This window comes from Homo sapiens, chromosome 4 (genome assembly GCF_000001405.40).
Source record: "Homo sapiens chromosome 4, GRCh38.p14 Primary Assembly".
Lineage (NCBI taxonomy): Eukaryota > Metazoa > Chordata > Mammalia > Primates > Hominidae > Homo > Homo sapiens.
Window position 1 is genome coordinate 117313296 of NC_000004.12, and position 576716 is coordinate 117890011.

At 34.9% G+C, this 576716-nt stretch overlaps 5 long non-coding RNA genes and 2 pseudogenes across 6 annotated transcripts, besides 3 other annotated features; 4 read left to right on the forward strand and 3 right to left on the reverse strand.

Annotated features, from left to right (window-relative positions):
• Positions 1-1301: 1301 nt before the first annotated feature.
• On the reverse strand, positions 1302-47344 carry LINC02262 (long intergenic non-protein coding RNA 2262). Its single transcript, NR_147151.1, has 7 exons — positions 47269-47344; positions 46433-46514; positions 37898-37943; positions 8017-8068; positions 2550-2853; positions 1857-1938; positions 1302-1394 (listed from the first exon to the last, which is right to left on the reverse strand). It is a non-coding gene; the product is annotated as a long intergenic non-protein coding RNA 2262 (long non-coding RNA).
• A 12-nt stretch (positions 47345-47356) lies between these two features.
• On the forward strand, positions 47357-59554 carry LINC02263 (long intergenic non-protein coding RNA 2263). Of its 2 annotated transcripts, none has more exons than NR_147153.1 (5): positions 47357-47514; positions 48115-48211; positions 58297-58367; positions 59069-59176; positions 59463-59554. It is a non-coding gene; the product is annotated as a long intergenic non-protein coding RNA 2263 (long non-coding RNA). The 2 variants fall into 2 exon arrangements; NR_147152.1 differs by lacking the exon at positions 59463-59554 and adding an exon at positions 59301-59440 and having other exon boundaries at positions 48106-48211.
• RPSAP35 (ribosomal protein SA pseudogene 35) lies at positions 100167-100986 on the forward strand (annotated as a pseudogene).
• On the forward strand, positions 115103-375808 carry LINC01378 (long intergenic non-protein coding RNA 1378). The gene is made up of 4 exons (NR_125757.1): positions 115103-115188; positions 115402-115472; positions 341512-341615; positions 375641-375808. It is a non-coding gene; the product is annotated as a long intergenic non-protein coding RNA 1378 (long non-coding RNA).
• Positions 243357-243858: an enhancer, noted in NCBI's record as "H3K4me1 hESC enhancer chr4:118477807-118478308 (GRCh37/hg19 assembly coordinates)". NCBI's record gives its function as "activates a minimal SCP1, AML or CMV promoter by ChIP-STARR-seq in naive H9 embryonic stem cells {active_cell/tissue: H9 hESC(naive)}" and the evidence as "EXISTENCE:reporter gene assay evidence [ECO:0000049][PMID:30033119]".
• Positions 243859-244358: an enhancer, noted in NCBI's record as "H3K4me1 hESC enhancer chr4:118478309-118478808 (GRCh37/hg19 assembly coordinates)". NCBI's record gives its function as "activates a minimal SCP1, AML or CMV promoter by ChIP-STARR-seq in naive H9 embryonic stem cells {active_cell/tissue: H9 hESC(naive)}" and the evidence as "EXISTENCE:reporter gene assay evidence [ECO:0000049][PMID:30033119]".
• Positions 261199-262870, reverse strand: NT5C3AP1 (NT5C3A pseudogene 1; annotated as a pseudogene).
• Positions 459565-460065: an enhancer, noted in NCBI's record as "H3K27ac hESC enhancer chr4:118694015-118694515 (GRCh37/hg19 assembly coordinates)". NCBI's record gives its function as "activates a minimal SCP1, AML or CMV promoter by ChIP-STARR-seq in primed H9 embryonic stem cells {active_cell/tissue: H9 hESC(primed)}" and the evidence as "EXISTENCE:reporter gene assay evidence [ECO:0000049][PMID:30033119]".
• LOC102723914 (uncharacterized) lies at positions 496439-548831 on the reverse strand. Its single transcript, XR_427579.4, has 5 exons — positions 548761-548831; positions 514846-514981; positions 504310-504394; positions 501702-501858; positions 496439-500631 (listed from the first exon to the last, which is right to left on the reverse strand). It is a non-coding gene; the product is annotated as an uncharacterized LOC102723914 (long non-coding RNA).
• LINC02264 (long intergenic non-protein coding RNA 2264) lies at positions 521106-556653 on the forward strand. The gene is made up of 2 exons (NR_147154.1): positions 521106-521191; positions 556164-556653. It is a non-coding gene; the product is annotated as a long intergenic non-protein coding RNA 2264 (long non-coding RNA).
• The last annotated feature ends 20063 nt before the right edge of the window (positions 556654-576716 follow it).

Consider the following 576716-nt stretch of genomic DNA (forward strand, 5'->3'; position numbering starts at 1 on the left):
GATTGGGAAATTGCGTCACAAGCCTTAGCAGTGAACCTGAGTTATATGCTCACTGATAGTGAGCCATGTCTTTCATACACTGCATCTGTATGAATTTACAGTGCCATTGCACTGACACATTCTATTTTATCTTCTAAATCTACTTGTGCTATCAAAACAAAATGCAACTAAATGTGTGGCTGAGTTTAGCTACTTGTAATGATAAAGGTGTTATAAAGAAATTGGAGGGTAGAAAGTGTAGGAGGAAAAAGCTGAGAGATATTAGTGGCCATTGTCTAAAGACCACTAGGAACAACACTGTAGTTTTTAAAGTTGCAATAAGACTGGGCGCGGTGGCTCATGCTTATAATCCTAGCACTTTGGGAGGCCTAGTCAGCTGGATAGCTTGAGCTCAGGAGTTCAAGACCAACCTGGACAACATGGTGAAATCCCGTCGCTACAAAAAATACAAATAAAATTAGCCGGGTGTGGTAATGCGCATCTGAGTCCCAGCACACCAAACCTGGGTGACAAAGTGAGACCCTGTCTCAAAAATAAATAAATAAAAAGTTGCAACAGGGGTGATCACACACCATGGGGGACATGAGCCATACCAGTAAGAGGACAATATTGCAGCCTTTCATTATTGCAAACTGCCAGCATCTGTGGAAATTCATTTTTTAGATTTGTCATTCCAGTGTTGGCTTACATTCTTTTGTGGCTGACCGCATTTGATTGATTTTTTTTTATTTGTACACAAATGAATTTTGGATACAATGTAAACACTCAAAGAAATGCTATTTTTAGATCAAAGAAAGGAATGAGAACAGTGGGATTATCTACTCATGTTATCTGTAGAGATTTCTTTTAATTCTGTAATATCAGCAGGAATATCCATGACATCATCCACATGCCTCTACCCACCTCACAAAATATAATCCCCTCTGCCATTATTTCCTTCAGACCATCTGACAAAGTAATTTCTCTGTGTTTCTATATTATATGTGGCATGTATGGTAGACATTAGTACAATTTAACAATATTTCCCGATCTCCTTCTTCCAGACACATAGAATTTTGGCATGCCTTACCTTCTTGATGTTATCTCCGAAGTTGTCTTATTAATGACACGTGTGCCCTTATAGGTAGATACATTTAATGTCTGGTGCTCTACTCTCTAGCCATTCATTCTCTGCTTTGATGATTGTGGAAAATATACTGTGATAAGAAGATGCCATCACACTCAGTGTTCCAACATGCTTGGGAGACTGAGTCTACATATGGATAGAAATTGCCCAAGTATTGACTGAATAAACAGTAGACTTAGAGTTAGGTATACATTTATTGCGTTGAGCCACGGAAACTTGGAGATTGCTTCTTATCACAGCATAAATCAGCCTGCTGTGAATGTATATTCTGCAAACAAAACAGTTTTTTAGGTTAACATTAAATCTAACATTAAGTTACAGTATTTTAAAAATCATTGCTGCACTAATGCTTTTAAAAAGATAATTAGTGAATTAATTAAATGCTCAGCAATGAAAGAGATGATTGGGAATATGTTACCTATATACAATGATTTTAAAGAATAATAGAACTTAAGTTTCCATTATCATTCATTGATTTTATAATGTACATTTTTCACAATGTGGGTACAAAGAAGCTTTGGTCTATACATAGTGACACAGATTACTATAATAGTAATCATAAAATCATGACGATTTTAGTAGAATGAAACAAAGAATGTAAATAAAATTTTTAAAGCAATTTACTATTTTTACCTAGGCTTATTTAAAGAGTTTTGTATAGAATAAGTAATCTTATCTTATTTCTAGCATATTTTCCTTAATTTTAAAGATAACTATTTAGGACACTTACCTGAATCTAGAGGTTAGTAGAAATATTTTTAAAATTAATTCGCTTTATCTCTTTTCTAGTTGAAATTAATACGCGGGACAGTCTGTGAAGAAGACTGCATTTCAGCAATTGTAATGTCACTCTATTAGGCAAATAGTATAGTGCATAGTAACTATACCAGGATTCTATCATATTGGCCATGGTATCTTGAGACATTCTCTCCTAAGTTTCTAGAGGTATGGCTGTTTCCTTCCTTTACTTGAATAATATCAGTTCTTCAGGATTCAAAGTTAATTGCTATTCTTGCTTTCATTCTTATGTTTCAGGCAACGTTTAATTGTCCAGGGATTGATAGTGTTTCAAATTGAGAAGCCACATAGCTTAAGAATATATTCATGAAAATGTTTGCTGACTGTCACCCAAGAGGCTTCACTGAGTGAAATTCTTCATTGAATTTTCTACTCTAGACTAGCTCTGAGCCTAGCAGTCTTGAAAACTTGACGGATTCAGGACACATAGAGTGAATCCATGTGTAAGTTATTCAGCCAATATATCTCATGAGACTAATTTGGAACTCATCTTCCTGCTAATTTTGGCAGGTAACATTGTAAGTGTTGACTTTAATACTTTATGTGTTCTTATTAATGTGTTGTTACACTACCAAACATAATAGTCATGTAAACTAAATTACTTCAATCTGCAATATTAAAATACCTTTTTCCTTCATTCAGGTAGACCTAGGAGCAAAAACAAAATCATAAAGTTTCTTGCTGATTGCTAAGTATCAGCCAAAAGTTAGAGAAAGCTCAAACTAACAGGGCCTTAGGTAAAATAGGAATTTCTTTCTGTCTCTTGTTAAAATAAGGCAGGAGCTACAGGACTGGAATGGTGTTTCTCGGTTTCAGGACACAGACTTCTTTTACTCTGTTGTTGTGCAGTGGTGACCTCATTTCCAAAATGTGCTCCTGGTTCAGAATTTCTATTTCACCTCCAGCAACCATACCCACATTCCAACCAACTAGAAGAGAGAAAGAAAAGAGGCTGGGCATGATCATTCTCTTTAACAATTTTTCTGAAAGTTGCACACACAATTTTTTTTTTTTTTTTTTTTGAGAGACAGAGTCTCACTCTATTGCCCAGGCTGGAGTGCAATGGTGCGATCTCTGCTCACTGCAACCTCCACCTCCTGGGTTCCCCACCCCCCAAGTAGCTGGGATTACAGGTGCCCACCACCACACCCAGCTAATTTTTGAATTTTAGTAAAGAAGGAGTTTCACCATGTTGGCCAGGCTGGTTTCAAACTCCTGACCTCAAATAATCCACCCACCTCGGCCTCCCAAAGTGCTGGGATTACAGGCATGAGCCACTGCGCCAGGCCACATATTTTTAATTTATACTCTATTGGCCAGAAGTTAATCACACGACCATTTCTACCTGCCAGGACGCTAGAAAATAAAAACTACAGTCTGAAAAGCCATGTGTTCAGCTACATTTTAGGAAGACAAGGGCTTTTAGGGGACAATAAGTATGGTCTTGAAACAAGAATTTTATCATTTAAACTGCAGTCATATAGTCTAATATGTAGAATGAGGATCACTTGACAGTTAGATTGAGCTACACTGAAACCTTGGTCAAGATGGCATGTATCCTACCAATTGCTCAGATTGGCGCTGCTGACATGAAGTTCTATTCAAAGCTTCCATGGGTAACCAAGCTCCCTTTGGACCACCAGATTTTAACTGTACACCTGTTTTTGTTGATGTCGTTGTTTTGTTTTGTTTGCTGTTTTTTTGGTGGCTGTGAGCTTGAATTTCATTATTGGAAAGGGGAGAAACAATATTGAGTCTTTCCAAAAAAACAAAACAAAATTTACCTTCTTATATGCAATTTCCTATACTGTAGAAAAAAGAATGTTAGAACTATATGTAAATTTTATAGTTTTTTAATTTTAAATGTTTGACTTTTATGTATACTTTTCTATTTTTTTTGTTTTCTATACTTTCCTATTTTATAGTAATAAAGAATTAACACTCCTCTAGCTAATAGGATTTTTACTCCATCCAGGTAAATTAATACTTCTAGGCATTTTATTCTCACCTTTTCATTTTTTATTTTATTTTTTTTCCTTAGGCACACATTTATCTTTCTCCCCAATTGTACAGGTAAGTCAGATTTAGAGAAGAAAAATCGTATATATATACAAATTGTGTGTGTGTGTGTGTATATATATACATATATATACACACACACACATATATGTATTTTACCTAATATTTGTATTTTACCTAATATTTGGCAATCTTAGAAATATTTAAGACATTTAATCTTTGAAAATATGAAGAAATATACTTCAATTGTTTCTTTTTCTAGTACCTTTATACCAACAATAACAAATACATAGTTGCACACATAATATTGTAATTTTAAAGTTGATTTTGTCACTGTGAAGTCCCTTGTGTGTGGATGTATGTGTATGTGTATGTAAAAATAATTTTCTAAACACACAATTGCTAAATTATGTATCACTTATCAAGCAGCAAAACAACTGAAATATAGGTGGAAATAGAAAAGTATATAAAAGTCAAATATTTAAAATAAAAACTATAAAATTTATATAGAATTTCTAACAGAAGAATGATGCCACAATTAGAAAATTTCTAAAAATTATTATTATCATTTTTTTATTTTTGAGACAGAGTCTCGCTCTGTCACCCAGGCTAGAGTGCAATGGCATGATGTCAGCTCACTGCAACTTCTGCTTCCCGAGTTCAAGCGATTCTCCTTCCTTGGCCTCCCGAGTAGCTGGGATTACAGACATGTGCCACCATGCGCGACTAATTTTTGTATTTTTGTATTTTTAGTAGTGACAGGGTTTCACCATGTCATCCACGCTGGTCTCAAACTTCTGACCTCGTGATCCACCCGCCTCAGCCTCCTGAAGTGCTGGGATTGTAGGCGTGAGCCACTGCATTTATTGATTTCTTGAAGTAAGTTTGCTGAAGTTGCAAACTTGGGGTTAAGCATTCAGTATTAGAGACGACAAGTTGCTGAATCAGAGAGACCTTCATGTTTGCTCTGCCATTTAAATATGAGCTCAACTAATTACTTTAATGACTACATTAATTTTGTAGAAAAGAAAATATATGTTGATTTATTATAAGAATTAAGGGAGATGATATATAAAAAGTCCTCTGCAACAGATCTAAGCAATAGAAGGAAGAGTCCTTTCTTCAAGGTCAACTTGATTATTGTTATTTTGGAGTAAAAGTTACAGACCTGTCTTAAGGTTATAGATGAAAATAAATGGAAATGTATTCTATTGGAATATTTAAAGCGTTGTATTTATCTGAAAAATTGTGGTTTTTTGCATGTTATATTTTATACTCTAGATAAATAAGTAGCAGGGTTGTTGCTGTTATTATTATTGTCGTGGTTTGCATAATTTTGCAATACCTAGCATTGCATTACAGAAAAACATTCGCCTTGGCATTAGGGTACATAATAAATGAGCAAGATGTGATTTCTTCATGTAAAATGCCTGTCCTCAAAAGAGAAATGTAAACTGGTAAATGATCAATTGTAATATAATATAATAAGTGCTATGGTCAAAAGAATCAGAAAAAAAGTCAGAAGTCAGTTAACATTGGAGATAGGGCTTCATTTTGAATGGTGGAGAACGTGAGGAAGCAGTTTTAGGCAGAAAGAACAATCTATGCAGAAGCACAGTGAAATGAAAATAAGACAAGTAGATATTTTAAGTGACTGCAATATAGGAACAAACCATAAGGAAGACACTTATGAAGATCATACTGGAGATAAATACTGAGATCAGATTATAAAGGGTCTCGTATGTTTTTAAAGTAATTTATACTTTTTTTATTTGGGCAATGTTTATGGTGTCATGCATAAACATTGAAGAAACTTTCTTAATTGTTTACTTTTCAAAAAAATTACTCTGGCATTAACATAGAATAGGGATTTTAATAATGGAAGACATTTAAAAAGAGAGACAATAACTCAATAAATTGGAACAGTAGTTAACGGTAGTGTCAAACAGGATTGTTAAGAAATTTGGAACTAGGTTCCCAGAACATGGAAAATGAAGAGATAAACATCCACATATTCTCTTTCAAATTCAGTCTATGTAATGCTCAATTAAGTAGCTAAGAAAATTTCACCAAATGTAATGCTAAAATTGTGAATATTTTTTAAAAGATTTCTTAATCGGGAAGAAAGACAAATAAAATTGTGAAAATACTACTTCTTCTAAGGATGTTAAATTTGTTGAAGACAGAAAGCAATATAATTACAAAATAAAGTGCATTTCTTTGCCAACAATTGCTAAAGTGCATAAAAAACAATGCAAAGAATTTGACGGTGTTAGAATAAATTACAGTAAGAAAGATTTGCTAAGCAGTTGCGGTATGTTCAGATATTCCTAGAATATCTGTTTATGGCATTTTCTCAATTCATTTTCAATAACAAAATACTTTAAGAATTTTTTTTGATCTATTAGAAGAATGAGGTACCAGAGAAAAAATACAAAGACTTTAAAACAAAAATTAATGCTTGGGTGGAAACTATGTACAGATATTATTGATGAAGTGATTACTTTAGCTTGAAAAAAATTAAGAGGTTAGAGAATGTGATCATAATGAATACTAAAGCACTATCTGTGATTTAATTTTCAATGAATTATTCATAACATAGTTAATAAAGAAAAGTGCACAAAGTGCTGAAAGGACATCATTGCAGAGTATACAAAAGTTCGCGCAAGCCTAAATACAAATTTCGCATTTTACAAAAAGGTGTAAGTCCTGAATAGGTTGGGATCTATTTCTTTTAAAATTACCTGCTTTATGATATATTTCTGACAAACTTTTTCATCCAAGAAATAGATGTCAGAAATATATCATAAAGCAGATAATTTTTAAAAAATGCATACTTTTTTCTTTAAGGTAAAAGCAACTACTTTTCAAGAGAATTTTTGTGTTAAGGAGAGAGCATTTTGAAAAAAGAAAAAGATTGTAAATATTTTCATCAGTTGGAAGACACTTCAGTAAGGCATGGAGTCTCCACCTGCATAAAGGCTGTACCACATTAGTCTTAATACGTTTAGTTTTAAGTAAACATGCAAGAAATATGCAGGGATATTTTGGTATTGTTTCCAGTCATTTGTACCCAATGAGAATGCAATATGTGAGGTCAGAGTCTCTATTATAGGAAAGGAGGGAAGATAAGCAATAACCAAAACAAACCCAAAATACATTGAAGTTAAACTTCATGAAAATCGAGGTAGGCACTTCACTTCTGTCAGGTGGTGTCAGGAGCATATGAGTATCTTTGGGGTCAGTTGTGGAGCCAGGGAAGCTTGCCCTTTAAATCATGAGTGTTCTGATTTGGTGGCCATTGTTACACACATATGTTTTTAATCTTTTACCTAAAGGAACCAGTATTAATCTCTTTTAATTATTTGCAATTCCCTGCAATCACACACTGATTTTGATATCAAAGATAATATGAATATATTACTTACAAAAATCTCACAATGGAAAACTATTAAAATGATAAATATTCCAGTTTCTTTTGAATTTTTTTGTGTAAATTTTTTTTTTTGGAATTACATACATTTGCTAAAATTATTAAAATGTAACTCATTTTGATTTGTTCTTGCTATGGCCTGAATATTTGTCCCCTGCCCCCCTTATTCATATGTTGAAATCTCAACCTCTAAGGTGATGATGATATTAGGAGGTTGAGGTCTTTAGGAGGTGATTAGATCATGAGAATGAAGCCCTATGAATAGGACTAGTGACCTTATAAAAGGGAACCCAGAGAACTACTTTGTTCTTTTATCATGTGAGAACACAGTGAGAAGGCTCTGTCTTTAAACCAGGAAGCAGATGCCATAGTTTGTGTCGCCCAAGAGTTTGCATGTTGGAGACCTGGAGACCTGGCTACTCAATGCAGCAGTGTTGGGATGTGGAATCTGGTGGTAGGTGTGTGGATTGTGGGGGCAAAATGTTAATGAATGAATTAATCCAAGTCTCAAGGGACTGGGTTAGTTCTCACAAGAGTGGGTTGTTATAAAATAAATTAGGCTTCCTCAGCTTCCTTTTGTAATTGCCTTCTCACAATGTGAATATCTTCTCATGCTATGATGTAGTAAGAAGGCCCTCACCAGATGCCAAGCAGATGTAGCCTCCTGACCTTGGACTCTCCAGCCTCCAGAACTGTAAGAAATAAATATATTTTCTTTATAAATTACCCAGTTTATGGTAGTCTCTTACAGCAACAAAACTAGACTAAGAAAGAGGACCCTCACCAGACACCAAATCTGCAAATACCTTGATCTTGGACTTCCCCGCCTCTGGAACTATAAAGAATACATTTATTTTACATTTTTTAATTTTTCTATTTCCATAGATTATTGGGGAATGGGTGGTGTTTGCTTACATGAGTAAGTTCTTTAGTGGTGATTTGTGAGATTTTGGTGCACTCATCACCTGAGCAGTGTACACTGCACTCAAGCCACATAGTTTATGGTATTTTGCTGGGGCAGTTTGAACAGAAGTAACAGTTCTTAAAGAACAATGGATTTGCATCAGGGAAGAGAGTAATTTTTGAGCTTAGTTTCAAAAATTTCTCAATACAATTTTGCATAGTTGATAAATATGACTTAAAGAAAGTGTCATTAATTAGTATAATGAAGCCAATCAGGTACTTACTCCATTAGAATCAATGTATTTTGATATCTTTCTCATCTATGACAGTCATTAAAACCAAGTAATGATGTGAAATGAATGTAGAATTAGATATTAGGATCACAGTATCATATGAAATAAAACCAGAATTTTCAGATAGAACTAAACATATTCAATTATATTGACCTTTGACACTATATAAAATAAGGTAAAATGCATTGAAGATTATTGTTTTTATCTACTTTTTGACTTTATTTATATTTGTTCCACAGTATCATTGTAGATATCCACAGTGGTACAAAACTAGAGAATTTATACATATATGAATATTTCATGTGTAAAAGATAATAATATAGCTCTATGAGTCAAAATATATAGAGATGATTATTAGAAAATTGGGCCAAATCTCGAAATTGACCGATGGGTTAATCAGAGTAATCAGTAGGTTTTTCCCACAGTAAAATATAAATAAATAATGTTATGATAGATAGTTACAAATGACTGAGCTGTGGGGCTGAATTTTAGACTTTAGGTTTCTCAGATGGCATGATATGCAGTAATATATATCTCAATTATAACCATAAGATATTTAGCTTTATGATGCCATTCACTAAAATGTAAAATATTGGAAGTGAGTCAGATGGAGAAATGTTGAATATTTTTAAAAAGTATAATATATTTAGAAATGTAGTCACTTCTGCTTTAATGTGATATATGCATTCCTAAAAGTCACAACACTGTAAAAAACACAATTTACAAAATGCATATGGGGAAAATGTGGTTAAGAGGACATACACTCCAAATTTCATTAAGGACACATTAAAAATCTGATAGAAAATAATAGCATTTATACATATCATATTGTTAAGAAATACATAAATACCACAGTAAATATGGCACTTTATCTTGAAAAACACCTGAAGTCTGCTTGTAGAAGTGGGCACTGGGAGAATTGCAGGTGGACATGTGTGACTTACTGTGGATGGGTTGGAAGAGAGTTTACCTATAATCAGAGGGAAATTATCACATGGATTTGGAACGGGGTAGCTCTCACATGGTGAACTGAGGTTATGTGGTAGATGTTTGAGGGTTTGTGTGAGTGTAAGTATATGTACATTTGTGAACACACACACACACACACACAGATACTGGCTCAAAAATACATTTTTTATAGGCTGGTTTCTTTTTTGTCTCATTTACCCTACTGACCTAACAGTATTTTTTTCCCAAATATACACTTGAATATTTGTTTTGGGGACAATGTCTGTGAATCCAAAAATAAGAAAGTAATGATTACATGGTTATAATTATTTTTGATTTTAGATTATTTTTATAATATTACCAACAATTATACCAACAATTATTTATCTATAGATTCATTTGTCATATTTTCAACATTAGTCGGGTTGGCTTTTAAGCCTTCTTAACGTACCATATTCATGGTGATCTCTTATTTCCTTGTTTTACATACATATGAAATCCCTCCATTTGCTTTAATTTAGGTCATACCTCAAGTCCTGTCTTTCACAAAATCTTTGTTAATTTTAGCCCACTTCTAAACTTTATTATATCATGAATTGAATTTTAATTTCTCTAACATAGCTATACTTCTCTCTCCAACATTTGAGATTAGAGACTATACTCTCATATTCATTCAAATGTGAAACTCATATTATTGTTTAATAGGACTTTCTTGATAGACTAAGACTAATGTTTCATAATCTGTAGATGAACACAATATGTTATGATAAGTGCTATAACTAACTCTAAATAGAATGCACTGACAGCACAGAGAAAGGTAAAAATCAAATCTTCTTAGAGAGTGAGATTAGAACTACAGCAAAAGTGAACATTGAGTTCAATTAAAAAGAGAGCAGGTGGAGCGTTCCAGGCAAATAAATGGAAAGAGATATTCCATGAAGAAAATTGATACAAAAGGATACACAGTCATGAAACAGTACCAACATTTTTTGCAAAATAGGAAATGCCTTAGAGTGAAAGAAATAATATGATTGCCAAAGAGTAGTTTGGACAGTTGTGACTAGAGAGAGAAGTTATGGCCAAATTGTTGTGACCTTTAATGCTATATGGTAAGGAGTTTAGAATCAGCCTTTTGCCTAAAAAGACCTGGTGGAAGTCAATAATTAGTATTTTCCAATTTTATTTTCATCTTATAAGTATAAATGCAAATAATATTTATCACTCAAATCATATTGTTAGTATTCCTCACCCTGCTTCACCATACAAAGACCATGAATGCTTATGCTCATCTTTTATATTTAATTCTAGAGTTTAAGGCTTTCCCTTTGGGTAGTTATCTCTGACACAACTTTAAAAATAACAGAAGCTCTCTTCACAAAAAAACTGTGAAAGCACAAAAAAGTATAAAAATAAAACTGGCGTAAATTTTTGTTAAGGAAAATAAAGCTAAAACCACTAACTATATTTGTAGAGATTCACATTGCACACATTTAAAAAAAACTTGCTTTTAAGTCAGTATTAAAAATATTTATAAAAAGACTTTAAATCGAAGTAGTATTTTTTAGTAACTGATATTTCAATGAGTAAAACATACTTAATTAGAGCTATTTGCAGAATGATGTGTTGAACACAACATGAAATGTGCTCTGTAGTTTTCAGAAGGCAACAGTAAAGATACAAACCTGCCAGACATAAAATGATATTGGAATAACAAATGAGCGTAGACAGATGATTAAGTGTGTCATCACTTGCAAGTCTAAGGAAAATGAGTGTTGTTAGCTAAAATACTAAATGTTTTAAAAAGATGTCATCCCTGTCAAGTAGATATTTATTTATTCAACAAATATTTTTTGAGTACCTACTATGTAACAGGTCCTTTTCAAGGCACTCACGTAGGATTCTAGTGTGGAGACAATTAGTAAACAAGTAAACAAACAATATGATTTGAGAAAGTAAAAAAGGCTTTAAGGAAAACATAAAAGTGTGAGTGAGCATAGCAGTCTGAACTGAGGGCAACTTTTCCTAGGCTATTAAGGACAGCTGTCTCTGAAGAAGTGATAGGCAAAGGAGCTAGACCACAGGGAGTATGGTATTCCATGCAGTGCAGCTGTAAGATCATAACATCTCAGAGGAGATTAACTTTGGTCTATAATCAACCATTTGACTGGTCTTTGTCCTCTATTATTATGAGTAAGCCTCTAAAATCTTTAGAATTTACTTTCTTGTGATAGGAAGGTCTTTGTTATTTGCTGTGGGTCCCAGAGTTTATGTTCATAAAATGAGTCAGGTGGAGGCTTGCCATTCCAGAAAAACCAGCCATGTAATATCACCTGGGGTTTGGTCCAGGTGATATCAGACCAATGCCCAGGAGGAGAAGGGAACTAAAGTTCAATCACTGGTCAATGATTCTATGTATCATGCTTACATAATGAAACTGCAATAAAAACTCTGAACAACAATCTCAATTTCACTGTTCTGATTTGTATCCTTTATAATAAAATTGTAAACTTAAGTATTGTGCTTTCCCAAGTTCTGTGAGTCATTCTAGCAAATGACCACACTGATGGGGCAGTGGAAACCACAGAATTTGTAGTCATTTAGTCAGAAGCACAGATGGCCACAAAACCCTGGAGTTTCCGGCTGGTGCCTGAAGTGAGGAGGATCTTGTGAGGGACCCAACCCTCAACCTGAGAAGTCTGTGCTCAAAGTCTGAATAAAGTCAGAATTGTATTGAAGTGTTTAAGATAAATAAGGAGCAGAAAAAAGGCAAAATTGTGTTTGGAAAACATCAAGAGGGAAGACCACATTTGGGGGACTACAGGAACCAAAATACGGAGTTTGAATGTTTTTCCTAAGCACAATGGAACCTGTGGAAGATTTTTAGCAGGTGAGTAACATAAATGTAATTATGGTTAAAATGTTACCCTAGACACCATGTTGAGAATGGCAGACTGGTTTGGAGGCTAAAGTAATCTTCCAGGTAAAGACGACCAGGCATACATAGACTGTGTGGTCACAGTGGAAGTAAAAGTATTCCATTTTTTTCTTTTCTTCCTTTTTTTTTTTTTTTTTTTTTTTTTTGGTGTTAGATCCACAGAGCTTGCTGGGTTCAATAAGGAAGAAAGGTACTGAGAGAAATCAAAGACTATTCATATAATTGGCTTGAAGGTAGTAATTACTTAGATGGAGAAGGATGGGGAGAAACTGACCTGTAATACAAAGTGAAGAGTATTTTGTGTATATCAAGATGGACTATTGTGGTGACAAAATAATAATTCCTCCAAAGATGTCCACATTCTAATCTCTGGAATTTATGAATATGCTACCAGAATTAAGGCTGCTCTCCAGCTGACCTTAATGCAAGGGGAATAATCCTGTGTCATCTAGTAGGCCCAATGTAATCACAAGGTTCTCTAAAAGTGGAAGACGCAGGAGAGAAAATCAGAGGGATGGCAGAGTGAGAAGGATTCAGCACTAAGACACTAGCTTTGAACATGGAGGAAGAGGCCACGAAGCCAAGAAATGCAGTGGGCTTCTAGAAGCTAGAAAAGGCAAGGAAACAGATTTTCCACAGCGCCTCTAGGAAGGAACTCAGCTGTGCTAACTCCTTGGTTTTCTCCCCAGGGACACCTATGTTGGACTTCAAAACTATAGAACTGTAATAAAATAAATTTATGTGGTTTTAAGCCAGTAAAATTTCAGTAATTTGTTATGGCAGCAGTAAGAAACCAATACACCAGTTAGAAGTATTCAGGAGGAAGTTAATTTATAAATATTTAGTTCAAAGGAGAGGTTGGAGACAGAGACATAGATGCAAGGGTCAAAAGCATATTGACAAAAGGCAGATAGGCCAAAAGATGGCTAATTTAGATACATGTGTTGTGATAGATACAGTTTTGCAATTTGTACAATAGGGAAATTTTCTAGGATGAGTACTAAAATATTTGTATAAATATTTTAAAAGAATTTATCCATATGTTACTAGGCAAGTAGTAGGAAAAAAATTTTAAATCATATAATCATCTTATTCAATTCCTGATATAATTTTTATGTCGTGAATTATTTTGTTTAGAATATTCAAAACTATACTTTGTGAATTATTTTGTTTAGACTATATACTTTTGAATATTCTAAACAAAATAATTCATAACATAAAAATATAAAAGTAAAGTGTATAAAATTATACTTGTTTTTCATAAAACATGTTTTATGTGTTTATGTTTTTCATTTAGCACAGTTTTTAAAATTTCAAAACTAAGTATTAGAAAAATAATTAACATATATGCAAGATACAACAGAAGTTGTTCAATGGCTTATTCTATAGTAAGAATTGTGGAAGATTTTGTCTGCTTTTTTCTTTCCCCTCCATCAAATAATTTTATACTGCTTAACAACTATTGAAGAAATTCCAAAACAACACTGATTTAGTAAAATAATGAATAATTTTGTATTTGCTGAATGATAACTACTATCAGAGAATCATTAAATAAAAAATAATCTTTTTTTAACCAACTCTGGATACTGCCATGCTAATTATTTTGAGAAATGACAAAAGTTATTCTATATAATTTTCAGCAAAGTCAATTTCCCTTTATTTTATACAAATATATATTATTCTGGAGTAACATTATATTTAACTAGTTAAATTGTTTAACCACTTGTAATTCGAGGTTAATTTTTCCTGGCATCAATAGTGTCTTACTGAGATAATAATGGATTATGTTAAGACAGTCTTATTCTTTCCAGTTGAAAAGACTGTTCTCTAGCATGGGCAGAAAAGAAAGTCTGTTTTTTCCTTGATAAAGCAAATGAAAGTAAAGTGAAAAAAGCATTGCTGGAGCACACATCTAGACAAAGCTGCTTCATGCTTAAGAAGAAAGCCAGCTGTGAAGCGATACTGGCCATTTATGGTCAGATGATGGCTTTCAATGGCATCAGTTAAATTTAAAGATACCAAGAAAATTGTGTGACATTGCATTAAAAAGCTTTTAGACCGCTCTTTGGATACAAAATGCAGTTTTCGTGTAACTTTTCTCTCTCCAAGCTAGTGGAGAATAAGGCAATGATGTTTGTACTTTAGGGCAGACTGGGAGTTATTGTTACAGAATCCAAATCCAGCCAAGCAAGAATTGGGTACAAGTTATTCATTTCAATTGTGTCTTTTATACTGTACTTTTTAAAAGATTGATGTTTCCTTTTACCAAGAATTAGCTGCTATTCATATATTTTATTCAATTACAGTTATTATGTCCTGTTGAATTTTTTTTCACTACTCCTACCACTGTCCTTTCAGTATTCGCAAAAAAGCTCTTACAATATTCCATTCTGTGAGAAGTTTCGACCAAAAAGTGAGTGTAACTCTGATAACACTTATTTATAGAGCAGTTGGCTTTGATGAACAATGAACTGTTACTTGATTTTACTCTTGGTTCAAGGACATCCACAAGTGCTGTCAAATTGAAAGCACACAAGTCACCTTCCTAAAGAGGTAAGTGGTTTTCCTTCCTCTCTCTCCTGGACAGAGGTCAATTTCTGTTCAGATTGGTTTGTTTATTCCATGAGAATATGGTATTTAAAACACATAATTAAAATGTACAGTTTGAAAAGTTTGGACATATGTATACACTTGTTTAACCATCACCAGTCATTATAATGAGCACATCCTTTATCCTCAGAAGTTTTCTCATGCCGTTTGCAATGGATTCCTTTCCTCCTGTCTCTACACTCCAGCCCCAGGCAACCAACGATCTGCTTTGTCACTGTGGATTAGTTTGTTTGATTTAGCATTTTATATCAAAGAAATCATAGAGTCTGTATCTTTTTTTGTCTTGCTTCTTTCACTCAGCATAATTATTTTGAGATTTATTGTGTTGTAGCATGAATAAGTAGTTAATTTATATCTACTGGTGTGAAGTATTCTATTGCATGGAAACAACACAATTTATGTATCTATTCACACATTGATGTACTTGGCAAGTAAAGTTGCTATGTGGTGTTATAATTTGCATTTTCCTAGTGAATAATGATGTTCAGCATCTTTTCATAGATTAGTTGGTCATCCAGCTACTTTGGGGAAGTATCTGCTCAAATATTTTGATTATTTTAAAAAATTGGATTGTTTGATTTTTAGTAAGTTTCAGTAAACATTTGAGTTTTTAGAATTGTTTATGCATTTGGTATACAGGCCCTTTGTGAGATATGTGATGTGCAAATATTTTCTCCCAGTCTGTGGCTTGTCTTTTCATTCTCTTTCAATGACTTTCAAAGTGTTATTTTTAATTGTAATGAAGTCCAACTCATTAATTTTTTTGTTATGGTTTGTGTTTTCATTGACATATCAATAAAATCTTTGCCTAATTTCATGCCATAAAGATATTTTTCCTGTATTTTCTCCCTGAAGATATATAGTATTTTGTTTTACATTTAGGTCTATTACTCATGTTGATCCAATTTGAGTTAATTTCTGTATATGGTATGAGGTATTAAGAGAGTTCATTTTTTACATGAATATTCAATAACTATAGCACTATTCATTCAAAAGATTATCCTGTGTGCACTGAATTGCTTTATAAAAACTCAGTTGTTCATATATTTATATGTCTGTTTCTAGACTCTTAGTTGTTTCATTTATCTGTCTGTCTTTACACAAGTGCCACACTCTATGATTAATGTAGTTTTATAATAAGCCTTGAACCTAGGTAGCATTATTCCTGTAACTTTATTTTTCAAAGTTGTTATGACTCTTTATATAAGCTTTATAAATGGCTTTTTGAATTTCCATATGAATTTTGAAAGTGGTCTGTCATTTCTATTAAAAAGAAGACAAAAACCCCTGGGAATTTTATTAAGATTGCATTAAATCTATAGGTCAATTTAAGAAGAATTGACATTTTAAAACTATTAAGATTTCTAATTCATGCACATAGTATCTCTTTGCTTATCTAAGACATAATTTTTTCAACGTTTTGTAGTTTTCAGTGTATTAGTCCTTTACATGTTTCCAGAAATTTTTCCTGTTTCACTTATTTCTAGTTTCTAAAGGTAGAAGTTGAGATAATTGATTTCAGATCTTATTTCTTTTCTAATGCAGATCTTTCACACTATAAATTACTGATTTAGTGGCATGCATAAATTTCAGTATGCTGCATTTTTATTTTTATTTAAAAATTATTTGTAATTTATTTTTTATTCTTCCTTTGACTCCCTCACCGTTCAGTTTTTAGAAGTACTTTAGCTAGTTCTCTCTCTCTCAATTTTATTTAATTTCATTGTGATCAAAAAATATACTTTGAATAACAAATTTTTTTAAGTTTATAAAGATTTATTTTCTGGTTAAGAATATAGTCTATTTTGGTGACTAATTCATGAGCCCCTGAAAATAAGGCATATTTTCAGTTTTAAATAAAGTGCTAAATGCCAGTTATGTCAATTTGGTCTCCTAAATGCCAATTATGTCAATTTGGTTTATGATATTGTTTGGCTGTTCTCTCATGTATCTTTATTGACTCTCTATCTACTTATCAATTATTGACACAGGAGTATTTAAATTGCCAACTATAATTATGGATTTATCAATTTCTCCTTCCAGTTCTATCAGTTTATACTTTATGTATTTTGAAATTTTGTTGAATTCTAGGTGGTAAAGCCCATTATCACTCAAATTACGATCAAATGACCCAGTTTCTTGGGAATGCTAACATTCTTGAATTTACATTTTCTATTGCTATGCCTCCAAATTAATCGCCCCATATAAAGAGATGCTTAGGCTGAGAGTATGCCCAGGATGGAAAGAGGAGACAAACACACGAAGTACCCAATAGCATTGTCTTCAAAGGACAGGCTCTGATAGCCGGTAAGATCTGTGTAGTAAATAGACTTCTCTCTCATTTAGCCTTATTAATTTGGAATTCTGGGCTTCAGTCTTTTCATCCTTAAAATAACTAATGATAAGAATGCTAATCTTTTAAGACAACTTTGAAGATAAAGTGAAATAATTCTTATAAAACACACTGCATAGGGCTTGACACAGGGTAGCTGTTAGTCTAAGATAAGTGCTATTATCATTTGGCAAGCTGTATTTTTACCCTTGTTTATCTTTGACCTGCAATCTCCTCAGGAATTTATTTTTCAACTTTAAGGGTCTAGAAAACATAAACTACTCCTGGAAGTCACATACTAAGTAGAGGACTCGATGTCTGAGTAAAGTCATCCTTCATTGGTAGCCAAATACAGGACACAGTGAGTTTCAAGGGTGTCAGAACATTTTCACACTATTGTCTAGCAAACCCCATTTAAATTCCAAGAGTGGGGTTGTCAGGATTAGATATGGATTTTCATGAACTAATAAAATAGTCATAATATAAATACATATGGGAAATTTTCTATCAATAAATGTTGAATAATGAAAATATGTTAGTTGCTGCTGTTACGATATTTAGAAGGAGCACTAAATTAAATTAATTAAATTAAGATTCTACAGTTAAAAATAGCACTAGAATTTCTTGTGAAATATGACACTTAACATTAAAAATGTCAGTGGCAAATGTTGCTATTATTTCTCTTTTTCTCAAAACTTCCTCAATTACAATGGCTGTGTTTAATAAATTATATTTTAATTAAAGCAGGAAAAGGGAAAATTAGGTGAAAAAAACCTCATCTTTTATTAGAAGTCTTCTTTGAGGGAAACACTAATTTTCATCGTGAATATCATTCAGCTGGAGGTGGCATTGAAGATTTAATTTGGAAAGATGTCAAGAAAACAAAGGATTTCTCTCTGACCTCCTTTCCCCAATGGAAAAGATGATATCACTTCGAAGTTTCTTCTAAAACAAAGAATAACTTTTCAAAAGTTTCCTTTGAAATTGGAGTCAGTAAAGCTGAACAAAAATATCATAAACACACCTAATCTTTGTCCACTTCCCAAGCCTGTCCCAATTTCTGATGAATGCTACACTCAGAACCATTTCTCATATAAAGAGAACATTTGCTATTTATTGGAAAAAGTTCCATTTTTTTGACAATGTACTGTAATTCCTTGGGAGTAGGCTCCTAAATTGTCAATCTTGGCATATGAAAAATTCAAACGAATTAACAATAAAATTGTTATATTAGTCTGTTCTCACACTGCTGTGAAGAAACATCAGAGACTGGGTAACTTAGAAAGGAAAGAGGTTTACATGACTCACAGTTCTGCGTTGCTGGGGAGGCCTCAGAAACTTACAATAATGGCAGAAGGCAAAACAGAAGCAGGCACCTTACTCACAGTGCAGCAGGATGGAATAAGTGCAAGCAAGGGATACGCTGGATGCTTATAAAACCATCAGATCTCCTGAGAACTCACTCACTATCATGAGAACAGCATGGGGGAACCGCCACCATCATCCAATTACCTCCACCTGTTCCCGCCCTTGACACATGGAGATTATGGGGATTACAAATCAAGGTAAGATTTGGGTGGGGACCCAAAGCCAAACAATTATATAAACAAAGAAATGGAATTTTTCAGATTATTTTCTTCAATTAAATTATATAAAGTATATGAAGAGAAGAATATGCTATATCTTATTTTCAGGATAAGTCTACAATATTCATTTTATAAATTAAAGAGTTAATGTTTTCATTCAAATTGTCATAACAATCCAAATATAGGCTACCAAGAAATAAACCTAATAACATATAAGCAAGAGTTTAGCCAACACACACAGACACACACACACACACACAAAGACACACACACACACATTAATAAAACACATGGAGGAAGATGCAGATTTGTGGAGAAACATGCCATGTTAATAGTTGTTAAGAGAGATACAGTAATAATATTGATATCACCAAATTGATTTGTATATTAAGCATAATTTCAATAATTCCAGTATATATGGAAGAACAAATAACCAGGGAGAATCATGACAACGTAAAGAATAAGATTTCAGAAGGGAGACTTGCCCCATAGGATTTATTCATGTCCATTACACAGATCAATCCCAAATGGATAAATAATATAATTATAAAATGATTTCTAGGAGAATGTCAAAGTATCTTTAGGGGAGAGAAGATTATAATAAGGTAAAAACACAAAATTTTAAAGAATATATATTTAATTATGTTCACATTAATATTTTTCTCTTTGTCAAAAGGCACATTAAAGAAAGTATAAATTCAAATTACTTACAAGGATAAGATCCCTCAAAACAAATAATTGATAAAAGATTGCTATGCAAAATTATAAAGAATGTCCATAAATCAATAAGAAAAAGACAATTAAATAGAAAAATGGTTACACACATTCAAATAAATTACCAAAAAGTTAACAGCATAAATTGCCAATAATAATGTTATAAGTGTGCTCACGTTTATTTATTATCAATAAGCTACAGATTGTAAAATAATGAAATGAAATTGTTTTATTATCATTTTCAACTATGAGGGCTCAAATATTATTATTTTTATAAAATATATTTCAGAATACTTAATAAGCTCAATGTTTTCTTTTGACTTTTAAAGTAGTTATAAGACAGTAGAGGAATACTGAGTATTAGATGTTTTATTTCTTTGTGGAAAACAAAAGAATTTAGTGACATTTGAAAAACCTAGGATCTTGTTTACTAACACTGAAATAACTCCTAATACTACCTTAGCATTCAAGCAAAACTCTGCTCCTTCAGATTTGTTTTTCTTATTCTGTTTTGTAAGGTGGTGAAGAAATGACATATGACAAAGCACAACAGAAAATATTCCTGAGGCAAGTGTATCATGCGTATATATGTCTAAGATTTTTTGGTTTTATATTTACCCTGAGACATTTTCAGTCACAAGTTGTATTATCTTTGGAGTCATATATTTTAGTTTTCCTAATTTATACACACACACACACACCAGATGTCCTAAAGTTGCTATTTCTGTTGACTCCTTGGACAGATCATAAAGAATCTCTGAAAAGAAGAATATAAAGGTATTTGTACAACTTAAAAATGTAAGAAAATACATAAAGCTAAATCAAGTAAAATGTCATATGTTGAGCATTTAATATATACAAATATTTTATACCAATTCTTTATTTCTTTTTTTTCTTTTCTTTTTCTTTTTTTCTTTTTTTTTTTAGACGGAGTCTCGCCCTGTCGCCCAGGCTGGAGTGCAGTGGCGCCATCTTGCCTCACTGCAAGCTCCGCCTCCCGGGTTCACACCATTCTCCTGCCTCAGCCTCCCGAGTAGCTGGGACTACAGGCACCCGCCACCATGCCCGGCTAGTTTTTTGTGTTTTTAGTAGAGACGGGGTTTCACCGTGTTAGCCAGGATGGTCTCGATCTCCTGACTTAATGATCCGCCCGCCTCAGCCTCCCAAATTGCTGGGATTACAAGAGTGAGCCACCGCGTCCAGCCCCAATTCTTTATTTCAATATGTTCACATATCAAAATATGGTTCACATAGTTATATAGCTCACATTATAAAATGATTTATAGAATACAGTTATACTTATCTTACAGATGTAGCAAATGGGGTCCAGAGAGTTGACTGAGTTACTCAGGAGCACATAGATATAAGTGGGCTTTGATTGGAGTCAATAACTGACTTACTCTAAAACCTATACCATTTCAGGAGATTTTTACAAATGTCAGAGTGGACCAACTCTAAGACAACCTTTATGCTCATAAGAGACCACCAGCAACACAGGAGGTAGTATGATTGATTGTAGGTTGGACACAGTGGTTCACACCTGTCATCTCAGCACTTTGGGAGGCCGAGGCAGATGGATCACATGAGGCCAGGAGATTGAGAACAGCCTGGTCAGCATGGTGAAACCTTGTCTCTACTAAAAATGCAAAAAATATTAGCCAAGCATGGTGCACACCTGTAATCCCAGCTACTTCGGAAGCTGAGGCAAGAGAAATCACTGGGAGGCAGAGGTTGCAGTGAGCCGAGGTCACGCCACTGCACTCCAGTCTGGGTGACCGAATGAGACTCCATCTCAAAAAATAAAAAATAAAGATGATTGTAAGGCAGTTTCCATGCCTTGTAAAGCAGCTCCTCAAACACAAATGAAACTGTTGACTGAATGGTGCAGTATTATGGAAAAAAATTTAGAATGAAAAAAAAAAAAAGGAAAGCACAGTAAGAACAGATGTGGATAGATAGAAAGTGAAAATGCGAAAGTCAGAGCTAATGCAGAAGTAGGAAATGAGAAGAAAGACTGGGTTACCTTACCTCCCACAATTTTGAACTTGCCTGATAAAAAAAAAATATTACCTCGGCCCTTGGGTTTGGTGACTAAAGGCTGATATTGATTGACAGGATAGACAGGATCCCCAGAAAGTTAACACTATGATACTAGTAATTTTGTAAGCCTCTTTCTTGCTGAGGGATTGAACAGAATTATTAAACTCAAATTATTGCCTGGAACCTAGGAGTTAGAAAAGGCAATCACTATTACTGGAGAAAATAATAGAAAAATGTGGTTAATAATTTTACTCAGCAGAAGAAGGAAAGAAATTGTATATGATACAATGCACCCTCAATCTGAATTTACTAGTAGGGTTTAATGGTGCGATGAGGAAAAAGTTATTAATTCCTGTATTTTAAATGTCTTCTCTGTGAAGTTACTCACAAAATTACTATAATAATTAAAAATATAAAAGACAATTATATCCATAAATTATGTAACACATTTTCCAGCATTTGACAATCTTATTTGAAATTTGTATCTTGAGTTTGTATCTTGTATCACTTCTTTCAATACCCCCAAATGAAAATGTTAACCTGGTTATTATTCCAGAAGTTTAAATATTATAACTAGATATTCAAATACCTAACAAATAACATGTTGATATTTTGTTCATTTCAAAAGAAAGATGTGACTTTCAGGTGCAGTGTATTAATTACTTAAGAGTATAATACATGTGGGCATAGCTATGGATACAACAGAACTTAGAGTTCTCAAAACATTTTTTAAAAAGTAAATTTGCTAATTTTTAACAGTCATTTTTATGCAACTGGATATGTATTAATATAGAATTTTTCTTGCCATAATAATAAAAAAGAAACTATTTTCTTACCTATTATCCTATGATCATGTGAATTTAGACCAAATTACTTAAATGAGACAAAGCTCTCAAGCTCTTTATTTGGATAAAGAAGCAATTTGGTTTATAATTTTATTGTGCCTTTATGGAGGAAGAAGGGGGTCAAATCTCCTTTTCTTCTCTGGCCAAGAAATTCTACAGGTACCCATGCTTCACAGGAATGCAAAGTAGTCAATGAAATCTATTACATTAAGCAACAAGTGTAATTACAGAATTTTGAATAATTCAAAGTTATGAGTTGTTTAACAACAGAGCATATCTCAATGTCTGAAATTTAGGCATCTTAAATAATTTCTTAGTTTAAATAATACTTTTAAGTAGAACTTTGCAATAGCAGAAAACAGAACAGTATCATACATTTTTTATACAAGCTTGCATATTTGATAAGACTCCAAGATTTGTATTTTGGCAATGTTCCCTATTTAACATTTTATTAGCTCTAATTTTATGAATTTGAATTGTGTTTGCTTGCAATTCATGTAACTGTAAGGGAAAAGGCAAGATATTCTCCTTCTGACACTATTTTTTGCTATTATTCTCAAGGGTAAGCCATGGCGTTTCATCAATTAACAATAAAGGAAGAAAGCAGGCCTAAAGCCTATGATGGAAAAAGAAAATGGCAGAAGAGATTGTGAACTTAAGTAAAGTATTGTAGGTATGCCGATGTATATTTTGAATTTATGGGTAGGAAACATAATAAAGCCTTATAAGAAAGAGAACATGTGCACCACCAGAAAAATTGAAGCATCATTTTCTTCCATTCTTTTACTACTAAAGTCAAATGACACACATTTAAGTAGAAATTTGTAATAACAGAAAACAGAATAGGATCATACATTTCAAATGACTTTAGTAGTAAAAGAATGGAAGAAAATTGTCTGATTATTCATTTATTGTTTCTGCTATTCAGCTAATTCTGCTGGCATTGTAAAGCTACTATCTGTCAGAGAAGAATAAATAGATTGACAAGAGATGAACACTCTTCAGAATAGGGAAAAGTTCAGTGTGGTACTCCAAGAACTATCTACTGCATTAATTGTGCAATAAATGTTTAAATGTATTAAGGTATTCTTAATACTGTACTAAAGTATTCTCTCAGGTTGAATTGAAAAGTGATTTTCATTTCTGCTTTTTATCTCTGAATCATTCTCTCTCTTTTTTTAATTTCCAACTTTTATTTTAGGTTCAGGAGTACATGTGCAGAATGTGCAGTGTTGTTACATAGATAAATGTGTGTCATGATGGTTTGCTGCACGGATCATCTCATCACCCAGGTATTAAGCCCAGCATCCATTAGCTATTCTTTCTTATGCTCTCCCTTCTAAAAAGTGTTCTACCCTTCACCTTAAAAAATGCCCCAGTGTGTGTTCTCCACCCCCATCATGTGTGCATGTGTTCTCATAATTCAGCTCCCACTTATAAGAGAGAGCATGCAGCATTTGGTTTTCTTTTCCTGCATTAATTTGCTGATAATAATGGCTTCCATGACCTTGCAAAGGACATGATTTTGTTCCTTTTTATGGCTGCATAGTATGTATATGTACCACATTTCCTTTATCCAGTCTATCATTTGATGGGCATTTAGGTTGATTCCATCTCTTTGCAATTGTGAAGAGTGCTGCAATAAATATACACATGCATGTATCTTTATAATAAAAAGATTTATATTCCTTTGGTTATATATCCAGTAATTGGGATTGCTGGGTCGAATCGTATTTCTGCCTCTAGGTCTTTGAGGAATGGCCACACTGTCTTCTACAATGGTTGAGCTAATTTACACTCCCACCAATAGTGCATAAGTATTCCCTTTTCTCGGCAACCTCACCATCATCTGCTATTATTTTTTTTGACTTTTTAGTAATAGCCATTCTAACTGGTGTTAGATGGTATCTGATTATGGTTTTGATTTGCATTTCACTAATAATCAGTGATGTTGAGCTTTTCTTCATGTATTTGCTGGCCACATGTATGTCCTCTTTTGAGAAGTGTCTGTTCATGTCCTTTGCCCACTTTTTAATGTGGTTGTTTGGTGGTTTTTTTCTTGTAAATTGTTTAAGCTTCATGTAGATGCTGGATATTAGACCTTTATCAGGTGGATAGAGTGCAAAAATTTTCTTCCGCTCTTTACATTGTCTGTTTCCTCTGTTGATAGTTTCTTTTGCTGTGCAGAAACTCTTTTGTTTAATTAAATCCCATTTGTCAATTTTTGCTTTTGTTCCAATTGCTTTTGGCATCTTCGTCATGAAATCTTTGCCTGTGCCTATATCCTGAATAGAATTGCCTTTGTTTTCTTATAGGGTTTTTATAGTTTTGGGTTTTACATTGAAGTCTTTAAACCATATTGAGTTAATTTCTGTATAAGTTGTAAGGAATGGGTCCTGTTTCAATTTTCTGCATATAGCTAGGCAGTTCTTTCTGTACCATTTATTAAACAGGGAATCTTTTCCCCATTGCTTGTTTTTGTCAGATTTGTCAAAGATCAGATGGTTGTCAGTGTGTAGTCTTATTTCTGCGTTCTCTATTCTGTTCCATTGATCTGTGTGTCTGTTCTTGTACCAGTATCATGCTGTTTTGATTACTGTAGCCCTGTAGTATAGTTTGAATTCAGATAGCATGATGCCTTCAGCTTCGTTCTTTTTGCTTAGAATAGCCTTGGCTATTTGGGCTCTTTTTTTGTTTTCATAGGTATTATAAAACAGTTTTTTCTAATTCTATGAGGAATGTCAATGGTAGTTTAACAGGAACAGCACTGAATCTATAAATTACTTCAGGCAGTATGGCCATTTTCACAATATTGATTCTTCCTATTCATGAACGTGAACTTTTTTGTGTTTACTTTTGTCATCCCTGACTCCTCTGAGCAGAGCTTTGTAGTTACCTTGTAGAGATATTTCACATCCTTTGTTAGCTGTATTCCTATGTGTTTTATTCTGTTTGTGATGATTGTGATTGGGAGTTCATTTGTGATTTGACTCTCAACTTGACTCTTGTTGGTGTACAGGAATGCTAACAATGTTTGCACACTGATTTTGAATCCTGATATTTTACTGAAGTTGATTATCAGCTTAAGAAGTTTTGGGGCTGAAATGACGGTGTTTTCTAGATATAAAATCATGTCATCTGCAAACAAAGATAGTTTGACTACCTCTCTTCCTATTTGAATACACTTTATTTCTTTCTCTTGCCTGAATTCCCTGGCTAGAGCTTCCAATACTGTGGTGAATAGGAGTTGTGAGAGAGGGCATCCTCATCTTTTGCCAGTTTTCAGGGAAATGCTGCCAGTATGATATTGGCTGTGGGTTTGTCATATATGACTGTTATTATTTTGATATATGTTCCTTTAATACCTAGTTTATTCAGAGTTTTTAAAATGAAGAGATGTTGAATTTTAATGAAGGCCTTTTCTGCATCTATTGAGATAATCATATGGTTTTTGTCTTTAGTTCTGTTTTTGTGATGAATCACATTGATTGGTTTGCATATATGATGAATCACATTGATTGGTTTGCAAATATTGAACTGACCTTGCATCCTGGGGATAAAGCCTACTTGATTGTGGTGGATATGATTTTTGATGTGTTGCTGGATTCAGTTTGCCAGTATTTTGTCAAGGATTTTTGCATCAATGTTTATCAAGGATATTGTCCTGAAGTTTGTTTTTTTGTTGTATCTCTGGAGGTTTTTGTATCAGAGTGATGCAGGCCTCATAAAATGAGTTAGGGAGGAGTCCCTTCTTTTCAACTTTTTGGAATAGTTATGGTATGAATGATACCAGCTCTTCTTTGTACCTCCTCTAGGACTTATTTTTTTCTTTTGGTTGGTAAGCTATTAGTGCCTCAATTTCAGAACTCATTATTGGTCTATTCAGGGATTCAATTTCTTTCTGGTTCAATCTTGGTAGGGTATATGTGTCCAGCAATTTATCCATTTATTTTAGATTGTATAGTTTATAGAGGTGTTTGTAGTATTCTCTGATGGTTGTTTGTATTTCTGTGGGGTGATATGCCCTTTCTTTCTGACTGTGTTTATTTGAGTCTTCTCTCTTTTCTTCTTTATTAGTCTAACTAGCAGTCTAACTATTTTATTTTATTTTTTTCAAAAATCAGCTCCTTTACCGTTTGAATTTTTGAAGGCCTTTTTCCTATCTCTATCCTCTTCAGTTCAGCTCTGATCTTAGGTATTTCTTGTCTTGTGCTAGCTTTTTTTTTTTTTTTTTTCTTTTTTTTTCTAGTTCTTTTAGTTGTGATGTTAGGCTTTCAACTTGAAATTGTTCTGGCATTTTGATGTGGGCATTCAGTGCTATAAATTTTCCTCTTAGCACTGCTTCAGCTGTGTTATGGGGATTCTAGTACATTGTATCTTTGTTCTCATTAGTTTCAAAGAACTTCTTGATTTCTGCCTTAATTTCATTGTTTACCCAAAAGTCATTCAGAAGCAGGTTGTGCAATTTCCCTGTAGTGGAATGGTTTTGGGTGAGTTCTAATTTGATTGCATTCTGATCTGAGAGACTGTTTATGATTTCACTTCTTTCGCATGTTTCTGAGGAGTGTTTTACTTCTTATTATGTGATCAATTTTACAGTGAGTGCCATGTGGTGATGAGAAAAATGTATATTCTGTTATTTTTGTTTGGAGAGTTGTGTAGATATCCATCAGGTTCTCTTGATCCAGAGCTGAGTTCAGGTCCTGAATATCTTTATTAATTTTCTATCTCAATGATCTGTCTAATATTGTCAGTGGAATGTTAAAGTCTCCCACTATTATTGTGTGGGAGTCTAAGTCTCTTTGTAGATCTCTAAAAACTTGCTTTATAAATATAGGTACTCTTTTATTATGTGCCTATATATTTGGGATAATTAGCTCTCCTTGTTGAATTGAACCCTTTACCATTATGTAATGCCCTTCTTTGTCTTTTTTAATGTTTGCTGGTTTAAAGTCTGTTTTGTCAGAAACTAGGATTCCAACCCATGCTTTTTTTCTGTTTTTCATTTGTTTGCTAGATTGTCCTCCATCCTTTTATTTTGAGCCTGTGAGTGTCTTTGCCTGTGAGATGGGACTTTTGAAAACAGCATACTGATGGGTCTTGCTTCTTTATCCAGCCTGTCATTCTGTGTCTTTTAATTGGGACATTTAGCCCATTTACGTTTAAGATTAGCATTGCTATATGTGGATTTAATCTTGTCATCATGATGCTAGCTAGTTATTTTGCAGACTTGAGTATGCGGTTGTTTCACAGTGTCACTGGTCTGTGTAACTTCAATGTGGCTTTATAGTGGCTAGTAATGGTTTTTCCTTTCCTTGTTGAGTGCTGTCTTCAGGGCTCTTGTAAGGCAGGTCTGGTGGTAATGAATTCCCTCAGCATTTGCTTGTCTGAAAAGGATCTTATTTCTTCTTTGTTTATGAAGCTTAGTTTGGCTTGATATAAAATTCTGGCTTGGAAATTCTTTTCTTTAAGAATTTTGAATATTGGCCCCCAATCACTTCTGGCTTTTAGGGTTTCTGCTGAAACCCCCCCATCCCTCTAGGGTCTCCTTCCAAGGGAGAGATCAGATCTCTGTCCATAGAAAACAGGCAGGGGTGGCTGGAGGCCCCACCTGGGAGGTCAGACCCAGTGAGGAGGGATGGATCTGGGTCCTACTTAAAGAAGCAGTCTGGCCATGAATTGGCAAAGCAGCTGTGCTGTGCTGGGTGGTGGTGGGACTTCCTTGTTGAGACCTTTTAGAGTTTCCAAAGCTCTCAGACTAAAATGGCTGAGTCAACCAAATGGCAGAGATGGTGACCTGACCCTCCACTAGTGGACTCTGTCTCATCTCAGGCTGGCTCCTCCACCCTATTGCTGGTGGCTGGCTGGAATTCCAAGCCAGCAGGTCTTATCTTGTGAGATGCCATGGAATTGGGGCCTGCAGGATGATGCTGTCTGGCTCCCTGGATTCAGCCCCCATCCTGGGGGTATGTACAGACCTCCTGCCTTGCCTGAGTTGCAGACACATTTGTTCGGGATTCTGGGGGCTGGAGTATGTAAAGCTTCTGGGTCTCTCTGTGTGCCTGAGTAGCTGCTCTGCCAAGACCCCAAAAACACTGATGGCGTGGGCTCACAAGGGGATCTCCTGATCCACAGGTTGCAAAGATCTGTGGAAGAAGCTTGGTTTCCTGGGGTCACACAATCACTCACTGCATCTCTTGGCTGAGGATGGGGGTTCCCCGGGCCCTGTGTCGCTCCTGGGTGGGCCATCGTCCCACCCTGCATTTCTTTTTTCTCTTTGGGTCAAGTTGTTTCCCTGATCAATCCTAATGTGAGTACTGGGAGTACTTGCTCCTTTCGTTCCTCTTCATTAGTGCTGTGGACCACAGCTGCTTCTAATCGGCCATCTTGTGGCTACTTCCCCCAATCATTCTCTTGATCTTTTTTCTACCTCTCAATAGCCAGCTCACTTGGTATAGGAAAGAATATGCTGTATGAAAGGATTTTTTTGTCAATATCAAAGAACTCTAATTTGAGAGGAAAAGAAGGAGGGCCAATACAGAAGAAGAAGATGGAAATCATGAGTGATCTATGTATAGCAGCATATTATATTGCTAACTTGCTAAAGTTAATAAAATTAAAAATGATATCTTTTCATTTTCTATGTGTCTTTTAAATTTGTCTTCAAATGTTTTTTCATTTTCTACTGTGTACTCAAATTTTTTCATGATATCTTTCAAGACATACAGCAACTACATTTTTAAAAGGAATAAACTGAATGGCATCACACAATCACTTTTAATTATGTATTTATACAAAGATGAAAATAAGTTGAGATGACAGAAAACAATGGTTTGTTAGGTGAAGATGTAACTTTTCAGATTTTGTAATTTTCATTGAAATGTAGTTATAGAACTTTCAGTAGAACAGCTAAAGTAAAATGAGGTGAAAAATCTCATTAATTAATGACTGGAAACAAAGATACTCCTGAAATATATATATATATATATTATAATATATATTATATATAATATATATAAATATTAATATATATTATATATTATATGATATATGATATATATATAGTTGGCTGTCTATATCACTATTACTATATCTGTTTATAATCTAAAGATAACCTTGTCTTTAACATTGGAGGACATTTAGAATAGACCTCAGGTAAGTGTAGATTGAACTGATTTCTATTTTATAAGGTATCTTTTTTTCTATTACTTTATTATACTTTAAAATAAAGAAAAGTAGGGCCAGGTGCGGTGTCTCACGCCTGTAATCCCAGCACTTTGGGAGGCTGAGACAGGGGGATCATGAGGTCAGAAGAGCGAGACCATCCTGGCTAACACAGTGAAACCCCATCTCTACTAAAAATAAAAAAAAAATTAGCCGGGCGTGGTGGCAAGCGCCTGTAATCCCAGCTACTGGGGAGGCTGAGGCAGGGGAATGGTGTGAACCCAGGAGGCGGAGCTTGCAGTGAGCCAAGATTGCACCACTGCACTCCAGCCTGGGCGACAGAGCGAGACTCTGTCTCAAAATAAATAAATAAATAAAAATAAATAAATAAAAATATGGTATATATAGTAATAAAAATATCAGAATTATGAATACTGTAAATGTACTCGTTAATATGGTATAAAGGGTCTCTTTTAAGTTATTGACTCCAAACTAATTGAGCAATTCAAATTACATATCTTAATTTTATTCAGAATAAATTTATCAAACCTTGTAATTTTTCCAGTATCATGAATTGTACAAATTGGGTTTTAATCAAATAACAAGATTAAAATATATTTTTAATATATAAATTCTTAAAAAAGGCAGTAAGGTATAGTGAAAGCACTCGATTGAAAGTATGATCTCTGTTCAAAACTTGTCTTCATCAATTTCTTGCTCTGTGGCTGTGAAAAAAAATGCTTTAGGTCTTGAAATCTCAGTTTGTCTATCTACAATTTAGGAATAATACCATTGTTTCTCAATTCAAATATATACCCTTTAAATATCTCTTAAATTGGGATGAAATTTACATAAGTAAAAAAATCAACTAGTCAGCCGACAGAGTATTAGGTGTTGTGAGTTTATTGTCCTTCTGTAATAAACTGTATTGATGGTATTTATTTATTTCATTGTTAATTTAGTGCATTTATTTGAATCAGTTGTGGTATAAATTGCCAACTCTCACAGAATAAATCAAAAGTTGGGAAGCTATGTGGGTGATTTAATGGAATATTACTTAAGTCTTGAATATATGTCAAAAATTATCACTTAGTTTACAAATACATAGAAGTTAAATTAAAGAGAAAATAACCCAAAATTAAAAACTAAAAAAAAAAAAATCAACTCGAAAGTACAAACTGCAGATATTCACCAACCTTCCTATACGTGTAGCATACTATGAATGAAGTGTTACTCTTTGTGCGGATGTATAAAATTGCCTTTCATATTAAAGAAACTGTGTATTCCTTCTGGCAATATGAGAAAAACAAAACTGTTTTATCATGCTGAGTAGATATTTCCATTAAAATATAAAAATAAGTGAGATAATATATGAAAGTAATGCAGTTTAAAATATCAAAAGACAATGGTGAGTTCTTCCATTTCTTGTCAAGATGGAGTAATAGGCACTGCACATACACCGCTGCCTAAAAACAAAAACAAAGAAAGACAAAATATTTGGAACAACAGCACTCAAAGCATTGAGTGTTAAGCAATGACAGACAAAGAATGAGAAACAAGGAGATGACCCACTCTCCAGGGCATGGAACTTGGAGGGGAAATCCAGACAGAGCCCAGTGGTCTTTAAACTTAAGAGGATATTTATGCAGCCAAAAAACACATGAAAAAATGCTCATCATCACTGGCCATCAGAGAAATGCAAATCAAAACCGCAATGAGATACAATCTCACACCAGTTAGAATGGCAATCATTAAAAAGTCAGGAAACAACAGGTGCTGGAGAGGATGTGGAGAAATAGGAACACTTTTACACTGTTGGCGGGACTGTAAACTAGTTCAACCATTGTGGAAGTCAGTGTGGCGATTCCTCAGGGATCTAGAACTAGAAATACCATTTGACACAGCCATCCCATTACTGGGTATATACCCAAAGGACTGTAAATCATGCTGCTATAAAGACACATGCACACGTATGTTTATTGAGGCATTATTCACAATAGCAAAGACTTGGAACCAACCCAAATGTCCAACAATGATAGACTGGATTAAGAAAATGTGGCACATATACACCATAGAATACTATGCAGCCATAAAATATGATGAGTTCATGTCCTTTGTAGAGACATGGATGAAATTGGAAATCATCATTCTCAGTAAACTATCGCAAGAACAAAAAACCAAACACTGCATATTCTCACTCATAGGTGGGAATTGAACAATGAGATCACATGGACACAGGAAGGGGAATATCACACTCTGGGGACTGTTGTGGGGTGGGGGGAGGGGGGAGGGATAGCATTGGGAGATATACCTAATGCTAGATGACGAGTTAGTGGGTGCAGCGCACCAGCATGGCACATGTATACATATGTAACTAACCTGCACAATGTGCACATGTACCCTAGAACTTAAAGTATAATAAAAAAAAAAGAAAGAAAAAAATAAAGAGGATAAAGCTAGGAGTCCTAGAAATCCAAGGTCAGCAGACATTGCAGGCCAGCCTACTAGAGAGAAAAGGGCTGTAATTAAGAGGGGCGTCAGTTATAGTACTAAGCATGGTCTTAGTCTTAGACGTCTGAATTGATTTGGGATAGCTCTTCCCTTCATTTGACTTGGGAGAAATAATATAATCTCACTGAGACACCTCAAATATAAAGTGGAAACTATAACTACTAAAGCGCAAAAAATGCTATAAAAATGCCTAGCAAATACTAGGTGCTCATTAAATGCCCATTTTTAGGGAAGATGCTGATGATGAAGAACAGAACTGAACTTGAATGTTTGAAGAAATGAAACTTGAAAATTGTAATAAGACCATGTTTTTACAGAAAAGTATGTTTTCTGACTTGAATTGGCTAGTGTGTGTCTGTGTGTGTGTGTGTGTGTGTATATGTATTTGTAATTATTTGTAATATACTATACTATACGTTCAGGAGATCTAGTTTTAATATGCAGACTATTAGAATGAAGGTCCTACCAAGTAAACTTTAGTACTTGAGCCTTGTGTTTGGAAGGGGTACAGTAATTTTAAATGTTTTTCAAATCTTGCTATTTGGTTTATTTTTAGAAAATTCAACGATACATGAATTAAAGCACTCTGTATAATCTGTAAACTGTTGTATAAATATATGTAGTTATTGACACCATTTATTAATATTTTTCTTTTTTTTGTGATCACAGCTCACAGCAGCCTTGATCTCCTGGGCTCAAATGATCCTCCTGCCTCAGCCTCCCAAGTAGCTGAGATCACAGGTACATGCCGACCCCCTTGGCTTTTTGTTTGTTTGTTTAATTATCTGTAGAGACAGTCTCTCTGTGTTGCTCAGGCTGATCTCAAACACTTGGGCTCAAGTGATTCTCCCATTTTAGCCTCCCAAAGTGCTGGAATTACAGGCATGAGCCATCACACCTAGCCTACTATTTTTCAATGAATTTAATTTCACTAAAAATAAATACATTAAATTTTGGGGTTTTTTTTTGTAAAACTTTATGACCCAATAACTAAGCAGCTCCCTGCTGAGAATGCTTAACACCAACACACAATTGCTTTTATTTCCCATTTAGTGTGCCACTTAAATCTATAGGGTTAGAAGTAACAGTATAGGCATTAAAACTAGAAAATTCTAGGAGAAATAGAGGTGAAACAGTAAACAAAATATTTCATTGACATTGAGCTTTCAGTCATGCTGACAGTTTCTAAAATATTACCAGGATCAGTGCATAGATCTCGCTAATATGACCTAGGAAACAGATTTGATTATTTTGCTTGGAAATGTTAATTCCTTTAACCCTGTAAGTGTTTGCCAATTTATAAATGACTACGTGAATCTTTCTTGTCTTTAGCTATCTTCATAGTCATTCTGGGTAATTATCTAATGTTGATCAGGTTGTGTGACTGATTGATTATTTTAGCCTGTCTGTTAGGTACCCTGAAATTTATGCAATTTCTTGCCCACATTGGTGCCCTGGTAATATAAAACTTTTGGTAGCTACAGTGTGCTTAATTAAGAAGATAGACTATGGAGATTGAATTTTGTTCCTCACAATAGTTATCTAAAGGAGCTGCTCACTAAAAAAATTGTTTTCCTGAAATAAAAAGACTTAACAATTTCATTAAATTGTTGCTTATAGTTTGATTTTATGATGATGTATATTCATAAAATATGATGATATTTGGCCAAGCAGAAAGATAAGTTATACTATAAAGATTGTAACTATCCACATTTTGAAATCAAATGTCATTTGCCTCAGGCTTTAATAATTAGCTCAAAATTTTAAGTTTTGTTGGTATGTGTATTTCAGTAAGGTCTCAAATCATTTCACTGTGATCAAATATGTAATTTTAAGTATATAAATATTTAATTAGAAAAATATATGGATAAGTCACTCTGAAATAAATAACTAACGGATTTAATTACAAATTCAATTTGCCAACAAAGAGTTGTAGAAATCCTACAGGAAGTTTGATTTGCATTTAGTGGCTTCACTGTAAGATTATAACTGGTTTAGCATAGACTGGGTTAAATTATTTTGCAGTGAGGCTTAAATGTAGTCTCTGATAAAATAAAATAAGGAATTATTACTTCTTGTTATTCCATTTTCAAGGCTCCATAAATACACATTTTTTGAATATGTGGTATATTATTCTGAAGTTGAACGTAAAAGTAAATGAATTGCTTCAACCACAACAAAAAACTGTATTCTGTCATTAATTAAAAATGCCCATCTGTGGTAAAATCAAATCAAATCAGTTCTTATGAAATGTACTGAGTTTCAGAACTAGAAAATATCAGTACAAATGTGTAGATGTGCATTTGTATAAACATGCTTATACTTTGAGTGAGAAACTTCTCAAAATTTCTATTGGCCATAATATTTTATGTATAAAATTGAAATATAAAACAGTAACATAACATAATATTCAGTTTATAATACTAGATGAGTACTGTGCTAGTTTCTTAGGGATGGCCTAATAAATTACATAAACTGGATGGCTGAAAATAACAGAAATGTTTTCCCTCAAAATTGTGGAGGCTGGAGTCTCTAAATCAAGACGTTAACAAGGTCAAACTCTCTCTGAAGGCTCTAGAGGAGCCTGCATTGACTCTTCTAACTTCTGATGCTTGTTAACAGTATTTGGCATTCCTTGGCTTGACAAACATCACATCAGTCTCTGCCTCCATCATTACCTTGTGCTATCTCTGTGTGTCTGGACCTCAATGTCCAAATTTCCTTCTTCTTACAAGGTTCTGAGTGAACATTACATGAATTTTCAGAGGTCACTATTCAACTCGGTATCTATGAACACACTGACATCCACATGCTATACTTATATGAAAGGTTAACCTTTCAGGTTTCTGCTGATTTTATTGACTGGTAGCCTTATGTGAGTTTCTAGAGTTTAATCAGATTATTGGCAAAATGTAGTGTAGGCTCAGCAATGTTGAACAGTATATAAATATGATTTAAAAAGACAAGAAAATAGGAACAAGAAGGAGAAGTTACAAGCATTGACACTTAAATAATTGTGTCTGCAACATAATTGCACCTAGCATCTTGGAAAAAAAATAAAGCAAATTAATGGAACTATAATATTTTGGAATTTCTAACCATGAAAACTGATGATAACAATTGAGAAAAATTTTTTCAAGTTTAAAAGTAAGCAAATATGAGGTGCCTCTAAATTACATATATCTAATTTAGATAACATAACACTTAAGGATTCTTTGCCCTAACGTTAGCTTTTTAATTCCCATTTCTTCGAATGGGCCTGGTAAGGCTTTGAAATATACAATGCATTGGGTAGTCAATTCACTGACTAACCTGAGATATTTTGTATCATGAGCTTATTGAAACACGCTTGTTACAATTAGTGTTTTAAAGATAAGAGAATTACTTCTGTCAAATATATGTTGGCAATGATATATGCTGCTGTGAGATCGTTAAATGAAATTTAGTTACAAGTCTTAAAATCACAGCACCGAAATTACTTCATATCTGAGTGATGGGCATATGCCACTGACATATTATTTTCCTTTAGAGTACTACTATGTGACAAATTTAAAATATAGCAGTTAGTATAGGGACATAAAAATAATAGAACTCCGTGAAATTATAAAGTTTTTATATCATTTTCTAAACATAGGAGAAAAATGTTTAAAGTTTGAAAGAAGAAAAATTTTCCTCTAAATATCAAAGTAAAAACGAAAGATCCAAAATTTGTTAATTTTAACATGTCTACAAAGTATGACATTTGACATTTTTATAATTTGTTACTTTATACAGTTTTGATGACTACAGTCAAATTATTCCAAAAGCAAAATTTTAAACATGATTTCAAAATTTTACAGCAAACAGTTTATTTTGATATAGGAAATGGGTGCATTTTAATGTGTAGGGGAATATTTAAATGCCAAGGGCCTGCAGAACTTAAAGCCCCTGTCTAGTAGCTGTTCTCCCACTGAGAAGAACTTGTCAATCAGGAAATCTAAAAGAAAAATAGATGATCAGGCTAAAAGCTGGGAGACTTAGCAAGACAGTAAAGACTTATGGACAGGAACTAAAAAAATAAAGAAAGCTAGAGGTGTGAGCATGGCATTTGGAGATATTTTCTGCTGGGTTCTGCAGATTCAAAAAGAAGCCACTGAGAAGCTGGAAAGCTGAAAATAACTTTTCAGTCTCCTAGGTCTAAGACAGGGGTTTTCAACCTTGGCAATATTAGAATTTTGCACTTGATGATTCTTTGTTGTGAGTGCTGTCCTGTGCGTTGTAGAATGTTTAACAGCATCCCAGGTCTCTAGCTATTAGATACTACTAGCTATACCCTTTCTCTACCAAACTGTGACAACCAAATTGTCTCCATACAATGCCAAATAGTCTCTGAAAAAAAAAATAGTACCTGATAGAGAACTACAGCCTAAGCAATCTGAAACATTATTCTAGGATTTTCAAAAACCAGTTTCCCACTAAATATCCCAGGCTTTAATTGATACCTCAAAAGGTATTTTTATACAACTAAGTGTAAGCGTAAACCTGAAAGCAACTGATCCTGAAAGGGTCTAAACCCCAACTTTAAAATATTTGGATCACTGAAATACTATTAAATGATGTGAGTTTTTTTGTATGTCAAAGGTCCACAGAAGCAAACCTAATGTGACAACATTTTAGGCCAACTATGTTGACAAATTTTTATATTAATTATGTATCGCTTAATCTAACTAAACAAGTACTCAACGAGGGTAGTTACCATGATCAGAAGTCAAGAGAGCATAAAGCCAGAACTTCAAACTGCAGTTATCAGACACAGGCTTTTAAAATATATGTGCAAAATGTTTGAGTAAGTAAATGAAGAGTTATACACTTTCCCAGAAAATCAGAAAGCATAAAAATACATGAATATGAGTTTATAAATTAATGTAAAACTAAAATTAAAGAGGTGGAAGTTCAGGTCAAAAAAACTATCTGACAAAGCTATAGGAAATATAAAATAAGAACATATAGAGTGTGGAGGTAAAGGGTAACAAGAAACAAATTTACCTACCTTCCCCACTGTCAGAAACAACAAGCGAAAAAGAAAATATATTTTACAAATGGAAATAATCTGGACACTATGGCTCATGCCTGTAATCCCAGCACTTTGGGAGGCCAAGGCAGAAGGATCACTTGAGCTCAGGAATTGGAGACCAGCCTGGGCAACATAGTGAGACCTCATCTCTACAACTATGCCTGTAGTCACAACTATTCAGGAGGCTGAGGTGGGAGGATAGCCTGAGCCAGGGAAATCCAGGTTGTACTGAGTTGTGATCATGCTACTGAATTCCAACCTGAGTAACAGAGAAAGGCATTGTCTCAAAAAATATATATATTTTAAAATATATATTTATTATGTATTTATATGTATAACATAAATATATGATATATTTATAATATAAATATAAATATATGATATATTAATATAATAAATTATATATATAATATAATAAATATAATAAATTAATATGATATATTAATAAAATAAATTAAATATAAATATATGATATATTATATAAATATAAGATTATACTTACAATTATATTTATAAATATATAATGTGTATATTATATAAATATAATGTATATATATTTATAAATAAATAAGTGTATCTATACATACATGAAAAGAGCATCAGTGATCTGTTCAACGTTTCCAGATACTATATCTGTAAATGACAAAAAGATTGTTTCCTTTCACATAAGTCCCTGCAGGGGATAGGTCTTAACTAACCTACCAGTCACAATGATGCCATTCACCTCTCTGGGCAAATAAAGCAGTTCTTGTTAATAGGACATAAGGAAAAATCTGTTGGATGCTGTACGGGAAGAGTTCCCTTGGACCTGAAGAAGACATGACAAACTGTCTTCTGCTTTACTTTTATGAATGTTGTGTCAGGAAATGTAAGATGCTATAACCATGAAGGCACCTAGAATGAGAAATAAAGCTGGCAACAGAGAATGGCACAGAAAACAAACTGGAAAGAACCAGAGCACTTGACTCTATTAAGTCACTGAATTAATCCACTGTTACCACAACTTTGGAACTTATTATTCTGTGTGATGATCCTTTGCCTTATTATATGCCACTTTGAGTAGAGTCCTCTGTTATGTGTGGCTGAAAATATCTTAAAATGATTTTCCAAGTTTATAAACTGGAAACTAATGCCCAACTGAATCAAACCAATCTCTAAAAACTTCCAAAGATACCTCTAAATGTCTTTCAACTAGAATTTTTCTCTTTGCTAGCATCTGCGCTACTTCTTAGATAAAAGCAGTAGCTTCCAAAGTTCTTAGGCATAATCCTCATGGTGTTAGTCTGGTATCCTTTTCCAAAACCTTGCTAAATTCAGGTCTAGAATCATGTATGTAAAACATTAATTTTATCAAATCACTCTCCTATGTAAAAATGTCCAGTGATTCTGTGCTAACGAAGTTGTCCTTTGCTTCCTATGTAGGAAATTTCATTATCTGACACATCTCTCTAATGTTATTTCCCATCACCTTCTATCAAAATGCTTTATTTTAAGCCACTGTTAGGTAATTTAATTAGTATCTTTACTTTTTTACAAAAAAAAAATTGCTGTTATGAACATTCCAAGCATTTTTTTCTTCAGTATATGCTTTATTATCTATCTAAAATTTGGTGTTCAAGCCTAGTACCTTTGTTGATACTTAAAGCAAATCTTTCTACATGTTTAGCATGCCACTTTCCACTCAGCATAAACTTCTTCTGTTCATGTCATAGTATTGATTGCAACACCCCATTGATTATATCTCTCTAGGTAAATGCCCTTTCTCTATTGAGAAAGAATTTAAATGTCCTTTCTCTATTGAGAAAGAATTTAAGTTTGAAAGCAGTCACCTCGTTTCTGCTGTTACACGGTCAGTGGTAGCAAATCATTTATTTTCTTATGTTCAAACCTTAGCTTAGTACATGGAAAACAGCTATTGTCTAGCTGATTGTCAAAGCAATGAATAAATGATTTACGCATCAACTTAAACTTTATGGTGAAAGATTATTTGAATCTCGTAACTTTATTGCTAATGAAGTATCAAGTAGATTTTTTTTCTCATTTTGCAAATATTACTGTGGTATACAGAAAGCATGTTTCAAAATGTGTAATTTTCTTGCATTGAAGAATAACAAGTCAATAAAGTGATAAAAGGTATTGAAAAATTGATATTTTTTAAAATACAAAAAAAGCAATTCAGACTTGCAAAGAAGTCCTATGTTTGATGTATTCTAATTGCATATATGATCTTCATGTTATTACTTAACCAATTTGAACCTCAGTTTCTATATGCATACAGGGATAACATTACAGTTATGTACAACATTATGAGAATGAAATAATTTATATTAAACTCTTCTGTGAATGATTAGTAGGTATACAAAGGATAGTTCTAAATTTGCCAAATCCTGCTTCATATATGATCAAAAATATTTGTCAGAGGCAGGGTTTACTATGGCATATATGGCATATCAATTTGTGCTAATCTAGCACATTTACAAAGAAGTAAGAGAATCACAAGTTTTATTGGCTAGAGGTAAACAAAACTTTTTAAAGGCATCTGCACCCATACTGCTGTCTTCCCTACCTTCTCTCTAAATACAAGTAAACTCATAGGTTTTATTATTTCCAAATTATAAAGAGGTTATTTGCTCTTATCTGAAATTATATTGATATTATATCATAAGAATTTGTGTATGTATTCTACTGGGAAATAGTGTAAAAAGTAGTTAACTCACTTCTATGGATAACAAACAAAAAAACATTGTTTAAAGGCTGGATCATCAGTTCATGAATAATATGTAATACACCACTAAAAAAGATGCCTTAAAAACAACATTGCATGACAAGAGTTTTAACAAATGTAGGTGAAAACATGTGAGGGCTTTGTATGTTACGCACTACAGCAGTAATGTCCAATAGACATTGCAATTCTGGAGATACTCTATATCTGTGATATCTTCAGCACTTGAAATAAGGTCAGTGTGACTGAAGAATGACACTTTAATTAATTTAATGCATTTAAATTAATTTAAATGTCACATACTGCCAGAAGCTACTGTATTGGACAAGCAGAGATCTTCTTAATTTGGGAAAGAAAAACAAGTCTCTCAGCTTGAGAGTCATGAGGCACCCATTATGCATGCCCCACTAAGCCCTCAATGGAGAGAACTTGAAAGTCACATAGGCAGGCCACAGGCCCCTAGACAGTCTCAGAGCTGCTAATAACAAGTAGAGAGCCAGGCAAGGTGGTTCATGTCTGTCATCACAGAAAAGTTGCTTAGGCCCAGGAGTTCGAAGCTGCAGAGCTATAATTGCACCAGTGAACTCAAGCCTGGGTGACAGAGCAAGACCTTTTCTCTCTCTCTCTCAATATGTTTAATTAAATATTATATATTTATAAGTATTTATATAAATTTATATATAATTTTAATAATAACATATAATTGGGATTATATATCTAATTAAAAATCTATATATCTGAAAATGAAAAAAAAATTGACAATAAAGGGTGTACTAAAATATATAAAGGATGGAATAATGAAAGAGAATAAACTGCAATACAGGAAAAAGGGAAGCAGACAGAGAATAAAACAAAAGGAATGATGAAGCAGAACTAATTTAAGCCTGTCAAGGATACTTGAGGACCATCACCCAAAGGTCTTACAATGAAAGAAGGAAAACAACCTGTGCATTACAGTGATAACTCTAATAGAGGGTCAAAGAGAAAATCATTTCAATGCTAATGACAAATACTGTAAAACAGTAAGCATAAAGAATAATATTAGAGATAGGAATAATATTAGGGATAGGAATAATATTAGGGAGGGGCCATGTTAAACAAAACTTCCATGTATAGTTGTTCATGTTGTGGCCTGCACAAAAAGATACCTTGATGAGGGCAAATAAGGGGTTAATTTCAGGTGATCCTTCACTTACCAAACAATAAGGCCTGGTGTCATTCTGCATCTGTGAGAAAAAAGGGATAACGCTTCCAATTTTTCTATCTTGAATCACAATCTTTTCTAAGCCTTCCATGCAGGTGTTCTCTTTTTGTATTTGCTCAAATGCATAGTGTATATTTCAGTAGAAACCCCAAAATGAAGTTCCCACAATTCATTCTAGAACTGTGATAAAGGAAGGGTGATAGCTGATTGTATACAAGGAGCAGGGAGATAAAAACACAACAGATATTATAGTTTCTACATTTAAATGATTTGAAACACCTTGAGTATATTCATTTAAATCAAAAATGAATAAATATAGGAGAAAGCTAGAGGTGAAAAAGTTTATAATTTTAGTTTTATATCTATCTGTTTTGTTCTACAGGTATTCTCTGAGTGTGAAACCTGAAATTACAATCATTATGAGACAACGGTGTCTCTACTATAAAAACCATTGTTTTTTCCTTCACGTGCATGTACTTAAAGGTATGATTTTTTTTCATAATAGATGTAAAAAAGAGTAATTGCCATGATTCACAAATAAAAGGTAATTATCTTAGTACATTAAATTTTATAAATGCTAATTTAAATACGATAGTCTGCTATCTTTAATAGGCTATGATATATGTCAATACAATATTAATAAACACCTATAATTCAAAATAAAATGAAAGCACCATTAAAAAGTTAAAGAAAATTAAATGCCACAGGAAAGATTGATATGTATGTCTTATAGATTTCAAAGGAGAAAGTGAATAATTGAGAAGAATCTTCAATAAGGCAGTAATCTCCCATGTAAGTACAGAAAGGTCGTCAGAAGGATTTTTATTGGTTTTAGATGAGTGGATTGTCAATCCTAGCAAAAGAGGGACATAAGTTAAATGAAAGCAAAAAATTGCTGATATATGGTTTGGAGGAGATTTATTAGTCTTATTTGAACAATAAGGCATAGGAGAAGAAATGTGAAAAAGGCAACCAAATCAGTAGAACCCATTTCTAAGCCCCCTGCCTGCCAAACAATCCTTAAAAATCCTAGTCTCCAAATTCCTGGGGAGGCAGGTTTTAGAGACATCTCCCTTCCTCCTTGCTAGATGGCCTTGGGATTATTCAACTTTTTCTCTGCTGTAACACCTGTTTTGTCAGTGTACTGACTTTTTCTGTGGGGCAGGCAAGAAGAACCCACAGGGTTGTAACAGACTATCAGTCCATCATATAAACACAAAACTATTGGAATGGTTTCCATAACTGAGGGATTATTTTTTCACTCCTTCCTTTTCTTGAGGAACTACCACATGTCAAGGATACAAAAATAAGAGCCCATGATGACATTTGGAAGGGATTATAAGTATAAAAGGCATTACTTGCATACTGCATTTCCACATGAACTCTGTCTGATTTTAATACATACACATGAAAATTAAAAATTATTACTATTTGCAAATGATGCTTTAAAAATGTTCTCTACTATGCATTGTGTTCATCAAAGCCTGAAAATATATACCTTTGAACTTGCCTTAGACCTTCTTAAAAGTTTCAAAATGTTTCTAAATTATATTTTCTAAGTTTGCAAATGTAACTCATGGAGTGATATTGGATTTCAATTCACTTCCATAACCCAAGCACTGCCTTGATATCTTTAGACCTTTCCAGGAGAATGGAATTCTATTAGCAAATGCATAACAATATAGGACAGCAGTAATTAGCTGCCCTTTCTATTTCTCTCTTTACATAAGATGGAAAATTTTAATTTATAATTCAATAATTAGTTTTACATTCTTTTGGCACATCCTTGAAAAGTTGAGTTTATTGAATAAAAAAGCATTATGTACTGGTGATTTCCATGATTAAAAGCTTTCGTGATTACATTATAATGTCTTTCTTATGTAAGACCATATAGAAAAAGAAAAGAAAACGTTGCTACAAGTCTCTTTTTTTTTGTAATATTACAGCAACATAAAATAGCAGCAAATTTTGAGGCTTTTTAGAAAAGAAATTACCTATTATTAAATTTCAAATTAAAACCTATCCCACTGAGTGATGTGACTGCTATAAATTTTGCTTAAAAAGAGATTGTCTTATTAAATTTAACATCAATTCCTGTTGCAGTTGACTTAAATGTTTAAAATTTTAGGCTGGATGCAGTGGTTCACGCCTGTAATCCCAGCACTTTGTAAGGCCAAGGTGGGTGGATCACAGGAGGTCAGGAGTTCGAGACCAACCTGACCAACATGGTGAAACCCCGTCTCTACTAAAAATACAAAAATTAGCTGGGCATGGTGGCATGCACCTGTATTCCCAGCTACTCCGGAGCCTGAGGCAGGAGAATCACTGGAACCTGGGAGGCAGAGGTTGCAGTGAGCCAATATCGTGCCACTGCACTCCAGCCTGGGCGACAGAGTGAGACTCTGTCTCAAATAAATAAAAAATTAAATTAAAAAAAAACAGTAAGTTTTAACTAAATATTCAAAGACTTGAGGTAAATTATAAATTACCTCTATATCTTCTTAGTATTTGTAAGTTGACGGTCACAAATACATTTTTACAAGTGTTAACTGAAACATATATTTTCCAGACATAATGGATTTGGGGAGGTTATTGGTCTGCATTAATTTTAGATGTCTGACAATCTTAGTTTACGTTAACAATATTTATGCTTCAACTAACACTGAAAATCTGTCTGTATTTTACCCATTTAAAGATTGTTCAAATTGAAAATTTTACATTTATAATAATATTTCAGAACTCTATATATTCTAAAGAATTATTTTGTATTACACATGGAGTAGTAGTATTTAATGTTTACATTAAGGATATATATACATAGAAAGAGTTAAATCATTTTATTTAATAATTTGTCAAAATCTTAGTGAACTGTCAAACCTGTGAGAAGAAAACTGGCTAGTCTATTGTCAATTTGAATAACGAGTGTTTACGTTTTATTGTTCATATTATTGATCATATTTGAGGATGACATTGTTAATGATCATTGTCTTGTGTGCATCAATCATAGAAAAATACTGCTAATGATCTCTGCACCCTGCAGCACCCCAGCGGGTGATTCACCAGCAAATGCCTGTAGGCTACTGGGAACCTCATGTCTGTTTTCTGCTGTCAGCTCACACATCTGTCTGCCACTGCCATAGGAGAAAAGAATGGCTTTTCCCTTCCTGCCTTCCAAAGCTTGTACGAGTATCTATCCTTGACAGCATTTCAACTGGAAATAGCTGGCAGGGTATTCTGGCAAATATTATTTGCACATTTTTCCAGGGTAAGTAAGGGAAAATGCAGAAAGGGCAGGAATGCCGCTGAAATGACAAGAAAGAATCTGCATACCGCTTGTGACAGGATGGAAGAAAAGACAGAAAGAGGCGTTTGGCTTTTATCCCTAATGATCATATTTAGGGAAGAAGGGAAATATTTAAATGCTAAGTTATGAAATTGCACAAACATATGATCTGAGGGGTTGCTGAAAACATGGAATCTATGCACAGTGAACTGAAGCGTCTTTCCCTAGGTTGAACCTACAACAGCGTGATTGAAAATGTGCTGTGAGACAGCTGGCCTGCAGCAAAGCCTCCTGCTCCCTAGATCATTCCCCTGCTGCATGTCTACACGTATCAGTTTATTTAGCATTATTTTCTTCTTGAAGACAAGTTGTGACTAGCATTAAAACAACATGGATTTTTAAAAAAGGAAGGAATGAGTGAAGGGAGAGAAAGAAAAAGAGACAGAAAGGGAGAGGGATAAAAATAACAATTTTTGAATGCCAGATTATACATCAAAATAATTATGTAAAAAAGCAGAAGTATCCATAGATATAATTTAAAAGAAAATAAATATCACGTGGTGCTTTACTGCATAGGATCTGAACTTAGTTGTTCCCGTGACCTTGACTCCAGAAGGATTCAAAAAGGCATGTCAGTGAAAGATTCCTTGAATATAAGCAGCTGTGGCCTCATCCTAAACGTGTGGCACCACTACTGAGGGCAGCAACATCTTTGCCTAGATCTTGTTTAGCATGGTGTTGAATTGTGTAGAAGTAAATTAGTTTCCCTTGGTTCTTTCTCATTTTCAAAACTAAGTTGTTCAATTTTCCTCTTGATTCTGAATCATGTTCTTTGTTTCCCGGTAAATTCATTTTCTAATTATGTTAAATAGAATAAGTTTCTTGCTGATGTAAAAATTGAGGCCCTATAGTGCATTTCAGACAAGAGATTCTGAGGGACACTGTTAATTTGAAATGAGCTACAGAACATTTGGAGTTGATGGAAGTGAAAATTCAGCGGTATAAAGAGTAAGAAATATGGTAAATTATGGTATGCAATTGTTGGGGTCCAGAAACAATATCCCAAAATACAGCGTTTTTACATATTGAACTAAAGAAGCAGCCTCAAGATCTCTCTGATCTTCCCCCACCTTCCTGTCATTCAATCTTCTGGTCCTCCCAAGGCACAGGATAAAGCCATTCTCTGAAGTTATTTTATCTGTCGAGATCCTTGACTTCCAAAGAGGAACAAAATTGCTTTCCATCCCCTGCCTAAAGTCTTATTATCTATCATAGAAGACTGAGGAATGCAACCACATCTGGATGCACTATTTCACAAGATAGTATCTGCCTCTCAGTTTCATTCCAATTTTAAAGAGAATCATTTACAAGTTAATGTTTATGTCTACTGCAACCATTCATTTCCACTGAAAGTTTTCTATTCCTATGCACCCCACTTTCCTCTAACCAATAAAGAGGGTATTTCGCACCAACCATCTGGTTCTTCTCTTCAGTTTTTATAATTTGTATGACTCCCATGCACACTTGTGTATGTACTAAATTTGTTATACTTTTCTCTTATTAACCTGTCTTTTGTTACATGGATGTTGGCCATAACACTTTATGGTGGGGATAAAAGGGATTACCTCATTTCTACTTTACACATTGGTGATACAGCTTATTACATTATTATCCATTAATCTCTGGAAGGAAAACCTCTTTGAAAGAAAGGTCTTTAGGAAATTGAAAACCTTTAATACTTGTTGAATTTGCAAAAAGACAGTGAAGGACTCCGCTTATATTGCTACACAAGGAAAAATAAATATTCAATGGAGAAGTAGCTTGAAACAGGAGAGGAGTAGAGTCACCAATTTTGAGAAGTAAAGTCTATTTCCACACTCCATACCTGCGGGATCTTCTGAAGAAATACTCACCTCAATAGCGTGCAGTAAGGCAGACTATATCTTAAGGAGTTTCCAAAAGAAGATTTTTTTCGCTCAAATTACAGGTAGTTCTCTATAAATAGGTTATAAAATCAGTTTGGTTAGTTCCAATAAGAATTTTTAGTGAAATAAATAGTAAAATAAAACAGCAGTAAAAATATGAATAGTAAAAGTAGGAAATGTATTATGTATATAATGTAGAGACTTGTAGAAGTATTTTGTGTTTGTCTGTATTGGGTCATGATGAAAAATGTGTTTCTAATGGTGGAACTGGTCAAAAATTTAAAAATTACTAGCTTAACAAAGCAGAAAGGAATAGAGGTAAGATGGAGTCATGAGACTTTTAACATTGCTGTCAAAACATCTAAGAGCATTGTTTATTTCTTATTCAATTATTTTACTATATTTTTCTTTATCCACAGATATCACACAGATAAGAAGCTGGACTATCTCATATTATGTTGCCCTAGAACAGGAGAAATTCAAACTAAGGCAACATTATTCAAGGGAAGGCAACCCATAAACCTCTGACATAGAATTTGCTCTTCAAGAGAGATCATGTACTCCAAGCAGCCAAAAAATATTATCTATGAAAGAGAGTTAGAAAATAAATAGAAATTCTTAGCAAACAGAAAACTCATGTACATACAATTGCATGATACATGTGTTAATTTTAAACCTTCATTGGAAAATTTGAAACATTCTATATAAAGTTTTTATTAATAAATTATGAGAAAATATCTCCACTAAAGGTTATTCACTTAGTCCAATTATTTCCAATTTTACTGGAATTGCACACATGCTCACCTGAGGTGCTTTTCCCTTACCAGTCTGAATGTTCCAAGGAGGTCATGTCAACAGTTAAAGACTGCCATTTTGCCTCTTAGTGCGCATGTGTGAGCCCTCTCATCCGACTCCTGAGATCTTATCAGGAAGCTGCTGATCACCAGCTTCAGGTGTTTCTATTTATTGGGAGACTGTCTTTCCCTGGCACCAGCTGCAACCAATGATTACTTTAGAGAGACAGTTTAACAACTGCCTGACCATCACCTGATGGTCATCTGACATTCCCAGTGAGTGGGGTCCCTCTCCACTCTGCTTATGTCTGACTAGCTACCTACTGTAACATTATTACAGGAATCCTTAAAAAAAGAGAACTCTCTTCAGCTGGAGCCAGAAGAGATGCAATAGGAGGAGTGAGAGTTTAGAAGTATAAAATGCACTTGTCCCTTTGCTGGCTCAACAAGGCAGGAGGCAATATGATGAGGAAAGCAGGTGGCCTTAAAGAGCTAAGAGAAGTCCCAGAAAGGCAGGCAGCAAGGAAATGGGGAACCTCAGCATTACAACTACAGGGAATTGAATTCTGCCAACAATACTTCTCCCTGACCATCACCTGACCATCAGGTGATGGTCAGGCAGTTGTTAAACTGTCTCTCTAAAGTAATCATTGGTTGCAACTGGTGCCAGGGAAAGACCGTCTCCCAATACATAGAAACACCTGAAGCTGGTGATCAGCAGCTTCCTGATAAGATCTCAGGAGTTGGATGAGAGGGCTCACACATGCGCACTAAGAGGCAAAATGGCAGACTTTAACTGTTGACATGACCTCCTTGGAACATTCAGACTGGTAAGAGAAAAGAATTAAACATCAAATCTTCCCTCAGGGACTCCAGATAAGAGCCCAGGCCAAAGGACACCTTGATTTTGACCTTGTCAGACCTGGAGTTGAAAAACCAGCTGCACCCTTCTAGAATTCTTACTTACAAAACTGTAAGTCAATACATTTGTTCTACTTTGCTAGTTTTGTGGTACTTTGTTACTGCAGCAATAGAAAACTAATAAATATACGAACTTAAATATTTATTCTTTATATCTTAAATTGAATGTTCAGCTACATAGTGACAATTATTCCATAAAAATAAATATTGATTCATAATATATTTTTTTATTTAGGATACCCCTAAAGTGAGTTAGGCTTTGCATTGAGGAATCAATAGGGTGATATGAAAACGCTAAGACTAATATCTTGTGCTTAAAATTCTTAATGTGATTTTTGTTAAGTATTTACTCTTTAGTGATTTCTCCATTTGATAACTTTGCAAAATTTTTCACTTTAAAAAATGGGCAATCTAGAAATATTTTATTTCCTCTCAAATGGATTATGCAGATATTTACCAATACTAGGCAAGCATAGAAGTAAAAACCATTATGATGAAGAATAAGTACACAAAATAGTTTGTTTATTATGAGTCATTAATTTTGACTTTGTATAACATAAGAAGATCAGAAAAAAATTGCAGTGAGCTTTGTTAAACACTAACTTTGATCTTAAAATTTTTAACTCCATGCTCTCTCGAATAATAAGAAATGTGTAAATATATATCTTATGTTCTGGCTTAACTAAATTCCTTATTTTCTTCTCATCAATAAGTACTGTCTTTTACCTTTTTAAAGTGAATGAAATTACAGAATAAAAATTTAAATAAAATATTCAGTAAGTTAGTGTGTATTTCTTACTAGAAAACTCTAAATAGCATGAAGGACTTATTTTAATTTTTACTTATTTTCTCATTGAACACAAACTACAGATATAACCGTAAATTTTTACTTTGGATTCTTAAACCTTCAGGACTTGCTATGATCCTTTGTCTTTAGTATTTAAGCTTTCTTTGTGGGCATGAGCTGAGAGAAATGTAAAAAAATAATAATAAACTTTGTCCATATAGAAAAGGGAACCACACACACACACACACACACACACACCTGCACACACTAAATCTCTAAGCTCTTGAGAAAATAACAATTTCCCCTGGATTTCATGAAAGAAACAGATGGACAGACCCTTAGGCTCAGGGTGGAAGTGATGGTAGGAAGCTGGGTGTGTGTATTAGGTGAGCTGAGCTTGATAAATCCTCTAGCTCTGCCTCCCAGGCTTTGAAACACTATTGAAATATCTGCAGCATTTTTCTATTTCTATTTTTAACAAGAAATAGAAATTCCAATTTGAAAAATAGGTCAAACCAATTTGGGTAAATAAAAAAATGTTAGACTTCTCTACCCATACTAAGCTACTGAAAGTAACCCCATGAATCAGAAAAAAAAAATCCTTTAAATTCTATAAGCAAATTAAAACTATGTAACTTATTCTGTTAACATATCATACAAGAATTGAAAGGAATAAGTAAACATTATTAGTTATGTGGTTATTTTTTACTATATGCCAAAATATTATTTTTATAGTAATAAAAATTTATATTATAATACACTGACAAATTGATCAATGCAACATAGAAGAGAGTCAAAAAACTGATATAAATTATAAATGATATAGTACTTGAAAAAATAATATATATTTAATATCATAAAGAAATTAAAAATCATTGACATATGCTTACTTTATATTTGAATGAAAGACATATTTTTAACCTTTAAAAGAGTTATTATTTGATGGTAAGTTCTTTACTGATATAACTACTATTGGTTCTACTATTACTCTGACTATATTTTCCATAAATATTACAAATTAGGTCTAGTGAACTAATAGATACATGACATGTGGAAAAGATCTGTGCTTCAATGAAAACTATGCATTATTTATGGCACATTTCACATTACATTATTTTGATTCTATAAGCTTCTTTGCAACTCTGTTAAGTGGTAGATAATTAATAGAAATGCAAAATAATTCTTGTCTATAGACATGAAACTGAATTGTTCCATGGAGAGATAATCTTCTCACTCTTAATACTCAAGGATGAGTTTTGGATCTGTTTACAAATTCTTGCCAGTGTTCCTGATACATAATTGTGAGGAAACAGTGAAGTGCAATAACTGATTCAAAGGAGAACCCCAAACCTACACACACTTGACCCAGCAATCCCATTAGCAATCCAAAGGAATATAGATTGTTCAACCATAAGGACACATGGATTCATAAGTTAATCACAGCACTATTCGCAATAGCAGAGACATGCAATCAACCTAAATGCCCATCAGTGGTAGACTGGATAGAGAAAATGTGGTACATATACACCATGGAATACTATGCAGCCAAAATAAAGAATAAGATAATGTCTTTTGCAACAACATGGATGAAGCTGAAGACCATTATCCTCAGTGAACTAATTCAGGAACAGAAAACCCAACACCATCTGTTCTCACTTATAAGCATAAATTAAACACAGAGTACATATAGACACAAAGAAAGGAACGATAGACACCAGGGCCTACTTTAGGATGGAGGATGGGTAGGAGGGTGAGGATAAAAAAATCTACCTATCTTGAGACTAGCCTGACCAACACGGAGAAACCCCGTCTCTACTAAAAATACAAAATTACCCAGGTGTGGTGGTGCATGCCTATGATCCCCGCTACTCTGGAGGCTGAGGCAGAAGAATCGCTTGAACCTGGGAGGCAGAAGTTGCGGTGAGCCGAGATGGCACCATTGCACTCCAGCCTGGGCAACAAGAGCAAGACTCAGTCTCAAAATATATATATATATCTACCTATCAGATACTATGCTTATTATCTGGGTGATGAAATAGTATGGACGCCAACTCCCCACATCATGCTATTTAACTGTAGAACCAATCTGTACATGTACCCTTGACACTAAAAAAAAAAAAAATTAATTAAAAAAAGGTAGTGGATATTTAGTCAGTTCCACATTTTGTGTTATACTGGGACAGGCTCAAATCCATGACAAAGAGAATCTCTAAAGAGTAACTTTAAAGGTTATGTAAATTTCTGAAGTTGGGCCATCTTATTATTTTCTGTTAACATATCAACATATTTTTAAAATGGTTAAAAAATGGTACATTTGTATAGGACACTTAACCACAAATGCAGCTTGCAGGACGGGAAGTTACACCGGTTGAGTCAATGAATGAGTGGTGAGTGAATGTGAAGGCCTAGAACATTATTGTATATAGCTGTAGACTTTATAAACACTGTGTACTTAGGCTCCACTACATGTATTTAAAATACTTTTTCTTTCTTCAACAATTAATTAGCTTACTGTAACGTTTTAATGTCATTTTTATACCTCTTGTAATCTATCATCTCTCACCTTCACACACACATAAAAATCCTTCACTTCTCTAACCCTTATTATGTCTGTTACTGACGAAGAGTCAGGAAGAGCCTTGATCATCAATTAAAAATGACTTGAAAATGTTAGTAGTTGAAAAAATGGCACCTCCTTCTTTAAAAGGCCAGAAGATGATCCTTTAATTTCAGGTATCTTATTCACTATTTGAGAAGAGGCAAATGTTTGCTTTGCTTACTAAGTAAATTTACCCATCCCTTCCAATCTGTGGCATAAACTTAGTGACTACTTCCAATGCAGATAAAAAGAAAAAAAAATGAGAAAGGAGGAAAACCAAAAAAAGTAGTTTTCGAAATAGTTGAACATGTTTTCATAGAAATAATAAAAACACATTGAATATCCAGCTCTCTAATATGAGTTGATTCTAGTTCTCTTCTCCTCAGCCTCGTGAGGCAGTCAACTTTGCTACTGGCAGCCAGGAGTCTCCTAGGAGCTTCAATAGCTCAATACATCCAGAAAAACAGAGAAAGGGAGAAAGAGTGGCAGGGAGGAGAGGTTAGAGAGAGAGAGGGAAGTTTCTGAATCAAAGAGCAGAGGTGAGATATATTTCTGTCTTCTTTAAGATTGTATTTACTTGTCATTTTTCTGGTGCCCCTTAACTCTGTATTCAGAACCCCTTGTCCCCAGAGCCAACCATCAAACCCCCAAATAATATGCTAACTTTTCCTCTACCTTGTTTGTGTAAAAACTGGCTTTAAAGAAATTATCTGGCCTACCTTGTTTGATTGTTTGTCATAAGACTCCCATTCCAGAGAGGGTACTGTCCATACCCAGAAGGAAGGAATTCATGCTCAAGAGAGGCCAAGAGACTCTAGACACACAGGTTGTGCTGGGTTTACCCACTCAGTCTATTAGCATTAGATCATGTTTTTTGCCCAATAGTTTTTCTACATGGCTGTGCATACCTAAGCATAAAAATGGGCAATATTCCCTCTACCTTTGAGTCTGTATTCTGAAGCCTCCTGTGTTATATAAAACTATGATCAAATACATTTTTATGTATTTTTTCCTATTAATTTCCTCTTGTCAGTGATTTTTAGTGAACCTTGAAGGTGAGAAGGGAAAATTTTTCTTTGGTCCATACAAAAGTAATTTTATCTTTTTTCTTATACATTAAAGACACATTCATAGAAATCATTTCAGTATTAGAGCTATATCATTCTAAAATAGATGATATTAAGACATGTTTTTAGAAACATATTTAAATAGAATTTAATATACTTTAAAAGCATACATAGATGTCATCACATAACCGTTTTTTTCTGCCTTGTTAATTAGTGAAAAAGGAGAAAAATAATTAATTATAAATGTAAAAATTTGATTTTAAAATTTAAGACAAAGTTCAATTTATGAATAACCATTTTTTGTATTTGTTTTAATCATATGTGTGTGTGTGTGTGTATATATATGTGTGTATATATATATATATATATATATATACAGTCATATATCGCCTACTGATGAGAATTTTCTTTTGACATGAAGCTGAAGCTATAGAACTGAAGTTGCAAGTTCTCTCTGTGTTTCATGTGTCTGTAATTGAGAAAATTTTACTTTTTATTAAGAGTGTGAAATATTTTCCTATTTCTGCAGAATATTAAAAATTCATTAAGCTATCCTACAAAATAAAAAATATGTTTTGATTGGTTTGCATAAGTTAAAAAACACAATACTTAAGAATGTGCAATACTTAATATTGCATATTTTATTTTGTACCTTTAATTCATACTTTTTATGGCTGAAGAGTATTCCATTGTGTGGGTATAACACAATGTATTCATTCACTAACCTCTTGATGGACATTTGCATGGTATACAGGATTTGGCCATTACAAATGAAACTGCTGTATGAATATTCATGTAAAAGTTTTTCTACTAAATAATGCTTTCCTTTCTTGTAGGTAAATAGCTAAGAGTAGAATGTCTGGGTTGTATGGTTGGTGTATGTTTAACTTTTAAAGAAATTGCAATTTCCTAAAATAGTTGTACTAGTTTACAATTTCACCATCACTGTATGACAGTTTCAGTTATTTCATATCTTCACCAAAACTATGTTCTTTCTTTTGACTTTTAGACATACTTATGGGTGTGTAACATTATGTAATTGAAAGGTTTATTGTAATTTCTCTGAAGACAAATGATTTCAAGTATGCTTTCAAGGGCCTGTATGCCAACTATACTTCATTGATGGGGTGGTCTAACTTGTTTTTTTTTTTTTTTTTTTTTTTTTTTAAACAGAGTTTTGAAAGTTGTTTGTAGATAATAAAGCCTTTTTAAAGGTTTTGTAATTTGCAGTTATTTTCTCCAAGTGTATTGTTTCTCTGTTCATTCTCTTACAAGTGATTTCTGAAAAACAAGAGTTCTTAATTTTGACAAAGTGAAATTTGTTAACATACACTGTATGAATTATTTATGTAGTATTATATCTAAGAAAATTTTGTCTAACACAAGGTCACAATAATTTCATTCTTTTTTTCTAGATGCTTAATTATTTTGATTTTTAAATTTAGTTCTATAATTCATTTTGGGTTAATTTTTAATATTATGTGTTATTGGTCAAAGTTCACTATTTTTAATATGAGCATTAAATTGGTCCAGCATCATTTGTTAAAAAGATTTATTTTGTCCAGTGAATTATTTTTGAATCTTTGCCAACAATCAATTAACCTTATATGTATGGGTCTACTTCTGAACTATCAAGGCTGTTCCACTGACTGATTGATTTTTTACTTTATTGTTGCCAATACCAAACTGTCTTGTTTACTGAAATTTTATTATAATTCTTGAGGTCAGGTAACGGGACTCATTTCACTCCGTTTTTTGTTTTCAAAATTGTTCTTTGGAACAAATATTTGGCAAAAAAATATTCTAGGTGACTTCCTTTTCCATATAAATTTTAGAACAAACTTGTGAATTTCTATAAAAATGCATGCTGGGACTTTGATTGGTAGGTATTGCATTGATAGATCAACTTGTGGTGATATTGTTCCACTTATTTAAGCCTTCGTTAATTTTTTAAAACAGTGTATCATAATTTTCAAAGTATGGGTCTTGTACATGTTTTGTCATATTTATACCAAAATTTTTGTATATTATAATGCTTTAAAATGGTACCTTTTAAAAAATTTCAATTGTACATTGACATAAAATAAAATTTACTGTGTATACTGATCTTGTATCCTACTACCTTAAAAACCTTCTTATTATTTCTAGTATCTTTTTGTAGATTCCAAAAAAAGTTATGTAGATGACTTGCATGACTAAAGATGCTTTTATTTCTCCTTGTTTAAACTAAATTATTTTGTTTTTTTTCTTATCTTATTCTACTGAATAAAACCTCAAGTGCAATGTTGAATAGAAATAGTAAGAAAAAAAAACTTTGCCTTTTCCTAGTGTGAGGTTGAAAGCATCGGTCTTTAACCTTTAAATGTGCAAAAGATGTTAGTCTCTGATATGCTAATGAATATGGGTATTATTATTTAATATTTTAACTTTTATTTTAGGTTCAGGGGTATACATGCAGGTTTGTTTTATAGATAAACTCATGACTTGGGTGTTTGGTGTACAGTTTGCTTAATCTCCCAGGTACTAAGCATAGTACCCAGTAGTTTTGTTTTTGTTTTTTTCCTGAAGCTCTCCCTCCTCCCACTCTCCACCCTCAAGTAGGCCCCAGTTTCTGTTGCTCTCCACTTTCTGTCTATGTGTTCTCATTATTTAGGTCCCACTTATAAGTGAGAACATTCAGTATTTGCTTTTCTGTTCCTGAATTAGTTTGCTAAGGATAATGGCCTCCAGTTCCACCCATGTTCCTGCAAAGGATATGATCTCGTTCTTTTGAACATAGATATCAAATTGGTTGAGCGTCACCTGTTGAAAAGACATCTCTCCACTGAATTTCTTTGAACCTTAATCATGGAAATTATGGAAAAATATTTTTAATATTATAATTGGTCTGATTTTTTAAGCCAATATTTAAAAGTCAAATGTCATGAAAAAATTCAGATCACTGCTGTTAAAAACAAGTGTTAAAATAGCAAGCCCACCTAAATACAAAAGGTTCCAGGTGGGGCATGCATCCTTCTGATTGCCTAGTTATTATCACTCTTTATTGTCTCTTGATAATAATGGCAAGAACCAGTTTTTATTTCACATCATGCCTTATTTTCTTAGAGTAGAATAACATTTTTAGAGACATATTTTTAACATAGAGTTCTTTCCAAAATAGAAACTTGAGACTAACAGACTGTAAAGATTTGACATTTCAGTAGAACTGGGAGAGGTAATTTTTTGTTGTTGAAAGAAACAATAGTTCTACAAATTCAATATGCAAATAATTCTGTGTAATTTCTTTTTACTGTAGTAGGAATACTTAACATGAGAGCTGCCCTCTATAATTTTTAAGTACACAATACAGTATTGTTAACCCTAGGCATAACTGAAAGTATACCCATTGAACCACTCTCCATTTCCCCTCCTGCCCCACCTGCTCCTGGTAACTACTATCCTACTCTCTATTTCTGTGAATTAGACTATTTTGTATATCTCATATAACTGAGATCATGTGGTGTTTATCTTTCTCTAACTAGCTTATTTCACTTAGCGTGATGTCCTGCAGGTTCACCCATTTTCTCATGTATGACAGGATTTCCTTCTTTCTAAAGGATAAATAATATTCCCTTGTTTGTATATACCACATTTTATATACTCAGTAATCCATCAATTGACATTTAGGTTTTTCCACATCTTGGCTATTGTGCATAATGCCGAAATGAACATGGGAGTGTATATATCTTTTCAAGATCCTCATTTTAATTCTTTTATACATACTGAGTATATACTCACATGTGAGATTGCTGGATCATATGATAGTTCTATTTTCAATTTTTTGAGGACTCTCCATATTGTTTTTCACAGTGGCTACACCATTTTACATTCCCACCTACACTATACAAGAGTTCCAAATTCTTACATCTTTGCCAATACCTTCCTTTTTTTTTCTTTTTGATAATAGCCATCCTAAAAAGTGTAAGATAATATCTCATTGTGGGTTTTATTTGCATTTCTCTGATCATTACTGATGCTGAGCATATTTTTATATACCTATTGGCTATTTGTATATCTTCATTTGAAAAATGCCTATTCACATCATTTATCCATTTTTTAAAAAGATTTTTTTTTTGTTTTTTTTGTTTGTTTGTTTTTGCTATTGAGTTGTATAAATTCCCAATATATTTTAGATATTTACACCTTATCAGATATATGGTTTGGAACTATTTACCCCTTATCAGATATATGGTTTGGAACTATTATATTTTCTCCCATTCTGTAGGTTGCCTCTTCACTATGTTTATTATTTTCTTGACTATGCAGAAGCTTTTTGGTTCAAAAAACTCCCACTTGTTTGTTTTTGCTTTTGTTGCTTGTGCTTTGGTGTCAAAATAGAAAAAAAATTCATTGCCAAAACCAATTTATCTTCTTTTCCTGATACTTCCATAATGCATGAATTGGCTTCTTTGTGGTTTCCCATAAATCTTTTAAGCTTTTGTTACTCTTTGTTACTTTATTTTATTTTATTTTTATTCCTCTGATGGATAATTTCAAATGACCTTTCTTAGACTTCACTAATTCTTTCTTCTCTTTGATTAAGTCTGTTGTTGAACCCCTCTGGTTAATATTTTAGTTTGTTTGTTGTATTTTTAGCTCCCAAATTGGTTTGTTCCTCTTTTACAGTTTTTTTGTCTCCTTATCAATATTTTCATTTTGTTTAAGTGTTTTCTTATTTCATTTAGTTGCTTATCTGTGTTATCTTGTTACTCACTGAGATTCACTAAGATGATTGTTTTGAATTCTTTGTCAATTAATTCATGAGTATCCATTTCTTTAGATTGGTTATTGGAGATTTATTTTGTTCCTTTGATTGTATTATATTTTCTTATTTTTCATGTTCCTTGTATCTTTGTGTCAATTTCTGTGCATTTGAAATAGAAAGCCACTTCTCACAGTCTTTACTGACAGGGAAAGATGTTTACCGTTCAGCTTTGCTAGGGATTCTGGGAATCTCTAGAACCCTTTTTATAGATAGGTCTTGTCTGGATTTGTGCACGTGGATTTATAATGAGAGATTTTCTAGTTGTTTTTGGTTCTCCTCCTCCTCCTCCTCCTTTTCCTCCTTCTCTTCCTTCTTTTCTTCCTCCTTTTCTTCTAAAACCTCTAATCTCTTATTCCCTCTAATGTCTGACCAAAGTACTGCTGTCTGAGACATTGGAGGCATACTGTGCTCCTCTTCTTCCCTCCCTGTGGAGAAGCCTTAAGTTACATGCCTTCATCCAGTCTTGCAGAGTTGTGTCTAATGCAGCAAGATGCCTGCCTGTTTTCTTTGTTCCTAGCTGTCTCCAGGCATCCAAACTATGCCTGTTCCATCAGTACTAAGGGTGAGGTGAGAGAGAAACTAGTTCCTTGGATAACACACCAAATGGCCAGAATGTTGAAGGCATATTTCACTCCTCTTCTTTCTTCCTTGTCGAGAAGCCTCAGGTTCTGCACCTTCTCCGCTTTCTTGCACAGCCATGTTGGATGCAGTAAGCCACCCACTCCTTTCCTCTCTCCTTAGCTGTTATTGGGACATCCAAACTATGCCAATTCCATCAGCACTCCAGATGAGGCAAGACAGAAGCCAGTCCCTCCCTCGGGCAGACTATGAAAAGCCTGGATACATTAGATGCATACTTCCCTCTCTCTTTTTCCTTCAGGGAGATGTTACAAGACAAGATGATTTCACTGGAAGCTGAGTTTTGCCAGCTTTGGGGAAATGCTGATGCAGGTAAAGCGAAATTTCTCTTCTTACCAATTTCAATGTAGCTGTTATTAATTTTGTGGTTGTCCAGGCTACTGCAACTTCTTAACAAAATTCTGGACTTCTTAAAAGGGTATTTTGGTTTGTATATTATTTTTAAATCAGTTTTTCTGTGAGGGGTAAAGCCTGAGACTTCTTATTCTGCTGTCTTTCTTATGTTCTTCACAAAATAATCTTAATCAACATATTTTATTTACTATGCTTTCCTTCTTATTTAGTTTAAAACTTCTTTTTGTCCTTTATATTTTTTATTTCTTGTTTTCATATGTAAATGATCTACTTAAAGCCTATTAATGCGTTAGAGCTAATGAATGTTGTATGCAAATAAAATATATTATTATATGCATCTGCTTTTTATTTTTTTTATTCTTAGGATGTCTGACATTTTCAAGTAAATTTTTTTCCCTAAAATCGCATGTAAAATCAAGGCATAGAAATACAATAGTAGTATGCAAATTATTTATAAATATAATAAGAAATGGGTAACAAAAAGAAAAGAATAAGTATAAGCAATAAATTAAGTAAACTGTAATGACTACAAGATAGAAAAATTTCTTCTAATTATAATTCTCTAATTATAATGTTTTGCTAAAGATAATGCTATTAGAATTATAAAAGCTGAAATCAGTAGCACATAATGTTAATAAATTATTTTGTTTAAACCCCAGAACATCATTTATTTAAGGCTGATACTCATGGATAGAAGAGTCAAAGTGCGAATATATGCACCCTTCTATACGGATTCTGCAGAAAGATATGCTTGGGTCATGACTCAGGTGAATTTCCTATGAAACTTTGTCTTTGGTAAAGCATCCCATTCTTGGCTGTTCCATATATATATATATGGTAAGTTTGGGAGTGGCCTTGCTAGTAAAGAATAAATTATTTACTTGGTTCTAGCTATTTACAAAGTTGCTGGTGACTAATTGCTGGAAAGAAGCTGGGACGTTCTGTGGCCCCTCCATTTTATATCCCCTCCCTTTGGTTCTCTAGGAAATTGAGTTCAGGAAAGCTACCAGGAATAAAACTCTTACTTTTTATGCATGTGTATTTTTTTTCCAGACAATTTGGAGAGAATTCCCTGAAACATTCACTGTACAACTCTACTTTCTTGAATACTTACTATAATTAAAGTTCATTTCTGATTTACATAAAGACCAATGAGCATGCTAGAGAATTTCTGCTTCAGGTAGTTATTCAAGAAAACAGTACTATGGAAGCTTTACCATCTTCACTTTGTGGATTTCATATCTATTTCTACCTGGAAAAGAAGAGAAAGATAGAGTACAAAATTGCAAAAGGGGTTTTTATAGGCAATGACTTCAAGTGTAGCATATTACTTCTACCTGCATTCCATTGTCTGGATGTGGAATTCACTCATATGTGTACATTTAACAGCAAGAAAGATAGAGCTAGTTCCCTTAAGAAAAGAGAGAGGTATTCACTCAATAGCTCGATAATTTCTGCCACAATGAAAGTAAGATATGCATTACAAAATTGTTCTATTCTCTTTTCAAATAACTCATTTTAAATTGGTTGCTGAGACATTTCCTTGGAGCATAGTAACAGTTTCTTACTCACTCAACATAATTTCCATAATGCAAATGAAAAAAAAACTGGTAAATATAGGTTATAGTGTTACTTGTTAAAAGTGTTTTCCACATACAAAATTTTATTTGCATATGGTGTCCTTTGAAAAAGAAGCACTTAAGATTTTTTAATCTCTTAAAGTTAGGCATTTAAATCTAGTTAAATTCAAATTGTGATATATTTTGTATAACATCTTCAAAATTTATATCAGTATAAAACAAGTTCAGTTAAAAATCTACTGCATACACACCACCTTAGGTCTACTGTATACAAGAAATGACACAAAAAATTCTTCTAGAGTTTGAAACTGTCTGAAAGATTTTTGTTTTCAATCACACGCAGAGGGTTTAAATAATGAAAAAACCATGCTGTAATTTTTTATAATGTTTCTGAAACAATAACAGCAAAAACACAATTTAAGAAGAAAAAAGATGAGAAAAAATTATTAACAATTAACAATAACAAATAAGAAATTAAGAAATACATTCATTTAAAAATTAGTTATTTGGAGTGCTTAACACAAACTATAGTTCATGAACTTTTACCTACCTAGACATGGTTTATAATATTCTTTAATTATCAAAATATGTTTCAAAAATGTATTACTTATACAAATATGAGCTATCATTTGATGAGTAAGACAGACACTTGTAGCTAAAAAAATTCATGTAAAGAGCATATGCATTTCCATATATTAAACAGTGAAAGGCGTAACAGAGGAACTTTGCCACTTTACATGAAACATTTTGTTTCTAAACTTTTGAAAAGATTGAATTGGCAGATACAATTCAAGTTGAGATTTGGTTGGGGACACGGCCAAACCATATCAATAACTTTATGTAAATTATTTATATTGATCATTCTTTTGTATCCAAATATATAAACACATAAGTAATATATGTTCTGTCCAGGTTTTGTGTGTGTGTGTGATATTCACTGTAAAAACCTGGTAGAGATTGAGAGGCAAAAATCCCAAGAGTGTGAGGAACCACCTATGACTGTCTCCCTGGAGTTTTTAAGTCTCAGAGTTGTCCACACTGAACCTACAACAATTCATAAATCATAGTTCATGTTTTTCCACATAGGCACGGGGTTCTTTGGACATTGCTGCTCTGGTATGTTGTGATTATCTGTATTCACCTCTTGCTGTCTCCAATTTAGAGGACAGCTGTTTGACCTGTCACCTCACTGCTCTTATGGTCTAAGAAAACTCATTAATTTATCAATGTCTTCAGTTTTTTACTTTTTGGACAGAATGATGACTTCCATGCTTCTTACATGCTGGACTGAAAACTGAAAGCCATATGTATGTTTTCAGAGGATAACTCTTTGTGAAATTATTTAACAAGTACGACCTACTGTCTGTGTAAATATCGCATGTATTTACTTTATACAGTCTTCCTTACTCACAGTGAAAATCTAAAATATTTATGGTGCTCTATATCAATTCATCACTTCTGTCAGTAAGAGAGAAAGTGAGAAAGAGAGAGAAATGAAGACACATAGGCACGCACACACACACACGCACTCACACTCACAGAAATAGTTAGAAAGGTTGAGAAATGGTAAATGTATCTAAAACCCAGTACATTTGACCAGTTTCTAGGAAATAAAGATAAAAAATTAAACTTACAAACAATTTCTATATATACATATATGTGTGTGTGTGTGTGTGTATATATATATATATATATATATATATATATGTACATATATGTTTAAAAGTATACCCGGTTACATAATATAAATACCTAATAGATTCCACTGCATTTCTTTTTGGGGACAGAAACAGTGATCTTCCTAAAAATTGGATATATTATACCCATTGAAAATTTGACTCTAACTTATACCTCAACCTCAATTTTTTTTTTTTTACTCCTCACACAAAATTCTACAGAGAATTTCTCACCATTACCCAAAATTGCAATACCCTTCTATAATTACGTAGCTTAGAAAACATTCTTTTAACTTTTACAGTAACCTCCAATCCCTCATTTTTCTTGCAAACTCCTACTCACCTCTCCAGGCCAAGATCATTTGTCATTCCTTTCTCATAATCAGCTTCCACAACCATGCTTTAATTTACCTCGTTTTTAACCCTTAACAAATTGTTAAAACACGGTGTATTAAACACATTGCTTAATAAACTCAAGTTGTAATCTTTAACACATTGATTTATTTTGTTTCTGTGTATGATTTAACAAGTATTCTCTGAGACCTTAAAGGTAAAAAAACATTCATCCTCAGATTTATATATAAGATGCAGAATCAGTGAGTGTTAATTGTTAGAAAATGACTTTAATACTGTATTTTATTTTAAACAGCAGCTCTTCATACAAAAGAAGTGAATTTAATAGATACATTAAATAAAAATTAAATTAGTTATTGTCTAGACTTCTTTATGTATTCCCATCATGTTTAGTACAATGATAATCTATGATTATCATCATCATCCTTGTCATTTCCATGGGTATATTTCCACAGGTATATGGTCTTTGTGGGTGAAAATACAGTTATATAATAGTGTCTTTTTTTTACAAGTTATTCTCTGTGTTTCAAAGTTGTAGAGTGAATTGGAAAATCCTTCCCTGAGCACTAATTACACTACATTCATATATTCAGTACATCAAAAAGCACATTACATTTTAATTCTTCATTTGCATGTCTATTTCTCTACTGGATTAAATTTATTCAAATAAAGTCAGTGTCTTTTTTTTTCTTTAATTCTCAGAAACTACCTGGAATAATGTAATCACTCATAAAATGATTTTTAAATGAATGAACTCATGAATAAGTAAATGAATGAATATTCTTGAATTACCTCTCAAGATTTCCATTTTGAGTCACTAAACTTACATGCTAAAGAAAATGTAGTTCCAAAAGGTCACTTTAAAGAACATTATAAGACTATAGCAAAGACATTTACTATGAAAAAAAGTCTTTTTTTGAGAAAATAATGTTGAGTTTTAAAAGTGTTATTTACCCATATAAAAATTATGGCTTTTTATTTTATGTGTATGTGTGTATGTGCGTGTGTTGGGAGAGAGAGACAGAAAAACAGATAAAGAGATTGAAATAGATAGAAAGACATTGAGACCAGAATTTTAAAACTCAATAAAATACAGAGTGACTAAGAGGAAAAGCGAGGGTGAAGGTTGTAATGCTGTATACAGATGACATGGGAATTTAAACAAAGGCCAAGGGGAGTTCGGAGAAAAATAACATTACCACAAATGGATGTTTTTGAGAAGGAGAAAAATGTCTGCTAAGGCAAGGAGATTTTGCATAGATTCTGGAAAGAGCATGAGGATACAGAATAATTTTCTGTGTTCACCATAGAATGGGGCTTCAGAGAACAATAGATATTCAGATGGAGATAGCAAATTCAGGATTGAAAAGTCAGTGAGATAAAAATTTAATCAATAGAGGAATCATAGTACTTGAAAGGATACCTAATTGGAAATTATTTTATTTGTGAGAAGAATGACAGGGATTAATGGAATTGTACAATCAATGAGTGTTAATGTTTCATCTGCATGAACATATGGCCAGAAAATGTTGAAGACAGATGCTATTAACAAGTCTGCAATGTCTGCTAATGGTAGCAAATAGAATCATGATGCAGTGTTTTTTTATTTTCCCTGAAGGAATTTCTCCCCAGATGGTTTGGGTAGGGTTCCAAATAGATCTTAAAATTAAATGTGTGCTGATAAAAATTGCATCACATTTTAAAGTTCTCATTTAGGTTTTTTCAGCCATTAGTAACCTTTTATCAAGAACAGTGTTCAGACATGATATGGTTCAAGTTTTACTTCTACTTATATTCCACAAAAACTGTTTAGAAAAACTAGATATTTAAGTATGACACACTTCTGCCGACAGAAATTTATAACTACTAATGCTAATCCTATGAACATCGACAATTGCTTACAAACATTATTTTATTATTCTTTATATTACTACATGAAAGAAGCCAGTCTAAAGAAAAACTACATGCTACATGATACTAATATGACTTTCATGAAAAAACAAAATTATAGAGATGGTAAACAGATTGAGAGTTGCCAGTGTTTAAGGGTTGGAGTGGGAGGCAGTTAAATAACTGAAACACAGGGAATCTTTAGGATAATGTAATTATTGTGTTTGATACGTAATGGTAAATTAAAAGCATTAAGTATTTTTCAAAACACATAAAATTTTACAGCACAATGAGTACACTTTAATATATGCAATTAAAAAAAATTAAGTAGTCGGTGGAACCGAAATGGAATTCAAAATTTGTCCAGAGAAACTAAATGTAATATAACTGTATGAAATTAATAGAATGAGGGATAAGGTGTTGATGTTAGTAGCTTTGAAAGTGAATAGAATGTATAAGACTAAAGGCAATGGGAGCTTTAGATAAGCACTGTATGCTAGTTGATAAAACTATTCCCTATAAGGGTACAGGTCAACAATTTTACAAACATTCTACATATATAGAGGCATTGGTCAGTTTAGCAAATGGATGGCAGATGTTGGAAGCCATGTTTTTTACATTTAGAATGGGAAGTTACAAATAATCAATGGGCAGTGACTAGAATGATAATCTATGTGGTAATAGATTAGATACATCATTATAAATTCATGTTTAATTTAATATACACATAGTTACATATAGAAATATTTATAGATGTTTGTATATACGCAGGTTTGCACATACATACGTGTGTGTGTGTGTGTGTGTGTGTGTGTGTGTATGTGTATGCTTTTGCTCTGGTAGCTGAGGTCTAGAAGGAACATTACCCAAATAGCAACAAACACACTTAGTTGCCAGTTCTTGGTTTCTAATAACATTATTCAATTAAAGGAATCTGTACACCTTGGAGAAAAGCTGAATCTAGCACTGGATTGGAAATAGGCAAGATGAGATTGGAGCATCTTGTATGCCCGAAATTAGGCTCAGGAAAGGAAAAAAAAAAAGAAAGAAACATCATACACACCCACACACACATGAGGATCTCAGTATGTCAAAAGAATACAGGGACCTAACAAATGCATTCCAAATGAGCAAAGTTGGAACAATTTAAACAGCAAGAAAATTATACATTCAATTATAGCCATAAAATAAAATAAATATATTTGAGTGTATCATGATATAAATAAATGAATGAATACATAAATAAATGGGGGAGATCAGACTATTATGCAGAAGAATTCCAATAATCAATCTGCGATTAGTAGAAAAAGCATAACTTTCTACTTTTTAAGTGTGGGCTGCACATAAAGGCTTCTTTCTAAAAGATACACTACAGAAAGAGAAAGAAAGAGTAGAATTATAGCAGAGAAATTTACAAACACTACTTTAACTCAGATAATCAACATTAACATGAATAATTATTAGTCATATTGATAGTGTGTAACCCTGATATGATGTAATGAGAATGGCACTTTACTTCGTTTGTCCTCCTCCTCAAAACATATTTTTCCAGTCTAATTATCAGAAAAATATCAGACAAATGTCACTTGAGGTATGTATTAGAAAATATCTGATCAGTAATTCTCAAAACTGTCAGGGTAATCAAAAATAAGAAAAGTCTAAGAGGTTATGACAACCACAAAAAGCCTAAGGAGGCATGACTACTAAATGTAAGGTGATATCCTGGTGAGATCTCACATAAAAAGTGCATTAAATAAAAGTGGAAAATGTGAATAAAATATAGACTTTCGGGGCCGGAGTGGTGGCTCACACCAGCACTTTGGGAGGCCTAGGTGGGTGGATCATGAGGTCAGAAGTTCGAGATCAGTCTGGCCAACATAGTGAAACCTCGTCTCTACTAAAAATACAGAAAATTAGCCAGGTGTGGTCATGTGCACCTGTAACCTCAGCTACTCAGGAGGCTGAGGCAGGAGAATCACATGAACCCAAGGTTCACAGAGGTTGCAGTGAGCCGAGATCATGCCATTGCACTCCAGCTCCAGTGATAGTGCGAGACTCCACCGCAAACAAACAAACAAACAAAATATATAGACTTTTTGTTAATAATAATGTATCAATAGTGGTTTGTAAATTGTGACAAATGGATCTATCTATTTTAAGATGTTAATAATAGGGATGTGTTAGTAGATGTTAATAACACTGGAGTAAACTATACCAGAGCTCTCTGTAGTCACTTCACCATAATTCTATAAATCTAAACTTGTTTTAAATTTAAACAAATTAAATTAGTTATCCTTCTATACAACATACACAAAATTAATTTTTGATGTTTTGTAGACATAAATGGGAAAGTTAAAACACTATTGTATTTAGAAGTGTGCATTTAGAAGTAAACATAAGAAAATATTTTCACAACCTTTCAGTAAGAAAAGACTTAGTAAATGGTACAACAGGAAGCACTAACAATAAATGAAAAACATTGATAAATTATAGTACATTACAATTCTGTTAATCAAAAGAAAAAATAAAGAGAATAAACAGGCAAGCCACCGAGTGTGAGAAGGAAATGTAAACAGGCTATATAAATACCTTTCAAAAATTAATAAGAAAAAGATATATGACTCAATAGAAAAATGAGGAGAAGCTGATAGGTACATCCCACATGAGTGTACTCAAATGGCAAATAAGCGTGTGAAAATGTATTCCTTATTGTGGAATGCAAATTAGGACAAAAATAAAATACTGTTATAACCAACTAGAATGGTCAAAGTGAAAAAAGATGAATAATACCTCGTATTGGAGAGAATATGGGGCATTTGGAATTCTCATACATAATGGTTGGTAAAGTAAATGACACAAACACTTTAGAAAACTATTTGTCAGTAACAATCAAAGATGAAAATGTCCACACTATATGATACAAAATTATTTTCATTTTATATGTAATAGAAATGTACAGCTATTAGCATAAAAAGTCATAACAAGGTATTCATAGCAGAAGTATTCCAATGTACAAAAAATTAAGTATCTAATGATCTAAAATGGATAAATGCACTCTGGTATATGCATATAATTCAATATTATACAGCAATAAAAATGAGCAAATTATTGCTATATGCAGCAACATAGGTCAAACTCACACAAAAAAAATGTTAAAAGAAAGAAGCCAGACATAAAAGAGTAAGTTTTTTATGAATCTAATAGAGGAAAAAATTGTCAGAGGGGGCAAAAAAGGGTACTTATTGTGCCATTTATACATTATTCTCTTTCTAAGTGCTGGTTATGGGCTTTATTCATATGTGAAATTCATTGAGATATACCTTCACACAATTTATAGTCTACAAAGACATTAAATATTAATTATATGGTATTTAGAACAGAATAATATTAAAAATCCTATACAGTACTTTGTAAAAACTTAAGAGTTTTGAGCACAAGCTTTTAAAAGAAAATAAAGATCAAATATATATGAGTTATTTTCAAACAATATGAGAAAATGTTAACATAATAGCTAAATAAAATATAAGGAAAACATTTTCAATAAGGACACATACAGTTCTTCAACTCTGATTTTTTTCCTCAATGAATATATTAGTTTATTTTATATTAGTTTCCTATCTGCTGTAACAAATTTCAACCAAGTTAGTTGCTTAATATAACACAAATTTATTATTATTTTAAATTTCTGGAAGCCAGGCATTTTAAATGGCTTTTGCTAGGCTTCAACGTGTCCAGACGTATTCCTTCTGGATGCTCTAGGGAGAATCAATTCTCTAGTCTTCAGCTTCTGGAAGCCACTATTTCTTGCCACAGGGCATCTTCCTTCATCTTTAAAGCCAGAAGTTTATCATCTTCTCATCTCTCTCCAACTCTGACCCTTCTCTTATGAGGATTCTTGTGATTACATTGAGCCCACTCAGATTATCCAGGGTAATCTCATTTCAAGATATTTAACTTAATCATATTTTGGGATCCTTTTTGTCTGCCATGTAAGTTATCATATTCACAGGTCTCCTGGATTAGGATGTGGACATCTTTGGGCAACCATTATTCTGCTTACCACAGTGAATAAAATATATAAATCAAATAAGCAAACTATTGAAATTAAATGAAGCAAAGAAATTAATTTATGTCTTCATTATAATATTTTTTCAAATATTTGTAATGTTGTAATAATTATTAGGTAAATTAAACATTGGACTCTGTTTAGTGTTAGGCTGAAATTCTTCCTGGATTTCTTATGTTCCTGCATGGTCTGGGCCTGCTGAGCAAAAGGAATTGCAAGAATATTTGTATTACAGACACCTTGAAAACTTAGTCTCTCCTTTTAGATAGAGGCCCCAAGAATAATTTGGAAATGGAAAGCTTTCTTCTTCTCTTCCTGGAAACACTTGCTTATTTTCTGGGGTAATAATTCTAGCAATTGGAGAGTGAAGAAACAATGTAAGTTGTGAGCTAACATCTCAAATCCTTAATGGTTTAGAATTTAACATTTACATTTTTATCATTAGTCCTTGATATTATCTCTATTGTGTTTTCCTATCATGCAATTAAAACAGATAAGGACCTTCTTCAGAAAATTATTCTGGAGAATTGTTATGTAAAAATATTTTATACATTTTTACACTTGAGATGTTATTCCAAGACCATGAACTCCCCAAATTTTTATTACAAATAAACTTTTGTTTCTTATACAAAGGTAAAGCGCTCAGTGACATTTCTAATTTGGGATACAGCAGTTCAGTCATCCTCTCCCTAAGCAGATACTTACATTTTAGAATTAATTTAGACGTGCTTTAGACATTTTATATTCTAAAACAAAAAAAGAAATTGTATTTTGACTTCAGTAATCAATAAATATGAATTAAATATTCTTCTCAACCCCGAACGTGGCCAATTTTATAACGCGATTCTACCATTTTTATTTTTTATTTTTCAGTGCTCTGTGAGTGTATCAATATCTAGCTAGACATCTATCAATCTAATATATCTATACCTACGTATCTGTTTCTAATAGTTTAACTATTTCTTTTTCAAAATTATCATTACTTTTCTTTGTTGATAATATATTTTGAAATGTCAAGTGAAATTAGAAAGTGATATTTTAATTTTTGAAAAAATGAATTACAAAATAATTTTAATATACACGTAACTATTTCTCACATTATCAATTTTTTTCCTCCTTCTATTATTACTTGACTTATTCAAAACTTTATAACATTTCTCCTAATGCATAGCAACAGTTTCTATCTGGTATCCCTGCTTCCAGTCTTAATTCATTAAATTCATTACTCATTTAGCTATCAGAATTGTCTCCGTTTTTCAATTTTTAAATTTTCAATTATTAAAATAAATTTTATTGTGTAAATTTGAGTTTTACAACATGATGTTATGGGATACATATTGATTGTAAAATGGTTATTATACTGAAGCAGATTAACATCTATCATCTCATAGTTTCTTTTTTGGTGACCAGAGTGTCTTAAATCTACTTATCCAAAAAAAAAAGTACCATATAATTTTATTAACATCAGTGCTCATCTTATATATTAGTTATCTACCCTTGTTCTTTCTACATATCTGCTATTTTGTATCCTTTGGCCAGGTACTCCCATTTTTCTCACTCTTAGCCTTCCCCACAGTGGTGAGCACCATTTCATTTTCAGATAAATATTAATAAGAAGAATTCGCATACTTTATTTAAAACTATAATTTTTTTCAAACAAATATCCCATTTATCTTTATACCAAAAAAATTACCATTTTAAAAAATATTAAAATTATAAAGTGTGATGCTTTACATTATGCTGACTTCAAATTAAATTATTTAAATTAGTATCTGTTTCATGTCAAGTAGAAAAATACAGTATGAAAACCAGAGAAAAAACACAGGAAAGCCGGTGTGCTATTACTAAGGATTCTAAACATATTATGCTAAGTGAAGAAAATTTTAAAATAACATGAGATTTCTAAAGAATATAATAGCAATATTTTATAGTATGGTATAATTTATATATTTCTGCATAAAAATGGCCATGTATTTAGCAATTTACTATTCTGTGTAAGAAAATAGTATTTTTTTCTGAAAAAAATAAGCCATTTATTTTTTCAGTTTAGTGTTATAAATGACTTTTTTTCTCCATAATTAAATGAATGTATTTTTTAACACAATTAATGTGCCTGCATCAGCCTCTAGTTTAATTGCTAACTTTATAATGCACAATCATAATGTGACTGAAAATTTACTGCTTCATACATGTTTATGAATGAAGTAATCAGATTCACATATATGCAGATTTAAATCAGAGTAATTGTAACAATTTTTAAAAAAGAAATCGATTAACTCCTCTTTTCATATTGCCAGTCTTTCTTCCATCTGTGCAAAAAAAAAAAAATGAATTGGTGTCATAAATCTAGAGGCAGCCAAAAATACAAGCCCACATATAACATCCTACTTATGCAAATAGTGCATCTGCTGCTATATGAGCAGGCCAAAGAATATTTCCAACTAGACTCATACACCCACAATACTGTGAGAATTAAATCAATCAAAACCACATTCTACTAGAAATATATATTTAAAAACTTAAAATATTCATGCAATATAATTATGTACAACCTGCTTATGAAGTTGTTTTAATTACCCAGCACACATGAATGCCAAATTATATTTGACCTTTCAATAGCCGATTGTCTCCAAAAAAACCTTTCCCCAAAAAGCCTATCAGTAGAATTTTGTTTTTTGAAAATGTTTTAACATATTAAATATCTTACTATATTAAAACCTTTCCATATTTAACTCCCAAAATTGTAAATTAAATCCAGTAATAAAATATGAGCTTTTTCTTATATTTAAATATTTTATAGTATAAATTTATCTTTTTTGTACATAAGAAAATCTTGGTTATAAATGTACCATGTTTTATTTTAATTTTTATAAACAATGTTATAAGCAATATTTAAGGCATAAATATAAATAGGGCTTCGTTGTTTTAAAATTTATTTTACATGTTATCACAACCACAGTAGGAAGAAAAAAATTAAGTTTTTAATTTTTTTTAATCATGTGGCAAAAAAGAAACGCTCATTCAGTAAATAATATGGTCTAAACTCAAAGCAAAGTTTTCTGAATTCAGAAGCAAGGGTAAACTATGCTGTATGAAGCCTCTACATACATTTCTTCTATATTCAGTGTTTGCAAATTTGCTTATGCACTTACTTAATAACCACAAACTGATTACAGTCTACCAAAACAAGTAATAAATTATTCATAGGGTAATCAGATTCTAGTGCTTACGTGGCCATGAACACAGTTCAGTAGCAAACCACAATAATAATCACAAAATTATATAATTTATAAAATCCCATTGATGCCGACTTTCTTTCTGTTTTTATGAGACAGAGACTCACTCTGTTGCCCAGGCTGGAGTTTAGTGGCGTGATCTTGGCTCACTGCGAGCTCCACCTCCCGGGTTCACGCCATTTTCCTGCCTCGGCCTCCCGTGTAGTGAGTAGCTGGTACTCCATGCATGTGCCATCACACCCGGCTAATTTTTTGTATTTTTAGTAGAGACGGGGTTTCACCATATTGGCCAGGCTGATCTCGAACTCCTGACCTCAGGTGATCCACCCGTCTCAGCCTCCCAAATTTCTGAGATTACAAGTGTGAGCCACCACACCTGGCCCTGACTTTCTTTTAGAAACTTATTTATATTTCTCTATACATAGTTATAAGATTGTTTACTATGATTGTTCTTAACCTAAGAGCATAACAATTTGACATCAATAACTGTGACAAGAGGTACAGTAGAAAATGCTGTAAGGGTAATGCAGTGGAAGTAGGTATACTTTGAAAAATGTACAAGGAGTGGAGAGAAGGGTAGTTTGCCCCTCCACTCCAAACTAGGATGTATTTCCATATATTGTTTCCAACAGTTAAAATTACTTCTCTAAAATAAACTGCAAATAAACAGCAAATAAGTGCCAAAATGCTGAATATTTTTCTGAGGTTTATAATTTTTATATTTAAATGTTAGGTACCTATTTTTTATGTAGCTAATGCTTTTCGGGGTTCAAAATTCAAAAGTTACACCATGGTATATTGTAGAAAGCCCTCTTCTCAGTTCCTTCACACAGGTATCTTATTGTACCTAAAGGCAAACAATTTTATTAAGTTTTTTAAAAGAAATAGAATTCTGGAGATATACATATCCAAGTGAGTGCATTTCTTTCTTTTCCTTCTTTTATATTATACAAATGGTATAATATAGTTCAATATTGGGAATATTTTTCATTTTTATAAATTGGCATTTATCTTATAAATCAATTGGAATGAATATATAAATACATCCATCATCACTATTGCTTATTTATACAGATCCATAGGAGCTGTATGTATGATATATGATGCCCAAGAGCTTCGTTTTCAGTTCATGCAAAAGCTAGTTGCAAAAGCCAGAAACTACAGATGATGTATTCATCTGAGTCAAAATCATCTCTTCACTAAGCTATTCAAATAGGCTCTTATTGTTTCTCCATCTTTGCTCCTAAGAAAATCCTCATTCCTAGTCAGTTAGTCATTTAGAATTCTAAAATCATGTCACTTCTATGCTTCAAGTCATAGCATGGTTTCTCATTTTTTCTGCTTACAACTTCCATCTCATCACCTATTATTTTTGTCCTCTCTCTCCAACCTGCAGCCACAAAGACTATATTTATACTTAGTTGTTATATATTAAGCCCCTACTAGTGTGTCGTGTTCTGTTTTAGATGCTTGGGTCACTGAAGAACATACATACAAAAACGGCTCTACTTTTAATGATGCATATGTTCATATGGAGAAAGACAAAAATAATCTAATATAAAGATGATTTGTCAGATGATAAGTGCTAAGAATGAGAATAAAGAGGGTAAGAGTTGTATTGTTCACAGGTTGTCAAAGGAAATTCATGTAGGCTCTGAGGCTGAGCATTCTAGGCTGAAAACAAAGCAGAACAAAGATTCTGAGACAGAAACATGTTTTGTTTAATAAAGAAGTAGAGCCCACTGAATTTAGAAAGAGACTGTGGGTTGGTATGGGTACAAAGATGAAAGTAGGGAGCATATTAGGATGATACTGATGGAAAAAAAAACTGGTGAAAACAGTGGTGTCATGGATCCGCACAAGCAGTGAAGTGAGTGAAATATGATTGTGCTTGTTGATGGTTGCATTTGCTAATGTGGGAGGTGTAAGAAATGACGGAGTAAAGATGACATGAAGATTCTGAACCTGAGCACATATAAGTTCCAGCAATTAAAGCAACATAGAAGGAGTATGCTTTTTGGTTTTAGATTTATTTTTTAAGGGGCAGTAGTGCAGGAGCAGAGTTCAGTATTAGATGGCTATTAATTATTTAAATAGAGTCAAAAAGAAAGTTAAGTACATGAGTAGAAATTTGATGGAGAGATCTGAGGTGTAATTATGATTTTGGAAATCCTCAGAATAGAGATGGCGTTTAATGACATGGGACTGGATGTTTCTGTTTTGTGCTTAATATTGGTGTTGGCCTTTTTACAGGGTATATTTCTTCCTCTTAAAGTGTACCTTCCCTGGAGCTTCAGCCTAATGCCTGAGGTCCTCAGTGAGGTCCCTCCATTCTTCCTATCTAAGCTGAAACTTCAACATCTTCAGGAGTGTGTGACACCTGGTATGTCTGCTCAGTTCTGAGCTCTGTAGTGACTCCACTGTTGTGTTTTGGAAAACTTGTCATGTGCACATGAATAATTTAATCTTAGATTATTAAATTATTGACTTTAATACCGCATGCTTAACTAAGATAATTAACATCAGAATATCATCTAAGATTTGTCTTCTTAAAAATCAAGTTTTACCAGAATCTTAATATGAATTATAAAATTAATGATTTTATTGGGACAGTTTTAGAGATCTGATACTTATTTGTAATTTGCAAATATTCTAAGATGTTGGTCATTAGAGAACATATATGAATAAGTGCATGTGGTAGTTAGGAGAGTGGAAATGAATACAAACTATTAATGGGTTGTTGCAGAATATTCTGACCTTACTGAATAAACACACAATACATATGCGCACACATTCATAGAATCAGAAAGTCATGAAAAGGCTGAATGTAAAACAAAGAGCATGAGAGACCCATGTTCTTAAATTCTATTAGTACTAAAACTTCCAGTTAACATTGTAGAAACATATATATTAGAGAATTATGAATAAACACAGTCCTTGACGTATGCACAATCTGAGTTGATCAAAGGACACTGGCAGAAACATTAAAAAACTGTGTAAGATATTTCACTGCAATTTTATAAATTTCTTCAGTATAGTAGTAGTGTTTTCCTACTCATTACAGGATCTGGGGCCATCTGCTTTTAAAATAATACCTTGCACATAATGGGAGATCTTTACATAAAGTTTGAATAAATTAAGGAAGAATTAATTAGCAAGTCCATTCCTGCTATGTCATTTAAGCAATTTTTTATTCATCAAAACATACTACTTCAAGCTAATATTAAATGGTTTATATTCATGAAACCATGGGCTATTACTTAATTCCTAGAATTTACCTGCAAAAAATCATTGATTTATACACTATACAAGGTAATATTCTGGTTCATTCTCTGGAACAAATTGCAACTTAATTGAAAATAGTATGAAAGCTAGTAAGTATAATTCAAGTGAAAAGCCTTAAATTCCATAAGAATTAAGAACCTTTGGTAATTAATATACCAAACTTTTGGTATTTGAAAGTGAAAAGATGTATTCCTTTAAGAAAAATAATAAAGTTGTCAAGATGAGGAAGAATTAAACGTACGTAATATTGGGCCCTAATAGATGAGTGATGATAACAGAAAGTAACGTCAATCAAGACAACAGAACAGTATGGGGTGTTTTCAGGGAGTATTATTTAATCAACCTGGCGTTCTAATGATAGTGACTATGAATTAGCAACCTTACTTTGCCCTAATGTGAGTGGCTTATTAGAAGAGGCTCAGGTCAGAAGTGGGATACTAGTGAGCAAGCTGCTGCTAGAGGTAATGAGGCAAGAAACAGGATTTTAACAACATTAGAGATCTCGTTAATTCAAACTAATGGAAAAAATTGCAGTAACATAAAATGTAAATCTCTCCAACTTTTAAATTTATAATTGGCAGAGAAGGAGAAGCTATTGAAGATCTTGATGCTTTGAAACTGTATGAGAGGTGTTGTTATCAAAAGAACTAGCTAGGAGAAAAAAGAAAATATACGTTGATGGTAGCTGTTGGATTTAGTTCTGGTTTAAAGTATTTAGACATGAATCTGATCCTGGATTTCAAAAGGACCTTTATTGAAAATGTCAAGTGACAAGAGATATTAAGATGCATAAGATTGAACACTACAGCATCTTCTTTCAATAATTTGATTTACTCACCCTTATTTAAAGAATTGAATCTTTCTGTTCTCAAGCCTCCTTTTCACCAATTAATTTGATTCAGGACAAAAAGTGGTGTTTGATATTTTCAACTTTAAAATAAGTCAATTTTCCTGCACGCTTAAATATTCTGTTATCTTGAATTCTAATGAAGGACCTATAACTATGTATTTAATATTTGGTAAATTTATACAGATGTAACATATTATTGAAATAAGATTGTATAAACTAAACAAGAAAATAGACTGAAAATATTGTCTCAAAAAGAACAATTCTTGCTATGCTTTTCTTGTATTTATATTTTATTCATGTAAGCTGTTTTCTATCCTGGAAATATCATCCTCCTACTCTCCACCTTCTTTTCACCCTTCACTCTTGTCTTTCAATGCTCAGCTAAAATTAAACTCCTCAAACAGGCTTTCAAAGCTCAGTGTAGAATCATCTGTTATTTCCTGCTTCCTCAGTATTAACTTTTTATATATTATATGTCTTGTTATATGTATAAATGTTTATTTCCTAAATCACCAGTACACTGTAAACTCTATGAAGTTAGAAATGTAAAATCAACACCTAATTTGGTATTTATTCATAATGAGAATTTAACATATTTTTGCATTGATAAATGAATGTAGGTTAGCAAACCAGTAAAATACACATTTCACATGCTGCCAAGTGATTTATTGATCACATACCAATTCTAATACTGGAGCATCTTATTTCAAAGAATATGAAGCATTTGTGGTAATTATTCACAAATTTGTTAGTATATTTTAATTCTTATTTTATAGCTCAGTTTTATTTTTGATAAATATACAAAACTCTCAAAATCTGAATACTCCATTTGCAAGCTGCTCTTATCTAATAATCTTACCTTCATTTCCTTTTTACATCTTCTACCTTACCCATTAATTTTGCTATTTTTAATTGGCACAGCCACATTTTGCATCATTCTAGTTTGTGCCTATCATATGGAAAAGCAGAAGTGTTATCTGTGACTGTTTGGATTTTATAATTAATTTGAACTACTTGAAGTGTGATTTGTTCATGGAGTCATTGGAGAGGCATAATATTATTAAAAGCCAGATGTTGGCACATTTTGCATGCTTAACAGGCACAAAACCATTTCCTAGTGGAAACATTTTAAAAATGGTTTTGGTTCCCCTATACGGATTATCAATTCAAATAATCTCACTTACTTTTCTTTTCTTACTTTACATGGGGCAAGTATATTGATATCTGAAACTGCATTTGAAAAATTTGGGAAAACATTGATCTTTCTGGCAAATAGACTTTACTAATTAAACATACCTTCAATATCTTAATGGGAAATTGAAACATATCTCAATTTTACTGCTTGAAAACCAGCAATGCCAAGTTATATTTCTCAATAAATAAAATTATCTCTTATTTTACTTTGGCCATTTATTACTTTACTTCATTACAATACACCTTCTTTTTTTTTTGAGACGGAATCTTGCTCTGTTGCCCAGGCTGGAGTGCTGCGGCGTGATCTCGGCTCACTGCAAGCTCCGCCTCCCGGGTTCACGCCATTCTCCTGCCCTCAGCCTCCTCAGTAGAACCACATTTGTAATCTTCATTTTTAACTGTACATTTGCTTAAATGTACCATAGTTGCTACACATGAACAAAAAAATCAAATGTTCTAAGTTGCTATCGAATGCAATTCTAAAATTAGCTTACTTCAAAGAGTGCACTAATTTGGCTAAATCATAGAAATGTCTCTTTTTAACAAAATATACCACATTGGGGAAAACATGATTTTTAGAATATTATTATAAGTGTTGTAGATATGTTCTGAGAGAAAGGCTATTTCTTCAATAAAAAATATTAAAAATACTACTCAGCATTAAGAAAAGGAATAAACTGTTGTTTCACACTACAATTGTGATAAATCTCAAAATAATTATACTAGATGAAAGAAACCAGGCAACCAAGAGTACATACTGCATGAAATCATTTATATAAAACTCTAGAAAATGCAAACTACTCTATATAATGAAAGAAAACATATCAGTGGTTACATGAGAAGGAGAGCTTTGGGAGGGAGACAGGCATTTAAAAAGGTCTTGTTGAAGAACTAGGCATGTTCACTATTTTAATTGTGCTGATGGAATCATGAGTATATCCACAAGCCAAAATGTATCAAATTCTACACTTAAAATATGTACAGATTTATTATATTTCAACAATAACAATAGAGCTGTTGAAATAATAGATTGAAAACTACCACTATTAATCAATAAACAAATGTTTACTGAAAAGTAAGTTTACATCTCTGTGAATACTAATTGAAGAATCAAAGAGGAAAAAAATTGAGGAGAAAGGTAAGATAAAAGTGGAAATTATTACCAACTTTTCTGTGTCAGTTTTTTAGCACTTTAGAAGCATTATCTTTTTAATGCTTATATCAAAATATTAACAAAATAGAAGCTTAACTGACAATAAGCAGAATACTTGAAGTTCACAGTCAAGTATCCCTGAAAAAGCTTGATTCATCCATACCTATTTATATTTTCAATTTTAAATATTTGAGAAAAGAATAACAGCTCAAGAGGGAGGCAGAAAAAATGGCTGAATAGGAGTTTATCCCCACAAGAACATCAAATGGAACAACTATCCACACACAAAAAAAGGACCTTCATAAGAATCAAAAATTAAGTGACTGAACACAACATCTAGTTCTAACTTCAAATCACTGAAAGAGGCAGTGACAAGACTAGAAAAGGCAGTCTTGAATTGCCAACTCCACCCATTCCCTATTCCATAGCAGTAGCCACTTGGTGCTGAGAGATATCTATGCCTTACAGAGACAGACAGCACAGTGAATGCAAAACTTTTCATTGGAAATCAGCGCTCCCTATCACATCAGAAAGGTACACTGAGCAGAACTTACTCAACACCTACAGAGGAAGCATTTTTAGACCAGCTCTAGCCAGAGGAGAATCACCCATCCTAGCACTCGGAACCTGAGGGCTGTCAAGCCCCACCACCATGAGCCAAAGTGTTATAGGGTTCTAAATAAACTTGAAAGGCAATATAAGGAACAAGGGCTGCAATTCCTGGTCAAGTTCTGGTGCCGTGCTGATCTCAAATCCAATGTACTTGAGGGGGTATGTGACCTAGAGACATCAGCCACGGTGGCCAAGGGAGTCCTGGTGTCACCACTCCCCTAAAGCCAGGCAGTGCAGCTCAAAGCTTTTGGAGAGACCCCTTCCTTCTGCTTGAAGAGAGGAGAGGAAAGAGTAAAGAGGACTTTGTCTTGAAATTTAGATATCAGGTCAGCCACAGTAGGATAGGGCAACAGGAAGAGTCCTGAGACCCCTGTTGCAGGTTCTAGCTTCAGGATGACATTTCTAACCACACCCTGGGTCGGAAATCCAGGCAGGATTCATCACCTGCTAAGTAAAGAGCTCTTGGGCCCTGAATAGCCAGCATTGGTAGTCAGGCAGTACTAATCACAGGCCTTTGGTAGGACTTAAACATGTGCTGACTTTGAGTGTGACCCAGCACATTCCCAGCTGTGGTGACTACTGGAAGGGACTCCTGATTGAGAAAAGAAGAGGGAAGAATAAAGGGGACTCTGTCTTATAGCTTAGCTACCAGATTCGCCACAATGGGGTAGAGCACCAAGTGGGCACTTGGGGTCCCCAATTCCAGACCTTGATACTTGGATGGCATTTCTGGACATGCTGTGAGCCAAAGGTGAGTTCACTACCCTGAAGGGAGAGTCGCAGACCTGGGAGCATTCACCACAAGCTGAATAAAGATCCCCTGGGCCTTGAGGGAACATCAGTGGTAGCCTGGCAGTACTTGCAGTGAGCTTGGGGAAGTGGTGGCCATGGGAGGGACTTTGCTACTTGTGGAAAGGGAGGAATTAGTGAGAAAGACTTTCTCCTGTGTGTTGGATGCTAGCTCAGCTGTAGTAAAATGGAGCAAAAGGTAGATCCATAAGGTTTTGGAGGCTAGGCCCTGGCTCCCCAGTGGCATCTCTAGACCCACACAGAGCCAGGGGGAGCTCACTGCCCTAAAGGAAAGTGGACAAGCCTTGCTGACTTTGCCACCTGCTGACTGTAGAGAGGTAGGCCTTGAACAAACATAGACAGTAGCCAGGCAGTGGTTTCCAAGGACCTTGGGTGAGACCCAGTACCATGGTGCCTTAAGCTCTGATCCAGAACTGTTCCAATAGTGGCGGCCACAGGAATATTGTGTCACCCCTCTTCCAGATCCAGGCAGTTTAGCACAAAGAGAGACTCCCCATTTGTATGGGAGAAGGTAAGGGAAGGGAATCAGAGTCTCTGCCTTGCAATCATAAGAGCTAAGGCAGTACCTCTACAAGTCTGCAAGAGACACATCATTACTGGGTTGGGGGTGCCCCTAATTCTGATATGGCTGCAGTGATCAAAAACTAATATAACAACACTCAAGTCCTCTCCCTCCACCCCACTATTTTTTTTGAGATGAAGTCTTACTCTGTCACCCAGACTATAGTGCAATGGCGCAATCTCTGCTCATTGTAATCTCTGCCTCCCAGGTTGAAGCAATTCTCCTTCCTCAGCCTCCTGGGTAGCTGGGACTACAGGCATACACCACAACACCTGGCTAATTTTTGTATTTTTAGTAGAGATGGGGTTTTGCCATGTTGGCTAGGCTGGTCTCAAACTCCTGACCTCAAATGATCTGCCTGCCTCGGCTTCCCAAAGTGCTAGGATTACAGGCATGAGCCACTGCACCCAGCCCCAATTACCTTTGAATACCTGGAAAGCCTTCCAAAGAAGGATGGGTATAGATTATTCAATTCTTCAATTGAATATGCCCACATCTAATATAGTTTGTTCTCTCATATAATTATAACATAAAATTAAATTAAATATTACTTATTTGATTAAATATTATTTGTATTAAAGTATTGGGAAAGCTAAAGTTTAGTTGTTTGAATAGATAGATTTAATTAATCAACCCTTAACTAGCCTGATCAAAAGAAAAAGAGAGAAGAGAATACAAATCAACAAAATCAGGACTGGATAGTGAAAGATGTTATCACCAGAGATCTTATAGATTTTAAAAAGACATTAAGAGAATAATAAAAAACCTTAATAACTTACATGAAATAAGGTTTTTGAAAAAATAACTTGCCCAAACTGACACAATATGAAACGGATAATCTGAATACCTTAACAACTGTGAAATCAATAAAATTCACAAGCTTTCCAACGAAGAGAAGTCTAACCCAGTTTGTTTCATTGATGAATTATTTGAAACAAATAATAAACTCCTTAGGCAATATTTTTTTTGAGACCTATTCTTGCTCTGTCACCCAGGCTGGAGTGCAGTGGCATGATCTCGGGTCTTGGCTCACTGCAACCTCCTCCTCCTGGGTTCAAGTGATTGTCCTGCCTCAGCCTCTTGAGTAGCTGGGATTACAGGCGTGTGCCACAACACCTGGCTAAATTTTGTATTTTTAGTAGGGACAGGGTTTCACCATGTTGGCCAGGCTGGTTTTGAACTCCTGACCTCAGGAGATCTGACTGCCTTGGCCTTCCAAAGTGCTGGGATTACAGGCATGAGCCACCCCATTTGGCCACCTTAGTCAAATTCTATTGGAAAATATTAGTAGGAATGCTTCTGAGTATAAGGGTAGCATTCTAAATCAAAGACGCAAGAAAGATACAGGTATTGGGGAAAGATTATTTCAGGCAGAAATAACTCCTACAGTGAAACTGGCATAATGTCACTTCAGCTTTAATTTCTTTGTCAAAATAATCACGTTTTACTTATGCAAAATAATAAAGGTAAGAATGACCACTGACTTGTCATCAGAAAAAAAAAAAATTCTAGCCAGAAGATAATGGAACAGCATCATTAAAGTGCTGGAAAAATATCAACATATATATTTAAATCCAGTTAATCTCTTCCAAAAATAAGGTAAAATAAATGTTTCTAGATAAACAAAAGCTATGAGAACTTTTCCACTGCAGATCTGCATTTCAAGAAATTTAAATATTAAATTTTCACTTTCAGGATAAAAAGAAAATGTTGTTAGGTAGAAATGCAAATAAATTTACTCAAAGAATGGATATTATGGAAATTATAACTGTGGATTAATACTACATATTTTACTTCCTATTTTTATGAAATCCTAAAAAGTCTACTGACTGTTAAAAGTAAAAATTGTACTACAAAGAAATTAGTTATTATGTATTTTGATGTAAATTTTATACCAATAGCAGTGCAAAGAATGAGAGAAGGAAAAATGTGAATATACATTTCTATAATTCTTATATTGTAGAGTATTATCATTTGAAGGCAAATTGGGTAAGTTAAAGTTGCATATTATAAATCATAGAGCATCTAATACAAAATAAGATACAGATAGTATATTTAATAAACCAGATGCTATTAATAAGAAAAAGAGGAAGTTATTAGACTTATACCCAATCATATCTATAATTACATTAAATGTAAATGGAATAATAAAACTGTTTACAATACAGAGATTATCAGTAAATAAAATGACAGTAACTGTCAACAATAAATATGTATACTTTAAATATAAGGATAAAGAGATAAAAATAAAATTATGGAAAAAGATATAATATGTAAATACTAATCACAAGCAATCTGGAGTGGCCATAGTAATACAAAATCATGGACTTCAGGAAAAGAAGCATTCCCAGAGATAAGATAGACATTTCATGTGATGAAAGAAGATGGATATTTCACAGATATAACAAGAAGTTATAATAATCCTGTTTTTGCTCCTTATAAAAGAGCTTAAAATTCCATAAAAGCAAAACTCACAAAAATAAAAGAGAAAAACAGGAAAATAATAATTACTTTTAGTGATGTCAATACTGCTGACTCAATAGATGATATACAAGACATGAACTATGCTATCAATCAACTTGACCTGAATTACTTTTATAGGACACTATAACTAATGACTGCAGAATACACATTGATTTCAAGTGCACATTACATTACTGGTGATAAAATAAGCCTGAATCAATATAAAGGAATTAAAGCATATACATATATTCTTGGACAAGTTTAGAATTACATTGGAAACTAATAATTTAAAAAATCTCAAATACCATTTAAAAAACACTATGAAGATTGATGGTTACAAGAAAAAATGATAATGAAACATTTTTTAGTGAAATGATAAGAAATTAACAAAGCAATATTTGTGGGATACGGATATAGCAATGCTATAAATGATTATATCAGAAAAGTAAAAAGATTCAAAATCAGCTATCAAAGATTCCAACTTAATAAACTAGTAAATGAAGAAAAATTTCAAAACAAAGCAAATAGAAGGAAATCCTAAAGAGAACAGCAAAAATAAATTAAGAAGTTGACTACCAATAGTATAGCAGATAGAATTCTAAGGACACTAATACTCCTATGTTCTGGTACACATGCACTGGAAGGAGTTCATAAACTAGAAAATGGCAAAATAAAATACATAAATTTATTTTTATATACAGATTATTTTGCTTTTTACTCGAGTAAAGATAAATAATCAAAAAGAACACCCAATATGGGTCCATTAGTACTAGCCCATCCTACACTACCATTAAATATTTAGAATGTATGCAATGAATAAACAGCCAACAGTGAACACCTGGATTTTCAAAGGCTTTGTTTTAGAAAACCACACATATTATTTATTTAACTGTTTCATTTCATTCCAGGTCAGTGGAGAAACAATCAAGAGAAGTCATTTTTCATTAAAATAAATTTATCCTTAATTTATTATTTTTCTGTTGTAAGCAACAAATTAGAAGTTTCCGAATATTAAAAAATAAGATTTTTCTTCTTTTTCTCAAAAATTAGAATACTTATGATTCTGACAGTTAAAGTAAGACCAGAATAATATTCTCTTGATAATATTAGAAAGTCACATTAAAATACAATTATAATTAAATTTAGGTTAATTGTATTATCATGTTTATTTATCTTATGTTGGTTTTAAAAATAATTGAGAGGAAGTAAAATTCGAGTTATATAATTTAATTACCAAATTCCTTGAGTAAAAGTGATGTAATATTTTTAATTGCTCTAGAAAATAATAATGGTCTGAATATGAAGCGTTGAGATCTAATTAACTTGAATAAAGACATTTTACAATTGTTTTAGAATTTTCAAAGATTTTTAAACTTTTTTTCAGAATGAGTTCAGGAAGTTTATTAAGTTTTAGGAGAGTAATTGTAGTGGTGAATTCTTTTTTTAATTTTAGATTAAGGATTCACAAGTGCAGTTTTGTGAAATGGGTGTATTGCGTGATGCTGTGTGTGGGACTTCGGTGAACCTATCACTCAAATAGTGAACATATACTCAACAGGCAGTTTTCAACGCTTGCCCTGCTCATTCCCACCTACTTTGTGGAGTTTCCAGTGTCTGTTGTTTCCAATTTTACTTTTAAGTGTATCCAGTCTTTACTTCCCACTTATAAGTGAGAACATGTGGGATTTGATTTTCTATTTCTGCTTTCAGTCACTTAGGATAATGGTCTCCAATGGCATCCATGTTGCTGCAAAGGACATATTTTCATGCTTTTTTTATGACTGCATAGTGTTACATGGTCTATATGTATCATTTTTATCCAATCCACCATTGATGGACACAGTTTTATTTCATGTCTTTGCTATTGTGAATAGTACTGCAATAAACATATGAGTGCAGGTGTCTTTGATAAATACCCATACTGTATTTAATGGAGGCTGTAATAATTTATATTCCCAACAGTGTATAAGCATTCCCTTTTCTCCATTTCCTTGCCAACATATGTTGTTTTTTGACTTATTAATAATAGCCATCTGACTAGTGTGAGAAAATATATCATTGTCATTTTATTTTTTTCTTCTTGTATATACTTCCAATGTATCGTTGTGGTCTTAGTTTGTATTTCTCTGATAATTAGTGATGTTTAGCAATTGTTTTCATGTTTGTTGGTCACGTCTATGTATTCTTTTGAGAAATGTCTGTTCATGTCCTTTGCCCACTATTTATGCAGTTATTTCTTTTTATTTTCTTGTTCTTTTGTTTAAATTCCTTTTAGATTCTGGATAGTCATCCTTTGTTGGATGCATAGTTTGCGGATATTTTCTCCAATTCTGTAGGTTGTGTGTTTACTCTGTTGTTTGTTTCTTTTGCTGTGCAACTCTTTTGTTTCATTAAGTTCCATTTATCAATTATTGTTTTTGTTGCAATTGCTTTTGAGGTCTTGGGACATAAATTATTTTCTAGGCCAATGTCCAGAAGACTCATTCTTATGTTTTCTTCTAGGATATTTATGGCTTAACCAAGGAGGTGAAAGATCTCTAGTAGGAGAATTATAAAAGACCTGTGAAAGAAATAATAAATCACCCAAACAAATGGAAAAAAAAACATCCTATGCTCATGGATTAGAAGAATCATTATTAAAATGACCACACTACCCAAAGCAATTTACAGATTAAACACAATTCTTATCAAATTACCATCATTTTTCACAGAATTAGAAAAAAATAACCAATTCTAAGATGCATATGGAATGAAAAAAGAGCCTGAATAGCCAAAGCAAGCCTAAGCAAAAAGAACAAAAAACAAAGCCAGAAGCTTCACATTACTTGACTTCAAACTATACCACAAGCCTATAGTAACCAAAACATCATGGTACTGGTAAGGAAATAGACACATAGATCTATGCAACAGAATAGAGAAACCAGAATTAAGCCACACAACTATAACCAACTGATCTTCAACAAAGTCATCAAAACTAAACAACAAGGAATGCACACCTTATTCAACAAATGGTGCTAGGAAAACTGTCTAAACTTATACAGAAGAATGAAACTGAACCCCTATCTTTCACCATATACAAAAATTAACTCAAGATGACATTAAAGATTTAAATGAAAGATTTTTTTTAAATTATTACATTCACTACTTTGGCAGTAGAACAATTTTCTCATAAAAGGATGTAGGCAAATGCAGTGCAAAGAGGCAAAGTCTAAATGAACTGTGTTTTTGTAGGTACACTAAGATTTATCAACACTGTAAGAGATTTATTAATACATATGACTATATGTAATCCATTATTACTTCAGAGCACGCACTTTAAGCTTTTCCACATGTTGTTCTTATAACAGATTGTCTTATATTGAAGTAAAATATGCATTGGGATTTGATATATATTTTTGAAAACAATAAATAAAACTCAAGGAAGAAAGAGTTGGGAAGGAATTGTGATTTAGTCATTTTATTTAAAGGAAGCATGGAGAAGAATATAAAAAAATAAAGGAAAAGCGGTTCAAGAGCTAGAATCTATTCCTCATATATGGCTTTATTATACTTACTGCCTACAACAAAGTAAGAAAAAATTATAGTTGTTTACTATTCACAATGTTAAAGCTTTAGTGAATCCTCTAAGTGAGCAGGTGTTGAAGTAGCAAATAAAGCTACAGTAAAATAACATTTATTTTACTTCATTTATGTAAACAATAATTTTAAGTTCTATGGAAGAGATGCCTGGGTGAGGATGACTTTAGATATTGTTTACAGATACTATATGAACAGAGCACATGGTTGAATAATTAAGATAATCCCTATACATTTGTTTTTACATTATAAATGCCCAAATAAAGAAATGGAAACCAGAATAGCAAAGAGAAAATGAAGAGCCTGAATATGTGCCCAGACGCTCTACAAGACAATGCATTTATAAGACAGAATCTAGTAGAATAAAGAAAATATAATGGAACTGGCTAGGTTAATAAACTTTGTAGAAAACTTTTGAGTTTTTTTTTAATATAAATGTAAATGGACCAGTTCCCTTGAGCAAGTAAAATAATTACATTGCTTGACTAATAAGATGTTACAGCAATTTAAAAAAAGGACAAGAAGGTCCAAATTCTTCTGGAGCTCTATCTTTAATAAATTTGAGATTTTATATTAAGATTACTTAATCTGGAACTTCAAAAGAATCTGAGTTACTTTGTGGTCTTCTGTCTTTTTTTTCAGGTACAGTACTTTGAAGCCTTTAAAAATATATGCCTAGGTTTATGATTCCATCTGAAGATTTCTCATTTATTTTGTCTTAATTAAAAATATTTTTGCATTGTATGGGTACTAAAAGTGAATATTAGAAAGAATGACAGATGAGTGAGGTATAGCTTTCTAAGATATCTTTGGTGATTGTCTACAGTTTCTTCCATAGACACATGGTTCAAAAATGTAGGGTTGATGATGAAGAATATGGACACTGCAAATAAAAGATAAACTGCCAGATTTGTCAGCAGATAAAAAAATCTAAAAGTGGATTTTCTAGTGAGCAGCATGAGCAATCCCTTTCCTAGAGCCAAAATAATTCTGTGTCACTTTCATATTTCTTGCTGAATATATAACTGACATTTGTGACAAGCCAGTGTTTGTGACAGCTAGAAACATGAATCTCCAATGCTATTGTTCCCTATTTATGTGATTAATGGTCAAACAGCAGCAGCAAGAGTCAGAAGACAATTTAACAGTCTACTTTGTCACAAGAGCATTCATTTGTAAGCACTTTCACTTTCTTAAACAAAAATGACAAGCCTTTCTTATCAAAAGATTGACAGCAGCAAAAATGGAAGGTTTACCCAGATCTGACTTAAAAAAAGTGTGTATTTGAAACACTCATGTTTGCTTAACTGTATTTTGTGGTATACTTTGGAATGTACTTCACATTCTTTACTGTAGAGTCATGCAGTTGTCCCATTATTTCAGTAAAATTGCACTTAAAAGACTTTCAACCAATAATATGTGAATAATGGGTGAACTGTATGTGTTTGAACTCTGAAGGTAAAATACCTGTTTATACTATTCTCTGTATTATGGAGGAAAATTTGGGAACATTTATAAATTATTTTCCTCTTATGATATGTGTAAGTGATGTCTAACTTAAGGAGTTTGCCTGTTATATTGTTCTTGTTTACTTTAATCTAGTGAAAATCCAGAAAGTACCAGGATTACTTTTGCAACCAGAAAAGTCCCTGGGGCTTACTCTGTACAGAGAGTAAACAGTCCCATTCAGAAGTCAAACATAAAGCCCAGTAATTCATACATTCATCATGTTATATTTTTAATTTATTAATCAATTAATCTAAAGTTGAATTTACTATTGTAATGATTCAAAAAATTAATCTAAATGCATGAGATAGAATTGATTATCTTTCCCATGAGACAGATACGTCTCATTTATCCAGAGACAAATGATTTGAAATAATCTTTTTAGTCACGTCACCTCCAACATGTTAACATCTATAAGCCTCAGTTTTCTCATCAATAAAATGAAACTAATATAATTATCTCAAATAATGTTAATGATAATTAAAATAAATGGTCCAGATTTCAGGGCAAAATGACCAACTAGATCATCTTGGAACAGCTGACACCAAGGCATCAAAATGACGGGCACATTCCTAAGACGTCTTTCAGAGGGAAAGAATTGTGAGTGGACAGAGGGAAGACACAGAATCTGGGCTGAAGGGGGAGGAAGCTGGGAACCTTACACAGGGCTATCATGCACCAGGACTTGTTCCTGGCCCCCAGTGACTCCAGGGGAATGGGTGAATTGAACTGGCAAGAAGCAAGTCGCTCTTGCCACAGGTCTCTGGAATTCTACCAGGAGGAGACCGCTTGATGACAATGGACACTTGATTTGGCAGAGAACGTTGCTTAGAGAAGTGGCAGGGGCAGCACTTCAGGAAGTGTGAAGCCCAGACGGTTTGGTGTGGGAGCCTGTATAGTGGAGCATATCCAGGGATGCTCATCTCCCTAGGCTCGACCTGCTCCCATAGGAGCCCTAGGGGAACTGTTGGACCTGAACTCTGCAGTGCGGTGTTGTCCATCAGACAAGGCTGGTCTTACCTGAGCACTCTTTGGTCCACTGGCTTCTCCTGGGGCCCTAGTTTGGCTGTGCCTGCTTGAAATGTAGCCTCGGATGCTGCAATTGATTGAAAATATAACCCACAGGAAATTAGGTAATTGAAATATTAGACATATACATTAAAATGACTCTACTTCATATGTGTAATGAAGTAAGATACAATCTAACAGGAATTATGGTAAACAATCCAAAGAAAATTCCATAACTAGAAATATAAAAAGAAATATTATAAAGTCAATACAGAAATTAAGAGTAGAATATTAATTTTAAAATAGTAATATAGGTCAAAAGACTATATGCAAAATTAACCATGTGTTGACAAAATGATTGAAAATGTAGATGAGATATAAAAAATAAAGAGATAAAGCTGAACATATTTTATTGAAATTTTAGAAGAATAGAAAAGAAAATAAAGCACAGCAATATTTTTGGAGCTAAGAATTTTCTGAAACTAATAAAGGTTATCAAGTCACGATAACAGAAACTCTATGAAATGCCAGGAAATAAATACAAATAAAATCATTTTGAAATACAGCACATGAAAATTCCAAAAGTCAGGGAAAACATAAACGTTGTTGAGGTATCAAGGCATAATAATAGATTTACTTTCAAAGGGAAAAAACAGATAAACAGCTGATTTCTCAGCAGAAAAAAAAATACTGGAAGTCAGAAAACACTGAAATGGTATCTTCACAGTGCTGAAGTACAATAGTCCCTTGTCTAAAATTTTATATTCTGTGATATTATCTTACTAAAAAAAATAACAATGTACTGCAAACTGCACCACAGTGTTGTTCATGAGAAGAAACTCAACACAATGAAGAAATAAACAGCAATAGAAAGGCTAAATATATGTGTAGTCTAAGTAAACATTAACTATGTAAGAGTATTGAGTCTTGCAGAATACATATTTTTATATATTACATATATTTCAATATATTAATGTAATATATGAAATATTAATACATATTGGTTTTATATATGACAAACATATGTCATATATAAAATATAAAACAACAATCACATATAAGCCTTGCCAGGGTAAGTGGAGCTAAAGTATTTGGAAATTGATTATGTTGTCCGTGAGTAATGAATGTTGCAACCTATAGTGAAAAACAAAACAAAATGTGGAAGAGTGAAAATTATGCAATCAACAAGCCAATAAAGACAAAGAAATAAAATATAATAAAGTAATAAAATGGTGAAAAAACAACTTAGAACAATCAAGACAAAGAAAAACAAAATAGTTGATAAATTTAAAGTAAACTGTTATATTGAAATGAACTAAATACTGTAAATAATAACAAATACTTTTTCCAATTGGATTAAAATATATATTTCAAAAAGAAAAAATAATATAATCTGGCTCTTCTAAAATATAGAGTCCCAAAATACTAAACTAGAATGATATGAAAATATGTTTTGTACAAATCTTAACGTGATTTAAGTTGATGTAATTTCAGTAAAGGTAGACAAAATAGATTTTAAGGAAAATAATAATTACTAGAAGTAAAGAGCTGTATTTCTAAGAGTAAAGCTTGCATTCATCTGAAAGACATAGTATTCTAAATTTGTATTCTTACCATACATTTGATAACATAGACTCAAAATATGCAAACAAAAATGGAAAGAATTAAAAAATTATATTGACAAGCCAAAAATAGGAATAAAAAAATTAACACCTTTCTCAATAAATGAAGAAACAGGATAAAAATTAATAAGTACATGAAATATTTAAATTAAGCAATTAAAAATTTGTCTCAACATCTACAGGATAATGTGTCAAAAATATTATTTATAAGTACAAATAAAATATTTTCCAAATTGATGAAATGCTGGATCATAAAGTGCTCTTAACAAATTTCAAAAATTAAAAATTATATAGAATATGTTCTCATACCATAGGAAAATAACATTAGAAATCATTGATCTACTTAGAACATCTCTAATTGTTTAGAAATTAAGCTGCATGTTTTTATTTACCTTGAATCAAACAATGAAATTAGAAATTATAAAATATTTTAAAATTTTATGGTGGTAAATATGTAACCTTAAAACTTATTAGATGAAGATATAGCTGATTTAAAAAGATTTATGCAAATAGGTAATGAAGAAATGCTGAAAAACAGTAAGTGAACATTTATCTTAAGAATACAGATACATAAGAAGAAATTAAATTCAGAGACTAGAAGAAACTATAACAAGGTAAGTGAAAAACAATTAGTGATATTGGATAAAATAAAGCAATGGAAAAAATTAAGAATTTAAAAAGTTAATTCTCAGGAAAGGCTAATAAATTTGTTAACAGCCAATCTAGGAGAATTGAGAGTCCATATAATTAATACTGGAAATAAAAATGGTGGTACCACAATTGATAATATAAGACATGAAAGGGTGAGTGTAAAAGAAGAGAAGCAGTAATTTGTCACTTTTGTTAACGCTTGGATAGTACGGATAGTAAAGGAGAATTTTACTCTTTTCTTTCTTTTTTCCTTTCTCTATCTCTCAAGGAATTTACCTCTCAATAAAAATTTTAAACTTCCAACTAAAGAGATTTCCAAGACCAAATAGCTTCACGCATGAATTCTATTATGCATTAAATGAAGAAGAAATAAGAATCTTAAATGAATTCTTAAGATGATAAAAAGATGAAATATTAGCCACTTACTATATGTGGTGAGCACAAACTTGATAGCAAATATTAACCATGATGTGAAGATTACCAAAAATTGAAGTTCAGGTATGAGCACAGATGCAGAAATCCTAAACATAAACAAAATAATAAACACCCTGAATATAATAAAATAATACATCAAGACCAATCTGTATTTTCTCAATTAATACAAGTTTGGTTCAAAATTTTAAAATCAATCAAGGTAATCTCAGTAGATACAGAAAAATAGTTTGTTAAGATTTAACACCCATTAAAAAATTTTAAAGTCTTATCAAACTGAGAATGCAATGGATCTTTTGAATGTAATCATGGGTAGAGAAAGACAAACAAAAATATTGCACTATAATTTTAAAGTATATCATGAGGTCAGCATAGAAACCAGTATTTTCACAATGTTATCGCCATTTCTATTTACCATTGTAGTAGAAGCCCGAGCAAGTGCAACAATGCAAAAAAAGAGTTTTAAAATTTAGATGAAAGATCACATACATAGAAAATTAAAAAGATCATCAATGATGTTGGGCACCTTTTCATATGCCTGCTTGCCATTTGTATGTCTCTTCATTATTTTTTTTTATTTCTTCTAAAAAAAATGGGACACGTGCAGAACGTACAGGTTTGTTACATAGTTGTACATGTGCCATGGGGAAATGCAAATCAAAACTACTCGGAGATATCATCTCATCCCAGTTAAAATTGCTTTTATCCAAATCTCTTGTATAAAAGATAGGCAATAACAAATGCTAGCAAGGATGTGGAGAAAAGGAAACCCTTGTACACCATTGGTTGGAATGTGAATTAGTACAACCACTATAGAGAACAATTTTGAAGTTCCTCAAAAAACTAAAAACTGAGCTACCACATGCACCAGCAATCCCACTGCTGGATATATCCAAAAGAAAGGGCATCAGTATATTGAAGAGATATCTGTACTCCTATGTTATTTGCAACACTGTTTACAATAGATAAGATTTGGAAGCAACCTAAGTGTCCATCAGTAGATAAATGGATCAAGGAAATGTGGTAATTATACACAATGGAGTACTATTCTGCCATAAAAAGAATGAGATCTAGTCATTCGCAACAACATAGATGGAATTGAAGATCATACTGTTAAGTGAAATAAGCCAGGCACAGAAAGACAAACATTGCATATTCTCACTTATTTGTAGGAACTAAAAATCAAAACGATTGAACTCGTGGACACACAGAGTAGAAGGATGGTTACCAGAGACTGGAAAGAGTAGTTGGGGGTTTGGGGGGAGGTGGAAATGGTTAATGGGTACAAAAATATAGTTAGAAAGAATGAGTAAGACCCACTATTGGTAGAACAACAGGGTGACTATAAGCAATAATAACAATTGTACATTTTAAAATAATTTAAAAAGCGTAATTGGATTGTTTGCAACTCAAAGGATAAATGCTTGAATGGATGGATACCCCATTCTCCATGAAGTGCTTATTCCCATTGCATTTCTGTATTAAAACATCTCATCTACCCCGTAAACGTATGCACCTACATGCACCCACAATTAAAAAAAAATTAAAAAGCATCAAATGAAAAAAGAAAATTAAAAAGAAACTACAATGAAAGAACATAATGAATAAGCACATTTAGTGAAGTTCCTAGATAAAAAAATTGACATTCAAAATTATATATGCCAGAAATAAACACTTAGAACATAAATTAAAAATAAAAAGAAATAACATCTACTATAGCTTCAAGATGTTAAAATGGCAACAAATTTTTAAAAAATGGTTAGCAAGATCTCTACATAGAAAATTTAAATTATTGAGAAAAGTTAAAATAATCTAAATAAATGGAGGGATATTCTAGTATTTATGTCACTAAAAACACAATTGCAAAGAGAAACCTAAGGACAGATCCCTGGGATATGCCAGTGATGAGATACTGTGGAGAAGAAAAATCAAGATGGACGGAGGAGAGCCTGAAAGAGGAGAAAATCAGTGTCAACGTGGTGCTGAGAAGCTAAGCAACATGTTAAGAACAAAAGCTTGATCACCTGGATCAAGGCAGTAGATAGGTGAGATAAATGAGATAAACCTTAATAAAAGCAATTAAATGAAAGGCTATTTTCAAGCAATAATGAGAGAGGAGAAATTCAAGACAGACCGTAAGTATAGATTTTTCATGGAATTTTACTCCTTTCTTTTTCCTTTCTCTATCTTTCCCTTGTTGAATAACACTTGTTTCAGTATTTGCATTATTGCTGTATAAACATTATCTTCCAATCAGCTTTACTGGTTTTTCAGATGATAATATGAATATATGTGCCCTAAAGAAAAATAGAAACTATAATCACAAAAATAAGGTACAAGTCTTCTGAAACATTATCAATCTCCCACCCAATCAAAAAACCATAAATATCTATGTATAAATATGCACAAATATTTTTGAGCAATTCTCAGAATTTCAGAGTCTAAAAGTTGCCCCATTTTCCAGTCTTTTATTATGCATTATCAAATTAATGTTTACAAAACTTGTAACAATTTATATATGACAGGAAAAGCAAAACAACTGTTTCCCATCACTCTCCTTAATACTGCATAGATTAACTGGATTTTTAAATATTTACCAATTTTATGGTCATTATTTTGGCTTTACATTTTCTGTATGTTAAATTATCTTTTAGATTTAATGGGGAAGTTTCACATTTTTACTGATTAAAATGATGTCAGCTATTAGATTTAGAAAGGCTTTACAATTATGCTTGCTTTTAATTATAAACATTAATTTTGAACAATGTTATTTTTGCATAAACCTAAATTTAAGATAAGAAGTATAAAATATGATATGACAAAGGTTTTAAAAAATAATATGTCTTCTAGACATGTTACACTTTTTAAAAGTTTTTACTTTCTTCCATGGCTCTTGATTATTTTCTTCAGTTAAAATAGGCTTAAATATAACTTTCTCAGCTCTTCACAACAATTTTATTTTCTTATTTTTGTCTTCTTTATCTACCGCTTACTTATCTATACTTTTATTCTTTCACATGTATTATTTGAATTTGTTAAAAAGCTGGGAGATTTTCTATGAGTGTGATGATTAGGCCACATCCATGTATTTTGAAATACTATTCCCAATTGAAAAATTATTTTAAAAATAGTCAATAATTGCCACTTAACTTCTTTCTTGTTCCAAATGCTATTTTCTATTTAGCAATTTTATCAATAACTAAATATTTTACAATTTTTTCAAGATTTAGTGCCTATTTAGGTCATTGTGGTATGAAACTTCTGTGTATTCTTTCTAATTTTACTTTTCAATTTAATATCATTAGATTTGTTTCTGATAACCTAATCATTTAAATATTGAAAACAGTGTACTATAGAAAGATAAGTTGAGGTACAATAAAATCTTAAGGTATTTACTTAAGAAAACAGTGATTTATGAATTAGAAAGTGTTATAACAAACCAGAGGTGGTTTCAGTCTCCATTGAAGAAACACAAGAGACTGACTTTTATGGAGTGAATACTGAAGTAGAGCAAATAAACTGTTTTACTGGTTACAGTTGCATATGCCTTATTGGTCCATTTTGCTGGAAAGTCCTTAGTTATATAATTACAAGTAAGTTGGTGGTTTTTGGTTGGTTTTTATTTTTCTTTAATGCAAGCATTTACAAGAAATAGTTGAAGTTAAGTTTCTCTTATGTTTGAAAATCAAGCAAGGTTAAGGTCACTTCTGAAGCCTAACTGGCATTGTCTGCTCTGGGATTCTTCAGGCACTGGTCACCATTTTAATTTACTTTAACAGTATGAATTTATGACACTGTTTGTATTTCTTTTCATTTCTCCTAGTATATAAAGAAAATTTGCATTGACTGATGAAGCAGCCTGTATCTGAAACATCAGCAGTAGTCATGGCAGGATATTTTAGGTTATATATATATAAAGAAATGACATTTCATCTGGCATTGCACTACCCAAAACGGGACATGTAGTCATGCCTGAATTCAACAGGGCAAAGATGTGTAATCCTCCCACAGAAAGGACCAATGAAAGAAAAGGAATGAAAATACATGAAAGCAATTAACACAATGTGCCACATATGTTTTTACACATAAACTTACTTCCAAATCTTGTAAAAAATTTAAGTCTAATATCTGTCTTGAAAAGTTTAGGTGGCAGAAATCACTGATAAAACCAAGAGATGATTCTTTTTAACAGAAAATGTTAAAATGTCTACATTCCTAGGTAGAAGTAACATAATTGTTCAGTCTTTAGTATTTTTTAAAACCTTAGAAAAAGTTCCTTTGTCTTTGCTTTGTGTCTTTTGATAGATGCCAGGGGAAAAAATGATATCTCTTTGCAAATGCATTAAAAAAAACTATTTTGTGCATATAATAGTGTTATCTTTAATGCCTTAAAGATAAACAATTGGGCTTTGCCTTCTTATTTTCTACTTTAAACTAGATTTGCCTTGTTCCTCTATTAATGAACATTTAACATCATTTGAATATTAATATAAAATCTATTTAATATATGGCCATTCTAATTCCTTTTATTTTATTTTTATTGTTTTTATATTCATGGTCTTTGTTTCTTACCTGTATCTTATCATATCCTATCAAAACCACTATCTACCTAAATGCTTATAAACTGTGCACTTGTATTTATTTAAAAATGTTATTTTTATTCCTGTGTTGTAGTTTAAAGCCTAAACACAAATGAATTTAACATATCTTATGGATTTGTTAATAGAGTAGGAGGTATTTAGCATCATTTTCATCATATTTTAAACCTGTTTTATTTCTTCATGGGTTTGTACTTTCCCAGTTTCCTTTTTTATAATACCTTTAAGTATTTTGAATCTTAAGTTCAAAGTTATTGAATATCAATTTGCCATTTTATCTCAACTTTTCTGTTATACTAATTTTTTCAACCAATTTTGTTATTTAATATCAATTGGGTTAGAGAAATCCTTGGATTCTTTTCTTCAACCATACTCTTTGGAGTAATGCAATAGACTCATTGTCACAAAATGGGCTCTCCTTTTCAGTTTAGTACCACTTCAATCTCTAAGAGATAGCCACACCATCAATTCTGTTATTAGAAATTAATCACAGGAATGGTCTATGAGACGGTAATACATGACATAAAGTGCTGCTCAGGGAGAAAAATGTTTTTCCAATCTATAATATTTTTTGAGAGTTTGAGGACACAAACTGGAGTATATTAACTCTGCTAGAGGTGTAAAACTATAGGGAACTGAAAGAAGCAAAGAAGCTCTTTCTCCTTATTCTTTGGGGAAAAAAAAACAAGAAGAAATAGAGTCTCAAGTAGAAAAACAAAACAACTGCATCATATGTTTATTTCATGACTTTTTAGAGAAAACATATTTCCTTTCAGGGAGTAAAGTGATCATAAAATTTTCTTTATACCCTAGATTTTCAAAATAGGTAATATCTGCTACTAGAAAAACAAAAAAGTGTAAAATTGCATGTTTTTGTTACCAGAGAGCAAAATTTGTTTAATTAACTGAAATGCCATTGATATTTACTATTTAATCCTGAGTAGCTCATTTAATATTTATTTTTTGGTGTCTATGTGCTCATTATTACATAACATGGAAGGGAGTAGAAAATGTATTAGTTCTCTTAAGAGAGCCAGTTTTCAGCTTTAGTACCTCAAGTTTAAATGTCTGGGATGAGATAGATGCTGGAAGTCACTAAGCTTTAATCAAAACAATATAAGTATTAAAAATGCCCTGATCTGGGAAGAATGTGCCTTAAATGATGATAAGTTAATTAAAATGACAATAAAAATAAAAAGAGGAGGTACAATATTTACACTTGGGTACCTTTTATACATATATGAATAAAGTATAAGTATTATTTTTAAGACTTGTAACTATTGGGCATAGTTTAAAATAAATATCAAAGAAAATTTATGTTTTTCTGTAAAGTATGTGAAAAATTTCAAGGTATATCTTATCACCAGTATATGAAGCTGCTTTAGGCACAGTGATTGTGCCAAATGATAACAGTGATTTTGCAAGTTAAATTCTTTTATTTTAGTTATTTTTTCCACAGTAAGTGAAATTTTCAAGATTACTTCATACATTTACCACTGTGACTTTTTCTTCTAATGTTTAGTACTTTTAAATTACATTTTATAGTGAAAATTTCTTCTACAATCTACCCACTCATTTTTCAAAATAATTTGAAATAAAAAGGTCTACTAAATGAACCTTAATAATGCTAACCTCTGTACTCATGACCTCTAAAAAGAATTAAATAATGCATTTTTCTTTGCAGGTTGTTTTGGCTGTATGAAAGTGTGTGTGTGTGTGTGTGTGTGTGTGTGTGTGTGTGTGTGTGTGTGTATTTCAATTCAAATATACTTGATTCACACAACAATGATGCCACAAGCTCCATACCCAAACATCAGTGATGAAAGTGACTGGACCTGAGAAAGACTTTGCCTAAGGAAACAATGACTGAGTGCTGCTATGGTTTGAACGTCGCCTTCAAAACTCTTGTTGAAACTTAATCCCCATTGTGAAAATATTCAGACATTGGGCCTTAAGAAGTCATTGAAATCGATTAATCCATTCTTGAATTAATGGATTAATGCTTAAATATGGATGGGCTTGAAACTAGTGGTTTTATAAGAAGAGAAAAACAGACATAAGCTGGCATGTTAGCATGCTCAGCACTTTCCACCACGTGATGCCCTGGTGCCACCTCAGGACTCTTCAAGAATACCCACCAGCAATAAGTCTCTCACCAGATCAGCCCCTAGACCTTAGACTTATCAGCTTCCACAACTGTAATAAATTTTTTTTATTTATAGATATTCAGTTTCAGGTATTCTGTTATAAAAATAAAGCAGACTAAGACAGCTTCATAATGGACTCATGCAATTTAGAAGATATAATGATTTACCTTGGCTTATCAATTAAAAGTATATGTCTAGTCTTATAGTCAAATAAGTCATTCATTTCTATTATGCCTTAGAGACAGTATAGAATATAGAAAGTATTTGATGTAAATATTTTAAATATCTAATTAACAACTTGTGATTGTAAGATACTTGCTTACATAACACATACACACACAGACATCTGGAAATCAAGGATTATAGATTTTTTATTTATTTCCAACCCTTGAAAGAATTCCCTGGTATAAAGTGGAAACCTTAATTTGTTGATCAAATAACTAAATATTAAAAATTAAAGACTAAAGCTTTTAAAATGCATTTGAAAGATAGTTTGATGTTTACTTTCAATTTGTTCTGATGTGAACTTGGCTTAGTATCATACAGTAGGATTTAATCCTGAGTAGGACTAATTTCATGGGTGATGAATTACCTGAAAAGCATTTAAGTGGACAGTAGCTCATATGATTTTATCTTTAATTAAAATTGCATATTTTCTTGATTGTGAAAATTTGTGGTTAATTGCAATTAGCAGCATCTTCAGAATACACAATGAGAAACACAAAGTGATTCCAATGCTACATGTAGGTAATTTTGAGGTAAATTCACAGGTCTTTATGGCTCTTATGCAGCCTACCATAGGCTCCAAACTTCAGTCTTTTACTTTTGTTTTAGCTCTTGCTTTAGTCTGAATGTTGGTGTCCCACCAAAAGTTCACATATTGGAATTTAGCCTCTAAAATGATGGTATTAAGAAGTGGAACCTTTGGAAAGTGATTAGGTCATGATAATTCTCATTCATCAAAATCACTCATCAAAGTGATTCTCATGAATGGGATAAATGCCCTTTTAAAATCACTTGAAAAAGTCTGATTATCCTTTCTGCCCTGCCCCTTTAGCCCTGTGAGGTCATTGTGGGAAAGCACTGTCTATGAGGAGTGATCCCTCACCAAATACCAAATCTGCCAGTGGCTTTATTTTGGACTTGCCAACCTCTAGAACTGTGAGAAATAAATGCCCAGTGTTTATAAAATGTCCTGTGTAAGGTAATTTGTTATAGCAGCAAGAATGGACTAAGACATCCTTCTTCCATAGTGACCAATATAATTGGCAGAAAGTATCCCCATTGACTGGATCATTTTGTAGAATAGCCACAGATGATTGCCCTGGTTAAAAATTTGAGTAAAAATGAGTCTATGATCCTTTATTAGCTCTATAGCCCATCTGCTTTACTCTGTCAGCTATATTTTTCAGGATTCTTTGTCATTAGTCTTCTGGTTGAGTTCAGCCAATGAAAGTCACTGGCAGGAGAAAACGGGAAGCCAGTGTATTTTTGACACTCATGATCTCTTAGTGGCAATAGTTGTTACCTGAAATCCAAATTTAACTAGGAGTCCTGCTTGTAATTTAGCCCAGGATCTCACCTGCAGACTAGCTTGCTTCTCTGTCTGTCTTCTCTGTATCTTCAGGTAGCAATACCTCCTCTCTTTACCCCATTAGCCTAGTGGTGGCAACAGCTTCTAGTGTTGCCACCTCTAGGGCACCTCATTATAGCTTTCATTATTTCTGTATTCCTGATAGGTGGACCACGATCAAAACAGGGATAATTAATATACAAAACTCACGAAAAAAGGTGGGGGCTATGGAGAACCAAATGATAGTATTTGACTACATCAAAATTAAGAATTTCTATTCAAGGAGTAATAAGTTCTGATGTACTATTGCACAATAGGGTAACAATAGTCAGCAATAATGTATTGTATACTTCAAAATAATAAGAAGAGAAAATTTTGAATGTTCTCATCACAAAGAAATGACAATTGTTTGAGGTAATAGATATGGTAATTACACTGATTTGATCATTCCACAACATATATGTATATTGAAACATCAAACTGTACCACATAAATATGTATTAATATATTATGTCATTAAAAACAAAATAAAATTTATAAATTTTCAAAAGAAAAATTCTATTCAGTGAATTACTCAAAATACATAATGAAAGGAGAGTTGCCACAGTAGAAGGACATATTTGCAGGATATATAACTAGCACATTTCAGTATCTTGAATGTGAAAAGAAATCTTGCAAGGCATACAAAACTGGAAATCCAATTATAAAATGGGCAATTATATCAATAAGCAGTTCTCAAAATAAGAAGACAGAATGTCGAGTAGGAAAATGAATAGATGCTCAGATAAAAATTTATCTTAATTACATAAATTAAAACAATAATAAGATTCTACTTTCTACCTATTAGTCTCAAAAAAAGGTCCATATACTATTGTTACTGGGGTGTATCATGACTTTAAGGAAAATTATCAAAATGTCTAGGGCCCTTGATTTCCTGCAGGAGAGGATCCTTACTTCAGGATCATGCATAGGTGTCATCATAACTGAATTTTAGAAAGAAATGTATCTTTAGGGAAAAAAAAGGCATCTGCATCATAAATATGAAGTGAACCAGACAAGCTTCTGCTGGCAGCTCATGTCATTGTTGCCATTGAAAATCCAGCTGATGTGACTCATATCTTCTAGGAACACCAGCTATTCTGTGTTACTGAAATGGATTGCATTTACCATCCACACCTATTGCTGCATATACTTCATTCTCAGACTTTACTAAGCAGATCTAGGCAGCTTTCTTGGAGCCCCACGTTTTGCTGGGTGCTGATTACAGCATTGACCTCCCATGAAGGCATGTGATGTTCCTGATCACCATGGCCCTGGGTAACAGAGATCCTCCTCTGTGTTATGTGGACACTGCCATCCATCCAGCAATAAGGAGGTATGCTCACTGGGTCTGATGTGATAGATGCTGGCCCAGGAAGTCTTGTGCATGTGTGGCAGCATTCCTCTTGAGCACCCATGGAAGTCGTGCCTGTCCTCTATTTCTCTACATGTACTAAAGAGATTCTTTTTAAAGCAAGTTGTTATTGAAAAAAAGTACGACCAAGGAGATATGTCAGTGTGAATGGACTTTCCCAACTCCTGAATTTACTGCTACTCCATTTGATATTACAGACTGGCCTGAAGTCTTGCAAGTTTCCCTCTTAGACTATTCATTCTTACCTATTGGAGACTAGGGTGTTCAGCCCATGACTGAAGACAGGTCAGCAACAACGTCTGCTCAGGCTATTGAATATTCTTCCTCTTCTCCCACATGTTCTTAAACAGCATATGGAGAAATATCTGAGAGGAAACAAGCATTAATTTCAGTTTTTAAAATTGTGGTACTTTGAATGCTAACAAGAAAGCAAGAAACAGGAATATTCACACAGAGGTTATCAGCAATTAAGGAATGGAAAAAGGCACTAACAAGAGATAATTAGCTTATGCACTAGGCCTATTAATCATTCTCGTAGCTCTAGCTCTCATACATGGGTAAGAAGACCTTTACAAGGTGATTTATTTTAACATTATATGTATGAAGAAACAGCTGGAGATAAACTCTGCTACATAGTGGCCAGGTGGTCAGGTAAGGAACTAAATCTGATAAAACTAGATCTGAAACAGAATGTTAAATAACAAAAATAGAAAGATAAAAATGTGAGATTTATTGTGCAGATTATTGGGGTAAATTTAGAACTAAACTGATTTTTACACTGGTTTGAATATTTAAATACATGTACAGAAAAGTTCATTGGAAAGATATACATTAACACAAGCATGTGTGCTATTGATAGGAAGGTAATGGGAGGTTAAGGGTAAAAGCAATAACAAAATATAGAAGCAAAAATGGACAAAACAATGGCAGAAGTTTATGAATTTAAAAGAATGAACAAGTTAATCTGTACCTCTGAGGTCATGTTTTCTAAATTGAAACAATTATCAGGCTTATTTGATTAACCTAAAAATACTTGCTATGTAATTACACAGCCACCTTGGTACTTGCTAATGTAAATAACAATTGGTTGTGTTCACAAACCTGCTTATGGTAGACTGTGAGGGTCTAATTTGTATATATTTGAATATGCACATTAGTTTAAAATATGATACAAAATAGTTACCATAAAATTTTCTCTGATGATTCGTTTATAAAATTTAAATTGATTTTCAAAAGTTATTCTAGAATCATCTAATATGTATCATTGATATCAGAAATGTTTGGGTTTTAAAATGGAGTGCATTTTCCAAAAGAGATGATACTGTTACTTTGGCATATTTTAAGGAACAAATAACTATGAGCATTTTTCAGGTGAATTTGTTGTATTCGACTTGAGTGATTGAAAGTCAGGATTAAAGTAACCAGTGACTCTAAGGCAAACTTTAGTGCACGATTCTTCAGAATGCTTAACACTCCTAAAAATATTATTGACTCAAGAACTGATGTGTTGAATCACTTTGTCCTAATCAACTGTGAAAATTAAATGTTAACTTCCCTTAATATTTTATATATTTCTTCTATGTGCAAGAGACGAAAAAGTGGTTAAACATTGGCACAAGAATAGAAGAGAACAATATTCTAGATCATCTAGACCACATTTTTTTTTGTTTCTGGATACAATCAAACAGGGCTTGGTTCAACAATCAATGAAAAATTTTTATTACTTGTCATCTCTATATTCTCTGATAAACTGAGGTCACACACAGACACATTGAAGTTATTAATGATATAGTGAAAGGCACCCAAGAACTTTATCTTAATCACTCATTCATTCATTCATTCATTTTTATTCAATAGAGATTGAACATGCTCCCTGTGGGAAGTAAAAATTGAATTTCAGAGTTGCTAATAAAGGATTAATTTATATCTATATCAAATCCTAAATATTTTCCACATAAACAGGCAATTATATAAAGCACTCATGCTCGGTTAAAGTCTGATGAGGATTTGAAGGTAAACATACGACAGCTAAGGGGTAACTGACAATGTGATAAATCAAAATAAATCTCAGCAAGATGAACTATACAGACAGAAGAAAAGTAATTATTAGAATTACCCCCTTGTATGATAATTTCATAGATATTTAGCTTTAAAAAGTATATTTTATGAAAAGAAGTGTGTGAAATGACAAAATATAAATACAACAAAGAAACATGTTTCAGTGCTATCTAATGTATTCTCTTGTGTGATTCCACACTTTATTTTTAAAAAGCCTAGCTTATATCTGAAATCTTGGATTTATCTCAGGGACAGGTGGATGTGTGTCATGAATCAGAAAGCCTCTGCTATGCACCCAACCAAATATTGGACACAGGGTTTTAATGGATCCATTTCTCTCTCTCTCTCTCATACACACACACACACACACACACACACACACACACACATACACACACACACACACACACACCTCAGCTGGAAACTGTACAGAGTTCTGTCTTTACAGAGTTCTCTTTCTGTCCTCTTCTGTTTGCTCTGCCAACATATGAAGGGTTGTTTGGTGATTATAACTAATGGGCAGAACACTGGTTCAGACAGCTTTGGACGATAGTGAACGCAGCAGGGTATAAAGCTGTTCTAAAGAACAAAGGTCTGACTTCTGCAGTTAGAGGTACATGGCCTTTGTGTAGAATGCTGGGCAGATGACCTTTGATGAACACATTATTTAACTCTCTTTGAATGTTCATGATTTCTCTATGAAATGTTGTTTGAATAAAAATGCTCTTCCCAGTTGGCCACAGGCCACACCACCTCCGTTGTGTCTGAACTCTGAGGGCATTTGAGATTGGGATCACAGCAGTAAGAATTTGGTTTTCTATGCAATATGTACTTTAATACATCTATCCAAATAGCAAGTAGATAAAGTATCAGGTGTGTTGAATATTATTATAAAAAGTCAGTTAAATTGTGTCAGGGTTTAACTAAAGAGCAGAAATGGTAGATCATATAAATATACACAGACACACAGACACGCACAAACATAGGCACACATATGGCTTACTACAAGTAATCTGCTTACACAATCATGAGGGCTGACTCAACTATCCCAAAGTTCACAGAGCAGTCAGAAAGGGAGGATCAATGTGGAAGGAAGTTTGATTACAGCCCCAGGTGTTGCTAAAAATCTCTGATGTCTGATGTCTTGTCCAGTCTCTCTTTAAGGGACGCCAATGGGATTAGGTCAGGCCCACTTGAGATAACCTCTATTTTAATTAACCCAGAATTAACTTCTTTGGAACTCTAATTACATCTGCAAAGTCCCTCCACAGCAGCAAGTACACTAATGTGTGATTGAATAACTGGAACAAAGTGGGTGTATGCTACCAAACAGCTGCTGTCTCCTTTCCAGATCTAACTTACGGAAGAGAATAGCTCTTGTTAGCCTACCCTATCTGAAAACACGTTAGAAAAATAATTGTGACGAATGTGCTAGTCTAGCCAGGTTGATATATTATAACACCAACACAAAAATAAACTTGTTTAAATTTATATATATGAGTTCTTTTAGTACATATTTAACTTTAGTCAAACACCATCCATCTATACTCTTACTTAGTTTTAGAGATAAAATTATACAAATACTGTGATGCTTCACATAATGAACAGATGCAATTCTTGATGTGACGTAACATAATGGAATAATTCATTTCATTGTGTGTTATCAAGAATGTACTAAATTCAAGGTAGTTTACTGGAACAGTAAATACAGAAATTTTATACCATTACCATTTTGCTTAAAGAGCTCAAAGTCTATAGAGAGGTTTTGTTTTTCTTAATACAAAATTTCATTTAAGTGCTATAATAGACATAAACAACAGTATTGAAAGATAGAGAAAAGGTAAAAAGGCACCTAAACAAGTATGAAGGTGTTAGAAATGTTTTAAATTATGATTGATGCTTCAGCTTAGCTCTGCATGCATTTAGCCACTGTGAAACTGTAGAATAGGGGGAAATTGCTTTCAGGCAGAAGGAAAATGATATGTGAGGAAAATCGTGAAAACTTTTTTCAGAGTGCCTCAAACAGCATTTCTGAGTTCTCTGAGTCATTCTAGTGAATCATTAAAAGTTGAGGATTGTTGACACATAGAGTAAATGAAGGATATTTTGGTTTGGTTTGGTTTCTGGTTTTTGTCTCTATAGAAAAGACAGGAAAAGAAGATCTGGGACCTCTAACACCCATCTACATTAGTTTTTCTTCTTCTGTTATTTCCTCTTATTAAAAAGTGAACATAGGCTGGGTGTGGTGGCTCACACCTATAATCCCAAAGTTTTGGGAGGACGAGGCAGGTGGATCACCTGAGGTAAGGAGTTCCAGACCAGCCTGGCCAACATAGGGAAACCCCGTCTCTACTAGAAATACCAAAAATTAGCCGGGTGTGGTGGCTCACGCCTTAGTCCCAGCTACTCGGGAGGCTGAGGCAGGAGAATTGCTTGAACCTGGGAGGCAGAGGTGACAGTCAGCTGAGATCACTCCTGTGCACTCCAGCCTGGGTGACAGAGTGAGACTCTGTCTCAAAAAAAAAAAAGTGAATATAAAATACCAAAATATAATCTTCTAAAACCAATTATGAGATTTAAACCAAGAGTCCCTACCAAATATTCCATATTTTGGATTCTCATTAAATTTTATAGGTTGTGAATACAAATCAAATGGTTACCTAAAAGTAATGCCATTTAACATGATATAAATTCAACCACTATTAGAGCAAAAGAATGTTTTAATGAATAACAATCTGTGCATTTTAGTGAAAAATTAAAAAACACTAAATTACAAATGGATTGAGATTGTATTTTCAAAAATTGTCATCCATATACAAATTTACACATATAACTAATACTATCTAAAATGTGAAAGCCATATCAGTCATAAATTGACATGGATGTATAGATGTCCATTGAACTTGTCTTCTAAAGAAACGTCGCAAAAAATTAAGTCATCATATCACAGAGTATTTTCTCCCTGTCCCTACTTGTTTATGATGGATTATTCTAATTTAACGTTTAAATTAAGTAATTGTATATAAGTAGTCTTTAAATCAAATGTTACTAAAAATCATATGGACAATTACCACTCCCTTGTCTCTTTATTATTTGTATTTTCTCTTTATTCTCACTACTTGATTTTTCGTTACTATTTATCTTGATTTTCTCTACTTGATTTTTTTCACTACTTGATTTTTTGTTTTCCCTCTTTATTTTCACTACTTTATTTTTTGTTGCTATTTATTTAATGATTCTTAGATACCCACTCTAATTTAACAGTGAAGCATTTACAGTGGATGAAAAACTGTACTTACAGTTTGGACTTGTTTACCGATAGGTCTCAATCTGTGGTGATTTGTCAGTGATATTGCTATTGCACTGGAATATAACCAATGGTCTAAAGGCCATATATATTTTACTCTTGGGCTATTTCGTTTCTTCAGGGAGAAAATCTCTCAGTGTTCTGTGATCTAAGTGAACAAAGAGGACGGGAATTTGCTGATTTCAGTACTGCACCACTCTGACCATCTCCTCATACCTTTCCCCTTTATAGCTGGGATACCTAATTCAGTGGGAAGATGATGTATCCACAGAGCTGCAAAAAATAACAGCAGCACCTATGCTAACCCTTGTACCCATACAGGCAGATGCCATGGTATTTGACAGGTTAAGAATTAGAGTACTCTTGCTCTCCTGCTTTGTATTAGAGTGTTCATAGCTGATCCCAATGTTGCTACATGGGCCATGTCATCACCCATCCCAACGCTTCCTTAGAGATATGCTGTGTAAAAAGTTTTGGCTACTGATATGTTCATTTTTAGGTACATATAAACTTAAAAATGGGCCTAGGGCCAAATAAAAGAAAAATTGTGTGAAGTTGGAAATGTACAATTGTATAATGATAATCCTCTCCTATCCCTTCATACCACATCCTGATCCCAGAAACTTTTCCAATAGAACCTGAGCATATTTACTCTCATATTTAATTTTTGTGCTAATTTATTTGACTAAGCCAACCTTTAATTGTCAAAAAGTCCAAAATTTTAAAGATAGTGATAAGTATATTATATCCATGTAATATTACTTTTCTTGACCATTTCTGTACAGCAAAGTGCGTACCATAATCAGAAGAAATATATTCAGGCAGCCTGGGTAGCAAAATTGATTTTTCTGTTTCATACCTTTAATTGTGTCCTCTGAATTTTATATTTTAACTAATAAGCAATGCCTAAAATAGAACAGAATAACATCTGTTAGCATCCAGTTGTAGACCTGGAGGCCGCTGATGAAAATCTAAAGTAATTCACTCACCTATTCCGTAGGTCCTTGCCCTTGGGGAATTCAACTCAAGGGGATTTTCAATGAATTTCATTCTGGTTAATATTTGGGTGACTTGTATTCTTTTTCTTTTAAAAATTATATTAGCTATTTCATTGTGTGCAATTAAAATGTTTTGCCTTCTAGCCCGACAGTGCTTGGCAGCAGCACCAACATGCCTCCTCTTTTCATGAAACTAGGTAGTCAGCACTACAATTCTAAGGACTTTGCCTTAAAATTCCAGTGAGCTAACATATGAGTTGTTCTGTGTGTGTGTGTGTGTGTGTGTGTGTGTGTGTGTGCGTGCATGTTTCACATAACCCATTCTAATTTTCCCTCAAAATTCCCACAGAAATTCATAACTGATTGTTTCATACAGGAGAGTTTTTATTGTGCAATTATCTAGGGTTCATTTGCCTAACTATACAGCAAAGCCATTGACTAAAGCCCAAGTATTTGATTATCTGTTCACATCACTGATAGGGGAAATGTAAATACTCTTCTACTGATAAAAGGTTTAACTTTACTCACTGTTCAGGCTTTTCTTTTCTTCCATAAAGATTGTGTCATCTGCAGAGAATATTGATGCCAATTTTTCTATTAATAGTAATGTGCACATGTACCCTAAAACTTTAATAAAAAAAAATAGTAATGGCCTTCTATCCACAAACTATTAGTAAACCAAAGAGGCTGCATTTTCTCTAATAGCAGAGTTTTGAGCTTGGACAAGGCAGCAACGGGAGTGGAGAGTTAATCAGAGAGATTTATCATGGATGCCATGGGGAGTGAAGCAAACTGCTTAAGTATGTGGTGGACTTTTCCCTGAAATCCCTCCCTCTACCCTTCTCCATTCCATGCTGTTGATTACTCTACTGTCACTTTATGAATGAGGTATCCTATGCCACCCTTATCTATTGAATGTCTTTCTGATATCACCCAAAGTTTGTTCAGCATAGCTGGGTTTATCTGAGGCCCATCAGTGTTAGTAGTAATCTGTGTCAAAGCTGAGTCACATTTTAAGGTAGAAACAATTAATATATTCATTTTTCAAATAAGAAAGTAGAGAAATTAAGTGACCTGTACAAAATCATCCAGCTGCAATAGCAGACCTTGAGGCCAAAGCCAGGCCTCTTTGTCTTTGACACTGAGTTTATTAATCTGTATCACATACCACTAAATTTCTCCAAGTGTTCTTTTTTGGCTCTAATAAATATATACACGTGGCTTCTTAAAATAGTATTTACCTAGTTAATTGGTTTTTAAAGTTTCTTTATTTATTAATTCATCTACTCATTGAAGTCGTAAATGTCAATTTCCACTGTGATAATACTAAACTACCATAATTTAGAATTATTGGACCTCCAAAATAATAAGGATTTATTAGCATATGTTGCATAGTGGTGCCTAATTAACCTAAATTAACTATGTAAAAGAAATACTGACTAGAATAAACATTAGAGACATCTGTGGCTCTAAGTAAACATTAGAGACATCTGTGGCTTACCACAATAGAAGTTTGCTTCTCAATCACATAAATTAAAAAGTAGATGTTCCTGATCTGTGGCAGGAAAGAGGAAGGGCAGCGGCCTCAGTTGAAGACAAGCATTCAGGAACCAAAGCTGACCGTTTCCGGCATCAGCAACGTGTGACTTTTAAGGTTGTCCATTGCCCTCCAGGCTGCAGGATCAAGAAGAAAGAAGGTGGAGAAATCATATTCACATATTAATCACTTTGGCAGGGAATATAGGCAGTTTTTTATGTTCTCCTTTTATTCCTAGAAAATGTTGATCATGGTTTGGCTGCCAGTTTGGGGCAACAACTCTATGCCGTGGAAAAGGACCATGATTTTTTTATTGCACAGATAGCTGTCCCTGCTGCAGATAGAATTCTAGTATTTTGGAAAACTTCTTATGAAAACTTTGACAGTTCTTAAGCCGATGAGTAATTTATCAAATAAAGTGTTTAAAGATGTTTATAACTGATGTGTGCTTGTTTAGTTAGCTATAAGTCATAAACAAAGAGAAAAAAAAATGTGGCAGGGCCAGGAATTTAGCAAAACGGAAGCAGTATAAATTATTGTGTCCAAGCCTGATAGCACAGGGTTAGGCTAGCTTATGTAGTCATAAAAGTCCAACAGGGGTATTCATAAATTCCTTGTCATGGAACAAATGCAGGAGTGGTACTCAAGAGAAGAGGTTTTACAGTCCCGCGATGTCCTTGTTATTCTCCGCATTGATCTCCAGTAGCTGCCTGACTGGAAGTACGTATTACAAAAGGCTGATGAAACTGTGAAAGCCTCAGAGAAGTAAGGCACTCAGTACTTCCTATGGCATAATGAAGATATATGCAGTTACATGAAAATTAAGATGGTCCCAGATCAATAATGTAAACCAAATAATAAAAAAGACAAACTTCTGTTTCTCTAAGAAAGAAACTTACAGTGAAACTGTAGATCACAACTAATTTGTGAGGTTGTAATGTACAAAGTATGCTTAAGATTTCAAGGTTCTTGTATTGCTTATCTGAATGAAATTAAACACATATATCATTCTAACAAATATCTCCCAGCAGATTATGAACTTTGAAAATGGGGAAAGGAATTAAAGGCAATGTATTTTATATGTGTGTTCCTTCTTCTCAGGTTCAGTTATTTCCCCACAAAAAATTTATGTTTTCTATTCAACAGACATTGACCAGTCTTTTAATAGATGCTGCTTGCTAAAATAGTGCAAAAACTTACTCTCAAAAACAATAAACGCAACAGCTCTCATTTATCTAATCATCTAAGTGACAAATCTAGTAGCCCATTTCAAAATAGTAGAAAGGGGTGTAGAGATATGACTTGATTCTTTTCTTTGAACTTTTATTTTAAGTTCAGGGTTATATGTGCAGATTTGTTATAAAGATAAACTTCTGTTGTGGGGGTTTGCTGTAGAGATTATTTCATCACCCAGGTATTAAGCCTAGTACCCATTAGTTATTTTTTCTGCTCCTTTTCCTCCTCCCACACTCCAACCTCCAGTAGGCCTAAATGTCTATTGTTCCCATTTATGCGTCCATGTATTCTTATCTTTTAGCTCCTACTTATAAGTGAGAACATTTGGTTTTGGTTTTCTGTTCCCATGTTAGTTTCCTAAATATAATGGCCTCAAGCTCTAACCATTTTCCTGCAAAGGACATTATTTCATTTTTATGGCTGCATAGTATTCCATTGTGTATATGTACATTTTCTTTAACCTGTCTATCACTGATGGGCATGTAGGTTGATTCCATGTCTTTGCTATTGTAAACAGTGTTGCAATGAACATATATGTGAATATGACTTTATGAAAGAATGATTTATATTCCTTTGGGTATATACTTAGTAATGGTATTTCTGTTTTTAGGCCTTTGAGGAATCACCACACTGTCTTCCACAATGATTGAACTAATTTACAGTCCCACCAGCAGTGTATAAGCATTTCTTTTTCTCTTCAGCCTCACCAGCATCTGTTATTTTTTGACTTTTTAATAATAGCCATTCTGACTGTTGTGAGATGGTATCTAATTGTGGTTTTGATTTTATTTCTCTAATAACCAGCTTTTTTCATGTGCTTGTTGGCTGCACATACATCTTCTTTTGAAAAGCATCTGTTCATATTCTTTCCCCACTTTTTAATGAGTTTGTTTGTTGTCTTCTTGTAAATTGGTCTAAGTTTCTTATAGATGGTTGTCAGGTGCACAGTTTGCAAAATTATTCTCCCATTCTGTAGGTTGTCTGTTCCTTTAATGATAGTTTCTTTTTCTGTGCAGAAGCCCTTTATTTATCTCCCATTTGTCAATTTTTGCTTTTGTTGCAATTGCTTTTGGTACCTTTGTCATAAAATCTTTTCCCCTGATCCTATATCCAGAATGTGATGGCCTAGGTTGTGTTTCAGAGTTTATATTATTTTGAATTTAACATTTAAGTTTTTAATCTATAATGAGTTAATTTTTATTTATAGTGTCAGGAAGGAGTCTAGTTTCGATCTTCTGTATATGTTTAGCCAATTCTCCCAACACCAATTATTAAATAGTGAGTCCTTTCCCCATTTCTTGTTTTTGCCAAGTTTGCTAAAGAGCAGATAGTTGTAGGCATGTGGCCTTATTTCTGGGTTCTGTATTCTTTTCCATTGATCTATGTGTCTGTTTTTTGTACCAGTGCCATGCTGCCTTGATTACTGTAGCCTTGTAATATGGTTTGAAGTCAGGTAGCATGATGCCTCCAGCTTTATTCTTTTTGCCAAGATTGTCTTGGCTATTTGGGCTCTTTTTGGCTCCATATGAGTTTTAAAATAGTTTTTTTTCCTAGTTCTGTGAAGAATATTAATGGTAATTTAATAGGAATAGTGTTGAATTTGTAAATTCCTTTCAGCAGTAGGATCATTTTAATGATATTGATTCTTTCTATCCATGACCATGGAAGGTTTTTCCATTTGTTTGTCCCATCTCTGATTTCTTTGAGCAGTGTTTTGTAGTTCTCTTTGCAGAGATCTTTCACCTCCCCAGTTATGTATTTTATTCTTCTTGTGGCAATTGTGAATGAGATTACATTTCTGATTTGATTCTCAGCTTGACTGTTGTTAATGTATAGAAATGTTAGTGACTTTTGCACATTGATTTTTGTATCTTGAGATTTTGCTGAAGTTGTTAATTAGCTTAAGGAGCTTTTGGGCTGATTCTATGTGGTGTTCTAGATATAGAATCATGTCATCTGCAAACATGTGTATTTTGACTTCCTCTCCTTCTATTTGGAAGCGCTTTATTTCTTTCTCTTGCCAGACTGCCCTGGCCAGGACTTTCAATACTATGTGGGATAGGCATGGTGGACAGGGCATTTTTGTCTTGTGCTGGTTTTCAAGGGTAATGCTTCCAGCTTTTGGCCATTCAGCACAATGTTGACTGTGCATTTGTTCCTTCTTTTTTCAATTATTTGTAGCTTTTATTTTAAGTTTGGGGTTACATATGAAGGCTTGTTATATAGGTAAACTCATGTCATAGGGATTTGTTGTATAGATTATTTAATCACTCGGGAATTAAGCCCAGTAGTACCCAATAGTTATCTTTTCTGTTCCTCTGCCTCCTCTCACTCTCTGCCCTCAAGGAGACTCCAGTGTCTGTTGTTTCCTTCTTTGTTGTTCAAAAGTTTCATCAATACCCAGTTTATTGAGCGTTTTTAATGTGAAGAGGTGCTGAATTTTATCAAAAGCCTTTTATGCATCTGTTGAGATAATTATGTGGATTTTGTCTTTAGCTTTTTTTATATGATAAATCACATTAATTGATTTGCATATGTTCAACCAACCTTGCATCCTGGGGATGAAGCCTGCTTGATAATGGTGGATTAACTTTTGGATGTGCTGCTGAATTCAGTTTGCAAGATTTTGTTTTGAGGATTTTTGCATTGATGTTCATAAAAAATATTGGCCTGAAGTTTTATTTTCTTGTTGGGACTCTGCCAGGTTTTGATCAGGATGATGCTGGCCTCATACAATGAGTTTGGAAGAAGTTTATTCTCCTCAATTTTTTGGAATAGTTTCACTGGGAATGGTACCAGCTATATTTTGTACATCTGGTGCAATTCAGCTGTGACTCTGTCAGATCCTGTGCTTTGTTTAGTTGGTAGGCTATTTATTACTCATTCAATTTTAGAGCTTGTTATTTGTCTGTTCAGGACATTACTTTATTCCTGGTTCAGTCTTGGGAGGTTGTATGTGTTCAAGAATTTATCCATTTCTTTTAGGTTGTCTAGTGTATGTGCATAGAAGTGTTCATAGCAGTTTCTGACGGTTATTTTTATTTCTGTGGGGTCAGTGGTAACCTTCCTTTCATCACTTCTAATTGTGTTTATTTGAATCTTCTATCTTTTCTACTTTGTATATTCTAGATAGCAGCCTATTTTATCACTTTTTTCAAAAAAATGAAGGCCTGAATTCATTGATCTTTTGAAGGGTTTTTTTATATGTGCCAGAAATTCTGGTATGTTGTGTCTCTGTTCTCATAAGTCATTCAGGTGCATGTTGTTTAATTTCCATGTAATGTCATGGTTTTGGACAATTTTCTTAGTCTTGGCTTCTATTTTTATTTCACTGTGGTCCGGCAGTGTGTTTGTTATTATATCAATTCTTTTGCATTTGCTGATGATTGTTTTATGTTCAGTTATATGGTCAGTTTTAGATTATGTGCCATGTGGCAATGAGAAGAATGCATATTCTGTTGTTTTGTAGTGGAGAGTTCTATAGAGGTCTATCAGATCCTTTTGGTCCAATGTTGAGTTCAGGTTCTGAATATCTTTGCTAATGTTTCTGCCTTGGTGATCTATCTAATGCTGCTAGTGGTGTGTTGAAGTCTAGCCCTATTACTGTGTTGAAGTCTCAACATGAAGGGGTGTTGAATTTTATTGAAAAGGTTTTCTGCTTCTATTGAGATAATCATGTGGATTTGTCTTTAGTTCTGTTTAAATGATGAATCACATTTACTGATTTGTGTATGTTGAACAAACCTTACATCCTAGGGATAAAGCCTACTTGATCATGGTAGAAAAGATACTTGAAGTGTTGTCGGATTTGGCTTGCCAGTATTTTGAGGATGTTTGCATAAATGTTCATGAAGGATATTGGCCTGAAATTTTTCTTTTTTGTTGTGTTTCTGTCACGTTTTGGTATCATGATAGAATGAGTTAGGGAGGAGCCTCTCTTCCAGAATTTTTTGGTGTAGTTTCAGGAGAAATGATACCAGCTCTACTTTGTACATCTGGTACAATTCAGCTGTAAATCTATTTTGTCCTGGGATTTTTTTTGGTTGGTAGGCTATTTATTACTGATTCAATTTCAGAGCTGATTATTGTTCTATTTAGGCACTCAATTTTTCCTGGTTCAGTCTTGGGAGAATGTCCATGTCCAGGAATTTATCCATTTCTTCCAGATTTTCTACTTGATGTGCATAAAGGGGTTCATAATATTATGTGATGGTTATTTGTATTTCTGCAGGGTCAGTGGTGATATGCCCCTTGTTGTTTCTGAATGTGTTTATTTGAATCTGTTCCCTTATTTTTTATTAGTCTATTTAATGGTCTATTTATTTTATTAATATTTTCAGAAAACAGGCTGTTTAATTTGTTGATCTTTAGAGTGGTTTGGGTTTTTTTGTATCTCAATATCCTTCAGTTCAGCTCTGATTTTGCTTATTTCTTGTCTTCTGCTAGCTTGGGGTTGATTTATTCTACTTTCTCTAGTTCTTTTAGTTGTGACATTAGGTTGTCAAGTTGAGATCTTTCTAACTTTTTGATGTGAGCATTTAGTGCTATAAAATTCCCACTTAACCCTGTGTTAGCCGTGTCCCAGAGATTCTAGCATGTTGCACCTTTGTTCTCATTACTTTCAAAGAGCTTCTTGATTTCTCGCTTAATTTCATGATTTACCCATAAGTCATTCAGGAGCAGGTTATTCAATTTCCATGTAATTGAATGCTTTTGAGTGAAATACGTAGTCTTGGTTTTTAACTTTCCTGTGCTGTGGTCTGAGATAGTGCTTGCTATGATTTAAGTTCTTTTGCATTTGCTGAGGAGTGTTTTACTTGTGATTATGTGATCGATTATATAGTATGTGCCATATGGTGATGAGAAGAATGTATATTCTATTGTTTTCTGGTGCAGAGTTCTGTAGATGTCTATCAGATCTATTTGAACCAATGCTGAGTTTAGGTCTTGAATGTTTTTGTTAATTTTCTGCTTCGATGGTTTATCTAATGCTGTCAGTGGAGTGTTGAAGTCTCCTGCCAATATTATGTGGGAGTCTAAGTCTCTTTGAAGGTCTCTAAGAACTTGCTTTATGAATTTGTGTGCTTCTGTGTTGGGAATATATTCTGAATTTGATTGGTGGCCTTTCTAGCTATGTTGAGGGGGTTCTTATGGATGATATCCTGAAATATGTTTTTCAAGTTGTTTCCATTCTCCCCATCTCTTTCAGAGAGAGCAATGAGTCATACATTTGGTCTCTTTACATAATCCCCTATTTCTCTGAGGTTTTGTTCATTTATTTTCCTTCTTTTTTCTCTGTTCTTGTCTGACTGTCTTATTTCAGAAAGGCAGCCATCAAGCTCTGAGATTCTTTCCTCCACTTGGTCTATTCTGCTACTAATACTTGTGAGTACCTTATGAAATTCTTATAGTGCATTTTTCAGCTTTATCAGGTTGATTGGTTCCATTTTTTTTCTACACTGCCTGTTTTGTCTGTCTGTTCCTGCATTGTTTTAATGTGATTTTTAGCTTCCTTGGAATGAGTCTTAATATACATCTTTAGCTCAATTATCTTTTTTCTTATCCTTAGTCTGAATTCTATTTCTGTTATTTCAGCAGCTCAGCCCAGTTCAGAACTCCTGTTGGAGAGATGATTCAGCTGTTTGCAGGAAAAAAGGCCCTCTGACTTTGTGAGTGTCAGGGATTTTGTGCTGATTCTTTCTCGTCTTTGTGGGCTTGTCTTCCTTCAGTCTTTGACATTGCTGACCTTTTGATTTTTTTTGTTTGTTTGCTTTTATCTTATTTGATTCCCTTGAGGGTTTGATTGTGGTATAACATGGATTCAGTTGACTGGCTTCATTTCCGGAAGATTTTAGGGGACCAACACTGTGCTCCCAAATCCTGAACTGTGTGTTCTAACTGGGGGACATATATTGGGCTCCAACTTTGCTCTCTGGCTTCTCAAGGTTAGGAATCTACTGAGCTCGGGGAATCTGAGGTGCTCCCAGACCCCCAGTTACTACACTCCAATGGATGGTGTCAGCCAAAGCCTTTCACAGTGCAGTGACAGCAGGATCCATCCTCACATTCCAGCAATAGCAGTAGTGGCAGCTGTGGCAGAGTGCTAGTGGGTTCTGCAGTGCCTGCCTCCCTTGCAGCTTGGTTGGTGGGGAAGGTGGGGCTGGCTGGGGACCCCTGCTGGAGACTGTGTGAACAGTTGTGCTGAAGGTAGTGTTGGCTCAGGGACCAGGCAATGGCAGGCGCAGGTCTGGGTAACTTCTTTGTTCCCTTCAAGCAGGAGTGATGGCTCAGGGCAGAGGAGGATCCACTGTTCTCTGCATAGTGTTAGTACAAGGGTGGGGTGCTTGTAGGTATGGGGCTTGCTGGCTCTGTGCCCTCCAAGGCTCTGTCTGCAGTGGCATTCTGGAAGGGAAGGGGAGGCAGACTGGACTCCAATGTGCTGTCAGTGCTAGGAAAGCAAAACCTGCCTGCACAGACATACACCAACAGAGCAATCTGGGGAGTTGCCCTGAGCCCAGGCGGGAAGCTGCAGTATAGGGAGGGAGCATGTGGGCTGGGGCCTCGAAGTAGGTGCTGCCCCACTGGAGCTCTCTGCCAGTTCCGCACAGTCTACCAGTGCAGAAACTATGACACAGGCCCCCAGACCACTCGGGGCTGACCTGCAAGCAGGCATGGTCATGGTGGGGCTGTGGGAGAGGCCAGCACACCAGGGAGCGCTCAGATCAGACTGGCCCTATCTGTTGGACAAGACCACCCTGTAGTGTTCAGATCCAGCAGTTCCTCTAGGGCTAATGTTTCCTATGGGAGCAAGTCAAGCCTAGCAGGATGGCCATCTCTGGCCTTACTCTGCTACAGATGCTCCTGCACCAAACCCTCTGGGATCCACATCAGCTGGCTTACTGCCCCTACCACTTCTCTAAACAGCTCTCCCTGCCAATTCGAATGCCTGTGATGGTTGAGGGGTCTCCTGCTGGTGGTCCAGAGGCCTGTGGTGAGGGCAGATTGCTGTTTGCCATTTCAACTCACCCATTCCTCCAGAGCCATTGGTGGTCAGGAATGAGTCCGGGTGCAGTTTATCTCCATGTAGGGCTCCCAACGTTCTCCTCCTTCTGCCCAGCTTCCATGTACTCCCTCTGTTCACTCTGGAGAAGATCTGTTAGGAGCATGTTAGGAGCATGCCAGTCGTCTCAGTCTTCAGGTAGGAGCTGTTCCACCTGTCTGCATTTAGTTGGCCATCTTACTGGATATGATTCTTTTGCTATACCAAAGCTATGATCAACTGCCAGTCCCTAATGAAAGCAGTGAATGAAAAGGTGTTAGATTGCCATAAGAAAATTCATTAAACATATGATACCCACTGTTTGTCAGAAATGCAATAGCGACAGCCTGCCAGGGAGAAAACAGCAACTTACAATAGTTTATCTTAAGGTGAACTTATCCTTTATGCCAGTTTCATCTTCCAATAATAGTAGATTAAAAGGATGAAACTAAACTGTATTTAGAGCTATTTGGTTACATATATTCATGATTTTAAATAATAGATGTGCTGCATACATTAGATGACCAGGCCCTTATTTTTTTCATGTAAGGTAACATATTCAAAGGTTCCAGGGATTAGAATGTGGACTTCTTTGGGGTATACATTATTCTTTGGGGGTCATTATTCAGCCTACCCCAATAAGTTTGAGGTGATTTATAAGAATGGCCTAGAAAATATGTTACACAGCTATGACTACCATGTTATAAATAAGCCAGTCAAAAGTTATTTTTGCTGTGAAAGTCCGGTGTTTCTGAAAAATGGAAAGTGAAGAACTCAAAAGTCATTTTTGTTTTTTCACAGAGGAACAACTTACATAGTTCTTTTTCTTCTTGTGTGTATGGTATTTTAATATTTTTACCAAATAAGATTTTTCATGAAACTTGTAATTTTCTAATTTTCTTTTAGCAGTTTCTTCTGTTTCTAGAAGTCATATAAGTGTTTTATTAGAAAACTGGATAAATAAAAATAAACATAAAGCTATAAAACAAAGTATGAATTCAGGAATCATATTGCTCAAGAACACACTGATAATATTTTGGTAATATGTCTAATAGTCTGTTTCTCCTACTATTTATATCTAGAAACATTTTGCTTCAATAAAGTACATATTATAATAACTCACATGGATTCAGCACTTAAGATATAGCAGAGACTGTACTATGGACTATCAAAAAGGCCATGAGTACATGGAATATACATATATATATATATATATATATAATGTTAGCCATGCTTAAGTACTATAATTTAATAAATTTTTGAGTCATAGGTTATGACTTTTGACACATTGGGATATATTATTTTTCAGAAAATGTATACTTTCAGTCATGTCAGTGTATGCAGTACTTTCTTGAGGAAGTAGGTTTTTGAATCCAGTTTTTGATTCCTTCTTGACTCCCCCAGTTAGGAGTGTAGAATATGGCCCAAGGAAATCTCATAGAATGACTAGGCATTCCTTGCCTCGTACTATGATTTTTATCTAAAACTTTATGCCAAAGAAGGACACTCTTGCTGTATACTAGAGCACTTTTAGAACATTTAAGAACTCAGATGCCCAACTTCTTGTACTACGGCTACTGAGTTGGGGCCTTCCTATTTAGGAATTAAGAATATGTACTTTTGGTTTTCTGTTCCTGCATTAATTTGTTCAGGATTCTGGCCTTCAGTTCCAGCCTTGTGGGAGCTAAGCATTGAGCACACATGGGATGTGCATATCATATAAATATGGGGACAACAGACAATGCGGACTACTTGAGGGTGGAGGGATTGGAGCGAGGGATGAGTTAAGAAACTACCTATCAGGTACTATGCTCACTACCAAGGTGCCAGGATCCATACTCCAAACCTCAGCATCATCCAATATTCTCAGGTAAAAAATCTGCACATGTATACCCCACATCTAAAATGAAAGTTAAAATTAAATAAAAGATATAGTCCCCAAAGAAAAGAATATGTATTTTTAAAACACTTTTCAGGTAACTAAGATGTACCTCTTGGTTGTAGAATCTCTGAGTAAATGCGAATGCCTCAGGCCTTTAGTTTGACTGCCTCTACTTTCTAGTTCTTTGTTATTAGCAAACATTTTATCTAGTCCTTCTAAGACTGGAAAAATGTATTCTAAAAAAAGAATACTTTTTCTCTTTAATTTGTCCTATTTTGTGTCATTATGATTAAATTGGGGCCCCTTAAACCTGTTTCCAGTAAATGAGTCAAAATTCATTTTTTTTCCCAGTAGATGTGCCATATACCCAGCACAATTTATTGTGAAGATTATCTTTTTGCCTGTTAAACAGCAGTGAAGCTTGTTCATTAATCAGGTCACTGTGTATGTCTGGTCTGACTCTGGATTCTGTTCCATACATCAATTTGTCCTTGAATCAATACCACACTGTCTTAATTGCTAAGCCCTTCATATCAAGGTATACCCTAAAGCTTTTCTTCTTCTTCCTCAAGATTAACTTGTCTATCCTGGGTCATTTTCATTTTTATATACATATTAGAATCAACTTTTAAATTTTCATAAAGAAGGATCTTGATAGTAATTGTATTAAATCTATAGAAGCATTTGGAAGATTAGTATCCTAAAAGTTTTTAATTTTCCAATCAATAAATACTTTATACACTTTCATTTATTTGTCTCATTCAGTGTCTCAATAATACTTTAAATTTATAGATATCCAGTACATCTTTTGTTAGTTATCCCTAAGGAATGTATTATTCTCATAGTATTGTAAATAAGATTTTTATTTTGTTTTCCAATTTCTAATTGTCACTAGTATAGAAATCCATTTGGTAACCTGTGCCCCATGATCTTTTTCAATTTATTCATTAATTCTAATAGATTGCTTATAATACTATTCAATTTCCTAAATATTTTCCTTTTCCTTCTTCAATATTTATATGTTTTATTCTATTTCTCATACCCTATTTTAGTGGCAAGAACATTTGGAGTTCATTAGCAGCAATGGTGGTGTATATCTGTGTCTTGTTCCCATCCTTAAAGGGAAACTATTAACTATTTCACCATTAAATATAATGTTAGCTGTAGGTTTTGTGTGGGCTTTGTATAGTTTATCAGATAATTTCTTTTTATATTTATAGAGTTTGCTAAGAATTTTGATCATGGACAGGTATTGAATTTTATTCATATTGTATTTAAGGCTTTGTTTATGCCTTAAAATTATCATATGGGTTTTGTTTTTTAATCTGTTAACATGATGACTTTATTGATTTTTCAACAGTAAACTAACCTTACATTCATGAAATAAAACTTACTATATAATTGTCTATTAATGTTGGTTGTTATATATAACTTTGATTTGGGAATATTTTTATAGGCTTATGTATATATTTATGAGAGATATTGTCTTGTAATTTATTTTTTCTTTTCTAGTTTTTGTATCAAGGTTATTATAGAATAAGAAAATGATGTGGAAGTTCTTCCAGTCTTAATCTTTGGAAGAATTTGTGTAAAATTGGTATAATTCCTTTCTTAGACATTTGGAAGACTTCCCTTTGAATCATCTGAGTTCAAAAGTGTGTAAAGATAAGTGTTTGTGTGTAGGTATTTAATTTTAGATTCAATTTCTTTAGTGAGACCATTCAGATTATCTATTTATTCTAACGCTAATTGTGGTGAGTTATATATTTTGAGAACTCATCCATTATTGTGAAAATTTTAACTTTATTACTATAAATTCATCATAATGTCTTTTTATCTGTGAGATTTAGGTTGATGTTTTGTTATTTATTCTGATATTGATAACTTACATTATCTCTATTTTTTCTGATAAGACATTAACAAGTTATAATTTTAATCAAAATTTTCAAAGAATGAATTTCTGGATCTAATTTATATTCCCTATTTCATTGCTTTTTCTCTTATCTTTACTATTCCTTTGAGATTAATTTGCTTTTTATCCAACAAGCTTCTTGAACTGAAAGCTTAAATCAATGTTTTGCAACTTTTCTTCCTTTCTAAATTGTGCATTTAGAACTTAAAGTTGTACTTTAAATTTTATTACATGCTTTGCAGACAAACTGCATACTTTACATGACCCATATTGATTATTTAAAAGTCATTGTTTAATCTCTCTGAATTCTGAATCAACACTTGGTCTCGTTTATCAGCTCTGCTTTTTTTCACCTTCTTTTTCACTCATTTTTGCCTGTTTTTGTAATGTCTCAAAAATTTTGAACAGATGCCAGGCTGCATATTAAAAATTATGGAGTCTCTAGCCTCTGTTATTTTTAGCAGATCAAGTGCCAGCAGATCAGTTTCATTCTTGGACTACCGGGTTTGAGGCTTGGTTAAGGATAATCTGTTTCTGTTTCTCATGCATATTATAGCCACTTTAGGTATCTATTGCAAGTACCAAATTACTCCCAAACTTACTGGTTTTAACAACACATTTATTATCTCACAGTCTATATAGGCCAGAAATCTGGGAATGATTAAGCTGGACTTTCTGCTTCAAAGTGTCACATGCTGAATTCCATGTGTCAGCAGGGCAGCAGTCCTTTGACTTCCCAAGGATTACCTGGGGAAGGATCCACTTCCATGCTTATTCATGTGATTGTAGCAGAATTCAGGTCCTTTTGGGCTTTTGGATGAGGGATTCAGTTCCTCATTGGCTGTTGCCTGGAGGCCATGTGACTTTCTCCATAGAGTTGATCACACATGGTGTAAATATGATACTGTGTAATATACCACAGTAGAACACAACCTTTACTCCTGTGGAGTGACCTTCATTCATAAGGCATAGTCCTTCCATTGTCTCAACTGAAGTCTTGAGGTATTTCCTAAAGTCTTTCCTCCATGGTAAAGCTTGAAATTCACTCATTCTCCATTTGGGATAACATAGCTGCTAAAATCTCTGCTCAACAATTCAGCCTCCCAGTTTTGGGAGGCTGATTTGTCTTCTGATTTGTTTCTTGGAATATGTGTCATTTTCATGACCTGAAAATTCTTTATCTCTGGATTTTTGCCTCTCTTGTCCTAGCTTCTGAACTGGGCAGCCCTGAACTGTTCCTTTTGTTCTCTATCGCTTCTGATGCTTCAGTTTTCTGATACGGTACAATCTTCCTTAAATACAATTTTTATAATGTATTCTAGGAAAAATCTGAGGTGAATTCGAGCTAATTTCAGGATTATGGTTCCTAAAAACTTGCCTGTTTGGGTTGCTGTTTAAATGGCTTGTAAAAGCCATTTTATATATTTGTCTAGTAATTTTTTTCCAAGCAAGATGGTTCTTTTGATACAGTATATGTTACTAAAACTATGTATCACTGTTATTCACTCTTATGTTTGAAAGTATTACAAGAATTTTTGAAGTAAAAGCCTTTATATTTTATTACATTAAGTGGCACTGTTTCTCTGTTTTGAACAAGGGGCCTTGCATTTTCATTTTGTACCTTGTCCCACAAATCATCTAACTAGACCTGATTTCTGAGTAATAAACTTTTATTATCTGAATTATATTACTTCCTGAAAACCAATAAACTATTAAAAAATGATTTTCCCATAAAGCATCTTCCCCAGTATGACAGACTTGGTAGCTCTTCTCTAAACCCAGTTTATTTTGTGTCTCAGGCTCCCTGGCCATTGGTGTGAATGTGTGACTGAATGCTAGTCAAAGAGAAATGAGTAAAAGTGTCAAGTCCTACTTCTAGTACTATCCCATAAGAGCCTCCACTCTCTGACTCTTCATGCCTTTCCCCCCTTGATTCAATGCAGAAGACTGCAAAAACCTGGGAAGGCAGGGATAGAAAGGGTGTAGTATAGGATCTTCTTGTAGGAAAGCTGCCTGCTCCTCAGAAATACTGTTTTGGAACTTATTTATATGAATAACAAAATTATAATGTCTTTGACTCATTATCCTCTTTTCGATGTTTATTTCAATATTTAACATCTCCATTAATAGTACAGTCTATCAAACCAAATTTCTTAGTAACCAATATCAGTGTCATCCATTCGTTTCATTTAAAAATCCATTAATTGCCTCAAATGGACAAAGCCTTGATATTAACAGAAAATGTGTGTTGAAGGAAGAAGAAGCTTGGGAAATAAAACTGATGATGTTGCGTATATGTGGTTATTTTCATTGTATCGTATACATCACAATTCTATTGAAACTAAGAGAAGGGACATTTTAATATATTTGAGATAATTCGTTGCCTATATTTTAACATAAAAAAACAAAATATGTGGGAAACTAGATTATTGGTAATAAGTTAATGATTCAGCTCTAAGATAATGATACAGTTTGGCCGTGTTCCCACCCAAATCTCATCTTGAAATGTAGCTCTCAAATTCCCATGTGTCGTGGGAGGGACCCAGTGGGAGGTAATCAAATCATGGGGTGGGTCTTTTCCATGCTGTTTTCATGATAGTGAATAAGTCTCACGAGATGGTTTTGTAAAGGGGAGTTCTCCAGCACAAGTTCTCTCTTTCCTGCCATCATGTAAGATGTCCTCTGCTCTCCCACCATGATTGTGAGGCCTCCCCAGCCATGTGGAACTGTGAGTCAATTAAATCTCTTTCCTTTATAAATTATCCAGTCTTAGGTATGTTTTTATTAGCTGTGTGAGAACAGAATAGAATAATGCAGATAATCTGAATGAAATCTAAAATTATCTTTAATATATTTATGGTAAGAATAATTTGACACATTTGATATTTGTGAAACCTAAATTATGATTTACACTTAGTATAGATTGAAATTAAATGACTAAAAGAAGGACAATTTCAAATGGAATAATATAAACATTAACATAATCACATATTTCAACAAATAGTTTTATTAATTACCAATAAATTATCTCCTTTAAATTTATATAAACACACTTCATCATTTGTCACTCCATTAGAAACCAATTTTCCTATGTATGCTTGTATGTTCTTTCTTCTGCAGTGTTTTGTCAGCCAATAGATTTTGTCTAATGATACTTTATCTGTAACTCCACACTGCCTCTGGGATCACTCAATGCAATTTTTAGAGAATAAAATGAATAGTTCTGTTGGGTTTTACTAACTCTTGAGAGAGTAGGAATGACACCTGCCATAAATTACTCAAGAAATTTAATACAAATAGAAGAAATAGCAGTAAGTTAAAGAAAAACCCTTTCAATTTCATCTGCCTACGGGAAACTGCATATAATCTATCCCTGATGTTTCTATTAATATAGAAATGGAATAGTGCACTGCAAGAGGCAATGTATTATTATATTATACACTGGCATTTTGTGATTAATATGATGGCAAGACACTCATTCTACCTATTAGTAAGCCTCAAGTTAATCTTGAAGGAGGCAGAGTGACTCATTAGGAGTAAAATAATAAAAAAAAAACCCAGAAATGAAGATACAGAAAATGGAATTCAGGAGTATTGAAAAATTAATGAAAATAATTTTTCAAGAAAAAATACCAATTTTCAAATATTTAGAAGACTATACTGTGGGAAGATAGTATATTTATTTAATGGGGCTCTGCTATGAATTGAATGTCTCTCCCAAATTTCAAATTTTTTAAGCTAGAAATTTAATCTCCAAATCACATGTTGATTGGAGGTGGGATCTTTGGGAGGTAATTAGGATTAGATACGGTCATCAGTGTGGGGCTTCCTGGAACTAGTGGCTGTATAAAACAGGAAGAGAGACCTGACTGACATGTATATACTCTTGCCCTCTCACCATGTGAATGCTTTCTGCCATGTTATGACATAGTAGAAAGGCCCTCACCTGATACCAGTGCCACACTCTCGGACTTCCCAGTCACTAGAACAATGAAATAAATACACCTCTATTTTTTATAAATTACCCAATCTGTGATAGCAACAGAAAATGGACATAAGATGGACCCCAAATGGCAGAACTGGAATTATGGGGAAAATATGTGGAATCAGATTTTGGCTCAGTGAAATAGAGTTTGGCATCACACCTTAAGCAAGTCATTTTAGAAAGTACTAAGTTCTTTTCACAGATTGATATTACAGATGGTAGATGTAGTGGGCTGACTGGTAGCCCTCCAAAAGATATGTTCACGCCTTAATCCAAGAACCCATGAATATTACCTTATTTAGAAAAAGAGTCTTTGTCATTATAATTAGCTGAAGGATCTTGAGATGAGGAAATCATCCTGGATTGCCTAGAAGAGCAACAGAAGTCCTTATAAGAGACATACGGAGGAGGAGACAGAAACAGGTTAGGTGATGTGAAGACAGAAGCAGAAATTGGAGTGATGTGGCCAAAAGTGAAGGAAGTCACTAACCACCAAAAGCCAGAAAAGGTATAGAAACAATTTACCTCTAGAGCCTCTATAGGGAGTACAGCTCTCCCAACACCTGGATTTTGGATATCTGGCCATCAGAACTATTGGAGAATGAAGTTATGTTGTTTTAAGCTACCAACTTTGTGGTAGTTTTTCATGTCAGGCATAGAAAACATATAGCTAATGGACAACAATCTAGAATATAGAAGGAAATCAAGAACTGATAGGAAGATTATATTGTGTGGTATTTATATTCCTCTTCCAAAACTTCCTACTACTTTTTTCAAAATTAAAAAAAAAAATATTTAGCATTCTGGAAACATTGATGCTATTCCCTACAGCCTCCAAAAAGGAAATTTTAAAGATCATTACACTGTTTCAGATAGTTGGCATCTAAAATAAATTCAATGAGAACATTTTCCTATTGAAAATTATAGTGGAATCAGTAAAAATTTCAGAAAATTGTGATTAAAATATTTACCAAAGTGCATAACACATTATCTAATCCACAAAGTATTAATGCTTTTTCCTTTTTCTTACCCTTCTTTTCTTTATTTTCTATTATTTTTCCACATTGTGAGCAAACAGACCTCTTTATATCCAAAATAAATTTATCTAATATAAATATTAAGAAAACAGTATAGTTAGAAAAAGTAACAAGTAAAAACTGACAAAATATCTCTCCCTTAGGATCTACAAACGTATCTCTCTTAGGATAAACAAAATAAAAGTAAGAACCACTAAAATATATCTGTCTTAGGATACACAAAAATAAAAGCAAGCACTGCTAAAATGTATCTCTCTTGGGATCTTAAAGTCTTTCTTATTTTATATCTGTAGCTTTACTATTTTCTTTGCCTAACACAAGATGTAAAAGAACTTAACAGAATGATTTGACTTCCTTTTACTCAAATAAACTTGTGCATAGTTTCAGGAGCTCTTATTTTTGTTTAGAGTAGAACTGATCTAATTTCCTAGTTAGCTCACACTCATGCCTAGGAGGTACACGGAATTCCTGGAAAAGGGTACACAGAGAGTTGTTTCAACCTAATAACACCTGTGCTTTTGTGCTCAGGCTTCTGTAGCCAATTGCATAGATAATATACACTTGGATAAATGATACCTGTATGTGAACAACTAAACTTTGGGCTTGATTTTTCTTCCTAGAACTCACTGAAGTAGAACTGTAGAAGAGTAGGATTTTGTTTTGTTTTATACATTGCTTTTTTTTTATTTTTGGAAGCAGTTCAGATTAATTATTGAACAGTGTTTAGGAATCACATGCATGAGTAGAGACAATATTCTCCACATGTTTAATTTAAGCTTTGGTGGTCCTCTGAAACTCTGCCAAATATCACTTATATTTGTCAGTGGAAGGAAATGTTAGTTTAAAATAATACAAGTCTATAAATCAAAATATTTTTCAGTTTACTTTTAAAAGGTTTGTAACGTTTTTACTTGCAATTTTTCCTGATTAAATCCATTTTGGTTTGAAGAGTTGGCCTTCTCTGAAAACACTAGATTTTAGCCAAAAGAAGACAAGTCTGGTTAAAAGATGTGTAAGAGGATCACCAACTTGGCATCACAAGTTAGAAAGTACCAAGATGTTCAGGAGATAATCTTGAATTATAATTAGCTTTATTTTTCTTAAATTACACCATTAAATAGAGCTCCAAAGTTCATAATTAAAATATGTTCTCTTCCTTTCATGTGTTTCTTTATGCACATATGTAGGTATATAAGAAAACAATTCTTTAGTCAACTACAGAAAAAAAAAAGTTGACAGAGAAAAGCTCTTTTTGACATTGTCTCCCTAAATTTTGCTGTTAACTTTGAGTGCCTAATTCACAAAGGAGTACTAAATTATCTGTATAGTCCTGTAGAATGGCTGAGGAAGGTTGACATAAGCACACATACAAATATATACATGCACTTCAAGTGTATAGAAATTTAAGGAATAACGATAGGATAACGAAATGAATATGGAAACTCTTAAATGGAATAAAATACCCCAAGCCTCCGTATTAATTAGAGGTCATAGAGACAGCCCTTGAGTATATTGAGTAACTGTGGGTAGTTCAGAACTAGAAATTAGGAGATGAAATGTAATTATGACTATAACCATTGTCATACTGTCTTCTTTCTATACTACTTTGCACATTCAGCCCATGAATTTGTCATTCCCCTACTGACGTTTCTTACAATCCATACCATTATGGTTACTGGATCCCCATTCCATCATAAATAAACTCTCCTTCATCCTCAACTTCTACACAGTTGGTTTTATACATCTCCTTGTTCCCAAAAGACAGTATTTTTCTTGCAGCCATCTTCAGTGGTGCCTGCTCCTTCCCCATTACCTCTTGTCAGTCATGAACATCGCTCACATCCGTCTTTTAGATGATAAAACACCTTTTATTCTATACCCCAATGATACCCGTATCATTGGACCAACTAGTTATTCCGCATTAGCAACTCCTCCCTGGCCTGCCATTCTTCTAGTTTCTGGATTCATGGCTGGTCTTTTGGTATACCATCACCAGAACCATCAACCAGTCTTTGTTTTTGTCCTTCTAGGAGTCGCTTCAACTTGGATTATTGCTACAATTGGCCTCATCAAATATTATGCCCCCCATATTAAGAAATTCTGAGTGGAATAAAAAAAAATCATGGTTTTTCAAACCTCAACACTTTTTATTTAACAATTTATTTAGCAGTTTCTGCTTCTCAACTTTAGTACATCTCTCCATATTTCCTTCCCCCATTTCCACCTCTTTGCCAACAATAAAAATTAACTTCCAAATTCAGAGCCCAGTTGAAAATTTTCAAGGTTTATCTCCACTTTCTAAAATCTTTGGTGAATACTATTGTTTTTTCATCATTTTTCTCTCCTATGCTATCCTCATCTGTTTTTCTTACCAATTATCTCTGTCTGCTCATACCTTAACATGCTTACCTTAAAAATTCATCCTCAGCCATTTTTCTCCTCTATCTTCTGCCTCTAGATGACTTCATTTACTTCCTTTGAACTCCCATGCTGGCCTCTCCTCTGATTTCCAGACATATTTAATGAATTGTAATATCTGGAATTTCCATAAACACCTAAAAACAATAGGTTACTCGTTAAAAAAAAAAGGAAAATGAAAATATTCTTTACTTTTAACTAGAATTATACTACTAAATTCCTAAGAAAATAAGACTATTCAGTAGAAAATTAGCAGAAGACTCAAACCGTTCCAAGAAGGAATATAAATGTAGCAAAACATGTACAGCTTCTCCAGTAATAAAGAAAATGCAAATAACAGGTGGTTTTGTTTTGTTTGGCTGAAGAATACTTCCATATTAGTGAAGACTAACAAAAACCAATGTTTTGAAAGATAGGAGAAAATGAGTATTCTTATGTGTGGAGTAGGAGAGTTATTTCAGTAAAACTTTTGAGAGGACAGAAGGTATATACTATATAAGTGGAAATTGTAAATGTTAATACTAACCTTTCTGCAGTATACATACTGAGAAATGCAGCATTAGGCAATTTTGTTGTTTTGTGAACATCATATTTACAAAAATCTAGATAGCATAGCCTACCACACACCTAGGCTATAGAGTATAGTCTATTGCTTCTAGGCTACAAACCTGTACAGCATGTTACTGTACTGAATATTGTAGGCAGTTGCAACCCAATGCTAAGTATTTGTGTATTTAAACATAGAAAGGGTACAGTAAAACTAAGGTATCATAATTTTATGGGTCCATCATCATAAATGCTGTTTATTATTGACTGAAATGTGGTTATTTGGCACATGACTGTAGAGTGTTTTTTTCCTCTTTCTTAAATCATTTTAATCTATATTTTTTGCACATGAATAAGTTATTTAGTGGTGATTTCTGAGATTTAGGAGCACCCATCAGTCAAGTAGTGTACATTGTACCCAATGTGTAGTCTTTTATCCCTCAAACCCGAACCCCTACCACCCTTTCCCCCGAGGTTCCCAAAGTCCATTATATCATTCTTATGCATCCTTGTAGCTAAGCTCTCACTTGTGAGTGAGAACATACCATGTTTGGCTTTTGATTCCTGAGTTACTTCACTTAGAATAATCATCTCCAATTCAATCCAGTTTGCTGCAAATGCCATTATTTCATTCCTTTGTATGGCTGAATAGTATTCCATAGTGTGTGTGTATACATATATATATACACACATACACCCACACACACACACATATATATAATGTGTATATATGTATATACACACACGCATTTTATACACACACAAACACACACACACCCCCCACATTTTCTTTATCCACTCATTTATTGACGGGCATTTGGGCTTACTCCATAATTTTGCAATTGCAAATTGTGCTGCTATAAACATGCATGTGCAAGTATGTTTTTCGCATGACTTCTTTTCCTCTGGGTACATAGCCAGGAGTGGGATTGCTGGATCAAATGGTAGATGTAATTTTTGTTATTTAAGAAATTTCCACACTGTTTTCTATGGCAGTTGTATTAGTTTACATTCGCACCAACAGTGCAAAAGTGTTTCCTTTTCATGATATCCACACCAACATCTATTTTGTTTTTATTTTTTGATTATGGCCATTCTTGCAGGAGTAAGGTGGTATCATGTGGTTTTGATTTGCATTTTCCTGAAAATTAGTGATGTTGAGCATTTTTTCATATGTTTCTTGGCCATTTGCATATGTTCTTTTAGAATTGTCAATTCACGTCATTAGCCCAATTTTTGATGGGATTATGTGTTTTTTGTTGTTGTTGTTGATTTGTTTGAGTTCCTTGTAGACTCTGGATATTCCTCCTTTGTCAGATGTATAGATTGTGAAGATTTTCTCCTACTCTGTGGGTTTTCTGTTTACTCTGCTGATATTTCTTTGGCTGTGCAGGAGCTTTTTAGTTTAATTCAGTCCCATCTATTTATCTTTGCTTTTGTTGCATTTGCTTTTGGGTTCTTGGTGATGTAGTCTTTACTTATGCCAGTGTCTACAAGGGCTTTCCTGATGTTATCTTCTAGAATTTTTAGAGTTTCAGGTTTTAGATTTAAGTCTTTGATCCATCTTGAGTTGATTTTGTATAAGGTGAGAGATGAGGAGCCAGTTTTATTCATCTACATGTGGCTTGCTAATTGCCCCAGCACCATTTATTGAATAGGATGTCCTTTTGTCCTTTCTCCATTTTATGTTTTCATTTGCTTTGTTGAAGATCAGTCAGCTATAAGTATTTGGCTTTATTTCTGGGTTCTCTGTTCTGTTCCATTGGTCTATCTGCTTATTTTTATATCAGCACCGTGCTCTTTTGGCGACTCTGGCCTTATAGAATAGTTTGAAGTCGGGTAATGTGATGCCTCCAGATTTGTTCTTTTTGCCTAGTCTTGCTTTGGCTAATTGGGTTCTTTTCTGGTTCCATGTGAATTTTAGAATTTCTTTTTCTAGTTCTGTGAAGAATGATAGTGTTATTTTGATGGAAATGGCATTGAATTTGTAGATTGTTTTTGGCAGTATGGTCATTTTTCACAACATCGATTCTATCCATCCATGAGCATGGCATGTGTTTCTATTTGTGTCATCTGTGGTTGCTTTTGTTTTGTAGTTTTTCTTGTAGAGATCTTTCACCTCCTTGGTTAAATATATTCCTGATTCTTTTCTTTTTTGCAGCTATTGTAAAAGGGGTTAAGTTTTTGATTTGATTCTCAGCTTGGTTGCTGTTGGTGTACGAGCAGATCTACTGATTCATGTACATTAATTTTGCATCCTGAAACTTCGCTGAATTCATTTACCAGTTCCAGGGTCTTTTTGGAGGAGTCTTTAGGGTTTTCTAGGTATACCACCATGTCATCAGCAAACAGTGACAGTTTGACTTCTTCTTTGCCAATTTGGATGCCCTTTATTTGTTTCTCTTGTCTGATTGCTCTGGCTAGGACTCCCGGTACTATGTTGAACAGAAGTGGTGATAGCGGGCATACTTGTCTTGCTCCAGTTCTCAGGGGGAATGCTTTCAACTTCTCCTCATTCAGTATAAAATTGGCTATAGGTTTGTCATAGATGGCTTTTATTACCTTAAGGTATGTCCCTTGTATGCCAATTTTGCTAAGGGTTTTAAACATAAAGGAATGCTGGATTTTGTCAAATGTTTTTTCTGTGTCTATTGAGATGACTATGCGATTTTTTATTTTAATTCTGCTTATGTGGTATATCACATTTATTGACTTGTGGGTGTTAAAGCATCCCTGTATCCATGATATGAAATCCACTTTATCATGGTGGATTATCTTTTTATATGATTTGGTTAGCTAGTATTTTGGTGAGTATTTTTGCATCTATGTTCATCAGTGATGTTTGACTGTAGTTTTCTTTTTTTGTTATATTCTTTTCTGCTTTTAGTATTAGGGTGAAACTTGCTTCATAGAATAATTTTGGGAGGAATCCCTCTTTCTCTATCTTGAGGAATGGTGTTAATATGATTGGTACCAATTCTTCGAATTTCTGATAGAATTCAGCTGTGAATCTGTCTGGTCCTGGAATTTTTAATTGGTAACTTTTTAAGTATTTCAAAGTCGCTGCTTATTATTGATTTGTTCAGAGTTTCTATTTCTTCCTGATTTAATCTAGGAGGCTTGTATATTTCCAGGAATTTATCCATCTCCTCTAGGTTTTCTAATTTATGCATGTAAAGGTGTTCACAGTATCCTTGAATTATCTTTTTCATTTCTATGATATCAATTATAATATTTCCCCTTTCATTTTCAATTGAGTTTATTTAGATAATCTCTCTTCTTTTCTTGGTTAATTTTGTTAATTGTCTATCAATTTTATTTATCTTTTCAAAGTACCAGCTTTTTGTTTTATTGATATTTTGTACTTTCTTTTGTTTGTTTGTTTCAATTTCACTTGCTTCTGCTTTAATCTTGCTTATTTATTTTTTCTTCTGCTGGCTTTGGTTTTGGTTTGTTCGTGTTTCTCTAGTTCCTTGAGGTGTGACCTTAGATTGTCTATTTGTGCTCTTTCAGACTTTTTGATGTAGCCGTTTAATGCTATGAACTTTCCCTTTACCACTTCTTTTGTTGTATCTCAGTGGTTTTGATACCTTGTGTCACTACTCTTGTTCTGTTCAAAGAATTTTTAAATTTCTATCTTGATTTCATTATGGGCCCAATGATCATTCAGGAGCAGGTTATTTAATTTCCATGTATTTGCATGGTCTCGAGGGTTCCTTTTGGAGTTGACTTCCAATTTTATTCCACTGTGGTCTGAGAGAGTACATGATATAATTTCAATTTTCTTAAATTTGTTGACACTTGTTTTGTGACCTATTATATCATCTATCTTAAAGAATGTTCCATGTGGTGATGAATAAAATATGTATCCTGCAGTTGTTGGGTAAAATGTTCTATAAATATCGGTTAAGTCTATTTGTTCCAGGGTGTAGTTTAAGTCCATTGTTTCTTTGTTGACTTTGGTGATCTGTCTGCTGCTGTCAGTGGTATGTTGAAGTCTCTCACTATTATTGTGGTGTTGTCTCTCTCATTTCTTAGGTCTAGTGGTAATTGATTTATAAATTTGGGAGCTTCAGTGTTAGGTGCATATATATTTAAAATTGTAATATTTTCCTGCTGGACTAGTTTTTTAAGTCATTTTATAATGTCCCTCTTTGTCTTTTTCAACTGCTGTTGCTTTAAAGTTTGTTTTGTCTCATATAAGAATAGCTATTGCTGCTTGCTTTTGGAGTCCATTTGCATGGAATATCTTCCCCCAACCCCCCGCCTTTACTTTAAGTTTATGTGAATCCTTATGCATCAGTTGAGTTCATTGAAGACAGCAGATACTTGGTTGGTGAATTCTCATCCATTCTGCCATTCTGTAACTTTTAAGTGGAGCATTTAGGCCATCTACATTCAACTTTGGTATTGAGATATGAGGTACTATTTTATTCATCATTCTGTTTGTTGCCTGAATACCTTCTTTATTTTTTTCATTGTGTTATTGTTTTACAGGGCCTGTGAGACTTATGCTTCAAGGAAGTTCAATTTTGGTGTTCCTCAAGGATTTGTTCCAATACTTAGAGCTCCTTTTAGCAGTTCTTGTAGTGCTGGCTTGATAGCAGTGAATTCTGTCAGCATTTGTTTGTCTGAAAAAGACTGTATCTTTCCTTTATTTATGAAAGTTATTTTTGCCAGATACAAAATTCTAGGCTAATTGTTTTGCTTAAGAAGGCTAATGATAGGACCCTAATACTTTCTATCTTTTATGATTTCTGCTGAGAAATCTGCTGTTAGTCTAATAGGTTTTCCTTTATAGGTTACCTGATGCTTTTGCCTCACAGTTCTTACAATTCTTTCCTTAGTCTTGACTTTAGGTAACCTGATGACTATGTGCCAAGGCAATGATCTTTTTGCAATGAATTTCCCATGTGTTCTTTGAACTTCTTATATTTGGATATCTAGATCTCTAGCAAGGCCAGAGAAGTTTTCCTTAATTATTCCCTCTAATATCCTTTCCAAATTTTTAGATTTCCCTTCTTTCTCAGGAACACCAATTATTCCAATTATTCTTAGATTTGGTGGTTTAGCACCCCACACTTCTTGGAGGCTTTGTTCATTTTTTAAATCCTTTTTTTTCTTTTTTTTTTTTTGAGACGGAGTCTGGCTCTGTCACCCAGGCTGGAGTGTAGTGGTGCAATCTTGGCTCACTGCAAGCTCCGCCTCCCGGGTTCATGCCATTCTCCTGCCTCAGCCTCCGGAGTAGCTGGGACTACAGGTGCCCACCACTATGCCCGGCTAATTTTTTGTACTTTTAGTAGAGACGAGGTTTCACCATGTTAGCCAGGATGGTCTCGATCTCCTGACCTCGTGATCCGCCCGCCTCGGCCTCCCAAAGTGCTGGGATTACAGGCGTGAGCCACCATGACTGGCAAATTCTTTTTTCTTTGTCTTTGTCAGATTGGGTTAATTTGAAAGCCCTGTCTTTGAGCGCTGATGTTCTTTCTCTATTTCTTTAATTCTATTGCTGAGAATTTCTAGTGCATTTTGCAATTCTTTAAGTATGCCCTTCATTTCCAGAAGCTGTGACTGTTTCATACTTATGCTATCTATTTCACTAGAGATTTTTCCATTTACATTCTGTATCTTTTTTTAATCTATTTAAGTTGGACTTCACCTTTCTCTGGTGCCTCCTTAATTAGTTTAGTAGTTAACCTTCTGAATTCTTTTTTCTGGCAATTCAGAGATTTTTGTCTTGGTTTGGATCCATTGCTGGGGAGCTAGTGTGATCTTTTGAGGGTGTTAAAGAATCTTATTTTGTCATACTGCCAGAATTGTTTTTCTTGTTACTTCTCATTTTAGTAGACTGTGTCAGAGGTCACCTATGATACTCAAGGGCTGCTGTTCAGATTCTTTTGTCCCAAAAGGTGCTCTCTTGATTTGGTTCTCTCCCAATTCTTCTGGGGATGTGGCTTCCTGAGAGCCAAGCTGAAGTTATTTTTGTTTCTCTTCTGGATCTAGCCACCCAGCAGAGCTACTAGGCTCTACACTGGTGCTGGGCAGTGTCTGCAGAGTTCTGTGATTTGATCCATCTTCAGGTCTCTCAGCCATGGATACCAGCTCCTGCTCTGTTAGAGGTAGCAGGGGAGTGAAGTAGACTCTGTGAGGCTCCGTGGTTTTATTTTTGTAATGCTTTTGTGTCAGTTAGCCTCCAGCCAGCAGGTGGCGCTTTCAAGAGTGCATCAGCTGCAGTAGTATAAGTAGGATACAAGCTTGCTCTAGGGTCAGGCAATGAGTGGGACCATAGAGCTCCCAAGAGATCATGTACTTGGTATTCAACTACCAGGGTGGATAGAGAAAGACCTTCAGGTGGGGGCAGGGTTAAGGGTGTCTGAGTTCAGACTGTCCTTGAGTGGGGCTTGCTGCAGCTGCTGTGGTGTATCGGGATGTGGTTCTCAGGCCAATGGAGTTCTGTTCCCAGGGGATTATGGCTGACTGCTGTATCACAGAGGTCACCAGGGAAGTGGGGGAAAGCCATCAGCCACAGGCTTCACCCAACTCTCACACAGCCTGCAGCCAGAAAGACTGGTCTCACTCCTACCATGCTCCCCCCAACTGCACCGAGTTTATTTCCAGGCAGCAGGTGAGCAGGGTTGAGAACTTTCCCCAGGGTACAAGCCTTTCAGCAAAGAAAGCAACTCACAGTTCCTTGGCTGTCCCATGGCTCCTGCAGCAGCAATCCTCTTCCAAGGGTGTGTGGATTATCTCAGCTTTCCTGGTTTGTTGCTGCGGTAGATCTCAGAGCAAAAGTTAACAATATGAGTCTCCACATGTGGCTCTGTCTTTCTGAGTGGGAGCTGCAAGTTAGTCCTGCCTCGTATCCACCATTTTCTCCCTTTCCTTAACAATAGGTTATTATTTTATAACTTTTATCCTGCTTATTTACTCAGATAAACTGTATCAATAGGGTCCAGTCAGGGAGAGAAAGTCCAGATCATAAATTTCATTGTCAGAAATTTATTACAAAGAACTGTAGCAAGGTTACTAGAAGAGCTGAAAGAGCAAAAAATGAGACACGGTGAGACAATCCAGAGTTTGGCAAGAGAAAGAGACCATTACTATCCCCTGATTTATCAGAAACCAGGAGTCTGAGCCACCAGGAGGCAGGAGGGAAGTGTTAAAACAGAGAAGGATTGTAATGAGAACTGGAAACAGACAAGAAACATAGCCTCTACCAGGGATACAGACAGAACAAAAAATGGGGGAAGATATGTGCTGGCTTTTTTGTTTCTCCAACCCCAGTACCTCCCTATGCCTCCTGTTTGCTATAGCTAGTAAACAAGGGAGCTTGGGATATGTTGTAGAGGTTAGCCCCATGCAATTCAGAGTAAAGCAGAGGAAGGGCAAGAAATTGATTTGAGAGCAATTGTACAAATGACGAGTAACCTACCAACCACGGTGATTTGAGTCAAGGCCTTTCTGCTTACTGTTTTCTGTTTGAAAATATCTTTGCCCAAACTGTGATTGCTTACGTATACTCTTCCCTGATACAACCAGAGAGACATACTTTCCCTCTGTTATATATCTTCCTTGTTTTGTCTTTAACAGTCTATTAAAAGATGTTTGCTGAATGTATCTTTTTCTGTTGAGTGAATGCTATTTCTAAATACCAATTTTAGGTTTATAAGTTTCAATAAAACCAACAAGTAAATATATTGAGCTGTGTCACTAAACAACTACACTCATGTCAAGATAAGCAAGTACAATGACAGACACTCATTATCTCACAGCTTCTGTTAGCCATATAGAGAATGCAAAATTATCCACTTTTTAATTTCTCTTTATTCTAAGGTAATTAAAAATAAAGATTTCATATTCTCCCATCCATGTATCATATTACATTTTAGAAACACATCTAATTCACAGCTGGGGAAGGAAGTGCTATGGTCTGAATGTGTCCCTTAAAATTCTTATGTTGAAATTCACTCACCAGTATAATTGTATTAAAATGTGGGGCACTTAGGAGATGATTAAGTCATGAAGGCAGAGCCATCATGAGTGGGATTACGGCTCTTTTAAAAGGGTGTGAGGCAAATGCTGAGGGAATTTATTACCACAGACCTGCCTTACAAGAGCTCCTGAAGGAAGCACTAAATATAAAAAGGAAAGACTGTTACTAGCCACTACAACAAAAAAAAAAACCTTAAGAACACAGACTAGTGATACTATAAAGAAACCACATAATTAAGTCTGCAAAATAACCAGCCAAAATCATGATTACAGGATCTAAACTACACATATCGTTACTAATCTTACATATAAATGGGCTAAACATCCCAAATAAAAGACATACAGTGGCAAGCTGGATATAGAAGCAAGACCCATTGATATGCTGACTTCAAGATACCCAACTTACATGCAGTGCCACACAGAAGCTCAAAATAAAGGGATGGAGGAAAATCTACCAAACAAATGGAAAACAGAGAAAAGCAGGGGTTGCAATCCTAGTTTCTGACAAAACAGACTTTAAACCAACATCATAAAAGACAAAGAAAGTAATTACTTAATGGTAAAAGGTTCAATTCAACAAGATCTAATTACCCTAAATATATATGCACCCAACACAAGAGCACACAGATTCATAAAGCAAGTAATTAGAAACCTTCAAAGAGACATGGACTCCTACACAATAACAGTGGGAGATATTAACACTCCACTGACAATATTACCCAGATCATTGAGACAGAAAATCAACAAAGATATTCAGGACATGAATGGGATCAAATGGACCTGATAGATATTTATAGACCTCTCCACCCAAATACAACAGAATATTCATTCTTCCTATTGTCACATGGCACATACTCTAAAATTGATCTCTCATACAAAGTAAAACACTCCTCAGCAAATGCAAAATAACTGAAATCATAAGAAACAGTTTATCAGACCAAAGCACAATCAAATTTGAACTCAAGAGTCAGAAATTCACTCAAAATCATACTCTTAAGTGGAAACGAAATAACCTGCTCCTAAATGGCTTTTGGGTCAATAATGAAATTAAGGCAGAAATCAAGAAGTTCTTTGAAACCAATAAGAATAAACTTACACATACCAGAATCTCTGGGACACAAGGCAGTGTTGAGAGGAAAATATATATCACTAAATACCCACATCAAAATATTAGAAACTCAAGTTAACAACCTAACATCACAACTAAAATAACTAGAGCAACAAGAGCAAACAAACCCCAAACTGAACAGAAGACAAAAAATAACCAAAAGCAAATCTGATCTGAAGAAGATAGAGACAAAAAAAGAAAATTCAAAAGCACAATCAATCCAGCAGCTTATTCTTTGAAAACATTAATAAAATAATTAGACCATTAGGTAGACTAATAAAGAATAAAATGGAGCAGATTCAAATAAACACAAGCAGAAATGACAAGGGGGATATTATTAACAATACAGAAATACAAATAACTATCAGATAATATTATGAACACCTCTATGCACATAAACTAGAAAATCTAGAAGAAATGGATAAATGTGTAAACACATACAGCCTCACAAGAATGAATCAGGAAGAAATTGAATCCCCGAACAGACTAATAACAAGTTCTGGAATTGAAACAGTAATAAATAGTCTATCAACCAAAAAAAGCCCCGAACCAGATGGATTCACAGCTGAACTTTACCAGATGTACAAGGAAGAGCTGGTAGCATTCCTACTGAAACTATTCCAAAGAATTGAGGATGAGGGACTTCAGCCTAACTCATTCTATGAGGCCAGTATCATCCTGTCATCCTGACACCAAAACCTGGCAGAAGCAAAAAAAAAAAAAAAAAAAAAAAAAGAAAGAAAGAAAGAAAAAAGAAAACTTCAGGCCAATATCCTTGATAAACTCTGATGCAAACATCTTCAACAAAATACTGCAAACCAAATCCAGCAGCACACCAAAAGGTTTTGCACCACAATCAAATAGGCTTCATTTCCAGGATGCAAGATTGGTTCAAAACATGCAAACCAGTAAATGTATCACATAAACAAAACTAAATCAAAAACAACATGATTATCTCACTAGATGCAGAAAAGGTTTTCAATAAAATTCAACATCCATTTATGTTTAAAACTCTCAATAAACTAGGTGTTGAAGGAACGTACCTCAAAATAATAAGATCTATATATGATAAACCCACAGCCAACATCATACTGAGAGGGTAAAATCTGGAAGCGTTCTTCTTGAAAATTGGCACAATACCAGGATGCCCTCTCTCATCACTCCTATTCCACATAATATTGGAAGTTCTGGCCAGAGCAATCAGGCCAGAGGAAAAGATAAAGCGTATCCAAATTGGAAGAGAGGAAGCCAAACTATCCTTGTTTGCAAGTGATATGATCTCATATCTAGAAAACCACACAGTCTCGGCCTAAAAGCTTCTTAAGCTGAGAAACAACTTCAGCAGTCTCAGGATACAAAATCAAGGTACGAAAATTATTAGCATTGCTATACTCCAACAACAGTAAAGCCAAGAGCCAAATCAGAAATGTACTCCCTTTCATAATTGTCATACACACACACACACAAAAACCTAGGAATGCAACTAACTAGGGAGGTGAAAGAACTCTACAAGAAGAACTTCAAACCACTGCTCAAAGGAATCAGAAATGATACAAACAAACGAAAATCATTCCATGTACATAGATAGGAAGAATCAATATTGTTAAAATAGCCATACTGCCCAAATAATTTATAGATTCAGAAATCTATGCCTATTAAATTACCATTGACATGCTTCACAGAACTAGAAAGAAAGTATTTTAAAACTCAAATGGAATCAAAAAGCCCAATTAGGCAAGGTAATCCTAAGCAGAAAGAACAAAGCTGGAGGCATCACACTACCCAACTTCAAACTGTACTGCAGAGCCGGACAACTCAAGTAGCATGGTACTGGTACAAAAATGAACACATACACCAATGGAACAGAATGAAGAATCTGGAAATAAGACCACATACCTACAACCATCTGATCTTCAAAAACCTGACCAAAACAAGCAATGGGGGAAAAGATTTCCTATTCAATAAACGGTGCTGGGATAACTAACTAGCCATATGCAGAAGATTGAAACTGGACCCCTTCCTCACACCATATACAAAAATTAACTGAAGATGAATTAAAGACTTAAATGTAAAACCCCAAAGTATAAAAACCCTGGAAGAAAACCTAGGCAATACCATTTAGGACATAGGCACAGGCAAAATTTCATGACAAAGATGACAAAACCAATTGTAACCAAAGCAAAAATTGACAAATGGATCTAATTAAACTAAACAGCTTCTGGACAGCAAAAGAAACTATCAACAGAATGAACAGACCACCTGCAGAATGAGAGACAATTTTTTCAAACTATGCATCTAACAAAGGTCTAATATCCAGCATCTATAAGAAACTTAAACAAATTTACAAGTAAAAACAAACAACCCCATTAAAAAGTGGGCAAAGAACGTGAATTGTCACTTTTCAAAAGAAGACACATAAGCATATATATGTGTGTGTGTGTGTATGTATATACATGTATAGATAGATGGATAGATAGATAGATGATAGATAGATAGATAGATAGATAGATAGATAGATAGATAGATAGATCAACCTTACTGATCATTAAGGAAATTCAAATCAAAACCAGTCAGAATGGCTATTATTAAAAAGTGAAAAAATAACAGATGCTGGCAAGGTTACAGAGAAAAAGACACACTTATGCACTGTTGGTGGGAGTGCAAATTAATTCAACCACTGTGGAAAAGTGTTGCAATTCCTCAAAGACTTAAAGACAGAAATACCATTCCACCAAACAATCCCATTACTGGTGTATACCGAAAAAAATATAAATTGTTCTATTTAAAAAAACATATGCATGCATATGTTCATTGCAGCACTATTCGCAATAGCAAAGATATGGAGTCTGCCTAGATGGTCATCAATGACAGATTGGGTAAAAAAAATGGGGTATGTATACACCATGGAATGCTATCTAGCCGTAAAAAAAGAACAAGATCATGTCCTTTGCAGGGACATGGATGGAGCTGGAGACCATTACCTTTAGAAAACTAATACATATTGAGAGTTACCCAAATTGAATGCAGGAAACTTATTTCTGTTCTTTTACACTTGTATTTACAAGTGGACTTACTTCTTACTTCAGTACCTATTAAATAGGAGAACTGCCAGAAGAAATACCAACAATGACTGCTCCCAAATGACACCCATGAACTGGTGCCTTCAGTAGAAAGGGATCTATGAGAAAGGTATATTAAGGGCATTAATATTATGTTTCTTGTCAGAGGTAAATACTGCATAGTGTTCTTTGCTCTTGTCAATATCATGCAATTTTGTTCCTATGATGGCTCAATTTTTTTTTACATATAGCGGAAAAAAATTTACACTACTTTTAAAAATTAACACTCACACATTGAACCACATAATTGTAGTCTTCTACTCTAATTCAGGCTCCATATGTTGATTCAAACCTACAAAACCTGATTTCTTGTATTCTTTGAGGTAGCTAGAAACCTAAATTTCTCTGTACCTTTTGAAGATAAGATGGAAGAAAATCTGCATGAGAAAATGGTCTGTATAATATCAATGGTCATTTTAACAGTCTCTCAGGAACTGTTCAAAATCAAATTGATGAAATCAACATTCAGTAAATTAGCTATAATGTTTCCAAAGAAATCAGATGATCCACCTCTAACAAACTTTTGAGACAGATTCAAATACAGATTCTCCACCCATTTCCTTTGATGCTATGTACAAAGCCATAATTTTTTATATGAAAGGAAATAAGCTATTTATGACAATTTTCTCTAAATTCTGTCAGTGCATGTTTTCTGTTCTATAGACAAAACTCTCCACAAATTCATTAAGCACTTTTCATTCCAAAAAGGAATAGGCTTTTGCCTGTATTTTCTATTTGCAGTTTTTAAAGAATTATAAAATTTCATATAGCTTGCAGAATTTTCATAGCATATTAACATATAAAAATTAGCAGAATAATGTTCACTAATTGGTACATGCTGAAAAGTGCAATATATGCACATGGAATAAAGTTTGATGTATTCTAAATAAGCTGATCATAGCCCTCCACTTCTGTTTTCCTACTATAAATATATTTTTATTTCATAGTTTGTGGTATTTTGATAACAAGTAGGCTGTGATTGATTTTTATTCTGATGTAAGTAAAGGACAAGTTGGACCTTTTCTCTAAATATGCAGAGTAAAACAAAACAATACAGACCACTGGCATTAATTCTCTAACTCTGAAGTCATTGTATGAATATTTAAACAAGGCTTAAAATTTAAACCTGACATTAAAGGGAAATAAAACCTACTGAACCTTGTGAAAACAAAACACCTAATTGCATATTTACTTTATTGACTTCTCATTTTTCCCTACCAAAATTCTTTGGGACACGTGCTAGAAAACAATTCTCTGCAATGATGTAATGACCCACTCTAAAAATATCTGTGGCAGCTTTCCAGCAAGCAGTTCTAAGGTAATAAACTAGTTAGAATTTATAATTGATGAATATTATTTTCAATTGTAGAAAAGCATTTTCCTAATGTAAGATGACACATATACCTCACCCTTACCCTGTCCTCCTTCCTCTTCAGTCTATAATGTGAGTCTGTTGTTTCCAAGTCTCCTGTCATTCAAGGAAAGGATAACTTTGGCATTTCTCTTGATTTTCTACTCACTCATTTAGATCATTAGCATCACCAGAGTTATGATACTTTCACTATCAAATAAGCCTTATCTATACTATAGCTTACAGTGATGGGTATGGAACTGGCATCAGTGAAAAGTACCTGTGTTTTGCTGATTGACTGCTTTGGTAAGAATTAGAATTTATTTCTAAGCTGAGGTTGGAAGATGTTAGATGCATATTAAACCAGAGGAGCCTGGGAAATAATCCAATTATTAACACTTATTGGCACTGCCATTAAAAAGCCAATGTCAAAAATCATCTTATTATAACAAAAAACACATAAGAAATTCTATTTCTATTTTCACAGTAGTGTTGTGATCCTTAATGAGTTGTTTATACAGTACAAAACTTTACTGAAGAAGAAAAATGTATGTGTGAGAATGGACAGTAATGCATTGCTTAACAAAGACGGTGCACTCTGAGAAATTTGTCGTTAAGCAATTTCCTCATTCTGCAAACATCATCAAATGTACTTACACAAACCTAGATGGTGTAGCCTACTAAACACCTAGGTTATATGTTATGCCTACTGTCCATAGGCTACAAACCTTTAAAGCATGTTACTGTAATGAATACTTTAGGCACTTGCATCACAATGGTATTTTTGTATCTAAACATATCTAAACATAGACAAGTAAAATATGCTACAAAATATTTTAAAATGGTACGCCTGTATAGGACAACCCCATTCTAATTTTATTTGTCTACTGTCTTATATGTGGTCCATATAAGTTATTATGTGGTGCATGACTATATACATGTGCATACACATACACACACACACTTATACGTGATGTTTACGAATTAGGAAGAAAACAGCACTAATTTTACCCTGTTGAAAGAATATGTTAAATGTATTTATTGATTTTAAAATAATTTAATAATTTACAAGCATTTGATTTTTCTTCTTCAAACCTTCACATTTCTCAAATGTGTTAATACTGAATCAAACTAATGCAGACCGAGTCTAGCTCAATTTTGCTTTTTTGCTTTTTTTTTTTTTCTTTTTGGAGATGGATTCTCACTCTGTTGCCCAGGCTGCAGTGCCGTGGTGCCGTGGTTCACTGCAGCCTCAACCTCATAGGTTCAAATGATCCTCCCAAGTTGCTAGGACTACAGGCGCACACCACTATGCCTAGCTAAGTTTTGTATTTTTTGTAGAGATGGGGTTTCGCCATGTTGCCTAGGGTGGTCTTGAACTCATGGGTTCAAGTAATCCTCCTGCCTTGGCCTCCCAAAGTGCTAGAATTACAGGTGTAAGCCACTACGCCCAGTCCCACTTTTTCATTTTGAACACCCTTAGAAATATTTACAATTCTTTAATAATCTTTGAGGCAAGTTTTGGATAGGTTTCCATTCTCCTATTCCTGCCAATATACACTTAATCATAATCAAATCCCTGTCACATAAAAATCAAATTACATTAAAATTTTAAAGCCCAATTAACCCCATACTTCCCCCCAGATAACACCATCTCTGTCTTTGTCTTTACTTGCCTATAGGACAACTATAATTCCATACAAACAGATACTTAAATACTTACTTAATGGTTGCAGACTGAACTAGCTCTCATACCTACAGCCACAGAAAGCTGCTCTGCCTCCCACGTTCCACATTGCATGGAATGCTGCATTTCAGACCATTTGTTCACTCCTGAAATCTGGGAGGTGGAGTTGACTTCTTCTTCCTTGTGAGCAATTAACTACCAAAATCTATATATCATCTTTTGTTTATTTCAGATACAGTTTATTATTTCTTTCCTGACTATCAAAGCTTAAGTCATCTGTTGCTCTCTAACTGGTTTCCCTGGCTCTAGGCTTGTCCCTTCTTCCTAACCTGAGTTTCCCATTTTCAACTCAGCAGCCAGATGACCTTCTTGAAAGTAATTGTTAATGTTTACTTGTCATTTCTATATGTCTCATCATTGCCTTTGGGATGAAGTCTAAAATTCCATCCAAATCTACTTTTAATCCATTCTTTCTTCTCTTTGAGCTCTTATCTCCCTTGATGCCTGCCAATCTCCCCACTCTCAATCCATGCTCCAGTGATACTGAGATTTCAGATCCCTCAAAATTCATTCAGGTTTTATGACTGAAATATTTTTTCTCCTACTCCATTTAATCTGAGTCACTTCTAACATTCAGTTAGATTTTAGTTGAAATAACATTTCCATCAATAATTTTTAATCCACACAATTACTTGCACACTCACTATATTTCTCTCTTAAAAGCATTTGCCGCAGTTCACCTTAATGATACATTTAGTTGTTCATATTCCCCCAGTAGATGATTGTAAATTTAGTGAAGACGTAAGTGATAATCTTTTATTTATTTACTCGTATATTTTATAACAATGTACAAAGTAATAGCCAATATTTTAAAATGGACAAGTAATTAAATCAAAAGAAAGTGAAACAACATTGTGCTGGGATATATGTTTATGAAGAGATGTATGTGTGCACCTGAAGGCATAGATACATTTTATGCCTTCTTAGTAGACTAGTCACAGAAAAGTCAATATTCTATTAATTTGCTCTCCGAAAACTAAAGGAAGAGAAAATCATAAAAATTGAAGCAACAAGTAAAATAGAATAATATGACTACACATTGCTGTATTTCCAACATGGCACATTCCATTGTACTATACATGTTCTCAGGTAGAACAATAGAGTGAAAAAAAAGACCAGATCCACAATCCCACTCCTGTGACCATTAGTAGCATATGTTTTTACAGTGGAGAAAAATCTTTCATTTACTCTACTTTTTCCAGTGAAATCTGAAAACTATGTCATTGATCTGGTAGAAATGACTTTAAAGGTATAAAGGTTTATTTAAATAGCAAGTGTGTTCTGCACTTAAATGATCCATCCTTGTGTGTTTTAATTCAGTAAGGCATATTTATTTACCATAAGAGTTCAGCAAATTTGAACCACATGCTCTGACAACAATTTGACTGGATCCAATAATTATGCATCTTTACTTCATTAAATACATAAAATACTTTTTGCAACCATTTTAGGGTCATAAAACAATTGTGAAGGCTCTTCTAATAGTGTGAAGATTGGAAAAGAATTTTACTTTAAAATATTGTGATAATTTTAGGCTTTTTTAAAAGATTTTTTTAAAGTTTCAAAATACATCCACACACACAAAACCCTCACAGGCATACATGCACATCCCCCAGACATACAGACACACATATAAATATGTATATTATAATTTGTTTTCATGAGGTTATATTTATGTATAGCAATGAAGATCAAACACTATGGAAAAGTCCAATGGAAGATGACCCATATTCGGCCATGAAAAATGGTTTATTAGTCGGAATTCAGTAATCAAAATAAAGCCACTAAGAGTACAGGAACAAAAGGGTTTATCGTATTAATAAAAGCTTACACAAATGTGGCAAAGTTAGGAAAAGCTTCAAAGTGGAGAGCCAGATTAGAGAAAGGTCATTAACCCTAATAGCTTCAAGCAATGATGTGAGTGGGTGTTTCAGAGCTCACAGAAAGATCTCAGAAGTTATAAACATCTGGGAGCCTGGCACATCAGCTAAATGTGTTTTTATAGTGAGATCTGATAAGGCAGCCCCCTCTGAGGAAACTAGTCAAATATTAGATGGTAGGCTTGAGTTGCTATTAGATGGTGGAGTCTGTCATTTGGAAGATTAACTAGAAGCTCTAGCTCTCTGGGTGCATCTGCATTTGTCTTTCCCCTGTCTGTCCATGTATTAGGGTTCTCTAGAGGGACAGAATTAATGTGATACATGTATATATGAAAGGGAGTTTATTCAGGAGAATTGACTCACACGATCATACAGTGAAATCCCATGACAGGCCGTCTGTAAGTTGAGGACAAGGAAGCCCGTAGTAGTTCATTCCACGTCCCAAAACTTCAAAAGTAGGGAAGCTGACAGTGCAGACTTTGCTCTGTGGCTGAAGGCCTGAGAGTCCCTGGCAAACCGCTGGTGTAAGTCTAAGAGATCAAAAACCATAGAACTTGGAGTCTGATGTTCAAGGGCAGGAAATATTCAGCATGGGAGAAAGATGAAGGCCAGAAGCCTCAGCAAGTCAGCTTCTTCCACCTTCTTCTGCCTGCTTTTTCTAGCCACACTGGCAGCTGATTGGATGGTGCCCACCTACATGGTGGGTGGGTCTTCCTGAGGGTAGATCTTCCTCTCCCAGTCCACTGACTCAAATGTTAATCTCTTCTGGCAACACCCAGAAACACCTAAATACACCCAGAAACAATACTTTGCATCCTTCAACCCAATCAAGTTGACACTTAACCACACAGTCTATCATGACCATCTAAGAGTAATGGCTTCCTGTTAATTTCCACCATTTAAACCATATATATATATATATATATATATATATATATATATATATTCCTGTTTTCATCAACTCTAACCCAGAACCACATAGGGATGAGGATTTCAGAATAGAGTTTCCAGACCCAGTCTAGTTGTCATAAGTAATTCAGAACAAATGAATAAGCATCACTAAACCCCTTTCCTAGCCAATAATAATAAAAATAATAAATTTTAAAAGTTAACTGAAAAAAGAAACAAAGCAGTTTTCATTCTTTATGGAACAGATTTAATTTTGGCATGTGAAGATTATTGTCATTAATATGGGTTATAAGAATTTTCTTAGGTTTATTTCAAATGCCAGTACCACTTGCATGAACTATAGAGAATTAACACATTACCATTTTATTTACTTATTCACTAAATTATTTTCTTCATTTTAGAAATATTTAGTAAGTATTCATGTATCAAACATGTACAGTGGATACAAGTGTGAACACAAAAGCAAAGTTCTGGACATGTGCAAATTATATTCCAGAGGGAAGAGAAAAGTGATAAACAGAAATGTCTGTTAATTATAGTCATGTAAAAAAGAATAGAACTGGGTAAGTAATTTAAGAATGGAAGAGGCTAATGCATCAGTTATACAGAGTAATAAAAGAAAACCTCTCAGATATGACATGTGATCAGAGAGCTGAAGAAAATGAGCATGTGAGCTCTAGTACCTGGCAAAATGAGTGCTTCAGGCAAAATGAGCAGCAAGTGTTAAAACATTGGAGGCAGGAATGTGTGTATTGTTTCAAAGAAATAAAAGTGCTAGTGTGGCAGACTGCAATGAGAATGAGGGAAATCAGAATGTAATAAAGACTAAGTGGAACACCAGAGACAGATGTTGCAGGATTGGGAGGCCATGGTTTAGAGTATGCAATGTTTTAAATAGGGACCAAATGTCGTCAAGGTTTTTATACTAAAAGCATTAGTGCAGATACTAGATGGGGAATAGAAAGAGACTGGGCTTGCCAAGTATAGCATGAAGGCTGTTAGGAACCATGAAAAGTGGCCCCGTTTCTGAATAGGCCATGACAAAGTCTATTTGTTTCAGTCTTAGGACTCTGTTTCTCAGAGTTGGATGGATCAAAACATTTCCCATAAAAGCCTAGAATCAGGCATTGAACGGTCAAAATTATTTTTTCAAGACTCAAAATCTAGCTTTGTTCAGAGACAACAAATAGTCTAAATAATAAGGCTTTTAAGCTCACTAGCCTATTGGATGACATTTGATTTACTTGTTCTATTTGTTTTTGGGACCTGAATGAAAGGATTAAAAATAACATTAAAATAGAATCTAGTTAAGATTTTTATGTCTGTGTTATTCACCAATAATAGCTTAATGAATATTTCTTCTATTTTAATTAGAATTTTCACTGTGTAACTAGTTCCTGGACCTCATGAAACAATTGTCACTTTCCCACTGATACCAATTACCTGAGCTAAAATCTATCTTCTGCCTTGTGGTATTTCAAATATGGTGTAAATGATGAAAATGCAGGCAGCTGAAGTAATTGTCAATTCAATTGTAGTTACACTCGGCTGAATTGCATAAATTTATCATCAATTCTAGACCATAGCATTATTTAAATTTAATTTCTGCAGTTTTATGGTTTGCTGGTATGTTTAATTGCCCAGAAGTTGGCCAGTAGTATAAATTGAACAGCTGTATTTTTTTGGTTCAGATCACTATATTAACAAAATTATAAGCTTATAAAATATATTGTCAGATTATAGTAATTTAAACTATTATGCGGTTTACATGATTATTTGAAAATTTATTACTTTGAACTTTAAAAAGCAATATATAGCAAGGTGCCCACTTAAGCTTAAAAGTAAGCAATGCCTCTTATATTCAGAAAGTGTTGCTGATGAGCTTCATTGAAAGCAACTCATTTAAAAAGTAGACATAGAATTCACTAACCACCTACCTCTTTAAGGTTGAAACAGCAGCAGTGTAATCCATCAAACTCCAAATCCTACTATCATTTATCTGAAAATTAAAATGGTAGATACGAAATATAAGTAAAGTAAAAATTGGCATATAGGGATAATATCATATCTAATCATTGCTGCATATCTTAATGTGCTTATTTTTTTAAGATTACAAAATGTACCCTGTACAATAAATTATCCATAAAACTATACTGAAGCAATTTTTTTTTTTTTAGTCGGAGTCTTGCTCTGTGGCCCAGGCTGGAGTGCAGTGGCGCGATCTCTGCTCACTGCAAGCTCCACCTCTCGGGTTCACGCCATTCTCCTGCCTCAGCCTCCCGAGTAGCTGGGACTACAGGCGCCCGCCACTACGCCCGGCTAATTTTTTGTGTTTTTAGTAGAGACAGGGTTTCGCCATGTTAGCCAGGATGGTCTCGATCTCCTGACCTCGTGATCCGCCCGCCTCGGCCTCCCAAAGTGCTGGGATTACAGGCGTGAGCCGCCGCACCCGGCCTACTGAAGCAAATTTTTAAGCTTTCCTTTGCATATACCAATTCAAAAAGCTCTCATTAAACTCCCAAACATACTCCATCCCCAAAGCTCTTGCAAACACATACATACAACACAAACAAGGCAAAGAAAATACAAAGTATATACCATTTACCATTTTCTTAAAAATCTAAATCAAAGTCAACACCTGATATAAATGACTGTGAAAGAAATTTAACTAAGTTCGTGTATTTAAAATGTCTTCAGGCTGGGCACATTGGCTCATGCCTGTAACCCCAACATGTTGGGAGGTTAAACTGAGAGAATCGATTGAGTCTGGGAGTTTGAAACCAGCCTGGGCAACAGGGTGAGACCCAATCTCTATAAAAAATAATATAATTAGCTAGGCATGGTGGTGTACAGCTGTGGTCGTACCTACTCGGGAGCTGAGGTGGGAGGAACCCTTGAGCCCAGGACTTCTAGGTTACAATGATCTATGATTGTGCCACTGCACTTCAATCTGAATGACAGTGTGAGAACCTATCTGTTAAACAAAAAAGCCTTTGAATTTAGTTAATATTTCAGAAATAGAATAAGGATTTCTCACTCTCTCTCTCTGTCTCTCTCTCTCTCTCTCTCTCTCTCACACACACACACACACACAATTTGTATTTGTACTAACCATGAAATTGCGCTTTAGTTGTTTTCTAATTTTTAAAAATTCTGTTTGCCCCCAAAAATAAGTGAAATCAAAGGGAAATTACTATGTAGGAATAAGTCTACTTTCAACACAGGTCACAGCAAAGACTTAATTGTCTTAATATGTAAAGACAATGGTCGTACATATTTTTAGAGTACATGTGGTATTTTGATACCTATATACAATGTGCAATAATTAAATCAGGATAATTGGGATATTCGTCACCTCAAACATCTATCTTTTCTTTGTGTTGATAACATTTCAATTCTTATTTTCTAGCTATTTTGAAACATATAAGAAGCACTAGGAGTAAGCAGCATTCGTGGTGATATTCTTTTCTTCCTCTGACCCCACACTCAGTCTCTAGTTTAGCATGATAGTCTCTTAATTCTGCTTCCAGTTTTCCTGTGTTGGTATATTATCCACATCTCCAGCAGAGGAATTTAATAGATTTTTTTTTAAATCAGGCAAATACACACTACTGAACCAGTCAATTCATTATTTCCAATAGTCTCAGTATATGCCAGACATGCAATATTGGAGAACAACACTTTTTTCACCCTCCTGGTAAGGGCCTACTCCGAACCTCGATGTATCCTAACATACTCCTCCACATAGATTGGAAGTGGAAAGAGGCTTGCATCATTAGAAAGTCTAGATGAAAACTCTTGGAGTAAGTGAATCTCCCCCATCCTGTCTCTCCTTTTCTTGAGAGAAGTTGCTCAGAGAGCAGCATAGTCAGATCTACTCGTTGGAAGAGGAACTCCATGAGAGCAAGCACCAACCCATTTGGCAGTGGCTTGTGTGTAATTAGCTTCATTCTGGGCTTCAGTGTGGGAACACGGTCTCCCTGAAGTTTATATCCATGCATATTGCAATATCATCATTTCCAATAGTTTTTGCTGGACCTCTTGCTCTTTTTTATCAATTGATTCAGAGGAAATTTGACTGGGTTCCCCCAAAGAATCAAATGCATAGAATTTCATCTCAAATGCAGACAGGCATTGTTTTAAAATCTAAAGATAGTTCTCCTTATAATATACAGCAGGGGTCCCCAACCCCCAGGCTATCGGTCCATGGCCTGTTAGGAACTGGGTTGCGCATCAGGAGGTGAGTGGAGGGTGAGCGAGGAAGCTTCCGTATTTACAGCTGCTCCTCATTGCTTGCATTACACCTGAGCTCCACCTCGAGTCAGATCAGCTACAGCATTAGATTCTCATAGGAGAGTGAACTCTGTTGTGATTTGTGCACACAAGGGCTCTAAGTTGCATGCTCCTTATGAGAACTGAATGCCTGATAATCTGTCACTGTCTCCCAGCACCCCAAGATGAGACCATCTAGTTGCAGGAAAGCAAGCTCAGGGATCCCACAGATTCTGCACTATGGTGAGTTGTATAATTATTTTATTATATATTACAATGTAATGATAATAGAAATAAAGTGCACAATAAATGTAATCTGCTTGAATCACCCCAAATCACCCCCCCACTGCCCCCCACTCCCCCCACCCGGTCCCTGGAAAAATTGTCTTCCATGAATCCTGTCCCTGGTGCCAAAAAGGTTGAGGACCACTGATGTACAGTATTGTTGCAATTGGTCTTTTGTCCTAAATTTTCATCCTTGCTTATTTCTCATATATATTACAATAAAAATGTCTATAGGAACTATTTTACCTGCTAAATTTTAATACCATCTTTCAGCCAGTAAAATATATTTCTCATGGGTATAAAATTTTCATGAGCTTTTACTCTCTTTAATTCTTTTAAAGTTTTTTTTCAATTTGTCAAAACAGACTATTAGTGTTAACCAAGTTAAATTAAATTTAAATTAATCCAGACGGCTTGACACATGAATATATTCATATGCAAAACATATCATAGTCAAATCAAATAGAGAAGCTAATATCAGAAGTTTTTAGAGAAAGGTAATCACATCAAGTGCAACTTAACCTAATTGAGGCTGATTTTTAAGTGACTTTTATTTCAAAGGTAGATTTAATCTTCTAATGCCAGCTTTTTTCTATCTTAAATTCAGAGCCCTTTGAATCTTTTTCCTTTTCCTTTTTTTTCCCCTTTCATCTTGTTATTTTAATCCATGGGGTGAATAAATTTCTGTCTAACAAAATTTCATTATCTCCTGCTTTGATTAAGGATCATTACAATTTGTAGATTTTTTTTTTTATCTCTTTGAAAGAATTTTACCCTCTATTGGTTTAATAAAATGCCAATATATGTTACAGGAGGAAAACTATAGTAAGGCAATTAGAACATGTTCTACTGTAGAGAAGAAATAATGTTAGTTTACTTATTTTTAAATCATATATGAGAAATTTCTAAGGGGAGAGAGTGCTCAGAATCTTTTAATAATTCTTGAAGATTCAATAGCAGACATTTTGATTACATTTAACAAGTATTTTATTTAACAATTTTTATTGAATGGCTGAGTGTGCACCATTGAGGATATGTCCCACAGGGCACCTGTTCTGATGTTAACACACTAAAAATATAAAATAAAATAAAATAAAATAAATTACAGTTAAGTGCTGCTGTAACTATTGGGACAGTAGTCCATACTACTTGAAGTGAATATGAAATATGTATTTAAAGAATCAGTGAATGAACTTTTGAGAAATTTATGTCTAAGGCAGTTTCTTTAATATTAATAGGATTTATGTTGATAATATGTGAGGGTGTTGGGCCCAAAGAAATATTAATTGGTTATATCATAGTTCCTTCCATGATAATAATACTTCATTTTTATTAGCCATCATAGTTTTATTTTCTGTAACTTTTTTATTCATATATTCTACTCAATTTCTTTTTATTTCTCTTGCCTATTCCAAATTGTTTTGCTAATGTTGTTAATGTACACATATTATATATTGGTGAAAAGTGAGAGTCCGGACTTTCAGAGCCACTACCTGCATCTGAATCTCAGCTCTGCCCCATGCAATCACTGTGACCTTGGACAAATTCCTTAACATCTCCATGCTTAAGTTTCATCTGTAATATAGGATAAATAATGACATCAATTACACAGGAGAGATATAATGATAAAATGAATTGCTAGATGTAGAGTACATAAAACAAGCTTGCACATAGTAAGCTCTTTATAAGTGCTATTATACCATTATATATTAGATATTAATTTTAGCATAAATCTATCATTAACAGCTGTCCAAAAACTATCAAGGATCGTTTGTATATTTCAGTAACTCCCTAATTGTGAATCTCATTTTCCCAAATTGAAAATATTTTCTAGTGGAAAATATTTTGAGAAATGTTGAGAAAATATTCCCAACTACCTTTTCCACTAGCTTACAGAGATCTCATTTAGGTTCTGCCAATTTCGTGCACCTGCATGAAACTCTGACTCATAGGTAAGCCATGTCAGAAAACCAGCAGGAATAGGGAACCCAAATTGCTGGCGCATGCAGGAACCAAGCAGTGAATGTATGAGGTTAGCAATGATGGTGTTTCTTTCCTAATTGTGACTGAAGCAGTGGGATCCACAGTATTAGTTGCTTAACCACCTAGTTCTGTGATGTTGTCTGAGAGTTGTTCCTGGAAGCTTATTAATATCTTAATAAATCCTTCCTGTTTAAACTTGTGAGCATGTGACGGGCGCGATGGCTCACGCCTGCAATCTAGCACTTTGGGAGGCCGAGGAGGGCGGATCACTTGAGGTCAGGAGTTAGAGACCAGTCTGGCCAACATGACAAAACCCCGTCTCTACTAAAAATACAAAAATTAGCTGGGCGTGGTGGCTCACTCCTTTAATCCAAGCTACTCAGGAGACTGAGGTAGAAGAATCTATTGAACCCGGGTGGCGGAGTTTGCAGTGAGCCAAGATCCTGCCACTGCACTCCAGCCTGGGCGACAGAATGAGACTCTGTCTCAAAATAAATGAATAAAAACTTGTGAGAGTGGAGTCTATTGACTTATAGTGGGAAGAATGACCACTATAGTAATTTACTTCAGCAGTGGTTTCAGGCATCTAGCACTTTAAGAAAAAAAAAAAAAATGTTGAGGGTCAGGGGAGTACTTGAAATTGGTCAATTTATCTGATGGAATTTGAAGTCAGTAAAGAATTCATTAGCATTAGAAAAGGATGTTGGCATTCCGTGGCACAGACTGAAGAAATATTGACATCTCTGTGGTCACTTGGAATGAAGTGCAAATTAAAATCAATTTTGACGGAGTTGCTGATTACTATTTACACCATTTTAATAGATATCAAAAATGCTGGGGGTTTGGGGAAGAATGGGTAGGCTATTCTAGCTGTGTAGGAGAGTTTAAAAATAATTTAACAGTCCAAAGTTTTAAGTTATTACCTCAGCCATTATCAGATAGCTAAAGGTTTTTATGATATTATTAGAATTATTTTTCTATTATTTAGCAACAGGACTGTTTAGCAACATGGAACCTGACGTTGCCATTATTGTATTGCAACATAGGCAGAATCTGCAGCTGTTTTAGATCTCTTTTATCATGTGCTTATTCATTCTGTGGATATTTATAGCCAACTACTTGAAAGCCACTAGTACAAATATTATGCTATAGAAATAAAAAAATAGATAAATCCTCTGTCTTCAAAGATATTGCATTCTATAGGCAGGGGGTAGGGATAAATCGAAAATTAACATCTCTGCTGATAGGAAAAGAAAACTGAAGCGAGGCTAAATAAACTGGATAATGATGGGGTAATGTTTTACTGAAGATGTCTGGAGAATGCCCACACCTCCCTCCGAAAGCACACACCAAGTTGGGATTACATGAGTAAGGGACTTATTGGGGGAAATACCTGTGAAGGATAAAGAGGCACAGTCCGAGAAGGTGGAGAGAGCTTTGAGACCACCTATGAAGGACAGGGCCAAGTTAGAAAATTGAACAGGTAGAATCTTACACTGCAATGCAATTCTTTAAAATTTTCATACAGGCAGACAGGAAGTCCCTGAGCCAAAGTCACCTGTTTAAGGAGTTTTTTTCTTCTTCAGGAGTGGACCAGCCTTTCAACCCCCACCATCATCAGTCATTGCCTCAGAGCAGTCCACAGGAAACATAACCTTGACCCAAATAAGGTAATGGAACCAGTAGGGATCATCAATTACACTTCCCAGCGCAGAAAATCTGAGCAGAACATTTTCATGTCCCTTTGATAAGATGGAGCAGAAAGCTGAAGGGAGTTAGGGATGAAGCCACACAGCAAATTGAGGGAAGAACATTCTATATAGAGGAAACTGTGAGCACAATGTTGCTGAGAAGGAAATATGTCTGGCATATTATGTGTATCTATAGCCTAGTAAGCAGAAGGTAAGGCATAAAAAAATAAGCTGGAGGGATAGCAGGATCAGTATTATGTAGGTGAAGTAAAAGGGGGAATGACTGTAAAGGATTTGATTTTTAATGAAGATGGAAAAACTTTGTAGATCGTTAAGAGTAAGAATGATGTTTGAAATTATCTGAATTATGTTTGGTCATTCTTGCTGTCATGTAAAACACAGTCTATATAGAGACATGGTTTTAAAAAAAATAGATAGGATTATATTGCAATATTCCAAGGGCGAGATAATTATGTTTGTTTGTTTTTGATGAGGGTGTCTGCCATAAAGACAATGAGAAATGGTCAGATTCTGCATATGTTTTTAACGCAGATCTGACAGGGGATGCTAGAGAAAAAAAAGAGTGAAGGATGCATTCAAATTCAGGGATTGAGTAGGAGGGTGTCAGATGAAAAATTTCAGTGAGGGCTTTGGGAGGATTCAGGTAATTCCAAGTTCCCTGAGCTCTCATATCTTACTAAGTCACTCCATGAAATAGAAATAGCCTCTCCTTATTGTCTGGTGAGTCTTAATTATATATTCCTGTTCCTGGCTTGTTTATAGAATCTGCAATAGTCTCACCTATGAAATTGACAAAGACAAGATAGATACCTTGTACAACAAAATTAGATTTATATGGGAGGGAATTCAAGGAAGCGTGAATGATGGAGCAGGTAGAGTGAGCTAGGGAGGGAAGCAAAGATTATTTTAAAAGACAGATCACTGAGGTCACTGCTGTGAACAATGTGGATGTGGTTCCACCAGATTTTAAGATATGTACAGAATGCCTCCCAGAACTGCCCATTTCAATGGTAGGGGGCTAGACAATTTATGCGCAAGCTTCCATTATTTATTGTTGGAGTAAGGAAGAATAAAAATAGTAGAAGTTGAAGTGAGAGAGGTAAAAAGAAGAGGAAAGATGACAAAGAGCATCCTAGGTCACTGTAAGGACTTTAATCTTTATTCTATGTAAAATTAAAAAAACACAGAATTTTAATTAGAAGAGTAATATTTTTAAAAAGGATGATTCTAGCTGCTCTATCATTGTAGTGGTTCAAGGAGAACATTTTTTCACGTATTTTTGTTTCTCAGATTTCTACCAACCATTGTGTTTGTGAATTACTGCCTTTTAATGTTCAAAAAAAATAAGTAATGAATGACTATAATTTCAAAGCATATTCATTTTCTTTACTAAAAAAAGTGTACTGTATATCATTTTTGTAAATTTTTAAAACTATAAAACAATATTTTGTATTTGTAAAAGCTTAAATATGTAATGTGGGTGGAAGTAATTCAAAGCAAATTCTTGATAGTGGTTACTTCTTGGTAGAGAAGAAAAAAGGATTCTTGCGTTAGATTAATTTGTCGTGTTTTGTTTCTTTTGCAGAAAAAATTTTGGAAGAAAACATAGCCAAATGTTGGCATTGAAACACAGGGTAGTGCTGAATTAGTTAGCTTTTGCTGATTAACAAACCACTCCAAAACATCTTTGCTCAAAACATACCATTTTTAAGGTCTTGATATTGTAGATGAAAATATGGGCTCAGTTTGATTGGTTCCACTGTTAAGGTTCTCCTGAGGTTACTCGTGCCTGCAGTCCACTAGTTCACTGCCAGGTTTTCATGAGGCTGATTACTGTGGGAAGGCCACATCTTGGGCAATCTTTTCTTGCAGGAGCCTAGACCAGGTTGTTCACAAAGTGGAAGGAGGACTTCAAAAGCCACAAAGTGTAAATCTCCATACACAAGCACTTTTTAAGCCCCTGCTTACATAAGACTACCTAACTTTGGCCAAAGCAAGTCATATGGCTAATCCAGGTTCAAGAGGTGGATAAATAGATTCGATCTGTTAATGAAAGGACTTCAAGTATTGAGATCCTAATACTCCTGGTCACAATTGTTCACATTTCTCCTCCAAAAAAATATGTGCTTACTTCCACCTCAGAACCCTCAAAAATCTTTCTGAATTACACTATCAAACTTGAAGTGTAGGATCCCATGGTCTATATCAATCTGTGTGCAGATGATGTTTCTCTGGTGACTCCTATGAGTAAGGCAAGTTATCTGTATTTATCCCCCTACAAACACACACTCCTAACATACAGTGGTGAGAGAGGAACAACATAACTGCAGAGGAAGTAAGTGAGAGACACAAAGCAGTCATTGGTTCATTGCTATAATGAAATTCTCCTAGACAAATGCTGCCAGGATCTCTTCCCTGGGGATAAGGTCTAGTTATCTTCCTGGAAGTGGTTTCCAGCTCACTATTCTCTACTGTATAATTACAGTGACTCCCTCATCCATCCTCTTGTCTTCTCAGATCTTAACTTTATCCTCTAGACTCCAGGCTCCTCCTCTGAGATGTTCTCACTTTTCTGCAACAAAAGCTGAGTCTATTTCTCAATCTGTTTGCTGTCCATAGAAAATGGAAGGTTCAGAGGCTTTTATTCAATTTTCTCAGTCTCTTTATTGCAAGCTGGGTCCCATTTACTTATATAACTCTTTTAAAAAGTTTTTGTGGGCTTTCTATGTATCAGATAATAGACCACTTCATTTGATAAAAAGCCACATTCTTTGTTTTCCAGACAAGCTTTCTATATTTTGGACAAGTAAGGCCACTTAAATCCTTTAGAGGTCTTAACAAAGGGTCTTAAGACTACACCCTTGGTTTGATCTGAAGCCATAACCTCAATTTTATAATCATGAACCTAATGCTAAGTTTTTTTTGGCAGTGCTTTCGGTTTCATTTTCTAACTTTTATATATTTTAAGAATTTTATCTTCACTGAAGCAAAATGGTTTCATTTTCTAGCTCATCAAATTCCCTTAGCATTTTCTTGTATGTTAAATACTCTATTTCTCCTTCATTTATGAAGTTTACTTTGGAAAGATATAAAAATTTTGGCTGGCATTTTTCTTTTCTTTAAGAAGCCCGAAAATAGGTCTTTAATATATTCTGGCTCATAAAGTTTCTGCTGAGAAGTCTGCTGTTAGTCTGATGGAATTTCCTTTATAGGTGACTTGACTCCTCTCTTTCTGATTTTAAGATCTTTTTTGTTCTGGCTGTAGTGACTCACATCTGTAATCCCAATACTTTTGGAGGTTGAAGCAGGAGTATCGCTTGAGCTCAGGAGTTCAAGACCAGCCTGGGCAACATAGTGAAATTGCATCTCTGTAATTAAAAAAAAAATAGCCAGGTTCAAGCAATCTTTTCTTTAGCATCCTGACTAGCTTGGACTACAGGAATTCCACTGGGCCCAGCTAATTTTTAAAATATTTTTGTAGAGATGAGATCTCAATATCTTGCCCAGGCTAGTTTCAAAATCCTAGACTCAAACAATCCTTCTGCCTCGGCCTCCCAAAGTGCTACAATTACAGGCATGAGCCACCATGCCCAACTTAGTCTCTATTTAAAGTTTTCAACTGTATTTTCAAATTCCTTCAGTATTTTTTTATTTCTAGACATTCTATTTGATTTTTTAAAATACACAAGCATACACAAACACATATACATATGTGTGTGTGTATAAAATCTGTCTCATCTTTCATATCCTGAATTGTTTTTCTGATTTCTATGTGTTGGTTTTTAACTTTCTCTTGGATCTCTACTAGCCTCCTTACAATTCATATTTTTAATTATTTATCTCTCATTTCAGAGTTTTCATTTTGGTTATCATGCGTTGCTATTCTATAGCAACAGTGTCATCCTTTAGGGTTGCTGAAACACTCTGTCTTATTGTACAACTGGAGTTCTTACTCTGAGTCCTTCTCATCTGGAGATGCTGTCACTTCTTATTTTTGAATTTGTTTTTATTTGGATGAGATTTTAAATTTTTCTACTATTTTCTCCCTTGAGGGTGTGACTGTAATGTATGTTATTTATGATAGTTTGTCTTTGTTTGTGGGTGTTTTCAGAAGGTCAATGCTCTGTATGAGTTCCTTGGTTTTAGGTAACTTTTGAATGGGGCTTCTCGAATGCTGATTGTTGTGGCAATATACTGGGCATGTGACCTGAGTCACTATCTTCTGCCAGAGATGGAAGGGTGGAGGTCTCAGGAAGCTTATCTGGCAGTAGGGTGTTTTGTTTGGTTTTGCAGTCTAGTAGGAAGCACTTAGAAGTAAGAGTAAAATCATCCCCAGATACCCTGATGATGAGCAGAAGCATGGCCCTGACAGTGTACCTTGGAGAGCTTGTGGTGGAATGCAGTAAGGTCTCCATGGCAGTGAGTGGGGAAAGGGCTGCACCAGCTCCTCATCCTGAGTGAGCAGGAATGCAATCTGCTTTCTTATTGTGTCCAGAATTGTTTCCTTCCGGTGGGTTCTTGGTCTCGCTGACTTCAACAATGAAGCCGCAGACCCTGGCGGTGAGTGTTATACCTCCTTTCAATATTGCGGGGCATCTGGCCTTCAGTTTAGTTAAACACTGTCCCTATCTGCAGGTTGCAAAGAAACTGAGGTCCTCAGAAAATGCCCATCCCAAGGCGACCACCAATGTGACTTCAGGGCATAACCTCTTCCTTCAGCCCAAAACAAACATCTCTATGGCTTGTCCACACTCCCCTGCATGAACATGGCTGTTCTGTACAGGGAGTGGAGATTAACCCCACCCTTCGTGCAAGCCCATAGCCCAGGGATTTGTAGAATTTAAGATTATTATTACTATATTTCTAGTGGCTTAAAGAACTACAGTAGTGAACTTTTTTTTTCTAAAGTCTTCCCTCTTTTTCCTTCAGCATACACCTTGGTTACCATCTAGTTTAAAGTCCTCCTCCTACAAAACTTCTGCCAACTAGGAAAGAAATTTTGAAAAGCTTTTAAAGAATTAAAGTTGGTTTTATTCAGAAGACTTACTGAGGAGTACAGACCAAGTCCTATAGCCCAGGAGCACTTCTATAAGACTACTCCAGCACAGTATTTCAGCCCACTCTTCATATACAGGTGGTGGGGGCTCAGCATGTGTAAAATCACATCACACTTGCTCAGAAGTTACACTGAAGCAGAAGTACGTCAAAGTATAGGTGTACGAATACATCTGGCTATGCATTATAGAAGCATAACCAATCCCGTCAGACATCTTATGTGTAGGAAAAGACAATGACATGGGTCAATTATCTTCAAATGAATAGAGAGACTCAGGGAAAAGATGTGAGGAATCATGTGCTCTATTCTGTTTTGTCTTCAAAGTTCTGGAGAGCTGCACATTGTCATGGAGTCAGGGGTACAAGCAGAAAAGAGCAAACATGGCTTCTTACATTTCCTACTTTGCCTCACACTTCAAAAACTGGAAAACCATTAAAATCCAAAGATTTTTCTCAAAAAATGTTTGTTTAAAATGAAAATATGTGCTTTTAGTAATTTGGAATGTTATAGTTGCTTGCCTGTGGCTCTGTTTTCAGGAAATATAAAATTACAAAAAAAAAAGGTGTATTTTTTTTTACCTAATGATAGTTTTCTGAAGCTGAAACCCTAGCTTTGTGCACAATATAGACTTGAGGCAGTTATTTAACAAAACAATCAAACCAAAATGAATTTTTTTCTTCTGTTAGCATTCAGTGTCCTCTGAGGAACATGTCTTTTTGCCTTTGGATAAAACCAAGTGGGCTGGGCACAGTAGCTCATACCTGCAATTTCAGCACTTTGGGAGGCCAAGACAGGCAGATCACCTGAGGTCAGGAGTTAAAGACCAGCCTGACCAACATAGTGAAACCCTGTCTCTACTAAAAATACAAAAATTAGCCAGGTGTGGTGGTGCACACCTGTAATCCCAGCTATTCAGGAGGCTGAGGCAGGAGAATCGCTTGAACCTGGGAGGCTGCAGTGAGCCAAGATCGCACCACTGCACTACAGCCCAGGTGACAGAGCGAGACTTTGTCTAAAAAATAAAAAATAAAATAAAATAAAAAATAACAAGTGGAATTACTAGGTTCTTCATGTTTCCAAGCTAAAGAACACACATGTGTTGTAACTAGGCCAATTATAGCACTACACTAAAGCAAAATGTTTTTGTCTCAAAAAAGCCAAAGTCATAATTTTAGTTAATAACAAGTACAATATAAAAAAACAAAAACATTTAGTTGTCAAAGCAAGCTTGTAAAAAATTGCACCTGAATAGCCCTTAGGTATAACTATTAACTGGTCTTTTCTAAACACTTCATTTTTTTTCTGATAATCTCAGAATTGCCATCAATAACAGGAGACCTATGCTCTAATAAAATTATGGTTGGTATTTAGTGTATTCCATCAACAATTAATGAACTGGAAAGTATAAACCCGAAGAGGCATAAAACATTTTACTTTAAACACGAAGAAAATCAATACTAACCTGATCCACTCAAGAAGTAAAAGCACATGTTATTTATCATTCAATTCTCTTTTTCAGATTTACCCTTGCCAGATTCAATTTTGTTTTTGAGGTCGTCACAGAACTAGATGGTTATGTTCAATTAGAGGAAGGAAGAAATAACACACTGGACAAGTTCATTCCCAAACTAGTCATTTTGAAAACTGACTATATTTTGAAGAAAATAGAAATTAATGAAAAAGTCTTTGAGAATCTCCATAATATGCACTATCAGTAAGAGTCCTTCTTTCTAGTCTTTTATTTATATATCATTTATATAAATATTTATTAAGCAACTACTGTGTGCTAGCATGTCTGTAAGTGTCAGCATTAGATCAGTGAATTAAATAGACAGTTCCATGTTACCACAGAACTTGTATCCTCATGCCCTTTGGTCTTGACAGGCTTTCTTCAGTTTCTCTCTTCTTCTCCAACTGTGAATAATGTCATGTTAATTTTCTCAGCTATTTATGCTTGAATTTTAAAAATATGTTAATGAGGTCTCAGAAGAGGTCAATCAGTTTCACCACAAATCCTTAGATTTTAAATATTTTGTTCTTGATGGCAAAGCTGCTTTTTACTTTAGTTTACTTCTCTTCCTGCATTTCAACAAGTTGCTTTTGTAAACATTTCCAGGCATCTCTTATTCCTGTCCTCCACAGCTATGCCTACATTCAAGATGATATATTCTGCTCAGAAAAAAGGCTGGACCTTTGTAAGCCAGGTGAATTGTGGAAACAGAAATTTGAAATCCTGAAATGGAAGTATGTAGACTGCAAAGAGAAACAAGAAAAGACCATGTTGAACATGGAGTGTCGAAGCATAAAAAGATGAAACAGGAAAAGGAAGTGAAATTAAAGATTAAAAGAAAATGACTAGAATCCAGGGTCTGAAAATCCAAAGAGACATAGCTTTAAAAAATACAAAAGTTTACAATATTGAATGCTGTAGAAATTGATATATGTTATTATAAATTCACCTGGTTTGCTGAGGTCATTCTTTGTTCTTAATTGATCAGTTTATTGAGATTTTTAGCAAAATATTTTTGGAAACTGGTCAACTAAAGTTTATACAATGCTGAGCTGGAAATTCTTACTTTTCTACTGACTTAAAGTTGTTGAGTTTATCAATTGGTTCCCTAATTTTCAAAATAATATACATAATACTTATCCTACTAAATTATTTATCTAAAGATTAAATTAAAATATATATAAATATGCCTTGTAAAAGGTCATATGACTTTAAGGATTTATTTGTATTTTATGGAGAAAAGCTTTTTTTCGTTTGTTTGAGTGTTTGTTTTAGTATACACAATTGCTTTCTATTATCACATCTAATAAACTTTAACTTTTTAAATTTTATCAAATTAAGTGCAATACTCACACATGAGATGGGATCTGACATAATCTTTAAGACTCTCCTCAGGAAATTATAATCAATAAAAGAGCAATTTTGGACTATAAGAAATATGATTGCAACTCACACACAAAAAAAAAATATTCTGAAGTAATATTCTGGGAGCAAAGAAAGCAAGACAATATTAACAACAGGGTTAATTCAGCAGTCAATGATAAGCACATTTACCATAAACTTGGGAGAATATTTGCAGATAACTGAAAAAAACCTTTCTTTAAAGAGTCAACTCCTTACTGCATTTATTATTTTGTCTTTCTGTTTCATATACAAAATGAACTTGAATCAAAATCATTTTGCCTAAATGTATGTGAAAACAGTTTAAAACAGTCATTACAACTCTTACTTTCAGTTAAATAATGTAGTATTATTTATTTTCAATGATACAATCTGGAAAAACAATTTAAAAGGTTAACTGCCTTCACTGAACCACCCTTTAGGAAAGCAGCGCTGATTAGTTTGAAGAGATTTCATTGCTAAAATGTTTCCTGTCATCTTTTTACTGCTTTGAATATGCCTCCCTAACAGAAGTCTCTAGATTGCTTATTGGTGAAATGATTTTTTTAAAGAGCATATATGGATAAATGTATCAGTGTATGCATATGCAAACATGTTGTATGTGACACATATATATGGGTCTATGATCTTAGTATTTTTCTCATTCTGACCTCAAGACGGTACAATTTCTGTTCCCTCATATCAGATTTATTTCTCCTATTTCTTTATTCTGCCCTATCCGTCACCTCCTTCACATCTCTGATAAAATGCCACTTACTCAAAGTTTTCTTTCCTGACCAACTTATCTAAAAAGAATGAAGGACCTACAGAGAAATTCTAACCCAGTTTTTCCAGATATTTTTTCACATAGTAAAAGACAACTGTGAGTTTTGTCTTTTACAAGGTAAATATCCTTAGGTTTTGTGTACTTTCATTATTCCTATAAAATTGTCCTCTAAATGTTTTCTACTTTGTCACTATACCTTTAATGTGCTGGTCTAAAACTCTAAAAACTAAACACATTATCGCCTTCATTCTAGAGGTAACACTTCTATTAAAGTACTTTGAAATTCTATTAGCATATTTGCTAGCCATCTGTTACTGTTGATTCACACTGAGTTTATTAGAAATTTAAATATCTAAATCATATGCAATGCTATTGAGCCATTGTCCCCTCTTAGATTTTGTAGATCTTTCTTAAACCCTAGCATCAGTTAAATGTGTTATATTTGACTCATCATTTCCAAATTATTGATGTAGTTCTATGGTTTATTTTATCCAATGTACTTATTTGTTGATATTTGAAGATGATTCTGTCTCAGAAAAAATTATTCTAAGATTACCAAGTTAATAATAAAGGTTTTATTAACCCATTTGAATCCCTTTTTGTCCTAGTGGTATGGTTAAACATTTGCTGGCACTGCCAAACTCCAGAGCACAATAATACTTTAGAAGGGTACAGAGATATGAAAACATGTGTCATGATTCAATTATATATAGTAATTACATATAGTAATTTCTTTGCAGTAGAAACTCTGTAATAACTGCTTTAATTATCCTATTCAAACTGTTTTCTGGCCAGTGCACCTCAGTTTTGTTTGTTTGATTATGAAATACTAATATTATTCTGGACCCTCTTCTCATTGATATGCACTCCATAATTTCTAACTCAGGATCTCATCGATTTTTTTTGATCCAAATACAAACGATGTGGCAATAAAGCTCAAATGTAAGACTTCAACCCTGACTAACTCATATTCATTGTTCAGATATGTTCTTAAATATTCATTCTCATAACATATGGCCATTTTTACATAAACAGGGAATCCTGTTATTTTGGGAAATTCCCCTTTTTCAGATTAATATATGTATTTAGTGAAAGTTAACCTTCATCATAACTCACCTTCTCAGTCATAGCAGTGATTCATGCCATATAAATTAAATTGTGTTTTGAACCTTACGGCTTTACTATATAGTCCTTATCACAAACTCATTGAGTAATTATCACTTTAACATGTGAGTATACATCATTACATTGTGGTAAACACATGATATAAATCATGTATGTTGCTCACTATTGAAGCACAAAGATTACCTGTGTCTACCCCAAATAGGTCTACTTTTTCTTCTATGGGAAAAATATACAGTTTAACACTAAAGTTAACATTAAACTCCAACACAAGCTGGTAAATGTATTGGCTAATTCTATCATTACAATTTTGACAGCCAGGCAAGAGGGAGGTCTGATTTATACTTATCATTTTTAAGGGCTTCAGAAATCATGAGCATATAAACTCATGCACACACACAGCTAAGTCACTTGGGGCTCACAAGCCAACATTCACATAAAATCTACATGCCGACTCTTGCGATTTACATTGTTAAAGTCCAAAGGAATGTTTTTCCATATATCTTGTTCTAAGTCTTCATAAAAAAAACACAGGTACATCTGAGTGTCATGAAGATTTGCAGGTGGTGCTGATGTCAGTGTTAAAGACAAATAATATTTTTCATTGCAGAAAGGAATTACATAATGGAAGCACTCAGATAAAAGACAAATTAATTAATTTGCCAAATTCTTTCTCTCAGATAGAAAGGATGTGATTGATTCTTCCATAATTCAGTATAGTTTCTCAGTAGTTTCCAGCATCTGCTTTCTCATTTTTGTTGGTGCTTCAATTAGTGAACCAGAAGTACTCATATTACTCATAGCATAGAAGTCATAATGGCATGCAGTGGCTGAGGAAATGGGCCCAATAATAACAAATTCATTGTATTATTAAATGTGTGTCTATGTATGTGAATATATACAATAATTTAGACATAATATGCATGGATTATAACTAACATGTTTATTAGTTATATATGTTATATGTAAATATACAATATATATTATATATTTAATAATGTAATATATAATATATATTATATTATAAATTATAAAGTATAATACCAATTTTACTTTGGCAAAATAATGTTTATTAAATTATAAAGTTAAATTTTTTGGAAAATATTTAATAAGATTTAATTAAAATGTCAAAAATTAAATAAAACAATGGTTTAATATTATAATTTGTAATTTAATAGTATAATATATAATATATATTTATTGTAAAAATATATAATAAATATATATTATATATTTATATGTATAAATGTGTATTTATAGTTATAGTATTAAATATACTATAGTATAGTAAACTAAATGTACTATAGTATTAAATATTAAATGTGTATTTATATTTATAGTATTACATATAGTATTAAATATACTTATAGTTTATACTATAAATATAAATATTTACACATTTATACATGTAAATATATGTTTATATATAAAGAGATGTATTATAAGGAATTGGCTCACATAATTATACAGCATGACTGTATTGGTCCATTTTCACACCACTGATAAAGATATACCCAAGACTGGGAAGAAAAAGAGATTTAATGGACTTGCCGTTCCACATGGCTGGGGAGGCCTCACAATCACGGTGGAAGGCAAGGAGGAGCAAATCACATCTTACATGAATGGCAGCAGGCAAAGAGAGAGAGAGAGAGAGCGCTTGTGAGAGGAAACTCCTCCTTATAAGTCATCAGATCTCATGAGACTTATTCACTATCACAAGAATAGCATGGGAAAGTCCCACCTCCATGACTCAATTACCTCCCACCCGGTCCCTCCCACAACACCTGGGAATTCAAGATGAAATTTGGGTGGTGACACAGTCAAACCATATTACTGACAATTCACAAGGCCTGCAGGGTGAGTGGGCAACCTGGAGACGGAGGAAAGCCAATGGTGGAGTTTCGGTCTAAAGGCCAGCAGGCTGAAAACCCAGGATGAGCCAATGTTGCAGTTGAGTCTCAGGGCAAGAAAAAGCTGATGGCCCAGTTCAAAGGAGCTTAGGCAAAAAGGAGTCTCTCTTGCTCAGAAGAAAGTCAGCCTTTTTGTTCTATTCAGGCCTGCAATTGATTGATTGAGGACTACCCACCTTAGGGAGAGCAGTCTGTTTTACAGTTTACTGTTTCCTATATTAACCTCATTCAGAAATACCCTCACGGAAACACTCAGAATAATGTTTCATCAAATATTTGGGTACCTCATGACCCAGTCATGTTGACACATACATTTACCCATAATAAAGTATAGTACCAATTTTTACTTTAGCAAAATAATGTTTATTAAATTAAAAAGTTAAATTTTTAGGAAAATATTTAATAAGGTTTAATTGAAATGTCAAAAATTAAATAAAACAATGGTTTTAAAATTATTTATTTAATTTTATTTGGTTATTTAGTTGGAATTTATATATTTTAACTTTAAAATGTGATTTTGAATATTTTGGCAAAAATACTGTTTTGAAAATATAAATAAAACAACTAATTTTATTTACCTTTACATTTAATTTAATTTTTAACAAAATTATAACCAAAATTTGAAAACACAGAATACCATTGCATTTATTTTTTAATTCTATAGATAGTGAATTAGGGCAATTAAGATTTTGATAAAACAGAACGTATAAAATTAAATACCAGAGAAAAAGGAAAATTCTAAAAGAAAAAAACAAAAAATCTGCAAATGTACAGTGCTATTATATATATTATCTATCTATCTATCAACTTTAATAAATGTGAGCAAAATCTATAAGTATGACCCACATAAAATTCATGAAAAGTATACATTTTTATTAATGAATATTTGATTATTGGCAGAAACCATGAGAATGTATGAGTAATCCCATGTATTTTCAAGTCCCAAGCTCTATAAATGTGAGTTCCATCGCTCCAAGAAGTACCAGATTTGTCGTCAGGACTGTCTGCAGATCTAATTAAGTTGTCAGGCATTCCATTGCAGAGATTTTAACATCCAAAGAAAAAAGCCTGAGAGAAATGGAGAAGAAAATAAGGTGAGAAGAGCTTGGGGCCCTAACAAAGAAATTTTTAATGCCAGGCAGAGGAAATTGCCCATGAAAACGCCTAACCCTAACCCTAATACTTACCAAGTTTTGCTTAATTCACCAAACATCAGGAAAAAGTACCAAAATTGTATTGCTACGTCTAATTAACTCACTGAGTTTGGAAGCAGAGCTCAGGATATTCTTGCTTAGAATGATGAAGTAGGCATATTCTTTTAAAGGTATGGGACAATAAGGGATAGAATTAGGGAATAAGAAAATTTTGATAGTTCCTTCCAAATGGTCAGATTTGTACTCCAGGAGCATAATTCTAGCAATAAAGTTCAGGACAAATTAACCCAGGGAATTTCTAAATAATGCCAAATATTATTACTATTATTAAGACATAAGAATTTGCATGAGTACTGTGGCAACTGAGAGAAAGTATTTTCATAGATCTCTATACAAGGGAAAAGTGATTAACCTAGGACACCATTATGGGGTTTATACCAATCTTTATCTATGTTTCTCCTGGACTGCCTTCAGAAATATTCACTTCAAAGCAGGAATACAAAGACAGGATCATTTCTAAGAGACATGAATATCCTCTGAGAGTTGGTTTAGCCTTGAGAATCCCCCATGGCTTGCTCAACATCCCTCAGACTCCATGGTATTTTCAGGAGTTCCCATTCAATCTTTATTTCTTTTCTCTTTCATTCAAGAACAATCTTACATCGTGGTCCAATGGCTCTCCCAGTTGTTCTGGATCTCTTCCCATTTTCTCTCACATGGGTTTTTCTCCTAAACAAATTCTTGCATGTTTAACCCCGTCTTCGCATATTTTTCTCAAATGACTCAGACCAACACAAAAGTAGAGAAAATATGCAGACAGGAGTATGTGCAAGCAATTTTGAGAGTAAAATTGACAGGAAATATTAGCTGATTTTATTGAAGCAGAAGAAGGAAGAGTGATGTACTATTCAAGTTGTGAAAATGATGATCATATTAACTGAGGTTTCAAAAATAGGATAAAAAGGAGTTGAAAGCAAAAATTTAAGTTCAATTTTGGAACATATTCAATATGAGATGTCATGAGCACACTGGAGAATGATGCCCAGCTGGCTGTTACAAGTGTTGGCTATGAACTCAGGTGACAGACAAAGGCCAGAGTTGCATGCTTGACAATCATACACACAGTGGAGACTATCTGAAAAACAGCGCAAATTGTTGAGATTTTATACTACTTGTATGCTAACCAGTCAGCCTGCCACAGTTTTATGGATTCTGGTAGAAGGTATGAGACTCCTGGATCACAGATGGACAATTCACTACTCATGGCAATTGCAGTAGCAGCATCACTATTTGTGCTGTTGTCACAAGCCTCAGGTACCACAGGGCCACATGAAGAGGTCCAGATGACAGATGACACTTGCACACACAGGAGGTTAATTATAGAGAAGGAACTCTGAGCTTAGGAACCCAATATTTCCTAATGAGTGGTAAACATGCTTGTTCTTTCTTCTAGCAGGTGGCATTATCTCTACTTTTCAAAGCTGCTGAGTATTCAACTATCTTTGAAAAGGTAGTTGAAATGGCTTACACACAAAATGTGCAGAAACGTAAAAGACCCAAGGAAAATTGTCTGGCAATACATATTTTTCGGTATGTTACCAGCAAACATACCGAAAAATAATGAAATTCTCTTGAAAAACTGTAATTCTAGTTGAAACAATTTGGTCCCATTTTTCACTTCAGATTATAAAAAGTGTATGTTTCTGTGTATGTGTGTGTGTGTGCCTGTGTGTATGTGTATGAATATGCTTTGTTTTGTTTTCTGATCCAGTCAGGTCTGGGATGATGTATTTGTTTCCTATGTTCACCATAAGAAATAACTACAAATTGGGTGGCTTAAATCAACATAAATTTATTTTCTTTTAGTTCTGGAGGCCTGATGTCTGAAATCAAGGTGTCAACAGGGCCATGCTCCCTCTGAAAGCTCTAGTGAGGAATCCCTTCTTGCCTCTCCCAGCTTCTAGTGGCTTGAGCTGTTCCTTGGCTTGTGTTTTGCATAAATTCAGTTTCTACTTCCATCTTCACCTCATTTTCTCCTCTGTGTGTCCTTTCAAATCTCATTTCTTTTTATGACACTTATCACTGGATTTTAGGCCCGCACTAATCCAGGATTATCTCACTTTAGGATCCTTACGTTAATTATATCTGCAGATAAGTTTTTGCAAATAAGGTCACATTCACAGATTTATCAAGTTAGACCTATCAGTTTCAGGGCCTGAGCTGGGGGGGCAACATTCAACTCACTACAGAAATGTACAGCAAAACAGGCTATTAATGATGTGGCAAATGTGTTTTCCTAGAACAATGGCAAAAGTTAACATTCAGCCCACACCCTTCTTTCAGGAGTCATAAATACCGGTTTCTGAATTTTCTATTAATCTCCTATATTCATTCACTTTGTTTCTTCTTTTAGTATTTCCCTTAAGATTATTAAAAACTCACCTATCTTATTTGTTTTAAAAGTTTAGTTTTAAATTTTGGTTAAGTTCTTTATGGATATCCAGAGGTAGTCATGTCTATCAATATTTTTCTACATTATATTTTCCATGGCTTTAAAATATTTTTTAATTTCAAATTTCTTCTTTTGCTTTTATGTGTAGAAAATCCTGAGCCAGTCAGAAATGTGATAGACAATATCTTTTTAATTTTGTCTAGCTTTTTAAATTTTTAAAAACAGTAAGCTCTTTAATCCATCTAGGATTAAATTTGGTGTTGGTATGCAGTAAGCATCTAACTTTATTTTTTCATCCATCTTTGCTAACATTTTTCTTTCAGTCATTAAGTTAGCCTTTTAAACTTCTTTTCATATGTAAAGTGTCATATTCAGATTCACTTAATCTTTATTCATTCACTCATTTAAAAACTACTGGGTGTCAGATATTCTCCAAACAAAATTCTAAATGCTATAGAAACTGCAATGAAGGAAACAGACAGAAATGTCTGCCTGCATGGAATTTATAATCGAATGAGTGGAGACAGACAATAAAGAAACAATAGTAATAATAATATGTGGCATCTTACATGGTGATAAGCTTGTTATGGAGGAATACCAACCTGGGAAAGGGGAGAAGAAAAGTCTGACTGTAGGATTTTAAAGAAAATTGTCAGAGAAGGTTATATTTGAGCAAAAAAGATAAAGAAAACAAGGGAATGAATATCTGAAGGAAAATATTTTCAGACAAAAAAACAAACAGCAAGTGCAAAGGCCTCGAAATGGAAGGTATCTGACACAGAGAACAAAGCCTGAGGGGATGAGATAGAATAAGGGGGAAAATAGGGCATATCTCTGAAAGGTATTGGGTTCATATTGTCTAGGCTCTTGTAGATAATTGTTTGGGTTATGTTTTTTTTTTTAATTATTTTTCTCTCTTGAAAAAATAGGCAGACAGTAGAGCATTTTAAGCAGTGAAATGGCATGACCTGATTTTTACATTATTTTATTTCATTATTTTTAATGAGATGGGAGTCTCACTTTGCTGCCCGGGCTAGACTGGAACTTTTCAACTGAAGGGATCCTCCTGCCTCATCCTCTCAAGTAGCTGGGACTACAGGCATGTGCCACCAAACTGACTCACTTGTACAAATAAAATAAAATAGGCAGAAGTTAGAAAAGGGAGGTATGAGCAGACTATTGCATGAATCCAAGAGAGAGATGTGTAAACTAGGATTATAGCAGTGAAGATGGTGGTAATCAGTTTAATTCTGAGTACAGTTTGAAGATGAGGCCAGTAAGATGTCCTAAATGACTGGGTATGCTTTGGAAGAGAAAGACACTCTCAGCCAACTTTCAGCATTTAGCCTTGAGCTTTTAGAAAAATGGTGTTGCCCTAACAGAGATGGGGATATTGCATTAGGTAGAAATTTTGAGGAGGGAAAATGGTGATAAAATTTAAATGGCTATTACTCTTCCAAGCAGGGACTTTGAGTAGATAGCTGGAAATGAGTGTCTGGAATCTAGGACGAAGTCAGTATCTGAGTCATAAACTGCAGATACAGTAAAAGCTGATATTATAGAATTAAGGGGCAATTGTTGGAGTTTGGACCTTGAATAGGTTTAAAAAAAAAGATGGAACGCTATTCCCACATGGGGCCATTACACTTTGCCTAGGAACAAGTTTCCCATGGTAACAGGGAGGAAAGGTAGAAGTATGGGTACAGATGCTGGTAAGTCACTGAATATTTTTGGAGCTCGTCTAATGTTTTCTGTATTCTTAATAAAGGAGAAAGCTAGGTCAGCTGTGAGTGAAGACGTGAGGTACTACAGGGTTGAGGAGGAAAGAGAATGTATGAAATTGCTGTCTAGGAGAGGAAGGTAGTCAATGAACTAGGAAAATACTGTGTGATTCCAGGCAGTACTAAGGGCTAACTTAAATCACAAAATTATGACTTTAAAGTGAGACTAATCAGTATGCTAATGTGGTTTTCTTCAGACCTGTTCATCTCGGTGGGAGTAGATAGAACTAAATATACCAAGGTTATGGCTTGGCCAAATTAATATTATGAAGCAAGAGAAAAGAAAAGGGATATTTATAAGGCAATTATAATAATTATTGACTATGGATTTTAGGCTGGGTAAGGAGGAAAATAAATAGGCAGAGAGTGTAATAAAAAGCTAATAAACTTTCGACTTCCAGCATTCTCACTTGACCCACCTTTTTCCAGGGTTCTGGGTGGGGCTGTCATCGTTTGTTAATACTTATGCTTGTGATTTTTCTAAAAAGGAATTTTAATCAAAATCTTTCTTGAAGGGCTGTTACGGAAGTCTCCATGAACAAAACGAAGTAAACAATCTAAAGTGAATTTAACAATGGCCTGGAAAAATCACTTCAAAGGAACTAAACACGATTTAGATTATCTTCAAATATGTTTACATTATGTCATAGTTTTGAAATTGATACCATATTTCTTAAGTGATTTTTATAGAGTTAGCCCTTACTATATATTGATATTTTTATAAATGTGAGGTATTTGATAGGCTGGTTAAGACTAATTAGTACGGGGGAATTTCTTCTACCTCAGGAACATGCAGGAAAAGACAATTGTTTTTTTAAGTAAGAAACTTGTGCAATTATCTTAAAGTTTGCCCAGTCTCAAATTGGATTTATTTCCTCTAGGTAAAACCTAGCCCTCAGAGGACAAGCCACTTTAATAGTAATTATGACTTTAACTAAGTATTATAATATCTTAATAACTCAATATGTATATCTTTGGATGAATGTCTTTCTCTTCAAAACAGTCACTTTCAGAGAATAAACAGTTAGTTTAATAATATTTTCCTTACTAAAAAAAATTTCTAGAATTCCTCTTAAAATTCCCTTCAGGGCTTAGGTCACCATAATATCTATTAATAAAACCAATTACTACTTATGGAACTCTATATTAAATATACCATTTTGATTGATTTATTTAAGTTCACCACCTCATAGTATCTTTCCAATAAAATAAATCTTCCCAATAAAATAAAATAAACGGTATTTCATGCCCTTTCTAAGAAGACTTTTTTGAAGAGTAGTTTTATGTTCAAGCAAAATTGAGAGAGAAAGGTACAAAGATTCCATATATGTCCTCTGCCCCTACACATGCTTAGCCTCCCCCATTATTAACATCCCCCTCCAGAGTGGTGCATTTGTTATACTTGATGAAACTACATTGATATATAATTACCCAAAGTCCATAGTTTACATTAGGGTTCATTTATGGTGTTGTACACACTATGGTTTTGGACAAATGTACAACGACATGTGTTCATCAATACAGAAGGATTATACAGTAATTTCATTGCCCTATTAATTCTCTGTGCTTCATTTATGTATTTCTCCCTACTTCCAGCCACACTCCTGATTTATATCCTTTTCATAGATAAGGAAAGTTGGACATAGAGAGGTTTAATTGCTCAAGATCTCATATACTACATAAGTAGCAAAGTAAGAAGTTTTTTTGTTGCTGTTGTTTTTGTTTTGTTTTTTGCTGTTGTTGCTGTTGTTGTTGTTTTGAGATGGAGTCTTGCCCTGTTTCCCAGGCTGGAGTGCAATGGCATGATCTCGGCTCACTGGCAAAGTAAGAATTTTAAACCAAATTCATAAGACTCAGCATCATCACACTATGCTAACTTCCATTTAATATGGATGTAAAGATAACATTGTATCAAATTTAGATTCTAGTGAATGTATTTGATATTAACCTATATAATAAAAATATTTGTTAAGCACAATGAAAATTACTGTTGTAATTAAGATAAGAAATTTTACTTTATGTCTGAAATTAAGTCTTATTGAATATTGACCTTAGGTTTTGCATGTTTATGCCTGGGAAAGTGACCATATGGGCAATTCCAAAAGAGAAATTAAAATGAGTATAATGCCTCTCATATTGACTCTATTGATGGAGAATAAAGCAATAAATAGTGTTTTCTCAACTAATAAAATCTGCACTGTAATCCCACCTTTATGGAAAGGGCAAATATCAACATAGTAAATTATTATTAATACAGGAACATCAACATTAATATTTTATTCCATTCTATCCTAACTATTTAATTAATTTTTATCAGAATTTGAAAATTTCTGCAACAATTTTGGTCAGAACCTGAAAAATTCATGTAGAGTATAAAAATGTTCATACAAATGATGCCAGTGATGGTTTGGATGAATTTTTTATTTAACCAAAAAGTTATTCTCAGAGAAAATTTGCTAGAAAGAGCACTGTATATTAGAAGATCTCATAAGCTAAGAGTATATTTCAACCTAAATAAGTAACCTAGAACTAGAAAATTATTTAGTTTTTAATACAAGCTAACATTTTCAGTACATTTTCTGTGGATGAGCTGCTATTCTAAGGACTTACATTGATGAGTTCTTTTAAATTTTAAAACAACAAATGTAGGTTGGGTAAGGTAGCTCATATCTGTAATCTCAGTACTTTGGGAAGATGAAGTGGAAAGATCACTTAAGGCCAGGAGTTGGAGACCAGCCTGAGCAACATAGTGAGACCCCTGTCTCTACAATTTTTTTTTTTCAATTGGCAGGTCATGGTGGTGTGTCCCTGTAGTCCCAGCTATTCAGGAGGCTAAGAGAGGCAGATAGCTTGAGCCCAGGTGTTTGAGGCTGCTGTGAGCCATGACTGTGCCATTGCACTCCAGCCTGGGTGACAGAGTGAGATGCTGTCTCTGAAAAACAAAAAATGAAAAATACAAATAAATAACAAAGAAAATAAAAAACAAATGTAATAGGTACTAATATCTTTTAGTAGTCGATTCTGCATTAAGCTGTCTGGATGGATCTGCTTTCTGTCCCTTTCCTGGACCAAAGCATTTATTTCCCCAGCTGCTGGAAGTATTACCTGTTAAAGACTTCACCTGAGTCTGTCACCGTTGGAACTTGATCTGAAGCCAAAGAGATTGCCTCACAGAAGTTAATGCTCCACCTAAGAAAGACCCTACAACTCTGCTTCCTTCACTTCCTTATAGGTATTGTTCTTCTGAGTAGTCCCCAATAAAGCTCCAAGCAAATATCCACAAGACAGTCTCCATATAAGGAGCTTGACTTAAGACATATTTCTGTTTCATTAATGAAGAAGCAGAAGCCTAGAGGCTAAGCAATTCATCAGTATTCACGCAGGTAAACATAGAATAGAGCTAGGATTTTGAGTTAGAAAATCTGACTCCAGAAGCCCTGTTTTTAAACATTACGTCATTTTACCTACTCCATTAAAAACAGCACATTATTTTCAGCAGAACCAAAGGATGTTCAACCATTACATGGTATTCCAGGAGGACATTTTAACAATATACGTGTCATACAAGAGAGTAAGATTTGCTGTGAATACCCTCATTTACCTCACATTCGCAGACTACGACCATATAGTTTCTTCTAAAGTTTATGTTTGAACGCGTTGAAATTATGAAACTAACAAATATCATGAAAACCTTCAGATAAGCTAGAATACACATGGAAAACATAAGAGATTTTTTTTACAGAATCCACAATACGTAGTAACTTTGATTAGTAGTAAAGATTGACATTATGTTCCTTACAGTTTTTTAGCAAGCACTATCATTTATATGACTAGAATATTCAAAACAGATGTACTGGCAGGAATGGACCAGCAAACAACAAAGTGCAAATTTTCATGACATATTCAGTGAATTGCAAGCAAAGACATCCCACTTGTAAACAACCCTTCTGTTTAATGCATTCAGCTTGTAAAAAGGAAGAATCTGTTGAGTCAAATATAGTTAAAAAAAAATATCCCCGCTTCAAAGACCTCTCTACAAAGATAGTACAGACAAAAGACAGTTGCATTATTTAATAAGAATTAAAGAGCATGTGATTTGTATCATAAGCAAGATAAGGTACAATATCTCTGCTAAAATATTGGAAAGAGAAATCTCAGACTTTTATATAGTTAAGTAGAAACAACTCTTTACATATATGTTTCCAAGATTAATAACTAATCTTCAAGTAAGACGACTCAACACCACTTTTTGTTACACACAGCTCATAACTTTATATGGCAATTGGAATCGCCCTCTGTGTTAGCTAATTGACTTTATTCCAAAGAAAAACAAACTTCTCACATTTTTATGAAAGAATGTAGTTTTATAATTTGAATCAAGGTGCACACTGAAGTTAGACTCCTATCTTGCCACAGAAATAGGGAGATGAGGGTGCTATCTTTCTGATGTTTATATTTTAAAGACATGGCTCCCATGACCTTGAGAAAGATATTCCTAGGTCACAACACTGTCAAAAGACCTATGTCATTTTCAAAGAAGAGAAGAAAGTACTTGTAATTACAAATTGTTTAAGTAAATTTTCTTTTTTATTTTTTTTTTTGAGATGGAGTTTGCTCTTGCCGCCCAGGCTGGAGTGCAATGGCATGATCTCTGCTCACTGCAACCTCCACCTCCCTGGTTCAAGCAATTCTCCTGCCTCAGCCTCCTAAATAGCTGGGATTACAGGTGCCTGCCACCATTGCCCAGCTAATTTTTGTATTTTTAATAGAGACGGGGTTTCACCATGTTGGCCAGCTTGTCTCAAACTCCTGACCTCAAGTGATCTGCCTGCCTCAGTCTCCTGAAGTACTGGGATTACAGGCATAAGCCACCATACCTGGAGTCTTCCCTTATTTTCTTCTTTCTTTCATTCTTCTTTTTTTTTTTTTTTTTTTTTTTTTTTTTAGATGGAGTCTTGCTCTATCACCAAGGCTGGAGTGCAATGGCGTGATCTTGGCTCACTGCAATGTACGCCTCCTGGGTTCAAGTGATTCTCCTGCCTCAGCCTTGCGAGCAGCTGGGACTACAGGTGCACGCCACCATGCCCGGCTAATTTTTGTATTTTTAGTAGAGACAGGGTATTACCTTATTGGCCAGGCTGGTCTTGAACTCCTGACCTCGTGATCCACCCTCCTCAGCCTCCCAAAGTGCTGGGATTGCAGGCATGAGCCACTGCACCTGGCCTCTTCCCTTATTTTCAATAGGGAAAATTAAGCCTTTTGTTTTAATTTTTATTTGTCATTATGAAACCAAAACTTAGGGAATAGTGGCCTAGACAAAGTATAATTTCAGGAGACCCTAAAATTATCCCTATTAATGACTAAACAAATCACATTTGTAGTCAGATGTACCATGCGACTTCTAAATACCTTACTGAGGTATGTTCATTCTTTCTAAATTGTTAGTCACTGAAGACAAATGAACTATTATTTGTAAAAAAGAATGGAGAAAAACAAAGTATTTGCTTACAATTTTTCCTAAGAAGGGAAAATATGTGGGATTGCACCATGAATACTAATTATACTCAAGGAAAAGTTTAAAAAAGGGATTAAGACATCATTACATTGTTAATATTTAAGATGGACAAGGTGTATAATTGTTTAACCTTAGATTTTTTTTCATTATTTCTTCTTAGAAACGTGAATCTACCTCGAAATAATGCAATATATTTTTGCATCTCTGGACAAAAACTGTATATATAATGTGGCTTGTGACATAAGTTTCACCCTGCTTCCTTACTCTTGAAAGCCATTAAACTTAACTTTGTCCATCCAGAATTAATTATCTCAGCAGTCAATTCTCCAGTGACAGTATACTATACCTGTAGCAAGTACCACAGATGGCAGAAGACATTTTTCTTTTCTTTCTTCCTTTTAACACAACGAGTTATTTTTCTATTTGTAGAAATATATATATATATCCCATTCTGTAATTCTATCAGTCAATAACAAAACATACATAGATTCTGTAACAATGGTGTTTGAGAGATCTTGTGTGGAATGACAATACTTTTAAAAGATTCTGCTTTTAACACGTGTTTCTTTTCTGCTAAAAGACATTCTGCAGAATAAAGCTCAGAACGCAAGGAAATCAATTCCCAAATGGGTCTGTATTCCCTCAAGGCCACTTCTCTGCTCTTTTGTCATTAATTGTATTGACAGCTGGTAGTTGCTACTTTGAGACAATTTATCTTCTCACTGCATATTTATTGAAATATATCTTGTTGTATTATTGACCTTACACCATGAGGAAGCAGTGAATAATGGCAAAATCCCCTGGGTCCTGACAGATGGTTTTAGTATTCAACTTTGCTGTCAGCATTAGGCCTCACAGCATATGCAAAACAAAAGAACATTAGCCTTTGAAGGGAAAATGAAATGTTACCTGAATTAAAGGAGCAATGTGGCAATTCACGTACAATATTTGTGTTTAATCCTGAATTTCGAAGGTAAAGTATCTTCAGTTGCAAAATAATTTCCCAAGTTTAACGACAGGAAATACAAATGGATTCAATATGTGTACTGCTGATATTCAGAGCCAAAGGGAACTCATGCAGAGCCAGAATGTTCAAATAATTCTAAACTTTGTCTTTATTAAGTAAAATGTTTTCAATATATCAGTAATATTCTACTTTAATATAAAATATAAACATCTAAAGGAAATATTATTTATTAAATATGAAGGTTTTGTGATATTTAGGCTCAGTATATGCTGTATGGACCCCTGCTTTTTACTTTCTCTCTTTGCCTCTCCTTTATCCCTGCTCCAATTCATTCTTCATTTTCTCTGCAGTGTCATCTTTCCCAAACACAGATACAGCTATGTCACTTTCCCTGCTTAAACATTCTCAGGGATACTCAGTTTCCTAGAAAATAATGTTCGAATCTCTTAGTAAAAATGCAAGACCTTCCATAATATGGCTTCTGTTTGTTTTTTCTCTAGTCTCATAACCAATTCTTCTCAAACTTTACAGTTGAATTGCTCTGCAGTGAACATATTTCAAGATTATTTCAAATGATCCATGCTTTCATATAATTACCTCTTATTGAGTGAGGGTAAATCTGTGAGTTGCTTTTAACCAACAAGATATAGCAACTATGATGGGATGTCTGAGCTTTCATTGGATTGTGTTACATGGCAAAAGTGATGTGAAGTCACCTTAATTGTTATGTTACATTATAGAAGGTTCCATCCACCAGACTGGAGAGAGACTCTCCCTTTTGGCTCTGAAGAAGGAAGCTGCCATATTGTGAGAGGGCCAACAAAAAAGGCCGCTTGGCAAGGAATGTGAGCCGTGTCAAGGAGTGGACAGTAGCTCCTGGCCAATAACCAGCAAGAAAATGGGGGCCACAGTCAAACAGCCACAGAAAATAAATTCCTCCAACAACCCAAATAAGCTTGGAAATGGATTCTTCCTCAGTCCAGCCTCCAGATGAGAGTGCATCTCAAAAGGTAGTGTCAGGTCCTCTTACTTAAGGATTTTACCTGCTTAAACATTCTCAGTGATAGTCAGTTTCTAGAAAATAATTGTTCAAATCTCTTAGCAAAAATTCAGTTATTGTCAGTCTTGGCCTGTTGATTCTAGCCTTGGGAGATCATGACCTGAGGGGCTAGTTAAACCATGCCCAGATACCTGGCCCATGGAAACATGAGAATAAACATTTTTTTTAAAATGTATCTTGCTTTAAGCTGCTAAAGTTGTAGTGAGCCAAGTTGGCTGTCCATGCCTTTAATCCAAGCTACTTGGGAGGCTGAGGCAGGAGGATCACTTGCGCCCAGGATTTTGAAGCCAGCCTGGGCAATATAGCAAGACCCTATCTCTAAAATAAAATAGAATGAAATAAATTTGTGGTGATTACTCCATGAAGCAACTGAAAACTAATACATGCTCTTAGTTTCCTAAACATGCCACGCCTATTCATACCTCTAGCCATTGCTCATGCTGATATCTCCTTCCCACTATCTCTGCCTAAAAAAATTCCTGTGTGTGGTTGAAGTTCCACTTAATTATCTTCACTTTGAAGATGTCCTTGGTCTAGAATTTTAGAATCAAAGTCTCTTTCTGAATTTCCGTATACCTGTTATAGGTCAAATACAGCATCTTGCATAATGTCCTCTTGTTAAGTGCCTGTTTATCTGTCTCCCTTCCCCCATGCTTAAGGATATATGTATGTGTACACAAATAGAAAAATACATCCAATTAATCTAATGTTGCAAAGAAAAGAACTGTGATTTACTTTTATTTCTCCATCGCCAGTCACAAGTGCTTGGTACACATTTATATGCGTTAAGTCAGTATTAATAGTCACTTTTAAAATATATTAACAATTATTATGATGAAACAATTATAATCTAACAATAATTGAAATAATGTATTATAAACAATATATTCTGTATAAAATAAATATATTATAATAACTATAATATGCTATTATTTTATATAATAATATACATTATATATGTCATTAATGAGCATTAACTATGTCCCATGTAGTGAGTTAACACTTCACATACATTTATGTTACTCAAATACATATTATTACTGATATTTTAAAGTTATAAAGCTGGGCCAGGCATGTTGGCTCATGCCTGTAATCCTGGCACTTTAGGAGGCCGAGGTGGATGATCACTTGATGTCGGGAGTTCAAGACTAGCCTGGCCAACATGGTGAAACCCTGTCTCTACTAAAAATAGAAAAAATTAGCTGGGTGTGGTGGTGCACTCCTATAGTTGCAGCTACTCGGGAGGCTGAGGCAGGAGAATTGCTTGAACCTGGGAGGTGGAGGTTGCAGTAAGCTGAGATCGTGCCACTGCACTCCAGCCTGGACAACAGAGTAAGACTCTGTCTCAAAAAAAAAAAAAAAAAAAAGCTAAAAAGCTAAAATTGAAGCATGTAGTTGGACTTCTGTTATTTTTAAATTCTCATTATTTCTTTCATACCATGTCCTTTCGTTCATTAACAACAACTGTGTTTCCTCTAGTGATGTCCCCTCTCTGATTCCACTAGGCACTCCATCATGAATATCAATACCCTCCTGTCACATGGGAAGACATGTGACCCCCCCCCCCCGCCGCCATGAGGCTAACCAGACTCTTCTCTCAGATATGAAATGAGGATAGTGAGAGATAGCTCAACATTTTTATCTTACATGTACATACACTATATGTTAAAACTGCTGGTGACCATTTTTCTGGACATTGAAGAGAAAACCACATGCAGAAGGAAGTCCATCAGAACTAATACACATGTCATGAAATAGAACTTTGCCTAACTGTTTTAAGCTCCTAGATTGAGCAGTTAATGAAACAAATCTTACCCCTAAAAAGTGTTTGAATTCATAATTTCCTTTATGTTTGAGCTAATTTAATTTGGATTTCTCCTGAAAAAATACAAAACCCAGTGTCTCACTGACAACAAATGATGAAAATCAGGATCTGAATTTAGCTCTGTGTCTGAGACCAAAATCATAGTTTTATAGCAATTTATTGCTTTCTCCTCAACTAGGATGTAAGCTCTTAATAAGAACCCTATATTAAATATTCTTATATACAATAATACTTTCAAAAAAGTATCTTAATTATGCTAATTACAACAGTGTTTATTTATTATACACATGTAATAAACAGCTTACAATAATAATACTAATCCATTATTTTTATATATTATTCATATGTAATAATAAAAGTACATATATAATAAAAATGTGTATTCCCTTTTAGTTATATTTTTAAAGGTTTGCATAAATATGACAATAAATATCTGTGAGTTGATGAGCAGAGGTAGCAACCTGCACTTCACAAATGTATCACATAATAAAAAGTCAAATAAAACTTATGAGTTTCATGCAGACTGGTCTCTAGGGCAGCCAAAGAAACAATGAAATGCAAGAATCAGTGCTACAGTAGTGTACTTCTTTGTTTCAAAATACATATTTGAAGCTTTCTTTAGTCATTTAAATAGAAAAAAGGGGAATAGAGATTGACCTAGGTTATAACAGTCATACAAGACATAGAAACCATTTAGATTCTGCATTTTTCTCATGTGTTTGTATTATCTTTACAATGATCATATTTTAAAAATTAAAACAGAGGCATAATTTTCATTTTGAAAGGTTTAGTAATTATATGTAAGCATTTTAATTCCATCTGTTAAGGTATTTGGTCTTAAAGATTACTAGAGGGCTTGAAGAATAAAATGAATCTTTCTTATCCTATAGAAAATGCCAATTTCACTTTATTGTGGGACAGAAGAAGCACTTACCTTGCTTTTTTTAATTTTCTGTTACATTTCAGTGAAAATATTCTATAATATTTTGAACTATAAGTTGTATGCAATGTAGTAAACCAAATAACATTGTCATTTGAATAATAGATGTATGAAAAAGCACATATGCATTTTTTCCTGAGATGAAAGGCAATATGTTAATCCAAAAGTCTTAATAAAATCCTGCAGAATGAAGATATTCAGCAAGCTAGATAATTTAAAATTAAAGCAGAACTAGAAGCAAGGTACAGCCTTCGAAAAATAAGTGCCATCTCAGCATTTGATGTGCTTTTTGAGCTGTAACATTTTGTTTTCTTACTCTATAGAAGTTGAAATCATAAAAACTATAATAATAAACTATTTTAGTTCTATATAATAATTGAGTGACATTCTTAAAGAGCCACTAATTGCATCCATCAATGAGCTGCAAGATATTATTTTTTGTTTCATGTAAAGATAAGCTTAGTAGTGTCAGTCTTATGGTAAGCTGCAGTTAGCCCACAGACTTCAAATTCAGCCACTTGTTTTATTTCATCTCAGGATTTCTTAATTCTACATGGTGTAACATTAATAATATGATGAATAGCTGTGAATTTATATGTGCAGACTAAATATTTTAGAGCCCTGTGATCACCTTTATTTTTGAAATCTTCCTAAAATAGTTAAATCTACATGTTCGTTTTATTTTGTGTTGTCTAAGTAGATCAAGAAGAAAACCTTTAAAACTTCTCATACTATCTAAAATGCTAAGTAAGATGTATCACTAACACTAAAAATAAAGTCTAAGTTTAGAATTCAGAAGGACACATCATAAATATTAAGGTTGGAATGTACACAAAAGATCATTGAGGCTAAAGTTCTCATTGTGTAAGTGAGGAAAGGGTGTTCTAAAAACATACCTGACTTTCTTGGCATTACAAGAAAATGCTTAACTTTTTCTTTCTCCTTCAGTCTTATCTGGCAAAAACACCAACTCTGAAGTTATGGGCTGAATTGTCTTCCCCTCAAAAAAGATGTTTTGAAGTCCTAGACTTCTGAACCTCAGAGTACGAACTTATTTGGAAATAGATTAATTGCAAGTGTAATAATTTAAAATGAGGTCACATTGGAGTGGAGTGGGCCCCAGTCCAATATAACTAATGCCCTTATAAGACGACAGCCATGTGAAGACAGAGACATGCAGAGACAATGCTATATGACTGCAAAGGTAGACACTGGATTTATGCAGCTGCAAGCTTTAAATCAGCAACAGTTGCTAAAAAGAATAGGATGCCCCTAAAGTTTTCAGAGGGAGCATGGCACTACTTCCACCTTGATTTTTCACTTCTGGCCCCCAGAACTGAGAGACAATAAATTTATGTTGATTCATATCTCATAATTTGTGGTCCTTTGTTACGGCATCCCTAGGAAACTAATATGTCAGGTCAACCCATGAATCTGCTTTTTATTTTGCACACAGGGCCATCTAAAACGGTAGAGAAAACCATAAAATCATGTGGACCTGTCTCACTTGAATTCATTACCAGAATGCTCAAAAGAATGCTTCATGACAATCCTACTACACTTCCCAAGCAAATCTACTTCCCCACACACTAGAAGGGTGATTTCACAAAGTCTCCTCTTCTAAACTATCCAGTGCCCTCTACCTACCTCATTTGATGAGCATGTCTTTATACCACACTGAGATAATGGAAGCAATTTAAACAGACTCCCTCATCTTCCACCACCAAATATATCATTATAAGTAAATATGTAGACGTTTATTTTTTCTCATTACACAAGCAGAAATATCACTACAGCTCTCAAAATAATTTATGTTCTATGTGCTCCTTATACATTCCCTCTCACCTTAACAATGTCAATCCTTGTTTTGCTATGTAAAATTTTTTCCTTGTCCAATATTCTAATGTTCTGATATTATTCTATAAAAACACAATTTCAGCATTATTTTGTAAAATCAAAGACAAAATAAAACTTCTCTTTGACCATAAATACCCTTCCAATTATTCCTCCTTTCTCTCCTCCTCCTCAGAATAAAATTTCTTAAAGAGATGGGTGTAGTTTCTATCTGTATATCCTCTATCTGTATATCTGTATATCCTCGTCTTTTCACTTTTCAGAACACACCATTCTAACTTGGGTCCTCTCTACTCAACTGTAACTTCTATTGTCAAAATTACCAAAAACCACTATGTTGCCAAATCCATTGGTACTTCTTGGTGTTCACTATAGGAGATTATCCGAATCTTTTATTAAGTTTGACTGCTCCTTATTCTAAAAATATTTTCTTTTCTTGATTTCGTACCTCTGATTTTACAGTTTGTTTGTTTCTTTGTTTTTCCTAATCCCTGGCTTCTCCTTTCCAGTCTCCCTTTCTGCACACACCTCCTCTACATTTCCTGTCAGTGCTGGAGTTCTTGATATCAGTTGTATCTCTTCAGAAGAGCTCATCTGGTCCCATTGCATAGACAATATTTCCAAAGGTATATTCGCAAGGTATAGTCTAGCACTGGCATCTCCTCTGACTTCTAGACACATCTATGTCTTGAACTGCTTGAAATGTCCTCTTGGAAATTTGATTGTTACCTCAAATATAACATCTCCAAAATGAAATGATCTTCAAAGCCTGTTTCTTCCCCACTGTCTTCAATCTTAAGAAAATGATATCATCAGCCAGATACTCAGTCCAAAAGCCTTGGAGTTAAGCTTAATTACATTATTTTCCTCTACCTTCTGTCCACATCTTGTCTAAGTTTTATTGGTTCCAACTTCAAACTGTAACTAAAATACTCACACTTACTATCTCCACTGCCAACAATCTACCAAGATTGCATCATCTTCTGCCTACATTATTGAAATAGCCTCCTACACAACCTGTTTTCTAAACAACACCTAGAGAAGTATCACAAACTGGATATGTGAAGGCTGTATCTAGCTGGGAGACGTTTTACTTAAATTAATCTGAATGTCTTTAGAAAGAGAATGTGCCCTCCAGTTTATCACAGCTCTTTGTGTACATCAAACCCACTTGACTCATTAGGCTACAAGCTTGTCTCCTGTAATAAGCCGAGTTTTGGATTATGATCACATGTCATCTTCCGAAAGTGTAAATCAGGTTAATGTAAGATCTTGCTTAAAACCCTCCAATGGCTCATTATTGAATTAGAAGATGTTCCACACTCTTGACTGCTGTCTTCAAGACCTTGCGTGATATAGCATCTTGCCTCACTCATTAAGACTCCTCACTCGTTAGTATTAACAACATCAGTTTATTTTTTTATTATTCTTCGAATATGTCAGACATTTTAAAATGTTATTAGTATACATTTTCCTTTCTGCTTGCAATGCTTTTCCAAGTCATTTGAAAAGACTGTCCTCCTATTGTTACTTAGGTATTAGATTAAATGTCACCTCATCCAAAAAAAAACCAGCTTCAGTGAGAATTCCCCTCTGCCATTTAGATACCTTCAAATAGTTCTCTATTATAACCTCTGTATTATTCCCTCTATGAACTTATCATTGTCATTATCTTACCTATTTGTTCACATGTTAATTGTGAGTCTGATCTCATAAGTACTTTGGAGCCATGGCTATAGCTGTCTTCCTTGCCGCATCTACAGCATCCTGTGTTTGTTTGTTGAGGATAATGGCCTCCAGCTCCATCCATGTCCTTGCAAAAGACATGATCTTGTTTCTTTTTATGGCTGCATAATGGAGGTGGGGAAGAGGGAGAGCATCAGGAAGAATAGCTAATGAATGCTGGGCTTAATACAACTAGGCAATAGGAACTTAAAATAAAAATCAAAATAAATATCCATTCTGCCATTTCTAACCATGTGAACTTGTGTATGTTGCTTAATCTCTTTGCGTCTAAGTTTCCATATCTGCAGTGAAAAGATAATGGTAGCATCTACTTCACAGAGCTGTTTGAATAAGTATATGTTATGCACTTAAAAAAGTGTCTGCAATACAAAGGGTAATCAATTTTGTTCCCTGATTTTATTATTTTTGTGAAAAATGTAAAGGTAGATATTTAAGTGAATGGAATAAAATCAGCATGTTTGGTATAGAACTTATGAATCCAATATAAAACCCCACTACTTTATAGTATTCTGATGTATAAATGGAAGAAAAACATTTATCTAAATGTACTTTTCATTAAAAAGAAGATTAGCTTTGATCTTGACTATTGATTTACTTATTGACCACAATGTTTTAGACTAAAATAATGTCAATACCAGGAGCTGTTTTAAAGACAGGAAAAATAGAACAGTAAAATAGACCAGCTTTTAAAGCAGTAAAAAGACTGCAGTGCTAGACAAAGAAATTATCTCTTCCAACAGTCACATATTTAACTTTTCTTCTGTCATATCACTCTGTATCTAGTGCTTATATTCTAAGATTCTTTTGACATCAATAGTTCAAAGTTATAATAGAATTATACAAAAAAAGTAAAAAAACCATTCATTTTAGGTAAGCCAGATAAATTTCTTTACTTTCAGTCTTTTGTTACTTCATTTTCTTTAATCCTGCCTCATAATACTTCTGCAGAATTTCTGAGTCCTAGCAGACCCACATAAATCTCAGTTCTGTTTGTTTAAGTGTTTTCAAGTAAATATCTTTCTTGAAAAAGTTTATTGTTTCCCCAGGAAGCAGAATCCTTTCACATTTATTCACAGTTTATATCGAGCATGGCAAATTGAAGTGCGAATTTGTTCATCTATGTGCCAATAATTATAGCTTTTCTTTTTCCTTCTGTGGCTTTCTCAAGCAAAACTTGATGTGCAATGAGATTACCAACCAAGATTCACTGTCAGTCTAAATAAATGGAAATCTTGTCACCTTACACTGTTTCTAAATAATAATGTAATTGAATTGCCGTAAGAAAGATTTGTTATAGTTGCTATGGCTATGCAGCTAGGCTGTCTTATGCACTTACTGAGGTTAGAGTACCTGTACAGACCTCCAGGGTGTAAAGCTGGAGGGAATTCCAGGACTTACCAGCTCGGGGGAAAAAAGAACCCTTCTGCAGTGAAACTTGAAGCTAAGAGGCCAGGTCAGAAACTGCCTCTAAGGATTGAACCAACTAAACTCTTTAGAACACAGATAAGAAGTTATCATTCCAACCTTGCAGCCTTGGATAGAGTTTATTGAAGCCCATTGTCTCCAAAAGTCAGGAAAATAATAATCTCTCCTTTCAATATCATCCAAGCCACCACTGCCCCAAAACCTAAACAGACTAACCTAAACAGGATTTGAGGTAAATCTTTACTAGCAGACAAAGATTATGATAGAAACAAGGTGGACTCAGTGGCTTAAAACGTGGAGACCTAGTCAAACAACCAAAATAGGTAGTTATATTACGACAGATTCAATGGAAGAATTAGAAGAGTATTTTACTAGAAAATGATTTTCATGAAAATAAAATTGGAATTCTTAGAAAACAAACTTTAAGTTTTAGAACTAATAAAAATGACATAAATTTACAAACTTGAAAGATGAACTGACATACTGAATGGATTGTAATTTTAAAAAAGTGATTTGGAATATCAGAAAAAAGCATTGTTAACATTCTTATCAGTACCGGTATATTATTCAAAATCATACTGAGGTGTATATCTTATGATATGAAGACAACAAGAGGAATAAATATACAAAAATAAAATGTTCAAGCTATCGTAAATTTGCTCAAAGCAACATTTTCTCCATAGAAAATTCAAGAAAATCAACAGAAAAACTATTCTTTAATATATTTTTGGAAGTATGTTTTTTCTTCTATGGTGAGCAATTTATAAGCCCATTGAAGTCAGTTTTATGGATATATGTAAGTGTGTATATTGGGTGTATTTAGTAAATAAATGAATCTCTCCTTTCATTCCACCCAATACACATTATAATTGTGTAAACGTAATGACACCCAATAAATATTTGTGGAAAAATATTTGATTTTTCTTTGCATTCAGTAATATTTCATCCATTAGATATGCGATTCATTTATATTTTGTGATATATGCTATTGAGACTTGGAAGTTGGTCCCTCTAATCATTAAGCTTTTTTAGCCAGCGGTATGATTGGCAGGAATATATTCTAACCTTCTACTGTTTTTCAGGTAAACAATGTTTTACTAAAAGGATTAAACTACCTTTTAGTAATATTTATAAATGTATTTGATGTCCAGAAATGTTTAATTCCTCTTCTGCTTAAAAATAGTTTCAGCAGGAGCTACTTTCGTCTAGGAGTACATATTTAGATGTGTACAAATAATGATTATCTCATTGATTGTTTCCAAAGTATCCTAAAGAATACAAGTGCTGAATGTTTTAATTTACTTAGACAAAGGTTACCACCACCAGTTATTTATCATAGATTAAATTTGTTATTTCACAAAATTTACAGGAAGTGCATAAGGTAGACAATAATGATTATAACTCATAGTACCAATATAATTTCTGTATTTTATCTTTTTATTGCCAACTCCCAAACCTGTATCTCTTATTCTATTTGTTCCTTTCAATCTATTTATTAGACTAGATGATATCCTTAAGTCAAATTCAAAATGCTATTGAATTATATGTTCCTAGTTTCAGAAATAACTGTTGTATAATAAGTACTTCTGTTGTAGAGTTTAAAGTGTAATGAAGCAATATCTTATTCTGAAAAAAACTAATTGTTAAGCAAAAGTTATCTGCAATGCCATGTCCTGAAACAGCATGAACAGAAATGGAAATTGAAAATGAACTGTGGAAATTATTTTGTATCAATGTTACTGATAATTACACAATTCTTAAAAGCATATTCGCAAAACATAAAACAAGGAAATGTTTATTTTTATAATATTAAAGTTTAAAAATACATATATTTACGTGTATATGTGTGTATATTCTCATCGTATAAAAATCTGAAAAAATTCATCAAAATTTTAACAGTGATTATCTAGTTATCTCTAAATAAAAATTGAGTGACATTTATATTTCATAATTTTATACATTTCCAAATATCTAAATTATATTTTGTTCTTATAATTCCTACAAAATACAGATGATTTAGTTGGAAAATTTGATTAGAGTTACTTGATAAGAGTTCTAGAAAGGTAAATTTTGGCTCTTGGTGAGGAAATGTTCTAATCAACAGAATTAACTGAAAGGTATTGAAGTGTCAGCTCGAGTGAGGATTTCTCTCAATGTGAAATGATTAGAACACATATCTCTCCTTATAGCAGAAGCTTTAGAGAGGCTTCATCCTTAGCAAAAGTTTGGCACCTAAAGCCTCTCATCTCCCAGCCAACCCATAATCATACTAGAGTAATCACACAGCAAGTGCCAAATTCTGTTTTTGTTGTTTTAGCATTTACTAATAAAATATATGTGTATCTATGAATTCCTATATAGAAGCCTCCTGGTCTCAATAAAATACTCAGATAATCCATTTTAATTCATTATTTAAAAACATAGTGTACGACTACATATAAGGTATTACCTCATGTGATTGGGACAAGATTATTAACAAACATCATATAGTCCAGAAATTATTTGTGATAAAATATAGATATGAGTAAAGACTGTCAAAAGTGTGATCCCAAACTGATATTTTTAACAGCCTAAACATAAGAAAAAATGTGAGTTTTTTACTACTAAAGTCATTTCCTTTAGAGGCACTGAAAGAGATACAGACTAGAAGAATGATACGTGGGCATACTGCAATGCTCATATACTTTCTGTGTTTTTGTCCTGGTTTATTAAATATTGTTCATGATTTGCTTCTTGTTTTTCTTTTTAAATATTCCCATGCAGTTTCCCATTTCTTGTTATTAATTATTATTCTCATCCATCAATTACTCTAGCCATCTTTGACTCATATATTTTTGTTCCATAATCATTTAGGCTCAGAGTATATCTGGCTTCTCAGAGTTCAAAATGAAATTTGGCCCTTTGGACCTAAAACTTTAAAGTTACAGATTTGGTGAGTAAATGCTGAAAATACATATTTTAAAAATTAATTTAGAAGTTTCAGAAACATTTGTGATTCACAGAAAAGGAAAACACACATACACACACATACACACACATACACACAAAACATGCTTATTGAGGCAAAATCAGATTAACCTAACAGACATTTTTAGCTTCAATTTAAAAATTAAGAAATAAATACTTAGGAAGTTACAAAATTTTAAATTCACTTATACTTGTCATCTATTAGTAGCTATCTAATCTACACACATACACACGTTAACATATTATCAGATATGTTTTGTCTAAGGGCAAGAAAAGACTCACAGGAAGTGGAGGGTGCCTCTTAGTTTATTCTGGTGTGCCCAAATAGTTACTATGTCTATAGTTGTAGTCAGTGAAAGTGCTGTGATCAGAGCAGTTGAAGCAGCCACTTTATGCAAGGGGTCCTTGTGTCCAGAGTAATTTATCTTTCCCAGGAATCTGGGTAACAAAGATGAGGGGAAATTGGGCTCAGTTAATCCACCTTCAGCCCAACTGCCCCGCAACTCCATCCCAAATCATTGATATGATACAAGTGTATAATACAAACAATTATGTTGACAAGTAGTTTTGATTTTTATATTATCATCTTTATAAAGATTCTACCCTTAAATTTCTGTCATCCTGTTTGAAAATCATTGCTCAGAAGAAAGCTTATCGTCTGGTGATGAATAGCCAATTTGAAAGCTATGGTAGATAGGCTGGGCGCGGTGGCTCACGCCTGTAATCCCAGCACTTTGGGAGGCCGAGGCGGGCGGATCACGAGGTCAGGAGATCGAGACCATCCTGGCTAACACAGTGAAACCCCGTCTCTACTAAAAATAAAAAAAATTAGCCGGGCGTGGTGGCGGGCGCCTGTAGTCCCAGCTACTCGGGAAGCTGAGGCAGGAGAATGGCGTGAACCCAGAAGGCGGAGCTTGCAGTGAGCCGAGATCGCGCCACTGCACTCCAGCCTGGACGAGAGAGCGAGACTCCGTCTCAAAGCAAAAAAAAAAAAAAAAAGCTATGGTAGATAATTATAATACAAATACCAATTTCTGAAATTGTGAAAAATAATTAGAGGTTTTCCTTTAAAAAGTGAAATAATTTAAAAATAATAATTTGCCATTTACCAGATTATATTCTAAGAACTTAATGTCGCATTATTTTATTAAATCTCCACAATGACCCTCTGAGGAAAGTAATATTATTAACAACACTTATAGAATAGAAAACATGGTTTCTAAAGCTAAAGAACTTGTCCGAGCTTATAGAGTACTGTTATGATCTCGATATGGGGGGAATTTTATGCCCCCATTCATGTTACTTAATTACTCACTAAAAGGAATATATTATAAAAACAAACATCAATATTGATTTTTCTTTTTATCAATTTTTATTTATTCATGTGTAAACTGACACTATTAACCTCTTCTAAGAGTTAATCCTTAGACAGGGATTTCTATTAAAATTGTATGACCTGATAAGTTTGTCTTAATTATCTAAACATGTTAAATATGCATATCTGAGAAAATTACATATATTTTTAAAGCTATGTGTTAATATAGCTTAGCAATTACAAGCAATTGACCTACAAAACTAACCCTTAAATAATGAGTTATCTAAGACTAAAATATTTAAAATAGTCGGATCCCAAGTGACTGTAAATTTCTGCACTAACCATTGCATTCTGTTTTGCTTAACTAAACAAGTATGAACTAACTCAATTGCACTCTGTTTTGCTTAATGGAACAAATATTTGATAATCACAGTTAATTATCATGCTTGTTAAATACTAAATATAAATAAACAATAAAATGCATTTTGGTCATTTTAAAGTAAATTAGCTACGATTGTAATTAATTGGGTTTCTTTTCATTTGTCTTTCCTTTACAAATGTTACTGAACTCTAAATTTTCTTTAAGGTACTAAAATATTTGAAATTATACATATATAGATATATCATTCTCTTATTTTGAAAGAGATGTATTAAAATACAAGTCAAAAAATGGAAAACGTTATTATTTTAATTATTTTACATGTCAGAACCAAAGTCAATTTAACTAGTTATGGTTTAAAAATAATGTGTGGAGGAGAACTCTTTCTAATATTTACAAGCAACTATATAAATAATGAAATCACAAAATGTAGAGTTAAAACTGTCATATCAAATAGCTAATGGAAAGTAATATACGTTAATATTGATTTGAGAGATAGTATCTAAATTATTTAGGCTTCCTATTGATTTCTTTTCAGAATGTGAAATGTTTCTTATAACAAAATCAATATGGCACTTTACAAGACATTTGGCCAAAAGTGAGACCATTCTCTGGGCAGCACATTCGCACATTCAGAAACATATCTATTCCATCCCCATTTGGTTACCACAATAAACTTGTTGATAGAAATGCTAATTTGAGGAATACAATGGACAACATATATTTGCTACTAAGCATGGGCCATTCAGATATTTTGTACAGCCAGATCATAATAAAAAAGGGTAAACAGACAGATGAAATATAAAATAAGGAATACATATTCATTATGGTAGCTGTTGATTGTTATATCAAAAAGAAAAATAATATTAACAAAATTGTTTTAGAGACTGTAATCTCTTAAAAAATATTAACAAACAAACACAAACATATAAACTCCTGATATTGAAATTCAAGTTTTGAAATGAGCAAAATTAACTTCTGCTATTTCTATGTATACTAGAAAATTTTTCAGCATGAATGGAAAACCTGTTATATAAAATGAATTCCATCTATTTTAGACATATTGTGGACATTATTATAGCTAAATAAACTAAAATGTATTTTAAATTGTGTTATTATAAATATGTTATTTTAAAAGGCTATAAAAGTTATTAAGTGTTGCTCGGTGCCATGGCTCATGCCTATAATCCCAGCACTTTGTGAGGCCGAGGCGGTGGATCACCTGAGGTCAGGAGTTTGAGACCAGCCTGGCTAACATGATAAAACCCCGTCTCTACTAAAAATTCAAAATTAGCCAGGTGTGGTGGCGAGTGCCTGTAGTCCCAGCTATTTGGGAGGCTGAGACAGGAGAATCACTTGAACCCGGGAGGTGGAGGCTGCAGTGAGCCAACTTCATACCACTGTACTCCAGCCTGGGCAAGACAGAGCGAGACTCTGCCTCAAAAAAAAAAAAAATTATTAAGTATTTATACCCTAAATAAGGCTATGAGGTGGGATCTATACCTCATTAGAAAGGTGTTCCAGGTTTTTAAGTAAGTAAATTTTATGACTAAAAAAAATTTTCCAAACTAATTTTAACAGTTTTGCGACACTATTTTTCAATGCTTTTATTTTTTTGCATGCACACATTTACATTTATAAGCTATTACTGCAGATTTTATAGTCAATCATTAATTCAATTTTTGTTTCTGGATCTAATAGCTTTTTTGTATTTAACAGACGTTAGTCACATAAATACATAAGCAGTAATAAAAAATTGCTTCCGACAGGATTGAATGTAGATAACTTGCCATTGTTTACACAGAACAGATCGTTTGTTTCTACTATTGAGATTTTTACAAAGGAGTTGTGGGGAATATAAAAGTTAAGGGGATTCACACAGTAAGAGATGTAAATCTTGAGAAAGTATAATTTAAATGGAGACTAGTCCAGTGCCCAAGGTAAAGTTCATCACTTTAAATCTGCTTGATGTTCTAGGCTTCACCAAGAAAGCTACACTCTTTACATTCCTTTCTATGCTATGGAGTCAATTTATGAAGACAAAACAGGGACAAAGAAAAGCGTGTGCTTTGGGTTGGGTCATGCCATTGGTTATATTTCTTAGGGAGCTGTTGGCAAAATAAATAAATAAATAAATAAATCTAAAATCAAAGCAATTTGGTAATAGGGGAAATGTACTTATTTATTTTATTTTTTTGAGACGGAGCCTTGCTCTTTGTTGCCCAGGCTGGAGTGCAGTGGCACTGTCTCGACTCACTGCAACCTCCGCTTCCGGGGTTCAAGTGATTCTCCTGTCTCAGCCTCCTGAGTAGCTGGGATTACAGGCGACCACCACCACACCCGGCTAATTTTTGTATTTTTACTAGTGACAAGCTTTCACCAGGTTGGCCAGGCTGGTCTCAAACTTCTGACCTCAGATCATCTGCCCGCCTCGGCTTCCCAAAGTGCTGGGATTACAGGCGTGAGCAACTGTGCCCGGCCAGGGAAATGTATTTTTAAAAATGAACTGTGGATATGGAGATCTTTAGAATCCATCTAACCAGAGGCAGAATTGTTCCTCAAATCCAAAATAGGACCTGATATACAGTTGGAGAGTAATGCATTCTACTTGTGTGAGTAGGAGCGAGATAAGACCAAAATTAGGTAGTACCATAGTGCAACCTATTAGTTTTGTTAACTGATAGTTTCTTGTTATTGCCAATATTTGAACGTATGATTGTGAACAATCACAAGGAAGCTATATGCAAACTAATAAGATTTAATTCTTGGAGTAACAACACTTCCTGTTTAATGTTGGGTCCTTTGTGTTTCATTTAATAGACTAAGCTTTTGTAACGTCATCTGTCTTGAAGGTTATAAAAATGTGCTATCATAAGTTCTCTGTAACTTGAGTGTGTTCGCTCTTTTCTGTCATCAGAATATTTTGTTCATTCAAAGAAATTATGTCATTGACTTCTAGCTGTATTTAAACTTAGCAGTGCATAGGAATAATCTAAAAAAATATGTGAGGATGCTGATTAGATTTATAATTTGTGCAAAAAACTCACTCTTTTTAAAAAACACAACTCAAAACCATCATTATTTCTCATTTATTTGCTTTTTTATTTTCTGGACTTTGAAGAATAAAATAAGAGGTACTAAATGTTGTTGGAACTGAGATTTTCAGTGTTATTCTCTGTCACAAATTTTCCGGGAACTTTCTAGGGAAAAGCTGAGACAAAATAAAAACTTGTTTCTATTGTTATAAATAGCGATGGAAAATCAATCCCTTCTGTTCTCTAACTACAGGCTTTTATTTATATCATGCATAAATTTAATTTAATATGGGTACTCAAATTGCATTCTTCAAAGAAATGTAAATATGTGGGCTTCAACTCTGAAATCCTGGCAAATAAAATAATATTCAAGAATTTTCCCACAGATTAAAGCGCCTCCAACTCTGTATCAATAAATGTCAATGAATCACTCAATGAAGAAACCAAGTCAATCCTGAAAATGCCTCCTTCCATGCCCTCAGATATATAATCCTTCAATGAATCTTAACAATTCTGCCTCTATATGTTAAGATCATTTATTCCTATCTGTCTCCATTGCCATACTCTAATATATCTCTGCTGCCAAGTGATAATTCATTTATCACTATGATTTCTTATCTACTCTATCCTTAACTATTCCCCTTCCATAATTTCTGCAATCTCCCACCAAGTCTCCATTCTCTGCAGAGTAGTCAGAGTGATTTTCTTAAAATGCAAATCAGATTATTTCATTCCCATGCTCAGAAGTCTCATTACTCCCCTGCAGAAGAAAATGAATTACAAACATTTTAGCGCGCTTTACATGTCATTGCCTTCCCTCAAGCATTCTTTTGTGTCTGTCTTATAATAAGCACATAATAAATATTATTTAATGAATGCATTGTAGTAAAAACATCAATTTCTAATATATTACACAATTTGCTTTTCTATATCATAAATTATTTGTTGTCACTCTTTCACACACACACACACACACACACACACACACACACACACACACACAAAGGAAACCGAAATCAAAAACAAAACAAATCTCCTTGATAAAGAAATTTTTGGTAAATTTGGTTCTTTAATGTATCTCCAACACTAAATATGGCCTCTATATTAAATCTCCAAATATCACTTATCAGTTGACTAATGATAATTGCAGTGGCTTCCTCTATAAATGAGAAAGTTGGAAAGGTTGCTGACTCTCAGAGGTGGGAAGTATTGCCTTCAGGAATTGTTTCGGAGCACTTGAGAGCCTGTGTGTGTTTGTCACGGGAGGTATGCTGCTGGTGTTGAAAGCACAGACACCAGAGATTCACATCATCTCACAACATATTGCACAGTGAACTATTACTATATATCGCACATGAATTCTGACGTTCTGGCCATGCATTTATGTAGATAAAAAACTGGTTTTAATTATCTGGGACTAAAATATTATTTCATTTTACACATACATAAAAAGAGTTTTGTATGGTTTTAGTGTATAATAAGTTTTCCAGAAATGAAGCTACCTTGACTATTGAGGTATTGTTGTACTGTTATTTTTTCCTGAGGATTGTTCACCATTTTGTAGGATTCCATTAATGCTGGAAAAGACGTTTATGGCATTTAAGTTACTAATGTAATACCACATGTTGAGTCTGTATTTCTAGTTTTCCCATTCATGAGATTTTTTGTCTGTATGTATACGTTTGTGTATGTGAATATATCTACTTAACCTTTACTGTAAATTATAAATGTAAAAAAATTAAAACAATATGCTTTTTATTTCCTTTACTTATCTTCGTATTTATTTATTACAAGTCAACAGAACCATTTGGCTACTTTGTTCTTAAGCTTTCTTGCCCAATCATTTACATATTAAAATAGATATGTCCCTTGCCTTACAATAGGGTTATGTTTCAATAAACCCATTGTAAGTTGAAAATATTGTAAATCAAAAAATGCATATAATACACCTCACCTACCAAACATTGTAGTTTAGTCTAGCCTATTTTAAATGTGCTCCGAACACTTGCATTAGCCTACAGTTGGACAAAGTTATGTAATGTAAACCTTATTTTATAATAAAATGTTGAATATCTCATGCAATGTATTGGATACTTTACTGAAAGTGAAAAGCAGGATGGTTGCAAGAGTACTTGAAGTGTCATTTCTACTGAGTACATATCACTTTTGCACCATCATAAGTTCAAAAAATTTTAAGTGGTAACATTATTAAGTCAGAGATCATGTGTACATACATATTATTTACTAAACATTACTTTTTCTTTATATCAAAGTCATAGAATTATCTTGATAAAAATTATGTTTGTAGGTATATTAAATTATCTTAATTTCAGGCCAGAATATTTAAGGGCATGTGGTAGGCAGAGTCATGCCGCCCCTCCTCCAAAAAAAGATGTCCATATCCTAATGTCTACAGCATGTGATCATGTTACCTAATGTGGCAAAAGGAACTTTGCAGATGTAACTGAGTTAAGGATTTTCAGAAGAGATTATTCTGGATTAGCCAATTGGGCCCAGTATTATTACAACAACCCTAATAAGTGAAAGAGGAAAGCAGGAGAGTCAGAATTACAGAAGATGTGATGATGGACATACAGATGAGACAGATGCAGATGCTTGCTTTAAAGATAAAGGGTCCAAAACCAAGGAATGCCAGCAACCTCTAAAATTTGGAAAAGGCCAGGAAAAAGATTGTCCCATAGAACCTCCAAAAATAATGCAGCATGGCTGATCCCTAGACTTAGGCCAGTGAGACCCATTTTCAGCTTCTGAATGAAAGAACTGTAAGATCATAAATCTGTGTTGTTTTAGGCCACGAAGTTTGTGGTAATTTGTTACAGCAGCAAGAAGAGACTAATATGGGGTCTCTAAGTAAAATTGCACTGGACAAGGAAGATTTTATTGAACGCTGTTGTAATAGAGAGATTGCACTCAACTCTTTTTTAAGTACTCCAGTAGTTTTGTCAGCTAGTCAAAAAGTACTGGAGGATATTAGAGGACAGGTCGGTCAATGTAATTAGGCCATCTGTGTGTGCCAGTTGTCGTTTATTGAAGTTAGGCTTCTACCTTCCCACAGAAACTGGGAAATAAGAGGTCTATGTTTACCTTTCAGAGGGATAGTGCCCAGGTTCTTGAGAAAGACACCCCTAAGTTTAAAACAAGCAAAACACTCCTCAGTTGTAAAATTCTGCATTTTAAAAGGACAGAGAAAAAATTTGTGATTATACTTTTTTTTTTTAAGTAAATGCTCTAGGAAAAGAGAGGTCAGGGGCCTAGAGTCAGGAAGAAGCCTATTTAAACTTTCATCAAGCTGTGGAGGATGTTAAGACTGTCTTCATCAGGGGGCATTAAAAATATTTGTTTAAACATATGTATTGTTAAAAAAAGTAGTTAAAAATAAAAATAAAAATATTGTGTCTGACAGAGCTGAGAATAATTAGACTGGATGAATTTGAATTTTGCCTTCAATTTTTAAAATTAGATCTCTCAAAATGTTGAATATTCAATGTGCTATTCTGGAAAATTTGTCATAGATTGTTTTTATTATCTTGCTATTATCAAGATTCACCTGAAATTCTGTTTTCCACAAAGGCTTCCTTGGTTTTCAAACCCTATTATCTCTCTCATAAAATGTCCTACAATTAAACATTTTCCATATACACTTTTGAATATATGTCATATCTATAATTAGATTACATGTTGTTTGAGGCTAAAGACTTCGTCCTGTCCTATGCTGTGTTTTTGCAATCACAGAGAATACGATGTTACATTCTTAACACAGTATGTACTCAAGAACATATGGTCATTGCTTGACTGTTCTCTCCTGAATTTTACTAATGTGGTTAGAATAAAAATTTCAGAATATTTTTGAATTACTTTAATAGGAAAGTATAAATACATCTACACTACTCTGGTCAAAACTGAAACATTTATGAGAAACCCTAATTTTTGGCATCTTACATTTTGCAGGGCTAAGGACTGCAAGCACATTTATCAGAATATATCCGTGCTGTTAAAATATGTAATTACATAAGACAAATACTTTGATTTAACATAATATTTACCAAAGTCATGTATAACTACTATGAATTAATTAAGCTCACTGTCTCATAGAACCTTCTGCCATGATGGACATGTTCTGCATCTGCACTCTTCAATACATTAGCCGCTAGCCATATGGTACTATTTGGCACTCAACATATGGTTACTGTGTTTGAAGAACTGAATTCTAAATTTTATTTCTTTTTGATTAATTTGACTTCTGGCTTGTAACCACCATAGTGAGAAGCTCAGTACTGAATCACTGAATTTATATAATTATTTTTAACCATAGCCATTGACCTGAACTCATAGAAGAATCCTACAATAACTGTTTATTATAAAATAATAAACATATAAGTTTCAAAAACATTGACATACTGCTATGTAGATTTCATTTTTTAAGCCACTGAAACAACTTAAATCAAACATCTTACTTCCATAAAATAAGTATGTTTATTTTGTTTTGAAAGGATAGATGAAAGACATGTGAAATCCAAGGGAAAGATATAAAATTCAATGTTTTAACCATGAATGCCTTGTTAAACTAATATTGAGATAAACAACACTTGTCAGTTGCAGAGTTATACTATTATTATTTGTTTTAAATTTATATGCTCCTTTACATGATTTCAATAACCTAGTAGCACTTTGTCTATGTTTATAAAAATGGTTTCTGAATTTTATATTCATGACTATAGTTAGACCCAAATAGCAGAGATCATCTTTATAAAGTTTTAATACTTCCCACAAGGCGCTGCTCTAATCTTTGATATTTTCCCATTTTTTTAGGTGTGCTGTAGACTGTTTTCAACTAGTTTGACATTTTCCTCATTCATTGCTGCCCTGATTTTTGCACCTCAATTTATAATTTATTATTGATTTTAATTAACCTCACATAACACACAATCCAACTGACAGATCCAAGAACTGAGTAACAGCTTGGGAAACAAAGGAAAAGACAGCACAGCAGAGCCTCAAAAGGAATGGAGTGACACATGCGGAGTACTTAAGAAAGAGGAAATTCATGTCAGGGAACGATATTGTGGCACTTTCTTTAAATCAAGAGAACTTTCCATGATCAAATTCCACACACAATTATTTGGCTCCTCTGGAAAATGCAGGCAGCACTGTCTGGTGACCACATTGTGTCTTTAACAGCTGTATTATTTTATTAATTACACAAGATGGGAGAAGCTTTTTGTAGTTCATTGTCTGCAGTGACATGATAATAAAACAATTTGGTATTCCAAATTTTATATATTCTTTATTCTTTGAATCTTTTCGAACTTCTGAAATTCATACTGCAGACTTCAAACCATGACTTTATCACTAATTATTATGATTTTAAGAGACATAAAAACTCAAAGTAATAGTCTCAAATTCAAAGAAACATTTGATAACAAAATAGAATTTTAATTTAGAAAGCCATCACGATTTGCAACAGAAACTAACTTTTGATGTTTAAGTTTTAGAAGATTACATATAAAAACCAGATAATTGAAATGCAAAACATGAGATTTTTATCTGTAAAAGTCAGAAAATTCAGTTTTGGTCCACACAGCAAAACTATGAACTTTGATACCCTTCCTATAAGTAAATAATTACTTATTCCTCACCATTGCAATGTTCATCCGATAGCAAAACGCAAACACCAAGTGAACAATAGTACCTTATTAAGGATCTTTTTCCTTGACAGGAAGACTGTTTTCATCTATACTTTGCTGTTGCTATACTAAAAGATTTTCATATGTGATGAAATTTCAATGAGAAGCATTATAACATAATATGTAGAGCATAATAGTTAATGCATCATGAGGAAAGTCTGCCAGCATTCAAATTACAGTCTGCCATTTACTCTCTTTGTGACCTTGGACAGGTAACTTAACCTCTTTCCTGATTATATTTATGAGGCCAGAAAAAGATCAGAATAAGAGAATGTGCTCCACAGCCATCAATTCCCCCAGGATTCCTTGTGTTCTCTTCTCTATTCTGAACATAATCTGTGGCAATACAGTTGGGATAGGACCAGTGAACAAAAGAGCAAGATGTGGTTGCAGCCAATCAACTCCTGCCCACTGTGCTTGAAGCTGTGTCTTATGGTGGGCATTGTTCATTTGGTAAAATCACTTGCTTTCACACTCTGTATGAATTCATACCAGGCTTCTCACTGGGCATGTTTTTATGTTAATCTGCTGTCCTTTCTGTGAAAAAGAAAGAAAACTGGGCTCACTATGTTAACAATCTTCATGCTACCTACCCAGATCTCATGTATGTGAATAGTAGAAAAAAGTCTTTCCCCAGAAGTTTTATTTTGGCAGTTTTCTTTCAAGTACATCACAGAGTACCTACTTAAATATAATCTAGGTAAACATTAGTGTTTCATCTTCTGCCAATTGAAATTCAGAGCAGTTGTAATAGGAACTGAAGGACCAAATGCTCAGTGTGTCTTGAGCACCCTACTGAGAGGATCCAAGCACACAGTGACTTTTGAAGTCACTGTGGGCTCTAGGCTCTAATCATTACCTTGGGAGGTGTTAAAGAGATGAGAATGGGCCCCATGGATGCTTTTAACTGGTGTTATTATCATTCATAGGAGAAATCACTGGATATATATCCCTGAAGTAAAACTGAACAATTAAACAGAAGCCTGGCTAGAAAGCATCAAGAAATCACAGGGTATATTCTGATTTATAGGAGATCAGAAAAAGAAATATTTTATCATTCAATAAAAAAATTAAAACATCCCTAAAACTCAAATCCTTTGCAAGGTTCAGGTAATATATCCACCACCATGTTTTATTGTAAACTAAGTTCAACCAATGTCAGCTCAATAAATAATAATTAAAAAATTCTCCTTCTGGGAGCATATTACAAAAATATTTCTATTTTATTTTTATATATCATATAAATCCTATATTATATTGCTATTTTTATAAAATCCTAGGACAGTGCTGAAAAGAATGTGACAAGAAATTGTTTACAAAACAATATATCTGAGAATTGTTTTTCACAAGATACATTATTTGAATTTTTAAAGGATCAAGTTGTTTAAATATTTGTTTGTGCCCTGAATTTAGTTTTCGAGTTCCCCTTAAGGAAAGATGCTTGGAAATAATTTAATCAAAATAGAGTAGTGCTTTTTATAGTTGCCTTTTGATCATATGTGGTCATTCAGTAGACATAATATGTATATAAAATATCACCTTCTTATTTTAACAATAAATCTGATCTCCCTCACCGAATGATTTTTCTATAGTTCTAAAAAGTAACATTTACATGAGTAGCTGGCTTTCATTAGGTTATATTTGAAAGGATTACAAGAAATGAAAGGACCAAAATACAAAGAATTCCAGTAAGGCAAAAAGAAGCTTTCAAAGGCTCCTCCAGGTCTATGGAAGTTTTAGCAACGCTTATAATAGTAAAGCAAATGATCTGTACAAACTCTGGAGCCAAAAGCCAGGCCAACCTCTCTCAAAGCAAATATATCTTCAATGAAAATAGGAGTTGTTAGGAAGAGGGAAAGAATAAAGCATGCCAGGACAGCAAGCAAGGGTGTCGAGTATGCTTCACATCTTTGCCTAATTTCCATCTGTATCCTGCTTCCTAAACACATGTACTAACCCTCCCCCTTGAAACATCTTGGCTACCTCCCAGCCATAAATTTATTGCACTGAGATCTGAGTCCAGCATTTCTGGTTGATGGCAGTTCCATTAGTTCTGCACTGAACTCTTGATACCCTAGCAAACGAGATAAATAAGTTACTCAATTCTAATGTACTTTAATACTATTCAATAAAGTTTTTCCTTCCATCATGAGAAAAATGGGAAACAACACACAGTAATGACTGATGAACATCACATATCATCTCCTCCCGGTAAAAAGCCTCAAGCAATTTCTGCTTAAGAAATCGAATAGAATTCCTTGAATGACCAATTTGGTAGCATTGGTTCTAATTTTGGTGAGGAACTTCTTCATTCATTGTCTTAATGATCCCTATCTTCCAACATTGAGGAAAACTTTTGTCAATTTTATTTCATGGGAATGACCAAAATCAACATTGGCGAGGCCACCTAGTGGGGCCATATTTTTCTATCATCCCACTTTCTGTTAGTGCAAATTTAGGAGCTTAGGATGTGCTCAATTAAGCAATCAAAAGTTGTCAGTGAGCAGGCTTATGTTTTTAAATAAATATATCTTATTTAAAGTTGCAGCTGGCTCTATCCCTATTTATATCTGGCCAATTCCACAGTCTAGTAATCAAAACCAGAGATTATATTTAATCATAATCTGTGCGCCTAGAACTAGCATTGGATACTTTTCTCTCTTAGTCAATGGCATTGATCTTCTGTGTGCTGTATATTCACCTGGATCTTTTCAAAGTGGTCTGCCCCTAGAACAATTTGAAGTAGTGATTAGATTGGTAAAAACATGGATATTTATATCCTTGTCCTAATTCCATATTTTGGTTGCCTTTCTGCAATGTGAATAGTTACCTACTTTATCAAACTACATTATCTTAGGATAATTATCTTGGGTGACATCAGTGGAGTCATATATTTCTTAGTCCCTTGTACTTTCTCCTACTGTCTCCCAATTAATCTTGTCACCAGCCCACTGTAGGGAATTAAGCTTGTCTGACTATTCAAGTATCCAAATTATCAGACTCTTGGTAAATTTGGATTGTAGACCGAAAGCAGGATAAGTCTTGTCAACACTTTTTTTTTTTTCTTTTCTGTCATGGTTTGAATGTTTGTGCCCGCTCCACAATTCACATGGAAACTTAATCTCCAAAGCAACAGTATTAAAAGGTGGGGTTTTCAGGAGGTGATTAAATCATGGGGTCTGGTCCCTTGTGAAAGACATTAAGGCCCTTATGAAAAAGGCTTTAGGCACCATTAGGCTTTTTTGTCCTTCAGCCCTATTGCCTTTCCACCTTGTCCCATGTAAGGACACAATGTTCATCCCCTGTGAAGGCCACAGAAACAAGGTACCATTCTGGAAGAAGATAAGGGGCCCTCATGAAACATCACAGCTGCTGACACTTTGATGCTAGATTTCCCAGACTCCAGAACTTTGAGAAAATAAAATTTTATTGTATAAATTATTCAGTCTGTGGTATTTTGCTATAGCAACACAAATAGATTAAAACATTTCTTTTTATTCTTTCAGAAGACACTTTCAATAAAATCTTGCTTTTTTTAATACAAATTTGTTGGATACCTGTGCAATTTTGTTACATGCGTAGATTGCATAGTGGTCAAGTTTGAGCTTTTAGGATATCCATCACCAAAACAACATGAATTATACCCATTAACCAATTTCCCATAATCCGACCCCCTTCTACCCCCTCACGCAAGTCTTGATTATCTATCATTTCACTCTCTATGTCCCTGTAAACTCATTTATTAGCACCCACTTATGCATGAAGACATTTGATGTTTGGCTGTCTGTACCTGCCTTGATTCATTTTAGATAATGGCCTCCAGTTCCATTCATGTTGCTTCAGAAAGAAATGGTTTAATTGTTTTTTATGACTGAATAGCAACTCATTCTGTATATGTACCGCATTTTTAATGCAATCATCCACTGATGAATGTTTAGACTCATTCATATCTTTGCTATTGTGCTACAATAAACATATAAGTGCAGGTGTATTTTTGATATATTACTTTATTTTCCTTTGGGTAAATATCCAGTAGTACACTAGATTGAAGTGTAGTTATATTTTTAGTTCCTTGAGAAGGCTGTATTAAATACATACCACCAACAGTGTATAAGAGTTCCCTTTTCTCCACATCCTTGACAATATTATTTTGTCTTTTTATTGATAGTTATTCTAACTGGAGTAAAATGATATCTCATTGTAGTTTTGATTTCCATGTCCCTGATGATTATTTCTAAGGCCTCTATTTTGTTCCATTGGTCTATATCTCGGTTTTGTTCCATTGGTCTATATCTCTGTTCCATTGGTCTATATCTCTATAACAGTACCATGCTGTTTTGGTTACTGTAGCTTTGTAGTATAGTTTGAAGTCAGGTAACTTGATGCCTCCACCTTTGTTCTTTTGGCTTAGGATTGTCTTGGCAATGCAGGCTCTTTTTTGGTTCCATATGAACTTTAAAGTACTTTTCTCCAATTCTGTGAAGAAGGTCATTGGTAGCTTGATGGTGATGGCATTAAATCTATAAATTACCTTGGACAGGATGACCATTTTCATGATATTGATTCTTCCTACCCATGAGCATGGAAAGTTCCTCCATTTGTGTGTGTCCTCTTTTATTTCATTGAGCAGTGGTTTGTAGTTCTCCTTGAAAGGTCCTTCACATCCCTTGTAAGTTGGATTCGTCGGTATTTTATTCTCTTTGAAGCAATTGTGACTGGGAGATCACTCATGATTTGGCTCTCTGTTTGTCTGTTATTGTATGGGAATGTTTGTGATTTTTGCACATTAATTTTGTATCCTGAGACTTTGTTGAAGTTGCTTATCAGCTTAAGGAGATTTTGGGCTGAGACAATGGGGGTTTCTAAATATACGATCATGTCATCTGCAAACAGGGACAATTTGACTTCCTCTTTTCGTAATTGAATACACTTTATTTCTTTCTCCTGCCTGATTGCCCTGGCCAGAACTTCCAACACTATGTTGAATAGGAGTTGTGAGAGAGGGCATCCCTGTCTTGTGCCAGTTTTCAAAGGGAATGCTTCTAGTTTTTGTCCACAGTATGATATTGGCTGTGGGTTTGTCTTAAAAAGCTCTTATTATTTTGAGATATGTCCACCAATACCTAGTTTATTGAGAGTTTTTAGCATGAAGGGCTGTTGAATTTTTTTGGAGGCATTTTCTGCATCTATTGAGATAATCATGTGGTTTTTGTCTTTGGTTCTGTCTATAGGATGGATTACGTTTATTGATTTGTGTATATTGAACCAGCCTTGCATCCCAGGGATGAAGCCAACTTGATCTTGGTGGATAAGCTTTTTGATGTGCTGCTGGATTCGGTTTGCCAGTATTTTATTGAGGATTTTTGCATCGAAGTTCCTCAGGGATATTGGCCTAAAATTCTCTTTTCTTGTTGTGTCTCTGCCGGGCTTTGATGTCAGGATGATGCTGGCCTCATAAAATGAGTTAGGGAGGATTCCCTCTTTTTCTATTGATTGGAATAGTTTCAGAGGGAATGGTGCCAGTTCTACTTTGTACCTCTGGTAGAATTCAACTGTGAATTTGTCTGGTCTTTGACTTTTTTGGTTGGTAGGCTATTAATTATTGCCTCAATTTCAGAGCCTGTTTTTAGTCTATTCAGGGAATCAACTTCTTCCTGATTTAGTCTTGGGAGGGTGTATGTGTCGAGGAATTTATCCATTTCTTCTAGATTTTCTAGTTTATTTGCGTAGAGGTGTTTATAGTGTTCTCTGATGGTAGTTTGTATTTCTGTGGGATCGGTGGTGATATCCCCTTTATCATTTTTTATTGCATCTATTTGATTCTTCTCTTTTTTCTTCTTTATTAGTCTTGCTAGCGGTCTGTCAATTTTGTTGATCTTTTAAAAAGAAACAGCTCCTGGATTCATTGATTTTTTTGAAGGGTTTTTTGTGTCTCTATCTCCTTCAATTCTGCTCTGATCTTAGTTATTTCTTGCGTTCTGCTAGCTTTTGAATGTGTTTACTCTTGCTTCTCTAGTTCTTTTAATTGTGATGTTAGGGTGTCAATTTTAGATCTTTCCTGCTTTCTCTTGTGGGCATTTAGTGCTATAAATTTCCCTCTACACGCTACTTTGAATGTGTCCCAGAGATTCTGGTATGTTGTGTCTTTGTTCTCATTGGTTTCAAAGAACATCTTTATTTTTGTCTTCATTTCATTATTTACCCAGTAGTCATTCAGAAGCAGGTTGTTTAGTTTCCATGTAGTTGTGTGGTTTTGAGTGAATTTCTTAATCCTGAGTTCTAATTTGATTGCACTGTGGTCTGAGAGACAGTCTGTTCTTTTACATTTGTTGAAGAGTGCTTTACTTCCAACTATGTGGTCAATTTTGAAGTAAGTGTGATGTGGTGCTGAGAAGAATGTATATACTGTTGATTTGGGGTGGAGAGTTCTTTAGATGTCTATTAAGTCCACTTGGTACAGAGCTGAGTTCAAGTCCTGGATATCTCTGTTAACTTTCTGTCTCATTGATTTGTCTAATGTTGACAGTGGGGTGTTAAAGTCTCCCATTATTATTGTGTGGGAGTCTAAGTCTCTTTGTATATCTCTAAGGACTTGCTTTATGAATCTGGGTGCTCCTGTATTGGGTGCATATATATTTAGGATAATTAGCTCTCTTTTTGAATTGATCCCTTTACCCATTATGTAATGACCTTCTCTGTCGCTTTTGGTCTTTGTTGGTTTAAGTCTGTTTTATCAGAGACTAGGAATGCAACCTCTGCTTTTTTTTGTTGTTTTCCATTTCCTTGGTAGATCTTCCTCCATCCCTTTATTTTGAGTTTATGTGTGTCTCTGCATGTGAGATGGGTGTCCTGAATACAGCACACTGATGGCTCTTGACTCTTCATCCAATTTGCCAGTCTGTGTCTTTGGGTTACCCACAAAGGGAAGCCCATCAGACTAACAGCAGATCTCTCAGCAGAAACTCTACAAGCCAGACGGGAGTGGGGGCCAATATTCAACATTCTTAAAGAAAAGAATTTTCAACCCACAATTTCATATCCAGCCAAACTAAGCTTCATAACTGAAGAAGAAATAAAATCCTTTACAGACAAGCAAATGCCAAGAGATTTTGTCACCACCAGGCCTGCCTTACAAGAGCTCCTGAAGGAAGCACTCAACATGGAAAGGAACAACTGCTACCAGCCATTGCAAAAAACATGCCAAATTGTGAAGACCATCAATGCTAGGAAGAAACTGTGTCAACTAATGAGCAAAATAACCAGCTAACATCATAATGACAGGATCAAATTCACACATAAGAATATTAAGCTTCTTGTATACTCTTATCATATGAATGATTTGCAAATATTTTCTCTCATTTGAAAGGTTGTCCCTTCACTCTGTTATTTTATTTCATTGCTTTGCAGAAGCTTTTTAATGTAGTTTCACTGGTCTATTTTTGTTTTAGTTGTCTACGCTTTTGAGGTCTTTAGTCATAAATTCTTTGCCTAGACCAATGTCCAGAAGAGTTTTCCCTAGGTTTTCTTCAAAAGTGTTTATAGTTTTCAGTCCTACATGTAAGTCCTTAATCCATCTTGAGTTAACTTTTTTTTTGTATATGGTAAAAGATAGGGGTTTGGTTTCATTCTTCTGCACATGACTATTCAATTTTCCCGGCATTATTTGTTGAAGAGGGTGTTTTTCTCCAATGCATGTTCTTCTTGTCATTGTGAAAAATCAGTTGGTTGTAAATAAGCAGTTTATTTCTGCGTTCTCTATTCTGTTCCATTAATCTATGTGTCTGTTCTTATACCAGTATCATACTGTTGGTTACAATAGCCTTGCAATGTAATTTGAAGTCAGTTAATGTGATGCCTCTAGCATTGTACTTTTGCTCATGAATGTTTTGGCTCTTATGGCTTTTTTTTTTTTTGGTACCATATGAATTTTATAATGGTTTTACTAAATCTGTGAAAAATGATGTAATTATTTTGATAGAGATTACATTGAATCTGTAGATTGATTTGGGCAGTATAGTCATTTCAACTATCTTAATTCTTCAAATCCATGAGCATGGAATATTTTTCCTTTGGTTTGTATTATCTTCAATTTGTTTCATCAGTGTTTTGTGGTTTTCCTTGTAGAGATCTTTCACCTCCTTGATTAAATGTATTCGTAGCTATTTATTTTATTTTATTTTATTTTATTTTATTTTATTTTATTTTATTTTATTGTTAGCTATTGTAAATGAGATTGCCTTCTTGATTTCTCTCTCAGCTAGATCATTATTGGTGTACTAAAAGGCTACTGATTTTTGTATGTTGATTTTGCATCCTGAAGCTTTACTGAATTGATTTATCAACTCTAAGAATTTTTTGGTGGAGTCTAGGTTTTTCTAGATATAGGATCATATCATTAGCAAACAGGTATACTTTGACTTGTTCTTTTCCAGTTTGGATGCCTTTTATTTCTATCTTTGCTAGACTACACAAGCTTTTCTCTTTAATTGTAGAGATTCCAGCATTCTAACTTTTTGACTCATTTCCCCTAATGTTGGAGCATTGGTAGGCACATGATCTAATGTCCACAGGAAAAACAGAAATCATTTAACTATTTGTTAGTAACTAAATAAATATTCTACATTCCTCACCTGTTATATTCTAACAGAATTCAGGAAATTCAATATTTTAGAGTCAGTTACTTGTGAAACCCCATTATTGGTAATCAAAATGTTATCAGTTATATCTTTTTGGTTGAAAAATAATTTTTACAAGTGAAATCAAACTAGTAAAATATACAAGGAAATTATTTCCCCACATTATTGAAAATGTCAATTGATTCACATCGTAAGGACTCTATACCTGAGGTATGTGTATATGTGTGTATGTGTATGCACATGTGTGCATGACTATCTTGGTTCTATCTTCCTCGCCAGTCATATTTGTCCTCAAATCTTGGAGGCAAAATGAATACAATGTTTCTAGGCTTTAAAAGTAACATAAAACACTCTCCAGAGGAAGAGAGGGGGACTGTATCTTAGCTTTCTCATCTAAAGTCATGAAATATTACTCATATTGGGTTTATCAGATCAAAGGATATACTGTGCACATTTATTTAAGTACTTCTCTTAAATAGAGGAAGTACTTCAAGTATGTATCTCACCTGTGCATCAAGAGACACTGTCATAAATTTTATAAATAATACATTTTCAGCATACATGGGCTCTTAGGAAGGAAAAGAGAGGGAAAGATTGAGTACATTTCCATTTTTTGTTGCACCTCAATAAATAGCCAGGTAAAACAAAGTATACATTGAATGAATTATCAAAGCCTCATTGAAATAAAATTTTGGTTATGTTACCCACAGTGTTAAGTCATTTTCCAAAAAATTACATTCTCAAAAATTAGTTTTCATAGTGAAACTTAATGTGAGGGTGGACTCCATTACACTGGACTACAGAAAGTTAGTTTTAGTAAATAATTTTATTAAAGCAAAAAATTTGATCACTGATTATTCAAGACATTTCTCCTAAACAATATTAGTTAATCTCATGCAAGCTCAGACAGATGCTTTATCACATAACTTTGGAAAAGATATTAGATCACACACTCTGCTTGCTTGTCTTTTAAAGATCTTGATCTGATTTATGGTTTCCAGTACTTGCAAACTTTCATTCCTTAAATAAATATATAAGCCCCATGCTAAATGCTCCAACCACATTGAGCCCACAGTTTTGAGGTATCACTGTGATTTTATTCACTGACACTCTCAGAAAGGGATCTTAAAAGTAAATGTTCAAAAAAGCTGAAGCCAGACTGGAACACAGAGCCTGTTCAGCTTATCTTCTCATAGCACTAATTTTAATAGTAAACATATGTCCCTTGTTGGATGTGTGAATTCATATCACTTGAGTTTATCTCTAGGTATAGTATTTCCGGCTCAGAAGGTATGAATATATTCTGACGTAGTAGATAAAACTAAACTATTTTACAAGTGATTATGCCATTTTATACACCCATCAGCAATTTATGAGAGTTCTAGTTGCTCAACATCACTGTCGATTTGGGATTATGAGACTAACCACCCTACGAGAAAAGGATTTTGGCTTAGCCTCCATTTATTCATTTTCATAATGAGCTTATCAGATGGGTGTTGTGTGAAAATATTTTTCAGGAACGGGCACAAGAAAATAAATCAGTGAATATTAGTTATAACAAAATTCTAATTAAAAATAGCCAAAACAACATGCCCAAATAGTATTCCCTAGCCAGGGGTGATCTTTTATTTCATCGCATTTAACTGTTAATATATTCATTTGATTCTCTTTAGTGTTATAATGAAGAAGCAGTGATATCCTTTGGAACTGGAAAAATAGGTGTGCATTTTTAAATTAAACGATTTCACCTTGATAAAGTGAGAATTATTCACATAAAAAGAAGCTCTCCCATAGTGATAAAGTCATTATCCTTAATGTGGTACTCCAGAAATATCCTCATAGAGCGTGTGCTTCTGGAGTGGGCCTTCCAGATCAGGAAGGAATTTATGGTGTTGTATCAGAGAAGGCTTTCCTGCTGGAAAACAGAGCACTGTGAATGGGGAGACGACAGTATTGTGAGCAGATGGAATTAACATTGGAGCGAAAAACAAGGTCTGACTTAGATTCACGAATACTCCACAAAAGAATACCATTTTCCTCTACCTGCAGATTTTCTTCTGGAAACAAAAGCAAGGTTTATTTCCAATATTTTACTCCAAACATTCAAACAAACAACGTATAAGCAGCATGCCTACAGAGGAACACGTGTTGTTCTGTTTTGTTTTTAACCTATTAGGTTTTTTAATTACAAATACATTTTACAAAAATAACTGCAATTTTCCAAACTATTAAATTGGGATTTTTCTCTAGTATTTCATTCTGTTGGTTTTACCATTAATTCCTCTGAGTGAGTCCTTTCTAGGCTCTTCTCAGCCCCTGGCAAGTAGGAGTACTCAAACATGAAATCAATCGGACTTTTAGAAATACGTTCCTGAGGAAATCCACTTGCTATTTCTATTTTTTTCTGGCAGGACGGCATTGTTTTCTCTCAGGCTGCTGGATGCTGTCTAAGTGTTCCAGATAATCTTTTCATTTTACAATCTGTTAAATGTATTAAAGAATAAACTCACAACTTAAGGGTTATTGCAAAGTTGAAGAGATGACAACACAACATACTAAGTGGTTAAAGGTTCATTTGAAATTCAGGATGAATGGAAGTACACTAAATTCACAGTGATTATCCATATATCTTCCATTCAGTCCAGAAGTGCCTAGAGTCTCTGTTAAAAAAATACACTATGGTTCAGGAACAATATCTGTTTTAAGCCAATGACAACTAAACTCCCCAAACTAAAATTTAAAATTTGCCATTTCAATATTACCAGCATAATTCACAGTATCAAGTCAGTATACAGAATCTCATGGCTTGAAGGTAGGTTGAGAAAGCATAGAACACCTCTTAATGCCCAGTTATGGTTTCTTCTGTCGTCATAAAATGCAAAGTACATATATGCAAAGATTGATGTGTTAGTTTCTTCTTTTGCTCAATTCAAAAACTAGGGGCCACCCTCCTCAATCCTCAAATACAATGAAGCCAATAAATGTGAATTCACCATTATGAACACGAATATTAAAACATTACTTAGAAATACAAATAATTGATGTTTAAAGACTTTTTCAAGATATATGGGTATAAATTCAGCATAAGAAAGTAATAACTTAATAATTTAAATAATGGTTAACAAATAACATCGGAGTCAGTCTGCACTGCCTCTCACAGGCATGGGATATTTGGAAGTTTCCAAAACATTCTAAGTCTTGATTTCTACATCAGTAAAATGATATCCATTTTATTGGTGTCACAGTGTTAAAATTAAATTTTAAAATTAAAATTATTTTCACATATACAGTCTCATATAAAATAGAAATGTAAGACCTAGTACAGTGGCTCACACCTGTAATCCCAACAACTGTGAAGGCTAAGGTGGGACACGATCACTTGAGGCCATGATTTTGAGACCAGCCTGGGCAACATAGTGAGACTCTGTCTCTATAAAAAATAAAAATATTACTGGACATGGTGAGGCATTCCTGTAGGCACAGCTTCTCAGGAGGCTGAAGTGAGAGGATCGCTTGAGTCCAGGAGTTCAAGACTACAGTGAGCTAGGAGGACATCACTGCACTCCAGCCTGGGTGAGAAAGCAAGAATCTATCTTTACATAAAATAAAACTATATATATATACACACACAAATATATATAAATATATACACACACACATATATATGCATATCTCATATGTAAATGCAAGTATATATTATGCATACACACATATCTTTTGCAGATTTAAAGCTTTATACAAATTTAACTCTGAATTTTTCCAACACCGCTAGATAATTCATACATGGTGATGTCTTCTAGTTTAGGCAACAGGCTTTCTAAACAATGTGCCATTATAACCAGACATGCATGACAGTGTCATAGTGTAACTAAATGTGTCTTATAGATAGATATACCTCAAGTATATAGCAATTATCCTCTGAAAAATAAACACACATTTATTTTAAGAATTATTGAATTTATAGTAATTTTATTTCCTTGTTAGCAACATGAGAAAACACTTTTCTACAAAAGTCAATTCTAAATACAATTCCTTCTATTTGAAAAGAAAATCTTTTTTTATCTGGGTAACTTACCTTAAAAAGATAAAAATTTGGTTCTTATTAGAATGCACGGTAAGTTAAAAGCTAACTTTAACATTTTATGGCAAATCGCAGAGCTCAGATAACTGTTTTAAATAGGTGTGCACTGTTCAGGAACCTCCTTAGGGTCAGTGTTCATCAGTTTTTTTCTTTATATCTTCATGTCTTTCCTGGAGCTTCATATATATCAAGGCACTCATATTTGTTGAAGTGGATTGATGTGAGCTCAATTCTTAAAAGAGGAAAACAATTGTCCTCACCTGAGAAAAGTCTTGATACCTCATTTGTAAATAATAATGTACTATACCTGCTTATTTATCATCTACCACTCCTCTCCTGACAGATTCAGTACAGAAACCATGCTTCTCTCTCTTTTTTTTTTTTTTTTTTTTTTTGAGACAGAGTCTGGCGGTGTCGCCCAGGCTAGAGTGCAGTGGTGCTATCTCAGCTCACTGCAACCTCCGCCTCCTGGGTTCAAGCTGTTCTCCTGCCTCAACCTCCCGAGTACCTGAGACTACAGGCACTCGCCACCACGCCCAGCTAATTTTGTGTGTGTGTGTGTGTTTTTAGTAGAGACAGTGTTTCACCATATTGGCCAGGCTGGTCTCGGAATCCTGATCTTGTGATCTGCCCTCCTATGCCTCCCAAAGTGCTGGGATTACAGGTGTGAGCCACTGTGCCAGGCCAACCATGCTTCTTTTATCTGCCAATATGACATTAGGAGCTAGGATGACAAAACTGTATTGTTTATGAATAAATGAGCTTACAGTTCACTTTTAATTGGTTGACATATACCAAACGACATTTTACTTTATTCTTTGGAACTAAAAATTTGTCAACTTTAATCAGTGTTTTTCAAGGAGAGAAAAACTGGCTCCAGGCATTAGATTTTTCTATAGGAATGCAGTGTGTGGTATCCTAATGTTATTCTTGATTTGCTAAGCTCTTTGAAATTTGAGTGCCTTTATAAAGTAAAAATTGAATTTGGCTTATAAATGTGAAGCTACAACTAAAATTCCTAAGAAATGAAACAGGCTCTCATTTTGTATGTTACAAATGAATATGATATGCTTTTAATACCAAGACATGCTTTTTTTTTAGAAACAAATGAACATAATATATTATACTGCCGTTGAAAACAATAAAAGGAAAAGGTCAGTGGGTATAATCAACAAGTTTTCTATAAAGAAAGTTTCTGTTAGCATTACAGGAAAAATAGGAACTAGAAATAAAAGTAGAGGTGGAAAATTGCTTTTGGAAAATTAGAGAGAAGTAAAAGGAATTTAAATAATTAAATCAGTCTCAGGAGCAGAATTTCTCTCTTGTTCTTACTGATCAAGGAAAATGTGGCTCTCATATGCAGAGGGTACTGAGTGTCTAGAACAATGTTTGGCCGGAGTGGGCACTCGAGGTCCCCTTCTTTCCTCAAGGGATCAAATCAAACCTGCTCTACTTGTTTTTTGTTTGTTTGTTTTTTTTTTGAGACGGAGTCTCGCTCTGTCACCCAGGCTGGAGTGCAGTGGCGCGATCTCCGCTCACTGCAAGCTCCGCCTCCCGGGTTCAGCCATTCTCCTGCCTCAGCCTCCCGAGTAGCTGGGGAATACAGGTGCCCCGCCACCACGCCAGGTTAATTTTTTTGTATTTTTAGTAGAGACGGGGTCTACTGGTTTTAACATTTCCCCACACTGTGGCCAAATCTTCTCATTCCATCTCCCCTAAGAGGAAGCTTTTATCATCTCATCTTCTCTAATCGTGTGTCATTCTAATTCTACGGCTATGTTCCTCTTTTCCAGCTCCTCTAATGGCCTGGCTTCACAACAATTAAGTTATGGAATCTAGAAGTATTCTACCAGGATAGAAATCCAAGTGTAGTTAGATTGGATACATTCAAATGGCATGTCTGGTTAATTATGTCTAGATATAATTCTCCAAGCTGTGAGGCTAATTTTGTCAGTTTTACATAACATTAGTAGAATATGCATCTCACATTGACGGTGCAGTGATGATTTTATGTATATATATGCTCATTTCTCTTTAAGATTTATATTGTTAGGGAAAATACTCATAATTTTTGTTCTTATGTATAACACTTATTCATTTCTTTAATAAATATTCACTGAGTTTCTATTACATTCCAGACACTGTTTCAGGCACTGGAGATTCAGAAGCACAAGAAAGGGAGTTCCAGACATTATATAGATAGGAAACACAAAATGAATGTTCATAAATCAGAATTGTAAGCACATGTTACCAACATTTGTATGAGTATATTTTAAATGAATGTGCCAGTATAATTTACAAACTTCTCAGGGAAAATATGTCTCAAAATGAGGTTGATTTGTAACAAAATATAAATATAGATTCTATATAATATTAAAATCTTTGACCGACTTCTTTATACATGTGAACAGATTGATCTTTTTTTGATATTCCGGTTATTGAAGACAATTAAAAATGATAGTTCTGTCATTGTGTTTGGTTGCATAGTTTCATTACTAGTTTCATTTTTCAATTCACAGTTCATGTTCAGAAATATTTAATCTACTTGTCTAATTTGTAAAAGACAAGTAACTAAGACAAAATAATTGATAAATCCACGAACTTTGGCACAAAGAAACTGTGACATGTCAAATGCTGATGAAAACAAACGAGAGAGGTAAACCACGGACAATCATAATTGTGCTATGTTCACAGCTGGGTCACCAGAAGCAAAAGCCACTGTACAGACATGGTCATCTGACAATGAGCTATATATAGGGCACATTTCTATCTGTGAATGAAATGTTAGTGAAACCTAATTCCTCTCTTATTCTTATGGGGAAATTAAGTATAAGCAACAGTTCTATTGTCTCTTTGTGTGCCCCATCAAAGCATTACCCTATGTTAGAGACCACTATTCCAGACCAGGAAATTATTTATGGTTTTATCATTATTAATAGATTATAGTTGTCTTGACAAGATCTCTGTAGGAGTTTCTGCCTGCAATCCAGATAGCTGCCAACGAAAGATATGGTATACTGCATGGTTACACAAACCTTCTTTTATTGTTGATATCGTAAACCCTCAGAATTTAAATGTCAAACATTTTCTAGTAAAATAAACCTATTTTTAAATATGTAATATAAAACACATAAAGTTTTTGGTAGTGAAAAATATAGTTCAAAAGTGAACTGACGTCTGGTTCCAGCTCTACCCTTATTCCTTTGAACTTAAATCTTTGTGCCATCATGTGATCAATGTCATAGAATGTTAAATTATTGAACTTAAATAGTTAAATTTTAAACTGTCCTCATGATGCCATAATTTAAAAAGAAAGATAAATAAGCAAAAATAATTTTCTAATATAGTCACTGGACTTATCTACTAAAATCCATCTACTCTAGGTAATTACTTGAGATAGCAATTCATATATGAATATTATTTATATGATCATATATTTATTTCTCTCTCTCACTGTGTAGATAATACATTACATATAAATAATATAATGTCTTAAATTACTTTGAATTATAAGTTAAGGTATTCTATATGGAATAAACAGCTGTTTTAAATATTCAATAATGTAATTATGTACAATTATTCACAATTACCCTTTCATATTTTGAAAAATGTCAATTTTCAATGAAATATATAAGTATATATGTATATATATAGTGTTTTATAAACTCAATTTTAAAAGTTGTATATAAAGTATGCAAAAGAAATAGGCAATGATTTTAGTGTTACTTCTATATGATGTTATTAAGGGTGACTTTTTCTACATCTCCATTTTATTCTATACTTTCAAAATTTACTAAATGAATATGAGTTACTTGGATCACACAAAAGCAAACGGAAAGAAAAATTAGCCAATGTGGCTATAGAGTAGAGACAAACGTTTATCTAACCAAGTTTTGTTTAGGTATAGAATTTCTTCCCACTTAATTCAAAAACTAACTGCAACTTTATTTAAGACATGCAATTTGTCAGATGTTTCATTTAGTGCTACATAAAATTGATTTTCTGAAGTAAATACTCACAACAATCATTTTTCTTTGTAGTGCATAACTTTCATACCAATTCATGTTTATAAAGGCAAAGTTTAAAATTTGAATAACGTTTGAGGTTAGGCAGGCTTTATAAATGTACGAAGAAGCTGATTTAACACAAAAGGGAATGGTTGGGGACCCTGGAAAACTGGAGAGTGCATGACCTGCCTAAGGACATTCTCTTAAAACTGTCAATACTTTACTAGCTGAAGGAAACATGTCCACAGGCGGAGTTCAGATCATAGGATAAAATTTGCAATCAGTAATTACAAACTCAACTTTATTCTTAACAAGACATAATGGAAATAAACATGAAAACTGGAGGTGAATTTCACCATTATCATGGTGAAAAATTATGCAAAATGATTAAATAAATAACAAATATAAAGAAATGTATTAATGGTCACAAGCAGGAATCTCATGTACACATATATAGAATTTATTTATATAAACTTTAATTGCAGCATTAAATGTGAATGAAAATATAAATTAAGAATTACAATTTGCTCAAGCTTGATAAAGTTGCTTTCCAGAGTTATGTGACCATTGAACCAAGAAAGATTTTTATAGCCTCAATTGGCTGCAGGCATTAGGTCCCTTTAATGTGACATTAATCTCACTTGGTTTCTACACTAGCCCTGACGAGGTAAGAAATCTATCTAGAGGCTGCAACTTGCCACTTTCTAGAATTGTTTTGTGAAATTCGTGCTCCTTTCCTTCAATCTCTGCGAGTTTGATCAAGATTCCTGTTTAGATCCACAATTATCCACTGTCTTGATGGCTGAAATGTTGACCACTTGGCTGTACCTCTGGTATCCAAACTATTCTTCCCACCCTCAACTTTGAATACTGGATGGTCTTCTCCACACACGTAAGTGCCAGCTAGCATTCTGCTCAAGAGGCCTAGCTTATTGCCATGATATCCTTTCTTTTCTCATTTGAACATTGTCCACTTTACATTCTTTTTTTTTTTTTTTTTAAAGTAAGATCTTGCTCTGTCTTACAGGCTGGAGTGCAATGGTGCAATCATGGCTCACTGCAGCCTGCACCTCTAGGCTTGAGCGATCCTCCCACCTCAGCCTCTCAATTATCTGGGACCATAGGCACAGGCCACCTGAACCACCTAATTTTTATAGTCTTTGTAGAAATGGGCTTTGCCATGTTGCCCTGACTGGTCTTGAACTCCTGTTCTCAAGTGATCCTCCCACCTTGGCCTCCTAAATTGCTGGGATTACAAATGTGAGCCATGATATCTGTCCTCACTTTATATTCTCTTACAGCTGAAATTCATTCACTGGATTGGGTCTCTTTCATCAACGTTGGGTCAAATCAAACCTGAGTATGACAAACGTTTTGGGGTCCTAAATGTTTTACTCTTAGTTATGCTCTTAAGATACCAACCTTTAGGTAGATAGTGCTTTATATACAGTCCCAGAAAATTTTGGCATGCAATATTTCTTCTCTTATTCCATGTTTATGTACCATCAATAATCCAGAAGTTTTAAATGAAAAGGCACTTTGAATTACACTATTACATGGAGTTATGTACCAGAAAGAAAGAATTGTTTTTCCAACATTAATTATTATATCCACATTGTACATCCATTCAAAAGTCAGCAGACTTGTTTATGGCAGAATTGCTTTTGACTATTTAAGATTCCGACATTTTTAGGAAGCTGAGAAAAGAGAAATCTTCCTTTTTCTGGTATCATTCGGAATTCAGTCAAAACACTGCAGACTGGAAATGACATATTTTGTTTCGACCCTTGAAAGTGAAAAGAAGGATAATCTCTGATGAAAACTGTTGTACTGTGAACATTGCCACAACATGAGCGGGAGACAGCATAGACAGAGGGCAGTGCAAATATGCCTTTTGGAATTATTAACAGGCAAAAAATCCTTAATAGACACAACATAAAAATTAGGGGCTTTATTATGATCATGCATAGAATAATATAATTTGTAATTCATTTTTAAAGTAATAGAAAATTAAAGATACTCATAGGAATAATAAGTCTAGGGTATAGAAGTCACATAATTCCCACAATAAAACTGGCTTTGTTATTCTTCTAAAACCGGTGAGTGAACCAAATTCAAAATTGAGTATCTGTCAAAATGCATCAAGAAAAGTAGAAGCTGAGAAATTTACTTAAATATTGTTGTTTCTGTGTCAGGCAAATTTCTTATCTGAGGATAGATCCCTGCTTTTGCAGCACTAATGTTCCAATACTGGAAAATAACCTAGATATTTTGAGGAACATACAAGACCAGGGACTTACAGCATAATGAACATGAGAGTTCAATTCTAAAATGAATTCAGAGAAATAGATTCCTAATCAGAGAAGGTCTGAAACATAATGGGAAGAAATCAGGATTTCATTGTAAATGAAATCTTTAAAAAATGAAAAGCTTTTAATCATGACATAAATAATCTGTAAAAGATAATTCTGTTCAATCAACGAAGAATAGATGTAGGACAATAGCCACATGTTGAATTTTAGCTGAGTCCTCTGTTCCTACAAAACAGAAATGTTTAAGAAATTCTCCCACCTTTTAGTGTTCTGGGTAATGGCTTATTACAATGAAATGCCCTTTCCCTTAAGACTTTGATAAGACTCACAGGAAGTACCCTTATTTACCTGTGAAAAGGCCAGACACATGCCCTCTAAATTCCCTTTCCTTGCCCCTTAAATAATTAACTAAATCGCTTGTCCTTACTGATCTATCAGTTCAAAATACTTGCTAACCAAACTTTGTTTTTTGTTTTTGTTTTCCTTCCCTGGACCTTTAAACCTTGACCCACCTTCAGCCTGAGCCAACATACAACATGCAACCCTTCCTGAAAATTGGCTGGCTTCAGAATAAAACATTCTCTGACTTACTATCCCACTCTTATGCCACTCTTTCCTCCTACTTCTCCACACACTATTCTTCCTAGCCTTGTTTACTCCTCCCCATAAAAGAGAAACCTCTTTTGCCTAACACTTCAGATGCTTGCAGAGCTCATAATCAGAGTGAACTTCCTATTTGAAATAGTCCTCTCCCCTAGGCAGGGCGCGGCGGCTCACGCCTGTAATCCCAGCACTTTGGGAGGCCGAGGCGGGCGGATCACGAGGTCAGGAGATCGAGACCACAGTGAAACCCCGTCTCTACTAAAAATACAAAAAATTAGCCGGGCGCGGTAGCGGGTGCCTGTAGTCCCAGCTACTCGGGAGGCTGAGGCAGGAGAATGGCGTGAACCTGGGAAGGGGAGCTTGCAGTGAGCTGAGATCGCACCACTGCACTCCATCCTGGGCGACAGAGCGAGACTACGTCTCAAAAAAAAAAAAAAAAAAAAAAGAAATAGTCCTCTCTCCTTTCCCCCATCATGCAATAATCCTTTTGAATAAATTCTCTCCTTTCCTAAGTCCCTATTTGTTTTTATTTGACAATGCGCATGGATGAAAGCCTAGATGTAATTTAGGTTATTGATGTCATAAAAATGAGGTAAAATGATAGATTATATTTACATAACTTCAAAGAGCAAGCATAGTGATGATTTTACCAAGAAATGGAAGACTGCAAGAAAAACATGTTTGATGTTAAGAATAAATATCAAGATTTTATTTTGGTCAGTAAAATTTAAGATGTTTTTTAAACATCCTAGTAGGCAGTTGGAGTTTGATAGGAGTGATGATAGCTGCGTGTTAATTTGAGAGTCATCAGCATAAAGGCTATATTTAAACAAAGTCACTAGAGGAGATAATCTATGAAGACAGTAAAAATGGAGAAGAAGAGAAAGAAAGTTTAGGACTGAGACTTAGAGTACACTAACACTTAGAGATCAAGCCTAGGTGTAAGAACTGACAAATGAAATCAGCTGATGCCTTGTGCTGGGGGAGGGAATCAAAACATTAAAAAACTTATAGGAATCAGAAATGTATCAACAGTGTGATCCAAGAGAACAAAATAGGTGTCTTGAGCTTGTGCAACCACTCATTCTGCTTGCCACACAACAGCCAATAAATTGAGAGACAAGGAGTTAGAGCAAGGAAGGCAACTTTATTTTGGATAGCCAGCAAACCAATAACATGGTAGACTAATGTCCTAAAGAACCATCTTAAGTCAGCACAGATTTCAGGCTCTTTTTATGTTGAGGACGGCGGAAGATGAGGAGGTTGGGATCAAGAGGTTACTGATGACCGCAGACATCTGGATGCCAGCAAGGGTCCAAGGAGGTTTGGAATTTCTTTGCCCTTGGTCAGGTCACAATGCTTCTATAAGTTTTTAACAAAAAGTAGTCAGGTGTTTACATACTTCTCTTTTATTCACAGAGTTGGTTTCAGAAACTACATGATTGTTTTTGCAAATTATCTCAGTGCTCTAAAATTATCCTAGTCTACTTGTAGGAGGCCCCTTAAACAAAAATTGAGTTATCTATGTTAGTTCTTTGGCTGTTTCACTGTGGCACTTTTTCACACAAGATCTGGAACATTGAGTACCATACACTTCAACAGATATAAATCCTTGTATGTTTGTCTATGTCATTGCATTTCTAGTATGTTTTATTAAATTTGTCATGATTACCATTAAAATTCCAACAAAGTAAATCAATTAAATATCAGAAGTGAGGGATTAGTAACCTGTTGATCATTACTACCAGTGTGGTACATCAATTTAACTTAAGCAAATTATTATTTGTTCTTACTATTCATTTCTTGAAGTAGAACAACATAGAACTTAACATTTCCAGTTGACTTCTTTCTTTGGTGAACATGTTAACAGAAAATGCAAATTTGTCTGTAGAAACTAGGAACACATCTGTCCTAGCCAGTCAGTGAGCAGAACTTGTCAACTCCAGGTGAGGATATATCCACTGAAGGAACTGCAAGTCACTATCAAAGGAACCGGAAAAATGCTTGCAAATATTTATATAACTTGTTTAAAAATAAATACTTATAACTTACTCCTGATTCTTCTCAGCACTCAAATCCTCCCCTAAGAGTATTTAGATAAGTAGGAATTCACCCCTAAATCTTTCTGATCACACAGCACAATGATAACTCTGAGTACCAGTATAAACATATACATATTATTATTTTTGTAAGTTATATTAATAAAAACAGGAAACCTCGATTACATAGGTTCATCCATGTCACTTGGTTTTTTTAGTAGTTTGGATATTTATTCAGGGCAAATATAAAGAGGAATCATTGGATTCCTTTTCCTCAACAGAAAATAGCATAACTGCATAGAAACAAAAATGCATGCCCCAAGGAGAACACAGAACTTTTTCTGTAGCAGTTTATGCTGTCAGCACATTCCAGATTGATTTGTAAATCTAATATGAAAGATTGAGTAACAGTCTGTGTGTAATTTAATATCTCCAATTTTATATCCCCTCTAAAACTAAGTTAAAATCGATTACAATATAAGAAGTACATCTACAAAACAATTAATTTATTTTGGCTTCTTCTGTCTTGAAAACCACTAAAACAATAAAGGAATTTTTAACTGTTATCTTCTACTTAGCCCTCATAGTACCAAAATCTAGGTATCTTTATACTATCGTCTAAAGAAACATCAGACACATATTTATGAGAATGCCAAGAAGTTGAGTTTCAATGAATGCTACATATATAGCATTCAGTACTTGAAACATTTATTAATAAAAATAATCATCAGGGCTGGGCATGGTGGCTCACGCCTGTGACCCCAGCATTTTGGGAGGCCGAGGCGGGTGGATCATGAAGTCAGGAGATCGAGACCATCCTGGCTAACACGGTGAAACCCCATCTCTACTAAAAATACAAAAAATTAGCCAGGCGTGGTGGCAGGCGCCTGTAGTCCCAGCTACTCGGAGGGTGAGGCAGGAGAATGGCGTGAACCCAGGAGGTGGAGCGTGCAATGAGCCGAGATTGTGCCACTGCACTCCAGCCTGAGTGACCCAAAGAGCCTCCAACCCCCCCCCAAAAAAAAATAATCATCATCATCATCATCATTAGCACACCAGCTATAATACAAAGTTGTCTTTTGTTGCTTTATTTTGCCTCTTGAACTAATGCTTCACTCTTTTTCTACTTTTAACAAAGTCTGATAATGTAATTAATTTCAAAAGTACAAAGTTTTCTGTTGAACCATTAGATTCTCAGATAGCTTTAGATCTTAGTTTCAAAACTGAAGTTTCTACTTTTCTACTCTAATTAGCATCACTATCGGCACTAAACACAACTTATGACTTTGAAAAAAGTTTGTTTGTTTGTTTTTTCAAAAACTATACCAAGAAGCCAAAAACCAGTTCAATGCTCCCAATCTATTTAAATTTCCATGTGTATAATACATGACAACACTAAAACTTCCAAACAAATCATAAAATTTGATAGCACTATTTTAAAATTCTTATTGTAATACATTTTACATTCTCAGTTTCTAACTATTATTGCAGATTGACAACTCAAAACTATTTTGAATGTATTTTTCCCACCTGAAAACATTAAAAGTGACCTTCACTTCTATTTATACTCATATGAGAATACTAAAAAGAACGTGGATATTTTTATATATATATATATATATATATAGTGTATGTATATGTGTGAATATACTTATATACATCACACACAGAAAAACACAATCTATAGCACATATGTAGCAATACAGCCATGAATATTTGTGTTCTATTTTATTTACAGCTGTAAGTTTCATTGAAGCACAATCAAAACCTCTATTTGACATGTAAAAACATATGAGTCTAATGATAAAACTCCTGAAAAAGTACCAAATATGAAGTTGATTACAAATAAATATGAGTGTCAGAGATTATAGGTATATTGTGCCTATATTTGAATGTCCTGTCTGTTATCTGACAACAATTTTTCAAATTTAATAGAATTGGAGGAATGTGTGGGTATAAGAAAAGCATGTAAATCTAACTATTAGTCTCTGTAGCATTTTTTTAAATTTTCAAATTTCTTACTTTCTTCAGTAATTTGTTTCACTAACAGCATAGTTTCATTTTAGCCTGTTTGTTCTTTCTTCTAATATTTCATCAGCATATCTCTAATCAAGAGTAATAATGTTTACATACGGTTCAGACACTTTTACACTGAAAATTGGTAACGCCTTTAAATAAAACCTAGATATATTTTTAGAATTTCATGTACTTTTTTATGCAGTAGTATTTATTATACATGAACATGTTCAGTTTTCATGTAATTGGTGTTTGCCTCCATGACCTTATGCTAAAGGGATTCTTTGAAACGTACACCCAGCTTAAATTTTGACAGATACTCACTATAGAAGACAGGTCTTCACCACAGAAATAAAAATTATAGTCAAATTAAATGTGGCATTTGCGATGTTCCTGCAGTTATTTTAAAGAGAAAGTAAGTGAACTAGCACTGAAGTGATCGATAATGTATTGTACTTAAATAGCCCCAATGATATCCTTTTATATCCAGGTGATTCACTGTATTTGGGATTGAAGAATTATAATGTAAGAAAATTCAAACAAACTTTGGCCTAGGGTAGCATAGCAACAGAAAGATATGTGCATGACCATTAGGGTTTTATGCTTTAATATTGAGGACACGTATGCCTGCAATATAAACACTTTTTAATCTTTTTTATTTATGTAGAATGATAAATGTAACAAAAGTTATCCTGATATTGTGATGTGCTATGTAAAATGTGTATTCTTTGCTCAATCCAAGATTTGTTGTATCTGCTATTTTCAAGAACATGTGGAGACTCCAGGTAAAACATCCACTGCCTTCAGTAACAGGGGCTCAGCTTCATATGGCATACCTGCTACATTATATGTGTGTAGGAAGGAAAGGAGAAAGAGGTCCAAAATAAAAGAAACAAGTAGCAAATGAAGACCTCAGAACATCAAGGGGGAAGTTTTTTGGATAATATTCAAATTTCAGCAATAGCATATGAGGGTCTTAGGGAATGGTAGCTCCAATTATATTGATTGTTACATGAATTGTTTTCATCCTTTTACCTTTTATCTCTCCTGCTTGGAGAGATAAGGGGATCTAGATAAACTGAAAAAAAGAAGTTAATAAACTTTTAGCATCTAAGTACTTCTATTATGTCAATTCACATTAAAAAAGTGTAAAACTGAAGACAGTGATTTTCCTACCTTCAGATGAAACATGAACTTAGTGTCATAAATGGCAAACTCTAAGATAAGTATGGGGTAAGTAAAATGCCAAGTGGGGTGTGACAATTGCATGACAATAACAGCTACAGAATCAGATTTAGCACAAGGTCTGGAAAACATCTAGAAATGTATAGTTAAGTGGCAACTAGAAAGCAAATACAGTATAATACAGTATTTGAGTTTGCAAAGGTAGGCAACTCTTGTTCATGTAACATTTAATAGGGGCTTCATTAAAGATTTGACTAGTTCAGAATTAAGAGACTAGTTCATAATTAAGAGTCAGTTCTGTTTACACATTGCTGAGTTTCTAGCAGAACTGTGAAAAGAACTGACTGGGCAGATAATATGGTTTGAATCTGTGTTCCCACCCAAATCTCATGTAAAACTGTAATCCCCAATGTTGGAAGAAAGATCTGGAGAGAGGTGATTAGTTCATGAGGGTGGAGTTTTCATGAATGGTTCAGCACCATCCCCCCTTGGTACTCTATAGTGAGTGAGTTCTCATGAGGTCTGGTTGTTTAAAAGTGTGTGGCACCTCTTCACTCTTTTTCTTACTCCTGCTCCTGACATGTAAGACTCCTGCTCCCAGTTTGCTTTCCACTATGAATAAAAGCTCCTTGAGGCCTCCCCAGAAGCAGATGCTGCCATACTTCCTGTATAGTCTGCAGAACTGTGAATCAGTCAAACCTCTTTTCTTTGTAAATTACCCAATCTCAGGCATTTCTTTATAGCAATGTGAGAACCAAGGAATACAGCAGAGAACAAAGGGATGAGCAGAGCTCACCAGTCATCTAGGGACAGCTGCTGTGCAGGAGAAAAGGTAGTGGTAGAAAATGCTCAAGCCATGACCCCAGAGAACCATCATGTGGTGACATGAAGTAAGCAGGGAGTGGCAGCAGGAAAAACGGTTCCACCAAACGTGTCAGTGTGTGAGCCATGATCCTAAAGGACAGGGGTGAGAACTCTATGCCCTGGAAGGCAAATCTAGCTTGTGGCCTACTTTTGGATCACCAAGAAACTAAGAATGGTCTGTATATTTTTAAAGGATTGTGAAGGAAGAGAGAAATGTGGAAGAGAAGAGGAAGCAGAAGAAAAGAAAAGGAATCAAGATCTTACACTACCTGAAAAGCCTAAAATATTTACCTTTATACAAATCTTTCCCTTTGTAGAAAAATTTTGACAATCCCTGCTCTAGAGAGAGGAAGAAAACTCCAAGGATTTACCAGGTTTCTGAAGGTAAACTACTGAGGAACAAAACCACTAATAAAATTCCTGCAAGAATAATGTATTTTTTGAGTTTATCACATGGAGTTTTTTTCTTAACCAAAGGATAATTGAGCCCACAAATAAAGACAAAATATCCACTAAAAATATATCACGTAGAAACCATTTTGAAAATTATGAAAAGAGTATTTAACTAGCCTAAATGTAGGTAGAACTATATGTCTGATAAAAAATAAAAAGCACACACTTAAAGCACACAACTTGCTAAGTTGTTGAAATTCTCAACACAATCAAGATTATATATTCATATACATATACAAATAAATATACGTAAGATATATGTAACTACCTAATATAAAATAGACCAATGATATGTATAGACACTTCATCAAAGTTAAGATGCATATATATGTATATTTATATATATATATCCATTACTAGTCTCAAAATGTCCTCACGTCCTCTTGTAATCTTCGTTTCTCCTTTTCTTGTCCTCCTCTCCAATCTCACCCCATTTCCAGGCAACCAGTGATTATCTTTGTGTTACTATATTTTTTTTCTCAAATTGTATATAATAAAATAAGTTTGTTATTTTGATATCCATTCATTTTTCATGCATGAATAGTTTATGCCTTTATATTGCATTGTACAGATGTACTAAAATTTTTTATGCATTCACTTGTTTTTGACTGTTATAAATAAAGCTGCTATGAACATTTATGTAGAAATCTTTATATGTACATATGTATTCATTTCTTTTAGGTAAATACCTAAGAGTGGAATGACAGGTCACATAGTATATATCCACTTAATTTTTTACACAAACGCCCAACTATTTTCCTGAGAGTTTTTGGCATTTTGTATTTTCACCAGTAGTGTATGAGAGTTAACACATTTTTACATGTTTACCCACGCTTGGCATACTTTGTCTTTTTAAAATTTTAGACATTCTAAGAGGAGTAGTATCTCATTATTCAAAATTTTCATTTATTTAATGACTGAGCATCTTTTTACGTGCTTAATTGATGTCTGTTTATCTTCTGTTATGAAATGTATATGCACATAATTCATTGATTTTATATTAGGTGGCTTTTTATTATTGAACTTTGGAAGTTATTTATATATTCTTGATACAAGTCATTTATTGGATAGGTGATTGTGAGTATTTTCTCCCCTAGTGTGGTTTGTATTTTTATTATTTTATAAAATTTATTTTTTAGACTATGGGAATAAGTGTCACCATGAGAATATTTGAAAATTATGAATAAAATATTACTAAATATCTGCCTATCTATGTATCTATCTCTGTTCTTTGTCTGAAACATCCTGAATGTATTGAAATTGTTTGTGGAATGCCTTGATGGGGCTATCACCTCATCATATTTTTATTAACTTCCTGCAGCATGATTTTATATGAATATCTAAACTTTCTAATAGTTTCCTCATTTAAGTCACTCTTTAGAATGTGACATGATAAAAGAAATACCGTTAATCCCAAGCTGTAGTCTTTGGAGACAGGAAATAGTCACCTGGCTAAGAAAAAGTGTAAAGCAGTAATAGGTTGTGGCAGGGAAATCTATATCAGTGTGTCAACTAGCTCTCCAACTAGCTCTCTGGTGGGGTACTAGTATCAAGATGATATCCAATTGATTCAGCATCATTTTATATGTGCACTGCTGCTGGCTGGCAAGATGCATTTTGTAAAGTTCCTACATATTAGTTTTGCTTCCTGTGGCAATACTATTTATTTTAATCTGTTGTTGAGGTTGTAATGAAGGAAAACGTTTGCCATCCCAAGGCCTACACATAGGCATAGGGAATGACATTACTTATGCCTTTTCCCTAAATATTACATTACTGCCTCTCTAAGTTTATGCTATTTTTTAAATGAATTATTCCTCTAAAGGTGGATAGTTAGAATATAATTGTAAATTTTCCACAGAAAGTAACAGCTTCAATATTCATCCAAAACCAACTTAAATTGATTGTTCTAAGTTCAAGGATACTAAAAGAACAGGAAATTACCCAGGCTCTGTTGGAATTTCCCACAAATACATGCTTGTAAAAATGCCTTTGCAATATTGGAGGACACATAAGAAATTAATGTCTTGAAACTATTACAATTTTGTAAACTATAAATTTTTTTCAGAGACCTCTTCTGTATAATTACTTGAATAGCCTTAAACTACTAAAGCTATTAAGGTTTCACCATCATTCAATTTCTGGTTAATTTCCACTCTATGATGAAAAATAACTAAAGTTTTAAAAAAAGCCAGTCTATAATGTAAGATATTGCCTAATGTTAATCCACACAGTAAAGAATTATGAGATCTAATTATTGGACATGGCAATGAAGATTTACTACGACCTTCATTACCACTACTGCTTTTGAGGTGCTATGTTTTACCTACTACGAGAGATTATTTTGAGATGTGACATTTCTCTGTTAGTAACCATAAAAAAAAACTTATAATCATTGTATTCATAATTTGTTTTATTCATTTATTACTATGCAATTGCTGAAAATAATAATTTTGCCTTTCATTTTTGCAAATATATCATAGATTCATAGATGTCTAAGCTAGCCCAGGCCCCACTATTATGCCTACAACTGAAATCATCGCAATTACCCTATTGCATTGAAATTATCTAATTCTATGACTTGCTGCCTCCCAAGAATCTAAGCTTATGCAAGAGCAAAAACTGTTTATCTCCACCACTTAGAATGGTAATTAGATATGAAGGAAATAGCAAAACTTTGCAGAATTGAAGTAAATGTGTTTTGTGTATAGTTTGTCTATTTTACATACTAAACGAGCTGTATTTTATTTTCATGGAAATCACACAATCTATGCCCAAGAAAGCAAACATATTTAGAATTTTAAAAGAGAGACCAGTAATGAGCTTCTAAGAAGTTTAAAAGTAAACTTCTCTGGAGAACTTCTTTAGGATTTTCTTTAATGCATTCTTGGGTATATGTAAATGGATTATTGTATTTCATGGGTTTACATCTAGCATGGCCAATAAACTGCTTAAGGGTAGCAATCTTATTCTTCATTCAATAATCTATATTCCTATACCTACAGTAACTCACTGTCATGCCTTTTCACAATTGGACTAAAATACTCAAGTTAGATTTTCTTATTGATTTTGTTAATGTAAGTAAGTAATTCAACATGGTAATTATTAATTTAATGTATACTTTGTACCCAATACTGTACTCAGCCCTGGAGACACCATAGTGAAAACGACAGTCTTTCAATTTGGTGAATTTACAAACTAGAGGAAGAAAGACAATCATCAGGTGATTACAGTGTACTATCATAGCCACCATGATAGGTGAAAGTTCTATATCTATGAGAAAAACTAACCCTGTCTTACACTGCTTAAGGAAGACTTTCTCAAAGCTTTAATGAGTAACCTAGAACTAAAGGACACTGAGAGTTTTATAGGAAGAAGAAGCAGCATCTGAAAAGGCACAGAATTGAGAGGGGTGAGCATGGCATACTAAAAATATAAAATAAAAATATAAAAATATTAAAAAAAATAAAAAATATAAAATAAAAAACTAAAAATATAGTTGTAGCATAAAGGCCAAGTGTGAGAAAAAAGTCAACATTTGTGTGCCGTGCTAAGATATTTATACTTTATTTGAAATTATAAAACTTAATTTTTAAGTTTTAAACAAGAGAAGGACACAATCAAATTCTTATTTGAGAAAATTCATTGGCTGTAGTACAGAAAATAAACGAAGAAACAAGTATCAGTTAATTCGGGGCACTGGTTCACATAATTCAGAAAAAAATGGTGAAATGAACTACAGCAACTGCAATAAGAATAGATAAAAAGATACTACTATAAGAGATATTAATTTTTTTGTTCAGCAAGTGACCCTGGGACAACTGGATATCCACATGCAAAGAATGAAGTTTGCTGAACTTACACCATTGGCAAAATTTAACTCAAAGTGGATAAAGACCTAAATGTAAGAGCTAAAACTGAAGAACTCTTAGAAGAAAACGTAGATATAAATATTAGTGACCTTAGATCAGGCAACGATTTATTAGAAATAACACCAAAAACGCAATCAACAACAACAAAAAGATAAACTGGGTATCACCAAAATTAAAAATGTTGTATTTCAAAGGACACTATCAAGAAAATAAAGAGACAATCTACATAAATGAGGAAAATTTGCAAATCACATATCTGATAAGATAGTATCGGGGTTTGAAGGGACTTGGGAGGCTAATCAAGGAAAAATATATGGCCATGAGGCGGCAATAGCACACACAACTATATTGGGCTACACTGACTAAGAAGTGATGGTTCCTACACAGAAGTGGAAAAAGGCAAGGGAACTTCTGGTCACTAGGAAGGAAAACTCTAGGTTAGAGAGCTCCAAAAAGCAGCAACAGCTTGGTATTTTTATAGGGCCCGGCTTATCTATTGCTAGCAGACGTGAGGCAAGGTTTTATGGGATATGCAAAGCAGGCAGTCTCTAAATGGCTAAAAATCAGCTTGTTTGGGCAACTTAAAAAATAATTGATGTGCAAAACTTTTAAGTTTGGCACCAGTGAGCTTTTAAGTTAACAAATCTCAGCCTAAATGAAGAAATAAACATCCTCAGGGCCAATAAAAAGAGGCCATCTTAGGCTGGTTTATGTAGCAGGTACTTGCCTCTGGAATATATAAAGAACTGTTACAACTCAATAATAAAAAGATGATTTTTTTAAATGGGCAAAGGATCTGAATAAAAATTATTACAAAGTAGATGTACAAATGACAAGTAAGCACAGCAAAATGTGTTCAACATCATTAGTCATTGTGCAAATGCAAATGAAAAACACAATGAGAAAACACTTCACAGTCACTATGACGACTATAATCTAAAAGATAAAAAATAGCAAGTGTTAGAAGGATGTGGAGAAATGAAACACTCATGCATTGCTGGTAGAAATGTAAAATGTTGCAGTTGCTTTGGAAAACTATCTGGCAGTATCTCAAATGGTTTGGCATAGAACTACTGTATGATTTCACAATTCCACTCCTAGGTATACACCCAAGAGAAATGAAACATATCTCCACCCAAAAACTTGTACATAAATGCTTTTGGCAACATTATTCATAATAGTCAAAAGGTAGAAGTAAACCAAAATGTCTATAAGTCAATGAATGGATAAAGAAGATGTGGTATATCTATACAATGATAAATTATTTGACCATAAAACAAGAATGAAGTACTGATATATGCTGCAATGTGAATGAATATCGAAAACATTTGAAGTGAAAGAAGCTAGTCACAAAGGGCCAATATTGTCTTATGCTATTTATAAGAAATGTCCAGAACTGATAAATCAATAGAGAAAAAAACGTTGATTTGTGGTTATCTAGGGGTGTTGTGAAAGGAGGGGTTGGTAGGTGGCATTTCAGTATTATGAGGTTTATTTGGGGGTAATAAAAGTGTTTAAATTGATCGTGGTGATGGATACACAACTGTGAATATGATAAAAGTGATTATAAACTCTAAGTGGGTAAATTTTATGGTATGTTCATTCTATCTTAATAAAGCCATTAAAATGAAATAAAAAGTGATTCTCTGAAAAAGATGTATGCATGGAAATATGGATAGGTAGATAAAACAGGGTTCAAGATATATTACAGTCAAGTTTCATGGCAGTTGGTAATGCCATTCACTGAAATAAAGAACACAGGAAAAGAAAAGGGATTTTTTTTCAATAAAATAAATTTGATGGACTAAATTTGAGACAACTTTGAAGCACCAAAATCGAGATGACCAATAAGCAGTTATTTATGTAGGCCCTGGGAAGAGGAGAAAAATATTGAATACAGATAGTTATTAGAGGATTGTCATTATACAGAAGTCCTGGTGCAGTATGAAATCCCTAAGCATGAATATGTCAATGAAAAGGCCAGTAAAAGAATTGCAAAAAAATTCTAGTAGCATGAGCAGGGATGGCCAGGTGGTGTCTTTGCAAAGCCAAGCCTTTAGTAAAGCAATAAGAACAGAAAGTTCTTCCATCCTGTATTGCTTATGATTCTAGGAAGAGTATGTCCCCAGGTGAGAAAACAGGGTATCCATTTGATTAAATAGTCTTAACCTGAAGGATCCTCTTTTATCTCATTTATCTAAAGATTTCATAAATTATTTGCACAAATGATCAGAAGCAAATGTAATTGTAGCTGATAGTTTTTAAGATAACAAAATATTTTTTTCATCAATGCAGTTCTTTTATAGTATTTAAGAAGATTTTCATTGGCATCAACTCCATTTAAGATGATTAAGCCAATGAAACACTCCTTATGAACAGCCTTGCGAGATTTTATGCAGATTCTATACAGCTTCTAAGTTACCTTAGCATTAGATTTGGTTGAAAAATAGAAACTAAATTTCAAAAAAGAGTATGAATTTCTACCCAAGGGAGAAAAATTATTCTCAAAATTTACCTCCAAAATAGTTTTTTTAATGGTTTAGAAGTTACTTTTAATTCTAATATAATAATTAAAAGATAAAAATGTGTTAATGGATACACAATATAAAAAGAAGCAAATTGACTACAAAAGCACAAAGTGTGGGTGGGGGAAAGTAAAGTGTATAATTTTAATATGCAGTTGAAGTTAAGTTGTTAACATAAAATGGATAATTATAACTACAAGGTATTTTATGCAAACCTTGAGTTACCCACAAAGAAAAAAACCTATAATAGATACACAAACATAAAGGAAACATAAAAAATGAAAAGTTAAGGCAAATCACTACAAAAATCATCAAATGACAAAGCAAGACAGCAAAAGAGGAAGAGAGGCACAAACAACTGCAAAACAAATAACAATTATTGCTGTATTTGCTATTGGCACCTGGAAAATCGGGTCACTCCCACCCTAATACTGCTCTTTTCCAATGGTCTTAGCAAACGGCACACCGGGAGATTATATCCCTGGCCTGGCTTGGAGGGTCCCACGCCCATGGAGCCTCACTCATTGCTAGCACAGCAGTCTGAGATCAAAATAGTTTTCTAATTGTGTTAATTGAATGTTAAATGTATTTTTTACACAGTAAGAACTTCTACTTGATAGAATTAAATTTCCTCTATTTTAAGATTAGACCAAATAATATACAAAATCATTGAGAAATAAAATACATTTTTCTGTGTTCATATAGTTAAACCACTAGCTATTATGAACCAATAAAGTTTCATGTATACAACCAAAATGAACATAATCATTAAGTGTGCATAGCATATTTATCAGCAATTGCAGCACATATTTATTACAACAATAGGGTATGTTGTGTTTAATGTACCTCTTAATTAAAAATGAAGAACCCCATTGTTTTCTCCTATGTATGATGACCTTAATTTGATACTCTTAGAAGGATTAAAGAAATGAAAATATTATCCTGCACAAGCCTGTTAAGCTTCCTTACATATCTGTGAACACATCAGACTTGTTCTCAAGTCAGGATTGTTATACTTGTGAATCCCTGTTCCTGAGATCTCTTTTTCCCAAATATACAGGAGGCTCACTCCCTTTCCTCCTCCATGTATTTGCACAAGTATCACTTTTTCATTGAGGCCTTCTCTGAACACACTATTTAAATTGTAACTATGCCTCTGACACTCTCTGCCTTCTTTTCCTGTTTCATTAATTTTTTTTGTAATAACCACTAACAGTCTTTTAAATGCTATGGATTTTGCTTTTTTTTTGTATGCAGATTTTCTGGAACCACTAGAATAGAGATGTTTTTTGACTGTTTTGATCAGATACATATCCCTAGTACCTAGAAGTGTGCTTGGCACATGTTAAGCACTCAAAAAATACATAATTGTTGAAAAGATAAAATGGATTAAAGGTAAAATTTAAAGAAACAATGGCTGAGAATATTGCAGAACTAATGAATGTCACAAATTCTCAGATACAGAAAGCCCAATAAACTTCACATAAAATAAATAAAAAGAAGTTCATACTAGACACATCATAGTGAAACTTCAGAAAGTCAAAGACAAAGGGAAGGTCTTTAAAATTGTCAGATAAAAGGACCAGATTATCTTCAAGCTAGTTACTTGAGTCTGAGAGGTAGCTTCCGGACAGTATTGATAGACTCCTGAAGACTGAGGAGAACTTGTGAACCTAGAACTCCATACTGTAAACACATTTTTCAAGAGATATCACAAAAGAAATAGCTCTAACCTCTGACCCAGGCAATCAGGATCCTTGCCCTGGGCCCAGCATTGTACAAAGCTCCTTTCTGGCCTTGCCCTGTCCTCACCCCTCAAAATGGAGACTGATTTTGTAAACAGAACTTAGACATGCAGGCTGGGGTGTCTACACAGTATTCTTATGGTGAGGGAGGAGGCTAGGGATAGGAAGAGAATATGGAGTAAGGTATAAACTAAAATCTTCCATTTTGTCTTATGCTATGATTTCAATAAATGTTATTGATGGAATAAACAAAGACTTTTAGAGAAGTATTATGGGTGGCACATGTACAAATAAAGACCTTTTTCAGATAAACAAAATCTAGCTGTTTACCACCAGCAGATTCTTGCAAAGAAATTCTATCACTATACTTGACTCAGAAAAAAATTAGTCTTATGTAAAAGACATGTGAGGACAGAAGAAAGGAAAAGCATAGAAAAGTGTAAAAATGTGAGTAAATCTAAACAAATACTGACTATATACAATAATTAGAGTATATCGCACAGTAAAAGATATAATTGCATAACATTTACGTAGATGAATGAGTCCACATCTTTATATTTTCTGGGAGCAGGATAAAGGTATTCATTCACCTTAGAATTAGGTAAGTTTAATATTTACATTGTAGTCTTTAGAACATTCTAAAGCAGATAAATATATTCCAAAATAGGAGGAAAAATATAATGGAAAGAGTAAAAAGAATCAATTCCGAGGAGGCAAAAAAAAAAAGAAAGAAATAACATGAACCAAATAAAACAAATACAAAACTCAAAATTAGATAATAAAGAAAAACACAAATATACTAGTAATTACATTAAATGTAAATGAACTGAATGGGTCAGTGAAAATCAAATATTATCAGATGGGATTTAAAATATCCAACAGTATTCTGTTCAGTAGAGATGTGTAAGAATATAGAAAGATTAAAAGCACAATGATGAAAAAAAGAAAAAGCAAATCCTAATCAAAAGAAACTTGGTGCACCTATGTTAATGTCTAGAAAAAAAAAAAGACTCTAACAAAACAGTAGTCCTCCACCACTGGCCTGGACACAGCTTGGCTGCTCCTACCAAAGAAAAGCTTCAATACTGCTGCTGGAAATTGCCTCGGTGAATGAATTCTCCTCTCATCTTTATGTTGCTAGTGTTCGTTTCAACAACAACCCTGCGTTGTTTATGGCTGTACTATTAGTGGCTGCAGTGACTTCTTTTTTGGATCCTTGAGTAGGAAAAATGCCAACAACGTTTCCTCTCTTTTTCTTTTAGTTTATTTATTTGGAGGAAAGTGGGAGGCTTTAATTATCTGGATAATTGCTTCTGGTTTGTAATTTATTAACGGATTGCACAATCTTGCAAAAAACATCATGACAAGGAGTAAGTTGTTCTAAAGAACAGAGGCAGAGTCCCAGTGTCTTGACTACCAATTACTTTATGGTTTGGATTTCTTAAGATGTAAAAAAGGAGTAATATAAAATATTGCTATGGCAAATATAAATCTTCTATTCCAACTATAGCACCAGATGCTAAGATTCATAGAAATTACTACTTAGAAGGATTTCACCTTTCCTTTTTATGCCTTTCTCTGAATGGGATTTCTGATTTATTGTTACATCTACAAGAAAACTACCTAAAATAACCTTAAATAATTAAAAGTATAAAATTCAATCTCACAAAGACAAATAGGTTGTCTCACATCTTCCCCCAAGTCACACAGCATTGAGCCATTTGTGATACGAAGTTCTGCCTAACAGTGATCCCTTAGCCTAAACTATCACTACAAGGCAGCTGGCAATTTGACAGGGAGAGACAAGCTGATAGCTTTTCCTCAAACATCAAGCATGCACTGTGTTTGCAGTGCCAAGCTGGATTTGACATTTAATTAAAAAAAGTATCTTAACATAGGTCTACACAAAAATCGAGGCTGTTGCAACAAAATCAATTTTGTCTTATTTAAAGCTGGAAAAGCTTGATGCCCCAAAGGCAGAATTTTTATAAGAAAAGTATCACTGCTCTACCAGCGGGAATACTGAGGGTATTAAAAATAATGTATTTTGACTAGTTTATGGCATTGGACTTGGCTCAGGACTGCATATAATAACTGTTTATTAAACAAGTTGAGCTGCTATAAATAAAAGAATCCGTTGCTATAATTAGCTTGTGATTCGTACAAAAGTATAATCAGCTTCATACAAAAAATATATTTATACATACATACATACACGGGTCTATATACACATATGTATGTGTCACTGTATATAGACACACATTCACATACACACACATACACATACACATATATGTGCTCATAAAAAGATTTTCGGAAACAATAATACTTTGATCATATTTTGCAGAACACATATACATGCGTTCTTATAATATATTTAGTGATAAGCAGAATCAATATAGTTTCATCATATTATCAAACTAACCAAATGAAAGGTTAATATAGTTAAGCATGTCAACAAGAATTAAAAAAACAGAAAAATTTTGTTAGAGAAATAATATTTTTCAGTCTCATGCTGTTCAGTATATTTGGCTTATTTGTTTGTGTTTGATTTCTTGCAGGGTGAAGAAAACATAATATTCTTTATTAACCATTTCATATCAAAATACTTAGGATATAATGAGAAACTATGTCAAATTTAAAGTGTAGCTAAAAATTTCACTTTTTAAACATTGTATAGTTAAAATTTTCACTTTTTAACTATAAAATTAATTTCACCATCTCTTTATTAAATCGTAAGTATGAAGTAACAAATATCAAGTCTGGCATACAACACATTGTTCACACTTGCTGGATTACTAGTTGTCCAGTTGTCTGCTTTGCACTGTTGGTGCCCACTTCTAAGGACTCCTCTAGAGTGCAGAGAAGTCAGAAACTACGTTTCCCAGAATACCCTTTCTTATATATGATTCCAAGTTAGAGTTTAACAATAAAAGGAACTTGCGCACATTTAGAAGAAGTTACAGTTCCCTCAGGAAGTCATGATAGACACACGCCAGTGCTTCAAATATCTCCCTGATGTCCCTGTTTCTCTGTGAACACTAGAACTTGAAGTAATTCCCCAGCCAACAATGGAGTCCTCTTGTTCAGTGCTTCAGGCTAATGTCAGCAGTGACTGGTTCTTGACCCTCTGAACCTACATTACCATCCCTCTACTCACTAATTACCCCACGCCCCACCTCCTTCTCACATTCCCATATCCTCAGCTTCTACATTAATTACTTTCTTTTCTCAATTCTTAGAGCAGTTCTGGTTTCCTAACCAAACTGAGACTAATACACCTTTACCCAAAAAGATAATAGATGCTATGTATTAGAACATTACAGCAGTGCGATCTCAAGGCAGGTTTGGTACAACATTCCAAAAACAATAAACAAACATCTAAAATTGTCTCTCCTTTTAAAGGTTAATGACTTCAGTAAGAGATGTTGATGGCCTTTGAGGGTAATACTTTATTTTCTATTGCTTATAAAGGTCTGAAGTGATGCTTCTTTAAGCTGCTACCAATCATGTACTTGCTAGTGTAAATGAAAAACATTAGCTAGAACCCTCAGCCATGACCACGCCATTAAAATGAGTTTTAAGGCCTTACACATATACCTGAGCTACAATTTTCCCCAAAGCAGAGAAAGGGGACTACCATTCACTTTTCTATTAAGATAGAATTTAAAAGAAGCTTTTATAATGATGTTACAATTTTATAAAACTTGGACTCATTTATTTCACATACAGCTATTATTTCGTCCTTTTCTCCTCTACTATAAACAACCTTAAAGGCAGACAAAAAACTTGTTCATCCTTCTCAAAGTTTTTTCATGAGTATATACTCTATGAAATTTTAAATAATAATAATAAAGTGAAAACACAGAAAGCTTGAAAGTATTCCCTAATGGAAGGACTAGTAAGATTTCAGTCAAATTATATATTTACATAATTTATTGGATTCATCCACAACGAGGTAAAAATAATAAAAAACATATTTCTTCCTTTAAACAGGAAGTCAAAAATGATCTCTTATTATCTCTCCCTCTCTCTCTCTTTCTCTTTCTCTCTCTCTCTCTCTCACACACACACACACACACACACACACTTATAAAACCATTTAAGGTTTAAATGTTACTAACTGGCATCATATGTTTTGCAACCTTTAATTCTCAAAACAATCTTATATTGGTGGGAGGAATAAATGCAGACTTCTGAAATTTCAATTTCTTTATGAAGCCTTGATTTCCATCTCTAACAGAATTTCACTCTCCCTTCACTGAGCCCCCGTGTTCTATGTGGATTTTGACCACAGCGACATAATCACTTAATATTTGTTTTGTTTCCTCTATTACACTGTAAACTTCTTGAAGAAAAAGGTATTTCTAGCTCTAAATGGATGCTTGTTGAACGAATACATAAATGAGAAACTAGTTTTTCTCTGTGAAGTTGGAAGCAATAGCATCAACTTAGAGTTATGAAAAAAAAGATGAATAGACATCAAAGAAGGACAAGCAGGCTTAGAATAGAACACTTCACATTCATAGTGCAAGCCAAGGAAAGCCCACAAAGAAGATGAATTCAGACAATGGTGACAAATAATATTTTTGCTCCCTACTTCTGTTCAAAAGTTAACAGTATGCTTCCTCCTTCCATCTCTCTCTACATTCCCCACTATCTACTGATTCCATTAAAATGAAGGCCATGTTTTTATTTTATATCTGTTAGAGAAGAGATTTTCTCTAAAGCAATAGAATTAGAAGGGTAAAATATTGGAAAAAAATAATAAAGAGTAATCTAATAAAGAATGAACTCTAATAAAGAGTTCACAGAAGTCCACTTCATTTGTGGCAGTATGATTGAATGAGCGCACCTCTGGTTAAGGAGTGAGGGTCAGAAACTTTCAAGGTTCTGTTAGAGGGATGTTGGATATTGTGCTTTGGAGCTGACACAATGAAGTATAGCATTAGACTGGGAGAAGGCCTTCTCCCTGCCTCTAGCGAGATCAGAATCATTCCAATATCCCAAAGATGAGAATTTCTCAGATTATCTAAAAACAACTTACTTACTAGGGATGTCAGCATTTTAGGATGGAACAATGGTGAGACTTCTTACAAGCTGCTCACAGCCATGGGCAAATGGTAGCAGGAGCAAGACAGCAGAATCAGGGACAATTTGGCATGGAGAAAGAAGCTTATAAATTTCCATGTGGTTACTTGCAAAGTGTCATTGTCAGACTCCCAAAAATCATGACTTGACAGGGTGAAAAAGAGAGCAATGTTCATACTAGTACATAGGTCAGGGCTATAAAATCAAGATTCATTTGACTGACAAGTAAAAGGATTGCCAAATAATTTTGAGGGCCCAGCTGAAATTGGAAAGCATAAATCTGCTTCACATGACAGAATAAGGATGAAATCCATTAGAAGGTTATATCAGTGATCCAGGTAAAAATGGATGAATTTTGAATTAATACGATGTCAGTTGGAAATTAGATAAGAAAATGAATGCAAGAGGTATTCAGAGTGTAGAATCTATAACAATTTATGGCAAATTAAACATAGAATTCATTGACAGCAAGAAGGTTAGCTGTGGCTCTCACTTGTAAGGCTTGGGTAATCAGTGGTGGTTTAACTCACAGAGTCAGGGAGAAAAGGAAGAAGAGAAAATTTTATTAAAAAGATGATTTGAGGGTCAATGGCATTTACAAGGTGTTTGAAACTCTTGTAGTGCTTATGAAACCACCAAGAAAGAGTACATATAATGACGAGGGCAGCAGAACACAGGCAAATCACAGGAAAACAAAACATAAGGGATACGTGTATAAAGAAGACAGGGCATATGAAAGTAAAATGAAAATCAAGAGACTGTGATGACAAAAAAGCGAAGGAAGAGAAATTTTCAAGAAGGGAGTGTTCCACTGGTTTAAATTTTGCTGAAACTTCAATGTAGTACAAGGTATGCAAGCACTTAATTAACTTTACAAGGCAGCTCAGCAAAACCAATATGATTGTGACATAAAGGCAAGAGGTAGATAGAGGGCTGAGTGATTAATTTTGACTAGGAACACTTTCTTTGTACACTCCCCAGAGAAATCGCACCAATATAGCAATAACTAAACGAGTGAATTCCAAATGTTTTGATCACAAATACATCTCAGTAAAAATAAAATTAAACATAATTATTACAGGCTTATTTTAGAACATCATGAATATAATCATTGATAGAAAAAGTACTTTGAAATAAATAAAGCCCATAGAAAATCAAGTGTAGAAGAATATAAAATTGTGGACCCAGAGAGTGAAATCTGAGGAAGAGTGTTTTGATTGAAAGTGAGCACAATCTTACTATGTCATCCGTTACAACGTTCTTTGCCATAGTCAATTCAAGGTTTAAGAAAGATTCAAAGAGAGAAACAGAGTGTTACTATTGAAGAAATATATATTTAAAAATTCGGCTATCAAGAATGTATCCATAATAATTTCCTAATACAGATTCAGAGGCAAGCTATTATAGTTATTATGATAGCCCATCTCTCCAGATATTTGTTGGAAATTCCCATTTTGTTGAAAGTTTTATTTTTCCAAGCTTAGGAAATATGTCCAATTTTAAACATTATCACCAGAGACATCTAAAATTAGATATGGGGGTCCCTGGTACACTTTTATCATTTTAAAATGCTTGAAAATAACTGAATACTTAAGAATAACTACATATAACCTACTATTTTGGTTTGGAAATAAAGTATTATGAGCAATGCATTTTAATGGGAAAACAATGAGAAAAGGGCTTTTGTGATAAAAATGAAGAATTATTTACTGATTCATTTCTAATGACTTCACAGTGATGAACAAGAAGGAATAACTTGATGAGGAAGAAATGGCAACTGAGAGAGAAAGTAATTTTGTCATCATAGAATTTTGATAGCCATGAAATTGAAGACTGGGCATAATGATTAATTTATTCTCGACTTTGGGAAGACAGACTTCTAAAAATTCGGGTAGAAAGAATGTGCTAATTCATATCTCAGAGTGGACAATTATTCAAGCAATCGAATGCTCTCAGAGAAAGTATTTCTGGCTATGTAGTTATTTGTGAGGAAGAAAAATAAGATTTATCTTAAAAATTTATTACATTTGCCACTGATCTTCCTGCAAATTAAATTCTGGAAGAATATTTACATTGATATGAAAACAAGAACATGTAATAAGATGTAAATAAAACAAAAACCAATATGAAAGTTAGTGAGTATCACAGAATTGTAAGAATAGTATTAGCTGAGGCTTGTAACAATTTTTGAAAATTTAAAGTTTGTTTTTGTTAAATACACGAGAACAAAGTTAACAATAAATGGATAGGTTCACTGCCTGGAGTTGATGGTATTAAGTTAATGGGTAACATTGCAAAAATACATGACACCATATTGTTTCTGTGTTTTCCATAAATGGAAAAAGGGAAAATTTGCAAGGGTAAATGGAAAACTAAGACTAGAAAAATGATGATTAAAATGCTTCTCACTGCTCTATATGAGGTCAAGTCTCTTGGCTGGGAAAAATGTCATTTGAGGAGACTATAAGTAATTGTAGATGGGATTGTTTGAATATGATGATAAATCTTTGAGTAATTACGAGGAAATGAAAATACATCAAAACAATAAAAATTGGAAAATTTGTTTTTTTTGTTTTTTCTGAAGGGAAAAGAATCGTGATGGGACATATAAGATTAATATTTGAAAAAGAAGAGCTGGCAACTAAAAACCAAATGGACTTATGAGGAAAACATTAATATTTTCTATTCAATATTCTCAACATTGTCAAGTTGAGAAACTGTAGTAAACATCTGGAGACAGGGATTAAAAGCAAGATTTAAGTTTGTTGAAAAAATGTAGCTGAGGTATTGAGGAAGAAGTTAAATAATGGAATCGGTGTCTAAAATATACTAGTGGAAAGAAAATAAAAAGAGCAAGTTTATTATGAAAATAATGTGTGGCACTTTCACAACAAGTCTGTGAAATAGATAGTGTATATACTTAAAGTTAATAAAATTGAGTCTTAGAGGAAATTATTAACCTGCACTGGGTCATTCAGCTGGTAGTGGAAAAACTAAAATACAAATCTACATCTTGCCGACTTCAAAGCCTGGGTTAGATTGCTCTGCCTTAAGTACAGTTCAGAAAACTAAAACGTTCAAAAACGTGGCTAAATGGGATGAACGAAAAGACATGTACTTTATGACACACATTTAAAGTATCCAATTGAATAAAAAGAAGAAAGATATTGTTTAAGAGCGGCACATTTTATGTGAAAATACATTGTTTTATCCATTTATTTATATGCTTATTGAACAAATACCTATTGAGCACCTACTGTCTAATCAAGTTTTATTTTAACTTTTCAGGATCAAATGATGAACAAAATATACAATATATCCTGACATTTGATATCTACTACTAGAAAGGAGAGGGAGTTAACAAACATTATAATTACTAAATTATATGGGATGTTACATGGTGAATTTTATGTTAAGTAAAAAATATAATAGGCTAGGCGCAGTGGCTCACGCCTGTAATCCCAGCACTTTGGGAGGCCGAGGCAGGCGGATCACGAGGTCAGGAGATGGAGACCATCCTGGCTAACACCGTGAGACCCCGTCTCTACTAAAAATACAAAAAATTAGCCGGGCGTGGTGGCGGGCGCCTGTAGTCCCAGCTACTCGGGAAGCTGAGGCAGGAGAATGGCGTGAACCCAGGAGGCGGAGCTTGCAGTGAGCCGAGATGTTGCCACTGCACTCCAGCCTAGACGACAGAGTGAGGCTCCGTCTCAAAAATAGTAATAAATAATAATAATAATAAGGCAGGGAAAAGAGATAGGAAGATTGAAAGAAGAGTTTTTCAATTCCAGATAGAGCATTATATAGGCCTCCTGGAGAAGATGACTTTCCAGTAAAGGCATGAAAGAGTTGAGAAAATGTGGAGAACAGATATATGTTAAATAAAACTTCAAAAAGAGAGAATAGCTCCTGCAAAAAATCCCTTAGGCAGCAGCATCTGTAAAATGTTTCAAGAGTATTGGGAAGTGAATGTGGTGGAAATTGTATTTGGTGAGGAGGAAAGAGGTGGGAAGTAATAGCAGGTAAGAAGGGGAGCATTAGGCTACACTGCATAGGTGATTGGAAACAGTGTCAGTCATGTGCCAGGCAAATTAATACCCAATAGAATTCCACGAGCTAGGCATTGACATCTGGGTTAGACTTCCTTCTAATATGATCATGGGTGATGTATTCTCACTTAAGGCAATGGAAAACTTTATACCCAAGACAACAAGGCAAGAAAAAAAAAAACATGAGGAAAGCTGAGGTCAAAAGGACATGAAGGGTATAGAACAGAGAGCTTACAGGGAAAATAGAAAGGGTACACAGAAAATGCTGAATAGTTACCTGTTGAATTAATAACTAAATGATGAAATGTACTTCTATAATATTTTCTTATGTGCTGTTATTAAATCATATCAGAAGAAGTTCCATATAAATTATTGTGGAGGGAGTAATGGATTAACCTTATCCAAAGAGAGTTCTGGCTTTTGGCCTTTGCTTCTGGGAGGTGATTCTTAAAACGTCTTCCCTTGGAGTCTTTGTTTACTGGGGGCCTTGGACTACTATAACAATAGGATATATGATGGGGACTTTGGACCCACCAGATAGTCTAGGCTAACATTATGATTTATTATGGGGTCTTTAGGCCACCAAAGCTATACCTTTGGTCAGGTCAACCCCTAAAGGTATTGGATACTAAGGCCAGCCACCTGGGCAACTACATCTACCTGACCATGACCCATTAAAACTCTGTCACACATTATTGCTGGGAGAAGTTACGACTTTTTACAACTCCGCTGGGAGAAAACAACTCATGTTTGAAACTCTTCCCTGTGAATTTATTTCTCTGCTAATTTTAATCTGAGTATTTTCCTGTAATAAACCATAACCACAAGTAAAGCAGCTTTCAGTGAGTTCTGCAAATCTTTCTAATGATTTATGAGACTTGCAAATGGTCTTGGGGTTCCCCCAAACTTGCAATTGGTTTCAGGAGTGAAGGTGATCTTGATGCCTCCTGAACCTCTCAAGTATGAAGGAAAAAATGGCCAGTAATCTTGGGCCAGAAAGTCAGGGGAAAATGTGAGAGTAACATTAGGAGTAACATAGAAAAGAAAAGAAAGTATAACAAAGTTTAGCGCAATTTATAAGAAAACGTAATAGTGTTTGGATCTTCCCTTATTGAGGAAAGGGAGGTATGTTTAATGAGTTGGTCATTCAGCTAAAAGGCTAGGCAACCAAATAAGAAGCACATCCTTCCTCAGAGACTTTTCCCCTAGCAAGGTAGTTTGGTTTGGGATTCTCTTGATTAACAGTGATAGAGCTTCTTAGATGTTCTTAGTAGAAAGATAATGAATAATGGTTTGTATCACTTTGAATCAAAAAAAAATAGAGTGGTTTATCAGGTGTGTCTGCGACAGATGGGTGGAAGGGAGCCAGATGGTGTCTACCACTGTGGTATCCAAACTTTGGCTATTCCCTCACAGTTGCCCAAAACAATGCCCAAAGATGGCTAGCACATGCCCTTTTCTGCTTCATGGTATTCCGGTGAGTATGCTGCAGATTATTTTGAGTGGATTGTCGCTTCCTTGAGATACAAAATCACAATTGCCATATCTGAATCTTGATAATTGTAATGTAAAAACAGTTCCTGGATTGCTTCCCCTAGAAGATAGAGATGCCTTAATTTTGCAGTTATAAGGTGAGGCACCCATACATTATTCAGAAAGCAAACAATAATCTTATTTATTATGCAAAGATTTAAAGAGTGATTCTGTGAAAGGACAGGATTTAATAAAGTCTCTTCAGAGAAACATTCCAGCTAAACAAAGATGAATTTTCTTAAAGAGTTCTGCATTGGTTAAGTGTGTTATTTAATTTTTTTTTCATTATTAAAGCTCTTTAAGTACAAGCTAAAAGTCTTTTTTGTATGTAAATTACAGAAGGAATTCAAACTGGGTTAATTTGGTTGGCTTAACTGCTAAATTAAATAAACCCAAAAATATACGAAGACAAAAACAGAATAAGTTTAATTCTCCTTCCCATAGTAATTTAAAGTAGGTATTCCTGAAGAACCAGCTGCTTTTAGCTAATCTTGATTCAGAAAACAGTGTTCATACAGCTTCAATCTCTGCTGTTCCCTAAAACATTGCAATTCTCTGCATTAAGTATAGATAGAGTATGAGGCAACTTGGAGGAGATACATCTGTTTCTTAAAAGTATTGGTTCTGGCCAAGCATTATGGTGTGCACATGTAATCCCAGCTATTTGGGATGCTGAGGCAGGAGAATCCATTGAGCCACAGAGTTCAAGACCAGTCTGGGCAACACAGCAAGACCCCTGTCTCAAACAAACAAACAGACAAAAATCTTGGTCCTTCAAGAGCAGACATTACTTCCATTCAAAGTCCACAATTTAAATGAAGCTAGTTGCTAGTTGTCACTCAGAATAAAAGAAAAAGCAATTGTTTTCTTGAGTATCTAGCAACCTCTTATGATTAGCCATTAATGTTTAACTCCCTAAATTGTTATAGATATTGCCTTCTACTCTATAAGCCTATTCCGTATTTAACCACATGATTGTGAAAACATTGAAGGTAGTGGATATCAATGGGTAATACATACAAATTCACTCAGAACTAATCATGTAAAACTAACACAGTTTCTTTCTTTGGGGTTCTCTCAATTAGAAATCTTATTTGTCAGAGACCTTGAAAAAACATTTCGGGATATTCTGCTGTTCAAGAAAGATAGTTGAGAAGTACATTGCAGTAGATTTAGATAAATTCATACCTACTCTAACAACATGACCCAGAATTGGTGTAAATATATCAGTATCTGTCTGGAGAAGATGTCTGTAATGGTGTTCTTAAGGACTTAAACTTGGCCCTGTACTCATGGAAAGGTTTAAAATGCCTAAAGATGTAGAAGTTTTTTATTTATCAAACTGTGACTGCCACCAAGTGGAGTAAAGTTTAATAAGTTAATAGAATCAAAATCGGTAAGGACATGGACATTCAACAACCAAGGTCTCTAATAGGTAATAAGTATGGTAGAACTGCATATGGATGAAGAAAAAGTTCCTGTTTGGGTTTGAATACATTAAGCACACAGCAACTACTGATAATTTGAAAAAGAGCTGTGAGTTTAAGTTGATTATAAATTCAGTGGAACCATCAATTTACTGTAAAAAATATCTAAAGCAAATTTAGGATACATGAGTAGAAAAAAGTATTTTCTCAGGAAAATAGAGTTCTTCTGAATGCTGTGCTCTGATCAGCATATCTGGAAAACTTTAATTTCTAGGCAACACATTCCAAGAAGGATATTAGCAAATGTAGGGTGTCCTGAATTAGTGACCAGAATTATAAAAATTTACACACTACTTTGTGAATAATAATTGAGTGAATTAAAATTCTTTAGAGACAAAAAGGAAATACTTAAGGAAATAATTAGCAAAAGATTTTTCTTGTGGTAGCAAAATTAGCTCTATCTAATCTTCCAATCCCACTGGGTGAACATCATTTTGTGTGAATGTATTATTGTTATACTATTATTTTTGGATAATTGCTATATTGTTCATATTAATGTTCCTTGTTATATTTTTATAATAGCTGACCTAGATTATTATATAGGCAAGATGATAGGGCTTCGCCTGGACTGTATAAGATATTTCTAACACATTCTCAGCAGGTAGGAATTATTATCCCCATGTCACACACGCCATTGCTGGAGACACAGGTTATCTAATGCACACATGCTCACACTACTAATAAGTGATAGAACCTGGATTGTAGTCAAGAAATGTTCACCACAGAGTCCTGCTCCAATTACCACAACATTGCCATCCTGAGAAGTGGAGAATGTTCTGGAAAGCATATACAAATCTCAAATTATTTGCCCCACAAGAGAGCTATATGTCTAAACTGGAAATAAGAAGAAACTAGATACACAGGCCGGGCTCTGTGGCTCACACCTGTAATCCCAGCACTTTTGGAGGCTGAGGCGGGCGGATCATGACATCAGGAGATCAAGACCATCCTGGCTAAAACGATGAAACCGCGTCTCTACTAAAAAAACACAAAAAAATTAGCCGGGCGTGGTGGCTGGCGCCTGGAGTCCCAGCTACTCGGGAGGCTGAGGCAGGAGAATGACATGAACCCAGAAGGCGGAGCTTGCAGTGAGCTGAGATCACGCCACTGCACTCCAGCCTGGGTAACAGAGGGAGACTCTGTCTCAAAAAAAAAAAAAAAGAAACTAGATATCCAAATAACAGGTGGATAATTTAGAAATTCAGCACTAAGTGAAATTTTTAAATAAATAATTACCAATGTATTTTCAACTTTCAAGGCTTTATGATTTTATTATGTACATGTATGTATGATTTTATTATGTATATTATTTTGCCTTGTTTTTTTCTAGTTACCTGGGCAGCTTGTCTTGAAAAGGAGTACTATTGCTTTGTAAGCATTAGCACAAAGGAATTTCATTATGTGACTGGATATTTTGGTGTTTGCCATATTTTTGTTCCTGCTGTTTCTTTTGAATAAAATGCCTGCCCATATTCTCCTACTCCCATATTTCAACCATCCTTTTAAGGACTTTTAGGTTGTCAACTTCTCTGTAGAATTTTTCTTGATTTCCTACTGGTGATGGTTAATTTTATGCGTGAATTGGAGTAGTCTATGATCACTAGTTGTTTGGTCAAATGCTAGTCTAAATGTTGGTGCATTTTTTAGATGTCATTAATATTTAGAATCAGTTGAATTTAAGAAAAGCAGATTAGCTTCTATAATGTGAATGGGCCTCATCCAATCACTTGAAAGCCATTAGGGAAAAAATGAAAGGTTCTCAAAGAAGAATAATTCTGCCTCCCGACTGCAAAATAGAAATTCTGCCTGAATTTTTAGCCTTCAGACTCAAGTCTACATGTCAACTCCTACCTGCTTCTCCAGCCTGCCAGCTTGCCCTACAGATTCTTCACTTGCTGATCCCACTAATTTAGGATATGCTTTAAAAACACCTTCATATGATTCACTTGTATTTTGAACCTTCTCTAAATCACACTCATTGTTAAACTTTTTTTCAAATTCCTCCCAAAAGGCCTTACACGCATTTTTTTCAAAACAGTGAAAGTGGCAGAGGTTCTAATTAAATCCATGGTTGAGAACTAACTCAACCTGACTTTAGACGAAATCTAATGGTGCACACTCAAACTTCCATATGGAAAGAAGAATTTTGGAATAAAAGTATAAAGAGGAAGTAAAGGAGATCCTTATGGAAAACGTTTATATTTACTGACACTGACTATACAAAATATATAGTAAGTTGGTGGGCATAAAAAGCATCTCTCTCTCCCATCTATTTGAAATACAGTCAAGAAATAAGTCATGGAATTAGAAAGAAAACTGCTTCCATAATTATATGATGAGTGATAAAGTAGTGTGCAAACAAGAAGTGCTGTAGAAAATCAAAGGGCTTATGTAGGTTATTGGTGATCAAGAATAGTTTCCTGTAGGAAAAATGGCACAAGCTAAGCCTCAGGGATGGCAATGTGTAGAAAATGGTCAGGGAAAGTAAGGACCTTAATTTGCATATAGGATTGCTACAGGCAATTGATGAAGACTGGAGGAAATACAGGTTGCTCAAGATTGAAAAGATTTAAATAAAAATTTACACTTCATCTCAGAAAATGAGACATTTAATGTTTTAAAGCAGAAAAATAACATATAAAATTGGCATTGTAAGTAAAATAACCTAGGGATGGTATTCAATATGGACTGAAAATAAGAGGGAAATAGGGAATCGATGGAAATCATTACTATAACTAATATAGGCTTCATGAGAAAAAATTCTGTATGTTGTAAACCTTATGCCTCATAATGAATACCTTCAGAGACAGCAAAGAAAAAATATTTACAGATAAATGGTTTTTCAGTGTTATCTGTTATGCATCTGCATAATAAAATACTATAGCTCACATCACCATTTTCTTTTCCTTCTTTGTTATAGTTTCTTACCAATAAGGATTTTTGAAAATAAACTTTTATATTGATTACAATATAATAGCTTTCTTGCTAAATGCCGTGGACACAAAGATTTTAAAAACCCACTGCCAGTACATTTTAAAGTTCAGACAGGAGTCTCATACAAAAGTATTATTTGAAGAAGAGCAAAATAAAACAAGACATATTAAAGCAAAACCACTTGAATCTACTTAGAGCAGTTCAGAAAAGTTTGTTAGAAAAGTTGACTTGTGAGTTGAGTCTTAAAGAAGAGGCATCACAATGGGAAATAGACTCTGTGTAAAAAAAAAGAATGTATTTATATAAAGGCAAATAAAGCTTTCCTTGTAGGTAAAATATAGTTGGTCTAAAAGAATTGAAAAATTTTGAATATGAGTGTAGCTAAAGAAACTAATTTAAGGTAATACAGTTATTTCTTTGTTTTTTTTCCCATTACTTAAAAATATTTAGATGATATATGGTGATTAGAAATTAACAGGCACACTGGTAGAAGGGTTTATGTATACAAGGAGGGAAGATGCAGTTTGAAAAGGAGGAAGAAATTGTTCACTAAGATAAGTTCGCAGAGGCAAATAGAAGGCAGACATTTTCAAAGAATCATTTCTTAGGACATATTTTTATTTTATGATCTAAAATTACAAGAAATATTTTAAATATATGTTTAGTATTTATTTTTATTTCAATAGTTTTGGGGGTACAGGTGGTTTTTGCTTACATGGATAAGTTCTTTAATGGTGATTTCTTAGATTTTGGTGCACCTGCCACCGAAGCAGTGTATACTGTATTCAATATGTAGTCTTTAATCCCCTCACCCCTCTCCCACCCTTCCCCCTCCAGTCCCCAAAATCCATTATATCATTTTTATGACTTTGAATCATAATAGCTTACCTCTATATCATTTTTATGACTTTGAATCATCATAGCTTGCCTCCCATTTTTAAGTGAGAACATACAATATTTGGATTTCGATTCCTGAGTTACTTCACTTAGAATAATGACCTCCAGTTCCATCCAAGTTGCTGCAAAAGACAAGGAACATAAAAAATAGTTTGTTCATCTTAATGTAAATGAATTATTCTTGATAAAGTGATCATATGTAGATTTTGTTTTAAACAGCAGCTGTGCCTAGCCTGGTGGCTTACGCCTGTGATCCCAGGATTTTGGGAGGCCAAGGTAGGCGAATCAGTTGAGGTTAGGAGTCTGAGACCAGCCTGGCCAACATGGTAAAACCCTGTCATTACTAAAAATACAAAAATTAGCCAGGTGCAGTGGTGGGAGTCTATAATCCCAGCTACTCGGGAGGTTAAGACATGAGAATCGCTTAAACCCGGGAGGTGGAGGTTGCAGTAAGCTGAGAATGCACCACTGCACTCCAGCCTGGGCGACGGAGCGAGACTCTGTCTCAAAAAAATAAAAATAAAATAAATAAATAAAAATAAAAATAAAAAGCAGCTTGACCAACAGACAGCTATCCTATTTAAGGATATTAATATTTTATTTTATTTAAACTCTTAACATTATATGTACCAGCTTACTTCACACTGCTTTCCCTTTTTAAAATTTATTTTTATTTTTAAAACTTTTAAATGATTTTACTTTATTTTAATTGTGGTAAAACACATGAGATCACCCTCTTAATCATTTTTTAGTTACACAATACAGTATTGTTAATTATGGACACAATGATGGACAGCAGATCTCTGGAACTTACTCATCTTGCATAACTGAATCTTTAGACCCATTGATCAGCACCTCTCCATTTCCCCCTTCCACTGGCCCCTCACAACCAGCATTCGACCATCTGTTTCGATAAGTTTGACTACTTTAGATATCTCTAATAAGTAGAATCTTGCAGTATTTGTCCTTCTGTGACTGGCTTATTTCTCTTAATGTCCTAGAGGTTCAGGTATATTGTCATATATGAAAGGATTTTTCTTTTTAAAAAATTAAAAAATGCAGAGAAAAATGTAGTTTTTAATTGTTCAAAAGAAAATTCAAACAGATTATCAAGTTGTGAATTTCTCCTTCACCTTCCATTTATTTGTTTTAAATTCAAGCATCAAGATTTATCTAAAATGAGGAATTTGCCAAAAGGTGTTAGGTGGCAGGAATATTTCCTCTGAACCAAAATTCAATTGTAAACAGAGTAAAATATTTTAATTTATTAGAATATTTGCCTAATTTATTTTGATTGTTCACAGTTCAAGTATAAATTGATCAATGGAAAGTGTAGATAACTGTCCACTTGCATTGTTTATGTGATTTAAATATATACTCAACTGAAGAGTTCTTTACAGACTGGGTTTATTGATGGGATCATTTGTTCTCTCATTGTGGGAAGGTTTTAGAAAGAACAAATATTCCAGTGATGGAATACCATAATTAAAACACTTTTAATCCCTTAAGACCTGCCTCAGCAAAAGTTCTTTTAGCATATGATATATAATTTTCAACTTTCTGATATGGTAACCAAAACCAAAAAATAATTCACCAAACTGTTTATTGTCTCACAATATTTACCAAGACTTACATACTTTTATAAAAGAACATTTATCAAAAATTGTGTATTCTCCATAGCCAATTCTGAATAATTAAAACCAAACAAACAGAAATTTCATGGTACATTTTAATTTTACTGGTGTAAATCCTCATTATTTCCAAAGTTTTGCATTAACATAAGCATTTTTACCTGCAACTCCATACTAATAATTATGCATGATTAAACTTTTCAATTTATAGAAAGCAAATAATATTACATTTATTCTGTATATGTAACATTTATTCTGTATATGATATTACTAATATATTTCATATTTGTATGATTTATTTATTTTGAGACAGTCTTGTTCTGTTGCCCAGGCTGGAGTGCACTGGCACAATTTCGGCTCACTGCAACCTCTGCCTCCCAGGTTCAAGCGATTCTCCTGACTCAGCCTCCCGAGTAGCTGGAACTACAGGTGCCCACCACCACACCCAGCTAATCTTGTATTTTTGTGGAGATGGGGTTTTGACATGTTGGCCAGGCTGGTCTTGAACTCCTGACCTCAACTGATCCACCTGCCTTGGTCTCCTAAAGTGTTGGGATTACAGGCATGAGACTTTTTAAGCCAATATTATTTTCTAGTGTCCTCTTTTACTCATATTTTTCTGCCTTAATATTTTATGTCCATTTATATGTAATTTTAATATGTAATTTATGTATACTCTACATTGATATATAAATTTTGTTATATATAACATTTTATTCTTATTAAGGCATTGCTACATATGACAGGAAAGCCAGTGTAAATACTTTTGATCCTTATATCATTAAATTATTTCACACGAGAGCTGCTAATTTTTGGAATAAAATATTAACATATTTTTATAACTAGTGTGTATATATTTTATATATATGAATCTGTGAATGTGTATGTGCTTACTAACACACACTTCTATAACACATAGATGTATCTGTATATGTTTGTGTACATATATATGTAAAAGACAGCATGGCATAAATATATGCCATCATTTTGTAAATACAAGATTGCTATTTTAGGCTAGTATATTTTCACATTTTATCTTTAGATTCTGCAAAGGCTTAAGAGATGCTCATGTGGCTATTTTAGAAAAGTAATTGGATTATATAGCAAACTAAAATAGTCTGTTGACATTGAGACAAAGATAAGTGAAAGCTGTGTATATTACTGCAATTTGTTGTCAACAAGAAATCACTGTGTGCTTACTTCATGAAAGGAACTGCTTGAAAGACTCAAGAAATCATCACATTCATCAGTGGTTTTCTTTATTCATGTGGTGGTCATAAGCATTAAGGAAGGGACCATAATTTGCAAAGAGAGCTTTTACAAACTTTAAGTAAATACTTATTGAACATCTACTTTGTAAGAGGCCCTATGAAGACATTACAGGAGCATATATGAATCTTGATGATTATTTATATTTTCCAGCACAGTGTGAGTGTCAAGTTCTATTCTAGCACAGTGTTGGTGTTAGATTCTATTCTAATATATTTTCCTGATAGGTGAAAAACGTTTATCGCCTAAGTTTTCAGTGTAATATATTTTACACAAATATGTGTGAGTAATCTGAGTACTGGCAACTCGTCTAGATTTACTTCATTCATAGAGACCATGACTGCTGAGTATCTACAAAAAGAGCTCTAGAGGAAGTAACAAAATTAACTGTGAGAATAAAAAATGTATAGAAGGTTTCAAACCAGAATAGGTCAGTGGTCCATCTAATTGAGTATGCAGTTTCTGAGTATTTCAATAAAAATCTAAGATTAGATCATTTAGAGATAGTCATCAATATGGCATTAAAAAGTCACTTAATTTTCAATCGTCTACTGCAAAGCAAAATCATTTTTTGCTCCACCTAATGATGTACTTAGAGTCAAGCTAAAAAGTTATTACCTATCTAAATATTGAATATAAAAATAATTTTATTTAAAATAACAACTCTTCCTATCACACAACTTCAGAAAAATAAATCATGAACTTTTAATCACTTCTGCTTACTACATATACACAAGTTTTTTTTATGGACTTCTAAATTGTGAGAAACAGAGGAGGTTGCTTAATAAGAATATGAAAATATTTGTTAAAGTAATAAAATACTTAATTTTGAGACTCTCAACCTAAGTTTTATAACCTGGATGTTGAACAGAAATTCTTGAAACATCATTATTTTTCTTTTGTAGAATACACATTATATTTATATATGCTGTAAACTTCACAGGTCTGTAATCCACAAGAAAATTAAAGCTGATACATGTAAAAGCACTGTTATACTAAACAATTATATTTAAATATAGGAATCACACTATACAGAGTGACAAACTATCTTTTTATTTTAATACAATTAATTGTGTAAATAAGCCAGCTAATGGTGGATTTTTAAAGCATGATTTTAGAAGTGAATGTGTTTTTTATCATAGAAGTAACAATTTTCTAAAGTAATGGACATTTGCCAAAATTATAGAATAATATTCAGAAGTTTTGGTTAGGGTCTACTATTGGTAAATCTATTAGCTTCATCAACACTTGGTAAGAAATTACCTAAACAAATAAATATAAGGTAAATAAAATTTCAGTAAAAATGAAAAGAGTAGCAACATAAGAAACCCATTTTTATGCCACCCACTGAAAAGCAAGGTATTAAAGCAACATGAAAAAAAGATCCAGTCATTTGAGTTCTCGCAATTAATTTTATTATATCCTTCCTAAAATTGAAAAATGAATGAGAGGTACAAAAACTTTTACACATTTAGGGGATATTCCAAATATATGCAAAACCCTGCACTCAGAACATTCACTAAGTTGACAGACCCTTACATTTTTATGGGGCTTATCTCCTATGCTCTAGCATGTGTCTTTCTAAGTCTGCTACTTCCTACCCCCAGATTCTGACATCATGATGTCTTCACTGCCATAAACCGGTGGTAAAATCCTATGAGATGGAGAGATAATCCATATCCCAGAAGACCAAAATAGGGCATCAAGACTAAGAGTCAAAGAAAGATGCTGAATTTATACTTCTGCCCTTAGTTTTCTAATTCTTTCTGTATACTGGTATAAAAAAATTAAATATTATTGCCACGTGCCAGATGACAGAGGTTATATTGATTTACTTTAATACAAAGAACACATATGAGATAGTAGCAAGCAAGGAAACATCACCTGATTAAACCTAAAATAAATTGTTGCCATTTTTCATGTTCTATCCCAAGAAAACAGACAAGTAAAATATGAACACAGTAGAAATCAACATTTCATCTTCCAAGTTTTGGACAGTGATGTTAATTTCTGCTTTTCCCAAAGGATGTATTATTGAATATAGTTTAAATTTTGTCAGAGTATTAATTCAGGGAATTACATTCTTTCTCATATAACCCTAGTCCCAGGCACGTGAAAGCCAAAAGAAAAAACACAGATATGAGTCTACCAATTTCTGAAAAATAACACCATACCCATGAGCTTGGAAAATTAAAAAATTAATGGATTCATATAAATGTCATACTAATTTTTAAATCATTTTAGGCAGAACTTTAACACCTAAATCCCCAAACCAATTCATAATATTGATCCTCATTGGTCCCCTAAATTACCAAGAACTGTTATTAACTAAAGCCAGTGTCTATATTATTCTCCCAAAAAGTTCTACATATTTTCCTTTCCCAAGTAAGTACTCGTTTTCTGAAGAAGACTCTGGTGCTTACAGTAACAATCAAGAAAAAGAGTTATGGTGTGTACTTGTGAGATTATTTTAGGGCCTTCCTGAAATATTTCAAGTCCTTACCAGTGGACTTGGGATTCATAACCTGATTGAAGTTGAGGATTAAGTGAGAGGCAGAGACTTTCCATCACTGTGACTCCTATCAGGCTAGATTCACAAGATTTAGAGATATGTTGTTATACAGAAAAAAAGACCTTAGAAGATCCAACAATTTATGCTCCAGGAACTCCAATTTTGGTTGGCCATTTTAATTACTGCTTTTGCTCTGCTGCATTGAAAGGCAATTATTTCTGCTTTTCTTTTACCAATTAAATATGATTGCCTTTGTGAATAGTGAGACCCTGTCTCTATTAAAAGAAAAATTAAATACTATTGCCTGGATTTTTCTTCACCAACATTCTAATATCTGTATTAAATTTAGGGAACTTATTTCAACAGTGACATCCCAAACTTTATTGATACCTCCATTTTTTGTTATCTTTTTTCAAGGTTGCAATTGCTTCCTTTCTCATGTGTTCTCAATGCCTTGGTGAAGGAAGTCTTCTTTGAGAACTGTCCTAGTAGACGTATTTAGGAAATGGTTGTGCAAGCAGATCTTGATGGATCTACTGCACCAAATTTATCTATCTAATTTATTGAATGCTTTAATATCCATTCTATCTAAGAATGATTTGTCTTTTCAACTCATTCTCAGTAAGCCATCACTGAGTCGAAGATTCTATTTAGTAACCACAAAAATGATATTACTAGATGTTCAACTTCTCACATTGAACCCAGAATCATTGGTAAGTCTATTTCATTAAAAGTAAGTCCCACCTAACTTATGTTCTCCCTTCCTCATCTAGCACCACAAGACTTAATTGCCATACATATTTCCCAGGATCAGGATCCCTAATACACATTAATCAAATCTTGAAATTCTATTGGCATTGTAATCCTTCGTCTCCTGGGTTTAATTTTTTATTAACCTCATGGGGCATGCAACAATCTGCATCTAGTAATAGATCAAGAAATAATGACTGTGGGAAAGGTGGGCCATGGCAATTGGAATTTTCTTGCAAGGTAATGACCTCTTGTGTGACTGTAACAGTAACTCTATAGAAAACTGGACCTTCCTTATATGACGGGAGGATTCTGTTTCTGCTAGCATTGGAGATACACAGTAGCATTCTAGAGTTCAGAGCTTTTAGAATTTCCCAAACTTTTCCAGTCTTTGCTAATCAATCCCTTAATCCTTATTTAAAAAACTTTACATTTCTATGAATTGCTTTAGGAATCAACAAAGTCACACATCTGCTTTAAGATACATGAGCCATCAGGCTTCAACAAAATGCTTTTAAATAAATCATAGAAATTCTCATTCTCTGACATGTCCTGAGTCAAGTTAACTCTAAATCTATTGCTTTCTTTCTTCAGTACTCCAGTGCAATGAGAAAAACACACTTTGCCCAGAAATATTTATTGTCCTCTGGCAACTGCCACTTGTTCTATCAAAGTCATGCATTAAATAAGCACTTTATGTCAAATGAACACAAATGAGAATTTCAGTAATCAGTAACTTTTGCCACAGCATACCACAGACTACTGTGTTCCACCTTTCAATGTTAAATAATCTTTAACTCATTGAAACACAATTAACATCTTGATTTTCCAGATTCTAAATCTTGAAGATTGATAGCTTACAAAAAATTCTAATACCAAACAATGTCAAGTGGATCTAAGTTACAGAGAGAAAAATATCTCAAGTTATTTTAAGAATGAGCTGCCTACAAAGTTGTTATAAGGACTGGAAGAATATGTCCTAGCTTCTGTCCCTACAATTAACTCCCAGGATAACATTACTGAACTTTGCTTACAAAGAAACTAACTTTTTTCAAGGCCAGGGAGTGGGATTTCATCCAGACATTATCAAAGGTTGAGCTCCCAGAATAGGCAAGCTGTGCTGACAAGATCAGAAGGTTACTATCAGAACCGTCAGCTCCAGTTTGCTGCAAGATCTGAACTGGCAAAATGGATCTCATGAACTACTGTGTGTTCCCCACTTAACTCATCTTCAAAACCAAGTATGTGGGTGAATCAGAATTTTAGAACTAAAATTATAACCAGAATCTCTGCTATAAGCCAGGAACATGAAACGTTTAGTTTCCCAGTGTCTATATTAAAGGAAGATACACCAGCAGGATCTTGTACCATATTTTGAATAGGCCAGTCTACTGAATCTACCACAATCATCAGCATTCTAAGATTCAGCTGAGGACAAGACCCTGGCACTTAATAGAATAGAAGTGACTGAAAATTGAATGATGGTGAGTACCAATGACGAGTTCCAAAATCTGTGTTTAAGGCTTGTGATTTCTGCACACTAATAATTTGTCCCATCCTCTTTTTAATCCATTGCTTTGTTTTTATATTAGTATTAACAATTTAGATAAGGCAACTTCTAAAGTTTCTAATACGTATTTTCACATATTCTATCATTTTAGAACAACTGTTGAAAAAAAAGTGTTGTGGGATTTAGAGGTTTTCTGTTTTTTACAATGGATTTGTTTTAGCCCATGGAGGAAGATTAGAGAATATGTGTGTGTACTAGTAAGAAAATGTTAAATTTATTAAGATTCAGCAAGAGTAGAATAAACATCAGACTTATAAACTCATAAAAATCTACAAGGAAAAAAAGCAGGAAATAGAAAGTTTTGTTATGCCTCATAAAATGAAGCAAACAGTTGCCTGAAGCTAAGCGGGAAAAACACATCTAGACACAAGGGACAAGCTTTATAAAATAACTAATTTCAAACGCAAAGATTTTGGGCCAAAATATATATTTAAGGACACAATAAAAAAAATACTGTAGAAAACACCATGAACAGATTTGGGTATTGGGACAACCTGTATGCCTATTTCTTTTTATTTTCTAATTTCCATCTCTCAGTGCTCTGTCTGTGATATTTTATAGCAATAATCATGCAACGTTTATTTCTAAGGGAGAGAAAAAAATAAGGCACAAAGCCAGTTGTCAGAATCATGTACTGTAGATTGACAGAAAATATCAAAACCAATGTGTCATTAATTAGATTGTCCTAATCTTAGAATGCTTTTACCCTTCTTAGAAATAAAGAAAGAAGCAATTGGGAGAGGTTGGGAAAAGAAGGAATGATGGAAATGATAAAACAGCAGGGAGAAAGGGAAGTGGCAGGGAAAGAAAGTCAACTGGGAGCAGAGGGAGACAGGGAAAGAGGAGGATAAAGGGCAGAAGAAGGAAGAAAAGAAGCAAGAAGAGGGGAAAGGGGTTAGGAAAGGAAAGATGAAGAGAAAGAAAATGTAAAAGAGAAGATAAGGAGAAAGAATTAGCAGGAAGGAAGAAAACCAAAAGGAGACTGGAGATTGAGAAGAAACAATGGCAACAATAACCACATCATCTATTGGTACTCCAAATGAGGTGAATTGTCACAATCAGCTGTATTCTCCCTTTTCTTTTCAGGGACTAAATTTCCCCTAGATACAATAAATTTTTTTTTAATTTTGTTTTGTTTTTTCTAAACTTAATTCCTCCTGATTGAGTATTAGTACACAATAAAAATATGTATACTTGCAAAAATTAGCCCGGCATGGTGGCGGGTGCCTGTAATCCCAGCTACTCAGAAGGCTGGGGCAGGAGAATTGCTTGAACATGGGAGGCAGAGGTTGCAGGGAGCCAAGATCACACCACTGCACTCCAGCCTGGGTGACAGAGCAAGGCTCCATCTAAAAATGTATACTTGGAAAAACTCTTAAAATACGGTGTCTGTGTGAGTGTGTGTGTGTGTGTGTGTGTAACACCAAAATAAAACATTTTAATCTTGAACTTTGAAATTATCTTTTGTTATTAATAAGCTGATCTGCAACTCATAAAATTGTTTAACAATATTCACCATCGCACTAGGGATACATTAAAAAGGGAAAAGATTTACCATTTGGTTCCTATATCAGAGGTAATAAGTTGGTTAAAGTTGAAGTGAACTAACCTCTACTCACTACAAGTATGGTCAGAAAAAAATAAATAAAAAACTGAAAAATGTAGATTTTAGGTATACCAACTTTCCAAAAAAATGTTAAGAAAACCAGAATAAATGAAGAGCTAAACCTAGTCACTCTACATGGGATCGTTCCATTTCTTTTTAGTTCTCCCTTTACTTTGACAAAATGTCACATCTTCTTGTCAGGGGACTATACTGCTTCACAGGAGCCCTATTATTTCATTCTACTGGTACAAATAAAAGTATGCCAACTGAGAACCAAAATGAAAATAATGCTAACTCTCAATATATTTCTAGTTATAATCAACCAGATAGGCTATTCTTAGGCATTTGCTAGTTTTTTATTTTTCCTTCCATTTTCGGTCCCTGATGAATTGAATAAGATTAATAAAAGTAGGACTGGTGATGCATGACTCTGAACCATAGAACTGTCAGTCATGAAGTCTGAACCATAGAACTGTCAATCATGAAGTCTGAACCATAGAACTGTCAATCATGAAGTAAATTTGGTATTTTTCTAATCTTTGTCATTTACGTTTCAAGTGTATAAAAAAGTACATTTAAAAAGCCAATGATTACTGTGACTATTTTAAATGACAAAGTATTTCATTTGAATTCTGTGTCAAGATAAAATTGTCCTTTTTTTTAGAATTAAAAAGGCTTTGCATTTCATATTTCTTATCAGTGCTTCAATATAGAATGTTTTGTAATGATTAGTGACGTTGTAAACACCACCAGGTTTTTCCAACACTAAGTGCTAGTCTTTTCCAGTAAATATTTTTTCCTTAGACAAAATAACCAAACCTAACACAATTTCAAGAGATGGTGATACCATCAGTATAATAACCCAAATTACAAAAATGGCAATACTTAAAATCATGCATATTGTTTCACCATTTCATAAAACTTATTTTAAAATTTCCACAAACTTTCCCAGTGTAAAAGACTCCTCAAAAACTGCATGATAACATGAAACTACAAAATTCACTTTGGAAAAGTAGGGAGTTATTTTTCTAATTTTGGCTTTAAGATCTTTTTTTTTAATGGGTTAGAAGATACGGTGAGGAATGTATTGAGAGAGGTGGAGAAAAAGGAGCTTCCAGTCGATGCATTCACCATGTCTGAAAATACTTCAGTTATACAAAGGGAACACTTCAAGAGTAAGGATATATTATAAATAAGTCTCTCAGCAAGATGAACAGATGAACAGTTCAATTGCACCCACAGGAGAGAGGTCTTCTTGGAGAATGCTTGTTTATAGAATCTTCTGTAAAATAGAGTTGGCTACTTCTAATGATTCGTCTTGTACTAAAACAATATCATAAGAGTCCATGTACTTTTCTAAAAGCTCATCCACTCTGTCATTTAGATATCCAACTTTCAGAATGTGCTCAACATTGGCCACTCCATCTGCCATTCTTAAGTCTCCTTGGGAGTCTCCCAGAAGAATTATGTTACTATTGTCTTTTAGTTGATTGAAATATTCTGTATTCCTCAAGGCACCATCATGTTTGTTAAATATATGAATTAGAACTCCTTTAAATCCTTTGAGCACCCCAGTTTCATCAAAATCCATAAAATTGGACACAACTTTGACATTTGGATGATAAACACCAGCTTGACGAATAACCTCCTCTAGTACATCGCTGATTCCAGCCGAAAATATGAACACCGGGATACTATGTTGTTGGAGCTTATCAAAGAAATTCTTCATATCTTTCTTTGAGCATAACGTCAGATTCTGCCACAATTTCTTTAAGTTTAGCTTTTGGTAAAGCTTGTTGAACAAGCAAACCATGTGATTTAGTATACCATTCCACCATATAAGGGTACTTCTCTTCTACAGTAAGAACAGGATCAACTTCAATAGCGTAATATTTTTTCTTTAGTTGCAATAACTTTTTTCTACATTCATCTGTAATCAGCTGACAGTTGTCAATGCTATTATGACATGTTGGGCATCTTTTCCCTTTGTATGAAAATCTACTGAGTGTCATATCAAAGTCCGTTATTATCTGAAGTTTGGCAGCTCCTCCTTTGATAAGACCACAGATCATTTCTTCTACTCTTGTAAGGTTCTTGATTCGAACTGAACTTTTCTGGAATTCTGGCATCATCTCGATGATCTTGGTCTTCCGCCCCGTCTTCCTCTTCAAGGTGAATATGTACTGAGCCAGCACCACCCCCGCCACCAGGGCGCACACGCTGGCGCTCACTACCGCGCCCACCCTCGCCACGGCCGCGCGGTCCATGGACCGGGCCCTCATGCGCGTCCAGGCAGGAAAAAAACAGGCAACTCTCGGAGACTGCGAGTCTCGGAAGCGCGGGATCCCAGAGCACCACGGACCATAAAATTGTCTTAAATTGAGTGTTCATCTCAGCTGTTAAAACTAAAAGAACCTCTAACCTCATAATCTGTACCTTTCATCCATGAGTAAGGAAAACAAGTTGAGGACTGAGACCAAAGTTTCTGACACCATCTTTTTCTGCATAAAGCAATAATATATATTCCTGACATCAAGTTGTCTCTTTGCTCTCTTTCTGAAGAGAGCAAACAAGTTCTGAAATAAAAGATAGTTGCTTATTTTGCTCTCAAATAAGTATGAGTTCAGAGGAAAATCCTCCAAAACTTGTAAGTACAAGGACCAGGCTATCCCCAGCTCACTGCTCCACCATTCCTGATTTGTGTCTCTTACCCTCATAGTTCAGGAAAGCACCTCTATGGGAGGTGGAAGGTAGTAGAATCAATAAATTTTAAAGAAAACTGTAAATGGAATATTTTTGTGGGTTTCTTGGTTTGTTTGTTTGCTTGTTTTTTTTTAAAGAAACGCTTCTAGAAGTCACCATGAGACACTGCCACTTACATTTCATTGACCAAAATACTGTCATATGTCCACACTTCCTTGCAAACAGTTCTGAAGAACAGATTTACCATTCTAGATAGCCATGTGCCTAGCCCCAAATCAACAGCTATATCACACTAGAAAACACATAATAGATGACGAAGACATCTATATTTCTCTGCCGTATTTTCTTTCTCATTTTATTTTCATTCTATGTTAACATTATTTTTTATTTTTATTTCCCATTTTCTGAAATCTCATCTTTAATTATCTAAATCAAGATTCCTGTGGAGAGTATAAAATAGGTAAGTCCTTGTCATTTCTTAAAATTCTTTAATATTAGTTTTTGAGTGGCAGGTTTTTTAGAATTACGATATTGTTTATAATGTTTCTGTTTGTGTGTGTGTGTTTATTAGTTGTAGAAATATAACTCCAGTAAAGTGACTAAAATATGTTGTTTTCAATATATGATAACAAAGAATATTAGCTTAAGAATTGCAATATGATTAGTTACTGAAGTACATCAGTGACATGATGCATTATTTGGTTACTATATTGTTTAAAAATACTTTTTGTCCTACCTTGGTGAAGGATTATTACTTCTGTGCCACATAAGCCTCCAGCTTGTTTATGGAATTTGCTTTCATGAAAAAAAGAAAGTGAGTGGAAATGACATGTATCACTTTGGAGCAGAAACTCCAGGATCCAGCACATAATTCACTATTTTCTCTTTTTATTTTGCATGAGTACAAACATTGCCCAGATGGAAGTGAATCCATGTGCCTAGGTCCAGAGCAAAGACAATGAATTCATTTGGCCTGAGAGATTAGAGGATAGTTTTGTTTACTGTACCATAATCTTGACTATTCTGACTTAAATAATTATTATGTTTAAATTTCAGGATTTCTCACACTCACTAATATTTTGTCAACAAACATCTAGCTCTTTATTTAAAAGGGGTTTTATTTAAAGCCTTCCAGTGTTTTCTAAAAACTTAGAATACAATCTAAATGCCTTAACTGAGATAACAAATTTAAAATGTTTGTGTTCCTGGCCTATGTCTGCCATGCCATATGGTAAAACTATTCCCCACTGGTACTACACTTCATCCTCACTGACCTTCTTTTTGTACCTGAAAAAAATACATCATGTGTGTTTCAAGCTCAGAACCTTTGTAACAGCTATCCCTTCTGCCTAAATTACAGTTACTCTGACCTAAATATGTCAGCTCCTTCCTGTCACTCAGATCTTATCTCAGACATACTTGAGAAAAGTATCTAAAGAATTCCCATTCTGTCAGAAACTCAATCTTAGAACTTTATTTTCCTCATGTCACTACCATTATTTTGTTTAATTTGTGGTTTACCAAGTTATTTTATGTATGTTCTTCCTGATTTCTAAGGAACTAGAGGGCAAGTAGCATTTGTGGCCTGACACAAAGTAAGTAAGCCATACATGCTTTTTGAATACATGGTTGAGATGATATATGACACCATTTGTGTTAGATGAGTCTGACAGGGAACTCCTACTGTTAATTCAGAAGAAACGTAAAGGATATGACGGCAATTTCTATCATTGGCTGAATTTCCAAAGCTTTTGAGAGTAAGACTTTAAAAAGATCATCACTTGAATGAATCTAGTATCATTTTCTCTAACTGTATCATCATCTGTAAATGTTCAGATGCAGATTAAAATGGGTGATAATACTGCTATTCTGTAGCAATTGAAAATTCATGTTTATAGTGCACTTTGAATTTTCAAATGCTGAGAAACATCTTTAGTTAGAGAAAATTGTGAATAAATTCAGCAGTAAAAATTTATGTGGTGCTATGGTTTGAATGTGTCTCTCAAAGATCATGTGTTGGTAACTTAATCCCAAATGCAACAGTGTTGAGAGGTGGAACCTTTAAGAGGTGATTAGGTTGTAATGACTATGCCATAATGAGTGGATTAACGTCATTATTACAGGAGTGGTTTTGTTACCTTCAGACTGGGTTTGTTATGAAAGTGAGTTCAGCCTTCTCTTGTTTTCTTGTCATGTGGTGTCTTTCACCATGTTTTGACACAGCGAGAAGGACCTCACCAGGTGCCATCCCTCAATCTTGGACTTCCTAGCCTCCACAACTGTTGAGCCAAATAAATTCTTGTCTATGAATTTCCCAGTCTGTGCTATTCTGTTGTAGCAGTACAGAATGGACTAAGACATACGGGTAAACTGTTTATTGTTCTAATTAATGAAGGCAGTTTACACAGGGGCATCTACAATGAAGCTCGATTGATTCTTAGTGTTCTGAAATTCTGCATCTCTTCTCTCAATTATGCAATTTAAAAATATCCACTTTTCCATGTATAAATGCAAGTAGGAGGATTTAAATTCAGATGACAACAGACAGGCTGGGATTCAAAGAGAAAACCCTTGCATGATCCAAACCATGGCAGTTTAGGGTATAGTTGTTCAATTAGAGTACCTTTATGATTCATAAAAGGTGGTTTTAAAAGAAAATATTCTCTCAGCTCTTTCAGAGAGTTAACATAAAAACATTGTTTTATTAAACAAAGTTTACCTAATGGGAAAATTGCTTTCATAGAACTAAATATATTAAGCTAGTTATAACTTCTGAAGACAATGCAAGTTTATAACTTTGTTACTTTACCAGGATTCATGTGACATTTACATAATTAAGAGTGATAAATGTTAATTAAATAATTTGCTTATTGATGATTCCTTCCATTTTGTCCCTAACTTCTTTATAGCACTATTCTCCCAACACAAAGTATCCTTATTAGCTGAAGAAGGTAAATTTAACAAAAGACATGCAAGACTTTTACAGTTATAACTACAAAAATATATCATAAATTCTAACTAAATTGTCCTATAAAGCCAATGCAGGTTTAATCAAACTCTCAACAGGCTTTTTTATTGGTAGAATTTCGCTATCTGATTCTAACATACGTAGAGAAAGGGCAAAGGACCTATAACAGGCAGACTAATCTTTAGAAAAAGAGAGCGAGATTATAGGATTGGCATTATCAGATTTCGATACTTATTAAAAACTTATACTAATCAGGACACTATGGTATTGGAATAAAATTCAACAAAAATATTCATGACTCTGAATAAAAAGTCCAGAAGTAACATCCACATTTACATAGTTCATTGCTTTTCAAATAAAGTGCCAAATAAATTCAACAGAGGAAAATAAAGTGTATTTTAAATAAATGATGTGAAACAACAGAAAAAAATTTATGGGAAAAACGTAAAAGTAAACTTCAACCCCTACCTCCCACTGCACACCATAGTTATTTTACAATGAGTGGTAGACACAAAAAGTAAAGCTAAAACTATAAATATCCTAGAAAAAACATAGAAGAATATTTATAAGGCCTTATAATAGTCAAGCATACCAGATTGAAAACACAAAATGTACTGTTAAAAGTAGCTGATTATCTGTACTTCATCGAATTAAACACTTCAGCTCATCAAAAGACAATACTTAAGAATGAAAAGGCAGGCTCAGAAAAGAAAATATATTTTTGTACATATGTCTTTCTAAGGAGTGGTATTCAAAATATGTAATATAACAAATCAATAATTAAAAAATTGCTCAATTAAAATTGACTGAGGAAGAGAAGAACAACAGTTTACAAAAGAAGATATATGAATGGCCAATAGGTATTTAAAAACTCTTCAATATTAGCATTTGGAGATATCCAAATTAAAACTACAAGCCAGAAACACTGGAATGACAAAACTAAAAGGACTAAACCACCAAGAACTGCTTAGGGTACAGGGATACTGGAATCCTAATACTTTGCTAGGCATATTAAGTGGTTTTACCATTCAGGAATAGAGTGTGTAGTTTCTTTAAAAAGTTAAACATGCAGCTGCCCCATGAGCTGGCAATTTCATTTCTAGGTTTTTAGTCTAGAGAAATGAAGACGTGTGTACAACGAAAGACATGTTCACAAAGTCAATGTAATTAGGAGCTAAACACTAAAAATTTGGGTAACTAAATTGTGTAAACACTGAAACAACCAATCATCCTCAACATGGTAATGAATAAGTGCTTTGTGGTACATTCTTGCAATTGAATATTATTTTTAAAAATAAACAAATATCACATGGAACAACATAGATGGATCTCAGAAATATCATATTTAACAGAAGAGGCCAAACCCAAAAGACCACTGTGGGATTCCATTACATGAATATCAACAAGAGGAAACTCTAACTTACGACGATGAGAACAAGAACAGCAATGTCGGTGGGCATTGGGATTAGAAGGGATACAGGAACAAAGACATTTTCTGGAATTAGAAAAATCTTTTATATATTTTTTCTATTGTTGATTTCATTTGTTTGTCAGCATCAATCAAATTTATACTCTGTACTTCACAGTATGTAAAATTTATCACAATAACGAATGAACAAATAAAAATGGGTTATTCAAGGATTGGATCATTTAAGCTACTTTAAGCCAGCATAAGTAACAGATTTTATTTAAGAAAATAATTAGAAGGTGCTGGGGGCTTTTAAGCAGTACTATAATGTGTTGATTTATATTTTGAAGGCATCCTTCAGACATGTGTGCTCTCATTTCCTACTCTCATTGTGAAAAGTGTTGTGAAAAGCTAAAATTTTAGCAAAAATGTGTTTATGTCTTCCAGAAAAAATAGTGTTAATTCTAATTTCTTATCTGCTTTACCAGTAGAATGCAGAAATAAATTTTGCTATTAAAAATCAGATTTGTTTTGGGTTTCCTGTCAGGTAAAGGGGATTTACTGATTTCTCCCATTAGACACTACTCTTTTACTCCAAAACCTCACGATAAAATTCCAAACAAAGTACCTCAGAGGAACAATAGAGACTCTAAATCTTTTAACTTAGTGTTAAAGAGCAAAGTTGCTCAAGGAACGGCATCCTTACATAAGATTTCACCCAGGTGATTATTATTAATTCATTTTTATTCTGAACATTTTATATATTTCTTTCAGGAAATTATTGATTAAAAAAATGAGTTTTTTTAAATAACTGGAAATTCATTATCAGTGAATATCTCAAAGGCATGAAGATAAATTTATTAATTAGAAGCCAGAGGCCTGAAATTTTTATGCAACATTCTAACTATAATGGGCAGATTCCTCTCTTACCTCTCAATCTACTTCTTCCATTCATTTTTTAAAAATTCTTAATCTCCTATATTATGTAACTTTTCTGTTGTAACAAATTAAGTCTAGCTGGGTGGCTTAGAAAAACAGAAATTTATTTTCTTACAGTTCTGGAGGCCAAATGTCCTCAGGATCACACTTTCCTTGGAGGCTCTATGAGAGAATCCATTCTTTGCCTCTTCCAGCTCCTGTCACTGTGGGGATTCCTTGACTTGTGCCACATCAGTCCAGGCTCTGCCTCTGTGGTCACACTGCTTCCTCCTCTTCTGTATATCTTCTCCTTTATGTGTCTCTTATGAGAACACTTGCATTGGATTTAGGACCCACACTGATCATCTAAGATCATCTCCTCATTTCAAAATCCTTTAATTACCTTTTGTCTGTTTGTTTTTGATATAAGGTAACATTCGCAGGTTCTGAGGATTAAGACAGAAGCATATCTTTTGGAGGGCCACTATTTAATCTACTACATATGTTAATTAATATCCAATAAGCATTGTCTTGTGCTCAGCACCATTTGAATCTGCATGAGAAGACATAAAATAATTGTCATATGCATACCTTCTTGATTTATATTATAGCTCAATCTCAAATTGAGAACAGGTAAATGACTAACAAATTTTAATTATCTGTAAAACTGGTGTGTTAGTCTGTTCTCATGCTACTATAAGAATATACCTGAGACTGCATAATTTATAAAGTAAAGAGGTGTAATTGACTCACAGTTCAGCATGAGTGGGAAGGCCTCACAAACTTACAATCATGGCAAAAGGTGAAGCAAACATGTCCTTCTTCATAGGGCAGCAGGAAGGGGATGAATGAGAGCTGAGCATAGGGGTAAGCCCCTTATAAAATCATTGGATCTTGTGAGAACTCATTCACTATCAGGAGAACAGCATGGAGGAAACCACTCCCATGATTCAAATGCCTCCCACTAGGTCCCTCCTACAATACATTGGGGATTATATGAACTGCAATTCAAGATGAGATTTGGGTGGGGACACAGCCATACTGTATCAACTGGGATACCTATTATCTACCTCAAACATTATTTTGACAGTTAAATAAGAACAACAAAGTAATCTGCCAGCACATATTAATCACTAAATGTATTTTAGCTATTAGTTATTAATTTGTTTAACAAAAGACATATTCACTAATTTTAAGAAACTTTTACCTTATCACATCTATATTAGAGGAAAGAAGGTATAATGCAGAATATTCCCAGCTTACGTGGTACATATTTGGAGGTTGTGGTCTCATCGTGGAAGCAATTCACCATCCTTGCTATTTTTGTTTCTGTTATACCGATAAAATGTTGCTTGTGTTTCTGTTATACCGATAAAATGTTGCTTGTGTTTCTTGCTTGATATCACCAAGCAACTGAGGGAAGTAGATAAGAAATAAGTGGTTTGAGAGAGATAGCCTGGGATTTAAAGTTTCACATTAATCAATGGCATAGGAGATCATCTATCAGCATGTTTTTCCCTCTCTGTCCTACTTCCACTTACCTCCCTTCTTTCTTTCTACCATAACTGTCCCACAGGCAGTCTAGCAAAAGATTGATTGTTGAAAAAAAGAAAAAACAATAAAGTAAAATAATAAAGTCCAAATAAACCAAAATAGACTTATCTTTCCCCAACAACAGATTTCTGGGTTCATAATTCCTCCTCATTCTACTATGAGTCGCATTGAGGGATGCTCACAGCAGGGGGATGCTGGCAACCACCCAGCTCTCTCCATAGCATGTTTACCAACACTAAGTTGTACTTACTTTAAGCCCTAATTTGCCTGAATAACCATTGTGAAAATAAAAAAAACTAATGTAAAACAAAGATGGTTGTTTTTAAAAAAATGATGTTGAAATGTTTAACATTAGATAAATGTAAGTATGTCATTTAAAATTGCTTTAAAAATAGTTGTGGACAAGACAACAATAAGGGATTGGGTGGATTAATTGTAAACATCTCATAAATCCAGCACCCAGGATATAATTTGCTTCACAAATATTATATCTTTATTCCCTTTAAAAATTGAAACTGGAGGCCGGGCGTGGTGGCTTACACGTGTAATCCCAGCACTTTGGGAGGCCGAGGTGGGCAGATCACAAGGTCAGGAGATCAAGACCATCCTGGCTAACACAGTGAAACCTCGTCTCTCTACTAAAAATACAAAAAAATTAGCTGGATGTGGTGGTGGGCGCCTGTAGTCCCAGCTACTAGGGAGGCTGAGGCAGGAGAATGGTGTGAACTTGGGAGGCAGAGATTGCAGTGAGCCGAGATTGAGCCACTGCACTCCAGCCTGGGTGACAGAGCGAGACTCCATCTCAAATAAATAAATAAATAAATAAATAAATAAGTAAAATAAGAATAAAAAGTTGAAACTGGAAACTGCAACTTAAGACAGAAAAAAAAAAAACCACAGACACACAAAAGACATTTTGAAATTCCAGTCAGTGAACTCAAATTGAAGAAAAGATTCATTCCTTCTATATTAAGAGATTATCTAGTGTATTAGTTTCTGAGAGCTGCCAAAAACTGGGTAGCTTAAAACAATGGAAGTATGTGTTCACAGTTCCAGAGGTTCAAAGTCTGAAATCAAGGTAACGAACTGGCAGGATTGCTTCCCTTTTGGAGACTCTGAGGAAACATCTGCTCCATATCTCTCTTGTAGCTTCTGGTGATTATGAGTGGTCCTTAGTGTTCCTTGGCTGGTAAATGAATTGCTTCATTCTCTGCCTCCTCCTTTTCATGGTCTTCTCTTTTTGTGTGTCTGAATTTCCATCTTCTTATAAGGGCATTAATCATTAGAGAATCCCCTATGATCTTATCTTAATAAGATGACATCTTAAAGATCCTATTTCTAAATAAGGTCACAGTCACAGGTTTCAGGTCTACCTGAATTATGAGGGGACACTATTCAACACAGTACAGCTAATAATACCACTTCATTTCTTCATCTGTCAAGCTGCTATAAGGGAGGTGGAAAGAATCAGTACAATTTATGGTTAAATTGGTTTCAGGCTTTGTTGCGGATTTAGTTACATATAAGTCTGACAGGTCTCTCATTTCACCACTTGCTCAAAATTTTTTTTTGACTTTGAGATAAGAATATTTATTTCAGGATAGCTTGGGATCTGAGCATTGGCCTCTTTGTTTTACAGTTCAGTAGACAACTTTCTGAACTGTGGGAGATCTACTTCTGCCTTATAGTCTGATATCCAGCCTTCCAAATGACTGTGAAGTTCTCTTTTCTTTTCAGCCCGGCCCATGGCTTTTCACTTTTGTGGGATTTTTCTCCACCCTGCTGCATTAATCCTAGCCCACAGAGGGCCACTACTTTGAACTAAATAAAGATCTGTGTGCAATGTGGAAATTTCTCTTCACTACCCTACCCTCCTACCAGCCTCCCTACATTTGTCTGCATTTGGTGAAAGTCTTCTGTACCTCCAGGGAATCTTTCACAACCCTTTTACCTGCTCCTGTCCTTCAGCAACAGGGTGGTGACAACATGCTCAGTGAAGGCTCTGTCATCTTGAGGATTTTCCCCAACCCTCTTTCCCTGCCTCCAATCTTCAGGTCACTACTTCCATGTACATTAGTATACGGAAGTTATAACCTTGTGTATCTGAGAGAATACTTTTTGATTTCCTATGCTCTGCTCCTAGTCGGCTGAGTAACTGGTGAAGGCCCCATGCTTCTGTGGAGTGTGCTCTCTGCCACACTGTTTTTCCCACACTATAAAACACACTACTATTATCCACTCAGTGAAGGCTTTGTGTGAAACAACTGGAAGAGAAACAGATACTGAGACTCCTTGGAAAACTATTAGTTATGCCAGAGCATACACAGCCATTACAATTCTTTAACAGTTATTCTGGGTTTTTCTTATGCTATCCTATGACAGGTTCACTCTCTTTTTACTATATGTACAAAGATAAAAGCAACTGTGTGTTCTTCTCTCCAAGGACAGGCTCCTGCCTCAATGAAATATAATTCATCTAGATTTCTTCTATTCATCATAAGTTCTCTGATGGGTTTAAAAATAAAGCATCATAGTTTTTGTAGCTTATTCAGCTTATCTTGTTACACCATAAACTTTTTCTTAAATAGGACAAAAAAGCTCTAACTATAAAGAAAATATTAATAAGTGTTAACTTCATTGGAATAAAATACTTCTGTTTATCAAAAGATTCCATGAAGAATGTAAAAATGCTATCCATGAGTAGAAGAAATTTGTATACATGTAAACAAAAAAAACGTATATCCAAAATATGTAAATTCCTTCTACAAATCAATCAGTAAATTGCAGACAATAAGGAGGAAAAAAGAAAAACCAGTCAAAAGATTTTTTAAAAGGTTGTTCCCAAAAGAGAATAAACAAATGGTCAATAAGAATTTAAAATGTGTTATATCATACTGCATCTTTCATTAGGGAAAAGCAAGTTAAAACCACAATATGAACTGCACAATGCACTTCAAACCCACTAGGGCGGTAAAATTAAAGAGCCTAACATAATCAAATATTGGCCAAGGTGTGGAGCAACTGGAATTCCATACACTGCTGAGAAGCAAACATTTTGAAATACTATTTAGCAATATCTGCTAAAGCTTAATATATGTGTACCCTATGATATGTCCACTTAATTCTTAGGTATATAACCAACAGAATTGTGTACACATATTCCCTGAGCTACATGTACAAGAATTTTTATAGCAGCCCTGGTTTTAATTGTCAAAAAGTGGAAGCAACCCAAATAAACTTGAAGAGCAGATAATGACAAATTGTGGTATAAACATACAATGGAATATTGTAGAGCAAAAAGAATAAAGTATTGCCACACCCAACATGGGTGCATCTCACAGATGTCGTGTTAATTGAAGTCAGATACAAAAGATTTTATTTTTACGAAGAGAAACAACAGGCAAAATAAATATAGGATGATATAAATCATGATAACAGTTTTCTTGGTTAGTTATTGAATGGGGGTATATATGTAAGAGGTAACTTGGTCTGCTCCAAAATACTATCAATGTAGGTAGTATATATAGAGGTGTAAGCATTCATTAAACCATACACTCAAAATTTGAGCACTTAATGTATATTATGTTTTGATTATTTTTAAGTGGCAGAACTGAACCTCAAATCTATAAAATCTCCCTCAACAGGATCAAACTCTGCTGCTTCTTCACCAAGGTAAAATTATTAAGAGATTTGTCTTTTCTTTTTTCATGTAATTAATATTTATTTTGACATCAAAAAGTCAGTCTTCTTGTATTTGAATAACGTGATTTAGTTATTTAATACGAAAACAAAAACTCCACATCACCACAGATGAGCAGATGCCTCAGGGCGAATGCCAGTTTTAGTCCTTTCTTAACCTTTCAGGTTACATTTATCATAATTTCTTGACCTCTAAAGTTTCTGTCTTACTTCCTAACAGTTCAATTATGCATTTAAAAGGACATGTTAAATACACTATCCAGATTGTTAGATGTTCTGTCCAGGAATAGTTTATCCAGACACTGAGCATACCAGATTGCCAGAATGATTTTAAATCTCATTGAATTTTTCAAAGAAATTATTTCATATTTGTCTCTCGTTTCATGTTCGTGGCATGTCAATTCCCTAGTTTTCATCTTACATATTTTATAACTTCTGATTGTGAATTCATTTTCAGTGAGAATTATTTTCTATAGACATTCCCCAAATCCAGTCTGTATTTCAAGCTGCTTTTGTGAGAGCCCTCCGAGTTTCAACTGTTCAGAACCAGCTTTATGTCAATTTCTTGGCTCGCTGTTTCATGATAACAGGGCTAGCATTATATTAGTTAGGCCCTTCAGCAAAGTGAGTCAAGCTTGAGGTTCAATTACCTTCTTGATGGCACTTCATCCTTGCATACCCCTGCTTAGATTGCTACCTTTCTGCACCTTCCCAATGCCAGTAGGCAGTTGTTCTGGTTGCTATTCCTAGATGAAATAATCAGTAGAGCCCTGACTTATCCAGGGGTTGTACCTGTTCCCCATATTGCACAAGCCATTATTCCTTCTTTCTGTTTGACCATTAAAACCTCTATCTCTAAGACTTTACATTGGTTCTTATAGCCTTGTATGTTTTCTGCTTTGGCTCACATTCACCAAATATTCTTCTACTTTCTTTCCAGTTTCTAAAAATTGTTCATTCCTTTTTTATTTGAAAAGCCAACTGTAGAATTTAAAAGGATTACATTATACTTGTGATATATGTACATGGTGTGTGTGTGTGTGTGTGTGTGTGTATTTGTGATGGGCAGGGTTGTCTTTCTACATCAGGTCAGTTCATCATATTAACCAGAATTTTATTATACTTAACAATTTGAAAAAAACAGAAGATATTTATTTTTTAGAAGCAACTTAACTGGATTTCCAGAATCTTCTTTATTTATATAAATACAATCTGCTTCTAACTCAAGCATTTTACTAGTTTCAAATTTACGCATTATTTGGGACAAGTCCCAAGATTGCTGGGCTATTCATCTGTGCCATTTACTTTCTATTAATTGTAGAATACACTTCTTAAAATTCTGGATACTTTAGAATATTCATTGAGTAGCTTTTGTTTGTAATTTGCATGGATGTTTATACAGAAAACTTATAAGGGCACACATTTAAGTACAACAATATTATTTGAAAATCTTTGATTTCCCAAATCAGTTCCTATGAAACAGAAGCCACCTGCTCTGTAGCCAGCAGACAAACTCAGCTAATGATCCAGTGATTTTTTATTATTTTATTAAAATTCTAGCCACTGTTGCTTCTAGTCTTCCTCTTTGATGTGCACAGACATCCTCACAGACAAGCTCACCCAACTTGTCTTGTTAAAACACAAGGTCCCACAGCACATCCAAGCTTCTCTTTCATGCAGAATGCAATATATACATGTGTCTTTTTCTATCTAAGACACATTCTTTTCTCTCTTTCCTTAAAACATAACGCAGTCACTTCCCTCGAGGTATTCTGTTTGTCTCTACCCACCCAACTCTGTAAAGATCAGATAATTTTACTAGCATCTGGTGCCCCATCATGTGAAGTGCTCAGTTATTTATTGGGCTTTGTTCTATTTAGTCTGGAACTTTATATTCACTAGGATGACATCTCATATATCAGGATTAGTAGTCTTTAAACTTCAAACGATGAGCAGAGTTTTAGTGTCACTTTCCTTAGACTGAGAGGCTGGTCTAATCTTTGTATATCCTGAAATACCTATTTCCTGTGTTTTGTTAATCTTAATAGCAAAAGTTTTCTAAATGATTTACGGAATTTATTTATGTTAGCAGCTGATCTTTAAATTTTTGCAACATAGTATGTAGAACCTTTTCAAAGACTAGATTTATTTGCTTTAGATAAGTTGTACCATTGAAGGACCTTATTATTGACTACTGTAAAAAGTAATAGTATACTATACCACTTAGGAAATTTTACAATTAGAATTTTGAGAAAAAGCAATTTTGCAGCATAAATAGCAGCAATGCTCCAAACCAAGCAGGTCATTCTATTTGGGAAATTTATTTTTGTCTGCTGAAAAATATAAATAGGATTTCCACAGTTTCATTATTTGTTAGTGAAAGATCATATTGTGATATGTATGAGTCCATATAGTCCAACACACAGCACACTTCATCTATTCCTAGCTCTTCATTTTGTTTACTTCAGGCTAGATTAAGAGTTTGGGAATGAATATATCTCAATCTCAGAAAAAAAAGTCATCAGAGATTAAATTTCTCAATATAATCCAAAACAAACAGACATTTTTAAAGAGAAAACATTACTTAACTTCCAGAGTAAAATACATACTGCTTTAAACAGTATGTCCTGTTAGAAAAGGAGTTTCTACTTAAAACCGTTGTCAAATCTGGAATTTAATAATATCTTGTTTTCATCTCCAGAGTGTAGTATTGATAGTGATAAAAGAAAAACTTCAGCCTAATTAAATTTAAAGGTGTTTAATTGATCAATGAATGATTTGCAAATCAGGCAGCCATCTGAGCCAGAGTAGGCTCAGACTTCAGCTCAGCCCCGTGGTGGAAGAAGATTTATGGACAGAAAAAGAAAAGTAACCTACAGAAAATGGGAGTGAGGTACAAAAACAGCTGGGTTGGTTACAGCTCAGCATTTGCCTTATTTGAACATTTTGAACAGTTGGCTACCTTTGATTGGTCAAAACTCAGTGATTGGCACAAGTGTAGGCTATGGTCTGTTTACACCTCCACTTGTTATAGTTCACGATGTACAGAAAAACCTTTAGGCTGAACTTAAATTATGTAAGGAGGCGGCTTTAGGCTAAACTTGATTTAATAATTCCCCCCTTTTGGTCATCTTGTTAACTTTGAGAGATTGACCGAAAATTTAGTCAATGATGCCACTATCACCATTGGTCTTAAAACCTACTGGGAAACAGTAGAATAGTGGGTTTTGCAAGGTAGGAACAAGGACTGAGTAGAGGGTACCTCCTTATGCTAGAACATCCTGTTTACAGGAGGAAAGCAAAATCTGGTCTGTTCTAGGACCTATGTGTTTCCTTAAAGTCTTAGTTTGATTATGTCACATTTAGTATGAGCAACTCCATTTTAGTTTGGTCTGGTCTGTTGGTGCCTAGGGCATTAACTCAATCCAAAACAATGGCCTCCCATAATTTTGTAGCAAAGATTCCCCTTTTTGGCCAGGTAGGTGAGAGTGTGACCAAAACTTAGGACCTTAGCACCACTCTCAGTTACCATCATTTTGGGTTTCCAGTCTCAGCATATCTTTCAGAGGTTATGGTGCTCTCATGGTCCCACATTTCTTTCAGCTCTTGTCAAGAGAGACCAGTTGAAGAGAGACCATTTGACATTCTAAAGATGGCTGCATCCAAACAGTTAAAACTTTGAGAGAATACAGAGCACAGGGAGACTACTATCTGACTGTCAGGAGGATAATACCAAGAGTTTGGAGTACGCTCCTCATCCAGAATCCCCATAAAACCAACCCATCTAAAATAAAATAGATCAAAGAATGAGCTAGATAAAGATAAAGATGAAATTATTTATCTAGCTTAAAGACTTTAGGTCTTCATTAATCCCCTAAAAATAAATCTCTATAATCTACATTTGATATATTTCTTCATAGGCCACAAGTACCAGCAGCTGCACAGATACTCTTGTTTAGCCAATAAGTAATCTAGAGCAATTCTATTGTTTAGCAGAACTTTCACAAGAGAATTTAAAGTCTGTCATGTAACCATACCCTTTACAGTAGAATCTGCTATAAAGCCCATCATGAGGGATACATTTCTAATCATTGCTTCTTTTACTCCAACCCAAGGAAAAAGTAACTAACAAATGATGCCCTTCTAGAAGAGTGAAGACCTCCTGCCAATGTTCTCTTTAACCCATGATATAGGTTAAGAGGAGTGAAACAGTGTTCTGTTTCTGACTGATTTTAAGGCAATGTATGTACCATTAAAGTTTCTCACCTACACTGGGCCTTCATCTTTCAGCTATCAAGATATTAAGTTATTCATGTATAAGGCTGGCTGCAAAATCCTTTACAAATAAAAGTATACTACATAAGCACACACAACAGACCATATTTTCACTTCTATTTTTCGTAGAGGCATAAACAGGAGAAAAATATTCAAAGATAAATGTCTCATGATCGTAAGGAAGTCTTGATCTGTGATCTTGGGAAAAGCTGTTAACATCAAGGATGCCATCATCTTCTGGGAAGAAGCTTCCCTGATTAGCTTTACTTTAAAATGGTGTACACTAATAGGTGTTCAGTTCCAAGAGTGTGGAGGAACCCTTCTCAGTTGTGAGATTATTAACCTAAGGTTCAAGGTCCTGAAGTTTTGCTGTAGTATGGATGGCAAGGGTAGTCGCCTTCTGATGTTGTCAGAAGATTCAATCTTTTTGTTCTAGATTGCGAAGGGGTTCATTGTGTCCTCAGGGAACCATAAAAAGCTTTCTTTGTCTGGTGAAAATAGACTGTGGCATAATAATCTTCTTTTATAACATTTGTCTGCTTGCATGGGAAATCCCTTCTACAACCAGAAAACGTGCATTGAAAATTAAAATTGATGAAATCCCTGTGTAAATGCTTAAATGGCTCATTGGGTAGTCAAAACTGCAGCTTTGATTGTCTTCCCAGGAATATGGATTTGACAAACCAAACATTAGTCATAAACTGTTTTAGCAATTTAGAAATCACCAAACCAATATATTTTTAATATGGATCACTTTATCTTTTCAATGATGAGTCACAGAATGTACAACCTTTAATAACGAAATATTTAAGGACTCAGGAAAGAGAAGGTGGCTGCCCTGGTCCATGCTTAATTAACATTGGCCTTATGTTCTCATGAATACCAGTTGTTTCTCCAATTTAAGTACATAGCACTGATGACTGATGGGTTGTCATAGGCAATTTGACTTAGACCATGGAGTTCCTTCAAATTGTATATCTAAACATTTTCAGTGTCAGCTGATTTAGCATGAACATCTGGCAAAGTATTTTCTTGGTATTCAATTAATTTTTGTTCTACTTGGGTTAGCAGTTTTATTAAAAAAGTCAGTCTTTTTGTTAAAGTTCCAGAAATTTTTACCCAGTCCAAATGATATGATTCTAAAGTTACTAGAAACCTGTATTCAAGAGTGCTTTTCAGGGTCCATTATATTATTTCACAAATATCCTAAAAAACACCATTTTCTAGGATTTTCTTTGCTTGTGAAGCTTTCAGAATCTGCAACAGCATTAAACAGTTAACTGTGGAAATGACTTTAAATAGTCATAGTTGAAAACACAATTAACAAGGAAATGTGATTTTTTCTGTGGTCTACAATAACAACATAATAATCATAATTATGATTGATAGCATACTCAGAAATTGAAATTATACAAATTCCATACAATTTTGGGACACATATTAATACCAATCACTAAAATATAACCTGAAGAAGGTTAAACATTATTTTTTATTTTGACAATGCTTTCCATGTAACTTAGCATGTCAAATAATCCTGTTTACTCCTCTTTTGGATGTTTCAGGGGCCCTCTGTACTATCCCAAAGTTAGAGGTCAGAAAAGACCATTTTGAAGCTGAAATTTGATTTTAGAAGCCTATCAAATATGTTAAAAGTTTAAAACACTTGATATTATGAAATAGAATTCCACGTCACCATAAGTCATTCATTTAGCCAAAATTATGACTCAAAAATTTTAAAAAGTCAAAAACCTTTACTCATTGATAGAGGGAAGACTTAGCTTTTCAAACAATTTGCCTCTCGTCTTTCCCCTTTTTTGCTAGTTTATTCAAAAAGCAAACAAAAACCTTTCATTATCTTTTAATATTACATGAAAATTTTGTTCAAGAGAGAAAGTCAAATTTCACCCTTTCACTAGAGTACTATTAACGTCAATGCCAATCTTTAATAAAACCTAACAGACAAATTGATTCAATCTTAATCGGCTTGACCATAAGGTGAGATTCTGATAAACCTTTTATAACCTTTTACAAATTTTTGTTAAAGAGCTGATCAGTGCTTTAAGAAGACCCTGTTGAGCTTTCTTTCAATGTTCAATCTACAGAAAAACTGAACAATACTCCTTTAAATTTAACTAATATGTTCACACACAGGATTTAGTTTATAAGATTAATTTTTTTACAAATCTTCCACAACTTGCTCAAACCTTTAGCTTCATCTTACCTAATTTAAAACAATCCTTTAGCCATCTAAACTATGCAAAAAATTTACATTCCTTTGCCTTCTGATAATGTTTTACCAAAAACACTTTTAACTTCTCCTCACACACCTCACATGTAAAAATGTTTTTTCAGTAGTTTCTACTACCTGTTATAATGGTAACTCTTAGCAATTTTTAATTTTGTTGAAAAACCTGGTAAGTTATGTTTATTATGTTCTAGCTGTGGAGCCAAGGACACCATACAGAAGTGCAGATGAGGTCTGACTCTTTTCAGCATAGCTGGGGACATGGGTAACTTCACATGTCCCCAGGCCTTATTTAGAATCTAATAGCTCTGAAGCATTTAAGTTGAACAACTTTCAGAAGTCAAAGGAGTTTATGACCTTAAAGCATATAGTAAACCTAATATCTACCCTGCTTAATTTAGACCAAATCCCTTTATTTTACCAATAATCTTTAAAACTCTTTGTTTCCGAAAGTTTACTAAGGTGACATGAACTAAAAGGTATTAGTTTTTATTTTTCTAACAAAATGTTAAAGCACTTATTTTTCTTTAAGCCAATTAATTAGAACTCTTTTATATAAACATCACACACACAATACATATATAACTACACAGAAAGACAGAAGATCCAGTAGTTGTAGGATGTTTCATTTGCCAGTTTTTAAGTTTCTTAATTGGATTATTCACTTTAGGTGGAGTCCGTGGAGGAAGATAGCTAGGAAAACATGCAGTTTCTAGAGCCTAATAAGCAGGCACAGCTGGAAGGAAAAAACAGATCCCCCAAATTAAGGTTCCCATTTATATATCTCATCCTGGATCCCCCAAAAGAGGGAAGTGCTATGGAAGAAGACAGTGCAATGCTTTTACCCTGCATTTTATTGCAAAGCAACCCAAAGCTTATCACCTCATTCTGTGATTATCCCATTGCCCATGGTAGTCTTCTCTCAGTGGGAGTGGGGACATTTCCATACTTCCTAGGTGGTCAAGAGCATGCTTCTTTGACCCAAAGGTGCAAAGAGCTGAGTGTTCTCCCATAACTGCCATTAGCCATCCCTAAAGTATATTTAGCCTTCGTTTATAAAAGGGATCTATTTGCTTTCAGTTGCTGGGGTTTTATGAGGAAATCAGAGATTTTTCCTAAAACTGGGTATGTGGTGCTTCTTCTGTTTTTCCCAAGGAGTCCTAGGCTATTAGAAGTTATCATACATCCTCTCATGTGCATTAAGAGTAGCAAGAGAAAATGGAGAAAAACAGTTCTGTCAGCTGAGAAGAAAATAACCCTTTTTTCCAGAAAAAAAAAAAACACAGATTTAAGAAAAGAAAAAAAAACATAAAGTCCTTTTAAATTATATATATATATAACTTGGATATCCACTTTTAATTAAGCTGACTTTTCACCACAGCACTCTTTAAAAAAAAGTCCTTTTAAATTTTTTATTACCTGACTCCAGCCAGGCCAAACAGCCAATATTTCTGCTTTTAAAGTTTAGCAAAGGTAACCTCACAGGTGAAAGTAACAAGCCTCAATTAAGGTTATGACTTAACCACGAGTGTATGAGGTATTTTCATAGAGGTGGTTAACAGTTTTTACAAGATCTAGAATCTCCAAAGGTAGCTCAGCGAAAGAAATTCAAGATGGTTTGTGTAGGGGAAAAGAATCAAAATAAAGGTCACACAGATATCCAAACAGAAAGGACTCATTCCCTAAGCCAGGATTGAACCCAAGCCACCATTGTAAAATGGCAAAGCCTTAGCTTCTGAGCTACAGCATTGGGCAGTCGCCCTTCCCAGAAAAAGACTAGAGCAGTCAATTTTGAGCTTGCAATGGCTTCTAACTACTCAAGATAATTTTGAGAGTTAACCATGACATGAACCCCAAAATTCCTGTTCCCTAGATGGCAGAGACCAAGAGAGAGTACTACCACATGGTTACAAGGCCAAGCTCCCAGGGACATAAAACAAGAAAAAGATTTCATCCAGTTTTTTGTTTGTTTCAGGGACCTGCAGCAAAGTTTGTTACTTACCAGTTGCTGGGCCATCTCGAACAGCAAGCTTATGGGATCCTAAGCCCGTGTTCTATCCTAAGGCACCCCACTCCATGATAGAGTGACACAGAAAGACAAATTCATAGCACAGAGTACACTAGATTCACTACAGCTTAAGACTAGACTCTCAAATCGTTTTTCTCATTAATTAAAACTTTGCAAGAGATACTGATTTTTTACCATTCCCACAACCAGTTTGCAAAGACATAGAATGAGAAAGAGAGACAGAAGCATTGCTTGCAGCAGGATGGGGAAGGTGAGGATTTCAGGGAGGCAAGAGAAAGACCCACCCATTACAGCAATACTGAATCAAAGTTCAGGTGGCCATTTGTCAGTTGCAAATAGCTCTTTTCCAGCAGTCCCATTACCTCTCAGGTTTCCCCTTTTGAGGAGAAAAAGCTCCCCATATTCGATGATTCTTTACGTGCCTAATCCTCTCACTCATAGCCATCAGCAATAAGTGTAAGACAGATTAATGCAAAGAGAATAGCAGTTAAAATCCCATAAGACAAGTCAATTTTTAACCAAGAGAGACTTTACTGAGAGGAGGACCTCTAAACCTATCCCATCCTTTACTCAGGAAAAATGTATCCATTACTGACCCAAAGTCAGTCAATTGGTGCTGCAGTCTATTTCCTTTGGATCTGGATAGTAACTAAGCTAAAAAGTTAACAGGTTTAATTTTTTTTTTTATCAATTAGTTGCTTAAGTTTTTATTTGCCTATTATAAAGTCTTCAAATAAAAACACTGAAATCTTTTTAGAAGTTTCTGCTTATCAATAGACATCCCGAGATGAGACTAATTTGGAAACCGTCATTTTCAAATGCACTTCAGTGCAGTTTTGTTCATTTGGAACATTCCACTGTAAGTTATCTTTAGTAATATTTCACCACTTCTGCAAGACTTTGCTACATCTGAGGCCTAACACTTAGGCATGTATAAGCCGGAAGGAACTCAGTTCTTCAGAAATTAAGATCCCATTTTTACCTAAGTTATTGGCTTTACTCGCAGGTTCCCTTGATTAACTTTTTCCTACCTAAGTGTACAAGAAAAATGAAACACAAGGGTAGAACACAAAAATCCCTGCAAATTTCTAAAAGCCAAATTTTACACCCCCTGCAATATTGCCATTTACTACCAGTTTCTTTCTGACCCAAATGTAAGAGGCCTCTAACTGGATCCAACCAGTTAATTACCATATCAAATCTGATCCCAGACCCAGTCCAGTTTCTGCCATGACTTCCAAACCCAGTTTGAAACAGAAATTTGCTCAAAGAAACTCAGAGACCTGAAAACGCAAATCTGTGAAACTCTGAAATCCAAGAGAGAACTTATGAGGATCCCTGCTGCTCCAAGAGATCAACAGACACAAATGGGTCTTGTGGATACCTCACCTGGTCACTCAGCGCTCCTGGGCGTGGTTGGAAGCTCTGCTTTGGATCCCACCTCTTACACCATCTGATAAAAGATAAACATCAGCTGAATTAAATTTAAAGGAGTTTAATTGAACAATGAGCAATTTGCAAATCTGGCGGCCTTCCCAGCCATAGCAGGCTGGGAGACTCCAGCGCAGCCACATGGTGGAACAAGATTTATGGACAGAAAAAGGAAAGTGAGGTAAAGAAAATGGAAGTGAGGTACAAAAATAGCTGGGTTTGTGACAGCTCAGCATTTGCCATATTTGAACACAGACTGAACAGTTGGCTGCATTTGATTGGCCAAAACTTGGTAGTTGACAAAAGAGTAGGTTACCATCTGTTTACACCCCCAGTTCTTATAGTTCACTATGTACAAAAAACCCTTTAGGCCAAACTTAAAATACGCAAGGAGGCGGCTTTAGGCTAAACATGATTCAACAATAGCAATGAGATATGTTAGGAACCAGTAGATGGACAAAAAAGAATGCTTTATTGGTCCAAAGTATCTCAGGAATAATGCCTTCTTAAAATCACCATGGCACATGAATCTGACAAAAAAATATACAAACCCAAAACCTAAACAATGATATTTGTTGTTAACAAATCACATTTACAAGGTCAGGAAAACTACAAGTTAAGTGGATAATTTAGAAATAATACGTGTAGACCATCTAGCCCAGTAACATGCTCAGAGTTGGCACTTAATAAAACATCTGTTTGTATTACAATTATTTAATTAAATCATGTATATTGTGGCAAAAATAATTTTTATTGCTTTGTAATCTTACATGATAACATTTTAAGAAGTAACTACCTCTGCTAGGCATGCAAATTCTAAAGGCAGACATATTTACAAAGCTAAAGGTCTCATTGTTTCAGATTTAAAATCAACAAAAGAAAATAGGCTTAATTTGTTCAATTTTGCTTAATTTTCAGCCTAGAATTCTGCCTATTTCTTCAGTTAAGAAATATCAGTCTAAGGCCTTCTTCATTCATATCTCTTTCCCTTTTTTTATGATATAGCTTCTAGTTACAAGGAAATGTTTGAAAATATTATGGGAGTGGGGGCTGGCCTCTAGTCTTTTATCTTACAACTTTTAGAAAACAAAACAAAACAAAAACAGCTATGACTCAAGAACTCTAAAGTTGACTCAATACTTAAATTTTGGAATTCAGAATATGCTGTTCTCTGTCATGTGAATGGCTCTTGCTATTATGTTATTTGTTCCTATTGTCTACTAACCTGTTTCGTAAAAGACTGTTTTGAAGATCAAAGCTGTACTCTCTCTATTTTCTTTGCTATGTTCTGCCTTCCCCCATAAGAAATCAGTGGCTCAGCTTTAATAGGTTCAGGGTTAAAAGGCAACAGATATTGCTAGAAATAAGAATTACCTAAGTTAATATTTAAAATGTATTGCTATTACATATGATTAGCATCTAAAAAAGACAACAAATGCTATTAGGGCCTGGTAATGGGCACTTCTCTTTGTAAGGGTGGAAGAAAGTCTGTTGACTCCCCTTAATAGTGGGAGACTTTCCACTCAAAAACAAGGTTATTAGAACCTCCATTTGGATGATTACATGTTTCTAAAGACAATATCATATAGGTGGGGATATTTTCAAGAGTTTTAAAAGCATGGAGTTGAAGGCTTTATTTGTCATGTTTTTATTTTAAAATATCAATTCAATACCCTGTATTACTGACTATCTCAAGTAATGTTATAAAGTAGGTTTGGAAGGCCTAAAATTTGAAAATATAAAGAAATGACTTTTAGCAGTACATCAATACCTGGCTGAAATTCTGGTAAACTGTTTAAAGAGGCACATTCCCTGTTTCACAGGAGTGATGTGCTAATACCTTTCTACAAGGACTACCAGACTGCATTGAAAAGTCCCATTCAAACTAGAGCTAAAATGGTGTTTGTATCTTGAACTAGTTAAGGTTCATGAAATTTCAGAAAACTTTTGAATGGCTCAATACACCCAATAAATCTGTGGAGAAAATTAGGCTCTGATCTTATTCAGTTTTTAAGTGGAATAACCAAAGTTTATTTATTAAAGAATCCTAAGAAGTTGCTAACATTAGAAAACCTATTATTTTCCCTATTTTTGTTTGTGATTTTCAATATTCAAAATGGATTTCAGTCACTATGGAGCTAGAATATACAGTATTATATCTACCTATATATAATATTAAAGTATTATATCTTGGTAGATGAATAGTTTCACTTGCATCCATGTGAAGAGACCACCAAACAGGCTTTGTCTGAGCAACAAGGCTGTTTATTTCACCTGGGTGCAGGCGGGCTGAGTCCAGAAAGAGAGTCAGTGAAGGGAGATAGGGTTGGGGCCATTTTATAAGATTTGGGTAGGTAAAGGAAAATTACAGTCAAAGGGGGTTGTTCTCTGGTGGGCAGGGGTGGGGGTCACAAGGTGCTCAGTGGGGGAACTTTCTGAGCCAGGATGAGCCAGGAGAAGGAATTTCACAAGGTAATGTCATCAGTTAAGGCAAGGACCGGCCATTTTCACTTGTATTGTGGTGGAATGTTATCAGTTAAGGCAGGAACAGGCCATTTAAATATCACTTCTTTTGTGAGTCTTCAGTTACTTCAGGCCATCTGAATGTATACATGCAGGTTACAGGGGATGCGATGGCTTAGCTTGGGCTCAGAGGCCTGACAAATAGAAATTAGAGTATACCACACAAACACATACAACCTATTCTAAATGAAAACTTCTTAATGGTAAATTTAAATTTAATTGATTATTTCTTCTTTTCAAATTAAAAGAATTTGCTTTTCTCAGGCTGATAGTTGCCAGAGAAAACTTTCTAATGGGTTACAGGCCATAGAGACCTGAGATTTACCCAGTTATGCCATTTTTAGTTTTTCCATTTTCTTCTTATTTAGGGATGGTCTATTCTATGTTAGACTTTTCTTGTTTGCTTTCTCAAGAAAGTCAAAGTTATAAATTATTTTCCTTAAAATATTTTCTACCATAGAATGAATATTTGAGATAAGCACTTGAGAACTGAGTCTATAATAACACTAAGATGAAAATGAAAACAAACTGCATCTTAGTTTCACGCGCGTCCATGTGAAGAGACCATAAAACAGGCTTTGTGTGAGCAACAAGGTTGTTTATTTCACCTGGGTGTAGGCAGGCTGAGTCCGAAAAGAAAGTCAGCAAAGAGAGATAGGGGTGGGGCTGTTTTATAAGATTTGGGTAGGTAAAGGAAAAAGGGGGGTTGTTCTCTGGCGGGCAGGAGTGGGGGTCACAAGGTGCTCAGTGGGGGAGGTTTTTGAGCCAGGATGAGCCAGAAGAAGGAATTTCACAAGGTAATGTCATCAATTAAGGCAAGGACCAGCCATTTTTCACTTCTTTTGTGGTGGAATGTCATCAGTTAAGGCAGGAACGGCCATTTAAATATCACTTCTTTTGTGATTCTTCAGTTACTTCAGGCCATCTGGATGTATACGTGCAGGTCACAGGGGGTATGATGGCTTAGCTTGGGCTCAGAGGCCTGACATTCCTGTCTTCTTATATTAATAAGAAAAATAAAACATAATAGTGTTGAAGCATTGGGGTGGCAAAAGTTTTTGGGGGTGGTATGGAGAGATAATGGGCCATGTTTCTCAGGACTGCTGTGAGCGGGATTAGGGGCGTCGTGGGAACCTAGAGCGGGAGAGATTAAGCTGAAGGAAGATTTTGTGGTAAGGGGTGATATTGTGGGGTTGTTAGAAGAAACATTTGTTGTATAAAATTATTGGTGTTGGCCTGGATATGGTTTTGTATGAATTGAAAAAAGAACGGAATAAGACAAGGAGAAAAACAGGTATTAAAGGACTAAGAATTGGGAGGACCCAGGACATCTAATTAGGGAGTGCCTAAGGAGGTTCAGCATAGCCCTGCCAGCAAAGATTGTTTATTTACTTTAAGAGGGAGTTAAGAGTGGTGGTTTGGGGATAGCACCAGGAGATATCAGCTGTGAAGGCTTGGAGAAACAGTGTAAACCGGCAGTGTAAACAAGAGCAGGGCGTTTATCAGTAGTTGAGAACAGTGAATAGGAGTATGACCAGACAGAAGATAGTAGGGATGACAAGATTTTTTTTTGGCGGGGGGAGGGGCACAGTCCAAGTTGGTCTGGTGTCTGGAATGACACTGGGGCCTAATAAAAAGGAGCGTCTATACAGGAGCTCAAATGGGTTGTACCCTGTAGCATTCTGAGGACAGGCCCAAATTCTGAGAAGGGCAAGTGGTAAAAGTATTGTCCAGTCCTTTTTAAGTTGGTGGCTGAGCTTGGTGAGGTGTGTTTTTAAAAGACCATTAGTTCACTGAATACTACGAGCCTAAGAAATTGCTTGGGTGATTCGACTAATAAAGGCCAGTCCATTATCGGACTGTATAGAGGTGGGAAGGCCAAACCGAGGAATTATGTCTGACAGAAGGGAAGAAATGACTGCGGTGGCCTTCTCAGACCCTATGGGAAAGGCCTCTACCCATCCAGTGAAAGTGTCTACCCAGACCAAGAGGTATTTTAGTTTCCTGATTCAGGGCATGTTGAGTAAAGCCAATTTGCCAGTCCTGGGAGGGGGCAAATCCTTGAGCTTGATGTGTAGGGAAGGGAGGGGGCCTGAATGATCCCTGAGGAGTAGTAGAATAGCAGATGGAACACTGAGAAGTTATTTCCTTGAGGATAGATTTCCACAATGGAAAGGAAATGAGAGGTTCTAAGAGGCGGGCTAGTGGCTTGTACTATAGCATAGCCTGCCTTTGCTGGTGTGTGGCGATTAGGCCTGGTGGAACTGCCATCAATAAATTAAGCATGATCAGGGTGAGGAACAGGAAAGGAGGAAATATGGGGAAATGGGGTGAATGTCAGGTGGATCTGAGAGATACAGTCATGGGGGTCAGGTGTGGCATCAGGAATAATGTGGGAGGCCAGATTGAAGTCCGGGCCAGGAACAATGGTAATTGTGGGAGACTCAACAAAGAGTGAGTACAGCTGAAGGAGCCAGGAAGCAGAAAGTATATGTGTCAGGTGTGAGGAAGAAAATAGGTTTTGGAAGTTATGAGAACTGTAGAGAGTGAGTTGAGCATAGTTTGTGATTTTAAGGGCCTCTAAAAGTATTAGGGCAGCGGTGGCCGCCACACACAGACTTGAGGGCTAGGCAAAACAGTAAGGTCAAGTTGTTTGGATAAAAAGGCTACAGGGCACGGTCCAAGTTCTTGTGTAAGAATTTCGACTACATAGCCCTGCATTTCAGCTGTGGGTAATGAAAAGGGTTGGGATGAATCAGGGAGAGCTAGGGTGGGGGCAGTCTCTAAAGCTGTCTTCAAGGAACAGAAAGAGGAGTGGGGAAAGGATTTAGGATCTATGGGGCCAGCTAGGTTTCCTTTTGTGAGTTTACATAATGGTTTTGTTAGGATGGCAAAACCAGGTATCTAAAGTGGAAAGTACCCAACCATCCCTAGGAAGGAAAGGAGTTGTTGTTTTGTAGAAGGTGTTGGGGTTTGAGAGATCAGTCGGACACGATCAGCAGGGAGAGCACGTGTGTTTTTATGAGAATTACGCCGAGATAGGTAACAGATGAGGATGAAATTTGGGCTTGACTGAAGTAATGGGAGCTGTCTGTGAAGCCTTGCGGCAGTACAGCCCAGGTAATTTGCTAAGCCTGATGGGTGTCAGGGTCAGTCCAAGTGAAAGCGAAGAGAGGCCGGGATGAAGGGTGCAAAGGAATAGTAAAGAAAGCATGTTTGCAATCCAGAACAGAATAATGGGTTGTGGAGGGAGGTACTGAGGATAGGAGAGTATATGGGTTTTGCACCACGGGTTGGATAGGCAAAACAATTTGGTTGATAAGGCGCAGATCCTGAACTAACCTGTAAGCCTTGTCTGGTTTTAGGACAGGTAAAATGGGGGAATTGTAAGGAGAGTTTATAGGCTTTAAAAGGCCATGCTGTAACAGGCGAGCGATAACAGGCTTTAATCCTTTTAAAGCATGCTGTGGGATGGGATATTGGCATTGAGTTGGGTAAGGGTGATTAGGTTTTAATGGGATGGTAAGGGGTACATGATCAGTCACCAAGGAGGGAGTAGAGGTGTCTTATACTTGCGGGTTAAGGTAGGGGTATATGAGAGGAGGATGTGAAGGAGGCTTTGAACTGGGGAAAAGGGCAGCAATGAGGTGTGGCTGTAGTCCAGGAATGGTCAGGGAAGCAGATAATTTAGTTAAAATGTCTTGGCCTAATAAGGGAACTGGGCAGGTGGGGATAACTAAAAGAGTGCATAAAAGAATGTTGTCTAAGTTGGCACCGGAGTTGGGGAGTTTTAAGAGGTTTAGAAGCCTGGCCGTCAATACCCACAACAGTTATGGAGGCAAGGGAAACAGGCCCTTGAAAAGAAAGTAATGTGGAGTGGGTAGCCTCCGTATTGATTAAGAAGGGGACGGACTTAACCTCCACTGTGAGATTTACCCAGAGCATCTGTGATGGTCCTGTAGGCTTCTGAGGCGATCGGGCAGTGTCAGTCTTCAGCTGCTAAGCCGAGAAGATCTGGGAAGGAGTCAGTCAGACAGCCTTGGGCCAGAGTTCCAGGGGCTCTGGAAGTAGCTGCCAGGTGAGTTGAACAGTCCGATTTTCAGTGGAGTCCTGCACAGATGGGATATGGCTTAGGAGGAATCCCGGGCTGCCTGGTCAACATGGTGAAACCCCATCTCTACTAATAATACAAAAAAAATTAGCTGGTCATGGTGGCACAGGTCTGTAACCCCAGCTACTCAGGAGGCTGAGGAAGAATTGCTTGAACCTGGGAGGTGGAGGTTGCAGTGAGCCGAGATTGTGCCACTGCACTCCAGCCTGGGGGACAGAATGAAACAGTATCTGAAAAAAAAAATTAATAATTATTATATGGGGGAGTGATTCCAATATTCACTGGCAAATTACATTTCATTTTCCCTTAAAGTTTCCTTAGATTAACGTTTTCTTATTATAGAATGAAATGTTTTCTTTGTCAGCTCAACTTACTACACTAAAGCAACAGGCCCACATAAAGGGCGATCTGGAATTTCTACATTTTACTTATGTAGAGTGACAAGTTTGAATGTATCAGGTTACTTAAATAAAATATATAATTGTTAAAAGAATAAAAGTGTTTTTATGTTATATCTGGTTGATTTGAAGTAAAATTTTTTTTCAGAAAGAAAATGTTTCTCATGATGACCTCTTAGAAATTGATCTCATTTAAACAGTTGAAGATTTATGAAAGTAGTTTTACATTTTAAGGATAGAGTGTTTACCTTAATGCTGTCTTTAATTTAATTTTAAAGAATCACTTCATGTTATCTAAAGTTGAATTTTTTTTTCTGTTGCAAAAAGGAGCATTCTTTTTTGGGGGGAGGGGGATGATAACCTACACTTAATTTCATTTCATTCACTCACCAGTAGATGAACATTTGGGACTTTTTGAATATGATGAATAATGATTCTATGAACATTCATGTACAAGCTTTTCATGTTTTCATTTCTTTTGGGTTCATACATAAGAATGAAATTGCTGGATTTTATGACAACCATATGTTCAAATTTTAAAGAACTGTTAGACTGTTTTCAAAACTGTTGCATCATTTTATATTTCTACTAGCAATGAATGAGGGTTACAATTTCTTCAACCACTTCTTATTATCTGTCTTTTTAAATTATAGCCATCCTAGTGGATGTAAAATTGTATCTCATTGTCATTTTGATTTGCATTTCTCTACTAAATAACAATATTGAATATTTTTCAGGTGCTTATTGGCCACTTGTATCTCTATCTTCTTTGGAGAAATATCTATTTAGATCCTTTCCCATTTTAAAAACTTAGGTTATATGTTTTTTTATTATTGGGTTGGAAAAGTTCAATATATATTCTATATGCAAGACCATTATTCAATATATGACTTGTCAATATTTTACCCCATTCAGTAGATTGTCTTTTCACTTTCTTGATACTGTTCTTTGATGTACACACATCTTTAATTTGAATAAAATTCAATTTATCTATTCTATTTTCCATACTTTGTTTCTGGTGCCATATCTAAGAATCCATTGCCTAACTCAATGTCACAAAACTTTGTTCACACATTTTCTTCTAAGAGTTTTATAAGTTTATCTCTTACACTTAGCTCTTTAATTAAAAGGAGCATTCTTTGGAAAATGTAAAGCGTCTCCTAATGACAATGTTGCCCAAAATAGTTCCATTGTTAGTCTGTTCTGTGATGTGCTGTGCTGCCAGTTCCAGCAGCTAGAAGAAAACAAGAGCACAAACATAGATACTAGAAACTTCTGCTATTGCTGACAAACACCAAATAATAAATGTGAGTTAAATCTGTCCATTAGTGTCTGAAAACAATGATTCCAAGAAACTTAATTTTAATTAATTTTATTAGATATGTAATGCTGTCTATAAAGATACAATTCAACTTATAGACCAAAGTTAAATCCATTTTATTACTTCAAGTAATATGTCAAATGCAGGCAAAGTTTCTCCTATGGAGATCTTAATGTATACCTTTTTCTTGTCATGAATGTTGGAGACGATCTCATTACTTCCATAGAAATAGCAAATATAGTTAGGGTTATTTTTGGACAATTAGGCATCATGCACACTAATTGCTACGTGATTTATACAATAAATTTAAAATATTTAATAGGTTTATAAATGAATAACCTAAAATGGCAAATGTATTTCCAGACACTGATTATTTACTTGCACATATTACTAACTTTGTGCACACAGAGGTGTTTCAAATTATCCATTTTAATATTTCTGTATCTTTCTAACTTTCTGTTTTTTATTTCTGTTTGTGTTTATGAATTTTTATTTTATTTCTAGCTCCAGGTGACTGTTTAAAGGCAAATTTCTAACTTTCAAAAACAATTTGAATAACACTTTCTATTTTCTAAGGTTAAAATTAATTCATTTTCTGTCAGTAATGTCCACTTCATTTATTTTAATCACGTGTTCATCTTTTCCCATTACATATGTATTTTACTCCTATGAAGACTTTTTCAGCAATATTTTAAGCATGATTTTTGTCCTTACGTGCAACTATATTATTACAATTTTAAACAATTTCTGCTTTCAAGATTGAAGCTACAGAAAGGAGTATGTGAAATCTTAATGCACATTCAGTGACATGTTAAAGAAACTTGTTTCAAAATATTAAGAAATGTAAAAATTTTCCAAACATTTCCAGAGTTCATAAAAAAGTAATATTAGTCCCCTCACCATCAATTTCACAAATGATAAAAGGTTTAACATACTTCAAGGTGCACAAAAGTTACAAATGCATCCTTATGATGCACAAAATTTCAAATAATTGAAAATCAATGACTAGAAAGAAATATTCACTTTTGATCAATTTGTCATGTTGAAAAGCTGTCATTATGATCAATATGTCAAATGAGCCCACTTTTTTTCAATTAGTTCATCTGTAGTTTAATAAAATATTTCTATTTCTGCTGGAGTTACCTGAAGTTTAAAAGCCCTGAGAGAAAACTCTGTTCAAACTAAAAGTTCATAAAACAAGGGAATTACATTTTTTTGTTGTTGTTGACCCTTGGTAGCATTCCTTTAAGAGAATTTTATGACTATATGTGTAACTTTTTAATTTGATAAGTGCTTTGTTTTTGGCCAGCATTTAATGTGGGAGTGTGGCACACAAGGATTTCAAAAGTATCATTTTACAAGACTTCAAAAATTAAACATATCTAAGATATATCAGTGCATAAAAAACAGACAAATATGATTAGCATGATTCTACATTTTCACAAAACAAAACAAATCAACACAAAAGTCTGCATATCTATAGCAAATCACTGAACAAATGGGATTGGAGGAAAATAGTTATAAGGTGGGGCTCCCATTTTTACTTGGTGGTTTTTTATGCTATTTAATTTTTTATAAGTATTTGGTAATTTTAAAGGATTGTAAGGTTTGTGTGACTAGGCAACAAATTGGCCAATCATACAGATAGGTTCAGGAACATGTTTGAAGAAGAGCATCAGAGTCTAGCGTAGTAACTAAAAAGTTGTGTAACTATGCAAAAGAAACCTCCAGAAATTTAAATAAGCAAGGAAGATTTCATTCAAGACTACTAAAATAGAGGAGAAAGATTGAACCCAAGTCTACTGAACGAAAAGTCAGGAGAGATTTTAAGGGCTGGAGTGAGCTACTGGGAACACACTGGAGAATGTTAGGGAGCATGATCATCGGGATAGGTTAGTTATCCCTAAGTCTGCAATATTTTTGTCTATTATTAAGCAATTGGTGTTTGCAAATTTGGTGCCCATTAAAGTCCATCTTCTATTGTCCCACAAACAGAGAGCGGAGCACTATCATCCTTGACGGGTACATTTCAAAGAAATCCAACATAAATTTTTAACGCAGACATTCTTAAATTGTAAAACTGGCAAGACTCTTAATAGGGTGAGATAAAAAATTTACAATTTGAGTTTTCTTTTTTAATTTTTTTATTATTATACTTTAAGTTCTAGGGTACATGTGCACAACGTGCAGCTTTGTTACATATGCATACATGTGCCATGTTGGTGTGCTGCACCCATTAACTCATCATTTACATTAGGTATATCTCCTAATGCTATCCCTCTCCCCTCCACCCACCCCATGACAGGCCCCGGTGTGTGATGTTCCCCATCCTGTGTCCAAGTGTTCTCATTGTTCAGTTCCCACCTATGACTGAGAACATGCAGTGTTTGGTTTTCTGTCCTTGTGATAGTTTGCTCAGAATGATGGTTTCCAGCTTCATCCACGTCCCTACAAAGGACATGAACTCATCATTTTTTATGGCTGCATAGTATCCCATGGTATATATGTGCCATATTTTATTTTTTCTTTTTTTAATTTTATTATTATTATACTTTAAGTTTTAGGGTACATGTGCACGACGTGCATGTTTGTTACATATGCATACATGTGCCATGCTGGTATGCTGCACCCATTAACTCATCATTTAGCATTAGGTATATCTCCTAATGCTATCCCTCCCCACTCCCCCCACCCCACAATAGTCCCTGGTGTGTGATGTTCGCCTTCCTGTGTCCATGTGTTCTCATTGTTCAAATCCCACCTATGAGTGAGAACATGCGGTGTTTGGTTTTTTGTCCTTGCGAGAGTTTGCTGAGAGTGATGGTTTCCAGCTTCATCCATGTCCCTACAAAGGACATGAACTCATCATTTTTTATGGCTGCATAGTATTCCATGGTGTATCTGTGCCACATTTTCTTAATCCAGTCTATCGCTGTTGGACATTTAGGTTGGTTCCAAGTCTTTGCTATTGTGAATAGTGCCACTATAAACGTACGTGTGCATGTGTCTTCATAGCAGCAAGATTTATAATCCTTTGGGTATATACCCAGTAATGGGATGGTTGGGTCAAATGGTATTTCTAGTTCTAGATCCCTGAGGAATCACCACACTGACTTCCACCATGGTTGAACTAGTTTACAGTCCCACTAGCAGTGTAAAAGTGTTCCTATTTCTCCACATCCTCTCCAGCACCTGTTGTTTCCTGACTCTTTAATGATTGCCATTCTAACTGGTGTGAGATGGTATCTCATTGTGGTTTTGATTTGCATTTCTCTGATGGCCAGTGATGATGAGCATTTTTTCATGTGTCTTTTGGCTGCATAAATGTCTTCTTTTGAGAAGTGTCTGTTCATATCCTTCACCCACTTTTTGATGGGGTTGTTTTTTTTTTTCCTTGTAAATTTGTTTGAGTTCATTGTAGATTCTGGATATTAGCCCTTTGTCAGATGAGTAGGTTGCAAAAATTTTCTCCCATTATGTAGGTTGCCTGTTCACTCTGATGGTAGTTTCTTTTGCTGTGCAGAAGCTCTTTAGTTTAATTGAATCCCATTTGTCTATTTTGGCTTTTGTTGCCATTGCTTTTGGTGTTTTAGACATGAAGTCCTTGTCCGTGCCTATGTCCTGAATGGTATTGCCTAGGTTTTCTTCTAGGGTTTTTATGGTTTTAGATCTAACATTGAAGTCTTTAATCCATCTTGAATTAATTTTTGTATAAGGTGTAAGGAAGGGATCCAGTTTCAGCTTTCTACATATGGCTAGCCAGTTTTCCCAGCACCATTTATTAAATAGGGAATCCTTTCCCCATTGCTTGTTTTTGTCAAAAATCAGATAGTTGTAGATATGCGGCATTATTTCTCAGGGCTCTGTTCTGTTCTATTGATCTATATCTCTGTTTTGGTACCAGTACCATGCTGTTTTGGTTACTGTAGCCTTGTAGTATAGTTTGAAGTCAGGTAGCGTGATGCCTCCAGCTTTGTTCTTTTGGCTTAGGATTGACTCGGTGATGTGGGCTCTTTTTTGGTTCCATATGAACTTTAAAGCAGTTTTTTCCAATTCTGTGAAGAAAGGCATTGGTAGCTTGATAGGGATGGCATTGAATGTATAAATTACCTTGGGCAGTATGGCCATTTTCACAATATTGATTCTTCCTACCGATGAGCATGGAATGTTCTTCCATTTGTTTGTATCCTCTTTTATTTCACTGAGCAGTGGTTTGTAGTTCTCCTTGAAGAGGTCCTTCACATCCCTTGTAAGTTGGATTCCTAGGTATTTTATTCTCTCAAGTCTCAGGATACAAAATCAATGAGCAAAAATCACAAGCATTCCTATACACCAATAACAGACAAACAGAGAGCCAAATCATGAGTGAACAACTTGAGTTTTCTAAGGTAAATACTTACCTTGGAAAAGAGATGTCAGGGGTCTATGCTCAGGAACAACTGTCTAATGTTTAGTCAAGCTGAGGAGAATATTAAGACCATCTTGATAATTTCTTTAAATCTTCACTCCATAAGGTCAAGATTCCTCTGTTTTTCACAACACAAAGAATCCTGAGAAGAATACCACAATAACCAGATATGAGACACATTGCAGTTATTTATATAAAATAACACATTATTTAAGGAAGTCTGCTACTCAGAGAGACAAACAGAGGTTAAAATTTCATAACACAATAGTCAAAAATACAGAAATTCTTGAAGAATAGTACAAACACAAATATGACAAAATAATATAGTACTTAAGAAGATTCAGATGCATTATACAAAAATAAGGCACTCTGAAACGGTGTCACCAAGATAGCAGAGCAGAAGATACCACAAACAAAAATAACTTCGTCCCTTACACACACAAAACACAAATGTAGATAACTATCCACAAAACAAAACAGCACTGGGATGGCTGTAGGTCCCATTGAAGAATCTGCAGCAACACAATGGAGAAAAAAAAAAAAAAACCAGAGACTGTCCATATAAAAGTTCGCTGATGAAGTCGGCATGCCTAACAGCCAGGAGATGACTATAAAGAAAGAAGAAAGGCAAACACTATTGGTATCTGTCACATGGCAGGAACTACCATAGTCTCCAGCATCCTGCTGCACAGAAGACACTGGCATTTTTAACCATTGAAGTTACCAAGAGCAATTCCCTCTAGAAAATCCCAAAGAGGGACATGCAGCTGCAAACTTCCCCTACCAGAAGCAGGTGGTATTGTACTATTTTGAGATTGGAGCTGCAACCTTTCTCAACTCTTCTCCTGCTCCTCACCCCAGAGCCACAGATGCTCTGCAAATGCCCATTCTATGTGGTAGCCCTATGCTTGCCCACACCTCAGACACTGCAGCCATCACCACAGTGAGCTACTTTGTACACCAAACCCTGTACAGAAGGCCTTTCTGTGCCTCAGCTCTAGTTAGCAACTCAGCTACCAGAGATTTCACCCACACACTGAACTGTAGAGCTGCTGCAGCTCTGCACACACCCGTGCTCCAGATGCCAGCTCCAAGCATGCACTGTGCACACTGATGCCTTAGATACCACTGCCATTTCCATAGTGAGCTAGCATGCAACTCAGGCCCTGGATCCAAGGTCTTTCTGCATGTGCCCACATGTAGGCACCAGCTGAGCCATCACAGAGAGCTAGACCTCATCCAGGCTCCAGGCCTGTAGTTTTGCACATACTCATGCTTGTGCATACTCTTCATTCCTTAGCTGTTTCACATACCTCACATACAAGTGTCTATATCCCTGGCATGGGTGCTGTTACAGCCCTGGAACCTAGAGCCATGTGTGCCAATGCTTTAGTCCTCAGCTCTGTTGCCACTTCAGAGGTGCCACTCATCAGACACCTGTGCCACCACCATTGCAGGCAGGAACACAAGCTGTACCCAATGCCAAGAGGGAGCCCATCAGCCATAATTTTCCTGGTGGGAAGAAGAAAGATCAGGAGGGCCTAGCATCCATTATCACCAAAGACCCCAATAGACCTCACTGCCACTGTGGACATCCATAATGTTAGCCAATGAGGATAATCACAATGTTGTCTACACTGAACTCAGCTGACAAAGCTGAATAAAGACAGAGCTGAATATTAAAGGGCACTGCTGTGCCCTCATGAGTGTCAGACCTGCTGCACCCCACCAGCTAGTGTGTCTGAATTCATATAGGAGGTCTTCTCCCACCAAAATCCTTCCATAAAGCCTAAAAACAGTGATTGTTCTACCAAATGTGCAGACAATAACAAGGCAACAATAAAAACAACAAAAAAGATGAAAAAACAAGGATATAAATTACCACAATAAAAACACAATTTCCTGGTAGCTGAACCCAAAGAAATGAAAATCTAAGAACTATCTTACAAAGAATTAAAATAGGCCAGGAGTCATGGATCATGCCTGTAATCCCAACACTTTGGGAGGCCAAGGCAAGTGGATCACCTGAGGTAAGGAGTTCAAGAGCAGCCTGGCCAACATGGTAAAACCCAATCTCTACTAAAAATACAAAAATTAGCCAGGCATGGTGGTGCATGCCTGTAATCCAGCTAATTGGGAGGCTGAGGCAGGAAAATCACTTGAATCTGGGAGGCAGAAGTTGCAGTGAGCCGAGATCATGCCACTGCACTCCAGCCTGGGTCACAAGTGTGAAACGCTATCTCAAAAAAAAAAGAATCAAAATAATTGTTTAAGGAATCTCAGTGAGTTTCAATAAAACACAGAAACAATTCAAAAATCAGGAAGATTATAAATGAGCAAAATGAGAAATTTCACACAGATAATAAAATTATTTTTTAAAAGAAAATTTTGGAACTAAGGAATACAATGAATGAAATAAAAAGCAGAGTAGAAAGCTTGAGAAATTTCACATAGATAATAAAATTATTTTTTAAAAGAAAATTTTGGAACTAAGGAATACAATGAATGAAATAAAAAGCAGAGTAGAGAGCATGAACAACTGCTTGATCACAGAGAGGAAAGATTCTCTGAACTCGAAGACAGGTTATTTGAAATTAATTGAGTCAAATGAGAAAAAAGAAAAATAAAAAAAGGAATGAAGAAACATACAGGACTTATAGAACTGTATCAAGATAAATCATTTTCAAATTACAGAGGATTGAGATTGAGAAGGGAAAGAGACAGAATGCTTATTTTAGAAAATATAGTTGAAAACTTTCAAAATCTTATAAAAGATATAATTATCCAAGCAGGTAAAATGTCTCCAGTAAGATCCCTCCATTAATATAGTTATACAGGAAGGGCAAAGGTCTCCAGTATGATTCAATCTAAACAAGACTACATCAAGATATATTAAAATTAACTATAAAAAAATTAAAGGAAAGGAATCTGAAAGCCACAAGACGAAAGAAGCATATGACATATTAGGACATTTCAAGAAGGCTTTCAGTAGATTCTCAGCAGAAACCTCACAGACCGGGAGACATTGGATTAATATATCCAAAGAGCTAAAAGGAAAACAATTTCCAAATAAGACTACCTGACAAAGTTGTCAAATGAAAAAGAGAGAAAGGCTTTCCAAGACAAACTAAAGCTGAGGGAGGCCATCACTATATCCACCTTATAAGAAATCCTAAAGGAAGTTCTTCAAGTTTAAAGAAAATGACTATAATTAGAAACATGAAAACATATGAAGGTAGAAACCTCACTGGTAAAAGTATATAGTCAAAATCAGATTTGTCTAATCCTATAATGGTGGTTGGTAAATCACTAATATTTTTATTATGAAGGCTCAAAGACAAAATTATTAAAATAATAGCTATAGTAAGTTGTTAAGGGACACATAACATAAAAAGATGTAATTTGTGTCATCAAAAACATAAAATGTAGGGCAGGGGTGGAGTAAAAACATGGAGTTTCTTATGCAATCAAACTTAAGTTGATATCAGCCTCAAATAGCCTATTAACAATAAGATGACCTATGTAAACCTCAAGATAACCACAAAGCAAGAATGCATAGTAGATACACAAAAGATAAAAAGTAAAAAACTTAAGCATACCACTATAGAAAATCATCCAATCACAAAGAAAGACAAGAAGAGAGAAGGCATGCAAAACAACCAAAAACAAATTAACAAAATGGCAATATTAAGTCCTTACCTATTGAAAATGATAATGAATGTAAATGGATTAAACTCCCCATTCAAGGACATGCAGTGGCTAAATGGATAATACAACAAGATCCAACTATATATTGTCTAGAAGAAACTCATTACCTTTACAAACATATGTAGGCTGAAAGTGAAGGGATTAAGAAAAAGATACTTCATTCAAGAAAAAATAAAATGAAACAAGGATAGCTGCACTTATATCAGATAAAATAGAATTTAAGTCAAAACTGTAAAGAGAGACAAAGAAAGTCATTATATAATGATAGAGACGTCAAGTCATCAAGAAGATATAATAATTGTGTGTATACACATGTGTGTGTATATATATATGTATACATATGTGTGTATATACACACATATGTATATACTATATATTGTGTGTATATACACACATATGTATATACTATATATTGTGTGTATATACACATATATACAATACATATTGTGTGTATATATACACATATAAAATATGTATATACATATATGAATATTATACACTTTTATATATGTATTATATACACATATATAATATGTGTCTATATACCCATTTTTATATATAGTATATATAGTGTATATATATAGTGTATATATATACAGAGTATATATATACATTATATATAGTGTATATATAGTATATATAGTATACTATATATACCCATATGTATACTATATATACATGTATGTTTATGTATAGACATATACTTGTGTATATATACCTATACACACATATATGTATATGTATGTGTGTGTGTATATATATATATATATATATGTATAGTGTGTGTGTATGTGTGTATGTGTGTATTTCCCCCAACAATCAGAGCACCTAAACGTAAAAAGCAAATATTAATAGATGTGAAGAGACAGGTAGACTGGAATATTGTAAGAGTAGAGTATTTTAGTACTCCACTTTTGACAATAGACTGGTTATCCAGACACAATATCAGTAAAGAAATATTGATCTTGGACTACACTTTAGACCAAATGGAACTTACTGACATATACAGAGCATTCCATCTAACAGCAGCAGAATACATACTTTTTCAAGCACATACAGAACATTCCACACTTAGATGATATGGTAGGCCACAAAATAAGTCTTTGAAATTCAAGACAGTTAGAATAACTTCAAATATATTTTCTGACCATAATAGCATGAAGCTAGAAGTCAGAAATAGGAAAAAATTTAAGCAAATTCACAAATGTGGAAATTAATCAACATGATCCTGCACAACCAATGGGTCAAAGGAGAAATTAAAAGCAAATTTAAAAAAAGTCTTGACACAAATGAAAATGGAAGCACAACATACTAAACTTTATGGGATGCAGAAAAAGTGGTACTAAGGGGAAAAGTTTTAGCAATAAATACCTACGTCAAAAAAAGAAAATCTCAAGTTAGCAACCTACTGTTACATCTTAAGAAACTAGAGAAAGAACAACTAAGCTGAAAGTTAGTAGAAGAAAGGAAATAATAAAGATCAGTACATAAATGAATAAAATAGGGACTAGAATAACAATTAAAATAATCAACAAAACTATGAGTTATTTTTAAAAGATAAGCAAAATTGACAAATCTTTAGCTAGACTAAGGAAACTAATAGAACACTCAAATAAATAAAACCAAGAATAGAGAAAGAGACATTACAGTTAATATCACAGAAATACGAAGAATCATTAAAAAACCCATTATGAACAATTATGCCCCAACAAATTGTATAACCTAATAGAAACAGTAAACTTTGTAGAAGCATCCAACCTACCAAAATGGAACCATGAAGAAACAGTATACCTCAACAGACCAATCACAACTAAAGAAATTGAATCAAGGATAAAAAGTCTCCCATTAAAAAAAAAATCAGGACCTGATACCTTATTATTAAATTGTACCAAATATTTAAAGAAAAAGTAATACCAATCCTTTCCAAATTCTTCAAAAGAGTGAATAGGAGTATTTTCAAAATTACTTTGTAAGGCCAGCATTGCAGCATTTGTAAGGCAGCAAAGCCAGAAAAGAATACAACAGGAAAAGAAAATTATAGGCCAGTGTTAGTTACAGATTAATGTAGATTCAAAAATCCTACACAAAACTAGTTCAAGAGCACACCAAATTCAAGAGCACAATAAAAGAATCATTCACCCTGATGATGTAGGAATTTTCCCTACGATTTAAGAGCACAATAAAAAAATCATTCACCATGATGACATAAGATTTATCCCTAGGAATCAAGGATACAGAAATGAATAAATGTGATGCCTCACATTACCAGAATGAAGAACCCAAACAAGAAGATCATCTTAATAAGCACAGAAAAGGCATGGACAGACTTCATAATGAAGACACCAAAAATGTTTGCAACAAAAGTAAAAATTGACAAATGGGATTTAATTAAAATAAAAATTTTCTGGACAGCAAAAGGAACTAATAACAGAGTAAACAGAAAACCAACAAAATGGGAGAAAACTTTTGCAAACTATGCACTGACAAAGGTCTAATATCCAGCATCTATAAATAACCAAATTTACAAGGAAAACAAACATAAAAAATTAGGAAAAGGACATGAACAGACACCATTCAAAAGAAGATATACATGCAGCCAACAATCATATTTATAAAAAGCTCAACATCACTGACCATCAGAGCAATGCAAATCAAAACCACAGTGAAATACCATCTAACACCAGTCAGAATGACTATTATTAATCAGTCAAAAAATAACATATGCTGGCTAGGTTGTAGAGAAAAAGGAATCCTTATACACTGTTGATGGTAGCGTAAATTAGTTCAACCATTGTGGAAGACAGTGTGGCAATTCCTCAAAGACCTAAAGACAGAAATACCATACAATCCGTCAATCCCATTACTGTGTATATACCCAAAGGAATATAAATCATTCTATTATAAAGATACATGCATGCATATGTTCATTGCAGCACTATTTACAATAGCAAATACATGGAACCAACATAAATGTTTATCAGTGATAAATTGGATAAGAAAATGTAGTACATATACACCATGGAATACCATGCAGCAATAAAATAAATACTGAGATCATATCTTTTGTAGGGACTTGGATGGAGCTGGAGACCATTATCCTTAGCAAACTAATACAGGAACAGAAAACCAAATACTGCACGTTCTCACTTACAAATGGAAGCTAAATGATGAGAACACATGGACAGATAGAGGTGAACAGCACACCCTGGGGCCTTTCAGAGGATGGAAGGTAGGAGAAGGGAGAGAATCAGGAAAAATAACTAATGGATACTAGGCTTAATACCTGGGTGACAAAATAATCTGTACAACAAACTCCTATGACACAAGTATACCTATGAACAAACCTGCACTTGTACCCCTGAGTTTAAAATAAAAGTTTAAAAAAGGCATTTGACAAAATTCAATGTCCATTTATTATAAAAATTCTCATCAAATTAGGTATAGAAGGAATAAAGCTCAATACAATAAAGACCATATATGACAGTCCTACACTAACATCATACTCAATGTTGAAAAATTGAAAGCGTTCTCTCTAAGATCAGGCAAAATCATGGATGCCCACCTTCACCTATTCTATTCAACATAGTATCTGAAGTTCTAGACAGAACAATTAGGCAGGGAGGGAGGGAAACAAGATATTTAAATAGGAAAGAAATAAGCTAATTTGTCTGCAGAAGGCATGATCTTACATATAGAAAACCCCAAAGGCTTCACCAAAAAACTGTTGAAACTGAAAAACAAATTCACTAAAGTTGTATATTACAAAGTCAACATACAAAAATCAGTAGTATTTCTATACATTAACAGTGCACTATCTTAAAAATAATTTTAAAAGAAATCCCATTTACAATAGCAAAAATAAAATACTTAGGAATACATTTAACAAATGAGGTTATACATTACAAACTATAAAATACTGATACATGAAATTGAAGAAGATGCAAATAAATGGAAAAATGTCTCATGTTCAGGGATTGAAATAATTAATATTGTTAAAAAGTCCATACTACCCAAAGTGATCTACAGATTCAATGAAATCCCTATCAAATGTCAAACGACATTTTTCATAGAAAATGAAATAATATTCAAATTTATGTGGAAAGAAAAAGACTCCTAATAGCCAAAGCAACTGAGCAGAAGGAACAAGAATGAAAATTGAGACATCATACTACCTGATTTCAGAATATGCTACAAAGCTATATTAATCAAAACAGCATGGTACTGGCATAAAAAGACAAACATAGACAAATGGAACAGAATAGAGATCCCACAAATAAATTCATGTATTTATGTTTAGTCAATCTTCAAAAAAGATACTAAGAATACACCAAGAAAGCAAAGTGTCCTCAATAATTAATGTTGATAAAATGATTTGCACATGCAGAAAAATGAAATTTGAACCTCATCTTACAGCATATACAAAAATCAACTCAAAATGGATTAAATACCTAAATCTAAGACCTGAAATTTTTAAAATACTACAAAAATAAAGAGAAAGCCCCAAAACATTTGTCTGGGCAATAATTTTTTTGGACCCCAAAAGCATAGACAACCATAGCAAAAATATACAAATGGGATTACATCCAGCTAAAAAATATTCTGTACAGAAAATGAAACAATAGAGTGAAGAGACAATCTATGGAATGGGAGAAAATACCTCCAAACCATACATCTGATACCAAAATATATTAGGAACTCAAACAACCTAATAGCAAGAAAACAAATAACCTTATTAAGGGCAAATAACCTGAATAGACATTTCTCAAAAGAAAACATACAAATGTCCACAGGTATATAAACAAATGATCAGTATTGCTAATCATCAGGGAAATGCAAATCAAAAAACAATGAGATATCACCTGTTAAAACGGCTATTATTAAAAAGACAAAAGATAATCTTGTTGGTACGTATATAAGGAAAAAAAAACTCTTGCACACTATTAATGGTAATGCAAATTACTACAGCCATTTTGAAAAACAATATGGAGATTCCTCAAAAAATTAAAAATAAAACCATTATGTGATTCAGTAACCCTATTTCTACGTATATATACAAAGTATATGAAATCAGCATGTCAAAGAGATACCTGCATTCTCATGTTCATTGCTCATTGAAGCATTATTCACAATAACCAGGATATGAAATTAACCTAAATGTCCATCAATAGATGAATGCATAATTAAGTTGGGGTACATAAACACAAGGGAATACTATTAAGTCTTATAAAAAGAAAATCTTGTCATTTGTGGCAAAAATGATAAACCTAGAGGACATTATGTTAAATAAACAAATAAACAAGACATCAAAAGACAAATATTGCAGGATCTCACTTATATGTGAAATTCAGAAAAGTTGAACTCATAAAATTTTAGAGTAGAATTATGGTTGCCAGGGTCTGGGGACGGGGAGGAGTTGGAAGATTGGAGAGATGTTGGTCAAAAGATACAAAATTTTAGTTAGAAGGATTAAGTTCAAGAGATTTATTGTATAGTGGGGCTACATTTGAAAACAATACATTGCATACATGAAAATGTTAAGCATTGTCTCCACACACAAAAAAGTATGTGAGGTAATGAATGTGTTAATTAGCTTGATTTAGCCATTCTACAATGTATATCAAAACATCATGTTGTATACCATAAATATACAAAATTTTTATTTGCCCAATTAAAAATAAATAAATTAATTGCAAAAATATGACAGTCTGGGAGCAAATTTATCTTATCAAACTAAAGAAATTGATAAATGATTTAAGGAAATATTTTCCTTTTAAAATTGATCTTATTGGTCTAAAAGTCTAAGTTCAAAAATACATCACAGTACAGAAAAAAACAAATAGAGCTAGAAATCTTACAGGAAAAGAAAAAAAGAAACCTAATATAACAATAATATAATAGTATATGTCCAAATCTGTGACAAAATGAAGGTAGTGAAGAGTAAAACAATTAAATAATTATAATTTCTTAGTAAAAGAAAACATGAGTGTTAAGACTAAAAGTGCTCACCTATTTTCCATGTGAACTGGTGAAAAGTACATATGCTTAAGTCATATTATGGTAAACTTCTGAACCTAAAAGATAAAAAAAAGAAGTCCTTCAAGCTCCCTGACAGAAAGAATAATTAATCTTCAAAATAAGAACATGAAGTAGATCCTGTCTATCCTATCTGCTACTCTGGAATTTAGAATACTTTGTATACTTATCAATGAATAAGAATGATATCTAACATATTGGAAAGAAAATACTATCTAAACAACAACAAAAACAAACTAAACTGAGACTTTATAGGGAATTTGAAAAATGGAAAGATCAATAGTAACAAATGAACATACAAACACAGACAGGATATATGTGTCTTTCTACATAAGATCATATTTTAATGGGCTGATAGTTTGTCTGGGAACATAAAATATAAAACCTAGAGCAAAACAGAACACACTGTGAGGAAAATTCTAATAGGTACTTTATATCTCCTAAAACCTAAGAGTTGGGCTAGGAGATGATTGAGATAAAAGTTTCCAAATTCTCTTTCGGATAGAGGAGAATGTAAAAGGAGAGAACAGGAGTTAGTATATTTTGAAGATCTCAACACATTTGGGTAGGAGGACTACAGGCTGGAGCAGTAGAGGGGAAATAGTGTTTTTCAGTGGTAAAAACTGTAGGCATCTTGTTTTTGAATAATGCTTTCATATATGTCTAAAAAGAACTAGGATAATGTAAGTAACTCCATATATAGTGGGGAGGCACAGGAGAGCATCTAAAGGGGATGAAGTAGGAATTGATACCATCTTGATCAAACAAAAAAATATAAGAAAAAGTGAAGAAGGAGGAAACATTCCTATTTTGCACATGAAGCCTTCCTGGAAGGTACTGAAAACCAAGAGGCAGTCTTAGGGGGTGGGTTACAGAGAAGCAATGTCTAATAGATGCCCCATCTTAGGCCTGGTAAGATGGCAATGCCCTTAATCTGAAGAACTACAGGTGGAAGACATACAGACATGAAGGCAAGGGAGCTCCGAAAAACCACAAAAATGTGACAAGCAGTGGTTATGTAATAAAGAGGGGTTATCTCTGAAAATGTAGAGAAGAGTTTTTGTTTGAAATTGAAGCTTCTTCACTTTTCCAGCTTGAGCTCAAGAAGCTGGAAGTCTGTTATGCCACCTTTCCACCTTGGTCAAGCTTCCCAGCGTGGGAGAAATGAAAAAAGACAAGAAAAGTCTTATTTGACAAGTAACCATCTGATATTGGTTTCTGTTAGGTTTGGAGATGTTTAATGCCAAAACCTTTTCAAGTTTAATCATTCCAGACCATTACCTCTTCTCTTTCTAGGTCACTCCATCTAGTACCCTGACTGAAAATTATCAAAACTGAACGGGACTTAAATCCATTAGTTCTACTATCTTTTCAATGCATATTTAGTGCCTCCAGCTTTTTATCCAGTGCATACCCTGAAAAATACCTCCCAGGTAAATGTTTCTAAATACATCTTATTTGCAATATACAAACTTAATAGGTATATCTCTTAGTAAACTAATTTACAGCTCTTTTTTTAGTGGAAAAATATATACTTATATTCCCCAAACTCAGTAAAACATTTTAAACAATGACAACAAAATATGTTCAGACAAATTTCAAGGTGCATTCCAAACATAATTGATAGAATGTTAGAATTATATATAAGTATATTGAAGATCAGTTTCTATATAAATGATATGCAAATTTAACACATTTCTACATACAAAACAAGAGTTAATTATGGATAAGATAGGTAACAAGATAATTTGTTTCCTAAGTTAATTACATTTTAGGAAACTTTGTGGTTTTAGGGTTGACATATAATTGTTTATAATTTTTCCCTTTTATTTAATTAATTTATTTATTTAATTGGGAGACACGGTCTTGCTATGTTGCTCAGGCTAGTCTCAAACTCATGGGCTGAAGCCATCCTCCCATCTCAGCCTCTTAAAGTACTGGGATTACAGGCATGAGCCACCATGCCCAGCCCAATTTTTCCTTTTAATGAAATAAGATGTAGGCTAGCTTGGTTTGCTTTTTTGTACAAAACATCTGATTTTCAGAAATAGCTTACTATCTAAATGGGAGTTCTCACATTTCCTCACCACCTGGCACCCAATATCTAAGTTAATGCCACACATGTTAGGTTTCTATTATGGCAACATCTTCCGTTAAAGCTCAAATTTCTATGTTAGGGAAATGCTAGTTTCTGTGTTAAGAGAATGCAACATCCTTGTTTAAGGCCCAAATTTCTGTGCTAGTAGGATGCTCGTTGCTATGAAAAACATGCGGGAAGGTTTTAATGATGAAAAAAGAAATTTTGCTGATTTTGCTATTACAACAATTACAGCCCTTGTCCTCTGGTGCTTAAGTGCCATCCCTTGGCCTCTATTATTTCAGATCCTCATCATCGCCTTTCCCAAGCTCTGTTACTACTTCTCCTAGTATAGGTTTTTAGTCTGCAGGGGAAAACACTACTGAATTTCTTAGTGATGCTGATGCCCCTCTCAAGCAGCACATCCCTGATATACCTCATGAACAATATATTATCTGGGCCCTACCAGAAATAAACCCCTCTGGTGGGTCTTGTGGCTTCACACAATATACACTTTCCAGCAGCCATCCAAGAGCCATCAAATCAGTTAAGTTTGCATAATTCCTCTGGGTCCATGTCAGCAGGTGAATGTCACCAAAAGAGCTCACCGAAGTAAATTATCTATCCTTGTCCAATCCCATGCTAAGCCCATGCGTCCTCCATTAAGAAGCTCCAGAGGGCTAAAGAAGTTCCCAAGTGCTCTATGGTGGTTACCTAAAGATTCAAGATGCCAGGAAAGTGCCTGTTGAGATATTAGATGTCTTAGGCCCATTTTCTGCTGCTATAACAGAATACCTCAGATGAGATTATAAATTTATTTATAAAGAAAATACATTTATTTGGCTCATGGTTCTGGAAGCCAGGAACTTCAAGAGTATGGCTTCAGCATTTGGAAAGGGCCTTTGTGCTGTATTATCCCCTGGCAAAAAGGCAAATGAGCACAAGAAACAGAGAAAAGGGGGCAGAACTCCCATGATAACTAAGCTACTCTTAAAATAACAGCATGAATCCATTGATGAGGGCAAAGCCCTCATGATTTAATGACCTCTTAAAAATCCCACCTCTTAATAAAATGACAATGGCAATTAAATTTTGGGTTTTGGAGGCAATATTCAGACCAAAGCAAAGGGAAGTCCCAACAGGATGAGGCTATGGGATATTATAATTGAAGCTGTAGGGGAAATCAGCAAAGCCAGAGACCAAATAAAATTTACAACCAGCTGACAGTCTTCAAGCCATGTAGGATATGGATGGTGCCTGGTCAACAAAGAGCAATGGACAAGGTTTCTGGAAGCAATTAAGTCACTCAAAACACAGATCAAGTTGTGCACTAGCTGCCATCTCCAGCTCTGAGGCAGCTCAGAGCTCAGAGTCTGACCCAGACCCTAGCAGTGACGAACCACAACCAAGTTGCCTAAATGGCTTTTTATGAACCAGGGTCCCTACTAACAACTTGAGGAAATGTCATCTCTCTTACGCTCAGATACTATTCAGGAGAGGAAGAAGGGAAGCTAGGACTTCAGGAGATCAGAGAGACAGATATAATTGAAACCGTCCCTATGCACTTGTAAAAATTAATTGGGGAAAGATGAAGAGAGAGAAACAAAAATAACCAAGCTCGCAGCACACTCAACATTAATCATTAGGTCAGCTTGCTTTCTGACCTGCTTCTTCATAGTTGTTTGCTTCCTATGACCCCAGAATCACATAGACTTTTTCACAAGATTGTAGTTCCCCTTAATCTCTCTATAGATAACAACTTGAACATTGTAAAACATTGTTTTACATTTGACATATTTTTAGATCCTGCATACCAGTGAAACTACTGACATCAATTGTCTGAGGGACCCCATGAGAAGCTGACTCACCAAAGAATGCAGTTTTCACATTCTAATGATTTCATCCCTCTTACCCTGATCAATCAGCAGCCTCAATTATCCAGTCCCTTGTACTTCATGATCCCTGTAAAAACTCCAGCTCAGAACTCCTCAAGGAGATGGATTTGAGGGCCCCTCCCATTTCCTCACTCAGCCATCCTGCAATCGTTAAACTCTTTCTCTATTGCAAACCCTACTCTCTCTGTACATTGGTCTATTACTGCACAGCAGGCATATGAACCTGTTGATCCTGTAACATGATACACTTTGAAGGCATTGAATAAGTTACCCCAAAAGCAATCATTTAGGCTGAGAAAAAAATCCTAAACTGGAATTGAAGGACACATTTAATCCTCATTATTCTTTTTTACTTATTAAAGAAATAGAGGTTTATCTGTAAGATTATATCCTTTATGAAAAATGAAGGAGGTTTAAAATCCTTTTGCTTTCACATTTATTCATATTCCTACTTTTCTAAACAGACTTTTCTCAAATTCTTTTGTTTGTGTTAATCTGAGAGAGGAGGCTACTGAATAAGAAGAATGAATCTATCATACTTAAATCTCTAACATCCATCCCATCCTTCTTTCACTGATTCAATCATATAGTTTTGGGAATTGATTGCAGATTCAGGAAATGGTTCCTAATTAGTAAAGCCAGTCACAGTACCCATTACCCTTGCTGGTAACTAAGAATCCAGGTCTATTATTGAGTGTTTTTCCCAACAATAGACAAATGACTTGTGCTAAATTAGAATATGGGGGCAGGGAGATTTTATTCTAAGGATGTGAAAAAGGAGATATGTACACAAGAAGACATATAGTCCTTTGACTTATGGCAGCCATTTTATAAGCATGAGGATGAGTCTTACAAAAGCAATTAATATTGTGTAATGTAAACTGAAGGGATGGAGGAATCTGGGTGCTTAATGAGATGATTGAACTGCTGACTCTAACAGACTGGAAGCCAAAACAATATCTGAACTTTTTATATTTCCTAATTGTTTAAGTCAGTTTGTATCAGGTATTTTATTATTTGAATCCAGAAGCATCCCACACCAACATAAAAGATTTATTAGGCTCATGTGGCTGGTTTATTTTGTGTTCAGTATTATCTTAAATAGATACATATTTCAATTCAGTATCAAAGAATTAACAGGAGTTAACAGGGCTTTTCTTGAAAGGACTACAGTAATAATCACAGTAGTAGTCAGCCACAGATGCCACATTTTGTAATTCTCTTATAAAGATCAGTGAATTAGTCTCCAATTTATTTTTTAAATTGAGGGATAGAGTGTTTTCTGGGATGAAAAACTATTATCTACTGACAAACTCACAGTAATCTTCAAACCCTCCCCTCTAGTAGAACAAATTTATTAAAAGAAAATGATTATCGTATAATGATATTACTCTTATAATTTTCATTTATATTGCTTGCTAAAAACCATGACAGAAATGTTGCCTCTGAAAATGCTTCTCTGTGCAACTCATTTGCAATACATAAAACTGGGCAGAAATCACCTAGAAGGCATCGTTGATATGGTTTGGCTGTGTCCCCACCCAAATCTCCCCACATGTTGAATTCCCCACATGTTGTAGGAGAGATAATTGAATCATGGGACCAGGTCTTTCTTGTGCTGTTCTGTGATAGTGAATAAGTCTTAAGAGATCTGATTGTTTTAAAAAGGGGAATTTCCCTGCACAGGCTTTCTTGTCTGCTGCCATATGAGATATGCCTTTCACCTGTCACCATGATTGTGAGGCCTGTGGAATTGTAAGTCCATTAAACTTCTTTTTTTTGTAAATTGTCCAGTCTTTGGTATGTTCTATTAACAGGGTGCAAACAGACTAATACAGTAAATTGGTACAAGTAGAGTGTGGTTGTGCTGCTGAAAAGATACCCAAAAATATGGAAGCAACTTTGGAACTGGGTAACAGGCAGAGGTTGGAACAGTTTGGAGGGCTCAGAAGAAGATAGAAAAATGTGGGAAAGTTTGGAACTCACTAGAGACTTGTTGAACGGCTTTGACCAAAATGCTAATAATGATATGGACAATGAAATCCAGGCTGAGGTGGTCTCAGATGAAGATGAGGAACTTGTTGGAAACTGAAGCAAAGGTGACTATTGTTATGTTTTAGCAAAGAAACTGGTAGCATTTTGCCCCTGCCCTGGAGATTTGTGAAACTTTGAACTTGGAAGAGATGATTTAGCATATCTGGTGGAAGAAATGTCTAAGTAGTAAAGTATTCAAGAGGTGACTTGGGTGCTGTTAAAGTCATTTAGTTTTATAAGGGAAACGGCATAAAAGTTCAACAAATTTGCAGGCTGACAATGCAATAGAAAAGAAAATCCCATTTTCTGAGGAGAAATTTATGCTGGCTGAAGAAATTTGCATAAGTAATGAGGAGCCAAATTTTAATTACCAAGACAATAGGAAAATATCTCCAGGGCATGTCAGAGGTCTTCACAGCAGCCCCTCCCATCACAGGCCTGGAGCCTAGGAGGAAACAGTGGTTTCATGGGCCAGGACCATGATCTCCATGCTGTGTGCAGTCTAGGGTCTTGGTACCCTGCATCCCAGCCACTGCAGCCCTAGCTGAAAGGGGCCAACATAAAGATTAGTCTGTGGCTCCAGAAGGTGCAAGCCTCAAGCCTTGGCAGCTTCCATGAAGTGTTGAGCCTACCAGTGCACATAAATCAATAATTGAAATTTGGGAACCTCCACCTAGATGTCAGAGGGTGTATGGAAATGCCTGGATGTCTAGACAGAAGTTTGCTGCAGGGGTTAGGCTCTCATGGAGAACTTCTGCTAGGGCAGTGCAGAAGAGAAATGTGGGGTTAGAGCCCCCACACAGAGTCCCTCCTAAGGCACCACCTGGTGGAGCTGTGAAAATAGGGTCACTGTCCTCCAGACCCCAGAATGGTAGATCCACTGATAGCTTGCACCATGTGCCTGGAAAAGCCATAGACACTCAATGCCAGACTGTGAAAGCAGACAGGAGGGAGGCTGTACCCTGCAAAGCCAGAGGGGCAGAACTGCCCAAGACCATGGGAACCCACCTCTTGCATTAGCATGACACAGATGTGAGACATGGAGTCAAAGAAGATCATTTTGGAGCTTTAAGATTTGACTGCCCAGCTGGATTTTGGTCTTGCATGGGGCCTGTAGCCCCTTCATTTTGGCCAATTTCTCCCGGCTGGAAAGGCTGTATTTACTCACTGTCCGTACCTCCATTGTATCTAGGAAGTAACTAAATTGCTTTTGATTTTACAGGCTCGTAGATGAAAGGGGCTTGCCTTGTCTCAGATGAGACTTTGGACTGTGGATTTTTGAGTTAATGCTGAGATGAGTCACATGCTTGGGTTTGAAGTATGAGGACATGAGTTTTGGGAGGGGCCAGGGGCAGAATAGTATGGTTTGGCTGTGTCCTCACCTAAATCTCGTCTTGAATTTCTACATGTTGTTGCATGGACCCAGTGGGAGGTATTTGAATCATAGGGGCAGGTCTTTCCTATGCTATTCTCATGGTAGTGAATAAGTCTCACAAAATTCGATGATTTTTCAAAGGGGGAGTTTCCCTACTCAAGCTCTCTTCTCTAGTCTGCTACTATGTGAGATGTGCCTTTCACCTTTTGCCATGATTGTGAGGCCTCCCCAGCCACGTGGACTTGTAAGTCCATTAAAGCTCTTAAGCTCTTTCTTTTGTAAATTGCCCAGTCTCCGATACATCTTTATCAGCAGCATGAAAACAGAGTAATACAATTTGTACACAGAATTTTAGAAAACAAATATAATTGAAATACCTAATTATTTTTTAAGTTTAAATTTTCCAACAAAGTTGGAAAAAAAAAAAGAAGAAAAGAGAAAGAAAAAGAGACAATGAAAGATAAAGAGAATTACTTAGAAGATTTTGTGGGGGAGCACTAATAGAGGAAATAATGATATTTGTTTTCTGAAATGCTCCTTTATCTTAAAACAATTTATAATTTGTGGTTATTTTATTGAATAGATGTTATGTATGTTGTGAGGTGTTTGCAGACACATGTTTAAAAGATGTTTCTAAAAATGTGACTTGTACACTATGTTGTTAGCATTTTAAAATTTTTAATTCACTTATAAATATTGCATCTATTTATGGAGTAAAATATGATGTTTTGATATATGTATACATTGAAGAAAGATTAAATCAATACAATGAACATATTCATCACCTTATATTTTTGTGATGAGAATGGTTAAAATCTACTCTTTTAGCAATTTTGGATTATACAGTGCACTATTACTAACTATGGTCACCATGCTGTGCAATAGATCACTAATACTTATTCTTCCTCTCTAACTGACACCTCTACATGCCAGGAAGGGAGTAATAGGCACTCCCTGAGCTTTCTTACTTGGCTTGCACAGTGATAATCCCAGGCCAGTGATCTTTCTGGTCTTGTGTTTCTCCTGTGGAAGATGAAGGACAATATGGAAAGAGGATGAGAAACCTCTATGACCCAAAATCGAGGGTGAGCACTCCCCATGATTTCCCTGGCTTGCTCCAGTGATAAAAAGCAGTTTCTCTTTTAATCATCAGTATCTGTTGTTTAAATATATACTTGAAAGAAATGTAAGATACTGCTTGTATTGTTTTGTTCACTACATCCTGTATCTAACTTATTGTGACCCATGTAAAATGACATGTCAGGCAATCGATTCAAAAAGGCAGAAATTCCAAATAAACACACTACAACATTCTCCTATTAACACATCTCAACTCCAAATGCAGAGCCACTATTAAAGTCAAGGGCACTTTGCATTTAGATAAACCAGCTAAAGGACCAGATTTTGTTCTCCTCTATTGCTTGTTCTCACTGTTTCTCTCTCTCTCCCTTCTGTCCATTTCTACTACTTGACTTGAAAAAATAACTTTTATTTCTCATATTTGACTTTAAAATGTATCTGTGTAACCAAAGCAAACCCTAGTTATAAATTCTAAAATTTTGATCTTAACTTCTAAGAACTACCTGTGCCACTCCAGTTGCTCATTCAGGATTTACTTCAAAAGTACTTTAGAATTAACTATATAATCTTAAAGTTATTTAGGTGTTGAAAATAATCTTGACATGTTTAGTGTGTAGTAATATGAAAATTCCACACACAAAGAAAGATAGATATCATGTTGAGTTTAAAAAAAAGCACAACATGTACAGATGAGAAAAGCAAGATCATTAATATGCCCTAAAGTGATATCACTGTTATTTTAATATGAGTTTTAACTTATTTATGTGAGTTTTTACTTTAAATGATAAGCTAAATGAGCTCTGAATGGTTCTTTACAGGTATAAGATTGTATTATTCTGAGAACATATCAGTACAATATAAAAAGTATATTAACAGGAAGCAAAGGAATTATGAAATCTATGTGAGATCTGTAAGATAATTTGAAGTCCAGTAGGGTGAAGTTTTAGCTCCTCTGTAACTTTCTATCAACAGACTAGAATATAAACCCTGTCTTAATTTATATTTTAATAATTATTATTACATATATCTCCTTATGTTCTTTTTAAAATGGTAAATACAATGCCATACATCATTCTCCTATTTGATATCTCAAACTGTGTTTTTCATAGCCAACAAATGCTCTGAAATTTTTCTTTTGACTTATTGCTAATAATTCAGAAATCAATTTAATTTTAAATAAATTCTAATTTAATAATGTAAGAATCTCAGAACCTACTTTCATCAAGCCACTTCCTCAGTCTGAACCTCCTTTTTTCATCATTGAAATGAGAGAATGAGGACTTTGGATAAGATCGCTTTTAGAGTCTCTGTCAACACGGACATTTGATAGTTCCATGAACCAGTTAAAATATACTTGATAAAATCTTATGTTCCCTGGTGGCGAGTGGAACAAGAAGCAAATAATAGAAAAACTCCCCCAAAATTACTACATCCAGCTATCAGAGAAAACCTCATAAATGAATTTCTTAATATGTAAACATTTTAAAATTTAAAGAATATAGCTATTGAATAATTTTAATTATGTAACCTACTGAAATAATTATTTTGAGGGCATTGCCATTCATCTGAAATACAATTCCCTAAAATTACTAAGTAAAACTTATATTCCCCAAATGTTCAGGATCTTTGAAATATGCCCCTTCTTGGGAATCCATATTTTAGTAAACACTAGTCATGAACTACTGTTCATGATAAACATCATTATTTGCCACATAACAATATAAAGCTGCAAGATTTACATATGACAGATATGCTTCATACAGGTGCTTGATATATGGATATATGTTCTTTTACTGAAACACTGTAGAAAAGCAGAGAGATTCACAAAGAATGTTACAATGTTTCAAATTTTTTAAAGCTCTATAATTATCCCATTTTGGAAGGTAGTGAAAGGACAACATAAGCAGATAGCAAACAGAGACTGTCTTTAGGAATATGATTTATGATGTCCTCACTTTGAAAAATAAGGGAAGGTCATACGTTGTATATTGTTAGCTGTTGAATGTGGTGTTTTAAAGTAAATAAATCAGAGACAATTTGCATTGATAAATGATTCTTGGCCACAAAATATTTTAATCCCTTTTCATTGCTAAGCTTCTTGCCCAAAAATAAGATAAAATGGTAATTTAACTCATACTTTCTTGAAAGGATCTTATGAAAAACTGAGGATCTTAGAGCCAAAAGACCAATAATAGTCAAGCACCCATTGCATCAACCTTAGGAGAAAGGGACCTGTCAGCAACAGGTCTTGTTCTAATGGCTTTGGTGAGACTGCTGTGACGAACACCCACTTTTGTAGATGATAGCTTCAGAACCAGTGCAGTGGCTATGACTGCCCTATAAAATAAGCAAAAAACTTTGCACGTCATGTTTTGAGAAGAGTTACTAGCATCATATCCTCTCAGAAAAATTTTGTAACTAGGAAAACAGAAAGATTTTACCCTATTTTGATGGAAGGATTTTACCCTTTTTTGAGAAAAGTAATGGGAGAACAGGAAAACTGGATTTTCGTATAATAACCGTTGTTTTTTATGTTTCTTATTTGGTGATTTCTGAGCTTCTCAGGCCTGTGGTTTGGTGGTTTTCATTAATTTGGGAGTATTCTTGACCATTATTATTTCAAATATTTCTTCTCCCTGTTCTCTTTTTTTTTCTTCTGTCATTCTAACTTTGTGTATGTTTTACCTTCTGATATTGTCTCACAGTTTTTGGATGTTCGGTTTTATTATTATTATTCATTCTTTTTGTGTTTCAGTGTGGGAAGTTTCTACTGTGATCTCAGCTCTCTGGTGGGTCTAAGAAATGTGTTGATTTTCAGTTTGTCCCGCTTTTTCTTGTTGGAAGGATAAGAGTGATAACTTCCAAACTCTTCACATGTCAGAGATGAAACACGAAGTTTCAAATCCTTCATTTTTGTTAGTGTTCCTATATCTGTCTTCTGCTTTAAGAACCCTTTTTAAGTGTTCGACTTGATCAAACTATGGATTTGAATTAGTAACTATTTTGAAAATTTTGTCTTTAATTACCCTAGTTAGTTCAGTGAGGCATTGTAGAGAGATGGCTAAGTACAGAGTGCATTTTCACAAAGTCCTAGCATTCTGCAAAAAAACACATAGAAATTAAGTGCAATTATCCTAAACTGGAGGCAATGCTGGTCACTATGTAACGATAAGGGGTGAGTTTATCAAAATGATAAATTTTGTAAATGCACAGGCACCCAGCATTACAGTACCTAAATATATAAAGCAAATACTAATAAAACTAAAGAGATAAATAGCACTACAATAATAGTATGAGACTTAACTCATCTACTTTTAAAAATGTACAAATCCTCCAGACAGAAAACTAATATGAAGAGTGGCCTTGAACTGCACTATAGGCAAATGGATCCAACGGACATATTCAGAACATTTCTCCTTTTAGCAGCACACATTCTTTTCAAGCACACACAGAACGCTGTTCACTTAGATGATATGTAAGGCCATAAAACAAGTCTTAAGAAATTCAAAAAGATTGAAATAATATCAACTATCTTTTCTGACCACAGTGGTATGAAACTAGAAATCAATAACAGGAGGAAAAATAGAAAACTCACAAATACATGGAAATTAAAAATGTGCTCCTGGACAAATAATACATTAAAGAAAAAACAACAACAGAAATTTAAACATATCTTGAGATAAATGAAATGGAAATACAACATACCAAAACTTATTGGAAGCGGCAAAATTACATCCAACATATCAATATTGGAAGAACTAATAATATCCATACTACCAAAAATGATTTACAGATTCACTGCAATCTCTATCAATATTCCAATATCTTTTTTCACAGATATAGAAAAAATTCTAGAATTTATACAGAACCACAAAAGACCCCAAATAGCTATAGTAATCTTGAGCAAGAAGAATAAAGATGGAGACATCACATGAACCAATTTCAAAATATACAACAAAGCTATAGTAATCAAAGCAGTATGATATTGATATAAAACAGACATATAGACCAATGGAATAGAATAGAAAGCCAAGAAACAAGCTTATGTGTTTATGGTCAACTAATCTTCAACAAAGTTGCCAAAAACTTACAGTGAGGAACGAGTAGTCTGTTTAATAAATTGTACTGAATAAATTGAATATCCACACTCATATAAATAAATTTGGATCCTTACTTTACACTCTATACAAAAATCAACTCGAAATGCATTAAGGACTTAAATGTCAGACTTGAAACTTTAAAACTACTAGAAGAAAACAGAAAAAGAACTTCTTGGCATTCATGTAGTCAGGAATATTTTTGGATATGATCTCAAAACCACAGGTAGCAAAACCAAATATAGACAAGTGGGACTAAATAAAACTAATAGTCTTCTTTACAGTAAGAAACAATCAATGAAGTGAATACACAACCTGTAACATGGGAGAACACATCTGCAAATCATCCATCTATTACATTCTTTAAAAGATATAAATAACTCAAGTAACTGTGTAACAGGAAAATAAGTACCCAATTTAAAAATGGGCTAAGGATCTGAGTAGAGAGTTCTCAAAAGAAGACATACAAATGATCAACAGGTATATAGAAAATGCTCAACATCAATAATCATCAGAGAAATGCAAATCAAAACCACAGTGAGATATCATCTCACACCCCTGTTGGAATGGCTGTAGTCAAAAAGAGAAAAGATAGGTTTTGGCAAAGATGTGGAGAAAAGGGAATCTTTTACACTGTTGGTAGGAATGGAAGCAGGTACAGCCATCTATAGTACGGAGAGTCCTCAAAAAAAAAATAGTACTACCATTTGCTTCAGCAATCCCACTATTGGGTACTTATCCAAAGTATGTAAAACCAATATGTCAATGAGGTATCTGCATTCACATGATTATGCAGAATTATGCACAAAAGCTAAGATATGGAATCAATCTAAGTATCTATGGATGGATTAATTTATAAAGAAAATATGATATTATACACAATGGAATACTATTCAGCCTTAATAAAGAAGAAAATCTTGTCATTTGTGACAAAATGGATGAACCTAAGAGACATTATGCTAAGTGAAATAAGATGGGTACAAAAACGGGTACAGCACGATTTCACTCTTATGTGGAATTTAAAATAGTTGAAAGTTGAACTCATAGAAGCAGTTAATAATACAGTAGTGTGTACTTGAAATTTGCTAATAGTCTTAAATGTCTCACAATGAAAAACATAAAATAGCTCAATATATTATTAGGTTGATGGTGGTAATCATTTCACAATGTATATGTATGTTAAAATATCACATTGTACACAATATGTATAATTTTTATATCACTTATACCTCAATAAAGCTGAAACAATAGGCATTGAGGGAATTATAGCTTCCAGCATTAACAAAAATCATGTTCCTAATAACCACGTGGGTGTTAGAGAAAAATAAAATTTATTATGACCTTACCATATGAGAAAGTGAGCACCACTTTCTCCCACATTTAATCAGACTTTATTTTTTTTTTATTCAGCCCAGTAAAGTTCTTTCAGATTTATGTGTCAAAAAAAGTATTTTATTTTGCTTTCACTGCTGAAGTACAAATTTGATTTCAGATTCTCAGGCTTTTGAATCAGCAAACATAAAATTACTTTGACACAATAAAACAGTTGCAACTTTTTCAGTGTTTTAGAAAATTAACAGTTTTTGTCTTCAGTTCAAAAAAAAATCAACAGATTTAGATGCATTGAAACAATACCAAAATCTATAAGATCTTAGACTATTCTCTTTTTTTTTGAAGTTTTTTTTATTATTATACTTTAAATTCTACAGTATCTGTGCACAATGTGCAGGTTTGTTACATAGGTATACATGTGCCATGTTGGTTTGCTGCATCCATCAACTCATCATTAAATTAGGTATTTCTCCTAATGTTATCCCTCCCCTAGCCCCCCAGTTCCTGACAGGACCCGGTGTGTGATGTTCCCCACCCTGTGTCCATGTGTTCTCATTGTTCAACTCCCACCTATGAGTGAGGACATGCGGTGTTTGGTTTTCTGTCCTTGTGATAGTTTGCTTAGAATGATTTTAGACTATTCTTAGAGCAATACAAATGTCCCTATTGCCCAAAGCTGAGGTCAAAACACGCTTTCTAACAGTTGTGAGATATTGTACTATAAATGTTTATGGATATTTTAAGAAGATTCATATTGTAGTAGTAGTAGATTTTAAACCAGTCTGCAAATGTGTTTTTACTTGAACTCTGCTGAGAGTTCCAAGGGATATAATCAATAGAACTATACATAATTGAATTGCAAAGGATAAAAGAAAAGGCTGAATAACAAAATTTGATCAAAAAGAACTCTTCTTAAGGGGAAAACTTTTTAGAGTATGCTGGAAAATAAAGCTTCTGAAAAGACCTTGATTACTCTTTAATCACATTAGCAATTTGGAAGCCCTATGTCTAAATGCAGGGAATGCCTTGGGCTTCCCCAGGAAAAGATTATATTGATTACTGCATCAGTCCCTGAACAGATGGATGAGGGTCACAGTACATCATGCCAGAAATCAATGCCATTTGACTCCATCATTTTCCAGACAATAAATATGTGGTTGTAACTGATGCTGTTGTTTTATTCTTTTATTTTTATATTCTAAACACAGTGCCAATTTACTAAATACACTATAATCTACTCCCAAAATACATTCATTAAAAGGAACTAATTTTTTAAAAGGCGGAGCTGCCAGTGTCAATATAGAAATTATAAAAACCCTTTTTTATTTCCATTGGAAATTCCATCTCTAGATTGCTGTAGTAAAAACCTCATAAGCAAATGAGTTGTCTCATTGTCTCTGGATAATGACATCAGGAAATGTTCCAGACAAATCTTTTCTAAAATACAATCCATCTGGTACTTGCCTAAAAGCAAACTTCAGAGAGAACCAGAATGCAGTCCAACTGCTTTCTCAAGTAGCACCCAATGGATCTCTTACATGCTCAACTGTCATGTCTGTGCTTCACTCAAGTGTGCTTTCCTATTAACAGAAATGAGAGATGTTTTATTTATGATATTTTAGCCTGTGACCTCATATGAGGCTGGAAGATTTTAGCCCCTATTCTTGTATGACTTATAAATATCTTCCTTGTAAATAATCACGGTTAGGATAAAAGTGTTCTCCTAGAAAAGAGAGTTCCTGCAGGAATTTTCATTTTGCTTTTTGAAAACGTCAATTTTCAAGTTTTAAAGACAATCAAATTAATGACTGAGAGACAGTTTTGACTTTCAATTTCTATTATCTTGTCCTTCATCTTTGAAATAATTGAAAATGAGATGCCTAAATCTTAGCATACTTTCTGCCCCCTTCATCTCTTCTTGAATTCTTAAAAATGTGTCTTGGCCAGGCGTGGTGGCTGACACCTGTAATCCCAGCACTTTGGGAGGCCGAGGCAGGTGGATCACCTGAAGTCAGGTGTTCAAGACCAACCTGAGCAACATGGTGAAACACCGTCTCTACTAAAAATACTAAAATTAGCTGGACATGGTGGTGCATGCCTATAATTCCAGCTACTCAGGAGGCTGAGGCAGGAGAATCACTTGACTCTGGGAGGCAGAGGTTGCAGTGAGCCAAGATTGCATCATTGCACTCCAGCCTGGGTGACACAGCGAGACTCTGTCTTAAAGAAAAAAAAAAAGTATCTCATGCTGAAAACCAAACTAGGACATAAAATATTTTAAAGGACGTATAGAGGCTGGAGAAACTATCGCTAGCCCACATTTTATATATTTTACTTCATATGACTATGAATCTCTAACATCTATTTATTTAGGAAACTTAGGTCAAAAATCTATTCAAATAATCATTACATTTGAAATCAAAACAAATAAACACACTGAGTTTCTGCCAATCACCAATTTGCAAATATAAAATATGTAATAATTATTTAGATCATGCCTACTATGTAAAATATGTTTTGGGTTATAATAAAACTAGTAGTTATGTGTATAGGACACTTAATGCAGCAGGCACTTTCTAAGCCTTGGATGTAAATAATGCCATTTATTCTGTGAAAGTAATTTGAGACTAGTACCATAATTAACATTGTGTTGGACTAAATCTTACCCCAAAATTCATATATTGAATTTCTAACCCCTAATGTGACGGTATTAGGAGGCAAAGCCTTTGGGGCATAATTAGATCATGAAGACGGAGGCTTTGTGAATGGGATTAGTGCCTTTATATAAGAGACCCCAGAGAGCTGTATTGCCCACTTTCCACCATGTGAGGGTATAGTAAAAAGTTAGCAGTTTGCATCCTGATAGAGGGCCCTCACCAGCACTTGACTGTGCTGACTGGCACCCTGATCTCAGACATCCAGCCTCCAGAACACTAAGAAATACATTCTCATTTGCTATCTATAAGCCACCCAGCTACACTGCTTTGTTATAGCAGCCTTATATGACACACACTGAAATTGGTACTGAGAAGTGGAGGTGCTGCTGTTGCAAATACATAAAAATGTAGAAGCAATATTGGAAATAGGTAGTGGGTAGAGGCTAGAAAAGTTTTGAGAAGCATGCTAGAAAAAGTCTAGACTACCCTGAATAAACTTTTCAAGGTGATTTGCTAGAGCTCGGAGAGAAAAAAGAAGAGCTATCACAAGAACTTCTGTCTTCCTAAAGAATACCTAAGTAGGCTGGAAGCAGTGGCTCATACCTGTCATTCCAGCACTTCGGGAAGCTGAAGCTTGAGGATCACTTGAGCCCAGGAGCTTGAGACCATCTTAGGTAACATAGGGAGACCTCATCTCTACAAAAAAAGATTTTTAAAAAATATTAGGTGTGGTAGTGCTTGTAGTCACAACTACTTGTGCGGCTGAGGCAGGAGGATCTCTTCAGGAGGCTGAAGCTGAAGTAAGACATCGCACCATTGTACTCTAGCCTGGGTGACAAAGTAAGATCCTATCAAAAGAAAAAAAAAAAACCCCTAAGTAATCATGAACAGACTATTGCAATCTATTGGCAGAAATTTGGGCAATAATACTATTCTGATGAGGTCTCAGATGGAAATGAGGAACATGTTATTGGAATCTAGAAGACAGGTGATCCTTCTTGTAAATTGGCAAAGAACTTGGTAAATTGCGTTTGTGTTATCATGTTATGTGGGAGCTAGAATTTGCAAGTGATGAAACAATACATAGTTGAGGAGATTTTAAAGCAAAGTTTTGAAGTATTGGCTTAGTTCCTCTTGAGTTCTTATAGTAAAATGCAAGAAAAGTAAAATGATTTGAAGTGGGAATTATTTAGCTAAACATACACACACAGACACACACACACACACACTAAACGAAAACAAAATTTAAATATTTGGAAAATTCTTAGTCTATTCATATTGGAAAAAAATAAGAAAGTATGCTCACACTAAGAGTGTGGCCTAGTGACTATTTGATAAGGAAATTAGTATGACCTAATCAGTCATCACAGTGAAAGCCACTCTCTATTCTTCAGAAAAGGAAGAGGAAGAATGACTCTTTGACCAAGATGATTCAGAGATCATCAAAGCTGCTGTTCACACCACTGGCCCAGAGTGTAAAGGCTAGGGTCAGGGGAGGGGTGCCAAGCTAGTTCCTCTCTGGTTCAGGTGAGCTGGGATGCCTCCAGCCCATGCATCATGGGTGGGTCCCTACAGAGAGCTACAACATGGTCTAAGCTCATGTGGGAGCGAGGCTGCCCAGACACAGGGCCACAACCCAAGTCAAGGAAAGCTTCAGAGAAGGAACCACTGCCCACTGGGTCCAAAGGATGGAGCCAAAGGGTATTATTCTCAAGCCTTAAAGTTTAATGAAGTTTTCCCTGTGAAGTTTTAGACTTACTTGGGACTGATTTCCCCCTTGCTTATTTTCCTGTTTTTCCCTTTGGAATGGGAATATCTATTTTATACATGCCCCACCATTGTATTATGAAAGCACATAACTGTTTGGTTACACGGGTTCATAGCTATAGAGAAAGTTTGCCTCAAAATAAATTATACCCTGAATCTCACGTATATCTGTTTACAATGATATTTAGATGAGACTTTCGAATTTAGACTCTAGAGTTGATGCTGGGAAAGTTAAGACTACTGAGTTTGGTGAGATAAAATAAACATGTATTGCCTGCAAGATAAACAACCTTTGGGGAATCAGGAGTGGGATGTTATGGGCTGAATAACAAATGTTTTTGTCTCCTGCAAATTCATATTTTAAAATTCTAGCTCCCAGTGTGATGGTATTAGGAGGTGGAGCTTTTGGGAGATAATAAGGTCTTGAGGGCAGAGCCCTCATGAATGGGATTAGCACTCTCATTAAAGAGACTCCAGAGAACTCTTTCATCTTCTTTTCACTTTGTGAGATTCAATGAGAAATCAGTAGTCTGAGACCTAAAAGAGGGCTCTCACTAGAACTGAACCACACTGGCACTCTGATCTCAGAATCCTAGCCTCCAGGACTGTGAGAAATAAACTGTTGTTTGTAGGCCACTCAGTCCACAGCACTTTGCTATAGTAGCCCAAACTGACTAAGAAAACCCCTAATCTATATATATTAAAATTAGGATCCAAAAGGCTAAAAATATCTGTCCAATTCACCATAACCAGTATGTTATGAAAATAGGGTCCTTTTGGACACAGGTGCTTTGAAGAGTAAATAAATAAGCTTAAATTCCACCCTTTGGTTTAAAATTTCATTCCCAAGTTATGTGAATTTATTCACTAAATTACAGATAATGTTTAATAATTCCCATCAGATGCTGAAATCTCTTGAGTAATTTATTTGAGTCCTTTGAACTGTTATAAATTTCCATGTTATTTCTACAAAGTTCATCTTCATACACTCCTATTCAACCTATCTTTGCTTATTTTTCTAAACTTTTACAAGAGAATCCCATTTCTGTTTGACTCACTTGATTTTAGTTTCTTTACCTGAGATCTGTTTCCCAGGCAGAGCACTACAGCCTCTACTTTCCAGCTCTAGAAATCACTAGATAACTGGGATGATAGATGCCTCTTAAGTACCCACAAACAAAATGTCAAGCTATTCCTTCATTGTTGAAGCTGTTGAAAATTGTTGAAGTTGAAACTAGGAGCTTGGTTTATAGCAAATGCACTTGTTAAAATGTCCCTTTTACATTCCTGCTCTCAAGCACACACTCTGAGTTTGCTGCTTGACAGTCTTCCTTTGAGTGTCCTCAGCAAAACTAGGAAACTCATTGCAGAACAGTGGCTGACCATGGGGTGTAAGAGAAAGTGCAACAAGGATGGGGAGAGAGTTACACCGTGTCTCTACAGAGGGAGGAGAGAAAATAAAATAGCAATAACTAATCCTATATGGAAGGAAGATCTTGTTTAAGGACTTCATTTGATTTGCAGTATAGAAAAAAGAGTAAAAAAATAGTACTTGCATTAATAGATCTCCTTCATAAGCATGGTGCCATTGTGTATTAAAGAATTACATTTTCTATGCCAGCTTTTATATTATTGGGAATATAAAGTTTGTATTATTATTTGTTATTATACAGAAATAAAATAGACCTTCCTTACAAACGTACAGTGACAATGGCATATCTGATAGAAATACAGTGACTTATGAACTCTGAGGCCTCTAATATGCTGTCCAATAGAGACAAATTATTTATCAGGTAGCAATAGTAACAGTAGTCTTAGCAGGGGTAGATGTTGTCATTTCAAGGTTTGGTCTATGAACCCACATTCACATTCCCTGAAAATGATTTTCATTTAGATTTGCCAGCTTTGGAGTTGTTTTTTTCTTTAATGTACGAAAATGTGTAACATAAGTCAGAGAAGGGTTTTATGTCCTGTCCTGATAGAGATGCTGGTGTGTACTAAAATGAGTTATTATAGCATTACTAAATGAAATGAATAGAACTCTTGACATCAAATCTGTCCAAGTAGTTAAACAATAGTTAAACAGTGATATTGCAATTAATTTATGATAGAACGTTGTAAAATATATTTCTCCAGAATTTCCTCAGAACATTCTTTGGTTGAATTTTTTCTAATTTGTTTATTATTTCCTAGTATAGTTTCCATTGAGCATTTCTTCTTCAAAGTCCAAATATTTAAAAAATTATGTATTTATAAACAATGTTTAAAATGTTCCTCGTTAGTCATGAAATTAATTTTCTAGTATATAGTTATTAACCAGCATTTACACTCTTTCCATAAACTCCCTGGATGATTAAAAGAAAATGATGGATTATAAATTGGTTTTTAGTGCTTATAAATTGCATAAGATATAAGAGGTTATATAGCTGGTCTTTGTTTAGTATCCACTTTTATAATATCATTTTAATATTTAATGAAGAACTAATGCTTATGAAAATATTATTGTATCATTTATATTTTGATGTTATGGTCAGCTCCAACACTACTCACCTTTCGTCACCCTCAAATGCTTCCTTCAGAACCTAGCATTATATTCAACTTCTGGATCCTAAAGTACTCATCACCTAATATACATACCATAGTTTTACTCTCAGATTTTCACTTTATAATAAATTGTGCAAATTCTAGATTTGTTGCTTTATGACTTTTTGTGCATTATTTCAAGGATGGATGTTAATATGGCCATAAAAAAACAAAGAACATATTTTAAAATTATGTTGTATCTGTCCCACAATACCATACTGTGCCTCAGGAGGTGAGAGCTCAATGAATGTTTTTTTAAATAGCCAAAATATATTTTTAGCCAGCAACATGCTGGCTAGCGTTTTTCTAAATCAATTCTCTTCCCCCGAAAAAACAGAGACTCATTGATGTAAAAGGCTTATCCAAATGATAAATATGACAGTTCTACAGAGAAAAACAACACAATGATTAACAATTTAAAAATCAATCATGAAGCCAAATACTCCCTTCTTGGTATTAAAGAGATCTATGTGATCACAGCAACAACAACAACAAAAAAATCGGTTTGGTCCTAAAGATTTTGAAATCCCTGCAGCCCAGAAGTTCATTTAGCAGTGCATGTATGTGTCTCATGGGTGCCTTTGTACAACAAAAACACTGAATCAATTATTTCAGTTCTGTATGATTCAGCCTCACTCATGAAGCTGTGGCCTAAGTTTCCTTCTGCTTTCCTCCTGAACAAAAGTAATTCCTTCAACAGAAAAGAATCATATTTTCCATTTATTTTTTTCTAAGTATTAAAAAAAAAGTATTGATGCAGCCAAATTGCTACCTAGAACTTTTTTAAATTATAAAAAATATTTTATCTTCAAGTTTAAAATACATCTTACAATTGGTCACTCATGTAATTCTTTTTCTTTTTGTCTTTCTATTTTAAGAACTGAATGTATAGTACTCATTAAAATTCCTCATTTGTCAACCCTAGGAAAGAAGTTAATTAATTTTAAATCTAATTTCTGAAATGGAAGAAAGGAGTAGGGCAAAGAATAAGAAAGTAGAAGAAATAGAAGAATAAGAAAGTAATTCTTTCAATGGCTTATTTTAATAATATTTTAATATAAGTTGCTTCTGGCATAGTAAAACCCAGGGACATCAAAATCATGACAGAAAAAAAAAGTCACTAAAGAAATTGAGAATATTATCGAAAATTTTATCTGACATTTTATTGATTTGTTGTTTGTTTGTTTTGGTTTTCATTTTCAGTTTTGGAGAGTTTGGGGTTTTGTTTCATTTTTGCTGTAGGTTGTATTGAAACAGCCATAGCCACTAACGAGAGGAAAAATAATTTCTGTCTTCTGATTCAGTATTGAGGCAAGTGGGGGAAAAGCAAGTACCTTTTTCACTAGGTGACAGGAGAGAGGGGCAAGGGAAGGGGTAACTGCCACTTATAACTAAAATACACTGAACTAAACCAGCAGAGAACTTTGTAACCCCTGCGTCAGGGACTGCTTCATCAACAGAGATAAGTGAGCAGAGCAAAATAGCCCTGAGCAATGAGTGGGAATGAATGGCTAATGAAGAACTCCAGCTTGCAAGCATTCTTCATTCAGGGACAGTGGCACCTGTGCATATGTGTGTAATTGAAAAATTGTTCTTAGAGCTATACATCATGCTTATTGATTGGTATAAAGTAGTATATATATAAATTCATATCTACCAGTTTCAAAATAAGTTATCTTTTGATATAATATGACTACAGTGCTTACAAGTTGTGCATCAGTGCCAACTTACAAAAAAAGAGTTTCTCTCAAGTTTTTAAGAAAACCAAAAATAAAAGTCAATTTTACATGTAAACACAGTTTAAGGGAGTTATCTCTTTTCTTCTACCATTTTTGCTTTAACAAGTGAAAATAATAGTTTTCTCTGTTTTATTAAATTCATACATAGTTATATAATTATATTCATAAGTAAACATATAAAGGTGATTGTTGTACCTCTGTTTCTCAATTATCAACTCATAAAAAGCCTAACAATATTGGCTTCGGCAATCAAAGCCAGCCACTGTTATAAAGCAGGTATCAGCCAACATTTCCTTCTGCAGCACCTATCACATTCTAACATAATATTGGACTTATTTATGTGTTTATTGTGTATTTCTCTTCTTAGAAGGTAATTCCCTAAAGGTCAGGTTTTTATTTATATTTATTGAGAAGATGGCATTTTCATCTCCTCAAACGGTGCCTGTTATATAAATATTTGTTGAAGAAATATTTAAAAGAATGTCTAAGAAACTTTTGAAGGTCATTCATAAATATGTCTACCATGACTGGCAGAAGTTCTTATGTGGTCTAATATATCAATCAGTTTTCACACTGCTATAAAGATATTACTCGAGACTGGGTAATTTATAAAGAAAGGAGGTTTAATTTACTCACAGTTCCCCATGGCTGGGAGGACTCAGGAGACTTACAACCATGGCAGAAGTTGAGGGAAAAGCAAGTAACTTCTGCACTAGGTGGCAGGAGGGAGGGGCGAGTGCAGGGAAAACCGCCACTTATAAACCATCAGATCTCATGAGAACTCCTCACTATCACAAAAACAGCATGGCGGAAATTGGCCCCATGATTCAATCATTTCCATCAGGTCCCTCCTTGACATGTGGGATTACAATTCAAGAAGAGACTTGGTTGGTACAAAAAGCCAAACCATATAATCTAGTTACTTTCTGACTCAATTTTGCTAAAACAGTTAAATTATTAATAATTTCAAATTGCTCCATTCAGCCTTGATTCTTACCTTGTCAAAGAGTAGCCTTTGTGTTGTTCCCCCTAGAAATTTTACAGAGAAAATGACAAATAGAATCATTGAACAAGTATTTATTGGAAAATACATGATACATAGCAATTAATATTCCTCCTGCAGTGTGGATCTGCCATACAAGCTGGGAGGCCCTATGTCAATATCTAACACATGGTTAGATGCAGCATCATGCATCTTTCCTAAGGCTCTTAAGTTGGCCCCCACACCTGCAATAAAGCTGAAATTGGGAAGTTATTTGTATTCATAGATATAGCAGTAAATGGCCATTTTCTTTTCAATGTGCATACCCATGAAATTCAATGTTACCATATTTTTTATTTTATATTAAGTTTTTCATTTTTAATTATTATGGGTATACAGTAGGTAAATATATATATATATATATATATATATATATATATATATATATATATATGCATGGCAGTACATGTGATATTCTGATGCAGAAATACTATGTGTAATAATCACAACAGGGTAATTGGGGGTATTCATTACCGCAAGCATTTTGTCCTTTCTTTGTGTTAAGAACATTCCAATTTCACTCTTTTCATTATTTTAAAATATATAATAAATTATTGTTGACTGTAGTCATCCTGTTTGCTATCAAATACTGGGTCTTATTCATTGTAACTGTATTTTCATACACATTAATTATCCCCACTTACCCCACTACTCCCCAATACCCTTCCCAGACTCTGATAACCATAATTCTACTCTGTATCTCCATGAGTTCAACTGTGCATCAGAAAGATACCGTTAAATAACTTATTATATAAATAGGCTTTAATCTGACAACTTAATAAATTAAAGGATATATGAAAATTTTCTGGGTTCTGTTTGGTAAAGTAACAAAACAAAAACAAAAAACAAAAAAACAAAAATAACACATACTTACATTTTAGGTGTCATCCATCTACTTATTTTTTGAAATCCAAATATAGCAGGTAAACAAAATAAACAACAAATTTGATTTGAGGACAATTGGATTTAAAAGTAATTTTGTTTCTAAAAACTCTATATAATTATATTTTCTTCTAAAAAACCTATATACAGTTATTTTTAAGGCAATTATTTTATTTAAAAATATAAACATGGTCACCCAATGTCTTAGTCCATTTGGGCTGCTATAACAAAATATCTTAGACTAGGTAATTTATAAACAACAAACATTATTTCTCATAGCTCTGGAGGCTGTGAAGTCCAAGATTAAGATGCTAACAGATTTTGTGTCTGGTAAGAAGGTGCATTCTGTTCCATAAGTGGTGCTTTGTTGCTGTGTCCTCACATGGCAGAAGGGGCAAGGTATCTCTCTGGAGCTCTGCCTTCATAACCTCATCACTTCCCAAAGGCCTCACTCTTAATATCATCATGTTGGGGATTAGATGTCAACATACAAATTTGCAGAGGGACACAAACATTCAGACCATAGCATTAAAGGGTTATGAAGTGTTGTATGTTTCTTACCTTATAAAAACTTTAAAAATAAATCAATAAACAAGATATCAAGTTAATATAAATTTTTATGTGTCAAAGTTTATTGCTAAGAAAATGTTTCAGATGCATATTCCAATAATCCAAGAGGTTTTATAGTCATGCATTTTTTAACTATGCACACAAACATGTATCAGTTGTAGTTCTATAATATGCTAACATTCACTTTCCTGTAAAATAAATTATGCACACTATATTTTAACATAGGACCCTTAAGAGCAAAATTTGACAAGAGACTTGTTTTTCAACCTTTATGCAAAGTTTAACTTCAACCTGAAATGATATTTACATTCAGCAATGTAATCAATTCTATCAAAATCTATTATACTGGAAACAGTTTCATTGAAATGTGCTAGTGTAAATGGATTTCAAGATGTTTATTAAATGCCTCATAAGCTTCTTGGCACTACTAGAATATAATAACAGACTTAAAATGTTTAAGAGCTATGAGTCTACATAACATGAAGTAAAATATTTGCAATTATGGTAAAATCTCACTGAGTTATATATTTCTAATTAAAAATTTCCAACAATTTAAAATCATTGGTATGATGCCTGGGATGTTCTGGCTTCTGACCATAGTTTAATGAAAAAATACTTGTTAAAGAAGAAACAATTTATATATACAGAATTCTTGACATTGCATTATGACTACAAATTCCTTACCATAAAGTTGTTAACACAGTTGTTTAGATCATCTGAAGCACTATTAACATCACCATTGTTGTAGAAGTTGAATTAGGGTCTGTTATATACAAACTTAACATCTAATTTAGTAATGAAGCATTTTTTTTCTTTTATTTTAAATAAAGGGGTTACATGTACAGATGTGTTACGTGGGTATATTGCACTCAGATAGTGAGCAAAATACCCAATACATAGTTTTTCAACCCTTGCCTTCCTCCTTCTCTCAACACTAGTAGTTCACAGTGTCTATTGTACCTACGTTTATGTCCATGTGTGCTCATGGTTTAGCTCCTGCTTGTGAGAATATGTGGTATTTGGCTTTGTGTTCCTGAGTTAGGTCACATAGGATTATGACCTCCAGCTCCATCTGAGTTGCTGCAAAGGATATGATTTCATTTTCTATGGTTGCATAGTATTCCATGGTGTATAAGTACCACATTTCTTTATCCAATCCACCATTTATGGGCATGTAGATTGATTTCATATCTTTGCTATTGTGAATAGTACTGCGTTGAATATATAAGCGCATGTATCTTTTTGTTATAATAATCTATTTTTCTTTGGGTAGATGTCCTATAATGGGATCTCTGGGTTAAATGTTAGCTCTGTTTTAAGTTCTTTGAGAAATCTCCAAACTGCTAATGTACATTTCCACTAACAGCATATAAGCATTCCCTTTTCTCTTCAGCCTCACTAGTATCTGTTGTTTTGACTTTTTGATAATAGCTGACTGGTGTGAGATAGTATCTGATTGTAGTTTTGATTTGCATTTCTCTGATGATTAGTAATGATGAGCATTTTTCATATGTTTATTCTTTGCCCAAATTTTAATGGGGTTATTTGCTTTTTGTTTGTTGATTTGGTTAAGTTCCTAATAGATTCTGGATATCATTCCTTTGTCAGATGCATAGTTTGTGAATACTTTCTCCCATTCTGGAGGTTGTATGTTTACTCTATTTATAGTTTGTTTTATCAGGCAGAAGTTCTTTAGTTTAATTAGTTCCTACTTGCCAATATTTGTTTTATTACAACTTATTTGCAGACTTAGCCAAAAATGATTTGCCAAGGCTGATGTCAAGAAGGGTATTTCCTAGGTTTTCTAGGATTTTTATAATTTCAGGTCTTACACTTAAATATTTAGTTCATCTTCAATTAATTTTTGTATATGAGGAAAGGTAGGGGTCCAGTTTCAATCTTCTACACATGGTTAGCCAGTTATCCCTGCATCATTTATTAAACAGAGGGTCCTTTCTTCATTGGTTGTTATTGTTAACTCTGTTGAAGATAAGATTATTGTAGACATGTGACTTTGCTTCTGGTTTCTCTAACATGTCCCTTTGGTCTGTATATCTGTTTCTGTACCAGTACCATGCTGTTTTGGTTACTGTAGCTTTATAATATAATTTGAATTTGGGAAGTGTGATGCTTCCAGTTTTGTTCTTTCTGCTTAGGATTGCTTTGGCTACTTGGGCCCATTTTGGTTCCATATGAAATTTAGAATATTTTTGTTCTAATTCTGTGAAGAATGATGTTGGTAATTTGATAGGAATCATCTTGAATCTGTCAATTTCTTTGGGCAGTATGGCCATTTTAACAATACTGATTCTTCCAATTCATGAGCATGCGATGTTTTTTCATTTGTTTTTGTCATCTGTGATTTCCTTCAGTAGTGTTTGGCAGTTCTTGTAGAGACCTTTCACCTCCTTGGCTAGCTGTATTCTTAGATATTTCTTTTTCTTTGTGGCTATTGCAAGTAGGATTCCAATCTTGATTTCACACTCAGCCTAGACATTGTTTGGGTATAAAAATGCTACTGATTTTCCTACATTGCTTTTGTATCCTAAAACTTTACTGAAGTTGTTTGTCAGTTCTAGGAACCTTATGGTAGAGTCTTTAGGATTTTTTAGGTATAGAATTATATTGTCAAAGTATAGAGAGAGATATTTTGATTTCTATTGTCAGTGTATAGAGATAGTTGGATTTCTTCTTTTCCTATTTGAATGCTTTTAATTTCTTTCTCTTGCCTGATTGCTCTGGGCAGGACTTCCAGTACTACGTTGATCAGCAGTTCTGAGAGTGGGCATCCTTGCCTTGTTCCACTTCTCAAGGGGGATGGTTGCAGCTTTCGTCCATTCAGTATGAAGTTGGCTGTGGGTTTGTGATAGATGGCTCTATGTCTAGTCTGTGTAGGGCATTTATCATGAAGAGATGTTGAATTTTGTTGAAAGCTTTTTCTGCGTCTATTGAGATAAACATGTGGTTTTTACTTTTGATTCTGTTTATGTGGTGAATCATATTCATTGATTTGCATATGTTGAACCAGTCTTGCATCCTAGGAATGAGGTCTACTTGATCAAAGTGTATTATCTTTTTGATATACTGCTGGATTTGGTTTCTAGTACCTTGTTGAAGATTTTTTTTATCTATGTTCATGGGGAATATGGCCTGAAGTTTCATTTTTTCATTGAGTCTCTGATAGATTTTGGTATTAGGCTGATGCTGGCTTCCTAGAATTAGCTAGGGAGGAGCTCCTCCTATTCAATTTTTTGGAACAGTTTCAGTAGTATTGGTACCAATTCTCTTTTGTACATTTGGTAGAATTCAGCTGTGAATTCATGTGTTCCAGGAATTTTTCTACTTGATAGGTATTTTCTTCATTACTGATTCGATTTCAGAGCTTGATATTCATCTATTCAGGGTTCAATGTCTTCCTGACTTTAATCTTAGGAGATTGTATGTTTCCATAAATTTATTCATTTCCTCTAGATTTTCTTATTTATGTGCATAGAGTTGTTTTTATTACACTCTGAGGATCTTTTCTGTGTCTATGGGATCGACTGCAATGCCATCTTTGTCATTTTTTCATTGTACTTATTTTGGATTTTTCTACTTTCTCTTTGTTAACCTAGCTAATAGTGGTCTATCAATCTTGTTTATTTCTTCTTGTTTTCTTTGTTTTTTTTTTTGTTTTGTTTTTTTTGAAAGACTGAGCACTGATTTCATTGATCTTTTGTATGGACTTTTGCATCTCAATTTCATTTAGTTCTTCTCTAATTTTAGTTATTTATTTTCTTCTGCTAGTTTGGGAGTTGGTTTGTTCTTGTTTTTTCTAGTTCCATTAAGCACAAAGTCAGATTGTTAATTTGAGTTCTTCCTAAATTCTTTATGAAGGCACTCAGCATTACAAACTTTCCTCTTAACACTGTTTTAGCTGCATCTCAAATATTTTGTGTGTTGTGTCCCTATTTTCATTAATTTCAAAGTTTTTTTTTATTTCTGCCTTAATTTCAATGTTCACCCAGGAGTTATTCAGGAACAGGTTTTTTAATTAACATGTATTTGTGTAGTTTTAAGAGATCATCTTCATATTGATTTTTATTTTTAATACATTGTGGTCCAAGGGTGTTCTTGGTATGATTTCATTTTTTTATTTAGGCTTGCATTATGACTGAATATGTTGTTGATCTTAGAATATGTTCCATGTGCAAATGAGGAAAATGTATATTCTGTGATTGTTGGGTGGAGTGTTCTGCAGATGTCTATTAGGTCCAATTGGTCTAGTGTAGAGTTTAAGTCTGGAGTTTCTTTTTTAGTCTTCTGCCCTGATGATCCGTCTAATGCTGTCAGCGCGTGTCGAAGTCTCCCACTATTATTATGTTGTTGTCTAAGTTGTTTCATAGGCCAAGAAGAACTTGTTTTATGATTTTGGGTACTCCAATGTTGAGTACATGTATGTGTAAGTCTTTTTGTTGAATTCTGCCCTTTTGTAATTATGTAATGTCCTTCTTTGCCCTTCTTAATTTTTATTGGTTTTAAATCTGTTTTACCTGATATAATAGTTACTCCTGCTCTTTTGTTTTCTGTTTTCATGGTATATCTTTCTCCTTCCCTTTACTTTGAGCCTGTCTGTGGATATTGTTACATATGGGAAGGTCTCTTGAAGACAGCGTATGGTTGGGTCTTTTGTCTTTTTATCCAGTTTAGCACTCTATTCCTTTAAAGTGGGACATTTAACCCATGTCATTCAGGGTTAGTATTGAAACGTGAGATTTTGATACTGTCATGTTGTTACCTGGTTTTTATATAGACTTGATTGTGTGGTTGCTTTATAGTGCTTGTGGAATATGTGCTTAATTGTGTTTCTGTGGTAGCCGGTATTGTTCTTTCAATTCCATGTTTAGCAATTCCTAAGGACCTATCTATCATAAGGCTGGTCTTAAAAGAAATTCCACAAGTGTTTTCTTGTCTGAGAATAATTTTATTTCTCCTTCACTTATTAAGTTTCGTTTGGTGAGACACAAAATTCTTGGTTGGAAATTTTTTTATTTCTAATTATTTAAGGAAGATAAAAATAGGCTCAGAATCTCTCTGGTTTTTAATATTTCTGCTGAGAGATCTGCTGCTAGCATGATGGGATTCCCTCTGTACGTGACTTGACTCTAGCTGCTTTTAAGATTTATTCTTTTAAAATGTGGTACATATACCCCATGGAATACTATGTAGCCATAAGAGGAAACGAGGTTGGTCCTTTCCAGGGACATGAATTGAGCTGGAGACCATTAGGCTTAGCAAACTAATGCAGGAACAGAAAACCAAATACTATATGTTCTCACTTATAAGTGGGAGCTAAATGACGAGAACACATGGACACATGGGGGGAAAAACACACACACTGGGGCCTGTGAGAGGGCAGGGGGTGGGAGAAGGGAGAGGATCAGGATGAATAGTTAATGGATACTGGGCTTAATATCTGGGTGATGGGATGACCCGTGCAGCAAACCACCATGGTACGTGTTTACCTGTGTAACAAACCTGCACATCCTGCACATGTACTCCTAAACTTAAAAGTTGGAAATTAAACAAAAACAAAAAGATTTACTCTTTTGTGTTGACCTTAGTGAATCTGATGACTGTGTGCCTTGAGTATGGTCATCTTGCATAGGATCTAGCCGGGGTTCTCTGTATTTCTTGAATTTGCATGTTAACATTTCTAGAAAGATTAGGGAAATTTTTCTGGACTTTTCCACAAATATATTTTCTGAGTTATTTATTCTTTCTCCTTTTCTCTCAAGGATGCTGATGAATCATAGATCTGATCTGTTTATATAGTCCCATATTTCTCAAAGGTTTTGTTCATTTTTCTTAATTCTCTTTTTTTTTTATTACTTTCTGACAGTTGATTCAAACAACTAGTGTTCAAGCTCTGAAATTCTTTCCTCAGCTTGGCCTATTCTGCTGTTCGTACTTTCCATTGTATTATCAAATTCTTGTAGTGAACTTTTCAGCCCTAGAAGTTCACTTTGATTCTTCTAAAAATGGCTATTTTGTCTTTCAACTCTTGGATTATTTTACTGGATTCCTTGGATTGGGTTTCACCTTTCTCCTGAATCTTAATGAACTTCCTCATCATTCAGATGCGGAATTCTATGTCTGTCATTTCAGTCATTTCTGACTGGTTAAGAGCCATCACTTGGGAGCTAGTGGACTCATTTGGTGGTATAAAGACACTTTGGCTTTTTGAATTTCCAGAGTTCTTGGGCTGATTTTGTCTCATATGGGAGGGTTAGTGTTCCTTTAAGTAAGGTGTAAGCTGAGGATAGACGATTCGCTTTGTTTCTGCAGGTTTTCAGATGGTCCAGGCACTGCGCAGGGCCTTGGTGGCTGAATTCTTGCCCTTGGTTTCATAGGGAGAGAATTAACAGTGTATTTTTGTTGTTGTAGCTTGTGCTGCAATCCAGTAGATGATGCTTAAGAGTCATGGCCAGTAGATAAGCTTTTACTCAGCCATGTGGCTCCTTTTTATTTCCTGGCATTTGCATTCATGCTCTGCAGTGCAGTGGGGAGAGAGGTGATCCCCTCACCAAGTCAGCTCCTGGACAATGGAGGAGCCCCCTCCAATCACTGCCACTGTACCTTCATTTATTTTGTCAAGTATTTGGCCCACAGCACTTCCTCAGGCACAGGCATTTTCTGGGCCAGCCCTGAGAGGAAGGCATGCCCCACTCCCATGGCAGACCACACAATCCTGAGACTCAGCTTTCCCAGTGCTCTTACAGTGCAGCTCCTCTTCTGCTTAAGTGCCATTCACAAACCTCAGCTTGGCAATTCCAGGCTACCACCACAGCCTTGGGAGTAGCTCAGCCTTTTTTTCCCTCCCCAGCTTGGGGGCAGTAGGAGTAGGGACCCCTGTGGAAGCAATGTCAGAGAATTTGTCAGTTGCCTCTGGGGTCTCCAGTGTAGAGAAACATGGAACCATGGCTGATGGGAGTAATCAACCAAGGGTGTAGAGGCTACACTATGGGTCCCCCAAGCCAGGGGGTGCTCTGCCTGGTAAAGAGTGGGGGCACAAGGGCTCACAGGGAACATAGTCTGGTCTTCTCTCCTTACGGTGGCTGCAGTGTGCTAGAAGTACAAGCAAAGCAATCAGGTTCTTTGTTCCTCCCCTAGACTTAGAGGAGCCAGAGCCTATAGTGCAGCTGTGGCAATGGCAGAGTGGTTGTTAGTTGTCTCTGGGAGCTCCACCCAGCTGCACTGGGGGTCCAAGCTGGGAGGCCCTGCCTAAAGAGAAGCAGGGGCAGGGACTCAGGACTCATGTGGAAAACAGTCTGGCCACCTTTCTGTATGGCAGCTGCAGTGTGCTGGAGACCTGTGACAATTCTTAGGCTCTTTGCTCTCTTCCCAGCCTGCAGGCAGTAGCAGCAGGGACCATGGCAGCAGCAATGCAGCAGTCCTGTCAGTTACCTTTGGGAGCACCATCCCAGAGAAATGCACAGCTGCCACCAGCCAGAGTGCTTAGGCAGGGGTGGAATAGCTGCACTGGGGTCCCAGGCCAGTGGCCTTTCCTGGTGGGGTGCAGCAGAGGTGGGGTGTTTAATCCATCTACTCCTCAGCACCATGAATGCAGCCTCCATACTAGCGGCCCATGAGAGAGCCTGGCCTCTCTTGTTGGCAGGGCTACCATAGCAGCTGCTCAGGTGCTCAGAGATCCAAGAACCATGGGGCCCCAGCTGGGCTTGAGCAGTGTGTTTGCCCAAGCTTCAGGCAGATCTCTATGTCAGTCTAGAGGCCAAGGGCATCAAGGAGGATCTCCTGTGTCCAGGATTGCAAAGGTCTGTGGCAAAAGTGTGGATTTCCAGGGGCTCTCACTCACTTACCTTTCCCCACAGTAGGGAGCCTTCTCTGGCTCTGCATCAATCTTGGGTGGGCAGCTGTCCTGCCTTGCTCCTGTCTGCACTCCATGGGTCTCTGTTGCTTCCTTGATGAATCCCAACATGGCCTCCTGAACAATCCACTTGAAGATCTGTTTCCTCTCCACGAGAGTGGTGCACACTAGCTGCTTCTAAGCCAGCCATATTGGCACATTTTTCCAAAAATAAAGAATTTTAATGGAACATTTTATATAATTCTAAGAAATCTAAAACTCATAGCTGAATCCTTAATTTAGAGGCATTGGCTTTCAATAAGTGTTTAAAGTTAGTATATTCATGATTCATACGAGAATTAATGTTGAGATTATTTTAATATTCAATGAATTTATAGCCTAGAACTAAAATTACACTCTCCTTTTGCATTATACTAGTTTTTTTTGTTGCTGCTATAACAAATTACCACAAACTTAGTGGCTTAATACAACACAAATTTATTCTCTTGTAGCTCTGGAGTTCAGAATTCCAAAATGAGTCTTATAGGACTATGATCAAAGTGTTAGTAGGGTTGGTTCCTTCTGGAGGCTCTAGGGGAGAAGCTGTTCCTTGACTTTTCTAGTTTTCTTATCAGCAGTTGCATCACCCCAGCCTCTGCTTCCACACTCCTCTCACTCTCCTGCCTTCCTCTTCCCCTTGTAAGAACTCTTGTAATAACTTTGGAACTATCAAGATCATCCAGCATATAACCTCCCCACCTCAAAATGCTTAATTTATTCACATCTGCAAAATTCCTTTGCCACTTAACGTAACATCATCCCAAATTCTGAGAATAGAGGCATGGATCTTTTGTGGAAGACGGCTATTATTCTGCATACCATATATATAAAAGTGAACTTTATTTTAATTTTAACAAGAACATCATAGTTTTTTTAAAAAAAAAGAGTTAGTCTTTTTAATTATACTATTAAACATATTGTCATATTTCAAATTAATTTTTTCCTATCTGGCTGTATTTTTTCAGTTTTATTTCCTTCTGATTACTTCAGTTAATATGTAATATAAATATTATCCAATTGATAGCAAAGATAATAGCTATTTTAAGTTGATATATGACTTCAAATATTTTAACTGTGTGCACCATTTTTATTGTGTTTTAGTAATAATGTATCAGTTTCTGTAAATTACTACCTTTTTCAAGGGAAGAAACCTTAATAACTCACTGGAGACTTTTCCTTATTATTTGCAGCCAAATCACAACTTAGTCTGTACTTCAGATACCCTCTTCTTAACATGGGAACCCCATCTTTAGTAGCATAAAAGATGAAGTGAAGTGTTACTGTTAATTATTAAAACCTCACAGAAAATTCAGTTTCGTTAAAGTAATTCTATGCATTGGGTAGTGATTCTTCACAACTTGACCAAAAAATTAAATGTAGGATTTAGAGATGTTTTTTCCAATTCAGACAGATATATGATGATGTAATGAACATTCTCCCAGTAGAGCTGCAAACGAGAAAATATAAAAGAGAACATAGCTTATTATTTCAAAAGGAGGGGAAAGTAAAATGGTTTATCAATAAGCACAGTCTTTGTAGATAAGACATTTAAAATGCAGTGAGATTTTTATTGCTATCCTTAAAAGAAATGGAATGTACCTCCTCTCTAACTCCCTTGACTCTATCTCGTTCAAACATTATACATGGAAGAGTACACAAAGGACAGAGCTATAAAATTAAGGTGTTTTACTGCTCTTCATGGTTCATTGCTTGCAAGGCAGCATCATTGTTTCTATTAGGGAGGAGAAAGACTATATAAGAAGCAGTCATTCTACTTGTTGTTGATGCAAAGACTCTTTGGGGTTATTTAGATTTCTGCAATTCACAATGCTGGAGTCAAATCGACCTCTGGCAAATGAATTAATTAATTCCAAAATGAAATTTAGAATTTGCACACATCCTTCCCAAAACGACACTTGCCTACCACTCAAACAATTATCTGTGAGTGGTGTAAATCTGTGCCTAGCTTAATACCAGCAGTTCATTTTAAAGAAAACTTTATTTTTCCAGTGGTAACAAGTTTAAAATCTATTATTCCTGATATAAGATTCCTACAATTTTAAGAATTTTAGTCTTTATTAATAGAAGCATGTATTTAGCACAACTGATATGTATAAGATATAACATGATACTTGAAACAAATCAGTAATATGCTGTATTGGTCATGTCTTATCTGGAGTATTGTATTTAGCAATAAACCTCTTTTTTCAGTCTCGAGTATAAAGAAGAGGATGAAGGCTTAAGCAGGAAACTTTGACAGCTCCAAAGACCTTAATCCTTATAAAGAAGTAATGAAGTTTCAACTTTGCACTCAGGTAATGTTTCTGTTTAGAAAAACATTTGAATATTTATAATTATTTGCATGGGCAACCTTATGAAACAAAAACTATATTAAATTCATATAGCCCTTAGAGTTCAAATGCATTTTAACATCAATTTCCTTTAACCTTCCTTACTTCCCCCAAGGGGAGACAAAGCAATGATTGTCCTCATGTTATATATAAGGAAAATAAACTAAGGCAGATTAAGATTAGGATTCATTTGCATAATATCACACAACAAGGGGGAGACTCATATCTCAAATGCTGACATTCTTATTCTGTCATGTGTTCTGTTCATTGGATCACAGTACTCTCTGGGAAATGTAATATTAAGGTCAGTATTTAACTATATACAATATGTAAAATGAAATGCAGAGAATAGAATGGTGGTTATCAAGGGCTGATGGGGACTCAAAATGGGGAGATTCATTCAATGATACAAAGTTTCAGTTAGGAGAAATAAGTTTTTGGAGTCTACTGTACAGCAGGGTGCCTATAGTTAACACTGACACATTATATAATTGAAGATTGCTAAGACTAGATTTTTTTTAATTTTTGTATATATATATTTTTTATTATTATTATACTTTAAGTTTTAGGGTACATGTGCACAATGTGCAGGTTAGTTACACAGTATACCTGTGCCATGCTGGTGTGCTGCATGCATTAACTCATCATTTAGCATTAGGTATATCTCCTAATGCTATCCCTCCCCCCTCCCCCCACCCCACAACAGTCCCCAGAGTGTGATGTGCCCCTACCTGTGTCCATGTGTTCTCATTGTTCAATTCCTACCTATGAGTGAGAACATCTGGTGTTTGGTTTTTTGTCCTTGTGATAGTTTACTGAGTATGATGATTTCCAATTTCATCCATGTCCCTACGAAGGACATGAACTCATCATTTTTTATGGCTGCATAGTATTCCATGGTGTATATGTGCCACATTTTCTTAATCCAGTCTATCATTGTTGGACATTTGGGTTGGTTCCAAGTCTTTGCTATTGTGAATAGTGCCACAATAAACATTCGTGTGCATGTGTCTTTATAGCAGCATGATTTATAGTCCTTTGGGTATATACCCAGTAATGGGATGGCTGGGTCAAATGGTATTTCTAGTTCTAGATCCCTGAGGAATCGCCACACTGACATCTACAATGGTTGAACTAGTTTACAGTCCCACCAACAGTGTAAAAGTGTTCCTATTTCTCCACATCCTCTCTAGCACCTGTTATTTCCTGACTTTTTAATGATTGCCATTCTAACCGGTGTGAGATGGTATCTCACTGTGGTTTTGATTTGCATTTCTCTGATGGCCAGTGATGGTGAGCATTTTTTCATGTGTCTTTTGGCTGCATAAATGTCTTCTTTTGAGAAGTTTCTGTTCATATCCTTTGCCCACTTTTTGATGGGGTTGTTTGTTTTTTTCTTGTAAATTTGTTTGAGTTCATTGTAGATTCTGGATATTAGCCCTTTGTCAGATGAGTAGGTTGTGAAAATTTTCTCCCATTTTGTAGGTTGCATGTTTACTCTGATGGTAGTTTCTTTTGCTGTGCAGAAGATCTTTAGTTTAATTAGATCCCGTTTGTCCATTTTGGCTTTTGTTGCCATTGCTTTTGGTGTTTTAGACATGAAGTCCTTGCCTATGCCTGTGTCCTGAATGGTAATGCCTAGGTTTTCTTCTAGGGTTTTTATGGTTTTAGGTCTAACGTTTAAGTCTTTAATCCATCTTGAATTGATTTTTGTATAAGGTGTAAGGAAGGGATCCAGTTTCAGCTTTCTACGTATGGCTAGCCAGTTTTCCCAGCACCATTTATTAAATAGGGAATCCTTTCCCCATTGCTTGTTTTTCTCAGGTTTGTCAAAGATCAGATAGTTGTAGATATGTGTCGTTATTTCTGAGGGCTCTGTTCTGTTCCATTGATCTATATCTCTGTTTTGGTACCAGTACCATGCTGTTTTGGTTACTGTAGCCTTGTAATATAGTTTGAAGTCAGGTAGCGTGGTGCCTCCAGCTTTGTTCTTTTGGCTTAGGATTGACTCAGAGATGTGGGCTCTTTTTTGGTTCCATATGAACTTTAAAGTAGTTTTTTCCAATTCTGTGAAGAAAGTCATTGGTAGCTTAATGGGGATGGCATTGAAAGTATAAATTACCTTGGGCAGTATGGCCCTTTTCACGATATTGATTCTTCCTGCCCATGAGCATGGAATGTTCTCCCACTTCTTTGTATCCTCTTTTATTTCATTGAGCAGTGGTTTGTAGTTCTCCTTGAAGAGGTCCTTCACATCCCTTGTAAGTTGGATTCCTAGGTAGTTTATTCTCTTTGAAGCAATTGTGAATGGGAGTTCAGTCATGATTTGGCTCTCTGTTTGTCTGTTATTGGTGTATAAGAATCCTTCTGATTTTTGTACATTGATTTTGTATTCTGAGACTTTGCTGAAGTTGCTTATCAGCTTAAGGAGACTTTGGGCTGAGACAATGGGGTTTTCTAGATATACAATCATCTCATCTGCAAACAGGGACAATTTGACTTCTGCTTTTCCTAATTGAATACCCTTTATTTCCTTCTTCTGCCTAATTGCCCTGGCCAGAACTTCCAACACTATGTTGAATAGGAGTGGTGAGAGAGGGCATCCCTGTCTTGTGCCAGTTTTCAAAGGGAATGCTTCCAGTTTTTGCGCATTCAGTATGATATTGGCTGTGGGTTTGTCATAGATAGCTGTTATTATTTTGAGATATGTCCCATCAATACCTAATTTATTGAGAGTTTTTAGCATGAAGGTTTGTTGAATTTTGTCAAAGGCCTTTTCTGCATCTATTGAGATAATCATGTGGTTTTTGTCTTTGGTTCTGTTTATATGCTGGATTATATTTATTGATTTGCGTATATTGAACCAGCCTTGCATCCCAGGGATGAAGCCCACTTGATCATGGTGGATAAGCTTTTTGATGTGCTGCTGGATTCGGTTTGCCACTATTTTATTGAGGATTTTTGCATCAATGTTCATCAAGGATATTGGTCTAAAATTCTCTTTTTTGGTTGTGTCTCTGCCAGGCTTTGGTATCAGGATGATGCTGGCCTCATAAAATGAGTTAGGGAGGATTCCCTCTTTTTCTATTGATTGGAATAGTTTCAGAAGGAATGCTACCAGTTCCTCCTTGTACCTCTGGTAGAATTCGGCTGTGAATCCATCTGGTCCTGGACTCTTTTTGGTTGGTAAGCTATTGATTATTGCCACAATTTCAGAGCCTCTTATTGGTTTATTCAGAGAGTCAACTTCTTCCTGGTTTAGTCTTGGGAGGGTGTATGTGTCAAGGAATTTATCCATTTCTTCTAGATTTTCTAGTTTATTTGCGTAGACGTGTTTGTAGTATTCTCTGATGGTAGTTTGTATTTCCGTGGGATCGGTGGTGATATCCCCTTTATCATTTTTTATTGTGTCTATTTGATTCTTCTCTCTTTTCTTCTTTATTAGTCTTGCTAGCGGTCTATCAATTTTGTTGATCCTTTCAAAAAACCAGCTCCTGGATTCATTAATTTTTTGAAGGGTTTTTTGTGTCTCTATTTCCTTCAATTCTGCTCTGATTTTAGTTATTTCTTGTGTTCTGCTAGCTTTTGAACGTGTTTACTCTTGCTTTTCTAGTTCTTTTCATTGTGATGTTAGGGTGTCCATTTTGGATCTTTCCTGCTTTCTCTTGTGGGCATTTAGTGCTATAAATTTCCCTGTACACACTGCTTTGAATATGTCCCATAGATTCTGGTATTTTGTGTCTTTGTTCTCATTAGTTTCAAAGAACATCTTTATTTCTGCCTTCATTTCGTTATGTACCCAGTAGTCATTCAGCAGCAGGTTGTTCAGTTTCCATGTAGTTGAGTGGTTTTGAGTGAGTTTCTTAATCCTGAGTTCTAGTTTGATTGCACTGTGGTCTGAGAGACAGTTTGTTATAATTTCTGTTCTTTTACATTTGCTGAGGAGAGCTGTACTTCCAACTATGTGGTCAATTTTGGAATAGGTGTGGTGTGGTGCTGAAAAAAAATGTGTATTCTGTTGATTTGGGGTGGAGAGTTCTGTGAATGTCTACTAGGTCCGCTTGGTGCCGAGCTGAGTTCAATTCCTGGGTATCCTTGTTGACTTTCTGTCTCGTTGATCTGTCTAATGTTGACAGTGGGGTGTAGAAAAACCGGAAGCTCTAAAAAGTAGAGCGCCTCTCCTCCTCCAAAGGAACGCAGTTCCTCACCAGCAACGGAACAATACTGGATGGAGAATGACTTTGATGAGTTGAGAGAAGAAGGCTTCAGATGATCAATCTACTCCAAGCTACAGGAGGAAATTCAAAGCAAAGGCAAAGAAGTTAAAAACTTTGAAAAAAATTTAGACGAATGTACAACTAGAATAACCAATACAGAGAAGTGCTTAAAGGAGCTGATGGACCTGAAAGCCAAGGCTCGAGAACTACGTGAAGAATGCAGAAGCCTCAGGAGCAGATGCGATCAACTGGAAGAAAGGGTATCAGTGATGGAAGATGAAATGAATGAAATGAAGCGAGAAGGGAAGTTTAGAGAAAAAAGAATAAAAAGAAATGAACAAAGCCTCCAAGGAATATGGGACTATGTGAAAAGACCAAATCTACATCTGATTGGTGTACCTGAAAGTGACGGGGAGAATGGAACCAAGTTGGAAAACACTCTGCAGGATATTATCCAGGAGAACTTCCCCAACCTAGAAAGGCAGGCCAACATTCAGATTCAGGAAATACAGAGAATGCCACAAAGATACTCCTCGAGAAGAGCAACTCCAAAACACATAATTGTCAGATTCACAAAGTTGAAATGAAGGAAAAAATGTAAAGGGCAGCCAGAGAGAAAGGTCGGGTTACCCACAAAGGGAAGCCCATCAGACTTACAGCAGATCTCTCGGCAGAAACTTTACAAGCCAGAAGAGAGTGGGGGCCAATGTTCAACATTCTTAAAGAAAAGAATTTTCAACCCAGAATTTCATATCCAGCCAAACTAAGCTTCGTAAGTGAAGGAGAAATAAAATCCTTTACAGACAAGCAAATGCTGAGAGATTTTGTCACCACCAGGCCTGCCCTAATAGAGCTCCTGAAGGAAGCACTAAACATGGAAAGGAACAACCGGTACCAGCCACTGCAAAATCATGCCAAATTGTAAAGACCATCAAGGCTAGGAAGAAACTGCATGAACTAATGAGCAAAATAACCAGCTAACATCATAATGACAGGATCAAATTTACACAAAACATTATTAACTTTAAATGTAAATGGACTAACTGCTCCAATTAAAAGACACAGACTGGCAAGTTGGATAAAGAGTCAAGACCCATCAGTGTGCTGTATTCAGGAAACCCATCTCACATGCAGAGACACACATAGGCTCAAAATAAAAGGATGGAGGAAGATCTACCAAGCAAATGGAAAACAAAAAAAGGCAGGGGTTGCAATCCTAGTCTCCGATAAAACAGACTTTAAACCAACAAAGATCTAAAGAGACAAAGAAGGCCATTACATAATGGTAAAGGGATCAATTCAAAAAGAAGAGCTAACTATCCTAAATATATATGCACCCAATACAGGAGCACCCAGATTCATAAAGCAAGTCCTGAGTGACCTACAAAGAGACTTAGACTCCCACACAATAATAATGCTAAGAGTAGATTTTAAATGTTCTCAACACACACAGAAAAATTAAGTACATGGGGTAATAAATATGTTAATTAGCTTGATTTAATCATTCCACAATATAGGCATATGACAAAACATTACATTGTACACCATAAATCTGTACAATTTTTGTTTTTCAATTTAGAAAATATAAAAATAAAAAATAAAGACACACATATAAAGCACATTGCCTACCATGAGGAAGTAGAGTGAAAAAGCAAAGTCACTGAAAAAAGATTGCCTCACCTTAAATCCCCACCCTCCCAATTACCAACTGTTTCATCATGTGTGAAATGGTTTTAATACCACCTATTTTACAGGGTGTTTTGAGGAATACATGAGTTGCTAGGTTGTAAAGTACTTTGCTGTGAGAGCTCTATCAGTGTTAATGAACGTAAAAATCTTTTATTATCTGGTACATGGAAGACACTCAATAAATATTAGCTGCATAAACTCTCCAACATGGAGTGTTAATTCAGATGATGAATTAATATATTTGTCATGTAGAAAATATTCTAGAAATGCAGGGAGTGAGAGAATAGTGAAATTTTGAACAAGCAAACTTCTGAGTTCCTTTGTGAAATTCTACAAATCACTGCTTTGTAGGGAGTCATACAGATAGATATCCTCTCCTAAACCAAGTATGTTCTTTTCCCATAAACTCCCATTCCATATGGGTCTAATCTGTATCCAACTTGCAATTTAATGGAGTGGCTAAATGTGCATGCTACCATAAGCCTCAGTAGATAAGAAGAGAGTTATAGCTATAATTATATATTTGTGATTTCCTGTTGTAGCAATTTCAATACTACAACAGTATGTTGTAGTATTTATATGAATTTACATGATTTTTTTTTCTAAATCTTATTTACTGACATATGGATAATGTGACTTCACTGCAAAGATTTTCCTAAAATATTCAGTTTTGTACTTCATATCATTTCCAAGTTTTCAGACTATGCATTCCATCCTGGTGAAAATCAATTCTCCATATTTGCTTTAGTGTTCATAGAGAATGAAATTCACAGAAAAAGAATTAAGTTAACATATTTCACTAGTACAATCTAAACCAAGATAAATTAGATGCATCTTTTCCTCTAGGCAGTGGAGCAAAAGCAGACTGTAATTTAGTCACAGTGCATATCTAGAAAAATTTACCATTTGTAAATATGTCATAATCTAAGAAAAGGTGGATCTACTATAGTATTTTACAACTTTAATACTGTCTTATGTGTACACAAATTTATGAACTGGATACACTATGTTCTCTACTAGGTTCACAGTTTTATCTATGCTGCAAATTTATTTCTTTCAATATGAGCTGGAGAATGATTAGGCTAAGCCAACAAAATATAATCATCTACTATGAACTAACTGCAGTTCGCCATTACCATGTTGGCGCCTTGAACAGAGGTTAGACATTTTTCAAATTGTTTTATTACTTTGTTGAAAAAATTAGTATCTAAGCTGATGTAAAAGAAAAAGATACCTATAAATTATTGACAATGGAAGATCCCTGTGTAAATCTGCAAATCTGTATTATGCATAAAGTGGAATGTTTTCCATTTCCAAAAATAATTTTTGATAGCTGATCAGAACAAAGTAGTTTACTCCCTTTCTTTTTTTCTCATCATTATTCTTATAATCTTCTATTGTTCATAGTCTTGTTGATTTATTACACGCATGCATCTCTTTTTAAACAAATATGAGGAATATGTTTTGTATAATAAATTCCATACACTTAAATATTAAACTTTGACAAATGTAACAGACATGCATTCCTTTAAAATCACCACCAAATTTGAGACACAGAAATCTCCTCCAAGAAGCTCCTTGTTCACCTTGGCTTTCTATTTATCATGCCATCATTCCCAAAAAAACATGACTACTTTTTCACTCTAGATCAATTTGCATTTTCTACAATTTTATGTAAAGTTTATACAACATACATTCTTTTTATCTGATTCTTCAACTTCAATTTAACATGATTTTAAGATTCGTCATCATAGATGACCTATGTATCAGTAGTTTATTCCATTTTATTGCTGAGATGTATTTCATTGTATGGATATATCACAATAGCTTTAGCTATTTACCAGCTGATGAGCATTTGTGTTGTTGCCAGTTTTGACTATTGAAAAAAAATCTGCTGTGAACATTTGTAAACAAATGCTTCTATAGACATATTTTTATTTTATAGGGGTAAATGCCTTTGAGTAGAATAGGTGGGTTATACGGTAGGTATATGTTTACTTTTATTAGAAACTATTAAACTATTTCTCATGGCTGTACTATTTATATCACCATTCACAGTGTAACAGATTTTTAAATTTCTGCATTTTTGCTACCTCTGATTTTATCACTCTTTTTAATTTTTGCCTCTCTACTATGTATGCATTTAATTGTGGTTTATTTTGAATTCCCATGATCATTAATAATTTGAGCATCTTAGTCATTCTTAACTCTCTATAAAGTGCATTTTCAAATCCTTTGCTCATTCTATTGGATTTATCTTATTTTTAAGTTTTAAAAGTTTTGTATATACTCTGAATAAAATCTAGTTGTCTATATACATGTTGTTAATATTTGTTCTAATCTGTGGCTTGCTTTTATGTTTTGTTAGTGGTATCTGTCAAAGAGAAAAATATTTCATTTTTGAGAAAGTCCAGGTCAAGCCCACACAGATATTTTCTTACATTTCCTTCCAGGAGTTTTATAGCATTACCCTTCACATTTAGGCAAATGATTTATTTTGAGTTAATTTTTGTATATCAATTTGAAATAAGGTTGATATTTGTTATTTCCATAAGGTTATCCTACTGTTACAGTAAATATTTTTGAAGACTATCCTTTCTCATTAAATTGCCTTATTGTCTTTGTTGTAAATTAATTGACCATATACATAGTATGGATCTAATTTTTCAATTTCTTTCTTGATATATATCTTTTCATATATATATATTCTAATATGTATATCAAAAAATATTTTATTGTAATTACCAACAAAATGCAGCAAGCAACAACATAAAATTCACGATGTCCAACAACAAAAAACGATTACCAAGCATGCAAAAAACAATAAATATATCTATAATTAGGAGACAAATCAAGTAATAGAAACAGAACCAGAAATACGTGGAGAAAATTTGAAGACAGCGATGTAAAACATCTAATATAAATATGCTCCTCTTTATGATTGAGAGTGTAGAGGAATACATAAGCATGAGAAAGTGGTAAATGAGATATTTTTAAAAAGAGAGACCCCAAATAGAACTAGATATGGAATAAGAATATAATAAATGAAAAATATGCAAGATGGGATTAGCAACAGATTAGGCAGTACAGAAAAAAATGATCACTGAATTCAAAGATAAAACAATCAAAATATTCAAATGGAACCATTTAAAAAAATAATGAACATAATATGTGGTAAAATGCTGGTCTAGTGTTTATGCAACTGTAGTCCCAGAATGGAGTGGGTGAAGGGGTAAGAGTAGTAAAAAGAAAATATTTGAAACTTAATAGCTGAAAATTTCCCAAATTCGATGAAGAATATAAGCCCACCACTCCTATAAGCTCAACAAACACCATTCAGGATAACAATTAAAAATGCCTATCTTTCAACAATGAAAGCAAAAGAAAGCTTTATCTATTTATTCATTTTATTTATTTATTTTTGAGACAGAGTCTCACTTTGTCACCCAAGCTGGAGTGCAGTGGCATGATCTCAGCTCTCTGCAACCTCTGCCTCCTGGGTTCAAGCAATTCTGATGCCTCAGCCTCCCAAGTAGCTGGTCTACAGGCATGCACCACCATGCCTGGCTAATTTTTATATTTTTTGGAGAGACGGGGTTTTGCCATGTTCTCCAAGCTGGTCGTGAACTCCTGACCTCAAGTGATCCGCCCACCTCGGCCTACCAAAGTGCTGGCATTATAGGCTGGAGCCACCAAGCCAGGCCAGAAACCCTTTTTAAATCAACACAAATGTGAAGATTTCATTTCCATCAGAACTCAACTACAAGAAATGTTAAGGGAAGTTCCTCAGGCAGAAGGAAAATGATACCATATAAAAATGTGAGCTACACAGGAACTGAAGAACAACAAAAATTATAAGAATGTGGTGAGATGTAGAACAAAGTTTTTCTTGTTTTAATCTCTTTAGAAGATAACTAACTAGTCATATTAGTTGTTGGCAGGAGGCCTTAGTTCCTTGCCACATGGTCCTCTCTATAAGGTTGCTTGAGTGTTCTTACAACTTGGCTGTTATCTTCCCACAAAGCAAGTGATCCAAAAGAGCGTATGTGAGGAAGAAACTGCAATGCCTGGTATAACTCCATCCAAAAGTCATATATACTTTCACTTTCACCACATTGTAGTCATTGTATGTGAGTCACTAAGTCCACAATTTAGGTGAGAAAAGTCTTTTGAAGAGAGTAATTTCAAGGAATGTGTGGACATATTTAAAAATCACCACAGGTATTGTGAGTGTTTAACAGCTGAAAATAATAAATATTATTTTTTGTCACCACAATATTCAGAGGCTCGTTTTTTTGTGAAAAGGAAACCATTTTGCTCTGGAGAAATTATACTTTACTCATTTATCACCTAGATATGGTGGGACAGTGAGCCCAGCAGCGCTCCACTCACTCCCTGACTCATGGTAATCTAGGAGAGGCCACTGGACACTGAGGAAGTAAAAACTTGATGAGTGACTTCACAGCACCTGCTGTTTTTGTGTATCTGCCATGGGTCTTTTCTGGTAACTTATTGCTCCATTTCAGGGCATACAGTGATCAATTCAGGAGCACAGACATAAATAATCATAAATAATTCTGAGCAATCATAGACCACCTCTATTCTTCTATGTAGAGTATTGATCTTCGTGTCAGACTCTTTAGGTTGGGATACTGGGTCCATCACTATAGAGATGGGTAATCTCATTACATTTCCTACGGCCTTGAAAAAAATTGCTTAAACTTCTTTGAATTCCAGTTTCCTCATATCTAAAATTGAGATTAAAAAAAAGTACCTGTCTCACTGGTTGTTATGCATATTAAAAGAGTTAAAACAGGTAGTTATATATTTATGCTTATATGTATAATTGTGCTTATATTTATAATTATAAATATTCATATATACTTATTCATATACATTTATATTTACATATATTTATGTGTAGCCCCAGAGAGGATCTGAATCTGTGTCTATTGACATCTGATTTCTTCGACATACAGAAAAAGACTTTTGGAGGAATAAAATCCAACAAAAAGAATGAAAATTAAAAGGTAGTAACAATATCATGATTTGAAACCCTGAATCCAGATGTGTCTGAATCCATATGCAGACTCCACTATTCAGAAAGCCAATCAACTTCCTTTCTTGTTGCCTAAGTTAATTTCAAACTTGCATTTGAAAGGATCCTGAGAAATACAGTATGTAAAACTAGTAGCACTGGTCTTAATAGCATGAGTTACCAAGAATGTTGACTTCTGTTGCCCACAGTCATTATAGTACATAAAATTTTAATAAAGAGAAAACTGAAGATGCTAATAAATTTTGAATGGTAAGTGGTGATCTTAGTATCCAAGTAGGTGAGCTGGAATGGGGGAATTGATTTGAAATTCTCACTTACTGGATCATTGTCTAGGAAGATTTGATCTCTGCCCTGAAACAGGAAGGGTAGTTCAGATGAAGTGAGTCCTGATCAATTGCCCAGAGGGAAAAGAAATTATCAAAAAATAAATGCCAAAAGTTATACCAAAAAGGGTAGGGGCAAGGGTAAGTGGATGTTGGTATTAGAGAATTACAAAAAATCTTTAACATCTTTAAAATTTTGCTTAAAAGTTTTATGTAATTTTTGTCTATTTCAAAGCACTAATAAATTATATTAACCAATTCCCTATCCACCAATTTCTTACCCTGAATACCTCAGTTTTATACCCAGATATTTCCAAGTTATTTTGATGCAGTAAAGAATTTTAAATATCTAATAACTTAAGTTTGTGATACCTCTTGGTTTATTATTATTATTATTATTACTACTATTATTATTTTTATTATTATTATACTTTAAGTTTTAGGGTACATGTGCACAATGTGCAGGTTAGTTACATATGTATACATGTGACATGCTGGTGCGCTGCACCCACTAGCTCGTCATCTAGCATTAGGTATATCTCCCAATGCTATCCCTCCCCCCTCCCCCCACCCCACAACAGTCCCCAGAGTGTGATGTGCCCCTTCCTGTGTCCATGTGTTCTCATTGTTCAATTCCCACCTATGAGTGAGAATATGTGGTTTTTGGTTTTTTGTTCTTGCAATAGTTTACTGAGAATGATGATTTCCAATTTCATCCATGTCCCTACAAAGGACATGAACTCATCATTTTTTATGGCTGCATAGTATTCCATGGTGTATATGTGCCACATTTTCTTAATCCAGTCTATCATTGTTGGACATTTGGGTTGGTTCCAAGTCTTTGCTATTGTGAATAGTGCCACAATAAACATTCGTGTGCATGTGCCTTTATAGCAGCATGATTTATAGTCCTTTGGGTATATACCCAGTAATGGGATGGCTGGGTCAAATGGTATTTCTAGTTCTAGATCCCTGAGGAATCGCCACACTGTCTTCCACAATGGTTGAACTAGTTTACAGTCCCACCAACAGTGTAAAAGTGTTCCTATTTCTCCACATCCTCACAAGCACCTGTTGTTTCCTGACTTTTTAATGATTGCCATTCACACTGGTGTGAGATGATATCTCATTGTGGTTTTGATTTGCATTTCTCTGACGGCGAGTGATGGTGAGCATTTTTTCATGTATTTTTTGGCTGCATAAATGTCTTCTTCTGAGAAGTGGCTGTTCATATCCTTCGCCCACTTTTTGATGGGGTTGTTCGTTTTTTCCTTGTAAATTTGTTTGAGTTCATTGTAGATTCTGGATATTAGCCCTTTGTCAGATGAGTAGGTTGTGAAAATTTTCTCCCATTTTGTGGGTTGCCTATTCACTCTGCTGGTAGTTTCTTTTGCTGTGCAGAAGATCTTTAGTTTAATTAGATCCCATTTGTCAATTTTGGCTTTTGTTGCCATTGCTTTTGGTGTTTTAGACATGAAGTCCTTGCCCATACCTATGTCCTAAATGGTAATGCCTAGGTTTTCTTCTAGGGTTTTTATGGTTTTAGGTCTAACGTTTAAGTCTTTAATCCATCTTGAATTGATTTTTGTATAAGGTGTAAGGAAGGGATCCAGTTTCAGCTTTCTACATATGGCTAGCCAGTTTTCCCAGCACCATTTATTAAATAGGGAATCCTTTCCCAGTTGCTTGTTTTTCTCAGGTTTGTCAAAGATCAGATAGTTGTAGATATGTGGCATTATTTCTGAGGGCTCTGTTCTGTTCCATTGATCTATATCTCTGTTTTGGTACCAGTACCATGCTGTTTTGGTTACTGTAGCCTTGTAGTATAGTTTGAAGCCAGGTAGCGTGATGCCTCCAGCTTTGTTCTTTTGGCTTAGTATTGACTTGGCGATGTGGGCTCTTTTTTGGTTCCATATGAACTTTAAAGTAGTTTTTTCCAATTCTGTGAAGAAAGTCATTGGTAGCTTGATGGGGGTGGCATTGAATCTATAAATTACCTTGGGCATTATGGCCATTTTCACGATAATTGAATCTTCCTACCCATGAGCATGGAATGTTCTCCCATTTCTTTGTATCCTCTTTTATTTCATTGAGCAGTGGTTTGTAGTTCTCCTTGAAGAGGTCCTTCACGTCCCTTGTAAGTTGGATTCCTAGGTAGTTTATTCTCTTTGAAGCAATTGTGAATGGGAGTTCACTCATGATTTGACTCTGTGTTTGTCTGTTATTGGTGTATAAGAATGCTTGTGATTTTTGTACATTGATTTTGTATCCTGAGACTTTGCTGAAGTTGCTTATCAACTTCAGGAGATTTTGGGCTGAGACAATGGGGTTTTCTAGATATACAATCATGTCGTCCGCAAACAGGGACAATTTGGCTTCCTCTTTTCCTAATTGAATACCCTTTATTTCCTTCTCCTGCCTAATTGCCCTGGCCAGAACTTCCAACACTATGTTGAATAGGAATGGTGAGAGAGGGCATCCCTGTCTTGTGCCAGCTTTCAAAGGGAATGCTTCCAGTTTTTGCCCATTCAGTATGATATTGGCTGTGGGTTTGTCATAGATAGCTCTTATTATTTTGAGATACGTCCCATCAATACCTAATTTATTGAGAGTTTTTACTATGAAGGGTTGTTGAATTTTGTCAAAGGCCTTTTCTGCATCTATTGAGATAATCATGTGGTTTTTGTCTTTGGTTCTGTTTATATGCTGGATTACATTTATTGATTTGCGTATATTGAACCAGACTTGCATCCCAGGGATGAAGCCCACTTGATCATGGTGGATAAACTTTTTGATGTGCTGCTGGATTCAGTTTGCCAGTATTTTATTGAGGATTTTTGCATCAATGTTCATCAAGGCTATTGGTCTAAAATTCTCCTTTTTCATTGTGTCTCTGCCCAGCTTTGGTATCAGGATGATGCTGGCCTCATAAAATGGGTTAGGGAGGATTCCCTCTTTTTCTATTGATTGGAATAGTTTCAGAAGGAATGGTACCAGTTCCTCCTGTACCTCTGGTAGAATTCGGCTGTGAATCCATCTGGTCCTGGACTTTTTTTGGTTGATAAGCCATTGATTATTGCCACAATTTCAGCTCCTGTTATTGGTCTATTCAGAGATTCAACTTCTTCCTGGTTTAGTCTTGGGAGAGTGTATGTGTCGAGGAATTTATCCATTTCTTCTAGATTTTCTAGTTTATTTGCGTAGAGGTGTTTGTAGTATTCTCTGATGGTAGTTTGTATATCTGTGGCGTTGGTGGTGATATCCCCTTTATCCTTTTTTATTGCATCTATTTGATTCTTCTCTCCTTTTTTCTTTATTAGTCTTGCTAGTGGTCTATCAATTTTGTTGATCTTTTCAAAAAACCAGCTCCTGGATTCATTAATTTTTTGAAGGGTTTTTTGTGTCTCTATTTCCTTTGATTTTAGTTATTTCTTGCCTTCTGCTAGCTTTTGAATGTGTTTGCTCTTGCTTTTCTAGTTCTTTTCATTGTGATGTTAGGGTGTCCATTTTGGATCTTTCCTGCTTTCTCTTGTGGGCATTTAGTGCTATAAATTTCCCTCTACACACTGCTTTGAATGTGTCCCAGAGATTCTGGTATGTTGTGTCTTTGTTCTCATTAGTTTCAAAGAACATCTTTATTTCTGCCTTCATTTCGTTATGTACCCAGTAGTCATTCAGCAGCAGGTTGTTCAGTTTCCATGTAGTTGAGCAGTTTTGAGTGAATTTCTTAATGCTGAGTTCTAGTTTGATTGCACTTTGGTCTGGGAGATTGTTATAATTTCTGTTCTTTTACATTTGCTGAGGAGAGCTTTACTTCCAACTATGTGGTCAATTTTGGAATAGATGTGGTGTGGTGCTGAAAAAAATGTATATTCTGTTGATTTGGGGTGGAGAGTTCTGTAGATGTCTATTAGGTCTGCTTGGTGCAGAGCTCAGTTCAATTCCTGGGTATCCTTGTTGACTTTCTGTCTCATTGATCTGCCTAATGTTGACAGTGGGGTGTTAAAGTCTCCCATTATTAATGTGTGGGAGTCTAAGTCTCTTTGTAGGTCACTCAGGACTTGCTTTATGAATTTGTGTGCTTCTGTATTGGGTGCATATATATTTAGGATAGTTAGCTCTTCTTGTTGAATTGATCCCTTTACCATTATGTAATGGCCTTCTTTGTCTCTTTTGATCTTTGTTGGTTTAAAGTCTGTTTTATCAGAGACTAGGATTGCAACCCCTGCCTTTTTTTGTTTTCCATTTGCTTGGTAGATCTTCCTCCATCCTTGTATTTTGAGCCTATGTGTGTCTCTGCACGTGAGATGGGTTTCCTGAATACAATACACTGATGGGTCTTGACTCTTTATCCAATTTGCCAGTCTGTGTCTTTTAATTGGAGAATTTAATCCATTTACATTTAAAGTTAATATTGTTATATGTGAATTTGATCCTGTCATTATGATGTTAGCTGGTTATTTTGCTCGTTAGTTGATGCAATTTCTTCCTAGTCTCGATGGTCTTTACATTTTGGCATGATTTTGCAGTGGCTGGTACCGGTTGTTCCTTTCCATGTTTAGTGCTTCCTTCAGGAGCTCTTTTAGGGCAGGCCTGGTGGTGACAAAATCTCTCAGCATTTGCTTGTCTGTAAAGGATTTTATTTCTCCTTCACTTATGAAGCTTAGTTTGGCTGGATATGAAATTCTGGGTTGAAAATTCTTTTCTTTAAGAATGTTGAATATTGGCCCCCATTCTCTTCTGGCTTGTAGAGTTTCTGCTGAGAGATCTGCTGTTAGTCTGATGGGCTTCCCTTTGTGGGTAACCCGACCTTTCTCTCTGGCTGCCCTTAACATTTTTTCCTTCATTTCAACTTTGGTGAATCTGACAATTATGTGTCTTGGAGTTATTTAAGACGATATAGACTGAAACTTGCTATAAAAGATATGACTATTTTCCCTTTGAAATTACGTGTGAATTTGTATATTGTATATATAAGTGTATATATAGACTCACATAATAACATATGTATTCTCCTTAACCAAACAATTTTGTACTATATTCTCTATTTTTTGCTAAAGCTTATTTTGAAAAGTGATATGACAAGTTACCATTGAGACAATTCATGTGAAAAAGAAAAGAATAGGAAAACAATTGAATAATTATCTTCAATAGAAAATAAAAGTATTATTTACTTCCTAGTGCTCAATAAAAGATGTAACATTCATCTGTTCAAACAATGGAAATTAAATGACCACAAGGAAAATAATATGAATGCTACTTTTTTGATAAAGAAAACATTTTTAAAAATCAATTGCCATAATATTAGCAGCAAATCTTGGTTAGTATTCTAACCAGGAACTGAGAAATGATTACTAATACTAATAATGAATAACATAAAATGAAATCAGACCAACTTTGCAGAGACGATAACAAATGCCTTTGTGTCCATTATAATTTATTCAGTTAAGTCACATGCAAAATATAACTAAAATCAACCACTGATAACAAATATAAAGTGTCCAACAACATCTAAAAAATGAGGAATGTTTCAAAATATTGAAACTGAAAAATATTTTGACACCTGAAATGATTGATTCAATTTTTTATTATTTGCTCAGACATATAATCTTCATGTAGGAAAAGCTTTCGTGTCACAATTTTATCAATATTATTTGTTAGAAGCACACAATCATATTATAAGTTGGTAGCAAGTAGATTGTAAAAATGCAAAATTAGGGTTCATAGATATAGCCTGGTACTGCAATATCCCATTCTTTTGAACATCATGGCAAATTCAGGATAAATATTTGAAAGTAGCAATTTTGTAAATTGAAATAACTCCAATTTTCACTGCTCTGTTTTATTAATACATATTCTAATTACTCTTTATTATCCATGCCATGGGCCATGTTTTGGAATGCTAAGCAACAGAAGTTAGTAGATTTACTTTGGCCTTAAACAGATTTTGCATTTGAAAAATTTAATCCACAAAAGGGATTTAAAGGAAGAAAAAAAAATGACCCATTTCTTCTGAGCCTGAAAAAGGCACATCATGCAGAGGAGACCTGGATGCAACCATAGTGAGGAATGACTTATATTCACACCACATGCTAATATTTCAGATTTCACTGCTGTCTTTTCACAGTGAAAATAGCCCACACTTTTGGCCTCATGTTGAGTAACACACCTGGTAGTGGGAAGAAGATCTTGAAGCAGATGAACTGCTACATTGCTTATAGCACTCACTCTGTGGGGCAGCTGTGCTCATTTTGAGCTCTGCTGTGGATGAAAAGACAAACCAATAACCTGTGGAAAGTCGAAACACACATAAAATGAACCTTGATAGGCCAATAATGGAGAAACCAATCAAAAGACAACATATTAGCCAGCACACTAACTCTGATTGATTCACTATGCTTTCTCTAACAAGTCACTTATGCTCCTTGTTAATGTAACTGGCTTGTTCTCTTTTCTCTAAATTTTGAATGTTTATAAAGCTAGTCCCTTTAAAAAAATGTTTTATATCTTTTTTCTCAAGTGTTACATTGACAGTCTCGTATAGGATTTTATATAATATTTGTTTTCCCCTTGTTCTTCATAATCATTTAGCTTTTGTGTATTATAATTATTATTACCTTTAATCATATTATTTTCTCAACAAATAATTGTTCCCTAATATCATTGTTATTATTATTCTTTTCCTAATAAATGATCAGTGTAAAAGAATCATATCAATATATCCTAGAATAACCATCCTATTCTTTAAATGCCTATGAAAAAGAATTCTACATTCTCATTTCCAAATTTTCACATTCATAAAGTTCTTTCACATGCCTGAAGTCCTTCCTTTCATCAAACCTAAACTATTCCTATTTCAAATTATATCCATTTGCTGTGGGTCATTGAAAATAGGCAACTGTTGATTGTGTTTTCTGCACAGTGAATATTAAAGATGAAATTGTCAAGGAACCATTGAAATGCGACATCTTAAATCACGAAGACAGAAGATATCTTGAAAGTTCATTGTCTTATCTTGAAGTCAATATCTAATTAACATCAGGAACACTGACAATTATTTTTCTGATTAATACTCCAAAACATAAGTAACCAAATTAGGTCTTTGCTGCAATAACATTATGGCAAATTTATTGTTTTAAATTAATTATACCATCTTACACTGTTGTGTTTAATTATTAGTAAGTTTATTTACCTGACCTTTCATTGACTCAGTGGTCTTTTCCTTATACAAAACAACCTTATGTATCTAACCAATTAGAACATGATTTATAATTTTTTGAGCAAGATAATATAAGAATATTATTGATGGTATTTTCCTATGCTTTTGAATGGTATACTAATTGATTTTTAAATGACTCATATATATCAAACCTCAGTTTAATTTATTTAACAAACACATTTGTTGCACTCGCCATGTACCAGGCATAATTATAAGTGCTTTAATAATATTAATTCATTTAATCTTATTAACAATAAATTATATTCTAATCACAATTCTAGTGTTGAGAAATGCACCAAAGTAACACTGAATATAATATAAGTAGTAGAGATGGAATTTGAACCCAGATAACACCAGTTCCAGAGTTAGTTCTCTTAAACACTGTTTCATGAAATCAAAAAGGAAAGGGAGGGTGGACATTATGGAAGGATGGCTACGGCAACATAGTTTTTGAGTCTCATAAACATACAGAGAGCAGCTGGATAGTAAAGCACACAAAACAACTAGATCATATGCCCAAAACTTATAAGCAACATTTACAGCAAATTGAGAAGGCAAGGTATTCCTACAAACTTCAAAATACAAATGATTGAGAACCAACCATCAACAACCACAAGAGTCACATGACAGCAGCCTTTCTGCAGGACAAAGCAGAAAAAGCAACGAGGTGTCTTGTCATAGCATTCCAATTTGAAGACAGCAGCAGAACTGAGAGAGCTTTTGCCAAATCCAGTATGAAGTGAGTTGAGAAGTCCACAGTAAGATAACATGAAAAGGTGCAGTTTGGCCCCTGGAAAATCTCAAAATAAGCAAGTTAGGTTTCCTAGGCATAAGAGAAACTACCTACTTGAAATAAAAATTGAGTAAAATAATTACAATAGAGATAAAGGTTAAGTGAAGTTTCAGAGAAAAGTAGGGAAAAAAACACAACCAGGAAATCAGAAAGCAAGCTACTACAGTGTTGACATTACATGAAAACAATAAAAGGAATTGAGAGAAATTTTAAAAATCTCCTAGAAACAGACCACCTTCCAGAAGTTTAGAAGCAAAAATAATTTTATATCAAAATAAGATATAAAAATATTGAAGTCAAATTCCATACAAAGTTTTTATATGAAAGTATAAGAAAAAGATACTGTATGGACAAACTATAAAATACTATAGGTCATTCAAAATGACCTAAAGTAAAATTAAAATGACTTAAGATTAAAAAAAGCTATTCAAGAATGTCATGAACGAAAACCTGAGAAGTATATTAAGAGAACTCAGGAAAGAGAAATAAAAAAAAATCCAACTTCTCAGAAATAAAGAATAAATTAGAGAAACATAAAATAGGTAACACCTTAACATTAATAAAAGGTAAAAAAAGTGGACCCTTTTAAAAAAATCAGAGTAAATGAAAGAAGAGGTTAAAAAATATTAGAAAGTGACAACTATTGAAGATAGGCAAAGGAAGAATTTTCAATAGACAGTAACAGCCCAAAGGATGGAAGAGGAATAAACAAAAAAGAAAACAGCACTAAAAATTTCAATTCAGGAAAACTTCCTAATATAAAGAAGAGTTTTAAATTACATATTAAGAGAGCATATCAGCTGGGCATGGTGGCTCATCCCTGTAATCCCAGCACTTTGGGAGGCTGAGGTGGGCAGATCACCTGAGGTCAGGAGTTCGAAACCAGCCTGGCCAACATGGTGAAACCCGTCTTTACTAAAAATACAAAATTAGCCGGGTGTGGCACACGCCTGTAATTCCAGCTACTTGGGAGGCTGAGGTAGGAGAATCGTTTGAACCCGGGAGGCGGAGGTTGCAGTGAGCCAAGCTCGCGCCATTGTACTCCATCCTGGGCAAAAAAGAGTTAAACTCCAACTCAACAACAACAACAACAACAAAGAACATATCACTTCACATCCATAAGAATATGGTCCCAAAATGACCAATGCCAACACATACGGGGCTTCAAAGAGAAAGGACAACTTTTTGATATTATGTTAATTAATTAATCAAGGAGAAAGAACTAGTTTATCATTAGTCTCTTTGACAATGACATTTAACCCCAAAGAAAACGGAAGTAAATGAAAGATATAGTATATTCAAGATATGCAACGAAAACAAATAAAGATTTTAAACTCAGTAAAACTGAGTGCAAACTATTATCAATATGAAAGAACTTAAAAAATATTGTTCCCTTGAGCCCTTCATAGGGAATTTACTAAAGGATGAACTTCAGACAACTAAGATGAATAGAAAACATCACTATAAGGGTGAGCAGTGAGCACTAAACTTATGGATGTTTATAGATATAAAACAAAATGAAGGTTGTCGTGGAAAGAGTATTGTTTGAATAGCTATGTGCTCTGATATTTTAAAATGATGGCATAAAGGAGGAGATCTTTTATGAAAAAATACTTTTGACTGTCCTTATTAATTATACAAGCAGTGGAATATTCATATTATTATTCCAAGATTATTGTGTGTCTGATGCTGTATAAACTAAGTGAGTAATTATCATCATTTGTGATCTCAAGATAAGGGTTTTTAGAGTTGGAGAAATATAGATGGAATGTAGAAGATGTTAAGCTAAAAAGAAAAAAAAAGGAAAACACGAAACCTGCATTTCAATTGGAATTATCAATATCAATCATGCTATTGAAACGCTAACTTTTATATTTTGCTGACTACATAGTTACGTAATACAGTCCAGCTGAAATGAGCACACTTAACTGCCAGATTATAGTCTTAAATGATCACTTATCACTAAAAGAAAGTGAGGCTCTGTGGGGATATGGCTGATTTCAGGACTGGAGCAGGGAATGTGGAAAATGAAACTAGTATGTCTGACTCCATATCATACATCAAGGCCATTATAATCATGTTAAAAGGATTCAAAAGCCAATTTGTAGAGGCTTTTAGTGGCTAGTGATAGACAAAATATTTCGTAATAATACACTTAAAAACTAATTGCTAAATGTTGAAGGATAACAGGCAACCAATTAATTCTCTTGAATATGGATATAAAGCAGGACAGAGTCAAGAATTTATCAAGCCTTTCCAATTTGAATTTTCCATTGGTTAACCAAGTACAAGATGAGGGGATGTGTCTCTTCATAAAAGTATTCAACTAATAAATTAATAGAAATAATAGAGGAAATTCCCTGGTGAATTAATGAATTGATGCATTAGAACCACTTCTGATAATATCACAAAAAAGAGATAATGTAGACATGATTTTGCTGCCTATAAAATTCAGATTGTGAGATATTCTCTACAGGTCAAATATGCAGTGTTTTTCAGCAGACTATAAAAGGCTTAAAAATAGCAAAATTTTAGTACTACTAAATTATGTTACCTAGGAATCCTCACTTGGATGTAACATTATAAAGAAATATAGGGAGTGATAACTAAAATAGTCAGAATAGTTATCACTTTTGGGAGGAGAGAGAAGGTTGGAAACGGTATAGGAATTATGGAGAGATCTCTAGGTAGCTGGCAAGTTTTTATTTATTGACTAGAGTGGTAGTTACAAGGTTGTTCACCCTAAAATATCTCATTGAGCTACACATATGTGTGCTTTTCTACATCTGCATTTCGTTTTCTAGTAAAAAGTTAAAAAAAAAAAACCCTGATTTTTCTTTAATGAAGCATTCACTTAGCCACACATGTATTTTCCAAGTGTACAACTTTATCTCAAAATAGATATTTTTTATCTTAAATCTCATTTGGGGCACAAGAATTCATCGGGTCTTTCAAACCAAATATCAGAAAGTCATTGTATATGTCATGTTTCTTTCATGCCAGATCTAATGTGGCTCTTCTGCTTTCTTAACATTTCCACACATATCTCCCTTTCTTGTCAATCACTTCAACAAATCCTCCTTCCAGGATTCTAATACTTCTTTCTTGTGTGATAGAAATTGCCTGCTAATCACTACATTCTGGTTATCTTCCACTTTATCCTCCATAATACTACCAAAGTGGTATTTTAAAACTTAACCTTTATGATATTATCATTCATGACTAGGATGTCAAATGTAATTTAAAGTAGATGTAGGAGTAGGTTTTCTTTCTCTCAGTAGAACTTAAATATATAAATACATTTTTTGTAAACTTCAATTAATACTATTTTAAAGCAGGTTTAATTCAATTATTGGATGAAGTAATAGGACCAAATTCAATGAATAGAACAAATTCACAAGGGTCTAATGTTTCAAAGAAAATTGAATGATATTCTTCAAGTTACAGAAATTCACCACAATTGGAGCTTATTGTAGCATTTGTTATCTTAGGAGCTGACCACCTAATTAAGCTAAGTTCACTATAGTCATAGGGATCATCCAAAAGATTAAACTTTAGGTCTAGCCATTCAGAATAACTCCAGAGTGCTTGCAGTGATAATTTTGTTATTTTTCAAGATGGCTAGTAGAGTTACAGACAGGACTTTCACAGAGTCATAGATATTGCATTTTCAATTGAAAAAATGCCTGAAGGGCCTAACACTCTCACTTCACAAATACTGTCATCTAGGGAGAGACACTGGAGGGGTTGCTCAAATTTCTAGCACTAGAGGTGACGGATAAGAGAAGAAACCAGGTCTTTGAACTCTCGATACCCACTGCCCTTTCCTTCAGTATTGATATGGTTTGGCTATGTCCCCACCTAAATCCCATCTTGATTTTTAGCTTCCATGATTCCCAGGTGTTGTGGGAGGGACCTGGTGGGAGATAATTTAATCATGGGGGAAGGTCTTTACCGTGCCATTCTCATGATAGTGAATAAGTCTCATGAGATCTGATGGTTTTATAAAGGGGAGTTCCTCTGCACAAGGTCTCTTCTCTTGTCTGCCACCATATGAGACATGTCTTTCACCTTCCACCATGATTGTGAGGCCCCCACCAGACACATGGAACTGTGAGTCTATTAAACCTCTTTCTTTTATAAATTGCCCAGTCTCAGATATGTCTTTATTAGCAGTGGGAAAATGGACTAATATAGTAAATTGGTACCAAGAGCGAGGTGCTGCTGTAAAGATACCTGAATATGTGGAAAAAACTTTGGTACTGGATAATAGGCAGAAGTTGGAACAGTTTGGAGGGCTCAGAAGACAGGAAAATGTGGGAAAGTTTGGAACTCCCTAGAGGCTTGTTAAATGGCTTTGACCAAAATGCTGGTAATGATACGGACAATGAAATCCAGGCTGAAGTGGTCTCAAATGGAGATGAGGAACTTGTTGGTAACTAGTGCACAGGTGATTCTTGTTATGTTTTAGCAAAGAGACTGTGGCATGTTGCCCCTACCCTAGAGATCTGTGGAACTTTGAACTTGAGAGAGATGATTTGGGGTATCTGGCTGAAGAAATTTCTAAGCAGCAGAGCATTCAAGAGGTGACTTGAGTGCTGTTAAAGGCATTCAGTTTTAAAAGGGAAACAGAGCATAAAAGTTTGGAAAACTTGCAGCCTGACAATGTGATAAACAAGAAAATCCCATTTTCTGAGGAGAAATTCAAGCCAGCTGCAGAAATTTGCGTAAGTAACGAGGAGCTGAATGTTAATCACCAAGACAATGGGGAGAATGCCTCCAGGGCATGTCAGAGAAATTTGTGGCAACCTCTCCCATCACAGGCCCAGAGGGCTAGGAGAAAAAAAACGATTTCAAAGACCGGACCCAGGATCCCTCTGTTGTGTGCAGTCTATGGACTTGGTGCCCTGTGCCCCAGCCACTCAAGCCATGAATAAAAGGGGCCAAGATGCAGTTCAGGCCATGACTTCAGAGGGTGCAAGCCCCAAGCCTTGGCAGCTCCCCTGTGGTTTTGAGCCTGCAGTGCACAGAAGTCAATAATTGAGGTTTGTGAACCTCCCTAGGTTTCAGAGGATGTGTGGAAATGCCTAGGTGTCCAGGCAGATGTTTGCTGCAGGGGCAGGGTGCTCATGGAGAACCTGTGGTGGGGAAGTGTGGAAGGGAAATGTGGGGTGGGTGTCCCCACACAGAGTCCCACTGGGGTGCTACCTTGGGATCCCATCCCATGGGGTCACATCTCTTGCATCAGTGTGACCTGGTTGTGAGACTTGGAGTCAAAGGAGATCATTTTGGAGCTTTAAGATTTTACTGCCCTGTTGGATTTTGGACGTCCACGGGGCCTTTAGCCCCTTTGTTTTGGCCAATTTTTCCCATTTGGAATGGCTGTATTTACCCAATGCCTGTACCCCCCTGGTATCCAGGAAGTAACTAACTTGGTTTTGAATTTACAGGCTCATAGGCAGAAGGGACTTGCCTTGTCTCAGATGAGACTTTGGACTATGGACTTTTGAGTTAATGTTGAAATGAGTTAAGACTTTGGGGAACTGTTGGGAAGGCATAATTGGTTTTGAAATGTGAGGAGATGAGATTTGGGAGGGGCCAGGGAAAGAATGATATGGTTTGGCTGTGTCTTCACCCAAATCTCCTCCTGAATTCTAGCCCCCATAATTCCCACATGTTGTGGGAGGGACCTGGTGGGAGATATTTGAATCACCGCGTGGGTATTTTCCATGCTATTCTCATGATAGTGACTAAGTCTCATGAGATCTAATGGTTTTATAAAGGGCAGTTTCCCTGCACATGCTCTCTTCTCTTGTCTGCCACCATGTGAGTCATGCCTTTTACCTTCCACTGTGATTGTGAGGCCTCCTCTGCCACATGAAACTGTGTGTTCATTAAACCTCTTTTTTTATTATTATTGTACTTTAGGTTCTAGGGTACATGTGCACAACATGCAGGTTTGTTACATATGTATACATGTGCCATGTTGGTGTGCTGCACCCATTAACTCGTCATTTACATTAGGTATATCTCCTAATGCTATCCCTCCCCGCTCCCCCTACCCTACAACAGGCCCCAGTGTGTGATGTTCCCCTTCCTGTGTCCAAGTGTTCTCATTTTTCAATTCCCACCTGTGAGTGAGAATATGTGGTGTCTGGTTTTTTGTCCTTATGATAGTTTGCTGAGAATGATGGTTTCCAGCTTCATCCATGTCCCTTTAAAAGGACATGAACTCATCATTTTTTATGGCTGCATAGTATTCCATGGTGTATATGTGCCATATTTTCTTAATCCAGTCTATCATTGATGGACATTTGGGTTAGTTCCAAGTCTTTGCTATTGTGAATAGTGCCGCAACAAACATACGTGTGCATGTGTCTTTATAGCAGCATGACTTATAATCCTTTGGGTATATACCAAGTAATGGGATGGCTGGGTCAAATGGTATTTCTAGTTCTAGATCCCTGAGGAATTGCCACACTGTCTTCCACAATGGTTGAAATAGTTTACAGTCCCAACAACAGTGTAAAAGTGTTCCTATTTCTCCACATCCTCTCCAGCATCCGTTGTTTCCTGACTTTTTAATGATTGTCATTCTAACTGGTGCAAGATGGTATCTCATTGTGGTTTTCATCTGCATTTCTCTGATGGCCAGTGATGATGAGCATTTTTTCATGTGTCTTTTGGCTGCATAAATGTCTTCTTTTGAGAAGTGTCTGTTCACATCCTTCACCCACTTTGTGATGGGGTTGTTTCTTTTTTTCTTGTAAATTTGTTTGAGTTCTTTGTAGATTCTGGATATTAGCCCTTTGTCCGATGAGTAGATTGCAAAAATTTTCTCCCATTCTATAGGTTGCCTGTTCACTCTGATGGTAGTTTCTTTTGCTATGCAGAAGATCTTTAGTTTAATTAGATCCCATGTGTCAATTTTGGCTTTTGTTGCCATTGCTTTTGGTGTTTTAGACATGAGGTCCTTGCCCATGCCTATGTCCTGAATGGTGTTGCCTAGGTTTTCTTCTAGGGTTTTTATGGTTTTAGATCTAACATTTAAGTCTTTAATCCATCTTGAATTAATTTTTGTATAAGGTGTAAGGAAGGGATCCAGTTTCAGCTTTCTACATATGGCTAGCCAGTTTTCCCAGCACCATTTGTTAAATAGGGAATCCTTTCCCCATTTCTTGTTTTTGTCAGGTTTGTCAAAGATCAGATGGTTGTAGATGTGTGGTATTATTTCTGAAGGCTCTGTTCTGTTCCATTGGTCTATATCTCTGTTTTGGTACCAGTATCATGCTGTCTTGGTTACTGTAGCCTTGTAGTATAGTTTGAAGCCAGGTAGCGTGATGCCTCCAGCTTTGTTCTTTTGGCTTAGGATTGACTTGGCAATATGGGCTCTTTTTTAGTTCCATATGAACTTTAAAGTAGTTTTTTCCAATTCTGTGAAGAAAGTCATTGGTAGCTTGATGGGGATGGCATTGAATCTATAAATTACCTTGGGCAGTATGGCCATTTTCACGATATTGATTCTTCCTATCCATGAGCATGGAATGTTCTTCTATTTGTTTGTATTCTCTTTTATTTCATTGAGCAGTGGTTTGTAGTCCTCCTTGAATAGGTCCTTCACATCCCTTATAAGTTGGATTCCTAGGTATTTTATTCTCTTTGAAGCAATTGTGAATAGGAGTTCACTCATGATTTGGCTGTTTGTCTGTTATTGGTATATAAGAATCCTTGTGATTTTTGCACATTGATTTTGTATGCTGAGACTTTGCTGAAGTTGCTTATCAGCTTAAGGAGATTTTGGGCTGAGACAATGGGGTTTTCTACATATACAGTCATGTCATCTGCAAACAGGGACAATTTGACTTCCTCTTTTTCTAATTGAATACCCTTTATTTCTTTCTTCTGCCTCATTGCCCTGGCCAGAACTTCCAACACTATGCTGAATAGGAATGGTGAGAGAGGGCATCCCTGTCTTGTGCCAGTTTTCAAAGGGAATGCTTCCAGTTTTTGCCCATTCAGTATAATATTGGCTGTGGGTTTGTCATAAAGAGCTCTTACTATTTTGAGATACGTCCCATCAATACCTAATTTATTGAGAGTTTTTAGCATGAAGGGTTGTTGAATTTTGTCAAAGGCCTTTTCTGCATCTATTGAGATAATCATGTGGTTTTTGTCTTTGGTTCTGTTTATATGCTGGATTATGTATTTTGATTTGCGTTTGTTGAACCAGACTTGCATCCCAGGGATGAAGCCCACTTGATCATGGTGGATAAGCTTTTTGATGTGCTGCTGGATTTGGTTTGCCAGTATTTTATTGAGGATTTTTGCATCGATGTTCATCAGGGATATTGGTCTAAAATTCTCTTTTTTTGTTGTGTCTCTGCCAGTCTTTGGTATCAGGATGATGCTGGCCTCATTAAATGAGTTAGGGAGAATTCTCTCTTTTTCTATTGATTGTAATAGTTTCAGAAGGATGGTACCAGCTCCTCCTTGTACCTCTGGTAGAATTCGGCTGTGAATCCGTCTGGTCCTGGACTTTTTTTGGTTGGTAAGCTATTAATTATTGCCTCAATTTCAGAGCCTGTTATTGGTCTATTCAAAGATTCAACTTCTTCCTGGTTTAGTCTTGGGAGGGTCTATGTGTCCAGGAATTTATTCATTTCTTCTAGATTTTCTAGTTTCTTTACATAGAGGTGTTTATAGTATTCTCTGGTGGTAATTTGTATTTCCGTGGGATCAGTGGTGATATCCCCTTTATCATTTTTCTATTGCATCTATTTGATTCTTCTCTGTTTTCTTCTTTATTAATCTTGCTAGCAGTCTATCAATTTTGTTGAACTTTTCAAAAAAACAGCTCCTGGATTCATTGATTTTTTGAAGGGTTTTTTGTGTCTCTGTGTCCTTCAGTTCTGCTCTGATCTTAGTTATTTCTTGCCTTCTGCTAGCTTTTGAATGTGTTTGCTCTTGCTTCTCTAGTTCTTTTAATTGTGATGTTAGGGTGTCAATTTTGAATCTTTCCTGCTTTCTCTTGTGGGCATTCAGTGCTATAAATTTCCCTCTACACACTGCTTTGAATGTGTCCCAGAGATTCTGGTATGTTGTGTCTTTGTTCTCATTGGTTTCAAAGAACATCTTTATTTCTGCCTTCATTTTGTTATGTACCCAGTAGTCATTCAGGAGGAGGTTGTTCAGTTTCCATGTAGTTGAGCGGTTTTGAGTGAGTTTCTTAATCCCGAGTTCTAGTTTGATTGCACTGTGGTCTGAGAGACAGTTTGTTATAATTTCTGTTCTTTTACATTTGCTGAGGAGTGCTTTACTTCCAACTATATGGTCAATTTTGGAATAAGTGCCAGGTGGTGCTGAGAAGAATGTATATTCTGTTGATTTGGAGGGGAGAGTTCTATAGATGTCTATTAGGTCTTCTTGGTGCAGAGCTCAGTTCAATTCCTGGATATCCTTGTTAACTTTCTGTCTTGTTGATCATCTAGTGTTGACAGTGGGGTGTTAAAGTCTCCCATTATTTTTGTGTGGGAGTCTAAGTCTCTTTGCAGGTCTCTAAGGACTTGCTTTATGAATCTGGGTGCTCCTGTATTGGGTGCATATATATTTAGGATAGTTAGCTCTTCTTTTTGAATTGATCCCTTTACCATTATCTAATGGCCTTCTTTGTCTCTTTTCATCTTTGTTGGTTTAAAGTCTGTTTTATCAGAGACTAGGATTGCAACCCCTGCCTTTTTTTGCTTTCCATTTACTTGGTAGATCTTCCTCCATCCCTTTATTTTGAGCCTATGTGTGTCTCTGCAGGTGAGATGGGTTTCCTGAATACAGCACACTAATGGGTCTTGACTCTTTATCCAATTTGCCAGTCTGTGTCTTTTAATTGGATCATTTAGCTCATTTACATTTAAGGTTAATATTGTTATGTATGAATTTGATACTGTCATTATGATGTTAACTGGTTATTTTGCTCGTTGGTTGATGCAGTTTCTTCCTAGCATCAATGGTCTTTACAATTTGGCATTTTTTTGCAGTGGCTGGTAGCAGTTGTTCCTTTCCATGTTGAGTGCTTCCTTCAGGAGCTCTTGTAAGGCAGGCCTGGTGGTGACAAAATCTCTCAGCATTTGCTTGTCTGTAAAGTATTTTATTTCTCCTTCACTTATTAAACTTAGTTTGGTTGGATATGATATTCTGGGTTGAAAATTCTTTTCTTTAAGAATGTTGAATATTGGCCCCTACTCTCTTCTGGCTTGTAGAGTTTCTGCCGAGAGATCAGCTGTTAGTCTGATGGGCTTCTCTTTGTGGGTAACCCGACCTTTCTCTCTGGCTGCCCTTAACATTTTTTCCTTCATTTCAACTTTGGTGAATCTGACAATTATGTGTCTTGGAGTTGCTCTTCTCGAGAAGTATCTTTGTGGCGTTCTCTGTATTTCCTGAATTTGAATGTTGGCCTGCCTTGCTAGGTTGGGGAAGTTCTCCTGGATAATATCCTGCAGAGTGTTTTCCAACTTGGTTCCATTCTCCCCATCACTTTCAGGTACACCAATCAGATGTAGATTTGGTCTTTTCACATAGTCCCATATTTCTTGGAGGCTTTGTTCGTTTCTTTTTATTCTTTCTTCTCTAAACTTCTCTTCTTACTTCATTTCATTCATTTGATCTTCAATCACTGATACCCTTTCTTCCAGTTGATCAAACCAGCTACTGAAGCTTGTGCATTCATCACGTAGTTCTTGTGCCATGGTTTTCAGCTCCATCAGGTTATTTAAGGACTTCTCTATGTTGGTTATTCTAGTTAGCCATTCGTCTAATCTTTTTTCAAGTTTTTTAACTTTTTTGCGATGGATTCGAACTTCCTCCTTTAGCTCGGAGAAGTTTGGTCGTCTGAAGCCTTCTTCTCTCAACTCATCAATGTCATTCTCCGTCCACCGTTTTTCCATTGCTGGTGAGGAGCTGCGTTCCTCAGTTGGAAATGCAGAAATCACCCATCTTCTGCATCACTCATGCTGGTAGCTGTAGACTGGAGCTGTTCCTATTCAGCCATCTTGGAACCACCCAACTTCTTTCTTTTGTAAATTTCCCAGTCTCAAATATGTCTTTATCAGCAGCAGGAAAACAGACTAACACAGGTATCAAAATTGAAGAGTTCAGCGCATCGCTAGAGCAAACCAAGGTTTCCAACAGAGAAGCCAAATCTGTCTCGGCCCGTGGAGGCCTTCCTGATCACACATTGAATAGGATGTGTGAGGAAAAAGAAAAAAGAGAGGATTCACTAACTTAGTTCAATCCCAGCTCTGGTTTTGATGTACTTTAAAGTAGCAGGAGACATCATTTATCCACTGAATTTTTCAGTAAAAATGCTACTGAGTCAAATAGTTTATCAACATTTAATTCATTAGATTACAATAAATTGCATATTTTTCATAGAGTGAGTCAAGAACAATTTCAAATCATAGTTCTCATAAAGATGTAAAATAGCACAACTTGCCCTAAGGAAACAGGAACATTTTGAAATTTATAACACCTAACAATTTTTGACCAAACAGGGAAGAAAATATGAATAACGATTATGGCCATCAAGATAGAGGTTAAGAAAAGGAAATTTAAGTCAATCCCCTAACTTTGTATAACATGGGCATGAAAAGAGGAGATTAAGACAGTATCACATCCAGCTTTTGCTCTTTAATGTGAAGATTACATAGAGGAAAATTTTATTTTTTTCACTAAGAAAGCTTTCCAAACACTAAAAATTATCACAAATTATGTTTTATATATAACATTATTTCTACTTCCTTTCATTCCCTTAAAAAAAAGATCATCTTTAATTTTTTCCTCTGTAAATAAGATTTTCTTTTTCATAGGGAATTCAGAGTACCTGTGTTCCAAGCTTAGAAATCATCCACAATTTACACAAATGAAGTCCACAGTTTAGCCATAAACAATCACACTTTCAGTATTAGTTATATGTGCCAAATCAAAATGTAGCAAGGAAGGACATAACTTCAAACAGAAAATCTGAATTTATGCCAAAAAAATGTGAAACAGGTTTACCGTTACCCTAGCCTTTCACCAGAGAAAACTTACTTCTTGAACTATTTGGTTTAGCTTAAGCTATAGGCTTACATTTCAAAAACACGTATATCAAACGTGAAAGACTGACAGAGGTATTCAAACAAAAGGAATAATTTGCAGTCATTGCTCTATTATGCCATTTCCTTTTTAATGCCTGAAATAATATTACAAAGAAAGAGAAGATTTTATAAAATAATCATTTATTTAGGCAATATCATCCTTAGTTTATATTAATTATCCTTTCAATACATCTTATTTATATTCTAGTTAAAATTCCCGTATAAGCGTATATGTCTAAACAGGCCATAATAATAAAAAACCTCATCCTTTCCAACTGTATGCATATAAAATTAGCTAACCAAGCTTAACTATGCCTTTTTTAACACCAAAAATAAAAATGTATAAAATGAGGAGGAAAGCCTTGTAAACAACTGAGATGTTTTTCCTTATTTCAAATCTATGAGTACAAAAGGTACATTTGTTCAAACACTACCTGACGGACCTCAAAAAATCCATTCTTTATTAGTCACAGCAAAATTGCAATGCAATGATGTTGTATTTGGAGAATTTTAAAGGATATTGTTTATAAAACTGTTCTTTCCCTTTGTTACTAATATCAGTATGTCTGGATTGCTAGAGGGGTTATTTTAAAAAAAAAAAGTTGACAATCTTAACAATGCAATTACTTTCATTGTCATTTCAATAACGAATTTATCCGATCATCTGGATTTGAGCAATTCCTGTGGTTCTAGCTGTAAGAGAGGGAACTTTTTTCCTCTAAGAAATGAATTGAGGGGATCATCCATGAAGTCTCTAATCACTTCTTTTCTTTTAGAGCACTTGGAACACTGTGTCACTGTGTTAGGAGTGATGCTGAAAAGCTGGCAGCCAAAGATCTCTTTTTACTTCATTATTTCCAGTAGACTCTCAGAAAATCAACAGTCTTTTATAAAGATAAAACTTTATTTGTGTTGCCCTTCTTCTGCATTACTTTAAAATAGGCTATTTATTATACAAGACATAATATAATTGTCATAAACATGCTCCCCAAAAAAGTTTCCTGTTCCTAAAATAAGTAATTCTGATTAAATATGTAAAACAATACTAATTTTGTGAGGTTTTCAAATTTTGATTTGCTTTGAACTTTATCTGCATAGATAAGGTAACACTAAGACCCTTGGGTTGGACATTTAAATAAATATGATTGTTTTTTCTGAAATACCTTGGCAAGATATCAGAGCTACCACTGAGAACTTGACGATTACAACTGCCAATGACTTTGCCCGACACTGGACAAGAATAAAACAAATGCTTCAATGTACCACGTAGCATTGCCCTGCTTCTTTAAAATTACAGTATTATAACTAATTACTCATTCATTTTTCCTTTTATAAAATTATCCTAGTATTTTCCTCCTCTAATATATTAAAACATTTTTAATACAGAAGGAATCCAACATTAAAATGGATAATAAACTTGTTTCATATATTTCTCTGAGTGTAAACAATTGATTTTTTTAAAAAAAATTATGTCAGACAAATTATATTTCAACATAAATATTAAAAGAAACCTTTTGTTAAAATACATTTTAGGAGTTGGGAAATAAAATTTATAGGAAAAGGCAAAGTAACTGAATTTAAGCAACTTGCACATTAGACGTGACAATATATAATATAATAACTTTCAAACATACAAAATGTCCATACAGAGGAAATAGTGGACAACTATTTCCATCTCTACCTATGGACAAGGCTAGATGAAATAGGCTTAAAATGCAGCCAGAGAAATTTAAGTTGGATATACGAGTACTGAAGGGTTTGGGCTGGGGATACTGTGAAGACCTCTTCTTAGGCCTTGGCAGAGATTTCTCTCTATGAGTTATAGTTGGTTCCATTGTCTCAATTATTTCTTCTAACTGTGACTTGTAGACAATACTGGGAATACATTTATGAAGAAATAATATTTACTTGCAGTTATATGTGGGAACAATCACTTGAGGACTTTTTCAGGTTATCCTTATCACCAACAATATAGCCTAATGTGTAGTAAACATGCAATTACTATTAGCTCATTATTAAACCAATAAAAGAAAAGTTACATAGGGTGTTCAGTCAAATATCAAGCAGGAAAGGATGTCACAGTAATTAAAAGCATGGTCTCTGGAGCTGTAGCTAGGATTAAAATCCTAGCTCTTCTACTGACCAGCTGTATGACCCCGGGCAAGTACTTCTATTTTTCTGTGCCCCAATTTCCTCATCTTTATGATGCAATATTAAGAAATAAGTAAAAATTAGGTATTTGAAAGACTCAAGAGAAACAGTGGAGAAACAAAAATGAGATTAGACTAGTTTCGGTGAACTTTTAAGAAATGCAAATTAAGTTAATAACATTAAAGTATATGGCACTGTGGCACAAGAGTCTATCCAGCTTCTACATAATTATTTCACTTAGAAACAATTTCCCATTGCAGTCCCTCAAGTTTATCATTTAACATTTTATAACCTTAATTTCCTTTAAATCTGGAGTGGGGAGGAAATCTACAATAGTGCCTTTGAAACACTTATATAGCATCTTTTATGTCTTAGCTATTCTTCTGAGCACATTGTCATGTATTTTTCAGGTTTTCAAGAAACCTTTGCAACTTTAACATAGCATTTTGAGGAGTAAAAGTGACACCTGGAAAAAGCCATCCTTGAGAACTAACTCCCCACAAACTGATCAGATGTCACAACTGTGATTTTTCTTCAGAGAGAGCAAAACTATGGGTTAAGATGTGTTTGGAAGGCAGAAATCTGACCAAGAGTCTGTCATGAGGAGCAGACATACAGAAGAATGATTCACAAGAAGACCTCCTTTCTGTGCATTGAACATCTATCCACAGAGCACATCTTCATTACTAGGGGAGAGCATCCATCAGCTGACATGGTGGTGGCAGCATGGTCACAACTGAGGTGCGGCTTCAGAAAGGAGAGCTTTTCAATAGTTAGATTATTACAGGGCCCAACTAAATGCCTCAAATTCCCAGGAATGTAGATAATAACAATTATGCCTCTTTCTCTCTTTTCCTCACAGACAAAAAGGTAACTTATGTTGCATAATTATAAAAAATTCCAAAATAAAAATTTGAAATATACAGGACACTTCAAATAATACATCTACATGTTTTGAATCATCTTCCTAAAGCCCAAATATTGTTGTTGTGTACCCAGGCACAGTAGGGAGCTGATCATTACAAATGACAGCAACAACATTTTAAAATTATAAATCTTAAGAATATTTAAATAAATGTATAGCAACTAATAAAATTGAAAGCAAAATGTATACTAACTTAATTTATATTTTATTAGCAGATATTTGTCTTTTAAAACTGTTTATTAGTAAATTTAAATTATGTAAAATTTTGCATGTATATCTTAGGATGGCAGATATATCTTGAGGTCATATTATTCCCCTTATTTGCAGGTAGAGTCAAATATCCATTTTTTTGTTGGCTTCTCATCCTACTGACTTTGTATTAACTTGACTTGTATTCATTATTTAAATTAAAAATGAAATGGAAATTCCATAATGGGAATTACCTCCCATTGTTAGATTTAAGTTTCAGTCAACAGAATCTCTCATTTTCATCAAGAAATTTTTTAAACGCGTGGGCACAATATTCCTATTCTTTCTTTTAAAAACTCAACTCCTGCACTTCAGCTTAAGCAACAGAGTTAAGACCCTGTCTTAAAAAACAAAACAAAACAAAATAAAACTCTACTCCATCATAATTTTGTGAGTGAATCTACATCAGCTTATAGCTTCAGAACATATAATGTTTCTACCATCAAGATTAGCTAGACTGAATTTGGCCAATTCAGTGCAGCATTCTCTGCTGAGTTTAATTCAATTATGGATAAGAATTCAGTCATAGTCTTGGAAAAAATGACAAGAAAATCTTCTGATTTTGTAGGATAAAAACATGCTTTTGAAAAATACAAACTATATTTTCTACCTCCTTCCTTTATAGTTAACTCAGGCTCTACTTAAGTCCATTATGTTTTATTTTTTGCCTGATTATTATACTAACAATTTTTTCTTTCAAATATTGCCCACAGAATTATTTCTGAATTTATTTCGATGCTGATATGCCACAAAGAAGGAATCACACTGATTGTGCTGCAAAGTAAAATAAAAAAGTGAGCATAAATGACCCTTTATTGAGCTTTTAATATAGCCTAGTGCCCTTGCTCTGCTACACGTTTCTCTCCAAGCCATGTGAGGAGTCCACTCTATGTAAGAACACATGGAGGTGAATTATATGAAATCAGGAGTTTAGACTAAGCAAGAGACAAAATCATGAGAAATGGTTAATTGCTCTTCTTTCTAAGTAAACAAAAAACAATAAATGTCATCAAGGCTATCTCTCTTTCCTTAAAGTTATATTTGTTATTAGCATACTTCTGATATAAACTGGTTTTCCTTTCAGAGAAGCGTAATCATTGGAGGAAATGTTTGTCTTTGGGAAAAAAAAGAAAAAAACGGGAAGTTGTACTTCAGGAAAAAATTAGTCCTCAGAAAAAGGGAACAATATGTCTGCATTTTTGGCTATTGTTTCAGCTTATGTACATGTTTCTGCTTACCTTCTTGAAAGAGAAACAAGTTATTCAATGTTACGTATGAATCAAAGATCAGATTACTCAGAATCCTGAAAAATAAATTGTGACTGTACATATTCTTTATCCATTTTTAGTAAATGCATGTATTTTTATACAGTTATGCATCCTGATCTGTTGCCATTCAATGTTGTTTTGTACAATTTATAGATATCACCACAGGTTTTGTGAGATTGACAAGCAATCTAAAAATAAATGATTCACGGATGAGTGTTCAAGATGGGTGACTAGATGCAGCTGAGACACACCTTTTTCATGCAGAGGAACCAAAATATTGAGTAGTTGTTATTCACACTACAAACAGATCATCTGAGAAAGAACACTGGAATTCAACAGAGAAGCAACAGGAGACACCAAGAATGAGGAAAGGGGGTGCACGGCTGCCTGTTCAGCAGGATTGCTAGGAACTGGAAGCAGCCACTTGACCCAGGGAAGGGGTAAGTAACAGAACCTTGGGGCTCCACATCCCTATCATGGACTTTTGCATTCCTAGCTACAGGAGAGCTCCTCAACCCTCGCTGGCCTCCAGACAGACATAGGGAGCTCCCTTGAGATCACACAGAGGCACTGCTCAAACTCACATGGAGTCCCACAGGCTCCTGAGCAGTGGGAAGCTGCAGCAGTACCATTCTGGTAAGACATTCCCCAGGGTTCTGCATCCTGCCCTAAGGCTGTTGCTGCCAGCTGTCAAACCAGGGAGGGTGAGGAGAGGCAAGGTACTCACACACGCCAAGGACAAATTCCTCTGCCACTGCCACAGACTGCTGCAGGACCAAGGCACATTCAGACCATATGCTGCATGCCTGCCGGCCTCTCCAGAAGCTTCCTATCTGGCCATTCCCATGGAAAGGGCCGACCCTTCCTGGTGGCAGATCCACAGGGCAGCTGTTGTTGCCCTGCCTGAGTGTTCCTCCAGTGGCCTGGGACCAGCCTGCCCCTCTCTGTCACAGCTAGTGCTTGAGTCAAGAGGTCCTGAGAATAAGTTCACTGCTCTGATCCCATCAATCCTGGTCTCGGGCCCTCCTTCCAGGGATATGAGAATGAGATTTGCAATCTGTTCTCAACCAGGAGAGGAGCCCCCATGGTCAAAACTGGGAAGACAATGTGGCGCAGGTTCCTGCTGCAACAGTGGAGCTTAGCACCCCTTCCTTCACAAGACTGGACTGGGAAGGGTATAGCCTGAAAGCTGCGCTTTCTGCCCTGGGAATGCAGTCTCACAGCCTGGGATAGCTTCATGATCTGAATGCAGACTGCTTGGGACAGGGCTAGCCGTTCTGGTCTGCTGCCAGCAGCTAGACACTGAAGGGAGACCCACTGGTTTGGGGGCTTATGTGGGTCCCACTGGCACCTGGTGGACTGTGGCTTCTTGGCAAGCCATGTCCCCAGAGCAGCCTCCTGAGCACAATAAAAGTGCCTCTTAACCACCTTGGAAATTTGCCCCAGAGGCCTGAAAGTTGTTTCCTAACCATTCAGGGTCAGCAATTGTGCCTGCCATTGGAAAGCCTGGACAGAGGCTTGCCCAACCCAGTAGTTGTGCCCAGCTTTGCCCTCTCCACCTATCTTGGTGTCAGAGCATGGAATGAGACTGGTGAGAGTTCCATGGCCTCACCCATCGCCCAGACATCTGAGTACTTCTGATTATCAAAAGCCAGGCATAAATCCCACTGGGATCACTGCAGCTGCCTCTCTCCTGCAAGCAACACCTCATGGCTGGGAGGTCAATCTGTACAGCCCATTACAACCTCAGCTAACACAATTACACAGCACTTGGCTGGTTCTTACCTGCAGTGTCACCTACTGGCCTGGATATCAAAATTCACAACCTAATAAAATTGCTAACAGAAGTGCACAGGACTGGAGAACAAGATAATCTTTCCAACACCCCCACCTCACCATATCTGCAAGAGGCAGTAAGCCTACTCACACACCCAGCACACTGCTACTACAACCTACAAAAACAAAAAAACAAAACAAAAAAAAAAACAGAATTTGAGAAAACCACCACACTAAGACTATCTATCTATAACCAAGGAATTTATACAAAGCCTTGGCCACCTAAAAGCAGAATAAAAACCAAAGCCAAAAGACTCTACCTAATTAATGAACAGTTGCATCTGCAAGGGAAGGAAAAAAGTCCCATTCAAGCAAAAGTCAATTCAAAAATAAGAAGTGATACTTTCTCCAGGTAAAAAGAAACTAACATAAAATGTCTAGCAGATGTTTTGACATTCCCCAATGGATAATACTAGCTCTCTATCAATGCATTCTAATCCAAATGAAAATTCTGAAATGACAGATAAATAATTCAAAATATGAATTGTAAGGAAGCTCAATGAGATCCAGGGAAAGATAAAAGCCAACACAAAGAAATCAGAAAAACAATACAGTTTATGCATAAAAATTAAACTAAAGAGATCAATATTTAAAAAAACACAACTTCTGGAAATAAAAATTTATGGAAAAAATTTAAAATTATAATTGAAAGCTTTAAGAATAGACTAGACCAAGTGGAAGAAATAATTTTAAGCTGGAAGACAGGTCTTTTGAATTTATGTAGCCAGACAAAAATAATGAAAAAAAATTTTTTAATTAACAAAGCATTCCAATACAAGAAATATGCAACTATGTAAAGCGGCCAAACATGAGTCACAGCTATTCCTGAGAGAGAATAAGTAAAAATAAAAAGTTTGGAAAACCTATTTGAGGGAATAATTTAGGAAAAATAGTCTGGTCTTGCTAAAGATTTAGACATCCAGATACAAGAAGCTCAAGAAATAGCTGGAAGATATATTGCAAAATGAACTTCACCAAGACATGTCATCATCAGACTACCCAAAGTCAATACGAACAAAAACATTCTAAAATCAGCAAGAGAGAAGCATCTAATAACTTACAAAGGAACCCCGTAATACTAGCAGTAGACTTTTCAGCAGAAACCTTACAAGCCAGAAGAGACTGTGGTCATATTTTCAGCCTTCATAAAAAATACATGAATAAAAATAAAATAAAAAACTGCTAGCAAAGAGTTTTGTATCCTACTAAACTAAGCTTCATAAATGGGGGAAAAATAAAGTCTTTTCCAGACAAGCAAATGCTAAGGGAATTTGTCACCACTAGCCCATATCTACAAGAAATGCTCAAAAGAATCCCAAGCGTGGAAACAAAAGGGCAACACTTGCTGTCAAAAAAAAAAAAAAAAAAAAAAAGGAAAGAATAAAACATTCTTAAAAAGCATTTACACAATTAAGTCCACACAGCAACTAGGTAACTATTAGTATTGTGACAGGACTAGAACCTCACAAGTCAATAGTAACCTTGAATGCAAATGAACTACATACTGCACTTAAAAGATATAGACTCATGGAATTAATTCTTTTAAAAAAAGATCAAGCCATATGGTGTTTACAAGAAACCCACCTAACTGGTAAAGATATTCATAAAGCCAAAGTCTGCAATTTTTCCTCAAAGGGCTGGAAAAAGATATTCCATGCAGACAAAAATAAAAAGCGAGCAAGAGTAGTTATATAACATAAAGCAGGCTTTAAATCAACAACAGTAAAAATAGATGAAAGGGTCATTATATAATGATAAAAGGATTAATTCAATAAGATGTAACAATCCTAAATGCTTATGCACCCTATACCAGAGCACTCAGATCTATAAAACAAATACTACTAGTACTAAGAAAAGAGATGGATCACAGTACAATAATGGTGGGGGACTTCAACATCCCACTGAGAGCACTAAACATTATCAAGAAAGAAAATCAACAAATAAACTCTGGACTTAAATTGGACTCTAGACCAAATGCACCTACTAGACATTTACAGAACACTTTACATAACAATTGCAAAATATACATTCTTCTTATATATGAATGGAACATTCTCCAAAATAGATTATATGACAGGCCACAAAGCAAGTCTCAATACATTTTAAAAAACATCAAAATCATGTCAGGAGTCTTCTCAGACCACAGTGGAATAAAACTGGAAATTAATACCAAGAGGAACTCTGAAAACTAAACAAACACATTGAAATAAAACAACCTAGTCCTGAATGATCATTATGTCAATGATAAAATTAAGACAGAAGTTTTTTTGTTTAATATTGTAACAAATGAAAATACAAACAAAATATATCAAAAATATCAATACAAATACAAATACAATACAAAATACAAACACAATATATCAAAACTTCTGTGGTACAGCAAAAGCAGTGCTAAGAGGGAACTTTATAGTGTTAAATGCCTAGATCAAAACGATAGAAAACGCTCAAATTACAAACCCAATGTCACACCTCAAGGAACTAGAATACCAAAATAAGCTAACCGAAAGTTTTAAGAAGAAAAAAAAAAAACAAAGACGAGAGCAGAACTAAATGAAATTGAGACTAAAAATAAGGAACAAAGGATCGATGAAACAAAAAGTTAGTTATTTGAAAAATAAATAAAGTTGATAGACTGCTAGCTAGATTAACCAAGAAAAAGAGAAGAGTCAAATTAAGCATAACCAAAAATGATAAAGGTGACATTACAACTGATACCACAGAAATACAAATGATCATCAAAGGCTACTATGAGCATCTGTAGGTGCACAAACTAAAAAAATTATAAGAAATGAATGAATTTCTGAAAACATACAATGTAGCATTGTTGAACCAGGAAGAATAGAAATCCTCAAAAGACCAGGAATGAGTAGTGCAATTGAATCAGTAATAAAAAATCTCCTAACAAAACAAAGGCCAAGACCAGATGGATTCTCAGCCAAATCCTACCAGATATACAAAAAAGAACTGTTACCAATTCTACTGAAACAGTTTCAAAAAAATTGAGGAGAAGGGAATCTTTCCTAATTCATTTTACAAAGCCAGTATCAACTTGATACTAAGCCAGGAAAGGTCACAAGAAGAAGAAAGAAAACTACAGACCAATACCCCTAATGAATATAGATGCAAAAATCCTCAACAAAATTCTGGCAAAACCAATTCAACAGCACATCAGAAAGATAGTACACCATTATCAAGCGTGTTTTATCCCAGGGATGTAAGGATAATTCAACATGCACAAATCAATAAATGTGATTTACCACATAAAAAGAATTATAAACAAAAAGCTTCTGATCATCTCAATGATGCATAAAAAGCATTCAGTAAAATTCAGCATTGCTTAATGATAAAAACTTTCAACCAACTAGGCATTGAAGGAATATACATCAAAATAATAAAAGCCACATATTACAAACCCACAGCTAACATCACACTGAATGGGGGAAACCTGAAAGCGCTCCCCCTAAGAACTGAAACAAGTCAAGCGTGCCCACTTTCACCCAGCCATAATCCACACAGTACTGGAAGTTCTAGCCAGATCAATCAGGCAATAGAAGATAACAAAAGGCAGCCAAACTGCAAAAGAGCAAATCAAATTATCTCTGTTCGCTGATGATAAAATCTTGTACCTAGAAAACCCTAAAGACCCTTCCAAAAAATTCCCAGATTAGATAAATAACTTCGGCAAAGTTTCAGAATACAAGTAACATGTACAATAATCAGTAGCATTTCTATATGCCAGTAACAATTAAGCTAAGAGCCAAATAAAGAATGCAATCTTATTTACAATAGCCACAAAAATAAAATAAAATACCCAGCAATGCATTTAACCAAGAGGTAAAATATCTCTACCAGGAGAACTACAAAACACTAATGAAAGAATTTGCAGATGATACAAACAAATGAAAAACATCCCATGCTCATTAATTAGAAAAATCAATATTTTTAGAATGAACATACTCCCCAAGACAACCACCTACAGACTCAACAGAATTCCTATCAAATTACCAATGTTTTCTTTTTAATTTTTTATTTCCATAGGTTTTGGGGGAACACATTGTATTTGGTTACATTGGTAAGTAATTATAGTGGTGATTTGTGAGATTTTGGTGCACCCATTACCTAAGCAGTATATACTGAACCCAATTTATAGTCCCTCGCCTCTCCCACCCTTTCCCTTGAGTCCCCAAAGTTCATTTTATCTTTCTTATGCCTTTGCATCCTCATAGCTTAGCTCCCAATTATGAGTGAGAACACACAATGTTTGGTTTTCCATTTCTGAGTTATTCACTTAGAATAATAGTCTCCAGTTCCACCCAGGTTGCTGTGAATTTTTAAAAAATCTTAATGTTCACATGGAAACAAAAAGGAACCTGAATAGCCAGAGCTATCCTAAGCAAAAAACTAAACCTCGAGGCATCATATTACCTGACTTCAAATTATACTACTAGAATACTATAGTAACCAAAACAGCATGATACTGATATAAAAATAGACACATAGATCAATGGAACAGAATAGACAACACAGAAATAAAGCTACATATCTACAATCAACTGATCTTCAACAAAGTCAACAAAAATACACACTGAAAAATAAACACCCTATTCAACAAATGGGGCTAAGAAAACTGGATAGCTATATGCAGAAGAAGGAAACTGGACCCCTATTCCTCAACATATATAGAAATTAACACAAGATGAACTAAAGACTTAAATGTAAGAACTGAAACTGTAAAAATCCTAGAAGAAAACCTAATAAAACTCTTCCGGACATCGAGCGAGGCAAAGAATTTATGACTAAGTTCTCAAAAGCAAACACAACAAAAACAATAATAGACAAATAAGACTGAATCAAACTAAAAGCATCTGCACAGAAAAATTAATAATCTATGTATTATTAGGTTGTAAACAGACAACCTACAGAATGGGGGGAAATATTGGCAAACTATGCATCCAACAAAAGGCCAATATCCAGAAGCCACAAAGAACTAAAACAGCTCAGCAAGCACAAAACAAGCAATTCTATTAAAAAGTGAACATATATTTTTCAAAAGAAGACACACAAGCAACCAGCAAACATTTTAAAAAAAAGTTTGACATAACTAATCATCAGAGAAATGCAAATTAAAACCACAGTGAGATACCATCATACACCAGTCAGAATGGCTATTATTAAAAAGTCAAAAATAACATGTGTTGGTGAGGATGCAATGAAAAGGGAATGGTTACATGCTGTCAGTGGAAATGTAAATTAGTAAAAACCTCTATGGAAAACAGTATAAAGATTTCTCAAAAAAACTGAAAATAGAGCTATCATTCTACACAGCAATCCCCCTGTGGGGTATCTACCGAAAGGAAAAGAAGGCATTATATAAAAAAGACTCCTCCACATCTATTTTTAATACAGCACTATTCACAATAGCAAATTTATGAAATCAACCTAGGTGTCTGTCAGCAAACGATTAGATAAAGATGTGGGGTGTGTTCGTGTGTGTGTGTGTGTGTGTGTGTGTGTGTGTGTGTGTGTACATCATGGAACATTACTCAATTATAAAAAAAGAATTAAATCGTGTCTTCTGCAGCAACATGGATGGGCTGGAGGCCATTATCCTAAATGAAATAACTCAGAAACAGAAAGTTAAATGCTGCATATTCTCACTTATAAGTGGGAGCTAAACAATGAGTACACGTGGACACACAGAGTGGAATAATAGACATGAAGGCTCTGAAAGATGGGAGCATGGAAGGGGGTGAGGGTTGAAAAATTACCTATTGAGCACAATGTTCACTATTTGGGTGATGGTTACACTAAAAGCCAGATTTCACCACTATGCAATGTATCCGTGTAACAGAACTGCACTTGTACTCCCTAAATTTGTATAAATAAAAATTTTTTAAAATAAAGCATACGTATGTTTGCCTTTTAACTGAATTTGTAAACCTGTGTAATATAAATCAATGAAGAAAGAAAATATTCTCAATATTTGCTAAATAAATAAATGCTTCAAATAATTTGTGAAAGGTCATATCCCATAATATGCACTGAGCATTAAAAATTAGCTGCACATGCTGAAAACATGTAATGATTTCTGTTCTCATATATAAAAATTTGTTTTTAGTATCTCCCTACTTTTAGCTCTTTTGGGTTAAAACTAAAATACATTTGGTTCAATTTAGCTTTCATTAAGACATTATTTTAGCTGAGTGTCTTGAATAAATAAATGGAGATTTGAAAGAGATAGATAATAAATTAGGGCTAAAAACCACCGATTCCTAATTATATGTGCAGATATCCTCACTACACACATAATTAGGAAGATGTCCTATATAATATGCATAGATTCTAACTTCCTTGGAAGTTATATCCTCTGGAAATTTTTATCATTCTTTACGCTAACAATTAAGGTAAAGAATATTTAAATAATATGCAAACAGGTAGTGTAGATTTTAATATGATCATATCAATGGAAACAGGATAAAAACTTTTATATCAAAAAATGAATTTATTAAAAATGTTCAAAACACCGTGCTTGATGCTGCATTAGTGGTGGGGGTAGCAATAGTAAATAAAGTGTGAACAAGAACCCCAAGGAACACATTCACTGAGGAAAAAAAGATAATTCTATGAAAGTCACTCCATTTAATATTTATAGATTTTAGAAGGGGATCAGAATGGTGATATAAATATTAAAACATTATGTGGAGACATGTAGTTAAAATGATTCTATATGTTCACAATTGGACATAGCTTTTCTCCTCTAAACATTTAGTATTGATAGAAAAAGATTTAAAAAACAAAAGAGCTTCTAAAAATAGATGAACATCCTGGGGAAGAAAGAAAACAAATTCAAGCAATGATTTGGCTGAAGACATATGCCTGCTGTACTAGGGAGCTTAAAGCAGACAGCATTACTCTACAACCTTGGCTGCTATGGGGTAAAGAAGACTAAAGCACTCTGCGTTGGAACTGCAAAGTAGATCTTGGTGCTCTACTTAGAGCCAGTGGCTTTAGTGGGTTTTCTCTACTTGTGAAAGGAGAGCAAAGAAAAAGCTCAATCTTGCAAACACAGTCTGTGCTGTGGTTTTTAGCAATAAGAGAGTATCTGGCCGTAGAAAGATGCAGACTTTGCCTCCTAACCAAGAATTGCAACAAGCTGCCTGCAGTCAAATCTGTGGTATTCTTGAGGTTATCACTAGGCAGAGGTCCCATAGTGCCAAATCCTTGGGAATCACAATGGACTACTGTACATTTATTGTAAGCGGTCCCAATTGCAGCACTGTGTAGGTGAGTTTTCTTTGCTGGATCAGAAAACAGTGCTACAGGCACAACTTATGGGGCCACTTATTGGAAAATGTATTCTTTTCCATCCCTACAGAAATGATATTTATAATATTGTATTAATTGGACCAGCTAAGCAAGAAACAATGAGTATATTGCAGGACTCTGTAAGACATGTGTGCTCTAAAGAATGGAAGATAAATTCTATGAAGATCGAAGTTACTGCCACTTCAGCAAAATTTTTAGTATTGCAGGAATCAGAGAGGCGCTAGACATGCACTATGAAATAAAAGACAAATTGTTGCATCTTAAATTCCAAGAAGGAAGCTCAATATCTGATCATCTTCTTTGGGATCTGAAAGTAGTTATGTACAATGGAGAATAATGCTTTGGCCCTTATTCTCAATCACACGGAATTCTGCCAGCTTTGAGTGTGGCTTAGGGTAGGAAAGGGCTCTGCAGCAGTCAAGGCTATATTACAAGTAGATCTGCCACAGGGCTTATTATCTGAGCACACACTATGGTGTTGCAGGTGTCAATGGTGAAAAAAGATAAGGTGGGGAGTTAATGTCAGCCCCCAGTGGGAGAATCATCTTAAGCCCTTGGGTTCTGGAACAAAACTGTGCCATCTACAGGACAGAATTATATGACTGCCAAGAAACAGCAATGGAGGAGCTACTGAGACTTGGTGGATCACTTGCTCATATGGCATCATGTGATGCTGCTATAAACTGTCCATTATAAGCTGGAATCTGACAAACCTGCCATGTCATAAAATAGAGCATGTCCAGGCACAATTCATTATAAATTGAAAATGGTGATCCATAATTGAGCCTAATACAGACAACAGAATATGCGTAAGTTATATTATTTCATAGCCCATTTAATCAACCACAGTTGTACTAGCATTGCTTCCTCAGGTCACACTTATGGCATTATGTTTTGGGGTCCTTTATGACCAACTGACAAAAGGTGGAAAAATTCTGAGTTTGTTCCACAAATCAGTTAGCCTATGATATGTGCACATTCTGAAAATGAGCTGCAGCTGCACTACAGCCCCACTAATAAAGCCGTGAAAAATATTGGTTAGGGGAAATCCTCTCAATGGGAAAATATGAGGCGCTGTATCTGCTCATCTATTTTGTATGGAAATAGGAGACTTTCAAAATTAGAATATTAAAATAATGAGTGATAACGAATGGTTTGGCTGGTTGATCAAGAAACCAGAAGTAGAAATACTAGAATACTAGCAGTAATAATGTCGGGAAAACAGTTATATGGGTCTCTGAGAGTGTACATAAGAGAGTAGCTCACATTTAACATCCACCAGGAAATTTTGAACATGGAAGAGGCTTGATTCAATAACCAAGTAGAAAGAATAATGACTAGTTGTCTTACCTAGCCACTATCATCAGACACAGGGTACTGGCAAATGGATACATCAACAGAATAGCCATGATGGTCAGGATGGAGGTTAGTCACGGGCCCATCAGCGTGGTCTCTCACTTACCAACATTGATCTAGCTACTTGTAATGCAGGGTGTCCAATATGCCAGCAATTAAGATCAAAGTTTAGCCCCCAGTATGTCACCAAGCCTTGCGAAGTCCAAAGAGCTACTTGGAGGAAAACATCCCCTCATCCCTGGAAAGCACAGCAATTCATATCAACTGAAAGTGACATATATTTTTGTCTTTCCTAATCACAGGGTCTTTTAATCAGCATCAGCAATTGAGGGTGTGTTTAACCCACCAATCCTGTGTCACTAATTGGTATAATACATGGGAATAGAAACCAAGAGGAAGTAGTAGGAGTGGTCCCATTAACTGTCACTCTGAATGACACATTTTTGGGAGTTTGTACTTGCTGTCAATTTTGGTCCTGCAGGTTGAGAAGTTTTAGATCCCAGAGGAAGAACGCTTCCACCAGGTGACACAGTAAATGTACATGTATATGTGTGTGTGTGTATATATATATACACATATATATATACACATATATTTATATATATATATATACATATATACACACACACACACACACACAGACAGACAGAGAGAGAGAGAGAGAGAGAGAGAAAGTCTCACTCACTCTGTCACCTAGGCTGGAGTGCAGCGGTGCAATCTCGGCTCACTGCAACCTCCACCTCCCAGACTCAAGTGATTCTACTGCCCCAGCCTCCAGAGTAGCTGGGATGACAGGCATGCACCACCACGTCGAGCTCATTTTTGTGTTTTTAGTACAGACTAGACATGGTTTCACCATGTTGGCCAGGCTGGTCTCAAACTCCTGACACATGATCAGCCTGCCTCAGCCTCCCAAAGGGCTGGGATTACAGGTGTGAGCCACTGCACCCGGCCTGTATAATTATATTTTAAAGTATATCTGCCACTATTGCCATGATGAAAGGAACAATGACCCTTCCTGCTAATCTTTTTCTCAGTGTTTGCTTTTCAGGGACACTGACCTGCTACGAAACACTCCCCATTCCTCTACCCCGTTTACTTTTTCTCCATTCCACTTACCAATATTTAACCAACCTATTGATTATACATAGTTATTTAGTATATTGAAACATCTGGGTTGAGAGGGTTACCAAGTTTTTAATTCCTGTATCTCCAGGTTTCTGTTTCAGTTGACAACTGCACAGTAATGCTGCATAACAAACCAACTCAAACCTCACTGACTTCAAATAATAATTTTTATCACTCATGGTTATGCAGGTCAATATGAAGAGCCTATTTTATGCAGTGGGGACAGCTCTGCTTTTCGTGTGTTCATTCCAGGACCTGGGCAATAGGAAAATAATGACCCTGGAGGATATCTTCTCATTTTGACAATAGTAACACAAGAAGTTACACACAACTTCATAGGCATATTTTAAACCTCTACTTTCATGACATCTGCTAAAACCTCATTAGCCAAAGGAAGGCACATGACTGATCCCAAAGACAAGAGGCAGAGAAGTATATGACAATCTATAAAGGCAGAGATAAAGGTTAATATTTTTGAGCATTTAATCTACCATAGTTGAGTAGCTAAGTATTTGTCTATGCATAATAGAAAATGGAAAACATTTGGAGACACTGACTTGAGAAGGAAGAAATTAAAACTATCACTATAGATAATGTGATTATAGTAAGGTAAATGCAAAGAATCAGTGGAAAAATTAGTAAATATAATGAGAATTTAGGATAAGAGAATATAAAAATTACATTTAGGGATTAATAATTATCTTATGTACAAACAATAACCATTTAGAATAAATAATGTAACAGAAGACCTCATTTTAATAGCATCAAAACTTATCTTGACATAAACTTAAGAAATGAAGAAATGAATATAAACATTATTTTTAAACATTACTGAAAAACTAGGGAGGCTTGAAAAAATGGAAAACATATTCTTTGTGAAAATAATCATCATACAATTGTCAATTCTTCACAAGTTAATTTATAAATAAAATACAATGTCTTAAAAATGTCAATAAGCTTTCTTCTTGGAGCATGACAAGTTGATCATAAAGTAAATATGAATGAATACATAAGCCATAATATCGAGGAAAGCCTTGAGATAACAGAGCAATGGGTAAGGAATTCTAGCTCTATAGCCTCACAAAATGGGGAAATACACAAAAAAGCCACAGGATTAAACAGTAAAATATTAACCCATGAATAAATAGATCCACCAGTGGAACCAAAAATAAATATATAGAAATATACCCAGATGCAGGCTGGACGTGGTGGTTCATGCCTGTAATCCCAGCACCTTGGGAGGCCGAGGTGGGTGGATCACCTAAGGTTAGGAGTTCAAGACCAGCCTGGTCCAACATGGTGAAACCCCATCTCTACTAAAATATACAAAAATTAGCCAGGTGTGGTGGTGGGTGCCTGCTATCCCAGCTACTCGGGAGGCTGAGGCAGGAGAATCTCTTGAACCTGGAAGGAGGGGGTTGCTGTAAGCCAGGATCGTGCCACTGCACTGCACTCCAGCCTGCATGACAGAGCAAGACTCCATCTCAAAAAAAAAAAAAAAAAAGAAAAGAAAGAAAGAGAGGAAAAGAAAGAAATATATCCAGATGCATATAAAACTTTAAAGGTTATATGGTCATATAGGAGGCAGAATTTGCACAATTGAATAAACATTTAGAAAAGAATAAATTTAAATCTCTGCTTACAAATGTCAGATAAATTACAGGACATCCAATTAAATTTGAATTTCAAATAAGCAACAAATACCTTTTTAATTAGTATGTACCTAAAGATTATTCATTTTTATCTGAAATTCAATACTTTAAAAAAATTACATTGATTCATAATAATTGTACACATTTATGTGGTGCTTGTGATATTTTGATACTTAACAATGTGTAATGATCAAATCAGGTTAATTAGGATCTCCATCACCTCTAACATAATTCCAAATCTCTTCTCCCTATTTGAATTTATTTCTTCTGTCTAACGGTATTTTTGTGTCCATTAACCAAACTTTCTTCATGCCCTCTTCCATGTTATTTCCAGCCTCTGGTAACCACCATTCTACTCTCAAATTCCATAAGATCAATTTTATTTTTTAGCTGTATATTTTAGCTATATAGTTAGCTGTATTTTTTTTGACACGTGCTATTTTTTTTTCTGTGCCTGGCTTATTTCACGTAACATGTCTTCCAGGCTCAACACCACTGATTTCCAGGGACATGCAAATCAAAACCACATGAGGCATTATCTCACCTCAGTTTATCAAAAAGACCAAAAAATAACAAACGCTATTGAGAATGTGGAGAAATGAGAAAGGAGATCTCTATCTAGTGTACTACTGGTAGAAATGTAAATTAGTTCATCCACTATGGAAAGCAGTATGGAGATTCCTCAAAAGATAAAAATAGAACTACCATATTCTTCTGGAATCCTACTGCTGGATACATATGCAAAAGAAGGGAAATGAGTATACTGAAGAGATAAAATCAATACATCAAAGAGATTTCTGCACCCCCATATTTATTGCAGCACTACTCACAATACCTAAGATATGGAATCAACTTAAAGTTCCATCAATGGATGAATGCATAAAGAAAATGTTATATATACACAACAGAATATTATTCAACTATAAAAATAATGAAATTCTGTCATTTGCAGCAACATGAAATTCAAATTTAACTGCATTTTCTGTGCTAAGTTTAGTAAACTTACCCGTAATTCACACAGTATACAAGGATACCAAGCACGTATGAGATAAAATGTAAAAAATGAAACCATATAAGAAATAGAAGAAAATATGAGTAAATTATTTTAAGCCCAAGTAGTGAGAAAAACATTGTAGTTTTTCTAAAAATTTTCTAAAAATCCAGAATCAATAGGAGAAACAATAGTGACAAATTCAACTTTATTTATTTATTTTTAAAGTTTCATTTTTATTCATTTTTTTAAAATTTCAACTTCTATTATAGATTAAAGGGTACACACGTAAGTTTGTTACATTGGTAAATTGCAGGATGTTGGTCCCATCATCCAGGCCATAACCATAGCACCCAACAGTGGTTCTTCAGCCCACAACCCACTCCCTGCCTCCCTTGTCTAGTGACCCTCAGTGTCTATTATTTCCATCTTTACAAGCATGTGTCTTCAATGTTTAGCTCCCACTTGTGAGTGAGAACATGCAATATTTGGTTTTCTGCTCTTGCCTTAAGTCACTTAGAATAATGGGCTCCAGCTCCACCCATGCTGCTGCAAAGGGCATTATTTCATTCTTTCCTAAGAATGCAGAGAGTATTCCATGGTGTATATATACCACATTTTCTTAATCCACTGTTGATGGGCAATTTTGTTGATTTCATGTCCTTGTTATTGTGAATAGTGTTGCAGTGAGCATACAGGCGCATATGTCTTTCTGGTAGAATTAATTCTTTTCCTTTGGGTATATACCCAGTAAAGGGATTGCTGGGTTGAATGGTAGTTCTATTTTAAGTTTTTTCAGAGGTCTCAAAACTGCTTTCCACAATGCTAAACAAATTTTCATTCCTACCAACGTTGTATAAACATTTCCTTTTCTCCACAGCCTCACCAGCATCTGTTATTATTTTGACTTTTTAGTAATAGTCATTCTGACTGGTGTGAGATGGCATCTCATGGTCTTGATTTGCACTTCTCTGATAATTAGTGATGTGAGAATTTTTTTGTGTTTGCTGGCTGCATGATGTCTTCTTTTAAGAAGTGTCTGTTCATATCCTATGACCATTTTCTAACCGGGTTGTTCATTTTTTGGTTGTTGATTTATGTTCCTCTTAAATTCTAGAGATTATACCTTTGTCAGATGCAAATATTTCCTTGCAAATGTTTTCTCCCATTCTGTAGGCCATCTGTTTACTCTGTTGGTAATTTCTTTGGCTGTACAGAAGCTCTCTCATTTAATTAGGTCTCACTTGACAATTTTTGTTTCTGTTGCAATTGCTATTGGGAACGTAGCCATAAATTATTCACCAAAGCCTATATTGAGAAGGGTATTTACTATGTTTTCTACTAGGATATTTACATTTAAATATTTAATATATCTTGAGTTAAGATTCATACGTGGTAAGAAGTAGGGGTCCAGTTTCATTTTTCTGCATATGGCTAGCCAGTTATCTCAGCAACACTTATTGAATAAGGAATCTTTTCCCATTGCAAGCCTAATCAAAAAGAACAAAGCCAGAGGCATCAAATTGCCTAACTTCCAACTATACTACAAGGCTACAGTAATCAAAACAGCATGGTACTGGTACAAAATCAGACACATAGAGCACTGGAACAGAAGAGAGAACTCAGTAGTAAATACACATACACCTAGAACCATCTGATCATCAATAAAATTAATAAAGTTTTATTTTTTAATTTTACTTTTAATTTAAAAATATATGAGGTACAATGTAATGTTTTGATTTTAAAAGCACACCTTTGAGAGGAGGGGCCAGTTGGCCAACTAGAAGCAACTGTGGTTCACGGCATTCACAAAGAGGAATGAAAGGGGCTAGTGAATTCAGGACCTTGAACTGAAATATCCAGCTTCTCACATTGGGATTGACTAGGCAAACAACTCCACTGACAGAGAACAAAGAAAAGCAGGAGGGGATGATGGCCTATGCAGGAGTGGCAGGGAGCCAAAGGAACCCCCACCTCCAGCCAAGGGAATTGTGAGTAATTATGCGGCCCTGCCCAGGACCATGCTTTTCCCACTAATCTTTGCAACCCGCAGATCAGGAGACCCCCTCATGAGCCCGTACCACCAGGGCCTGGAGTCAGATGCACAGAGTTGTGTGGAGTCTCAGCAGAGCAGCCACTGGGGCACACACAGAGACCCAAGAGTTTTACATACTCCAGCCCCAGGATTCCCGCCAAGGCAGAAGATCCATCCTTACATATCCCTAGAAAGGCGGCTGAATCTAGGGACCCAAGCAGCATCATCCTGCAGACTCCATTTCCGCAGCACTTCACAAGCTAAAACCCACTGGTTTGGAATCCCAGCCAGCCAACAGCAACAAGCTGGCATCTACCTGAAACAGGACCGAGTTCAAGCAGGGAGGGGTGGTCACCATCTCTGCGTTTTGGTAGACTCAGCCATTCCAGCCTGCCAGCTCTGGAGAATACAAATGGTTCAGACAAGGAAGCGTCTCCCACAATGCAGCACAGCTGCCTTGCTACGTCATAGGCAGACTGCTTCTTTAAGTGGGATCCTGATCCATTTCACCTCACTGAGTTGGATCTACCTGTGGGGATTTCAGCCACTCCAGCCAGGATTCTACAGATGGAGCTCTGATCTTTTGCTGGCATGGAGAAACCAGGAGGAAGAGTGGCCACTGTCTCTGTGGTTTGGTCAACTCAGCCATTCCAGCCTCCCAGCTGTGGAGAGTCCAAACAGTTCAGATGAAAATGGGTCCCCCACAACACAACACTGCTCACTATCAAAATACATCCAGACTACTTTTTTAAGGAGGCCTCCGATCCTGTTCCTCCTTACTGGGTACGACTTCAAGACAGGGGTGTCCAGCCACCTCCTACAGGTGTGTTCAGGCCTCCAACAGGTCAGCACCCCCTGGGACAGAGCTTCCAGAGGGAGAAGCAGGCTGCCACTTTTGTTGTTTCACAGCCTTCACTGGTGAAACCTCCAGGTATGGGAAAAACTGAGGTAACTAGGGTCTGGAGAGGATCCTCAGCAAACCACAGCAGCCTTATGGAAGAGTGGCCTGACTGTTAAAAGGAAGACAAACAAACAGAAAACAACATCAACAAAAAAAGATCCCACAAAAACCCCATTCAAAAATCAGCAACTTCAAAGATTAAAGGTAGATAAGCCCACAAAGATGAGAAAGAATCAATGCAGAAACACTGAAAACACAAAAAGCCAGAGTGCCTCTTCTCCTCCAAATGACTGCAACACCTCTCCAGTAGGGGCATAGTACTGGGCTGAGGCTGAGATGGCTGAATTGAGGGAAGTAGGTTCAGAAGATGGGTAATAACAAACTTTGCTGAGCTAAAGGAGCACGTTATAACTCAATGCAGAGAAGCTAAGAGTCATGGTAAAACAATACAGGAATTAAGGGGCAGAATAGTCAGTTTGGAGAGGGATATAACTCACCTGATAGAGCTGAAAAACACAACACAAGAATTTTACAATGCAATCACATGTATCAATAGCAGAATAGATCAAATGGAGGAAAAAATGTCAGAGCTTGAAAACAATCCTTCTGAAATAAGACAGGCAGATAAAAATAGAAAAAAAAAGAATGAAAAGTAATGAACTAAAGTTCTGAGAATTATGGGATTATGTAAAGAGACTGGACCAATGACTGATTGGGGTGCCTGAAAGAGATGAGAAGAATGGAACGAAGTTGGAAAACATATTTCAGAATATCATCTAGGAGGACTTTCCCAACCTAGCAAGACAGGCCATCATTCAAAATCAGGAAATGCAGAGAAACCCAGTGAAATAATTCATGAGAAGATCAACCCCAAGACACATAATCATCAAATTCTTCAAGGTCAAAATGAAAGAAAAAATGATAAGGCAGCCAGAGAGTAAAGCCAGGTCACATACAAAGGGAAGCCCATCAGACTAACAGCAGACCTCTCAGTGGAAATCCTGTAAACCACAAGAGAGGCTGGGCTCGGTGGTTCACGCCTGTAATCCCAGCACTTTGGGAGGCTGAGGCCAGCATATCACTTGAGGTTGGGATTTCGAGACCAGCCTGACCAACATAGAGAAACTCCATCTCTACTAAAAATACAAAAATTAGCTGGATGTGTTGGCACATGCCTGTAATCCAAGCTATTTGGGAGGCTGAGTAAGGAGAACCACTTGAACCCAAGAGGCAGAAGTTGTGAGAGGTTGTATGAGAGGCAGAGCTGAGATTGCGCTATTGCACTCCAGCCTGGGCAACAAGAGCAAAACTCCATCTCAAAAAAAAAAAAAAAAAGAAAAAGAAAAAGGAAAGTAAAGAAAAACCACAAGAGATTGGGGGCTAATACTTCTTAAAGAAAATAATTTCCAACCCAGAATTTAATATCCAGCCAATGTAAACTTCATAAATGAAGGTGAAATAAAATCCTTTTCAGATATGCAAATGCTGCCTTGCAAGAGCTCCTGTAGGAACCACTATATGTGGAGAGAAAAAAAAAAAAAAAAAAGACCAGTGACACTATAAAGCAACCACATTAAAAAGTCTGCAAAATAATCATCTAGCATCATGATCATAGAATCAAATTCACACATAAAAAAAAACTAACCTTAAATGTAAATTGGCTAAATACTCCAATAAAAAGACACGGACAACAATCTGAATAAATAGCCAAGACCCATTGATATACTGTCTTCAAGAGACTCATCTCATGTGCAAAGACATACATCAGTTCAAAATAAAATAATGGAAGAAAATTTACCAAGTGACTGGAAAACAGAAAGAAGCAGGGCTTGCAATCCTAGTTTCTAACAAAACAGACTTTAAATCAACAAAAATCAAAAAAGACAAAGAAGGTCATTCCATAATGGTAAAGGGTTTAATTCAACAAGAAGAGCTAACTATTCTAAATATATATGCACACAATACAGGAGCACCCAGATTCACAAAGCAAGTTCTTAGAAACCTACAAAAAGACTTAGACTCCCGCACATTAATAGTGGGAGATATTGCACTCCACTGATAATATTAAATAGATCATCAAGACAGAAAATTAGCAAACATATGCAGGACATGATTTTAACTCTGGAACAAGTGGACCTGATAGATAGCTAGAGAACTCTTCACCCAAATTCAATAGAATATACATTCTTCTCATGGCTACATGGCACTTACCCTAAAATTGATCACATAATCGGAAGTAAAACACTCCTCAGCAAATGCGAAAGAACTGAAATCATAACAAATAGTCTCTCAGACCACAGTGTAATCAAATTAGAACTCAAGATTAAGAAATTACTCAAAACCAAACAACCACATGGAAATTGATCAACCTGCTCCTGAATGACTCCTGGGTAAATAATGAAATTAAGGCAGAAACCAAGAAGTTCTTTGAAACTAATGAGAACAAAGAGGCAATATACCAGACTCTCTGGGACGCAGCTAAAGCAGTGTTAAGAGGGAAATTTATAGCACTAAATGCCCACATCAGAAAGCTAGAAAGATCTCAAGTTAACAACTTAACATCTCAACTAAAAGAACTAGAGAATAAAGAACAAATGAACCCCGAAGGTAGAAGACAAGAAATAACAAAGATCAAAACTGAACTGAAAGAGATAGAGACACAAAAAAAACCTTCAAAAAAATAACAAATCCAAAAGCTGATTTTTTGAAAAATTTAATAGACTAGATAGACTTCTAGCTACACAAATACAAAAGAAAAGGGAAGAATCAAATTAACCCAATCAGAAATGATAAGGTGGCTATCACTGCTGACCTCACAGAAATACAAACAACCATCAGAGAATACCTCTATTCATATAAACTAGAAAATCTAGAAGAAATGGGTAAATTCCTTGACACATACACCTTCCCAAGACTGAACCAGAAAAAAAATTGAAACCCTGAATAGACCAATAACAAATTCTGAAATTGAGGAAGTAATAAATAGCCTACCAATAAAAAAAAAAGCCAAGGACAATCAGATTCACAGGTGAAATCTGCCAGAGGTACAAAGAAGAGCTGGTACCATTTCTACTGGAAATATTCCAAAAAATTGAAAAGGAGAGACTCCTACTTAACTCATTCTATGAGGCCAGCATTACCCTGTTACTGAAACCTGGCAGAGATAAAAAAATAAATAAATAAATAGTCAGGTATTCAGGTCCATACCCTTGATAAACATTGATTCAAAAATCCTCAATAAAATACTGGCTAACCAAATCCAGCAGTACATCAAACAGTTTATCCACCATGATCAAGCTGGCTTCATCTCTGGGATGCAAAGTTGGTTCAACATATGCAAGTCAACAAATATGATTCATCACATAAACAAAACCAAAGACAAAAATGACATAATTATCTCAATAGATGGAGAAAAGGCCTTCAATAAAATTCAACATCCCTTCATGATAAAAACTCTCAATAAACTATTGAAGGAACATACTTCAAACTAAAAAGAGACATCTAAACCCAGAGCCAATATCATACTGAATGGGCAAAAGCTGGAAGCATTCCCCTTGAAAACCAGCACAGGACAAGGATGCCCTCTCTCATCACTCCTATTCAACATAGTACTGGAAGTTCTGGTCAGGACAATCAGTCAAGAGAAAGAAATAAAGGGTATTCGAATAGGAAGACAGGAAGTCAAATTATCTTTGTTTGCAGATAACATGATCGTATATCTAGAAAACCCCATCATCTCATCCAAAAAGCTTCTTAAGCTGATAAGCAACTTCAGCTAAGTCTCAGGATATAAATTCAAAAAGCAAAAATCGCTAGAATTTCTATTCACTAAAAACAGGCAAGCAGAGAACTAAATCATGAATGAAATCCCATTCACAATTGCCGCAAAAAGAATAAAATATTCAGAAATTTCAGAAATACAGCTAACAAGGGAAGTGAAGGACCTCTTCAAGGAAAACTACAAACCACTGCTCAAATAAATCAGGGAGGAAACAGACAAGTGGAAAAACATTCCATGCTCATAGATAGAAAGAATCAATATTGTAAAAATGGCCATACTGCCCAAAGTGATTTATAGATTCTACACCATTCCCATTAAACTACCGTTGATGTTCTTCACAGAATTAAAAAAAAAAACTACTTTAACCTTCACATGTAACCAAAAAAGGGCCCGTATAGCCAAGATAATACTAAGCAAAAAGAACAAAGCTGGAGGCATCATGCTACCTGACTTCAAACTATACTTATGGCTACAGTAACCAAAACAGCATGGTACTGGTGCAAGGACAGACACATAGACCAATGGAGCAGACTAGAAAACTCAGAAATAGGACTGCACACTTACAAACATCTGGTCTTCAACAAACTTGACAAAAGCAAGCAATGAGGAAAGCACTCTCTAATAAATGGTTCTAGGAGAACCGGCTAGTCCTATGCAGAAAACTGAAACTAGACCCCCTTTCTTGCGTCATATACAAAAATTAACTTAAGATGGGTTAAAGACTTAAATGTAAAACCCAAACTCTAAAAACCCTAGAAGAAAATCTAGGCAATGCTATTCAGAACATAGGCATGGGCAAAGATTTCATAAGTAGAATACCAAAAGCAACTGCAACAAAAGCAAAAATTGACAGTAGGATCTAATTAAACTAAAGAGCTTCTGGACAGCAAAAAAACTATCATCAGAGGGAACAGACAACCCACAGGATGGAAGAAAATTTTTTCAATCTATCCATCTTACAAAGGCCTGGTATCCAGAGTCTACAAAGAATTTAATCAAATTTACAAGAGAAGAAACAAACCCCATTAAAATGTGGACAAAGGACATCAACAGATACTTCTCAAAAGAAGACATTCATGTGGCCAACAAACATATGAAAAAAAACTCAACATCACTTATTAGTAGAGAAATGCAAATCAAAACCACAATGAGATACCACACACATTAAGACACCATCTCACAACAGTCAGAATGGCAATTATTAAAAAGTCAAAAAACGACAGATGCTGGTGAGGTTGTGGTGAAAAAGGAATGCTTTTACACTGTTGGTGGGAGTGTAAATTCGTTCAACCATTTGGAAGACGATGAGGCTATTCCTCAAAGACCTAGAGGCAGAAATATCATTTGACTCAGCATTCCCAATACTGGGTATATACACAAAGGAGTATAAATCTTTGATTCAACATTCCCATTACTGGGTGTGTATATATATATATGTATATATACACACACACAAAAGAATATAACTCATTCTATTATAAAGATACACTCATTTGTATGTTCATTGCAGCACTATTCACAATAGCAAAGACATGAAATCAATCTAAATGTCCTTCAATGATAGACTGGATAAAGAAAATGTGGTACATATACACCATGAAATACTTTGCAGCCATATAAAGAAACAAGATAATGTCCTTTGCAGAGACATCAATAAAGTAGGAAGCCATTATCCTCAGCAAACTAATGCAGGAACAGAAAACCAAATACCGCATGTTCTCACTTATAAGTGGGAGCTGAAGTATGAGAACACATGGACACGTGGAGGAGAACAACACACACTGGTGCTTGTCGGGGGTCCGGGGTTTTGGGGATGGTGAGCATCAAGAACAGCTAATTGATGCTGGGCTTAATACCTAGGTGATGGGATAATCTGTGCAGCAACTTACCACGGCATTTGAAATGAAAGAAATGAAAGTTTCTTATTTATGTAATAAACCTACACATCCTGCACATATACCCCTGAATTTAAAAGTTGAAGAAAAAAAAAGCACACCTTTTTAATGACAAAGCCAGTTATCAGCAAAATCAAAAACAAAAGATAAGCTGGAAAAAAATTTTGGCAATTTTTGCCCAAGACCTAATATATTTAATATTCAAACAACTCCCAAAGACCAATTTAAAATCTCAAAATCTAATAGAGTAATGAGTCAAATATAGAAATTGACAATTCACAGAAGAAATAAAATTATTGAAAGTTACTGATACCCTCACTCATGAGATAAATACAAATTCAAGTTATGCTATGATGTCATGAATCATATTGGTAAAATTTTTGATTTCAACAACATATTCTGTTGGAAAGCCAATAAGGAAATGGGCACCCTCATATATTGCTGGTAGAATTCAAAGTTATCTTTTTTAAAAAAGATTCTGTGGACATGCTTGACCCAGCAATGCATGTCAGGAGTTGATCCTGAATGCACACTGACAAAAATAAAAATTAACATACACATAAAATTAGATACTTAAGAATTATTTATACAATCAAAAATTAGAAACAACTCAAATGTTTAATAGGAGTCAGTTGAACAAAGTGTAACAAACCTATCAAACGATGTATTTTGTAGCTACAAAAGTAAGTAAAGACATTCTCTAAACCAATAGAGAATAACTCCAAGATACTTGAGTGAACAAAAGGAAGTTCCAGAACACTACATATTTTTCATAAGACAAGACACACAGAATTACACATAGATATGCATACATATTTGTTATATTAACAGAAATAATGGGGGCCAGGCACGGTGGCTCACGCCTGTAATCCCAGCACTTTGGGAGGCCGAGGCGGGCAGATCATCTGAGGTCGGGAGTTCAAGACCAGCCAGACCAACATGGGGAAACCCATACAAAATGGCGCATGTCTGTAATCTCAGCTACTCAGGAAGGCTGAGGCAAGAGAATCGCTTGAACCCAGGAGGCTTCAGTGTTTTGTTGTGATGAGGTTGTGGTGAACCGACATAGTGCCACTGCCCTCCAGCCTGGGCAACAAGAGCGAAACTCGGTCTTGAAAAAAAAAAAAAAAAAAGAATAAATCAAAAACTAACAAAAATAATTACTAGTGGTAAATGAGGAATGATGATAGAAAGAACTAAGAGATTTATGAATAAAGTTCTAATGAAGTTTTGGCATTGGAAACATAAAAATTTAACATATCCAAAAAATAAAATTAAATCATGAAGAAAAACTTAAAACTAAAAGCAAACAAACTTTCACTGCATATATGCAATTACTGATCATACAGAAAAAATAATCCGTTTGACTCTACTATAGATAATTTTCATCATATATATTTGGTGGAATATATTTTAAGGGCAACAGATCTACAAAGAAAAGATGCTTTGTAGCTTTATTACTGAACTAATATGGGTATTAATATTTTAATTAAAGTATACATATGCATATATAGAAAATACTATAAAATTATTTTAATATTAAAAATTAACCATTTCAATGTGAAAGATACAATTATAAAATTAAATTATGTAAAACTTCTGTAATATTTAATGTAAATTCAAAATACAACAGACATGCATACTTCATATTCCAGAACGTTTTCTAGTTCTTTCCATTGAAAAGGCATAAAAGCAGTAACAACTAATAGAATAAGCAACCTACTCCCCAGACTGTGATCTCTGTCACTTCTTACTAGAAGGAACCTGGACTTTTCAAAGACTGAGCAATTCAGAGAACATTCTCGTTTTGTTCGGTATATTTTATTTTGCCAGAAAGTGTCAAATTTAATGTAGTCCTGTCAAAAAGACACAGGAGCCAATGTGAAGAAGCTTCCAGTGGCCAAATCTGTAACAATAAAAATTGTGTGTATATATGTGTGTGTGTGTATTTATGTGTGTGTGTATTTGTGTGTGTTTGTATATATGTGTATATATACATGTATGTATCAAACAAAAAAATCCAAAACTCATTATACAGTATTATACAGTACAGTAGCAATTAGTACACTAACATTGTATTATGAACATTAGCAATTAAAAGAAAAGAATCATGTAGTTGTCCTACAATATTCTATATTTCATGGGCAACTGTATTTTCATTTGATGAGGGAAATAATTTTTATACAGAAAATTTCATCAAATAAGTAAGGAATGTTAGAGATTTTTTTTAAATCACCATTTTGCAGGTCTAATGGATCAATTGTTTCACACAGTTAACATCAATGATTAAAACCATTTTCTGAAGTTTGATGGGAGAATTCACATTGGAGGACCATATTGTCACTAATTAGTTTTGATTTTAATAAACATTGACCAGCACCACCCTCTGTGAAGTATTTTTACCAAAAAAGTGGATTCTGAGTCTAAACAAGTCTATAGAAGTAATTTCCATTTACAAAAATGATTGAAGATGACACCAAGGGGAAGCAAACAAATCCAGTGGCTGGGACAATAGCAAAGTGAAAGACAACTGTTAGTATTTGAACTTTGATTGTATCCTGATTCAAACAAATTAACTATAACAATCTTAAAATAGAAGAAATTTGATGACTCTATAATTTATTATTCTTCTCTCTCCTCTGTCTCCATATTAACCCATCACAAACTGTGCATACTTTATAATCATAAATCACAAAAGACCTTACATTTATGTGTACCAAAAACTCAATGATTTTTCAATATCTTTTAAGTTTATGGAAGGGAACTTGAGATACAAACATAAGTTATATTTGCTTAGCTTGTAATGTATGCCTCATTGATCCATTTTACTTTCCAGATTTGAATTTAATTCCTTCTAACCACCTTTCATAAAACTTTGGGAGAGATAATTACCAAGCAGTGGTCTTAAAATCACTGGCAGTTGTTTGCTGAATCCTAGTAACCTTAGTTATTCTTAAAAATTATTTTCCCCTACTGCTTATCACTGAATGGTTTAAACCTAGATATTTTTAAAACAACTAAGTAGCATAACTTTATTACTAAACTGACAAATTTTGATAAACTCAATAATGTCATAAAGACTAAAATTTATTGTTTAATTAAAATAATTAAGAAAATATATGTGGTGGATATTTCATCATGCTGAGCTTGTTGATTTGGTATTGTCTAGCAAGTCTCTGAAAATGCTATTTCGCCTGTAATTTTTAATGTCATCTTTAATACATATTTTATGGAAATCACACTATTTTTATAAACTCACCAAATTGATGCATCTTATTTTAACATTTAACAAAAAATCATACCTTTGATCACAAATAAAATGTAGAATATGAAATTTCCTATGTCCAGAAGTTTCTTCTTTATTACTTATGAAATAAGCTTCAAGGATTTTGAATACATAAAGATCAAAAGACATCACTGTCAACCATTTTAGACCTGTAGTCCTTATATTGTTATTTTAGAAAACTGCTTCTGGAAAGAAATTTTAAAGAATACTTTTCCACGTTATCTCAAAGCATAAAGATTTTGTTTACAAACATTTTCATATATTTTTATGCAAATAGTGCATTTTTTGATGTTTCATGTGCTAAAGGCAAAGAAGACATGTTTGGCCTCAGGCATTTTATTCCCACTGTAAGCTTTATAAAGACAGAAAATAATATATTGTAGTACCTTCAAAGAATTCTTGTAAAGAACTGTATGGTAAGCCTGTTCCTGTTTACAAAATTCTATTGTAGAAAAGCCCTTGCCCCCAAAGAGTTATTACTAGAAAGTTAATGTGAAAGATTTGTGGACTTGTGACTTTAATGAAGAAGTTTAAAATTTGGGGATATATTGATTACTGAACAAAAAGTATAGTGTAAAATATTTTAAAAAGCATCTAGCTAAAAAAATCACCTGATTCTACTCTTTAATAAAGGAAATATAATTTTAGGCAATTTAATACGTTTATATCCATATACACATAACATATATACACATATGTACATACCCACCATATACATCAATACACACCCTCAATATGTACATGTACATACACTATATGGGTTATACTCTGAAAATTAAAAAAAAATCTTACTTTTCCAGGATAATTTAAAATAATCATGCAATTAATCATTATTTTCAAGTTTGTATGTAATTGTGGTACAGAATTTTTATTTAAAAATAAACATTTCTAGAAGGGGCTTCAACATGGCACACTAGATGCATCTAGTTAATACCCAAATACTGAAGCACAACTTCCAAGGACCTGGGGATTGCCCAGCCCAAAATGGAACTGGTGAAACATGAGCACTCCTCCTGGGGTCTGAGGTCAGGCCCATTCAACAGGCTGCTACTACTGAAGCTGACACCCACCCACACATACTACCTGTGGGTTTGGGAACTTGTACTTCCAATCCTTCACAGCCATTGTCAACACCAGTGCAGACTGCTTGAGTTCCAAAGGATTGTCACACAAATGCTTCTGACATTGTCCACACCATGTCTACTTCCCAGGAGCTCAAGAACTTGCCCACCTTTATAACCCACCATTTCCATTCTGGCACCCAAGCAAGCCACCTGGAGGCCCAAGAATTGTTCTGCCAATAACCACCACCACTGGTGTCAGTGAAAACTGCCCTGGGGCAGAAGAATAGTCAGTCTTAGCCCACTGTTCTCGCCACTAAGGCCTGAAGACTGGAACACTTGGTTTCCTAGTCCCCAACAAAATTTCACCAGAATCTCTGCTGACAACCACACCCTAAACCACTGAGAAAATTACAGACACCATTGACACTCTTTAGAGTAAAGAAATTATACAAAGACTACACTACTGCATGCATCCAAAATTACAGCTAAAGTACCCTACCCAACCAACACCATAGCTCCATCTTCAGGAAAAAGTCCTCCCCTACAAACTCAAATTCAGAAAACTTTAAGAAGCAACTGTTACACCACAATGCACAGATATCAATGTAAGGACAAAACAAACATGAAAAAGCAAGGAAATTTAACATCTCCAAAGGAACACAATAATTCACCAACAACAGAAACTAATCAAAAGGATATTTACAATATCTCATAAAAAAGAACTCAAAATACTAATACTTAAGAAGCTCAGTGAGAATTCCTATACCTAGAAACAAAAAATAATAATAAACACCATACTGAAAATACACAAAAATATAATTACCACTGGTACAGCAAGAACACACCCAAGAAAAATACAAAACTCAAATGTTAGCACTACAGAATACAACCAAATCACAAAGAAAAACAGTAAAAGAGAAAATAACAATGGATATGTAAAGCAATCAGAAATCAGCTAGTAAAATGACAAGAATAAGCCCTAACATATCAATAATAACCTTGAATGTCAACAGCTTAAACTTTCTGCTAAGAGATACACACTGGCTGAATGAAAAAAAAAATCAAGTATATGCTATCTGCAATAAACTCATATTATTGGGTAAAGACACACAGACCCAAAACAAAGGGATGGAAAAAGATATTCCATGCAAATGGAAACCAAAAGTGAGCAGGAATACCTATACTTATATAAAACAGACTTTAAATAAAAAATACAACAGAGATAAAATCATGTGTAATGACAGATCAATTCGGCAAAAGTATACAAGAATTCTAAATATATATGTAATCAACACAAGAGAAATCAGATAGATAAAGCAACTGTTATTAGAATTGAAGACAAAGATAGTCTCAAAGTCAATTATAGTTGAAGACTATATTAGACAGATATTAGACAGATCAGTTAGAGAGAAAATTAACAAAGAAACATTAGATTTAATTGCACATTTGACCAAATGGACCTAACAGCTATGTACAGAACATATCATACAACAACTCTACAACACATTTTTCTCATCAGAAGGTGGAACATTCTCCAGGATAGACCACATGTTAGAACACAAAGTTAAGTCTTAACAAATTTTTGAAAAGCAATATCATATTGAGTATCTTCTCAGACAACAATGAAATAACAATGAAATAAAACTAAAAATCAATAAGAGGAATTTTTGAACTGTACACATTTATGAAAATTAAACAATATGCCCCTGAACAACCACTGGGTCAAGGAAGAAATTAGGGAAAAAAACAAAAAATGTCTTGAAACAAATGAAAATTGAAACACAACATACCATAACCTACGGGTACAGCAAAAGCAGTGCTAAGAAGCAAGTTTATAGCAATAAACACCTAACTCATAAAGAGTAGAAAGATTACAAATAATCTAAAAATGCACCTAAAGGAACTAGAAAATTAAGAATAGGCCAATCCAAAATTAGTAGAAAGAAAGAAATAATGAAGATCAAAATAGAACTAAACAAAATGGAGTGTTTAAAAAAATACAAAGGATCACATAGTAAAAAGTTGTTTTTTTGAAAAGATAAAACAGATAAACCAATTATTAGACTAACCAAGTAAAACAGAGTAAAGACCTGATATGGTTTGGATTTCTGTCCCTGCCCAAATCTCATATCTAGTTGTAATCTCCAATGTGGAGTGGGGCGCCTGGTGGGAGGTGATAGTGAGTGAGTTTTCACGAGATCTGGTTGTTTAAAAGTGTGTAGAACCTCCTGCTTTTCTCTCTTCCTCCTTCTCCAGCCATGTGAGATATGCTTGCTTCCCTTTCACCTTCCACTATGACTGTAAGTTTTCTGAGGCCTCTGCAGCTGTGCTTCCTATATAGGTTGCAGAACTATCAGTCAATTAAACCTCTTTCCTTTATAAATTTCCTTTATAAATTACTTTCCTTTATAAATTTCCTTTATAAATTTCCTTTATAAATTACTTTCCTTTATAAATTTCCTTTATAAATTTATAGCAATGCAAGAATGGACTACTACAGAAAACTGGTACTAGGAGTGGGGCTATAAAGATAGCAGAAATGTTGAAGCAGCTTTGGAACTGGGTGACAGGCAGAGGTTAAACAATTTGGAGGGATCAGAAGATACAGGAAGATGTGGGAAAGTTTGGAACTTCCTAGAGACATGTTGAATGGTTTTGTCTAAAATGCTGATGGTAATATGCACACAGATGGCAGGCTGATGAAGTCTTACATGGAGATGAGAAACTTATTGGGAACTTGAGTAGAGGTCACTTTTGTTATGCATCAGCAAAGAAATTGGAGGCATTGTGCCCTTGCCTTAGAGATCTGTGAAACTTAAACTCGAGAATGATGATTTAGGGTATCTGGAGGAAGAAATTTCTAAGCAGCAAAACATTCAAGATATGGCCTTGTTGTTTCTAACAATGTATGCTCATATGCATGAGCAAATAGATGCTCTGAAAGTGTATCTTATATTTAAAGGGGAAGCAGAGCATGAAAGCTTGGGAAATTTGCAGCCTGACCATATGGTAGAAAAGAAAAACCCATTTTCAAGGTAGGAAATCATGCTGACTGCAGAAACTTGAGTAAGTAAAAAGAAGCTGAATGTTAATAGTGAAGACAATGGGGAAAATGCCTCAAAGGCATTCAGAGACCTTTGTGACAGCCCCTCCCATCACAGGTCCAGAAGCCTAGGAGGAAGAAATGGTTTCAAGGGTCTGGCCCTGGGCCCCACTGCCCTGCACAACCTTAGGACAGTGCTCCCTGTGTCCCACCCACTCCAGCTCATCATGGATAAAAGGCCCCCAGATAAGTCTAAGGCCACTGATCCTGAGGGTGAAAGCCATAAGCCTTAGTGGCTTCCACATGGTGTTAAGCCTGCAGGTGCACAGAGGGTAAGAATTGAGGCTTGGGAGCCTAAGCTAGATTTCAAAGGATGTAATGGAAACACCTAGATGTCCAAGCAGAAGTCTGCTTCAGGGGCAGAGCCCTTATAGAAAACCTCTCCCCACAGAGTCCCCACTGGGGTATTGCCTAGTAGAGCTATGAGAAAAGGGCTACTGTGCTCCAGACTCCAGAATGGTAGATCCACCATCAGTTTGCACTGTGCACCTAGAAAAGCCATAGGAACTCAATGCCAGCCCATGAAAGCAGCCAAGAGGGCTGTACCCTGCAGAGCCACAGAGGGTGAGATGTCCAAGGCCTTGGGGAACCCATCCCTCACCTCAGTGTGGCCTGGATGTGAGACATGGAGTCAAAGGAGATTATTTCGGAGCTTTAAGATTTAATGACTGCCCTGCTGGGCTTCAGACTGGCATGGGGCCTGTAGCCCCTTTGTTTTGGCTAATTTCTCCCTTTTGGATCAGGAGTGTTTAGCCAATGCCTGTATTCCCATTGTAACTTGGAAGTAACTAATTTGTTTTTAATTTTACAGGCTCATAGGCAAAAGGGACTTGACTTATCTCAGATGAGATTTTGGATTGTGGACTTCTGAGTTAATGCTGAAATGAATTAAGACTGGGGGACTGTTTAGAAAGGATAGTTGTATTTTGCAATGTGAGAAGGACATCAGATTTAGGAGGAACCAGGGGCAGAATAATGTGGTTTGAATTTGTGTCCCACCCAAATCTCATGTCAAATTGTAATCCCTAATGTTGAAGGAGGGGCCTGGTGAGAGTTGATTTGATCATGGGGGTGGATTTCCCCCTTGCTGTTCTCATGATAGTGAGTTCTCATGAGATCTGATTATTTGGCTTCACTGTCATATTCTATCAAACTTTCAATGAGGGGGTAACACCAATTCTCCTCAAAGGATTTTTTAAAATTTAAACAGAAGGGAATTCTCCCTAAATCATTTTATGTGGTTAGCATTACCCTGATACCAAAATCAGGCAAGGACATTAATTAAAAATAAACAAGAAAACTACAGGCCAATATTCTTTATGACCATAGATGCAAAATTTCTCAATAAAATACTATCAAACTGGATAAAAAGACACATCAAAAAAAAATACACCATGATCAAGTGGATTTATGCCAGGGATTTAACATATGCAAATCAATAAACATGATATATCACATCTACAGAATGAAGGATGAAAAACACGTGATCATCTTATTAGACACAGAAAAAGATTTGATAATATTCAATATCCCTTCATGATAAAACATCTTGATGAACTGAGCATTGATGAAAGATACCTCAAAATAACAAGCTCACACCTAATGTGATACTGAATGGGGAAAAGTTAGCAGCCTTTTCCCTAAGAACTGGAACAAGACAAGTGTGCTGACTTTCATCACTCTTATTCAAAATAGTAATAAAAGTCCTAGCCTAAACAATCAGCCATGAGGAATTTAAAAAAGCATTCAAATTGGGGAAGCAGAAGATAAACTGTCTCCCTTTGCCTATGTTATTACCTTGTATCTAGAAAAACCTAAAGACTCCAGCAAAAAACTCTTGGATCTGATAAATGATTTCATCAAAGTTTGCAAGATACAAAACCAACATACAAAAACCAAAAATGTTTCTATACACCAATAATGAACGAGCTGAGAATAAAAGCAAGAAAGCAATCTCATTTACAATAGCTACAAAAAAATACCTAAGAATTAATTTAACTAATGAGGTTTAGAAAGAATAACGATAAAACAATGATTAAGGAAATTGAGGAGGACACGAACAAATGGAAAGAGATTTCATGTTCATGAATAAGAAGAATTAATATTGTTAAAATTACCATACTGCCCAAAACAATTTACACATTCAATATAATCCCTATCCAAATACCACGTTAACTTTCACAGAAATACAAAATACAATTCTAAAATTCATTTGGAACCAAAAAAGAGCTTGAATAGCCAAAGCAATCCTGAGAAAAATGAACAAAATCGGAGTAGTCACACGACATGACTTCAAATTATACTACAAGACTACAGTAACCAAAAAAGCACAGTATCAGTGGTTAAAAAAAAAAAAAAAAACCACCACCAACAACAAAAAGACATAGATCAATGGAACAGAATTGAGGGTCTAAATATAAATCAATGTATTTATAACAACTGATTTTTGACAAAGACACCAAGAACACACACTGGGGGAAATGACACTCTTTTTAGTAACTAGTGCTTGAAAAGTTGGATATCCATATCCAGAAGGATAAAACTGAACTCTTATTTCTCATAATATAAAAAAAAATCAACTAATGGTGGATTAAAGACTTAAACATGAGACCCACGACTATAAAACTACTAGAAAAAAAAAAAAAAAAAACAGAAAAAACCCTTAGGACATTGATCTAGGCAAAGATTTTATGGCTAGGACCTAGAAAGCAGAGACAAGTAAAACAAAAATAGACAAATGGGTTTGATCCTATAGCATCAAAAATAGGGAGTTATCAATGAAGAAAATACATTTAAGAACAATAGAGGAAAAAAAGAAAGGCAGTGATGAAACTACCCTGTAAAGTAACATTTCTTTTTGTTAATATAAAGAATATAACATTGCATTATTCTCCACAAATGTGCTAGCAAAATATCAAACCATTTGCTTTTCTAATGTATATAAGCAACTCATTGGCTAAGAAATATTTAATATGCTGAAGTACTGTTAGAATACTTGTGCAAAAACAAAAACCTCATCAAATTTAAGGCTTTAATACCCCTAGAGTCAATATCAACTTAATATCTGAATAAAATGCATTATTTTTGTAATATGTATAAAGTATATGCTATACATGCATACACAAAAAACACACACATATACTCTCAAAAAATATATATTTTTCACAACAGCATGGAGAAAATTCAAATTCTCCTGTGGATATTACCTTACATTTGTTTCAAATAAAATAGTCAAATTCAAATACCTTGTTAGTTAACATTTGTTATTAAAATATTTGTAACCATTTTATATTTATCGTTATTTTATTGCATTAGCTCAAGTTTTCTAAAACCACATGCGTATACATAAGTATAATTTACTTCATTTGTCATAATAATACCATATTATATGAAATTGATATCTTTTAATTTTACAAGGACATGTATGCTAAATGAGTATAACTCAAGCTAGTATCTTGAAATATATATGTAATTTATTTTTCTGATTTTTTGACTTCACATAAATACAAATACTAATATTTACATATTCATGTAGCATGCATGTATGTACATAGTGTGTTTTCCGTATATAGCATTTTATATAGATTGTGTTTTATGTATTCATGTAAGGCTAATGCCTTACAGTTAACAGATTTCTTTAAGCAAGCTAACTAATGTAATATGAGAATAAAATTTTGCTGTCTCTAAAATGCTAAAGTATTTGAAAATTAGTATAATATTTTTAGCTAGTGATGGAAAAATTTCCAGATGGTAAAAAATGTGAATGATAAAAATAGGCAAATTGAAATTAGAACTGTGATGGATTAATTTCCTCTTGGTTGTCGTTATGTTGTTTGTATCCATGCCAAATCCATGAGCCAATAGTCTCAAAACAACAGACAGGAAAGGAAAGAAAAATTTCCAGAGTGGTTTTCAATAACGTTTGCAATTTGAAAGTGAAAATAACTGTCCACAAAAAAATCTGGTTCTTTTGTTTAGTTTTTCAAAATGTATGTTTTAATTTTAAACACCCTTCTTTCCACATGCTTTTGAGTGTAAGTGCATACTAGATGATTACTAGAAAACAGTGCGGCCAAAGGTGGAGCCTTAGCTTTCCTGAGAAAATTTAACTTTCTCTGAGATGTATCTGTGTAACAAAGAATCCTCAATTAAAATAGGCCCACTATTTTTCCTTAAAAAGTAAAAATGAGTTTATCAGGCACTCATGAGACAAAATATGCAGGAATCAAGAAAAGTATAATTCTCCAAAATATGAGGTTAATTTTCCCATTGTCTTTTCCTGTCCAAAATTAATTTCTATTAATGAATGATAAGTTTCTACAATAGCTCAAGAAAAGTACTATGGTTTGCTGGCAAAATTCTTAGGTCTGAAAAAGGAACAGTGAAAGCTGATTTTAATTTCCCCATCCTACCACAACTATTTGACAGCTACATGACTAATACTACCTATGGAAAAAGCCTTGGCATTTGTTGGACCCTTTTAGCTTATAGGAAAATAGCACCAAATATCACACTGATCACACATGCAGTAAAACATAAATCGATGGAAATGTTCCTGAATGGGATATTTGGACATCTTATGTTTTCAGGCTGCTAAAAAAATATAACTTCTTTATGTTGAATATTCATTATTGATAATCCATTTTATTCTCATATTTGCCAAACATGTTTCAAACTACCCACAGATGTACCAAGGTTAAGGCTTCTGTAGCTAAATATCTCTGAGAAATGGTTTAATAAACACACTAACCCGTGCCTTTGGCATAACATTCTCAAATATATTAATATGCTAATAAGAACCATCGGTCTCCACAAGGGCACCACACCATGTGGCTGTTCCAATGTAAAAGTGACTCACAAATCAACTAGAGTCCTCTTGTTTTTCAATTTCTAGGTAACGCGGCCCCAAAACATGAATTTTGGGGGGGGGATTTTGAAAGTTAAATGCCTACTATCATTTTTTTAAAAGTTTCATTGCAGATTTGAGGCAGGTTAGAGAAATGAGAGAAATGACAGTGGCAAGTTTGGGGATCTTGAAACCTACTTAATTTTATAAGCACTCTCTAAGAAACAGTAACTAAAAAATTACTAACATTTAACAAGGCATAAAAGTTAATATTCACTTGAAAGGAAGAAAGAAATCATAGGACATGGATGAAGCTGGAAACCGTCATTCTCAGCAAACTAACACAGGAGGAGAAAACCAAACACTGCATGTTCTCACTCACAAGCGGGAGTTGAACAGTGAGAACACATGGACAGAGGGAGGGGAACATCACACACCGGAGCCTGTCGCAGGGTGGGGGGCAAGGGGAGGGATAGCATTAGGAGAAATATCTAATGTAGCTGACCGGTTGATGGGTGCAGCAAACCACCATGGCACGTGTATACCTATGTAAAAAACCTGCACGTTCTGCACATGTATCCCAGAACTTAAAGTACAATAAAAAAAGGAATCATAACAAACAATGTTCATTTTAAAAGCTGATATATTCCACAAACATCACAACGCTTAGAAAATTAATACTTGCATTGTTTTTTATTATACATTTGTCACCATTTTTAGCAGCATACTCTTTGATAGTTTCTTTACATGACAACAATTTTGAAATAACTTCTGCAGTAAAAATAAAAGTCTTCCGGCAGGGTTAATTAAAATTTTTTTTTGGAGGTTTAAAAAATTACTTTCAATTTAGCAAATTAGCCTTGATGATGCCATGCACATTTTTAGGATAATTGTCAAATCTGAGGAATTCTCTATGAAATTTCTTTCATATGTGAACTGTAATATTTACAGTATTTCAAGTTCAATTGTTTGTTAAACAATATTAACTATTTCTTGAATTGATGATACTTATTGCCATTTTGTCTCCAGTGTCCTTATTGAGGTGACATAAGTTTATGTATACTATCTTTAATGATATCAAAATTTTGGTTAATTTGATATTTTATTGTGTTAACTATGATTCATAATTCTACCTATGTGATCTATAATTCATTTTGGTTAATATTTATTAAAGTTTTAGCTCTCAGCCTTGCTATCCATGTATCAACAAATGTTTTGTGTGTGAATTTGTAAATGCAAGTGATCTTTATTAGAAAATTTCAGGAAAAAAATCTTTAGAGAATTAAGAAGGTAGGAAAAATGCTTTCTGCAACAGCAAGAAGAGATATTAATGCCACTTGGGGTTAAAAATTGAGACTAGAGAGTCTGTGTTGATTAATATTTATTGTTATGGCTTGTATTACATAATCATTCATATAAAATGATCATGCTTGTTAATTGGTTGTCTTGTATAATAATTCTCAATTTGAAATATTTTATCAATAAAGGCAGAAATATTGGCTTCTTTTATCTTAGTAAATGAATCTTTAAAATTTTATTTTATTTCCATTTGTGTATAAACACGAATAAATCATGATTCTGATGAATTCCATATTTTAAAGGTATATTTATGGGATTGTTTTTCATTCACAGTCACAGATTTAACTTTTATTAATGTGGTCCTGTAATTTTTTTAGTTGATATATTTATTTGAGATACTTTTGTTGATATTTACACATGACACAACACTGATCTATTTTTTTCAACATTTTCATTGTCAAGTTCTGGTTTCAGTGTCATAAAATTTCAATAAAAATAAATTGGAAATTTTATTTTTCAAACATTTCAAAAAGTTTAAATAGCATTGCAGTTAGGCAGACATTATAGTATAGATAGAACTTTGGGCCTTGTGCTTGGTTTTGTTTTCTTGGGAGAGGAGAAGGTAATGTTAAATCCTTAATGAGTCTCTTCTGGGTCCTTGTACTGAGTTAGTCTCTTCTGGAGTTAATTTAATTTTTTTTTATTTGAAAACTACTTATGGTCAGACTTGGTGGCTCACGCCTGTAATCCTAACACTTTGGGAGGCCGAGGTGGATCACTTGAGGTCAGGAGTTTGAGACCAGCCTGGCCAACATGGAAACCCCATCCCTACTATACAAAAATTAGCCAGGCATGGTGTTGGGCACGTATAATCCCAGCTACTCGGGAGGCTGAGGCAGGAGAATCGCTGGAACCCGGGGACGGAGGTTGCAGTGAGCCAAGATCATGCCACTTCACTCCAGCCTGGGCAAAAGAGCAAAAAAGTAAAAGAAAACTATTCATTTCATCCACATTTTCAAATTTCAGTGGAAATAAGCAAATTATTCATATTAGTCCTAGTCAGGAAAATATAAACTACTCCAGACATTTTAAACAGAGGACATTTAATACAGGGAATTGGTTGCATAAGTGATAGAAAAGCTGAATGACTAAACAGAATACAATAAGGAACTCTCCAGAGAGCAATAGCATGAAGCTGCTTCCCTGGAGACACAGAGGAAACAGTTAATGTTACCGGAATCCCAAAGCCAGGGCTGTCAGGTGGAAACAAGAACCAAACAGAAGAGGCCTGGGATGAGCTAGAACCATGGAAACCGGGGCCTGATGAGTGAAAGTTAGAATCATTGAGAAGATGTAGATGTTTCCTTAGGCACTATCTGAATGAAGGATAAGAGAATATCCTGGATTGTCCTTGGTATTTTCCTAGGCAGAATATTCCCAGAAGAGAAAAACCAGGGAGAAGGAAAAATATAGTTCTCACTGATAAAGAACAAAACAAGGAAAGAGCAGGGAATGAATATAAGAATAATCAGGTGAATTTTTAATCTTCTGTTTCCCCACTACCTTCTCTTAATTTATACATATGAACACAGAAATTTCACTCTATGTTCATGTGCAGGACAGCTAAACGATCTATTCATTAGCTTTTCTTCAAACACCCAGGCCGTTTCCATTTCTAGAACTGTGGTACAATAGACGCTGGACAAAACCTACTGTTTCAAAAGTTTCACATACAATATGTGATTGCCTTCTGCAAATAGCTGCCAGCAGAGCCTAAGCCAGCATCACTCTCTAACAGTGTACAGTATTTGATCAATAGACAAAGGATTCTACATATTACTACATGGAAACAAGAAAGCCACTTCACAAGAGAGGATGTGTGTCATTGGGCGAATTACCATGGGATTCAGTAGCTTATCACATACCATACCACTCAGGAGCTGCCAGCCTAATAGGTCAACTGAATGGCTTTTGGAAGGTGCATTTGCTGTCTCAGTTTAGACATGATGCTCTGAGAGGTTTGGACCCACCCACAATGATAGAGAATACATATCAACAAACACTATATGTTGTTGTGTGTCCACCAACTATAAAACATGATACTTGGAGCCAAGAGATGAATATAAACATTCCCTTCTCATTATAAATTCACATTGCCTGCCTTAGGGAATTTGTTCTTCCCATGTCCCCCACTTTAGGATCTGTACATGGTATGTACTACCTAAGTGTTCATGGTTATTTTTATTTTATATTAATAATAGCTTATTATTTTGGCATTGTATGAAGACAAACTTAGATGAATGTTTTTCACTATAGACAAGAAAATATTCTAGAAAAAATTCATAATATAACAAAATCATAAAAATGCAATATTAAGAAATATAAGAACATATGAATGTATTTCTTATATAGTGACTAAGTCTTCATAATCTCCCATTTCTTATCCCCTACTTTGTCTTAAACAACTTTATCTAACTATGAATTTCTAGCCTGTTTTTGGAAACAGAATTTAAGCAAAATGACATATAACAAAGCCAATCTTACCATAAGCTAATTGATATAAACAAGAGTTAAGTTGCTATGGAATATTTCTTTATAATAACACTGCCAAACTTCTAAATAAAGACCTGAATCATTCTTGATATTAAACATTGAAATAAATGTAAGCTACACATACATTTAGGAAAGATTAATAAGTACAAGTAAGATGATTATGTATCCAGGTGTTGGTGAATCAGTGAGTTACGGCGGTCACAGTGGTGGTGGGGTATATCAAGGAATAAATGTTTGCAAAGGGAAAATTGTAAAGAACACTTCCTCCCACCACAGTTCAAAAACAAACTATCCAATATGGTAGGCTCCCTGAGTGCCTTCTTACCACATTGTTTATTGTTTTCTGTTTGTATGAGTACGGCATACTTTACAAATTTCTATTTTGCAATAATGTGTATTTACTCATTTATTCATTTTTCAACCCATTTATTCCAGTTCAGGGTCATGGGTGGCCAGAGCCTTTCCTAGCAGCTCAAGATAAAAGGTGGTAATCCCCTCCCATTGCAGGACACATCCACACTCACTCAGACTGGGACCATTTAGACACACCAATGAACCTAACATGCACAGTGCTGGCACATGAGAGAAAACTGGAATACCTGGACAAAACCCACCCAAACATGGGGAGAACATTCAACTCCACACAGATAGTGATCCAGGCCAGCAGGAAATGAACTTTTTTTTCATCAACATTATAACAAAACAATGTTATTTGAGGAAGGGCTATGCCCTTGGTAGCTATGAAAGTATCATTAGAAGTTAAGGACAATAGACACACTGGAACAGTTTGCATAGTTCAAATAGTTACTTCTATCTACCTTAACTTAGGAATATGAGAATCCCTAAATATATATCTTGACTAAGAAGACACGTTTTCAAGAATATGACATGTTAAAAATTAGACTCTTAAGAAAAACACACCAAGGGTAGAAATGAGCAAATAAACTGCCATAGAATTATCTTTATCAATGCTAGTTATTGCAATGAAGGTTTTGTTCAAATATAGAAAGTATGTGGGAGGTTATAAAGAAAAATGTTTCACTAAGCCTTAAGGCTGTGTAGAGTTTATAAAAATTACAGCAATTTTCTAATATGAATAAGAAGAAAAAAGATGAGGAGGAAGTGGAAAAAAGCAAGTTTGTCTTCCAAAAGGTCAAATGACAAGTATCGATGCCAATTTAAAAACACTGACTGTTGTTTATACCTTAATACAAGCAAAATTTCAGACATAAGACCAGATTCATATTTAAATTTAAAAATATATTTCTAATTCCCGTATGCTATTGATTGGCATGGAAAGGATTTATTGACTTAGGAAATGAGAATTTTTAAAAGTTGGTCTTCTGATAAGTTTAAAATTATACTACAATATCTTTCTAAATTTTACAACATGGTCAGCATTAAATATAATGCATTGCTTACAAAAATTTGTAATTCAAAATTCCAAAATCTCAGACTAACCATGAGAAAACACTAGACAAACTCAAATTCTACAAAATCCCTAACAATAACTCTTCTAAAACTATCAACATCATAAGGAACAAGGAAAACTAAGAAACTGTAATAGATTGGAGAAGACAAAGGAGATATTAAGACGAAATGTGTAAACACAGAATGTGTTATCCTAGATTGTATCTTAGAATAGGAAAAGATAATTAGTAAAAAAATACTGACCAAACCCAAATAAAGTCTGTAGTTAATAGCACTGTACTACTATGAATTTCTTAGTTTTGATGTTATGTAACACGTTGACATTAGGGGAAGTTAGGTGAAAGGTACACAGGAACTCTCAATACTATCCTTGCCACTTTTCCGTAGATCTTAAGTTATTCCAAAATACAAGTTTGTTAAATTTTTATAAGACAATAATAAATTTAGTGGTTTTCTTTATAACGTATTTCCAGGTAACCTCTGTCACTCAGGACTAGGTATTATTGTGGTTTCATGATTAAGGCATTTTATTCACAGTGAATTTTCACTATTGACACTGTTATGAGGATAACAATGAATATATAACACACAGACAGACACACACACACACACACACTACATATCCTGAGTGATAAAGATAAATAACCTTTGTGCACAGAACAAAATAAACATTCTCAAGGACTTATAAAGTTCTTAAATTTTATGATAATAATAATAATTATTACTATTATTACCCAACATTAATCAACATCACTGCAAACCTGGCATTATTCTAGGCACTTTATTCACTGATTTATTTAACAAATATTTAATGAGTTCCTACAACGTCCCTGACACTTTTCTAGACAGTAGAGATAATCAGTGAACAAAAAAGATAGCCTCTGTTATGAAACATACATGCTAGTAGGGAGACAGACAGTAAATAAACATATGACAAATTTATAAAGTAAAGCAATGGTAAGTATAATCAAGAAAAGTCAATCAGGGTGATAGGGAGCAGTAGCTTTTCAATGAAGGTGACATTGGAACAGAGACCTGAGTGAAGTGAGGTAACAAAATACAGAATATTTGAGGAAAAGATGTTCCAAACAGAGAAATGATTATGTAATACAAGCTGGAAAAAAATATATAAAAACAACAATACTTATCATGATCTACGGTTGACAAATAAACAAATCACTGATCAAACATAATAGAGTTTTGAAGGTTAGTACCAAAGTAATTCATTATGGAAAATGCTTGCAAATGCTTCCACGAATTGAGAGCATTACTAAGGAAGGAAGGGTAGAGAGGTTTCTTATCTTACTATAAGTCCTTCTGAAATATTAGATGCTTTATTATGTGCCTATTTACTTTGTTAGAATTAAAACATTTTATCTAACTCTAAGTCTTCATTCAGTACTCCCATACATTTTATACATTAAAATTATCTTACTAAATTCATACCTAATGAGGATGGGGCCATGTCTGTATAAAACACCAAATTTTAAGAGTTAAGAATCCTTACTAGTAATTTTTCAGAGTTAGATATATGTGTTTTTCTATCTAATCTTCCTATTCCTCTTTGTTCTCTTTTTTTCTCTCTGATTCAATCATGAATATGCCCAGATCTTATATCGACTTCTTATTCTTAAATCCTACTTAGTCTCAACTCCCTTTGAAAGTCTTATATAATTTATAAATTTCTGACTGAAATTCTCAATCCTCATTGGAACTAACAAACATTAACCAAAACTTTAATTCTCAAACATATTGCCTGGCTAAGGGTTTTAGACAAGCTCTGAACATATTGTGAATATATCAAAATGCATATTTTCTTTCCTCTGTGTCAGTATTTTATAGAAGTCTCTTAAAGAGTCTGAAGGAGAACAGTTTGTAATAATCCATGCAAAATAAGAACAGGAAATATGATAATAAATTCTAAATATATTTAGCATGATTAATCTTTGTGAGTTGCACATGTACCATTTTCTACATAACTTTTTGAAAATAGTACTTGGGAGAAATTTGTCATAGGCTTTCAAAATTAATGTGTCAGGTTGTCATGAATAAATACTGAGATCTATGGAGCCAGTGCTTATTGTTTTGATTCTGCATCAAAGGCATTTTCAAACTGCCTTAAAAAGAAAGCACATCTTTTGCAGAAGCTTTCCAATATTAATTGACAGCAGCACTGTGCTTAAATATTTGATTTTTTTTTCAAAAAATATATGAATAAGTTGAATTACTTCAGAACAAAAGCAAATAAAGTTAAATAACTTTTCATTACATTGAAAACTATGGGATGGAAAGAGTTTCTATTTTTTAATACTCCTTACATAAAATCCCTTAAATTTTTACTGTTTATTAAATAATATTCCTTAAATATTTATATTAATTACTCCTCTTTAGCTCTTTCCTAAAGTATACAATTAATATTGTATATTTATTCCCAGTTTTTCATGATCAAACTTAATCTCTTTATTTTAGTTAAGTTTGTGTCAGCTTTTGTTAATTGTTGTTCAAGTAAAACAATCAAATAGCAGAAAGAGAAATTTTTATTAAAGGGCAATTTATCCTCTTAGCAAAGCTAGTGTTTTCATTCTGTCATATCAAAAAGAAAGCTTTATTTTTAGCCATTTGGTGCAAAATTAATAATTTTGTTTTGTTTTTAACATTGGTCTTCATAAAAGCATGTTCAACTCATATAAAAATTATTGGAGATTAGTACTTATACCACACATTATTTTTTAACAATATGAACTTAAATATAAATATATATGTACATAATCAGTGATGAAGCACTGTCACTTCTAGGAAGTTCACATTCAAAATAATGAGAAATTCAGGCCAGGTGCTGTGGCTCACGCCTATAATCCCAGCACTTTGGGAGATAGAGGCAGGCAGATCACCTGAGGTCAGGAGTTCAAGACCAGCCTGGTTAAAATGGTGAAAACCTGTCTGTACTAAAAATACAAAAATTAGCCGGGCATGGTGGCAGGCCCCTGTAATCCCAGCAACCCAGGAGGCTGAGGCAGGAGAATCACTTGAACCCGGGAGGCCGAGGTTGCAGAGAGCTAAGATCACACCACTGCACTCCAGCCTGGGTGACAAAGTGGGGCTCCATCTCAAAAAAAAAAAAAAAAAAAAGTAATGAGAAATTATTTAAAGAATGCCTAAAATATAAAAATGTATTTAATAAAGATATTCATTTATTCATCAAATGTACATTATATGTCAAATATTGGCCAAGCATTATCCAATTTGCTACTGATTCAGTCAGCGAGGCTGAGCCCAGTGCTCACAATCTATTGTAGGAAACAATCAGGCTGGGCTTGGTGGCTCACGCCTGTAATCCCAACACTTTCGGAGGCCAAGGCAGGTGGATCACCTGAGGTCAGGAGTACGAGACCCGCCTGGCCAACATGGTGAAACCCCGTCTCTACTAAAAATGCAAAAAATTAGCAGGGCATGGTGGTGCGCACCTGAAATCTCAGCTGCTCAGGAAGCTGAGGCAGGAGAATTGCTTGATCCTGGGAGGCAGGGGTTGCAGTAAGCTGAGATCTCGTCATTGTATTCAAGCCTGGGCAACAAGAGTGAAACTTCGTCTCAAAATAAATAAATAAATAAATAAATAAAGGAAAGAAAGAAAACAATCAAAAAAGTATCTTCCTAGAGGAAAGGTATTCTAAAACTTTTGAGGAGTGAGCAGAGAAGAGCATTCAGGCAAAGGAAGCCACAAAACATGATTCGTGAGGCAGCATCATACAACTATTTCAGAGGTGCCATGGAGGGTGGATTTGGGTGAGCTTTAGAATGGAAAGCGGGAAATCAGGAATGGAAAACTGGACAAAATGTGCCTCACATGCCATGTCAAAGAATTTGAACATTATTATTTACATAGAAACTGGAATTGCATTGCAAGTTTTTAGCAAGAATTTGACTTATGATATTCCAGAGGTTTCTGAATCAAAGAAAGATTGAATTCATCTATGTAGGTAAATAAGCTATCACTTTAAGAAATTTCTTTTTATAGAAAATCAATTGTACCTATTATAAAACATAACAGTTCATTCTACTTCCCCTTGTATTTCTTAGTTATTATTTATCTAAATAAACTGACATGTAAATGCACTTTTCTTTAAAATTATGATTGGTAGAGCTTCCAGAGTCTCTCCCACTTCAACTAACTCTTCCTAACCATATTTTCAGAAAACTAAATTGTACCGAAAGATAATACAGAAACTTGTAATTTTCTAGCCACCTTCCTCCTACTTTAAAGATCTGAAAACTGGAGGCCAAGAGGAGAAATTAATTTCCCCATGTCAAACAGCTTTGTGTAAAAATCAAGATTCCCTAAAAAGGGAAAGTATCTGTAAATTATGCCTCAAAAAACTTGACTTTTAAAAAAATGAGCATTATGTTAAGGGCATACATAGATTTGAAGGAATTGTATAAGTCCATTTTCACACTGCTATACGGACACTCTCTGAGCCTGGGTAATTTATAAGAAAGGAGGTTTAATTGACTAACGGTTTTGCATGGCTGGGGAGGCCTCAGGAAACTTGCAATCATGGCATAAGGTAAAGGGAAACAAGGCACACCTTACATGGTGGCAGGAGAGAGACAGAGTGAGTGGGGAACTGCTAAACACTTCAAAACCCTGAACTTTCATGATAACTCACTCACTATCATGAGAACAACATGGGGGAAACCATCCCCATGACATAGTCACTTCCCACCAGGTCCCAACCCTGACACACGGGGATTACAATTTGAGATAAGATTTGGGTGGGGAGACAGAGCCAAATCATATCAGGAATATACTAGAGAAAATTTAGACAGAAATTATAAATAGGATAACTACCTTAACTTGTATGACATTTTGATATTTGCATTTTCTTATTTCTTCTTTTTACATATACTGTTCTCAAAAAACGTGGACATTGGGCAGAGAAGATAATATTATTTCACGTTTACATATGGAGATAAGTGAACCTCAGAAGGACATATATGCACCCAATACAGAAGCACCCAAATTCATAAAGCAAGTTCTTAGAGACCTACAAAGGGACTTAGACTCCTACACAATCCTAGTGAGAGATTTTAACACCCCACTAACATATTAGACATATCATCAAGAGAAAAAATTAACAAACATACGCAGGACCTGAACTTAACCCTGGATCAAGTGTACCTGATAGATATCTACAGAATATACATTCTTCTCATTGCCTAATGGCGGTTACTCTAAAATTGATTACATTGTCGGAAGTAAAACACTCCTCAGCAAATGCTAAAGAACTGAAATCATAACAGTTTCTCAGACCACAGTGCAATCAAATTAGAACTCAAGAATAAGAAATTTACTCAAAACTACACAACTACATGGAAACTGAACAGTCTACTCCTGAATGACTCTTGAATAAATGATGAAATTAAGGCAGAAATCAATAAGTTCTTTGAAACTAATGAGAACAAAAAGATAATGTACGAGAATCTCTGGGTTGCAGCTAAAGCAGTGTTAAGAGGGAAATTTATACCACTAAATGCATACATCAAAAAGGTAGAAAGATCTCAAGTTAACAACTTAACATCTCAACTAAAAGAACTAGAGAACAAAGAGCAAATGAACCCCAAAGCTGGCCGACGAAAAGAAATAACCAAGATCACAGCTGAACTGAAAGAGATAGAGACACCAAAAACCCTTCAAAAAAATTAACAAATCCAGTAGCTAGTTTTTGGAAAAAATAATAAAATAGAATACTAGCTAGACTAATGAAGAGAGAAAAATCAAATAAACATACTCAGAAATGAAAAAGGCAATATCACCACTGACCCACAGAAATACAAACAACCATCAGAGAACACTATAAACACCTTTATGCATACAAATTAGAAAATCTAGAAGAAATGGGTAAATTCCTGGACACATACACCCTCCTAAGACCGAATCAGAAAGAAATTTAATCCATGAATAGATGAATAATGAGTTCTGAAATTGAGGAAGTAATAAAGAGCCTACTGACCAAAAAACACCCAGGAGAAGATGGATTCACAGCTGAATTCTACCAGCATTACAAAGAAGAGCTGGTATCATTTCTTCTGAAACTACTCCAAAAATTAAAAAGGAGGGGCTCTTCCCTAATTCATTCTATGAGACCAGCATCATCCTGATACCAAAACCTGTCAGAGATACAGTAAATTAAAAAAAAAAACTTCAGTCCAATATCCTTGATGAACACTTATGCAAAAATCATCAATAAAATACTGACAGACCAAATCAGTAGCACATCAAAAAGCTTATTCACCACAATAAAGTCAGCTTCATATCCAAGATGCAAGGTTGGTTCAACATATGCAGATCAATAAATGTGATTCGTTACATAAACATAACTAAAGACAAAGCACAGATTATTTTCTCAACAGATGCAGAAAAGTCCTTCAATAAAATTCAACATCCTTCATGTTAAAAACTCTCAATAAACCGGTTATTGAAGAAACATACCTCAAAATAATAAAAGCCATCTATGACAAACCCACAGCCAATATAGTACTGAATGGACAAAAGCTGGAAGCATTCCCCTTGAAAACCAGCACAGGACAAGGAGGCCCTCTCTCACCACTCCTATTCAATGTAATAGGAAATTTCTGGCCAGGGCAATCAGGCAAGAGAAAGAAATGAAGAGAGGAAGTCAAATTATCTTTGTGGCAAATGACATAATCCTATACCTAGAAAACCCCATCACTTCATCCCAAAGCTTCTTAAGCTGATAAACAGTTTCAGCTAAGTCTCAGGATACAAAATCAAAATGCAAAAGTCTCTACCATTCCTCTACACCAACAACAGGCAAGCAGAGAGCCAAATCATAAATGAACTCCAATTCACAATTGCTATGAAAAGAATAAAATACCTAGGAATACAGCTAACAAAGTAAGTGAAGGACCTTTTCAAGGAGAGCTACAAACCATTGCTCAAAGAAATCAGAGAGGTCACACACAAATGGGGAAACATTCCACGCTCACAGAAAGAATCAATATCGTGAAAATGGCCATACTGCCCAAAGTGATTTATAGAGTCAATGCTATTCCCATTAAACTACCATTGGCATTCTTCACATAATTAGAAAAAACTACTTTAAAATTCACATGGAACCAAAAAAGAACCGGAATAGCCAAAATAATCCTAAGCAAAAAGAACAAAGCTGGAGGCATCATGCTACCTGATTTCAAACTATACTATACTACAAGGCTATAGTAACCAAAACAGCATGGTACTGGTACAAGAACAGACACATAGACCAAGGGTAAAAAATAGAGAATTCAGAAATAAAACTGCACACCTACAACCATCTGATCTTCAACAAACTTAACAAAAACAAACAATGAGGAAAGCACTCCCTACTTAATAAATTTTGCTGGGAATGCTGGCTAGCCATATACAGAAAATTAAAATTGGACTCCTTCTTACACCACATACAAAAATTAAGAGAAATTAAAAACCTAACTGTAAAACCCCAAACTATAAAAAAAAAAAAAAACGTAGAAGAAAACCTAGGCAATACAGTTCAGGACATAGGCTCAGGAAAAGATTTCATGATGAAAACACCAAATACAATTGCAACAAAAGCAAAATTGACAAACGGGATCTAATTAAGCTAAAGAGCTTCTGCACAACAGAAAAACTATTATCAGAGTGAACAGACAACCTACACAATGGGAGAAAATTTTTGCAATCTATTCATCTGACAAAAGTCTAATATCTTAAGTCTACAAGAAACTTGAACAAATTTATAAAAAAAAACACACACACAAACGACCCTATTAAAAAGTAGACAAAGGACATGAACATATACTTCTTGAAAGAAGACATTCATGCAGCCAAAGACATGAAAAAAGCTCAACATCCCTAATCATTAGAGAAATGCAAATCAAAACCACAATGAGATACCATCTCCCACCAGTCAGAATAGTGATTATTAAAAAGTCAAGAAACAACAGATGCTGGTGAGCTTGTGAAGAAAAAGGAGTGCTTTTACGCTGTTGAGTAAAATGCTTTTTACTCAAGTGTAAATTAATTCAACCATTGTGAAAAACAGTGTGGTGTTTCCTCAAAGACCTAGAAACAGAAATACCATTTGATCCAGCAATCCCATTACTGAGTATATACCCAAAGGAATATAAATCATTCTATTATAAAGATACATGCACATATATGTTCAATGCAGCAATATTCACAGTAGCAAAGACATGAAATCAACCTAAATGCCCATCAATGACAGACTGGATAAATAAAATGTGATATATATATATATACACACACACACAAACACACATATATATATCACATGGTATATATATATTATATTTACATATATATACCATGAAATGCTATGCAGTCAAAAAATATATATAAATAAATATATATTTTTATATAAATATATATTTATATAAATATATAAATTATTTTTATATATTTATATAAATTATTTATATAAAAATATAAATTATTTTTATATATTTATATAAATTATTTATATAAATTATTTAATAAATTATTTATATAAATATTTTATATAAATATTAAAATTTTTATATAAATAAATATTTATATAAATAAAAATATTTATTTATATAAATATTTTTATATAATTTATATAAATTATTTATTAAATATAAATAATTTATATAAATTATTTATTAAATATAAATAATTTATATAAATTATTTATTAAATATAAATAATTTATATAAATTATTTATTAAATATAAATAATTTATATAAATTATTTATATAAAATATAAATTATATATATAAATAAAATATACCATGGTATATTTTATACCATGGTATAAAATATATATACACTCCATATATCTATAAAATATATATAAACCATATATCTATAAAATATATATACACCATATATCTATAAAATATATATACACCATATATCTATAAAATATATATACACCATATACCTATAAAATATATATACACCATATATATAAAATATATACACCATATATATAATCTATATACACCATATATATAAAATCTATATACACCATATATATAAAATCTATATATACACCATATATACAAAATATATATATATACCCTATATATAATATATATACCATATATATAAAATATATATACCATATATAAAATATATATACCATATATAAAATATATATACCATATATAAAATATATATACCATGGTATATTTTATTTATGTATATATAATAAATGGTATATTTTATTTATATATAATTTATATTTTTATATAAATATATATTTTTTATATATATTATATATATACACCATGGTATATTATATATATATACACACACACCATGGTGTGTGTGTATATATATATATAGCATGAAATGCTATGCAGTCAAAAAAAGAATGAGATCATGTCCTTTGCAGGGACATGGATGGAGTTGGAACCCATTTTCCTCAGCAAACTAACACAGGAACAGGAAACACATGTTTCCACTTATAAGTTGGAGTTGAATGACGAGGACACATGGACACAGGGTGGGGTGGTGGGGTGGGAGGGCATCAGGAAGAATAACTAATGGATGCTAGGCTTAATACCTAGGTGATGGGATGATCTGTGACAAACCACTATGGCACATGTTTACCTATGTAACAAACCTGCACATCCTGGAAATGTACCCAAAATAAAATTTCAAGGAAAAAAAAGGAGAAGTAAATAAAACAATACATAAATGCACTTGAAACATTGTCTGGCACATAAATAATAAACAAAAAATTTTAAAAAACTTTTAAACAGAATCAAAAACAAGTAAAACTAGTTTATAACAAACACAACTCACAGTAATCATTACTCTTGGGAAGGGGAAATGATCAAAAGAGGGTGAAAGGGGGATATTGATTGTTGATAATGTTCTGTTTCTTGATGTGTTGGTCAGATGGATTATTTCATTTGGGAAAATTTCTTGAACTACACACAGTAAGTACACCTTTCTGTATGCATGTTATAGCTTAATAAAAAGTATTTTAATTACAAGAAAACACAAAAGAACAACGATAAAATATTATAGATTTTTTCCCATTATGTTTAGAAATTGTGGCTGAAGATATCCCTGGTTTTTATGGAGATGAATAAACATCCTTAATGGGCTGGAGACTTCCGATTCTAAACATGTGTACGGATTCTAAAATTCTACACCAAAAGTATAAATGTATTTGAAACAATTTTAAAATATCTGTAGAAAAACTAAAATTTTTATGCTAACTTCATAGTTTTTGGGATTTACTTTTAAAAAATAGGAACTACCACTATATACTTCAGTAATAGTTAATTTTACAAAACCAAATATACTTAATAAATTTATAAAGATGTATTTTAAGGATTCTGCTTTATGTTTATTTGCTTATATGCCATCCTATCTTACTACACTGGAAAGCACTTAAAGGCAAGAGCTGTGTCATTTATTTTGCTATTTCCGCCATCTGGCATAGGTTCATAGTATCTTACGCATGTTTTTGAATTAAAGAATAACATGGCAATAGGTGAGTTAAGATACAGAAAAGATAAGTATATTTTCTCCACTTTTCTTCTTACCACACCCCAGTCAACCTTCGTCAGTCCACAAGCCATGAGGACACGCAAGCAGCACTATAGAGAAGGTATCACAGCAAGGAACTGAGGCCTTAGCCAAGAGCCAACACCAGCTAGACAGCTGTGTGAGGGAGCCGCTAGGGAGGTGGACCCACCATTCCAGTCAATACTTCAGGTACTTGTATCCTGGCCAATATCTGGCTGAAAACACCTGAGAGAGTCTCAGCTAGAACTACTGAGGTAAGCCACACCTGAAATCCTGAGCAACAAAAAGAAGAGGTAGTAACCATTTTCGTTCTAATGCACTAGTTAAGATAATTTGTTACAGATGAAGAGGCAATCACATGGCTAGAAATACAATACTTTAAGTACACAAATTCAATTATTGACAGCAAAGTATTGGAAACAAGCAAATTGCCCGACCATAGAAGATAATGAATTATGGTACATCTGTATGACAGAGTACTATGCAGCCATGTAGAAGAATGACAAATGTCTCCATAAACTGATACGAAGTAGTTTCCCATATAAATAATTACATAAACTAAAGACCTTTAAAAATACCTTAACAACAACATCACCCAAGAAAGCAAACAACTGAATAAATGAATCAAGTGTAGCAAAGTCTGATTATTCTGGAATCTGTACTTTCATAATATTCTTGTTTCATTGAGTGTTGTTGATTATTTCATGCTAAAAATTTTAAAACCTAGAAAGTTAAACAAATTATGTAAAATAGTTTTATTCACTATGAAAACTTCCTTCTGTTTACGTAAGATTAGACCTGCAGTTTCAAGAAAAGGAATCATAGCTGTTTAGCTACCCACTCTTCCTTCCTTAAGGTTTCAAAAACAAAAAAATTGAAAGATGCAGGATGGGCCAAGGGCTCATGCCTATAATCCCAGCACTTTGGGAGGCCGAGCTGGGTGGATCACCTGAGGTCAGGAGTTCAAGACCAGCCTGACCAACACGGTGAAACTCCATCTCTATTAAAAATACAAAAAATTAGCCAGGTGCGGTTGTACGCAACTGTACTCCTAGCTACTTGGGAGGCTGAGAAACCAGAATTGCTTGAACCCAAGGTGGAGGTAGCAGTGAGCCAAGATAGAGCCACTGCACTCCAGCCTGGGTGACAGAGCAAGACTCCATATTTAAAAAAAGAAAACAAAGAAAGATGAATATATTAATACCTAATCGGGTTTTAATTGTTCTCAATCCAAAATGGTAGAGAACCACTCATTTGAAAAATTAGGTTCTACCATCTTTTCACTCATAAGAATCTCCAGAGACCACTAGGTATTACTCCACAGAGTGCAGGGATGAATGCATGCATCTTGGCAACATTTGCTGACCCTGAAAATGTGCTATTAATTGCCCAAGCATTAAAACACATTCCGCTCTGTAATTATCTTAAATATAATAATAATCATCTCAGTACTTTGGTAAAAAGCATTGGGTTTAAAAAGCACGAATAATTAATGAGACTTACTAAATTTTATTATCTTGATGGAAGAGAAAATGTAAGTGCTCTACCCATTACTTTGTGGAAAATCATCTGTCAACTCCACCGGACCTACAAAATAAGCAAAATCTATGACTTTCGTTTATTTTTGTAAGAATAAATCGTAATAATTAGAATTTGGAGATTGGGAAAAAGGAAAATCCTTGAATCTTATTATTTAAGAGAGAATTGTCCCGAAATTTTGAAATATATATATATTTTTTATTTCATGCACCAAGAAGGAGATATTCATATGTTACCCTTAAACTACAATTCACAAGGCTAACATTCAAAATAGGTTAATCAGCAGGGCACAGTGGTTCATGTCTGTAATCCCAGCACATTGGGAGACCAAGGCGGGCAGATTACCTGAGGTCAGGAGTTGAAGAACAGCCTGGCCAACATGACGAAACCCCATCTCTACTAACATACAAAAATTAGCTGGGCATGGTGGCGTGCACCTGTAATCCCAGCTACTGAAGAGTCTGAAGCAGGAGGATTGCTTGAGCCCAGGAGGTGGAGGTTGCAGTGAGCCAAGATCACACCACTGCACTGAAGCCTAGGTGACACAGCAAGACTCTATCTCAAAACAAGCAAACAAATGAACAAAAAACAAAGGTTGGTCTTTTATCAAAATATATTCAGTTAAACATATGCAACTGGAAGTCCAAAAAGCAATCACAGAAAAGAGACTGGCTTGCCCAAATATGGTAGAAATATGGCATTATTTTGATCCTAAAACATTCACAGAAGGAGCTGACCGAATGACATGGTTTTGGGATCAAATATTTCTACACCACTGGAGTTGTTCTAAGGTGAGAGTAGAGGAAGTTGTAGGCCTTAGACCCAGTACAGGAAATGTGTCCATTAAAAAAGCAACCAATACAAGCAGCTGAAATAAGTCCAGCACTGTTCTCTGTGATATGCAGTTATTTCCTAGGTTTATTATCAATAATACCAGTCATTTACCTCAAGAAAATATAATGAACTTTTGTGTTATCACAGTCGTGATTTTTTTATCATAAAGATTAATACTGTCTAAAAAGTCTTTAGCTCATTTAACTTTACTCAAACAACTAAAGTACTTAATGAGAAATGTTCCAACCCTTTCTAGTAATTTGAATTATTAGACCCAGTACCATAATATTATAATCTCAATGTATAATAAACTCTTAATATTTTACTCTAATTTTATTTATTTATTCCAGATTTATTAAGGAATATTTGACAAAGAAAAATTGTGTATATCTACAGTGTACTATGTGATGTTTGGACATAAGAATACATTGTGAAATCATTAAATCAAGTTAATTAGCATATTCATATTTTTGTATGTGGTGAGAACATGTAAGATCTACTTTGTTAGCAATTTTCAAGTATGCAATAATTATTAACTAGAGTCATCATGCTATACAATGGATCTCAGGAAAGAGGAACATGTCAGTCAAAGAGCACAAAGTATCTTCCTTAAAGCAAGTCTTAAATCCTATAAAGAAAAACAAAACAAATAACAACAAAAACTGAAAGTCCTATAGCTCTGCCTTTTTATATTTTTAACTGATTTAGATTATTATGAATTGTGGCTTATTGATAGTGATAATGCTTTTCATGCTTTGATTCTCCAAAATGATCTAAATCAAGTTTAATAAAGTTGCGGCAAAGAACGATTTCATTATTTCACTCCTTTTATGGCTTCATAGTATTCCATGGTATATAAGTACCACATTTTCTTTGTGCGATCCACCATTGATGAGTGCCTAGGTTGATTTCTTGTCTTTGCTATTGTGAATAGTGCAGCAATGAACAGACAATGAACGTATGAATGCCTGTGTCTTTTTGATAGAACAATTTATTTTCCTTTAGGTATATACCCAGTAATGGGATTGCTGGATTGAATGGTAGTTCTGTTTTAAGTTCTTTCAGAAATCTCCAAACTGCTTTCCACAATGGCTGAACTAATTTACATTCCCACCAACTGCGTATGAGCATTCCCATTTCTCTGCAGCCTTGCCAGCATCTATTGTTTTTTTGACTTTATAATAATAGCCATTCTGACTGGTGTGAGATGGTGTCTCATTGCAGCTGGAGGCCATTATTCTAAGTGAATTAATGCAGGAACAGCAAACCAAATACTGCATGTTCTCACTTACAAATGGGAGCTAAACATTGAGTATACATGGACATAAAGATGGGAACAATAGACACTGGGGACTACTACACACAGGAGGGAGGTAGGGGGTGTGTGGGGTGAAAAATACCCCACATGGGATCCATACCCCAAACCTCAGCATCACACAATACACACGTGTAACAAATCAGCACATGTACCCCCATATCCAAAATAATAGTTGAAGAAAAATAAAAGAATGTGAAGCCTCTCGTCCTTCTTTTAAACACTTCCGTGCTTTGACAGTCAATATCTTTTCTTTAAATTTCTTCTCCCTCTCTTCTCCTTTGATATCTTTCCTAACCATTCTTTATATCAGCATAGAAAGTTACATTTTGTCTCCTACCTTTTTCAATATGCTGTCCTGTGTGGTAAGAAAATGAAAAACAAACTCTTTTTTACATTATTATGATTTACGTTTCTTAAGTGATATATTCCAGTGGCAGTGGGAATGGGGCATTTGGAGAAGGCTGGAGGGAAACATTTCGATCTGTAAGTACCAAGGGGAAATAAACATAATGATGGCAGTAACGCTACAGTGCTGACTTGGGGAGAGTTACAAAAGCTGTAAGCTTCATGGAAAACTGTCACATCATGAATAATCATATTCATCATCATACACATGTCAGTGACAAAGTATTAAGTGGAAGTGTTATATTCAAAGAGAGATTTTTGGTCATCCTCAACTATGATTAAAACACTTTCTTAGGGGCCCCAAGTTGATCCAAGAGAAATAGAAATATGTTTTTATTAATTTAGTATGCACTGTGATAAGAGAATTAAAGAACATCAGATTGAAGTAAGCATGTAACATACAACCTTACTATGGATGTAGGCATTAATTGCTATTGACCACTAAGTCTATCTGAGTATATATAATTAGAATAATATTAAATTTTAAAAAAACTAAGTTATGAGTAATGAATGTATAACAAGGTATTGTTAATTGAGATATAATTTTATTTATATGATAAACTTAATACTAGGTGAGAAGTTTAGCACATTTGCAGAACATATATGCACTTCTAAGTTTCACTTAAAGGCAGTTTCACTAAAATTCACTACTAGGTGGCTAGAACTTTAATGTATATAAAAGCTAAACTTCACATTTCTTTTGCTATATAAATCATAAAATGCCTTTGAAAATGCCTTTGAGAGCATTGACCGCTTTAAATAAAGTGCAAGCCCTGTTATAAAATGTTAGTGACAAAAATTAATTTCAAAAAGTAAATAATTTCAGAAAACATATGTGCTTATATATGATTCATGATCCTAAAAGAATTAAAAATAACTCTAGTTATTGATTTTATCCATCCTTTTATAAACAATAGAAATTTAATTTCAGAATTTACAAAGAAAATGTCTTTAAATAAGGCAACTGATAAGTTTCTGCCTGTTTCCAAATTTCCATAATAGAATAAATGTATCTCTAAGTTACAAATGTGCATAATTTCAGTTATTTTATGATAACCCTTCACTGGCTTTCTAGATATTCTTACCACTGCATTTTGGTGCATTGTATTAATAATGTCTTGATGTATCTTGTGGCTTAATTCAGTGTTGTTAAAGGTGACCTTTTGATTTGATTGTTTAGCTGACTTTGGTGCTAATAAGATAAAGAATGAGGTGTCTAATGAACCTTGTATATGGAAATAATGATAGATGGCTTATTTGGAATTCTACAGACGCAGCACTGCCAAGGCTGCTGAGGAGTCTTTGGATCCTAACTAATTTTAGAGAGGTTTTATTGATTACACAGAGACAGGGCACATTTTAATCATTTTTACAGCACTGTATTGCCTGAGGTACCAAAATCCATTAAACAAGGATTATAAACTTTATTTTAAACTGGATCCTAAATTGTTTCTTGATGTATAGTCAACAACGGCTCTGTAATATCAATCACAGTTACTAAGGCATATTAAAATCAACTTGTTTAATTTTAATTGCTCATATGCCTGACCCTCTGAGAAGCAGCTGTTCATGAAGCTAAATTACTTTTCTCCCAGATAGGAGTTTCATTTTAGTTTATGTTGCGATCATTTCTTTCCTAAGGCTACCAACATGTTCTGTTTTTTACATGTCTACTTTTAATTTTTTCTTCCTATCTTTAAAAATGTACTAGAAATGACTCCAAGATATGACATTTTTTGTCATTCTCTACATCTTTTAATCTTTCTAGGGAATAAGTGTTTCAGTTAAATTATTTGAGTTGAAAATTAAAATCATACAAGAACCTATGCAAATGTTTCATGTGGATGTATTCTTACAGAATAAAAAGTAGGATGACTAGACCATACACCTGGGAGCAAAAATATTTAGTTTGTTTAACAGAATGTGAGTTTTCTTGTTTTAAATCAGCACTTTGTGTGTTTGATGTATTGCATAGATTTAGTATAAATATGTGTACTCGTTAAATATTTATTAAAATGTAAAGGATTATGAATCAATACCCATATTGTGTAACACTTGAGAAACAAAGGGGGATAGAAAATAAACCTGTGAGCATGACTTCTCTGGGAATAAATTGACTTGAACAATAAGAATACCTGATTCGAGACCTGGTTTTCCCACTAAATTATTATGTGACCAACAGGTTAGCTAATTCATTTGGAAATCTATTTCCACATTTTTAAAATAAAAATAAAATTTTTCTTAAGTCACATGGAAATTTGAATTTTATTATGTCAGTACATCTGACGTATTTTAGAAATGTTAATGCCCTTTCTTAGTGTTCATGTGTCTATATACACATTTGTTGACTCAGATATAATATCTACTCAATTTGTCTAAGAGTCAATATATATACAAATACCTATAGAGAGGAAACTGGTAGAGGGAGGAAAGAATGCAATATGAGGAAGAATTCATCTTAAAACCATATATTTTATGTTAAAATGAGCTTCATGCATTTTCAAAGCTATAGGTTCAAAATAACTAGATCAACACTTAAAACCACTATCTTACTAGTTTCATAGTGGTCTAAACACTAAAACTGCATTACCACAAAATACATCCATTACATGTATATGAAGTGAAATCTTAATTTTCTTATTTTTTCTTCAACTCTCTAGCTTCAACTCAATAAAAATGTTTAAAAATTAACTTTAATGTTTTGAATTTCAAATGAAGTTGAATACCACTATTGGTGACATGTCCTTAAACATAAGTTGAGTAGGAAAATCACTAGCATTATCATATTTAGTAATGTGTATATTACCTCACTTTTTTAATATCAAAATGTGCCCACTTATGCATCCATTATAATTATGAGTCACTGATTATTCTGATCAAACCATTAAAGATGCAGGAATGAAATGTCAATGTTGGATTAAGGTTTTCCTTTTTTTGTCTTTAAATGCATTCCAAGTTAACATCAGTAAAACACTTTGTCAATTTCCTAAGGAAAAGAAATAAGTATAGCATGACATGGTATACCACTTAGTGTTGGCTAACTGGTAACAATCCACCCCAAGATGTACTATGTATTGGCCAAATTTAACAAATAATTATTACTTTTCATAATACTTAGGTTTGGTTGAGAAATTCTGGCAAAGGCAACTAAGCTGAGGCTGATGTATAGGATCATCTCATTCACACGTCTGGTGACTCAACTGGAATAGCTGAGGCTGCTTTCTACATGGTCCTTCATCCTTCAGCAGGCTAGCCCAGGCTTCTTCACATAATCATAGAAGTATTCCTAGGAATAAAGAACAATTCCTGAGGGGTAAGAATTTTTTCACTTTTGTTTAGGTCACTTTTGCTATGGTCCCATTTAACAAGTCCCATGGCCATGCCCAGTCAATGTGGGAGAAGACTACCAAAGGATGTGGATACAAAGAAGCATGAATACACTAAGGTCCAGTATGATATAGTCTATCACACAAGGCATCATGTACTATTCTTATACTTTTTACATATTTATATATGATTAATACTGTTGATGTCCACTTACATCCCTTTACCTGAGGGGCACTTTTGCACCTCAGCTGCTGTAGGCAATACCTACAAAAAGTGTGTACTTTTGACTAGTTAGAGTTATGAATTTTTTACCATTTTTAACAACCAAAAGAATTCTGACCAGTACCTTATTATTTCTGTTCTTTAATACAACAATAAATATACAATTGCAGCAAACTATACCTTAAGTACTTAGTTTGATATCAATTTTTAAGACTGAAAATAAGTATTTATAATCTAATTTATTCTTTTAATTTTTTCCATACAATTTAAGGCTGTTATTAAACACTATGGTGGGTCACATTTATTGTTTATATGAAAAATCAGGAAAGTAAAAACAAAATACTTGCCAAGGCCGAGTGATAAGAAAAGTTGGTATTAAAGAACTGAGGTCATATTTTACTTTTAACATGGTAACTGAGGAAAAAATGAGTATATATTAATATGTAGAAATATGTTAGCATTTAACTATAATTTAAGAAAGTTAAAAATAAAACTCAGAAATAATTAAACAATATAAAGACTTTTAATATGCTTATCTAAGATGGTATTTATATAATTATCTGTGAAATTAAATACTGAGGTATATAAATCTTTTTGAACTCATCAGATGTAAATGTCAACTGTGCTTCTGGAAATAATATTAAAGTATCTTCTTTGTTTATATTTTGCTATTTAAAGGGTATTTTTTTCCCTTTGAGAGTCTTTCATTGCAATTCTAACTCCCCAATAAGCACCACTCACATAAGATATAACTTTTTCTATGTATTAAATTTTAGATCTACATAGATCCTTCTGTTTGTATAGCCCTGCAATGTTACCTTAAAGGCTTCATTTCTCTAACATTATTTTGTCAACTCTTGTCACTTAAGACTATGTTCTCACTTTATTTAAAGTCATTCAAGAATAACATTGGTAAGTTCTTCTTTCCTAGGACTTTTTGTCTTATTGAGCCAGATGGTGTCAGTGTGTCACAAATTAAAATTTCCAAAGCAAATACATTCATGATATTGTTACTTGGAAAACAAGTTTGTTAGGAAATAAATAACTGCAGTTGTCCCTCAGTATCTGCAGGGGATTTGTTCCAGAACTGCTGGCAGATACCAAAATCCACATATATTCAAGTCTCATAGTCAACCTTTCAGAAGCTACAAATACAAAAATCAACATTCCGTTGAGGAGGGTTTCAAATTCCATGAATACTGTATTTTGGATCTGCTTTGGTTGTTGATGTAGAACCTGCCAATATGGACAATCAACTGTGTTTATTGAAAACAAAACAAAACTCCATGCAAGTGGATCTCTGCACTTCCAATCTGTGTGGTTCAAGGATCAACTCTGTATCTTAAATTTCCAGAGTTATTCCTCATCAATGCCATTTTCTGCATATAGACCAATTTCTTCAAATGCAGAGCAAACGTGTCTGTATTAAAACCTTTAAAGGAGTTTAAAATGTCTAATTAATCTGTTTCCCAAAATTTATGAGAAAAAGGAGTTTAAAATTAAACTGCACTAAAATAAGTCTTCTGAAACCATGCTTCTAAGGGCGTTAAAGAAAATTCATTTTTTCTCTTAAAATGCAAATTAGATATCTAAATAAATAGTTTGCATACCTCAGAGCTCCAGATCATTAGATAAGTCCAGCCCACATTGTGACTGTGTGGATAGTCTCCCACAAAATGGAATTTTGTTCTATCTTAACATTCTTGAAGACATGTCAAAGAACACAGGACCAAAGGAAAATCAACATTATTATACTGTTTATAAAGAAAAAGATTGTTCTACATCATATATGAAATATTTATCACATCTGATTCACCGACTTGGCTTCTTAATTTGGAAAACTAATGCATACATTTGCCTAAGATATCAAGGCCCAACCTACTCCACAAACTGTGGTTTGTAACCTCCAGTTTTAGGAAGGTGCAAACTCAGAACCAAAACTTGAGCTCTCCCACCTCTCATCTAGCACACTTTTAAAGACACTGTCAAACGATTTCCTCAATGGTGATTCTGACATCCAATAAAGGGGGCGTTATATTTTTACTTACTAAAAAATCTCCAGCAACTACCATAGTTTCTGGCATATAGTGAGTAGGCATTCAATAAATTCAATAAATGTATTAGGTCGGTACAAAAGCAATTGCAGTTTTTGCTATTAAAAGTAATACCAAAAACTGCAATTGCTTTTGCACCAGCCTAATATTATGCTAAATTAATTTAAGTTTGGCCAAAAGCTGCCTCTGAATTCCAAATCCCTGTATTCATACATTCCTAAACTGCAATTTAACAAGTATACCCTTGTAACAAATAGCTGAGTTTCAGCCAATTACAGGCAGCCAACTGACCAGGTCATGTCTGATACAATTTGGCTGTGACCCCACCCAAATCTCATCTTGAATTGTAGCTCCCATAATGCCTTTGTGTTGTGGTAGGTACCCAGTGGGAGATAATTGGATCATGGGGGCAGTTTCCCCCATACTGCTCTCGTGGTAGTGAATAAGGCTCACGAGATCTGATGGTTTTATAAGGGGAAAGCCCTTTCACTTGGTCCTCATTCCCCATTGTCTGCCACCATGTAATACTTGCCTTTTGCCTTCCACCACGATTGTGAGGCCTCCCCAGACACATGGAGCTGTGAGTGTATTAAATATCTTTTTCTGTATAAATTACCCAATGTCAGGTATGTCTTTATCAGTAGCATGAACACTAACTAATACAGTAAATTGGTACCAGTGGAGTGGGGTGAGGCTGTAAAGATACCCAAAAATGTGGAAGCAACATTGGAACTGAGTAACAAGCAGAGGTTTGAACAGTTTGGAGGGCTCAGAAGAAGATAGGAATATGTGAGAAAGTTTGGAACTTCCTAGACACTTGTTGAATGGCTTTGACAAAAATGCGGATAATGATATGGACAATGAAATTCAGGCTAAAATGGAGATGAGGAACTTGTTGGGAACTGGAGTAAAAGTGACTCTTGCTATGTTTTAGCAAAGAGACTTGCAGGATCTTGCCCCTGCCCTAGAGATCTGTGGAACTTTGAACTTGAGAGAAATGATTTAGGCTATCTAGAAGAAGAAATTTATAAGCAGCAAAGCATTCAAGATGTGACTTGGGTACTGTTAAAAACATTCAGTGTTAAAAGGGAAACAGAATAAAAGTTCAGAAAATTTGTAGCCTGATGATGCCATAGAAAAGAAAAACCCATTTTCTGAGAAGAAATTCAAGCCGGCTGCAGAAATTTGCATAAAAAACAAGGAGCCGAATGTTAATTGCCAAGACAATGAGGAAAATGTCTCCAGGTCATATCAGAGACCTTTGAGGCAGGCCTTCCCATCAGACGCCTGGAGGCCTAGGTGGAAAAAATGGTTACATGGGCCAGGACCAGGCAACCTGGTCCTGTTGTGTGTAGTCTAGGAACTTGGTGCCCTGTGTCCCAGCCACTCCAGCCATGACTAAAAGGGGCCAAGGTACACCTCAGGTCATGGATTCAGAGACTGCAAACCCCAGGCTTTGACAGCTTCCACATGATGTTGAGCCTGTGGGTGCATAGAAGTCAAGAATCCAGGATTGAGAAAATCCACCTAGATTTCAGAGGATGTATGGAAATGCCTGGATGTCCGGTCAGAAGTTTACTGCAGGAGCAGGGCCCTCTTGGAGAACTTCTGCTAGGGCAGTGTGGAAGGTAATGTGGGGTGGGTGCCCCTACACAGAGTCTCCACTGGGGCACTCCCTAGTGGAGCTGTGAGAAGAGGACCACTGTCCTCCAGACCCCAGAATGGTACACCAACAGCTTGCACCATGTGCATGGAAAAGCCACAGACACTTAATGGCAGACTGTGAAAGCAGCTGGGAGGGAGGCTGTACCATGCAAAACCACAGTGGTGAAGCTGCCCAAGACCATGGGAACCCACGTCTCGCATCAGCATGACCTGGATGCAAGATGACGTGCAGTCAAAGGAGACCATTTTGGAGCTTTACGATATGACTGCCCTGCTGGATTTCCTACTTGCACAGGGCCTATAGCCCCTTTGTTTTGGCCAATTTATCCTATTTGGAATGGCTGTATTTGCCCAGTGTCTGTACCCCCATTGTATCTAGGAAATAACTAACATGCTTTTGATTTTATAGGCTCATAAGCAAAAAGGACTTGCCTTGTCTTGGATGAGATTTTGGGCTGTGGACTTTTGACTTAATGCTGAAATGAGTTAAGACTTTGGGGGACTGTTGGGAAGGCATATTTGGTTTGGAAATTTGAGGACATGAGATTTGGGAGGGGCCAGGGAAGAATGATATGGTTTGGCTGTGTCCCCACCCAAATCTCATCTTGAATTGTAGCTCCCATAGTTCTCTCATGTTGTGGGAGGGACCCAATGGGAGATAATTGAATCATGGGGGCGGTTTCCTGCTTACTGTTCTCATGGTAGTGAATAAGTTTCACGAGATCTGACGGTTTTATAAGGGGAAACCCCTTTCACTTGGCTCTCATTCTCTTTTGTGTGCCCTCATGGAAGACATGTCTTTTGCCTTCCACCATGATCGTGAGGCCTTCCCAGACACATGGAACTGTGAGTCCATTAAACCTTTTTTCTTTATAAATTACCCAGTCTCATGTATATCTTTATCAGCAGCATAAAAATGGACTAATACAATGCACATATATAAAGTAAATGCCTCATCACACTATGTCCAAATAAAGCAAATGCCAAGCAGTAACCAGTCAAACTCTTTCTGTACCTCAGTTCCTTTTTCTGTCTATAAACCCTCCCTGTCAGTGTTGCTGGATGGAGACCTCTGAACCTCTCCTGGTTTTTACTGCTGCTGGATTTATAAATTGTTCATTGTTGGCCAGGCTCAGTGGCTCATGCCTGTAATCAGGCGCAGTGTCTCATGCCTGTAATCCCAGCACTGTGAGAGGCCAAGGCGGGCAGATTACCTGAGCTCAGGAGTTCACAACCAGCCTGGGCAATATGATGAAACCTCATCTCTACTAAAATACAAAAAATTAGCTGGGCATGGCGGCATGCACATGTAGTCCTGGCTACTCAGGAGGCTGAGGCAGGAGAATTGCTTGAGTCTGGGAGGTGGAGATTGCAGTGACTGAGATCGCACCACTACACTCCAGCATGAAAAACAGAGTGAGACTCCATCTCAAAATAAATAAATAAATAAACAAATAAATAAATAAATAAATAATTGTTGCTAAATAAACTCTTATAAATTTAATTTGTCTAAAGTTTTTCTTTTAACAGTTCATTGTCAGACTGGAATCCTAAGTAGACCTCTAACAATCCCTGAAAGCACTCAGTGACCAAGAGAAGGTACCCACCAGGGCCCATTGTGCCCACTGATCTCTCACAGCCGTGGGGGTGTGAGTGAGTTCTCTCTTCTCTTCAAGCTCCACAAATGTGTTTTGAGCTCTCTGAGTTTATTTGAGCACTTTTGATCTAGAGTGAGTATGGAAGCCATGACAGAGACAGGATTGGGTCCTGCAGGGAGGCTTCAGGTGTCTGACTAGACCAGACATAAGCTAAACTGGGTTCAATAGATAGGTGGGTTTACTAGAGGACAGAATCATGGGCTCATCTGGATGCAAAGAGTCTAGAACTCCTCCATCTGGTGCAACAGCCGATTACATTTATAAAATCTATAGACCCAGAATCACTGCTTTTCTAGAGAAACATGTAAATCATACCAAGATAACTTTGAGTTACAATGTCCACAGTAGGAAAATTTCTTACAAAAGGCAAACAGATGCATATTTTTATAGCTACATCAATACAGGTGTTAGCAGTGGTGAATCTGTATAGATCTGCAGCAACCTCAATTCTTGCCTCCTCAGAATAAAAAATTTGATGGAGGGGCATAAAGCCAAAGGAGAGACCAAGGCAAGTTTTAGAGCAGAAGTGAAAGGTTATTTAAAAGTTTAGAGCAGGAACGAAAGGAAGTAAAGTACACTTGGACAAGGGCCAAGTAGACAACTTGAGAGATTGTGTATGGTTTGACCTTTGACTTGGGTTCTTATACATTGGCATGCTTCTGGGGTTGAATTACTTCTCCCCTGATTCTTCCCTTGAGGTGGGCTATCTGCAAGTGCAGTGGCCTGCCAGCACCTGGGAGGGGCTGCATGTGCAGTGTGTTTACTAGAGTTATACACATGCTCACTTTGAGGCATTCTTCCTTCACCTGTCTGAATGTTCCCATAAGGTCATATACCAGTTAAACTCTGCCATTTTTGCCTCTTAGTGTGCATGCTTGAGCCCACTCGCCCGACTCCTGAGATCTTATCAGGAAGCTACTGATGACCAGTTTCAGAAGTTTCTATCTATTGGGAGGCTGCCTTTCCCTGGCACTGGCTGCAACCAATTATTATTTTAGAGAGACAGTTAACAACCACCTGACCATCACCTGGTGGTCCCCTGACATTCCTTGAGTGGGAGCCCTCTCCTGCCCTGCTTATATCTGCCTGACTACCTACTAGTCAGGCAGGGACCAAGAGAATGTCTTTGTACATATTTTAAACCTAATCCAGTGGGTCTTAAACTAAAACAGTCTGTGCTCTGAGATATCTGCCTTTATTGTAAGCAAGCCATTGGAAAAGAGTGTTCACTTTTACACCAGCCATCAGAGGGACCCCTCCCTTTGGCATAAACTATTATTTTTTATTTCCTTTTTTTACTAGAAGAAGCCCTCAAAGTCTTCACTCCCAGGAAAATAATTGACCAAGGTCTCAGAGAGAAGAGAGAATATTTTTCTGGTGGGAGTTTCAAATCAAGTCCAAAAAGTCTCCATGTCTGAACCTATCTAATTGACACTTGGACCATTTTCAGAGAAAAAATTCTAAGAATTAGTGTCCCCTTTTCTCTAGTCAATTTTGCTTCTTTCATAGGAAACTCAAAGTTGATGGATACCCCTCTTCTATATGGAACCCCTGCTGACTATATGGACTATATGCTCTGCCAACTCTGTTCAACACTTTCTTGTTATCATGGTCTTCTCTATGCCCCAACACTCCTTCTCACGAGGAGAATGGTGGAGGGGGGTACCTGAATGAAACTGTGATAGAGTTTGACTCTGTGTCTCACCCAAATCTCACCTGTAGCTCCCATAATTCCCATGTGTTGTGGGAGGGAGCTTGTGGGAGATAACTGAATCATGGGGGTGGGTCTGTCCCATGCTGTTCTCATGATAGTTAATAAGTATCACAAGATCTAATGGATTTAAAAATGGGAGTTCTCTTCTTTTAAATTTAAATTTAAATTTTAAATTTTAAATTTAAAAATGCACAAGTTTTCTCTTTGCCTGCTGCCCTCCATGTAAGATGTGACTTTCTCTTCTTTGCCATCTGCCATGATTGTGAGGCTTCCCCAGCCACATGGAAATGTAAGTCCAGTTAAACCTCTTTGTTTTGTAAATTGCCCAGCCTCAGGTATGTCTTTATCAGCAGCATGAAAATGAACTAAAAGAGTAAATTGGTACTGGAAGTGGGGTGTTGCTGAAAAGTTACCTAAAAATGTGGAAGTGACTTTGGAACTCAGTACCAGGCAGAGGTTGGAACAGTTTGGAGGGCTCAGAAGAAGACAGGAAAATGTGGGAAAGTTTGGAACTTCTTAGAGACTTGTTGAATGGTTTTGACAAAAATGCTGATAGCAATATGAACAATGAAGTCCAGGCTGATGTGGTCTCAGATGGAAATAAGAAACTTGTTGGGAACTGGAGCAAAAGTGACTCCTATTATGTTTTAGCAAAGAGACTGGCAGCATTTTGCCTCTGCCCTGGAGATTTGTGGAATTTTGAACTTAAGAGAGATGATTTAGGATAGCTGGTAGAAGATATTTCTAACAGCAAAGCATTCAAGAGGTGACCTAGGTGCTGTTAAAGGCATTCAGTTTTGTGAGGGAAGCAGAGTATAAAAGTTCAGAAATTTTGCAGCCTGACAATGTGATAGAAAAGAAAATTTTGTTTCCTAAGGAGACATTCAAGCCGGCTGCAGAATTTTTTATATGTAATGAGAAGCCGAATGTTAATCCCCAAGACAATGGGAAAAATGTCTCCAAGGCATGTCAGAGGTCTTCACAGCAGCCCCTCTCATCACAGGCCTGGAAGCCTAAAAGGAAAAAGTGGTTTCATGGGCTGAGCCCAAGGTCCCCGTACTTTGTTCAGCCTAGGGACTTGGTGCCTGGGTCAGAGACACTCCAGCCATAACTGAAAGGGGCTGATGTAAATCTCAGGCTGTGGCTTCAGAATGGGGCAATCTTCAAGCCTTGGCAGCTTTCCACCTGGTGTTGAGCCTGCAAGTGCACAGAAGTCAAGAATTGAGGTTTGGAAACCTCTGCCTAGATTTCGGAGGATGTATGGAAACACCCGGATGTCCAGGCAGATGTTTGCTGCAGGGGCAGGGCTCTCATGGTAAACCTCTGCTAGAGCAGTGCAGAAGGGAAATGTGGGGTTGAGACTCCACACAGAGTCCCCACTGGGGCACTGCCTAGTGGTGCTATGAGAAGAGGGCCACTGTCCTCCAGACCCCAGAATGGTAGATCCATTGACAGATTGCACCATGCACCCGGAAAAGCCATAGATAATCAACACCAGCCCATAAAAGCAGCCAGGAGAGAGACTGTACCCTGCAATGCCACAGGGGCAGATCTGCCAAAGACCATGGGAGTTCACTTCTTGCATCAGCATGACCTAGATATGAGACATGGAGTCAAAGGAGATCATTTTGGAGCTTTAAGATTTGACTGCCCTGCTGCATTTTGGACTTGCATAGGGACTGTAGCCCCTTTGCTTTGGCCAATTTCTCCCATTTGGAATGGTTATATTCACCCAATGCCTGTACCCCCATTGTATCTAGGAAGTAACTAGCTTGCTTTTGATTTTACAGGCTCATAGGTGGAAGGGACTTGCCTTGTCTCAGATGAGACTTTGGACTGTGGACTTTTGAGTTAATGCTAAAATGAGTTAAGACTCTGGGGACAGTTGGGAAGGCATGATTGGTTTTGAAATGTGAAGACATGAGATTTGGGAGGGGCCAGGGGCAGAATGATATAGTTTGGCTCTGTGTCTCAACTCAAATCTCATCTTTTAGCTCCCATAATTCCCACATGTTATGGGAGGAACCCAGTTGGAGATAATTGAAACATGGGGGCAGGTCTTTCCCATGCTGTTCTTGTGACAGTGAATAAGTATCACAAGATCTGATAGTTTTAAATAATTGGAATTTCCCTGCACAAGCTCTCTCTTTGCCTGCCGCCATCCATGTAAGATGTGACTTGCTCCTCCTTGCCTTCCACCATGATTGTGAGGCTTCCCCAGTCACGTGGAACTGTAAGTCCAATTAAACCTCTTTGTTCTGTAAATTCCCCAGTCTCAGATATGTCTTTATCAGCAGCATGAAAACAAATTAATACATTCACCATTACACATGCCACAGTCAAATCCTCTCACAGTTCACGGTTGTATCTGGCACCCCCAAAAGCCAAAGAGGTCAGGATAGGTCATGCAATACAGGAAAGCAGAGCTATGAAGAATCTGTCCATGACTCTTGGAACTTCACAAAGAAAAAAGAACACCCAAAAAGGGATAAGCAGCACCTTTTTTCTGAGTTTTAGGGGTTCAAGTCATTAGAGGCCTTCTCTAGACTTTTTCTTGTACCAAAGATGATGACGAGGGAAGGAGAAATGGGGGAAAGAAAGGTAAATGAAAGATCATTTGTTTTTGTTTTTAAAGACAGGAAGCAAACACAGAAACCAAGTGCATGGTTTTGTTTTGCTTTGCTTTGTTTCTCTTTTGCAGCTCTGAGGAATTTAAGCCAATTCAGAGAGGTCTTGTTATCCATAATCTGGAATTCTTATTAGGATTTTACCAAGTAAGGTGGAGTTGGTACTGATTGGAGTTGAGTCTGATGTGAGAAAGATTGGAACAGACAATGGCAAAAAAACCCAATATGACTATTAAGCGTTCAAATCATAAGGAAAAATCAAGATCAGCTGGTTGTTAATCTTAACTTTACTCAAAAAAAAAAAAAACCCACAATTTCAGCTACGTATCTAGTAATGGGTCTCAGGCTGAAGACTGTTCTCTACCATCCTAGAAGCAGGAAAAACCTTCCCAGTTGGAAGCAAGCTCAGAAAGGAGTTACTTGCCTTCCATCATCATGGAAGCAGGCCAACTTACATTCATTGTTGGAATCAAGTAAATCTCCAAAAAGGTTGTAAAGCAAAATAAACTTTAGATCTCAATCAAATTTTGGGAGATCAGGGATCCTCTTGGCATTGGGGGCAGGTCTCAGAAAATTGTGCTATTGGTTTGAGCCATAAAGACAGCTCAAGCTGTTACCAAGAATCAATAGGAGATTTGTCAAAGGTCAGGGGAACTTCCATTGGTACCAAGAATCAATAGGAGATTTGTCACAGGTCAGGGCAACCTCCACTCAGAGTCCCTTCATCGTCACCCAAATGTAAACTTCAAATATCTTAGACAGGACTCAGCCAGCTTAGAAAGTTTATTTGGCTACAGTTAAGGATGTGCCCATGACACAGGCTCAGGAGGTCCTGATGACATGTGCCCAACATGATTGGGGTACGGCTTGATTTTATACATTTTAGGGAGACATAACACATCAATCAATGTATGTAACATTCACATTGGTTGATCTGGAAGGGCAAGGCAACTAGAAGCAGGGACTTCCAGATCATAGGTAGATTTAAACATATTCTGATTGGTAATTGGTTGAAAGAGTTATTATCCATAGAAAAGAATGTCTGGGTTACGATAAGGGGTTGTGGAGACCTAGGTTTTATTATGCAGATGAAGCCTCCAAGTAGCAGGCTTTAGAGAGAATAGACCATAAATGTTTCTTATCAGACTTAAGGTTTATGTTAACATTAATACTGGAGGGGTATAATGAGGAATGTCCAAACCCCACTTCCTGTCATGGCCTTAACCAGTCTTTCAGGTTAAATTTTACAGGGCCCTGGCCAAGAGGGAGTCCATTCAGATGGTTGCAGAGGTCTCTGAATGTTATTTTTGGTTTATAGAACTAAGAGTTCAACATAAGAACAATGTGCAAATGAAAAAGCAATGTCCATTATTTCATGTATATCAAGCACAGCAATAAAACAAACAAACAAAAATTATGGTTTCAGGTGTTTGCTTTCATGATGACATTTACATGTTATACAAATAGCCAACAGGGAAATAACTTGATGATGGCTAGCTTTGTTTTGTGTTAAAATGTGTCTACTTCAAAATAGTTTCCCAAATCCCTTTGGTAACTTGCACCTTGAAGTTTTGCAAATTTAAATAATAAATATTCATTAAATATCTAGATTATTTTAATATAATATAAAATACTGAAACATTAATTGATAAACATAAGTTTAAATTTATTTACCTTGGACATCTTGTTTTTTATATGGTATGAAGAAGCTAAGTATATTTTGGTCTGTTAAACAAAAATAAATCATATTTTGATGATGCACATATTTTCAGAAATTACAAAATGGTGTTAATCCACAGAATGCTGCTTTGCAAATGCTAATAATTAAAATTCTAATTAATATATGCTAATTAAAACTAGAAATAATAAGAGTAACAACTTCATATGCAAGGAAAGTAAGACAAGTTTTTGTTAATTAAAGCAATGAGGTATGGAAGACTTGTTCTGTTAAGGAAAAAAGTCATTATTGTCCTAAAGTAGAATGACTAGTTGTTTCAAAATGGGAAGAGAAAAAGTATTGGGACAAAGCCTAAGTAAATAAGGGAAGTTGTAGGTTTGTGGAAGATGAATCTTGTGAAACAAATGTTATGTGTTATGAAGCTGGCTAAGATTAAAAAGGAATTATTATCTTTTCTAAACATTTAGCATCAATTAAAAAATTCACTGATGCAAAACTAGAATTTTGTTCTGTCTAACAATTTGATCCTCTGTTAAAACAAATAATGCTCTTGGAGTATTGGTTGGCTCTTAATAGGAGATTGTGAAAGGTGTTCACCTTTTAGGAAATCGGGCTGGGAAGTAAATTTCTTGTTTCACCCTGTTTACTCCTGTGCTTTATGTTGTGTTTATTACATCTTTCATTTACAAAACTGAGTCCTATTTATTAAAACAGGTTTTTGTAATAACTATGTAACTTTCTGTATTTGCCTTTGAAGTCTTTAAGTTATCCCTCTAGTTAAATGAATAACTATTATTTGAGTGGCCTATGCTTCTATTTTGATCAAGTATTTTAATCTCTTGATATTTTTGACAAACTTCCTGAACTCAAAATTCTAAATGAAGTTTTTTTCTTGAGCTTGAGTTAACTTCTGGATTTTCTGGATGTGTCTTTGGAACGTCTCCAAAGGATTTGTCTCTTTCTTTGTATAAAAAGACATATTAAACTATTTGGGCTTATTTGATACATTAAATTATATAAGAAGCATTGTCTAATAATAAGTAATGCTAACATTTTTTGAATTACATTTATATGGACATGTTATTAATATGTATTCCAGGAATTATAAAATAATATGTATTCCAGGAATTATAAAATCCATAGAAATCTGGTCATATTTTTGGACTTGATAAGAAGTTCCAGAACTCTAAGAAAGGAACTGATTGGTTCCATAAAACTACTAACCCAAACATGAAGAAGAACAGAATTAATTGAGTATCAGGAATGTTAAATTAAATTTGGTAGATTTTCATGCTAGGCTGTAAGTGTGTGGCTTTATTATTAAAATATTGCAATTATTAAAATATGCAATTTGAATGAACCTCATAAGTTTGATCCAAGTCAAATTACCTATGATAACCTATTTAAGAAACAATGCTGTATACCTGAATTGGAGAAACAAAGGTGATGTTTATGAAGATCTAAATCTAATGCTAAGTATGATCTCATGAAAACCCTAGACAACTGCCTTCTAGAGTCTTTAAAGTGCTTCCAGAGTCTTTAAAGCTTCCATTATTCCATTAGATCTACTCTATGACTCATCATATAATAGATCTAATGATATTTTGAAAATTAAAAATTGGTTTGGTAATTGTTCTAACATTATGAAAATGGTTTATAACCAATATTTGATTTGTCAAATTCATATTTCATAAGACAGTAAAAAACTCAGGTGATTAATTTCTAGCACTTGAAGTACCATTTAAATACTTACCAACAGATTTCATGAAAGTGCTACTTTCAGTGTATGTTTTCTGGTTGTATAGAAACTTTCCCATGAAGAAAGGCTGATTCTATGATAGTAACTAAGAGATTTTTGCAAAATGTGTTTCCTTTATGGGACATTGCTGGAGAAATCTTCAGTGATAGAGGTATTCATTTCACTGCAGTTAGACAAGGTATTACAAATACAATGGCAATAAGCAAAGCTAATTGAATCAACTGTACTGTCTTTGTCAAAGGTATTAGCAGACTGATGATAATTAGATCTATTCTTACTAGAAAACATACATTGACCCCTAATGAAATAATTACTGAAAGGCCTAAACCCCTAATAATAAAATCATGTGTATCTCCTGCTCTTAGAAACTCTGACAAGATTCAGCATTGCAAGGCTTGAATGCATTATGCCTAAGTGTATTTTTCACCACATAAAATAAGCCTTTAAATGGCCTGCCAACTGATGACAACCACACCTTTCACAATCTAGAACCTGAAGATTATATCATACGGATATGACACCAGAGAAAAACCACCATTGAACTGCATCGTAAGGAATCATATCAAGTTCTTTTACTTTTTAAATTTCAGCTTTTATTTTAGATACAGGGGTACAAATGTAGAATTGTCACATGGGTATATTGGATCCAGGTAGTGAGCATAGTACCCAATAAGTAGTTTTTCAACCATGCACACTCTGTGCCTCCTCCTTCTAGTAGTCTGCAGTGTCTACTGTTCCTATGTTTATGTGCATGTGTGCTCAGTATTTTGCTCCCGCTTGTAAATGAGAACATGCAGTATTTGGTTTTCGTTCCTACATTAATTTGCTTAGGATTATGGTCTCCAACTCCATCCACGTTTTTGTGAAAAACATGATTTCATTCTTTTTTATGAGTGTATAGTATGTCATAGGGTATATGTGTCACATTTCCTTTATCCAATTCATCATCAATGGGCACCTATTTGCTTCCATTTATTTACTATTGTGAATATCACGACAATGAACATATCTGTATTCCTTTGGGTATATACCCAGTAGTAGGATTACTGAGTCAAGTGGTAGCTGCTTTAAGTTCTTTGAGAAATCTCCAGACTGCTTTCCACAGTGTCTGAACTAATTTATATTCCCACAAACAGTGTATAAGCATTCTCTTTATTCTGCAGCCTCACCAGCATCAGTTGATTTTTACCTTTTTAGTAATAGCCATTCTGACTGCTATGAGATGGTATTTTATTGTGGTTTTGATTTGCATTTTGTGATGATTGGTGATGATGAGCATTTTTTTCATGTTTATTGGCTCCTTGTATGTCTTCTTTTGAAAAGTGTCTACTCATGTCTTTTGCCCACTTTGTAATGGTGTTATTTGTGTTTTTTGCTCACTGATTTAAGTTCCTTATAGATTCTGGATGATATTAGAACTTGGTTGGATGCAAAGTTGTGACTATTTTCTCCTGTTATGTAGGTTGTCTGTTAATCCTGTTGGTAATTTCTTTTGCTGTGCAGAAGCTCTTTCATTTAATTAGAACCCATTTGTCAATGTTTGTTTTTGTTGCATTTGCTTTTGGGGACTTGGCCAAAAATTCTTCACCAAGGCCAATGTCAAGACGGGTACTCCCTAAGTTTGGTTTTCTTCTAGGATTTTTACAGTTTGAGGTCTTGTATTTAAATCCTCAATCTATCTTGAATTAATTTTTGTATGTGCTGAAAGGTAAATATCTAGTTTTATTTTTCTGCATATGGCTAGCTCATTATCCCAGCATCATTTATTGTTTAGGGAATGCTTTCCCCACTGTTTGTTTTTGTCAGCCATGTTGAACATCAGATGACTGTAAGTATGTGGCTTTATTTCTGTGTTTTCTATTCTGTTCCATTGATCTATGTGTTTGTTTTGTACCAGTACCATGTTGTTCTGGTTACTATAGCCTTATAGTATAATTTGAAGTTAGGCAGTGTTATGCCTGCGGCTCATCCAAACCAATCCTAAGCATACCGAGTTCTTAACAATCATATGGCAGCAATAATACAGGGCCTTGAGTCTTGGGTCCACGTCTCTCCCTCCAGACTCTTGCGACTACACAGCCATTGGAGACCTCAAAAGTAAAACTAGGCAGGGAGGTTTTTCCTCAGAAGCAGGGAACCTAATGTTGGATATGTTATGTCAAACCTAAATCCTTACATGATCTTAAAAACTGTCTGCTTTACCCTTTAACAAATTTTACTAATATCCCAACTGCAGTATCTATTCTTTTCTACAGGGTTAGGCTTTTAGATTTAGGTATCCAGATTCCTTGTTAAAATATAACAGAAAGCAAAACCTATAGTATGGGTTTTGCAGTAATATTATACCAGAAATTAAATTTAAAAACCAAAATAAATGTATTTTGACCTTTTGTAGACAAATTTATAACCCTAATCCCCTAAATGTTGATAGCCTCCAATTATGCAATAATTCAGTAATGGAGCCTAGGATAAATATTACTAGTGCTTCCCTACTAGTTAGTCCTAATGCATGAGGCATCCCACAGGGAACTGTCTGTGGTGCCTCTCTAAAATATATATTTACATAGAGAGCATAACAATGAAAAATAAGGTACTATAACAGTGAAAAATAAGGGACCACTGTGTTTTAGAGATTCTAACAGTATCACTGTCAATCTATAACCAGTTAGAAGCTGAACATTGTACACCTTTTAATTTGCACCACAGAATAAAGAGAAATTTGCCAGCAAATGTAAATCCCACCAAATTGGCATCTTTTTGTAGAATGCTTCTTACTTGACTTGGCATACACGTAAATAAAGTTAGGAATCAAAATTTGTCTCAAACATTAGCCACTATAGTTGATTCTACAGTTGCCCAGAAAACTTCTTTAAATTATCTTGCTAAAGTTATTTTAGATAACATGACTGTATTGCACTATTTGTTGGCTGAACTAGGGGTATGTGCAATAGCTAACACCTCCTGCAACACTTAGATAAATAAATCTGGTATGACAGAAACTCAGTTTCAGGAAATCAACAAAAAAGCTACTTGGTTAAAACAAGGAGATTTTGCTTTTGTCTCATTTTTTATATATTTGATTTTTATATATCTGATTTTGATTTTGATTGTTTCAATTTGTAAAGTTTATATACTTTAGTTTCTTAGTATTATCCTCTTTATAGCTGTCATAATGGATTCCTTGGTGCACTGTAGTCCCTCAAGAGTCTCAGATGCTCTGGATGCAGCCATCCACTGTATGTCAAATGGTCTCACTAAAGTTAGAACAATGACAACACAAAAGGGACATAAAACATCATTCAGCTAGCCTGATGTCATAAATAGTGAATTCCATAATGAGACCAAACAAGTCCATTCTGACGGTGACAGAGAAGGGAATCAATGCCCAAGGTTTTGGTCAATCTTTCAAAATTGAGAGGACACCAAAACAGTGACTTGTTAAAGCAGCCTATAGCTGCTTTTGTACTTTGAATTTCTGTATCATGAACTACAACCTAATTTACTAAGTAAACAAATTGCAACCTAACAAGAATATATTTTTGTAACGAACTGCTGAGTCTCAGCCAATTGTGGAAGCCAAGCTTCAGCCAATCATAGGCTGCAAACTGGTCAGACAATGTACACATAAGGCAAATGCCTCATCATACCATGCCAATAATGCAAATGACAAGTTGTAACGAATCAAGCTGGTTTTTACCTCAATTCCTTTTTCTGTCTGTGAATACAGCCTGCCCACATTGCTGGGTGGAGCTCTCTAAACCTCTCCCAGTTCTGAGTGCTGCCTAATTCGTGAATCATTCTTTGCTCAAATAAACTGTTCTAAATTTCATTTGTCTAAAGTTTTTCCTTTAAAAATAGTAACTGAATGAATGAATTTCTTCTAAGGATTAATCTGATGTCTGTATTAGAAAAATAAGTAATATCAAAAGGTATTTTATTTAGTTTGTAGCCTCACGCAAACATTCCAATATGATGTGATGAGGTGCAGAAATAGTGAATGTAGAAATAAAATAAAAAGCTAGCTAAAGAGATATTATTTAGAAGAGAGCTCTTACGTGCTTGTCTTGTGGCTTACACCATTACCTCAATCAGGAGAGCTCAGTATCTTTTCCTTTCCTTTCCCATATCTAATTATTCTAAATCTTAGATAGAGAGACTTAAAGCCTATTTATTCCATTAGGTTTGCTCTGCTTACCAGATTCACATCATTCGTTTTCTTTTCTGAACTCTTTCTAATATCTGTTCACACAGTGGAAACAGCTTTAGCTTTAACGAACAACAGGCCCATGGTAAAACTCAGCCCTGTCAATCACTGTCTCTGTGGCTGTAGGCAATTTTCCTAATGTTTCTGACACTCACCATCTTCATATCTTATAGGATTATTGTAAGGATTAAAATTAATAAAATCAAACATTTAGTTCATCTGAACCTTCATTCCTACTGTGCTTAAAATGAAGTTCATACATATTGGCACTAACTCTTTTTATCTAAATACTTCAGTTTGCCACTTACCCAAAGTCAGATATTTAATGACGGTCATATAGGTCATTTAGCCTCCATAGCACAGTTTATACTTAATATATTCTTGAGTGTTATTTGAATTTTTTGAAACTAGTTCATATATAGTTTTATTCTATACTATTTGATTTGAGAAATACTCATAGTAATGCCCCAGGCTTGTGGGTGTTTAAAGTGCTGGGGTAATGGAAATAATAATGAGTTAATCCAGTACCAATATCTTCATTTTTTTTTCTGGATTCCTTATATGTCATGCTAGAAGAAAATATTGGAATTCTACACAGTAAGGATTAGTTTTTATGAAGTTCTGAGGAGTATGACATATACTAAACCTGAGGGTTTTTAAGGTTATTTTTATGCTAATGGTAAGTGAAAAGTTAACATTTATTATCAAATAAAAGTGTCCTTTGGTTCTAGCATGTGTTTCCTTTATTATTCTGCAGCTACATAACTCAACCAAAACTTTGTAGACTTTAAGCCACATTCATTAGTTGGTGATAAAAGTGATTGATTTTTGATAAAAAGTAGAGATAGTGAAATTATCTACGTTTCAAAGTTTTTATAAATTTAATATTACAATAATATATTTAGATATGACGCCAAGATTTTGAAGTATCTTATGTAATGCAAAAGGGTAGAAACTATTATAAAGCACATTTATATTTTGCCATAAATTATAACTTGTCTTCAGAAACCTGAAGTGTGTGCATTTTTTCTTAGTGACATAATGCGTATATTCATTTTTCTGCTATCCTATAACTCACTCAGACATATGAGGATTAAAGTTCTAGTGAGTTGAAACCACATATTTTACTATATTTTGTCAGATTGCTCTTTGCTAAACATCTACAAGGAAATTTATGAAGGCAGGGTATCTATAAATTATATAAATTAACAAATAGCTCAGCAAGATTTAAAACTGTGATCAATTACGTTCACCTTTATTTACAAATAACAAGCTTTATTATGTTTCATTCTAAGCTAGTTAGTTCCTTTTAAATCGGAAAATTAAAAATACATTGTATGAAACAGAATAATATAATTTGCTATTTAGACTGGTAGAAAAATCACTCAGGTGAAAAATTGCACCATCTTGTTACTGTCATATGATTTCTTATTAGCTACTAACCTGCACTGCCCTTCAGTGAATAAGGTGCTTCTATACATTTCATGTCACATTTGCACAAAAGTTCAGCTTTTCCAAAATGTTAAATGGTATTTGTTGAAAGTTTCTAAAAGAGTCATGATTGTTTTTAAAAGACAGGGTCTAATTCTAGAGCGCAGTAGCATGATCATAGCTCAATGCAGCCTCGAATTCCTGGGATCAGCCAATCCTCCTGCCTAAGAACCATGAATTTCCAGAGAAGGTTGGCCAATATGAAAACTGTGGCAGAAAGCCTGATGTTCCTTGATGACCTGGGGCCAGGCTCATGTAACCCATTTCAAGAGTCCAAAACTCAGTCACGTGCTTAGCAACTAATGACAAAATCCAAACTCAAAATACTGGTAGAGTGCACAGGAAAGATATTACATGAATCTGTGTAGAATTCATTAACAATATATTTAAACTATACAACTCTCTTAATAAAAATAGAAAAGTCAAGATGCTATGTAAATATCATTGGTGTATTCCAAAGCAAAAATTTTGGAAACATCCATACTTTTTAATTGAAATATTGATGAATAAGGTGAAGAGTTTGAGATTTAGCTTTATAATGTATATTGCATTTTAAAAACAGTCATAAGCCATTCTTAGAAGAATAGGAAGTGTCTGTGATTTTAAGATGCTGCATTATATGCTCAATAGTAAACCAGATAAATATGGACCCTACCCTTGAACTCGACATATACTAGGAAATATAAATATTAAAAAACTTAGTTACTCTTATTTCAAAAGAGGAAACACTGTTTTAGAAGCAAAAAGTAGGGAGGAATACAAGTTTGTTGTGCTGTTAATTAAATCAGCTATACTACACTCTACTCACATGTAAGTTTTTACATATAACCTAGGAAGGAATGTGTATGCATCAGTGGGAAGAGAAGTACTCTGCACTGGTCAGACAAAACATTCAAATCAAACCTGTTCATAAATATGCTGGAAGTCATTGTAGGCAGTACATTAAGAGATTTAGGGTAGTCAGAAGACAGCATCTGCCAAGAAAGACCACAAATTCAGTTTTTAAATGTTGATTATGAAGTAACACAACATATAAGTGAAAATGTCGATGGAAAATCTGGGGAGGGAGAGCACGCCCAAAGATCAGAAAAATTTGGAAATGTGGATGCATATTTAAACATAATCTGTAAATACATAGATAATGAACATGTCAGTGATTACAAGAAAAGGGAATAGAAAGAAAATAGAAAGCTTTGTCTAGTTCTTATAAAAATACTATAAAATAAAAAGGAGTTATATGTACTCCAGTACAATGTTTTCACTCAAGAATCCCTTATCATTTGTTGTGTTTGCACTGAATATGCCATAATTTTAAAATACTTCTTCCCTATTCAGTTAATTATCAAAATTAAAACTGGTTAAATAACAGGGTGAAAACATATTATTTCTATTTCATAATAAATGCTATTGCAAACTATAAAAAATAAATTCTAACATATCCTTACCTAGTAAATACATGTGAACTACATTTATAGCAAACAAATGCACTGAAATAAATACACCCTAAAACCTATGATTCTGTAGTGGTCTGAGTTATGGAAAAGGTGGTATCCCAAAGACTGAAAATAATCTCAGACAAGGAAATACAGACCACTGTTGATAGGGACAGGAGGCAGAGAAATTCTAAGCAGAAAAGGGCAGGTCCCTGGTGAAGTCCCACCCTCAAGCCACAAAGCCTGAGACCATGGCACAAAGTGAGAACTTATATCCGTGTTTTCCTGCTCCAATGTTGCCTTTTTCAAAACAATGCATGGTCCACCCTGCCCCCCATCCTGTGCCCATAAAAACCCCAGGTTCAGCTGGCAGAGTAGGGAAAAGCAGCTGGACATTAGAGACTATGACTGGATGTTGGAGAGAAGCAGCTTGACTTCAGACAGACAGCTTGGTGATGTAACTTCAGAAAAGAATCTGGCTGGAGATGGCTGGACTTCAGGGGAACATTACCTTACTGCCCCTTTTCCTTTTCAGTTCCCCTTCCTGCTGACAGCCACTTTCACTAGCAATAAAATCCCCTGCATTTACTGTCCTTCACTTTATTCGTCTGACCTCATTTCTCCTGGACATTGAACAAGAGCTTGGGAGCCATGAGTGTGGATACAAAAGGCTGTCACATTGACCCTTTGCCAAAAATGCAGAGAGCCCACTGAGCTGTTAACACTTAAGCCATCATAGATGCTAGAGCTAAAAGAGCATGGTAACACTCCCTCTGGGGCTTCAGGGGTTGTGGGGACACCCCCTTGATGCTTCTGTGGGGCCTGTGTGCTGTTCGTTCCTGCCAGCACCCAAAAGTGCTTGCCCCAGCTCCTGCACTCTCTCACCTGCATGCTCCCTCCCACAAGGGATGAAACGCAGCAGGTCCAAGTGAGCAGAGTTCACCCCTGCCAGTGCCAAGGCAACCAGCTGGTTCCAGCACTCATGCACTCCAGTTCCCACCTTGTTCACTGATGCACTCCCTCCCACAAGGAGTTGAAAGCTGTGGGTTGAGTTAATGAGGCAACCTTGTTGTGAGTCCCATGAAGGGGTCAGGAAAATATCCTGCTTCACCAGTAACTAAAGGCTTTTAGCTATATATATTCCAGCAAACCAAGACAAAAACCAAAATTAACAGGTAAAAGCATGATAAAAAGGAATTTCAGTTGGTAAGAAAATTGTAAAGCCCAGCAAAGTAACTACATCTATTACCAGAATAAGAGAAATGATATAAAAAAGTTTTAAGCAAAATGATGTAAATACAGTGTCCAGATTAAATGTTAAAAATTGGTAAGTGAGAGACAGTGGGAAAAAATAAATGAGACAGATCATTTTATGTTACTTCAATATTTGTAAATAGTCTTTCATTCTTATCAGTTAGAGAAAGTAAGGTCCAAAAATCAATTTAACTGTAATGATGTTTTTCCAAATGAAAGAAAAAACTTTGTTTGGCAAAATCTAGAACTAAATGATTGGGTTGGGGAAGAGGGAACATTAAAAACCAGGAAAATAACTTAGTTTAATATTTATCTGATGTTGAATCTGAGAGAAGCTTTTCTAAAAATAAATGCAAATACATAAAAAAGAAAAAATCAGTAGATATGATTGCAGAAATTTTTAAAACTATGTATCTAAAATAAAACATTACATTGAAAGGTAGATGACAAACTGAGGGAGATTATATAATGTATGCAGGGCACATAAAGATAATACATACATTATATAAACATATAATATTTATTTAAAAATATAATATATTTCATATTAAAGTCTTATAATTAATTTTTCTAAATTTGTGGGACGTGGAGCAAGATGGCCAGAGTCTTCCAGCGATCGCTCCCCCTGCAGGAGAAGCAAACTGAACAACTATCTACACAAGAAAGCACCTTTATAAGAACAAAAAATTGGTTGAGAGATCACAGTACCTGGTTTTAACATCATATCAAGGAAAGAGGTACTGAAAGGGTAGGAAAAACAGTCTTGAATTGACAAGATCACCTTCCCTCATCCCCCTTCAGCAACCTCATGACACAGAGAGAATCTGGAGAATCTGTGTCCTTGGAAGAGGGAGAGTGCAGACATTAAGGGACCTTGCATTGAAATTCAGTGCTAACTGAAAACAACAGAGGGCAGAATTCACACTGGAAAACAACAGAGGGCAGAATTCAGCCAGTACCCAGAAAGGGAGCACTTAGATCAGCCCTAGCCAAAGGGGAATCATTCCATCCCGGCAGTTGGAACCTGAGTTCTAGCTAGACTCACCACAAAGGGCTAAAGTGCTCCGGGGTTTGAAATAAATTCAAAAGGCAGTATAAGCCACGAGAATTGCAATTCCTGGGCTAGTCCTGCTGCTGTGCTGGGCTCAGAACCAGTGGATTTGGGGTGCACACAACCTAGCGAGACACCAGCTGGGGTGGCCAAGGGAGTGCTTGCATCACCCCTCCCACAACCACAGGCAGCACAGCTCATAGTTCTGGGAGAGACTCCTACTTGAGGAGAGGAAAAGGAAGTTTAAAAAGTACATTGCCTTGCAATCTGGATACCAGCTAAGCTACAGTAGAACAGGGCACTGGGTGGTGTCCTGAGACCTTATTCTGGGTTCTAGCTCCTGGACTTTTCTGGACACATCTTGGGCCAGAAGGGAACCGGCTGCCTTGAAGGGAGGGATCCAGTCCTGGCAGGATTCATCACCTGCTGACTAAAGAGTGCTTTGGGCCTTAAGTAAACATCAGAAGTACCTAGGCCATATTCAACACAGTTCTTGGGTGAGACCCAGAGCCATGTTGGCTTCAGGTGTAACCCAGCCCATTCTCAGCTGTGGTGGCCACAGACAGAGACTTCCTCAGCTTGAGGAAAGTAGAGGGAAGAGTAAAGGGGACTTGTCTTGCAGCTTGGGCACCAGCTCAGCCACAGTGGAGTAGAGAACCAAGCAGGATCCTAGAGTTCCCAGTTCTAGGCCTTGGCTCCTGGATGGCACTTCTGGACATGCTCCGAGGTAGAAGAGAAACATTGCCCTGAAGAAAGAGACCGAAGCCTGGCAGCATTCACCACAAGCTGACTGAAGAGGCCTTGGTCCTTGAGTGAACATCAGCAGTAGCCAGACAGTACTCACTGTGGGCCTTCTACACGAAGAAAGAAGAGGGAAGAGTAAGAAGAACTTTGTCAAGTGTCTTTAGTGCCAGCTTAGCCACAGTAGAATAGAGCACAGAGTAGATTCTTATGTTTCCTGACTCTAGGGCCTGGCTCCCATATGGCATTTCTGGAACAGCTCCGGGCTAGTGGGGAGCTTGCCAACTTGAAGGGAGGGACACAAGCCTATTTACCACCTGCTGCCTGAAAAACTCTTGGGCCTTGAAAGAACACCAATGGGAGCCAGTCAGTGGTCATCACAGGCCTTGGGTGAGACCCAGTGTTGTGCTGGCTTCAGTTCTCAATCAGTGCAGTCTAAGTTATGGTGGCCACAGAGGGACTTGAGTCACCTCTCCCCCAGCTTGAGGCAGCTCAGCACACAGAGAGACAGACTCTGTTTGTTTGAGGGAAATAAGGGAGAAAAAAGTTTCTGCCTGGTAATCCAGGGCATTTTCTTGGATCTTTCCCAAGACCACCAAGACACTGCTTCTACAAGTCTGCAAGAATCACAATGTTACTGGACTTGGGGTAACCACTAATGCAGATATGGCTGCAGTGACAAAGGACTTAGATCACAACACTAAATTCCCTTTGAATACTTAGAAAGCCTTCCCAAGAAGGAGTACAAACAATCCAGACTGTGAGACTACAATAAATACCCAAACATTGACAAATATTCACAAGCATCAAGACTACCCAGGAAAATGTGACCTCACTAAACAAACTAAATAAGGCACCAGTGACTAATCCCAGAGTGACAGAGATATGTAATTTTTCAGACAGAGAATTTTAAAATAGCTGTTTTGAGGAAGCTCAATGAAATTAAAAATAACATAGAGAAGGAATTCAGAATTCTATCAGATAAATTTAACAAAAAGATTGAGATAATTAAAAAATATCAAGGAGAATTTCTGGAGCTGAAACATTGAATTGACAAACTCAAGACTGCATCAGAGTCTCTCAACAGCACAATGGATAAAGTGGAAGAAAGCACTGAGGACAGGCCATTTGAAAATACATAGTCAGAGGAGACAAAAGAAAAAATAATGAAAAGAAATAAAGCATGCCCACGAAATCTAGGAAATAGCCACAAAATGGCAAATCTAAGAGTTACTTGTCGTAAAAAGGAGGTAGAAAGAAAGATTGGGGTAGCAAGTTTATTAAAATAGATAATAGCAAAGAACTTTCAAAATCTAGAGAAAGATAACAATATTTCCAAACTCACTCTATGAGGCCAGTATTACCTTATTACTAAAGCCAGAGAAAGACACGTGAAAAGAAGAAAATTACAGGACAATAGCTCTGATGAACATTGATGAAAATGTCCTCAAAGGAATACTAGCAAACTAAATTCAACAACATGTTAGAAAGATTATCCTTATGATCAAATGGGATATATCCCACAGATGGTCCAACCAGCATATGCAAATCAATGAATGTGATACATCGTATCAACAGAATGAAGGGTAAACCCATATGATCATTTTAATTGATGTTGAAAAAACATTCCATAAATTCCAACATCCTTTATGATAAAAACCCTCACAAAACTGGGTGTAGAAAGAACATAACTGAACACAATAAAAGCCATATACAACAGACTAACAGCTAGTATAATTCTCAATGGGGAAAAACTGAAAGTCTTTCCTTTAAGAACAAGACAAGGATGTCAGTTTTCACCGTTATTATACAACATAGTACTGGAAGTCCTAGCTGGGGCAATCAGACAACAACAACAAAAATAAAGGGCATCCAAATTGCAAAGGAGAAGTCAAATTATCCTTATTTTCAGATGATATGATCTTATATTTGGAAAAACCTAGATTCCAACAAAAAAACTATTAGAACATACAAAAGTCAGTAACATTTATATATGCCAACAGCAAACAACCTAAAAAGAAATGAAGAAAGTAATCCTAATTAAAATAGCTAAAAAGCAAATAAGATACCCAGGAATAAACTTAACCAAAACATGGTTACAATGAAAACTGTAAAACATTGATACAAGAAATTGAAAAGGACACACAATAAAAGGAAAAATATTCCACATTCGTGGATCAAAAGAATCAATATTGTTAAAATATTTTTACTACTCCAAGCAATCTACAGATCAATAAAACCCCGATCAAAATACCAATGACATTCTTCACAGAAATAGAACATACAATTCTAAAATGTATATGGAATGGCAAAAGACCCAGAATAGCCAAAGCCATCCTCAGTAAGAAGAGCAAAACTGGAAGAATCAAATTACCTCACTTGAAATTACATTATAGAGCTATTGTAACCAAAAAAGCATGGTACTGGCATAACAATAGATACATAGGCCAATGTAATAGAATAGAGAACTCAGAAACAAATTCACATATCTACAGGGAACTCATTTTCAAAAAAGGTGTCAAGAACATACACTGGGAAAAGAACAGTCTCTTCAATAAGTGGTGCTGGGAAAACTGGATATCTATAAGAAGAATGAAACTAGACCCTTATCTCTCACCACATGCAAAAATCAAATCAAAGTTGATTAAAGACTTAAATCTAAGACCTCAAACAATGAAACTACTACAAGGAAATGTTGAGAAAGCTCTCTAGGACACTGCTCTGGATAAAGGTTTCCTGAGCAATACTCTACAAGCACAGGCAACCTAAGCAAAAATGGACAAATGGAATTACATCAAACTGATAAACTTCTGCACAACAAAGGAAACAATCAATAAAGTAAAGAGAGAGACAACCCACCAAATTGAAGAAAATATTTGCAAACTACCCAGCTGACAAAGGATTAATAACCAGAATATATAAAGAGCTCAAACAACTCTATAGGAAAAACATCTAACAATCTGATTTAAAAATTTATTCTCAAAAGAAGACATATGAATTGCCAACAGGTTTATGAGAAGGTGCTCAACATCATGATTATCAGAGTAATACGAATCAAAACTACAATATTATCCCACCCCACTTAAAATGGTTTTTATCCAAAAATGAGCAATAATGAATGCTGGCAAGGATGTGGAGAAATGGGAACCCTCATACACTGTTTGTGGGAATGTAAATTAGTACAGCCACTATGGAGAACAGTATGGAGATTCCTCAAAAAACTAAAAATGGTGCTATCATATGACCTAGCAATCCCACTGTTAGGTATATACCCCCCCCCCCAAAAAAAATTAGTATATCAAAAAGATATCTGCACTTCCATGTTTATTGCAGCATTATTCACAATAGCCACGATTTGGAAGCAATTTAAGTGTCCATCAACAAATGAATGGATAAAGATGTGGTACATATACACAATGGCGTACTGTTCCACCATTAAAAATAATGAGATCTTGTCATTTGCAGCAATGTGAATGAAAGTGGAGGACATCATGTTAAGTGAAGTAAGCCAGGCACAGAAAGACAAACTTCACATGTTCTCATTTATTTGTTGTAGCTAAAGATTAAATGAAATTGACTCATGGAGAGAGAGAGTAGAATGATGGTTTCTAGAGGCTATGAAGGATAGTTGGTGGGGGATGGTTTATGGGTACAAAAATACAGTCAGATAGAATAAATACGATTTAGTATTTGATGGCACAACAGGGTGACTACAGTTAACAATAATTTATTGTATATTTTAAAAATAACTGAAACAATATAATTGAAATATCTGTAACATAAAGAAATGATAAATGCTTGAGGAGATGCATACTCACCTACCCTGATGTGATTATTACATATTATATGTCTATGTGAAAATATTTCATGTACCCCATAAATATATACACCTACTATGTACCCATAAAAATAAAAATTTAAAATTTAAATAAATTACATAACCCTCAAAAAATCCTATTGGATACATCAGGAATGGTGCATATAAAAGGAATTTACAAAAGTCAAAATTATAACTGACAAATCTGTATTGTCTTAGTTAATCAAAAAACATCAGATCAATAAATTAATGAGATGTTTTTCTTCCTTAATATTTGTGAAATTAAAATAATAATAACGAATATTCTATCCAGTGTAAGCAAGGGCACAAATTTTAAGATCCTACTGGTAAATTTCTATAATATTTTTAGAATTTATTTCTCAATATACATTAATGACCTTTATTTTGATTTGAAAATTTTGTTGATAGGATTTTATACTATTAAAACAACCAGAATCTCACCCTAATTGTATTACAATGTCAGTGACTGTAAAATGATAAAACATTATAAACAACCTAAATGTCCAATGACAGGAGATGATTTGAATACTATAAATCAAGTAAAGAATACTATGCATCCTTAAATATCATTTCACACTAGTAATATATATAACTGAACTGTGTTTTAGTGAAACTGTATTATAGTGTGCAAAACTTGCAAGAGTTATGTTGATATGGCTCCACAGCCCATTAATCTTCCCATATCAATTTACCAGTGGACAGGTAAATTTGAGAGAATAAATTCATCGGGGTGGCTCATACAATATCAAAAGTGAAAAATAAGCTGAGAAAATTAGAATGAAAAGAAAAATTATAACTGCCTTAATGATTGCCTACAGGTCTACCAATAACATACATTTAATCTAGCTTTGCAATAAATTAACACATGGATAGATGGTAGGATTAGCATTGTTCTTTGGCAATCTCTCTGTGTGACTTTCAGATATATTTGGACTGAATACACAGAAGTGATTCAGCTAGGACTCCACCACAAAACAGTTCAGTTAGATCATTTCAGAAGCCAATGTGTTCTGCTACTTTTTTGACAAATATTACTTAGAATACATTTTGTCAAAATTCTAGTTTTTAGATTGACTGGGAATTTTGCCCAATCACATTCACAAGGCTTTGCATCATCCACTTGCCCAAAAGCCCAGGAACCCAAGCCCGCAAACATTACCATGCACCAGCTTCATCAATCATTTTGACAGCCACTGGGCTGGATCAGAGACCCATAACAAGTTACATTCTTTAGGAAAATCAACTCAGTACAAAACTATTGAGGAAGAAAGCTTTTCATCTTCACCTAGTCTGCCTATTATGTTTTTATGCTTTTTCTCATAAAAAGAGAAAATGAAATCAGCAAGTACAATGACAGGTAAAGACAGGTAAAAGTGACAATCTGTCAACTTTTACTCTTCTTACAACACTTTTAAATCCTATCTGTCCTTTCTAAATCTTCTGTTTCAGGAATATTACATTTTCCATTTTTTTAAGCTTACGTAATAGCTGTTTTAATTTATTCATTAGCTCCTCTAAACAAGTCAGATTGAAGATTGCTTGAAAATACTGTCTTTTTTCCTTGCACTGAATCCTCATTATCACATTTGTAGTTTACAAGCTTCATGACTAAGTTAACATATGTTAATTTTAGTACATAAAAATTGTTATGAGAATGGTTTAAGAAAATAGATGAAAAATCATATAAATCCATTTAGATAAAGTGTGAGTTATTTCCTTAATTATGAAACTGACAGTTTTTGGCTTCTTGTAGTCAACTAAAACTACTCTTATCTGAAAAGTAAAATTGCCAATTTATCCAGTAAGGAACAGTTAACTAATGTGCTGGAAATGCCTTTTAATTTTCACCCAAGTAGAAGATTTTCATTGTTTGCACTTAAAGCTCAGGACAGGATATATTGTTTTCCCTCCTAGAATATTTGAGACAAAATTGTCTTTTAAAACGTGGCATAAGCAAGTTATTACACATAAAGAGAACTTTTGAGTAATCCTTTCCTCAATGATTATTATAACTTTAAGTATTATTAATATCAAATAATGTTAGTACTTAAGGTACTTTTCTCTCCTTTGGTTTTCAAATTTTCCAAAGCCAGTATACTTTATCAAAATTATTAGTTTTAATATGTTTTTCCGGTAATAAGGCTACTTGGAGCTCTTCAACCATGTATGTTTTAAAATTATGTTTTACACTGATAAAAACTACTTAGTGGCCTAGGACATTACGTTTTTCTACTTATTTGAGAACTTCAATTATTTCAAACATAGACCTATCCTGAAGCACACTTTTAATGAATGGCCAAAGTTGTAGGGGATGGAGCAGGGGAAGTTCTCCTGATTCTGAATGGTTCACCTTTATAACCACGTAGAGTGGCAAATATAATTGCTTTAATGAGCTTATATGAATTTTTTTAATCTTATTGAGTACTTTGATGGAGTGAGGGAATAAGTAAAAGATTTTTTAAATAACCTTAAAATATAATTTGAACAAATATCTCAGTAGAAAAGCAAAAATATGTTTAATAATCATAGTTAAGGAACAAATAACTTTCAAAATAACTAATGTTAATTACAGTTCAGGTTTCTTGACAGTCTTCTGAAAAACTGCAAGTGGCACTTGTTTGTGGAAGAAACAGTCTCCTGACAGTCTTCTTTCACAGTCATTGCTTGTGGGCTTTATTATTAATAGAGTCACTTTGGTGACTGTCATTATGTCTTTCCAAGCTTTGACTCTGCCAGCAAGTATCGATCTGCAAATGAGCTACCCAAGGACAATGGCATCATTAATTGCTAAGTGATCTGAAAAACAATTTGAGACCTCCAGGCTCATGTACAAATGGATAGTCAGAGCTGTCAGCCTAATCAGATACGGTTGTGCTTGCCTGTGGACCAGTTGGACTCCTCAGAAAAGTCCTCCACATCTGTCAGTTTCCCACTTCTCACAATAAAGCACATGTCAAATCTCATAATTCTAGCTTCTTGTTTTCTAAGAAATCTTTGTGCATATACATAAGCAAGAATCATATTGGCTCAACATAGTCCTTCAGAGGGAGCTCAATTAGAAGCCAGGCTCAGAGAAAAATATTAAAAATTCATGAGTGTAAGAAAGGTTCAATATTGATGTGAGTTGAAAAGAATAATGCAGTAGTAAAATCTAAAAATTATTAAAAGCCATGCATAGGTGTTATTGGCATCATAATTTCTGACCAAAATCGATGCACCACCATTTTAGAAAGAGGCACACCCATTATTTCCCACTATATGCAAAAACACAATAACCACATTCAGCTTAAAGTTTAAAATCTCAAAAATTTTGTGTAAGAATTTAATTAATTGTGAAGAATTGTGACATCTACCTTTGAAGTTAATATACAAATATCATTGCATTGGTTTCTTAAATAACCATTATAATTGTTTCTCCCATTTTGACGACGTAAATAAAAAATCTTTTATAATATAAACAGCAGAAGGATCACATACATGTACATGGTTTAAAATTTTGTGTGTAATTCTGACGTCAAACTATGCAGTTTTTAAATCCTGTCCTTCGATTTGGTTAGTTCATTTGTTTAAAAAATATTAAAAATTTACTAATTATTATCCTTTATTCCATCATCTTCTATTATTATTTACCTTGTTAGTACTTATATTTATCTTAGAAACTGACCTATAAGAGCACAGATGACTTATTTTATTAATGGTAAATTATCTACACAAAGCCTAACCAAGTACAGATGTATAATTTATTTATTTAAAAAAAAATTATTGCACAGCTAACTAAGATCAAGTTTTGTCCTAGCCTGGAGACATCAGTGGCAAACAAGAAAATGGATCTATAGTGACAGATCTGATTCAATTGGATGAAAATCTATAGAAAAATTTGTGCAAGTAGTTTGCCTGCATTGTGTTTTTGTTCATTCTAACCTGTTTTTTGTTTTGTTTTCTTTTGTTTTTGGAATAAAAGATGCAGTATACAAGAAGACCGTGAACCTGTGATTTGGGAAACCTGAATTTAGGAAGTCTGGACTCTCATCCCTGACACTAGCTAGCAGCTGAATTTAGGAGAGTCACTTAAACTATTTGTTTCTTTGTTTTCTTATTTGTTTGAAATGTGTGTTTTTTCTCATAACCCTGCTTTTAAATAAGTCTATAAATGCAGGGACACTGGTGTTATGTCTTATTTTTCTCTGTTTCCCATGTGGCTTAGTAGTAAATACTAAAAGTTCAATTCAAGTTCTTTCAAATAATTAAGCTCACAGATAAAATAAGAATTTCCACCAAACTACTAAGATTTCTTTAATATATAAATATTGCTTTAGGAAGTATTGATTTTAGAACAATTTTTATGGGAATAAAATAAATAGCTAATAAATCTGGAATTTGTTTTATATTTAGGCATTTTTTAATGTGTTTTACATGCATCTATCTCATTTAATGCTTTTAACAATGCTACAACTAAAAAGTAGTCAGGTGTAGACTGAAGCTTCACCCAAAGAATTTAGGACAGACCTTCAGTTTATTTAAGTTCTTCCCATTAAAGTAAAAACTCCATCACACAACCTCAATTCTAAATAAGTTACTATCTTTGGCTTTGTCATTTTTATCTTTTCTTAACATTTTTATTAGAATTATCAAACACATAAAAACAGAGAAAGAATATTATGTTCCCATATGTATATGAAGCTATCACCAAGCTCTCTCCTCTGAACTATTTTAAAGCAAATCCCAGACATTATATTATTCCACTGTCAAACATCATTATCACATCTAAAGAAAATACAAATAACTTCTTAATGTCATTTAAAACATATCTACCAAGCTTCAAATTTCCCTAATTGTCTCATAATGTTTTTAGCAATTAGTATTCAAACCAAGGTATACATTTTCATCTTTCAATATCCTTTGTATAATACCCAGCGTATCTGCCAGGTCTTCAGTCTTTCCACTCTACTACTTATTTTGCAAATAACTCATTATTTTCCCATTTCCTCATTTCACACTTCCAGCAACTCTTTTATAGGAATGGCCAGTCTTTCTTTGATAATTTGACTGTATTTCTATGCTGTTGGAATCCAATATAGTTAGACTAGGACTCTGTCCTGTCACTGTTAGAGAGACTAACAGCTTGCTATTTGATGATCACTCTTAACTATGATTAATGGAGTTATAGATCTTTTATGAAAAATGGTCAATAATTTACTTTTCTAGATCAATCTCAACAACCTATCCAACTAGGTCTATTCATTGAGTTATAGTATTTTTTTTTCAATAAAAATATTTGTAACAAATGCCTAAGTGCTCAAAAATAAAGAAGAAAATAAAGATTACTTTAATTAAGCCAGCCATATTAGAGATAACTATAATTGCCATTTTTACTATCTTCTATTGTCTTAGCTACATAACTACATAGTAAACAGAGAGAGAGAGCCATGAATAAAAGATAGTGACAAAATTATAGTTATGGGAACAAACTCTAGATTTAGGTAATACTAATTCAAACCCTGCTTTAAATAATTATTCGCTTTTTAATCCATAAATCTTAATCTCTCTGAATATCAGTTTCCTCGCCTCAAAAAATGAAAATAATAATAGTACTTTATTATTAGGCAGTTTGAAAGTACATATAGTATGGCAGATAAGAACGTTAGTCCACTCCTCATACTGCATAAATTTGATTCCAGGCTTAATTATTTACTAACTTGACAACTTACTTATGCCTTCCAAATGTGAGCTTTCTCACTTGTCAAGTGGAACTGATAATAATATATAAATGAATATTTTATGGAGAATTTGAAAAAGTCTGTGACATTTACAATATATTTTTAAAAAACTCTCACTTCAGAGCATTGCTTATTTGATATTTCTGATTATTCTCTTTCTACCAAATCTATATTTTAATAACCATGAATTCAATTATATTACAGCTTCAACAAGGGTATTCAGTATATATGGAACCTAAAACATAAAAAGCTCTTGCAATCTTTGCCCACTTTGTTTATATTTCATAATTTTTAGCAAAACTAGTGACCAGTCTAACCTACTAAAATAAAAGTTTATAACAATTACCTATCTAAGAACTCTCCTGCCACTGTGTGAAATAAATACGTTATCACTGAGACTTTAGTGGATATAAAAAAATGCTCTTTAGCCTTGCACCTTTCTTAATGTAAAAAAAATTTGAGACTTTCCGCAACTTAAACCCACTTTCAGACTTACAAAAGCCATTTTTTGTCCCTCTAGAAAAGTAGTATACAACAAAACTACAATAAACAGCTTTTGGCTTTGATTTTTATTAAAATGGAAGCATAATCAAAAGACTCCCTTGGGGTCAGAAATAATTCTTTTCATAATCCACAATAATCATTTTTCTGTCTGATCTAACTGCCTTGATCATTAGAAAGAAATTGTAAAATGTGAGACAAAAGTAGATATTTATTTTTAGGGTTCCAATCTACATAAATGCTTCTGTGTTAAATTTCTTTTGTCTAATGCACAAGTAGGACAGCAAGAAGTACTTCTATAAATAACTGATAATTTTAAATAATTTTACATGTGTTCTAGAAGAATAAAAATAGTTTGCTTTTAAAAAGATAATCTTTCAAGAAAGGACTTTAAATACACTCAAGTGATTTTTTTAATGCAACTTCAGAAAGCAATTCAGAATCCCAGGAAAGAGAATTTATGGAGCCCCTAGGGTGGAATCCCAGATATGACACCTCTGGTTTCCACCTGGACAGTTCCATTAACACATTTGAAACACAGGTGCCTCCTGAGATTCAGCACTCTGTTTTGTCTCACTGACTTCATCTTTTCCATTTGACCGTCATCCTTTGAGATCCAGGCCTGGGATGTGTCCAAACGACAACATAATATTACTTACATTAACTATGACACAAGAAAGAATGTGCTCTAAAGAAATTAAAATGTGTAATTTTAACACATTTAAACAAATGTATTATATCCAAAGGATTTAGAAAAAAACTTAAAATTATAAAGTCTAACAGCTCAAAATTAAAGCAAGCAGTATCCCAGGCAAGCAAGTTTGTGTATATGACTAAACTGGGCAAGTGACTCACCCAGAAGGCAGAAAACGTCAGGCGTGTTAGAAGAGAAAAGAAAAGGCTGCTTCATGGTATTAGCTGGATCAGTAAGAAACCTGCAGTGATATAAGGGAAAGCAGATGGTACACACTGGCTACACCAACAACAGCAAAACAACATCTAAAAGCCACACTCCTACTGCCTTTTTTCCCTTCCTTTGTCCATTCAGTCCAGATCATCTAGGCATTTTCTCCTATCACTGAGACAAAAACACAAGGTTTTTAGAACAGTTTACAATGCTTCTCTCCCCTGTTTACAATAAAGAGTGAGAAATTTTTAGTAGAATATGTGTTCTTACAACTAGAAAACTAATGTTTATTTTCAAATGAATTTACAAGTTTTAGTGAATAATGATAAGCAAAATCTATGGTATAGTATGTCACTTGACCTAATATAAATCATTACGTGCTCTTAAAACTTTCCTTGTGGGACTATCCATTAGGGTAGCTTGATTTTAACCTCTCCCTTGTGTGAATGAGAAGTCAAAACTTTTTAAACCTCCTCTAACAATAATCTAGTCATCCTGTATCCGGGCCTGGCATACACAGAAAAATGATAGCATTGCAAAATAATGACCTATGCTTTGAATGTCCTTATTGTGTTTTCCCTCCAAGATTCTGCCTCTCTCAAATACCTCTGAAACTAAAAAAAAAAAAAAGTCTTGGAAGTGTAGAAAAAGAGTAAAATATCTGCAGTATTAATGCATGCTTAAAGAGTTTACACATGTAAAAAAAGTTTAAACATGTGTATAGTAGAAATGTCTACATGACTTTATTATGTTTCTGTTTATCCAATTCCACACACGATTCAAATCACAGGCCTACTATGAAGGGCAGATGGAAAGTCAACAAGAGGTTAGGTGATTTTTTATTGTCATGGCAGATGGTAAAGCAATAAATGAAGTTAGAGTGTTTTAAGGTCCTAGTAATATTAGAGTAATAATAATAATTTATAGGAAATACCATTAAATCAAAAATGTATATTGTGACCTCTAAAATACCCAGAAAAGGAATAATAAGAAATGCATGATTAACAGGCTAATTTTGTGGATAGATGGAGAAAGATTAAATAATAAAATATTTGCATTTGGTTAATTCAAAGAAGACAAGAAAGAAGGGAAATGAATAATAGATAACATATGAGACTAATAGGAAGAAAAGTAATTTATAACTTTAAACAGAAATATATCTGCAATTATATTAATATAAAATAAACTATTTCACCTAAAAGAAAAATAATTAGGCTATATTAAAGAAATAAATATAAGCTATTTATGAAGTATATCTTAAATATAAGGCTACATAAAGTTTGAAAGTAAAAGTAAAAAGAAAGGCTCTAAGTAAAAGAAAAATGTTTATAGTTTTACTAATATCAAACAAAGTGGACACTGAGAGATAAAGAAAGAAATTTTAAAATTTTTATAAAGTGGTTAATCTGCTTGGAAAATATAAAAATTCTAAATCTTTATTAATCTAATGATTTAGCTTCAAAGTGTATTAGGCAAAAGTAAACAAAACCAAAAGTAGAAATATATAAACCCTCAATTATTATAAGAACTCACATATTTTTCTCAGTAAGTAAACTGATAAAATATCAATAAGCATAGAAAAAAATGACAATAACAAATCTGGCCTAATTGATGGATATGGAATACTATACACCACAGAAGGACACTGCAACTTTTCAAAAAAACATTTATCAAAATTAACTATATGCTGGGGTCACAAAACAAGTCTGAACAAATTTCAAAAGATTTATATCTTTCAGATAAGGATCTCTGACCACAACAGAACTGCAATACAAGAAAATCCCCAACTTCTAAAAAGCAGTCAAATGAAAAATCACAATGAAAAGTAGAGAGTATTTTGAACTAATTGATAATAAAAATACAACATGTTAAAGCTTGAGAGATACAGCTAAATCTGTGCTTAGAGGATAATTTATATCTTTAAATGCATACAATCACAAAAGAGTGAAAATTAAGGATCTATGTATTCATCTCTAGAAATCAAAACACAAATAGCAAATTAAAAACATAGCTTACACAAACTCTCCTAGATACTAAAGAAATAATTCCCAAATCATTGTATGAAACTGGCATAACCTTGACCCAAAAATCTGATAAGGACATTACAAGAAAGGTATTCAAAGACCACTGTCATATCGTGAATATAGATGAGAAAAAAGATCCTTAAAAAAAAATTAGTGAATCAAAGCCAGTTATATAAAATAAATTAAAATCTTTTTTTAAATTATTCAGCTTTTATTTTAATATAGAGGGCACATGTGTAGGATTGTTACATGGCTATACTGGACCCAGTAGTAAGCACAGTGCCCAATAGATGGATTTTTAACCCAAGCTCCCCTTCCTCCCTCTCCCTTTAGTAGTTCACAGTGTCTATTGTTGTCATATTTGTGTCCATGTGTGTTCAATATTTAATTCCCATTTACTAGTGATAACATGTGATATTTGGTTTTCTATTCCTATATTAATTTGCTTAGGATTATGTCCTCCAGCTCCATACTTTGTTGCTGCAAAGAACATTATTTCATTTTCTTTAATGGCTGTGTAGTATTTCATGGTGTAAATATACCACATTTTTCTTATCCAGTCTACCATTGATGGGCACCTGAGTTGATTCTGTGTTTTTGCTATTGTGAGTAGCACTGTGATGAACATATGTGTGCATGTGTCTTTTTGGTATAATAATTTATATTCCTTTGGCTATATACCCAGTAATAGGATTGCTGGATCAAATGGTAGCTCTGTTTTAAGTTCTTTGGGAAATTTCCAAACCACTTTCCACAGAGGCTGAACTAATTAATATTTCCCGCAATGGTGTATAAGCATTCCTCTTTCTCTGCAGCCTCACCAGCATCTGTTTTTTTCTTGACTCTTTAATAATAGCCTTTTTGACTGATGTAAGATGGCATCTCATTGCGGTTTTTATTTCAATTGTTCTGATGGTTAGTGATGATGACCACTTTTTTATGTGTTTGTTGGCTACCTGTATGTCTTCTTTTGAGAAATGTCTGCTCATGTACTTTGCCCACTTTTTAATGAAGTTATTTGTATTTTGCTTGTTTGTTTGTATTTTGTTTGATTTGTTAAAGTTCTTTATAGATTCTGAATATTAGAGCTTTGCCAGATGCATAGTTTGTGAATATTTTCTGTCATTCTGTAGGTTGTCTATTTACCCTGTTGATAGTTTCTTTTGCTGTGCAGAAGCTACTGAATTTAATTAGGTCTCACTTGTTAATTCTTGTTTTTATTGCAATTGGTTTTGGGGACTTGGCCATAAATTATTTGTCAAGACTGGTGTGAGAAAGGTAATCACTGGTGTGAGAAAGGTATTCCTAGATTTTCTTCTATGATTTTTATAATTTGAGGTCTTACATTTAAATCTTTAGTCCATCTCGAGTTAATTTTTACATATGGTGAAAGATATTCTGCATATGGGTAGCCAGCTATCTCAGCACCATTTATTGACTCAGGAGTCCTTTCCTCATTGCTTATTTTTATCGGCCTTGTCAAAGATTAGATGGTTGTAAGTGTGTGGCTTTATTTCTGAATTTTCTATTCTGTGCCATTGATCTACATGTCTGTTTTTGTACCAGTACCATGCTGTTTTGGTTACTGTAGGCTCATAGTATAATTCAATGTCGGTAGTGTGATGCCTCCTGCTTTTTTCTTTTTGCCTAGAATTGTTTCAGCTATTCAGGTTCTTTTTTGTTTCCATATGAATTTTAGAATAGTTTTTTCTAATTCTGCAAAAAAAATGACATTGGTGGTTTGATAGAAATAGTGTTAAATCTGTAAACTGTTTTGTGCAATATGGCTATTTTAATGATATTAATCCTTCCAATCCATGAGCATGGGATGTTTTTCCATTTATTTGTGTTTTCTCTGATTTCCTTCAACAGTGTACTATAGTTCTTAAAGAGATCTCTTATGTATTTTTTTAGGTGTATTCCTCAGTATTTTGTTTTCTTTGTGGCTATTGTAACGGGGATTGTGTTCTTGATTTGACTCTTGACCTGGACATTGTTGGTATATAGAAATGCTACTAATTTTTGTGTATTGATTTTGCATTTTGAATCCTTGCTGAAATCATGTTTCAATTATTGTAGCCTTTAGGCAGAATCTTTAGGGTTTTCTAAGTATAAAATCATATTGTCAGCAAAGAAAGTTTGACTTCCTTTCCTATTTGGATGCCTTTTATTTCTTTCTCTTGCCTGATTCGTCTGGTTAGGACTTCCAGTACTATGTTGAATAAGAGTGGTGAGAGTGGGCGTCCTTGCCTTGTTCCTGTTCTCAAGGGGAATGGTTCCAGCTCTTGTCTGTTCAACATGATGTTTGCTGTGGGTTTCTCATAGATGGCTCTTATTATTTTAAGGTACATTCCTTCAATGCCTAGTCAGTTGAGGATATTTATCATGAAGGAGTGTTGGATTTTATCAACAGCTTTATCTGCATCTATTGAGACGATCATATGGCTTTTGCTTTTAATTTTCTTTATGTAGTGAATCACATATATTGATTTGTGTTATGCTGAACCAAACTTGTATCTCAGTAATAAAGCGTACTTGATCATGGTGAATTAGCTTTTTGGTGTGCTGCTATGTTTATTTGATAGTATTTTGTGGAGGATTTTTGTGTCTATGTTTATCAGGGATATAGACCTGAAGTTTTCTTTCTTCACCATGTCTCTGCCAGATTTTGATATTAACATGATGCTGGTTTCATAGAATGAGTCACAGAGGAGTCCCTCACCCTTGATTTTTTGGAATAGTTTCAGTAGGATTACTATCAGTTATTCTTCATGTATCTGGTAGAATTTGGCTGTAAATCTACCTGGTCTCGGGCTTTTTTTGATTGGAAGTTATCTTGTTACTGATTCAATTTCAGAGCTTGACATTGGTCTATTAAAGGTTTCAATCTCCTGATTAAATCTTGGGAAATTTTGTGTTTCCATGAGTTTATCCAAAATGAATTAAAATCTTAATACTTACACTGACAGTTTAATATACCTGAGAAATTAATGGCCTCTGAGAAATTTGAAAAAATAATGTTTGTGTAAAATGATTATCGAGCCCAATTCAAAAAAAGGATTTAAGTATAACTTGATAGTTTACATTTATAAATTAAATAATAGAGACTCTCAAAAAAAGAAAAATCTACACAAATACTATTACTGTTTTGGCCATAAAATATGCAGCTTATTCCCTGATGTAGCTTTATTCACTTCTCCATTTTTGTGACTCTGATACATGAAAGAGTACTTACATAATAAAATAGGAGTTCCCAAAATGTATTCTGTAGCATTCCAGTGCAAGTTTTAAAAATTATGGAGAGAAACTTTTTTAAAAAAATTAAAACCACCTTATTGTTAAATACAATTGACTAACAATGAGCTAAATACAATTAATTCATTTCTTTAAAAAGAAAACTGGACTACATCTTAAAACTTGATATGCTAACATGTGTTCTAACACCCAAAGAGAAAAACATCTACTTAGACTTTCCCAAGTTTATTTGATCATAGGCCCACCATCTCCCTTTCCTTGTTATGAAGGAATACACTTCGAGTAATTCTGTGTTAAATAAATTTTAAGTAAATCTGAGGATTTGAAAACCTCTTGAGGCTCGAAAGCCAAGCACTATACAAAAGCCCATTATACAAATGAGGAAACTAAAGCTCATAAAAATCAGATTTGCCTAAAACCACAGGTCAGGCAGGTTGAAGAAAATCTGCATATTTTATTTTCAATGTCTTATTTAGCCCATATATATATATGTCATAAATATATATATGTCATAAATATATGTCATAAATATATATATATTTAGCCCATAAATATATGTCATAAATATATATATATTTAGTCCATATATATATATATGTCATAAATGCTGTTTTCTCCATTTAGACTATCTTAACTTTTTTGTATTCATTTCCTTCTGCCTTTTGACTACATATATCTGCTTGCTGATTTCAAACTGTGACTCGTAAGTCCACGTCTTTTGTTCCTTTTCCCAGGCTAGTAAGAATTTGGTAGCTTATTTTCACAATTCTTTAATCTGGAGGGTACTCCAAAGCCAGGTTTCTAAACTCACGCAGCAGATCCCTTTATTTCATAGTTAGGGGAAATAGAGATCATAAGGGGCAAGTAACTTCAGACATCCTCTCTACCTCAAAGTATTCTAAAAATTTACTCATGTTGTTTTCTTTACTGGCTTTCTCAAAGAAAACACTTCACTCTCTTTGCCAATAATTAATTCTCTATTATTATTGGCACACTCTAATTCTCTTAGAAAAATGATCAGTATTTCCTACCTTCTATTTCTCACTTCCCTTCACTCTTTCATTTATTGTAATCTAACCTTTCACTCTGATCACTGCACTAAAAATGTTCTCGAAAAAGCCCTCCTATTATCTCAAAATTGTGAAGTCCAAGGACCTTTTAACAGTCCTTATCCTTCTTGACCTCAGAGTCCAATTTGCTTGAACTGACCATCCTCTCTTTAAAACTTTCTTCTTCCTTATCTCCCATTTTACCTCTTTCAGAGCTTTACTAATCCTTTGATTACGCTTGGTCTTTTTAACCCACAAGTTGTCCCACTTTGCTACTAAAATACTGGTGTCTCCTAGGGTTTTATGGCTATCCATCTTCTCTTCCCTCTCTCTTCTTATGTAAAGTAATCTTAACATTCACTAAAATTCAACTATCAACTGCATAGTTAGGATTCTCAAATTTACATCTTTAGGCCTTGCCAGTCTTCCAAGTATCAAAGACATCTTCCTAAATGACTGCTTGATCTAAATATTCCGCTGTACCTCCAACTTATCCTGTTCAAAGTTGAATTCCTTATCTTCCCTGTAAGCCTACTTCTCCACCTGTTTTTCTATATCGTTATAAATTACCATTTACTCAGTCACCATAGATAAAAATCCACCATTTACAAATTCTCTCTTGTCTTAATCTCTAATACCAAATACAGCATTTGAATCTGATTTTCTTAAGCCACTTCTTTAAAGGATTCCATTCCGTCTAGTTTTATTATCCTAGTGAAAAAAAAAAACTCATTATCATGACTATTTTGAGAATATGATGGTCGCCTTGTTTAACTTTCTTTTACAACAAAATTACCCTTTATCTTGCTACCAGAGTTATGTCTTTCAATACATATTTCATTATATTCATTTTCCATTTTAAAAACGTGGAGGTTTATTCACAGTCTAGAGTATACAGATCAAACTCCTCACTATAAAATTTAAAACCATTTGTTGTGTAGCCCCAAATACCTGCCCAGTCTCACTTCTAAATCCTACCTTCATTCATTCCATATTCTAGTCATGAAAAGAAACTCATAGTTGTTTTAAAATATCAGTCATCACCACACTTCTACGACTGCACAAGCAATATCTGGAATGTGTATATGTGTACTTACTATTCTTTGCTTTTAAAATTCTACTCTTTCTCTGTTCAAGACCTAGTCAAAATGTGCTGAACTTTTTCAAAACCAATCCTGCTCATCTCTTCAATCTTTCCTTGGCAGAATCACTTGCTTTTTCATCTAAAATCATGTGGCTATAGTGAGACTTTTCATGTTAAACATAAATGGAGGTGGTGAAAATAAAATGATACATCATCTGTGAAATCAGATATGTCTTAATTTTTAATTCCATATCTTCTTCTTTCAAACTGTGAAACCTTAGAGTGGTTATTTTTCTCTCTGAAAATTTATTTTCTCATTTGTCAAAAGAAGGACAACAAATATATCTCAGGGATGTTGAAAATATTAAATAAAGCATAGAGCTTAGAACAAATTATGTGTTTAATTTCATTCACTTCAATAATAATAAATAGGCCTGGTGCAGTGGCTTACACCTGCAATCCCAACAGTTTAGGAGGCTGAGGCAGATGGATCACCTGAGATTAGGAGTTCCAGACCAGCCTGGCCAACATGGTGAAACCTCGTCTTTACTAAAAATACAAAAATTAGCTGGGCATGGTGGCAGGTGCCTGTAATCCCAGCTACTCGGGAGGCTGAGGCAGAAGACAGAGGTTGCAGTGAGCTGAGATCATGCCATTGCACTCCAGCCTGAGCAACAAGAGCAAGACTTCATCTCAACAATAATAATAATAATAAATATACATCTGTAAGGTGTATACTAATGTTTTAAATATGTTTATAAGCACTTTACATGTATTAATTCATTCCATCCTCACAACAGCCCTAGATGATTATTACTATAATTTTTTTCCATTTTCTACATGATGAATCAGACACTTTAAAAGGTTAATTAACCTGACCAATGTCATAGATATAATACATAGAGAAGCCAGGATTTCAGCCCAGGCAGTCTTGTTCTACGTCTCCGTCAGGCTGAGAAATACAATCTCGAAACATTTTTGCTGTTCTCCAAGGCTTCTCCCTTTCTGCTTTTTGATCGGCTCCAACTCAGCCCCTCTCCTGCCCTCACCAATCTCAAGTGATTCTGGTTATAAGAGTTTCTGTTGTAGCAAGAGGTATTACATCATTGGAAATACAAATAGATGAAGATTAAATGGACACACAATATTTCTCTTCTTACTTTATTTGCTATGAATAAGTTTTAGAAGAAACCATTAACCCACAACTCCAAGAGTAAAGTTGAAGAGGTTGTCAATTAAGATATTTATTAAGCCTTACGGGCAGATCAAAAGCAATTGCTTTCTTGGAGATGTGCAGAGAAAAAAAAATATTGAAAGCCACAAAAGGAATCTAAGAGTTAGAAATGCCAACATGCCTAACAAACTTTCCCTTTGGTATCTACATCCCAAGATAAAATACTCTAAACATTACAGACTCTGTGGCAAACCTAACAAAGAAATACGATTTGATTTAATATTTTTATGGAGTTTTGGAAAATGTGCATATTGTTCAAAACTCTGCTTTAGTGTCTAGGAACAAAAGAAAAAGTGAGACATTTGTGACTCACTGACCTAAAATTGTTTCAATCAATATAATGATCACAAAGGCTAAGGATATATCTAGAGGTGTAGCCTAGCAGATATCAGCATTCAGCACCTTATGCGTATTGATTGTATGGAAAATAAACTTGCATATTTTGCTAAACTAGGTCAAAGGAAAAAATATTTTTTGCAGTAAGACATAGTATTATTTATAACAAACTTCTAAAGAGCTATAGTTTTTAGCAAAGTCAATCAGAATTTGTTACCTTTAGTTGAAAATGTATAAGGAAAAAAATAGTAAATTCTTACCAGAAATCAAGGTTGAAAAATAGATGACCACTGTGTTCACAGTAGTACTCTCACAGCAGCATATTTTTCATCTTGTATTGTTAACACTGTGCAACAAAAACTGTCAGACTATAGGGAAAATTAATAGCTGGACCTATGCTATGGGAGAAGAAAAATGCTTATAACTTGGCCAAAATATTCACATAAACTCCCTTGGTCTATATTTAATCAATGTCATTTTCCAGCATAAGAAATCTTCATCTTTATTTACAGCTTCTACCTTGGTTGTGCAGAATGTTCATGATCTGTTTCACTTGGAATGCTTTCAAAATGCTTTTTTCAGAAAATAAGGTTTTCAATGTCATTCTATAGTAAGAGTCTTCCCTCTAGTAACAAAGCATCTTTCCAGAAGTCCCATTAATGTTCAACAATCAAAGTAGCTGTGAGTGGACATTTAAAATAAGAAATCTTATCCCTTACCTGGAGTGTAAAGAAAGTCTACAGGACTTTCTTCCATTCTGAGTTCATTGGTGGGCCAAACTGATTATTTTATTAAAGTAGCTAATTGTTGTCTTAGAGCTCAAGGAACAGGACCTTGGGGAAATAGATCACGGGAACCATAGAATATGAGTTGAATTCTGGGAGCTGGGGATCCAAGACAACAGCATGAGCCTTAGGTGACTGAGAGTGTGATGAAGGCAAGCCTTGAACAACAGGCATCTGTCATAGCTGCTGAATCGAGGCCTATAATTCTAAAAAAAGTTCATCTGGCTGATTGGAGAGGATTGTGATTGCAAGTCAGAAAAGCATGTTCCTGCTTGCCTGAAAGACAGAAACAGCCAAGTTATGAACTGTCTCTGGGAGCTGTGGGCAGCCTCCAGAAAGTGAGAGCAGATTCAAGCCAACATCCAGTGAGGAAATGGGGACCTGAGTCTTGCAACCACAAGAAACTGAATTCTGCCAACATGAATGACCTTGGAAATGAGTTTTGGCACCACATCTTCCAGATAAGAACGCAGCTTAGCCAACACTTTGATTTCAGCCATGAAAGAACATAAGCAGATAACCCAGCCACTCTGTGTCCTGACTTGATTTACAGAACTGTGAGATAACAAATGGATTTTGTTTTAGCTGCTGTATTTGCAGTAAATTTTCCACACGGATATGGAAACTAATACAGTTGAGAAAGTGATGATGATGATAATATTAAGAAGTAACTGTAAGGAACAGGAAACCCACACATGCTGGCATTAGACTTCAGGAGTAAAGGCAATATCTTATTAGGACTTAAACCCTCTGCAGACATGATATTTCAAATAGCAATTTGGCAGAAGGTGACATAAATAAGATAGTACACAGAGGCACAATATAGTTGTGTTATTAAAGTGGACTTTTTGTATGCTGTTATCCCTGATGCCAAGAAAAAAAGAAATCTACAAACACTGCCTTGACTTTTGTTCCTTGAAACTGAAGAGACACATTCCACAGAACTGTTCTCTAGCTTTTCTGTGCATTAGAATTACCTAGGGAGATCTGAATAATCACAGAGTTTAGGGCATTCTCCTTCCAGTAAATCAGAATCCTTGGGAGTAGGACCCAAGCTTAAGTATGATCTTATAAACTGCCCCAATTTTTTCATTCAATGAACAGTCCAGTTTAAGAACCAGTGCTAAAAAGATCATGTCCCCCAAACTGAGGACTTTTGTTCTACTTTAATTTGCGGTGGAAACTCAACTGAAAATTATTACTGAATTTTCATTCAGAAAATAATAATAGCTAATATCTGACGAGTACTTACTATCTATGTGTTTTTAAGTTTTATCCAACAAATGAATTAATAACTTGCTCAAAGACACACACCAAGTGCATACTCAAGAATGTAACAGCAGTTGCTGCGCCCACAGTCCCCATGCTAAATCTCTTTTCTGTAATGCTTGTGTTTATCCAGACTGTTATGTTTTCCCTTATCACCTGCGATGAAAAGCAAATGGCATTTTCTGTAGCAATTTTTTTTCTCTCAGTCATGTTTCCCCAAATATGTGAAACAAAGCTATTTAGACTTTTCCTAAAAGATTAAATGCTAAAATAAACCTTCTTGACTCTTTAATAACTATTTGATACAAAGGTACCCGTTACCCACTTAGGGCCTATAATTAGAAAGGCATCTCTTCTTTCCAAGGGTAAGTCAAAATCTATAAAAGATATTCAAACAATATATAATATGTTTCTCAAGAAAATTATATAAGAAAGCTTCTGTGATTATCAAATGAAAGAGAGTACAGAGAAGTTAACATAACTGATTATTGGATGGTAGAAGGAGAATTGCCCTCATATCCCTTCACTTTTGAGAAAAATCAGTGATGATCTACATAAGCGTTGTTCATTCTGTTACACAATGGCTAGATTGAAACTCTTTTAAAGACAGATTTGTATTTATAAAATTTCCAGTAGAAGTGTCGATTTCTGGGCTTAATTCATCAAACATCTTATGGTGTATGGGCACCTTAGGGAGGAATAGCTTTTCACAGAAAGCTATTGTCAGACTGGCTGCTTAAATATTTAATATGAAAACAGTGGTTAAAGGAAGACAAATAATTTTCTGTCATTTTTGAAAATGACTCTGAAGCAAGAAACAGGCATCCCAATTCATAAGATGCAAATTTTAAAAAGAGAATCATCAAAACTTGAATAAACAGAAATTCCATCAGATTCGAGAAAAATTCATTTGCCATTTTAGTTAACAATTAATACCAGTTCCTTTCTGCAATCAAAAAAAAAAGAATTAATACCAGTTCCTTTTCAATATACACTGTGTAGATCACCCTCTGAAGATTCTCTGAAAAATAAACCTGCAAAAGGTAGATTAATTGGAGGAAACTTATACAAATTTATTTAACATGTATATACAGAAGCCTTCAGAATGAAGACTCCCAGTACTAATTGTGGAGGATACTAATTAATAGAAACAGATGATCAAAGAGATTATAACCTAGAGGAGAAAATAAGCAAAACATACACACAAAAAGCTAAACCCGATAATTATAGTAAAGCAGCAGAAAATATGCCATAGGAGTTCAGATAAAGAGACGTGATTTCTGACCAGGCAAAATTAAAGAGGGGTCTATGAGTATTTTTATTTATTTAAGTCACTTTCTTCCAGTATCATGCTGTGTAGAAAAAAATATGTCACTTGCATATATTATATAATAATAATTATTGTGCTTGCTCTTTAAGAATTCCATGAGAATTTACTCTGGCCTTTCATTAGTATTTACTTTTTGTTATTAAAAATTTAAAGAAGTTCTTTGTGACATTGCAGTTTCATCCATAGGTGTCCCAAATACAGAGCTTTGTAAGAGAAACAGTTATAAAGCTTGATTTCTACACATTTACATTTTCAGTGTCTAAGATTCTAATCTTGGAAAATTCTACTTCTAAATTCTTAATTTTATGAAATCATTTGTCTTAAATATACATGTTATTTGACAATGTCCATTGAGGCCTAATGTACTGTAAAGTAAAATTTATTATGTCTTCTATTTTATAAACGAGGAAACAACAGAGAGTTTGTCTTCCTAATAACCCAGTAAGTCACACCACAGGATCACAGGATAGAGGGCCTGAAAGTGTTAATAAATCATCCTTGCCCTATTATTTGGCATTAAATAGGATGAGTCATGTTGAACAAAATGGGAATCTATTTGCAGCATTTATTATGTCAACTATAATATGTAATTTTCCTCCCACAAAAGAAACAAGGAAGTGGTTACCTTTGCCCCATGTGCTGGAAAGAATAGGTAGCTCATCTAGGAGAGAGTGCTGCTTATGGTTGAGAGACATAAGCTGGGTAGAATGCTCAAGTGAAAGAAGGAATTAAAAGAGCAAGTGAAAACAGTAAAAATATTTATAAAGTTAATAAGTAAAAAGATCAAATTGCCATAGTTTGCAGAGCTTAGGAGACTAAAAGAAAGACTTCCACAGGAAGCTATTGTCAGACTGGGTGCTTCAATATTTAAATTGAAAACAATGATTAAAGAAAGACTAAGAATTTTCTGTCATCTTTTATAATGACTCTGAAGCAAGAAACAAGCATCCTAATTTATAAGATGTAAATTTTAAAAAGAGAATCATCAAAACTTAAATAAACAGAAATTCCATCAGATTCGAGAAAAATTCATTTGCCATTTTAGTTAAGAATTAATACGAGCTCCCTTTAAATATACACTGTGTAGGTCACCCTCTGAAGGTTCTCTGAAAAATAAACCTGCAAAAGGCAGATTAATTGGAGAAAAGGTATACAAATTTATTTAGCATGTATAGACAGAAGCCTTCAGAATGAAAACCCAAAGATACACAGAAAATTGTCAATTTTGATGCTTACGTTCAACAAAGTATGGACAGTCATGTAGAAATACAACTGGACAAAAAGCATATGATCTAATGCTAATAGACTGAGTGAGGAAACCCAGCAAGGCCTGTCTGTCTGGAATCTTCTTGGCCTTGCTGAGCATGCATTTCTTCCTTCTGGGTGTGGGGCAGGACCTTCTCAGGAATGAGAGCCTCTGGAAGTTGTTATCAGAACATATCAGAACACTGGTAAATATATTTTTCCTTATTAAATATATTTATACAAAATTGCTATAAAATTGGTATCTTTACTATTTAAAAGTTTGCATTCAGTTATCCTCAGCCTGCTTTTTATAAAACACCTTTTTAATGCTCTAATTTTAAAAAGTGTATATTGTTTTATTTATTTAAAGAATACATCTACATTTATCTTCTGACTGTTGAAAAAAATTAACACTGATTTCAGAGTTACATATAAACAGAATGGAGAAAAATATTAGATTCAAATAATATTAGATTCAAATAATTATTTCAGCTACAATAGTGCTCAGTGAACATAAAATGAGTAAACAGCATCCTCTTGGAATATGACCTTAACAGGCCATAGGTTTCATTCAGTGTCATTGCATCTTGTCTTTGATCACCAAAACGATGCAATAACTAGCAGAGAAGTTGTCTTAAACTACTTGAAAATTAGCATTTTATTGCATTTGCTTATTAATAGCATGGCCTTCCTCTCCTACAGGACAAAGCCCTATGTCTGATTTATGACTTTGTTCCTCAAGCTTGGCATATATTTAGCAAATGAGTAAATGGGCATAATAAAACTCTTCAACGGAAATGGACCAATTGATGCTATGAAGACAACAAGCATAAAAAATGTAAGGAGTCACGGATTCCAAACTCAATACAGTACTTGCCTGTACTTCAAATCATATCAATATTCATTATCACAAAAGCAGAATTCAGTCTCTCTGAATTAAAAAAAAAAGAATTCCAGAATTTTAAAACATAAAAACAGAGGCAAATTTCATTCAATTTATTGAAAGTTAATATTCAAAAAAATGAAAATCTTACCAAAAAGTAGCATGGACTTTAATTTACGAAGTATAGATTTCTATGACGAAGAAAAAATATGCTTTAAAAATATTAATACAGACTTTCTCTTCTGACAAAGAGGAGACTAGATTTAACTTCCTACCTGAAATAAATTGGAAAAAAAAAAAAAAAACAATTTTCAAGAAAATGGACATCAGACAAATAAGGACAAGCATCCCTAAAAGAAGGGAGACAAAAGAGGTGAGCCCTAAGATTGTCTAATTTAACTGTTTTAAGAGTTTTCAGTCTGCAGGGTAAGGAATGGAAACCCAGGAATCAAAAAGATAGAGATGGAAATGTGGGGGAGCCAAAGCAGCCAGAGTTCACAGTGCAGAGTACCAGAAAAGGGAGAACAGCACAGAGAGGGAACTCAGAGATCTGCAAAGGGTCCTCCTCACATTTTTTTTTTTTTTTTTTTTTTTGAGACAGAGTCTTGCTCTGTCGCCCAGGCTGGAGTGCAGTGGCGCGATCTCGGCTCACTGCAAGCTCCGCCTCCCGGGTTCATGCCATTCTCCTGCCTCAGACTCCAGAGCAGCTGGGACTACAGGCGCCTGCCACCACGCCCCGCTAAGTTTTTGTATTTTTAGTAGAGACGGGGTTTCACCGTGTTAGCCAGGACCTCCTCACTTCTTTAGTTGAGAACTGCTCTGCACATACATTTTAAAAAAATTGCCCAAGATTGGGAAAATAACTTGTAGAAAAGATAAGGAAAACAAAGACTATTACTTAAAAATTGCACAAAGCCAGGAATGTTTTCTTTTTTCACCAGCCAGAGTAGAAGACTTAATTGTTGAACTTAGGAAGAAGGGTTTTATCTTAGCAATGTGTAAAATTAGATGAAAATGTTGTTCTGGTACTGCCTAACAAAGTTTAAAGCAGAACCTGCAAGAATAAAAGCTTTATTCCAGAAATACAAGCTTGTTTTAACACTTTAAAAACTATCAATTTAATTCACTGTATTAACAGACTAAAAAAGGAAGAACGTATGATCATCTCCATAGATGCAGAAAAAGCATTTGACAAAATCCAATATCCATTTCTTATAAAAACTCTAAACAAAGAATAGAAAGAAACTTTAAATGCTTTCCCCCTAGATATGGGACAAGCCCACATCCATTATTATCACTTTCATTCAGCACTGTACTAAGGTCCTAGACAATGCAACGAGGCCAAAAAATGAAATTAAAGGCATACAGACTGCAAAGGAAAATAAATTTTTTTGCTCTCATACATGATTGTCTATGCAGAAAATTCTATGAAATCTGCAAAAATGCTTCTAGAAGAAGTTAGTTTAGCAAGTTTACAAAATACAAGATAAATATAAATATCTATAATATTTCTTTACACTGAAAGCAAATAATTGGAAAATAAAATTATTAAATTCCGACGAAAGCTGTGCAAGATCTGTAGACTGAAAACTACCGAACTTTGTTGAGGGAAAATTAAAGAAGATCAAAATAAATTAAAAGACATCCTGTGTCTATAAATCAAACAACTCAAATTTGTGAAGATGTTACTTTCCTCCAAATTGAGCTACAGACTTAAAGCAAATCCAGACCACAATCTTTGCAGTTTTTTGTCTTGTTTTGTTTGTTTTTTGTTTTTTTGTAGGAATTAACAAGCTGATTCTAAAATTGACATGGAAATAGAAAGAACCAGTAAATAGCCAAAACGACTTTGGAAAATAACAAAAAGTTTGCAAGATTTGCAGTACCTTTCTTCAAGACTCATTATAAAGCTATGGTAATCAAGACAATGATTTTAAGATAGACAAATAAATTAGTTAAATAGAAAAGAAATTCTAGAAATAAATTCAAACATATCCAAACAATTGATTTTTGGCAAAATCAAAGCCCATTTAATGAAAAAAGGATAGTGTTTTCAACAAATGATGCTGGATGGGTTTGGGCCCAGAAAAAATTAGCATATGTGTAATAAGCAATAGTAAAAAATAAATTGCTCCTAAGAACAGTGGCTGACAGTTAGGAAAGCTGACTGCCGACCTACTTAATAGAACCTTTCTCAGCATACGTTTATTTATTAATTTTTTTCAGATACGACACAGTGCCTGATATCAGTTTTATTAACTGTCTTGTCAGCAGTGGACTCTGCACAATATTAAAAGCAAACTGGTGTCCCAAAGGAAGGAAACAACATGCCACTTCTCAGCAGCATGTCAATCTTCGGGAACGCTAATCTCTGCTATCAACAGGTCTAACATTGATTAGATCTTCAAACTGTATGTAGTTAGTTGTGAGGCGCATGCCTTACAGAGGCAGAGCAAGAAAGGATGGTGTTGAAATTTAGAAAGGTAAGAAAAATGAAATGCAAAATATTGCAGGAACTATTATGATTAAAATTTATACAGCCATATGCAGGCACAATAAGTTTCATACAATATGCCAATCCCTAACACGCTACCAAATACAACCTCCATGAGTTCAGGGGCTTTTGTCTATTATGCTTACTACTGAGATAGAGAGGTAGAAATTATTTTTTTAGGAATTTATAAATAATCACATATTTTGACTTCAATGACATTATGAGTAGATTTACATGAAAATTTTAACAGTAATTTAGAAATACACACACACGAGCCAATCCTCATTATTTGCAGATTTTGTATTTTCAAATTTGTCTACTTGATAAAATTTATCTGTAACCAAAACCAATACTCTTGGCATTTACAAAGGCATTTGCGGAGGGGCAAAATATTTGAGTTGCCTGACAGCTGCAGGTTCCTGAGGTCGAACAAGGTAACACTCTGCCATGTTGTTTCAGTTTTTATACTGTAAACACATGTCTTATTCAGGATCTATTGAGTACCACATTTTTTGCATTTCTGTACTTACTGTTGGTGATTTTGCTGTTTTAAATGGCCTCAAACATGGTGTGGAAGTGCTATCTTATGTTTCTAAACACAAGAAGACTGTGATGGGCCTTACAGAGAAAATATTTGTTAGTTAAGCTTCATTCAAGCATGAATTATAGGGCTATTGACCGTGAGTTAAATGCTAATGAATCAACAAACAGTATATCCAGAAAAAAAAAAAGAGGAAATTTGCTGATTTGTACATAAGACCGTTCCAGAAACTGCTGAAGTAACATTTATAGCATATAATGAAGCTATGGAACAGTTGGAAAAAAATAGCTAAATTTGTGAATTCATGAGATGACAACTGATTAGAAAAAAAAGCATAGTGGGCAGCATTATTGTAAGGTTCAAAGTCAAAGAAAATTACTGTAATGTTACCCAGGGTCAGGAAAACGTTAAATTCTTCTCAGCTAGTGCTGTCTGCCTCACACATTTCAAAAGGTGGTATGGTGTGAAAAATGCTAAACTTGCAGGCAAGCAGGTTGTTCAGTTCAGGAGGCAGCAAAAGAATGTTGAAAATATCTGCTAAGTGTTATACAGGAAAAGGGTCATGGGGAAGAGCAGGATTTTAATGCGATTGTGACTGGCTTATTTTACATGGACTTGGCCAAAGGAACCTATATAACACAAATGACTTCCAAAGCCCCAGGCTCTAAATCATTCAAAGACTGTTCAATCAATTATTTGTAAGAAATATATATATATATATATATCTTATATATATATAAAATATAAATATATATATATTACATAAGGTGCTTTAAACAGAATGACACATAAAACAAGGTTATGCATTGATTGGCTGATGAAAATATGATCAGAGACTCACAGGAATCAAACCTTCTATTTCTCCTGTCAGTTATACCTCAGAAAAGCTGGAAAAATCTATAACATATAAATTTTATGCTAAGTGAAATTTAGTTAAGAAAGACATACTATATCTTACCCATCTAAGTGCTCCTTGATTAGCATAGTAATTAGCATGTGTTAGGCCCTCAATGAATATAAGTTGAGAAATTATATTTAAGGGAAGATATCTTGTTTATTTGTTTTGTATCTCAACCAGCTAGCTTTTATTCTATCACTTTACCACACTTTATAAGTATTATTACTGTTAATAAAGAGAAAAAGGAAAGAAATGACATTTCTTAAGCACTTGCATTGAGCCAGCCACCATGCAAAAATGTCATGCCCATTGTGCCTTTTAATCACCCCAATATCACTATAAAAGAGCAACTATTATTCCCCATTCTACAGATAAGAAACTTGGTATGGCAAGTAGTAAACCCAGATTTTCTACCTCTAAAGCTTGTATTTTTAAGCCACCTAAGTCTCACCCACAGTGTTCATTAAGTTCTGGCCAAGAAACATACTGCTCTCCTTCCTTCACACTAGTCTCCTCATCTAGTTCGATCACAAGTTCCAGTTGCCAAGTTCAGCCAGGTATGCCTATAACCTGGCTTAATTTTTCTAGTGTCCCCTTTTACTCTCAACGATGTCTGCCTGTGGATGACGCATCATGTGATCACCATACCTCTTATTTCACCCAGGTTGTCAGTCCCCATTATGTTTTATCCAGGTAGAGTAACTTCTTCATAGATTGTCATGAAGAAGAGCTCTTCCTCTCTTCAAGTCACTTCCTTTACCTTTTCTCAGAGAAGAGCTTGGCTAAAGTTTTCACAGAGATTTCTTTGAGTAACAACCGCATGATGGCATTTTCCTTACTTTACAATCTCAGTGATTTTGCTGCTGCAGCAAATTACCACAAACCTGGTGACTCAAAATTATGCAAATATATTACCATGCAGGTCTATGGGTCAGAAGTCTGGTGTATATCTCATTTGCTAAGATCACGGTTTTCGCAGTTCATTACTTTCTGGAGGCTCTACGCAAAAATCTATGTTCTTGCTTTTTCTACCTTTTAGAGGACATCTGCTTTCCTCGGCTTATGGCCCCTTCCTCTATCTTCAAGCAGGCAATATCAGGCTAAGTTACCACACTGCTATCTTTCTGGTACTCTCTTCCTATTCCCTCTTCTACTTATTGAGCCTATCTAGATAATCTCACTATTTTAAAGTCAGCTGATTTGCAACTTTAATTCTATCTGCAGCTTTAATTTCCCCTGACCATAACCTAATGTATTCAAAGGTTTCAAGAATTATGACATAAACTTCATTGGAGAGTCATTATTCTCCCTAAGACAGTAGTTGATTTTCAAATTTCACTCAACTTCCTAACTACCAAGACAACAGAATAAAATGAAATTTCAAAAACAGATAGCAAGGTAAACTCTATAAATCAACATATGAGTTCAGTCCCAAAGGATAAGTAAAGTTTTTCTTAACAATATTTGTTGAAAAAGAATTCATCAGAAAGGTCTTTAATAAAGACAGTGAATATTATCATGGACCATGGCATTGCATCACTCTTTTGTTTCAAAAACGGAAAATCATATTTTATATGCCTTTTTTGCCAAGGGTCCTCGCAAAATCATATTGAGCAATATTTAAATGTTTTTTCTCACTTAAAAAAAATTTGTCATGCTAAGTCCTTGCCCTGCAAAGAAAATACTTGTTTAATTGATTAAACCTCTAGTGATACACATCTTGAAACAATCAATGGAAAATATCATTAATAAAAATCAGCTACAGAAAATTTAAACAGATCTATTAATTCTTTCTGTTTTATATTCTAAACAAGTGGACAACTAACTCACTTTAAGAACAGCTCATATCCTGCTTGATCAGAGAATAGAATTCACAAAATAAGAACAGATGCAAATTCTATTTCCAAAATACTACATAATACAAAGACTTCATGAAAATGATGTAATTTATCAATTAGGAGCTACAAATACTATGCAAAATAAAATTCTCTTAAAATTGTAAAATTGATTTCCTTTATTTGTGCTATTTTTGTTAGTGTGGGCTACCAAATAAAATGAAGTAAACAAGCCACATAAAAAGAGTTAGACGAATGTGAAAACTGGAAATTGAGTAGCCCACAGGGAATGTAAATAACGAAGAGGAATTAACAAAATAAAGTGTATTATGTATTTGGATCAATAAAATTACAAATTACAAATTTCTTCTGCCATGTATCTTGTCACTCTTCTGAGAGATTATTTCTACAGGGTTTTGTTGTTTTTTTTTTTCAAAACAAAACAATATTTTTTTAAAATAAAACTTTTTGTTTTAAATTTTAAAAAGGTAACCAAACATTCAAAAAATTTCAAATTACTGTTTGTTTTTAAAGTCAAAACAACCAATGTTGAGAAGTACTTATTTTAAACCTAGCTTTGGAAGGTAAAGATGTTACCAAAAATTAGCAGTTTTATAAAACATGTCATCTACTTTTATAAAAAATATTTCAAGTAAAATGTTTGTACTCCTGATTTCCAATCCAGCATGTAAGGAGTTTGGAAGTCATCATTCCATTCTATGAGGAAGCTAAAGCCGAATAAACGGAAAAATCAACAACTCTTCTTAGATCCCTCAAAAAGGATACAATTTTGTTCCTGATTCCAGGACAAACCACTGTTCTCAAAATTAGAGACAGACATAGAACACATCTATCTCTCTCAATACAGAGAATTACAATTTACCAAAGTAGAAACCTAGGAGTGGAAATCACTTTGGAAACCAGTGCTGGATTTCTTTTTTCAATACCTCACGTCCAGCTATGAAAAAAAAAAAAAAAAAAAAAAAAAAGGCATTCCAAAAGGCAAAAAAATACAATTTTAAGAGACAAAACAAGGTCAGAAGCAGACTCAGATATGGCAGGATATTAAAGCTACTACTGTCAATATGCTAAGTGTGCTAATGGATAATGCAGACAGTATGCAAGAACAGACTGGTAATGTGAGCAGAGTAATGGAAATTTTAAAATAAGAACCAAAAAGAAACTCTAGAAATCAAAAATACTGTAACAGAAATGAAGAATGTTGTGATAGGCTTATTAGCAGACTGGACACGCCGAGGAAAGAATCTCTGAGCCTAAGAATATCTCAATAAAAGCAACTAAAACTGAAAAGCAAACAGGAAAAAGACTGAAAAACACAGAACAGACTAAGAACCATGGAACAATGTGATACAAACAATTAGTGGCACCCCAAAACAATTATAATAGTAACATCAAAGACCACAAATTGCAGATCACAAATAGGATATAATAATAATGAAGTTTGAAATCTTGCAAGAATTACCAACATGTCACAGAGAGACAGGAAGTGAACCCATGCTGTTGTAAAATGGTCTCAACAGACTTGCTGGATGTAAGGTTGCCGCAAACTTTCAATTTGTAAAAAAATGCAATATCCACAGAGTGCAATAAAGCTAAGTGCAATAAAACAAGATATCCCTGCATTTCGTTAAGAAAACCATGTTCATGAAACATGTGTCTGTTGAGTTACATTCAAACTACCCATCATGGATACAGCATTTTTTTTTCTTGAGTCTTTCTATTTCTGATGAGTGTCAAGGAGAGGGAGGTGGAATACAATCTCCAAGGTCACAGGAATTCATTAAATATAGCTGACAATGCTATAGTAAAGAAAAAATATATATTTCTAAGTCTGTATCCACGTTAAATTCATGAAGTAGTTGTTTACTCTCAAAAGAATCAAAAATAAATACCAAGGGAATAAGATTATAAATGGTGACAGACGCTTCTCAGTGATTGTGGTCCTTTGCATCATATGGGTACCAGAATATAAATTGGGTAAATTCATTCCTTGGGGAACAGAGCAGAAGTCAAACCACGTGACCAGGCCAAGCAGGATGGATTTAATTAGGAATACTGCAGCATAATATTCACATAAACTCATAAAATTTTATTTTGCTGAGTTAAGCAATAGTTATTTTCAGAGCTCACTCACCAGTGGGGAAGAGTTCCCAAAAGGCTACCAGAACTTGTCTCATTAATTCAACCCCAAAGCAGAGCTGAGACTGTGTGTGTTTGGTGACTTGGGTTGACACTGAGCTGGGCTAAAACAGGCAGAGGTAGTATTGACTGAAAAAAAAAAAATCCCCCAAATATCTGACCTTATTGAAAAATGCAGCAGTACTTCCACACAGCTTTATGTGGCTCGCAGATAGTCGTTGAGTGCAGGAATAATCTAAATATTTTTTATTAACTGTCAACTGCTCAGTAATGCTTACTATAAAAACTATTAAAATTATAGTTCTGATGCCCCATACCCTGGTTTGTTTCATCAACTTACTATCTCATTTTATACTTTTCACTTATTCATTATACTTTTTATTATCTTTTTTTCTCTACTGGAATTGTGACATTTTATATTTGTTTCATTCATTAGTGTATCTTAAGTGTTTAAAATGACACCTGACACATAAATGATTATCAATGTATTAAAAGAATAAAAATTTTGAATTTTCAAGAATTTCTCTTGGGCTTTCTCTTCAAAGAGGAGCTCTGCAGTGAAAAGCATTCCGGAGACGTATGAAGTCCACACTGACATTTTCCCCAGCGCATTCTGACCTCTGCGCTCTCATCACATAAGCAAACTCTAAGGTCAATAGTTGTTCACATTTTGGCACTGAGAAATGTGACAGCTGAAAGAAGCATGGCATCTTCGAAAAGAAATAAGCATGGAAGTGCAAAAAACAAGCATCACCACCTCATAATTGTGTAAATTTAGGCAAGTTTTGTAACATGTCTTAGTCTTGATTTCCTCAAAACAGGCATATTAGTTACATGGTAGATTTGCTGTGATAATTAAATGAAATTATATACATTAAGTACTTATTGAGGTGCTAGGCACATTCAGAAAATGATTATTTTCTCAACCTCAAATTCAAATCCACAAGAAATGAATTCCTGTCATTCTTCTACCACCAATAAGTCCTAGTTTGGAATTCCAACGCTCAAGCCTGAAACCCTGACTTTGTGACTGGGTGCCAGCCCCTAGCTCCCTGCTCCAGACTATCCACTACCCTGAGCCTCTTCTTGTTACCTACTACAAGGCTTTGAAATAATTGCTTGTCATCCCTCTGCTTAGATAGACATTCTGCTCATTTCTTGGACTGCTTGAGAAATTCTAGCCTTTGCTTCTTGGGTCTCCTGTCCTTTCCCTTTCTTGGGACTCAGAAATCAATTATTCAAAATGAAGGCCTCATTATCAGAAACAAAAGTTTTTCTCTGATTTTTTTGCTGTTGCTTTCAGTCTTATTTTCCACCAAGTCAAATCATAAAAACTAGAATCTCTTTTTCTTAAGGTTGGTCATAAAAACTAGAACCCCTTTTCCCCAAAGCCAGCCATAAAACCTAACAATTTTACTCTGGCTTTTATTCTGACTGTCTGTATAAAAACTGGCTGTAAAAAAAATTATCTGACCTACCTTGTTTGACTGTAGGTCATAAGCCTCCTATACCAAAGAGGGTCGTTCCCCATACACAGAAAGAAGAAATACAAGCTCGGAGAGACCAAGAAGAATATGGACAGACTAGACTTGAGTTTCCCCACACAGTCTATTAATGCTAGATCACACTCTTTTTGTCTAATCATGTTTTTGCACAGCTATTCATACTTTGTTGAACCTAAGTGTAAAAATGGACACTTTGCCCTGTATCTTTGGGTCTTTATTCTGAAGGCTCTGGTGTACGTATTAATAACTTTTGAATGCCTTTTCTCTGATCAATATGCCTTGGCTAAATAAATGACTATAATTTTACAATGACTTGTGATCCTATTTCGAGTAAGTGTTTTAAACTTTTGATATTTGACAGACTTTTCAAAATCAAAATTTCAAATTCTACATGTATGTTCTTTTAACCTCACACTAACTTTTCAGATATTAGGGCTCCTGGAAGTCCAAGAGGGACATATCAGGCATGTTTGGTATGTTAAAATCATGTGGGGAACATCGTCAAATAAGAAATAGTGTTTAACTTTCTATGGTTTATATTTACATAAATGTGTTGTTAACTTATGTCCCAAAATTACATGAGATTTCTAAAATTCTGATATGTCGTACTACATGTTATCAGTAATAATTATGATTATCATGTTAACATCATTATATACCACAAAAATAACTAAATTTTCTTGTCAATTGTCTTTCACCATGACTATTCTAGGATTTTTGTCTTCCACAAACAATCATTGTTTTATTTTTTAATTATTCTTCAAAAGTGGTTTATAATTACCAACAGTCCAAAATTTACTTCTTCTTTTAAAAATCCCATGTAAAGGACTCTCTGACAAGTACTCTTGACAGGTTTCTAGTAACTTTGGAGATCATACCATTAGACTAGGTAAAAACTTCCAGGACTTCAATTAAAAAGCTGATGCATTCATGAGGAATACTAATCCAACATCAAACAGAACAAAAGTTAATTACATGGGACTAAACTGATAAAAGACTAAAATAGTTTTTATATTTTTTTCACTTAAAACACTGCTGATTCTTTTTATTTATTTTTATTTTATTTTATTTTTTCTTTTTTGAGACAGAGTCTCGCTCTGTCACCAGGCTAGAGTGCAGTGGCACGATCTCGGCTCACTGCAACTTCCACCTCCCAGGTTCAAGCGATTCTTCTGCTTCAGCCAGCCTCCCGAGTAGCTGAGACTACAAGCATGTGCCACCACACCTGGCTAATTTTTGTATTTTTAGTAGAGATGGGGTTTCACCATGTTGGCCAGGATAGTCTCGATCTCTTGACCTCATGATCCACCTGCCTCGGCCTCCCAAAGTGCTGGGATTACAAGCATGAGGCACCGTGCCCAGCCTTTTTTTTTTTTATACTCAAGAATATTTTTTCTTTTCAGCAATTTATAGCTGACAACAATTTGGTACAATATACCTTTGTAAAAAAAAAAAAAACCTGATTTTCTTTGTCTATCTATCCGATTTATCTAGTTTAGAAATAATTTGTGAGTATTCTTAATTTATTATAATTATTTACATAAGTTCAATAAAAAATCTGTTTTCTTATGTAACGGGACACAATGAAAGACACTAGTTATTTAATGAAGGATTTGACTGGAACAGAATATATTCCAATAAGACTGAACTGCTTTGAGGAATCAAGGTTGACTTTATAGAGTAAATAAAAAGCCTCTTTATAAGGCTGGGTTGGTACCTTGTCTACACAGTTCTTTTACAAGGTTCCTGACCTGTGATAAGTAAAAAAAAAAAAAAAAAAAAAAAAAAAGTCACTTTCTGATAGGCCCAGAAACCGAGTTATTTGGGGATCCACCCCCCACCAAAAAAGAAATTTATCCAGGTATTACAGACAGCCTGATCATAAATCCCTGGCTTGGCTTCCAAGCCTTGAGAGACTTTTAAAAGTCTAATCCGAGATTCCTTGTAAAATTTTTCCAACAAAACCAATTTAAAAAGAATCTATATGGCCAATCACTATTCATACTACATTTTATACAAATAATCAGGCCAAGTGTAGTAAAACTGTAACTTATTTTACAAATAAACTGGTCCTGCTATGATTTTTCTTTAGTAAAAATGGGGGACTAGAAAAAAATTGTTTAAAATAAACTAAAACATACCTGTTATTAGATTCCAGCCTTAATCATTGTTTTTGAGTTTTTATTATTTTCCTACAATTCAGACTAAATCCTAAATTCTTTCCTGGCTATAAGCCTCCCAACTAATGTTTCCAAATTTTTTCTACTTTCTGACTAAAAATTACTAAAATTAATACTGCTTTTGCCTAAAGCCCTATAAGCTAAAGGTAGACAACTTGATAAAAACTTCTTTTAAAAATCATAATAACAACTTAATATACAAACAGCCTTTGAGCCTGACAATGTGTAGACTACTCAAAAGTTCCCTTGAATGCCTGATATAAACTACAGACAAAAAAAAAATCTGTCAGATTGTTACTATCTGCTCTCACTTCATCTAAAGATGCTTCAAGCCTAACATCTAAAAATCTTCTCAATGGGCTGCCTCTTACACTCAAAACCTAAGTTTATAGTTTTTTTCTAACCATTAACTTTTGTTTTCCTTTTGTTTCCATAAAAATGCCTCTTATTCAATATCTGTCTGATTGCTAAAATCATAAAGAAACCCAACTTTGGTAAAACCCCATCTACAAGACCATTGCCTGAAATAAGATGCAACTATTAACTGTTTAACTTGACTGCCCTGTTCTCAAGACTAAGAGACTGCTTCAATTAAATGGCTTATACAACAATCCACCAACCCAATTACTGGCCTGTGAAATTTATTGGGGAAGTTTTAGGCCAGAGAAGTTTGGAAAACAGAAAACAACATTCAACAATGGCCTCAGAAACAGCCTCAGGAAAAAAAAAAAAAAAATGTTTTCTCTGACCTTCTCCTACCCTCCTGCCTCCTGTCGTTCAGCCCCATTCTCCTCCAAGGCTGGCCATACAAACTTGAATCCCTCTTCCACAAGCCACGATAAAAATCAGAACCTCTTTTCCTCAAAGCCAGCCATAAACCTAAAAATTTGACTCCAGCTTTTCTTCTGCCTTTTTGTACAAAAACTGGCAATAAAAAATTATCTGACCCCCTTTCCAGAGAGGGTCCTGTCCCATATCCAGAAGGAAGAAACACATGCTCTGAAAAACCAAGACAAATCTAGACCAAGAGGCCTTGCTATATTGCTCTACTCCATCTATTAACATTAGATAATACCCTATTTTTCCAAACATATTTCTATGCAGCTATCCATACTTTCTTGAACCTAAGCATAAAAATGGACAATTTTTTCTATATCTTTGGGTCTTCATTCCAAAGGATCCTGTTTACACATTAATAAATTTTGAATGCTTTTTCTCCAGTTAATCTGACATTTATGAGTTCATTTCTCAGTAAACCTTCAGAAGGACAAAGTGAAAATTTTCCCTTGGCCCCTGTTCCCTCAAGGCTCATTCCTTAAACCATTAACTCTTGGCTTTGCTGCATGTTTCCACACAAGATACTTGTTTAAGAAAGAAACGACACTTCACTTCTAGCCCTGCAGATCATCCTGCACTCCTCAGCCTCACCAGCCTTCTTCCCACTTAAACCCAGGGCCTAAAAGGAACTTCGCTTAAACAAAATGTTTAATACATTTTGAAGGAAAAATACGGTTTTGATTTAAGAAATACATAGATGGTAGCTTTTGAGATAGACATTTTAAAATATTAAATTTAAGAGGAAAACAGAGTAAAGAATCACAAAGAGCTGTTTTAGTGGAAGTTGAAGATAAGGGAATCTTGTCCATGGACCCAGGCCAGATATAGCTCTCAAGGATTTCTCAAAACCATTTACCTCTCACTTTTCATTGCTACTCCACAGCCTCAGTTTAGGCTCCAGTTATATTTGGCAGACACTACAATCATTGATTCATAATTGGGCTCACTGTAATCAGTCTTAGCCTCTAGTTCATTTTCCACAAAGAAATCAATACTTAAAATGCTAACCTGCCCATCTGAATGGTTATACCTTAATTACACCACAAGGTACAAAGTAAAAAATATAAATCAATACTACTCAAAGCGCTAGCCCAAAATTGTTTGTTATAAATCAATGATTAGCAAAGCACAGAAATGAAGTAAGCATTTAGAATCCTTTCTAGCAATTTGAAATTGCCTTGATATCCATGTATGTAATTTTATATTTTATAAACATATCCATCCACATCATATTTGAAATTAAAAGATAATAATAAAGTAAATTGTCCCCTCACTATACATAGTTGAGAAGTCTTATTCTAACCGTCTTAGCATGACATACAAAGTCAGTATCTGCCACTTGTCAGTCTCTGCAACTGTGCCTTCTGCCTTCTCCAAGCTAGAATTTTATCCAGTAATTTCAACTCACTTGTTGTTCACTACACCCATCAGTAAACCACAGCACGGGGCTGTATCGTATGGTGGTTAAGGATATGGACTCTGGAGTCAGACAGCAGGGTTCCAAATCTGTCCTCTATAATTTACTGTCTATGTGACCTTAGGTAATTCACTTAAACATTCTGTGCTTCAATTTCTTCATACATAAAACTGGGATAGTAATAGCTGCCTCATATGTTTGTGGGACACATGAAATGGTTTCATGCATCACCTAAAATAGTACCTAAAATAAATGTAAAGATCGTTGTAGTTTTTATTATTTTAGTTTCCATTCCTTGATAGTGTGTTTTCTCTGCCTTACTTGCCTTCCTCTAACTTTGCATCTGGCTAGTAAGCAGCTTTAAAGACAAATTACAGTTTGTCTTCTCCAGGAGGCGTTCCTTGATTTTCCCAGGCTGATTTATGTCTTCACTCTGTGCTACCTCATCACCCTGAACCGATGCCTCTATCATGGCATCTATCACATGATATAAGGACCTCTTTATGTGTTTGTTTCTTCTACTTTGTTTGTTAAGTCTTGATGAAGACTTAACACCTATGAAATGCTTAATACATATTAACAGACCCCATAAACATACATATTTAACAGATCCCATTTTGATCCTTAGAAAGATCCATGTTCACACCATCTTACCATTTCAACTGGGCATTGCTTCCTGGAAGAAAATCTGGATGGGAAGAAATAGCTTTAGTGCCCAGAGTAAGATAAATGGGGATTGCAGCCTCTTGGATTGCCCTCCCTGCACTTAGCATTGGCCTTGAGACTTGCAACATTATATATACCAATCCCAAAGAAACTAGCTCAGGTAAAGGCTATGTACAGCAAGACCCATGCCATAAAAATATGTCCCTTCCTCATCTGATTCTTTTATACTGTTCATAATACAAACAGTGATGAGAAGAGATTTACAGTTTTCTTCATAGTTAATCTATTTTCTACTTATTATGCTTCTGACTATAAGCACAATTATTTGAGGAAGCAAAGAAATGCTCCAAATTTTAAATTAAACTAAAAATGAGTTGTGCATTAACAATGGTTATAGCATTCTCTAATTAATTAGACTTCAAGGTGGCACCATTTTCAAAAATCTCCGATTGTCAATATAAAATAGCTAAAACCCCAATTATCAATGACCATGTGAAAAAAAACTGGTACTCAAATACCATTAACAGCCATAATGAAATCTCAAATAATAGTGCTACTGTAAGCCTCTTCATAATCTTTATTAAATAGAGCCTAAAAGGAAAACAAAGATTTGTCTGGGCACAAGTTTCTCAGACAATGGCTAAAGAGCATGCAAATTACCTCAATAGGTCAAAAACTATAAGGAAATCAGGCCTCTGAGGAAAAAATAAAATGAAAAATACAATCAGGTGAATTGATAGGTACTTTTAGTTATCCAGCATAAAGGAGAAAAGCAGGGATACCTGAAAAATTTTAAATTGCAAACAATCTAAAATATTACAGCAAATTATTTCAAGTTTTCTCATATGACTAATCTACTTTTACAAGGCATGAAAAAAATAATACCTACCTGTTTGAGCTTAAGCACTTTTTCATGGTCCTATTCAGTATATAAGTATGTGCAGGAGCTGTAAGAACAAAAGTGCGAGGAGAAAGGATGAAGAAAGCTGGAGGCTGACTGAGCCACTGAATACTGAAGCTTACAGGCACTTTCTTGTCAAAATGCTCACAGATTCAAGGCCCCATGTACAAGGCAAGAAAAAGCACTAGAATTTTAATAATCACTTCTAAAAGAGTATTAATATGATGCATGCTTTTAGAAAACAGGCTTTTTAAATTGCTACTTTATTGAGCAATTTCCATAAAAGATTTCATTATGTTAATTTAAAGATGCGAACAGCAAAAACTGAGAGTAAAATAATTTTAACTTCTCATTTTGTAACATATGGTGTTAAAAAGTGAAGCAGTCAAAAGGAAAGACATCTGAATAATAGGAAAATCTTACAGGTGGTATTTAAGTCAGAAATTTTTCTTTTCTATCTATATTTAGGGATATTTATTAAACTCCTTCCAGGGCAGCGGCACTGAAAGAGATTTTGTCTTACACATCCTTGCAGACATCTAGTGCAAATGTTAAAAACTTGTGCTTCTGGATAATCATACCTCCAGGGTTTTAGCACTGTGTGGATCTGTGTGAATTATTTTGCAAATGCAAATAATGTATCATCTAGAGAAACAGGAATTCAGTAGTTGGAATTTGATGAGATCAAAAGGATAAAAGTGTTTACTTTATAAACTAAATGTTGAAAAGTTTCAGGTAAAGAGCCATGCTTTTTATAAAATTAGTTTAGCAACCCTAATATCAGTAAGAAACAATACAATACCAACAACATGGATGTGCAAAAGGTCATCATTTGTAAGATAAATGATATCCGACATGGTGACAAAGGAAAGTTATGTCAACTGAAACAAGAATGAATACAAATCAGGTCATTCCTGGCTAAGGGTGTCATCAAAACCTTCGTAAAGAAAGAATGGAAAGAACAAGGCCAGCACCAGCACCAGCTCATTCTCTTCTCACTTAAAAAACAAAACAAAACAAAACAAAAAACAAGAAAAACCCACCATGGTAACCCCTAAAAATCAATAGACCTAATGTGCTATTTTTAGCAGTTTAAGCATTTTGCTACTGACAGACCTTTACGGTGGTTCTTCTTGTTGTTTTGCCGCTGTTCTCAGCAGGACATTTATCATCCTTGTATATATACACTGAAGTCATTTTACTTTGGAATGTACACATCTGATTCCCAAAAGTGGTTCACATGGTATGTGAGCTATTCTTGCTCTTTTTTATCCTGAACATATGTGTGTGGGATAGGAGGAATCAAAATAATTAAATTAGTAATGACTTGGTTGTTATTAGGAGAGTTCAGCATCTTCATGAAGTACATTTCCAGAAAAGCATTTAATTCAATAATTTGGTTTACTTAGTGGACCTCTCCTTATTAAAATGGTGAGTGTAATTTCACAAAACAAATAAAAAAGAAAAGAAAAGAAAAAGAAAGAAAGAAATTGACCAGGTCAAGGTGCAAGGGTAACAGTTATAAATATGGCACATACATTTTAGAATGTCATAGAGAAATTTTCATAAGCTGCCTTCTTTCTTATTCTATTCTCATTTTTCTTCTCTTCCCCAGACTTACCCCATGTGCCAGTCATATTTTGTTTGTTTAAAGCCACTACAGTTTAATGAAATATCACACTTTTTCACAAGCTCACTTAGGCTGTGAACAAACTATTTCCTCTGCTGGAACATTCACCTTATACTACCCCTGCTCCATTCCCACCAGATAAACTCTTCCTTCAGCCTTGAAAACTAGGTTTCATGTCACTCTGGTAGGGTAAAGTCCCCCTCCTGGATACGCGTACTTGAATAAAGCTCCATCTTTTAGATAACACATTATCACACTCTATTGTAATGCCTTGTCTGTCTCCCTCATTGCAATGTGACTTTTTGAAGGCAGAGCTGTCTTTTGTCTCTGATAACTTAGTACTTATTATAGTGCAGACTTTCAGATTTATTTTTTTTTTTTACTTAACTGGATGAAAGAGTAATATAGAAAGAAAGAGGGCCATGAACATTAACTATTTAGGCACCTACATTTAACTGACATGTAGAGAAAAAAAAAAGCCTAGTGAGTTGCCCGAAAAAGAAGTATTTAAAGAAGTAAATAGAGAAAGAGGCAATAGATCTGTGGGTATGAGAGTTTGAAAAGGAGAGGAGAAAACATTGTCAAATGCTATAGAAAAAGGTTGAAAGAAAGAGAGAGGAAAAGGAGAAATACTAAAGAAAGCCTGAAGTAAGGACACAATATATTTAATAGCTTTAGTTGGCTATGAAGGCTAAAGGAATAGGTGTTAGCAACTCCTGTGTCTTGGGACTGGAGAATCAACTAAAAGAGTTTTTAGAAAGACATTTAAGGGGTAAGGATGGGGCATCTGAACTTGAATAGATGGAGATAAACTGAAATAGAGGCTGAGAAACAATAAGAAGAGGTGCAAAATAGAGACACTACAATAATGACAAGCAAAGTCTGTGTTCCCACCTTGCCCATATACTCCACATCACCGCAGCCCGCCACCTCCCCACCCTGCTTTACCCTTAGGTAATGGGTATTCCAACAAATTCAAGCTTCAATCTGCCTGGCAGTATGTCTAGTCACATTCCATGTAAATGGAGATTTCTATCCCAACAAAAGTTTTTTCATCATTATTACTATTTAGAAAGCCCAGATTTCTATCCCAACAAAAATTTTATTCATCATCATTACTATTTAGAAAGCCCAGATTCACTTCTTATAAAAAAGAAAAATTAATAATAACAATAAAGTACAATCTGCCACTGTAGCTTCATTTGTTATGCTATGCTTAGAAAAACAGAGATGTTTATGAAGAGCTACTTGTAAGATAAATTTATGTTAAACACTTCATTTATTTATTCATATGTCAAAAATTATACACATAGCTGCAAAAAAAAATAGCTTATACAGGAAATGAGACCAACTAGTAGGCTTTTTTAAAAATGTGACAGAATTATAACCTCCCTGAAGGTGATAAGAAGTGGAAAAATCACAACATAAAGAGAAAATCATCACAGGAAGTGATCCCTGATAAGAAAATCAGTTCTGTAAAGTATAAAATTGCTCTTTTTAATTTTTAAATTTCATGTTTTATAGAGAAGGAATGTCTTATATAGAAATGCAGCTACTTAAAAATTGGAGTACTTCTATCTATGATATAGAAAACTGTATTGATATATTTTCCTTTACTGCAAATGGTAATTACCAGAGCTTTCCTGCTAAAGACCAGTACATTATCATTAAAATAATCATAGCTTTGTTATAATTTATATTGTTTTGTTTAATTTACAAATTAATAATTATGTAATATGCTCACTTTTTTTTAGTAAATTATAAATTTGGTTGCTGAATAAAAATATCGGCAAAAACCATTCTATTGCTCTCCAAAAGCTATAGCCTAATGCAGTTCTTGGCATGCTTCCCATATTTTCTTATGTACCACAGCTCAAATTTTTGTCTAATTCTTAAGACTTACAATTAGGAAGAAGAATGAAATCAAATGATAAACTAAAATAGATGTTTTCTACTGTGGTTTTTAACTTCCTCTGACTCATGCTTTTTCTACTTTAGAAAATGATGTGCTTCTTAGAATGAGCATAAGTCAGAGAGCATCATTAAACTTCTAATAAACCCTACACACCACCACCTAGGATTTAAATTACTTACCTAATGGTGAAAGCTTTCATATATCATCCCCAGTCTCTTGAACATTTGGAGTTTCCTTCATTTTCTGTAGAACAATTTGTTCCTCCTAAGTACAGAATAGCTTGGTGTGACTTGATCACTTAACATATATGGTAGAAAATGTTAAACATGAAATGTATTTTATATTTAGTACTATAAATACTATACTATTAATACAAATTAACTGGCATCTTTGGATTCAATGTCTTAATAGTATACTTGTGAAAAAGATCTTGTGATTAAAGACCAAATAATAATAATAATTTCTCTGGAATTATCAAGCCATGAAAACACATTGCAAAGCAATCCAGATTCAAATATTTATGTTTGGAAATTATTTTATGTTTGTTTCATGCCCTCTCAATTTGCTAACTAGGAGAGAATTCAGAAAATAAATTTTGAGACAAACATTCTATGATACATTAGGCATTTTTTAAGTTGACTAGCTATGTAATAGTTTTATTATTCTCTAAAGCATATTTGCCAGTTTTATCACCATTCTTATAAGATTTTCATAACCAATATCTTCTCTTTTTAGCTTGGGAGAGTTTTAGAATTGTGCTCCCTTAAAAGAGAATGAGAAAAAGATCATTTTGCTCTCTTTTTAATCTCCAGGTTTAAATGTTGCTTGAAATGGTCAATTTTCTCACTGTCAACACATTATATATTAGAGATAGTTTCTTGGAATCAAAGAAAACAGAGAATCTCAGAGAGAATTATCATAAAGTTTCCCTATACATTTTGTCTGGCAGAGAACAGGCCACAATGTATATAGAGCAATAACTCTCTTCCCTTTGAGAAATAAGCTGCTACTGAAGAGTAGCAATGCCAAATTCTCATGGAGTTTTACTAAAATAATTTGTATTGTAGAACTACTGGAACTACTGGAAATAAAAATGTGCTGACCTCTCCCCATTCCTGGTCTGTTCACATAATTTAATTTAGAGAAAGGAGAACCATTCAGTGAGGTAACGATTAAATGAAATCGAAGTTTAAGGAAGTTATACTTTCCTCGCTGTGATTGAGACATAGAAATTGTGATGGTTAATACTGAGTGTAAACTTGATTGTATTGAAGGATGCAAAGTATTGTTTCTGGGTGTGTCTGTGAGGGTGTTGCCAAAGGAGATTAACATTTGAATCAGTTGACTGGCTGAGGCCAACCCACCCTCAATCTGGGTGGGCACCATCTAATCCTCTGACAGCATGGCTAGAAAAAAGCAGGCAGGAGAAGATGGAAGAGCAGACTTTCTGAGGCTTCTGGCCTTCAGCTTTCTCCCATGCTGGATTTTTACTGTCCTCAAACATCAGACTCTCAGTTCTTCACCTTTTGGACTCTTGGACTTACACCAGTGGTTTGCAAGGGGCTCTTGGGCCTTCAGCCACAGACTGAAGGCTGCACTGTAGATTTCCTGACTTTTGTGGTTTGGGGACTTGGACTGGTCCACCGCTGGCTTCCTTGCTCCTTAACCTGCAGACAGCCTATTGTGGGACTTTACCTTTGTGATCATGTGAGTCAACTGTCCTTAATAAACTCCCTTTCATATATACATCTATCCTATTAGTTCTGTCTCTCTAGAGAACCCTGACTAATGCAGAAATCAAGGACAAAAGGAGTTTGGGTGAAAGAAGAAAGTTTTGGTTGAAATAATTTTAATAAACTAGAATTAAGGTTAAAGAGATCTAGAGCTCTGTCATCATTAACTTCTGTGTGAAATAGTGAAGAAAAAGTGAGAAAGCAAGGTAAATAGGAAAGAGATGACTGAAAATGGGAAAAACTGATCATTTGTGCTTTTTTTCTTTCTCTAAATAATTTTTAAAATGGAGAAACTCACAAGGGCAAATAGAACTAGAGATAAATATTCTCCGGTAAGAGTTGTCATCAAAGGTTTGGACTTGTCAAAGGGCAGACAGATAGAAGTAAATGACTTACAGTACAGAGAAAGTTGAGACTTAAGTGCCTATTGAGGAGGAGGATGCCCAGGCTTTCCAGGCTACAGAAATCTTTCTGAAAGGCTTAGAATTTGAGGCACAGAAGTCTTGGGAGCAGGAAGAGTGGGGGCCAGCCTCAGTTTAAAGTCTACATAGAGGTTAGGTTGCCTAAATTCCATCTCTCACCCAACACAGACAACTAAATAATCCTTTCCAACCAGGCAAGAGATGAGTAATTTATTCCCCCAGCAGAATAGAGCAGCAAGTTCCAAGTCTCAGAGACACTGGAAGAGAAATGCAAACCAAAGCTACAAACTGATTTACGTGCATATCAGTTAGAACACCTAAAATTAAAAGGATTGGCAATACCAAGTATTGGTAAGGAAACTGAAACTCTCATGCATTGCTGAAAATGTAAATGTACAGGCACCTTGGGAAACACTTTAACAGTTTCCTATATGTTTAAACATACATCTGTCTTTTGATCCAGCAATTCTACTCCTAAATATTTACCCAAGAGAAGTGAAAACATACATTCACTCAAATATTTGCACAAGAATATTTATAACAGCTTTACTCATAATAGCCCAAACTGGAAACAACTCAGATGTCCAACAGCAATTGAATTGATAAACAAATTATGATTTAATAACATAATGCAATATTACTTAGTAATAGAAGGGAGTAGATTACTTATACAACAGCATGGATGGATCTTAAAATTACTTTGCTGAAAATATATGGCAAACACAAAACGGTATATATTACATGATTTCATGTATATGAAAACCCAGAAAAGGCAAGACATCTATAGAGACAGAAAGCAGATATTTGGGGTTGCCTCTGGCAGGGTTTCAGATGGGGATTGACTACAGACTGGCATTAAAGAACTTTCTGTGGTAATTAAATACTGATTGTGTTAGTGGTTATATAAACATATATGTTTGTCACAAAAACTAAGCTGTGCTTAAAATAAGTGCATTATATTATCCATAAATAATACTTTTAGAATGTTGATTTTAAAAAATAGATCAAAGTAAGTTGCAGTGTGTATTGTTTTATTTAACATTTAAATATTTGCTTTGTAACAGAGAAGACGTAAATGCATTTGAAGATTGAAGGAAAGATTCTACTGTATTAATAAAAACATGTTGATATGAGCAAAAGAAGGAAAAATTGATGAAGCATCATTCTGGAGTTGATGGGAAGGTTCAAAATTATAAGTAGAGGGGCTAGCCCTATAATGGTAACCACCATAGTAACCATTCACTTTGTTAAAGACTCTGTTAAAGATTTATATAAATTGTCTCAATTTATCATCACAATAATCTTATGATGCAGGCAGTATGATTCCCACTTTACAGATGACAAACTTAGGATTCATAAAGATTAATAGAATCCTCAAGGTAGCACAACTACTCAGTGGTAAAACTGGGATTTCAGTTAATGTCTTAGAGCATTTATTTTAGAAAAGTTATAATTGTAAACTCTCTGTCTCTTTGAAATATACATAAATCTTTTCTAAAGCTAAATAAACTTGTCAGCTTTAGGACCAAGGAATGTCTTTCTCAAGGACCTAGGAAGCATGTTTTTGAAATGTAATCACCAAAGAAGATAGGAACCCTACCTCTCACCTTCTGCCTAAGTTTATTGAGTACCTTGCTCCAAGCACCAAAGGTACCTATTGTCATAAAGATAGGAGAAGTTTATTTTTCCTTTGGATACAACCAATTTGTGAACGCATATGGTCCCCCCAGTTGTGAGGTGAACTTAAGATAAACAATGTGTGATAAATGGTGCTGTCCAGGCCTCTTGTGGACTAATAATATTGTTTGTCTTGAGAAAATGTATATATAATGGTCTGCATCTGCTTAGTTATATAAAAGACAGCTATTTTTTCTGTCTTCAACCTCTTTGCCAATTGCTCATGATGTTCATCACACTCTGGTTTAATGTTTATTCAATAATAAAATTGTTTCTCTTCTACCATTCTAAAGAGCTTTTCTGGATTAGGAAGAGATTTTGGTTTTAATTATATCCCCCTAACAAAGATTCATAGCTAATTCCATGTTTTTCATATCTGAAGGCTAGTTTTCAAAAATTTATTTATGGTTTTCCTGAATTTCTAGTTAGCTAAAGCAAGCACTACAAGTTAAACTTACTTTCCCAGAGCAATGGAGAACAGATGGAATGATCTTTTTTTAAGTGAAATGTTTGACATTTCTGCTCATTTTATAGAAACCAGGTGATACATAAGCCTGCAACTCACTATCTGGCATTCATCTGACATACCTTCTTCAATACCCACACTCATCGTGCTATTGTATTTGTACCAAATGTTTAACCACCATTCACTTTTCCTTAATTTCTCTCTTAAATGTCAACACAATGAAGAATGAACCTGCACAATCCATTAAAGAACAAAGCTATGTAAAACATTGCTAATAAGTTACTTGATGTCTGCAATCAACTGCTTCCTTGCCTCTAACTCATTTTGTATGTAGATTGTATCCACTTTCTGTTGATGAATTAGCAGCTTTTACAAGTGAATGGGCAGAAAAGAGAAGCTAAATTGGCTAATAGACACACACACAGTTAGAAAAGTCAATGTATTTTGTGCAGTGAAGAGATTTCTTTACAATTCAAGCTAACGAACTAAATTATACATATTAACGTAATGTAATATTTGTTACTGGATTGTTATCCATTTAAATATGCAAAACCTACACTTTCTCAATGCTCTGTTTCTAAAAAACTCTGCCCTATTGGCTTGATTCAATTAAGCAGTGGCCATCAGCGGCAACTTTAATAAACACTTTTGGTTTCTTTATTGCATAGTGACATGTATTGACATTATAAAGATCAGGGGCCAGGTGCAGTGGCTTACACCTGTAATTCCAGCACTTTGGGAGGCCAAGGCAGGCAGATCACCTGAGGTCAGGAGTTCAAAACCAGCTTGGCCAACATGGCGAAACCCTGTCTCTACTAAAAATACAAAAATTAGCCGGGCGTGGTGGTGGGTGCCTGTAATCCCAGCTACTCGAGGCTAAGGCAGGAGAATCACTTGAACCAGGAGGCAGAGGTTGCGGTGAGCCAAGATTGTGCCACTGCACTCCAGCCTGGGTGACAGAGAAAGACCCCATCTCAAAAAAAAAAAAAAAAAAAGAAAAGAAAAGAAAAGAAAAAAAAGCTTATTGGAACCACAGATACATGAAGATGGCATTATCTATAAGTCCAAATTCTAACTTTTATTCAGGCCCCAAGAAATGACTCTTGGCTTTGGATTCATATCAGTAACATCTAACAATAGGAAATAAGAAATACATATAAAATATTTGGTCCAGTAGTAATTATACCTGGACATTAGGAGTTGCCATTCTACCTGCACAGGAAGAGCCTGCCTTATTGAGTTGCAGTCACCAGTCTTTCTGGCAACATAAAATCAGTAACCTCATGGGTCAGTTAGAACCAACTCAACATTGTACTTCCTATGGAAAAGAGGATGAGCCAAAATATGTGACAGCTCTATGTCAGCTTTTCACATTGTTAAAATACATGATTCCTCTCCTTTCACACTCTGAAAGAAATGAGAGAGATGTGGAGTTGTCAGATATTTGGGACTTAGCCATTCATTAAACAAGAAGTGTTGTATTAAATCAGTGATTTTGCCTGCCTGAAATGACCTAGAGTCTAAACAACCTCCCAGTAATGTAACAGCTATCACTTTTCTATATCTATTTAACATGAAAGTCTAATAATTATCATTATAACTATTATCTGCACTCAGGACTTTCCTGTCTCGTGTGTGTGCGTGTGTGTGTGTGTGTGTGTGTGTATGTGTGTGTGTATTTTCATTCCCTATGTTTAAAAGTTCACTTTCAAAATTTGCAAGAAAATTGTCCCACGTCTCAGCAAAGATAAACCATTGTATTTGTTTTTAAAAACACTATACAAAGCAGAAAACTGTCTTTGGTGAAGAAATAACTCATTGTTGTTTTTGCTCTTGATTCATTAATCATTTACTTGTATTTCCAAGAGCAAACGAGTGGATGCCCTCTACCAAGAATAAATAAAAGACGTTGGCAAAGCTACCTGTCATATAGTTATAATGTGGACAAAGACTGAATATTAAAAATATACTTTGTAAAATTAAGATATGATCTGCACATTTCCAATTGTGCTGTCTTCCAGTATATCTTCAAAAACTGTATTTTAAAATTCATAGCCAAACATAAGCATGTCAAAACTAAATCTTCCTTTTAGTACATAAAAAACTAATATACTATTGGGAAAGACAAAACAATCAGGCTAACTTAACCAATACTTTTTTTCCTCTACTAATAGTGATAGAGGTAGGAGGCAGAGAAATTCAAGGCAGACAGGGGTGGGTCCCCAGCAAAACGCCGCCTTCAAGCCAAAACACCTGAAACCCATGGCCCAAAGTGAGAACTTCCATCCCTGTGTGCCTGCCCTTTCCCAGTTGGTTCTTTCTGAATAATGTCTTTTTACAAATAAAATGTTGTCTTTTCCAAAACTACCTATGGCCCACTCTGCCCCCCTCGCCACCCCCAACCCCCAACATCCTGTGCCTATAAAGACCTCAGACTCAGCCAATAGAGGAGAGAAGCTACTGGACACTAGGGAGAGGTTACTTGACTTCAGAGATGGCAGCTAGACGTCGAAAAGAGGCAACTTGACTTTGGAAGAGAGGCAGAGAGGAGGCTTGACTTCAGGAGAGCGTGACCTGCCCTTCCTATCTCCTTTCCAGCTCCCCTCTCCGCTGAGAGCCACTTTCATCACTCAATAAAATTATCCTCATTCACCATCCTTCAATTTATCTGCATGACCTCATTCCTCTTGGGCACCAGACAAGAATTCAAGATGCACCAAGCGCAAGTACGCAATAAGGCTGTCACAGTGGCCCTTTGCCCTTGCTGGCAGAGGGCAGCCTCCCCATGTGATGAGAAAAGGGCCCACTGAGCTGATAACACACTGCTGTCCATGGGCAGCGGAGCTAAGGGAACATTGTAACATGCCCTCTGGGGCCTTGGGGTCACCAGGCACCCCCACCCGGATGATGCTGCGGGGCCTGTATAGAGTTTGATCCTGCCAGCACTGAAGCAGTGGGCCAGTTCTTTCACTCATTCGCTCTGCTTCCCATATTGGTTCACCTGCACGCTGCCTCCCACGAGGGGTTGAGCAGGGCAGCTGAGTAAATGGGGCATCACTGCTGTGAGTTCCACAAAGGGGTCAAGAAAACATCCTGCATCAATAGGAATCATTCCTTTTCTTATCTTCTTTTACTCTCAATGAGTAAAAATCAGGATTTCTAATGATTTTTTTATATGTTCAACAACTTCACAGCAAGAATGAAAGACCCATTGGGTAGGGAGATTTTGGCTGTTTTCAAAGAGGAAAGGTGGGTTGTAGTGAAAGAATTACTGCCATGGCCTTCTCAGTGGCCTCCCTGTGACACCTCCCAGACATGTCACCATTAGTGATTCATGTGGGGGCCACAAAAAACTTTATGCATAAAACTATGCATGATCTTGCCAAGGAGACAAGAGTCCCAATGATTCTTTTCCTCTCATGTGAAAGTCTGTGTGCATTCAGTGTGGAGATGTGGGAATTATGTCCTACGCAGCTAATTTTCATCTAACAGTCACTGAAAATCTATTACATGCAAAGACGTTCATAGTCATTTCTGGACCACTAGAAAAGAAAGGTAAAGAAAACTATTATAATATGATATGATATGAGATTTGATAGACATAACACAGGTGTTGGTAACCTTCTCCGAAATTACATGATTTCTAGTCACTAGTCTCTACTCTGGAACCTGCTTTGATCCAAACAGGTACTTAGAATGTAGCAAATTTAACTCTCTTAGGTTCCATAACCAAACTGTCACCTTAAGAATGTGATTTCATAAAAGGCTATGTCCATCTTTCTGCCAAAATTCATTGCCTGCATGCAAATGTAGTCACACCCTATTTACCACAAAAATATCATCAGAAATATAATACTAAAAATGTCATCCTGATGTTGCATATTTACTTCCATTAACACTTTCCATTTCAATTTTTTTCAACCTCAACCCAGGCTAATTCAAGCTGTGATCATGTAGGTTCTTACATCAGCAACATTTGTCACCAAAAATAAATATTCTGCAATCAAAACTTAACTGGCCTAGCAATTTGTTGGTGATGCATGAGGCAGAACCGAATTCAGCTTCATTCTTCCTCAGCTAAATTGACTTTCCAGCACTAAGAGCAGGAGAGATTTATGTGTTAGTAAATTAAGCAGAGCTACCCCAGGGAAAACAAAAGACACAAATACATGCAAGCCCACAGTATTCTTTGATATTCAGTTTTGCTCCTATGCAATGTAATATATTTTAACAAGTTGGGAGACATAGATAAAATAAGAGACAATGCTCCTACTTAAAATAAACTTTGAATTTCAGATGTAAACTGTTTAACAGCTTAACATGTGATTTGTCATCTTATTAAATCAAGAAAGAACTGAATACTCTTACTAAACGGTGGTAAACATTAGTAATTATAAAATCTCTAGCATATTTTCTTTCCTTTAAATAAATAACGTTTTCTGCTCCTGTTGCATCATTTCAGTTTACAAAGCAATGTTATACATATTACTTTATTCAATCTTGAAAACAACACTTCCAGACTGTGGCTCTGGAATTATCATTCTTATTAAACAGATGGAAAACTGTAACCTAGAAGTTAAATCAAGAAAACAAACCTAAGAACATGCAACAAGAGCCTGGAGAAAAATTAACACTCTCTCTTCTTATTCATACCACATACAGTTGATTCTTGTTAATCATGGTAACTGTGTATGTTATGGTTATATAAAATCACCACAAACACTGAATTAATGAATACTGAACCATTGTTTCTATGGGAAATGCAGAGTTAGGTTCCTGTGAGCCTGTGCTCACATTTTTATCAACTGACCAATATAGAATTTTGCTTTATGTATATTTCTGTTTAAAATCACATTCAGTATATATTGTTGATTCAGTAACATTGAACTTATGGCCAACAGCACTATAATTAATGCCTGAATGAAATTTACCTAGCATACCTACATTCTCCATAAGGCATGTCCCAGTCTTTTGCACTTAGAAACACTAGAGAGCACTTCAGAACTATGCTTGGGGACTATTAAACAACAAAATGATGAAAAAATACAAAAAAAAGAAAAAAACCACACACACACACACACATTAAATAAACTACCAAAACACCCACTTGTTTACCATAGGGGAACAGAAACAGGAAGGCGAAGTGTCTCTTTGTTCACCTTCAGCTGGAAACAAGTGCTTTGGGTGACTCAAATTTTTGGCCACTCTTTACATATATGTGCATGTCTGCAAATAACCAAGCATTGATTTTAGGGTTCCAGATAAATTTCAGTGAGTAGGTAAATTCACAATATACAGTTGATCCTCATTATCTGTGGAAGATAAATAACATATCTATCTTATGAAGATGTTTATATATTCATCTTAAATGACAAATTTAGAGAAAGAAAAGGGAAAAATACATTTACCTGTCTATACTCTTAATGTTAACAGCAATGTTACAGTGATAATTGAAAATACGTTGGAATATAGATGAAGGGTGTGACTGCCCATGAAGATGTTGTACATGTTTAACCCTTCTCTTGACATTTGACTGTTTTATGCTGAGGGAAACCTGGAGATGAAGGGAATAATAATAGATGTAGGGAGAGGGAAGAGTTTGAATTTGGATTTACCCAAGCTGAACATTGACTAAACTGATTCTGAACAGATTCTAAAGAAAATAATTATATATTAGTCTGGGTTCTCCAGAGAAAGAACCAATAGTTCTTTAAACAATATATCTGTATATTTATAATAGAATATATATTTCATAAATATCTTTATCTAGATAGATATAGAGTAATGTATCACTTAATGAAGATACATTCTGAGAAATGCATCATTAGGCAATTTTGTCATTGTGCAAACATCATAGAGTGCACACACACAAACCTAGACAGTGCAGCCTACTACACCCTTTGACCATATGGTATAGCCTATTGTCCCTAGGCCACAAACCTGAGCAGCATGTTACTGTACTGGATACTGTAGTCAATTCTAACATAATGGTAAATATTTGTATATCTAAACAAAGGAAAAGTGCAATAAAATATGGTACAAAAGATTTTTTTTAAGTACACCTGTATAGGGCACCTACCATGAATGTAGCTTGCAGGACTGAAAGTCAGTGAGTGAGTGGTGAGTGAATGTAAAGGCCTAGGACATTACTTTATACTACTGTAGACTTTATGAACACTTTACACTCAGGCTATACTAAACTTATTTTTTAAATAAAGTAATTGCACTATGATGACAGGTATGATGTCACTAGGTGATAGGAATTTTTCAGCTCCTTTATAATCTTACAAGACCACCATTGTATATGCAGTCCCTCATTGAGATGTCATTATGAAGCACAAGACTTCATATCTATTAGATATATATTTATTGTTTCTAGATAAATGGATAGAGATTTGTTATACAAAATTGGCTTACACAATTACAAAGGCTGAGAAGTCCTAGATTGTGTAGTCAGCAAGCTGGAGATCCAGGAAAGCTGATAGCATAGTTCCAACCTGAGTCTGAAGGCCCAAGAACCATGAGATCTGGTGAAGTAAGTTCCAGTCCAAGTCTGAAAGCAGTAAAAGATCAAAGCCTTAGCTCAAAGGCAGTCAGAGGAGAGGAAATTTCTCTTACCTGGCAGCGTCAGCCTTTTTGCTCTATTCAGGCATTGACTGGATGAAGCCCACCCCAGTTTCATGGGGAGGGCAGTCTGCTTTCCTTGTCCTGCTAATTCAGATGTTGGTCTCATCCTAAAACACTCTCACAGGCACACTCAGCATGATGTTTAACCCAATATCTGGGAATCCCATGGCCCAGTTAAGCTGACATACAAAATTAACCATCACTAGATTACATTCTCTTATTCAGAAACATGTGAAATACATTTAAAAACAAATCTACAGAGAATAGTAAACAAGAACGAATGGAGCAGAAAGGAAGAATGTAACTGACATATAGCTTTTGATGTTATTAGGTCAAGACCTTCACAAGCTGGACCTTCAGTTTGAATTCGTGTGCACAATTCATGTATCAGGAATAACAATTCACAACATAACACGTAATTACATTCCATTTTCACTGGTCTTTTTTTTAAACTGTGTTATTCTTTCTCTACATTGTCATGATTTTATCTTTTAAAATAGAAAAATCTTTTGGTCATACTCATTCACAGATTTCTTAGATTTTTATTCCATTTATGAACAAAAGAAAGAAATAACTTTGCAAACCTACTATGTTCAAGTCCTCAAAACCAAATCATATATAAAAGTTAAGGATATTACTAGCAGATTATCCTAAAGGATAGAATAACATTTTGGCTTTATCTCTTTTCATTCATCCAATCAAAAACCTAAAAAAAATTAATTACACATATACGTTTTTGATAATTAAGCAAAATATATACCAACTAATTTTTCTAGAGGGTTACGGTCAGTGTGGAGATGCTTCAGTGATTGTGAATTAGAAAGCCAGTCATCAGCCTCTAATTTGTCTTCTGCTGACCAAGGGCTATGGCTTTGACACTGAGGTGATCTTGCTCATCTCTGGATTTTGAAGACCTGGGACTACATATCTGCTAAATGCTTTTTTTGAATCAAAGTGAATTAAGAGGTAGGAACTACAAGAAAAGTCTGACTTTCTCCTACACTAATGTAATTTCCACTTTAGGAACAATAGTAACCTACTTGGTGACCATGCTTTAGAAATCACACTTCCTGGGAATTTGAAAAGACACAAATAACAAAGAACCAAGAAGAAACATGTCACTTTCAGTGAAACTGTTGCTTGAGAAAATAGAATTACACTAACCATGAAAAGTAAGACCTCAAAAGTGGGAAATTCTCTTTACCACCCCTGTCTCCAAGGACCCACAAGGAAGCTACAGAGAAAAGTAAAATAGCTGAATGTGGTACCTATTATGTCAAGAAAATGAAGAAATCATCCAGGAAATCATCTTATAAAATCACAATAACTGCAGTCTAAATAGACATTTAACAGTAGAAATCAAATGGAAATGTGTTCATATGGAAAGGTGCTAGAATGGTCAAAAATCAACCAATAAGCCTTGGGGTAATAAAGAAACAAGTCACTGTGAACAGTGTTGTCATGATTGATTTAAGACTTTGGCAGCATAACACGTTCTATTTAAATACATTTTTTCCATAATTCTCTCTCTCTCAGACCTGTAACTTCCAGAATAAGTATTAACTACAAGGAAAAGATAAAAATTTTGTTGAGATGGTTTGCATTTTAATATGTTAATACTTTGGATACGAAATATGAATTAAACATAAAAAAAGTTTACCTATTCTTTTTAGGGGCCTCAGAAGCAAAAATAAATAGGTTTCCAAAAGAACAAATAAATACATGGGTTTTGTATTTAATCACATATGTGAGATTACACAGGACACAATAATAGACAGCTGCTTGTTCAGACTGATTTTTAAATAAATGTCCTCATTTCAGTACAAGCAAAATAAAGAGAACATTGATCAATGTTTGGCATTCAAGATTTTTCTTTATTAAAACATCAGCAAGTTACTAGTTCCCTATCTGGAAACTGTGTAAATAGAAATCCTTCCAGGAGCTGTAAATTTTTTTTCTATTACCAAACCTTAGAAAATTTCTGTATAAACTCTCAAATTGTTTCTCAAAATTATTATTTTGGAAACAAGGTTCTTGTGATTTACTTAGCAATAATGACAGAGAACATTACAGATAGTGAAGTCATTGAAATTACAACTTAAAGTTTAGAACAGAAATGAAGATTCATTTTTTGAAAGCTAATGTGAAAGAAACTTATTACTAGACTGAAAAGCAAAGACTTCTGAAACAAAAAGCAATATTTAATGTAGCTTGTCTAAATGACCAAGTGAAAACTATATATCAGGTTGTTGCAAAAGTTATTGAGTTTTTCACATTAAAAGTAATGGCAAAAACTGCAATTACTTTTGCACCAACCTAATATATACTAAGCAAAATGAAATCTAATTATGCAGGTTCCAGGATAGATCACTCATTGTTGAACAATTGACTGTCAACTACTATCCAGGGAATTTTATAGACAATAGGGGTAGATTATACAGACATATTCAACCCAATGGCAGAGACATTATATCACGCTTAAAAAAAAAGAGAGAAAGAAGTGCTTTCTCTCTTAGCTATAAAACAGCAAAAAAGAAATTCTAACAGAGATTAGTCATCATGTTCAATGAAATTAATGCAAAAATACTCAAAGACAATCTCCACCATTACTTCATTTTTCCTTCAGCCTACAAAATGAACAACGTCTACATTTTTAGGAAACGTCATGAAATTTTGCCCAATTATCTCATTCTGTGTATTTCTCATATGATTCCTTTTGTTGTCTATACCTCTTTTTAGTATCATCTACTGTTAGAAACAAACAACTAAAAAAGAGTTTCTTTTTTGCACAACTCTTTTGTTGATTAAATGTGGGTTAGCTAGTTTCAGTACCTCAATGGCAACTGGAGTCTGTTCCTATTTCACTGTGTGTGCTTCAACAATCAGGGACAGTATGGGCGTGTTAGAAAGTCATATGATTAACTAGCCTTGCATTCAACATACTTCAGAAGGCTCATGAAGCACGGTACTAACTAAGAGTCAGAAGTCCTTTGCCCCTGAAAATAACAATATAACACAGGAACTGAAACAGGAAAAGTTCCCTAATCCCCATCACAAGGCGTGTGATGAGGTGTGGCTCACTTCTTTGGTGCCTCACTGCTAATACCCCTAGGCGGAGCATGCAAACAGGCAGCTCATAGGGAGCGCTGACCCCACAGCAGTGTCTAGGGTTGAGTGCTCGCAGCTCCCAAAGCCCCAGCGTGCGTGTGCTATAGTGCACTCTTTCAGCTTTGCTGTCTGCAGGTGGCGTGTGTTAATCAGCTCTATTAGACCCTCAGCCTTATTGCAAGGACAGAGGGCTTTCTGTATCCCCGGTACTTGCCTTAGTGTACCGGAAAAATCAGATCACATGTGGACCTAGAGAATGAGTGCACGGTTTTATTGAATGGTGGAAGTGGCTCTCAGCAGATGGATGGGAGGCCAGAAGGGGAATGGAGTGGGAAGGTGGTCTTCCCCTAGGGTCGGGCCACCCAGTGGCCGGGCTATCCTCCAACCACACTTGGCCAAACTCCACATCGTGTCATTGTAGATGGCATGCCAGCATCTGCTCATGTTTTTCGGTGTGTTCTTCTGCTGATGTGTTCCTCTCAACGTCCGGTCACTTGTGTCTGTGCCTGCTAAGGTCTCGGAGTTTTTATAGGCACAGGATGGGGGCATAGCAGGCCAGGGTCATCTCGGCAAATGCAACATTTGGGTGCAAAAACAGGAGTGCCTGTCCTCAACTAGGACTATGGGCACAGGCCCGAGGATGGAGCCCTCACCAAGAACCCTGCCCTTCTCCCAGCACTTCCCAGCCCCTCTCCCTTATCATTTTCCTCCTCTGAAGAAGTACATCTAACTGCCATTAAAATATGGATGATGATCGGTCTTAGCTGCTTCCTGCTGACAGGGCCATTGTTTTGGGTAAAATGGCAGTCAGATTCCTCCCAGAGGTTAATCTAACGGTTCCTTGCAAAGGGGAGCCATCACCTGAGGCTCTGGTTGCCTGACCATTTGGAGTTTGATGGCTTCTAGGCATGAGAGAAAAAAAAAAGTTTTATAAAGTTAAGTATGCATGGTTTAAACATGTGTATTATACAAGGAAAGAATTTAGTGCCAAAGATTACAGAGATAAGAAGTGAAATATACTAACAACAACATTGTACCCAGAGCTGTTTCTGGTGAAAAAAATTAAACCTTGTGGCTGGGCGCAGTGGCACATGTCTGTAATCTCAGCACTTTGGGAGGCCAAGGCGGGTGGATCACAAGGTCAGGAGATCGAGACCATCCTCGCTAACATGGTGAAACCCCATCTCTACTAAAAATACAAAAAATTAGCCGGGCGTCGTGGCAGGTGCCTGTAGTCCCAGCTACTCGGGAGGCTGAGGCAGGAGAATGGCGTGAACCCGGGAGGTGGGGCTTGCAGTGAGCCGAGATCGGGCCACTGCACTCCAGCCTGGGCCACAGAGCGAGACTCCGTCTCAAAAAAAAAAAAAAAGAAATTAAACTTTGTATGGAAGCGGTTAAACTTTAGAAGAAAGATAACTGTTCTTGCCACATCTGTAGCCGTTAACAGGTGTACACTGAGAATTCTGGGGTTTTTGGCCTTGCACAGTGGCCATTCAAGCTTTTGCCTCTTTCTTGTGTTTCCCTTTCTCTACTGTAAAAGACTGAGGTGGCCGCTTTCAGGAGGTCTTCTAATGTACTATCTGGTCCTGGGGCCTGTTTTTGTAGCTTCCTCCTGATGTCAGGAGCTGCCTGAGTAATAAATTTATCCTATAGGGTTAGCTTTCCCTGGACTCAATCAGGAGATAGAGAGGTGTGCATTACCAAGGCCTCTCTTAGCCTCTCCAGGAAGGCAGTGTGATTTTCATCAAATCCCTGGTCAATCATAGACAACTTAGTATAATTGAGAGCTTGGTCTTAGTCCTACGTAAGCCCTCCATTATGCACACTTGAAAGTGTCTCCTCTTCCAGTCTCCCATCTCATCATTGGGATCCCATTTAGGGTCATTCACTGGTACTGCTTCTCTTCCAGATGGATACTGTTTTTTCCCTTCTCTGACGCTATATGTGGTGCAAAGCTCATCACCAAATCTCTCTGCTGCTTGCAGAGTGGCCTGTTTCTCAGTGTCTGTCAGGTTCTAATTCAAAAGTAACATAATGTCTCTTCAGGAGAGTTCAAATATTTGGGTGAAATTCTGGAAAGCCGCTATATATCTATCAGGGTCATCTCAAAACTTGCCAAGATCCCCCTTAATTTGCTTTTACTGGGTCCAAATTCACTGGGCATTTGTTGAAGGGGCAAGAGTGAAACTGGGGCTTGTTTAGGGTGAGGATTTTTAGGAGGGGGTGAGTGAGATGCTGAAGCTGAATAGGGAGGTCAAGGTGGACCCGGAGGAGCAGGGCTTGAGGGACCTGCTTCCTCTGCTGGGAGTGCCTCCAGAGCTCTTTAATTCCCCAGGCTTACCCCTTGCAGTCTTTCCTGAGATGGAAAGCAGGAGGGCTGGATCAACTCTACACTATCAGCAAAGGTCTGGATTGCCTTGCAAAGTATAGAAAGCCTGCACATTTGGGGCCTCGGACCATCTGTCCTCACATCTACAGAAAAGTTCTAAGTGCTGGATGATATTGAAATGAATGGTTCCTTCCTGAGGTCAAGTCTGTCCTTGCTGTAAATCATAATTTGGCCAAACCATTGTTCAGAGAGCTATGAATCATTTTTCCTACAGATTCTGAGGGTCAAAACAGTCCCAATAGTTCAGGATACACTCCAGAAGAATAAGTTGGGGGTGGTGAAGACAGCCAGTTGACCATTCTGAAAGACAGTAAATAGAGGTTTACTTCATTCCCTTCCTTCTTTCAGCAAAAACACAGGGTGTGATGAAGAGAGAAAGCAAAGCAGGTATCCTCCCTTCCCTTCCACCTCTTATCCCTGAGTCCTGGTGACCTTGACAGGTGCTAGCCATAGATACCCATGAGGTATCTGCCCACGAAGCAGGGAAAACCTAGAGAATGGGAATTAACCGCCATCACCTATGCCTCCATTTTTTCCTGCTGTGGACAACCTTTGAGTTCCCTGGGCCTGTTTATGCCATGGAGTTTTTCTTTCTAGGGCCACAGCCTGAAGCTTGGAATCGAGTTTGGGACTGAAAAGGTATTTCAGAGGCTGTTTGTACCTGTTTAGAGTGTGTCAAATGAGCCCTGCCAAATGTGCAGTTATCAGCCAGAAGGGGCTGTTCCTCCATCAACTTCCCTATCAGAAACAGAGTGCTGGGAGGGGTCAGTCCTCTCACACGAAACGGAAAAAGAGAAAAACAGTATAAGGGGCAAAAGGGAAGGTCCTGGGGGAAGAACGCCTTGTTCAGTGCAAGTGAGTCGCTTTAATCCCTGTATCCTTCCCCAGTTCAGACCCGGTTGAATTCCTCGGCCAGGATAGAAATGCTCTGTTGGCACGGGGGACGAGACGTGCCCTGTGGGGTCCTGGCCACCGCCGTGGTTTTCTAATGCCCCCCAACCCCTGTGGCTGTGCTCAGGCACCCGAGCTGGGAGGGGAGAGGGTAAGGGGAGCTGTCTTGAGCTGCGTGGGTCTGCAGCTGTTGGGGTGGAAGTGAAGATGGCACCTCTAGGAGCAATTGGTCTGATTTGCACCTTTGATGGCTGCACTCATTTTACTTAGTAACATGGCTGCAGCCTGTAGCAAAACTCCTAACATTATAAAACAAGAGATAAGAGCTATTTCAAACTATGAGAAAGAGAAAATAGACGAAGTCTGGGTGTTTTGACTAGCCCGGTCAAGGCAGTTTAAAACTCCGTGAAGGTAAATAGAGCCTGTTACTTGCAGGAAAGAGAGAGAGATGGCAGGGTTTTGGAAAAGAGACAGATCTGACAGTTGTGCATTCACACTCACTTTCCAGGATCCCAGATAAGCCCTAGTTGAAATGGGAAAAATTCCCTTATACCCCTTGCAGGTCCTGCGATGAGGGCGTGGCTCACTTTTTCAGTGCACCACTGCGCATACCACTAGGGAGAACATGCATATGGGGAGATGATGGGGAGCATGGGCTCCAACCCCGCAGCAGTGTCTAGGGTTGAGTGTCTATAGCTTCCGAAGCCCCAGTGTGCGTGTGTTACAGTGCGCTCTTTCAGTTTTGCCATCTGCTGGTGGCATGTGTTAATCAGCTCTATTAGACCCTCTGCCTTATCGCAAAGAAAGATGGCTTTCTGTATCCAGGTTCCTGCCTTAGTGTACTGGAAAAATCAGCTCACACATGGGCTTAGAGAATGAGTGCAAGGTTTTATTAAATGGTGGAAGTAGCTCTTAGCAGATGGATGGGGAGGCCAGTAGGAAGGTGGTCTTCCCCTGGAGTCGGGCCACCCAGCTGCCAGGCTCTCCTCCCACCGCCCTCGGGCGAACTCAGCGTCATGCCGCTATAGATGGCCTGTGGTGTCTACTGCTGTCTACCAGTGTGTTCTTCTGCCGGTGTGTTCCTCTCGACGTCCAGCCACTTGTGTCCAGCCCGCTAGAGTCTTGGGGTTTTTATAGGCACAGGATGGGGGCATGGCAGGCCAGGGTGGTCTTGGGAAATGCAACATTTGGCATGAAAACAGGAGTGCCTGTCCTCACCTAGGACTGTGGGCACAGGCCTGAGGGTGGAACCCTTGCTAGGGACCCCAGTTTTCTCCTCCCAGCACTTCCCTGCCTCCCGTATCAGAACCATGAATCTAAAAGCACTTAACATTTTTTTAAATAGAATTTTTGGACAGTTTATGGGTATTAGTATAGACTTTACCACTGTTTCACTGCGTAGTTTAGACGTCTTTCCTGTGTCTCCAATTTCTCCTCAGTGAAAGGGGGAACATTATTAATGTATTATTTCCAGACATGATTATTTTACAAAACTTATTTATATAAAAGTATGTTTATGTAACAGGAATTGGAGAAAAGTATTTAGACATTTCACGGAATCACTATTAAGTTGTAGAGAACCTGAATCCCAAAGCAATGTTGAAGAATTTTAAACATATGATCCTACTTGTGTGTGCTAAAAATAACAAGAAAAGTCAATCTGCAAGCTACTTGAAAAACAAAGACAACTAAGTCTCTATGAGTGGGAAAACATCAGCATAATTTATTAAATACACATTCACCACTTTGGAAGGCCAAGCTGGGAGGATCACTTCAGCCCAGGAGTTCAATACCAGCCTGGACCCCATGGTGAAACCCAGCCCCTACAAAAAATACAAAAAAAAAAAATTGCCAGGTGTGGTGGCAGGTGCTTATAGTCTCAGCTACTCAGGGCAACAGAGGAGACCCTGTCTCAAAAAAAAAAAAATTAACGTCTTATTTGCCTCATGCTTAATCTTATTTTCTTCATGCTTAATCAAGAAAAATCTACAAAGCATGAAACATAGAGTCTGGAACATGGTAGATATATAATAATGCTGATCGCCAGCCTATTCACCCAGGTGAGAGGCAGGAGATACTTCTCTCTTCCGTTTTCTTTATCTCCCTCTGCTCCTGTTTTCTGTATGTTTATGTGTACATAATAAGATCCTTTCCAGACCTATCACCACACTCACTTCTGCAAAGCCTTCCCTTGATCTCCAAGCCACCTTGTACTACTTAATACCTCAAGCATTTACATGGTTTGTACCTGATTGTGTAGTTTGTACCAAGTAGTTCTTTATGTCTAGGTATCTTATCGCCAAATGAACTTGTAAGTCCTTTGAAGACAGAAACTATAGATTCATTGCTTTCTATGATACCTATATTTAACTGGTTTATGTATGCATAAAGACACACATGCATACACACACAATGCTTACTCAATATCATACTATCCGATTATTCTGCCTCTATAACTAAAGGACAGAGGTGATGGACCGAAGACAAGTTGTAGATGTGATCTCCGCTTTACTAGAGTAAATGTGGTAGTTCTGTTACATATAATACACACCAATAAACTGGGAAAGTTACTTTCTGAAGATCAAAAAAGAGGAAATGGGTTCTAGCTATAACAAAGAAGATTTTTGTCCATTTCCTGAGGATAAAGTGCAGCTGATCCTTGAACAACATAGGTTTGAACTGCATGAATCCACTTTTAGGAGGATTTTTTTTTCAACCAAAGTGGATCAAAAATGTATGTACTGGATCTATGTATGTGAAACCCATATAAGGAGGGCTGACTTTATATTTACATAGGTTCCACAGGACTGACTTTGGGACTTGAATATGTGTTGGTTTTGGCATATGTGAAGGTCTTGGACCAATCCCCAAGTATATAGAGAGATGGCTATAATTATTACACGATCTGAAATGACTATATCCTATATGAGTAGTTTGATGATTTTCTCCATCGGTGTGGTCAATTTGATATACCAATCAAAATTATTACAAGCTAAAAATTTTAATTCAAAAATATTATATACTTTTACCAATATCTTGAATGGAGATTTGTCAATACTTCAGTGGAGACACTCTCCTCTGTTGATTTCTGTTGGTACTAGATTCTCAAATGACTGATTTCTAAGTCAGAAAAACTGAATGGCTTTAAAAGTTCCATCACAATTTTAAGAATCTACAAAATTTTGTTTCTAGGCACATTATTTGATGTCCATCTCAAAATCAAACAGCATAAAGAACACTAACATGAAGTAATTTTCTACATGTGCAAAAACATAAGTTAGATGAAAAAACATCTTCAAATGTGTTAAAATTTGTTTTTCAGATGCATCTTGTTTTTAAACGAAATGTCAGTATATGATTATAAAGTTCTAAATGCACTATTTTAATCAAGTATAGGAATAAATCATGGACTTCAGGGCAAAATGTTATTTCATCCAGTGCAAGCAGAAAATAATTCCCAACAGAGAAAATAAATACTGTAAATGTGAGGTAAAAACCAAGTCTCATTGTATTCAAAGAAACTAAGAAAAAATCTTATTTCCCTTCTGCAGTCCCTCTTGACTGATGGTCCTTCACTCTTATATGTAGAAAATCACACAAAAACCAAAAGAAATTGTAGTATGTCTTGAGATGAAGTATCATACATCCATTAAAATAATAATTATGACTATTAAAACATAAAATTATTAATAAAAAATACAAAATCATGTACAATGTTAATAAATATGTAAATTTGTAAGTGCATTTTGTATTAGTTTAGCAAAATTGTTTAATTATGACAAAATGTATATTTAAATAAAAGAACAATGAGAGTAAAAAGTTTTGTTAGAATGACATGCCTCTGGCTTTAGTTTTTACTTACATTTTTTAAGATACTTAAATATTGTCTCCTAATTAAAGTTGACATTTAAAAGTATTAACTTTAAAATAAAGCTGTTTTCTAGAAATATGTCTTATTGAAGTCTACATTTAATAGAATTTTTTTTCTTTTCTGAAAATTAAGTCAGTGCCATCTTTAGACTTTTGACATATCTATTCTCTAAGATTTACAAAAGATGGTAGCTTTTTAATCACACCAAAGAAGTTGGCTTTTAATTGCTAGTTCAATAGACTTCTCGGTTTTTGTTCCTAAGTTTCCCTGCAACCATTGATATTACTGAACACACTAGACTTTATTAAAGATTTATCTTCTCATCTGGGCACAGTGGCTCACGCCTGTAATCCCAACACCTTGGGCCACCGAGGCGGGCGGATCACAAGGTCAGGAGTTCCAGACCAGCTTGACCAACATGGTGAAACCTCGTCTCTACTAAAAATACAAAAATTAGCCTGGCATGGTGGCACGTGCCTGTAATCCCAGCTACTCAGGAGGCTGAGGCAGGAGAATCGCTTGAACCCAGGAGACAGAGGTTGCAGTGAGATGAGATCCAGCCTGGGCAACAGAGTGAGACTCTGTCTCCAAAAAAAAAAAAAAAATCTATCTTCTCTTGGTGTCTGTCTCCATTGTTTCTTTACACCATTTCTTTTCTGCTTACCTACTGCCCTAAAGCTAAACCTGCTTCAAGAGTGGAAACAGATTTCAGAGATTCGTCCTCTTTTCTCAGATATTTTTCTTTATTTAAACTCTTTACTTCAGCTATATATATTACATCTAATGTGAGGATGTACAGATTGAATCTCCAACCACACAATGTCACTCCTAGGTTCCAATGCTGAAATTCCAATTTTCTGCCAGATTGTTCTGCCTAACTATTCACTAGAAATCTGAATTAACGTTGCCAAGACCAGCTTTATTATATTCCCCTCAAAACAATATTCTTACACCAACAACACATTTCTGTTACTTAAAGTACTATTCTACCTTTATAACAAGCCTGAAATGTGGGAGTCATTGGGAGTCATTACTCCACCTCTCTCTCCTTTATGCCCAAATCATTGGTCAAATATGACAACCTTTACAGTTGTCCCCAACTCTGGCTATTTTTACCTCCACAATTGTAGTAAGATCCTTGTCATCTTCTCTCTAGATGGGCAGTTTTCAAAATGGTCAGAATATACTAAAAAGGGTAATATGTCAATAAATTAGGGCATTTGTATTATTTCCATTTTTTTTTTTTTTTTAAGGAGTCTTGCTCTGTCACCCAGGCTGGAGTGCAGTGGTGAGATCTTGGCTCACTGCAGACTCTGCCTCCTGGGTTCTAGTGTTTCTCCTGTCTCAGTCTCCTGGGTAGCTGGGATTACAGTCGCATGCCACCACGTCCAGCTAATTTTTGTATATATATATTTTCTTTTTTTAGTAGAGATGGGGTTTTGCCATGTTGGCCCGGCTGGTCTCAAACTCCTGAACTCAGGTGATCTGCCTGCCTTGGCTTCCCAAAGTGCTGGGATTACAGGGGTGAGCCACCATGACTGGCCAAATGTTTTATAATATCTATAAGATAGATAGATGATAGACAGATAGATAGATAGATAATAGATAGATAGATAGATAGATAGATAGATGATAGATTAGATAGATGGATAGATGATAGATTAGATAGATAGATAGATAGGTGATAGATTAGATAGATAGATAGATAGATAGATAGATAGATAGATAGATAGATAGATAGATATTATAAACAAACAACCCAATATCGTAGTGCAGTAGTGTGTGTTCCAAATTGGTGTGTTTTTTCTTTTTCTTTTTCTAGAAAAAGGTCTTGCTGTCTCAATAAGATTGGAATGCAGTGGGGTCACCATAGCTCACTGTAGCCTCAAACTCCTGGGCTCAAGTGATTCTCCTGCCTCAGCCTCCCAACTAGCTGGGACTGCAGGCACATGCCACTATACCCACCTAATCATTTAAATTCTTGTAGAGACAAGGTCCAACTATGTAACCCAGGCTGGTCTTGAACTTCTGGCCTCAAGTGATCCTCCTGCCTCGTCCTCCCAAAGTGCTGGGATTACAGGCACAAGCCACCGTGCCTAGTGTGCTTCAAATTTCTCTCATGAGAGATGCACAATCAAAAAGTTTTGGACACTCCTTCACAAGAATATTTCAATAGCCTCCTGAAGTAATTAGCTTTCTTACCTTCAGTGTCTCTCCTGTACCTCATGTACACATAACTGCCAAATAAAAGGTTCCTAGGAATAACAATGGTCACCTTGCTGTCTGAACAAAGCTGTTTAATGTCTTTTACTTGCCACCGCAGTGAAACTCACCTCAATAACATGACCCTCAAGGCAATCACAAGCCGACCATCCCCTCCTCCAAACATGCACCCATGAAACACACTATTTTTCCAGGCATGATTTTCACTTTTCATTTTCGTAATCCCATCATCCCAATGAAATGTAACCACCTATCCTCACCTAAAACATACCAAGTGCCTCTATATAATATATTTTGCCATTATAATAGTATATTTGTTTGAGTTCTCTATAGATCTTTGAGATAAGGTCTATGATAATAAACCTAATAAAAGTCAGGTCCTCATACAAAAGCCTCTCAAGTCATATCTATGGAAACTCACTCCAGCAGCCAAAATTTGGTCATGGAAATCCACTCTGCTTTCCTGTGTTTAGGGACATTAAAGGAAATCTCATTTCTAACCCGTGGAAACTCATCTCAACTTCTTCTACTAATGCCCAGTTCTCCTGTGCTCATCACTGCTCCGGAGTTCCCTGCAAACCAAATCCCCAACAACCCTCTCTGCTTTAGCTCAGGAAGCATGCCTTTCTCTCTCTCCACTCCTCACTGTTTCTCATCTTCATACTATGTAGCTTCTTTGTGTAAACAAAACTACATAATGGTAAGAACTTTTCCTTGTCTGATGTCCTTCAGCACTTAGTCTGGAAAAAAATAGAACTTCTCTTAGAGGATGACAGTCAGAAACGGAGGAAGATGTACCTAGTCTGGGTGGTGATTTGGGGATAATGGAGACAAGAACCCTTATACACTAGCATAAGTGATTTCCCTCCTCTACTCTCCCTCCTGATAGACTTTCAGTTATGAAAACTTGTTCATTTCCTGATGTTGAAATCCTATTCATTTTTAAGATACGATCATATTTCATTGGCTCTGTGATTTTTCTATAACCAGAATTGATTTATTTCCTCCCAATGCCCATTGTCCTTGACCACTAATACATTTATGACACATAGGCTTTCATTATAGTTACCATCCTATCCAAATTTTCCTAAAGGATTGGTAACTCTTAAGTCAGGGATTAAACCCTTATCTTTAAAACCACCATGGTATCTGTCCAAGAACATTGCAAATAACAGATAAATGTTAACATATGAAAGAAACACCAAATGTTGTCATGACATTGTCTTCAGCAAAGAGTCTCTTGAACATAAACTGTTATATCTTCTTCTTTGTCTTTTTCTTTTGGACAGGGTATTACTCAATGCTATTATTAGTGGTATTTGGTAATACTGTGCATAGTTTGCCTATTTAGAGGACATTTATCTAAATAAACATATACATTGCAATAATTATTGTGACAATACTTATGATTACTTCAAGTTGAGATAAAGAATGTTGTATCCTCAAACATACCACTTTAGTGAGGGATGTTGATAATGGAAGAAGTTATGCATGTATGGGAGCAAGGGGCATATGGGAAATTTCTGTACTTCACAATTTTACTATGAACACAATAATGCATGAAAAAATGACATCGAAAAAATGTTATATTCTGACTTTAAAGCTATTATTTTAAAGAGGTACAAACTTAAAAAGAGCAGGGAATAGGTTCAGATTTTGTCATTATAATAGTATATTTAACATTCAAAAGAAATAGTAATGAAATCAGTAAAACATGATTTTTGCAAAAATTGTGTAAGATTCTTAAAAGTTATGATACAATGAGATAGTTACAAAAAGGAAATCTAACAGACTTTCCTTGCTTGTGGGGTTTCAGAACTGCATCAATTAAATCATTCATTTATTCCAAAAATATTTATTGATTATTTAATACTTACCATGTCTTATATTGTAAGAACCTATAGTAAATTACAGGTGACTGAGAAGTCTATTTTTCAAAGTGTTAAAAAAAAATTAGAGTCAGTGAAACAATTTAGTAATTTAAAGTAGACTAGGCCGGGCATGGTGGCTCACACCTGTAATCCCAGCACTTTGGGAGGCCGAGGTGGGTGGATCACAAAGTCAGGAGTTCGAGACCAACCTGGCCAACATGCTGAAACTCTACGAAAAATACAAAAAATAGCCGGGCGTGGTGGCACATGCCTATAATTCCAGCTACTCAGGAGGCTCAGGCAGGACAATCACTTGAACCCGGGAGGCAGAGGTTGCAATGAGCCGAGATTGTGCCACTGCACTCCAGCCTGGGTGACAGAGCGAGACTCCATCTAAAAAATACTACTACTAATAAAGTAGACTATAAACATATAATTATTCACGCACTCAAAAGTCACAATTTATTGAGTGCTGTGTGATAAGCAATTGGCTAGGCTAGATGCTGGTAATAAAAGATAAGGAGAACACAGACTAGATCCTAAAGGAACTCACAATCCTGTGCTACAAGAGATGTATTCACAATGTGCAAAGAAAACATAAAGAAACCCCTAACTCTGCCCAGAGATGAGACAGAGAACTCACTCAAGACTTAACCTTTAAATGGTGTCATGATTGATAGGCAGTGCCTGTCTTGGTGTAGAAATAAAAGAAAGAAATTGCAGCAAGATGCAACTCAAGGAGCTGAAGTCAAGAGGAATGAGAAAGCATGCCAGTCCTCATGAACAAAAAGGCTGTTAACCTGGAACAGAGCACAAACATAGGCGTATGGCAGAGACTGAACCGTGAAGGGTCTTATAGCCACACAAGGAGTCTGATCTTTAACAAATCCTGAATGAATGGAGCCCTTCATGTGTCTTAAGAAAATCAGTAGCATACTCACATTTATATTTTAGACAAATAAATAAAGGTCAGGGAAATGTTTAGATATTAGAATCAGCTGAACTTAGTTACAAATAATATAGTATGAGGTAAAGATGACAAAGAAAGAGAAGATAAAGTGAAAATTCATTTCCAAGTGTCATGCTTGGGTGACCAAGGGGTTTATGGAGACAGAGAATATATCATGGTGAGACTGATAAAATATCTAATTTGTACTTGAATATTGTTTCCAAGTCTAAATCATACATATAGTCTCCTCCTGAAGATTTACATATTGGCAAGTAAAGGAAAATTAAGGCCAACTCAAGATCATAGATATGATTTAAATTGTATTCCCTGGTTCATTACTTATATTACATACTTGTATAAATTAATAAAAGATTTCCTTCCTTAAACAAACCTGATACAATACAATTGGGATTTATGTAAAGGATTAATGTTACTCTTTTCCCTTTTAAAAAATGACATATTTGCCTCAAAAAGAAATTTTCTTTAGTGTTACCTTAAATAGAATGTTCTCTAATGATTTTAAAGTAAGATTACGAGTAAATAAAATAGATAAATATATACGTATTAATGAATAGGACAGCTGGTTTTCAGCAGAACAGGGGTACTGGCTGTTCACTGCTCATGGCTGCTGTGACGGGTCAGTGGTCACGCTGCATGGTTGTGGATACGATGAATGTCACCACTACCTATTGCACAAAGTAGGAAAGAGCTGAGGATAATTAATGTGACACTCGAATTTAACAAAAACCTCTAAAAGGATCAAATAGCACTCTGAAAATGAGTTAACAAATCAGAAAAAAAAATACGTAACTGTGTCTAAATGTTTTTTCTATTAAAAAAGGAAAAAAAATGAGCTGTTGAAGAATTATTTATGCTTTAGTTTATTAAAATATCAGTAAATAGAATTGCACTGTCTTTCTTTTAAGGATTTGTCTGTCTTTTGTGCCCTTTGATAATTAATTTTATTTGGTTTTCAAGATAATTATATAACTTGTCTTAATTCAAACTGCAACAACAAGCTAAGGAAAAGTTAGGGGGTTTCTGTAAAGAGTCTCTTTCTAAGTATCCAAAAGCCAGACTTTCACGCCTGCCTATGTAGCAGTAGTAAGAACTCAACAAGGCTTCTAGCTGCATGACAAATATAATTCCTGGAATTTTCCTTCTTAAGTATTCACATAATCACCCTTTCAAATGTAACAAGCATTTTAAATTCTTGTAAAGTCAGAGAGAATTCTTAAAGGAATAGCTACTACTCAAACAATTTTGACATGTAAACACCTACAGACTTTCATATCTAAAGATAAAAACCTAAGAGAGTGTGTCAAGAAGGATTGCCTAAAATCAAACCCTAAGACAAGGATTCTCATGAAAGTGATTTATAGTATTTAGGAGGCAGAGTGTGTGAAGTAGGATAGGGCAGGAAAGGATGAACAAGGATGTGGTCTTGGTTGGAGCCTCACTTCAGCCTGACCTGGGCACTCAGGAGTACATATTAAACCTAGTTGGTTGTTCTTTGACACAAGGGACCAGTTCTTTGTACTCTCGTATTGTCGAATCACAGCTAATGCCCATTAAAGTGAGTGGAGGTAGAGGTGGGTGTTATATCCAGGCACACTAGCTCTCACTGGGCCAAAGGGATGAGTGCATAAGCCTAGTGAAAGCAAACTGGATGAGACAACAACAATATCTACTGCAGAGGTATATTTTTTAAATGTCTTGGAGAAAGAAATATCTTGCACAAGGTCCAGGTGATACTTGGACTGATGACAGCAACACAGTGCAGAGAAGAGAAAGTAAATAGAGGCATGCCTTCTCCTTTGATTGCACATTGCTTTTATTATGCTTCGCTGATACTGCACTTTTTACACATTGAAGGTTTGTGGCCTCCTGAAGCTAGCAAGCCTGTTGGTCCATTTTTACAACACCATGAGCTAGCTTCCTGTCTCTGTGTTACATTTAGGTAATTCTTGCACTATTTAACCTTTTCATTGTTATTGTATATGTTAGGGTTATCTGTGATCAGTCATCTTTGCTGTTACTATTGTAATTGCTTTGGGGCACCATGAACTGCATTGCTACAAGACAGTGAAATTAATCATTAAAATGTTGTGTGTGTTCCAACTGCTTCACCAGCTGGCTGTTCCCTCATCTCACTCCCTCTCCCAAAGACTCCCTATTCCCTAAGACAAAACAATTTTGAAATTAGGTCAATTAATAATCCCACAATGGCCTCCAAATGTTTAAGTGAAAAGAAGAGTTACACGTCTCTCACATTAAATTAAAAGCTGGAAATGATTAAATTTAGTGAGGAAGGTATTTTGAAAGCTGAGATAGGCCAAAAGATAGGCCTCTTGTGCCAAATAGTTAGCCAAGTTGTGATGCAAAGGAAAAGTTCTTGAAGAAAATTAGAAGTGCTACTCCAGTGAAAACATGAATGATAAGAAAACGAAACAGCCTTATTGTTAATATGGAGAAAATGTGAGTGGCCTGGACAGAAGATTAAACCAACCACAACATTCCCTTAAAGCCAAAGCCTAATCCAAAACAAGGACCTAACTTCAATTCTATGAAGGCTAGGAGAGGTGAGAAAGCTTCAGAAGAAAAGTTGGAAGCCAGCACAGGTTAGTTAATGAGATTTAGGGAAAGAATCTCCATAATATGAAAGTGCAAGATGAAGCAAGTGCTGATGGAGAAGCTGAAGCAAGTTATCCAAAAAATCTAGGTAAGATTATTGAAGAAGGTGGTTGCACTAAACAATAGATGTTCAGTATAGGTAAAACAGGCTTGTAAGGAAGAAGATCCCATCTAGGACTTTCTTAACTAGAGAAGAGATGCCAATGACTGGCTGAAAAACATCAAAGGACAGACTAACTCTCTTGTTACGGGCTAATGCAGCTGGTGACTTTAATTGAAGCCAGTGCTCATTTACCATTTAGAAAACCCGGGAGCCCTTATGCATGATATTAAATCTATCTTTGCCTGTGCTTTGTAAAACATGGTTTACTGAGGATGTTAAGCCTACAGTTGAGACCTACTGCTCAGAAAATAAAAGATTATTTCAAAACATTACTGTTCACCGACAATGCACCTTGTTACCCAGGAGCTCTGATGGAGATGTACAAGGGTTTAATGTTGTTTTCATACCTGCTAACACAACATCCATTCTGCAGCCCATGATCTAGGAACAATTTCAATTTTCGAGTCTTAGTTTTTAACAAATATATTTCATAAGGCAATAACCAGCATACATAGTGATTCCTCTGATGGATCTTGGCAAAGTAACTTTAAAAAGCTATCTGGAAAGGATTCACCATCCTAGATGTTTAAGAACATTCATTAAGAACATTCATAATTCATGGGAAAAAGTCAAAGTATCAATATTAACAGGGATTTGGAAGAAGTTAAAGCCAACTCTTATGAATGACTTTGAGAGGTTCAAGACTTCAGTGGAGAAAGTCACTGCAGATGTGGTGGAAATAGCAAGAGAACTGGAATGAGAAGTGAAGCCTGAAGATGTGACTGAATTGCTGCAATCTCATGATAGAAGTTGAACAGATGAGGAATTGCTTCTTATGGAGGAGGGAAAAAAAGTGGTTTCTTTTTTTGGAAACTACTGTTGAAGATGCTGTGAACATTGTTGAAATGACAACAAAGCATTTAGGATATTCCATAAACTTTATTGACAAAGCAGCAGCTGTGTTTGAAAGGATTAATTCCAAATATTAAAGAAGTTCTATTGAAGACAAAATGCTTTCAAACAGCATTGCATGCTACAGAGAAATCTTTCATTAAAGGAAGAATCAATTGATGCAGCAAACTTCACTGTTGTCTTATTCTAAGAAATTGCCACACCTTGAACTTCAGCAACCACCACCCTGACAGCAGCCATCAACAGGTAGGCAAGACCTCCTACCAATGAAAAGATTAAAGCTTTCTGAAGGCTCAGACGAGTGTTAGCAATTTTTAGGAATAAAGTATTTTTAAAATTAAGTTATATACATTTGTTAGCCATAATACCATAGCACACTTAATAGAATATAGCATAGTATAAACATAATTTTTATATGCATGGGAAATCAAAAATTTTGTCTGATTTGCTTTATTGCAATATTTGCTGTACTGCTATGGTCTGAAACTGAACCTGCAATATCTCTGAGGTATGCTTGTACTAAAACTAGATGTACACATACCGCTAAAAGTTGTTACACACGGAAGTGTAATTTAATCATAAACTCCACTAAGGTTATTATAGTACTTATGCTTTAGGAAGCTGTGATCAGTAGAATTCTAGGAAGGTCCCATGATCCCCACTCCCTAGCATTAAGCACTGTATAATCTGAGTCTGGGTGGGACTTGTGATTCGCTTCTAGCCAAACAAATATGGCAGAGCTGATAAGATGCCACTCCCAAGATTATGTTTTATTATGTAAGACTTCATCTTAGCCAACTGAAGATAAAGGCTCTCCTGCTTGACATGAGGAAGCAAACACCCGTGCATGAACTGCCAAATGAGAGTCCACATGGATATGGCAAGTAACTGATTTTTCTTTAGGATTTGAGGACAGCTTCCAGCCAACACGCTGCAAAAGACCAGTGCCCTCAGTCATACAGTGCAGGAAAATGAATTCTGCTCACAACTTGAATGTGCTTGAAAGCAGATTCTCCCTGATCAAGCCTGTAAATAAGAACACACCACAGCTGAAAGGTTGATTGCAGATCCTGAAACAGAGAACCCAGTGAAGCCATGCCTGCACCGACTCCTGATGTACAGAAACCATGAGATAATGAAGATATATTGTGTTAAGCTGCTGCCAAATTTTGGGTAATGTGTTATGTAGCAATGGAGAACTAACATAGGTGTGTATTTTAAAACCAAATATTCTATGCTCTCACTTATAAATGGGAGCTAAGATGTGAGGACACAAAGGCATAAGAATGACATAATGGACTCTGAGGACTTGGGAAGGGTGGGACGGGGTGAGGCATAAAAAACTACACATTGGGTTCAGTGTATGCTACTCAGGTGAGGGGTGCACCAAAATCTCAGAAATCACTGCTAAAGTACTCATCCATGTAACCAAACACCACATGTTGTAGTTCTTTAAATGTTTGGTAGTTTTAAGCAGCGAAACCATTGGTTCCCAGGGTTTTATTTTCTGGGAGAATTTTCATTATGGCTTCAATCTTGTTACTTCTTATTGGCCTGTGTAAGTTTTGGATTTATTCGTGTTTCAATCTTTGTAGGTGGTATGTGTCTAGAAATGTATCCATTTCTTCAGGATGGTTGACTAAAGACATTTTGTACTAGCTACCTCCTCTAAAAAGAACTAAAATAGCAAGTAGATAATCACACTTTGAAGATGTCATCCAAGAGAAAACACTGGAGTTCAAAAGGAAATGAATAGGCAATACCTAAGCAAGGAAAGAAAAAGAATCAAGGCAGTCTGCTCAACCTCGTTCAGCTGGGAGCCAAGAGAGACTCCCCAACACAAGGAAAGGGTAAATGAAAGATTCTCAGTTGTCCACATTTTCACCATAGACTTCTGCAATTCTAGCCACAAGAGAGCCCTCTACCCTCACAGATTCTGAAACTAATAGAGGGTGTGGCTGGGAGATTTTATTATGTCATTGCCCCAGGAAGGATGCTCACACTGGGTGTCTGATATTTCTTGAGACCTAAGCTGCTACAGCAAAGTGCCATTTTATAACTCCATTTCCAACAGATGGTGCACTGTCCTGGAGCCCCACAATGCTGCCGCTGAGATGCAAGAGAAGCACAGGCTGCTGCTCCTGGGGCTTATGAAAAAGTGACCCCAGGTTATCCTACGCAGGGCAGAGACACACCTGAAACACGGACTGCTGTTTTTAGAACTGAGGTGTCAGTGAGACACAATTCTAAAGCCCTTTCCCCCAACAGACTATGCACTGTCTTGAATTCCAGCAATGCTGTGACTGAGGTGCAAGAGAAGAGCTGACTATTAACTCCAGGGCTTAGGCATGACAGACTGTGACTGCCACACCCTCAGATGAGGTATAAGTGGTATGCATACTTCTCACCTACCAGCCTACACTTCTGTCACTGAAGTGGGCACTGCCCCAGGGAAGGGCACTGCACAGCTGCTATTTCCATCAACCTGAGAATTTCACTGATGGCCTAGGGATTACCTGACTTCTTCCTACCACAGCCAGCAGCTACACACACCATCACATGCCTGAAGACAAGCCAACAAAGCCCAACTTTGCCCCTCTCCCCACTTATGCCAGTGTGCACAGTCCAGAAGCCAGGTGATTGCCCAGCCAAGTCAATCATTGTTGGCATCTGAACACTCCTCCTGAGAAACTGAGGTTGGGCCTATCCACTCAGCCACTACTACCACAACAGTCATCTACCTGCACATGCTACCTGCAGGCCTGGAGACTGGCTGCCCAAAACCCACTGTAGCCACTGCCAACAGCAGCACTGCTCAGAACCAAAAGGGTCATCCTGCCACTGCCACTGTGATCACCCACACCACACCATCTGAACAGGGGCCCAATAACCCACCAAACTGCAAAGGTTATGGCTGCCATTACCAAGCATCAGAGTAAGCCACTTGGAGATTCAAGAATCAACCAACTTGGGTACGATAACACTAGTGTCAGTGTAAACCACCCTGAGCCCAAAAGACAGCTCACTGCTGCAACTACTGAAACCTGAACTCTGGCCTACCTAGCATCCTAATTCCCACAAAACTTCACCACAGCCTCCACTAATAACTGCACTCTAAGCCACTGAGGAAATCTCAGATACCACTGACAATTTTTACAGCCAAAGAAATTGTACAGAGACTACATTACTGCACATAACAAAAATCAAAGGCAAAGTGACCCACCCAACCAACATCACAGATAGATCTTTAGGAAAAAGTCCTCTCCTATGAAAGCAAACTCAAAATGTTGAAAGAAGTGACTGATGTACCAGATGCAATAGAAGTCAGAAAAACAATTCAGGATGTGATGAGAAATTTAACAAAGAGATAGATATCATAAAATAAAAACAAAAAAATTCTGGAACTGAAGAATTCACTGAAGGAAATGTGAAATGCATTCAAAAGTTTCAACAATAGACTGGATAAAGCAGAGAAAGAATCTCAAAACCTGAAGACAAATCTTTTGAAATAATCCAGTTAGCCAACAATAAGGAGGACAGGCATGGTGGCTCATGCCTATAATCCTAGCACTGTGGGAGGCTGAAGAGAAAGGATTGCTTGAGCTCAGGAGTTGGAGGATAGCCTGGGAAAAATAGTAAGACTCTGTCTCTACAAAAAAAAAAAAAATTAAGTTATACAGACATGGTGGCACATGACTGTAGTCCCAGCTACTCAGAAGGCTGAGGCAGGAGGATCACTGGAGCCCAGAAGTTCAAGGCTACAGTGAGCAATGATCATGCCACTACACTTCTGCCTGGGTGACAGAGTGAGTTTCTGTATCAGCAAAAATAATAATAATAATAATAAATAAATGAGAAAAAAAGAATAAATAAAACTTTTGTGATATATGGAACATCATGAAGTGACCAAATGTATGAATTATCAGTATCTCAGAAGGAAAAGAGAGCACAAAATAATTATAAAACCTATTTAATAATAGATGAAACTTCCCAAGTCTGGCAAGAGATTAAGACACCCAGATACAGAAGGGGCAACAGTCCCCAAACAGATATAATGTAAAAGGCCTCCACTTCACATTACAGTCAAAATATTTAAAGTTAATAAGAAAGAAAGAACTGTAAAAACAGAAAGAGAAAAATATCATCTATAAAGGAACCTCCATCAGACTAACAGTAGATTTCTCAGCAGAAACCTTACAGGACAGGAGAAAATGGAATGACATATTTACTGTGCTGAAAGAAGAAAAAAAAACTGCTGATCAATTATACTACATCCAGCAAAGTTACCTTTCATAAGTGAAAGATAAAGTCTTTTCCAGACAAACAAATGCTCAGAAAATTCATCATCACTAGACCAGTCCTAAAAGAAATGCACAAGAGAGGCTTAAATCTGGAAGCTAAAGGATAACATTTGCCAACATAAAAACACACACAAGTATAAAACTCAATAGTAAAGGAAACACACAAATGAGAAAGAGAAAGAGACATAAATGACACAACTACAGGTCATTACCAATACAAAATGACAAATAATAAGAGAAAAAAACAAAAAAAAATATACAAAACAACCAAAATTAATTAACAGTATGACTGGGAGAAAACCTCACATATTAATAATTACCTTAAATGTAAATGGATTATATTCTCCACTTAAAAGATATACTGGCTGAATGGATAAGAAAACATAATCCAACTAATCCCACTATATGGTGCCTATAAGAAATGCACTTTCTCTGTAAATACACATATAAACTCAAAGTAAAAGGATGAAAAAAGGTATTTTATGTGAAAGAAAAGCAAAGTGAGCAAGAGAAGCTATACTTATATGGAACAAACTTTAAGCCAAAAATAGAAAAAAAATTTAAAAAAAATAAGGAAGGTCATTATAAAATGATGAAGTGATAAATCCAGCAAAATAAAATAGCAATTCTAAATATATATGCAACAAACCCTGGAGCACTCAGATGCATAAGAAAATATTACTAGATCTAAAAAGAGAGATAGACTCCAATACCCTCATTCTATGCATTAGATAGAACATTTAGATACAAAATCAAAAAAACATTGGATTAAAACTGGACTTTGGACCAAATGGACCTAATAGACATTTACAAAACATTTTATCCTACTGCAGAATACACATCATTCTCATCAGCACATATAACATTATTCAAGATAGATAATATGTCAGGCCACACAACAAGTCTATGTTTATTTTTTAAATAATTTTTTTAAAAAGTATTTTTTAAAAATAGAAATCATATTAAATATCTTCTCAGATCACAATGCAATAAAACTAGAAATCAATACTAACAGGAACACTGGAAACTATACAACTACACAGAAATTAAACATGATCCTGAATGACAATTGGGTCATGAGGAATTTAAAACGGAAATCAAAAAAATTCCTGAAACAAGTGAAAATAGAAATACAATATACCAACACCTGTGGGATACAGTAAAAGCTGTAATATAAGAAATTTATAGCAATAAACACCTACATCCAAAGAATGGAGAGAGGTAAAATAAACAATCTAACATTGCCACTCAAAGAACTAAAAAAGCAAGAACATACCAAACCAAAAATTAGCAGAATAAAAAAATAATAAAAATCAGATTAAAATTATACAAAAATAAGGAATAAAAAATCAATGAAACACAAAGTTGGTTATTTAAGCGATAAACAAACTTTATAAGCCACCAGCTAGACTAACCAAGGAAATAAGAGAGAAGACAAAGAGATCAAAAATGAGACATTAATACTACAGAAATACAACAGCTCATCAGAGACAATTATGAACAACTAAATGCTAACAAATTAGAAAACCTAGAGGAAATACATAAATTCCTGGATGCATACAACCTACCAAGATTGAATCAGGAATAAATAGAAAACTTGAACAGACCAATAATTAGTAGTATTGAAATAGTAATTTAAAAATCTCCCAACAAAGAAAAGCCCGGGACCAGATAGATTCACTGCCTTTTCTAATATACATATAAACACCAATCATCCCCAAACTATTCCAAAATATTAAAGAGGAGGGAACTCTTCCTAATTAATTCCATGAAGCCAATATTACCTTCATACCAAAACCAGAGAAGGACACAGCAACAACAACAACAAAAACTACAGGCCAATATCCCTGATAAACATAGATGCAAAAATCCTCAACAGTATACTAGCAAACCAAATTCAACAACACATCAAAAAGATAATACATCACAATCAAGTGAGATTTATGTGAGGAATGCAACAATAGTTTAACATACACATATCAATAAATGTGGCATGGCACATCAGCAGAATGAAAGAAAAAAACCATATGATTATCTCAATAGGCACAGCAAAAGCATTTGATAAACTTCCATATCTTTCATGATAACAACTCTCAACAAACTAGGCATAGAAATAACAGACCTCGAAATAATAAAGGTTATGTATGACAAACCCACAGTCAACTTTAAACTAAATAAGGAAAAGTTGAAACCATTTACCCTAATTACTGGAACAAGACAAGGATGCCCATTTTAAACATCCCCATTCAATATAGTACTAAAAGTCTTAGCTAAAACAATTAGGCAAGAAAAAGAAAAAAACCATGCAGACTGGAACAAAGGAAGTCAAATCATCTCTATTTGCAACAAATTTAATAAAGCTGCAGAACACTTACAATCAATATACAATAATTAGTAGCATTTCTATACACAATCATAAAACAGACAAAAAAATCAGCAAGGCAATCCCACTTACAATAGGTAAGAAAAAATAACGTAGGAATAAATTTAACCAAGGTGAAAGATCTCTATAAGGAAAACTACAAAATACTCATGAAAAACACTGAAGAGGACACAAACAAATGGAAAGCTATCCCATGCTCATGAATCAGAAGAATTAATATTATTAAAATGATCATACTGCTTCAAGCAGTATACAGCTACAATGCAATTTTATCAAAATAGCAATGTCATTTTCCCCAAAATATAAAAAATAATCCTATAATTCATATGGAACAAAAAAGGAGCCCAAAGAGCCAGAACAATCCTAAGCAAAAAGAACAAAGCTGAAGGTATCACACTACTTGACTTCAAAATATATTACAAAGTGATAGCAACCAAAACAGCATGGTATTAGTATAATAATGGACACAGAATATAGAACCAATGAAACAGAATATAGAACCCAGAAATAAAATCACATATTTACAGCCAACTGATTTTTGACAAAGGCACCAAGAATATATACTAGGGAAAATACACCTTTTTAACTAAATTGTCCTGGGAAAGTTGTATTGCAATATGCAGAAGAATGAAATTGGACTCCTATCGTCAACATACAAAAATCAACTCTAGATACATTAAAGACTCAAATGTAAGACCCGAATCTGTAAAAATTCTAGAAGAAATTATAATGAAAACACTTCAGGACATTGGTCTATGCAAAAAAAAATTTACAGCTAAGACCTCAAAAGCATAGCAAACTACAACATAAATAGACAAAGAAGACTATATTAACTAAAGAACTTCTCTATAGCAAGAAAAAAAAACATTAACAGTGACGTACTAATCTGTTGAATGGAACAAAATGTTTGCAAATTATTCAACCAGCAAAGGACTAATATCTAGAATATGCAGGGAACTCAAACAACAGCAAACAATTTTTAAGTGGACAAAGGACATGAATAGACATTTCTTAAAAGAAGACATACAAATAGCCAACAAGTATATGAACAAATGCTCAACATACTAATCATCAGGGAAACACAAATCAAAACCACAATGAAGTATTATCTTACCTCAGTCAGAATGCCTATTATTAAAAAGCCAAAAAAATATATAACATACTGGTGCTGATGTGGAGAAAACTCTTATAAACTGTTGGTGGGAATCTAAGTTAGTACAACCACTATGGAAAACGGTATGGAGATTTATCAAAGAACTAAAATTACAACTACCATAGCTCCAGCAATCACACTACTGGTTATCTATTCAAAGGAAAACAAATCGATACATCAAAGGGATTCCTGCACTGGCATGTTTATTGCAACACTATTCACAATAGCAAAGACATGGAATCAACCTAAATGTCCATCAGTGGATGAATGGATAAAGAAAATGTGGTACATATACATAATGGAATACTATTCAGCCATTTAAAAAATAATGAAATCATGTTATTTGCAGCAACATGAATGAAACTAGGGTTATTATGTTAAGTGAAATAATCAAGTCATAGAAAGAAAACTATCACATATTCTCACTCATTTTTATGAGTTTAAAAAAGTTGATTTCACAAAAATAGAGAGTTGAATGATAGATACCATATGCTGGGAAGTGTGGTTGGATGGGATGAAGACAGGTAGGTTAACACATACAAACAAACAGTTAAATGAAAGGTAAAAGTTCTATCATTCAACAGCAAAGTGAGTGACTATAGCTAATAACAATGTATTGTATATTTTAAACTAGCTAGAAGAGAGAACTTGAATTTTTCTTAACACATAGAGATGAGAAATAACTCAAAATGATGTACACCTCAAATACCCTGACTTCATAATTACATATTTTATGCACGTAACAAAACAACATGTACTTTATAAATATGTAAAATATTATGAATTTATAATAAAACAAAAACACATGGCTCCCACTAGAACAGTTACAAAAGCAAAATAAAATTCAAAAATTATCTGTTTAAAGGTATTAGAGAGCTGCAAAAGCTTTGAGGATGACAGGAGTGTAGGTATCAGAAGGCAGAAAAACAAAAAAGTGAGTTGACACACTACAACCCTGATTCCTCTGGTGCCATTTACTGATTCTGCGCACACATAAGAGGATATCTACATAGTAAAAGTAACTCTTAACACAATATTGTAAAATCAATTCTAGATTGTTTAATATGAATTATGGAAAGTAAAAGGGAAAGCTTTTAGAAGAAAACATAGGAGACAAAATTCATGACTTTGGGTTAGGCAAAAATTTATTAATTAAATAAGGTACAAAACATACTAAGCATAAAGAATAAATTATAAGAAAAACTACATTAAAATTAAGTATTATTATTAACTATACCATGCCACTGAAACAGTAAAGAAATCCTCTCAGTCCATAAGCAATAGAATCAAACCTGTAGATGAACGGGCAAAAGACTTTAACAGACATTTGACAAAAGAGGATATACGAATGAACCGTGAAATATGAAAATGTGCTCCATTTCATGACATCGGGGAAATGGAAATTAAAACCAAAAGTCAATGTCACCAAAATGGCTAAAATTAAAAAGTAAACAAAACTAAGTGTGGAAGGCAGAATTCTAAGATCCATGAGTTCAGCATCTTTGTATCTATGGACTTTGTGTAATCCCCAACCTTAAAGTATGGGCAGCATCTGTAAATTGGTTCCAATACAATATGACAAAAGTGAATGGATTGTGCGTAGATAATTAAGGTCTCTAATCTGTTTACTTTAAGTTAATAGAAAAGATTATTCTGATTTCTTTGAGCAGTGTTTTGTAATTCTCATTGCAAATATCTTTTACCTCCCTAGTTAGTTGTGTTCCCAGGTATTTTCTTCCTTTTGTGGCAATTGTGAATGGGATTGCCTTTCTGATTTGGCTCTTGATTTGACTGTTGTTGGTGTATAGGAATGATAGTGATTTTTGTATATTGGCTTTGTATCTTTCAACTTTGCCGAAGTTGTTTATCAGCTCGAGGAGCTCTTGGGCCGAGACTGTAGGGTTTTCTAGATAAGAATCCTGTCTGCAAATAGAGATAGCTTGACTTCCTCTCTTCCTGTTTGGATATCCTTTATTTCTTTCTCTTGCCTGATTGCTCTGGCTAGGACTGCCAATACTATATTGAACAGAAATGGTGAGAGAGGGCATCCTTGTCTTGTGTTGGTTTTCAAGGGGGAATGCTTCCAGCTTTTGCCCATTCAGTATAATGCTGGCTGTGGGTCTGTCATAGATGGCTCTTATTATTGTGAGTCATGTTCCTTCAATACCTGTTTTATTGAGAGTTTTTAACATGAAGGGTGTTGAATTTTATCAAAAGCCTTTTCTGTGTTTATTGGCATAATCATGTGGTTTTTGTCTTTAATTCTATTTATGTGACAAATCACATTTATTGATTTGCATGTATTGAACCAACCTTGCATCCCAAGGATGAAGACTACTTGATGATGGTGGATTAGCTTTTTGATGTGCTGCTGGATTCAGTTTGCCAATATTTTGTTGAGGATTTTTCATTGATGTTCATCAAAGATAATGGCCTGAACTTTTCTTTTTTGGTTGTGTCTCTGTCAGATTTTGGTATCAAGTAGATGTTGGCCTCATAGAATGAGTTGGGGAGGAGTCTCTCCTCCTCAATTTTTTGGAATAGTTTCTGTAGGAATGCTACCATCCCTTCTCTGTACATCTTGTATAATTTGGCTCTGAATCCATTAGGTCCCCAGCTTTTTTTGGTTGGTAGGCTATTTATTACTGATTCAATTTTGGAGCTTGTTATTGCTCTGTTCAGAGAATCAATTTCTTCCTTGCTCAGTCTCAGGAGGGTGTATGTGTCCAGGAATTTAACCTTATCTTCTAGGTTTTCTAGTTTATGTGTGTAGAGGTGTTCAGAGTAGTTTCTGATCATTGTTTTTATTTCTGTGCGGTTGGTAGTAACATTGCTTTAGTCATTTCTAATTGTGTTTATTTGGATCTTCTCTCTTTTCTTCTTTATTAATCTAGCTACTGGCCTATCTATTGTATTATTTTTTTCAAAAAACCAAGTCCTGGTTTTGTTGATCTTTTGAATGGTTTTTCATGTCTCTATATCCTTTAATTCTGCTAGCTTTGGGGTGGATTTGTTCATGCTTCTCTAATTCTTTCAGCTGTGAAGTTAGGTTGTTAATTTAAGATCTTCCTAACATGTGATATGGGCATTTAGTGCTATAAATTTCCCTCTTAACAGAGAAGACACAAACAAATGGAAAAACATCCCAAGCTCACGGATAGGAAGAATCAGTATGACTAAAATGACTACACTTCCCAAAGTAATTATAGATTCAATGCTATTCCTACCAAACGACAAATGACATCCTTCAAAGAACTAGGAAAAACTGTTTTAAAATTCACATAGAACATAAAAGAGCCCAAATAGCTGAGGCAATCCTAAGCAAAAAGAGAAAAGCTGAAGGCATCTTGTTACCTGACTTCAAACTATACTACAAGGCTACTGTAACCAAAACCGCAAGGTACTGGTAAAAAACAGGCACATAGACCAATGGAAAGGAATAGACAGCCCAGAAATAAGGCCACACATCTACGATCTGATTTTTGACAAAGCTGACAAAAACAAGCGATGGTAAAAGACTCCCTGTTCAATAAATGGTGCTGAGATAACTGGCTAGCCATATGTGGAAGACTGAAACTGAACCCCTTCCTTTTACCATGTACAAAAATCAACTCAAGATGGATTTTAAAGACATAAATGTAAAACCCAAAACTATAAAAATCCTGGAAGATAACCTAGGCACTACCATCCTGGACATAGAAACAGGCAAAGATTTTATGACAAAGACACCAAAATTAATCACAACAAAAACAAAAATTGACGAATGGGATCTAATTAAACTTAAGAGCTTCTGCATAGCAAAAGAAACATCAACAGTGTAAACAGACAACTTACAGAATGGGAGAAAATATTTGCAAACTATGAGTCCAACAAAGGTCTAATATCCAGCATCTATAAGGAACTTAAACAAATTTACAAGAGAAAAATAACCCCATTAAAATGTGATCAAAGGACATGAACAGATACTTCTCAAAAGAAGACATACATGCGGCCAACAAGCATATGAAAAAAAGCTCTATATCACTGATCATTAGGAAATGCAAATCAAAACCACAATGAGACACCATCTCACGCCAGTCAGAATGGATATTAATAAAAAGCCAAAAAAATAACAGATGCCAGCAAGGTTGTGGAGAAAAGGGAACACTTATACATTATTAGTGGGAGTGTGAATTAGTTGAATCATTATGGAAAGCAGTATGGTGATTCTTCAAAGAGCTAAAAGCAGAACTACCATTTGACCCAGCAATCCCACTACTGGGTAAATACCCAGAGGAATATAAATCATTCTACCGTAAAGGTACATGCATGTGAATGTTCATTGCGGCACCATTCACAACAGCAAAGACATAGAATCACCTAAATGCCCATCAATGACAGATTAGATAAGGAAAAAGTGGTATATATACATCATGGGATACTATGCAGCCATAAAAAATGAGATTGTGTATTTTGTGGGAATGTGGATGGAGCTATTATCCTTAGCAAACTAATGCGGAACAGAAATCCAGATAACAACTGTTCTCACTTATAAATGGGAGCTAAATGATAAGAGCTTATGAACACAAAGGAAACAGCAGACACTGGGGTCCACTTGATCAGGGAGGGTGGGAGGAGGGATGGGAGCAGAAAAGATAACTGTGGGTACCGAGCTTAATACCCGGGCCATGAAATAATCTGTATAACAAATCCTAAAACACAGGTTCCCTATGCAACAAACCTTCACATGCACCCCCAAACCTAATTTTTTTTTTTTTTTGAGATGGAGTTTCACTCTTGTCATCCAGGCTGGAGTGCGATGGCATGTTCTTAGCTCACCGCAACCTCCACCTCTCAGGTTCAAGTGATTCTCCTGCCTCAGCCTCCCGAGTAGCTGGGATTACAGGCGCGCGCCACAACGCCTGGGCAATTTTTTTTTTGTATTTTTAGTAGAGACAGAATTTCACCATGTTGATAATTCTGTACGGATATGACCTAATCAGGTGAGCCTTTTGAAAAAGGTCTAGAAGTAAGAGCAAAAACTGTCTCCATTGATAGTTTTGAAGAAGCAAGCTTTGTCAAGAATTAGACAATTACAAAGAAATTAGCTCTGCCAAAAATGTAAAGAGCTTGGAAAGGAATCCATTCCTAGTCAAGCCCCTGGATGAGAACACAGCCTGTCCAACACCTTAATTTCAGCCTGTGAGTCCCTAAAAAAAGAATATAATTAAGCCATTCTCTAACTTCTGACCTATAGAAACTGTAAAATAACAAACATATATTGTTTTAAACCACTAAATTTGCAGTAATGTGTTACACAACAACTGCAAATGAATACATCAAGTAATTTGAAAGATGTGGAGAAACTGGGTCTCTCATATCAGGGACTGGTAAACCGATACAACCATTTTGGAAAACGATTTGGCAGTAGCTATTAATGCCAAACATATACATGAATGCTTTGACTCCACAGCTTAATTCCTAAGTATACATAAAACTCAAACCCATGCATATCCTTACCACAAAACATATACAACAATGTTCCTAAGAGTTCTGTTCGCAAAGCCAGTACTGAGACCTACCAATTATCTCTAATCTGCATAGGAGATATATAAATGTGTTATAGTAATCTACAGGAATGCTTTATAGCAATAAAAATAAAAGAATTTTAACTACACATAACAATCAATGAACAAGATGGATCTCGTACATATAGCGTAAAATGAAAAACAGCTGACAGGAAAGATTACACACTTTATTATTTAACTTATGTAAAGCTAAAGGGAAATCAGTTTCTGACACTATAACCCCACAGTGATGACTCCTTATGGAAGCAGTGACTGGAAAATGCACGAAAGGGGCTTTTAAGGTTCTAAAAATGTGAGATATACTTTTTCTTAACCTGGATGATAGTTTACTTTTGAAAAATTTATGAATTTGTGCACTAATGACTTGTGCACAATATATGTATATTATTCTTCCATAAAAGCTTACTTAAACATTAGTGTAATGATTCTGTTTACTTCTGTGTATCTCATAAACAGATATGTCTGAATGTTTCATGAGGAATCTGTAGAGATATACCAGTTCCTGTGACTTTATTTGTAAGTAATTTTTCAGCTTCTGAAAGAGAACATGAAGATAAATTTGGGGGTGGCTGTCAAGATCTCTAAATAGTATACAGTTTTAATAACACCATCAAATTAAAAAGCAATCAAAAATTGTTTGTGCGGCTGGGCGCAGTGGCTCACACCTGTAATCCCAGCACTTTGGGAGGCCAAGGCGGGCAGATCACTTGAGGTCTGGAGTTTGAGGCCAGCCTGACCAACATGGCAAAACACCATCTCTACTAAAAATAAATTAGCCAGGCATGGTGGCGTGTGCCTGTGATCCCAGCTACTCGGGAGGCTGAGGCAGGAGAATCTGTTGAACCCAGGAGGCAGAGGTTGCAGTGAGTTAAGATTGTGCCACTGCACTCCAGCCTGAGCGACAGAGCAAGACTCCATCTCAAACAAAACAAAACAAAAAAAAAGTATGTGTGTGTGTGTATAAATTCCAAGTCAATAAGAAATAGATTTTCAAGAGAAAAAAAATAGAAAAATACTATAAAGGAGCAATTTATTAATGTAAATAAACTCAAAATATAATTTCTGAAATAAGTAAATACCATTTCTAATCTACCAGTTGCAAAGTTGGCTTAAATGAATATTAACCAGTGTTAATCAGACTGTGGGCAAACAGGTATGCTCCACCTTTACTGCTGGCAATGTAAATTATTCGACTTGTTTGAAGAATAGCTTGCATATTATTAACCTAGCAATTCAAATTCTGAAAATTTATAATATAATCAGAGCCATATTTTAAGAAGCATATAATATATGCATATTACTGACATCAATAGTTGAAAATACTAGAAAATATCATAGAGAACATATTACCTTCTCAGTAGCTGATACAAACTTTCCTTTGTAGGGAGAGAGTCAACTTTGTTGAAAAGATGCAACTGAAATGAAAGAGTAGAGACATTTTTGTCATGTGAATATTCATTTGACCACACACAAGTTATTGAAAATATTATTTTTAAGCTTAATATCCAGAATATGTGTACTCCATTTAAATACTGGTAGAGAATTTATAAGCTACTGATATGCGTTATACAGAAAAGAAAAACATTTTCCTGAAAATCTCTTGGAAAGTTAAGAAGAGTGGAGTTGAAACAAAACGATACAATAAAAATACTTTATTAATATCTTCAAGGAATTTTTCAGTTTCATTAATCTTGCTTTGTTTAGCATAAGTTAATAATTGACCTAGTTTTAAACAATAATATTAAAAGCTTTGAAATTTTAAGACCATCCTTTCTACCTACATCCCTACTCAGCAGGGAACAGAAAGTCTATGAAAATCTCTCCCATTGTTGTCACATTTGCAAATACATTTAAAAGCATTTTTACTATGCTGCAATAAAGCTGATATATGAGGGGGCCTTCAAAAAGTTCATGGAAAATGTGTATTATAAAAAAACAGGCTGGGTGCAGTGGCTCACACCTGTAATCCCAGCACTTTGGGAAGCCGTGGTGAGCAGATCACGAGGTCAGAAGATCGAGACCATCCTGGCTAACACGGTGAAACCCCATCTCTACTAAAAATACAAAAAATTAGCCAGGCATGGTGGCATGCTTCTGTATTCCCAGCTACTTGGAGGACTGAGGCAGGAGAATCGCTTGAACCCGGGAGGCGGAGGTTGCAGTGAGCTGAGATTGCGCCACTGCATTCCAGCCTGGGTGACGGAGAAAGACTGCATCTCAAAAAAAAAAAAACAAAAACAAAAACAAAAAAAAAACCCAGGGACCAGGCGCGGTGGCTCATGTCTGTAATCCCAGCACTTTGGGAAGCTGCGGCGGCCAGATCACCTGAGGTCGGGAGTTCCAGACCAGCCTGACAAACATAGAGAAACCCCGTCTCTACTAAAAATACAAAATTAGCTGGGCATGGTGGCGCATGCCCATAATCCCAGCTATTCTGGAGGCTGAGGCAGGAGAATCGCTTGAAGCCAGGAAGCAGAGGTTGTGGTGATCCAAGATCGTGCCATTGCACTCCAGCCTGGGCAAAAAGAGCAAAACTCCGTCTCAAAAAAACAAAAACAAAAACAAAAAAAAGTGCATAAATTTCAATTTTTTGCACCAAAATAACTTGTACAAGTTATTGTTATCACATTTCTGAACAGGATCTAGTTTGAAGCACTAAGAAGAAAAAGACATCAGTGTGAAAACAGCTTCTATCAGGGCAACAGGAATTCTGCTAAAATTGAAGCAAGAACAAACAGCATATTGATGATGAATCTTAAGTGAAAGAATGGTGAAATCCCTGATGCTTTACAAGAAGATTATTGGGACAATGCCCCCAAAGAAATCAGCAGTTTACAAATGAATAACTCATTTTTAGGAAGCGATGAGATAGTGTTGAAGAGGATGACTACAGCTACAGACCACCCACATCAATTTGTGAGGAAAAAAAATTAATTTTGGCTGTGCCCTAATTGAAAAGGACCAGTGTTAACAGCAGAAACAATAGCCATCACCATAGACATCTCAATTGGATCAGCTTACACAGTTCTGACTAAAAAAATTAAAGTTGCGTGAACTCCACTTGATGGATGCCAAAATCTTTGCACCCAGACCAGCTGCAGACAAGACCAGAGTTTTCAATGGAAATTTTAAAGAAGTGGACACCCAATAGTGGGATTGCTGGGTCAAATGGTAATTCTGTTTTTAGTTCTTTGAGATATCTCTAGACTGTTTTCCATAGAGGTTGAACTAATTTATATTCCCACCAATAGCACATAAGCATTCCCTTTTCTCTGCATCCACACCAACATGCGTTGTTTTTTGACTTTTAACAATAGCTGTTCTGAAGATGTAAGATGATATCTCAGTGAAGTTTTAATTTGCATTGCTCTGATGATTAGTGATGGTGAGCATTTTTTCATGTGTTTGTTGGCTACTTATATCTCTTCTTTTGAGATGCCTGTTCAATGCCTTGCCCAGTTTTTAATGGAGTTGTTTGTTTCTTGTTGAGTTGAGTTCCTTGTAGACTCTGGATATTGATCCTTCATCAGAAGGATAATTTGCAAATATTTTCTCCCATTATGCATGTTGTTTATTTACTCTGTTGATTATTTCTCTTGTTGTGAAGAAGCATTTTAGTTTAAATCCAATTTTCTATTTTTATATCAACTCAAAGGAAAACATTATATTATATTAAAAATACACATACATTTATATGTTTATCACAGCACTATTCGCAATAGCAAAGTCATGGAACCAACCTAAGTGTCGATCAACAGATAAGTGGATAAAGAAAATGTGGTATATAAACACCATGGAATACTATGCAGCCATTATAAAGAATGAAATCATGTTCTTTGCAGCAGTAAGGATAGAGCTGGACTCCATTATCCTAAGTAAACTAAGAAACAGAAAATCAAATGCCACATATCCTTACTTATAAGTGGGAGCTAAACAACGGATACACATGGATCCACTGGATCCATGGAAATAATAGAATAGTGTACCCATCAATATTTGGGTGATGGGTACACTAGAAGCCCAATCCCCGCTATAAAACAATATATACATGTAAAAAATACACACATGTACCCCGCTGAATTTAAATTTAAAAAAATAAACAAATGGGATCAAGATCCTGAAGTAGTTCTTTGAAGAATTGTAACAGTAGATGAAACATGGCTTTACCAATATGATCCTGAAGACAAAGCACAATCAAGGCGATGACTAACAAGAGATGGAAGTGGTGCAGTCAAAGCAAAAGCAGACCAGTCAAAAACAAAGGTCATGGCAATAGTTTTCTGTGATGCTCAAGGCATTTTGTTTGTTGACTTTATGGACGACCAAAGAACAGTAACATCTACTTGTTATAAGTGTTTGGAATTAGCCAAAGCTTTAGCAGAAAAATGCCCTAGAAAGCTTTGCTGGGAGTCCCTCTCCATCACCACAATGCACATGCTCATTTCTCTCATCAAACAAGGGCAATTTTGAGAGCGTTTTAAGGGGAAATCATTAGGCATTCACCTTACAGTCCTGAGTTGGCTCCTTCTGAGTTCTTTTTGTTTTCTAATATGAAAACAACTTTCAATGGGCCCTCATTTTTCTCTGTTAATAATGTAAAAAGGAGTCCATTGACATGTAGAATTCTCAGGACCCTCGGCTCTTTAGGAATGGAATAAATGACTGATATCATCACTACAAAAAGCATCTTGAACTTGATGGAGCTTATGTTGAGAAGTAAAGTTATATTTTTTTTATTTTTATCTTTTAATTTCAGTTTCCATGAACTTTTTGAAGTCCTCTTGTATTTAAACACACACACACACACAAACACAAACACACACATTGAGGCAGCTTCTGAAATATCTTTTAAAAAAACTGATATACGAAGATTCTCCCTAGATATAAAAGTAGAATATTTTCTGCATGTGTTAGAGGTTTTATGTTAGATATGGTATCATTAATTTAAATTTTCCAAGTTGTGTGTGAGTTGAAACTATAAAATAAAGTTTAAAAAACGCATTCTCCTTAGTATTTCCTTTAAGATATGTGTGTGAGGGAATAATATGTGAATCACTATCGCTAAGGAGTAATCATGTTGTGATGTACTGAAAAATCCAACTAATTATTCATAGCTCCAGTTTGTCAGAAAGTAACTTAAGAGGACTATTGTTAAATAGAACTGTTCAATCACTTATTGTCTTCACTGTAGAAGGCACGCTTGTACTGGCTGAGAAATAATTGAACAGATTGCCAGACACCGTAAGTGATGTCTTCAAAGGATGAACTCTAAGGATAAATTCTTTCACTCTTTCTCCTTCTAGGCCCCAGTTTCTTTATAAACCAAATATATGTATAAAGTACTTTCATCACTTATTTGCCAAAGATATTTTATTATTTATTCTATGAAATATTATTAAACACTCTGTTTATTATTAAACTGTATGTTGTAATGAAAAGGCATAGGCTCCCTTAGGATAAAATAATTTTCATGACAAACACAGTCAAGTTGAAAAAGAGAAATAGTCACTAAATCTATCTTATGCTAGTTTATAACTCTGACTAGAGACACAGTAAAGATAGACAAATGGTCACTAAATCTTGTTAACAAATTAATCACTCTCACCCAGTATGAATTGTCTTTCCTCCTAGGTTTTACCTTAACAGGATAGAGTGTTGGGTTCATAAATTTGATAAATCTTGTCCTGAAAGCAAATATCTGCCAAGATTTCAAGAAAATGTTATAAATGAAGTATATAAATAAGCAATACAAGTGTGCAAAAGTAGACAAAGATTAAAGATATGCATTTGTATTATGGATAATTTACACTAAAAATAGCTTGCTGGCCAAGTGAAAAAGAACACAAACATAACCCCACTGTTTTTTACTTTTTCTCAAGAAAGGTAATGAGCTACTAAATGTCACCAGAGTTCCACAGTGCCAATGTACTGAATTAATGAAAGCTGCTAGTTTGAAAGGGTAGTTATTTTACTAAGCAATTTGGAGAGCTCTATTTTTCATTCTCTTCCCTATTTTGAAATAAAACAAAATGAATTGATTGTTGTTCAGTACATTCTAGTTACAGCTTGTTATATTATTAATGACAGGAACACATTAAATCATTTCCTGATTGCATCAGAAGCTACAAAGAAAAGGATAGATTGAGCTCACGTTATTTTTCAAATATTGTAATGTTCTTGGCCCCTTGAGCCACATATTGATATTAAGATGTGATTTAAGCTTTCCTCTTTAGTTACAAAAAAAGAAGAAAACGGAAGAGTCTAGACTTTATTAAACTTCTCTACATTCAATCTCTTTCAAAACAGTTTGAAATTGAGCAACATTCTGTTTGTTAAAGATTTAGAACTCTTGAAACTTTTTTCATTAAGTCTAGCTTTCTCCCTTGAAAATAAATATAGATATTTCTTAAATTAAGAATCAAAATGTAATGCAGTCATGATTTGCTAAATATGACCATTTTTGTTGTTGGTGGTGGACAATGATCAATCACTAATCATTTACAAAACAGCATTAAATGCCAATGTTTCAATCCCTATATAAGGTATCATGAGAAAATATAAAGACAAAGATATAAAATATTAAAAATTTTTTAAATCTCAGAAGCTAGAAAGAAAAGAAATAGCAGATGTGTAGTTTGTATAAAGTATAACTCTTTTTATCTTTAGAAATAAATAATCTTCTACACAAAGCCAGCATTCTAAATTTTTTTTACTTCTTGGTATTTTAAATCTACTTTTATCTTTCAACTTTCCAAAGACATCTATTTTGTATGTGAATATTTATATTGGTGAATCTAGCTTCAATTATGAATACACTCAGGTAGCATTATGGAGATGCATAGAAGGATGAAACTTAAGCTTTCTCTCTTTCTCTTTTTCCCCTCTGTTCTGTTTTAGTTACTTTTTTACTTTATTAATGTATAAAAAAATTTAATTTTACTTAATCTGTCAGACAAGAGAGTAGCTTTGCACAAAAAGATCCTTTTCAGTAATTAAACTTAGTAGGAGTTTTAACCTGTATTACACGTCCCTGAGTTAAGGGATATTTTAAATGTCTACCGATATCTAAAGGGTTTTCCCAAGTGAAAAAAAAATGAGTGGGTATAAGCTAGAGAGGCAGTTTTATACAAAAAAATATGATTTTCTAATAAATTAAGCCTTTCAATAATGAAATAGACTATTTTGAAAAACTTCTCATTGTTGAGTTTATTAAGCAAAGGCACATTTGAAATATTTTAGCGAAAGAGTCAAGGACATCAGAGGTATCCTTAGGGAAAGGATAAGAGAGTTGAATGTCTTCTTTATCAAATCTAATTCTAATTCTAATTCTAATCTTAACAGATTTATAGAAAAGGCTCTTGAGTAGAATTTGGAATAAATAAAATAGTCAAGAAAATGTATCTTCTATAAAAGCTTATAACCAACTAAACAAATGAGCAAAAGGCAATAGAAAAGTAGAGCCACAGGATAAACACCCTACTATCCTTTGAAGAGATATGTAGTGAAGAGAAACTTGACATAAAGAATTTATTAAGAAGTAGCCAGTAAAAAATATGCATCCAGCAGGGACTCAAGATTAGATGAACGTACCAAAAAGAGATAAAATCCTTGCCCTTAAAGAAATGAACATGATCCTGAACAGGCACAGAAATGCCAGCATTGTTGCAGTTATGGTTGAGATTAACATGTGTTAGCCCAGAGGTTACATGTGCTATAACTCTTTCTTTAGAGTGAGTGCAATGGTCAGGGGTCAGTTTACTGACCTACCAACACATGCTATCAATAACTCAGAAAGAAAACAGATCAAAACCTCATCTGTGTTTTCTTATGTGCAATTGGTCATTATATCTACAACAGCTGGGAATTAGTTGTACTAACTGTGGCTGGAGTAAGCATGACAGTGACATCTTTCCTAGGACTAGTGTTAGTCTTCCCTCCTCCAAGACAGCCTTCTCCCCTCTACCTTTAGGAGTAAAACATGAACACTTTACATAGCCTGCCAAATAGGATCCTGTGTCTCTGAACACATCATTTGTCCTGTTTTTTTTGTCTCTCCTCTTGAGGTTCAACTCTTTGGAAGGATTTTTTAAAACATCTTACTAATGACATTAGGACTTAAAGAAGAGTAAACATGCTGCTGCATGCTGCATTTCACACCTGCATTATTGCATTTGCTAGGACCCCAAATTATAATAGTTATAACTACAAAACAAGAAAACCATTTCTATCCTATAGGGAGTTTATCAACATAGAATTTCAGGTCCTCTAAATGGTTTCTCATTAAATAGTAAATACAGCTAGCATGGTAAGTAGTAGGAAAACCTTACTGTCAGTATTTGAGAACAAAGCAAGGTTTTTTCACAACTATATGCAATATATTTAGTGTGAAAGGTTATCATAGAATATGGAAGAATATTATACTGACTGTTTTCCGCTTTTCAGAGTACCATCATCGACAGAAGCAAAAGTCCTTATCTGCTGAAATCTTTATTGACATACTTAAGTGGCGAAATAATATGTCAGGGTTTTACTTTAAAATACTTCAGGATCAAAAACAGAGGGAAAATAGAGAAAGGTAAATGAAACAAAAATTATTCACAGTGGTGATTGTTTAACCTGGGTAATGACAACCCATGAATTCATAGTACTATTCTCTCCACTCTGTATGTCTAAATGTTTCCATAATCAACAAATAAAAACAAAAAATAAACAAAATATTAATCTCTTTTTTTCTTTAATTCTCTCTCTTTTAGCTTACTCATTGGAATTCTAAGGACAGCTCCAGTTAACATGAAAGTAAAAATAAAAACCCAGAAAACCTTTTGGACAGATTACAACAAAGAAGAATTCTGATACCTCTTGTAGATTCATTTTCCACCCCAAAGATTAGGTAACAAAGGAGATGTGGGAGAGAAAGAAACAAAATGGGAGAGAAATTGAGATAAGAGAGGACCATGTGAAGGAGGTGAAGTATTTAAAGTGGAAAGGAGGAAAATAACCTGAACTCTTAACTGCTCTTGAAAGTTCACTCTGTCTTCACTCCAGCTCTATTGACTGATTACCTGTAGCCCACTTGCTATTCAACAGTCTTTATCAAAGACAGATCACTTGGATACTTTTGTATGAGTGGTGTCACAAAAAGACATCTTGAGCCACCAAATAAGGTGCAATATACAAACCAGAAGTCCCATTCAGCCCAGTATTTGTTCTCAAATGTCATAAATGCTGTGGACAAGAAACTTTGCACAACCAGAATGTTTTATTTCTTTCTTACATAACTGAAAAGTAATTTGCTTTGAGAAAACATTGAAGCTTAACTGCACATTTTAATGCAATGAGGAAAAGACACATTTTAAAGGAATAAGAAATTCAAGTGAGAGGCAATCATATTTCTCATTATATTCATTTTAAACAAGAGATTACTAAGTATTTTAAATTCCACAATTAGTATAATTACTAAAAGAAGTTGCACATGTTATATTTTGAGAGCTGAAGAATCCCAGATACCATCTTATCTTCAGCCTGGTTTTCAGGTAGAACCACTTGTAGATTTTGCCATGTTTTAATGTACTTATTTACCTTCTTTTACTAAAATGGGTGAAATGTGCATTTAATTAAAGACAATCACATTATAGGAATATACACTTATAAACAAGAGTAAAAAGCAAAACTTCAGTGCAAACCCAGAACTTGAATAAGTAACACAGCAAACTCATATTTTTATGGTTACTTAATTTCCTAATTTACAGGAGATGTGTTTTCATTTTAGCATACTTTGAAGGAAAAAAATCTGGATCAGGGAAAGTCAAGTATTTATTTTTGGACACATTGAACTATAACATATTATAATAATAATTGACATTCATTAAATATCTCCTATGTGTAAGATTTACTTACTTTACGTAGATCATGATGCAATCATTATAACAACTCTGTGAATAGATGCTATTATAAACAGATACTTGCAGATGGCTAAGACTTAAAGTGATTTATAAACTTCTAAAGTCACAATACTAATAAGTGGGAGAGTTAGAATTACCAGGTTGTATAACTTTAAAGACATTATTCTATAGCACCTATCAGCTGTCAGTATAATTGTTATAAACTTACAGCTACAGAACTGAACATACTTGCTTCCCTGGACCGATGAACAATTTAGTCAACCAATTCCTCATGAAGGGAAAATTTACACCTTCCTATCCCAGTCCTTCAGGAGAAAAAGATACTGTTTGAGGAATCAGCTAGGTGCAGAGTTAGTGACACTACGTAAGTGATTAGTATAGAGAAAGATCATTAGATTTAAGGTTAAAATTTAAAAGAAATTCAGTAGAAGAATTGTACTGGAGACTAACAGGCTAGTGTTAAGAATATTAACTGGATCAGGTAGAAATATGGTTTCCAATAGGGAAGGCACTCAGACGGTGCTTAGGCCAAAGGGATAGTGACACTGAAGTTCAAATGAGAAAAATCTCAGTGTATTGTTTAAATAATTCTAGAGCTAAAGCCTTGTTTACTGGTAAGTTTGATTATCGAATATTTATTCAGCTCATCATGGTCATATACGCCTACATATACAGTCTATGGAGAATTTAGTAAACACTGTGGTGTATTCCTTTAAGAAACCTTAATCCTTTCATCCAAAATTTGATTTTATACAAATAGACAGTTATTTAAAGGCACTTATGTTGATGAAGACCAGGATTTAAATTCATTGATATGCTTTTAGTTACAAAAGATCTATGGTTCTTTAGATCATTAGGATAACACTGGCAACACCTAGAAACAGTAGTATCATGAGATGTAAACACATATTCAATGTGTGCAATCTCCAGGCTCAAATACTTTGATGCATATGTCAGTTTGAGTCCTCCAAGAAGCAGATGCCAAGATTGGTTATAAAGAATCTCATAGCAGCTCAGAGAACGTTTCAACTGGGCCCATGGGGAGTCCTCAAGCTACAGCCAGCCATTAGAGGAGTCCCATGTCCTGTAGGAATAGACCTGCACTAGTATCCCCACAGTGCTCAGTTAATTATTGAGACCACCTGGAGAAAGTGTCACCTCAGCATGAAAGAGTGGTGAATACAGAGAAGCAATGATTGAGGTTGTTGGTCACCTGTGATCCCCAAAGCAAGTGATCTGAGCAACACATTTCTATGGCCATTTCCAAACACAGCATTTATTTTGCAATGTATATATTTTTATATAATCATTAAAACCAGTTCTGTTTGTGCTGCTCAACTTTTCATGGCCCAGTATCTTTCTCTCATTTTCGTAGTTGTGACTAGTTAATTTTTAGCTCTCTGCTAGGAAATGTCAGGTGCAATTGATATCAGAGATGAAGAAGCAAATTGGTCATTGACATTTTTATGAAGAAAACTGCCATTTCCACACCCTATGATTGGTTAGGCTTTTCCAGTCATGAACTCAACAATAACAACAACAAAATTGTAGAGGAAAAGAAAACAAAAAGCAACATCCTTTTTAATCTATTTGGTAGTGTGCTTTAATTTATCTGCTCAAGAAGAGAGATGGGATTTACAGTGCCGATTCTGAGATGTCAGATGAGGTATAAAAAGGGGTGTGAGGATTTGGATTTAGAAAGGCTTGGGTTTGAATGCCAGCTCAACTGCATTTGAATTATGTGACGGGACAACTTCCTTATTATTTTTCTTCACCTAAAGATGAGCATAAAATATTATCATATAGATCTGTCAAGAGGATAAGAAATAATTTATGTAAAATGGCCCTGGCACAGAATCCATGCTCAATAAACATCCTTACTGCTAAAGGATTATTAAACTTTTCAGAAAATAATCTCAATATTTTGGGAAATTATGAACAGGAAGATCCTTTACAGACATTAAATCTTCCTGGAAATTTTTCTCCAAAACATAAAATGGGCAATCTGTATTCTTAAACTGTACTAATTTTGTTGAGTATGAGCATTTTTATCTTAAAAGCAAAAACAAGTTTAAGGGTAAACTGGCATTCCTAAAATTCAGACTTGTGCTTTGCAAACAAGATGGTGAAAAATGTGACCATCCTTTCCATTTTCTACTTAAAAAAAAAAAAAAAGAAAACCATGTTGAGCACGTTGTGTGCAAAATAGCAGTAAGGCCCATTGGGCAGTAGCAACACTATCTTCCTGCAAATAGTTGTTCCCACCCCAGTGTTTAGGCTCACATGGCATCAGCTCTAAATGTGAAGCAATTCTGATGCTGTGATAGAATTCTTGAAAAATGAGTCTCATCTTGGAAATTATATTTGAAATGAGAAGGTAAATGTAATACCTTCAATGTACACCTACTATTTTTACCTAATCCTGGGCAATGATACAACTAGAGATACCTGAATGCCAGAAGAATAGATAAGAACTTTACCTTTAAAAAAAAGAGAGAGAGAATGATTACCTCCACTTGTTGGATTCAAAAGAAAAATTTAAATATATTTCTCATCTTCACGCTGTATTATTCCACCTGATAATAGTAAAGTAGCATAAATCCTAAATATAAAACAATTTACTTACGCTTCTCAGCACACAGATCACATAATTCTGTGCTTGTACACCAGTGTAAAAATGTGTTCTGGGAAGATCAAATTTCCCAGCTAGTTGTCTAAAGGACATTAACCCTCCATTATTTATTAGGCCGATTATAAAAGAAAGTTCTGCATGGTCCCAAAAGAGAAAAAAAAAATTGTCATGGTTCCCAGGAAGAAAAAATAAAAAGCAAGGATTATCCTTGAAAGCAAAGAAGAGAATAGATTTTTTGTCTTTTTTTTTTTTTTTTAAACCCAGTTGTCAGAAGAGTTGCCATGGGCACCATTAGGGGCCTAGGTTTAAATGTCAGATTTCTCTTCAACTACTATCCTTTTAACATTCTTTTTTGTTGTTCTTGTCCTGATTTCTCCTCCAGAGTTTTTTTAAACAATTCAACTAAATACCCTGTTTGACTCTACTATTCTTGAAGTATCCCTTTTTTCCTAAAAGCCCCCAAACTTTTGCTTTTAAGTGAATAAACTATTGCATTTTATGTACTCTTATTGTTTCATTGCATCTATATTCATATGGTGTAATAGAAGTGAAAGCATTTAAATCATTCAGAGGACTCCATATACCATAGAGTAGTATTAGTCATTATAAATAAAATAGAATTTAGCCAAGTCACGTCACCTTGTCATTATGCAGAACACTGATGTATGGCATATAGCACATTACATTATTTACTTGATAGAGGGTTTACATGTATGTGTGTGAAGGGATAATAAGGAAGTGCCCATGAGGAAGCAAATGAGAAAGATAAAACTCTGATTCTTAGGAACGAACTCTGATATGTGCTGAACACAGTGAGTATTTGAGTTGATATACCTTATAAACAAGTTTGAAAGAGTTTAAATCCAAGTTTAAGAAAACACTGGGAGAAAGTTAAGTTGCCTAATCTGGAAGGGGGCAAATGGCTTGACTCTTTTCTATTCTTCAGAAAAGGTGAGTTAGCAAGTTGATTTTGTTCCTAGGCTCTCATTGTTAAGAAAGCAAAATCAAGCTCAATTGTCCTAGGCTTCTCCTCCTCCCTTCTCCTCTTCCTGGCTGCCTGCCCTCCTCCCATTTGAAAAGTTGGACATTTATGTTTGGAATACTTTTTGCTAGTGTTAACATGCAAATGAACATTACTGAATGCTGAAGCAGCTTCATGAATAGGAAAGGCAGGCATGTGGGGGGATTTATATCTCTGTTGATGCAATTGTGTCAGGGTCTCTGGTGAGCCCCCAGCATGAGTGCCATCATTTGCATAAATGAAGGCCAGCTTCCCATTGGAGGGAAAAGAAGAATGCTACATTTCTTTCAACTGAACGCTTGTGGGCTAATCACTGCAGAAAAATACATGTATTATGTGAGTAGATTTGAATAACCCTTCAGAAGAGGGGTGGTAACAGAATGACTGAATAATCCATTTAACTTCACTCCAGACCAGCAATATTGCCCCTTTACTTCCCACTTACAAAGCTGAATGTCTTCATATTAAAAGACTTTTAGGTTTAATTGCTAGAGTACAATTTAGACTCGTAACTTAAGATCAAATAGTCCCGCAACTTCCAGGAAAATGTTACACATTTGAGTAACTCCAGAGGAAAAGTAACAATGTACTTTTAACATCCCACAGAGCAATGGTAAAAATACTATTGTCTTAATAGTAATAAAGTATTATTGCACTGTATATCAGAAAATAGTCATTGCAAAGCAAATAACATCAGTGATATTTTAATTTATCCAAGCAGGAATAAATGTGGGAGCAACCCAAAAGAGAGAAAAGAATTCAAGAAGGAGAAGAGGCCATTTTGAATTTCCGTTCCTGCTAGAAGGTTGGCCTGGCAGAATGCTTCTATTTTTGATCTCTGGTTTTTTAGTTTGCTTCAATAGGAGACAAGCATCCCCTTACATAAAAATAACTCAAACCTCAGTAAGCGTATACCAAAGGTTATGCTATGAGTTCTATGTTGTAAATAAAAGAGAAAAAAAGACAAATAAGGTAAATGTAAATGCGTGAAAGTAAGAAAATATAGAAATAAATACAAAATTGTTCTGCATAGATTACGAAAGCTGCAGGACTTCTGAGAAGAAGGTGGCTGCAAAGATGTAAGTGGTTAAGTTGTCCAGAAAGGCTTTAGGGAAGCAGTGGGATAAGGTGTGGATCCTAAAGGTGCGCTGTCCATGCAGTAGCTGCTAGCCACACTGGGCTGCTTACATTTAAATTTAAATTTAATTAAAATAAAATAACATTTAAACATAACTTCTTCACTCGTCACATTTCAAGTACTTGATAGTTACATATGACTATGCAGATATAGAATATTTACATCACTACATAAAGTCCTAAAAGATGAATGCAATTTGACATAGTAAAAACGTCAAGTTTGTGAGTTCCAGCAAGGAGATCACGAGTGAACGCAGAACAAAAAAGAAAATGATATGACATTAAATTCTAAGGAAAAGACTAGATTGACAGAACTAGAAATGTTTATATTGGAAAATAGAGGGAAAAAATATAAGGAAGACCTAATCTAAAGACCTTTGAAACTTGGGTAGATGTGGTGAACAAGGAAACAGCGTGACAAAAGCTGTACTTAGAATGATTATTCTGACAGCAGCGTGATTAGATCAAGGAAGGAAGAGTCTGAATATGGGATTTCTACTGAAGCTGCCACAATAATCCCCCTGTGGCAATGGTGACAGCCTGTACCAGAGGAGTGAGGGTGGGATGGGAGACCAAAAAATGGATACTAAAAAAATAAAATCCTAAGGAATGTCGTTTTTAGAAATTAGGAGTGAGGAAAATAAAAAACAAAAGAGAGAATAAATAATCACTTCAAGTTTGCTAACGTGAGTTTCTAGGAGAATTTCAGTTCTCCTAAACAAAAATAGAAATATGATAGTGGTTCTCAGTTTTTCCCTCATTCTGTGTATCCCCCACATTTCACTTTCACACTCTCCAAGATGATGACTTGACACCTCCTCCTCTTGCCTCTTCATTCCTCTGCCTCTCTGCCTACTCCACCATCAACTGATAATCTTGTCTCACGCTTTTTTGAGAAAATAAAAGCCGTCATGTAGGAACTCCGTCTTCCCACATGCAGCCAGCTACTCTCTTCCCCAGCCACCATTTCTCCCTTTCTCCTAACCTAGTGAATAAAGAAAGCCTTGTCCCATTCCATGCCAGCCCCTGCCCCTGTGCTCTGGAGCACCCTTCTTAGGTTTCGAAAGCCTTATACACAAATGACCTCTACTGTCTCTTCTATCATTAATTTCTTCCTGTAGCTTCTTTTCCACCACACACAACAAATGTACTGGGTTGTGAAACTTAATCATTCTTTCCACCCCCATTGTCCATCAGTCAAATGTTGGATGAGATTGAACCCTACCTTCACCTTCAGAGTGTAAGCAATTCAGGTCATATTATTCGCTTATACACAGTTACTGTTTGGGGATGTGAAAAGAACCAAGACCTCAGCCATTTTAGTTCATGAAATCCCTCTGGAAATTATGTTCAATTTATGTGGCTCCAATCAGGGTAAATGTTGGGACTTTTGTTTCCTCTCACTCTGAAATGTATGCTGTGAAGATAAAAAAGATCAGATACTATTGTTTTGTTATTATGATAAAAGCCGAAACTGAGTGCATAGAAAAATATCGAAAACTGCAGAACTGAGAGCTGAAGAAAAATATAGTTGGAGCCCCCAATTCTGGACTTTTTCAGGTACATGAACCATTCAATGTTCTTTATTGCTTAAGCCAACTTCAATTGTATGTTACAGCCAACAGTAAAATAACTGATACATTAAGTATCTTCGCCCAAAGCATGTCCTTCTTTAGACCCTTGTTCACATCTAGCTACTCTAACCTTTCTCTGCTCCCTGTCACAACAAAACTACTTAAAAGGTTTAATTTGTATAGCTTTTCTCGGACTTCTTATGCCTCCTTGACATAATCCTCTTGGGTTTCTCTTTCCAGTCTTCTATTGGACTATAGTTACCATCATCCCTAATTTCCTTCACGTTACATAACCAAAGACCACATATTTTATTTATTTCACTTGGTCTCTCAACAGCATTCAACAGGGTCAACAATTTGAAAACACTATTTTCTCTTGTCTTCAATGGAGTTAAACTCTTTTTTTTCCTCAAGTTCACATTATCAGAGTTCAGGTGCAAGAAATAGAAATCACTGTGGCATCTGAAAGACAAGGAGATGTAACACAAGGAATTATGTGCTGTCCAAATGATTAGAGAAGCTGGAGGAGAAGGCTCTCCATGAGTCCTGAGATTACGCCCGGGATAATATTTTAGATCTGCAAAAATCAGAATCTTGGATCATTAGAAAGTCATCCTGAATCCTTGTCTCTAGGAATACATGCCATCATTCACTTGGTTTCTAGAGCCAAACTTCCAGGAATCAATCTTGAGTTGTCTTTTTCCTTCATTCTCTCTATATAATCAACAAAGCAATCCAATCCAACTCTAAAATAAATTCTGCATCTACCATTGTCTGTTATCTGCGTTACCACCTTCCTGTACAAGTCTCCATAATTTGATCACATAGACTATAGGCAGAGTCTCTAAACTGGTCTATCTGCAGCAGCTGTTTCCTGCATTCTGCACATGGCATCCAGAATAATCATTTTGCAATAAAATTAGATCATACAATTTTCTTGCTCAAAATTTGACAGTGGTTCTCAGCGGCACCTAGAATAGAATTCCAACTTTTCATATGCACTGAGAACTGGCCTTTGCTCACCTGCCCAACCTTCTCATACCTTTCTCTTCTTCCGCATTCCTCTACCCACACCAATCACTTCCTGTTCTTGGAATATACCAAAATTGATCCCACATTAGGGCATGTGCACTCACCTTTCCTTCCTCTCACAAGATTCTTCTCTCAGACATTCACAGGACTGACTCCTTCTAATCATTTAGGTTTCAACAATTTCATAGAATGGTTTTCTCAGATTTCCAAGTCTAACATAGCTTCTCCCACTCACTCTATCCCATTACCCTGTTTATTGTCTTCATAGCATACCAATCATTTAAAATTCTCTGGCCCATTTTCTATTAAGTTTCAAGAAAGTCATGATTTGTCTGTCATGCTTCGCACCTAGACTAGTACCTCTTCTCTCCACCTAGTTGCTCCTTAGTCTTGAGATCTAACAGGAACTCCATAAATGTCTGTTGTGTGATTAATTGGATTCTTAGTAAATAGCCCAAACCAACTGCTTAAAATCTCACATGTACATTTATTGATAGATAGCATAGAATAGTGAACAAAAAAAAAAATCTCATTCCTCTACAGGGATGGGACCCTTTTCTGGAATAGGCATGGAGGACAGCCGCAGTATAGAAAATCAAATTAGGCCTAGGAAAAGCTACCAGTCAGCACTAAGAAAGATCAGGGAAGAAGAGAGGCAGTATCCTCCTTCCACATTCATGAAAAATGTCAGCAAACATTATACTGAATTCCAAATTTCCCTGAAGATTGTAGTTGTTTCACTTGTAAGCCAACTCAATGACATATTGTAGGCCTACATAAAATAAACCAGAGTCTATCTAGTTTCTAGTATCTAGTTTAATTCAGTCTTTCTAGTATCTTGGAAACAGTCATGAATTGGGCTCTCAAATTAACACTTAAATTCTTAACTTCTGAAAGGTCCCCTCTCTATACACTATATAAAAGGATAAAAGTTATTCTAAGTAATTCTTAAAAGAAGTAATGTAAATTTGAAATGATACGTTTAGAAGAACAGGAAACCAGATGACTTTGCAAAGAGTTCTATATGTGGGATGTGTTAGAAAGAAAGAAGGTGATGTCTGTTTTTTTAAAATACCACCTTATTTGATAAGGAAGGACTGACTCCTAGTCTGGATTGACAACGTTTTAGAAAGTCCCCAAGTTTAAAGAACTGGGTGACAAGAAGAGGAATACTTCCAGAAACCTCACCATATTTGGAGAACGTAAATATCTCCTGCTGTGAGGAAACTTGGTCTCTCCTGAATAATCGACCTTCAATCTTGGATTGATTATGCATCAGAGAAAATCCTGACTCAGGGTTAGCTGGCAGAAAACAGAATGCTTTCATGCCTAGGGTCCAACAGAATAATCCTTTTATTACCTAATTACATGTGTGTGTGCCTTGGTATTGTTCTACACAAATCCATGGTATTAATGCACTTTCTTTTAATCACTAATATAATTGTTACCTATGTCCTTTTATTTATAACATGATTATTATGATCATTAAAATCACTACTGCAAATTATTATCTTCACTTTTCTCCAAACTAAATATAACTGATCATTCTTTTCTTAAATTATTAACTATCAACTTTCCTTACTCTACAACGAGGTTGGTGCTATTAAATAGTTATATTTTTCCCTCTTTTTCTAGCCTTTACATATCTCTGTAGCTCAATCTTTATCTCATTTGCTCTTGTTTTTCGTGTGTTTTCCGATTCAAAGTTTATTTTCTAAGGCTAAGCCCTACTTTTCCTAGTTTCTAAGTACCGTATCTTCCCATATTTTCTTGAACCTCTTCCTTTTCTAGGTTACCCTATTTTTTATTCATATGTTTACAAATGGTCCAGGGGTAACTGAAGGAAACTTTCAGCCAAACTGATCTGTAAGGGCAACAAAGCACAGTGTGAATATCAGAAATTTGTAGAAGTTAGCTCAGGTTTCTGTATGCAACTCCTCAGATGATTGGCAAAATGTAAAGTGGCAACCTTCCACAAAGTAGACAGCACCCTCGAGTGAATATAAAAACATTTCTCATCATTGCCAATCTTTTTCTACAATTTAAGTATCACTTTTTTCATGTTTAAGCACAAATTTCTCAACACAACCACAGATCTCAACACTTTTTCTCTTACCAGTGAGCTAACAGCCCTCACATTATCACTTTTAGATACTCCAGGCTTCAAGATTTTTCCATTACCATTAAAAAGAAAAGGTTTTTATACCCATGATAAGTATTCTAGTTTATTATTAACCCTCTAATATATAGTTTTTAATTCCTCACTTTACTAAAATTGTATACCTGCACCAATGAATTAAAAGTCAACAAATACCGAGACCTTTTGTCAGGCTTCAACTCAACTGACTCTCTGTAGCCACTGACGTTGTTGCTGTTTTTATAAACTCTCCTGTATGAGTTTAATGATTCTACCTTCTTCCTCTTCTTCTTCTTCTTCTCCTTCTACTTCTTCTTCTTACAGTTTCTTACTCTATTGCCCAGGCTACAGTGCAGTGCTGTGATCATAGCTCACTGTAGCCTTGAACTCCTGGGCTCAACGGATTCTCACACCTCGGCTTCATTACCCCTGTACCTTTTTCACCCTTATATAAAAGTGGAAACCTCCCAAGAAAACATCCTTCAAACATTTGTGCTTAGTGATTACACATTTCTAAGTCAGATGAGTTCCAGGGTTTCTTAAATCACTTAAATTTCTGAAATGACCTCTAAGCTCTAGATCTGATTTGGTATTGTTCTACACAAATCCATGGTATTAATGGATTACTGTGTCTATAAGAACAGGAAACCCAATGAATTTGCAAAGAGTTCTGTATGAGAGATGTGTTAGAAAGAAAGAAGGTGATGTCTGTTTTTTGGTTTTCTGTACCTGCTGGCTCTCTTCCCTGATCACCTCAAAACTAATTGCTCTCTTTTACTTAGGTGTGTGATGCTCTTTAAAAGCAAAGCCTTAGTAAGAAGATGATAGCCACCTCTAAGTACCTGGAGAATGGGTACATAGAGAAAAAAATTAGATGTCTCATGAAGTATCGCAGAAAAGAGCCAGCACCAATAGGTTAGAAGGCTCAGAAAGGTAGATTTTTGAATTATTATATATATAAAAACTTTCTAAAACTTTTTAGACTAATTTTTAGTTCAATATAAAAATAAAATATTTTATATGAATTTTCAGAGTATTCTGTGCATATTAGCTACTTAAGTGTGTATTGCTGTCAGGAAAATAATAGAATTCATGACTTCTTACATTGATAATTTGTTTCTAATAAAATGGGAATTATGTGGTGACAACAAGATTGATTAAATGATAGTACTTTTGCTTATATGTCATATATCAGACAAAATTATGCTTCAGATGAATTCATATTGGCATTCTCTTCCTTTGCCTTGAGGAAGCAACAATTTCTTAAACAGCACACTAAACAGCACTAATCATAAAGAAAAGAATGATAAATTGAACATCATTAAAACTACAAACTTTTTAAAGAGAAATTCTGCTCATCAGAAACACCATTAAGGGAATAAAAAGATAAGCACATACTGAAAGAAGATATTTGCAATACACAAATCTGACAAAGGACTCATATCCCAAGTACACAGGTTAAAATTAAAAGGCAGATGTTTCTCTAAGGCCTACTTGAGACCTTAAGGCCCTAAGAATATCCACAGGACATTTTCTTTAGATGCTGAATTGAGATCTCAGGTGGAGTTTTCTCTGTTTAATGAAAGCTGAATAATGATAAAGACCACTTTACTTCCAGGAATAAAGAGTATTATATGTCTAGTTTTGAATTCTAGTGAAATATTGTGCTACATTTGGCACATGTGTTTACTATTTTAGATGAGAAGATACTTAACAAGTGGAATATTTCCTTCATTTCTACTCTTGCTGTGACATAGTAGAACTTCAATGTAGTTTATTCAAAACACTTATTATCATTTCCCTTAGTAAGTGCTCTTTAACACAATTCAAGTACAAGATGCTCAGATGGAATATGGATGACCGGAACTATTAGTTTTGCCTGAATTGTTTTTTCTTCTTGTTTCTTGGAATAGTACTTTTTATGATGGTTATTACTATTCTGTAACTCATGAATTGTCAGACTATTAGTGAAGCAGATATCCACTGCTTTGATAGACTCCCTGGCACCAAAACTCCAAAATTTCTCTAATCTAAAAGAGGACTTTTAGATTAGTCTGTGGTTGATGGTCTGGTGCTGCAAACCTCAAACGTTAAATGAACATCCATACAATTGTTGCTTACAACTTTGTCCTGGGAGGCCCATGGTCGAATTCCTCTTTGTAAAACTAAAGCTCTCCTAATATTCTCAGTACAATTAATGGTTTTCCTTACTTTTCCACAGAACAAATAAGCTTTGTAAGTTAGGACTGTTCACTGTTATATGTAATAAGCCACAAGAAGATAGCTACTATTGTTATCCCTATTTGATAGAGGAGGGAATTAAAGCACAGATTTGTTAAGTAACTGCCCCATGTGGTGGGTGGTAAAGCCAGAATTTGAGCCTCCTCAGCCTATTGTCCTAATTTTAACTGTTGCTGTTTTTTTCTATTTAGCTTTTCAGGGGTCTCATAAATATCACTTCTTTTTTGCTAAAGTTTTGAACTAATGAAGAATGAAGATAAAATAGTAAAGACAAATGGGAAATAAATTACTGTAAAACCCTGTAATACTGAGTCCCACAATAATGTAAATGTCAACATATCGTGATAGGTGCTTGACTCCTTCCTTTGCCCAAACCTTGTTTTCAAACTGGAATGGTCTAATATTTGTACCTTTCCTAAGAATGCTGTTAGATGGCAACAATTATCACAAAATCAAAAATAAAGAGACTGTCAAGTAACTTGACCAAGGTCACATTCCCTATAGGAAATGAAGCAGGATGCGGGAATTTGAGCACAGATAAATCTGTATTAGAAGCCCATGTTCTTTCCAGTTTGTATATTGCTTCTTTTAGCTCTGTACATAATGGATTATTGCTATTATAGAACAATTTATTCATATTTTGGTAGGTATCATGGCTATATTTTGTAATTTACTTCTCATCTAGATGAAATTATTAATAAATTCTAACTATCATTTTCTGACATTGTAAATTTTTACTTCAATTCAGCAAGCAGTGCTTAAAGTCAAATTGTCAATAAGTAATTGGGTTATTAGGGGATTCTTTGCAAAGTAATTTCTATTAATTATGTAATATGTGTAGAATTCTATGGTGACATTTACCAACTAATTCCTGATAAGTACTTTTATCAAATGTATTTCATTTTGCTTTTTAAAAGTATTTTCCACCAGTAAGCAGATTTTATGTGCTTAATAAGACTAGATAACTTTATCAAAAGAGCAGAAATCAAGGCAAAATTTATCCTTGCCTTATTAAATGTGCCTAGAAATTCAGTCTACAACTTAGAATAGTTTAGATTCAACTTTGAATAAAAGGGTTGATATGCCTCAACAAAGGACTCACTTAATTTTAGTTTGCTTTTGAAATTAACATTCTAATGTACTAATTTAGAGACACCAATAAAGGTAATGATGGCACAATTAATCTGATAACTTCTTCAGAATAATTCCTGATAATATGTTTTCTCAGCCTGGAGAACTGAACTTATGAAACACTGGCAATTGCATTAAATTATTATTTGATAGTGACTTTTATAGCCATTATTTCTGATTTTTGTTTAACTGAAAGAACCGTTACTTTTTCTTCTTATTTGAACAGCTCTGAACAAGTCTAATATTATAAATTACAGTATATAACATCACAAAATTATAAAACTATTGTAACCAAATAAATTACATACATATATGCACAATATCAAAGTTCTAGTTTAATCCTGGAATGAAAACAACGTAGTATACACTCCTTACTTCTACTTATTACACATTCTTTCTCCCATGTGCAACACGGTGCCTCCAAGTTGTCCTGCAACTGTTCACCTAAAGTATGTCTTTACGTATGTCTAAAGTATGTTTACCAAGGTTTAAACATAACTGGTCCTGAAATTTGATTATAGCCAAGACTGAGAAACTAAAGAAATAAGTTAAATTGGATTTAGTAGATATTATGAAGTAGTAAGTCCTTAGAAAAATTGAATTTCCAAAATAGTATAGATATTTTTATTTTTATTTTTTATTTCAAAATTTGATTTTACTTACATTTATTCATTTATTTACTTATTTAGTGATTTATTTTTATTATACTTTAAGTTTTAGGATACATGTGCAGAACATGCAGGTTTGTTACATAGGTATACACGTGCCTGGTGGTTTGCTGCACCCATCAAACCATCATCAACATTAGGTATGTCTCCTAATGCTATCCCTCCTCTAGCCCCTCACTCCAGACAGGCCCTGGTGTGTAATGTTCCCCTCCCTGTGTCCATGTGTTCTCATTGCTCACCTCCCACTTATGAGTGAGAACATGCGGTGTTTGGTTTTCTGTTCCTGTATTAGTTTGCTGAGAATGATGGTTTCCAGCTTCATCCATGTCCCGGCAAAGGACATGAACTCATCCTTTTTTATGGCTGCATAGTATTCCATGGTGTATATGTGCCATATTTTCTTTATCCAGTCTATCATTGATGGGCATTTGGGTTGGTTCTAAGTCTTTGCTATTGTGAATAATGCTGCAATAAACATACGTGTGCATGTGTCTTTGTAGTAGAATGATTTGTAATTCTTTGGGTATATACTCAGTAATGGGATTGCTGGGTCAAACAGTATTTCCGGTTCTAGATCCTTGAGGAATCGCCACACTGTCTTCCACAATGGTTGAACTAATTTACACTCCCACCAACAGTGTAAAAGCATTCCTATTTCTCCACATCCTTTCCAGAGTCTGTTGTTTCCTAACTTTTTTTTTTTTTTTTTGAGATGGAGTCTCACTCTGTCACCCAGGCTGGAGTGCAGTTGTACAATCTTGGCTCACTGCAAGCTCCGCCTCCCGGGTTCATGCCATTCTCCTGCCTCAGCCTCCTGAGTAGCTGGGACTACAGGCACCCACCACCATGCCCAGCTAATTTTGTTTCTGTATTTTTAGTAGAGACGGGGTTTCACCGCGATAGCCAGGATGGTCTCAATCTCCTGACCTCGTGATCCACCCGCCTTGGCCTCCCCAACTGCTGGGATTACAGGCGTGAACCACTGCAGCTGGCCATTTCCTAACTTTTTAATGATCGCCATTCTAACTGGCCTCAGATGGTATCTCATTGTTGTTTTGATTTGCATTTCTCTAATGACTAGTTATGATGATCTTTTTTTCATATGTTTGTTGGCCACATAAATGTCTTTTTTTGAGAAGTGTCTGTTCATATCCTTCGCCCACTTTTTGATGGAGCTGTTTGTTTTTTTCTTGTAAATTCGTTTAAGTTCCTTGTAGATTCTGGATATTTTTATAACAACACATTAATAAGATAATTTCTCCCCCCTCCCCTATTCTGTTTTAGAAATCATCCAAAATAATGAAAAAGATAAACAGAAATGCAAACTCCAATTTCAATAAAACTAGAAGATTTCCACAAACTAAAACTACACAATTTGATGAAGGGTTGTTGAAAGCAGCGAAGTTCAAGTAGGATACAGAAAAACTTGAGAGAGAATGCTAGAAAGCAGCTGAGAAAGTTTCAGACTGTAACTCTCTAAACAAGGGAAACATTTAATATTCAAGATCCATAATATTTTGTTTGGAACAACAGGGAAGCAAGGAGGTGGAGGAAGACTACCTGTATATAGTCTGTCATCTGATTTTAAGAAGCAGAGAAAATGGCACTGAGCAAGGATCCAAATAATATAACCAATTTGCAGAACACCATTTGTCAGTTGGACAGAGAAGGAGAAAGACTGCATTAGGAGGTGCCTAAGTGCCAACATCAGTGAGCTGGGGTGACATACAAGTGAAAAGAATTCACCTACGGATAACCATAGGTTATGGGGAAAATTCCTGCTACAGGGAATACAACCCTGTCCCCATCTCCACATGGACATGTTGCAAGTAGCTGATACAAAAAAATTTCACCTCATTCACAAGAGTATATCAATTAGAAACAAACCAGAGAAGAGGCTGGAAAGATTTCTAAAACAGAGAACAGAAGAAACAGGGAGAAAATGCCAAGCAAAGTGTACTTACTAACAAAATGTTACCATGTTAACAGTAAAAACTGGTGGTCTACAGTAAAGCCATAACTTTAAATAAACTTTAAATTTAACGTTTGTTAAATTTAAATCTAATATCTAATTAACACCTCAATAAGATAAGGATGCCTATGTTTTAGGAAGAAAATTATTATTTTCTATAAAAATTATTTCTGGCTGGGCGTGGTGGCTCACGCCTGTAATCCCAGCACTTTGGGAGGCCGAGGTGGGCAGATCACAAGGTCAGGAAATCGAGACAATCCTGGCTAACACGGTAAAACCACGTCTCTACTAAAAATATGAAAAAAAAAAAAAAAGGCCAGGCGTGGTGTGCAGTGGCTCACGCCTGTAATCCCAGCACTTTGGGAGGCCGAGGTGAGTGGATCACGAGGTCAGGAGATGGAGACCATCCTGGCTAACATGATGAAACCCCATCTTTACTAAATATACAAACAATTAGCCGCGCGTGGTGGCGGGTGCCTGTAGTCCCAGCTACTTGGGAGGCTGAGGCAGGGGTATGGCGTGAACCCGGGAGGCGGAGCTTGCAGTAAGCCGAGATGGCGCCACTGCACTCCAGCCTGGGTGACAGAGCAAGACTCCATCTCAAAAAATAAATTATTTCTGAATTATTTACAAAAAAATAGAGTAAAAAATTTGAAAAAAGAAGTGAAAGAAAAAAAAATACTCAACATGCAAAAGGATATCCTCTTCACCTCTATTTTTAAGCTTTATTCTACAACTACCAGCCAACAAATTCAGGGGAAGAAGCACATGAGACATAAAAATTGGACAAGAATAAATAAAATTATCACTATTTGTAAATAATATTATTATTTGCTGGGAAAGGCCAATGAAATCAACTGAAAAACTATTACAAATTTTATGAGGAATTATTATGACACCTGAATATGAAATTAATATCAAGAAATCAATAGTCTTCATGGAGTCAGACAACCAAATAGAAGCTAAAGGAAGAAAATGCCAAATATAACTACTATCAAAATGATAAAACACCTAGAGATGTACTTAAGAAATATATGAGATCTGAATAAAATGGTAACTTTACAATATTACCAAGAGACACAGAAGATGAAAAACAATACCATTCTTGAATTAGAACCCTTGATATCATAAGGATATCCCTTATCTAAATTAACAAATAATATGAACCCAATAATATCACTTTTAAAAAATAAAACCAGGCACTTCTAAAATGTGTGTGTGTGTGTATGTGTGTGTGTGTGTTGCAAGAATAACCAAGATAAGGCTGGTAATAAGGGTTGGGGAGAGACTGGTTGTCTAGATACTAAAATCTTTTATAAAATTATAGTAATTAAAAATGGATATTTATGCACAATGAGCAAAATAGGTCAATAAAAGAGAGATAACAAAATCTATAATTAGATCTAATGCATGTAGTAATTTAGTATAATAAAAATAGTATTTCAGATACATATGGGGAATATGGATTATTTAATAAAGGAGTTCAGATCACTTGCCAAATACATAGAAAAAAATAAGTTGTTTTTCTAACTCATGCCTTACACAAAGTCAATTCCAAATAGCTCAAAGACTTAAACATAAGCATACCCTAAAAGTACTAAAATAAAGCATAAAAATATAATCTTAGAAAAGAGAAGCCTTTCTGGAGGATGTTGCAAAACTCAGAAACATAAAAGAAAAGATACTTTTAACTGCATACAAATTTACATTTTCTGGAAATAATCAAAAAATCAAAAGACAAATGGGAAACAAGAAAAAATTACAACATATCACCAACTTAAAGTTAATTTCCTTATGTATAAGAATCTTACTAATCAATTAATGAAACTCAAACATAACTTATAAGAGTTGAAATTAATAACACTCTAAGAATAGGAATGTCATAATTGTTATCAAAATTATAAATTTCCAAACTCTTTCTTTCATCAATTCTACTAGGACTTTATAGCAGATTTGGTAACATACAGGGAAAATGGGATACAGAGAAGGATAGCTGTTATAACATTGTTTCCATTAGAAAAAGATTGACAAAAAATGCAAAGATCCATACTGAACTCCTACACTGAAGGTTGGTAAAACGTTTAATGGCATATTCCTAAACTAGGTACTATGAAGACATTAAAAATAATGATAGTGTTACATATTTTTACCATGGAAAATCGCTAAGATACCCTAAGTGGAAAAAACAAGAAACAGAGCAGATAGAACAGTATGCATATATGTTACTATTACTGATTACATATTGGATATGCATTTTTATATAACATTATATGATACCATTAGATATTACATATACTATAGGCATATTATGATACATAGTGATATATGTGTACATATACACATATGTCTAGAGTATTTAGAAAACAACTGGTATTAGTGGTTGTCTTTGAAATAAATACTTTGAACTATTTATATTACCTATTCTATAAATAACTAAAATATTCATGAAATAAAATTTAAAGTTTTAATTAAACAAACATCATTGAAAAAAAGGTCTCTTCCCTTTAGCCTTTCTTTCTCAGTGTTCCTCTGCTCTTTTCTCTGTGTGAGAGTGAGTAGTGCAATGTGAAGCTGGTTGGGATGATGAATAGTCTCTCTTAGGCAGGAAGAGATCAGCTCCAGAAAAAATAGAGCCATAAAATTTGAAATATTTTCTGGTTAGGGGTCTGCCAATCTGTACATTAAAGGAAAAAAAAAAATGAAAGGTGTTCCAGACTCCAAGGCCAGGAGAAGATGCAGAAAAATGAAAAAAAAAAGTTGGGAAATTTATGTTTGTCAGAGACTCTTTTTTAATTCCTCTGGTTCTTTAGGTTAACATTCTGTGCACATCAGCAAAGTTCCCAAACCCAACTGCCATCATTTCTGAAAAGAGCAAAGAACGAGGCAGCCCTTTCATTCTGGAATCTCCAAGTGCTACAGGCATCTCTGTGGGGGTGATCACATCTCTAACCATTCTCCTTTGCTACTGTAGGCCCACTTTACAATGTATTGTAATTACCAGCATTTAAATTAATACAAAGTGCTAGCTTCTAAAATTACTGTCTTATTATGAATCAATAATCAAAAATACAAAAGGTTTTATCTCTTATAAATGCTAGTAATCATGTTACCCATACCACTCCTAAGGCAGATAAGGGTTGTTACTATTACTGATTATATATTGGATATGCATTTATATATAACATTATATAATACTACTAGATATTACATATATTATAGGTATATTATGATACATAGTGATATATGTGTACATATACACATATAATATGTCTAGAGTATTTACAAAACAATTGGTATTAGTGGTTGTCTTTGAAATAAATACTTTGTACTATTTATATTACCTATTCTATAAATAACTAAAATATTTGTGAAATAAAATTTAAAGTTTTAATTAAACATCATTAAAAAAAGGTCTCTTCCCTTTAGCCTTTCTTTCAATAGATTGGGGCTAGGGTTGGCTCAATAAAAAGCTAAACATGTATTTGCAGAATTCTAATCACCTGTTTCCCTCCTCTCTATAGGGGAGTGGAACTGGGGCAACAAATAGAGTTTTCATCACGACATAACAAATGTTTTGATGGGAATTGTTTAAGTTTGATTTTTCTCCAAAGCAGAGCCTAAGACAAGAATCTCAATGCAAGTGTTGTATATAGGAAGTGGTCTCAGGAAACAGAAGTGAGGGGCCATGAAATGTGACACGGGGATAGGAAGAAAGCTAATTAAGGCTGTGGTACTAAGCTGGTTACCACTTAGAGCATCTGGGTGTCAATCCCAAGTGAGATCCTCTGAGAAACTGTGTAGACCACCTCTCTGATTTGTTCCTCTGATAGATGGGTGATTGAGAAATTTATCTATCCAT